The sequence below is a fragment of the Cinclus cinclus genome, chromosome 3, assembly GCF_963662255.1.
Source record: "Cinclus cinclus chromosome 3, bCinCin1.1, whole genome shotgun sequence".
In the NCBI taxonomy this organism is placed as follows: domain Eukaryota; kingdom Metazoa; phylum Chordata; class Aves; order Passeriformes; family Cinclidae; genus Cinclus; species Cinclus cinclus.
The window spans coordinates 25184825-25761540 of record NC_085048.1 but is presented as its reverse complement, the minus strand read 5'-3'; the positions used below and the strand labels follow the sequence as shown (position 1 = coordinate 25761540).

Genomic DNA, 576716 nt, shown 5'->3' with positions numbered 1-576716 from the left:
ATCTGACATACTGACATAATGAGAACTGATATGTCACCTTAATGATAGGCTTATTCTGAAAAATATGAAGTGCCTCATAATATCAGAGCTAAGATTACTCTGGCTTTCAGTAACATGCCCTTTCCAATAAGACTGTAGTCAAGCTATGCTAAACATACGTTTGTGTGAATATGGTCAGTTCTATAATATGCTTTTATATTTAAAACTACATCATGCAATATTATGAAGAAATTTTTCAGAGTTTAGAATAAAGCAGACAAATGGTAAGGAATGTAGAAACACATACAGAAATTTTTATAAGTACTTAATGGTACTTATAACAGTAGATTATAATAGATTTGCAGTAGCTTTTAAAAACACCTTATGTTTCTGTAGCAAAAATACAATATCATATTAAATTTTAAAAAATTATTAAAATGACTGACAAGTAATTTTAAATCTACCAAGACCAACCATTGATTCCCAAAGACTCCAAGGTTATGAACAATCTTTGGTTTATTTACCCACACAGAACATTATTGTCATTCATTGTGGAAAGCATAGACATACTTACAGTGAGTGCACGGCTATTTATAGAATGCATTTATCATTGTTCCTTTGTGCTACGCTGTTATCAACATGGCAGAAATACAGCAAATTATTGCAATTACTATTGTATTACAGCTATGACATTTGAAATGAACACAAATTTTGAAAAGCATTTTATTCATCCCTTTTGCTGAAAGCTTTTAAAAATCTTTTACTGTCAGCCTGTGACCTTGTAGAACATGATTGACTCTCTGAGAAATAAAAGGTACACATTTTCCTTGTCACACTGCTGAGCCCTTTCAATTCCTGTTACTGTCAGGAAAAGGCAAAGCCTTTTGGTACTTTCTATGTAGTAGGTCCTACATGAATATCTTTTTAGTTTAAGTTGTGCATTGTAAACCTAGGAAAACTCCTTATTCAGTAAGGGATGTACAATTGTACTCTCGGATCAATTTTCTGACTGTTTTTCTCTTTGCCATTTTCAATTTACCATGACTTTATGCATAGCTTTACACAACCTGGCAATATTTATGACTGTGTATGTTTCACTTTTTTTAAGCTAAAAGTTGGACTGGGCATTGTAATTTAGCTGCTTATCCTTCAGTAACTAGGGAGTCTTGAGGAATTTTGTTTACAAAACAATTTGCAGCAAAAAAATAAAATCCATCTCAGACTGAAACTCTAAAGAACGCTAAGTTATTATAAAGCTTTAAACATATGGACCCATTGTGACCACCCATCCTTATGGGGAAAGAATCACCTAAGATTCATAAGAGGAATGACAATAGAGGGTCCACAAACACTCAGAAGGTTTTATTAGGAAATTACACACTTGACTTAGAAATTGGGATATTAGTTCCTGACCTACTATCTAGGCACACAGCAGTGAGCTCTGGATAAAAGGGTGGGATGAAATGAAGAGAAAAATTAGAGACGTGAATTAAAGAAAGAAAGGGAGAAAGAAAGAAAGAGGTAAAGAAAGAGGAAAATATAGAGAAAATTAGACCACCAGGCCTGGTTTCAGCATTGATCCAGCTGATAAACATTAATCCAGCTGAATTGGTTCAGCTCATGAGATGTCTTGAAGAGCATCACCCAGGCTTGGAAGGGTATCTTTATTTGTAGAAGTTTCTCCCCAGCAAAGACAAGCTTGTCATTTTCTATGCAAATTAGTTTTTGCACACAGTACATTCTTTCAGGCCTTTCTGGTAATGGCTTTGGGCACCTTAGGTGGTCTTAATCCCACATTATAACCCATTCCCGCTTCTTGGCCTCATTCCTAAATTTGCACTATACTGTGTTGAGGCTCTTTGTCCTTGGAAAATGCTGCCCTACCTCCACCTGGCTTCCCATCTCCAGCCAAATCTTGCTTCTCATAGCATGTTCATACCAATACTTCCTGGTTATTACCAACAATTCTTGTCTGTTATTTCTAACAGTGTTTGACTCCACAACCATCTAGTTATTGCTGTTTGAGATATACATGCAATCGCCTTATCTTCTGGGATTCAAGAGCTCAAAGGCTCTCACTTTGAATTGCTGGTTGTAGGGTTGCAAGGGCTTTAGTTAGAGATATTTTTCATCCTGGTCACCATTCGAGACTTTCTTTGAAGGTTCAATAATAAATATACTATTCCACTTGGCTTGCTATTCAGACAAGCTATATAAGTTTCTGAATTCATTAAACAAACAGGTTCTCACTAGGGAGGTGTTGGATCCTGGAAATAATGTTTCTGATCCTTACTCCAGGTGCTTTTTCCTCATTGTTGAGATCTAATGAGCATTTCTTAGATTATAATGTGGTCGTGGGGGCAGGGGGATACACCACCACAGTTCACCCTGTGACTAAAGACAATTTCTCTGGGATCTACAACCATGAAATTTAAAATATAAGCTCATAACCCTCTGGTGGCAAAAAAACCCCAAAAAACAAAACAACAAAAAAACCCCCAAACAAACAAAAAAACCCCAATGCACTTTCAGAAGAAAGCCCTTTCTCAAAAATAAAGAAAAATAATTTTGTCAAAATTTAGTAAAAACATGCAGCATGTAAAATTGCTGGTTTCAACCACTAGAAATTCTGGTCTGGAACTATTACAGAAAGAGGGAAGGTAATGCAACACTTTCTACTGGCCTGCATCACTCTTTCCCTGTGTCATGCTGGAGAACTGAGGAGACACACTGCTTTGTCAGAAAGATTCATTTGCAAAACAATCATGCCAGGCATTTGATCACATAGCTTTTCTGTTTCTCAATAAATTTTTTACATTTTTAATTTTTAATTTGTTTTAAGTATCAGAATGATGCTTAAAATATTACAGAAAAATAAGAAAAAAACCAAAATACATTGGAGATATGTATTTCATTATCAATTGCATGACCCTGTAAAATGTAAATGTGGTGCCTTTAAAGGTGGACTGCAACAAGTAATTCCACAGCTTAATTTTGCTTGTTTCTTCCACTTTAACATTGGAAAAAATAAATATATTGTCCATTATTGGAAGGAAGGAATAAAATGTATTTGGTAAAAAATCCACATTAATTTTGATTTCTTTGCAGAATAACTTAATTTCACAGATTTCCAGCAACTCTGAAAGTACTTGATCAGTAAAAAACCAAGCAAAGTTAATTGGTGATTTCAATTTCAAAGCACCTTTGATTAACTGAAGTCAGTACATAGGGAGGCAAGCTACTTTTCACTAATGACTCTTTTATCGTTTCTATTACAAAATGCCTTTAATTGACAGCACATATTTTCCAAACAGTCTGTATTATTAGATTAGAACTCTTGACGTTGTTCACATCTTGGGTACATGAGCAAAAATAATTAAGTTTAATAATAGTGGAAAAAACACAATAATCCATCATACTACTACTGTAGCATATGCAATGAAGTCTGAATGGATGCCAAATTTAAAAATGAATCCATAAAAATATGCCAATTACTATAACCACAATAAAATTTCAGCTTCTGTTCAAATTACTATGAACCATAATCCTCTCATTCAAAATAATTGGGATCTTCTGATTTCGAGTTCACCTGAACATGTATTTAAGGTGACTAGTGTTGCACATTAGCTTAAAAACTACATAGAACACTGTAGTCCTGACTGAAACAAATCTTCCGGACTCTTCAATTTAAAGTTCCTCCATTTTGTCTGCTACTGTTTCAACTTTATCACAGTATTTGGTATGAGCCAAACGATTTTTCCAAACTCATTGTTCATATACTGGCAGCTTCCTAAGGCAAGCACAGTGTGATTCTCTTTGTTTAGACACTGCTTTTTACATTCTTCTTATCTTTCTGGAGCAAATCTTCTAATTTTTCAGGATTTAGAAACATGTTTGAAGAGGAAAGAGGGAGCTCAAAACATGCAGAATTTTTGTGTGTGTCCTGTGAAAGGTATTGTTCAACAAACATCTCCCTTATCCACAGTTAAAATGGATTGCTATTGTAACAACCAATAAAGGCATCACATAAAATGCTTTTTCAACAGAGGAGTGCATGTATCAATGTCGTGTTTGTTCCATATTTTCCCATACAGTAGAAGATAACCTGCCCTGGTGGACATGCTTTCATTAAAGGATCATTATGGCCAGTTTGTGAAATCATTGATAATTCATGTGTAAAGAGACCTCAGGAGGTCTCCTGTCCAAGCTTCTCTCAAAGCAGGGTCAACCAAGGAGTCAGGCTAATTTGTTTAGAATGTTTTGCAATTGGGTCTTGAAAGCCTCCAAGACTGGAGACTCAATAACCACTGTGCACAGCCTGCTCCTCTGTTGTGCTTTCCTCATGGGGAAAAGATTTTTCTCTGTGACAAGCTTAAATGTCTCTGATTTAAAGTTATGTCTGCTGTCTTTCAGCCTTCCACATGCACCAAGAGGAGTCTTACCTGTCTTCTTTATAATCCTGCAGAACTGGCTTGGCTGCTGTTAAATGCTTCTAAAGTCAAACATTCAGGTTTGAGTGGGCCAGGCTCTTTCAGTCTTCACAGGGCAGCTGTTCCAGGCACTGAGCTCTTGGTGCCTTCTGCTAAACCAGCTTCAGTTTATCAGTGTCTTTCCCATGCTGGGGGATGCAGAACTGTGAATTATCCCTTCCTTCACTCGACAGGCCATGATCTTATTAGTACACCTTCAAACAGTGTTTGGCAGTTCAGCTTGCTGTGTACCAGGAGTCCCAGCACCTTTCCTACAGAGCTGGTCCCCAGCTGTTCAGCCCCAGCATGGATTCTTTCTAGGATCTCCTCCCCACCTGCAGGACTTTGCATTTGCCTTCACTGAATGACATAAGCTAAACCTAGACCCATTGTTTCAACCTGTGTACATCCTTCTGAATTATTTAAATAAATCAATTGCCCCATTCAGGTCACTGATGATGTTAAACTAGTTGCACAGCAGACCTCCTGTGGTTGCTACTGTGGGTTGACCTTGTCTAGACATCAGGAACTCACCAGGAAGCTCCATGATTCTGCCTTCTCAGCTGGATAGAGAAAATAAAACAGGAAACAACTTGAAGGTTGAGGTAAGGCTGTTCACTAAAGCAAAAGCAAAAAGTTGCACATGCACAAGCAAAGAAAAGACCCAAAAATTTCAGCCTCTACTTCTCATCAGCAAGTGATGTCCAGCTGCATCCCAAGAAGCAGGGCTTCAGGGGATGTTGCAGTTGCTCTGGAAGGCAAAAAATGCAAATAAAGAATTATATTCTGTAATTACAGTACTCTAATAGCTGTGGCTAGGTTAAAAATTTATTTCCATTTCTTCTACAGTCAGTGGGCTGATACAGACACTTCCTGAGTATGATTTATATGCCTTACTAATCTCTTTCAGGAGGTTTTTCATTCAGCCAATTTTCCACACTGGCACCAGGGGAAACAAAGATACCAATTTATCTGGGATGCCCAGGTTTTTAAGTGGCCTGTGTGAGAGAGAATTCACATCGCATTAACTTTTCAAAGTTGTCACAGGATTTCTTGGAAGGCAGTGGAGTGGCCAGGAGGAAGGATGACCATGTGCTGTAGGTGGCACCACTTATACACAAGAACAGGAATCTGCAGTTTCTTGGTAAATATCTTTGTCAGCAGAAAACAAGATGCTCCCAGGCTGTGCAACTTGGCATGGAAAGCATGCTGAAGGTCAAATAAATTTTGGATACAGGTCATGAGAATATGATGAGATGCAGACAATGGACTATCAATCATCATGCTTGAAGACCAGAATCTGGGTCAAATCCAATTATCTGCAATGGATAAGAGGGCTGGAAGCTCTGGGAAGCTTGGAGAACCTGTATTACCTTGGAGTTTCAGGATAAGCAGACATGTTTTCTGTCCAGTTCAAATGTAATGGACAGGTAAGGAGAAGATCCCTCTAGCACTTTGAGATATCCACCTGGCTAGACAGCAAAATCTATATGGAATTGTCACATGCTAACCAACAAATACCAAAACCAGAAACAAATTTTATTAATGTCAGAAAAAAGTGAACAGCAACAGGACAGGACAAAGAAAATTCCAATTTTTGATGGAGAGTAGGACAGAGTATATGTGCTTTTTCTGTAAAAGATGGTACTTCTTAAACATAATAGTGAAGGAGTTTTTTTCAAAGTAAAATAAGTTGTTATTACTGATGTTTATCTTTTACTGCTAGCAGTGGTAAATTTTGCCAGTTTTTCTGACTGTCTGACAATCTATTGTCATTCAAAAAGTATTTCTTGACAAAAACTTCATGTTCTATAGTGTGGAACTCCACTTGTAGAATCGAGTATAATTAAGACAAGAAATTAAATTATGTCTTAATGGGACTGATTCTGATCTATGACATCAGGGTTGTTTGGGGTTTTTCTCAGCTCTAATGGTATAATCATATTGTAAAAAAGTTGATGACATTTCAGTACAACAGATTCTCAGGTAAAAGAACTAAACAGTCTTGTTTAGTCATGTTGATAATTATAGCTCTTTCTTCTTTCTGTACTGGAGAAACTTAGGATAGTAATAAATTAGGATAGTTAACTGCTGAGGAAATAGAGCTTACAATTTAAGTGGGAAGCTTCCCCTTTTCAGGTTTAGTGAAAGACTGCATGCTAGTAATTTTTGTGGCAAAGTTATTAACTGTGCTGAAGAACAAAATAATGATATTCTGCACTGTCTCAAGTACACTCAGTTCAGTTTTCAGAGTACATTCAAAGCAAATGTATTCTCAGTTCATATGAGTGCAAGACCTCAGGAACACAAATTTTTGATGGTGATACAGAGATCTTGAAGTACAGAGTATACAAAAGGCTGTGCATCCTTCCCTGTAGTCTGCAGTTAATGGAGGCAAGGAATATTTTATTATGTAGCACGATCACATAGCTGGAATTGTGCACAAGGCTTCAGGAAGAATAAACCCAACTGTGCTGACCCAAGCTAGTTGCAGATTGCAAAGATGAGCTTTGTGTTAAAGAAATGCATCTTTCTTTATCCCCTTGTTTTATTCAGAAGCTTTCTAAAAGTAATTTAGTGAACTTCTGAACTATGACAAATTATTAGAAGCCTTTTGAAATCACCCCTCAAGAGCTTCAGGTCCTCTGATACATTGAGGTGTCTTGTTCCTCTAGCAATTGGTGGCAAACAGGGACCAAATTAAAGGCTAAAGTCCTAAACAGCTTTGTATATCTGAGCCACATGTACTCACATTCACCAAAGAAAGTCAGCAAAGCTTTGTGGTATTAAGAAGGATTACAGTTCTGCTGCTATGCAAATGGTTGCAGACTGTCCATCTGCTATTGTGCTTTGTTGCAAATACGGTGAAAGCCTTTGTAGTGATTTCAGATTATGAAAATATTAAGAACAATTATATTTAGTGGTTTGCATCTTATTGTTACTTTTGACATCTGTCAAAAATAATATCCCCGGACTAGACTTTCGTTAGTCCATTCTTCCCTGAATCTGCATGAATTATTTGCACTAATTCTAAAATGTTGACAACTAACTGAAAACAGTAAGTATGAGATAAGCTATATATAGAAAGGAAATAAATCTGAAAATACAGAAAAGGAATAGACAAATAAGGATGTATAAAGTACTTCAGTGGTTCAGGATTAGACTTTGAAATGAAGTGCAGGTTGTCATATTTAAGGCTGTTCTGAGGTAAGGTTCTGTGAGAATTATTATATTTTAAGTACTCAGACTAGCAAAATTTATTTTCATATACATGCTTTACAGTCCAAATTTAGTGTTTCATTGAGTCAAAGAATAATCACCACAGCACTGCCAAAGTCAAACCAAAAATTAGCTATTTAAGGTGCTTAGGACCCACTGCAAATAGTTTTTGTTGTTCTTGTTGTTTTGTTTTGTTGTTTTTTTTTTTTGTAAGTCCTACCTTTCCTTTTAAAAAGTAAATTTGAAATTCCATCTCTTTGTTTTCAAAGAAAATCATGAAGATGTAACCAAGCACAGTCAACTCATATAAAGTACAAACTGATTGAAAGCAAAGAGTAATTCTCCAACCTGTGAACTTCATGTACATTCATAGGCTGTAAATGACAAATTCAATTGCAAGAAAAAAAGGAAACCCAACTCACATTGCCCACATTGTCTTTATTGTGTTTAACCCCAGCCAGCAACTCAGCCCCATGCAACAGCCCTCTCACTCCCCCACCACCAGGATAAGGGAGAGAATCTGAAGGCAGAAATTAGAAAATTCATGGGTTGAGATAAAGATAGTTTCACAGGTAAAGAAAAAATAATGCACACAAGCAAAGCAGTACAAGGAATTAATTCATCACTGTCCATGGCCAGGCAAGTGCTCAGCCACCCCCAAGAAAGCAGAGTTCCATCGTGTGTCCTGGTCATGTGGGAAGATAAACGCCATAACTCTGACTGTCTGTCCCTTCCTCCTCCTTCCCCCATTTATATACTGAGCATGGTGTCGTATGGTATGGAAAATGCCTTTGATCAGTTGGGCTTGGCTCCCAGCTGTGTCTCTTCCCAAAAACAGCACAGTCTTAGACCTTTTGGTTTGAAAATCATCCTGGCACAGACTTGTAGTAAGTGTTAAACAAAACATTCTGAACACCCACAGTGACCTTTACTCTGGTTTTCCTTTTTTTCCCCAAGGAAGGATTTAGGAAAACAGGTTGTTAAAAAGCACACCCCCTCCCCCACCCCAAACTTTCTCTCAGAAAATCAGTCTTGTTGTATTTGTCTTTACATAAATTACTGGGAAACTCAGATAGCACAATGCTCAAGTTTGAATAGAAGACAAAACAGTAATACTTTTTTCTTGTGAAACCCCTATTCAATTTTTTTTAACAAAAGAAGGCAGACCATTGCTTTGATAAGATACTCAAAATTGAATACTGTCCCAGTATTGTACATTAATGGGGTTTCCAGGCTTCTCTGACCTGTGTGAAAAAGGATTGCCAAGAGCAGAGCTACCATTATCACATTCTGGAGCATTTGGTCTGAAATTTTCATCAGAAATGTCAAAGCTGCTTCAGTTTAAAAGACCTGGCAAAACAGTACAAACCAGTGCAGTTCTATTGCTCACACTCATTACTGCCACTAGTGTTATTTGCAGCAAATTGTGGGATGGGAAGAGGTGAAGAAGTCATTTTATCTTTGTCACTTTATTCTGGCCATGTTGATTTGATTGTTATGGCATCATTTTGTCAGTGACTGCCAGAGACTTGTAACCCAAAAGAATCAAGATGGTCATTCAAATAAGTAATTTTGGAAGTAGTCAGCAAAAAACTCAAGTTATAGTTTGACATCTGCTCAATTCCTGCTGTGACTGCAATGGCCCAAGAAAGGTTTCAATGATAAACTAAAACTAAAAAAGCTGATTCTTACAGAAACATCTCAAGATGTGAAGAAATGAGAGAAACCAGGAATTGTACATTCTCAGACTGTTTGAGGATTACAAAGACCTGCCTGAACCAGCAAAAAAAACACTCCCCCCAAAAGAAACCTCAACGCCCCCAAAACCCGCACACAAATCCAACAAGCAACAACAAAACAAACAAACAAACTAGCTAACAAAAAACTATACCAAGACCCAAGAATTTCAGCACTGCAAAAGAAATTGGTTTGGTTTCTTATATTTCTATAAACTAGGGCCTCAAATGAAGTGATCCTTTTTACCTTCTGGTCATAAGGTTCTGGACGTAACTCAAGAACATGATCCATCAAATAGAATGAAACTTGGCCTATTGATGGGATGTCATGATGCTACTTAACTAAAACATCTCTCTGCTTCTCCCTTCTGCTCCCTCTCTTCACATTGGGTGTCTTTTCCTTTTGTCAAATATCTCTGTCCTCACAGCCTTTCCCTTTAAAATGAAAAGATAACACTAGTAATGAAAAATTATAAACTGTGTTTTCCATCACATGAATTACCAGTGTTTGCATCTCCTTTTGACTCTGTTGTAAACTCCGAAGAATTGGCACTAAACACAATCTCATTACAGTTACTGGTGAGCTAAGGAATCAAGATCACCTCTCCGGTTGCACCAGATATTTTCACTGTAGGCATCCAAGGACTAAACTTCTACACAAAAATTCTTACTGTATCTCTGAGTCACTACTTTTCAAGAATTTCCTATCTGATGTTGTAGCTCTCATGCTTAGTTCCTAAATTAAGTTCCTTAGTTCCCTTGGTTGCAAGCAACAGCCAAATAGCACCATTCTGCACCCGCTGCACTCCTTTCTTCACCAGCAGGAAGAAATAAACATTTCTTTCTGTCTTCAGAGTTAGGTCTAGAGACATGTTATGAACATTTTTTGTGTACAGTTATGCTTATCTAAAGTGATTTCAGTGATAAGAACTTTCGTTCAGTGGGAAGCAATTCCAGGTGAGCTACATTTCCTTCATCACATCTACTAATGCTATAAAGCAGCAGAGATCCATACTTAATTTCTGCAGCTGTTTAGGTTGGTGGTTTTTTTTGGTTTTTTTTTTTTACTTTATAAAATATAAACGATTTCTAGTATGATCTGCTTGCAAATTCTCAAAGGATTGTTTCTTTGGGGTCCATAAAGAATATATTTAAGTTTATTTCTGGAAGAAAATTTATTTTATTTGTCTTTATTCTTTGAAAAGTCAAACTGTAGTCTCAGAATTCTTTTTATTATTTACCTTATTTTTTTCTTTTAAAAAATGCAAATATACTCACACATTGTAGTCTTGTGTTTTGAATTCTGTTTAGTTAGACATTTTTCTCAAATTTTTGTAAGAATTCCTTCTTTTCATGGGCAAAAAAAAGTTCAAAAATAAAGATAATGAAAAAGTTTCCTGAAAATTTGAATGTCAGACCACTGATTTATGTTTTTATATAACTGTGCTTTTACACAGATTGCAGGGAAAAAAATCAAGCAGAAAAATACCCTAAAAACCAACAGCAGCAACAACAAAAACCATCCAAAATTAGAAAGCTGAGAGTCTAGAAACCATTGTACTGATTACCACAATTTGAGTGTGTCCATAAGTTTCTTGAGACAGTCATGCTGGTCAAAAAGATGCCAGGAACCAAATTAGCATATTTAAAACACAGATAATCACCTGCTTATGATTGGGACACTGATGATTTTGCTGCTACAGAAATAGCCTGGTAATCAGCAGTCTGCTGGCATGTGGTATCCAAAGCACCCTGTGCTGAGAAGTACAGATCCTGTTTTTTTCAATTAAGCAAATTATTTTGATCCTTGAACAACTGCAGTAACAGATCAGAGATTGCCCATATTTATGGGCAACGCGTGTTTTCATGCAGACTTCAAACCTCTCTGTTTTAAAAAATGGTAAATTTTCTGTTGATGTGTCCTTGTATAGGTCCATTTATTTCTTCTTTGTATAGAACTAGACATGTTATAAGGCAGAGCAGCATTTTCTGAACTTTGGCAGCTCTGATTTCATAGAAGGCTTATGGTGATTTCGTACAAATAAACATGTAGTATTGAAAATATTGATTTCTGAATCTGAATTTTTTTACCCCCTCTCTTTCGTGGTCTCAAGATCCAAAGAGCTCAGACTTCTTGCCTTCTATGATTGTTATAGAAAAACCTGTCAGAGTGGCATATTTCATTCATCATTGTCAGAGTCAGTCTTCCTAGGAGAAAACAGAAAATGCTTCAGCTGTTTTTTGTTGTCATTTGAAGGCCCTTGGAAAAAAGACCCAAAACATAACACAGTATTGCAAGAATTATTGTCCTTATTTAAAAAGTTACAAAACATCATTTATCCCCATATTAGGACTTGTACAGTGTGGATTCAAATCTATTCTGGATGAAATTGCTTTGTGGTTTTCCCTTTAGGTCTTCCACAGCTTCTATTTCTAGATAACACACAGTGTTATCTCAAAAACTCAGTGCCACTTATAGTTTTGTTATATAAGATTTTGAAATATTTAAGCATTTTTTGGTGCAGTTGTCTTTAGGCTGACATCTAACCCTTCTGAAGCATCATCGGAAGCCAGGTGGAATCTCCAAGACTGCCCCTGGGACACCTCAAAACACCTCAATTTAGAGAACTGATTTTGCCTTTATGAAAAGAGGTTGTTAAAAATGTATTTGTGTCTACAGCTTCACTAGGTATTTTGATTCCTGTCATTATCAGTGAAAATATAGTCAGTGCAGTCAAGGAATTCAAAATCCCAATTAAATAGATATCCAAGACTTGGTTAACCAAATTCCACCACTATATGACTCTAACAATGGTGCCTTCCATACACAGGGGCATCTGAATTGATTTTTTGATACAGAATTGAATATTGTCCTTAACAAATAAAAAAGCAGAATGCAACTGTGTGGCATTGGAAGCTACATTTCTGGGTCTGGAACACCATGTGCAGCTCATGCATCTGTTACAGAGGCTAAGAGTTATCAGTCTCCAACTCTCATCATACTATTTTCTCTGGGGGGTAAATCAGTAAATATTTGGAGTTCAGCTTAAGGTGAAAAGAGATAATAGCCTGAACATAGTAACATTTTTACTGCAGCTCCCTTGTAGGTAGTGCAAGACTAAAAGAAGGTGCCCATGCATCTGGTGGCATAGAAAGCATGGGACAAAAGTGCGTGAAAATACATTAAAATGATATCACAACTCTAGTCACAGTTTCTTCTGACACTCTAATTGCTTTCCTGCCTGTGCATGTAATCAGTGTCTGACTCGCTGTGTTTTTGCAGGTGTCTCAGCCTTTCCAGAGCTGCAGTGCCCCCAGCAATGGCCACAAACACCTGCCACTTTCACACTCCGGAGAGAAAATACTGTGGATGCTGTGAGGCCTCCAATGGGAAGAGTGATTTTGTAACTCCAAGCCAAACAGCTGTGTTACCCCAACAATGCCATTTAGTCAACATTTAACTTATTTTCCTACATGAAAGTAATGCTTAGTATATAAATAGAATTCTTCATCTTCAAAGAATTAAACAAACCTTAGGTAATTAATCCGTACAGCATCCTGCAAAGGATGCTCTCTTTTCAAATTCAAAGACTATTATAGGTCTGCTTAAAGCAAAGTATAAACATAAATGGAGATCTTTACTGAGCTCTGATGATCTGATCACTGGCAACAGCAACAGTTGTATCTCTCTTCTGTTACACATCTTTTCCAAGGTCTGGAAAAAAGATTTTCTTTGAATGTTATATTAAGAAATATTTAGGCTAAAAGACAGATATAAGGTAAAATTATGAAAGCTAATAAACTAGGAAATTAATATTTTTTTTAAACTCACCTTCTAATACAATATACTCAAATGTTTTTTCTTTAAAAGCTAAGTTTTAGGATTTAAAAAAATCTAATAATATATTTCCTCAAATATTCTTGCTGTTTCCACAAATCCCTAAATTAAACAGCTCAGTAGAACAGCTTATTGTGGTGTCTGGCCTGCTGCAGTACTCTTGCCCTAAGTTAAGGTCCATCTTAGAGCATCACGAATCTTATGTAGTGGCACGAGACAAGCCTTTGCTCTGAATTTTCAAGAATCTGCTTGACAAGGCAGCTGTCCAACAGCTGCAAGAAAGAATTACAGATGAAGGATGTCTCCTGCCTTCTGCTTCTCCCAGAAATTCAGTACATTGGTAAGCATTTTGTGATTAAACACCATTTTGTAAAAGCTGTTTGAGATGTTTTCTCAGCCTTCAGAAGCTTTTGTATTTTTCTTGGGAAAAGGTGGAGCCACTTATTTGGGTTGGTATTCACCTGCCTGTGCAGACAAACTTACCCCCTCTTCAGAGTGCTACAGGAGGTGGAGCCATGCATGGAGCTGAAAATTGTCTTTTGAAGAATCAGTATTAGGATTTAAAATGCACAAACGTCTCATGATGCTTACTTTACACAGAAAATCATAGCAAAGCACAAGCATTAGATTTTCTGATTATGTATATCAGATAGAGTCTGCAGTGGCTGAGGTACTATTTGAGAAACAAATGGCTTAGGACATATGGCACAAAGTGACTTTTGGCAAACCTATAGAGCTAGGCATATGGCTTATTATAACCTTGAAGGAAGAAGTGCCTCCTTGTATCTTGTTATATCATATGATAAATTGATCTCTGAAGTTATTTCTTGACAGAAACTTGAAAAACGACTTTGCTTAAATAATGTACATCAGAGGGGTTTTGTGCTTATTTTATTACCCAAATGTGAGTGCCAATTATTTCTAACTGGCAAATAGAGAAACTACATTTTGTGGGAACTGGTTCAATGGACATGAATATGAACAGCTACCTTGTCAGCTATTGCCTTGTTTAATATAATCCTATCAGATGTGGGTACCAGAGCATTTCACATACCTTAAGCAAAACTCACAGAAATGTTACAAAAAAGTTTATTAGAAGTTTGAACAAGAACTTTTTGGTTTTAGGTAAGTGCCCTCAGTATCAAAATAATGAATAAATTAATTTAAGCAAGAAAATGCTATCTTTTCTCCTAGACTTTTGTTTAAATATTATGCTAACATTATTTTCTGGCACTTAAAAAAATTTGTGCAAATTGTATATAAGACACATGTAATTCCTGTATATAGGTTGCTGGACTGAAATAATTTCATATCACATAATCATTAATGGGGATTACAGTTTTAACAAAAGAGAACTAGGAGTATGCAAACTGTTTTACCACAAAGATTTTATGCTACACAGTCTTGCTGCAAATTCCATAGAAAATTACTTATCAAAGTTGCAAATAAATCTCTTTTCCTAATCTATTTTTTTCACTCAGAAAGACAGATTTTCCAAGGCAAAGACATTACTTTGATGTGCAGTGATAAAACAAAAAGAGTGCTTAATGACAGTTTCAAGCCATGCATAGTAAGGGTGTTAATTTTATGATGGAATATCCAGTTTTCATTACCAATGGAACTGGAATAAAAATTGAACCCTATTTTCCCTAAAAGGAAAATAAATTAGGGATATAGCCTTGACTTTCTCAAGTTTAAATATGGTTTTTGTAGGATCAAGTTTGAACATGCGGCTCCTTAAAGCACATAAACCTAAAACTATCCAGAAATCATGTGTTATTTCCTTAATCTGCATCAGAATAATTTCATGGTCTCAGATTGGCAGTGGAAGTGTTTTTGTAGTCTAGAGTGACTATTTGCATGGCCAGAATAGACAGTTTGGAGGTAAGTATATTTCTACATCAGTTTTGTAATCAAAAACCTTCCTCATGTAAGTCTTTGTGGAATTACAGCTGAGAGGATTTTTTTTTAGAAGATGTTGGACTCAGTTCAACATCCTGAATAGCACTTCCAAATATCATGAGGCTATGCCCACCAGTAGATGCAGCCAACTGGCATACACCAATGTCTACAGAGTAGTTTTCTGCAGCCCACAGGATGTCTGAAGATGGTTATAGAAAACCTGACAACACCTGAACTGATAAATATTTTGGAAATTTCAGTTGCCTTCACAGTAAATTTGTTCCTTATAATTAAGCCCATCTAAAATTAGTTAATTTACTGGTTTTGGCTGGAGTATTTTATTTATAGTAACTGATATGAGGCTGTGATTTAGGTCTGTGCCGGAAGCAGTGTGGATAATGCAGAGATGTTCTAGTTATTACTGAGCAGTGTTTATACAGCTTCAAGGCCTTTCCTATTCCTCACCCCCTCCCATCCATGAGAAGGCTGGGAGTGCACAAGGAGTTGGGAGGGGACATAGTCAGGACATCAAATCCCAGCTGACAAAGGGGTATCTCAAACCTTATGGCAATAAAACTAGAGGAAAGGTTGGAGAGGAAGCCACTGCTTGGGGAGTAGCTTTGCGTTGGTTGGTTGGCAGTGAACGTTTATCTTAATTTCATCACTTCTCTTTCTTGGGTTTTGTTTCTCTGTCTTTGTTATTTTACTTTTCATTACTTAACACTCTTTTATTAAAATGTTTAATTTCAATTATTATACTCTTCTTATCTCAACTCATGAGTTTTCTCATTTTTACACTTCCAGTTCTCTTCCCCATCCCACAGAGGGGCGGGAGAGCTAGCAAGCAGCTATGTGGAGCTTAGTTGCCAGCTGGACCTAAACCCAAACAGTCATATAATCTAGCCATTCATTTAAACTTTTCGTTCAATCAGTATATAAAAGGGAGAATCAAACAACAGGCCTTTTTATTTTTTCTTGTAAGGTAGATACAGCAGTCACACTTTAAAAAAACCCACCTGAAAATTTGGACTAGACACTAAACTTGTAGATGGATAAGACTGTCAGATGAACCTCTTAAAGCATCACCTGTTCATCATCAAAGAACAATTTTCAAGAGCTTCAAAAGCTAAATCTGCCTTTGACCTTCAGGGCCAATAGAACATAGCTGATCCCATGTCCAGAGAGCCAACAAGAGCTGTACATGTACCTTTAACAGGCTCTTGGACTGGGGCTATGACGTGGGACCTGTAAGCTGATGGAAAAATGCAGAACACCCTCAGACTCTACAGAAGCTAATGAGGGGCAGGGGTCATCCATAGCTTTCTGGACAGAAGAAAATAGAAACAGCATTTCCTCTCAAAGACCTTCTCAGCTAATTATGCTGTACATTTCCATGGACAAAGTATTGACCTCCCTACATCACTAGGAATTGTATCTTCAACTTTAACAGAAATCAAATTAAACTGTAGGCATCTAACTGACCACATTAATGCACATATAATCTGGGACATAAAAGGAATAAATCATCAGATTAGGTTGATCCTATTTAGGCTATTTAAAGACAAGTTCAGACTGTAGAACTTGTATAGGTATTCCTGCATTGAATGTCTAATAAATGGATTTAATAAAAATTAAAATTAAACAATCATAAATTGAAATTTATTTTCATTAGATTAATATAATTTTCAATTATTCATTAAATGTAATTTAAAAATAAACTATACTCTTCAAACTCCAATTGTATCTCCTTACACCAATGATTTTATAATTGCACAGGAAAATTATTTTAACAGAAAGGAAATTGTTTGCAAAAAGGTGTTAAAATTGATTTTTGTTAGGGTTACACACCAAATACATTTTAATAAAGCAGTCAGAGTGGGATTGGACACAAGATCTGTAACAGGCACTTTTAAAGAGTAGCCCCCATGTTCTAAAAATAACCCACTTGTGTCAATTTTAATTATAAACTGACATCATTAAAAAGAAATGACCCTACACAATCTTGATTCAGAACATGCACACTTTATATGAAATTTCATATTACTGATAAGGCATTACAAATAATTACCTTATTCAACTGCTCAGAGCTTAAACAGACTTTTTTGTACTTCATAAAGGAAAATAAACATCATGTAGACCCAAGCTTTTATAGAAGAAATTCTGCCTTCTCAATTCTCCCATCAAGCTCATGCCTGTTTAATGGAAATTGCTTGCAGATCTTATGTGGACATGAAATTTATACAAATAGAATTGTATATTAAACTGATTCACTTTTTCATTTCTGTTGCAAATCTACCTACCCACTCATACCCTTCACTGATCACACTTTAGTAAATGTACTGATGATCCTGACTGCTGGTTGTACCTGAAGATGCTGCACCACCAATAGCTGGGTGTACACAGAAAAATAGCAAAATATATCTTCTTTGAAGTCACTGGAATCTGAGCTGCTATTTTTTTCAGACTGTTCCCAAAATGGTGTGGCAGGGTGCTAAATCATGATGCTAGAAGGCCACAGGAGAGGGTGGCTGAACAGCAGCACTGTCAATGCGCTGCCTGTCCCCTACCCCACAGCCCCAGTTTTGGGGAACAGCACTGGGAGAGAGATTGCTCTGCCACCACCACTTTGCCTCTGCATTCCTGAAATGTCCCTCTGTATACACATCTTCATCACAGCAAAGCTTCACTGTCACCCTAGCAAGGAGGAGAAACTTAGCCAGCTCCCTTGTTCTGTTAACAGTGTTTGTTCACATTCTGCTTATTTATCTTTTTTTAATGATGCGCCCAGCATTACATAAAACGGGTATGCTAACTTCCTAATTATATAATGTTGAGTATTAATTGATAGAATAAATTATTTATAATGCCTTCAATGTCTCTGGCCTTTGCAATTATGGCATCTGCTAATACACGGAGGACTCTCTATAGCCTGGAATGTCAAACTACAGTACAGTCTCAATTTAAAAATGGATTTCTGTGTCTAAGGCCCTGAATGAGCTGTAAAGCAGGGCAGGCAGACAGAGATCTTTTAAGAAAACATATTTAGAAGCGGCAAAGCAACTCAATGTAGTTTTCCCCTGACACAAGTTAAAACCATATTTTTAATATTTTTTAAAAATAAAGCTTTCAAATATGCATAATTTCTAAAACAAAATGACCACTTTACATAAAATAATTTTTTAACCATTTTGAAATAAAATGAGCCCCTAATTGTTTTATGTATGCTTACCCTCTTCCTTTCTCTGCAGTCATTCTACAGTAACTCACTTAAAATCCAGAAAAAACGTAACTATTCTTCTGGACTCCTCGTGCAAATTTCACTGGGTCTAATATACATTTATAGCTATTACAACTCCAGATTTATGCAAATTATATCTATTACTTTCCTATTTTTCCTTTATCAAAGGAATAACTTTCATCACTTGATAAGATGTCTGATACTTTGAAAGGTAAGAGCTATGTTCTCTCATAAATTACATCTTTAGGGCAAGACAATGCTATTCAGATCAAGCCAAAGCAAGGGATTGGACAAAAAAGAATCACCTCAGTTCAAGGGCATAATAAGAAACAGTTGACTGGAAAAATGTTTCCACAGCTTGTGTCAGCAAGAGAGTCTTCTGGGGAAGATTTTTCTGTGCTGGTGGGGATCGAATCACCTGTCAGGTTTCTGAAGGGACGCATCAATCATATTTGACACATTGCTGATTGTTCCATTAAATCACCATGGTGGTCCTGATTTGTCTTATCAGGTCAGATGAATTTTCTTTTCAGGAGGCTTGAAATGGTAAACTGTTTTTCAAATTTCTTGATTGAAGTCTTTTCTTGTCTAATGGATCATAAAACTCTATCCAAATAACAATGTATTTTAGAACATATGTATGTTGAACTCTAAGATGCATTTGTTTTTCCTTATTTTAATTTTTTCTTTTTCTTTTCCTATTATTTTTCCTGTTCTTTTTTGATTTTCATTTTTATTTTCTCTTTTTTTTCTTTTGTTTTCCATTTCTGGTTCTCTACCTTCACTTTCCCTTTTCATTATTCCCCTTCTCTTTTCCATCTCATCTCTCATTTCTCTCATTTTTTTATCCATTAAAACTACATAGTTTATTCAAAAACCTAAGTACATTTCCTGAAATTCTCTATTAAAATTAGGTCAAAGAAAAAGAAGGAAAAAAAATCAGGTAACACTGGAGAGCAATACAGCTTTTAGAATACAGAGGTTTCCTCTGAAAAAGTAGCTCTAAGACATGTATTATATTATTTCATTATGTTCTTGGATTTTCTATTAACATTTTTCATGTGCACTCAGAGCTTTGGCTGTATGAATATTTAAACAATCTAAAGAAATTAATAAATTAAGTGGTCTGTACTTTAAATATTTCTCCCTTGACTTTTGCCAAATAAGAGTGTGGTAGTCTCAAATCCCTATTTGAACAAATTATGCTCATACTTGATGTGACACTGGGAAGATGACTTTTTGTTGTCATGAGCTTGGCACCACTTAGATGGAAACTTGAGAACAGACCTGCCTGATTTGAAGTTCTCAGGAAATAAACCTGCTGTTGACATTTCAACATGGATGCTTCCCTCTTCAGCCAGCATAAGGAAACATCACAGCACATAACTCTTCCTGGTTGCCGACGTTTATTCTATACAATCTGTATTTCAACAACTCCAATAGCTATTTAACTTCAGATCCCAGTCTCTGTTAAAAGCCACTTGTATTTCTCTATGCACTGATTCCCTTTGAGAAAGTTCAATTAAAATCAAGAGAGAACAAAAATAAGTAAATAAATAAATGGATAAAGATTAAAAAAAATTTGGAAGCTCTACAAGCTGGCTCATGTGTCTTTTTAATCACTGGCCTTTCTGAGGGGCTGTCCTTATATCCAGTGTGAGTAAACCATTCCTGATCCATCGGGAGTCAGTGCAAACAATCATTATGGGTATGGATAGACACAAGACTGATTTAAGGTGTGGCTAAAGGGGTTAATAATGCAGTAAATCAGTTTGTCAGTAGGTATTTTCCCTGATTTGCTTTTGCCCAAGACAATAACTGGCACTGCAGGTTTCTCATCTGCATGGCTCCCTTCCACTACAGACTAACATAAAAAGATAAAATCCCCAAAAAGATATGCACAGGAGAGATAGAGGGGCAATGTCTAGAGTGCTCTGAAGAAGGAAAATAACTTTCTCCCTAGCATCTTTCCACCCGCCTGTCACATTAGGAGGCCCACAAGAAGTTTTCTGGGTATGCTTGATGGTGTGGTAATCATCTAGATTGATTTCTCTGTAAATACGCCCTGTACTGCTCTTGGTGGGATTGACCTTGAACCCAACTTTTTTTTGCAGCATAGCTAGGATGTTTCAAGCTTCAGATGGACAGACTGGAAGGCAAAGCAAGTCAAAGGTCCCTCAGACATCCATTGTGTACCCACCTGGCAAGAAACGAATGTGCCAATTCAGGGAGTCAATTAGGAAGGCTGTACACACAGAGGCTAAAGACAGATCTCTTAATTGAATGATTAATGCATGTAGCAACAAGAGCTGCTTTCCCCCAGGAGGTTTATGTTTCAACAAATACATCACTTTGCATAAGGGAAAGCATTGGGCAGTTTAACTCTGGTAGAATAGCTTTCCATTGTGATAACTGTCATGTCCCATTGCAACTGGCTTATGGAATTAAATAGAAAGCTGAAAATCATGCAATTATTACTGGCAGTGGCACAACAGCTGCTCTCTGACTGCTTTTGTCTGAATCTCTAGTTTAGTACATTTTTGCTAAATTTAGTTGAGCGTATTTGAGGAAGACTACTTTGCTTGTGGAGTCTCAAGAATAGATCATAACACCTGGACAACTCTGGTTACAGACTCTTCATTTCTGCTTCACTAGAAACTAAGTGGATGGATTGATTGATTAATTATCAAATCTGTGCCTGCCTGATTCATTGAAGAAATTATCAAATATTCAGAAAAGGTCATAATTGAAGTTTTCTTCTCAGCTTGAAAAATAAGAAAACACAGCAGGGCCACCTCATCCTAAAGACAGATATCTGTCAGGGTAATAACAAATGCATATCCTTGTATCTGCTAAAAATTAGTGAAGGTGTTGCATCAGACCTCAATATAAAATGTGCTAAGTATAGAGAATTCCAATAAATGCATTTGTGCATTTGTGCAGCTTTTGTGCCTATGCAAAGAAGTGTCAACTCTGTTTCATGAATGCCTGATACTTATGCTTACAAGAAGCTAGCTCTTTACAAAATTGACTGAGCATTACTAAAGTCTTAATTCTAGTTTTTAGATAGAATAGCCTAGAGGGTTAATTCAATATAATTCGTCTGAGTGTCCCCAAAAGGCAGAACCCTGCCCTTTGCTTCATCAAAGAACTAGCCTGAGGTGAGGAAACAGAGGTTTACATGTGGTGTTATGTCAGCATTTTCACCTCATTATCCAAGGCAATATTTTTCTGGTTTTGGTCCAACTTTCTGGTCTTGAGCTGCAGCTCTATCCCCATTAGGAAAGAAAACTAAAACAAAACATCCCAATAAAGAGTATATCTGTGCAGAGCCTTGCCCTATTTTGGTTCAAAGCATCTTAAGAGTGACCACATTCATGAATCTAGTTTCAATAAACAAATCCCTGAACACTGAAAGTAAGCATGCAAAAGTGGCACTATCAAAAAGATTGTTAAAGACTTTAACTAGAGATTTAGGATGGTTGGAAGGTATTCCAAATACCTCTGTTATAAATCACTGAGATACAGACATGTATCCTACATTATCCTTGTAACATATGGATTCTTGAAACTTTATTCTAAGCATGTGCAGATTTGTGCACTTTCACTGTTTTTATCTCTGGCTTTCATATTTATAAGATGTGCTTGCATTTTAAATGATCTGATTTTTCACTTGACATTTGTTTAGTATTCACTTTGATATTGACATTTTTGCTATGTCATTTGAGTTATACACATTCCAAGGACTTAAGCCGTCATTTTGGTATTTTAAATGTTTAAATGATATGTGAAATATCTCCTTGAAGAAACAGTAGCTGTATTTCAATTTTACTTTTCAGCTGTAGCTGCCAGTGTATATCAGCCCCATAAAGAGTACAAAATATAGGCAGGTTCAAATGGGCAAAAGTAATTTGTTTAGAACTTAATCAAATGGAAAAGCAGGAAAACACTTTAGGAGTTAGTTATTACAAAAGTATAAATTGAGAGAAGTGGTTTTTACACTTTAAATTGGAACTTCCAATTATGGTACACAGTAATTTCACGGCTTTCATCTTCTAAAGGACAGCACTTTAATTACTTTGTATTTTCAGACATCACATAGACACAATGTAATAATTACACCATATTCATACACAGAATATTATGTATTCTCTCTCCTCTTAAAGAACTATTATTAAAAGGAAGCTTCAAATAGCGATACTTGTGTAGACTAGACTGATTTGGCTGGTATGTCACACAGAGAAATTCTTTCCTTTAACTTTGTGTTAACATTCTCTCTTTTGTCCCTATATAATCCTATGATATCTCCTAGCTATTTGCTTTTCTAACCTTGTCTACTTTCACCCAGTTCAGTCTCCCTCTTCCTCTCCCTTTCCCAGTCTTCTGTCACACACACCTTTATCTCACTAGTGATCATCACAAAAATCATGTGAATTTATGAGACTTCAGTGAAATTTGGTGAAACCTGGTTAGGTTTTGTTTTATTAAAAGAAAGACATGTAAGTGAAAAGAGACAGACAAATGGACAATGCAATTACAGAAGCCATGTTTATTTGGGAAATTAAGAAACAAGACTCATAATTTTAAAGACTACAGCAAGCAGAGTTTTGAAGGTACATAAATTATCTCTCAGTACAGCCCATTTCCTATTCCCTTTGGTGAAAGCTTTTCAGTACAAGAAAATAAGAATGCTGACAAGACACAAATACTCTTTTAGAGAGATTGCTGATAGCAGGTATACCACTTCTCCTGCATCAGCTAATACAATAGGAACTATGCCTCAGGGTACTAATTCATTTATTTATAGAACCTTAGCAGTTTATCTATCACAACTGATTTGATACTTTATGAACAATATAAATAGCAAAGATACTTTCTAACATTTCTGTTTATTGTTCAGTTCCAGGCAATAAAAGATGAGTGGAGAAAAAATAAAAACTTGTTTCATTCATAGAAACTTTTTAATATTTCTATGGCAGATAGATAGAAATAATCATTTTGCTTTCATCATTTTAATTTAATGAGATACTGGAAATTGAAAGTGGAAGATTTCACAGTTGTCACCTCTTAGTCCTGAAAAAACCCTCCCAAAAGTCAATCTCTCTTAGCAAGAATGCTGTGTCTTTGGAATTTGGAGATCATCTTTGGCACAGAATAACATAACTGTTGTCACAAACACATTCAGAAACTTTTAATTTTTCACACAGCAGTGTCATGGTCATAGTTTTTTTAAAGCTAATTAAAGATCTCAATTATGGATACAATGTGCAGTTAGGAACTTAAAATATGGATGTTTTGGACAGCCATATTTCTAAACATACTGCTAATCTAAAATTTCTAAACAACTACCATAGTAATACAGTACTAATTACTTGGATTAAAACCTTAACAAACAGGGTCAGAAGAGGTCACTAATTTCTTCCCTTTCTGCCACGTGGGACATCACAAGCAGCTTGCCTCCAGGGTAGATAAATAGGTGGTGGTAAATCCTGTCCTGTTCACCTCTGTTCTAGAAAACATGCCTGCTCCACTTGCCTCCTTGCCTACAGCTGAATATTCCATATTTTCCTTGTCAGCTTCTCAAACAAACCTCATTAGTGTGCCCTCAGATAGTTTGATGATGACACCAAAATGGTAGGAGTGAATGACTTGCCAGAGGTTCAACCTACCATCCAGGGGGACCTTGAAAAACTGGTGAAAAAGACCAGCAGTAACCTCATGGTGTTCAGCAGAGGAAAGTGTTCCTCCAGAACCTCAGGAGGAACAACCCCATAAGGACCAACCAGTTGTGAAGCAGCTTGTCAGAAAAGAGCCTGGGGGTACTTGTGAACACCAGGTGGAGCATAGGTCAGAAATTCACCCTTGCTGGAAAGAAGACAAATAGTATCCTCAGCTGCAGTAGACAAAAAAAAATTACCAGGTGTTACTTCCCCTTTGCTTACACTGTGAGGCCATACCTGGAGAGCTGTGCCCAGTTCTGGGCTCCCTGTACAAAAGAGAAATGGACAATCGGGTGAGCAATTGCTGAGGACACATCAGGATGAGACAGGAGCACCTCTCATATGAGGAAAGTCTGAGAGATTTGGAATTGTTCTGGGTAGAAAATAGAAGGCTTGGAGCGATCTTATCAATGTAAGTAAATACCTGAAGGACAGAGCCAGGCACTTTTCAGTGATGACCAGAGACAGGACCAGAGACAGGACACAGACTGAAACACAGGACGTTCTGTCTGAACACTTATTCTGTCAGAAAACACTATTTCATTGTGAGGGTGGCAGAGCACTGGCACAGGCTACCCAGGGAGGTTGTGGAGTCTCCATCCTTGGAGATTTCAAAAGCTATTTGGTCAAAATCCTGGGCAACTGGCTCCAGATGGCCGTGACTGCGCAAAAGGGTTGGAAGAGATGATCTCCAGAGAAGCCAACCTGTACCATTCCAATCTCCACCATTCCAAACTCAACCGTTCTTTGGTTCAGTGATTCTGGGAAACCATAAAAACAATTCCACTTGTCTGTAGAATCTTTGTATATAAAGATATAAACAAACAGAGAAATGGAATCTAGCTCATTTAGAAAGCATGAATTTGCATTTCTTCATTTTTTTTCTCTTTACTCAAATTCTTGTGGAGACAGCCCAAGATCAGTTGATAGATCAGGAGTCTCAGTAAACACATGCAAATGTAGCCTAATTTATGAAGAGTGAAGAGGGCTGCATTTACCAAAATACAGCAGATACTTATAGCATTTTTATTCTAAGTTGTTAAAAGCCTGCCTTATTTGTTCCTCAGTAGTTTGTGACTGAGCAGACTAAAGAAATCTTGAAAGAATATTTATATATAAATGCATTTATTTTGTCTTAATTTTAAAAAAAAATAATTTGGCTCTAAAGATCAAACTTCTGTAATTTCTAGAGTTGGAAAAATTATATGCAGAAGCTTCTCTTTCATGCCAACAGAGGGTGGATTTAATTAGATATTCTCCTTATTCTGCTTATGCAAACCACTAGTGACCTCTAAAATTTCTTTATGTCATAGATTATTTTTGTTTCCTCTTCTTTTCATCTTCTTCAAGATAAACAAGATTTTAATATGGTTATGTTTATTTTTCTGAATATTAAATTTTGATATGATGTTTCCTTGTTTTACTTTCATAAATCTCCAAATACCCTGTAGTTTCATTTTCCTTTATTTGTATTTCTCATGTTTCTTTTTCACAGTACACTTATCTCTGTTAATTGGCTATTGTTTTTCACTTTCAAGTTCTGCCTCTGTGGTTTAATTGCTGGACTGAGTGGAGAGCAACTAACAGGATTTATGCAGTGTCCAAACTTTTGACCCTGAGCAGAGACTTCCTATTCAAATATTTCCCCTGAATTTTTGTACATATAAACTTTAACCTGATTTAATTTACTCAGCTATTGTTAAAAAAATGGTGAATAAACAGCATTTAAATAAATTCATATGATTATAAAATACTGTCCTGAAGAGCACACATTTTTTTTCCCTGAAGCATAGGAATGAGTAGGAATGGCAAATATTGGATTGATCCAATTTTTGCCATTTTCAGCCTGATCAGAGGAAATCACAACTGACTGTTTAAAGATCAAATGGGAAATTTGGATGAAAATATGATTCAAATGAGAGTACAGCAAGCAAGCTTAGGATAAGAAGTGAATTAAATGTTATGTGGGTAACAAGAACACATATGTCAGTTCTAAGTACACTTTCACTTAAGCTTTAGTAAAAGCAGCAGCTAAGAAAGTAATACAGAAATCTAGTTCTTGGCCTCATTAGGTTAAATCTTGACAAAGAGAGCAATTTTTTCTGTTGCAAGTTGTTATACTTACAGGTAGAGGGTTTTTTATACATCTTTTTCTACCATCTTACCCTTGGCCAGTGGCAGATGCATCATGGGGAGTTTCTGGCATCTCACAGAACACACCTCTGTAGCCCAGACTGCTCCTACCCTCTCAAAACCAAGTAAAATGCTTGTCATGCAAACAAATACAGGGCTTTAACCAGCTTATTTTCTTTCTGACTTTCTCTACTTTATTTTTCCTCTTGTTTACCCCTTAAATTTCTCCCTAAAATCCTACTTTGTCTTTAAAGAAAGACTGCTTATATTGCTTTTCCCATGGAAGTCAATTCTTAAGAGACTGTACTGGTTTGAAAAGCAAAACCAGTGAGACTTCAAGTCAGTAATACAATTTTTAATAGGGAAGAGAAAAAGGAAAAACAAAATACATGCAATAATAAAAATAAAACCACTGACAGAGTCAGAATACAACCTGATACCCTGTCAGTCAGGGTGCTGGTGCAGTTTTCCTCCAAAGGGTCCAGCGATGATGTGGAAAAAGCCTGGTTCTTCCTCTGGAATCCAGTGGAAAAAGGCTGCCTTTGGCGTTCTAAACCTCAGTTTTTATCTAGGTAGGAAAGGCTTGGCTCGTCCTCCTGGCTGGAGCATCTCCCAATGGGATGATGTAATATTATCAGTTATACAGTAGGACTGAATGGCCCATTAACAGAAGATACTTCCCACAGAGATAAGAATGATCACCCTTCTCAGATGCTAATAGAATATGTATCTTGTATTGTAAACCAGGACAGAGACAGAGAGAGGTTGGTGCGTGTAAGCAAGTAATTATTAATGAATAAATCACGTGTTTACTTAAGTTTAAGCTGAATGAAAAGAAAATCTGTTTGTACACTCTGTAGCATCCTGAGAAAACTATAAAGGTAACAACCTGAAAATAAACTATGAAACCAGCAGTTATTATCTATGAAAGAGTCATCTGAATAACTGACAGACTGAGGACATCAATTTTCTCATGCCTCATAAATAAATAGACAAAGGCATTATAGAAGTTTTTATTAATGTAAGACTTTTTCAGAGAAAGTTAAATACTGATTGTCTACTCTAGATATTTCTTAGAATAATGTATCGAAACATGCAGCTACTTTCATGCTATATTCAGCTACTATCATGCTAGACCAAAACATTTTCTAACTCAATAAAATTAAAATATTGTCTGACCCCTGGTGAATCTTATCAACTTCCTACATAGTCCCATTAAAATCTTTACATCCCTCTTGGATCACTGAAGGCCTTTTAAACATCTCTACTCATCCTCTGTGACACAGTCATTTGAATCCACTGTGTAATTGGACCACCAGTATCCCACCCAGAAGAGAATTTCTTCACCTGATTTAATGGCTCAAGTCTTCAGTGCATTGAATAAAGATTTTGCATTCATCAAAATAAGTGAGAAAAACCCATGCAAACCATATATGTGCAATCCAAGTTTGATGAAGGATTGTTAATGGTCAATTAGTCCTTGAATTCTGCACTGACTGATATAGAAGACATCCATATTTTCACTGCACGTATGCTCAGAGGTCAGTGCTGGCATCTGATGGTTTCATTGGTGAAACTTCATGAATTTTGTTTCAGAGAGGATTCAAATGCAATTTCTTTTATCTATGTTGTACTCATGCTGACATTGTACAAGAATCATTTGCAACTAATTCTTTAATAACACATTTTTAGTACCAATCAACAACTTGAAATACATATTTTATAGATTCTTTCTGCATAATTTGTACTATTCATACCCCATGAAATTCCCCAGAAAAACTATGACCATACATTGGACTGCAAATCTCAGATACTGAGCTGGTTCAAAATCTAGATTAAATGTTTGTATAATAGACTGACCAGCTTATGAGAAAAAAAAAATTACCATTAATTCATTAAAAAGTCTGTGTGCTTGCCCATACTGGATCTCAAACTTATTTTTCCTGCTCCCTTTCCATGAAACCAAGTAATCACAGGACCTCCTCACTGGCAATTAGAAATCTGAATGGCAAGCAGCAATATTTCAAATCTTATTGTCATCCATACCTACACCAAATGACATTCTTATCTGCTACTGGTATTTCAAGGTAAAGGTGTTCCAGAATTGGAGACAGACTTTAGCATTATGAATAAGTAAGAGTTAACAAAAGGATAACTTCACAGTCCTCCCTATGGACTCCATAAAATTATATATGAAGTATTTTGGAAAGACCTCTTTTCTTAACCTGTGGTATTATCCACTCGGAAAAGCAAGTGATGCATAGAGTGCTTGTGATGTCATCTGCCATATGCATTTTGATATTTTATGATTATTTTGTGTTTTTTTAAGAGATGTTGAAAAATAACATGAGTTGCTAAACAATTTTAATAACAAAAATCAAATAACATATTTGTTTCCTTACACTGAAATAATGGATGTTACACTGCTGTCAATAAAAGTACATATTGTACACCGTATCTAAGTTATTCAAATCCATGGAACTGATGATGTATTCGAACCACTGAGAAATCTGCACATCTCTCTGGAAGGCAGCAGAGTTAATCCTTTTCCTGTCAAGGGAAAGCTTGGAACTATATTAAAGAAAAACAGAAGGGCACATTTCCCAACTGACTTTCCATGAATTGGTGCATGCATTAGATACCTCCCGTATCCCTTTTAGAAACTGTAAGAATTTACATGTTCTCTATCCCCTCCTAAAAGTGCAACAGCTGGTATCAACTAAGGCTGTTGCCAGCTGTTTCGGAAAAAAAGTGGCAAAATTTATTCTTGCAAACTCCTGCCATGCCTCCTATTCCATCTTGCTCTGCACATAAAAGCTTAGACAGGAATTTGGTAGAAATTTGAGAGTTATTAATTCATACTGTTGAATAAAAAAAAAATATGGCTGGACAACAAAGGCCAAAGGGAATCTGGTTATTCAGCAAATGGCTGAATCATCAGCTCCCAAAGATATCCCAGAACTTACTAACACAGCTTCATTTTTTCCTGCCAAATCTGTGGACATATGGAGTAAACAGCAACTTAATTCCACAGGCATGTACAGGCTACAAACTTGTATTAAAAACTGAAGCCTGAATGCATTAAAAATTTACCCAAATCAAAATTATCCCAGTGAAAGTTACCCAATGAAAGTTTGCAGAAAGAAGATGCTAATGTCACTGCTAATGGCACTGCTAATGGTAATGATAAAGTGTAATTTCTCTGACCTATCCAGGACCCTTAGGACAGAAGAGAACACAACCTGTTCTACTGACCCCTTTTGATCTGTTGACTCAAGGGACTGAAATCCCACTTGTTTGTCTGCAACCTTCTTATTGGGTCTTTGTTGGTTACCCTGTGGGAAGCCAGTAGCTGGTAATAATCAATGGGCCATACCAGGCTGGGAAGTTTCTTGGTGGCATCTCTTACCCAGGCCCCAGGGAAGCAAAAAACTTCCCTATGGATTGGGTCTGGTCTATTGCTTCTGCAATGAAAGGGGACATCTTCAACTAGATCAGGTTGCTTAGAACCACATCCAACCTGACCTGGAATGTTTTCTACCACATCTATTGGAAACCTGTCCTAGTGTTTAACCACCTGCAGCGTAAAAAACTTTTTCCTTCTGTCTAATCTAAATCCATGCTTGTCCTATTGAAACAGGCTCTGCAAAAAAGTTCTTCCCTATCTTTCATACAGGTCCCCTTTAAGTACTGAAAAGATGCATCTTATGAATAAGAACAGGTAGCAGACACATGAGGAAAAAGGGTATTGGATTGCTCGGGTTTGGTTACAGTGACACCAAGAGAGAAGCTTCTGCTGAGCTAAATATATGAAGCACACTGACTGCTTTTGCCACCTCAGACAGTAATTGTTCCCCTTGCCTATTCATTACAGGCAATGCAAGAAAAAGTTATTCTCTTAAAAAATCCCAGAAAAAAGAAAACAAATAATACCCCCAACTCCATTGCAGAGTTATGATTTACCAATAAAATCATAAACTGCCTTATTTTTGTAGTCTCATTAGAATTATCTACACTTGTATGTTGATTGTGGACCCTCCTAACATTTTTCCCTGCATCCCAGCCACTCATAACACCCAATCCTTACAGTGCCAACCAACCCAAACAAAAGTGTAACTATCCTTAGCATTTTTTCATGAAAGGTCCAGCTTCTGGCTCTGGCTTTTTTTTTTTTTTTTTTTTTTTTATAGCTGAGAAAGTTGCTCTCTGGCAACTATCTTTTTGCTGCAAATTTTTCAGAGACATTTTGAATGACTGACAAACCACAGAGCTCTCCACAGAGGGAAGAAGCAGTAAAGCTAAAGGTGAGAGTGTTCTAAAGTTACCAGTGCTTCAGCAGATCCAAGGTTTCCCGTGCATCTTCAAAGCACAGCCAGAGCCATTTTACTAACCAGGGCTGATTGCTGACATCAATAGTTTCCAAAACTTCTGTGTTCTTTGAGGATAAACACAAGAAGCGCTCCATGCCACAGATATAAGGATTTTCTAGAGTTGCTCTCCTTAGCAGGACTGGGGTGAAGGAAACTATAGATAATTTGAGAGCACTTTCAAAAGATGCTACCTTTCTTTTTCTTTTCAGCCTACATGTCTCCTTAATCACAGCAAGGCACTTTTATCTTGGTCTCTATCATCCTGACTGCAAAATTCTGGTAGAATAAAAACAGCCTTCTACACGATATGAGTTGTTAGCTAGTCCTTGAACAAATAAAACTATTCCCTAAGAGTTCTGTGTCTGTCAGGTTAATCTATTTACATCTTTTTTCATGTAATGCTTTTTCAGTCTTCAGCTTTGTTACCACTCGTCATCTGTGTAAAACCACTTAGTAGCATGAACCTCCTTTTTTGAATTTAGCCTCTTAGTTAATGTATTTGTCATCATCTTAAAGTCATAAATATTATTTTCATTAGTAAATATGCAGGAGTGGTGACACTGCTTCTGTAATACAACTTTTTTTTCCTTTTTGTGGAAAATCATCTATGAATGTTAGTCAGTTTTTGCAGAAAGACTGTGTACATTCCTTCAGAGTAGTAAAAGTTCCAAAATGACCATATTTTCTTTTTGTTTTACAGAATGTCATCAGAAAGAGGCTTGTTTGGAAACTTATTGAGCAAGTGTTTTAATTATTCATAAAACAGCCTAGGAAGAAAATAAATTCTGTTTCACCAAAACTGTTTATGTTTACCAAATATGTTTATGTATGCTTGTTGTCTGTTGCCATCAATAGCCATTCTTTTTTTTATTTTAAAACTTTAAGTACTTCTTTCTTCTAGTTAAGGCCCAAAGTGAGAATCTCTTGGTATTATTAGTATTTCCATTCTGGGATTGAAAGCTGAAATTCCTTTTCTTTCCCCTCATAGTTACTTCTGTTCTCAATAAATTATACTTAATCCCATTTACAAAGAGATACTAATTTACTTGATTAATTTAAAAGTATGTGATATAAAAGCAATGTATATACCTAAGCAATCTTAACTCTGTGTAAAGAGAAGTACTTAGAAGAATTTACTGATATTAGAAGAGTCATAGTATGTGCAATGATGTTGGAAAAGCCTCATGGTAACATTAGAAGGATAGCAAAGGTTAAATGCTTAATAAAAAGAGGAATACAGAGAGTTGCAATATTAAGCTCCACGAAGTCTCTATACTTTTAAACAGTTGCAGTTTATTCCGTGTCCTGAGTTAACATATCATTCATGCTGGGGCAACCAGGAGGGCTGAAGGAGAAAATAAAACAAAAATAAGTTTGAAGTCCTTGACAGGTGTTCTGACAAATTTGGTCTGGAAGCCAGCATTGAGAATAGCACAACATTCTTCTGAACTAAAAAAATCCAGATTCTGAAATCACAAAAGCCAATGTTTTGCAAGGTAAAGCAAATACTGACATTTCATCTACTTCTACCAGCAGAGGATATACCCCACTTAATCAGAAGAAAAAGTGAAGCTGGAAGTGACTGCCAAAAAAGCAAAGGCAAATGACAATTTTTCATAACTGAATGACCATCCATAACATGCTGAGTATATAGGTGAGAGACATTTAAGGATAAATTTAACATCCAGAGAAGATACTGTCATAGTGTACTGTGATATATTTAAAGGAATTGGAGAATCTGAGCATATTTGCATAGAAATAAATGTTATATTATGTATATGTATTTGCAGTAAGATGAATTCTGCTGCCCTTGGAATACCTAAAATGCAGTGCTAAGCTGCATGAATAGTTTCACTATCATCAACAGTAAAGTTAGGGCAACAAACTATGCATTAAAGTATGTTTAAAGTGTTTGAAAGTAACAAAATTTTGTCCTCAGCCAGTGAAAAAGAGGGCAAGTTGATATCACTAGAGAACGCTTGAACACTTCTATTGGATCAGAAAAAAGCAAGGAAAAGAAAGAAAGACAGTATGTTTAACACCAGAAGGTGAAATAGCACCATGGGTATTACCACTGCTCAGGACTGACACCAGAAGATTTGCAACATCAATTAAAAATCACACAACTTGCTACAATTTCAGATAGGAAACATCGGGTCTGGCAGGTGAAATTAGATAGGAACATCTCTTTTTAGGTACCTCTAAATCTCCAGGAGGACATTATCAGTTTTCTAGATTAACATCTGAGATTAAATGTGTCAGTGAAATATTGCAGAAAGAGAGTTATGAGGCACTTGGTGATACTTCCAGAGAAGATATAATTGCTGATTATATGATTACTGCTTCAACTGATGGAGCATAGCACAATAGCACCCCAAGAGCAGCAATACTGAAATCTAGAGAGGAAAATAGTTAATATTATAGAGATACAGTAGAAAGAAATAGACACAAAATATTTGCTGGACCAGGTATTACTTCAAAGTGATCAAAACCCCAAAAGCTATTATGATATACTGATGAATTCCAATAAGAAAAATGAGGGGTCTTCACAAACAAAATATGTGAACATAACACACATCTTAATAATTTAGGAAATATTGAAGTATATTTTTCAGTCAAAGAGAATTCATTTTTTGCCTCATTGACGTCTCTACAATTTTTAAGGCAGCTAGATACAGACAAACACTAATTCTTTGTTCTGACATCTAGAAAAGACCAATTCCTCATGGTTTGTTCTTGTTCTTTTCCACTGCCTTATTTGACACCTTCTAAAGTATTGTATGAAAAAGAATAGAGCCCCCACTCATCCCAAAGGCCCACACAAATGTGAGACTGACCTTACTGGAGTAGATTATTCCAGAAAAATATGGAAGCCACTTAATCTCATCTTTAAATTTGAGTCTGAGTGAAAAACACCTTCAGGAAATGCCTATTTCTGCCCATAAGAAGAACCTAGGGTAATTACCTTAGGTGACAGCTGGGATCAGCTTTTTATCAGGTTTTTAGCAGAGATCAATCACACAGGAAGCATGTGAAGATTCAATGTCCTTCCTTTTCAGTATACACATGCAACAGGGACAAACCAGTATATTATGGGGTTCTCTTTCATTATAGAGAAATTCCAAGATGTCTCAACATAGTATTGCCGTTCTTTTCCTTTGTAAATTCTTATTTGATTCTGTTTTTCTTCTAGGCATGACTCTGAAATTATATACATTTTATGCATAGTATTAATATGGTTTTCTTATTAATATGTGCCAAAGCATGAAATTCAATATTTTCCCCATGACAAACACATGAAAATTTATCAGCCTACCCTATGGTCTGTACAGAGAACTATTTATTATCTATAATTTTTAAAGGCAAATGAAGCTAAAATAAATGAATAAACATGCAGAACCTTTCTCCCTATGGTAGTTTTATTAATAATTTTGCGGAATATATGTTTTACATTATTCACAAAACATTCTCAAGCTGCAACCACAGCCTTTGTCATGGTACTGAATGTTATTAGTATTCAGCTTGGTAGTAAGCAGGCAACTAATTCTGAATGAAAATTCAAGAATAAAAGGAAAATATCCTCTTTGATCATTTTAAGTAACATATATTTAAGATGGGATTCTTTTGCAGCCTCCAGACACTCCTCAGTTGTCATAGGAAATCATGACACTCCCTGTGACTACCAGTTCTTACTGCACTTTTCTCTTTTGTACTGTTAGTATCTTCTGTTGCACAGGTAACTGCAAGTAATGAAAAAGGACAAAGTCTCACAAATTACATGGTTGGCAACTAAATATTTCAGGATCTGGGCTTTTTGAACAAAGACATCTCTTCAGAGGATTGTTCAAAAGCTGGTAGCACATTTTCCAGACTCTGGTGCTTTTTCCCCCCCTCTTTTCTGGAGGAGTGAGTTGTTTTGTTTGTTTGTTTGTTTGTTTGTTTGTTTTTTGTGCAGTCACCATCCACATGGAGATCATCTCAGATCTGTTTCTCAACATTTTCTTCAGCCTTACTCTTTCACAGTTATTTCAGCAGTTTTAGTCAACCTTCTATTATCTTCTCACCTGATGGAAGTGGGGCAATTGCAAAAAACATTATTTAGAAATTTGAAGGATGCAGGAAAACTAAGTGCATGTTCTTAAAGTTATACCTAGGATGTGGCTGTATTAACCACTGCTCGATGTGACCATAAAAGTAATCAAGGGTAATAAATCTGGTATTGGACAGCTAAAATTACAGCATATCACTTGCAATTATGACTCTCACCTTTGTTGCCTATGTCACATTTTGTGCCTGTCCTCAGTGCTCTGCAGCAATGAGCACCAAAGTGCCTAAGTGTCTTCTGAAAGTCCAGCTTTTGTCGATGTTCTGTCATTGTATTCAAAAGTTTTCAAAATCATGAAATTTTGCATATATACATAGTTTGCATGTGTAATACTCAGCTGAGGCATCTGATTTGAAGCTCTGCTTTAATCTAATTTTCTGGCTGGGTTGAGGTCAGTTTCTAATCCAAGGCCCAAGATTGTCCTAGAAGCTTAGGCAATGACTGAAAAAGGAACTTACTGCATTTCTCATGTTTTCCTAGACTTCAGAATTTAATATACAATAAAGACATAATAGGAAACTCAGATTTCAAAGGAAAAATGTGTAGAATATTAAGCAGCTTTTAAGCATTTCTACATTATTAATTTTCTCCTTTCAGAAATAGGATATAAAAAATGCCTTCTGAAATGCATTAGAACACTCCTCATTCATCCTGAATAATGCATATATACATGCATAAATCAAATATACTTTTGATAAAGTGTCTAAAATTTATTGCAAACAAAAGCCAGATAGATAGATAGATAGATAGATAGATAGATAGATGGATGGATAGATAGATTAGTATTGTCTTTAGGATAAAAAATAGCAAAGCTTTTTAAAATATACCACAAAGCTATACAATATATTCATTCAAGACTAAAAAATTACCAACATAAATATTCTTTGGGCACTCTTATGATGACCTAAACTAAGAAAAATGTATAAAGTTATACAGAACCATACCATCAGCTAATATCACTCATCACTGCTTCATATTTCAGAGGAGATTCTCTGATTCTGCCCAGCAGACACATTTTCATTAAAAGGGGTTGTTTGGTTGCAATGCTAGACACAGTTCACTCCCTGTATTGCCCACTTTCTGAAAGACTTTGCCCTCACCATCTTCATACTTGATGTATTCCTGTACTTCGTGAATTTTAAGAAAAAAGAAGTCTTCAAGATTAAGTCCTGTTGCAAAGGGCCACAGTTAGGCACTATTGGGGTGTTACTTTTTTCCTAGCCATAAACTTGCTGAGAAGGAGGGAGAAGGAAAGGTTGCAGCAAGCTTAGTACTCACTGAGCTCTCATTCTTTGCACCTCTTGCATACACACACACACACACAGAGCTACTGCCCAGTGCTGCCACTTCTCTACCTAACAGAAACTACAACACTGCTCAGCAACCAGGGTTATTTCATAATTCCTCTTCCCTTCTCTGGCAGCCGTGCACCCCAAGTCTATACTAAAATTATGCAACCTGTGCTGGGAGCACTTGCCTGGCTACAGGGCAAAACTGATAAAGGAATAAAAATTAATCTCACTCCAGTGATGATGAGCTTGGATTGAACCCTAGGTTTTGTTTTAAGAAAAAAACCTTTCTGGATTAAGGTAATTCTGAGTAGTGTTTTGTAATAAATTTCTTCCATTTTAAATCAAAGTCTAAGATAAATGTTATTTTGGTACACAGAGTCACTAAAATTACATACAAACAATGAACACATCCAATAAATAAATTGTTTCATATAAAGTCAGTATTCCCCACAGCTTGCCAAAGGCCTGTTTAGAAATGCTCAGCCTCACAGACCAGAAGTTAAAAAAGATAAGAAAGTAAAATCAAGCACAAGAACCCACATTAAAGACATTGCCTGCAATTTCTGGTGCTGAAGTCAAGAAAGTTACTGAAGAGTTGATGTTTCCAGACCTGCTAGGCAGTAAGTGGATTAAATGGATTTATAAATCCTGTGAAAGTATGAAAGATTTTACATAAAGTACAGAAAAATTCAAAACTCATGTTTCTAAAGAAGGAGAAAATTCTTGATGTGAAATCTACCCTGAGAAGAAAAATGTAACTCTACAGTGTCATTCAAGATGCCTTCCACTCCTGCCTGAGAAAGGGCAGCTTCCAGGGCATTTAAGGAGATCCCCAGTGCCTCTGGGGAAGATGGAAAGGAGATGCAGACAGATTCAGAGCTGGAGGTGCAGACAGATTCAGAGCTGGGCATGTCAGACAGTTGAGAGGCAATGAGCAGAAATTCAAAAGGGAGATTCTGATATAAGGACAAAATTATGACCAAGATTAAACACTAGAGCAAATTTCCCTGATCCTTTTGCAGCTTCTGCTCTTGGACATTTTCAAGATCTGACTAGATAAATCCCTGAAGAACTTGGTCTCTATTCTTTTTTGACCCTGCTGTGAGAAAGAATTTGGATGAAAGACCTCATGAGGTATGTTCCAACCTGAATTATTGTATATTTTTATAATTTTGTTAAGGTCAAAATGTCATTATAATGGAAAACTTTTCAAAATTCATGTATTTTTCTCTGGCCTTACTCCATCTAAAGTGGAGAAAAAATATTTAATACCAAAAACCCAACCAAAGAAGCAAACAAAAAAACCCCTACAAACTGTATTCTAAATACTACCCCACATTGTAAAAAAAAATACTCTGACTGAACTAAGAAACATGTTGGATAATTTGTATTCACACAACACAAATTTTAATATATATTTAGTTGTATCTTTGTATATATCTATACATATATATACATACATATATATACACACACACACATAAATCTCTTCTAATGCAATAAGATTGTTTTCCCTCTTTTCAGTCATTTTTCCTATTCATTTCACATAACCGAGGTCTTGACTTGTGTCTTCATTTCCAAAAATTATAATCACATGTAAGAATAAGAACTTATGGTAAGTCTTACTATACGACCAAGTACTTTAATTCATTTGGACTTTACTGTTTACTGCCTTTTTTTTTTATAAAATCTGTACAGCATATGTAATGATGCTTGGGCTAAAGGAAAGGAATAAAATATGGCCATTATATTAGAAATTATTTTGATGTCTAAAGTGAATAAATGTGTTACGAGTCAAGAGCTACATGGGACTAAAGGGAGACCTGTTGGTAGAAAAAGATGAAGAGGCACCCGTTAAACTAAGCAGTGTTTGCAGCTTGCCTCTAGCCTAAAATAATGGATTAAAATAAAACTGCAAAATGAAAATAAATATGGAAGAAAGAGAAAAAAAGTAACACTGATGATGTGAGTGATGTGAGTAGTTAAATGTTAAGAAGCAAGATAGTAGTCATGATAGGCCTTGGATCTCCCAGCACAATACTGCAGTCATCAGTTTACTACAGTTTCATAAGAACAGACCAAAGCACTTAAACTTTCAGCAGGGATGAGGAGTCTGCCTGCATTTGAAGAACCTAAGATCACATTCCATAATCTTTCTTAAGACACCCTGTTTATACAAAGGACAGCACATTTGGCCAAAACTAGAGTGCTCAATTTCCCTGGAAAGTAGATGTCTATCACCAGCTTCCACAAATAATTGACAGTGGATATCACACCAAAGTGAATATTTTGTAAATATTTCACCAGATGAAGTGCATTTGCATGCTAGTAGGCAGACTTCAGTAAAGAGATTAAAATAAAAAGCCAATCTGCAGAAATCTGTATAGACACATGAAAAATTTTAAGATCCAAATCCTTCATGATCAAACATATTATTCACTGAAAATATAGTCCTCTTTTTAGCTATGATAATATGCATCTTAGTGGAAGACCTGGCTGTTAAAGGAACACAAATGATACTGTTGGTTGGACTTGTAGGAAACCTGCACCTACAGTTTTTATAACTGGGCCATACACCATTCAGTTTCATCTTCTGAATAAAAACAGAAAGCAGTGGAAGCTCTAAGTAGTCCATTTGAATTGCAACTATCTGAATTAATTTACAGCGTATTTCAGAATTATCTTCAAAAATCCCTCAAAGGAATCAGGAAATACCAGAATCAAAATCATAGAAAGATTTGGGTTAGATGGGACCTTCAAGGACCATCCAGTCCAACCCCTCTGCAATGGACAAGTATCAGGAGGTTAAAATTATGAGAGACGGGGTGACTGAGAGGCATTTTAAATGATGTTTTATTGTCTCATGACATCAGTCTCATAGAAGGGTGAGATATTTTATGTGTTACATCCAATGCCATAATATCAGAAGCCATTTAATTCTTAGTTACAATGCCTTATGTTAGTTTTTCAGCCAATCACAGGCTTACAGGAAACTTATTGGCATCTCTTTTACGCCAATCATTAAATGCTTTGCTTTTCATGGCTTTGCCACAATGCGTCATTTTTAACCAAAAATGTCACACTTCAAAAACCTGTATTGATATATCTTAAGCTTCTAACTAACTTTGTAGCAGGTTTTATTACTAAACTTTAAAATCTTTTACTGTCTTACTTAACATATTGCTTTGCTAAAACATGTTTCTACTTATACTACAAACTTGTATTCTTGTTTTATGTCTGTTTCACTTTTAATGTTCTAATTCTCCAAGCCCTCTCCAAGGTCTTAGGTCAAACCTTATACCCCTCTCTATCTCTGAGCTTCTATGCCCAAGGCTCGGAGAGCTCTCTGTGCCCGTATTTCCCACAGACAAGGGACATCTTTTACTAAACCAGATTACTCTAAGCCCCAGCCAACCTGGTCTTGTGCACTCTCAGGGATGGGGCATTCACAACTTCTCTGGGCAGCCTGTTCCTGTGCCTCACCACTCACTGTAAATAATGCCTTCCTCATGTCCAATCTAAACCTACTCTCCTTCAGCCAAAAGCTGTTGGCCCTTGTTTTGCACCCAGGGCTGCTCTGGATCTGCTCATGCCCCTGCCTGGACTGATACCAGAAGCTGTCCTGACCCAGGTGCAGCACCTTGCACTTGCTCTCATTAAGCCTCTTGAGACTGCCATGGGCCCAGCTCTCAAGCCTGATGAAGTCCCTCTGGATGATATCCTGTCCCTCAAGCAAATCAAACACACAGCTCAGCTTGGTGTCATCGTCAAACTTGCTGAGACTGCATTCATTCCTCTGTCCATGTCACTGATGAACATATTAAATAATATTAGTCCCAGACCCTTGAGGGACTCACTAATTAATGATTTCTTTTTGGACTTTGAGAGATGGAATTTAGCCAGAGAACATTAAACCTCAAATAGATTTTAAATCCTACTTGCTTTTCCTATTGGATTTTTAGTTAATCTATTTTACCACTATGGGAGATTAAATAATTAGAATTTTTCTTTATTTTAAAAATTCTGTTACTGACCTTCTTGACCCCTAAACAGTCATGTCTTGAAAAGCCTGCTTTACCTGCAAGCAAAATGCATCAACACTGTCAGGTTCTACACTGCACTGTTTTTGAATATATTCAAAAAATCCAAAAAGATAAATGGGAAGGTATACTAGCTTTTATTTGAAAAATAACTAAAACTTTGTTTCAGAATCTTATGAATACAAGCTACTCATGGAAGAGCTCTCCTGTGAGCAAGAAAAGGAGCATCATTAAGTACAAAAACAAGTAAGTGGAGATGGATAAATTGAGAATCAGAGATGGACAAAATTTTTGACAAAAGAACAGAGAGTGAGGAAACATTCACTGGAATAGAAACAAACTGAAATGAATGAGTAAAACAAGACATCAACCGTGATGGCTGATTTCATTCTTGATGTACCAGTGCTGTGCTGGAAAAATCATACTGGTATCAGGGGTTATCAAACTGCAAAACAAAGTAACTCTGGACAAACCTGAGTTGGAAAAAAATGAAAAATAAAAAACAACAGAGTGAAAAGAACATACCAAAGGTGAAGCAGGTTTGAGCACTGAAGGGAGAAATAATGAACAGAAGTCCCAATTCCTGTGTCCTCTGCCCAGCCAGCACTGCCCTAAGGGTGAAGAGCTGCAGTGAGGGCATGGGGGTCCCTGGGAAGAGGAAGAGCAAATACTCTGCACTGGCAGAAATAGTGAAGATTGAAGTGCACTGAAGTATACTCAAAAGCAGGTAGTAAAAAAAGAACAATAGAAAGCTTTCATAAACAAATACACTCCAGGTTGCATATTTGTGTTTTAAGAATAAATGTAATAGTTAATATGCTGTATTTTATTGATTTGTTTAGTTACTAAACAAAGTGAACTGCATAAGCTTTCTTTTCCCACATCAAGACAGTGAAATTTTCATACTAACATCAAACAGGAGAGTCCTTTATCTTCTCCTTTGGGGACATCTATACCTTTGCTCACTAATTCAGGACACCTTTGAAGTCAATGAAAAAGCAATTGAATAAAAATCACCCTTCTTGGTTTAGAATTATGTATCATACTTGGTGATGTGCCCTGGAAATAATATTTTACAAACTCTTTACCTTGTGTTTTTCCACACTGATGTGGCATATTCATTGCACACACAGTAACTGCATTTTGTTGACATTTAAAGTAACTTTTACCAGTAGCCACTCTTTTGAATGTGTAATGAGATATTATATAAAACACTATCTCATTAAAAGAATGACATGGAAAGAGATGAGAAGAGTGAAGAGTCAAGTAAAACATTTTGACTTACATAAAAATTAATTCTCCCTTGACAGGGGGAAATAAAGCATACAGATTTAATATTAGTAAGACCAGTATTATCCAAATTCTGTCATATTTTTTCCTATTTCATTCCATTAAAAGTACTAGGTCTTCTAAAAGATCTTAGCTGTCTCAGTTTCTGGCGCTTATCTATCAGTTGAAAGACAGGAAATTCACGTGACTTAATTACTTAACTGTGAAGAAGTTCATCAAGGTTCCAGTGTGACAAAGAACAGTCGTATGCTTAAACTTAAGCATCTGCTTAAAATGTACCTCAATATGACAAGTGACCTAAAAATGGTGATGCTATTTTGATACCCTGTGAGGACATTAAGGAAGAATTTGTTGCATAAAATAACCTTGTATAAAGTTATTTATATACAAGCTAATTTTATTCAAGGTACATTGAAGGACAGACAAAAACTGCTGAATTACAAAACAGCACACTTTAATCAACTATGAAAAATTGTAACAGAAGTGTTCAGGGACTTTGGTGATTCTCATAGGACTTCTTTGCAACTTTTCTAATTCAAGCATACTTTTCTTAAAATGGTGGTCATGTGTATTATAACTGCAGATACAAAAGAGTATTTCCTGGGATTTCTCTCTCTTCTTATTTTTAATAATTTTTTTACTTTGGTTTTTGGTTTGTTGGGGTGGTTTTTTTGTTTGTTTGTTTTGGGTTTTTTTTGAGGGGCGGTCTTGGTTTGGGGTTTGTTTTTTTTTTTTTTGGTATTGGAACCTGGAAATGGGACATAGTCTCTGCTCAGAATGTAGAAGGATTTTGTTCTGCAGAGGATGGTATGATTTAGATATCAATGCCCAGGCTAACCTATGAACATTTAGATTTCCTTATGCTCCATCTAGGTGGAGAAATGTTAAACTTAAGTTCTTTTCTGTTCAAGAAGAATAAGAATTTTTTAAGCCTGAAGACTAATAGGCCCAACTATAAAAGATGGCTACAAATTTTAAGGAAATGGGAACTTGATGATTTTAATTAAGACCTCAATTTGTGTTGAAAATAAAATTTTGCAGCAAGCTATTTCAGGATGAACTTCTTTTTTTGGGAAAGCAATACTGCTTGCCTCCTTCCCCCATCAAGGAACAAGTGCAGCACTGCTGACAAACTGATCCTCTTCTTCATGATTTTTAGAGTTGCTATATGCATTAGAAGAATAACAGCTGCCCAACAGATTATTTGGTTTAAGATTCTGTTTTCTCTTAAATCTCATTCATCATATTAAAAGTTTATAATCTCTTTACAGTTGAATGGTTTGTCATGATTTTAGTTAATCTGAATTTTAAATAAACTAGTTTCCAATTCATGCTCCAAATGAGAGGGGAAAATATTCCCCATAAACCTTCAGCCTACAGACATATAATTATTTTGTGTTCTTAAATAAAACTGTTCTTAGACATCTTTCTGCATCTGTCTTGCAAATCCCCTATTTTCCATACATGCAATGGCAGTCGGTAGAATTCTATATGATATTTTCATTTGTGCCTGGTCTACTTTTTTCTGCAAATACAGGAATGATAAAATGGAAGTCTTAATATCATGGCTGCTCTCAATCTTCCCTGATAAACAGCTTTGCAGACCCTTTTTATTGTGTCATGAGAAACATTAAAGTAAGTCAACATTTCTATAATATAAAACCAGCTGGAATAGTAGTATACAATAAACATAGAGCAAGAGGAAACTGTACAGCCCATTTCAGTCTCTATTCTCAATGTCATATGCACTGTTCATTGATTAGAAGATGATTCACCCTAATGATATTTACATTTGACATTACTAGAGTATTCAGTGTCTTGAAATGCAGAATTATCTTCTCTTAAGCACAGTCAAAAATGTAACTATACTTCCTCATTTATGTATTTGTCTTCAAATATCTATGCACTTTGATCATATGAATGCCAATTCAAGTGCCCTTATCTGTTTAGTCATAGTTAAGGACAGGAGAACATGAGCTCTACAAATCACCACACAATCTGTTTATCCCATTCAATAAGATACAATAACAGAGAAAAGATTATGCTTGATATCATAGCACAGTGAAATAACTGATTACCAAAGCATTATTTTACTTAGATATTGAATATATACACATCTAAATATTTAATTTAAGAGAAACAGTGTTTTTGGACAGTGCCTCACTATAACTGCTCAGATAAGAACAACTAAACTTGGAGTGAAACAGAGTTTTGAAAACAAGTTGAACATATTTTTTCTGTATGCGAACATCTGCAGCAAAGCGCCACCTTCTTGATGTTTAGAAGAAACCCAGGGCCACTGCCTTTTAGTGGAAGGCCACTAGGTAATCAACCCATGTTCACACAATGTGCAATTGAGTTTACAACATTCAGACATAGGTCCTTACAGAAATGCTTTACTTACAGAGGTGTGTCATCAATAATGAAATCTAGACACAGATTAAAGCCTCCAAAGTGGCAGTGTCACTTAGTACTTTTAACCTACTGTTTTTACAGTCTCTCTCCAGGAGCTCTCCTTGTCTTCTGTAATCAGCGCCACAACTATTCTCTTGCTCCCTGCTAAGCTTTTATCTCCATGAAGTGAAGGTGACAATGAAACACTTTTCTGCAAGATCCTCCTGGCAGCACTCCCGCGATGCCTGCTGGACTGTTTTGATCCCATTCCATATGTCCACTGTTTAAGCAGCACTACAGCTGCCTGTCTCTGAATTGTGTCTCATCCCACTGCCAGGCACAATCCTGTAGTACCTGAGTTCCAAAGTAATCTTCTGAGCCTATTTCAATTTTCACATTATAGAGAATGCTGCCTGGAACTTGATGATTACAGGTTTTTGAGGACAGGATCAAACAGAGGAAGATGCTAGCAGGGAGTCAAGAGTAATAATATTATTCTGCAGACATACCCAGTTTTTTCTTCTGCTTTGAATGAATTCAGTCATCTACAGCAACACTGAAGTAAACACGGCCTTGAAGTTACATATTGCTGCAGATACATTTGAATAAATTTCTTATGTGTCATTGCACCCTGCAAAGCAATTTATGAGAGAGCTGGTTTTATCATTAGCTAATTGTGGCTCTGGATTATTAAGTGCAGAGACTGAAGAGTTAGGAATATCTTGATAATATATGGATAGATACATGTATGATAATTGGCTTGAGCAATAAAACTATCAATTATTCTGCCTGCTGATTAAAAACTATGAACACTGAAGAATCAATTTATTTTTAAGGGAAATTCAATTTCATAAACAGACACTAACTGCTCTTTTTTTCCCCCTGAAATCTGTCAAATGCCCTTAGCTCACATTACATCACCATTTTAGCAAAATTACTGATGTTTAATACTGTAAATTATAGTTCTTTGACAGTGAAATGGTCTGTCATGTCATAATTTTAGCTAGAAAAGTTCCATATTCATTTACAAGTTGATTTCCTATTCAGAGAGAAAAATACTACTTAAGAGAAATCACAATTGCCCCTCAAAAATTTTAATAGATATTTGATAAATAAACAGAGTATACATTAAAATGTTATATTTCATCTGATAACAACTGACATGTATATCTATGAATGTTCTTAAAATCTAGCATAGTAAAGATTTTCCTCTGCCTGCACTGGTATGGGCTGAAATATTTTCCATTTCCTTCCTTTTCAGTCAGAGGAGAAAAGCACAGGAAGAATCATGCATGCATAAATTACTGGGGCAAATTATTTAATCCCAATTAAGGACCTGGTTCTGGCACTCTTCCTAATCCATTCTCCTCTTCTTTACTTCATCCATCACTAGTACCACCACAATTCCTATGAATATGTCTCTGGTGGACTAAGAATATGATCAACAATTCAAGAGCATGAATGGTGGCAGACTGGTGTATTTTATCTGGGGATCTTTTACATTACATATATCTATATCCACCTGTGTATCTACATAGAGCTAGCATATGGATGGTATAGCTATGGAAAATAACCAACACGTCAAAAGTGTCTCAAAGAGTGGGGAGAAATATCTGAAGAATGGTAAGAGAAAGATGTCTAGGTCTGAGATATGTAGACTCTGTGACTCTGTTGAGGTCCAGATGTTGTAACTACATGAATTAATACCTCAGTATCACAGCTGTTGTACAAAACTAGATGGACTTTTGTTATTGATGGGTTTTGCTGTAAAGTATCATTTTAGTCATAAAATACAGGAGATTAACAAGTCAAAATCATACAAGACCAAAAAAAAATTGTCATTGTTTTTCATATTTGATTACTGTAGCTTTGCCAGGTAGCCTGCATTCAAATAAACCTATTTTATGGATGGTAGAAACACAAGCAAGAAAATAATGGTAATTAATATTTTTATGAATGAACCCACCACAATCTGGAAATTAAAATTTATATACTAACACTTAAGCTGTCTGATTATCCATGTATTTATATTTCTAGATCTATCACCACGATCTACATTTGTAGATCATCAAATACACTAAAATGTATTAAGAAGTTTGATTATTCTACTTTGAATATTTCACTTTCCTTATGTAATCCTGTTCTATTTAAACTTCAGCAAGTCTGTGTGCCCAGTTTTTAGGTCAAAGGAGTTTGTACTTTTCCTAAAGATATGAAGATTTTTTCTTAGAGGACATATTATGGGAAGAAGAAAGAAGGGTTCAGTGACTCTTCAGTTTTCTAACATTGTGTACCAGATACATCTGAGTGTCCTAAAGATCTGTTCACAGTGGCTTTGCAGACACCTGATAAAATTGAAGGTATGAGTCCTATTTTAATATGAAAGGCAAACTAACTGGAAGAAGAAAGTTGCAAGTTTTGTCTGGTCAGACAAACTACTTTAGATATTTTTCAAACTTATTTTTCAAACTTGCTGCTTACGAGAGACATGAAAATCTTCTTTCCAATGGCAAAGACATAATCTTATTTATCAGAACACTGCTGCCAGTCTTCTTAGTGAGCAGATTGACTGGACATCATCCCTTGTGCAAGTTGACAGCCACGTGTCATGTGGAACATTTGCAATTTATGGACTATTTATGGCTTGAAAGCACTGCTGAAAGCTGCAAAATAAATGCCCTACCAAAGCAATATAAATGGATACATACAAATAAAACTTTAGGCAAAAATTCTATGCAGTTTGAATTTGAATGATGCTGCATGTTTCCTATTTTTGTTACTTGTCCTTGGGTTCCTTCAGGGAATTTTCTCGCCATTTGTTGTGATGGAAATGACAAATGGACATCTATTAAGAGATAAAAGATGCAGCCAATGCCTTGGCATAATGCTGGAATGGTTCTAGGGGAGGGGGGGAAGCAGTGTGGCTTTTGGTAGTTTCTTACCTGGGGGTGGCTCAGTCTTTGCCCAGCTTGGAAGGGACAGCTGTAATGTTTTGTGCTAGACTTCTCTTGCCCAGGGGGTTCAGTACTGCTGTACAGTTTAAGAACTGTTGAATGTCACATTTAGAATTTAAAGAGTAATTTATGGAATTTTGCAAATCTGTCTCACAAATTTCTGAAACCACAGTATTGCATTTGCTAAAGTTATTTCAGACAAAAATACCTCCTGTAAAACAAATCTACTACCAGGGACCTAAAGTATTTTATTTAGCATCCTCCTTTAAAAATGCTAGAAGGTCATCCTTACTTTTATCTTTTGTATATCCAATGTTTCCACCTTTGGATTTGCAAGACATTATAAACTTTGTCCTATAGAGAAGAGATCTTTCCAAGGATGCAACCTGTAGGAATGCTCAGCCTTTTCTACAGCTTACCCTTTCACTGAAGGAAAGTGCCCTTTTTTTCCTCATAGAAACTCAGTTTTTTCTATCTCTATAAGAGAATATGTATAGAACTCAAGTGTGAAGCCAGAGGCATCATAATGTTGCTCAGCTTATGGAGCAGTGGTTTTCAACTTTCATAGAAACCTAGCAAAGACTAGAATTTCAAGTCTCCAAAGTAAATTTAGAAGACTAAAGCAAATGAATTTTAAAGAAATTAAGGCTCTTGTGAATACATGCATATGTATTTTAGACAGACAAATATGAAGTTTTAGGTTCAAACATACCAGATGAACTTTCAGGGTCCCTTCCAATCTGGGTGTTCTATACATGCATGCATAAATAGACATAGACATATAGATATATATGTCTGTTAATATGCATTTAATATGTAACACAGTATATGAAAGCACGTAATAAATATTCTATTGTAACAGTGTTGATTATGTAATAAGACAATAATAATAATGTTTTCCTTTTATAATTCCTAATAGAAGAGCTGGTAGATAATCCTGCCTCAATAATGTTCTTAAAACTTTAAATAGTTTCGAGTTTAAAAGTTTCAACTTTAAGAAGTTGAAATTGGTTTTCAGTGCATTTTAAAAATATTATTTAGCTTCCAAAGTTACCAGGGAGTTTCTGAATTTTTTTAAGCAATGACAGAAATAAAATATAAATGACTAAATATGGCCAGGGAACTGGGATCATTGTATTGTCTTCATTTCCCATTAGCCCTTCAGCACAGAGCTTGCAACAAAATTATTTCTGATGTTGTCATATTTCCGTCCATGGTGGTGAAGCTATAAAAAGAATAACTACAGTAATCAATTTTTGTTTGGAAATTAGTGAAGCTGCTGAAGAGAAGCTCCTCATAAGCAGGGTAGGAAGCAGCAATGGAGGGAAAATATTACTCACCTGTTAAGACTGAAAATCCCCAAACCTGGTTTGTTGCTCCATCCTTATGCTTCATTAGAAACATTTCTTCTCTGTTCAATCCTTTCTCTTTTCCTCCTCAGCACTCAGTTCCTTCCATCCAGTCCTGTGCTTAGTGCAGTGGGCTAGCCATAACCTACTGAGAGTTTGAAAAAAAAAATGGTGAAGAAAAGACAGGAAGAAAGGCATAAATATTCTTAAAGAAATTTTGTAGGCCGTAGTTAGAAGGAAATAAAAGGAGTCTTTTCCCTCTTTTTATAGTTCCTACTGTTCACTGATCAAATATACAGTCATTGCAAGCATAAGTTTTACTGTAGGATGGCTCTTCCATTCAGAGGAATTGCATGCCTGCCCACAGCCCTTGGAATATTTGGTGTTCATTGTAGTTCTGTGAAATTTTAGCAGGTAGTAGCCATCATGACAAAAGTAAATCTGGCAGAGGAATTCTTCCATAAGATTTTCTGACTTGTTTTGATGTGGCCTTGATCATATTAATGAGACTTACATCAGCCAAAGTGGTAATACTCTGAAAACATTAAATCAACATATGATCAAGTCTGCAGAATCTGGTTTTCCCTAATAAATGTTTCAAACTGAATCAAATTACGTCATGATCTCCAGATCATCACAAGTGTAAGATTAGAAAGGGCAGCCCTGGACTTCTGGGAATGTATTTCTTTTGTCTGCTAATAGCAGAAGGTACTTGTGTTATTTTTAAAAAAACTCATCTGCAGCAATCTGCAGCGATCAGTTTTGAGTGAGAGCAATGCAGTTGCCCAATGTCCACTTCCAAAACATTCAAAATAAAAATAACAAATGTGTGCCTGGCAGCTGGGGGTTGTGGAGAGACCCCCAGTAAGTTAATAGAGCAACTATCATGTGGCTGTCAGATGTGTAATGTCAGGTGAGATGAACACCATCATTAACAATACTGAGATATGGAAGACAAATTGTGGAGAGAGAATGGCTTTGGCTACAAACATAAGCAGTGTCAGAAGCATTTTATTTTGTAAACACTGATGGCTGATGAAAAACTTGAGTGATTTATGTTTGGCAGCCTGTTCCTTCAGGTCTTATTTCACAGATCCTTTCCTATGATCTCAGGGAAGTTTTTATTGTAGCCAGTGAGATTAAAAGCCTTCCAGTGATGTTGGTATTCTCTCACATCTGTTTTTAACTGTTATTTCTACATAACTTATTTTTTTACAGAGCTTTAGAACTCTGCAACTCCCTATTCTGGAAACTGATCAAACATGGGGAACTTCCCTTGAGTTATTAGAACTCTTCTCTACATTTTGCAGAATTCCTTTATAATTAATGTATCCAAGGTATGAATCTTTGTGCCACATAATTTTTTTCATTTTTCTTACCTTTTTTGTATCAAAAAAGCTCATCTAGTACACTATCATAATATAGTCTCACCTTAACTTTCTATTTAATTTTCTTTTTAACTCTTAGAATTAGAATTTTATATCCTTCCACCAAAAGTGTATTATAATGTCCAGGTATTCTATTTGAAAAATATCATTATGTTAGTTAGTTTTCCATCATATTTACTGGGATTCTTTCGTCTTGTTACTTAATATAGAGGAACAAAACCTTAGAGTCAAAAAAGAGGAGAAGGAAAAGACCAACATTATCTTAGTTTTTACTGACATGGAACTTAACAACAAAGAACAGAGGCTGCTGTGGTAATATGCCATCTTTTAATTTGAGTTATATTTTATATGTACACACGTGTGCATATATTCTAAAAGCACTATTTGTCCACAAGTCTCTCTTGTCTGAGACATTGTATATGCACACAATATCTGAGCTAGACAATATTGATGCTCCAAAGGATACATCTTGCATGCAGTGAGGAAACACACCAAATTCAGAAACAAAAATGTTACTGTGTTTTCTAGTTCCCTGTGCTTCCCTGTTTGCTATTTTTTATTATTTGTACATCTCCTGAAAATCTGCAGAAAATCCTGGTCCTTTCACAGATCCAGAAACTACATCTTGAAAACTTTTGCTTTAGATTGGACAACAGTTTTTCTGAAAGCCCAGGACAAGGAAAGCTACTGTTGGAAAAGTACATGTACAATCTGCACAATTCACTGGTTTTAGCATCAAGATTCACTCCTGAAAGTCATAAATCAGAAATCAAACTCTGATAGGGAGGGACAGCAAACCTGCATCTATACTACAGGTGTGGAGGGAAAGGTATTGGAAACATAGAGTCTAGAATTAATGTTGACACATGTTATCTGCCTATTTTTCAGCTTGCTGACGATTTCTATTAATTGAGTTAGTTTTGCAACCTTTAAATAGGTGGAAAACTTGATGTACATTTGTGTTAGCCTAATGGACTGTAGGATCCCTTCGTTCCCACATCCTCTGAGAAAAAAGTGGTGGTCTCCAGAAATCCTCTTTTGTTTTAACTTTATGAATTATTTGCAGAATATCTTTTGACAATGAGTTTAAATGTCGTGAAAGCACAAGGGATGGCTCTTTGGGGTACAGTAAAACCTTTGAAATATCCAAGTCTCTGAACCAACAGCTTTTACACAAGATAGTTCTGTAGTGAGACAAATAGAGCAGGCTTTGGAGAAGACCTGATAAAGGTGTTCCTGTTGCTGAAAGCCTTGAACATCTCACAAGAGTCTGTATGAACAGGAGGACTGCATTTTGACTATAGCCTCAGACTCCCTGGAACTGTGCAGCATGAAGTGCTATCAAGAACTTTTCTGAAATGCTGCTTTTAACAGTAATAGTATGAATCCACATTGACACAGGTATAAATGATGTTCTACAAAAAAAAAATAATTTAGGTGTTCTTTTCACCTTAGCTGAGGGACACAGAAAAATGCCTCTCTGCTTCTTTTTTTTTTTTTTTTCCCTCAGTATGGTGCTAATAACGTATTATATTAATAGAGCAGCGTTCTTTATGTTTCTGTTGACGATTGCATTCCAAAATTCAGTCTCCCCTCAACCTTATGACATATTATGTTAGAAAAATCGAATCACTTGTTTTTTGTTTCCCTAAAACAAATAAATATGCTTTTCAGCTGAATCCTCACATTTTGGATTTATCCATAATTTATATTAAAAAAAAAAAACCACATTGCCTCCCCCTAAAAACAATGTGTTCAAATAATAGCCTGGGGAAATCAAAAGAAAGAAGCATAAAAAATCACATTTTTTTCTGTATGCCTCATGTTTATACTATTAGGAATGAACTCAAGAGGCATATGTATCTATCTTGTTTATGAAAGAAAATCACTTCATTATACAACCTGCATGTTTTCTCCTGTGTTTTGGAAGGGTTGTCTCTTTGCTTTGTTATCCTCCAGGGTGAAAGCATATATGATATTAAGAATACTAAAGTCGCCTTCTTGTTGTGTATGTAGGAACAACTTCTGTTATATAATGAGATTTTCTCTGGTAATTAATTTCACCCAATGATGACATATTATGTAAATCATTCACAGTGGTGGGAAATTCTAAAACAATTTTTAAAGGTTTTAAAACTGAACTATGAAGCAAAGGAACCAAGAAACTAGCAGTAAGACAGAAGACAAAACAAAAGAAAAACAGGAGAGGGAATATGGAAAAAAGAATTACAGAATAAGAATGTGCTGAATTGGAAGGGATCCACAAGGGCCATCAAGTCTAATTCTCAGCCATACACAGGATCATCCCAAAGACATCCCTGTGCTTGAGAGCACTGTCCAAACACTTTTTGACCTATGGCAACCTTGGTGCTGTGACCATTGCCCTGGCGACCCTGTTCCAGTGCCCATCACCCTCTGGGTAAAGAACCTTTTCCTGATATTCAGCCTAAATCTCAGGCCATTCCCTTGGGTCCTGTCACTGGTCATCGCAGAGAAGAGATCAGTGTCAGCCCCTCCTCTTCCCAAGGGGGTTGTGACCTCACTGAGGTCTCCCCTCAGTCTTCTCCAAGCTGAACAGACCCAGTGCCCTCAGCTGCTCCTCACACGGCTCCCCATCAAGGCTCTTCACTGTATGTTGCTCTCCTTTGGAGTTTCTCTAAAAGTTTCTCTATATATCGCTTATACTGTGACACCCAGACCTGTCCCCAGCACTGGAGGTGAGGCCATCCCAGCTGAGAGCAGAGCAGGACAATCCCTCCCTTGCCTGGCTGTGATGCTGTGCCTGATGTCCCCAGGACAGGGTTGGCCCTCCTGGTTGTCAGGGCACTGCTGGCTCATGCTCAGCTTGCCATCAACCAGGAACTCCAGGTCCTTTTCTGTGCCACTTTCCAGCACCTCATTTTCCTTTCTGTCTGGGCACTCAGTGTTGCCCCATCCCAGGTGAAGAATCTGGCACTTCCCCTTGTTGAATCTCATATGAATGGTATACATATAAGGCAAATCAGAGTGAGGAAGATGTGAACAGGTTAGAACCAGTGAGATCAAAATCAATAAAGTTAAAAGGAACGCAGGGCAAAAGAGATGTGGGATAGATCTTGAAACTCATCATGGAAAGACGAAACAAAAGGGAGTCTTTCCCTCTATCTCAGCAAAAGAGCCATGGCAGACATCCTATTTTAATGCTACTCAAGTGAGTACCTTTCTCCTGACTTTACTGGGATACAAGATTTTTATGCAGAACAATTTTAGTGTCTCATAATAAATACGCATTGGAATGGTGTCTGTCTTTTCAAGTTGCCTGGTTTATCTGCTTCTGATCCAAGAAAGTGCAAGACAGTATAGCTTGAAACAAGAGAGTCTAGTTGGAAATTCTATGGCATTACAGTAAGTATAAAAGATTAAGATAAGATAAGATAAAATAAAATAAAATAAAATAAAATAAAATAAAATAAAATAAAAGTCTAATGTGACTCTGCAGAAAGAAAATGACAAAACTCTGATTACTTGCATTTTATCAGTATGGCAAATGGCATTTTTAAAGAAATTTTCCACACTTCCTGCAATTTTTAGCCAAAAAATATGACATAATTGTCCTCAATCTTTTTTTCTGTCTCAGTCCCTGAGATAAATAAATGGAAACTATCTAAAAAGGGGTGACAGTAATGTCTTGTTAAACTACCTAAGTTTGGAAATACACTACAGAACACAGTCTACTAGGAAGGTTGTTTATTATTTTGTGCACTTTCAGGAATTAAAAATCAAATAAGTTCTACAAAGTCTGATCTTGAAACTGATTTTCAAAAAAGCCAGTTACCAGCACAATAATTGTATAAAATACAAATTCACAATTTAGATTAATTTACACTTGGGTAACCATAGGACATGTTTAACACAACTGATTTTCCTGAATGGTATATCAAGCCTCATATTTGTGTTTCAGCTAGGACATGTATTTCAGAAGGACATCTAAACTTTATTTGAGCACTTATCAAGCATCAAGGTAACTTATTCAGTTGGCTAGTGATGTTTCACTGTAAAAATGATTCTTTCATTCCTAGTTTCAATTGACCTAAGCTCTGTGTTCAGGCTCTAGGTCTCTAATGTCTTAGATTAAACTTCCCTCCAGTGTTGGAAGTGTCTGCATTTATAGATCATGATCAGGTTTGCTTCTTAACCTTCATTTTGTTACAATAAAGGGACTGAACTGCATAGGTATCTCACTGAAATAGCTTTTTTTTCCCTAGGACTTCTATCATTATTGTAGCTCTTTTTAAAGCTATTTCCAATATATCAATGCTGCTTTAAAATGAGTTCATAAAACAGAACACGGTACAGGTCTCACTAATATCATAGAGATTCAAAAATAGCTCTGTACTTCCATTTTTTAAAATCCACTTTCTGTTTATCTAAGAATGACCTTTTTTTTTTTTTTTTCCTTGGCTATTGCTTCACACTACAGACCCAGAAAATCTAGAGCCTTGTATTGATTTGTACCTCCTGGAGGATGCTTTTGGTCAAAATCCATGCTGGATATAACAACATTTCACCACTGTGGAATAACTCAAAATCTTCAGCTGTCAACCTAAGTACATAAAACATTAAAATATGAACCTGTTTTACAGATTGCCAGCACAAATACAAGTAATATTTACTATATGAATACACCAGCAATTTTTAAAAATTATAAATACATTTAAAATATTCAAAATTTGTGGACGATATTGAGGGAATAGATTTTAAAAATAACACTAAAAGCCCAGAAAAATCAGAAAGAAAAATATTTCTTTTTTTCATTATGGAAGTATAATCTGACTTCTCTGAATCATATTCAGATTCACAGCTACTCTGTTAACTGAACTGACTTGATTTATATCACAACAATGTTTCATTAAAATATGATTAATGGCCAATTCTGTCAAAAATCTAGAGGCAGCCTTATGGTCCCAGTTCTGTGAAATTTAGGATTTTTGCTTCTTTGTTTTCTTTCTTACTGTACAATGTACACTTTTGCTGTAGAATTTCAGTGATCATGTGAAACATTTCTTTATTTCACAAAAAAATTGTTTACCAGCTCCCTGTTCCACCACTAGTGCTAGCTGCCCTTAGAAAATTACTTTTGTTTTCATTTTTCAATTGATGTTTTGTTGGTGAATTCACTGGGTGCTCTGTGGTCAATACAATCCTGTTACTCAGGTTGCCAAGCTGGAGCACACCCTGTCCTGTTGCTTTGTGACAAGCAAAGCTCTGGACAGGTCAGAGAGAGGACCTCTCCCCTTTGTGGCAAAACAGTGACCATCTTCACAAGGTCAGGGTTAAGGACCTGTCAGTCCAGTAAGCAGTGCTGTGCAGGGACACCCAATCTAGACTTAAGTTAGCTCAAGTATCAGAGTCAATACAGGCATTGCACGTGCAAGTCTGGAAGTTGCAATTTTGCAATTTGCAGTGACACTGCCTCTGAACTAACTTGAAGCTGGAGCAGGCATTTCTATCATGTGCTTCATTGTAGGCATATTCTGATGAATTGTTTTATTTTTTTTTTTTTTTGACCCAGGTAAGATTCACGCTGAGGCAGGAGCTGGAAATTTCTAACTTTGGTGTCTGGATTAATTACAATGGAAGAGACAGGCAAGAAGAATCAAATTGCAATGTACTGCACCTTCATGACAGGATTCTAGAATTTCTTTTAAATATGGTTCTTTCATATATATTTACACTATCTTTTTCCTCAGCTTGAGTCAATATTACTTCCCCATGGTGGAAAACACATACAAAAATATGTTTGTTCTTCCATCACTGACAATCTCTATTTGTGTCTGAACACAATTCATTAAAGTTCTCATTTTTCTGTTGATAGCCCTGTTTCCCAGGAAAAATAGTCTTTTTTCATATAAATTCATGGTTTATTAGGTTATTTCACTTGTCTCTTATTTTTAAGTTCTTTCACAAGGGATAATTCTCCCTGGTCTTTTATGAAGAGAGATAAATTTGGTTGTGTTCAGAAGAAAAGACATTAAGTAGACTGTGCTTCTGGATAGAGAAACATCAGCAACACAAAGACAACTTTTTGTCAGATTATCTAAAAGTCACTAAAGGTAGGGCAACAAAAAAGTATTCTGTTTCAGATTCTTAACCACATGAGATAGGAATGTATGCCTTAATGTCTATAACCACCAAGAGCAATAAAAATGTTAATTCAGATTTTGTTTTCTTAGTATTCAGAGGAAATTATAAGACATGGAGGTAATTTCAACCAGACTGACAAGTAGCCAGGGGAATTCTAATTCTGTTTTTTGCTGCTGACTGGGCTGGTATATGGGCTCTCAGTCACAAGGTGGTAATTGTCATACAGCTCCACAGCCTCTTCAGCCACGGTTTGACAGCATCTGCCCTGCACATCATATGTTTGCATGCCTTTTTACCACTTTCAAGGACACTGCAGCACCACAGACTGTTGCAATGCATGTTTATCACAGGCATCCCACCTCTCTGAGGAGGAAAAGAATCTTAAGATAAATACTGAAATTAAATCCAGAAAAATCATTGTGTCTTAGAGATAAACAAGACAGTGGTTTAATGCAAATATAATTTGTGATGCTAGATTTGAATTTACCCATTCTCTAGTCCAGTTATGCTGAGAACAGTAGCCCTATAGAGGAAACAGAGAGGGGGCTTTGAGATACAGAAAATTATTGAACTAGCACTACATAACTGGGTTAAAACTGCTATATTCTTAGTGTATCACACTACCAACTAGCATTACTGGTGAAATATTGACCTTTCACAATAGTTGCAATGGAAGGAATTGACCTGTAATTTTACTAATAATGTAAGAAGATGTTCAAAGGAAGCAATTTATTGTGGGTTATTTCTTATTTCTACTCTCAGGATTTATTTTGTCAAGGGCACTTAAGGCTGTTGGTGAGCTCATTTTTAGCTTTCATGTAAGTCTAAATAAATCAGAGACTTCCTGAGGGAATGACTGGGTCTGGATGACAAATCTTTTTTTTTTTTTTTTTTTTTTGGTCTATATGGTAATATTACAGAAGGTGTAAAGGCTTGTCCAGGTCACAGGTGTTGCAGAATTTGCCTAATTAAAAGTCCATTTGCTAGGAATTGTGAATGAAGAATACCTTCTATTGCAACAGCTTGACTTGTGCCTAAACAGTGTCATGAAATGTCTTTCCATGACAAACCTCCTCTGTGAGTGGTATGTTTGTCTAGATATTAAAATTATTTTTGATATCTGTTGCAATGTATACATGACAGATATACACACACACACACACACACACACACACACACATGTATGTATTTAAAGTAACTATTCACTTTATGGCTATAAAGTTATTCAAATTAAAACTAAAATGTTCACTCCAGGTGTAGCAGATGCATTTCGTTTATCTTCCAAGACTTAAACAAAAAAAAAAAAAGTATTTTAGAAATACAGTATTTCTGATTAATGATTTAAGGTTCACCTTACAAGTAGTTTGTGTCCCTAGTCATAATCTCATAACAACCTAGTCAGGTTTATACAGCTTTACTGAAAAATGACAACAAATCCATTACAATAAGGACCAAAATGTCATTCTTATCAGAAATTATTTAGAATTTGCTCAGTAACATCCCAACCCCTTTCTGTTAACCAGTCAGGCTGAAGAGGATGCAATAGGTGACCTCTGGCTCTGTATTATGGGTGGTGTTATGATCCATAACCTCCAATGCACATCTGTGCTGCAACTAACATACAGTACGTGAGCTTTTAAAGTAAAACTGCCTCAAAGCTCCACAGATCTAAAGAGGGCTGACCAGTCCTTACCCTCATAACTGGTAGTCCCTCTTGTACTCATTAATAACACTTTTCAGTGGAAGAGCCTCCAGAGAACTATGGGGTTCTTCTCTGTTTGGTGATTGTTGTTTTTCAGTGTTTCAATCTCATAAAATCATGGAGTTTTTTTGTATTTGTGTCAAAATAATCTATTAGAAAAAGAAACAGAGTTAACACTTTTCACATAAAATACTGACAAGAATCACATGAAGTGCAATACAAGCTATACAGTCTAGCTTTGTGGAATCACTTCTAACATCTACTTCTTTTTATCCCCCCAAAAATGGCAGAGTAATCTTTAAGGAAACAAGTTAGCTTATTTGGGCGTTTTTTGTAGGATCTGATTAAAACACTATTTGGATGAATCACGGTTGTTCTGTTGCACAGTAACTTTGGGCCAGGCCTCTACAAAAGGCAGAGGCAAACTACATCAGGGGCATTTTGAGGTGTCCATGCCCCAGCACTGTCAGCGTTTTCCCCTCAGTCTCCATCACCTCTTGAGAGCCAGGAGTCAAAGAATGAAACTCAGCCAGCAAATCACAGGGGAATTGAAGATGTAGAGGTGGATTTTTTGGTCCTTTCCCCCCCTCATTACATCAGTCTCTTCCTGTTGGCAACAAAGTAATTTTTTTCCCAAGCGAAGTTTATTTTGATCATTGTCTATATCTCCTAAAACTAGAAAGCATTTTCTTTGTCTCTCTTTCCTTCAGACTCTAATGACAGAAATGCAGAATTTCTTTTAAGAGTTTAAACTGAACTACTCTATATTTTTCTCATTTCCACTACTCTATTTTGAGTGCTTCTTGCTTTTTCCCTCAGTCTTGCAGATCCTCCACAGCTTCTCATGTTTTCTGGCACTTCCATCACTTGGATTCATACAATTTTCCATATTTCATCCAGCTCCCATCGCATCTCTATGCTGTCTTTTGGGCAAAGAAGGAAGAAGAAGAAATTTGAAGAAAGCTTCACTGTCATGTGTGTTTTAAATGAGGGGAAGGCACTTATTTCTGGAGGTGCTTTCCAATCTTAACAATCATGTGATTCTCCTTGGCTTTAGTCAACTGTCTGGTTTATTTCATTTAAGCTGGGGTTGTTTTACTGGCTACATGGGAGAGACAAGACATATCAATAATTTCCCCTCAGACCTTCTGCAAAAGCCCTTTGGCACCTAAGCATGTGGCTACACCTATCCAAAAGCCCCAGGAAATGAGAAATCACTGAGGTGGAAGAATAAAGAGATTAATAAATCAGGCCAGTTTCAGACTTCAGAACAGCACTTTTGAAGACAGACTTTCATCACCTCCATACTTGCTGCTGCCAAGGCTTAGTTCTTACTCATTATCTGTCATTATCATTATGTATGAGAATAATTAGTCCTTGACAACCTCACTCTACACTCAGAGTCAGTACATAGTGGTGCTGTGGTTGGCAGTGAAGGTCACAGCCCTCACAACCTTAGTCTCTAAGGCTGGGCTAGCCAGGCTGGAATGCTGGAATGCTATTGAGTGGAGGTGGTCAGCATTGAAGCAGGTGACCTCTTTCTTACCCATTTCATTCTGGATGTCTTTCAGTTCCTTTGCCAAAGAAAGTGTGAAGATCTGAACTGCTTCCAAGAAAGTTGATCATATTTTTTTTTCAGGTAAGGACTTATTTTACTTTGCTTCCCACTCTTTCTGCAAGTGGACAGCAATTATAACAGACTTCCTTCCTAATTACCTTGATCACTCCTTTCATTTATTTTTTGTCTTCCAGATTTTACTACTTAAAACATGTTTTGATTTTTACTGTACTCTGCTGTTCACTGGAGACACAAGTCCTTGCTTACAACTTTTTGCTTAGGTGTCATTTGTATCTTTAGGCCCAGTTTCCTCTTGGTAGCATTACTGTGCTATAAATGCTTATACTCTCTTCCCTGTTATGCTACTTATGTGTTTGTCCTCCATTCAGCTGGAATAGAGTTAATTTTTTTCCTTGCAGTTGGTACACTGCTGTGTTTTGGATTTAGGGTGAAGGTTGACAATAGACTGAGTTTTTGGCTGACCAGGGCTGGCATTAAGCCAAAGACATTTCAGTCCCTCATTCCGTCCTGCTAGTGAGGAGGTTGAGGATGCACAAGAAGCTGGGAGGAGACAAAAATGTGACAGCTGACCCAAGGGGTGTTCCCTATCATCTGGTGTCATTCTGAGCAATAAAACTGGGGTGAGTTGGTTGTGGGGTGATGGCCCACTGCTAAGGGGCCAGCTAGGCATTGGGTCTTGACCAATTGCATTGTGCATAACCTGTTCTATCTTCTTAATTTTTTCCCATTCCTTTTCTGTCCGATTAATAAACTGTCTCTATTTCAACCCCTAAGTTGCACTTTTTGGTCCAGTTGTCTCCTCATCCCGCTGGAGGGGAGTGAGCAAACAGCTGTGGGGATTTCAGCTGCCTGCTAGGTTCAATGTAGGTAATGTCCATTATACCTTAGCAAGCTTCTAGTTCTCTGTCTGCAACACCCCCCTCATTTGGGTACAAGCTCTCTGTAGTCCTACATATCTATCTTTTCTCCACTTAATTATTCTCTTAGTAATGGCTTACTGATATAGAACATTCAGCTTTCATGGATCATTTTTACCCAATTTAAAGTTCTGAATTCAATCCACATGACATTATATAAGAATAAGAAAAGAATAGTGTATAAGACTCACTTCTTTTGCCTCTTATTACATTTTTGAGTTTAGAAATGAAAGAATGTCTTGTATAAAATTGTGCTGAAATTGTAAAATTAGCCTCAGAATGAATATTATTCATATACGTATCATAAGAAAAGCCTAGTCATAAAGCATTTTAAAAATTATATTAACCTTAAAAAATAGAATATTTTCTTAATACTAGAAATCATTGATCATCAGTAATTACATTAATAATGTTATCATCAGTAAAAATAATGAACTTTGATGCTAATATGATTAGAGCAAAGTTCATGAATAAAAAATCTGGTAATGCAATAAACAGAACCTCTTGAAAATGCTGATATTGCTTCATGTGCCTTATGGTTTTACTTGTATATTTAATTTTTTCTCATGGGACGGAAGAACAGAAACATGATGAGTTGCACAGTGGTCTGAAAATTCAAGTCCAATCATCAAAGGGGTTTTGCATTGAACCAAAGTTCCATAATGGCTTGAGACCTTTGTGATATTCTTCAAGCATAGCTGGATGTGTCCCACTTTTCTCCAAAATGCATATTTCATGATTAAGCTGTTTCCTGTAGTCATGAATTTTTTATGAATACATTTTTCTTTAATGAATGTTAATATTCTGCTTCAGAATAGTGCAGCTAAATCTTCAGGACATCAAATTTTAGGCAACAAGACTAGCTAGCATTTGGCAGAGTTTTGCAGGTAGTTCTTTGGAGTAATAACTTTCCCATTAGTGGTGTACAATGTGATGCATGGTTTTCTTGTCCACTTCTTTCACTTCTCATCATAGAATGGAGAGTAAAGGGTAGGGCACACATGTGGTCAGTGAAGAAGATAATCAGGAAGGAAATTTACATAATTTATAGCTTTGTCATGTCAAACATTCTGCCTTGAAACTATTTTCCAGTAACACATAACATGAAAAAAGCACATAAAATAAGCACAGGTGAGGATTCCTCAACTCTAAGAAGCTAAAGACAAATAACCTCAACATCAATAATATAGCTATGGAGAGGTACCATGATACTTATTTAGTATGACTTCAAAGAAGGAGATGCATTGTTAATTACAAAATATTGATAATTTGGTCAATTTAGGAGCAACCTGTACTAGGAAGAAGAAAAAACTTCTAGATTTATTCTAGATTATGTGCTTACAGCAAATCTGTATAACTCAGCAAAAAGCTGCATCACTGCCAAAACTTCAGCAATAGCAGAGCATAGTATCCTACAGAAGACCATGTTCTTCATAAGTATCTTAAGAAACAGAAATAAACTAGGGCAGCGTAAAGCCACAGTATACCTGTCATTTATTAGCTAGTTAAGTTTTCTCTTGTTATGGACTATAATTAGCTTGCCTGTATTCTGATTCTGTATCATGACAGATCAGTTCTTCTTGTGATGCTCAACTCTGATTTCATTCTCACTGGACAAATTATAGTTTGGAGAAAATATGTCAGTGTGAATAAATACACTGGAGATTTTGGAAAGAAATGGGTAGTCTTTTCCTTAAATTTCTTCTTGCACTTAGTGCAAGATATGGGGGGAGACGGGTATATTTTCCGCTTTCTTTTAGTTGAATATATTTTCTTTTAAAATGTCACTGTTGGGTAGGTCACACATCTTTTATAAAATAGCCCACAGAAGGGTACCCATGCATTCTGCCATTTCTTCATCTTAAGGGTGATCAAGAATTTCAGATCTCTTGAGAGCAAACCCTAAATACTAGGTGGGTTAACTTTTGTCTTTCCTGTTCAAGTTATACTACTGAGAAGCAGAGAGTCAAAGGACTGAAAAAAGCCAGGTGAGAAGAGTATCATCTCTACCCCTGTTATTGGTACAACCAGTCTGGAAAAGGGGATTCTGTGTTCATGTATTTGCGCCAGGAATTGAACGTCATAGTTTAGCATCCAGTGATCAACAACATACAGAAAGGCTGAGTAAAACTGGTTGGAAGAATTTGCCATCTTTCCCACGGATGCCATAATATTTACATGCTTTCCTGCAAATTTAAGTCATGTAAGCAGGACCAGGACAGAACACATAGCCATCACTGACACTGCTAGGTGTGTTTTCCAAAAGAGTTAGCAAAGCATCTTGGAATGCCTTGATGTGCACTATGGGCACATCATGGACGTCTTTACTGCATTATGGGACTTATGTGGAAGCATTGATTTCATGCCTTTTAAACTCAAGTCTAGGCAAAAAGCACATAGGATATTTGTATGGGACAGTAAATCAGTAGTGCTACAGGCATCAGTTTTTTGAGGTCAAACAGAAGGACACTTTCCTAGCTTATGCATTAGATGGAAACTCAGAAGGATTTTCAGGATGGTATCTTTTTCTTGCTCTAGACTGTTCTTATAATATAATCAGACATACATCATCTCTTTTGTTCTATAACTATCCCTAACTAAAATCTCTGATGGTCCTGATTCAGACACATTAGGAGGACCTACTACCTAAATCTATGCATGATTTATCAGCTCCTTATTCATCAATACTCCTTTCTAATTATGCATTCCACACGCATCATAGGATACAGAGGGCAATGTGTTCAGTGAGAGTTTTCCAACAGTCTGCAGTCATTTGCAGTGTATTTGAACAGAAAGTAGTATGATAATCTGAGGACCTCTCCTGCTGATGACCTTTAAATGGGTCAGGCTTGACTAACATTTACTAACCACCATAAATAAAAAGATTGACCAAATCTTAGTACATATATTAAAGCCTACCTGCTTGGATACCATCTAATTTTGGAGAAGTCCACATATTGTTGCAGATGCCCCTTTGCATAAGCAGAACATCAGTATGACACTGTCAGAAAATAATGTTGTTGTACTTCATACTTTCATGCGTTTTATGCTCTGAGATTTTTGGCCATGTCAGCAACTAGGGACTAACTGCAGTTCCATCTCCATTGTGATCCTATGCCCTTTTTTATGGATTAATATAAGCCTGTTCATGATATTAAACATCATGTGTGTGAACATGATTACTTACATAACTATCAAAGATTCATATTGATACTTTTTCGAGCCAGAAGGATTAATGTCTTCTTACAATTCACTCTTGTGAGCTGAATTTGATCAAAACGGTTTTTTCTCTTTTCTAGAAAGGCAAATGTATGATTTGAAAACAAGAGATGGAGACTTCACTATTTATCTTGGTATTTTTTTTGAGCAGCTTTGTATGCTTATTATTCAAATCATGTTTCTCAATTTCAAATGTTTTTGGTTTTGTTTTTGTTTTTTGCTTTGGATGCTAGAATTTTGTTCTCGTTATGCCTTTTCCTCACAGAATACTAAGATTTCAGAACTTGGCTTTTCCTCCTTGAAAAGGTACATATACCATGTAATCTATTAACCTCCTTCTCCAATCTGCTTCAGACACACACAAACAGAGTTTTTAAAGCATATACTTTTTCCAAGATTTTCTAATGTAAGACTGATTCTGTTTTTGAATTACATCTTCTGGCTTTTAGCATAATTTTAAGAATAAATGCATTTGACTATATATGTACTGCTCTAATAGCTGCACTTGTATGCAGCAGTAAAACTATTCTCTATTCTTGAATCCAAGTATTGTATTTTTATTTGAAATTATTGTAACTATAATTTATTTTTCACAAAGATTTATGCTGAGAAGACATGTTGAGTTGTTTGGTCACAGCCTATATATCCCATGAATTGTTCTTACTAGATATTTTACTGAATATATGATTATGTTAAAAAACTTCAATCACTACTAAATGATTCCTATCACTCTATGTATCAGCTACTTTTCCAATATTATTTATAATTTCTCAATTTTTATGCCACATTTATGTTTAGCAGAAGTTATTTCATACCTTTAATTATTTCATATGATTACTGAAAATTCTGGCGAGCAATAGGTTTTTTATCAATACAAATAGAACTTAAATGCAAATAGTCTTACTTGAGTCCAAATCTCTGTTAATATGTTGTTTTTTTTTTCCCTCTCAGGCAATCCTCTCAATAACCTTCTGGTCCTGTATGGCTCAGGTTTGCAGCTGTTTTGTCTTTAAATCAGAATGCTATGCAGTATGAAGCTGAGCTAGAATAAAAGGTAGAATGCTGCAAAGTGGCTTCAGCTGCATAGATGGCTTGGCCAAGGTAGACCTTTAGTGCTGGAAAGGAACAGAATGGCTGTCAGCTGAGCTGCAAGGCAAAGGAGGGACTTGAGTGTGATGCTGGGAGGAGATAATTATCCCTGTGCAGGCTTAACTGCTACTGTCATGTTCCATTAAATTGTGCAAGATCGGTTTTCTCTGTCTCTGCCTATTACGGAAGTAGCTTTCAGGAGAAAATGGTAAGTGTACAGCTCATAATAAATACAAGCTTCTGTCATTTCTTGAAGTGACAAGGCCTGAGCTGTGTTAACATTTGTATTCCTTTGCCAAAATTATTTTGGAAAGCTGAGAGAATAATTCAAAATAGAGAAATGCAGCAACTTGTATCCAAGTTACTAGTATTTTTGCAGAACCAAGATGTAAGGCAGTAAAGCTCATGCATAAATTATACAACAGAAAATAATTCTACATATTAATGACAGCTAAACCAACAACTCTTTCACTTGAATTTAATGTATTCCCTTTGCATTATTTGGTTAATTTTAGAGCAGCTAGTAGGCCTTGTGCTTAAAGTTCAGGCTGTCAGGCATAAAATGCAAACTGTCAAGGTTCATTTCATATTAAAAGAACTGCAGATATAATATCTTTTTTAAAAATATGTAGATGAGTTTTTAATATGTTCTAGACATTGCCCGGAACTCTGAAGAGTGAATTAACATGCTGAGAACATTGGACTAAATAGAAAAATCGAACAGAGACCAACATCTCTGTGCAGCAGATAGACAAAGGAACATTATGACATCCTCCCCAGAATATTCACTAAAACATTAGGAATAGCTAGGAGCACAATAACCACTTTGACTGTTTAAATGTTTTTCTACAAAAGTAGCAGAGGACACGAACTCGAAATGGTGTCTTTTCACAGGATATAGGTATCCTGTTGGAATGGAGGGAGCTGTGCTTCTGTTTATAAAATGCAGGTCTGAAGTCAACCTGAGTGTTTTAGTGGTAGCATAAAAATGTCAGCACTCACAGTGGTCAAATACTAAATTTTGACAGAATTCTCACTATAAATGTCTCTACAAACATAACAGCACAAATAGCAGGTTTAAGAATTATGCTATGTCCACAGACAGGGGAAAGGGCAAACATGATGAGCTCTTCCAGAATGGTAACTCTTAATGCAGAATTTAATGTCTAAGTGTCTTTTACTCTATTTTGTATAACATTTAAGAAAGTTTAACAGTACTTTCAAATAGTTTAAATCCAAAATTGTTTCTCCAAAACAAAGCAATACTGAAAAATTTAAAACACAGAACATTGCATCGCAGCATGGCAGGGCTGTCTTATAGAATATTTTGTAAGGAATGATTATTGATTCTTTATGAGGTCTAAGCAATTGAGAGTCCTACATTGAAGGTCATAAAAAAAATTGTGCAGACATGATGACAGATAGCTAGACAGACTGAAGGAAAGAATATCCATCTATATAGCCATCTATATGCTAAGCAAAATACAGGACAGTTAGACTTTTTGCAGAAATACTTGGTTTCCCCTGAGATCTGGATGTTTTCTTTGGAAAGCTTATGAGAATTACAACAGTTTTGGGTACAAGTCCCACAGATTACCAGATTCTGTTTCAAATTTGTATATGTATTTTTCTATATTTGCTTTTTGAATTCTGAGGATCTCTGAAATAATAACTCTCTCATCCTATTATATAAAGTCATGCTTACAAACACTGCTATTTTTTGTTTTAAGATTTCAGAAGAGCCAAAACTCTAATTTAACTAAAGAGTATATGTCTTTAGTGAAGTTTTCCTTAACAATAAAAATTATTCTTTGAACATAAAAGACAAATATGCTTTCTCCTCGCTTTTTTTTTTGGGGGGGGGGTGGGGAAGGAGAAAGCAGTAGAATTCACATACTGTCCCCTATGCATTCCATCTAATTTGCCTGAAACTAGGGAAATGATGGCTCTGCTCAGGGATAAAAAATAATGAATCATATATGTGGGAAATGAAGTTTATGATATCACTTTCTATAATCCAGCATCAGTCAAGGCTTTCAAAACAGAACATGTGTTCTGTAAGGAACACTTAGGGCTTCATCTAAGAACAGGATGGCATTGAATGTGCCTTTTTTTTTTTTTTTTTGTTCCTAGCGAGAATCTGTCTTCAATCATGACATATTTTATTTTCTTGCATCATAGAAAATCTGTTTCAGCAGCTTATGACTTTAAAGGGTATTCTTTGTCTGTTCTGCCAATCAGGATAAAAACAGCAATGAGAGGAAGAGATAAGTAGAGCACATTGGTAGTTTCTCTCTATTTATCTTTCTCACTCAGTTTTTCATGGTATTTTCTTTCTAATGAGCACTAATTCTCAAAACATGGATTACTTTGACTTTTCCACCACACAATTTACCCTAAAGTATTTGCCACTAGGACTATATGGATTTTTAAAAAGGTAGAAACACAATTTTTGTAGTCGTTTCATTTGCATTTGTCCTTTACATGACAGAATGAAAGCTCTATTGGTCTCAATGACTGAACCCGCATAAGAATAAATACAAGTATCAGGGCTCTGGGATTACTTCTGTGGCTGAACTTGTGGAGGAAGTTTGAGCAGTTCAGTTGTCACAAGAACCTAAAATCTTAGCCTGAAACCTCTGGTAGCAGCTTTCAGAATTGTTTTATTAAAAGTGCACCTTCAAGTAGGAGCAGAACTAAGTAGATTAGAGCAAAAAGAATGAATGAATGAGTGAGTGAGTGAGTGAGTGAGTGAATGAATGAATGAATGAATGAGGATTGGATTGCTTCACTTGTGCATCACTCTTACATAATAAATTATAATATGGATGGAAAACATTCTTTAAAATACAGTTTCAGAACATAAGTATTAAAACAATTTGAACATCCAAATTTTAGTTGTCTAAATCCAAATTGGTGACAGTACAGATATCCATACAGTCAATAGAAGTAAAAATCACTCTAGTTGATTCAACCAGTCATATACTCTAGTCCTTGCAGGAGGTGTTTTGCCCTCTAAAAGTCCATATTTTCCATAAATCCTGAAGATGGCATTGATCTGGGTTGACTTTTTAAGTCTAGACAACTTGCAGATGTCTAAGTTAACTCAGATGAATTCCCAGCAAATACCCAAGAGCATTTGATTAAAAAAAATCCCTATATCATTGTAGTATTTAATGCCTCATTCTTTCTCCTTTTTTAAGGCCTCCAATTTTATCTATACATAGAGAGAGTGAGCATTTACATATCACTTGAATTTAAGAAATTTCAAATTCAAGAAATTCACAGAGAGCTCTGAGCTATATGAACTTGCTTTTAAATCACTTAATTATATTTTGTATTACTTAAAAAGTATAAACAGTTTTTTCTTCAATAAAAATTAAGTTTCATGAAAAATTCTGTTATGAATACAGATGGAACTGAAAATCTGTAAAAATAGAAGGCACAGTAAAATCTTGTCCTTTGCCACATATTATCTGGAAAAATGAATCTTCTGGTTTCCCAGCCTTTTCTTCAGGTTGTCTTAACAATATCCAGAACTCAATTTGATCAGTCCGTTTTGTGCTGTATGCAATTAACCAAGAAGACCTCCTTCCATTGCACAAAATGAGATGAAGATACTGCTTTTATGAAGCATTGGCAGAGCTGTTTTACATGTACCAGAATATAATCTTACCCAATGAAATGGTGCTTAACTGAAAACTATAAAATGAAACAGAAAGTTAACCAAGGTTCCTATTCAAGATTATTGGGAAATTTGTTAGACATGGGTCATTAATGGAAACTACCTGAGAAGCATTTCAGGGACATTGCAAGGTTGACCCTTCTTCCTCTGCAAAAGGTATTTTACATTTTTAAAATACCCCCCAATAAAACAGAACATTTCTTTTCAGATCTGGACTGTCAAGATGTGAACTGCTTAACCTTGATCATATTCCTTTAAAGCTGCTCCGAATATTTTTTGAGCACTTAGTTTAGTGTTTAGTGTGTGACTTACTTACAACTTTGCTGTTTCCTGCTGAAGTGGTACTAGAGATTATAAGAATCAGTGAAAGGATAGACTAAAATAGTTCTGAAAAAGCAATAACCAAGGGCTAGAAGGAAATTGGATACCCTAGTAAAAAAATGTGGAAAATTGAAATATATCACATAAATTTTCTCTGCATAGTGGAGGAGATTATTAAAATCAGATAAGTTTTTTACAGATTTTAACTCCTCAGTGAAGAGACTCACCAGACATGTTTTAAACATCATGCACACCTTGGAAAACAACTTGAAAAGATGTGGCTCTGTGGCCACCTTTCTGCACATGGCAGGAACCAAACCCAAAGGGTACATCAGGCTTTAAAGAAGCAGACAGTTTAGCAGCTGGTCAAATTTTAAATGCAGATTTCCATCTTGAAGGGAAAATATGTACCAGAAACAACTCTGTTTCAAAACCTGTGAAATGCATAAGCATTTGCTAACACAAAAAATAATCTTTATCTTTCTCATAAGAATATACCTGAAGTATTATGTACCTTCCCTGGCTTTTTTCCCCTCAGCATTCAAATGATAAGTGATAATTATACACTGGTATAATGAATAAGTACTGCTGAATCTTCCAGATAGGGATGCATACTGTCCATTCCAAACTTTACAGACTTAAAGACCCTTTGACAAATATTTGTATCATGCTATTAAATATTTGGATCTCTGATTCAGCTGAAAGAATAAAAAGCTTGACCAGACAAGCATTTATACCTTTGTTAGATAGGAGAAAAGGCTCTAATTATTAATAGAAATAAGTGATTATGATTACAATAAATTATAGCTCCAGGTACCTTTATTTTAGGTGCAAAACAAAACAAAAAATATTGGCACTTTAGGCCAAGCATAGTCCTAAAGCAACAAAAATAAACTTGTAATCATATTCTTCCTAAAGGTTGATGAGAACTGCCATACTCTGTGGTTGTCAGCAGACAATCTGTCAAGCTTAGGAGTCAGATCCCAAGACATATTCCTTTATTCCCATAACAAACCTTACAGTTCTAATCCAACCTGCTGCTGCTACAAATGGAGCAGAATGGTAAATACAAGCATCTGCATGACTTAGGCAACAAGATCAGTACTTTTTTTCTTCATGAGATGCTTTATGAATCCAGCAAATAACTTATGAACTTTGGATATCCATGTAGTAGAGCTAAAGGGGAAGCCTTCTCATAGACCACAGGATCTCTGCATGAAACTTCTCCAAACCCAGTATGCACTTTTGCATAAGAAAATACCCTGATGAGAAAGTCCTGTAATAGTAATCTAGCCATTTAACACCAACAGAGATACTGGCAAAATCAGTTTGGATTTCTGGGGCAATCCTCACATCTGCATAAGAGGAGATATTTTCCATAGTCTCACTATTTTCTTTTAATTTAATTATAGAAGTTGCAGCTTCTAAAAATGAAGCTCTATGGATGTACCTATCTCCTATATAACTTAATCACAAGCTTTAATGGACCAAGTAGACCACCAGGATCACATCTTTTCTCCTGTACAATTCCACATCCTTGATTTAGGATTACTACCTCATAATCTTATCATGCTGCTTGGATTCCATAGCCAACAACAGAGTATTACAAGGGAACAGACATGTCCTTGGAGGCAGAGCAGAAAGTCAGAAAAAAAAAAGGAGGTTGTGCTGTGAAGAAAGGCCATTGCAGAGGTGGTGTAAAATGGAGGCCCTAGTGTTTTAAGGAGGCATACAGGGAGTCAGAGAAAGTCGCCATAGTAAAGCCAAGATACAAAATGGTTACCTCAAGATGTCCTATTAATTAAAGCATGTAACATTGTCTTTGAAAATATTTCCCACCACTTTAGCTTTCCTCTCTCTCTGTTTGCTTGTCTAATTTAGGCTTTATTGAAACAATAGTTTCAACTATTCAACTGAACCAAAGACACCAGAATCTATTTATTGTCTGACTGGAGAAAGGAATAAAACCCCAACCAACTACGTACCCTACTACTTTAAATTAACTAATTACAGTAAATGCAAAGCAGGGGAGCAGGATGTTAGGTGGGATGCTATGGGGTTCTTTAGAAATTTAATGAACAGAAGACCAGCAGTGGAAGAGCCTTCATGTGCCAGATATTCATAGCAGTACAGTGAGAGTTAGTGTACCAGTGCATGAATATCTGTGCTGTCAAACTCCACAGGACAATGTTCCATGTCTAAGATGGAAAGGGTAGAAAGCCCAGGACAAGCTTCACACATCAAAGACAGCTGCCAGCCACAGCCCACTCCACTGTGGAGCAGGGCTGCATAGCCCCCAGATAGCAGAAGCACACTTTCTGCCACTTAGTGCTGCCTAATGCATACCAAAAACATTCACAGATCCCGGGTGACTTGATCACAACAGGTCACCATTGCTATTAGGGATTCTAAAATCTACAGAGCAGAGTAGAACTCTAACAGTGTGGAATCTATTTGAATGATGAAATCCTTATTTTTCCCTTCATATTTAATTGAAAGTATTCCAAAAGGAGGGATATAAAGCCAAATTATAAGTAAATTTAAGTCAGAAGTTCACCTAGGGAGCTGACTGCCGTTTTGGAATTTGCAGTTGAATTTGTTTCTTCATGTAGTTTTGACTAGCAAATCTACACAGATTGCCTGCACCCTCTTGAGTAATATCAAGTACAATGTATCCTAAGGCTTATGTTAGAAGCTCCAATGCAGCTAACAAGTATTTCCTAATGTTTATATATAATTTGAAAACTCAAATCCTAGGCCAATATATTGCTGCAAGAAGCACTTTTTTTTTTTTTTAATGGCTTTTGGGAATGGAAATCAAAGTGCCTATCAAAGAAAATAACAGTGAGTGACTATGGAATTCTTTCAAGAAAAATACTTAGAGGCTATTCCATTCGTTTTTGCCTAATCTTACTAACTCCTGAGGGGGTTTTAGTTAGAGTTTTGAAATGCTACAGAGGGGAGGAATTTTGCACATGATAATTTGAAAAATTATTCTTTCATCCTTAACATAAAAAAATGTATTCAGCATTTTCTCTAAAAGCATACGTCAAGATTTCTCTAAGAAGGATTTATTTTAATTTTAATATTAGAATCAGTAAACTGAATTATATCCCTATAGTGATATTTGTATTTTAATGATGAGCCAGAAAAAATATATAGCAATATTGATGTTTTGAAGGCAGCAGATGTTGCACAATAAGTTAGAACCTTTCGATTTTACTTCTTAAGTTGATGGTATTTCTTCAGAAGGGACATTTTTAAGCTATATTAAATTTTCTCTAAAGGTTAATCTAAAATCGTACAAGAAAATATTTTTTGAATATTGAATTGATTATTAATGTTATATTTTATTTTTCAAAAGAAGATCTCTGCAATTTCTTAGGAGAAAGAAACAATTAATTTGAAGAGGTAATTGAGATTTTTTATAATTATTTTTTCATTTGGGTTAAAACTCACAAACTTCTCTGCCAAGCTACTGATAGCCTAAGGTTTCTGTATGCATTTTATATAAATTATTCTAATTTTTACCTCTTTCATTTTCACATTTGAAATGCCTAAACCAAATGCAGCCACAGAGAATGCCAACTGTTTCAGTCTTCTCTTTAAGTTTTGGTTTAGAAGATAATTCATACCATTATTCACATCCATTTCTCAGCAAGATTTTATCAATTAATTTGGACCATAGCTGTAACAATAGATCCTAAGACAAGTTTTGTAGGAATAGAGAGAGTATATTTGAATCAGGATGCATTCTATTGAAAGAAAAGAAATAAAAAAGATCCCAAACAAATATTTTAATATTGAAAATAAATATCTAGCACATATAAAATATTGTGTTGTAGAGTGGGTTCAAGTAACTAACTTAATCAAACAGTCAATCTACCACGTTGTTAAGTTAAAATGTTCAAACTAACATCTTCCTCAGAAGAAATGGTAAAAAAGCCCCAAAAACCTGGACCAAAACCAGGTTGGTCTTAAGCTGCCATATCAACTGTGATTGGTTTTACAATTTTACAATAGAACATCTGTGTTCACTGATGAGATGCACAATGAGAGGATATTTACATGCTTATATTTGCTGAGGAATCCATCCAATGCTGGTATCTCAGTGAGCAGCTGCAGGTTGAGCTCTGGGAGCCCAAGCCCAAAGCAAAAGGCCAGGAGTCACTGACCCTTTGTCCCACAGAGGGCTTGGGGACCATTCACTCAAAGACACGGCAGGAGTAGAGGGTTCCAGGCTTTCCTGTGCTTAGACTGTGGGAGGATAAAATCCCAGGGGGTTCTTTGTTTGGGGTTCCTCCTCATAAGCACCAGCTTGAGCTGCTATTTTATTTAGTTCTTGTACCAAGATTAAATTATTTTAGGGGTTGGTTGATGTGAGACTGCTGTGGGAAACCTGGGGCTGAGCCAGCTCGAAGCCTGGTGTGACTGGGAGAGTGTGGGGGTGTAGCTGTGAAGGCACCTCTGTCCCAGCTCAGGTGTGCCAGGGTGACTGACAGAGGGGCTCCTGGAGGGATGGACAGTGAGGTTTCCTTACCATATAAACATCTATTATTGCACCAAACACAGAAGCATTTAGAAGAAAAGTGGCAGACTTCATGAATGTTTCTCTATAGAGCTGAAGTTACTTCAGTGCTGTGAGGAACAAATAGAGTATGTTAAGTGTGCAGTGCTTTTAGAGTATCTCCCAAAGTATGTGAGAGAAAGATGAGTGGCACTGAGGCTCCTTAAATTAAGGCAGATCTTGAGTAAACAATTTCATCTGTATTGTCTTGATACCTGGGTGAAAACTGAAGTAGGTGCAAACTGCCAAAGATAAGGATTTACCAGATCATACTGTTCTCACCCACACTTCATGTCAGGTGGAACAGTTTTCCAGTGAACTTTGTGTATGTATAATCAAGGGCTTTTCTAGCATATATCATGTTCACCAGGTGAACCTCAGCTGTGAGTTTCTGCTGTTCCTGATTTAATTCAGATCAGGATGTTTTCGCTAAGAAGTTGGCATGATAAAACCACATCAGAAAAGAAAAGCAGGAAATAACATGTGATTTTTGAGGTGATGATAAAACAAGATGCAAGAGGAAAAATACTTACAGGATTCAGTATAAAAAATTAATTCAAAAAACCACAGAGGTCGGCAAGATGCAAGGGAGATCAGCATTTCCCCATCTGACTTACAGTTGCTTGATTAGTTTATTGAGTGTTTTAGTGAGGATTAGTCTTCAGTATCTACTATGAGAACTTGTCAATAAATGTCTTTCTTTCAGAGTTCCCCTGTAAACATGAAAGGACTGTTCAACATAAATGACCTTAAGAAGAAGGGCTACATGTCAGTCTGCCTAATGGATGGCGTGTGAACCTGTTAGCACTGTTAACATACTCAATACAGGCTGGAAAATTGTGCTTAAGGTTTGTAAAAATGTACAGCCTGTTATTTCTGCTGCCAATTCCAGTGCTTCTGTTCCTTCTCCACTTCTGCTGCTCTTCTCATGAATGTGACTGGGAAACCAAGACAGTACCTGAGGCCCATTATGTGTTATCCTCATTCTTTGAAATGAACCATACAAAATTAACCATCCTGAAGCAGGTTCAAATCTTCTGGATATGCAAAGCATTGACAGAGCACCCAAAATTGCCAAGTTATTCCTTTCTTAAGTTTTCCAACATATTACTCATACAAACCAGCCATTCAAGGGCTAGTGTGCGCCATGGGTTCAGTTACAGTGACTTTCTTGGCTGGAAAACACAAAGCCTTTTTATAAATTTTTCAGCTATCCTCAGCAGCAGTCACAGACTTTGTGTGACCAGTCATCATATTTAGATTCTTCATGGGCATCTTGGTATTAAATGAGTCTGGGATTGTCATACATTGACATACACATGGATCTCATGGCTCTGTTGATGAGGAAAGCAGACATGACACTGCCATTTCCAAAAATGTAAATGCATGAGGTGGACTGTACCCATAGATGGAGCAACATCATCCTGAAACCAGTATTGTTTATTTTGTCCCATGTATATGAGACTCATGGTCTCGACATATCTCTGTGCATAGTTATGACATGATGACTGTCATAACTATGAGCTACATACATAACTGGGCAACATTTGGTCATGAGACATTTACACATGTATTTCCTGACTTTCATTCTACATCAGGGAGCCAATTTGCATAATAGATTTGGGATTTATAGGAGTTTTGCTGTCAAGGGCTATGTTGTCAAGAGGGAATGGACCAAAATTCAAACCATTCTCTCAGTGATAATGAAATTTCTTATTAGAAGGAACTATTTTGTTTACTCCAGCAAAAAATCTGCTTGCAAATGTGCATTCATAATCTGTGACAACACAGTAGGCAAACCAATGGGACAGTGTCCTTTTTCCTTTCATACTTTTGGTACTGATTGTAGACAGCTAAATTTTTCTTCCACTTTTTTCTACACTTCTACTATGTTGTTACTTTAATTAGTGGGTTGCATAAGCAGAAAATCTCTTCTGACTGCATTTTTTCAGTGAAGGGCATAATGAGTTCTGTATTTAGTGGTGAAATTAGTGCTCTAAGAAAAATTATCTGATAGGGTCTTTCAGAGGACTGAGACACCTAGTTTGTGAATCCTGTATCACTGTCAGCAAGAGACCAGAGAAACTGTTTCACAAACACTTCTCAAAATTAGTTAATAATTAAACTAATCTGACAGAAAATTGACATTTATCAGTTCTCATATATTTCCAACAGCACATTTCTATGGACTCAACTAACCATCCTTCACAATGTGTTAGAATATTCCTGGGTTTACCATGTGCCTTTTAGTAAGGTGGTTTTTTTACCACTATGGAGCTTATTATGATAGCACTCATGCTGCAGTTTAAGGGTTAAGATCATGTAACACACTGTATCTCATCTCACTCCTGTGAGTTTCCACTGCAAGTCCAGAGAAATCGTAACAGAAGTGTGGTTAAAACAGAGAAAAAGTTGAAAGAAGCACTGCCTGACAGAATTTGTTAGGTACTTCATGAGTCTATAATTCCTAATAGTTGTAGGGGTACGTATGTATGTACGCTCGAATACTCTGCGCTGTTGCACAACCTGGTTGTTTGACCTCTGTAGTGGTCACAGCAAAAACGAAATTTAAGAAAGCATGAGAAAATGAAAAAAAAGAAACCAACTGGCATTAATGAATTAGTTATCTACACAGCAGGTATATGGAAAGAAACCAGTATCCAAACAAGAATTTTTAACAAAAGGCAGGAGATAAATTAGCTGTAAAGTGGAGTCAAGTCACTCTGTTGAGAGTAATAGTAAAAATTTCCATTGTTCTCAATGGGAGCAAAATTTATCCTACGACATTCATTAAAATATTTGTAAGTTTTAATATAAATTTGAATAGAATTATCTTTCATATTTCATTAATATGTCAAGGTGAAAACTAATGAAGTATAGATATCACAGGTTTAAGAGCAGCTTTTTTGGTTGTATTTCACATTTCTCTCCTTGACCCCTTTTACACTTTCGGGGTCATGTAGAAGAATCATACTATTTGATTTGCAACACCTGTCAAAAAACTGGCAATACAGATGAACAGAGGAAGCAGAAAGACATATTCCATCTTTTGGGGTACTGAAACAAGCAAATGTCACTGATTTAGAAATCTTCCTTATGCAGGACTCTGTGCCAGCAGCCATTGTTTCACCACTCAGAATGATTGCATCAAGTTGCACATGACCAGCAGCATTCAATACAGCACTGTGACCTGCAGGAAACCATTCCATTTGTAAAAGGTCAAACATTCTTTGCCTTAAGCTTTTGAAAGGAAGAAGACAAAACAATTTCAGGGTGATTTACTGCCCACTTCTCTGACAGCTTTTGTTCTAGCTTCCTGTAAGAGATACTTGTTTTTATGGTTACTGTTCTTTATTTAAAAATGATGCTTGTGGCTACAAAACAAAACAAAACAAAGCAAAAAAGCATTTGATTGCTTTCTTTGAGTCATAAAGCTTTTATCTTATTTCTAAATTCAGAAAGTTTGCTTGGAAATACTTTCTTTTTTAGAGTTAATGAGTGATGTCCTTTCTATACATTTTAGGTAGTCAGATAAGAATACACATGATCATAGAACAATACTATAAATATGGAAGCATTTTTAATATTTTTACAACTAATGTAATTATGACCACTTTCAAAATCAAAATTTCTATTGCCAAGGTCCAATTTTATGTTGCATTTCTAATCCTTTTCTATGCTGCTGACTTTGGAGGAAAACACTATATAAAGCTCCTAGAGTTCGGTTTAGACACAAATGTACACATACGGGCAATATAATGTCTAAATAGACAATTGATTCCAGAAAGTATCCTGAATTATCAGGCATACTAAGCATATATAACCCACTAAGACAGGCCAACCCCCTAAATCAAAATAAGCAACATCTTAGTCACATTTTTGTGCATTTTATTGCAAGACAAATTTGTGAGACACCTATGGTAAACCTAAAGATTCTTTCTAATGTGTTAGAAAGTCATGGCACAACAGAAAATTTGTGGCACAAAACTTTGCTAACAGGAAAGGGAGGCGTGGAATGACAAGAAGAGTGTAAGGCATACAAGGAGTAAGTTAGCAGGAAATACTGGCAATATTTATAATAACATTGCCCAAAATATGCTATATACCAGGGTTATAATTCCTTTGCAACGGCATTCTGATTCTTCCCTTAAAACAGAAAAAACTTCTACAGCATCCAGCAACACTTTTGTTTTCACCATTTCCTGTGTTGTTCCTGCTGCTTCCTTTTGAAAACACCCCTAAAGCACCATCAGGTTTATGATTCCATAAATTTGCAAGGAAGAATTACAGTGCAATAATGGTCATCTGCCTCTAAATTAAAACTTTACCGTAACACTGGGGGCTGGTGTCTATAAACTTGTTAAAGCCTGCAAGTAAAACATTAAAAGAAGGAAAAAATATCTTTCCCCAGCATGATGCATATTATATCATTATGGCGTTAGTAAAAGTCTTCAGTGCAACCATGAGAGAAAAATAAAAATGAAATTTGAAACAAGATAGTTATTTGTTTGTAGTTTGTATCTACAAACTTCACGATACTTAAGATTGTTACGGAAATGAAAGCTAACAACTGGTTTGTGCAATTAATGCAAACCAATTTCCTGGTTTATTGATGAGATATCCTCTGGGTAACAGTGCAAATCAAGAAGGAAACAGAATGAATGAATAGATGTCCATATGTACCCTTAAAAGAGCTAACCAATAAATTTGGAGAGAACCACAGGACAGACTTCACTCAATAATCTCTCTTCACTTTTTCTGATGCCTTGATGCAATGCTGGATTTATACTGAATATATGCTAAATATTGGTGTATTTCTGAACTTCTTGGTTCAGCATTCATATGTATAAATATTTCAATTTCTTCCTGCCAGCATTTTCTTAGAAAATCTGTTTCATTTAGGTGTTTCCAATAATTTCTGCTTAAAAAGGTATTTAGAGCTTTAAATATCATCTAGACTAGGGTCTGGCTACCCATCCAAGGTAGTCATGAATAGTGCATTGATTTTTGTTGAATTATTACCACATGTACATATGGATTTTTCTCCACTGGATTATAAACTTCTCTATCTTACATTAGATATTTATGGTAAAAGTGAATGAATCATCCCTTTTCTCTGAGCTTACCTTGGTATCAGAGATTTAATTAATTCTACCCCAAAAAGATCAGACATTTAAAAGGGCACTGATAGGACACTGAAATCTGACTCTAGAGGAATTAGTATTGTGCAGAATGTTCTTCTGAATTATTTTCATTATTGCCTCATTTCATGCCATGTTTCATGACAATCAAAATTCCTTTCATGATCTAGAAGTCTGAATTATCTTCATATTCAATGGTCTGTGCAACTTTGAGCGCTGATAGTACCTTTGTGGCAGAGGCCATCTGACTAGGGTCGACATAAAGACTTGCTGATTGCAAGACAATGTGTTCAAGATCGCCTTAAAAATAATAGTTCAGTGGAATTCTCTTTTTCCTTTACTGACAATTCAATGACGCCATGTTGCCATTTTAGTCCCACAGAAAATTAAAATTAAAATTATTTTGGTTTAGTTTAATATTAAATTATTTATTTTAATTTTAGGAACTTTTGAGATGCCTGTTCCTCTTAATTTATGGTATTATATTAATTACATCTAGATTTACTAACTAAAATAGCCTCAGGCAAATGGTAGGAATGTTAACCTTTTTTTTTTTTTTTTGTAATTTTCCAATAACAGCTTTTGGATACGAGCACTGAAGTAGAACAAGATGATTCCTGTTGTGGGAAAATATGGGGACCCCAGTGCATTGTAGCACAAATACATTTCCACAGAAATATATCATAGTTTGGGTTGGATAATAAGCAGGGACACCTTCAACTAGATCAAGTAGTTCAGAGCTCTGTCCAGCTTGACCTTTACTGTTTCCAGGGATGGGGTATCTACCAGCTATCTGGACCACCTGTTACAGTGTTCACCACCATAATTGGAAAATCTGTCCCACTTTTATCGGGTCTAAGTCTATCCCCTTCCAGTCTAAAACCATTGCCTTTTGTCATATCACTACAGGCCATACTAAAAAATCTATCTCCATCTTTCTGATAAGTTTACTTTAAGTACTTAAAGGCTCACAGAAGCTCTCCGTGGAGATTTCTCTTCCCCATGCTATTCCACCCTAGCTCTCTCAGCCTTCTTCATAGGTGAGACTGCCCTTACAGGTCTGTGTCATTCTTCTGCTGGGAAACTCAGAGCTGGTCACAGCACTCTGTGTGGAATCTTGTGGGAGTGGAGTAGAGGGGAAAAATCTCCCTTGACTGATGGCCATACTTCTTGTTATGGAGCCCAGGATACAGCTGACTATCACTGCTGGTAGACAACAATACCAGGACTGGGCCAGCCAGGAAATTCATGGCATAGAGAGATAGAACGATGGAGTGGCCCTGAAACATAAAGGCTTTAATGTAACAAATGTAGAAACAACACAACTCGAAGACACATATTCAAAGACCCCGGAACCCTGAGATGACATGAATTTATAAAGTGGGGTGGAGGGCGCAGGATCCAATCAATAACAAGGATAAGGAACAGAACCGTTTATGTAGCTGGCCACCAGCCAACCATATATTGAAACCAAGAACAGCACCTTATTTGTAACAAACTGGTTAACATATTAGTTCCCATGAAACAACTTTCTTTCTATTCTCTTGCCACGATGTAAATGGGTGTCCTTTCTCCTAGCTAGGTGTCCCCTAGGGTTTGATGCTAAAGCTCTTTGCATCTGCAGGTGAAGCCAGATCCCTGTCTCTCCCCACCAGGCCCATTTCCACAGTTGGCATTTTGGGCTGCCAGTGCACATAATTAGCTCATGTCCAGCTCTTCCACCAGCATCCCCAAGTCCTCTTCCACAGCATTGCTTTAAGTTCCTTATTCCCCAGTCTGTATTGGTACTGGGGCTTTCCCCAACCCAGGTGATGTACCTTGCCCTTGGCATTATTGAACCTCTTGAGGTTACCATGGGCCCACTTCTTGAACTTGTCCAGATCCCTGTGAATTGCGTCCTGTCCTTCAGATGTGTCAACCATACCACTCAGCTTGGTGCCATCTACAAATTTGTTGAGGGTGCACTTGATCCCACTGTCTGTCTTTGATGGAGACAGTAAACAGTACTGGCCTCAGCATAGCTCCCTGAGGGACATCCTTCCTTACTGAATTCAGAACAGGTCAGACATAAACTTTATTATCTATGATCATAATGAGAGAGCACTCTGGCTACATTTGCCCCTCTGCTTTCCTGTTGTGTAAAAGTGAGAAAAAATAGTAATTGCAATTTAAAAACTCAGGTACCCATGCCTGAGACAGATTTCTTAAGCAGTTTGCTTACTGCCTCTTTTGCAAGAAGGAATAAAACAGTAAATAATATGACAATATGGAGAGATGGCTTTTGGTGGAGCTGGTAGGAGTGGCACACCCATTGTCACCTTAGCTTAAAAATGGTCACTGACAGCTTTTAGTTAAAAAGAGTGATTTTTTTTTTTTTTTTTTAGTTAGCATAAACGGAAGTATTTCTGTCATATCTTGTATATTAATAATTTTACCACTGCACTATTTTTGATAGTAGTTATTTTCTCTTAAGGAAATGAGAAAAAAAAATAAAAACAGTGACGTTGTGCTTTGTCATCCATTCCCTAAACCCAAGACATCTACACAGAAATAAGCAATAAACATTTGATTTACAAACTAAATGAAATGCCTTTTTCCAGAGGCCAGGTTTAGAATTTGAGGCTTGCAGTGATATGTAATCCAGTAGAAGCAGGGCACATTATACCTGAATATTGCCATTACCACAAACTTGCTCTGATTCACTTTTCACTCCACAGCTTTGCTTACTCATACTTTCCATATTTATTTTCTTTGTCTTTTTTACTCTTCTCCTCTCTTGTCTTTTCAGGTAAAGTAGCAAATAATTTGTTTGTAACAGTCTCTCACTTGGATTAGCCTCTTTGTGTTTAATTGGTTTTCCAAATTTTTAAAGGGATGACTTTCATCTCTGCTTTTTTCTTCCTCTTGCCTGAGTACCTCCTAACTCTTTTGAGTAAAATAAAATTTTTTCTGTACTTCTGAATTTCTTGTGTTCAAACATTGCCTTCATAACCTGTCAACTTTTACAGCTGTCTTTGCAAATTCATTGTATTCTTCCTTCACAGACAGCATTGACATATAAAGCTGTATGTTATATAATTTTGTTAAATCATCTTGAAGTAGCTGGTGATAGTATTTCCTTTCTCAATCAAAATTCAAGTTCAAAATTTCCAGTAAAAGAAACTGAAAGATTACATTGCTTTATATAACTTGTTAATGCAAATTAAGAACACCAAATTATCAAAGAAAATTGTTAATTATCAAGATGACCTAGTAGAAGGAAATATAATCTAAAGTTTTACACAATATTTCTTTCCAGGGTGAGGGCTTCTGCAAGCCTCTTTAATATTCTGTATAAAATAAAGTAAGGAAATATGAGGAGTTACTGTTTTCTTGCTTGGAGTTTTGGGAGTAATGTTCTGCCCCTTCATGCATTCCAAATATATAAACTGAGGTAGAAAACTCCCACTCTGTATTTTATGGGTGTAATTCTTATATTATGTTCTTGTATATCATAAATATATATGCACACATAGTGAGGATTGGTTCTAACTATCAGCACAGTAGAAGTGCTTCAGCAGTTGTCCCTACAACAACATTATGAGAAAATAAAAAGTTTATTTATCATGAACATTTGTAACAACTATTATTGCATGACTGCCCTTACGATCCTGATATCCAAATTATTAGTTACAAGGGATTTGTCTTGCATATTTTTCTATTGGACCAGTACAAGTTGAGTAAACAAGCTAAAATCTAAAATTCATTGGAAAGTGACAAAAGATCTGTCTGTGTGCTCTAAGCACCATTTGGGAGCACAGCAGAATAATAATTTTTGTTCTCTTTATTGTCCACTGAAAGCAAAATAGACCTGTGATTTAATGTGAGAGAAACACATCTTCAAGTTACAAAATTCAGATCTAGATGGCAGATACCAAGAAATCAGTGTTACATAATGAACTCAAATTATCTAACAAAATGCAAAACAATTACATAGCAAGGCAAACTGGACTGGTAAATCTGAGATAGTAAATTTGGCCATAAGTGGATGAATTTGTAATTATTTAAAAAAATAACAGCATATAATTCTAAATCATAACTATTTTGTCTTTATTTTCTATTTGTTTGACTTTTTTCAATGCTTTCTTTGTAGTTGGAAATAATAGAATTGTTAGAAAATCTGACACAAAGAGCACTGGTTACAGTGTCTCATTGCTTACAGGTGTTACCTTTCAGGATCACTGAAATAATACCTGCCAAAAATACCTGATGTCAAAAAGTGGGATTTTTGGTTTTTTCCTCACTGTAGGACCATTTTTAACATTCCTTCAAATCAGGTTTACTACTCTGCTTCATTGCTTAATGAGGCCTTAGATTGATCTACAAAGAGTCAATAAATCATAAACTCTTTTATTCATGCTCAAAGTGCATTCAATCAATTTTACCCACTGCTGAGCTTCCACTATCATCAAATGTCTGCTCTATCTTTGTGCATTTACTAAATAATTTAAGAATATTACATTGACCAATTCTACATTATTTTGAAGCACATAGAACCTATGTTGCAATTTCTCAAGCAGGCAAAATCTTCTTCATCTGTTGTTGGGAGGATATGATCGACATGATTATTAACAGGGCATGCAGGGTAGCTTTCACACACACACACACACAAAAAAAAAGCTTTACCTAAACAAAAATACTTTTTTTAGCATGTTTTTGTGTTGTGCCAAGTCTCTAAACTACATTTCATTTTCCTACTCTAGGATTTGAGATAGCCTGTAGTACTCAAACCAAAGAGGCAGAACAGCCTTATGTAGCCTTATTGCTTTTATTCTTAATTGATGGCAGAAGGAAAAGAAAGTGCACAATTAGGAGATAGAAAAGGTAATGGGCATGAGATTTGGCTGAAGTGCATTGGCACAGTTCAAAGGAAGAAGATGGCCCTACACCCCCTGAGGTGTCTATATAATCTATATATAATCTTTCTGTGCAGTCTTCAGTATTGGTTGCACAGGCATTCACGATAGAATGTGATTTTTCTGTTCTATTGTCCTACTAACAGCATAACCATTCAGTGGTATTGATAGGGGATACTTTTATGCACAGATGAGAGAAAAAGAAGTTGACAGCATGGTCTTATATGGTGGAAGGTCCTCAATGTTCTTCTTGCAGGACTTCATATTGTCAGATAGTATTTCCTACAAATTGATGACCAGTATAGCCTACTGCTAAAGAATTACCATAGTTCACTGCGAACAGACTTTCAGCATCATGAAAGTATAGGTATTGTGTTACCTCTTACCTCAGTTCTTTGTTTGCTTTAAATAATTATATGATGTCTGACCTTGTCCTCCAAAAAACAGATATAGATAATTACCCTCAGGTCATGGGTCTTGATGGGAAAAGGATCTTAGGTATGCTAAAGGGAATCAAAACACTCTGCTTAATCCTCACTATTTGCTGAATTTAGCTGCTCCATATTTGCATTAAAGTTTTTTAGGGTGGCACCCTAAAGAGCTTTTTTTCTTAAGAATTGATTATACAACTCTTCCAAGATTATATTGAGACACCCAGCAAATAGTTAGAAAATTAAGACAGTGCCCTGAGGCAGGGCAGCCCAGCATAAATCCCGACTTGAACATTCAGACTGAAGGATTGCTGTCATAATGAATTTGAAATGCATTTGACATTAGAAATTTTAAATCGAATATGAAATTAGATTTGTGACACCTATACAAAGTTAATTCTAACTCCACACTCCTATGTGTAACTATTTGTGTCTGTGCTACTTTTTTCTTTCATTGGTAAGTTCAAGAAAAGTGTAGTGGAACTGGAAGATATAGCAGGCATAAATAAGGGACAGAAGAAGTTAATTTCAAGGTATTATAAATTCTTCTTTTTCATCTTCAGATCAAGAGCTTTTGATAGGCACAGCAAAAAAGAAAGTGTAATTTTCCTTAGCAATAAGGGAAATATAATACACTTAAAACTCAAGAAAGTCAGAAGCAATGCTGATAAAGAATTGAAACAGACAAATACCATAGAAGAGATATGAGAAACACATTGCTCATAAAAACAGATTATGTTTTCCTTTTGTCAACACAGAATTAATAGCTGAATGCTTTAATGAGGTTTTATTTTACTAAGACTTCATTACATTTTCAAGACCTGCTACTAAAGAACATTTATTAGCACATTATGAAGTGTTATAAATAATTGAAACTAAGCTTCTCTTGTCAGTTGAATAAGTGCTTGAAATTCATTATTATTACATTTCTCCCCCACTCAATAGTTCACAAAATTCAAGAATTTTCATTAAATGTGGAACTCACTACACCAATACAGACATGTCCTGACACTCCCTCGCTGAGCTGGCATTCCTGGCTTTGTCAGCTTGGGTCAGGGACTGGTGGTAACTTGGAAGATGGACTCCTGCCTGAGCACACTCTTTCCCTGGAATCTACTCTGTACTCCCTGCAGAGTGACAGAGTAATTCAAAGAGACATATTATATGGTGCAGTTTAACAGAGTGATGCAGTTCTTGGCACAGTAGCATCCACTTTGGAAGTCCTGAATGCAGGAAGGAGAATTGAAGAGATGTTGTAAGATGTCCCTTAGTAGGCAGCCCCTCAGCAAGTGTTGAAATTAGCAAAAATACTACCACAGATAGTCTTCCTTATGATGCAATCTCACCCCACACTAATTATTAGATGGCAGAAGTTTTTTGGGGTTTTTTGTTGTTTTTTTTAATATTTTGATGCTCAGCATGCCTTCCTTACTGGAAAGGCAGTAACTTGTGTATCATCCTGATTGATTCAGACATTCCTTAATTTAGTTCAGAGAGTCAATCAATACTTTGTATAATGTGGTGTGTGTTTTGATAAGCAAAGGATTGCCTCCTGAATCACTTCTTAGGCACTGAATATAAAACCACTATGTAATTTCTTATTCTATTTTGATAAGCAACTGTGCTTGAATTGGTCACTGATTAAGCAGAGCTTTTGTGTCAGATTAATATAGGAATTTGGTTGCTACAACTTTAAAACAGTAGCTGCAACACTGTAACCAGTTCTTTCATTCCTGTAAATTCCAGTATTATTTGGTATCCAAGACAAACAGAGCCATGACTATATTTTCTAGTGTTTTAAATGAGTATGTTTTTAGATCTGTGTATGCTGTGAAAACACCAAATCCTGTGGCATTTCAGAACCACTTATCAGGAAAGAGTTCTGTGTTCTCAAGTGTTACACCAGGAAAAGTCACCTGAAATCTATAGCTACTGTATTGAAAATGTACTATAAAATATATAGTATAGTGTTAGAGACCAAAGTATGTATTTCAAGATTCCCATACTTGAAAATGCATGTACACTGTAAAACATTAAAAATTTCTCTGGCCACCAGTGTATAAATTACTCTTCTTATTTTTCTTTTATGTACTATACTTTTACTTTTAACAGCACTTATGGAAGGTTTTAGTAAGTTTTATTAGAAATACATTTGTTCTCATGAAAGATTAAATTCCTACAAATATTTACTTTCAAAACAATGGAACACTAGCTTTTGATTTATATGTAACCTGAAAACGTTGTTGATGTTGAAAGGTAGTTTGGAGCAGTACATCCCATTTTATGTTAAAGTAGAAACACTTCATTTTATACATTTTTATTAGAGAGGTATTTACATAAGTTCGCCCTTTCCATTTTTGCAAATTCGACTCTTTCTGCTGCTTTTTCTCTAACCTAAATCATGATGAGCCTTTGGCATCAGAATTTGTTGCCATGAAAATAATTAACAAATTATCATATCAAAAAACAAGATTATGACCTCTGGTGAGGAATAATGAGGAGGAGTAGATGAAATCTTCTGGCTATGAGATACGGCCATCAGATGGGTACAAGAAAGATTTGTCTTTATAGGTTTCTAAGATGATGATGGTTAATTTAAGATCTATTGACCTGTTTGTCTTCCCCTGGAAAAGATTATTATCTTCGCATGTTCCACATAGACAGTGTAAAAACAGCTAGAAGGAAGGGAGTTTGAGCAAAAAGATTTTAAGAGATGGAGAGAGGAAGTTATACTTTTTGCCCAAAAGCTCTCTATGAGGAAATTTTTATACAAAATAAATAAAATACTGTTCTTTTTTTCACAAATTGGTAAACAGTTTTGTGTATCTACAAACTAAATCAGCTGTACCCAAAGTACAGCTTCAGCGGCCAAGACTTCGGTTGAATTACTAGCACTAAGAATCCTGAATCAATGCAGACTCTAAAGACACAGAAATATATTTCATTCTGCAAGGAATGCCATAACTTTGGAACACAGACTATTACATGAGAGAAAATAAAATTTTTATTCTCTTCCTAGACTGCTGAAATTTCACTATTCAATAACTATTTATGTTTGTCTGTGCAATCATTCTCAGGCACTCAAGACCCCAGAACATTTAAACTGCTTGCAGTGTTTTCTTCTCTCAAAGATGTATCAAGAATCTTTCAAATTGACAATTAAAGTAATTAATTGCGACAGGACTAAAAATAATGCAGTAATGAATCCTGAAGAAGAGTTGAGAATGGAGGAACGATGCTAAACCTGGGAAGGAGGGAGGGAGGAAGGTGGTTTGGAAGGGCTTTCTCTTGTTTCTGACCATCCCACTCCACTTTAATTTTTTTAATTGACAATAAATTTAATTAATTTTCCCCAAGTCGAAGCTATTTTGAACATGAAAGTATCTGGTAAGGGAGCTTTCCTAGCTTGTTTTCTCCTTCTGTCCTGTTGAAAAGGGGAGTGGTAGAGGAGCCTGGTTGGGTATTTGGCAGCCAGTCAAAATCAGCCTACATCATTCAGGTAGTTGTCCTGCAAAAAACAGCCACTGCAGACACTCGTTGGGTGGTAGGATATTGCATGACTCCTCCATGGGTCACAGACTAACATAACTGATTTTTCTTACCTTTGACTCACTTAGAGAACACAAGTGAGATTCAGCAATGACTGTGTACTGTCATATCTGAAACCATTTGTCTCCTCTGACACAGAAAAGGAAGAAGGCAGGAAGGAGAAAGGGGAAGTTCAAGAGAGGAAGAGATAAAGAAAAGGCTGGCTGTGCCTCCCTTTGCTGTGCAGACTGAGGATGAGATTCTCTTGCTTAAACCTCAACATCTGGTTTCATTCAGGGCCAATTCATTACTCCTACATTAGGGCATCTGACCTCTGACCGTAGCTCCAGAAAGGGCCTCATTTCTGCCACCCTTGTCTAGCTATCCTGAGCATCTTGTATAATCTCAAATTGCCCTGAGCACAGCCATATATTCAACCAAATCATGACCCAGTCTTTATAGAATCTAATGGAATGTAGGCTGTTTATGTATCTTAACCCTCAGCTCAATCCCAGTCCTATGTTGGTCTCAAACCAAACTCTGTTTCCATAAATCTAGTTGTAGGTTTGTAGGTTTCTGGACAACAGCCAGATTTAGTCTAGAAACTGTTTAGCTGGATTACCAGGGTACTATATCTCTTCAGTTCCAGCTGAGGAAATTGATTGTTTCCCTACTGTGGCTTTTACCCTCTTCCTCCTTTTTTGCTGTGTGGCTATAGAAATTGCTACATATATCTGTCTTGGCTTAGAGTCAGGAAAACACAGAAAATTATTTTCACATATCTGGATCTCTCACTATGTGGACAGAATAAAGGTATGACTTGCTGTTCTTATCAGCATTTATGTGCTCATTATCAAAATCAAAATAGAAGTGTTTCAGTTCTAACACTGAGGTGCAATGAAACAAAAATCTTGGGCTCCCTTATTACAATTTCAGAATTAAAGTCTGTTTTCAGCAGATTGTCATTTGTGTTGTGACATTTTTTGCCAGAAAACCAAAAGAGCTAAGCAATGGAAATAATCTCTCAGGATGCACACTGAAATGCTGATTTGTAATTATAATATTTAGCTTGGAAAAATTTGTTTTTAACAAGATAGTTCAACAGAATAGCTATTAATTAATTTTTTAAAAATGAAACAAAATGCACTGTCTCCTAATAAATTAGGTGCTCTGTATCTTCTGAAGAAAGAAGGAGGAATGTACATTACAAAAAATTACATCTATTATTAAATTGAAAATAACTGTTTCTAAAAAAATATAACAGGCAGGTTTATCCAATTTTTCAGTATATATGTGGAAAGCCATGATATGGCAGGTGTATTTAGTCTTCTTACTCATCTGTTCAGGTTTGTATTAAAAGTTATATCTACCTTTGCTGAGAGAAAAAAAGAAAAAAAGACACTTTTTTTCCCCCATCCCTGCTTTTTTATTGCTGGTAACTCACATTCAGAAAGGGTTTAGTAAAGTCCTATTTCTTCTGGTACCTGTATCGTCAGTAGAATCGCACCTAAATTGTAATTTATGAAGCCTTTCAGTTGCACAGCAGAAACAAGATTGTAGCTTAGGACATGCTGAGGCCAATAGTAGAAGAAAATGGTGTTCTCTAACTGTAGGAGAAGGTGTAATTTGTCTTCAGATCTTTTATGATGGAGCTGAGAAATAAGAAAGATCGTAAGAAAGACTGAGATTTCAAAGCTTTTCTTATTGCTGGTTGATTTTTCTGAGCTTGCTATCAGTAGGAAATCAGCATTTTGTTTGAATTTAAACTCACTACAACACTACCACATCTGTGCTATAACCCTTCACACAAGTTGGGTCACTCAACTAAACACAATTACTTGACATTATCTTTCATGTCCATTCACAAATTAGTTCAATATTGGAGCTATGTTTGCAGCTTCTTTGGTTTCCATCTACTGCCCAGTAATTGGCCCTACGAAACCTATTTAAAGATGTAAAAGTAGATGGACTTGTCCAATACATGTCAAATTATTCACGATTCTAGAACTTTCTTTATTCCCCTCTAAGCAGTTTGAGACAGAGATTGTCATGTGCTGAGGCTATACTGCCAAAAAAAAAAAAAAAGTTTGAATTAACTAAAATTGTAAAAAAAGTACGTTTATGAGTAATCCTAAAGTTACAGCCATACTCAGCAACATTCTCCAAACCCAGTTTTGAATGTTCACCTCCAACATGTGCAGCAAAACTTTCTAGTTTTGCTGCAGAGTGGGAAGGCAGACACAGAGGTTACGCCAGCAGCTATAGGGCAGAACTGTTGTTATGATGATGTGGAAAGCAATTAATCTGCAGACCTCCCACTCTTCATGAAAATAGCTGGAAAGGCACTGTCACACAGTTTAATTGAAGAATATTTGTGACTATTCTCTGTTAATTTGTATTTTTTTGTTTTAAAAAAAGCCAAATGAACAAAATCTCTAAGTTAACTGGTAAAAAATATTAAATAATTGAACTCTGTTCTTTGGAAATTTTAAGACCTGAAGTAGTCTCACTTCTAAATAATGTCCTTTAATCTCAGTACTTTAGGGATGACTGAATACACATAAATTCTTTCATGCTGAAAAGACTGCGAAGAGACAGATGAAGAAGAGAGGAATTTGTTCATTTGTTCCTCTTTTCTTTCACACTGCCATTATTCTATATATTCTGCAATATCAGCTATACCTTCCATTTGCATACCAAGAGAGATATTTTAATTTATTTGGTTTTACGTATGAGTTATGCATTTAAATCCAAGACTAAAATGTGACCCTAATTTCCAGTTTCAGGTGTCTAATTTTATTCTTGAGTTTTTACCATATCTTAGAATCTATCACATTGAATCTAATACTTGTGTAAAACTTATGCCAATATATTAATTTTACTCTCATAACCACTCAGCCTTTGCTTTAGGTGTTTTATATTATTATAGTCTATTATTAAAAGGGACCTTCTAGATTTATTTGAAGACTCTTTTCCTGGTTTTAGTAATTGCCTTCTCTTCTTTGTTTCCCAAATAAATTGTAAGCTCCTACTACTAATGTTTTTCTCTAGCAGTCAACTCAGAATATTTTAGCAATTTATATAACCATTCCTGATCTTTATAAAAACTCATCAGTTAAAAAAATAAACCATTATTACCATCGAAGCAGTTGTGTCATCCTCTAAAAAGAACAGAGCTCTTCCTTTAGCTTTCTAGCATTTTTCCTTTCTTGGTGTTCTAAAACTATAGTTGGCAAGTACCATTTTGTCTTTTTGATTGTAATCATTGGATTAAAGCAAAATTTTATTTGGAACGTAGAAATCGTTCACTTCTGACCTGTTGTAGTTTAATTAGAAATATAGTTTAGGGGTTCATTTGCTTGTAAATAGTAAAAAGAGGAAACAAAAGGGAGGATTGTTGTCATATTACAAGAGTAGAGATAGAAAATTTTACTCTGGTTGACTACTCTACAGAAATGTGCAAATAATTAATATTTTGGAAGTAACAGTGCAGGTATCACTCACATAAAACAAGTATAAGGAAAAATTGTTGTATAACTCACATTCATAAGGTAATTAAAGTTCATATAAAGGAAGAGTACAAGTAGTCAGGATTAAAATTGAAAATAATGAGTTTCAAATAAAAAACACATAAACATCATAAGGAAAACTTCAAGAATTCTAAGAATATAGAGAAACTCAGAAAGGAACACAAGGAAAGATGCATAACAAAGGAAATAGCGAATGTTACAAAGGAGAACATACTTTTCTTTTAGTTTTTTCCTAGGAAAGGTGAACTTTGACCAGATCCACTGTTAATTTAAAAATTAAGTAGAATTTTAGGTCAAAGACAGAAAGAAGACTTTAAAGAATATTGAGATAACACAGAGGCATACAGGTTCAGCGAGTTCGATTAATGCATCTGATAAATGAACCAAAACATGCTTTGAATTATCAGTTTATCTTTAAAATTTCTCTAAGAACAGAGAAGGTATCCCTGGATTTTAAAAAAAAAATAGTCAAAATCTAAATGGGTAAAAAAGACGTCCTGAGGAGTTCCAGATAAATCCATGTACTTCAAGTGCCTTGAAGTATTCTTAAACCAATGAGAAAAAAAAAATCAGAAAAAATGCTAATGAAGAAACAGAAAAAAAGTAGACTTCTCTGGATCATGACAAATGAGTCTAAATGTATTCTTTTCCTTGAAGGGAAGGGAAAGTAAATTTTATGTAGACAGAAACAGAACTATTTGAATGATTTTGTGCTATAGTGTGTAGCATCACTGAAAAAGATGCTGAACTTCTCACTGGACATTTTGAAAACAAATTATATTTTCTTTTCTGGGGATATCTCAGGCAAGTGAATCGTACCTCACTGCAGAAACTGGACAGGGTGACTTTTGAGGGCTTGATGAGCCCTGCAGATCTTGATTTGTACCCTAATCTCAGCTACTCTTCCCACTGTATTGTGTGCGAAAGAAGTAACAGTGGAATTTTGGCAGTAAATATGATTACTTTTGCACATTGAGTAAGGCTACTTTTTCCCCATATTTCTGCAATCTACATGCTACTGGCTGCAAAGAAGGTGCCTGTGATATATCTAGATATGCTTGCAAACAAGCTTGGGTCTTACTCATCAGCTTGCCCAAGTGAAATTGAACTCAGCGTAGAGTAAATACTGAATTCAGGCTATTGAGAAGTTTGGCAGCCAGTGTTGAATATTGCATTGCCAGGATAATTTTTTTCCCAGTATTTAATGGCTAATACAAACTTGATTTATCCAGGGCATTTCTCATAAATGAAGCTGACTTTGATAAAATGTGTTGCAGTTATATATTTTAGTGCACAGTAAATGTCTCAACAAAACACCAAACTCCTGATAAGCACAACATTCACAAACATTCAAAAATTGCTCACAATGATTGTTTCTACACCTTTTTTTAAAATGGATGTGAGGTTTCTTTCTTATACACTTTGTGTAACTTTGCAAACATAGGGAATTACCTTAGTTCTGAAATCACACCTATAGAAAAAATATTCACCATAAAAACACAGATTTAGATGAAACAGTTAAATAATCAAACCTGCAGATGAGTAGAAGCAAGTGGAATAAAGCACCAAACATAATAAACCCCAAAACATTTAAATATAAGTCTACTGAATGAAAATTATTCAATTTATATTATTTTGCTCCAATCAGAGCAACAATTAGAATCTGTGCCAGCTCTTATTAATTTTTGCTCTGGTAAAGATATCAGAACTTGATATCCTATAATATTAAAGTTCAAAACATATGATTTATCTTAGATGCTTTGGACCTTGAGCTTTGAATATCTGATGAAGAGGGTAATGACATCTGGACATAAATTAAATGAAATGGTGATTAAGGAAACAGCTAGCTTAACATTGTGTTTAATATCTTTACTTTAAGGAGAGAAAAAGCTTTGCTTATCTTTACAAGCATACTGAAGTAAGTATTAAGTTTAATGCATTCCAAATATGAATGAAACAAATACTATCTTACTGATCTTTGTAGCATCTAAAGTTTCAGAAGTTGTGCACCTTTTTTCAATATTACCTTTTATAATGCTTTTCTGATCAGCAGAAAAAATGTTGTCGGTGTCCTTTTTATTTAAAGACTGCTTTCCTTGTTGTATATAAAGCTAATTTTACAAGAATCTGATCCTTGTCTGCTTTGTTTTAAAAATATATTATTTGGAACTTAAGTGAATCAAATTCATATACCTTCCTCATATCCCTGAGTAAATCTAAAGTGAGTAACAAACTTTACAGCTGATAAGAATATGGATTTTGAATCACACTTTTGTTTATGTGTGATAATAAATGCTAATTAAGGCCACATATGTGAAGCAGTCACAGTAATGAAGGCCCTATCAAGATTTTGGCATAAAACAGAATTATCTTCTGATTAAAATGAACTAGCTTTTGTTCTGTAGCTCAAAAGCACACAGAGAAATAAAAATTCTCCTCTACCCCACAAATTATTACTTTATGTTTGTTTTTTTCTCATCGTTTCAAGCAACTAACGCAAGCTGGGAAACAATTTATAGTACAATTCTCTCTTTTTAATTATTCAAGTAGTCTGAAGCTTCCAACTTTCCAGCCAAATTCTTAGTCTCTGCATGAGGTAAATTTTATTTGCAAACATGCACAAACTAAAGTAAATCTTTGGCCCTTCTTAATTGTCTTATGAGGGGAATCTTTTGGAAAGGCAATAGCCTGAATAGTAGAAGGCAAAAAATTATAATGTGTAATTTGTCATAGAAAATGTAATTTAGGAGAACTTTGCACAAACTCTTTCCAGATATAATTGGTTTGAACAGGCTAAGTCATTATCACATGTGTTCCAGTATTCTTTTTTCCTTTGTTTTTTTTTTCCTGTTTGTTATGCTCTGTTGACTTTTTTTTTGCTTTTATTGCAAAAAATGGGTTTGTCATTCAGCAGAGGTGGGCTGATATTTAAGTAGATGAGCATTTTGTATAGAAATGAACAGTTAAATTATTGAGCATTAATTCCCCATGTAATATTAGAGTTTTCCTCAGGTTTTTCATGAGAACCTGTTCAAATTCTGCTTATTTCCTTCAATCACCCACAAAACATATAATTTTCTATAATTTTATAATGTGGCAAATGCAGAATATTCATGTAAATTAAGAAAGTAATTAACAGGATTTTAGTAAAAGAAAGCTCAAGAGCAGGTTGAGCTATTCACAAAATACATTATTTGGGTTTGCCAGGTGAAAAGAGTTTAGCTGATGCACTGTCAGGTCAGATCCTGTCTAGCATCCAAAGAAGTGGAGATGAGCAAAATCAGAAATATAGTTCTGACATTTCTCGTGGATAATAAATGGCTTAAAATATTTTCCTTAAAGCATAAAAACATCTTAACAAAGGAATGACAGCAGGTCTCCTGATGTCTGGACTGAACAAGGAACTGGATTGCACATTCTACTTACTATCAGTCTCAGCCACGTTAATAAAGGTACAGTGTAGTTTAGTTGAGTTGTAATATATTCTGTCTTTCATCATGTGTTGCCAGGTACACGCTGTTTCTACAGTCTGGACCAATGTGTTTTAAGCAGGGTTGTAGCTCTGAAATTTCTGTGAGGACCAGGAAAAAAAAAATTAGATATTTTACCTTTTCACATTGCACCTTACTTTCTTGACTAATCCTGAATAAAATTTTTGCAAACTAAGGTTTTCAGTTTAATTATGTTTCTGTACTATCATATTAGTCTTGTAACAACTACTTCCTATAGCTTTGGAATGTTACATTAAACACTTTTTAGTTTTAATGGCTTTTAATGGATTATTTTGACATATATTCTAGCTTTTAGAAGCCATGGATATTTAAAATAAAATTCTTCTTTTATTCAGATTCTTGAACTTCAGGTATGGCACCTGTCACAGCAAGTTACAGCATAGTAATAGCCAGGGTCAACTGCGCATTTTGCACATACATATGGCTGGCTGACTAGAAACATACTGGTATAAACAATTTAAGAAAAATTATTTAAACTTATTAAACATATATGGAAATAATCTCTGACAAATAGATAGGAGAAAGCAGTGCCAAAAAGTTGGAGCTACCAACCTCTTAACCCAGGCCAAGCCATTTATATATTTATCTTCTTTTGAGACATATGTTAATAATTATTAAAGAACTTCTGTCTGAAATATGTCCCATGAAGATCTTTCCTTTCGTATTTTGCAGTAAATTTTTCTTCCTAAGACAATTTATGTTCCTGAAAATTTATTTCTTCTTAAATTGAAATAATTTGGATTAGGCTGCAGTTCTCGAGGATCTCAAAGATTTCAGAATTAAGTGAAAAGTTCTTGCAGTGACTGCAAAAGGCCAGTAGAATAAATTTGTAATGCTTGAATATTTAAGACCCTGGAACTGACACAAACAAAATAATGGAATAAACTGAGTTGCAAGGGACCCATCAGATCACTGAGTTGAACTCCTGGCCCTGTTCAGGTACTGTGATCACGTCCCTGGGGATCCTGTTCCTGTGCCCAACCACGCCCTGGGTGAAAAATCTTTTTCTGGTATCCAATCTAAACCTCCCCTGACTCAGCTTCATTCCATTTCCTCAAGTCCTGAGGTCCTGAGAGTGAAGAGATTGGTGTCTGCCCCTCCACTGCTCCTCAGTCCCCTCCTCTGAAAAAACCAAGTTACCTCAGCCACTCCTAAGGCTCCCCCTACACTCGAGGGTTCACCAGTAACCAAAAGTGCCCCCAGCACTCAATGTGACACCATCCTGGGGCAGAGCAGAGCAGGACAATCCCCTCTCCTGCCTGGCTGGCAATGCTGTGCTGAATGCACTCCAGGACACGGTGCCCTCCTGTCTGCCTTTTGTTTGGGTTTGGCTTTTTTCAGGAAAGTCCTAAAGTTATCATTCTCAGGGTTACTGTAATCCCACTAAGTTGCAAAGCTTACTTCAGATGCATGTAAAAGATATGATTTTCTTTTTAAGGGTAGGGAAAAGAGGTAGCAGCACCCCAATCCTCTTTTGTGATCCTGGTATGAACAAACCAAACTATGAACAGTCATCTGATACATGATCTACACACCAGTAGGACAGTGATGTGGGGAACGTGGCTGCAGTGAAGAAAAAAACAAAGAAATAATTATTTTTAGTGGTCACATGATTGTGCCACAGTTCCTGTCCCTGCTCCCAAAATATGGTATAGTCACTGACCGGTACTAACAGATGAAACAATGTATCATTGAAGACCTCTGAAACTTGTCACTACAAACTAAAGTTCATAAAAAACTGGTATGAGCTGGGCAAGGCTCTTTGAGATTGTATTCTTGGACTGATGTGCTTTCCTTCTTCACCTGTTCAAGCTTGGCTTTGTCTCTCGCTTCTTTGTCTTTCCATCTTCTTGCAGGTGCTTATGAAACCATCCTGCTGGAATCAAGGTAACCACAGGGAGGAGAATTTATTAAAGGACACATTATGTGAAAGTTTTTGGTTGTTTTTTTTCCCTGGGAATACATATTGGCTAAAATGCATGCATTTAGAAGACTGAGATTTTATTGCCAGTGTTTTACTTCTTTCTTACACAGCGAGAATATGAATGTGTTCTCATCGAGTCATTACCAAATTTCATTTATTTCTTGGCATACTCTCAGACAATCTCCTCCTCTTTTCTACCCAGCCACCTTTGACTACAGCCAGCCAGGTGGCTCACTAACTGACTTAATAACTTATAAATTCAGCTTGCTTTACAGTTTCTGCTGAACACATTCTCTCAAAAACAACAGTTTTCCCAGCTACAGTAATAAATGGGGTTACCTCAGGGTTTAAATAAATGTGAAGTGTGTCCTTAATGCAACCAATTTAATCAAACACATCACTGAGTTCTTCTAGTATATTATTTCCATTTAGCTGATATGAGACCCCCATTATACGTTTGATCAGTTTTAATTCCTTAGAAACTCTAGTCCATGGCGCAGGCCAAGCCTCTACATTCACAAAGAGAAAACAAAATAATTCCTGAGAATTCCATACAGAGAAGGGTGGACCTTTAACACACAAATGTTTTGTGCCTTCATTCACTGAGACATCCACAACATTTTAAACTTTTCTGTGCTTCCAGTGAAAAGCCAAATTTGGATCTTGTCATTAGTAAGTTATATAAGGCAAATGTCTATAGAAATTTCCAGCTGTAATAATCTGAATTTGTGGCAATATTTCTGCATATTAAATACTTTAGTTACATCTATTATTCATATAGTCAAGTACATTGCTGGCAGTACAAAGGATTCTATGGTGTGCTTAACTGACAGGTTCACCATATGCTTTCAAAATATTTGACAGCACTTATAACTGAAGACCTAAATTTTTACTGAAATCTGTTTATGAAGTAACACGACTTATTCTTCTTGCAGCCAGGTATAAATTGTGTGAGTAAACCAATAGAAAATAGACAATTTTAAGTTCATATAAGATCAGGTTTTTTAGATGCAAGGCTTCTTCATAGTCAGTTAGCCAAGGGGTCAGAGAATCACACAGGCCACACAGCAACTGCTTTATTTAAAACCGAGTAATGAATAAAGGCATACATTAAAAAAAAATAATCAGTTGGAGAAATGTGTTTGCATTTCAACATAGAACCAAGATCATTAAATTGTTCCTATTAAATGACAGACTTTTTTTTCTTGGATACTACAAACCTTCTGAAAATTAAATGTATATGCCACTGCAGCTACTGACATAGTTTAGTTGATTTTTTTTTAATTTAACACATATCCTTAAATGTTTAAATGTCCTATTTCTTGTCTTGTGAAAAACATTGCTTCAAGTCAATGCATAGGCTTTCCAGTTGCTGTCGCTTGCCATACAGGCACCTTACATCTCTTCATCTATGGTCTGAAAGTCAAAAAATTCCATCACATCCTGATTGCTCAGCCTGCCACATCATGCCTAGACCTACCTTTGTTACCACTTCTGTATAAATCATATCTGAAGACAAAACTTACATTTATCATATGAAATATGTATCAAGTGAGGAAACATGATCAAATTTAGAGGAAACTCCTCCTCTATTTGCATGTATCAGATATAATTTGTTCCATATAAATTATGTAAACTCTGAAATCCAAAATCTCAATGGTGGCATTTTATGTGACAGAGTAAGTAACTTAGACTTTTACAAAGTAAACAGATTGAGAGGTGTGGGCCAGGTAAGCGTACAGGGAGGTAAATTACCACTGGCTAAAATGAAAGGCTTAAAGAGTTTTTATTCATGACACTAAGTCCTGCTGGAGGCAAATCACTAGTAGAGCTTCTTCCAAAGTTCACTCTAGCAGACATCCAATAAGATATCCTGCTGAGCAACAGATCTTTAGCCTTCATCAGTTCAAGTCTTGAGTCTCTCGTGAACCAAAGTGTTTGTCAGCACCTCCAAATGCTACCTGAGCTGAATCAACATCTTCAAAAATCTTCAAAAAGCTTCTCAGAAAACAGGTGTCTAGAATGCAAAAATATGGGAGGATGATTCGTAAAGATAGTGCTGAAGATAATCTCCCCCAGTGAATTACAGCTGTACTGATTACTGAGGAGTGGAAACAGCCTTGCCTGCCCGATGAGGTTGGGTTCTATAAAAGAGTGGGTTAGCCCATTATCATTGAGTTGGAGTCTGCTGGCCATGCTGTGAGGAGCTGGAGTTGTGTGGAGTGCAGACAGGGGCAGGTGGCTGTGTAAGAGACAGGATGGAGTTAGCCAGTCATGGAGAAGGACCAAGGAAACTCAGTGAGAGAAGGAGTCAGTGCTGTGTGGAGCTGCCTCTGGGAAACTCAGAAGGCATGAGGAGTTTTTAGGATAGTAAGGGTCAGTCACACCTCTGCCATCACCAAAACAGCTTTAAAGTAAAAGATGAGAGGCTTAATGTAAGCAATGAAAAAAATGAACCAACCCCAAAAATGGGACAATATTTAGAAGAGAGAAAATGACCTTGTGAAAAATGGTGGGAAGCTATTAAAGATGGAGAACAAGAGGTAAGGATGAAGGAGACTGAGAAGAAGAAATACCAGGTAATACGGGAAGAAAATCTGGCAATGTTTATTCTAATTAGAAATACTGGCTGAATAATAAAACCAAGGGAAAGAAGCAATAATAATAATAAAATAATTAGGAAACAATTTTCTGAGTAAATCAAAAAACAGTCTTCTGGTTTCAAAGCTCTGCAATATAATAAATATGGTATTCTCTAATATGTCATATGGGTTTTGGGATCACTAAATCCACATTTCAGTGCTTTCCAGCTGGAGACATCCTTCTTAAAAGAACCAAAAAACAGCAAAACAAACCAAAAAACAAACCTAATAGCTTTCACATAGAAATAAGAATAGTAACTTTAAAAAAAAAGTATTAAGAGATACTTAGGATAAATGGGGGGAGAAAAATCATAACTTCACAAGGAGAAAGAAGGATAGTGTGTGACAAGGAAGCTAGAAAGGTATGATGTTAGTTTTGCAAAGAAAATGCCAAATCCCAAATGAAAAGCTGCCCCCTATAATGATTTCTTTTCCTGGCTTTTTTCAGTGACTCTTCATGGGGTCTCATGTAAATATTCTCAGTTTATGTGATGGTTTTAACATTTGTTGAGTATTCAAAAATAATTATTTCTAAAAGATCTCTCTGCTTGTGTGGGGAAGAGAAAACACAAAGATGTAAAACTGCTGCATGAAATGTGAATAAAATTATTCATAGACATGAGAAAGAAGGAGAGTAAGGAATGCAGATTGCCTGCAGGCTAGATGTAGGCAACAGCAGAAAAGCAGTTTCAGTATAAATACTACTTACTTTTTTTATTAGAATGTGTGTGTCATTTTTTCTTTACTGTCTTGTTACTGTTTTGGATTGCTTCAGAATTTAATCTATTAAAATTTTCAGGAAAAAAACAAGGCAAAATCCTGCTGTGATATTACATCTGAAATCACCTATATTGAAACAGATAAACTGCTTCTCTGTGATACATAGATGAACAGCAGTTCAGGATGTAAAAATATTGTCCTTGTTAATCTATTATACTAAAAAATGAGACGGGTGAAAACTGCAACAGCAACTGAGCTTATCACACACAATTCCCTGTTGAAGGGCAGTTGTCTCATATTAAGTGGAATTGTTGTCTGCTTGCAGTCTTTGGGCAAAGTGAGTAAAAGAGAATGTGTATAACTCCTCATTTGTAGTTCAGCTGAATTCAGCTATTAGAGATACCCTGTAAAAAGTGAATAACAGTACTTACGCCAAATGTGAAAATGATGGCATTTTCATGTTTCAGGACTACAGCCATTATACCAGCGTACTTTGGGAGATGTTTCTGAACTTTCAAAGAGGAAAAAAAAATAAAAACACACCCTATGGCTACATGAAATGCAGACCATTTTGAGCACCTCTCAGAAATTCACCATTTCTCTGTCACATGTAAACAGGGAAAGCTGCAAAGACACAGCTGTTATGCTTCTATGCTATTGTGTCCTGCTGCAGTTTCAGGCTCATTTTAGCCTAAATTTTAGTCTTTTCTTGTTAAATGGTGCAGGAGAATCGGTCATAGCAACAGCTCCAAGGGGTTTGTGAGGTGAATCCATAGAGAAAATTTCCTGTATATTCCCGAATAGATCTCTGGTTTCTTTCAGTAATTATTTTGCCTGTCAGTCACTGTATGCCTGGCTGTGGCAACTTGAACCTTTGAATGTGACAAGAGGTGATTTGGGAAGTTCTCTTGGAAAAGAGTTTAAAAGGAACCACTCCAAATACCACATCAGTGGTCTTCTGCAATCTTCATTAAAAGGACAGAAGGAGATCAGGTATTACAAGACTACCATGAAGTTATGCAGGTTATTTTTAATAATATTTTATTTTAAGAATTATGAATGCAAATCACACTGGGGAAAAAAACATATGGTAATTTAATAGAACTTGAAAGTAGGAAGACAAGCCTTCCCTAAAAAGTTTAAGCAGTATTTTGTTTTCATTCTTCAAGTAACCAATATCTTGGGAAAATAGGGGTCAAATAATTTAGGGGATAAAAGGAAAGGAACATTTCTGGTAAATATTTCTGAAAAAAATGTTTATGCTCAAGGATATTCAATTATCTCCAGTAGAACTGGAGGAAAAGCAACCCAGGCTGGGATTCTCCTTTTTAAATGATGCTTTCATGAATGGTACTGATTTGGTCCTTGACTCTTATAACCAAAAAGTGCATCAAGTAATGCCTAAGAAGCAACTAAAAATATAATATACCTGATGTCAACTGCATTGAGTCCTCAATATTCATCTTCTTGCTTTTATGGTTCTTCTTTACGACTGACTTCTAGTTTTACACTAGCAAAGCTAGAGTGAATCCTTCGTGATAGTTATTCTTCTGGTTGACGAAATATGATAAGCTCAGGTATAATTGAAAAAACATTTTCCGATACAGACACGGATTAGTCTGAACATTTCATGTGAACATTCTTTTTCGAAGTACAGCCTGAGCTTCTTCAGTGTCCGCATTCTTGCTTCCCCTCTCTTCTGCTTTTCACTTTTCCTGGTAACAAACCTATTCAATCTAATATGAATTGTGGCTCTGAGCAGCCCTCAGGCTGTGTATACTTCAACACAGATGACAGACTGAAGCTGAGGCTGAAGCGTCCTACATCACAGAAACATAGACTCAGCTAGGTTGGAGAAGAACTCCGAGACCACTTAGTCCAACCTATGACTAAGCACCACCATGGTGCTAAAGGCTATGTCTGGTGATGCCATCACCTCTCTGGGCAGACTATTCCAATATCTAATCACGCTTTGTGTGATGAATTTCTTCCTGATGTCCACCATAAACCTCCCTGGTGCAGCTTAAGACTGAGTCCTGTTGTCCTGTCACTGGTTGCCTGGGAGAAGACACTGAACCCCACCTGCCTCCAGCCTCCTTTCAGGCCATTGTAGAGAGCAACCTGGTCTCCTCTGAGCCTCTTTATCTTCAGCTCCCTTGGCAGCTCCTCACAAGAGGAGCTCCAGACCCTTCACCAGCTCCATTGCACTTCTCTGAACTCACTCAAGCGCCTAAATGTCCTTCCTGAACTGAGGGGTCCAGAACTGGATACAGGACTTGAGGTGTAGCCTCAGCAGTGCTGAGTACAGGGAATAATATGTCCTAGAAGAGTTCAACAACTTTTCCCATTATATCATGTCAAATAGTAACTCCCTGAAGTTCCACCTGGAACCCTAGAGATCTTTCTGGGTCTATTGTTTAGTTTAGTCTGGTATCCTGCTGACTAGATCTTGTTTGTGGTTCAGTTTTCCTTTGGTTGTATGTTCTGGCATGTAGTTCTTACATACCTCAAATGGATGGTTTTTATATTAAGAATTTAGTTATTTTCCAGTAACAGACATAGGCATGACATGTCCAATATGGTCTCTACAAGTCTATCAAAGTGACCAAAATCCAGGTCTTGTAAATCTTATTCTTGTTTTTAGAAACAAAACCCAGAACTTTTTTCTAGCAGGCACCAGCTCTTGCTCAGATGCATTTGCAAATAGATGACCCTAATAGCCTAATCCATTAAACCAGGAGCTGCTCTATTGGAAATTTAGCAATTGGTAAGATTTTTATTATTGTTTGTTGATTGAAGTTAGTAAGTATTATAGTTCCAACAAAAAAGTTTAAAATTGAATTCCAAGATATTTAGATGACATTGGAGAGCCTCCAATTTTTACAGTCCTTGCTATAAAGCATGGGAACATCTGCTAAAAAGAAACCTTCAATTATAGATTTCACTACCACCCACACAAAAGCAAACATTTTAAAACCTGCAATTACTGAGCAGTGTGAGGAGGCAGTACATGCAGCAGTGATCCAGTTCCATGGGGAATGGTAAATAAAGGTCTTTGTGAGTAGATGCAGAAGTAATCTAGAAGAAAGTTAAAAGGTTGCCACAAAATGCAGATAACTTCAGAGGCATACTATTAAATAAATCTCAAAACTTTGACGACTAGGAGTGTTTAATAGAATTTTATTTAAGAGGCCATTACAAGTTCTACAATGCTCAGCATTATCTTTGAGGACTTGCAAATTATATAAGCTTCATTGAACTTCCACCTATTTTGACATTGAAAATATAATTCTAAATGCATTTGTGATTCCTTAGTATTTTGATTTAAAATGTTATTTGCTATAGCTTTTATGACATGCTAAAATACACATTTTGGTACATATCTAACCAGAACACCTACACTACCTGTTGGGCAAGTAAAAACAATAAATTTTTGTTACATACAGCTAATATTATGCAATAAAACAGCATGAAAAAAATGCTGAAATTGTAACCTCTTATTTCTCAGGTCTGCTTTCTATGTGGCTGCTGCAAATTCTGTTACTCTAAAATGTGAACTACAATGACGAACATTTCCCTTGTACTCTAGCACCAAGTTCTAAGATCAGGGATTTTCTTTTACTTCCTTTTCTGTTTCAACTGATTACATAGATCTTCCACAAGAAATCCAAGATGATTCTCTTATCTTTTGAAGACCTTCTTTCCATGCCTGGCTAACCTCATTATTGAACTGTTGTTACAGTAGTCTTCCAGAAGGACTGTTAAACAATATATATGTACAGGAAGTTTAGAAATTTAAACTGGAATTTTCACACTAGATTACTATATATTAAAAATGTCGTGGAAAAACAAATTCTAAGATCAGTAATAATAAAGATTTTAAAAGCCCCAGCCTCAACTAAAAACTTGTGTGCAATATTTGGTGAGCTATACATCAGAGAGATGATTCTTATACCTGCAACACTGGTAATTTTAAGACCTTTAAAGCATTACTTGTGGAAGTGGCTGTAGTACTTACAGTTAAGATTGCTTACTGCTTTGAGAGTGTAAGAGTACACAGCTGAAGTTAGGAACCTGGACCACTAATGGGCACCAGCAGGAGTTTGCATCCTGCTTTATGTCCTGGCTATACACAGAACCCAGGGTGATACATGAGGTCCCAAAATGCCATGTGGTATGACTATTCCCTGCTTACCTTAACTTGTTTTAATCTCTTGTTATTAGTAGAGCATAAATTAATTGTAGGGCTTGTGGTTTTGATACTTATCTTCCTCCTGTGTCAGGCTGAGAGCCTCTGAAAGACTGAGCACCTTAAAATACACATTTTACTCAGGAAAGTGAGTGAAAGAGGATCAGCAATTTTATTAATGATATTTTGAAAGAATTTGTTTGATGAAATACAGAAAGATCTAGTGGTTCCTGAATATCCTATTTAAGCAAACTGTTTAAAGTAGACATATAGAGAGTTATTAAAATGACACAACTGGCCATAATCAATTGGATTTCTACAATTTCAGACCAGCCTTCTTCCTCTTCCAAAAGCTGAGATAAAGCCCAAAGATACTAACTGAAAAACTATAATTTAATGCATCAACATTTCCATGCTAGTGCTTATGTGGTACATTTTCTGGTATATTTTGCTTGCCTGTGGCTGAAGCTGATTGGGTTTCACCCTATATTAAAATGGCATTGTTAATGTCAGTGCAGTAAAAAAAAAACAAAACTGTTTTTATAGTCTTCTTAGGCATTCAAGCATTTCTACAATATCAGAAGTTTTCATATTGACTAGAGAACCTGTCTTGACTGCCTTTAGGCTCAGCTAAAGAGAAAAGTTGAATTTCTCTGTCAGCAACAGACTTGGGCTTCCTTGTGACTTTTTAAGAATCTATTCAGTATTTCTTAAACACTATTAATTTGTTGGCTTTGATGAGAGTTTCACAGGATTAACAAATTCTTTATAAGACTAAAACATGAGTTTGCCAAGGAAAATAAGGCGATAATCATACCAATAAAATACCTTTGCAATAGAGCGGCTCTTATGGAAAATTCTGCAGGATTCAAGAAGCATCTAAATCTGGTCTTAGGTTTATTCCTCTTAAAAAGCTTGTTATAATGAGTTTTAATTTAATTACATCAACAAAAAAGTTTTGATACAACAAAGCTTGGAGACAATTTAAAAACAAAGATAATGGTCATGTAGAATATAAGAAAATGCTCTATCAGAATACCATATGTGTTTTTTGCATTAAAAAAAGAAATAAGAAAATAAGTGATTACAATGTGGATACTGTCATTTACATAGAAGTGATTATCTTTTGGTGAATAGTACAACAGTACCTTTGACAAATGGGTACAAAAAAAATTATTCATAATTTTCTCCACCAGGAATTGCTTTATTTGAATGCAGTTCAAAACTGCAGCCTAAGTGCATATTTCATGGCTATTACTGCAGGCCTAAGTCTGTTGCCAGCTTTCTATTGCAACAGCCATGCACTAATAACTCCCATCATAAAACATTCTCTTTGGCCATAATAACCTCTGTATAAATGAACATAGGATAAAATAACACTGTGCTGCTTGCTCACCAAAGTATTTCTGAATATACCAAATTTTACGCATGCCTGTCCATTATTTTTTTAATGTAGCATGAGATTAGCTGTTTTGGTGAATATAGTCCTTGGGTAGACTAAAATTATTTTTTTTAGTCTCTTGGCTTTACACTATTTCCAAGTCAAAGCATGCTGCAAAAAAACTGTACTTCCAGCGGAGAAAAGCAATTCACTCTTATCAAAATCATTTCAGTAGAAAAATCTGGATGATCAAAACCAAAATCTGAACTTGTTTTTCTCTCAGTGAAGTTTTACATCTAAATGTGAAATTATATATTTGTAAGGAATTTGTGGTACATATGGAACAGTCATTTCATATCTTTATAAAATGCATAGCAGATGGATAAGATACTTTACTGGCAGAATTAAGCAACACTGCTTCTCTGAGACTTGAAATCCATTATATAATTAGTGCTGAAACTATACATGGAGATAGTTGACATTATGCAAGATGGAGGAAGGTTTCCAAAAGTCTCATGCGGTTGCTTATTTTTCCTTTGCGTGCATTCCAGATAAATTCAGTGTAGTCACTGAAAGCAATAGCATATCTTTCTTTGACTTTAATAGGATGGAATTTCAGTTACATGTTTTTGTCACTTGAAAGTAAGTTCAGATAGAAAGATATGTCAGGGTGGCAGAGATTGGGAAATGCATAATTTGAAAGGAATTTTAAAGAGAAGTAAAAACTTCAGAGAATTCAGTCAGGGTTAAGATATTATCCCATTAAAAATAGGAAGTTTGAAACAAGTGTGATGTAGGTTGGTCATAGAAAGTGGAATTAGGATCTTCAAACAGGAAAAGACAAGATGCTTAGTGCATGTATAAGTAATTCAAAATTGAAATGTTAAAACTATATTATCCAAACTGTTTCTAATCTTACTGTTTTTTTTTCATCACATACTTCCAATATGAGACATTTTAGCTGAAGTAAGCTACCACATGGTTCCAGGCCACGTTTTTAGGTTTAGTGTGCAGAGACCTCTATGAACTTAATAACTGTTATGCAAAAATCAATATCAATAAAATTTATGGCAGTTTTGCATTTATAGTGTCTAGTCAGATTACGCACAAAACATTGTAGCAGACTGGTAAAAGAATGACAGAACTAAAAAGTAGAAAAGTCAGAAATTAGGAAACGCTAAAACAGAAACAGATGTTGCAATTGATAGCTTTAATAATTTGTTGTAATAGTCTTAATAAGATGTAGGACATAATTAAATGATCATAATTGTCATTGTTTAGGACAGGAGCAAGATTATGTTCTGGGGATGGGTCTGGCAGTTTCAATCTGAATGCTTTAGGTATAGCATAGTTATGTGCAGCAAAAGCCAAGTTATTATAAGAAGAAAAATAAGATAACCTCAAGTAAATTTGTTTTTCCTACTAGCTCTGCCTTCAATATATTGAGTAGCTGTGAAGTTGTACAACAGGACAATTGGCAACAAAACAATATATAATATAAATAATTTATTTTTAGACATATATATATACACATGTATACATGCATTTAATTTCAAAAAAGCATATATGGTTTCTTCTAGAAACTGAGGGACCTGTTCCGCCTTGTTCTTTAAGCTCTTTTTGAGCAAAAAGTTGCTTTCCTTAAACAACTGTCCTTTAAAATGTAATTTCTCTTCTGTGAGTGACACATTTGAAGATAAAATGAAGTCATTTTGCAGTACTCAGTGTAAATAAGCATCTCAACATTTTTTTGAAAGCATGAAACTGTCCTTTTTCCCATTCCAAGAGTTCTAAACCAGAAACATTTAATTTTATCAAACCTTTTCTCTGTGAAGGAAAAGAAATAACCTTGGCATTGAAAACATACCTCAAAAAAGGTCATCCAAGCAAGTAATAATTTTCCTTTTATGAAATCATCAAAATAGTGGCTTAAGAGGAAAACAACCCTTTACCATTCTGATGACAATTGTAAGTGCATTATACATGTTATTTTCAAAACAGTATAAGGCAATCATATTGAAAATCTGACTGAAAGCAAAGACTGTAAAATTGTGGCTCTGGATGAAATCAATAGAAAGCTTTTTCCTTATATTTCCCTTCAAAAATTTACTGAGCTTGGGATTGTGTGCTTGGGAAGACAACACCATTTTGTTTTTTGGTACCTGGTTCCCAAACCCCTGAATCAGTCATTGCTGGGAGAACTGCTAAGTAGCACTGCAGCAGAGGGAGATGAAAGGAAAATGCTTTCAGTTGATGATGCCTCTCTTAAGGATTCAATAGAAGGATAGAAATTACATGAGCTAACTAACTTCTACAGCAGGTATCTGAATAATAATAATTAAAAAAAGGAACCTGTGGTTTATCTATTCAATACCCTCCTGATCTCAACATATTCTCAACATCTTGTGTTAAAGTGAAGAGCCTTAAAAGATTGAAAACTGCTATAATGGACTGAAGAAATAGAGAAATCAGCAGTATGAATAATGTCCCACTGCTGCAAATTTGAGAAGACTTTGGATAAACCAGTAGCACAGCAAAAGTTCTCTAAGCCATTTCAATAAATTCATTGCTTTTCTTGGGTCTCAAACAGGTGGTAGTGACCCTCATCATGCCCTATTCTCACAATCTGGGCACAGTCTCAAGATGGAACCAATGTGCTCTGGAGAGAGAGAGAATTCATACCTGAGTGTGGGGGTTCAGTGGTTCAACTTCAGTAGGTGCTGTTACTTACATTCACAGCCCAAAATAAACCTGCCTCTGATCCTTACGAGTCAGTGAAAATGTTTTAGGAACACATACAAATGGAGATTGCTTTTAAGCAAGTTCAGTTTTAGCTGAAAGTGTTGCTAAAGGGACTCAGGCTAGTGGCACCTAACTTTTTTTTCTTCAGGACAGTAAATGGAAGAAGATCTTCTCTGAGGACAGGCTGAGTTTAGGCTGAATAAAATAAAAATGAACAACACATTAAAAAAATGATCTGTTGACTTGTAACAGAGACTACAGTTCTTAGGAGGGACCATAATTTTCTCAGGCCCTGAAGCTCTAGTAAGTAGTGGGAAAATAGTGTAGTAAAACCATTAGTGTTGTTTTATTTGAATGAAAAGCCACATCAAATCAGTCTAGTTCAAGAGACATTGGGGTTGAAATCAAGTGCTGGACCTCTACTGAAAAGGAGTAAATTGAGGTGTTCCAATTATTATTTCTTAGGCTTCTCACAAACAATTCAAGTTGTTTATTGAGGTTTATATTGAGAGTGGGCTCTAAGAGCTCAGCAGTGGCGGCTGCAGGGGCTCCATGAGGGGAGGCCAGGGCTGTCCCATCAGGACACAGCTGGATCTTGGCACAGGGCTGAGCCATGGCCCATGGCAGACACAGCTGGATCATAGCACAGGGCTGAGCCATGGCCCAGGGCAGACACAGTTGGATCATAGCACAGGGCTGAGCCATGGCCCAGGGCAGACACGGCTGGATCCAGGCACAGGGCTGAGCCATGGCCCAGGGCAGACACAGCTGGATCATAGCACAGGGCTGAGCCATGGCCCAGGGCAGACACAGCTGGATCATAGCTCAGGGCTGAGCCATGGCCCAGGGCAGACACGGCTGGATCCAGGCACAGGGCTGAGCCATGGCCCAGGGCAGACACAGCTGGATCCTGGCACAGGGCTGAGCCATGGCCCAGGGCAGACACGGCTGGATCCAGGCACAGGGCTGAGCCATGGCCCAGGGCAGACACGGCTGGATCATAGCTCAGGGCTGAGCCATGGCCCAGGGCAGACACAGCTGGATCATAGCACAGGGCTGAGCCATGGCCCAGGGCAGACACAGCTGGATCCCAGCACAGGGCTGAGCCATGGCCCAGGGCAGACACAGCTGGATCATAGCTCAGGGCTGAGCCATGGCCCAGGGCAGACACGGCTGGATCCAGGCACAGGGCTGAGCCATGGCCCAGGGCAGACACAGTTGGATCATAGCACAGGGCTGAGCCATGGCCCAGGGCAGACACAGCTGGATCATAGCACAGGGCTGAGCCATGGCCCAGGGCAGACACAGCTGGATCATAGCTCAGGGCTGAGCCATGGCCCAGGGCAGACACAGCTGGATCATAGCTCAGGGCTGAGCCATGGCCCAGGGCAGACACGGCTGGATCATAGCACAGGGCTGAGCCATGGCCCAGGGCAGACACAGCTGGATCCTGGCACAGGGCTGAGCCATGGCCCAGGGCAGACACGGCTGGATCCAGGCACAGGGCTGAGCCATGGCCCAGGGCAGACACAGCTGGATCCCAGCACAGGGCTGAGCCATGGCCCAGGGCAGACACGGCTGGATCATAGCACAGGGCTGAGCCATGGCCCAGGGCAGACACAGCTGGATCATAGCACAGGGCTGAGCCATGGCCCAGGGCAGACACAGCTGGTTCCAGCTGGATCCCAGCACAGGGCAGGGCTGAGCTGTGAAAAGCATCAGTGTGAACACCCAGGTCAGTTGAGCAGGAGGTGCTCCAGACACTGGAGCAAATATTCCCCTGCAGGCCATGGTGGAGCAGACATCCACACAGCCCATGGAGGAAGCCGTCCAAGCTGGCCTTGAACACTTTCAGTAAAGTGGCATCCACAACTTCTCTGGGCAACCTGTTCCAATCTAACAGCACCCTCACAGTGAAGAATTTCCTCCTAAAGAGCTATTCAAATGGAAGTTTTTGAGCTGCTGTATAAAAAGCAAGTAATGATTTCTCGCAATTAACAAACTCAAAGGTCCTCTGAATACTTTAGAGTTCCTCTGTAAAGAATTGGGGAAAATATTTTTTTCATTAACAAAATACTAGTCTTGTCTTTAGTTATGTAGATATTATTATTATTCACTCAACAATGTTTTGTTGTAGGTGGGATGTGATTTCATACAATCACAAATTTCTGTCCTCTAAATCCATGCTGGCTAGAACAATATACAGACAGACTGTAAGGGAGCATTTTAAAGATATATTGTTAAAGTAAATTCAGTTTGCAGTCCCACAGGTAGGATATCTTAACAAAAATATCCTCTATTCCAATATCTGCACTTAAAAGGAAACATAAAATAATTTTTTGTAGGATTCTCAATTGTGTGTATATTTATTGTAAAATTAGTTGGAGCACATGCTGTGGCAATTGGTAAACCTGTATAACACCTCTATAGAGCAAGGCAAAAAATAAGTTTGTCTTTTTAAAAATGTGACTTCATCCAAATGCATAAGAGCTTTCTGTTGTGTCTATATAACCCTCATTTTGGGTGTTCAATGTGATGAATAATCCAAATTTTTTGCTGTTTGGTTTAATAAAACTCTTCATATAATTTCTTCTGAGTGATGATCTGTTTTCTATGACAGACTGAACTGTTTCACAGAACTAGCTTAATCATAAATACTGTCAGGTGTATAGTTAGGGAGCTGTAACCTTCCTCACACCACTGAACTGTTGTAATATTCATTCACACCACTGGAAAAAAAATTGAAGTGCAGATATTCCCTTACAATTTTCCCAGTACAGTCCAAGCACAGACATATACATGTCCATGCAGAGGATAAACTTCAAAATTTTTAAAAAGAGTATTCTAGACTACGTGGATATCACATATATATAAATATAAAAACATAAATATAAACACAAACATGAATCTCTGGTAACCAAAACCTTTCTGAAACTACAGCTGTGGAGGATTTTTTTATTTTTTGAGACATATACATGGGAAAGATACCAACGCCATCTTTCATAATAATGGCTGATTGAGCAATGTCAATATTTTTTGTATTACTCTCCTTTAAAAGCTATTATTTGTATAGTTCTAACCCAAATTACTATGTGACTTAATAAAATTTAAATAAACAAAATCTTTAATTTAGTGTTGCAACAAAAAAGGTAAATTGGAAATATTAATGTACTGGGAAACTTGCAGGCAGATTCCTTCACAGCATGGTAATGTTTGAGTTGGAGATATTTTAATGACGGATTATTCAACAAGTGCTGAACAAGTTTTTAGAAACAACTTTCTTTCAACAAAAGACTCACTTTCAGTGTACCTTATTCTAAATCAAAGAGTTGCTTAAGAAGAGTCATTTATTTCTACAGGTCATTTCAGGTAGGAAAAACAATGAAAGCTATGTGATATAAGAGTTTATGAGTTTTGTTTGCAGATCCCATGCTGGAGTTATGTCATACCTGCAGCTACACCAGCAGAAACCTTCAGCTTTCTTATATGGAAATGGAAGATGGATGCAGTTCCTGAAACCAGCATTACCTGTTGCTCTAGGACCTGAACAGACTGCTGGTTCAGCCCTGCATGAACACTTATTGAAGATTAGTCTGTGTGAGTGGCTCCTGACACCCTGCTTTCTTTAGCTGTCCCAAGCAGGTGACATATTTATGGGCCTATTGACCAATGCACAGTCTGTTGGGACAAGGAACATTCTTGCCATTGAGAAGCAAGAGTTTAAAAATCAGATCCCATAAAGAAATGCACCACCTTTTGTCATATGCCATCTAAAAAAAAAAGTGGATTATGGAAGAAAAATATTACTTTAATAATTTATTTGCAAATACCCTGTTTATAAGACTGGATTACGGCAAAAATGTAGGTCCAGGATTTTTTTTTTTCTATACTACAATAAGATATTATTATGCTCCAGTATATTTTTATTAGTTTATGTTCAAGTTCCCCCAATTTGCTGTTCTAAATTTTAGAAGAAATTCTCCTGAAATGTATGCAGGGCAGGGCAACCTGGTTCCTGTTTATAGTTTTGATGGAATTGGCCTTTTCTTGTAAGCTATTATATTCATACTTTGTAATTAATATTCTCTGGGGAAGTTTCCACGCAACTCAACTAAAAGTTCTCTATATTCACCATATTTCTTGAAACAGTGTTAGGTACAAAACAGGGCTGGGAGTAAAGTGATTGGAGGTTTTTACTACTCAGGGTTGGCCAGTTGAGACCTTAAGATCAGCTTATATAAGTGGTCACCTGTTCTGCAACCAGATATGAGGAGCAGCTGACACCAGCTATGAAACATTCTGTTTGAGGGAGACTTTGTTCATCACATGGGAAGTCTGAAGCACATATGGGATAGAATTTTCCAAGTTTACTTTATTTTCTTTCAAAACCTTGCGTCTTGCATAATCACTGTCTGCTACTGAGGCAAAGTTTCCCCACTGAGCAGCTTTGTTCACTGCACAATCCTAGCAGTGCCCCAAGTGCAATATGTTATAGGTCTGAGATACTGCCCAGGCCCCACTCCTCCTTAAGAAGCACCATATGGATCACATAATTAAACATTGTATTAAAAACAGGCAAACCACAAGCTAATGCCTTCAATATGTCCAGTAAAATTCTGCACACCTTTTCTGTAGGATTCCACATGTACAGTCCAGATGCTGACAGGTGCCTTTTGACACAAACTACCTTCAGTAGGGATGTAATCACTGGATAATCTAACAACTGTTCTCAATTGAGTCTAGATAAGTTATGTGAAGAATGTTGCTCTTTACAGAAAAAATAATTTTGCCCATAAAATTAAATCAAATTTCTGATGAAAAATCTGTAAGAATTATAGGGTCTTGGGTAAAGTTATTGCTGAATAATTTTACTAATCCCAGTGTAGAAGCTGTTAAATCTCTTTTCCTAAAACCTTCCATTTTGAGACATATATCCAACACAGAAAAATTCAGGCTGAGTAGCTAAAGATTAGCAAAATAAGTACAAATGAAAGCAGGATGCTAGGATAGGAGGAACTAAGCAACCAAAATAGAAGTAGCATTGCATAAACAGATAATAACATGCCGTACTTCAGTTCTAAAGATGAAAGTGAGGAGTTCTGTTTGTGCAGCTTTCTGCAGTGCCTTCTTATGAGGAGAGAATAAGGATAACCACAGTGGGACCAGTGCCATGGGACTGAAGAAGAGGCTTGGAACTGCAGGGTTTGCTGGTCTGCAGGAAGTATGAGTGTCTGCTGAAGATGAGAACCTGCAGAATGGAGCCCAAAAAAATCTGATGCCTTATAAAAAAAGCATTTGAAATTCCTGTCACCCCACTGTGTAAATTCAGAGGTCTCTTCTCTGCATATATAATTTTTCAGTATATGCATTTGATACAAGTATTAGGTAGGAAACATTTCTGATGAAACTTGCCCAGCATAGTGTCTGTTAGGGTCATCTTTTGAGTTATCTTTTGTGACTCATCCTTTATAATCAAACAAATGTATTCTACATATTATTTCCAGCTTGAAAGTTGATGAGGGAATCTTCATGTATCATAGTTTCTAGGGAGTTTGATCTGTGCTCTGAAGCCATAACAAAGCACTATGGATTGACACAAAGCTTAAAATCTTTCACTTACACAGACTAGTGATTGAATGAAAAATGACACTGTGTTTTTAAAGTGCAGATGCGTTGACTTCAGCTGAGGCTATGTCTGCACACAAAGCACTGCCAAAATAGAGTATAGTCTGCTGAAATTTCTGCTGACCTTACCATGTGCAAAGATGTGCCAGCTTTTGAGTTTCAGCCTTCCCTCTTTCTAAAGGGCAGCATCTGGACTAGCCAAACTGAAGAAGAAGTTTTTTTAGAACGAAGGATAAATGTTCTTTTCCCTATGTTTTACTGTTATTTTATGAAATTAAATTACTTTATGTTGGAACTCCTACTTCTTTAGTAGAATTCTGGAGGAGGCTGAAACTCAAAAAAACTAATAAACATAAAAGAGGAAGAAGCATTTAGATATATGTCATTTGAATTTGAAATGTGTACACAGTCTGAGTTGAAGATGTTTGAACAGGAAAAAAATGTTACATGTAGTAAATAATTACTTCATTTTTTCAGTGGAAAAAGAACATAAGAAGATGTGATATAAAAGGTATTTTTTCTAATTTTAGTTTATAAAAAGAATGCTTTTATACATTCTGCAGATCCAGTTGGCTTGAAATTCCTGGGACAATAAAATCCAGATGCATTTCAAACAAAAAACAAATAGATAGTTTCTAAAAATTCTTTATTAACCTGACAGGAGTAAAAAAGACATTCTGCTTTTATTAAAAGTTTTGCTGTTTTTAAAGTCTATATCAATGTAGTGGTATCATTCATTAGAATGCGGTATTTTTTTTCCCAAAAATCTCTTGATTCACTGATTGAAATCTATATTTGAAAATTTTGAAGGTATTCAGCAGAATTAGGTAGTGCAATGCTAAGGCATTAATTAGAAATGCCACTCTGACCTGACAGTTGTGTAAACAGAATAAGAAGGAAGGAATGTGATACATGGAATGCCTGTGACTGTTGCAGTCATTACAAAAAAAACTTATCACAGGATGTGGTCCAGTGATAAACAAGGTCAGGCTAGCGTACCATCTGCCCATGGAATATTGTGTCGATGTGTTATTCCAGGTCTTTTAAAGCTACATGATTTTCAGTCATGTAAAAAACAGAAGAAATCCCATCAGAAAAAAAGCCAAAAACAAACAAACAAAAAAGTAAAATAAAAAATCACCCCACCACAACTATTTAGCAGGTAATTTAATGCAGAGCAAAAGAGACAAAAAAAGAGAAACACAAAAATATCTTTTCATGACAGTGAAAAGATGGGGTTGAAAATACTGCTCTCTCACAGCATCCATCAGTTCTGGGTGCTTTAAATGGGAAGGAATCTGGGTTCAGCTGTCCTCCTTTGGATGCTGTCTTTCTGGGAGCTGCTACTTATTGGCACACGGCTGCATATTCTGGGCTCCTGTGGGGGAAAAGAATTATTATCTTTCCTCAGCTGACTGTTTCATGCTCTGTGCACAGTGTGACTAAATTGGCTGAAGTAAAGCAAACCTTCCAGGATCAGCCTTTGAAAACACAACACTGCAGAGTCAAAGCAATGCCGTTTGCTTTCATTACACAGGATTATACACAGTTCTAAAGATGTAAGATGCTACAAAAGTGCATCCAGAGTGGATATAAAGCCTTTTTTTCTGTTTTATCTTTCCTTGCAAAAAGTGAAATTATATTGTGTTTGATTCTTTGAAAGCAAAGAAATACATTCACTAAGTAAATGCATACACTTCTGTTTCTCTATTTCTGTTGGGTTTTTTGCATGGTTTGTTCCCCTTGAAGAGATAAAGTTACTACTGACTTCATTTGGAAGCATATGTGAATCAATCAAGGAGCAGTTGGTGCCTCCTGTTCTTTGGAATTGTGAGCAGTAATTGTCTGACTCTTCAGGATGCCATCCACTTACAACACTGTAAATTCCTCTGCAGAAACTTTTAATTCAAGTAAAACGACAGTGGCAAAGATAGAAACGTGAAAACCAAAACAAAGTCAGGTATATTTTGTTATGGCATGTATTTAAGATCACTGCACGAATGCATTACACAGGCATCTGTCCTCATTCCTATATTGTGGAATGGGAGGCCCCTTCTTTGCCTAAACCAGGGAGAGGTTCTGCCTCTCCCTATTGAAGCACACACCAGGTGCTGGAATGGCCTTTGTAAGTCTCCAGCAAATTGCAGCTCTTGCATCACAGGGTTCCCAGAGGCTGGTCTTTAATTCTTTCTTGAGAAACTTGGATGCCAAAGGACTGCAAAATGATGGGCAGGTGGTGATCAGCGGCCTCACACTCTAGTCTGCAGAGCTGGCCAGTTTTATCAAGGGGTAAAGAAAAGGATTTCTATAAGTGGGACACAAACCAGCCAAACTTTGCTGCACTCTCAGGTCTTAACCTCACAGGTGGCTCCCACCTCCAATTCTTCACAGGTTTCATACAAATACAGTCAAGTGCAAAAATCAGATGGGTAGAATAACTTTATTATGCATATCTTTCAAAAGATCATAGATAGCCCAGAGTTTCTTTCCTTTTATTTTTCACTGTGTATACATGGACATAATTTTCAGTATTTTCAAACTTTTATTTCCCTTCTCATTCTAGTTTCATGACATATATCTGCATTTTAAAATTCATATTAACTTATCAAGCCTATAAAATATATTGGATAAAAAAATATAAAAATAAATATATTGAATTTCAAAGACTATCCTTATGGGTTCTTCACAGAAATAAGTAAATGAGGCCTTGATGAGATTTTTAATTCTGGTTTTAGCATAGGTAGATTTTCACTTGTTATTTTCTGAGAAAGTTTTTACCAGTACACTTAAGATCACATTCCAGCAGTTTTAGTTCTTGCTTTATTTGAGGATTGATTTTGCTAGTGAGTGTTGTTGAGAAAATCACTCACATATGTACTTATGGTCATGCAAATTATTTTTAAGGTTAGTTGACTATCTAAGTATTCAAAGATATACATAAACTTAGATCTTTTGAGAAGCAGTATCTGGCTTGAGAACATCCCCGTAAAATTAAATGTTGCTGTATGTCAAGGCTGAAAATAGTGGACAGAGGACCCATCAGTGTGGTCTAGAAGAATGCAGATGATGACTGACAGAATGTGGCTTGGAGGTCTCTGAGAGGTGCCTCAGATCAGAACCCCACAGTTCTTTTCTCAGAATCCATGGTGACTTCAGGATGTGAATGGACAAAATAAGCAGCATCTTTTCACTTGCTCAGTTAGCACATTTGCTAAGGTTCACATGGACATTAAGGGCAGAGCTATCCCTTAAATCTTCCTGTGAAAGAGGACCTAAGATCTTCTTCACCTTCAGTGTCTTTCTGCTATGTCAGTGGACTCTATTGAATAAGAAAGCAATGATATTGCTCCAACTTTGAAAATACCAGTAAACTGTATGACATCTATTCTGTCTTCATTTTAAATGGAAGATATATTCACTTCCAGTTTTTCTATGTAACTAGTACACAGAGAGATCTATTTGCTTCAATTGTACAAAATATATGTGTTAAAGTGAAATTAGGTATTTGGTTTTATGTTTCTCAGATACTGTTCATAAATTCAGTTTACTATAGGAAAGAAGGGAAGGGTTACTTAATTTTCCACATGAACATTGATTTTAATTCCATTGGAGTATACTCTTAAATTATGTTTAAACATGTGACTCCAGAAATTTAAATCCTTTATTCACTATTCTGTATCCTGGGTTTTAGAATCTATTCTCCCATAAAGAGTTTTTAAAGGAAAACAAGACTTTATGTTTAAGTTCATTCTATACACGTTTGTTATTTTGCTACTAACTCATGCATCTTCTCTTTCACCACTGAAATTCAAGTGCTTCTTAGCCCATTCTGTTACAGCTCAGGACTCTGATCTTGCTTTGAATCCTGTACTTCAGGATTTTCCAATTTTTTGTTTTTATGTGTGATGCTCATACCCACTCTTGGAAATTATTCATACATGTTTTCATTCCTTTTATTTCTCATAAACCTATTTTGAGTTTATTCTACTCCTAGCCGCCATTATTCCTTTGACTTCAGTAAAGTTTAAATTGCCCTCAGAGGAGGTTTGCTGAATCTCAGAAGTTTGTCACAAGATGAGGTGTACTAATTTCCAAAGCAGGAGAGAAATCATATTAACCCTCTCAACAATCTGTTTTGTGGCTGAGTGTACAGTTCCTTCCAAAGCCATGAGAGTCTGTGCACAGCCCAGGTTCCTCTTAGAAGGGATCTGGATTTTTGTAGCCATCACTGCAAGAGGAGGAATAGTAATTTTCCAGTAGAACAGACCAAACTTTGGTAGAGACCAGACACTCAGAAAGAGACACTGCAATAATAACAATGGTAGTAAAGAAAAATACTCTGTTAAAAGAAAAATACTTTGGCACAGTGCTTTCTCAGTAATGATTAAAGAGAAGGCAGAGAGGAAAACATACATCTGTACCAGGTGGAAATGGTTGAAAGAGATTTGTGACCTATAACATTCTTAGATGAAGTTTTTTACATGAGTAAGTCTGAGCATCTCTGGTAATAATGAAGGCAGAATACACCAGAAAGCAGAGATAGGCTCATTATAAAGAGAAAATTTTGAAAAGCCTTGGATAATGGAAGAGACAAAAGCTCTTGTTTCCTGTCCAAGTGCACTTGATAACATAAAAAATCTTTTAACATGAAGACTGATTTTATTGCCACTAATTGGGAGCAGTGTTCAGTTCTTGGAAAGCAGAGAAAAATTCAGAAAACCGTGGGAAGAGAAAGAAAGACATCCCTAATCCATCTGCCTGGCAGTATGGCTTAGGATCTCTTGTAATTAGTCTCAAGCCATGTGAAAGGGAAGTTCACACCCCTGTCTCTGATTATATTTTTCATGGTAAGTAAACAGTTTAGTACAATCACACATTATGAAAACTTCATTTTCTTAATGTTTTAAGGTGAATACAGGTATTTCTTCTCTGTAAGAAAATTTATTCTGTCCCTTACAGTATATATTTGAGTAGAGCTGTACAAAGCAATTATGCATCCATGAAATTTCTCAAAATAACATACAAAGTTCAATTAGAACACCACAGTTCTGATGATGTTGGGGAGGCATTGTGGAAGAATTTAATTATTTATTTTATAAAATACCTCCCAGTGTACACATCACTTAAAAACTTTAAGTGATTCCTACCCCTGTCCAGTATATGGTAGGTGAGAACAACTTCACAGGAATGCTAATGAAAAGTTTCCCCCATTCTTTTGCCCAGAAATGAAAGGAAAATAAAATTCTGTAGTATTTCTATAACAGCAAGAGTCACCTTAGTATGCTTTGGATATTAATTATCCTAAAGATATGTACACAGTGAAAAATCAGAGAAGGAAAAAATCAGAGCAACAGTAGTTTTAACAGTCTTTCACATAAGACTATTAGAGGAAGAAAGAAAACTAGTATACAATGGATGTATTTTTTCAAGTGGCAAACTAAGCCAATGAAACGTGTTTTGGTAGTTTCAATTGTATTGGCAATACATACTGAGCCAACAGGAATATTATGGAAAATCTACTGATAATACAAAGATAGCAGTTTGGTAGAGAACAGTAAAAGAAAATAGATACCTATGAAACACAGGTAACTGGGTTTCTGAATATATCAGCATATGTACACTGTCATCATACAGAAATGAAAGATAACTTCAGATTGCAAACTTCAAAATACAGGCACAAGGACAATTTTCTCTCCTGCTATTAAATAATTTTATTGCACTGAAAACTATTTGCCCTGTTTAATTTTGTACACTTTTTTATTTCTATTTCTTGTATGCAAGCCTTTGTTTTCTATACGCCTTTTCAGTTTTAATCACACCTTTCTAACAACTCTTTCTTTCATTTTTTTAATCACCTTTAGCCACTGCTTATGATTTTACTCTCAATGCTTTTAAATCTTCTGCTGAAGTTCTTTCCTTGTGCTTTTTCAGAAATGTTCTTCATTTTTGTTGAAAGCCCATGCTCAACCTGCAGATTGGTTTGGATGTTTTAATGTGATGGTAATTTCTTATTCTCTTTATATCTCACACTTCTTTAAATCTTTTGCTTTTTGATCCTCACTTAGTTCTTGTGCTTATCATGCTGGTATTAAAGTCCTACATTTGCTGTACCTTTGTTTAGCAAAAATTTATCTTATCTTTCCTTTGGCATTTATCCCTTCAGCCTGAGCAATTCAAAACACATTCCCTACAGTTATCTTTATCTGAGAGGGAACACTCTAGTGCTTACTCTCCACTAACAAGTCCCTCTATCTGAGCATTTCTCTTTAAGATTTAATATTTTACTCCAATTCTACATAAATTTGAAACTTGGGAGGTTTACCAGTAAATTAAAATATTTCAGGTTTTTTTTATAATTTAAAGACACTATCTTGCATTTCTTCTCCAGAACATTTTGTAAATCAAGCCTAATGCTATTTGCATGTTTATACTATCAACTTAGATGCGTGTTTAAAACATTATTCTGTTCTACATATCCTGAAAATACCTGAAAAATAACTTATTAGAATTTTACAGCATCACTAAAATGTGCAATACATAGTACACAAGTAAATAATCTAGTCAGAACCTACAAAATTTAGTCTCTTCTGCACACCATAGAATACTACCGTATCATTGATCCATGTATGGATCCAAAATAGATGGATTTCAGCCCTTACTATTGTTGTTTGTGGTTTATGCTGAAAGCAATAAGGTATAAAGTGGAAATTCATACTCGGAGCTGCAGGTTCAGTTATGCATTTTGTATCATTTTCCCCACTGTTTATCTGGCAGTTGAAAATTCTGGCAATGTTGATAAACTCTTACTTAAGACATTTAAATTTAATTGTTTCATGTTCTAACTGTCTCTTTTAAACTACATTTAGCTTTGTAAGTCTTTCTCACACTTGAAAATATACTGGTTGTCACTTATTTAAAAGTACTTGAAAACTGGACCTTTGTTCTTCCTCCTTTATGACTATGCAGAATCTTTAAGATCCATGTGACAGTAGCCATCTAAAGTTTGCAGCAAGTAGACCAACTATGTGGCAAAGGCAAGAATTAATTTGTGATTACTTTGCAGGATTGGTGTATTCCTGCTTCATTCATAGCTGAGGAAACTGGGGTCTCCAGAGGAAAGAGGGATTAAGGAGTCAACTCAGAAACAGCACTCTAAAACAAAACTCCAACTTCTGCATCACTGATACATCAGCAAAAATCATTACAAACCACACACAAAACAGTGACAAAACAGTGGCAAGAATCATTGCGTAAAACAAATTCTCAATGAAAAAATTCTTATGTACTTTTTTAGAGTTGAAACAGTGCTGAAAGTACCATGACTAGAAGGAAAAGTATTCAGGCTTGAATAACTGCAGGCATGGAGGAAAACTGTAGCAAGCACAGGGAAACTTTACTGAGAGGGGAATGTTTTGCCTGAATGTGCTTTGTGATATGAAAGCCAGAACCTGAGTACAGGAGGAAGAAAGTTCAGATTACCAAAATCTGTATTTATTACCAGCACAGAAATATGGTTTCTGAATAGGTTGTTTAAAAAAAAAACCAAAAACAAAAACAAAAAACAAAACAAAACAAACAAACAAACAAAAAAAACCAAAAAAAAAGTTTTTTGAAGAAAGATAAAAAAGAGGAGTTCAATTCAGATGCAACCAAAACTCAATACACACACCCCACACACACACATACACAGTTTCCCAGAGTAATCAATGAGGCATGTAGTAAGATGGGAAGGAATTATGTTTTGAACCTTTTGTCTCAGCTCGTACTTTGAAATTTAGCAAGCGGGAGCAGAAGTATCATTGAACAATTTTTCTGCCTCCTGTGGTCAGTGAAAATATAAGAAACAGTATGTTTTTGAAAGCAGCACTGCTATTGGCACCCTGTACTATTAGCTTGTTCTTTGAGCCCCACTTTGCATAGAGAAGACAAGAAAAAAGCTTAAAGCATGTCTTTAATAAAAATGGAAGACATAGTTCAGTTGAACTGCTTCCTCTTGCTCTACTGGTGCTTGTAACTTGAAGGGATGTCCCTGACAGTTACAGCTCTGAGAACTGTGGCCACTCATTACATCTCTTGTAAATTAAGCACACTGGTGAGCTTTGTATCAACTCTTCATTTGTATCACCTAGAGGTACAACTGCTCTTTTGTCTCCAAAAAGTGTTTCTATAAATGCAACACACTATTTTCAGTTGTCTAATCAATAATTCAATCTTTTGTTTTTGACACAATACTTGATGTTCATTTGTCAAAGACCCTTGAGGTTTCATTTGGGGATGTTGTTATGAGGTGCAGAATACTGACAGAATTCTCTTAATGGTTATTTGGTAATTTACGGGACTCTTATGTAGTCTATATCCTATGGAATTGATATCATTAAAGCAAAAATATGAATGTGCTGACATGTTTTCATACCTGAGTGATAATTTGAGCTTTCTTTCAAAGAGGGAATGGCTCTTGGTTCAAACAGTGATTCAACGATCCACAGTGTAGCTGAGATTAATTTTTGTGACACTCTGAATAATGGTGTTCAAAGAAACCACAGAGAAAGAGAGAACTACAGAATGGGATGAGGCTATCTAATAAACTATGTAAGGGATCAAACTGCCTCTGAAATGTAAGATGGTTGTAAATCTTTATTTTAAAACTTCCAGTTACATCTACCAACCTAACTAGAAAATCTGTAGCCAATTGTGGTACAAAAATGAACGCAGCTGATAAAGAAATACAAAAATGACCACAATATAACTGTCAAAACAGCATATTTTAATCTGCTTAGGTGCCCAAGAGCAGCAGCGTTGCACAACCACGGTTTATTGCCTGCAGTTTATTCAAAGTCATGCAATGTCCTTGTTCTACATTATCAGGTCATTGTAACAGTTCTGTATGCAGGTTAGAATCAGCACATGGTTCAGAGAATCAGTATCAGTGCTATGAGAAATTGCCTTCTCTCCTGTGATTTTTAAAAAAATATAAATCCAATTCTGCTCACTGTCACTCAGTAACCAGATTTGTAAACAATTTACATTTTGCCTGGAGTCAGATAATCCTATCATTATTTAATCACTTTAAGCACCGACAGATATCTAGATCTGAATGTGTGTATGGGAAAAGGCAATGTAAATAACAAGGGAAAAATATTGCAAAGAAAAATAACCAAAAAACCCAACTAGAAATATAAAACAGTTGCAAATACTTATAGTTCTGTAAAGAAGATTTTTTTTTAGTTGCTTCCAAATTTGTGGAGTTATTTATTCACCCTTGCAAAAGCAAGCAGAAGAAAAGAAGATGAACAATCGTATGCAAAAAGAAGAACATTTTTTGAAAAATAGATTGGGATTTCTCAATTGCCTCTGCACGTAATGTTTTTCAGAAATGTTTATTTCCTCATTATTCATTACACAGAATTCTACACACTGAAATGTGATTTTTGTAAAGCTGTCACATTTTAAATCCATCAATTATTCCCTCTATCTGATTAGCTTCATATCCATTCATATATAGATACCATTATCTTTCTTCTTATATCACTTAGCTTTGGATGGCAAACATGCCTGAGTTTCTTCATTTCTGTAGATCCAAGTATTTGTAAAATGTTCTATCATCATCTTATTGGCTTTGGAGGTTGAAAAGCAGAAATGGGACTATTCTATTGACTACTTGGCATTGTTGAGCAGCAGCTCAAGCACTAGTCATTAAAGCAGGAAATGCTCAGCTCTCCCTTACATGCAGTGGTCCAGGTTAAATTGGAAAAGGGACTTGAATCACTCCTCCTTACTCCAACTCTCCATAAACTGGAAAGAAATAAACTGTTCTGTGAAGAGAAGTGATGCATCTATAAACACTTTGGAAGAATGGCATCCATTTATTCTTTGTCTTCTTGTAGCTCTATGTCACCTTTCATAATAGAGTATCACTTTATGATCTAAGATGTTGGTTACAGCTTGATTGAGGTTTAAAGTTTTAGAGATGTCTCTGAGACAAGAATTTAACCTATTCTTACTATATAGCTAAGGATCATAGACAAGACACAAATAATCTATTTTGATTATGAAAGGATGGATTAGAAGCAATAACAGAAGAAAAAAACTACTTTTTACTTGTGGATTTTCTAATGTAATATGGATTCCATTAACATAAAAATACTGAGACTCCATGGAGCTACATCTACTACATGATTTTTCAGAGATAAATCATACTTTAATGATTTCTGCATTAGCATATGGCATTTCCTCTTTCTAAAAAAAAAAAATTATTTATGTTTCAATTTGATTAGTGCGCAAGCTCTTACCTTCTGCAGCTCAGATCTGGTCAATGATTTAACAATCAATTTAACAATTTAACAGTAAGCTCTTGGTCAGTGTCATCAAGCTATTATCAAACAATTTTCTTGAACCAAATTCTGGGAAAATATCGTCAGGGAAAGTGACCTGATAACCCATCATGCATCTTTGATCTGGGAAGCATTCAAGTAACTTTCAAAAACTTTCTGTGCCATTAGAAATTGTTTTCTGCTCTTCACTGAATAGATGACTGACACTATAAAGGATTTAGAATACAAATCTCCCTTTACTGAGAGGATCTTTGATTATACAGAAAGACTTTTTTCATTACAACTCAGCTGTATGGCTGGATTCTGACTGTCACAGAATTTGATTTCCCAAATGTCTTCATAGTTGTTTTTAGAACTTGTTTTTTAACTTGGAAAAAAAAATTGGCAAGGTTTTTGTATAGGGAGAGATGATCACACAGGAGGGAAAACAGAGGACAATCTCTGTCAATACTTTTAAATATTTCTCAATGTTTGAACACTTTATTGGCACAGAATAGAATTTCTCTGCACTCCCCAAATCTGTTTCTGAGTTGTCCAATGAATGAGTATTTGCACTAGAAAGGGATAGGTCTTTTAAACCCATGATAAAGCACCCTTATTTTGAAACTTATGGCATTATTCAGTAATTCCTATTGTGCCATAAGTTCTTAGATACACACGCATTTCAAATGTGAGACTTTAAGGTTCAACACCTGGATGATTTTCTTCCACAATATCACCTTTCTCCAACAATTGCTGTGGGGCCAGGCACACAAGCCCTGATTCCTCAAAGACCATGAGTCCATGATCATCAGTATCAGACCTGTACATTGCCAGATTGCAGCAGGACATGTCTGATCCTCTTTATCATGTATCTGCTGAGTGAACCAGAACACATGTCATGGCATTTATTTCAGCTTTATGTTTTTATACCTGCTGGGAGGATAAACAATTACTGGTCTGGAATAAAGCAGCAACCCCTGGTCTGGCATGAGGTCTGCTGGTATAAAATTAACCTGTCATCATGCCTTTCAAACAGTGCAGAGTGAGCAGAGATTATATCAGCTTGTCACTTTAGACTGTGTGACTGCAGTGCTTTCAAACAGGGAGCCTTCAAAAGGGGGTGGGGGCTGGAAACCCAACTGATGGAAAACAGCTCTGCAAGGAAGGACCTGGGGGGTATCCACGAAGCAGCAGTGTGACCTGGGGACAAATAAAGCCAGTGGTATCCACTGGAAAGCCAGTGGGGTGCATCAGGAAGAGCACTGCCAGCTGGTTGAGGGACATGATCCTGCCCCTCTATTCAGCCCTGATGAGGCCACATCTGGAGCGCTGTGTCCAGTTCTGGGCTCCTGAGGATGAGAGATACATGGAGCTCCTGAGGCAGGTCCAAAAGAGGCTATAAAGATGACTGAGGGACAGGACCATCTCTCTTGTGTGAAAGGACTGAGGGAGCTGGTCCTGTTGAGCCTTGAGAAGAGACGACTGAGAGGGAGTTCATGAATGTGTGTGACTATCTAAAGGATGGGTGTCAAGGAAATGGACCAGGCCCCTCTTGGTGGTGCCAAGGAACAGGACAAGAGACAAAGAGTGGAAACTGATGCTCAGCAAGTTCCACTTGAATATAAATAACTTTATACAGCGAGGGTGACCAAGAAGTGGAACAGATTGCCCAGAGAGGTCGTGGAGTTTCCCTCACTGTAGATCTTCAAGAATTGTCTGGACCCAGCCCTGTGCCATATGCTCTGGGATGTCCCTGCTTGAGCAAGGAGGTTGGAGCAGATGAGCCTCTGTGTTCCCTTCTAGCCTTACCCATTCTCTGGTTCTGTGGGAAGGTATTTCCATGCTACTGAAATGATCTGAGCTAGCTGCTGCTTTTCTCATTGGGTCCACTGAAGCAAGCCTGTAAGAAGAGGTGGGGAAATTATAGACACATTTTCTCAACACTGCTACAATGGAAGCTCCTCATCTGGGAACTCCATTAACTTCTGTGACCTTCTGCTATTATTCCTGTGCTCAGCTTTATCTAGGATAATCCCATAAAAGGACTCCCATTTGAGAGGAGATGCAGGACTGACAGCCTGATTGTGTCCTTTACCTTTCTTCCACTCCAACAGTCTTCATTTCTCTCCCATATAAATATCTTTTGTGGAAACTGCCACTGTCAGGAAAGACACACTGACTTTTATTCTTGCACATAAATAAATACAAGCTGCTATTTTTGGTGTGCATTTACAGTTTTAGAAAAAAAGATCTCAAACTAAAATTCTGATTTTTTTCTAAAGGTATTTAATAAAATCTTATTTATCACATTAAAATGATAAGAAACAAGCTATTTACTTTATAAACACCTGGAAGTTTGCACCCCACTAAAGAACTCCGTACCTCTCCTGTTCATGCCAGCTTCTACATTGGTTCTGTAGCTCTGTGATATGATGTACACAAATTAGCACATGTTGGACATGCATTATCATAAAGTGCAGATGTGAGAAATTTTACATAAATAAGACTCCCAGATAACAGTTGCATTAGTCTTATTTATTAATTTTCCCTCCTTTTTGTAAACACAAAGAGGAAAAAACATGGAAGAAAACCAACAAGCAAATAGAGGTACACTTGTGGCCTTAAAAATACAGGAGTTATGGACCTCAAGCCAGTATTTTCTAGGACAACTTTGATTATGTTTTTTAAGAAGGAAAGCTACAATTTTACAGGTGACACAAGTTAAGTGAGGTAACCCACAATGTGCCACAAGTTCTTTTGGTGGGTCTAGTTTCTGAGCTCTGTGGGCTTTGAAGGCTGTGATTTGTTTCTCATGCAGATTTTCAAGTCTCAGCTGAGATTGCTAAATAGGAAGCAAAAAGAAAAGCAGAAGCTGTTCCAAAGCATACATCTCAAGTTTCCACTCAATTCTGGCTTTTCTCTTATCAGCTGATATTCAGACTGTGCAGTTAAATTTTTAGTCCACGACTACAGAATCAGCCACATTTTACCATCTACTGCAAGCTTGGAGTGGAGCCTGCAAAGTGCAGTGATTCTCCTGTTCACTTTGGGGGCTTGGAGGCAGTCTGAGCCATGGAGTACGGATGGGCAGCAAGGAGAGATGTAGCAGGAGCTGTGTCTGCTGAGCTAACCCTAAAACTGGCTGAGATGAAAGAATTTCTAAACTACTGGAGTTTCAAGCACGGCTTTTAGAAGCTTCTCTGAGGTTACAGGTAGGAATAATTTGAAGAGTTTTCACCATGGATGTATTTGGATGAAGATCTGGTAGGGAGAGTTTATGTGTGTTGCTAATTTGGATGTGGTTTGGCAAAGTAATGATAGTGACTACTGCTGTCTGTTTAATTCTCCTCATAAGTAATGAAAATGTATCAGCTCAGTGCTTTGATCTTAATGATTTTCTTTCCAGATATATTTAAATGTGACATCAAAGTTGTCCAAAATACCAGTTTCAATATAGTTTTCACTAGATTGCTGTAATGAAAATAATAAAAAATAAAATATAAGATTTTTTAATTCTGAGTGTGCCGGGAGGCAAGCAATAGAAACACCTGATAAATGCAAAAGAAATCAATAGACAGATACCTACAAACTTAAATAATCCAGAGAAACAGAATAAGGGCCTTTAATCATCCATTAACATTTGGAAATCAAATAGTTCCCAATCTATTAATTAAAGCACTTCCTGCTTAGTAACTGTATCTAGACACATGCACCAAAATTATTTGGGTTATGTAAGACCATATAGCCAAGGGAAACATGCTTTTCTATAAGTACATTATTATTGCATGTTTTGTGATATAGCTAGAGAAACATTTTTCATCAAGAGGTGACAGAGGAAAGACAGCCTGTTTGTTTCTGGGGTTATAGTTTGGTTTTTTTTTTTCAATAGGATGGCTTATTTTTGTGGAAATGTTGTTTCAGAAGAGTAGAAAGTATTTGTCAAATTGGTCCTATGCTTAGAAAAAAAAATTAAGAAATGTTGTAACAGTTCCACAAATCTCACTTTTCAAATTTGAAAAATCATAGTGAGGCTTCTTTTTAATATTATTTTATTCCACTTTCAAATTCAAAAAACCCCATCAGAAAAAAAAAAGAAAAAAGACCAAAATACCCCCCTTATTTGGCCTAGCAATCAGGTTATTAATTTACAGTTCTGGACCAAGCCTGGAATTCTTTAGCTAAATCATCCTGGGATTGTTAAAGGGGAATTGTAAATGAGAATATTGCCATTCATATCACGAAACTTCCAGTGTGAGTAGGCTGCAACAGAAAAGGCACCTATAATGTAAATGTCTATACCTGAGGTTTCTGCCCTAGATTGGAATAACAGTCGACGTGTGTGAATATCACTGTAAACTACATTTAAGTTTTGGTTAAATGGGGAGCTTTTTTGAATGGCCTCATCTCCCCACTGATTAGAAAGGGAAGAGAAGGAAGACTGTTAGGAGAGGTGAGCTGAATCCCATCTGAACCACTTATTCCACACAGCAGATCATTCACAGCAGAAATGTGTGACAATATAATGCTAATCTGTCATTTTTAATTTTTTTTTTCAGTGAAGTTACACCTGGCTGAAACTTGCATATATGGATACAATATTTCAGTTTGGCCCCTGCGAATTTAACACTGGATTGCCCATCTTGTCAAAACCAGGATTGAAGGCACTAAGGATTTCAGGCTAGATCCTCAGAACTGGAAATGCAAGAACTGCAGGGAAATAACGTGTCTTCTCTGTAGATACAACTGCAGCCCCTTAGCTGGTGACCCTGTCCTGTTGCTGTTTTACTCATTTATGGCTTTAGGCAGGTGAATCAGACTAGATCTGTGGTTTGTATCACACGGTCACACAAAAGCTTATTTGCATGAATATTGCAAGCAGAAAATAAGTTTCTAGTTTCACAATACATTTTATTTGCCTACACTGTAGGAAATCTGCCAACATTGTAGGAAAATCATTGGTTCTCATTCCCATCAATATTCTGAAGTTTATTCATCATGGGTGGGTGAAGAGTGTGCTTTGATGTGGTATGGAGTGAAAATCAGGTCTGGATCGCTCACTGTTGTGAAAGAGATAAATTTATTGAGCCGGCTTTTCTACTCAGGAAAACAATGTGTAACCACATTCTTCAAGAGTGATTCAGATGGGAAACTGTCTGTTGTCTGGAAATGTATTGCTGCCTTCATTTTGGTACATTTTTTTCCTAGAAGCCTAAAACCTTGGTTGTTTGCCAATTTTAACCCAGTATCCTTCATATTCAACACTGCAGTACCTAGAATAAAAATTTTCAGCAACATTTACTTATTTTTCTCCTTTCAGAGGACTATGTGCTTTAGGAGAAAGTAAAAATATTTACATTTATTTATCTTGTGTTGCCTTCAGTCTGTGCCTATGTGTGTAGGTTTATGTAGAAATGTGCTCCCTAGTTAACACAACCCTAGGACAACACAGGGTCTTCACACAAATGCTAGAAAAAAATTTCAATTATATATTACACATGAGTAACTGTTCCTTCAAAGTGTTACTTGAGCCATATAGCTAATTATATGAATGCAGGATTCTTTCATAAGAAAAAATACCAAGAGCTTTACTGGTTATAGAACTTAAATATTTCAAATGTGTTTAAGCTTGACTGTTCTGTGTTTGATATCTACATACAATAAAATCAGTGATGAATGCATATGAAAACAAAACTCTTACTGATTTTGTATAGAGCTATATCAAACAAAAACAGTGTATTCAGGCTTCCTTAGGATCACCACACTGAATAAAAAAATAGGCTAATGCAGTAAAGACGATAGTTAATCTCTTCTCCCACAGATCATGCATAGTAGCATATTGACAGCTCTGATTCTTGATGGTCATCAGTTATAAAAACTAAGAAATATATTAATATTCTTGATGGATCAGCTCATTCCTATACCCCACTATTAAAGAGCACCAAGCTGCATTAAAATTTGTATTGGGATATATAAAGGGAAATGCAAAAGCATCAAAGTGCTTGGCAGGTAATATTCTGCAGCAACAGCCCCCTCAGCCCAGTGATGCACACCTTTGCTTCCAGGCTGAGGGAACAGACACAGGGCAGAGCATCAGGAGAAACAACGAGCCCATTTAGTGTCCTAAGCATTTCCAAAGAGTGAGAGCACAGCAGCCCTCTGCATTTATTTGACCACATCAGCACATGTATTCATCTAAACATGGATGATAGTTACTAATTAATCCTTTTGTTACTAGAGTTAAGTCCCTTTGCTACTACAAATAACACGCCTTGCAGCAGGAAGGAGCCCATTTTTTTTTCCTCTCTTGTTGATGATGCTTGTTCTCAAAACCGGCAAGAAAAGCTTTCACTGTCATTAAGTTATTGTTTTGTCTTTGCTCAAGTAGCTCAGGACAGTTTATTGAGGACCTAGTTTCAGAAACACTTGGCAGTGGTCAAAGCTAAGGGAAATCAGACAGATGTTTATTGTTCAAGTATAAAAGCCTTCCTTTGTGTTGTTGAACCCCAATGCATTCATTTTTAGCAGAGATTTTTTCCTGTCAGAGATCCAGCATTTTATTTGTTAATACCATGCAATTATTTTCATTTTGCTTGTTTTGCTTTGGGCTTTTTTCACATATTTATTTTCCTAGAGCAGTTTAAAAAGAAGGAAAATGTGGTTATGTTGTTCTCTGGACCAAGGTTACCATGATTCAGCATAAACAGGCAAAATGCCTTCAGTTTATACAATGTTCAGCTACTCATCATTATTACTGTAGTGACTGTGCCTGTCCTTAGAGAACATGGTACAGCATCAATTTGTATTACACCACCTTTTGTTTTCTGTGGGCAAACAGCAAATTGCCATAGAGTTGCAACCTGCCCAGCACAAGTCAGAAAAATGGTAACTTTTATCTACACATGGTTAACACAAGCACAGGTTGTTGAATTTGGGGGCCACACAAATGAGTGAGCTAAAGTTCATCTGCCCGTTTCTGGAATATATATATTTTTTTAAAAAATTGCATGCTATGTGATTATATGCCTTCTTTTTGCCCTTGTTGTCAAATGTAATTTATAATTTTTCCAACATTTCATGATCTTGAGAATTTTGTAAGCTAAGGGAAATTCTTCAAGTAAGACAAAAATATTTCACAAAGTATGTTTCCTGCTCATAAACATCACTGACAGCTGTCATCTTGTATTAATAAGACAACTAGGCTGGGCTCAGATATTAAGTTTGGTCATGAAAAGTGTAATTTTCTAAAGAGAAAAAGTTGATTTTTAATCCTAACCAAATCAGAAAGACATAGACCTGCTTTCAGCAACAGTTGATTTGTTCTGTCTGTATTGGATCTATCTCAAAAATTATGAAAACTGTTAATTTTTTTAAAATTCAGCTTGTCAATATACTTGTGCAATTTGGCAGTATAATGTATATTTATAGCTGGTCTATATTAGGATACAATTTTTGATCCACTAATCAAAGAGCTTGTGCTTGTGTTAGGAATAGACCCTATTGAAAATATTCCCTTCTGCATCTAGTTTTTACCATTAAGGTGAACAAGGTCTGAGCTCACAAGCTATTATCTGAAATGAACATAATATACAGAGTGCAGGTCGCAATGAAACTCAGGAAAAAAAAACTACCTTAATTTTTTCCTCCTTTTTCAGTCACCATTTCTACAATTAGGAAGAAATGCATAACACAGCATCTTACTTTGTTGTATATGAAGAAATTTTGGACACTCCTGTGCCCATTCTAATTTTAAGTGCAGCTGAATATGATACAAAAGATCATTTTCTGGGAATTCATTACAAAATTATAATTTTATCATCAACATTACATTCTCAAGAATAAAGATAGAATCTCCATTCTTTTAAAGTGAAATCAGAGGAAAACAAGAAGAAAAAATTTAGTTCTTGTAAATTTAGACTTGCCTAGATTCAGAGTTCATGAGGACCCACCAATGTGAATAGAGAAGCACAGAAGAATTCTACACAGTTCATGCCTGTTATTCATGCTGTGCACATCTCTGAGGTTAAAACATAATGTAAAGATATCTCAAGAGTAATTATTTTTAAATACAAAAAGGAAAATAAAATTAAATACCAATTCATCTTGTTCAGAATTATATGCATAGGAAGAAAAAAAACTGTTTTGAGGGTTGAGATTTATCTTTTTGAATTTTTACAGGTACTCTTTCTTTCTTTTCCTCACAGACTATCATTTCTTCATCTTTAATCAAAGCAGACTCATCTATAGAAAATAAAAGAGCTTTTTAATTTTTCCATAGATTCTTAGCCATATGGAGAGTCTATTTATTTGATTGTTACAAAGTATTGTCTTTCTAAATGTAAATTTTCATTTTGACATACACTGTGCATAAATTACCAGTAAGTTGACTTCAAGAAGAATGATGTCTTAATCAATGCTTGTAAATCTATGCTAAGATCTTTACAACACTTCAAACTTATTCATGAAATTTATATTCTTCAAATTACTGAATAACCTCCAAGCACCTTCTAAGCACCAACAGTAAATTTTTTGTGCTTTTCAAGTCACTAACTTCCATGCAATCAGCAGCGAGTCTTGCCCTATTGTCACAATTTCTGCTAGTCTGTTGATGTCATCAAGTTATACCAGCGTTATACACCATTCTACTGTTAATGTGGTTTTTATACATTGAGTCCTTGAAGCTTTATTATGGTTTTGTCCAGAGTTACTGAAAAACAGAGAATTGACTCAGGAGGAATTGAATTATTCTGAAGGCTCCACAGTTAAGGTAGATGTTCCTCCAATCTGTCAAAAGAATGAAAAAAAATAGGCTGTCAGACATTACTTGATTTCCACCTAATCATCTGCTACAGCAAAAAGATGCTCCAGGGAGCATTTCTTTTCTCTGTGTGCACTCCCAGGTAGACTGGGAGATCGGAGACTGAAGGCTAAGTGCTTTCATCCATGCAGGAAGTGCAAATTAGACAGCAATACAGTGCACACAATCTAGAAATCAGCTTTTGTAGCACTAGAATATAAAACTTCCTCATCCTACAACTAAATCATATGCTGGCAAAAGCTTTTTAAAATTCCATTTTCAGTGTTCTCCCGGCAAGGGTTATGATGGGGTCAGAATTGTGGAAGTCAGTACTGTAGTCATGTGAGAATAATTCACTAAAGGAGGGGCAAATTAAAATATTGACTTCCTCTCTCAATTCACTAATGAGTTGTAATGGCACAGTTTTCTACTGTGTGTCTTGAGTACATGGCAAACAATCTGTGCACTCAAGCAAACAGGAGATGTGTTGCCTCAATGGGCAAATAAGATGTTCTTGATCTTCTCTCCCCATATTTTAGAGACTCTTAACAAGAAACTTACTATATAGTGATTTAGGACTGTGATGGGGAAGGTTTTGCCCTTCAAATGCTATTAATATTTCAGCAGCAGGCCAAGTATTATTCTCATTTATTTTAAAAAATGAAGCACTATCAAAGGAAACTCTGCAAAGTGCTTGCTCTTTCCTTAATTTTGTTATAGAGATAGTTATGGTGGCCTGCCAGCCATTAGCTCTACTTTTCCCAACCACAATCCCACAGATTTCAATGTGACATAAGAAAGGAAAAGTTTCCTATGATCTGTTTGCATTGCTTGTTTCACAGAAAATCTAGCTCACACTTGTCACGACCTGAGCTGGCTGGCTGGGAACAAGCACTGCTGCGGACGCTGTATGCATTAATGGAGAACAGTGATTCAGCTTAAGAACTCTAATTCTCAGCAGAGATTTTTAGTTCAGCACTGTGTCACACCAAAACGGGTAAATGGTTCTGTTTCCAGAGCTGTTCTCCAGCAAATTACATTCTAGCAAAAAATTATCCTTTTTGACCTTTCAATGAGCACCTAAAAATATCCCTGGCTTTGGAAATCTTTAAAAGGCTTTTTAAACCATCTTCCTGGTCTCCAAGATTTTATCTTTAAAAACAATCATACTTCTATGTGTATATCATTGCCTAAAGATTTCAAGAGACATTTGGTCCAACCAGTGTCGGCCAGAGTGGATTTTCGCCAGATGTCATACATGAGGCATCAACTGAACAACATGAATGATAAAAAACTTCCTTTATGCAGGAAGTGCATTCATGTTCTGGGTTTCCTGTTCTGGAAGGCACATAGAAACATTGATAGTTTTGTCTAAATATTTGAATATTTTTAACTTTATAAAACATCTGAATCTCTCAGAAATCATAGCTATGATAAAATGAGGGAGAAAAAGAAGTAGCATTTTTCAAAAGAGTTTGTTGCTTCTTTTTCACTGAGTTACAAAGTCTTTGCTCTAACTTTATCATAAATTATAAAAGATACTATGAGAAATGAAAGAATTTTCCAACATCATGAATATCAACCTCAATTTACTACTCCTCATTATTAACTGAGTATTTGGAATTTGATATTCCAGAAAGCTAATTAGCAGTTGTCAGAGTGGTTTCCAGGCTTGAACACCAAGGGACATTTTCTAGAAGCTGTACCTACTTGCAGGCACCTCTGGTGAGTTAGTGCTGCCAGTGAGGATAACTTCTGAAAAATTTTGATCTGACAACTCAAAATTTCATTTTCTACTATGAGGGTAGATGAACTCTGAAACAGGTTGTCCAGACTGATTAGGAATTTTCCACCTTTGGAAATATTCAATGTTTTAATGGACAAGACCCTGGGGCAAGTGATTTAATTGGGCCTGTTCCAGGCGGAGATTTTATCAGGCAACCTCAAAAAAAACTCTTTCAACTTTTTTTCTGTAAGCTAACATCCCTTTCTTTGAGACATATTGTACCTTTAAAGAGACACAATTCACAATTGCATTGTTTAGCCAAGAGAAGCTACGTCTCTTGGCAAAAATCCTGACTGTCCTGAAATCCGTGGAAAATGCCTCCTGAATGTTCAGGACCTTACATATCATCGTCATGGACAATAACTTTGGTGTTCTGTAGCTGAACACTGCAACTTTAACCTAAATTGTGTGGTGCTGCTCTTTGCTGTGACTGGTTGCGTTTCAGTTGTGTTGCTGTACAGTCATTTCAGAGCAGGATTAAATTCCTTACTGCCAGAATCAACATCAACAGAGTAAACAACCGCTCCTTAACATAATTACTCCCTCTAAGAAATTTTCTTGATTTAGCACAGCAAACTGTTGGAAACCTATATCTGGTGTCTACAGTTGGCTTGCAGTAGCAAAAACAGATGCTTTGTGTCTGTGCAACTGCTGATGACAGCATCCTCCAGCATATATGAGGGTTATGGTTCTGAACTATTTGCAGAACAGCTGCAACTCTTATTTTTCTCTGGTTTTCTGATTCTTCATTGATATGAAAGGAGAAAATATAATCTTCCTTCCCTTTTATCCTCTTCTTTAATTTGAGAATATACCCTGAGCAGCAAAAGTATGTGCATGGAGGAAATGCCATGGTGGTTTCTCATGTTCTGGAAACTATAATTTTACACCAAGGAACACTCAAAGAGCATTATGTTTTTCTAATAGAGTTCAACTTAACATAATTTCAAGAGTGTAGGCACTAGTCCCAAATGTTTCACTGAATCATTATTGATTTTTGCATATGAGCTACACAGACCGGTGTGAGATGATCTGAGAGTCCCTGTAGTGTGGGATATTATTTCTGTAGCTGGTAGGACTGGACTTTGATAAGGCTTCAGCCCCATCTTGAATGTGAGGCTGTTCTTTCCATCCAAACACCTTTTCACTTCAGCTGTTTTCTCATAGAGATCTTTAGCATGCTTAGTAAAGGTTTTAAATGTTTGTCTCCTCCTCTGAAATCTGACTGCAAGACAAGAGATGCAAAGTAGTAAGCTGTAAAACAGTGGAGGAATAAATGTCTTTTGTATATTTAAAAGAACTTCTTAACTTGTTTCTATTTCAGTCTTCTGGAATATATTGTCTTCATCAAGTAAATAAGGATAGACAGTGCTGTCAAAACATAATCTTAGCAGAGGTCAGTTTCCTTTTTATTATTTTTTTTTGAGGCTTAATTAATGCCTCAAAATGTAAATGCAAATACAACTGATGCCATGCTTTTTAATTGGCATGCTGTTTTCATTAAGGTGTGAAATGCTTTTATGGAACAAAAATTATGGAATATATAAGAGATCTACCTGACATTCACAGACAGATTCACAGCTGTGAGAAGTGCTGGAGTATTTAACTTGGACTGACTCAAGCGTGAGACTCTTCAGTTTCAAGAAATTTTGAGGGCTTCTAGCCCTCAGTGCCCACAATAAATATTTTTCACATCTTGAATATATCAGGTAAGGATAAGTTTGAATTCCAGTACAGTAAAATTTGAGTTCCAGTACAGTAATTATTTTATTATGACCATTACTTTTACTTTTACTGAGATATTAGCCACAAATAACCATTGGTATATTCCTGAGGAAATTTCTTTTATCCAGATTTCATCAGAGAGGAGATAATGCTACAAATTTATCCTAAACAATGCTTTATTATGTGACTGTAAGGTATGACCAAGCTCTGTGGAATTCATAAAAATATTCTCAGAATATTTTTAAAACTCCAATATTTTTGATACTCCAGATATAATAATAGGTGGAGAAACATCCATGAATTTGTGAATCCAAAAGAGTTGAAGCATAAAGTAGTAGAAACAATTGAACTGATTGTAGAGCAAATTTGAAGCAGGTCTTGATTAAACTTTAGGCATTTAAGTTTCAGACACAGAAACCTGTCTTCAGATCTCTCCTCCTAATTCAACGATAGTTGAAAAGTACAGAGTATCTTGACAAGGCATTAATCAAGGTCCTGTCCTGCTAAAGGCATTGAAGCCTGTGTTGGCGACAGCATCTCTGAACTTCGTATAACAGCACAGAACTCTGGCATTCAATTATCATTTTCCAGTTTTCATCTGTGGTTATATATAGGCTTGTACTGTGAAGCAGCAGACCAATATTTCACTATGGTTAGGCTTCATTTGCCTTGAGTTGTTTTGACAAGTTGAGCAGCAATCCATAACTACTGGTGTTTTTCCAAGATCATGACTTACTCTGAAGTCACGGTTTTGTAAAGGACACAAAAGGGTCAAAATAAGTCTCTAGCTACGAGGTTGTGAATGGGTGAGGAAACATGGGCATGCTAATGTTCAGCAAACCACTCCTCTGTCACTGTTCCTCATTTGTAATGCATCAGCACTGTTCAAGTTACAGAGTACATTAGATCATAATTAACTTAATTCAGCAGAAGGAAAAAATCTAAAATAACACTGCTGTTCTGTGACTTTTGTGCTTGTAAATATTGGGCATTCATGGACTACTTAGGGATTTGTGGCAAACACTGGAAGTATTTGACAATTGCCAATTGCACACAACTTTTTTTTTCTTTTTAACTAATACTTTTAAAAAAGAAAACAAATTTTCATTGTTCTTATTTAATAATGATTTTTCATATTTTGCTCTGTAAAAAACTCATCAAGCCATCTTTCAATTTCTACCCTATTTATAGTAGAGAAGTAACTTAAATCAGGCAAGCTTAGCAAGGTCAGAAAAGAAGCAGTCCTACCAAGCCAAACAGAGTTAGTTCAGCAGAGTATGTTTCAGACAGAGATAAAAGAAGAGTGACTTAAAAATTAAAATAAATCTAGAAATATAAGTGTGAATTCAGAAGAAAAGAGAAGGGGAGCTTGCAACAGCATTACTAGTTAGCACATAGCTAACAGACTTTTTTAAAAACAAAGAAGTAACAAAGCTGACAATAATTTGAAGCTATAAGAGGAAAGAAAATGTGACTCCATGCAACAAAGTAAACAATAATCTCAGAACTTGTATTAGGAATAGGTGTTTAAAAAGTCGCATTTTATGATTTAAAAGGGTCTAATTTAAGGAACATAGCTATTATTTCAATGGAGAAGAAACCAAAACAAACAAACAAAAACTCAATGACAATCCCTGGAATGGAAAAAGCAGAATATAAACTATAAAAAAAGAAAGAGTACAACAATGCAATGCAGAAAGAAAAAAAATGGTCAGTTACATTTCAGCATTTTTATTTCAAAACAAGCAGTCAGTTCAAGGCTTTTTTCAAAATCCCTAGTTAACTCTCTATAAATTTTTGCAAGATGCATTTAAGCTTCCTGTCAGCATGGAGGTATAACACCTTTTCATTCAGTTTTGACGAAATCAGACTTGGACATCTTTCTTCAGTTCAAACTAAACTTCACATTTATATAATAATATTATACACCACATACAAGGCAAACTAGGTTAGGGTACAAAAACCCATTTATTTAAAAGTATAATATTTGGCTGAAGCTGATGAAAGAATATACAACGGCACCAATGCTATTTCAGTGGTGTCAATAGATATCAAAGAAAAATAACAGGGATGTGAAAAAGCTGTGTAGCAAAATTATAAAAGGAATTTCAAAATAAGGTATGTTAGTTTTTCTCTTGCATTACCAGCTGTGCAAGTTTCCCAAAGAAAACATAGAAACCAAATCTTTTAGGAAAGAAATCTAGAATTAATAGGTGCCTATACTGGGAGCAATAACACTGCCCTGGTATGTAAATCACAGTACTGGCTCTGCACTTCTCAGTTTCTCTCAGTCACTAAAGAGGTGCCTCAGTATTGGGAGTACTGCCAACACCTTCTAGTCTTAAAGGCACAAACCTAGTATTTATTGCTGTTATTAATATTATTGTCTGATTATTTATACAAAAATTAGATCATATGTAAATATAGAAGTGTATATTATTAAATCACCTTTTTTTTTACAGTAGTAATTGAGTTTTCAACTAAGTTGATGGAAAATTGTAAAGTAGTACCTAAGAGTGCATTTCAGATAATTAATTACATTTTAATAAATTGCCGGAATGCAAATTTGTCTCTGTGTTCACTACCAAGATACTTTTTTGTAATGAGCAAGTTTATCTGGTTGACGACATGTAGGGATTTATTCAACCTTTCAGGGGATGCTGCATATTTTTCTTTTCTGTTTTCATCATCAGTGTTCTGCAATATTTAGAAATTGCTTGAAATTAATTGGAAAGTATATCAGCTCACACAAAGAGACTAGACTGTTTTCATTGGTCTCTCCTGCTAAACAGGATTATGTAAGGCTACTGAGAAAGATTGTAGATTCCTTTAGCAAATATCTCTGGTTCATTGCACTAAATGGAAGGTGAAAACATAAGAAAATTTGAGGTGGGCTTAGTAGTCAAGGGTGGCAGAGGGCAGTCAAGCTACAAAAAAATTTAGGTTATGGCTCATGTTGGAATGACTGAGTCTCTTACAGATACAAAGGTTGGAACATGGATCTTGGGCATAGACACAGCTATCATTTGGAATACTCTTTTTAAGGCACAATCACACAGCTTAACTTGGCAGATGTAAGCCCAAATGCATGTGCTGCTTCTTAAATACAGAATATCATAGAGCAATGTCTCCAGAAGAGAGAATTTTTACTGATTTAGAGGTTGGACTTCAGCTTAAACATAACCTTAATTTGCCAGCCTTGCCAGCTAAATACATAGAGGAAAAATGTTTTAAATCCTTGCTTTTAATTTTCTAGGGTTTCAGAGATTTATTAAATGCTCTGACCAGGTAATTTTCTCCACTCAGGATTTAAAGGTCTTAATTCTCTCTTCAAGGCATTTCTTTCAAAATGTGTGGGTGACTGGTAGGCTAAAATAGTGACTGTGTGACTTTTACTGGTTTTATATTTTTGCACTTTGCAGAAGTGTGGGATACAGTATAGTACTGAAATAGACCAAGCACTAAATCTTGTGATCAAGAGCTAAAACTTGTGATTTTCTCTGAAGCCAAGAGAAAGTCTCAATGTGAAAGACGTCATTTTTTCTCTTTGATCTGTCATTCAACCTGTATATGGAAGTGAAAGGAACCCCACAAAAATCTTGCAATTGTAGGGCTGTCTGGGAAGTCTGCTTTGCAGTTCACACTCCTTGTTCACATGAAGTCCACAGCAGGGACTCCTGCTCCAGGCCCTTTTTCACCACAGAAGCAAACAACAGAGGTGCAGATCAGCCCCATCTCATTCTCCAGGTATCGTGAAGTGAAGCAGCATTCAATGTTTTGATGATTCTAAAGCTGCATTTTTAAGTCCCTCATTCAGTATGTACTGAGGGGCTCAGGTTTTCTAGTCCTGGTGGAGCTTAGGCTTGAGACAGACACTGAGATTCCCAATCTAGCCAGGCTGGCACACCCTCTCCCCTGCAGCATGCCACAAACAGGCAGTTCTAGGTGGCTGGGAAATGCAACTCTCTTGACAGTAAATTTATGGCAACATCATCCCTTGTGGAAAATTTCTAAGGCAATCATTTTTTGACTACTTGTCCCTTTAGGGCTGCAAGGTAGTCCTGACTTTGTGACAATTTGCAGCTGGTAACAGCTGTTGCTCACCAAGTAGCTTTGAAAGGTCTTGCTGCTGCTTGTTATTTAAAGGTTCTATACAACACCAACAGTCTCTACTTTGGCAAATATTTATGTTTGTGACACAAAACTAGTAGCTGTTAACAGATGGAACCGAGAGCTACCCAAGAGCTTTCAAAAGGCTTTCTCCTGGCTTAAACTCTTGGCCTTGTTTCCACCAGCTAGTGGCAACTGTTCATGTACGTGATGCTCTGAGCCCAGTTAGGCATTGACTGATATTAATCCACCCACTGTCAGTGCTAAGTGACAGAAGGGAAAGAATTTTTTGAGTTGCAAAGTTTTCTGACCTACATCCTACATAATATTTTATATCGTTGAGCATAAACTCACAGAAAGACACATTAATTTCAATAGTAAGTTATATTTCCCTAAATTAAATTTCTACTTAAGGTTTTTCCTCAAATGCTCCTTCTCTGTCATGATCAAGTTAAAAATCCAAGATGTAGAAGGCAACACTCTTAGCATAAATATGTAAACTGACTTGTTCTAACAATAAAAAATAAAACACACAGCCCAAAGGATAGGCCTTTCAGTGTTGCATTTTAATTTTGTGTGGTCCCACAAGGAGCTACTTCAGTGCAATAGCCTGTTATATCCAAAGATCTCAAAGTGATGGAGAAATACATTATCCCTCACAAGATTCTACTAGACTTACCTCAGAGGTGGGGAAACTAAAACACAATTAAATAACCTGGCTAGCATTATATAGTAAATCAAATGCAGGGACAGAAATCCTTACTTTTAGTCCTATGGTTAATGCAAAGATAGCCACTGCTTTTGTTGCAATGACCCTGTGGATTTCAATTCTCTTTTTTTTTCACTTCCCCTTTTTAGTTGTATTGGGGTTTTTTTAAGATTCAATTTAAAGCTAGCAACTGAAAATTAATGAAAAACAAGCAAATTCCAACAGGAAAGAAATTATTATTATTATTATTATTATTATTATTATTATTATTATTATTATTATTATTATTATTTTATTTCTTCTTTTCCTTCAAGCCCCTTCCAAACAGGGCCATTTTAAGAATCATCTCCAATTCTCAGCCTAAAGAATTCAGGGTCAAAAAATTTTCTCCAGTACTTCTCTCCCATTCTTTTTATATCTCAAGTTTATGGAAGTGTGATTTCAATTTTCCCTTTAAAAATCAGATCAAGAAGTTTTGCCACATCTATTCCTCTCTGTCAAAATTTCACTTGGCATTGTGGGCAGCTTTGTGAGTTGTGTCTATTGCCAGTGCCTCTGCAGTGTATGTACCTTTGGTCACCACTGAGCTTGGCATTGCTCCAGCACAACACCTCAGACTGTACTTTAACAATGGCAGTGTCTACAGCCAAGATCCATCCCATGGGGCACATGAACAAAAACAGCTGTTCCAGGAGTACAGCGGGAATCTGACATTTTTATTAATATCCTTCTCATCTTCTCTTTATAATAGTAGCTGCCTTGTACCAAGGCTAGGCTTAAAAATACATAAATTTAAGTCAAAACAATTAAATGGAATAAATGTGTCACCAGAGTTGCAAGGAGAAAAAAGTACAAAGAGAGAACCAAAATTTTTTTGAGCCTTTTTTTAAAAATAATGCTGCCAGCAGTGGAAATGGCAAGCCTTCCTTTCTTGTAATAGGTAAGAATTGCTGAACATGCTAGGGAAATGAAAAGAGAGTTCAGAGGCTGTTGCATTACCAGCAATGTTTGCTGTAGTACTTTGGTAAGAGAAAAGGATTTCAAAGACTTTGAGGACTGCCATGAAGGGGAGAAAGAAAGAAAGGCAGGGCAATTTGTGCCATTGACATGACCCTGTGAAATGGCACAAGCAGAATCAAAAGAGGGATTTTCTTTCTCTGTGAGCAGGATAGAAGAAAAGCAATTTGTTTCTTGAGAGTGAAGAGCTGTAAAGAGGGTATACAAGAGAATATATGCTCTTAGAAAGCACTTGACAAAGTAACCTTGTACTTGTGTGAAGGAATACCTCTGTAGCCAACAGCTGCACACAGCTCAGCATGGAAAGACAATGGGCTTTCACAGTATGTCTGAGGTTGGAAAGTGTGTCTGGAGATCACCCTGTCCAACCCCTTGGCTCAAGGAGTGCTGCTCAGAGCCTGTTGCCCCATACAATTTGTGAATATTCCATTAACAAAAATAAGAACACATAGGGTCCCATGGTCAGGTATCCTGTTCTAATAACAGAAGTTTAGTGAAAGGTAGACAAAATTCCTAAAGAATTATCCTGTGTACTTGCATGAAACCAATCACTCAAAAAGCATTCAAAACAGATGCATTTAATAAACAAACTTATTCCTGCATGTTTTGATTATTCATGCTCTGAAATTTCTTGTTTTAATTTATTTATTCATTTACAGCAGAGGACCTACCCAGCTGAAGGAAATGCAGCTTTCATACCTGTGGCTACAGGTGGTTAAGAAGTGAGTTTAGAGATGTATCTGGTGATAATATTTGAGCTGATCTATGTGTGTGCTGCAGGGCGATGCATCTCATCTTCATCTCCATTATGACATGTTCCATGTCTAATGACCATGATTTGTTGATATCTGAGAGGTATGCTTAAGTCCCAGCAGGACAATGCTAACAAAAATTGAACTAGCAATAGAACACTGAAAACCCTCTTAATGGTCATACATCATGCATTTTATAGTAATCCCATGTGTTTACTACTAAATGTCTTCACCTTTTGTAAAGATTCTGATCTTTTGGGGACTGAAGATGGTGAGGAAGAGAATGCAAAGGAGGAAAGGATCCTGGCACTTGTCTCTACCTTTGCTGTCAGTGGAATAACCAGATTTATACTAACCTAGCTGCTGGCTTTTTGTGACTTCAGAGTGAGGCAGCCCTGCTCGCAGGCAGGACGCGTGCTTGGTCATTTGGCTGGCTCACATTACAGACCCACTGATATGGTTGCTTATATGAAACAGACACACATGAGTGAAACCACAGGCCCATGACTGGACTTTCCCTTAAGACACCTACAACAGGCAACATCTTCAACAAGCTTGTGGATGCACCCATGAACACCATACAAAAGTAAAGGCTTGGTACTGGGAATGTCTCTTCTTGTGTGCCCACCTAGAGATAACTCTTAAGTGGACTTTATTCAACTGACTTCCAGGGCAGTGCCCCCTGTCCTGGGATGTCATTCAGCACATTAGGCTTTCTCCAATATCTAAATCTCAGTTTTCTCATGGCCCATTGGTACCAGTTTCACCACCTACCAGTAACTGAGTTTATGCCAAAGTTGTGAAGCTTATTTGTACACTGAAGGAAGTTAAAGCATCTTGTCTTCGATGCCAAACCAAGATAAGATTAGATTATTTGTTTTACTTAACTGCTTATTTTTAACTCTTTTTTTGAAGGAAAACACACAATATAAAAAACCAAAATTAAAATTTTAAAAAGCCCATGACATAAGGTGTAGTAGAAATTATTTACCAGGTTAAATAATTGCAATTATGATATATTTCCTCTTATTTTTTGCTGAACATTGAAAAACATTATTTTTCAATATAAACAATGAAAATAAATAATGTAAACCATGTGGACAATGTAAACATGTAAAAAAGGACTGTGTGAGTATTTTTGTTGATATCTGTCATAATTTAAGCCTAGCCAGCAACTCAGCACCACTCAACCTCACTCTCTCTACATTAGGATGGGATACAAAATCAGAAGGATGAAAGTGGGAAAACTCATGGCTGAGGGTGAAGTTTGACAGTTTAACTGGTAAAGCAAAAGCCCATGCATGCAAATAAAGCAAAGCAAACTAAGGAATTCATCCACCACTTCCCATGGGCAGGCAGGTACTCAGCCATTCCCAGGAAAGCAGGGCCCCAGTAAGACACAGTGGTGACTTGGGAAGACAAATGTCATGACTTCAAACGTCCCCTTCTTCCTCCTTCCTGCGTCCCCTTTAGATATTGAGCATCATGCCATATAGTCTGGGATACCTCTTTGTTATCTGGGGTCAGCTGTTCCAGCTGTGTCCCCTCCTAACTTCTTGTGCACCCCCAGCCTGAATTATCAACATTGTTTCTAGCATAGGTCCAAAACACAACCTCATACAAGCTGTTGTGAAGAAAATTATTCCAGTGAAAACCATCACTATTTCAACCCAGTAAACTGCTTCTGTGGGCCTTAAGATTTCTGGATCTCAATTAAGATGTCTTGTGGAATTTACAACTTTACAACAAAAAATTCTGTCACTTAACTGCCTAATAAAAAGAATATTTTTTTCAATAAAACCACTTTATTCTACTATAAAACAACAAAACAGCTGCTGAGATATGGTCTAAACTTTGAGAAATAAGTCTCACTGGCAAGAAGCCTTTACTAGTTTCTAGAGGTGTGTCTGAAGAAAATCAAGAGCTAGGAAGCAGGATTGATTAGAAAAAAAAGGGGAAAAAAGAGTAATTCACATGGCTAGTAGCATATTATGAAAATATCTTTCCCCTTTTCTGACATTGTATTGTCCCATGGCCTGGCTGAAGCTGAGTGAAGTGGCAGAATTGTGACTGCTTTTAACTCATTAAAGTAGTATTTCTCCTCAAGAAGTCACAAATAGAGTATTTAATTTTTGTCTCTGTTCCTTCTTTCATCTGTTTATTGTTCAGCTGTACTAGATCCAAGATGTATTCATGTCTTATGAGACCTTTTGGACAGTGTGTAGAACATGAGAACACTAACCTTATCTTGTGTGTCTCATTTCCTGCCTTCGTTGAAAGGTCAGTTCAGTAGCTCAGGTAACTTGTCAGAACTAGGTAATCACAGGGACTTGCTAGATCTTAAATAAAAATATTTCCTGAGCTCCATACCATGGAGTGAGATGTTCTGCTAGGGGGGGAAACAGAGTGCTTGAAATAGCACTCTAATGTGACTTATGATGATATTGAAGTGCACTTAGCTGTTGAATGTGGTATGTGTAAGTCAGTATCTATATGGACTAGTCATCTTTTGCAGTACTTTAAACTGTAGTAATTTTATATCCAATATGCCCTTTTAAAAATATGTATGGTAGAAGTTGCATTTCATGAAAAGGATTTAATGTTTTTTTTATTTGACTCAAAGGTTGTATGGATTTTAAATCATAGGCTGTCTTATTAATAACACTGATGTATGAGAAAATAACATGACAGACATCTGTAGAGTCATAGTCATCACTTATCTGCGTTTTCAAATTCTAGATTCAAAGACAGTGAAGCCTGTTTTTAGACTGCAGTCTAATGCTTTCAAAAATTTTGACATTGGAGATTGTTTGCAAGATGGATAAAGGCACTTCATCTACCAACAGTTGTTACTGTTATTTATAGTTTCCACAGACTTGTACACAATCTCATAAACAAGGAAAATGAAGTAGGTCTATTTTGGGACAAAGATTTGTAAAAGACCGAAATGCAAAAAAATTAAAAAATAATGTGTTCTGCAGTTTATATTAGACTGCGTTTATCACTCAATTTGATTTGAGCAGTTAATCCACTGAAATGATAAGTCAGAGAAAGTGTGAGTCACTGAGGATATCCAGATTAATTTCCTTATAATAATGACTCATGCATAATTATTTTGCCATTTTTCTTTTCCCTGCTCTCTTCTACAATGAAAGATGCAAATAAAAGTATAATATATGTTAAATGATAAAACACAGATCTGGATTTTAACCTGAACATTCTCCAGCCATCTTAAATTTAACAGGAAAAGGGGTTTGACATGCAGGAGCTTTAAGTTAACTGATTCCATGCAAAGAACACAGAATGTGTTTCTCATTCTTTTAATTTGTGAATTGGGTTTTCATGGCCAGATTTTGGCACTGGGGAAGGGGGACTACAGGAGTGCCTTCTGCAAAAAGCTGCCAAAAGCTTCCCCAATGTGTGATAGTCAGTGCCGGCCAGCTCCAAGATAACCCACTGCTGGCCAAGGCTGAGTGACAAGGCTCAGTGACAGTGGTAGCACTTTTGGGATAGCATATTAAGAAGGGGGAAATTCAGAGCACAGGAGCAAATTGCAACCAAAGACAAGAAAAGTGAGAATATGTGAAAGCAACAACTGTGCAGATCAGTGAAGGAGGGGAAGGGAGTGCTCCAGAATCTGGGGCAGAGATTCCGGTTCAGCCATTGATGTTGACCATGGTGAGACCCCTGTGCCCCTGCAGCCCATGGAGATCCACAGTGGACCAGAGATCCACTTGCAGCCTGTGCAGGACCCCATGCCAGAGCAGAGGGAGACCCAAAGGAGTCTGTGATGCCGTTCTAAGCCCATGCCAAACCAGGCTCTTGGCAGGACCTGTGGCCTCATGGAGCAGGGAACCCACACTGTCAGGACTTGTGACCCTGTGGTGGACTCACACTGGAGCAGTCTGTCCCTGAAGGACTGCACCCTGTGGAAGGGACCTACACTGCATTAGAGAAGTTCATGGAGGACTGTCTCCCATGGGAGGGACCCCACATTGGAACAGGGGAAGTGTGAGGAGTCCTCACCCTAAGAAAGAAGGAGCAGCAGAGACAACATATGATGAACTGACCTCAACCCCCATTCCCACCCTCCTGTGAAACTGGGGAAGAGGAGGAAGAGAATTCTGGAGTGAATTTGAAGCCACATCACAATCCACCAAAGGGTGATTTATTTATGGTTCACTAATCCCATCTTGGAAGCAGAGTAGCCCATAAGCAACAAACTATTGGCTTTAGAATATGATTCATTTGACCAACACCAACGAGGACTCTTTTCATAAAATTTTGCTGTCTGTGCTCATCTGCTTATAAGGATAAACTTTGACCATAATCTTGTGACACGCAATTTGGGAATAATGGAACATGAGTCACAATAACTCAGCAAAATATGTGCCAGTGGAATTCTAAGCTAAGCCAGCAAAAGCATTTATTTGTGTGAAACAGAATAAAAGGGGTTATATAATCCTATAGTAAACATCTAAAATGGAATTTAGGAAAAAAGAAATCCTAAGTCACTTGTCAACTCTGACAATGCATAGTTGAGAAAATGTATCTCTAAGGCTGTAAATCTCCTTGCCTAGTGTTTGAAAGGTTTGTGAAGGGTAGTTAAAGACTAAGTCCATCTGAAAGCAAGGAGTTAGGTCAAAAGCATCGGATTTTTTGCACTCCAGCTTCTTTCAGCTAATGCAGAGATTCAGGCAGCAAACAGAAATGCTCTGACATGCCATTACTGGTGTAATCATAATCCAATAGAAATAACAAATCAATCATATATTGTACCTGCAGTTATTAAGAAGATCTAGAAAATGTATGATAAAGCGTATATTTATGAAAACCAATTTTAATCATACTCTTGACATCAAAAAATTGTTTCTGTTTAAGATAGTATTCCAAGGTGCAGCCTTCTGAAACATGGAACTGAGAAAAGTTGTTACCTTAGCTATAGATAATTGTATGGGAGCCAAGGTGTTATTAGGGGAAGGAAGAAAAATGCAGACCTTGCAAAATTATTTTCTTTTACATATCCTTATCTCAGACTGCTGCTCTTTAAGGGCAGTGATGTTAAAGCATAAGATCAGCTACTTTTGCATGCCTTATATCATCTAAGTGAAGCTTGCAAACATGGTCTCTGAGTTGTATTGAAATGACCTTAAGAGAAAAAAAAAAAAGCAGTTGCATGCTTGCAATTGATTAAATGTGAAATACCAATTTCTGCTGCTGTTTCTTTCTTTAAAGGACAGTAGTTGTCCCTCATTGATTTTTCATTAAAATAATAATCCTTCATTAGAAGGTTAATAACCTTTAATTTGGATGAAGAACAATGGTTTTTGACAAAAAAGTTTTCTTACCTGTTTAATTAGAACGCACAAAGTAGTGCACTTAGTAACTCCTCAACTTAACCAATATGGATCTTTTAATGTTGTCAGTGTCGATGTTGGTTTGTTTTAAGCATCAGAGAAAACCAGCAGCTCAGTGATATTTAAAAATTTTGACTAGCTTCATGGTGGCACAGAAGTCTGATGAGCTCTCGCCATGAAAAAACTAATTCATACTCTGGAGTTTCATCCAACTACTACTGTTAATTATGTATAAAAAATAAAATCTACTTTATTGCATAAAACCAGTTTTTCAGGTCTATCTTGAACATCTTATATAACTTTTCGTTTCACTGCATGCATGTGAACCTTGCCTTCTAATCTGAAATCAGCGTTCAGTGAATGATTCATCAAAACTCTGGCAAATATTGCAAGCCTCTTCTCCTGAACAACTCTAGGATGGAAGGATGATACAGGGCACAGATGTTCCAAATATTTCTGGTTTCAGCTGATCTGTTTTTCTGTGATTTATTCCCAGTCTTTCTGTCATCATTATGTGAAGTCTTTGTTTTCCCCAGCAACCAGAATGATTGTCTGGCTCCGCAACCTGCCTGGAGGTTTGTGACCTCACGTTCCCCTCTCTTCCCACTTGCCTAGAACAGCAAGTTTCTTGTTTCTTTGATTAAGGGATGAACAATTTATTTTCTGTATATAACTCTCATACTCCACTTTCCTTTCTTAGTTATCTTTCATGGCCCCCTAAGAGATAGCCCAAGAAACTTCAATCACACATTAAATAAACAGAGTACTAGATCTTCTTTGGGAAGACAAAACAAAACAAAACAACGCAAATCAAAACAAAAACCAAAACAAAAACAAAACAAAACAAAAAGAAAAAAAAGCAGAAAAAAAAGAGAATTACAGAGTATGTGGAATAAACAGGAGTTACATGATTCCTATTATTAATATTGTTTATTGATTCAGGCAACTCCTTCACAGCCAAAAGAAAATACAGGGAAGCCAAACAATCCTAGATCTGGTATATTATCCATTTATTGTTAAGGGAAATAAATCACATTTTTAAATTTCACCAAAAAATGAAATATTTTTGCAACAAACCTGACCTATGGTATTGCTATGTAATATTTTGGGTTTGGTTTTCAAATTTTGAAGTGCATATTTCATAAATATATTTCATGTTACATTTGTCAGTTACAATTGAATTTTATTCATGAGATAATTACATTTCTGGTCACAACATGTGATGTGTATGTCTCCTAAGATTTTTAAAAATAAACCTCTCAATTAAATTTGTCAGATTTCCAAAATAATTTTTTAAATGCATGTCTTGTTTAAAAGGCATTCTATCCACCCATCATTTTGATATGGAATTTACACAATGTTCATGCATTAGAAACAGAAAAGTAGAGTATTGGAAGCATCCAAATTTTTTACATAGACAATAGCACTTCCTAAACTTCATCTTAATTTTTCAAGTACAGGAAGAGAAGGGTAAATGAACCTTCCAAATAGTTTATAATTTTTTTCTACCGATATAAATTTGTGCAAGCATTGCTCTTTTTCAGACAACAAATAACAGGATTTTTTGCCATACTTCACACTAAATTGATGAGATTCCAGACATATTTGGGTAGTTTGCATTAGTTCTGTTGTCACTGAGGGACTGAAAAGTAAGCCACACACTTCTTTTGAGACACTGTGTTCTATTGAAACAGATCTGTTAACTGACAGATGTGAAAATCACAGCTATCTCTAACAAGATATTACATTTTGGAGTTCTGGTCTCATTGGGGTGGTTATTCTGAAAAAATAGTATGGGTATCTAATAGCAGTAATGACACCAGGGCTGGTAGGTGAATGCAGCACATGATCCATATTTTTCTATGCCTGACCGTCCTCATTAAATTATAGGGTCATTATTTTACATTTCAATTAAGTGAAAAAATATTTTTAAATCAGCGCAGAAGCACTAAACCCACAATACTATCCTGTCAAGGAACTAGGAGTAAGCAGTAAGACCAACTTTTTTCTTTGCTTTCATAGAAATTACATTGAAAGGCAAAACACATTTGTAGAGCCTCACTCATGTATAAACTATGAGAGTCTGACCATGACAAATGATGCACTTCATACAACATCTATGTCGAGTAAGTGTGAGTGTTCCTAGCTCTTTAAATAGCAATTTTTTAATTTACTTAAGTGTTAGGTTTCTAGCAAAGTGCAGGAAAGTCGTGTTGCTTGGACAATCCAAGTCCTTTACACCATCACTAGTGTCATGGTTTCAGTAGAATTTTTGTAATACTTGTGCCAAATCTCGAACATAATGTTGTAAATTCCTCTAAGAGTCACACCACTGAAATAAACAACCAAATATAATAAGAAGTTCAGCCAAACTTCTGCAAAATCTAAAACCTCCAAATCAAAGATGTATGCTTGCACACTGGTGTGAATTGGCATTTCCTAAGATATGGCAGAAAAAAATAGTGAACATGCAAAATTTTACAAAGTGGGATGGCACAATGCAAACGCCTGAAAGGATTAAAGGCAAATATCAGCTTTGTTCCAATCTCCTAGGGCCGTGGTACTTTTCAGCAGGTGGTGCTAAATGAATATATTTAGCATTGCCCTTTGTTCTTGCATTAGTATTTCCACTACAGTACTTTGTCCAATAATAACAGCAAAATTATGCACACGTACAACAATGAATTAGAGAATGGAATATATTATTTGACTGTTCTAATGGTAGGAATATATAGTAATTGGACAAGGTTGTGGTATAGTGGAGAATCCTGAGGTGGCTAGAACAAGAGGGTACCTTGCTGGTACCTGCAATACACAGCTAAAGTGTATTTGCAGTATTTCACTCAAAATATTCAGAAGAATAACCACGGACATTAGAGTAATTGCTTCCCAGCAAATATATTAGGATATAATTTTTGAGTTCTTGGGAATCAGATATACCTAATGCTACACTGGAAACTGTATTCTAAGAGCATGTAAAGGCACAATATTCTGCTGCTAGGATGTTAAATCAATAAAAATATTAACTTAAATTTGCAGTTGGTCTAAATTTGCACAAAGTGATGTACACAGTCTTCTGAAACTTTTTCTTGTCTTGTACACTTCCCTATGCAAATTAGTCTGAATTAAGTAGTTTGACCTTTGTTAAGGATTTCTTCTACAATATCTTTTAAAATAATGTTTACAAAAAAATTATAGACTCAAATATTTTGGAGGGATTGGTATACTTGTTGCAGAATTATCATGTTAATGGCATCTTGCAATTAATTATCTGAAATTATCTTGCAAGAACTGATTGAAATTCAGGAAAGTAAACTCAGGATAACACATCTAAACAGAAATAGTTAATTATGCGCATTCATGATAGGTCCCAACAGGTTCTTAAGCAGCTCATGCTGCAAAGGAAGCAATCCCCATTGCATTTATATATAAAATGTAAGATGTGTGAAATGAACTCTTTGTCCTGTTGATAAGGCCTAAGATATATTGCAAATATACATATAAAATTATCGGGGAATTTGAGATTGCTTTGACTGCATTGTTCACACGTCTGAAAAATTTAAACTATTTTAAAACTTCACTAAACTGACATTTCATTAACAATAATAACAGTTTATTTAATTTATTCAATTATTACTAGCAATATTAACTAATATCAACAGTTAGTTCTTTTGTGTTATTGCTACTCATCTCTACTTATACAAAAGTGTTGATCCTTAACACCTGTATCACATGTGAGATGCAAGTGTACAGCACCAGGGTGTTGATGCTGCATATTTAGCAGTGATAGGCCATGGACCTAGGGGGTTCTTGATCTCCAGGCTTATTTGCAGAGTCTGATCCCTTTATTTTCCTTTGGGTTTTTTGCAAAATTCACTGCTCGAATCACTGAATAAACATTTTTCTAATGCCTGCTATGTGAGCTACACGGATCTCTCTTTGATGGGTTAGTGGCCAAATTCCTCACACTCTTCAGTAAAATGCCCATACTTTGTGTTTAGCTATGTCATCACAATGTCATAAAACATTTATATTATTTTAGCACATGTAGATTTCAATTCAAGACAGGTTAATATTATTGTATGCTAATTAATTTTGTTTTGGTTTAGTTTTTTTGTAGTTTATATCACAAGCCTTTTCTTTGATCACAGCCAGAAATATCGGTCTGGTTTGGGCCATGAAATTTAAAGAGTTGTGGGTATATCACAAAAAATCCAGAAAAGAGCAGTGAAAATGACTGGACATTTAGGAAAGTTGGTTTATGAATATGCTTGGGTAAATGTAGTTTTAAATCTGGCCCATGATTTTATCTTTTTTTCCTTTATATAGTCTCTCTGAGTGTTATTAAGCTAGGACAGAGCACTTGCTAGTGCCGAGCCCAGCCCTGCAGCACCTTGATGCCATGGGTACTGCTGCAGAAAGCACCCTGTAAAGGAGGTATAGCAGAAATAAAGTCTACAGGCTAAAGTCTATTTTTCACACAAACACACAGATATGTGCGCAACAGCTGGGCCAGAGGATGAAATTGTGAAAGTTAAGACAAAGTCAGAAAATCCTGAAATCCCAGCTGCTTTGAGATTTCCCTTGCGATTTGACTGACATCACTATAACCATGTGCTTGAACTCTCCTTTCTGTGGTGAAGTTGAAAAATAGAAGTTGAAAATTAATTTTCTGTAAAAAAAAATAATTTTCAGTACACAAGTTACAGAACTCTTATACACTAATCACAGTGTGAATATTGCTGACTCTTCTCTTGCTTGGAGAGGCAGAGATGTGTCGAGGGAATCTCAGCAGAACGAAGGCCACACAGGAGATACTAACAAAGCCTTTGTAAGCTTATGGCTATTCATTTCAGATTTTTTCAATGTATATTAAAAAAGTATTCTCATCTTGTTAATATTGCTTTAAGAATAAATCACTTGCTCTATTCCTGCCTGGTAAGGTACTGTAGGTAAAAGTGTTCTGTGTATGCTGTGTGTTCTGTGCACGCACTCGTGCACACAGGCAGCCGACATGATGGACTTTTTTTAAAAAAACACAAGCTAAATAAGCACTAAAATTTAGATTTTTCCCACCAATTAGAAGGATGCATTAAGGGTCTGGGCTGAAGAACCTTCATCACTGGGGTGTATGACCCTGGATTTTCTAGATGTCTGTAAGGACAGGGGACGAAACTCCTTCCTAGCACAAAAATCAATATCATTGCTCATGATGAGCAAATGTTTCTATGTCTGTCTTCTTACAATTCTATCTTTATAATCTACAGGGTTTCAGAGAGACTTCCATGCTCTTATGTAAGGATAACACTTATTGTATAATCTTTAAGCTATGATATAAATTAGTTTTGATGATAGCTTTCTTTCCCATTCTTTGTTCTGTAGGGAATGGCTGAGTTGTGTTATAAAGAAAATTTGAGAATTTTGTCTTTCTGTACATCACCTGGCCAGCCTTTTTTTTTGAAAATTTAAATATATTTTTTTACGTGTTGCTAAATCACACAAGCCTTCTCTTTTAGGACATGTGTCCTATCCCAAAGATACCCTAGAGCTGACAGATGATAGTCCTACATAGACCTAATATTATTTTTCAAGAGACTGAAATAAAAAAAAAAGTCATTTATATTCATATCCTCATTCTATCCTCATCTATAAGATAGATGTAGGATCCTCATATAAGATAAGCACATTAGATAGGAAAGGCTAGACTTTGGCCTGTAAATTTTATATCTCTAATAAACTGCTTGTTGATCCTTGTTGGGTGTACATGAATGCCAGCAGCTGTTGGACTGCCCTGTACTCTACATCTACCAAAGCAATATGGAGAACTTAGAATTTATTTAGTTTTAATCATAGAAACTTTGAATGCTTTGGATTGGAAGGTGCCTCAATCATCATCTGGTTCCAACCTCCCTGCAATGCATAGGGATATGCTCCACCAGACCACGTTGCTCAGTTCTCTATCCTGTCTGGCCTTGAACACATTTACACAGTTTGCAATATTAATCTAAATTTTTTGTCTCAGAAGTCATTGCAGTAGATAGAAATGTGACTGTCAAAATAAAGAAACCTGTGTAACTAAGACACATAGTCTGACCTTGCTTTCCAAGAGACAGCTTTAAAAGCCTTTACCATGTAAGAATACGTAAACAAAAAAATGTCACCTCTTAGGAATATAAATATTTTCCATTCTTCCACTCTGTTCTAAAAATCTGACATTAAGAGGTAAAATGCTGTTATTGTTTTAAAAGCTATTATCCTACACCCATGTTAAATAAGAACATTCCTGCAAATTTTGTTCCTTTGTCCATTGTGGCCTTCCTTCTCTGTCAGTTATCTGTTGCTGATTTTTCCCTTTTTATTCATTGCTGTATTTCATCTCAGCAATATTGCAACTTTTTCTGATCTTCATCCTCAGTTGAGCAGAGGGGATTTTTAAAAATTTGTTTGTTTTTCTATTGTTACTATTTTATATTTTATGTTTTTAAAAATATTTTTAAGGAAGAATTGTGTTTAAAAGCAAGGTCTGCACAAAGTGTGCTACCTACATTTTTATATACTATTTTATACCCTCTCTTGGCAGTAAAAGTCAATTCTGAATTGCTTTAGCAAGAACTATAAAAATGTAAATTTCTAAGATCTGATTTGGTCTTATTGCCTGATCTGAGTTCTAACAGCTAAATCTAGAATATATAGCTGCTGAAGCTTATTAATACAGGATAATTACATGTTCAGAAGGATCCTGTTGTAGTCTCTTCTTCTCAGTTAATATAAGATGAATGAGCAAAAGCTCCAGAGGATATCTAAATAAGGTTCTGAATTTGAAAATTTTGCCTTCATTTAAAATTTAGAATTCCTTTATAATTTTATCATCTTATAGTGCTTCATTCTCCCTTTGTTTTTTTATTGCTTTTTTTTTGAAAGGGGTTTCAAAGAACTAAATACATTATTTTATTTCATATGGGTTGCAACTGTAGAAAGAAATTATTATATAAAGGAAGCTATAGTTTTATCTTTGGTCCTTGATGAGCCAAATAAAATGTAATAAAATTTTCCAATCATATCTCTGTGATATCACAAGGGAAAGGTATAAGTATACCAAAACTAATACTCTAATATTTTTGCAGGAATTTTGTAAAATTATTCCAGTTTAGTTACATTATAGCAAAGTAGAGAAAACTATGGATTTTTCCCCGTATTAAATTTTTGATATTAGATCCTGATCCAGCCAGCCACATGTTTACTCTGCACCGAATAACCCTCAGCAAAAGGAATTAGCAAGAACACATAAAGATAAGAATGTTTATATATTTCACATATTGTATATAGTGGTTGTGCAAGTAGTGACATTTAATTCTTAAGTGGACATTCCTTTAATTTAAGTAGGCTTCTTAAACCCTGACAATTTTTCAGTAGAAGCAGCTTGTATTGCTGGTACTAATGTGATTGATTTCAACATGAGGAGATGGACACTGCAAAAACTCAAGATGTTGGAGACATTTCATGGTCCAATAAACATAAATTTGACAGATGGAACTTCCTGGCATGGGATCTTTTCAATCTTATGACTCAAAATAGACCAGACATTTGTGTAGATGTTCTCTTCAGACCAGCTACCTAGAATGGAATTTTCAAACACAGTGATATATCGTAAGCTGTTTACCAGCTGCAGTCAATTATATGGGTTTTGGTATTCTTGGATATTTGTGGGTAGTACAGCCAGCAGGCAGAGCTGCCTGGAGCTGATCTAGTACTACCCAGCTCATGGGGTCACATCAAAGGATTCCAGTATCAGGCTCACGGCTTCGGCAGGGCTGCCCACATCTTTCAGAGATACCACTTCTAAAGAATTTGCTGATAAAGAACACATCAGACCTCTAGGCATTCTCAAGAGCAGAGAAACAGATTGGTAGTAGAAACAGGAGGTAGAATGTACTTCCATTTAAACCATTTGGTGATTTTTCCACTCTTTTCTTTAGATAAACCTAACTTCCACCATAATAATTGTTCAGTGAATTTCAAATTACCTGAATGACCACAAATCAAACAGGTATGATAAAGATGCAGTTTGCAATTTAAATTCCGTGATTACTGCTGTGGTTATTGGAATTTTTGTGTAATGAAAGAATATATGATGGGACTTTGTCCCATTTGGAATAGTGTTGCCAGTGCACAAAGATGCACAAAATTTAAGCTAAGCCATCGGTACATATGTTATTAAACAAATGAGAGAGATGTGAAGTCTAGTAAAGCCATGGGTATTTAGATTTTCCAAGACTTATAAAAATACTTCCAAAACACTGTAGATTGAGTAGTTCTAATATTATTGACATAATTTATCATTCTCATAATATTAACTTTGAAGAGAATTCTGGCTAATACATCCTAAATTTTTTCTAGGAAGCAAATATAATTTCTTCCATATTGGCACTGAAACTGCACAAACAATTCACACTTAGAAAAGCAGGGGTCTACATTAAAATATTGGGCAAATATGAATAATATTTTAATTACTTTAGGAATGGATAATATAATATTTAATTTTTATAAAACCAACTTCAAATAATGAATTTTTCTTCCTCTTAATTCACATTTATACCATTTAGTCATTTTATCATCCCTCTAACATGCCATAAAGCTGGCTGTTGACTGCTCAGAAAATTGATATAACAGTAGCAAAAAGCCAATAGTGATAAGGTATAGCATTTCTATATTTCTTTTATATATTGTGCCCCCACTCTGTGGGTATGTCATCATTTCTCCAGATCCATTAGCTGGTACCAGGTAACATAATTTGTTCTGTAAATTGCACCAAAGGAGTGTTTTGTTATGCCCTCAAATTTTTGTTTACAGGGAAGCAAGCAATCACAGACTCTGTCAGAATCACAGAAAAACTTTGGCACCCCACAGGTCACTCAGAAAACTGCATATTGCCAGCAATAAGATGGCAGCAGGTGCTTTAATTTGACCATACTTAATCACACAAAGAGCCAGCATTTGTGGCTCTGATGAAAAAAGCCACACTTGGAACAACAGTGTTTAAGTAGAGAAGCATTCTCTGCTACTAGTTTATGATATTTTGGTTATATCTCATTCTGACACTTTAATTAGAAACTTAGACTTAATGCTTTTATCTTTTCTATTCTGTGATAAATGCAAGCAGTAGTTTAGTTGAGGTTTCTAAACATATTCAGACATTTCAAGATGCAGACAAAGCTGTAGTAAGATTTACAAAATCTCGCAGAATCTAATTAGGAATTTAATAGCCAGGTGTTTCTGAAATTCTAACTGAGTGCATATTTAAATTTTTAACAGCCCATTTCAAGCAAAAATCTGAGCAGTATAGGCTCTACAAGAAAAACAAGGATATTTATTTAATTTTTAAAATTAAATTTCCAATTTAATATGCCTAGAAAATTTATTTATTTTGTTTATTTATTTATTTATGTCTCTGATTCAGATTGCTCTGATCTTTATGTAGCAGTGCAGTGAGAATCACCACATGCATTAATGCAATTCAGTGCAATTTATTCTCATAGTGGCTTTTATATCATATACTCTCAAACCATCCATTTCCTATATGATAGACCTTACAACGGTGAACAATGAACAATTGAACAACAATAAAGAAAATATATTTTATTTTCAAAGTAGATAATTTGTGACATGTTTGGAGAAAAAAGTGGTTGTGGTGGGTTGACACTGGCAGGGTGCCAGGTGCCCACCAAAGCTGCTCTATCCACCTCAGCTGGACAGGAAAGAGAAAATGTAACATAAGGCTCATGGGTTGAGATGCAAGCAGGCAGGGATCACTCACTAGTTACTGTCATGGACAAAACAGGCTTGACTAGGGGAAGTTATTTTAATTTATGAACAATCAGTGGGAGAACAGTAACAAGAAACAAAACCAAATCTTAAAAACGCCTTCCCCCTATCCATGCCTTGTTCGCAGCCTCAAGCACAGTCCATAATTCTCTCCCACCTCCCAGTGCAGCAGCACAGGGGGAGGAGCTGTGGTCATTTCATCACCTGCCACTGTCTCTGCCATTCCCTCCTCAGGGGGAGGACTCCTCACACTCTTCCCCTGCTCCAGAGTGGGGTCCCTCCCATGGGAGACAGTACATGAACTTCTCCAAAGTGTATCCTTCCCACAGGCTGCAGTTTTTCATTAACTTCTCCAGCACTGACCTTTCCATGGTGTGCAGTCCTTCAGGAACAGCCTGTTCCAGCATGACCCTATAGGGTCACAAACCCTGCCAGCAATCCTGCTCCACAGTGGGCTCCTCCCTCCGTGGTGCCCACAGGTCCTGCCAGGACTGTTCCAGTGCAGGCTTCCCACAGGGTCACAGCCCCCTTTGGGCACCCACCTGCTGCACCACAGACCTCCATGGGCTGCAAGGGCACAGCTGCCTCACCATGGACTTCCCTGTGGGCTGCAAGCAAATCCCCACTTTGGCACCTGGAGCATCTTCTCCCCCTGCCCCCTGCTTCTTCACTCACCTTGGTGCCTGCAGAGCTGCTCCTCCCACATATCCTCACCCCTCTCTTCGTTGGCTGCAATTGCCTCTGCACTGTAACTTTTTCTCTTGCTTAACTGTGTTGTCCCAGAGGTTCTCCCACTGTCACTGCTGGCTCACCCATGGCCAGTGAGGGGGTCAGTCCTGGAGCCAGCTCTGTTGGACATAGGGTTAGCTTCTGGCAGCTTCTAACAACAGACATACTGGTGACACTCCAGATGCCAAAACCTGACCACAATAAAAAACACTACAGCAGTATACTGTATGTTAAATGTAACAGAAAAGTTCTTTGATTATGTTCCCAGTAAAATGAAAAAAAGCAATAAAGAAATACTTAGTAAGAAATTACAATATGAAAAACATGTAATAGATTTTGGTGCATATAACTATAAAATTACAAAATTCACTGATCATTAATTTAAAATTTCCTTGCTATAAAAATGTTGCTTAAAAGTAGGAAAAATAAATTTGGTGATTAGTGGAAGGGTGGTTTGTCTAGTTGTGGGCAATTGAGCGAAATTTCCTGGCTATGCTAAGATTAGATCTCATGGATATATTTTCAACAAAATAACCTCAACTGGACAGTAAATTTTTGGCATTCACATCATTGATGAGAAAGTATCTTTCTGTGAAGGGGTTCTTAGGGGTAAAGGTTAAATGTTGGTGAATATAAAAGAGATCAATGCCTCAAGATTTAAAATAAAGTCCTTGAAAGCAGTGATGGAGTTTCAAATCCCCTAGTATGGTCAGTGCAATATGTTCCACATTGATTATCTGATTACAGCACTATTGAATGTCATAGAAGGATTTTCTTTCAGTCTCTTCTTGTGATTTGCTCCATTCTATGTAAGATATCCATTATTTCTTTGGATCAGATTACTGTAATCAGTAGGTTTAAAAGTATATCGCAGATAAAGATTTTGAGCTAAAAAATATCACACCCCATTTAGAAATAGGAGATTTTCTTTCTGCTTTTTATTGAAAAATAGCAAACTGCTGAGTTTGGGGGTTCTTTTTTGTTCTTTTTTACTTTTAATCAGAGTGGTGAATGATTTTAATTACATTTTATTTCAATAAAATAGACATTTTTCCTGAAAGCTCTTATTTCTAGCCCCTAAGTTCCAAGAAAAGTTAACACAGTCTCAAAAAATAATAGCTATGAGAAGGCATTTCACTTATTATTTAATCTGGGTGTTCTGAAGTCTCTGACATTTTGTATAATGTGAAATTGTGCTTCATCCATTACAAGACTATATACGTTTAACTCTTCAGGTTCTCAGGGAAAATAAAGGCATGGTATCTCTATTTTTGAAGAGATTTGTATATTAAAAAAAAAAAAACCTCCTTGTACAAAACTGTCAAAATGCCACCTTCCCAAGGAGAATTTTGACCACCTAGTTTCTGAGATTTGCAGATGTCAGATGGTATATTTTTGCATTCCAAAACTGTTAAAGAAATCTGCTCCACACTCATGGCTGCTGAGAAGACTTTAGCAGTGAAATAAAACTAGTTAATTGCAGCTGAAACCTGAAAGAGATGCCTCTGTGACAGTGTGAATTCTAAATTTTGCTAAGCCTGTCTAGACTTGTATTTCACTTGTATTCACATCCCACAAAATTATTATCTTCCGGAAATCCCAATGTATGTTTGAGATATAAAATGGCTAACAAGAAGAAAAAGAAAAAAAAAAAACAAAACAACAAAAACCAGCTGGAGATAACTGTTGTAAAACAGAAAAACAGATGCTCTGATAAAGCTCATCCTGAAGCCTGATGGATTGATACTGCCTCCACTGACTGAAGGTGTGCATTATTACAGATACAGCCCCAACATTTCCATGAAAGCAGTCCAGAAATGAACTTGTTGTGCAGCCTCCATCCTTGGAGGTTTCCAAGACCAAACTGGATTTCCAAGACCCTGAGCAACCCAACCTGAGCATAGTATTGTCCCTGCTTCAAGAAGGGCTTGTAGTGGAAATCTGCTGAAGTCCCTCCCAGCCTGAGCTATCCTATAACCTTTTGAGTACCAGCCTTGTTTGCACTTTGCAATGGCACAGATTTCACAGTTTGTTCTGGGTTCCCAGAATTTTGGTCTTGTTGCACAGACATCCACATACTAATTGTTTAAAATATATATATACAATGAATGGAATTTTTAATTTGGAAATTTTAAAATGGAAATTTTAATAATGCTCAGCATCTTAAATCAGTCGACTCTCTCTACTATGCAGAGATAATCTGGGGAATTACCAGTACACAGTGCGGGTACTCACAGTGCCACAAACTTTTAAAAACTGTCTGCACTAAGGATGTAACTTTAAAAAATCTTGGCTTTCATCCTTATATCACAACTCCGTATATGTTGCCAGAGTGTTTGTGAAAAACAAATCTTTTATCTTCTCATGGTGAGGATACACACCTTAGTAATATATCTTGGAGCTGGAAACCTGTATGCTTACAGAAGGGACCATCCCAATATGATATATTTAGGCTTGAAAGTATCAGCTCAGAAAAGCAAGATGATGATTTTAGAATGCAAGTCTACATCCTCTGTAAAAGAGGGACAAAGACAACCTACTCTACTCCTGTAAAGAGCGTTACATCCTTCATAAACATCCTCTTCACCCTGACAAGGAAGCTCTTTGGGGATATTTCAATATTATACAAATAAATAAATAAAGAAATAAATTATATATAATATATATTCAAAATTAGTAATTTAGCAGAAAAACAAATAAGACAATGAGTTTTATATTTCTGACAAGGAGATAAAACTGTCAAGATTGTTCAGCAAAGACACTGTTCTGTCTCTCTGCACGTCCTCTCTTGAGTGTGGTGAGACAAACTATGGTGTAGATGATGTCTGACCTGACTGGCATGAAGAAAGTTCTGCTGAAGAAATGCATTTTTTTAGATTACCATGTAATATATACCCTTCAACAAGGAAGACCAAAACATTACTGCCTTGGTAATTTCTTAATTATATGGATAAGATACATAATTTTAAACCACCTATTAGAAATCTATCATCTTTGGGACTATGGACTCTCAAGGTACCATATGCAGCTAAGGACAGGCTAATCAAACACATTTTTAAGCTCAGTTCATCCTTCTCTAAATAGCTCAATACAGGGTTTAAATGTTCTTGCAGAAAATATTGCATGCTTGCACAGTACTAAAAGTTGATTAGTACTCCATCCAAGTAATATTACATGAAAACCAAATCTTAACAGACATTTAGCCACAGCTTTTTATATTACTAAAAAAAGCTAATTAATAGATTTTGGAATTCTTTCAAAAATACAAATGAGATTTTTTTCTTATTTTAAATTTCCAAGCCATCTAACTTATACTGTTATTTCTGAGCTATTTCTGTTGCTGTGCAGTTGATATTTTATTTAATATAACATACTCTACTGGTTAGCATTACATCTACATTGTTCTGAATACCATTTTCACACTGGATAGATTTATTCATCAAATTTTATAAAGGTGTGTTTGTGTGTTTGTGTGTGTGTGAGGCATTCACCCTTGACTCTTAATATAGCAGTGAAGTCAGCATTTTTAGGGTGACAGTCATCTTGAAATATCCCACTATATATCTATTATATATATATCTATATATATATTATATAGATAGATATTTCACTTTTATGTCCAAGACCAATACTTAATATAGGAACATCCATGTCAACATTAGCAACTAAGAGAACATTTAAGCAGGTATCTCAAAAACTTAATTTCTGTTTGAATGCCCCCATTAAAATGATTGATGAATTCTTTGATGAAGGCATAAACACTTTCATGTAGGTGCCCAACTCAAAGTGACCGAGATGTTAGGTTGACAGATGCAGTAGATCATGTTCCAGGCCTTTTTTTATTTTCCTTTTTTGACAAGAGCTAGTTAACATTTCAATCACCAAGGAATTAGGAAACTTTGAGGACCACTGACCATCATCAGTGCTAACCACTGACATTGCCAACACAGGAGCTAAATTTCTGAAGCTGTCTACAGAACTCAGTCAGCTCTGCAGCAAATGTCAGTCTTCATCTCTGCACTGAAAACAGGCTGTAAGGAAAATGATTCATTGCACTCAACTTTGTGTCTGAACTGGACACTGCAGTAACTGAAATTGTATGTACTTTGCCTAATTAAATCATATAAATTAAGCAGAAAACCACCAACAACAAATTCCTCAGCACTAGACCACAAATCAAATTTTATTTCCTATATAAAAGAGTTTTTTTTAAGTAGTAAGCTTGGTCACCAATCTGTAGCCTTTAAGTTTTGTAGTATCGAAGGAAACTCTAAGTCTGAGCCCTGCTGTGGAATGGTATTGTGGGTTTACTTCAGTCTGATAATTCTGCCAGTAAGGGAGTTGACTTTTAGCAGGATACTTATCTATTAAAATCCAATCTATTTATAGATTAAAGCCTCAAATTAAAAAAAAATCCATACAACCATATTGTTTTCTTCTGATTCAGCACACAATAGTCTGGGGTGTTATTCTGAGAATAAGTATCAGGATCAGAGGCTCCCTGGTGACGCTGTCTTTAAGCTCCCCCTGCAAAGAAGGGTCAGTGACTGCTCAGTGCCCTTGATCATTCCATGATCCAAGGGTGGTAAAGCATGAGCCAGGAGTGGACAGGGTGGGACAAGTGGAGGCAGTAGCTTGGTTTGTCACCCACTGCACTCATTGGCACCTTCTGCAGCCCTGTGAAAGCAGGTATGGAAATTGCAGAGGTGTCCAGGGAAATGAGCTATGCTTTAGCTCTGACAATACGCTTAGCAAACCATGGCTCGTCTCACATGGCAGATTTGTGGATGCAAATGGAAATTTAAATCTATCCTGTGTATTAGCTTATAAAAGAAACCTTTGTAATATGGGGGAAAAAATTCTGGTAACAAGATTTTACTTTGACTATGATTACCTATATAGGTAGATACTATGGTATTTGCATTGAGTTATTGTGTAGGATTTAATTCAAGTACAAGGTGAAAAATCTAACTTCTTTCCTTTTTGTAGAAATTGCAGCCTAAAAGATCTAAATGAACAGAACCAAAATGTATGAAACAAGATACAGCACACAAAAAGGAGGTGCATTTCAGAAACATGCCTTCCTCCTACATAGGGATAGGTGTGGATACAGCTGGTATTTCACTTCCTGCAACCACGGAGAAAGTTTATACTTCAGAGAATTTTCAAAGACAAAATAGCAAGAACACATAAATAAAGTATAAACTATTTACCTCTGTACTGCTTTGTTTTTTATTTTTTCTTGGTAGGTGCTGCCATTTTCTTCAACAAAATGACAGGCCATCAAACAAAGAATTTATGTTTTGCAGAGTTACATTTGTTCCTTCTTTCACGGTTGATATGTAATTTTAAATGGTGGAAAACTTTTTCTTTGTTTTTGATCTCAAAGAGGGTTTTTTTGAAAGAAATATTTGCAACAAAACCTTCTGAAAGGGCCTTGCACCAAAAGTCTTCTCTGAGCTTTTATCATATTCTGGAAAGTGAGAAAAAGCAAGGAAATTAATACAGGTAAATCATCTATATATTAAAGAATGTAAGAAATCTGACTTCTCTGAGTTCCTATGCTCCTACAGTGCTTTTCTGGCAAGTGAGGACCATCAGCCCTTCCTCTAACTGCTAAAAAATTGAAGAAATCCCTCTCTGTTCTTCCCTCTCATCTTGGCTGCTGCCAGCATGGTGACAGGAGCTCTTTGCTAGCTTTGCTTGCCTGGCAGGCAGTGATGTCTGTGTGCCTCTCCCAGGAGGAAATGCTTCTGTGCCTGTGTGCACAATGCTCGGGGACTCCCAGGAGGGGAAACAGCCCATCGGTTTTCAGGCCTGACTGAAGGTTTTGCAAGAACAGCAGCACAAGCTGACACATCCAAGTAGCCACAGAGGCTGGGGAGGTGTCTGAGCTCTTAGGCAGACAGTTTTCCTGCCTCTTAATTCACATTTAAACAATTATCCTCACAGCTGGAAGGGGCAAAACTATGTTTTTATATAAAAGCCTGACCTTTGCAGACATGATGACATTTGCCAAAGGGAACATGCCTTTTTCTTAGCATTTTTCAAGTCTTGATTACAGTGCATTTTGTATAGTCCAAAGTGTCTAGGAGAGAGAGAAGAAGGAAAGAAAGGGAGGAAGCAAATATATTTTTTAATATATACACAAATTTGAACTTAAATGCTGCATCTATAGCTGGATTTAGAAATTAAAATTAGAGAGAGTCTCTGAAGTCATTAAGACAAATCCCCTCCTGTCATGCATGTTTTACTTTATGTTAGCACAGTAGCACCTTGCTTACAAATAAGCAAAAAAGTAGCACATTCACATGCAGTAACTCTGTTGATCAGAGCTGTTTATTATACATTCTTCTCATCACATATCTATTGACTAATGCAGAGGCACTGTGCCTATTATTTCCCTCCTACATTCAGTGGGATGAAGGAAAAGTGAGTTATGTAACTCCCAGTAATTAAGTTTTCTTGAACTAGTGAGCTAGTACATCAAAAGATAGAATGACCACAAACTATAATGTGTTCTAATCCAGACTATTTTATTTCCATATCCAATGCAAAGCAAGGATGTTGTTAAATTAAAACAGGTTTGCTTGAATAAATTTAATTAGGTGCACACCATATGTTATTGCTCATTTTCACAACTTTCATGTCTAACTCTGTTGCCCTTTAATTTTTGTTGTTAGGATGTGGGGTTTTTTCTGTTTCCAGATTTTGATGTTGCATTTATGAAGAGTGGCCACTAGAGTGCTGCAAGTATCCATTGAAGTTGCAGTTGTGTACATTTACCATCAGTATTTCAGTTTCAAACATACTTTTAATATATATTTGTCATACATACTTTTTTTCTTTAACTAGAATTTGGTACTAAGTGAATAACTTAAAAACTTTAAAGTGTCTATGTGTGTAAGCTAGCTCAGATCTGATAATTTTGTATCTATGGAAAAGATGCATATGACTGCTTACCATGTAGTTTACAATTCCATAATAGTTTAGAGGATTGACAATCACATTATGTACACCATTGTGATTTAAGGGGTTACCAAGTAACCACTGTTAAATAAGCTTTTTCTAGTTTAAGCTGTCCTTAACATTGTTGATGCAGCTATAATGTCAGTGCCTCAGGTCTGTTGTCAGTTTCTGAACTGAGACTAACAGATGATACAAACAAAAGTTGTCTCTGAAATTTGTTTGAGTGCTAATGCAAAAATCATCATAGAAATCTCAGTCCTCACTCAAAGTTTTGGCCAAATGTCTCAACCAGAACAAGTCCAAGAAGGAGTCACAATTTTCTGTGCCAAAAGGATACACTTTCCTTCCCTGGGATAAGCCCTGAATCCAGTAAAAGAAGACAGATCCACTCATCCCTGACATAACAGAGAATCATGAAATAATAGATGCATAGAATCATAGAATCATGGAATCACAGAATGCTGTGCACTGAAAGGGACTTCCAAGATCTTCTAGTTCCAACCCCCATACCATGGGCAGGGACATCTTCCACCTGACTGTGTTGCTCAAAGCTCCATCCAACCTGGCCTGGAACACTTCCAGCAATAGGGCATCCACAACTTCCTCACTACCTCCCTGTCTATCTAGTCTAAACCTATTCTCTTTCAATTTAAGGCCATCCCCCTTGTTCTAGTACTACAGACCCTTTTAAAGAGTCCATTTCAGGTTTCTTAGAGGCTCTCTTCAGGCACTGGAAGGGGCTATAAGATGGAAACTTCTCTTCCCCCAGCTGAACAACCTCAGCTCTCCCAGCCTGTCTCCATAGGAGAGGTGCTCCAGGCTTTGCATCACCTTTGTGGCCCCCTCCAGACTCACTCCTGTGGCCCTACATTATTTTTTGTTGAGGGCTCCGAAGCTGGATGCAGCACTGCAGGTGGGGTCTCACCAGAGCAGAGCAGAGCAGAGGGGAAGGATCCCCTCCCTGGCCCTGCTGCCCACACTGCTTTGGGTGCAGCCCAGGAGACAACTGACCCCTTTGGGCTGGGAGGGCACATTGCTGGGTCATGTCCAGCCTCTCATTTATCAACACCCCCAAATACTTTTCAGCAGAGATACTCTCAGTCCATTCTCCATCCAGCCTGTATTGTACTCGGGGTTGCTCTGATCCACATGCAGAGCCCTTCACTGGTCTCTTGAACATCATGAGGTTCTCATGGGCTTTTAGCACCCTGCTTGTTCTTCCCTGCCTGTGATTAGTCCCTTTACAGCAGCAGCTGTAGGAATAGTAGCCTGACTGGGAGAGATGGTAGGAGCCCCTCTGCTGTATCCTATTAAGTGTTGAGGAGAAGCCAAGGGCCATCTCATGTTTCTGCGGTTTTAAGGTTGACCTTGTCCCTGTCTAGTACAGCAGAAGCTGTCTGGGTCAGACTCCTTCATAACCAGAAGTCAGAGGAAGGAACTGAAATTATTAAATAATAAAAAAAAAAGCAGGCAAAATCTGCTTGAGCTGCTACACTTTTGACTGTCTACTTTAACTTATTCCAAAAGAGATATAAAAAGTCACTTTAAAACCAGCCAAAGACAAGGTCAAAGTATGATAATACTGAGAGGTTACGAAGGGAAAGATTAAAGGTGGGAAGTCTTATCAGAAAGAAAATTATACTGGGGTGAAGATGAAAACCGAGCACTTCCAGCATGCTCTGAGGAGTGCATCAGGACACAGCACAGAAAAGGAGAAGACTGCTAGGACAAAGAGATTAAGAAGTGAAGTAACAGTTAAACAATTAGAAAAGCTGGCATTGCAAAGCTCTGTTGCAAGGGAAAGCTTAAAAATCCTTGCAAGACCCTGAAAGAAAAGGATGACTGAGGTCACTGTAACTATGACTACCAGCAAAATGGACAGAGGAAAAGAACAGGCAAAGAAAACTGAAACCAGAATGATTTGACACACACACATGCTCTTTCTGATCACTCAGGGGAAAAGGAGAGTGAAATGAAGGCAAAAAACCACTTCAGTGGTAAGCAGAGACGGGCAGGGCTTCTTTTGCCTTCCTCCTCTGGTTGGTATTAAATTTCTTTCCATTTCACACCTTCCATCCAAAATTGGCAGAGTCAAACTCTGATTAAAGTTAGTGGAGGATTTGTTTTTAAAGCACTCAATATTTAATACCCCTTTTAAATGTCACTGTGTTCCAGGAATTTCTAATATCGCTAAGGTTGTTATCAGCCTTATATCTTTCCCCTTTTATATTTGTCTTACATGGTAAACTCTAAGACCAAGTAGAGAAATGTCTGAAAATCCCCAAATATCAGCTATTGCAAATACATGGATTAATAACAATTTACCTCATCACCAATGTGGAATTAATCCATGTAGACCTATAAGAACAATTTGGCTCAGGGAGTATAACCAATGTCAAATTCTTCTTTCATGCAAGTGCATGCCAGCTCATTGACTGATGTCACAATATGGATTTGTCCTTTCAGAAAATTCATATTTTAAGAGATTTCATATTTTAATACAGAATATAATCATCAGTGATTGTGGTGTAAAGGGGAAAGTGAAATAAATAGAAATGCTCCATGTCCTAAGAAAGGACCAGAGGGAATCTCTGACTCTGATGTGGAATTGAGAGGAAACTTTTTACAGTTGCATGAACACCTGTGCAATCAAAGACATCTTGTCTGGGCAAAACATCCATGGTCTCTGGAAGGGCCAGAACTCTAAAAGACCTAGCACCTTTGTTGATACACTAGCTCATGCTCTGTTTTGTCTGATGTCAAGTGTTCCTGGCTTAGGTTGGCTAGAAACATTTCTTAGCAGAAGACACTGCCAAGCTATCAAAAAATATTTTTTATGAAGCACGGTAGACGTTCATCCACAGTAGAGTTTTTAACCTTTGAAAATTCTATGTGGTTGCCAATAGGTGCTCGATGTCACAGTTTCACAGAAGTTTCTTCTGGGAGTTGGCAAAATTTGATCCTCAGGAAGTCATGAAAAATATTTTGCTATTGGAAGACTTACTGAAACCACAATACACAGCTTTACTCAGCTACATCCTTAAGTGTCAATCTGATCTCTTCTAAGACAAGCAGTGTTCTGATAATTCAATCAAACTTTTCCAGTGCTTGTGCTAAACTTCTGCTCAGAGGAAAATGGTGTGTTTACCTTATTGTTCTGTGTCTGCTGCTGAAAGTAGGGTTAACTTTGATCTTTACGCTTTGTTTTTATAAGTAATGCAGAGTCCAGAATGTGAAGGGGTAGTGACACAAAAAACTAGGAGTAGGACTAGAGCCCTTCTTATAGATTATCTATTACACGCTTGAAATCATTGCACCAATGAAATAATTGTTTAAAACTAGGAGATTTTTACTTCATTGGCAAAAAGTGACAAGATCTTGTCTCTATCCATTTAAGACCCTATGTATATCCCCTTGAATAACATAAACAATGCATCTGTTGTATTTAGCAAAATACCAGAGGAGGTAGTCTGTTCAGAATAAAGGAAAAGTTTTGGGTTTTTTTCCTTTTAATCTAAACTAGTTGAAAGTCCAAGCACTCTGCAGACTCTTCTCTGAATACCTAAATGGGCTTAAATTTTCTGACATTTTACACAGCTGAATTTCACTTCAGGTGCACCTGGAGAGCAAGAAGGAAGAACCAAAGATGAGGAAGAGGGTGTTGAGAATTTCATGGTGATTTGCAAGCAAGTCTGCAGACAACACTTTAGGGCCAAAGCTGTATTTGTTAACACTTGCATTGAGTTAACATCTATATGAGGATAATTCTCAAAACTGGTTCTATTCTAAACACCTCACTGCATGCCCAGATTTTTTTTCATATATTTCTTAGCAATGCTCAGAGATGAGCACAGATAAAACAGATTTTTCTCTTTACCCTTACTCATGTCTGCTACCTTCGTTTCTGTTCTCAGTAGAGCTCCTGGGATTGTAATGGTGGGATCATTATTAAAAAGAAAATCTCCTTAGATATCTTGTTGCATATTCCACTGAACAATTCTCGAAGATTCAGTCACTAAGCAAAAACTTCATATACTTCAAGTCTCTCTGATTTCCCAAAAGCCCAGTACTTTTCATATCTATTCAGAATAGTCATGCAAAGACTATTGTTAGTCTTCATTTTGACCATATCACCTTTTACAGTATATTGCTTCACTCATTCTTTCTGTTTTATAATGTAAAACATAATAGGCTTTTTCATTTTCAGGGTCTTCCATGATCTCTCCTCTCCTATCTATCATTTCACATTCACCATGAAAATGTCAGCCCTGTCCCTGAGTCTTTCACCCATCTCATTTTTCAAATAATTTTTTTTTAAATATCTTCCTTCTTCCCCAGCGTTTAAAATTAACTCCCTGACAATACCTACAATAAAACTTTCCTGCTTTCTTTTAAAAGTCCCTTAAACTTCTCTTTTTGGAATAATAAATGAAGGATTTTCACTATAGATAGGTACATTACTACTATGTAAAGTTCTAAAGCTTCTTAGTTTCATCAGATTTTCATTCTCTGTCTGTCTGTACATTATTTCATACTTTCAAATTTGTAATTTTTCATCTGTGGGGGAAAGATCATCTCTCTTCAGTGTTTTCACTAGGCTTAGAATGATGCAGTCCTGGATGCAATGCTGAGCTGTGACTAAAAAAACAAAACAAAAAAACGAAACCAAAACCAGTGGTAGAAAGAGTATCTTTGAAGAAAGAGTTGCTTACGTTTTCAAGGGGAAAAAAAAGAAGAGTCATTTTCTGAGACCCAAAATGCAGAATAAATTATGAAGTTACAGTTATTTGTGCTCAGAGTGGGAAATGTATCCTCATGTTCTCAAGGAATTTACTTCAGCTTTTGTGGGCATACACGCCTGCTGAATAGCTATTCCAGAATGCCCAGTAAGCTGTGCTGAGCCTTGGAAAGGCACTCCCAATTTTTACAGCATAGATAGACTTAATTATTCTATTATTTCATGCTATTGCATCAGTATAATGGAGGAAAGAACTCAGACTCTAAGTTACTAAATAGAATGAATACTGCTTTTTGTTTAAAAAAATAAGGCAATAGTAAATATGTAAATATAAATACAGTAAATATATATGAGTGAATATGATAGATTCATAATTACATTTCACACTAATGATAACAGCTAAAAAAAGCTATGAATTTTCTTATAATTATACACTGCAGTTATAAAGACCAGTTTGGGCAAGTCTTCCTGGAAAAGAGATGAGCCAAGACTTAGTCTGGGATGGTGTTTAGACACGTGTAACATTTTAATTTTAACCTCATGAATCTAAGTGAGGAAAAAAAAAACAAAAGAATTTGAAATACTCTTCTTTGACATTTTTCTTTTTCTATTTGGAAAATATGTTAAGCAGCCCTGCATTCTGGAACAGGGTATTTTTTACAAAGTCTATCAACCTAAGCAAACAGAAACAAGAGGATTTATCTCCTTCTGTAGAAATTACTGTACTTCATGATTTATTTGAAGGCAACCACTGTGTCACCTTCACAAACAACTTGACTGTTCACAAATAAATTTTCTGCCTTTAGTTATTATTCTCACCATCAGAGGGCTTCTCTAGTGTTACCTTCCCATTAGCTTGCTGGTAGATGTGTCTCTCCTCCCCTGAGCTAACCCCTTCCAGCAAGAGCCAGGAGAGCATCTTGATGGCCCTGCTGCCTGCTTGGTGGGTCCAGCCACAGGGATGCCTTGGGAACAAAGGACAGAAAGGTGCCAGAAGGCAGAACATCTGCTGACACCAGCAAGGCATCCCAAATCTTTAAATTGTGGTGAGAATCAAACCCCACAGGCGAGATGATCTGTGTGCTGTTCCTGAGCCCACACCAGAGCAGGGATGATTATGGCTCTCTGCCTTGTAATTCCATTGCCACACACTTCACTAATATGCAAATGTAGTGAAGTGTCGCCAAATATGCTCAGAGAAAATATCAGCAAGGAGAAAAAGCAATTCTGAATGAGCTACCAGCCCCAGAGAAATTGTGCCCCTATGTTTATTACCTTGAAATATTTAGATGCTTGAAAGGGCATTACTGGCTTGGGAATAATTAATTAATTGATTCTGATCAAGAATGTGAAGGAAAGTTGTTGTCACCATGATGTATCATATTTTTGTTCTGGTGATTTTTCCCCATCCCTTTTAAGTTCTTAGGAGTTCCATGACTTTCCTTTTTTTAAATTTTCTCTCTTTCATATGAGCTCTATTGTTTTGTACTGTCTGGGCTCAAAGGTCTTGAAGAGTACCTTAGAGTTCTAACTCTTGCTGCTGAAAAAGCCTTAAAATAAATCATTGAATGTTGTTCAAAGAGCTGAGTTCAGAACCTTAATTTCACGGAATTGTTCTCCTTAATTTCTGTCAAAATAAATATTGATTTATAAAGTTTTTAAATGCCTAAAAATGACCATTATCTTTCATATCATAGTATTTGCAGTTAGCTTAGTTGTAAGTTTGAGTCCTATTTAAATACTTTCTTTACAGGCTATGAGAAGAAATGGCTAATTTTTTCTTGAGTTGGACACACCTGTGTCTTTCAGCCGTACCGTATTACTGTTTGCCTTCAGTGTATGACAAGAAGCTGAACCTTTTCTTGTTCACTCAAATGTACACTAATGCTGCTGATGCTTCTCAAATGCATAAAATTAAATACACATATAATATATGCACAAGCCTTTCCCAGTTTAAAATCCTAGTTGAAAATTAAATCAGTAGAGCAAAAGAAAGAAGAGAGTGAAGAAAAGGAAGAGGCTTTAGCCTAAAATTGAAGAAGAAAATTGTTAAATAATTGACTACTCGGGAAGAGAACTGTTGCAGACATTTTTGTTGATTACTTATGAAATAATGCGTTGCAGAAGTCCCAAACCTAGTGTCAACACAATTCTGCCGAGTGATTTTGAGGAATACAGAAGAAGCAGTTCTTGTCCCTAGAAGTGCAAGTGAAGGAGAAAGATGAGAGGGGAAAAATTGTTACCAGCTTTATTTAAAAGCCAAAGAAAAGTGGCACAGCCAGTACTTGTAACTTGCCTGGTTACAGGCTAATCTGTTTTTTAACAGAGCATTGACACTTATTTCCAGTCACAGGAGGGCTGTTCCCCTTTTAATTTTCTCCCGGAGACCACAAGTTACAAATTTAACAATGTGTCCTGGCCCGGGGAACTCAGGGTGTAAAAGAAACCGAACATCCAGGTAATGAAACTCCCGGGAAGATTGCAGCAGCGGCAGGTCATACCCCGTGTGTGGGCTCTGCAGACTCTGCTACCTCCAGCCACTGCAGATTTTAGCCGGTTATTTTCTGGATATAAAGCACCAAGTAGAAATGAGTTTTCAGAGACGGTTTGAGTGGAATATAGCATCAAGAGAGCTGTCATTGTGCAGCACGTTCCATTACACATGTAGGATGACTCTTAGAAAGAAGTGTATGGAATGAATCCCAAGATTTGTAGCCTGACCAGAGTAACAGAATATCTATTGCCAGCAAAATCCTGGAAGTCATAAAACATTGATTTGCAGAGCAAAAAGGCAGAGGTTGACTTATTAGAAATTAAACAATGGATCTTCTGTCTAAGAAATTCACAGCATTTATGTTCGCTTTGCTCAGACATATTGCCTCTGGCAGCGATTCTGATTAAGAATATGAAGGTAAATTGTTGTCATCATATATCAGGGTTTTTTTCGTGGTGAGTTTCTCCTCCTCTGTTAGGTTCTTAGGAGTTCCACGAAGTTTTCCTTGAGTTACTTCTCTTTCTTGTGTGCACTGCTGTTCTGTATAATCTTCACTCCAAGGTCTTGAATAGTACCTTACAGTTCTAGTCCTTGCTGCTGAAAAGATCATAAAATTAGTTACTGAGTTTTGTTCAAAAAGCTGAACTCAGAAGTGTTTTTCAAGAAGCCAAATTCTAACAAAAAAAAATTGCTTTTTTTTTTTTTTTTAAGAAATCATATCTTCTTACAGTGTCATCCAGAGAATATTGGTAATGCTGAATTGTGACAATGTTAGGACCAGTCTCAATGTCAGAACTCAACCTTGTTTGTATTATCATGGTTTTGGAAACAAAAAAACCAACAGGTTTTTATGACACTGCTGAGTTTACTAAACTTAGTTGCATTGATTGTTAAAGTCAATGTCAGGTTCTCAATGAACATTTTTCTGTAAGAGTTTCTGATAGCTATAAATGTGGTATCATTTTGATATGACAGAGCCCCTTCTTTACAATATAAAAAAAATAATGAGTTTTAACATGCTCTCATAGCATCAACAGTCAGAAACTTGAGTACTGAAAAGTCTTTGAGAAGAGGCATGGAAATGAGGATGGTGATTGTAAATTAAGTTGGTTTAGTGACTGCACTGTTGTCTAGTAGACTGTAAAGGTAGCTTAAAGCTATTTTAGCTCTCTCAATAATTTCTGTTCCAAAGAAAATGGCAGCAAATTTAAGACACAGCCTGCATAAACATAGATTCTAGTAATATGGGGGGAAAAAATTGTATGTTAGGGTTTTCACCAAAACCAGCAAGCTTCAAGTACTTTCAATTTCTTACTCAGTTTTATTTTCTGAAATGCTCATTCATTGTGTTGGCTCCAGTGGTGCCTAAGAGCAGTCACTATCTTTGATGATCATTGGTCATGACTTTGGAATGAAGACCCATCTATTCAAGTATTCAACAACCCAGACACAGTGAGCAGAACAGTGTGTTAATTTAGGTGAAGCCTCTACCACCTGTGCCAACAGACTCCATGTCAGAGCAGTTATCCTCACTGCAAAGTGTCTTGTCTGAGTGGGTGCAAAGACATGGATTTACTTACAAACTGAAAATGGAGGAGGAAAACAGCCAGGTTTCCTAGGCACTGAGATGATGGTCTGATATTTAGACCATCTTTCTCTTTCCTGTAAGAACAAAAGGTAGTGAACATGTAAAAATGTGAGAATATCTTCCAGCACCCTTGCCATCTTTTTCTTTCATTTTGTAGTTCAGCAGAGGTTTGACATGTTCTTTGTGGTTTGTGTGATGTGCGAAAATTAAGCTGCTGCTCCAGATGAAATTTCACTTCCTGGCTGCACAGTGCCAGAGTATCTCAGGATTTACCACTGTATTTAAGCTTCAATATCATTGTGACTGCTTTTGAAATTCATGCTGGACATTGTCTACTGTTGCTACTGAGTGCAGAGAAATTAAAATATGAAGTAGTACTAATAGAATGGCCTTTGAGCATTATAAATTTTGTTGACCATGAAAAGCATGTAAGACAAAATTTATGTCATTGGCACATTCAAACTTGTATATTTTGTGGGTAGCTCAAACCTCTGAATCTCTTATACAATACCCTGTACTTGTTTTCAGTGGTGTCTGTATGATGCTAGCTAATTGGCATTACCAGCAGGACACAAACAATTATTTATGGTTTCTGTCTGTTGATTTCAATAAAAACAGGAGTGGCTCACGCTGAGGTTTTGCTGTTTGGTTGACAAAACATAACACAATATTATCAAAAGAGTTAAAATTGATTATGAATCTTTTAAAGCCAACCATTTACAGCAGTCAAATTTTAGCTTCCAGATAAAGTCCAAGAGTGTAATATTAAAGTAATAAATTTTCTTATAAATCTCTAAAACTCCATATCTTTTGATTTTTAAATAACTGTCACCATCCTAGGGAATTACTGAGACCAAAGATAAAGAAAATAGTAAAAATTATCATGACTTGCATTCTTTCCCCCCCACATTTCAAGAAGCAATTCAAATTTTTAGAAGAAAAAGAGTTTATGGATGCCCTCTCTTACATAGTATGAATTCAGAAACATCCCAATCTGAGAATTAATAAGTAGGAATTTTCATTGCTCTTCTAGCAAAATGATACAGAGGACACTGCCTTCTGCTGCAAATACAATTATACAAGGAAAATGTCCACAAAACATAAAGAATTTACAGGGGTTAAAAAAAATAAAATAAAAAGGAAATATTTAATGAGACAATAGTTGAAAAATGTGATAAATTAAAGCAGCATTAAATTATGCTTTTCATCCTCACCTGATTAATAATTGTCAGGGTCAGTTACAAAGAATATTTTCAGAGAAAAACTAATTTGTTCTCTTCAATTCATAGGTGAAAAGTAGTATTCTGTACGACAAATTATTAGATCAGGGCATTTGAGGAATATAAGACACAGCCCAAATTTTCAGTGTAAACTTATCCATAAAACAATAATTTTCAGTTCTTTATTTATTGTGTAAAACTTGATATTTCTCTCCTTATTCTACTTGTTCACTGTTTTTTTCTACAATCCTTATATAAGTGTGCTGACTTTTTTACTAGGTTGTTTATTGGCTGCTCTTTATTCACTGATCTCCAAAGGGCTGAATCTCTTTAGGACAGCAGCTGTCTTTCTTACTGAAACTTTTCTGATCTTTTTGTCTCTAATATTATAATAGAAGTGGAACACAAACAACATCCTGTAGCCTGCAAAGAGTACAAATGCACATAGAGCTATTCATAGATAAAGCAGACATTTTATTTATTTGTTTGTTTATATTTATTAATATATCTATTTTTTCCCCTTCATATTGCCTTCAGATTGGCCAGGCTAAACCTTCTACCCTTTGTCTTTCCCTTATCATGAGAAAAACATCTGTTGAACATGATACATCTTTCATTTTTTCCATTTGATATTTTCCACAACTATTTCCATGTTTGTGCAATTTTCATCTTTCCCTTGATCTAGAGGGAGAATAAGCCTGCTCTTACAGTCCAGATACTGCAAATTGATGTCACCAGCCTGTTACATCTCTGCTAGAATCTTCATCATTACCAATCGTTCCTCCACAATGAATCAAAAGGTGTTGTGAAGTAATCCATCATTCAAGTGACTAGCAGGAACATGTTGAAGTTCCAACTAGACTGGGATGGGACATACAATTTTATGCTGGACTCCTCTTTATATTTCTCATATATTTACTAGAATCGAGAATAAAGAAAATTTGAATTTTGAGAAAATGTAGCTGAAAATAGGTTTTCACTTCTTTGCTGTTGCCACTTTAAGCAACTAAGATTAGCCCAGACAGGTAAGTGTGAAGGATGAAACCCTGTCAGTGAGTTTTGTCAGTGACTCCAGTTGAAACTGGAATTTGTTTGCAGTTATGTCTCAAAATGTCAGTGCTGGAAATCAACTTGGAATGTGTTATTTATCTTAGATGGATTAAAACATCAACCTCTTGTCACAGATCCATCAAAAAATATGCAGTATTACAGACACCTCTCTTGTACGTCAATTAATTGATGTAAAATATAAGAGATCTGATATATCTATTAACCTATTTATCTAAAAAAATCCCTGAAACTCCACTTATTTTTCATTTTAGAATTCTGTCACTGAGTAGCAGTGTAAAATTTTATTCTGTCAAATCTCATTTAATTTTTATAAAAATCTTTCAAAATCCAAAATTCTTCATATGCATTGTTTAGTAGTAAAAATAAGACTTATTCTTTTTATTTCTTATTGAAATAATATAACTTCTTTCCTTTTTTCTTCTGTTCACAACTAATGTCAAGAGTTTCACATGATGAGGTTTCCTGCATTATGACAAAAGCTTGGGAAAAGATGGTCAGTCTTTGATTCATAAATGAATACAAAGCAGCCAATTCACTGTGTGAAATTAATCTTGGGAGGAACAGATTAATCTTGATTTCATGACCCAGCTGAGAGTATGATATGACTACTATCTTTACTTCTACTTGAATTGTAGTATGTCCATACTGATTTGTAATAGTCAAAATCATGGTAACATATCAATGTTCACACTTTTGTATCAAACGATTACTTTAAGAATAATGTATTTTAAAACATAGAATGCATGAGAATATAATGTTCTGTAAATGTAAATCTAATGTAAAAATTAAATTATCAGTACTTAGGTACATCCTATACATTTTCTAGATAGTAAAATTATGGAAATATCCCTTCAGGTTTGAGTTTTACTGATTACAAGAAAAATTCACTTGCATTTCTTTAGCATAAATTTAGTATGTTTGAAAGATTAGTCTTTCAAGCATAAAAATACCAGCAAAGTGATGTATTCAGTACAAGACCATTAATGTGGGGATTTCAAGCTTTCCTAAGGAACATAAGTAAAGCAGCTGAAATGGATTCATTTTGTGCACAGTTACCCTATAAAGATGAGGAGTCGGGATTAAATAAAGCGAAAGTCCAAGAAAATAAACAAATTAGGAAGTAAGTGCTGGCCAGAATAACTCTATATGAGATAGATTTACTACCATTCAGTGTTTTACCTTGGCAGATATTATGAGCTACTTTAGTGTCTTCTATTGGTAAGCATGAAACAATATTTGCAGGTATTATAGAAAATAGAAGTTATAATGTTATATTTAACAATACACATTGACAGTTTAACTGACAGCATAGTTAACAATTTTCTGATTTGAAATCATTTTTCCCATCAGTACATTTGCTGCATCATGAACACCACTCTTTCATATACAGAATGGTATCTAAACACTATAAATATAGATAGATCCCAGTCGAGCAAATATTTGATAATTATGCATTCATTTATATCTTCTACAACACTGGAATCTTTAAGTTAGGAAGAATTTGTTTAATCTTCTATAGAATCTGCCACTCATAATACAGTCAATAAAGTTGAATCCCTTGTGGGACGTAGCCACCACTTATGTACCTGGGGTTAAATCCAACATAATATTTAAATGTCTTTAATGTCTGAATTTTTCATTAAATTTGCTCAGATATTTAAAACTCCATTCCATGCATGCCAAGGACATACATTTTTCTCTGTATCTGTCTTCTAAGGCCAACTGAGATTCATAAACTCTGGGTCATGGTGCCTCTAAAGAATTTGGTGAAATTTCATTCAATAATGCCTAAGGGTTGGTACAATAATGCAGGCACTGAAATGGTTACCCATACTAAGAAAATTATTAATTTAGTTCTATAAATGTTTGAACATGGGTCTACAATTCTTCCATATTTTTTTCCACAGATAGTTCATGTGTATGTAGCGTGTTCCAATAACCACACTATTTGTTAATTGTTAAGTTTATGAAATGTGATTCTGCCAGAAATCTGTGGAATCAGCAATGTAAACCATAGGGCTCAAAGGCAATCAGCAGCCTATATTCCCTGCCTAATCTCTTAAACTGTCAGTCCAGAGCTCTTTTGAGAAGAAAGTGTAAAATCAAAATTTTGCGATCAATTTTGAGGACAATTTTGTTGCCAGAAATTTGATTGATGTTTTTTTTAATTTCTTGGGAAAATGAATACATTTCCCAGCTCAAAATTCAAATTTGATTTGTGAGTGTGGATGCTTGTCTGCTAGACATTTCAATGCCAAAAATTACATTGCCTATAGCATTTTTCTGACGGTCACTGACCTCATGCATGGAATAGGGAAAACAGCAACATGGAATAGGAGTGTTGGTGTCTTATGTGAACCACGGAAAAACTAGATATTTCCAAATAGTGTAAACAGAGTAAATTTCCTTTTCAGTGGCTAGTTGAGAACAGCAGTTTATAGTCTAAGGGACATATTGCCTGGGAAAACCCTTGTCGGTGTTTCCAATACTGAGTCTGTATTTTACTGAAAAACCTCTTAGAAAAAGATGTGACCTAGGGTTCTTATCTCCCAGGCATGACTCTGTGAACAGACTTTAGCCATTCTTCCTCCCACTTTCCTTCCATCTTGAATTCCTTGCAACACATCAGCCCAATCTCAGCAGTAGTGAACAATTTTCTTTGCAAGAAAATAGCATATAGATTCTTTCAAGGTATATATAGCTAAGAAGCAACAGACTGAGGTTGAATGTTTTCATAAGGCTGAGTCTCCTTTGGATGTGTGTTTGCCCCTAAATTATTAAATTTTTAAAAATTGGGATGTTGCCATGGTGTTCAGAGCCTGATACTGTGACTTGTGTTAAATAGTGTCTGAGAAAACCTACTAAGCAGAGCAGAGCTCTTTTCTAAATCATAAATGGCTTTAGGTGCTGAGCTGTGCAGAAGCAGAACTCACAGTTGTCATTCAATTCAAACTTTATATTCAAAACCTGAAATGCATATTAAATCAAAGCAGCAAGAATTTTGTATTTATGGAGGGAAAAAAGCTCTTTCATTTAAATGCTGTCTAAATTCCTTTTCTTGGATTTTATTCAGAAAGATTAACCTTGAGTATTATTAGGTTTGACTGGGATCTTTAAACTGTAAAGTAGTGAAGGTAAGTCATATCACGCGTATCTGAAGACCTTAAAATAAATTATCTGGTAGCAGCTATACTAACCAGAAATCACATTTTCCATCTATTGATTTTTCAATTTAATTACACACAAAAAAAATATATATATACTAAGAAAAATAAGCTAGGGGAAAAAAATCAAATAGAAAACCCTAAAGTTATTAAGGAATTGATTCAAATAAAAGATAGGAAGAAAAAGATCATAAATGTGGCTTAATGAAGAATTTCCAAATTAACATACACATCTTGCCATGAAAAAGACAAATTATAGGAGAAATAGGACTTCCAAAATAGGACTTCCACTCATTCCACTCAAGATGTTGAGACTGAAGCAACTCTTAATGGGAGTTGCCTCCACCTTAGAATGGTCTTTGAGGCTTCCAAGAAATCATCCTTATATCTATAGTTTGGGATATTAACTGAAAAACACAGATTCTTTTCAATGGCAAAGGTAGGCCCTTTGAAGAGATAGCTAAAGGTTTTCTGCAGCTAGTAATTTATTTGCTGCAAAATTAGAAATGTGTTACGAATGCCCACTTTCATCACTGCTCTTTAAAATATCTTATCATGATTTTCAGTTCTGAATTTGAGATGCAATGGATATGTTTAAACATTTGTACTTGTTTTAGTTGTACAAGATGTGACAGAAACTCACTCTTGCACTACTCAACTGAAACAGTAATTTATTAGAAAATACGCATTAAGTTGCAAGTAGTGCTGAATTTTGATGTACATGTCAATTGCTTTACTTTACAGAATGAAACAATCTCTTGGAATCTAATAAACATGTACTTGAATTTTACAGAGAAATTTCGTTTTACATTTCCAGTGTTTTTCCTGTGAATCCAACAATCCTTCTTCCTGGAGAAAGTGAGTTTTAATAAACAGATTCTAGATCTTTAAAAATATTGCAACTGAATTTTAAAATCAGGAGATCCAATTTTTTCACATCATAAAGATTTTGATAGCTGTATCTAAATGCTTTGAAACTCTTCAAGAGGTGAAAAATTGGGAGATAAAATTTCTTTTTACTTTAAAATAATTTTCTTTGTATGTGACTGCACCATCTATTCTTCCCACAACAAATCTGTCTTATTAATGGCTAATAGTACTTCATGAATTTGTCATTAGATGTGAATTCAATAGCAACCAAATTTTAGCTCAACTACTACAGATTTGACATGATACTTCAACTCCTTTTATTCCCTCTCTTTCCAACAGAGAAAACCCTAATTCCTACCCATACTCTTCTGTTAACTTGATGTTTTCAGGAAATGTGTTGGTGCATACTTAAGGGCCTGTAAGATTTACTGCATTAAGGAAGATTACAATATAGGTTGATATTCCTTTGCTTAGGCTCACAGAGATGTCTTGACATGTAAAACTAAATGGGAAGTAAATGGCAAATTAGAGCACTAGCCATCTCTAAGTAAGTAATTTGTTCTCCCCCCTCCCCATTTCATTCCACTATCTCTTACACAGTGAAACACTATGTTATCATAAGCTAAAATTATAATTCTGTAAATAATAAATGGATAGAAGGTTATTACCTTTGAAAACTTTGAGTGTAAATATGTAAGATACGAATACAAGCACGTAAATCTCACTGAAAAAAAATAAAACGTGGCCATACACCTTTTGATTCTTTTGATCTTAAAATTCATTAATCAATCTTTAATTTTTAAGTGGCCTACAGAGAGACATCCATTATGGATCTTCCCCTTTTCTGCTGAGACAATGCTGCTCAGTGTTTTTCCCCTACAGGACCTCTTCTTTCACATAGGCAATCAGTGAATCAAGAATTTGATATTTAAGCATGATACCACATGCGGTAAATAATTCTATTTCTGATTTTTAGAAAGAATTTATGCAGATTTTGTTCAGAAAATAAGACCTTTGCTGAGCAGTACTAATAACATAGTAATATTAATTATGTTCTTAATGATAAGACCTCCCATATGTTTTTGTGTTACAGCACTCAAGCTTTGCATATCTGTTGATAAGAGATCTTATTAGGAATCAAAACATATATTCATTGTGTAAGTGCACCATTAACCAAGAGCTCATTATCTTCCCTTGATTAAATGTTATGTAGGGGTCTAAGATCTCCTTCCAAGTGGAAAACTATGTAACAAGAAGTAATTAATCTGAATGATTTTACAGATGCTCCTTTGCATGAGATCCTTTAGATTGTGTTGATCCAGTCACCTACCAAATGTCCATGATATTTGATACAAGCCTGTAACAGTCCACATTGTAGGGATCATCTCCATACTCCTTGTTGAAACAGCAGGACTTCACATGGCAGAAACTTGCTGAAGTCAGTTTCGTGCCATTTGGCCCAGAGGTCACTGATAAACTGACTTTAAAAGACATGCAGGTGATAAATGTATTCCTGCAGTTTTCCAAGAGCTCATGAAATAGTCCACAACTCACAGAAAACACAGTAATAACAGTGTTCCCTTCTCAGGAGTTTCTAACCTTCAGCTTTTTCTTGGTTAGAAATAGCAATGTTACTGAAAAATGCATAAAAGGGCGAAACCCAACCATTATTAAATCTACTTTGACGACAAGAAAGCATGTTGTTTCATGAATGTCATGAATACACACCTTATGCCTGCACTTTTTCATGCATCAGCCAAAACACACGATTACTTAACATAGGACAAGCCACCAAGATATCTATGTCTTCAGCAGTGATTCTGGTTGATTTTGTATCCACATCCTGCAGTGCATAGTCCATGCAACATAACATGAAATTCTGCTTACTTGTAAGATAATCTAAGATAATTTACCTCAAAACAGTAATTTCTCCGTTTCAAACTGTATGACTTCTGACACACAGAGAAATCTACTTCTTCACATTTACTCTCAACAAACTGCAACTATTATTTTCTCTAGTGTGCACATTCTATAACCAAGAATTTGATATGGATACAAAACTGGAATGGCATTTTGATGGTACATATATTTTTGGAGAATCATGATTCCGATAGGACATGAATGGGAGATTTTTCTAAAACAGTCTTTGTACTTATCTTTGTGCAGTTGTTCTAAGTAGATTTTAATCACCTGTTCAGTCTTTCAGTATTCCTGCACAACTGTAGATCATTGGTGTTTGAATAAAGTAACACTATATTTCTCAGCTGTACAACAAAGCTCTTTTTAGAAAGGAAAGGACTACAGAACAAGTTTTTGATCCTTTGTGGTTATGATTCCATATTTACTATCTCCTTGAACTGTCTCATTTAATCATAGGCTCATAGAATATCCTAAATTGGAAAGGAACCACAAGGATCATCAAGTCCAAGTCGTACACAGGACACCACAAGAGTCGCACCATGTCCCTGAAAGTATTATCCAAATGCTTCTTGAACTCTGTCAGGCTTGGTGCTGTGACCACTTCCCTGGGGGGCTTTATCCAGTGCCCAGCCATCCTCTAAATGAAAAACCTTTTCCTGGTATCCAAAATAAACCTCCCCTGACAAACCTTCAGGCCATTCCCTCAGGTCCTGTCACTGTCACCACAGAGAAGAGATCAGTGTCTGCCCCTCCTCTTCCCCTCATGAGGAAGCTGGAACTGCAGTGAGGTTTCCCCTCAGTCTCCTTTTCTCCAAGCTGAACCCTCCAAGTGACCCAGCCACTCCTCATATGGCTTCCCTTCAAGGCCCTTCCCCATCTCTGTTGCCCTTTCTTGGATGCTCTCTGATAGCTTTATACCTTTCTTATACTATGGCAAAACCTGATTGAATTAAGCTTCAAACCTGAAGCAGGCATGGATGTTTTCAGATATGTAGTAAACATGCAGGGAGACAGCATGCATAGGCCAGCTTATCATGGTAAAAGAAAAATTCAGAGGTAGCACCTTTACCATATTCTATGGGGTTCATGTAACAGATTTACTTATACTGGTGAATTGGGTTTGCTTGGCCAAGCTTTGGTAGCAAGGGGTCTACAGGGGTGCCAGAAGCTTCCTCCATGTCCAGCAGAGGACAATCCCTGGCAGACCCCAAGCCAGACAGGCCACTGGCCGAGGCTGGCAAATTAGAAATTATGTTAGTGCCTCTGTAATAGCATAATTGAGAAAAAAAAAAGGTTTTGTGGAGTTCCAATTGTGGACAGAGAAGAGAAGAATAGAATGAGAACATGTGAGGAGAACAGCTCTGCAGACACCAAGGACCAGAGAGGAGGGGGTGGAGATGTGCTCCTGGCACTGGAGCTGAGATTCCCCTGCAGCCCATGGTGCAGACCATGGTGAAGCAGGCTATCCCCATGAAGCCTATGGTGATCCACAGGGATGCAGACATCCACCCACAGCCCTTGAAGGAGCCCCATGCTGGAGCAGGTGGATGCCTGAAAGGAGGCTGTGACCCCATTGGGAGACCCATGGAGAGAGAGATGCCCATGATTGAGCAACCTGTCCTGACTGTACCCCATTCAAGAGTGACCTATTCTGCAGCAGTTTGGGGAGGACTGTTGACTGTGGATGACTCACATTGGAGAAGTTAATGGAGAACTGTCTCCTGTGGGAAAGGCTTCACACTGGAGCAGGGGAAGGACTCCTCTCCCTGATCAGCAGCAGAAACAACCTGGGATGAACTGACTGTAATCCCCCATTCTCTGTGTCCCTGCACTGCTGGGGGAAGGAGGTAGAGCTGGGAAGAAGGGAGGGGTGGGGAAGGTATTGTTAAGTTTTTATTTTACTTCTCTTCATCCTGGTCTGATTTGGTTAGTCACAAATTCAATAATAGCTCTAACTCAAATCTGTTTTGCCCGTGATGGCATTTGGTGAGTGATCTCCACTTGTCCTTAACTCATGAACTCTTCGTTATATTTTCTCTCTGCTGCCCAGTTGCAGAGGGGAGTGATAGAGAGGCTTTGGTAGGTGCCTGGCATCCAGCCAGCATCAACCCACAACACCTGGTAGTTCTGCATTTTTATCCTTTCTTTAGCTCTATGCTGTGATACACAATTTAACAAGGACCATGCTTTGTAAAAATGAGTTGTTCCAAAGAATAGAGATGAAGTGGGACTGGCAAATATTGTCACAAGCATTTCTAGTGTTTCTTACTGCCTCTTCTGAGTCAGAAAAAATAGCCACATAATTATACTGAATTAATATGGGTTTTTTTTTCCCTTTTAAATCTAAGAAGTGACTTGTATAGGATTTTTTTCAAGACTGCCTATATGGTTGGAATGATGTTTTAGAAGAACATCTTATTTCAGCGACCATCTTTGAAAAGCAACTAATTTGGAAATATTATCACTTGATTAAATTATGCAAATAAGTTTGTATTACTCAAATTTAACAAGTTTAGATTGTATCGTGGTTAATTGATGAACTGAAAGTTCTTCTGGAATCAGTCCATTATCACTAAACTTGTAATTATGCATACATGAAAGACAGTAAAGTTCTGAAATCTTCCTGTGGGCTCATAGAGATCTGTTATTTTTCCAATTAAAGAAAAATATTCTTTCTGAGATTTATTTTACCCCAAGTTGACACATAATTTTTATCTACTGTTGTATTTTACATATTTGCTATTCAATCATGAACAGCTAACAAAACACAAAATAAGGAATTATTGTTAAAAAATTTGCTTAAAAATGCACTTGCTTAAAAAAAACCCTATATCTAAATATCTGTTATCCAGCTAAGCTACGATCTGATGATTTACATCTAATTCATGCAGGAAAATGTCCAGCTTTATAAATATTTATATAAAAGTAATAATTGGAAAAAATGCAGCAGGTATATTCCATCTTCTTAATGGCCAAAGTTTATCTTTTGTAATGGATCATAAGATCTCAGTAGACAACAAAACAGACACAGTGTCTTTCTTCAGAATCTATGAAACATAATTTCCTCTGCTTCTATGCAATGTATCAAACTTCCAGTTTTGCATATTTTTAAAAAAGCTATGTTTTTCAATATCTCTGATTAGTATTGCAGAGATAGATGCTTTGTATCTCCTGATGTTTTGATTGCAAATTATTCTAAATATCTAAGCAAGTAAATCAATTTAAGTCTTACAGACACAGGCCACACGTTATGTTGCAAGCTACAATGAAGTATTTGGACATTGTCACTCTTCTACTGGTAAAACTTTTCTTCTTATCTTCAGCAGAAATGGATGAATCATTAATATTTGTGAGTTACTGTTGTCTATTTCCTAGGCTGAAGCTATATTTTACTTTTAATGGCTCCTTTTTTGCTCTTATGTTTAACCACATATGTTATTTATTAAGAGTGATCAGCTTAGCAAGCTCTTTCAGCTGTCATGTCAAACTGAACAAGCCAGGCTATTTTTTGATAATTTTTCTCCACATGAATTTTATATTCCTATATATATCTTATATAAAGGATACTCCAGCATCCTTTCATTTTTTTTAGCTGAACTTTCCTAAACTATGTAGGAAGAATAGAATTTCAAGGTAGCAGGACATCTGCTGAAACAGATTTAAGGTTTTTTGTTTATTTGGTGTGCAGCCTCGTGGTATTTAAAGAAATCAGATAATGAATGTAAAAGAACAGTGTTTCCATACACTTCCACACTGTAGTTCCATACAACTGATTTCAGTTGAACCTTCACCACACTTTATGGAACTGATGCTTTTCAGATTAGTTGTCCTTTCTAAAGTGATCTTTAGTATGCTCCATAAGGAAAAAAAACCTTTTCCTCGCTCAAAAAAAAAAAAATCTGATAAGAAATTTATATATATATTCTGAATATTTCACTACCAGATCACAGCAAAGTAACATACAGAATTCTGAGGCATTGTTTTGCTCGGTACAAGAGAGGGTTAATGCTACCCAGCTTATTCTGGTAGATGTTGGTTTAACCTTCTTTCAAAGATCTTAGATGAGCCCTTGCCAAAGCCTCTTTGGGCATTCCCTTTTACCATTTCCATTCCTGCATTACAGGAAGTTTCTTTACCTGCTCTTGTGGTGGCTACTCTTGCATAACACTTAAATGCCTACCCACTTGCTCACTGACTCAGCAGGGGGAAGGGAGAAAATTGGATGAGGCAGGTCATGGGTTGAGGTAAGACAGGGAAATCACTTACCAATTGCTCTTGGGGACAACACAGACTTGACTTCAGCAGAAGTAATTCATTCTATTGCCAGTTAAAATACATTTAAGTAGTGAGAAAAAAAGAAAAAAAAGATAAAAATTATAACCGCTCCTTTCCTCACCCTTTTCCAAGGCTCTATTTCAGTCCTTCGTTTCAGACTGCTATACAAACCCCACCCTGCTGAGCAGCACAGGGGATGGTCACTATGGTCAGTACATTGTGCTTTCTCTCTTGCCACCTCCTCCTTCCACTTTACCCTGCTCAGCTGTGAGATTTCCACAAGCCCCTTCAGAGATACCCACCTGCTCCACTGAGTGCTCTTTCCCAGCCTGCAGGGGAATCTGTGCTGTGGGGATGCTGCCTGGAGCATCATCTTCTCTGACTTTGTTATTCGCCCACCTCTCAGTTGTTTCAATGTCTTAAACACATTTCCCCAAGATGCCACCACCTCTTCCATGTGTTCAGCCAAGTCCAACCATGTCCTGTCCAGGTCTGTCTCTCCTCAGAGAGCCCCAGTGCAGCCCAAATTCAGTTTCTTTTCTCAATTTGAAACTGAAATTTTTGTAATGAAAACCTTAAGTCCATTAGTTCTATTACTGCTCTCCACAACAAATTTGGGAAGTTGCTCCCACCCCCAGCCTTGTTTCCTAGATCTTCAGAATTTGACTCTTTGTTTTCCCCAGAAATCCTGTTTTATAAATCACAGTGCTCTCTAGATTCTTCAAGTAAACTATGTCTTTCTCAAAGTGAAGTACACCATGGGCCACACAAGGCCTAAACTGAGCAAGCCAACTTTTATAGACTGCAGCAAAAGGCATTTTTGACAGCAAACCTACTTCCCATCTTCCGACTTAATTCCTGATTCTCCTTCTGGTAAAGCAAGAAATCAACTTCAGCTTGGGGTATGATACACCTCCCAGAAATGCCCTGAAGAAAAGACAATTGTTTCATCAACTTTTATCTGTACAACTAATTATTCCTAAATAATTAAGATGCTTGGCTGACTCTCACACTTGGGGTTCCAAAAAGGGCAGAAAACATTGGAACTGACAGGTGTTTATACTCTCAGAACTTCAGAATTACCACCACAGGTAAGTACATTAAGAATGCTGCTTGAATATTACTTGAACATACAGAATATTATTTGATTTCATTATTGGAAAATTAAAACTAAAAATGTCCACTGTTTAAAACCTAAAATTCTTGGAGATATTTATATTTTCTTATTTTGAATGCGTGCTATGAAACAATTCAATCCTGGTATTCATGGACAAGAAAGGTTGTCAGAAGACAAGGACATGTAGAAGAAAATGAGTCAACCATTTAAGATAATAATAAAATAAATACCTTCAGTGTTTTGAATGATATAATAGTGATAGAGAAACTAACGACATGCTGGAAAAAACATCAAAAATATGTATAACATTACCAAACTCAATAAAGAAATGTTCTTGATTAAACCCACAGAGGAAAACATTGTGATATGTATCCTGTTACTCACTGAAGACATGTCTTTTGTTGCCTAGACAGACTGTCACCATGTTCTCATGCATCTTGGTTATTCAAAGGATACAACAGAACTATTGATTTGTGTTCATTCTTGTATTCCTGTGCATAATAATTGCTAAGGAAGGTGAAACTATCTATCAAGCAGCTGCAATGTATTTTACTGTGTCTGACATTCACCGCGCATTTAAACAAGAAAACACCAAGTAATGGTATTCTGATTCCTTAATGTGATTATTCCATTTTGTACACATTTGTGATTGGTGTTCAGAGTACCTCATTTGAAAGCAAAGTGCATAGTGTAACTTCAAACACTATTACATATGTCTTTGCTAATTTAGCTCAACTGATTAATTGAGATTTTTTGCACTATAGCTTAACTAATAAAAAAAATTGTCTCTGAAGCACAGATATAAGCAACTTGGAAAGCAAAAGAATCTGGCTGTCTGTACAACTATTTATTTTAGCTTCATAAATTGAAAAGTATCTTTTCAGTAGTTAAAAAACTCTGAGTTTTCTGTCACGGCCAGTGCAAGTGCATATTCAAACCAAAGTAAATGGACAATTTAAAAATTCTAATATTTAACAGTTCACAGGATGAGCCACTACAAAATCCTTAAAGTTCAGACTCAGTGATCTGGTATGTGCAGCAGGTACATATTTTTGCAAATGGAAATCGGAAATTCATGCAACTTAACAGTACCTTTCCCTTCTTGTTATACAGAAAAGAACAGTCATGTTCCTGGACAAATTTAGGAGCACTTTAACAACCAGCAGGCAGTTTCAAAGACAGAGCCTACCTCTTGTCCTCAAATAGGTAGAGAAAGCATCACACACAATGCTATTTAAACATAACAAAAACTGTTACATCACTTCTAGTAAATTGAAGCAGCCAAGGCCATTCTTTGGAGCAGAGGGCAGCTGGCTGGTGATCACCATGTGCACTTGGACACTGACCCCATGCTAACTAGCAACAAGGATGGCCCCAATCCCTGCACCCCTGTCCTGCTGTGAGAAGCTGCTGCTCTGCCCCAAACCCTTCCCACAAACAGGATGAACAGTCCCCTGGCAGCACAGGGTGCTGGTAACCTATAGATTTCCAAATGCAATGTTTAACTTCTCATAAAATAGTTATGATGTTAATAAGCTTTTTAAGCAGACAGAGGTGATATTCAGCAGAGGTAAGCAGTGACTCAGGACATTTATGCTGATCAGTCTCTGCCAAGTCAAACAAATGAGAGTGTTTTCCCTGTTTTTTCAGATCAATATGTATTTCATTTCTAGAAATTGCAGGCCTACATCTCAGCAGTTATTGGTGAGGCATGTGCAATACCAGAAAGGAGGATATAAGAATTTTCATAAATAAATCCTTTATTGAATTGCTGCTTCTTCTGTAGCAGTACTCTGGATGCCCAAGAGCAGCACCAGCTCTGATCATCATGGACAGCAATCCTGCCCCCAGACTTCCCCTCATCCTGCCCACATCAAGGGATCTGCTGTGAGATATCCCCAGAGCCTTTTCTCCAGGCTAAATAGCCCTAGCTCTCTCAAACTGTGTTCATAGGGCAGGTGCTGCAGCCCTGTGATCAACTCAGTGGCTTTCTCTGGACTCAGTCCAACAGGTCCACATCTGTTTTGTGCTTGGACTCCAGGTGGGTTCCCATAAGAGCAGAGTAGAGAAGTGGAATCAACTCCCTCAACCTGCTGGTCACACTTCTTGTGATGCAGTCCAGGACACAGCTGACTTTCTAGTCTGCAAGAGCATGCTGCCAAGTCATATTGAGCTTTTTTTTCTGCAAATACTGCCAAGTCCTTCTCAGAAGGGCCGCTCTCAATCCATTCTCTTTACAGCCTCTACTTGTGCTTGGGAATGCCCTGAGCTGCCTGCAGGATCAGCATTATGGTCACACCACATTGCTTGCTGTCGTCAGCAAAATTGTTGAAGGTGAATATGTACATTATATACACACATATATACATACATACACACACACACACACACACACGCACATATATTTATATATATATATGCACACACACTGCATTTATGTGCACAGTAAATGGTGCATCTCCTGCAGCATAATTAGTGATTTCTAATTCTAATTAGTGATTTCTAATTCAAAATTAGTAATTTCTAATTTTTAAAGAAAAATATCTTTGTTAAACAAAAATGAAATTAAGACTAGTAAGAATCCATTACATTCAATATAAGCCACAATTGTGAAAGTAGGAATTGTATTGTGTTAGAACTTATGCTTCAAGCTGAGATCATAAAGAGATATTTCTAAAGATAAAAGTGTGCAGCATATATTGCAATAGAACTTTTTGGTCTTGTCTCCCCATCTTACAGTCCTCATAGGTTTTCAGTATCCTCAGCATGCATTGATCATTACAGCCAGTAAAAGCTGTGTTTGATTTACTGCTTTGCAAGGAGTTCTCAGCTTATTTGGCATTTAGGTGAAAGTGTTTGAATTTTTTGGCTTAGGTTTTCATCAAAACAGTGACTCATCATAACAGAAAAACAAAAAGGAAAAGGTTCATTCCTAAACACATGGAAACAAACATTGTTAGGTAGCATGTTGCAGTACTATTTTCACACTTAGCAATGAAAGTCAAGTCAAAACATATTTTTATAAATGTCTGGAAACATATAGTACTCAGACCTGTCTGAGGCTTCTTTTGTGTATTCACAAGTGTAAGTGCAGTTGCAGTTCTGCGTCCCATATATATATAAATGTCTGCAAAGACATCTTTGTATGTGTTATCAGCAATATCAAAACTGTCTTTTTAAGTCCTCAGGTATACATTTTCTGGTGTGTCACACGTGCTTTGAAAGCCTTAGTGTTGCCTATACTAAATATTAAAAATATTCACACTTAGGAGGTGCAGTGAAAGATGGATTTCTCTTTCTCGGGTACAGCTTTCAGTGGTTCAGTATCACCATATAGGCCTTTTGTATGATATCAGAAGTATTTCCAAGGCATGCTAATAAGTCTAAATGCTTAACAGTTAATATCCCTTATTCCTGTCTCAGTGCACACGTACTTGAGACAAGAGACTAAACTACTCCAACTACTTGGCATTCCAAAATTCACATTTGAAATTACAATGTGACAGAGCATGCACTTCTTGACACTGAAGGGGATTTGGTCTTTTCATCCCAGTCTTCCCTGATGGTTAAAATGAGTTCAAGCTGCTTTCCCCTAGGGCAGTTTTAACATGATCATTTTTAGACACTGTTCTTCCTGTCACACCCACAGCCTAGTCAGCCCTTTCATTCTGACAAAGCCCTGTGCATTAATTTGCATGTAGGGGAGTATTAAATTACTCTACAATTCAAATATTTCAAAATAGGAGATGAGACATAAGTCATATTAAATATAGAAAGCAGTTGTAATACATATAGTATGTGTTTTCATCACTCTTTTTGTTATTCCAATCAAAATGGAAAATTCCTTCTCTTTTTCTTATCTTCTAATTTAATAAATCATACCACATTTTTTTCCTATTTTTTTTGAATTTAAAAATTAAATTTAAATCTCTTCCTGAAGAAGTGGCTTTAATAAAACAGTACAGCTTAGCATAATACCATCTTCTCGATACATCTTTAGATGAACCATTTTTGTAAGTTTTCAGGTTAGCCTATTAATTAGTATCAACTGATGAGCTTGAGTTAGTAGGATTTGTACCCACTGTTCTCCTCTGTTTTTTTGCATGCATTACATGGATAAATAATATTACTTAGAGACAAAAGCATAATGTTGATCCCAGCCCACTAAAAGTAAAGTGAAATTTAGTAATTCACACTATTAACATAATTGGTGGATTCCCTGTAATTAGATATCCTAAATCAAAACCATCTGATTTTCTGAAATTCATGCTGTAGCCATCCTAAATTATTGGATTCTGTAAAAGAGAAGGTGACTATAAATATTAAATTTTTTTGGAATATCAGAATATCTCTTTAAATGTCCAAACTATTGTTCAAAACAGCCTATAAAACTGGCTCATAAAAACTGCTTGTTGTATGTTTGCAACTCTTTTTTGGGAAAGGAAATTATTGGTCTTTGCAGTAACCACTTTGTATAGTTTGTTCTTATAAAAAAAGAGGGGAGGTAAATAGCGGAAAAAAATTGGATCTCTGTAATGTATCCATTCCAAGATACAAAGCAGTGAAATTCTACAGTACCATTCTACTACTTTGTCCAGTTGCTCCATAGGTAGTCTTCAGTTTGCAAAAGGTCAGCATGAAGTAGACCTCTGTATCTCTCACGTAAAATTTAGAAGAGGTACAAGACAAAATGCAGAAATTGTTTCGTGTCAAAACATATTTGCAACAGCTGTAATAAATGTTAACTGTTTGAATATTTGTAGGCTATTTGAGATATAATATTTGCAGTCCTCAATGGGACTGCATCAATAGCAGTAAAGCAGCCCATCCTCTGCTTATCCTCCTCCCACTCCTGCAAGACGTGGCTTGGAGATGCAGTCCTGACAAAGTGGTGAACACAGCTCCAAGATGTGGTGCTGAGAAGTGGTGCTGGTGTGGGAAGCAGCTGCAGAGAACAGAGTAGCAGAGGCAAACCTGAGCCCAGCCAAGTCTGACCTGAGCTGAAAGGAGCTGAGGAGAGACAGGTGGAGTGGATAGAACTGTCTGAAGTGGCAGTGCAGCATGGAATTGAACCAGCGGTGCGCAGGGAAAACAATGGGGAAGTGCAGATTGTCTGGCTTTTTGGGGGTCTGTCATTGCTTTTCATTGTCTCAGGCTGGGGACAGGAGAACTGGATACTGGGAACACCTGCAATCCTGTCTTTATCTGGGGAAACCAGTGGAGAACATGTGGAACCACGTAGGAAAGGCTGCCATCTTTTCTTTAGCCCAGCGGCCATGCTGAACTGAGTTGAGGTGGTGAACACCTTACCTTGTGTATGTAAAGCACCTTCTCTTTTTCCTATAATTTTGTTATTAATACTGATGTTGCTACTGTGCATATCTTATTCCATTGCTGTTTGCGTTCTGCAAATTGTTATCTCAACTCATGTTCTCTGCCTTTGTCCCTCTCTTGCTGGAAGGGGTATGGAGAAAGGGAGTGACTTCTCTGGAGTTTAATTTCTGGATAATATTAAACCACCGCACTATCTTTGCCCTGGAAAGCAAAGGGTTGAGGTTACACCCCCAGTACTTCTTTCTGCAGTGGCTATTACTGCGGCTGCAGGAGGAGCAGGGTTCAATGCTTAGATTGTCTGTGGCTTTGGTATGCTGCCAGTCAAAAAGCAATAATGAAAACCCCAACAGGAAAACAGTAATTCTCCGTTGTTCATTGCCCAGTCAAATCTGAAGAAAAATTCCTGGCATCAACCATTGGTGTTTTCCTGGCACTACTACTTTTTCCCTGACAGAATTACTACAGATAATGTAGATAAACAAGCTACCCCTCCAAAAGGATCCAATAATATTTCATAATGGAAAGTATTTCTAAGTTATCCAAAACTGAAGATCACTATGCATATGCTAAAAGGAGATCTTAGTATTTATTCTGCAATACTAGGCTGTCTTGGAATTGGAAGACTAAACAATATTAATTTCTTTCTATTCCTTTATTTGCAGTATTAATTGCACCAAAATTTTGTGATATTATAGATACAAGATATCATAAAATCACATGTAAGAGCAATGAGAAATCTTTCTGCTATTTCTCAAAACATTTGAAAATTAATTACCTTAAATATGCAGGAATGCACTAACATTTTATAAAGAACTTCTGGGTTCATTATTTACTATGTCTATTAGGTATTTAAAATTATTATATACATTTAATTTTGTTATTTGTTCTAGCTGTTAGAAGTCCACCACCTAGTAGCTGGAAATGGTACATGCAATCTGTAAATTTTGATAAGATCTGGACAAGACAAAAGTTGCACATCTTAAATCCCCCAGTTAATAGAGAGACATGACACAGAACCAGCAGTCACAAGTCTGACTATGCTTTTTTCTTCTGCACATAGATTATTCAGACTGGAAAAACTGGGCACTTGGTATTCCAGAAAGAAAAGCTGTTGCTGAAAACTGAGGATTCCCAAAAAGAAAAAATTCCAGGAAAAAAAAAAAGAAAGGGATGAAATGCAAACAGCAGCCAAACACAAACTTGCAAAAGTTTCTACCTACCTGTCCCAGACCAGCAATGATCTTCTGGCTGGGATGGAAAGTGGACACCCAGTGAGCAAAGCAAATTAATGAGTAGATACTTGAGATAGCCAAGTAGGGTAAAAGCTCCATTTTTTTTTCTTCTCAAGTGAACCAGAGTACTCAGAACCAATCTAAAGTCTTGTTTACTCTACTTGTGTAACAATGTTTTTAAGGATTAATCCAGCTTCAGAATATAACTTAAAAAAATATTATTAAAGGGTGAGAAACAGAAAGAAAACTAAAAATTGTTTTTTAAAGTGCTTACTTTTGCAATAAAAGGCTTGATATGGGCTTTGAGATCACTGAAGCACATTATTTTGCTTGGCAAAAGTCCAGGTATAAAAGACTTAAAGTGGATATAGGATCAATATCACTGGAATGTTTTAAGTGATCTCTCTCTCTCAAACCCTAAAGGAATAGCAAAACAGAATAATAAAAGATCTGTGAATTTTAATAATAGGACCACAGAATAATCCTCCCTGAGCTACTAGATCTACTAGCATTCAGGTTGTTTTAGTTTTATAGGTTGAATCCTCTCTATTTGACATTTGTGGAGGACGAAATGCAAAGTTTCCAGGTTAAGATATATTCAGGACAGATAAATTTTTATAATGGCTTTAGGTTAATTGACCAATGGTCAATCTCAGTTGTTTCCAAAGTTACCTGAATTGTAGCTTACAGTGGCCTGAAAAGTTCTTCCTGTGAATATGAATTGCAGGTGATCTGACACACTTTTACTGAGGTTAGACTGGGAGGCTGGAATCCATCTAGCTTATGGTAGTATATGAAAATCTGTTGCCTAAAACTGTTAAAATAAATTGAAGCTCACTTTGCAGTCAATGTAGATAAATGGATAAACGAGATGAAGCTTCTTCTAGAGGTGTTTAACTCTCCACTACAGAATGTAGCATTTAATAGCTTTAAATAAGGTTTCTGGCTTTGAGAGACATAGTTTGTCTAAATGAATACCAGAATATTAAAACACAGTCTATTTTCACAAAAGCTATTTTCTATATTATCCAATTTGTATTTTGACAGCAGAGTCTTTAGGTCTCATCAGTATATCTATATTTTTTTTGTGCAATCCATGAGTAAGGACTTCTTTCCTTTCCTTTATTGCATTCATTAGTGGAACCAAGTAATCTAATATGATGGTTGGAAAGCTAAACAGTATTAACATCTGTAGGTTATCCTTTAAATCTTCTCCCCTTCAGGTGAGCCTGCAATGAACAGATGTACTCATTTCACAGATATTCTGCTGGTGCTTGGCACCTGAAATTGATCACAGACATCAAATCTTTTTAAAAGACAATTGGAAGACATGATAGTGATGCCCTTTTTTCAGTAGCGGAGTGGCTAATACACTAAACCAGTCTGTCTTTATTTGAAGAACATACATCTTGACCTTGCATACTCATTGGACTGTAAACTCTTATAAAGAAAAGCTTTGTTAAAAACTCCTGAAGAAGAGTCCTCCAGTGTCGTCAGCATTTCTTGGGCCAAACTAAAGTTAGGCTCTACTCTGGCAGTTCAGGGCATTCACTTGAAAGAAGAGACCTGAGTTGTAACCCCTCCTTTAATGGTAGTCTCTGTGTCAGGGGTTAAGCATTTGCTCATGTGAGAGGTGGAAGTGCATTGTATTCTCTAGAAAGTGTCCAAATCATGATGCCCTGATCATGAGGCTATGAGTTACATGCCTGGTCTTTTGTCTGGTAGACATGTAACAGCTGCAAACAGGGAAAGGGATTTAGCAGAAGGGAGCTTTAGGAAGCCTTATTGTAGAAGACAGTGAAGAGACCACAATAGTAAGAATTTGCAAGTCTAGACTAGTGTTTGGTTGACTTTCCTAAAAGTCATTAAATGTACAGAAAAGTGGTGGACCCTATATTCCCCTTTAGAGAGGCTACACAGCTGTAACTGCTGCCACCACCGCTCACCTTCCATAGAAGGAAATGCTTTTCAAGGAAAAGGTTTTCGAGGCTTTAGTCTTCCCTGTGGCATGGGAAGCAGTTACTGAAGACTGTAAAGAGACCAAGGATAAGACACAGCCTTGTCAATGTCTCACTCAGTCCACGTGGATGCCATTCTGAGCTGTTCCATCCTTGACATACTGCAGAGCAAGCCTGCACACCTCCTGACTGGCTCCTGCCCCCAAGCAGCAATGGGACTGAGCGATTCCAGGCACTTTATTGTGACAATATCAGAAGATACTGGAAGCCAACAGATTACTTTCTGAAACTGTCTTGAACTGACTGCTAATTAGTGTTTTGTCTGATAGCCCTTTCATAGCTGGATGCAGCTGGATGGAAGTAAACCACAAAGGGAGCACATTTTTATTTATCATTAAATTTAACTTAGTTTTGTATAGACTTCTGAGACCCTGTAGTAATCTTCTTAATTTGTCACACATTGTATATTCATTTTGTAAGTTTGTTCATTCCAGGAACCTTTTTTTTTTTTATCACTTCTTGCAAGTCTAACCAAATTAATACATTTTATAATGGGTTGATCATGTGATACTGCTAAAACTATTCTGGTGAGCTTCTACCTAATTATAATATTAGATATCACTGAAGTTTATTATTGAATTTTCCAGTGCCCTGAGGGAATTCTCCATGTGGTTGAAAGGAAGGGCTCTGGGAGAATTTGTTTAGATCCTCAAAATCAGGCCAGCCCTCCTGTCACATTTTTATGAAAAAAATAATTACTTCAGTTTACAAAATAAACAATCAGAATTAAAAACTTCTCTCACTCTTGCCTTAATACCTGTATCTGTATTAGATCAAAATTAAGGTATTGGTGAATACTTGAATGATAGTTTCTAGGCCAGGGACATCAAGGTGTAAGGGTCAGAGGGAAGCATACGTGTGAAACACCCTAAAAGTTTTAAACCCCATAAAACTCTCTATTTTAGGTATGAATATCAGTTGTTTTAAAGATTTATGCTCTTTAGCCAGCAGCAGGGCTACCTATTTAGCGAGACAGCCATTGCATCCTTTACTTCTCTCCTAGTCCTCACAGGCTTAAAGCTTATTTTGTTAACGGATGTTTGAGACATCTTTATCAGTAATTTAAAGAATCAACGTTTTGGCAATATCCCTTGCAGTTTAGCTACCGTCTTGGTTTTGAGTTCAGGTGCTTAAAAATATCTCACTACCTAAAGATTAAATAAAACAATAAGTTAATCTCCTTAATCAGGTTTTAGTGAGTGAAGCATGATTGTCTCCTAGGCTTTCATTCACCTCCACCAATGTAATATTCTTCAGAAAAAGCTTACTTTTGCCTTGACAAGGATCTTAGGACATGTTAATGCTGGCTCTCTGTCAGGAGCTAACAAAAAGACTTCCAAGTGAAGCAGTTCCACTCTGCAGGGTAGACTCTTATCATCTTGAATGTGTGATCAACCGTGACTCCAGAATTTCAATGAGGAAATAGACTGCCACAGAGATGTGCAGGGGCTAACCCCAGCCATGGGGGTTGAAAATCTTCAGTTCAAAGGGCCCTGCTTGTGCAGAAATGAGTCGTTCTTCTCGGCTGATCTGCAGCACTGGCTGTACTGTCAGCTGTCAGTAGCTGTGGTGGCAGATTTGCAATGCAACTCTAATGTTTTCTACATAGATACTTACATCAGGAGTATTCTTGGAATTACAGTTCACTTTTGGAAATTGGGGGCGCTGAAATCATGCTGAGGTCACTCATAGCTCATATGTGCTTAGTTTCTTCCTCTTGAATACAAGAATGTCTGCCAAGTTTTAGGGATAGCTCTCACTGCTACTGCAAGCATTGGCAGATGGAAAGGTCTTACAGAACTATTTGAATACAAATGCAGTAAATAGCATATGAATAATTTTGGCCTGCAGTACCCACTAGAAAAATAAAGAAAAATAAATTTAGAAAGACAGACCCAAGGCAGTTATTGCTAGGCTTCAAAGCCCTGTCAGTGATGGCTGTAAGCATACATGGAACATATGAGGGACCCTGTGCATGCTTATGTCTTAGTAACAAATACACTGGTCCCAGAAGATCCATTGAGAAAAATTAAGGTAACAGAACCCAAGGCAGAGCTTAATTGGGAAAGCAAGACACTTTTTTTTTTTTAAACAGAGACCTGACCTGAATGCTTATATAATACTCTTGAAGAAGGAACTGCTTTAGTTTCTGAGAAGTACAATTTTATGGCCTAGAGCACTGGTCTTTGTCCATTTTTGGCATCTTTTTACCTGTAGTTATCTGCTTTGACTCATAAGGTACCAGATAATTCCTTTTTACTTTTTAATGGGATTGTTTTTATCTGATGTTGCAATAAATAATTTTGGCATAAATACATTTATTGAATTCCTTTTTAGTTGTGCATTGACTTCACATGGTATTTCACTAAGTTAATAGTATCTGAGGAAGTAAAAAGAATAGCATAGTCAGACTAGCTGCTTCTTAAATTAAAACAATTTCTTCTTAAGCCTAAAGCAAAGCATAGACTATAAGGAAAAACTGTCAAGCAGTCAAAGGAGAGCCACAAAAACAAGAAGATACCTACAAGTTTTCTGGGCTATTACTTATTTTCCCTTTTCACAGTATGTATACAGAAATTTTGAGTAAAGTCCATTTTCTACTCCTCCCACGCTGGAATTATTTATTCCTTCTATCAAAGATGAATTTCCAGTCCCTTAGCAGCCTTTAGCAGGTAAAAGCACACAGTAGAACACTGGTACTGATGAAGAATTCATATGGAGCCACAGTGAACAACTCACAGGAGTTCCAGCTCTTTTCCTCTCACCCAGTCTGAAGCCTTCTTCCTTCATTTTTACAGAGGCTTTTGAAAAACAAACCTGATAACAGCACATGTCAAATCTACCTTCTACCAAGTTACCAATGTAAAAATAAGACTTTGTCCACCATCAAGTGATCAAATTGAATTCTGCAAATACTAAAAAGATCCCACAGGAGTGCTGAAAAATTGCAAAGAACATTGGTGAATAGATGAAGTCAGTGTTGGGTAATTGATAGTTCCAATTGCTACTTATCCTTCCCCTTTGTGTCAAACCAGAATAAATTTCTTGTGAAAGGTCAGAAGGCAACCAGATAAAATCAATTCAAAGGAACAGGGAACCTGATGAGATTAAAAGAATTTGAAAAAAGTCCACTATTTCCAAGTGAGAAATTTCTTCTAAGGTGCCTAAGAAAGTTAACAACAATTTGATGATTGCAGCACAGTCACTTGGGTAGGGAGGAAGTGGTGTCTCTTTTCAAGCATGCTCTCTCTTAGTAAGCATAAACTGGGGGGAAAATCCCCAGCATGCAAACAATTGGAAACTCCTTCCTTAAGTAATAAAATCTGATTTATAAAATTATAATGTGGTTTCTAATCACAACATAGCTTACAGTCCTCAATAAGAAATGCAGATGACTTTTCCTGTTTCTATCCAAGGATTTTATCTCTATCTAATCAGATGCATCCATCACATTCATACATCCAAAGCCATATGCTTTGGGGGAACGAAAGGTGAGTTGATGCAGAAATTCTATAGGTAGTATCTGCTCTTTCTTGAAGTTGCCTACTTCCAACCCTTAAACCAGGACAATCTCCCTCCTTAAACCAGGAAATTTGTAAACCAGACCAAGGGCAGCTGGCAAAATGTACAGACTTTTTTTTCAATGCCCTATTTTATGGGCATATGTGCAGTTCTTCTGCTAAACTAGGGGTTGCTTCCAGCCATCAGAACAATAGGTTTTTTATGGTAACATATCCAAATCTGTGTTCAGCAGAAACACTTAACCTCAGTATAGAAGAATATGGATTGATTTTTTTTTTTCCATCCAATGCTTCAGTGACTTGAAAATACCATATTATCAACTACGATTAGGTTCTCTGTGTCTTACAGAGAACAATTGACTAGTTTGGTAAGACATCTGCCCTCTCTTGAAGAGAAAGAGCTAGTACATTATTTAGCATAGTTTTAAGCTTATTCTTATGTCCCTTCCTTGCACCTGTCTTCGAATATTTTTCTTCCATTTAAATGTAAAAAATGCTGTTTATGGTAGAAAAAGGTATAAGCAGAAATGAGCTTCAAAGAAGATGTAAAGTTATTTTGCCATTATGCATTTAACGTTCAACAGTCTCTCTCAGCCACACACGTGACTCTTAGAGGTTTCTCAGGATATAGATTAATACAAGTGGATAAAAAAAGCAATTTGGCTAGCAGAAGACAGGCAGCAGTGTAGACACTAAACATAAGAAATCCAGTTATTATATATATATATATATATATATATATATATATATGTATATATATATAAACAAACAAGCAAAAAGCAAAGTGGGACTTTTTAATTCTGCAGAGTTAGAAGACTGTTGACTCCATCTGAATGCCAGCTGGCCACCAAATCCACTCCATCACTCCTCTCCTCAGCTGGGTAGGGGAGAGAAAATGTAAAAAAAAGTTCGTAAGTTGGGATAATGGCAGGGAGAGATCACTCACCAGTTATGTCACAGCCAAAGCAAAGCTGGTTTATGGAAATTAGTTAAATTTATTACCAACTGAAATTAGAACAGGATAATTGAGAAGTAAAACAAATCTTAAAAACACATTCCCCGCCACCTCTCCCTCCTTCCTGGGCTTAACTTTATTCCTCATTCTCTATTTCCTACCCTTGAGCAGTGCAGGGAGACAGGGAGTGGGAGATTATGGTTCATCACATTCTGCTCCACTGTGGTGTCCTTCCCACAGGAGACAGCACTCCATGTGAGGATGAGTCCTCCCGTGAGTTGCAGTTTCTCACACACTGCTCCACTGCAGGCTCCCATGAAGTCACAAGCCCTGCCAGCAAACCTGCTCGAGGTGGGCTCCTCTCTTCACAGGGCCACAAGTCCCACCAGGAACCTGTTCCAGAGTGGCTTCCCACAAGGTCACAGCCTTCTTTCAGGCTTTCACCCACTCCATCATGGGTCTCCTCCAAGGCTGCAGGTGGATCTCTGCATCCCCAAGGCCCTCCATGGGCTGCAGGGGCACAGCTGCCTCACCATGGGCTGCACCAGGGGCTGCAGGGGAATCTCAGCTCTGGCACCTGGAGCATCTCCTGCCCCTCCTTCTGCACTCACCTTGGTGTCTGCAGAGCTGTTCCTCTCACATCCCACCCCACTCTTCTCTGGCCATAATTACATTGGAACAAATAATGTGGGGTTTTTTTTTTTCCTTCTAAGGGAATATAGTTTTGCATAATTAATTTAAACATATTTTAATAAATCTCTTCAAATTTATTAGGCTATGGATTTTAAAAATAAAAAATAATGTAATAATATTTGAGGAACTCTTAGGTAGATGACATTTACATAGTTTAGGAAGTCTTATTGTGTGAAGTTTCTTACAAGATTTCATTTTAACAGCTTCTGATTTCCCATCTGTGTATGCTGCACAAGATTTATAGAAATGCATAGTAATTATTGCTTTTTGGGGTTTTTTTGGTAAATCTGTAAGTTTGACTCATCTTTGAGATGTCAAAGTTTGAAATAATAGAATAAAGTCATATAAAATGAAGATCAGAAAGCTATATTGTTGTTCAGTCATTAAATAAAATTAGCGTGATACTGACTGAACTGGGACAGTGCCTAAACATAGGCAACAGTGGTATAATCTATCCTTAAATTTCATCTTCTCTGAAAGAAATTATATAATTATGGAGTTAGATCCTAGAGCTTTGGAATGACTTATTTGGAAAATTAAATAATTGCAAGATGAGACTGAACTTAATACTCTGCTTAGGAAAAGAATGAATCATCATCCATTTGCTCCATGGGTGAACTGAGCTTTGCAATAGTTGAGATTAATACAGCCCAGCTCCTGAAAGAAAGCAAATCTATCTGCTCTGGCACAAATGGAAAATGAACTCCATCACTATGAGCAGATTTGACAACACTTGCTGAGCTTCTAATTCTTATTGCTTTATTTACACTTAATGGAGCTGGTCAGGCACTGGAAACATTTCTTCCTCCCATAAACATGCTAAGTGTTTGCCTGCTTTTTAAATTTCTTATCTTTTGATTTTCCTTACCTTCTGTATTTATTATGCACATCTCTAAGGGACCTATGAAGGGAATAACCAAATTCCGGCAAATTCTCCAAAAAAGAAACAGCTGGAAGCATTAAATGCCTTTGCTAATATTGAGAAGCAAGGAGAAAGGGTAAATTTTGAAAGTTTTTGAAAGTCCTCATCTGAATCTGAATATTTTACAATTTGTGTTCATACTGGATTTTCTAAATCTTATGGATGTGAATGCTCATTGTGGACTACGGATATTTTAGGAGTCAAAGCATTCTTATCTAAATGAAAAACTGTTTATTGGTAAGCCTTTTCAAGGAGAACTTTGAGAAAAAAAGACTAAAAATCTGTTGCTGTTCTTTATTCTCCTGAACTTGAAATCCGTCTCCTATTATGTATTAAAATATTACATTCAGAAATGCTCAGTTCTGATCAAATAAATTGTGAAATACTTCAAAACATTGTGCCATGATTTATAGCTAATAAAATTCTAACATGAATTTCAAATTATTTTTTGTCTTATAAACATCTTCTTTTTTATCATTCAGTGATTTTTCAAGAAAATGTTTGTGCTATGATCCAGTAAGACTGAAACATATGTGAAGTATTGGTTCTAGGACTTTAAAAACAGACAAATCTTTATGAGTGGGATGAGTATTACTTCATCTGTTGAACTAGAATATACATTGTTGAAAATATTTTTCATGTTTTTTTCCTTTTTGTTTTGATCCATACTGGTGATAACACCTGCATTTAATCCTAAATTAGATACATAGGTATCTATTCTGCAGGTTCCTAGTGAAATGTTCTGCCTGAAATAGTTTTGTATAAACAAAGTCGACATATTTAATTTCTTTTAATATTCCCAAGTTTCTTTCTTCAAAGGTCCTGGAGGATAATAACTTCTAATCCTATATTTAGCATGTAGCATTTCTCTTAAACTGCAAGGTTGCTAGCATTATATACTTCAAATGCGGTTTTAATATGCAATTATATAACTTTATGCTTAAAAGTGTATGAAGTAATAAAGATGCTGTATGGTGTCACACCTTTCCCCATGTCACATTTCATTTTGAACAAAATTGCCATAATGCTTGACTAAGGTTTGGAGAGTTAGTTAATCTGTTTCTGATCTTTTAATATGGTCAAGTATCTTGAAACTTGTTTAGTGGAGAATTTTCTTATTTGTTTTGTTTGTTGATGTTTTGGATATCCTCTGGTTTTATATATGGCATTTTAAGATTGCCAGATGAATGCCATCTCTGAGTGATTAGTCTGGAATTTTCCATTTGTACTTCTACACTTCTGATGAGTAAGTGGGAACAGGTTAAATTCCCCGGAGATATGCATTGTAAATGTATGAATAGGCTTGTATTAAAGCATTTGCTGAATTTGCCTCATTTTAGGTTTTGCAAAATTGTCACAGACCAAGGGATTAATAACGCATAATTTTATTTCATTGTCTGGATTTGGGCTTTGTGTACCTGATCAATAAAATAATTGAGATCAGAGAGTTGTCTCCATCATATCCTTCTTAAGGAAGCTAAGTTAACTAAATACAGCTGCTAATCAACCAGTTACAGATAAATATTCTCTGAACAGAACTTAAACCAAAACCGGATAAAAATCTATGAATGCACTGAAAAAAACACCCCAAAAAACCCTGCAAAAACTCCATCAACCCCAAAACCACCCAACAAACCAACAAAGAGACCCCACCAAATCCCCAAAACAAAGCAAGTTCACAGAAAAGCAGAACTAAATGTATTACCAGCTTTCTTGTATCCATACCTATAAGCTTTCCTTTCTTTGCTTTCTAATTCTCATGGAAGTTCACTTGCTAAATGAAATTGTAAAAGTAGCTTGTTATATTGAATAAACATTTTCATATGTGTAATACAATCTCCTTATTTCTAGCTTATATACTTTGAATCCTCTAAACAATTTCATTCTCATTTGGATACAGTATTTTCTTTGTGCATCTTTATATTTCCTTACATTTTAGATAAACTATATGTATGTATCTCTCTTTTTTTTTCTCAAAAAAATCTGTCATTTTATTTTGAGCTTGTTCTCTCTTTTTGCCTCTATAAGCCTGAAGTAGAATACATTTTGTCATGCAAATCACATGCACTTTTTGGAAGACTTATTTTTCTGTTCCTTCATCTGTTATATAATGAGAAACTCCTCAGGACTCTATTGTCATACACTACTGAAATATGCTTGCATTCATTTGTATTAATGTTGTTATGTACAAGATAGATGCTTGAGTTTAATCTAGTTACTGACTTTATATCCAGTGGAGAGAAATCAGATTTTGCATAGGATGACTCATGTCAACCCAAGTTAGGTACTTGCAGGTCAGGTGAATAAACAGCTGCAAGAGCCTCTTTCAACTTCCTGACTGTAAAGGGTAGCTGTGGTGACTCTCCTTGGAGTCTGGAAACTGCAATTCTATTATTCTAAACCACATATCACCTTCTTTGTACTGCAGTTTGTCCATTAGTTCTTCTTGTTATCCTTCCAGGGAGAAATTTGTAGTAAAGGGAGACTTGCACACTGGGAAAGGACAGTGGAAACAATAAGCAGAAAAGCAAAAAGTAAAAGAAAGGTACAAAAGGAATTATTTCATATCAAGTGAAAAGAAAATCAGAAAATCATGGAAACAGAGGTTTTATATAAAAAGGAACAGTTCTAAATCTTGGAGAAATTCAGGCTTATTGATACCAGTAAGGTTAGACAGAACAGGTGAATGGAGACTGTGCTAGGATCACACAAACACTTGTGGAAGTGTTTGAGCTACCCTCAGTGGATAAGCTGTAATATAAAGGTCAGAATGAACAGAAGGGGTAACATAAGCAAGCAAAATATATTCTATATAAAAATATAATTCTCTACATGGAGAGGAGAAATTTATTTTAGAGGAGTCACAATTTCCTTTCAGTTTTGTTAGCATCACAAGGAAGAAAGAAGAAAACAAACATCCTAGACTGCATTTTATTCTTTGCTGTTTGTTTTTATTTAAGCATTTCATTCTGTGTCCAGATGCTATTTTATACTTTATTATATTGCTTAAAGTTATCCCAAATTAATGATGAAGGAGACCTCTCAGTGAAGTTATGCTATTTTCCATGGCATTTACCCTGAGTAATATTTTCTGTTACTTCTTCTTTATAGAATCGCAAGAATGCTAATATGAACTGGAGCTGTAACATATATAATTTTATTTGATGTGTTTTGATGAACTAAGAACTTGTAATGTGGGTGTCATGGACCCAGTTATAGCATAAGGCAGAATTTGTTTTACACCTGGATCTCACACTGAATGCTCCTAGGGTTGGAGGCTCACTGAGTTTATGAAACTATTTAATGTCTTGAAAGAAAATAACTAAGTACTGATATATTTTTTTAACTGAAGCTGATTTGATTTGTATAGATTACTAACCTGATAGAATTGTTTCCATTTAGGAGAACCAGTGTTTATTCAGTTGTATGAGTGGAGAGACCAAAAGCCTGTTTAAATCTGGGACTTACCACAGAGATCAACCATCTGTGTGGTGGACCATATATGGCTGAGTCTTTGGCTGTACCTGGGGTAGTCTGAAGGTGATCTACAGAGACTTGTGCACTTGCTGATGCACACTTCCCTTCTGGATTATATGGCAAACTGCTGGCAGTGCGGGAGTCTTCAGGGCTGGCCTCTACAAGGAGAGGGTGTAGCCACTTCCATCTGGACCCTCCACTGGCCAAAGCCCAGCACATCATCTGAGTGTTACATGGAGAGAAGCTTTGTGCATGTTCTGCTGGCCCATAATCAAACCATGAAACCACAAGATGCAGGAACACAGGACAGCATGCAGAGATCAGACGGAGGCTGGGTAGAGATGGTATTCAAAGAAGGAATTTAATAAACTACAGTAAAGGAGGTGGGGCCATTCCCTCTTTTTTGCATATGTACTGCTGCTTCTTTAATACTTATATTGTGAATTATAATTCTACTTTCAAAGAAGGAGATAGTTACTTAGATTATAGAAGAAAAAATTTTATTTTTTTATGCTCACCTGCAGTTAGTTCAGGAATCAGATAACCCTTACCCATACCTAAAGCAAATGAACCAGTAAAGAAATTTGAAAGCAAATTGAATTTCTGAAACAGAAAACTCTTGACTATTCCGATATTTTGATGTATGAGGTCTTACATATACACACGCACATATAGCTAACTGTTCATTCAAATTATTGTATCAATTTTATTGTGAGGTGTCAGAAGGTTAATTCATTGTAATTGTGCTCACACTGACCATGCATTCTACTGCATATTCTCAGACGATTTAATAATTTTTCAGTACGCATGTGCAAAGTTTGGAGTTTTTCCTTCAATTGCTTGCATCCACCACCTTTTGACTGCAGTTCTACATGATAATACAATGTATTTGGATGGCACTGGAAAAAATACATAATGATTATGTTACCAGATTTGACTTTGAATAAACTACAATCTGGTATACTGTGATCCACTTCGTTATCAGACTTGGCAATAAAATATACAACAGATAAACTTCAGTTTTGCTTGTCAATTCATACCAAAGAGTTGTGAAATATGTCTTTGGTTTTTAGTAGCTGTGAAAAAAATTGACCTCCAACTAGCAATGAAGTAATGTTTGATGTCATTAGAAGTCTACATTTCCTGTCTGACAGATTTTAATGCCTTTTTTAATTAATGAGGTATAAGGTAAAATTCAGAAAGGTATCTCAATGGCTTTGCTAACTAAGTATCACTGAAAGTCAATTTAACTTTATAAGTCTTCAAAAATGAACTTACAGGGAACTTGTTTCTGTCTAGTTATCTGTAAAAAGATGTGTAATAAAACCTGATGTCTAGTCCTTTGGAAAAAAAATAAGAGTTTAATGAATTTAGCACTTCCCACTGTTTAATAAAGTTAAAGGTCTTTAGATCAAAGCTTCCTGTGATCTAAGTAGGTTAAGTACAATTAAATAGACTAAAGTAACATCATTGTTATAACACCCTAGATGGAAACCCCCCAAAATTCATTTTCCACATACATGACCATATGGTATGTTTTGAAAGCTACCAGACCACGATTGCTGCTGAGGGGATGGCTTACATTCATCTTGAAGTTGCTTTAAGAGAACACACCTATCATTGGTGTTCTCTCTTTATGAACTGAGGAGCACCAGCCTGAATTATTTTGCAAAACAGATGTGCAGAAATACAATCTGATGACACAGGTGATCTCTTGAGCAAGACAGACCTGAGCTGTGTTGCAAACACCGCCATTTCTTCCTACGCTGTTAAACGGGAACAGAAAACTATTCATGCGGTAAATTGAATCAGGGTAAATTATTAATAAACTATCTTAGTTCTGTGCTTTGCTTTGTTTTATTTGTTTGTTTTTTTAAAGAAGGACTAATGTCTTCCCTTTATCCCCACACACAATTTGTAGTAAGAGCTGATTGACTATTAAACCTTTCAATTCTGTTATCAGTCTTTGCTTCTTCAGTGTTTTGTAAGTTTGTTGAAATCAACTATTTTCCTGCTATTCTTTCTCAGCAGGGAGATTGGTTCTCAGGTATTTTATCCCTCACTTCTGGAAATACTACACAATAATAAGACATCGGTCACTGACATTGTCTACATATTTTTGTAAACACATGCAGTCCCTCAATTAGCTGCATACTGAGTGGAAATTGTGTAAATGTTGCCTGTATGTATCTTGGGATTTTGAAAACATCGCAGACCAAATTTTTATGTAATGTCTGTACACACATTCAAAACTTTGTGGATGCCACTACAAGATTTTGCTTTGGTTTTTTATGTTTCTTCATTCCTTCTTCCTCTGCCAACTCTCCCCAACCAAATCAAAACCGGAAACAAACAAAACCTAAACACCACAAAAGCAACAAGAAACCCTTGATAGGAACGGTACTAGGCCTTTCAAAAATATGTAATTGCAACAACTATTTCATTAGAATAAATACTAAGTTTGTAGTATTAGTGGTACATACTAAGAAAGAATTTGACATGGGGGTTGAGCACAAAATGCTGCATGGTCCCATAGACTTCTTGTTCTTGAGGTCCTACAAATGGAGTTTTAATGCGTTGAGGTGAGTTAGGCATCTTTTGTTTCAAAATCAAAACGCATTATTGTATGGTCTGTTGGGGGGAAATGCTGAATAAATATAACCTAAAGTAAATGTATACTTAAAGCTAAACTCTAATTAAAATCAATTTTATTTACCCCAGCTGTAGACACTTTAATCGCATAATAGCTCTAGTTCTGTCGGGCGGGGCCGTGGGAGCTGCAGCACGGCATTCCTCGACAGAGATCGCCCTTTTCCAACAGGACCCCCAGGTCCTCTCCAGCCGCGCGCAGCAGGCACGAGCAGGCATTTTGGGCGCGCTCTGCGGGCGGCGGTGCCCGGTGGCTGACGCTCTGATCCATCCTCGGGGGAGAGGCTGTCTGGCAGCTCCAGCACGGCCATGCCGCCTGTGCGGCACGGCTTCAGGGAGGCGGCCCCCCTCCGGGGGAGGGCCGGGGAGCCCGGGGGAGGCTCCGCGGGCCGCGCAGGGCGCCGGGAAGGGAAGGGAAAAGGGAAAGGGAAGAGCCGGGCAGTGCCGCCGCTTCCCGGCTTCAGCACCGCGGGCAGCGCCCGGCCGGAGGGGCGGGGCAGGGCGGGGCTGCGCTCCGGCGGCGCGGAGTCACAGAGCCGCGGCCACACGCGGGGACACGGCCACACGCGGGGACACGGCCACGACACGGCGGCTGCCAGGACACCGCCGGCGTACAGGGACAGGGCGGCCCACGGCGCGACACCGGCGGCACAGGAGCGCTGAGACACGCGCGGACAAACAGGCACGGGGCACAGACCCAGTGCTCACTCTCGGGCACAGATACAGCCCCCAGACTCACAGAGAGCACCGCAGCAGAGGCTGTCCCGCGCAGCTCTCTCTACACACACACACACACACACACACACACACACACACACACACACACACACACACACACACACACGCAAACACAGAGTTTCACGCACACGGTCAGGTGTACGCGCACCGGCACCACGGACGCCACGCTCACACACAGCGCACAAGCTCGCGCTCCCGCTGACACACGGGAACTGGCACACACGGACAGACACAGAGACAGACACACAGACAGTCCTAGTTCCTGCCTGGACAGAGTTAATTCTTGCCGTAGCCAGGAGGGGTCATGGCCAGGAGCCAGGGGTTGTTCTGCTGTCACCTCAGGTCATCGCTGGGGCTATAGGGGAGGGGAGTATCTTCCCTAGAGAAGGAGTTCCTTCTGATCCACTGAGACCGGGCTGGGAGCGGTGGGATAACCCTGGTTTCAGCATTCTGCACGAGAATTACTTGTCTCTCTCGAACACTTCTGTTATTAATCTCATTGCTGTTACTGTTCATTTTCTTATCTCATTGCCATTTCCAGTAAATTGTTCTTATCCCAATCCGTGATCTTTACCTTCGATTCCTCCCGTTCTCCTCTCTAGCCTGTCACAGGGAAGGGGAAAAAGGATGGGGGGAGAGAGTGGCATCGTGGTTTTAGCAGGAGCAGTGAATTAGAGAATACCAGCCGTAAGGCACGACACAGACACACAGACAGACCGACAGACCGACCTCTTCACGCACAGCCCCCGCTCCGGCCCCGCCGTCCGCGGGGCCCCGCCTGGCGACAGCCAATGGCGCGGCGAGTCTCGCCCCGCCGGGCCTTAGCCACCAATGGGAGCGTCGGGGGCGGGGCCCGTCTGGCCCCGCCTCCCTACTTAAGGCCGCGGGCGGCCGACGGACCCTCAGTGGTGGGAGGAGGAGGCGCGCGGGCCGAGGCGCGCGAGCAGCGGCGCGCGGCGACCCGCGCACGTGCCCGCCCCCGCGCGGCGCGAGGGGAAGGCGGAGGCGGGGCCGGGGCAGCGCGCGCCGCGGGAGGGGCGGCGGCGGCGGCGCCTTAGGGGCGGCCCCGGCGAGGCGAGCGGCGAGCGGGCGGGAGAGGGCGCGGAGCGGAGAGCCCGGCATCCCGCGCAGCCCGCCGGGCGTGCCCGCGGCGATGGAGCAGGACAAGTACCTGCCCGAGCTGATGGCCGAGAAGGACAGCCTGGATCCCTGCTTTGTTCACGCCATGCGCCTCCTGGAAGACGGTGAGGCTCCGCTCCGCGCTCTTCCGGCCGGGGCGCTGCTCGGGGTCGGCGCTCGGCGGCCCCGGCCGGTTGACACGGAGCGAAATCGGGTCTCCGGGCGGGCGGGACCCGGCCGCGTGGGGGCTCGGGGGCTCGAGGGACCCGTCCGGCAGCAGCCCCCGGCGGCAGCAGCAGTGCCCCGATCCCCGATCCCCGCTCGCCGGCTCTGCGCGGCTGGCTCGCCTCTGCTGCGGGGAGCGCTCCCCTGCTTCCTGGGCTCACTTACACAAAGACAGATGTTGGCGTCTCGTTACTCTCGTTATATCCTGTTTTCCACGCTGAAGTAATAAGGTTCATATGGTAATACTGTTATGCCGTTAATGCGGCGCTGTTTTAGTCGACTGCGCGATGTCAGACATTGACTGGATATGGCTTATCAATTTCACGACAGTTTCATCCAGGACATGATGATTTCCTCTTGGTTATGTACGGGGATCAGAATACACTGGTTATAACATTTTGTTACTCAGTGTAATTCGATCTGCTTTCCCTGCTGTAGCTGTAGTAGAGGTTTAGTTGGAGGTAGAGGCTCTTTAGAAAGTTTATTATTTAGTCTCTCTTTCAATAACTGCTTAATATAGTGGTTGAGTGAAGACCTCGTGGTGCAGTTTCAACTTTTGTTGAAGTGTAGTCCTTCAAGTTCCTCTTAGACATCTTTTTCTTAAATTTTTAATAATATTTTTAAAGAGCCCTCTTAAACTTGGACCCTAAAGTTGAAAAGAGGTAGTAAAGAATAATGCATAAATCAAGACAAGCTATCAAGCTCTTAACTGAGACTAAGGCAAAGAAATGTGTGGTCAGGCCCTTGAGAGTCACACATTCAAATAAACTCACATTCAAAGGTGGTAAATAATTTCCCAAATTCTTTTTACAACTTAAAGAAAATCATAATTAATTCAGATTTACCATGCTAAGCAGTAAGTGGTTTTTTTTTCTGTCAGCAGTTTTTATATTGTCTTTCCTTAATGTACGTTCTATTGATTGTGAATGGAAATACCAAGTCCAGGTTTTGTTGGAGTGCTTCTCTTTGATAGCTTTGAGATGCATACTGAATTTCAGTATGAACACAGACTCGTTTAGTACTCTTTTGTCATAGCTGCCTTGCTGCTGAAGAGGCAGCCATGCTGCTTTTTACAGTTGTTTTTGTAATAATCTTACCATAAACAAGTCCTTATTTCTTAGACGAATATATTTTTTGAACCTTGCAGTTTGATCTTTTCCCAGAGGGGGGTAGTATCCACTGAGAGTGTGTGTGTGTGTGTGTGTGGGAAAGGAGGAAAATGCAGGAAGGACAAAACCGAAAGTAGGCAAAGAAAAGTAAAAAAAAAAAAGAAAAAAGGAAAACAAAATTGGTTTTTCTAGGCATCAAGTTCATGCAGAAGTTGCATTTTGAGCAACTGTGAGATTGAATTAAGGAACGTTTTTCTCATTCCTTCTTCATATGCATTCCTTGCATAAGTAGGACTATGCATTATTTCGCAGGATTTTTTAAAAGATGAAGGCGAGTTGTCTGAGAGAATGCTAATGTCGGTTTCACACCAGGTACCTGGCATTATCCTTCAAAACACCATCTGTCAAGCTTTCTAGAGATTTGTTTTAAAGTCTAACATATGATGACTGTTAAAACACTTAAACAAGGTAAGAATGTTACTACTTAAGAAAATCAAAATTAGTGCACTGGTTGCTGCTGGTTATAGATAGACAGGAAATTTATAGAATGGGCATAATTTTATTTTTTGGGTGCCAGATGAAAATGGGATCCTGGTGCAAGGATCTCTATATCCTTGAATTCGTACTAGGTTGTGAATAATTTCTAAGTTATATCCATGATGAAACATTGTTTTCAGACTCTGGATTTCTGTTCTTTAGACTGTAATGTGCAATCAGCTACATCCATAATGATGCCAGCCAGGTGTTCTTTTTATGGTGTCCTACGCATTTTTGAATGCCAGTACATTTTGTATAAAGTGCATAAGTGTAGATTTGCTTTGGAGCTCAGAGCCTCAAGCATTCACTGACTTGAAAGTGCTGTGTTGTTTCATGTTGGCTGCTAAAACCTGAGGTTCAGAACAGTTGTGTTGCTGTGAGAAACTGTGGAAAGGGTGCACAAACGATAAGTATTCCAGAAAACTGCGTCTGATTTGCGACAGTGGATTTACTTGTAAAGATAAGACTGCCCATTTTTCCCCAATAATTTTTTGTTTGTTTGATTCTGTTGCATAGTTTTTTTTTTTTGTTTGTGTGTTTTGGTGTACTTAAGCAATATTAAAACTAACAAATTACCTTTGTTTTCAGTATGTAGGTGTGTGTCCTTCAGGGTGACCTGTGTCAGATGCATACTTGAGTCAGTTACTGTTTATCTGTCACCATTCAGGGATGGCTAGAAATCGCATACTTTAGTCCTTCCCTGGGTTTGGTGAAATCCCCAGAAAAGGGACATTTCCTTTGATAGAGTATTTGCATACTTACCAAGCAACATAAAGAGGAAAAAGGTACTGGTGCTATTTAAATTCAAGGTGTAGAGACAAAACCCAATTTCTTTAAAAATCACTGAGGGAATTTGTGGTGGATTCTGAAAATGAACTTAGTCTCTAAATGGCTAATTGAGTGCCTTAATCAGAAGATATTTGATTTCCCCGTGGATCATAACCTGTTTCATGTAGAAGTAGATCCTACATGACTGTTGCACTACTAGAAATGGAAAAGTCATAGATAAGTCATCTACTGGAAGAACTCCATTCAGTTATGAAAATCAAGTACATTTTAATTGTAATAGGTAGTTGAACTCTAAAGAACAGGCCAATCTCCGTTTGTTGGAAAGGGCTTTTCCTTATAAAGTGAACTATTTTGTATCCTAGGCTGTTACAAGAGCTGGAAGAGTTTCATATGTAGTTTTAAACAATTTTATTTTATACTGGTTTCCAGTAGTTATTTGCTCAGGCAAGATTGTTCTGCTTTTAGTCAGGAGATGTCCTGATAAATGTATGAGGTCAGGTGATGCTTGGTCAGATAAAAAATGTCAGAAGTGAAGAGCATGTTCTTGAGCAGTACCCAGCTTGTGTTTATACTGCAGCACACTCTAGAACTCCAGGGAGAACTGAGAGCCTCTCTGTTCTAGTGCTGCTCCCTACCACAGGATCTATCAGTTCCGTATATGTGTTACTTTTGCATGTTTGCAAATATTTATTGTTTTGTGTAAGATGTCTGTGGTAATGAGTATAAAAATAAGTGTGTCACTTAAGCTGTGAAGGTGTGGGTGACATAGGAGGATACAACCAGCTGGAATTGTTTGGTAGCACAAAACTGGTTTTATATCAGTGTTCCATTTAATAAGCTAAAGTGTCAGCTAATTGTCTATTTACTTTTTGGGGTCAAGCAAATGTGTGTGTGTGTGTTTATTTATATGTGTGCAGCTTTGGAATATCTTGGGTAGTGTACTCTTAAAGCCAGCTCTTTGTTTTGTAATACAAACAATAAAGGAAAAAGACCTATTGGAAAGATCTGGCCAAAGTCAGAGCATCTCTCCCAATGGAAATATCAGCATTACTAGGGTAATGAGGCAGCTGATTTCTCTCTCTATAATGACAGTGCAATTGACCTCAGAATTTCAGCTGGTGTTCTGAAGGCAATGAGAATCAGGCCTTTAACTTTAATCTTAAGTCCCTAGATCATTCCATGTGGCATAGCAGAGTTCATTAAACCTCCCAAGTTGCGTAAATTAGATTCATATAGCTCAGCTATCATCCCCATACAGGCTTCTTGTAGGACGGGACATGATTATTCAAAAGATTAGGCTTTGCACTTAGTGAGCATTAGTAGGGTCTTTCATACAACTCTGCAGTAGAAGTTCTAGCTGGTAGAGAACTGTTGACATAATGCAAGTTTATTCTGTCTAATAGTCAGGATTTCAACTAATATACTGTCATATGTGGGCTTGGGGTTTCTCTGGACTATTGGAGATTGATTTTCTTTTCATATAGCAATGCAGCTTTAGTTCATGAGTGTGTGTCTCTGTTAAAAACCTGGGATAATAATAAGGTTGTTACATGAAAATTATTTTTCTTGGACATATAGAATATGACAATCATATCCTAAGCCCTAGATGTGAAAGGCTGTTGATCAAGCTGTTGACCTGCTAAAACCAAGCCTGTGACCTGCTAAAACCGGACCTGTGATACTCTTAAATTTTTATAAATTTTTTTCATTGAAAACTACTTGTGAAAATATGCTTGCAAAGTTATGATTTCATTTGTCTCAACGAACCTGTGGACTAAAATAAGATTAATGTAAAATATTAACATAAATTCATACATTAATATTAATCTGTGAGTGGTCACTATTCTGCTTATTGTTTCTTTTATTCCTGATGTTTACATCAGGTGAGAAGAAATCTGTATTCACAAAAGAGTTGGTATTAATCATTGTTTGCTTTGCTGTCTCAAGAAATGCACTGTAAATTCCTGGTAGATTGACTGAGGGAACATGCTAATACTCAGAGCGTGTATTTTAGGTACCTTGGTTTCATTAGAAACTAGATTTGTATTGATCATTTGGAGTCTTTTCAATAAAAAGTGCAAACTCTAGATGAATACAAGATACTTACAATTTCTATAAAGTAGTGATGCGCTAGGTATTACAGACTTGGTTCAAAGCTGACTACAGCTAATGGGAATTTTTCTGTTGCCATTGGTGGGCTATCAGGCAGTCCTTGGAATACAGATATGATGTATTCACTGGTACAGCCAATAGGACATGCTTTTGCCTTGCAGAATGCAATGCAAATGAATCCCAAGTGACAACTAGATTTATGGAAAACAAAATATTATAAAATGTTAAAATGAATATAACAAAGCAAATGTTATGTTTATATTGACCCCAGCTTTTTAGTTATAAAAGGCAAGCTTACTTCAGAGGAGAGAAAAAAGAAGTGATAGATGTAATTAAAAAAAATTAAAATAATAAAATTCTGTCAAAAATCTGAAGCCACTTAGGAGCATTTGATCTGTGATCTTAGAAAACATGTCCTTTGAAACACAGTAAATTGTTTTGCAAAGAGGCAGCAATACCAGTGCAGTAGTTGAAGGTTAGATTCTGATACCCTGGTTTAAAATAAAAGGTGCTTTGATCTTTAAATAGTGCTGTTTGAATTGGTGGAGCTGCTAAAGGTGCAATTTAGTGCAAATAGCAGAATTTAGTACCAACTGTGTAAGGGAAGGTCAAAGGCATTTGCTGAGGTTTATCTGGATGCCCAGAGCCTCATCAACAAAGTGCTGTCTTTTTTGACAATGTGAATGATTCCCTTGAAAGACGAAATAGTTTCTACTTGTCCTGGGAAGTCTTTTTAGTAAATTTATATCATACTTAAGTCTGCTTGGTGTATACATTCAGGGTGCAACTAAGTAAGCATTTTAAAATTCAAGAATTTGGAAAATTGTTGGTATTTGTAGTTAGTACCAATAGAAGGCAGAATACCTGGACAGCTGAGTAGAAAATTCCAGTCAACAGTTCACTTCCTAAGCACTGAACACCTGTGTAATGTGTAGAATAGAGCAGCCATTCCTAACCAGGAGGTGGCATGATTGGGCTCTGCATGCCAAAACAGAGCTTCATATCCTGACACCTTATGGGGAAGGCTGCTGGGGTCCAACAGATGCATCAAATTCATCTTCCTTGGATGTATACTTTTCTAATTTAGGCAATATGCAGGCAGTATATACTGACAGTGAGATTTGATGGAGTGTGCTGGGCAATTTAGTAGTCTATGAAACCTGGTATGATCAGAAGTGACCTGTGCATGAGTTCTCCAATGAAGGCTGAACATCTGCCTAACCCACCAAAGCAGTGCCATTAGAGTGAAACAGTTCCTCATGACACAAAAACAGAGGTTTCAAGCTCAAAGTATGAGATGTCTTGGGCCTTACTTTACAACATGTAAATGTAGCTGCTCTTTGGTAGTTGCTCTCCAAGGTTTATTAAAATGGGAATATGTTACACCTTTCTGTGTCTTGTTGCTGTACTGTAGGCTACACATGCTGCTTATATGAAATAGTTATTTTCTGGATCAGCAGGGTGACTGCAGTCACCTGGTGCCTCAGTTCAGGATTAGAGTGCCTTTTCAAAAATAAGCTGTTTTTAACTGCTTCAGTTAGATCTGTTTTCTCCAACGAGCACATTCAGCAGAATGTGGAAAAAAATTCAACTGATCTTAGAATATGCAATTTTCTTTAAAATATTTTGAGAATAAATAATAGGAAGAGTGTTTTCATCAGGGATTTGAGGTGTTAAGAAAGCATGCACTATAGAAAAAAAAAGTCTGTTTTGCAGGTGGATCCTGCTAAGCATTGTGAAGGTGTGCATTCATCTTCTCTCCACCTTGCATTTTTCAGTCCTTGGATGGGTGTCAGTGCACTTATCAGAACAAACAAGGAAGCACAGTTTTTAAAATCAAGTGTGTAAAGTACCGAACTTTACTGATGCTGCAGTTTAACCTTTGGCTGTATAAACAAATAAGATTGTGCAGTCTGACCAGAAAAATGGGAAACCTTAATACTCGTTTAAACATCTGATGTGCATAGTACATGGAATTTTGGCTTGTGCTACATATTTTAAATGAATATGTTCTAAAACTCCCATCTGTAAGATGTAGACTGATGCTGAATTCCATTCTAATCTTTGAGATCTCAACGTGAAAAGAGCTTCATAAGAAGTGTGTAGTATTCTTATTACTTTTAGTACAAAATTATTATTTTTAAAATTTGCAGCACAAGTAATCCTGGTTATTACAGTCCTCTGTAAATCCTGTCATATTTTAATTAGAATCCTGCTGGAAATGACTACAGTTATTTGCTTATTCTAAAAAGGGCTGAAACTAATAAAAACTAGAAGAACTATTTAAGACTTTCAGCAGATTAAAAACCTCCAACTCCCTCACACTCCCCAGAAAGAACCCTCCTAAAGTAATGTATTCCTTGTCCTGTTTTTACAGGAAATCCCTTTTCTGTTGAAAGGGATTTTTTTGTTTGAATACTGAAAAATTATCAAGTGAAACTTCTAATAATGCTACTATGGCAATATTGAAGATCATCCACACTTACATATGGCTGCATATGATATAACCAAAGACATCTTAAAGGCTTCAAATGCTCTGCTTGCACTGGGTATTCCTGTTTATTATTAGTTTTGGGTTAGCATGATGCAAAGGCTGAAAGACCCAGGGCAGGTCACTGCTGTTTGAGAATTTCTCTACACCTGCTGAAGTGCTCATCAGATATTCTAGCATCTATCTCTTGTTGTAGGGGTTACACTGACTGTAAAAAATTCAAAAGCTTTTTATTCATAAAATACTTAGAATTGTGGCAATCAATTTAGCTATTAGAAAAAATAATTCTATGTGCTAGTCTATAAAATATTTATCAAAACCTGCATTCCTTCTTTTTGCTGTGCTTTGGATCTGGAAAAAAAATGCCTATTTGTTTTGTAGGAGAAGCATTTTAGGTTTGCTAACTGGTAAAGGCAGGTGTGTCTTCAGCAAAAGCAAAAGTAGGGATCAAAAGCCTATGATCAGTCAACTTCCAAAGAGCAGCACTGCAAATCAAGGAAAACACGTTTTCCTAAGAGGTTCGAGCGCCGGAGAAAGAAAACAAATCCCCTAGTTTAATGTTCCCTGGGATCTAAATATATCTTTCAGTGCTCTCTTTCCAATACTTGAAGTTAGAAGGACTTGCCATGAAATCAGGAGGGACTGTGTGCCCATGTTGTAAAATGGCTTTTCAGTATTTAAAAATTCAGTTTACTTACGTCTCACAGTGTGAATTTTTGTCTCTGTGTTTCTGCTAATGTAAGCTGATATTGCTGATTTTTCTAAATGTTTCTAAGAAAACTTGTTTGTTGCATTTTATCTTTTTTGAGATTGTGTAAAGAACATTTTGGTGTTGTCAGGGGTTGCTCTGAGATCAGAGTGTGAACTCTACGTGGGGAGAGAGTGAGAGCTCTTCCTAAATACTTAGGACTACACTGATTTGCTGCAGCTATGGAGCAGGTTCCCTGACTTTCCCATTTTAACTTAAACTGATTATTTTCCAGTTCTTCTGAAAGGACCGCCCCCAAATTTAGGTGGACTACTGTCTTCTGTTTTGTTGTTTGAAGGGCAGATTAAGGACTGATGAAATAAATTCCAGGAGACCTTTCTCTGTTCTGTCTTCAGATAGCTGTTCAACAAGAAAATGGAGAGTTAGTTTTGGTAAATGATGCTTATAATCCTGATGTCTCTATCGGGCTGTAGAGCTATCTGTCAGCTTTAACTTTTGCACAGGTACAGATTTACAATTATTTCACTAATACCTGTATGCAAAGTAGTAGGATTTAGACCATTGTAAAATTTGAAACACCATCTTCCTCATACTTGCAGATCCAGGTAAATAAATGTATTATATCCATTTATTACTATGCTCAAAAGCCATTGGTGGTTAATCTGCTACACTCGGTTCTTATATTGAGTTCTTATATTGCATGGACTCCTTTTCCTGATCCTACAGTCCTATTTAAAAAGATAATTCTGTCTTTGTAAATGCAATATTGCAGAATGCCCTGATTCTGTTTGATTTGTTTGGGGTTGTCCAGATGCTCTTGCTGCTGTTACAGGAGTGGTTGCTGTAAATGGTTTACTTGCTGCAAAGAGTTTAGTGTAAACACCAACAGGTCAGGTTGTGCATAAGTCTGTGAAGAAGAGTTTTACTCATCAGTGTCAAAGTCAGCAATGAATGTGGGAAAACAGGTGTTCCTGTTACCTATTGTGTTACTTTTCTTTTTCTGCAGACTAAACTGTGAGGTAACCTGGATATACAGTAGTTTATGTTGGGCTGTGCATGACAAAAAGATGTTCATGCAGTACCAGCTTGTTAGAACACACAAACCATCTGTTCAGCACGGAAAGTCTCTTGCTGCTCCAAAGTGTATGAATAATCTGGAATGATATGTCAGATGTGAAGGTCAAGAGAGGACTAAGTTTTTGCTAGAAATATTTTGATATAATGTTTTTTTTTCTTAAGCAATGTTTGTACTGTAAGCTATCCAAGTGCTTCTTGTGGTGGAAGTGGGAGATGTTTTCAGCATAAAGTGGAAATGGAGCAGCTTGGTTTTGACTCAAAGCAGAAACTTGATGTGATTCTGCATCCGTCCAAACACTTAAGATGTCCTGATCTGGAGACAAATAGAAAATAATTAGAAGCTGCTATGAACTTTTGCCTGCAGCTTTCTGGTTCTTGGGATTTCAACTCTGTACCTTCAAACATTCAAACAACCATTATTTGAAGGTAGTTTTTTTTGTTTGTTTGTTTTTGTTTTTAATGGCAAAAAAGGCGTTAGAAGGAAGAATGGGGAAAAAGGAAGAGAATAGAGGAAGAGTATAAAAAGGAGAACAAAATAATGGGAAGATAGGGGAAGTGGAAAAGGGAGTAGCAATAGAGACATGAATATAGAGAAGAAAATTAAGTATGTGAAGAAAATAGAATTTAGCAGGTAAAAACATTCAGTTACTTCAGTTGTAAGCAACTAGTGAAAGCACAGAATATTGAACATTAAGTGAGGACTTCTGGAACCTTTTAGTTAAATTTTATTCAGTTAAAATGGACAGATAAAAGTAGTGTGTAAGTATTTGAAAATGCTGTTGGTTTATTTAAGAAAAATTAAAATTAAATTTGACTCATTCTGAAAAGCTTCTGTTAAGAATTCCATAGTTTTGATACTATTGTATTTCATGTGTTCAGACGGACTCTGTAGATGTCTGCCATCCATATATATGTGTTAAATTACCCAGTAAATAAACACAACAATCTGTGTTACAGTGATTGTCCCAGTTTTAACTAAACAGCAGTTGAGATCTTCTGTGTTAGTAATGTTTACAATCCTTTTGGAACAGTGCGGTTAACCAGTTAATAGTCTACTTATGCTTTTTATTTTAAAAGGTAGGATTGTAAGATTGAGCAGATTGACATTTTAGATATGGAATTGCCTTCTTTCTTCTCATATTAGTCTTCAAACTTTGGAATGAAGTGTCCTAGTGTAAGGAGCTTTAAACTTGGACTTTTATTTCTATCAGCTACAACTCACTAGGTTCTCAGGCCAAAGATGATTCTGGTGAACATTTTATTTGGCCTTATGGAATTGCATGGAAGGTAGTTCAGATGTGCCAAGATTATATGGAGAAGGTGTTGAGTTGTGTAGATTAAAGGAGATTAAAGAGCAGCAGCCCTCACAGTGATGTGAGCACCAAGTTGCAGCCAACTGTCCTGAATTTTGTAAACTCACTGTTGTGATATCCATAAACTGAAACAAAATGTTTGGAGAGGATAAAAACAACTTTGAAGAAAATATAGTAAAGAAATTACATGAAGTAGTGGATTTAAAAAGTAGTCGTGACTAACAATTCTGAGGTAAAATTGGTCCGCTATAATGTTGGATTTTATGTCTTGCTGGCTTTTGTGGTAAAAGACAACAATTGGACTTACTCATATTGGGTCATTTAAGTTTGAATTAACTTTCCCATCCTAATAAATATGTGATTTAAAAATATATATATATATATACACATTCTGTGAGACCCTGGAAGACTGTGTTACAATTTATTTATTGGAAGGCTTTTCTGGGCAGTTTGAGCACTTGTGATGTTACTCAGTAAGGGGTAGTTCAGGTCCATACACTGGTTTAAACTGAAAAAGTGAAGAGAAAATCAGGAAAAGGTGCAACGTCACGCAAGATATGATAAGGTTATTACCTGTGCCACAGACTCTATTGTAGCTGTCAGAGGCACAAAATGTGTGACCTAACTGAAATTTGAGGTGAAATGTTTGTCTTCTCATTATTTGCATTGTCGTGTAGATCTGTGCTGCTCATGTCATTTGTGAGGCAGAATAGTCCAGGGTAAGCACCATAGCCTGATTTTCCCTGCTTGTACAGGGCAGCCCATTTGGAGTGTAGTGCTATTCTCTTCCCTCCCCTTGCTTCAGTTTCTCAGGAAAACCAGCGTTCCTCATGGAGAGAAGCATTGCTGTGTTGTAGGCTTGACCCAGCACACAGCTGGATGAAGACCAGAGCTGCAGCTCGTGGATGGACTTCACCAGTTTGACTTAAATGAAATACTCAGTGCATCTGGCATTTCCAGTCAGATTTTGGCATTTGGTCACTTTCTTTTAAATAAATTTGATCATATCCCTTATATAAATTGATATCCTGGAGAACAGTTCCCTGCATTAGTTTCTGGAAGTGTGAATTTTCGTTGACATTTTGTTTATGATTTGTAGTCTCTGTGTTCATGTTGATCTATAACAGTGGATCAGAATCAAACTCCAGAACAATTTTAAGGCATGCTTGTATTCTAACATTATTTTTTCACATTTTTAAATTTGGGATACTGACTATTTGAAATCCATCTTAAGCCATACTTCCATGTATATCAAAAAAACCACTGAACTCTGGACTGTAGAACATCTTATATACAGCAGATTGATATGTAGGATTGTAGTATACATAGCATCTTCTCATAAGGTTATTTTAGGAAAGGGAGAGAACATTCATCTAGGAAAAAAAGCAGCCACAAAATCTTAGAGCTTTATGGTTTGATTTCTCTTTCCCCTTTCCCACCTTCCCAACCAGCATAATAATTTTGCCTACAGCATTCCAGAGACTTGATTTTTCTTATCATGATGATGAGTGTTTCCCTTCTGTTTGGTTTTATTTTTGACATGGGCTACAAGCCTTAGTGGTTTCCTCAATACAAATATTAGTTGGATAAATTTTAATGAATGCTTCATAATCTGCAGTCATGAGTCATGGTTATGCCTTTTAGCTTTTTTTAATTTATATTTTTTTATTATTTTTTATTTTTTTTTTTGTTAGAAATTCCAATCTTGGGAACTGGGACTAAAATATTATTTCCTACCAAAGGTTTTCCCCAGACTCCAAAAAGTTTTGGCCTTCATGTTTTACCTTACAAGGTGAAAATTTATTCTGCCATCCATCTTTAGATAATGGTTCTTCTCCTTAGTAACACTGGCAAGAGGAGTTCCTGTTTATGAGAAACCACATTTTTTATGGATTTTGCTCAACTCTGTTTTTTCCTCAAATTCTGATGAATTGTGACTGCCAGATCTTTCCATATTGCATTCTGGTCACTTGTACCTCAGATGAGGATATCTACTTCGGTATTTGTGTCTCTTATTGAATCCTGTTAACATATGGTAGCACTTTGTTTTCTTTACACCCAAAATACAGAAGCTGTTGGCTTTTCAAAATGCTGCAGGTGGGCAGTTTCAGTATTCTCTATGATGCTATGTGGCCATTTTTTGTCATGTTTATTCCAGAATGTTTAGAAAATTGAGATTGTTTTATTATTTATTTTCTTCTTACTTTGTATTTAGAGTTGCTTGTTGTGTTTAGACAGGAGTTGCTTTAGAAGCCCGAGTGGGATGGGATTTTGTTCAACTGTTCACAATCCCAACACACTTTGGTATCTTCCCATTGATTTTATGGGACACTCAGTTTAGTTTTTATCTTTTTCTTACAGTGCTGTCTGTTCAATTTATTGTGTTAATCTTTCTCCTGCATTTGAACATCTTGCATTTGTTTTTTGAGTCTTAACTCAGATCTCAGACTCTTTTGAGGAATGTTCCAAATCACTGGGGATTTGTGTAGTTTATCTAAATGTTATTGTCTTCTGTTCTATAAAAGTGAATCTTCCTGGGACATGCTAATGGGTGTATTGCACCTTGGGTTGTTTGCTGCAGCATTTGAGTTCCAAAGATCTTTTTATTTAACTTCCAAACTTCTCCAGTGTGAGGTTTGGCTTCTTTATGGGGCAACTTCTTCTAGCTACAATCCAAAGTGGATAGATTTACTAATGTGTGAAGTTCACACTGTTTAACTGAAACCTAATTCAAACAGGTTTGGCTTTTTTTTCCCCCTAGATACAAATTCCAGTTTCTCTCCTCATCCTTAAATATTGTTCATATTGCTCTACACCGTCAATCTTCATTTAAACAGGGTAGAAAAATATAACTGAAATGTAGTTTTAGTAGCTTCATGTTTTCTTTCCTTTTGCTTGGGTTAAATAAAAACTATTAAAAGTGTCAGATTCTTCTGGAAGTGGGTTCTGGGGGCTATTACCTCACTGACATTTTATGGCAAGGAACCCACTTCAGAATTGTTTGATATTCTTCCTGCACCATAGAAAGTGCTTAGTTCCAGCAGACTCTAGTAGTGGTGGAATTAAGGTTGACAGTATTTAAGAAGATAATAAATGTCAGATAAAAATAATGAGTTCAGATGTTGCTTTGCTCAGAACAGAAGGTGCAGATAAGAAAATCTGAAGCTTTCTGGAAAAACTAATACAGAAAAAAATAACCTTTTCTAAAACATACCGCTGAAATTCATGAGGAGGAAAATCAGTGAAAACCTTGTTATTAAGTGTGTGTTTTGTCAAACTTGTTAGGTGTCTCTTAAGTGAAGTAGGGAAGAAGGTTTTGATAGGACATTTTGGCTGCGTAGGTGGGGTTTGTGCATGAAGAAAGACTTTCCTGAGCTCAAATGTAAATGTTTCATGGATGTGTGAATGAGGCAAAGTAAATTAGGGAATTGGGGCAAAATTTTTTCTTTTTGCTATTCAATTGAAAATGACACATTTTTTTCAGTGGACTCCAAAAATATGTTCTTGACTCCAAATTCGATTGCACAGGTGGCTTTTGGGATTTCTGCCAAGAGATAGAGACAGAGGACAATATCAAATTCTTTCCCAATGCTTAACAAAAGTAATATTAATAGTGTTATCCTATCCCTACATTGGAAAATTCTTCTATTAGGGTTTATAACTTAAGTTTTGCTAAGAAACACAATACTGGTTAGTAACATCAAGTTCTCTTAACTCTGAATCTGCTGAGAGTATATTCATTGTATTGCTTCTGCCTTCAGCTTCAGTTTGTGCATGATACTTCTGTCAATATCAGAGTGATTTTTAGATTTTGAAAGATTAAAGTGTTTTTGAGCTGATCACTTGCCAAGATGTGAAAATTTGGATACTATTTTAACGCAGTCTTTGTTCATTAATTCAATATTGGGGGGTATAATTTCAATCATTACAAATTTCAGTGTGGCCCTGTGTTTGTCCTAGAAGCTTTCAGTCCAGGCTGCAACTTACTGTCCATTTCTTTCCATTGGATAAGTGAGTGAATTAAGGTAAAACTGTCTCATAACCTGTGAGACATCTCTATTGCCTATTGTAGTCTATAGGGTGCTTTTTCATCTGGCTCACAAAAGGCCCTCAGGAATTTAGTCCCTCATTTGAATGCTAAGTAGTATAAAGTCCATAAGCTTGTGACCTCTGAATTCTATAACTTGCCCATCTCTTATGATTTAAATGCTTACAGCCTGAGGTACATGGACTGGGAAGGGACGTTTGGTCCAGAGGCAAGTCTCAGTACTGCTGAGATAATGATCTTACTGTAAGAGTAATTCTGAAAGAAAAATAGTACCATTTTACAGTAACAATTTATTGGAGACCTTTGAAAAAGAGTTTTCAGGTGCCAGCTAATCTCGGCTATCATAACATTATTGCTATCACTTTAAGAAAAATACCTGACAGCTGCAGGGGAAAAAAGTTGAGTCTTTGCTGTCCATTTCTATTCATTTCTAAAGGGATATCTAAAGCTGTTTACTACAATTTTACAAGCAAACAGTCATTAGAAAACATGGGTATTGCTGTTCAGAGTTAAGTTTTGAGATTGTTCTCATTTGCCTGAACTGAGGTATAACCCATGTTGAAGTCTTATTTCTTTGTGGAGCATAAGGAGTAAACCTATGGTGTTAGTAAATTGCATGAACATCAGACTGAGGGATGATGCAGCACATGCCTTTTTGAGAAAATTTGGGTAGACGTGTTTGAGGAATAATTACTGCTAGTAAAGAAAAGTTTTCTTTAGAGGCTTCAAAATGTAATTTCATTGGTTGTTGGTATTGTTTCATTTGAAGTGGTTGAATATTCCATGCCCAGTGACCATCTTTTCTGGGTGCCATCTATTCCATAGTTCCTCGCTCAATGGTCCTGTTGGGTAAAAAAGCCCTCTAGTACTTTCTTCCCAGAAACTGAATGTATGGAAGCCTCAGGGGGGAAGTCATAGTATCTACTACTTAGTTTATATGTACATGTGCATACTAAGTCACTCAGTCTTTTGCACCCTATAGTGATGATCTTGCACCCAGAAGTTCTTCATTATTGTTAACTTTATTTTCATTGTTCTTTTTCATATTTCTTTTGCTTTCCCTTTCGTGAATTGTCCTATGCCATGTGATGCCTTGTCTCACTTAGATTACAAGCTATTACAAGGAGGTAGATGGGAGGTGCTATGTCAGTATATGGTGGTAGTATATATTAATGTTTTTACCATTTGTTGTTTCTCAGGAAAGTGATCACTGCAAAACAGAGTTGCCCATAAATGCCATAATTGGGCCTTGGATTCTGTCCTGGAGATGCTTCCTACCCCAGTGTCAGTGCTCATATTATGTGCTCATTCAGAGTTTAAGTTCAGTTGATCTCTTCCCCGTGGAGATATCCATGAGTGTGCTTTCCAGTGCCATATCTAATAGGTTTGTTTGCTTTGGTAACATTTGGTATTTTCCAGTATTGAACCTATGATTTCTCCATCCTTTCTCTCAGTTAATGTATTTAGAAGTTCTTCTTGATTTTCTCTGCAAGTGTAGCAGGCAATAGCCCATGCATTGTGGCCTGGATAAGAAGGCCTTCCAGCCCTGACAACAGGATCTAGACAGTGCTGTTTTGTTTTGCAAAATAATCCAGTTGTTCTTAATGTTAAAACAGCACTGTCATCTTCTTCTAGGCATTTCTTTGTTTCTTTAATACTAAGCTTCTGCCTCCTTCTGATTTTATTCTATTTTTTTGTGTTTCCACACATGCAATTCTGATTTCAACAGATGCCAAACACGTTAAGTTGTAAAATGTATATCTTATTCATTCTTTTCATCATTTATCTTGCTTATATTTCCAGACATGAAGTAATGGTAACCACCTGCATGTTAATCAAATGCACTTCTTAAAAACCAGCATCCCATGTTTTTTCAGGTTAAACACACACTGATATATTCAAGTTACTAATTTACATAGTTGCAGCAAAGCAAACTGATGGTGGATTGGAAGGACAGTAGGAAGAGAAGGGAGAATGCTGGGATGGATATTATGTTTGCTCTTTAGGAAACAAAAATCTCTGAGCAGAGGAAACCAGTATGTGTCTAAGGCACCAGAGCTTAGTTGAATGAATTCCCAGAAGAGCATGTAAATCCATTTAAATTGAATTGTGTGATATGAGCACTATATAAAGAAAAAATCTACAAAACCTCAAACCTCTCGATTGGTCAATACCTGACTTACCATTAAACAGCTACTAAAGGTGGGGATAATAGAGGAGACAATGTAAGAGATAGGAGACAAGCTAGAGAATTAAGTCTGAAATAACTGGAAAGGAAGCTAGTGTAAGAGTACAAGCATGAAGGAAGTAAAACAATACAGCATGGAATAAATTACAAGAGAAAAGGTGAGAACAGGTGAGAAAGTTGAGGAATAGGGAAGGAGGGACCCTCATACAGCTGTTTGTAATTATAAAGGGCTACAAAAGATTTTGCAGCAGCAAAGTCTGAGGGCAAAACCAGGGTTCCAGTAAGGTCACAGAAGCAAGGAAGTGGTTACATGTGTATTGTAGTGTAGTGCATTGGAACTACAAGAAGGAAGGGGCCTGGAAGACCTGGTGCCTGTGGGAAAAAGTCACTTTAGAAAAATTCATGGAGGACTGTCTCATGGGAGGGACCCCATGCTGGAACAGGGGAAGTGTGTGAGAAGTTCTTCCCCTGAAGAGGAAGAAGTGACAGAATCAGTGTGTGATGAACCAACCTCAATGCCTAGCACCTCTGATGGGGCAACAAGGGAGAGAATCAGGAATAAAGTTTTAAAAAAAACCTCCATCCCTCCAGGAGCCCCTCTGTCAGTCACCCTGGCACACCTGAGCTGGGACAGAGGTGCCTTCACAGCTACACCCCCACACTCTCCCAGTCACACCAGGCTTCGAGCTGGCTCAGCCCCAGGTTTCCCACAGCAGAGTCTCACATCAACCAACCCCTAAAATAATTTAATCTTGCTGCAGTAACAAAATTTTAAAAAATACAGCTCAAGCTGGTGCCTCTGAGGAGAATCTCTGAACAAAGGACCCCCTGGGATTTTATCCTCCCACAGTCTAAGCACAGGAAAGCCTGGAACCCTCTACTCCTGCCGTGTCTTTGAGTGAATGGTCCCCAAGCCCTCTGTGGGACAAAGGGTCAGTGACTCCTGGCCTTTTGCTTCGGGCTTGGGCTCCCAGAGCTCAACCTGCAGCTCCCACTGCAGCTGCTCCCTGAGATACTGGCACTGGATGGATTCCTCAACAAATGTTAAGACTAGGAGGGAGGGGTTGGAGGGTAAAGTTTGGTGTTATTTCTCATTTTCCTTCTCAGATTTAATTGGTAATAAATTCAGTTAGTTTCTCCAAGTCAAGTCTCTTTTGCTGCTGTCTGTAAATAGTGAATGGATCCCTTCCTTTTCTTATCTCAACCTAGAAGCCATTTGCTGCATTGTCTCCCCCTGTCCAGCTGCGGAGGGCAGTGATAGAGCAGCATTGGTGGTCAACCCAACACAGTTCATCCATTTCAGTCCAGTAGTCTGAATTCAGGTGGAAGCCTCCTTTGAAATGTATTATTTTGTAAGCACTTGATTTTCTGCATTGCATTTTCTTCTAATCCTCAATAGCTTTGTTGGTTGTGTTACCGTATTTTTTTGTTGTTCTCTTTTTTTAATACAGTATCTGGTCTTACCTTGAAATGGAACCTGCTTATCACTTGCTTTTTTGTTTAAGTAAAAAAAAAGTTTTCTTTGGTGTGTTTATATCAGCTGAAGGCTGGTTACCATGGTTGGTGAAGAGTATATACTTCTTTCTCTTGGAGGAAGGCTACATACATTGATTCACTGTTGTGGAACCAAGAATAAGCAGTAGGCAAAACACAAGCAGAACATTAATCTTTTGGAATAATAAGGGAATATGGAAGATTTACAGACAACATACTTGCTCAAAGAATAAGCTCATTAAAATGGATACCTACTAGTAAAATTCTGCCATTGCAGTACTGTAAAGTTGTTTCTTTTTAACAAGAGTGTGCAGAAATGTTGGGCAGCTGAATTTGGCACTTTGTAAGCATCACAAAAGCAAAGTGAGATGACAGAAATGGTAATGCTGTTGTGGGACTGCATCTTGGGGATCAAATTCCAATACACCTGTGCATCACTGTGTGTACTCTAAAGAGGGTGTGCTGTGAGTCTTCAGACCAATTAAAGCATTACTGCCTCTAACATATGCCATTTAGGACTCTCATACTAATATAGGTGGATGGATGCAGAAAGGGAATGGTGTAAGCTTTACCAAGAACCCAAACACTGAGTGCTACAGCTCTTTTTCCTGCTGAGATAATAAGCCATGCTGCAGAGGTGTGTGCCCCAGTTTGCTGACTGCATGTTGTGAACACCTGCTTTGTGGCATCTCTGCTGTCCTCCAGCATATAATTTTCATCTTGGAATGAGCTCAGTGTTCAATTTTGTTCATTTGACACCGTGACTCTGTCTCCAGGTTCAGTAATGCTAAATGTTAACCTAGTGCAGCAGCTTGAAAAATAGTTTTTTATTAAAACTAGTGCAGGTTGGAGTTGCATTAATCTCTAGTGATGATGGTATTTGCTGACTGTGTGCCTATTCCTGTTTGGCATATGACTCTTCATATTCAGTTTCTTTTTATTTTTTCCCTGACAGTATTTTTGACTTCTTTACCCTGGAGTTCTTCCTTGCAGGAAGCAGGCCAGCATTTCATCTAAAGAGCTTTATTTTAAAAATATATTTCTCTTAAGGCATGGTGGCCTGCAGGAAGTGTTTAAACTGCCACTTGCCAAGTCATGTTTTGCTTATCACTTAGACATTTAGGTCAGATAATAAAATTGCTACTAAAAGTTCTTCCAGCCAGAAAAGAAAGTCAAATGCAATTATCTCAATGGCCCTAATAAATATGGGCTCCTTATTCTGAGTTTTTATTAAGATGGTAGATTCTTGGTAGTCTAAAAGATAATTGCAGTTTGAATAAGTCAAATGTCAGTTTTATGTTTTAAAAAGTGTACTAGTAACGATCTCTGTTGATTTGAAGAATTCCCATTAAATAATCTCTTAAGCAAACCAAAACAGTGGAGAATTACAATTCTGACATTAATTTATACGGAATTAAGAAAAAAAAGATAGAATTTCGAAGTATGAATATTTAAATTTTATTTTCCTATTTTATAGCCTTCTTTCAAATTAGTGTAGTAGCAAAGCTTGATGGACTGCCTAAAAATTCTGGATGTGGATTCAGTTTCATTCTAAAATATGGGTATATTATTGACAGAAATCTTACAAATTTAAACAGAATTAATTCCTAGCTCTTCTTACGGGGTTTGTCTCATTTTTGATGCTTTGCTCTAAGCTCAGTCTTGTTATATTGCTCCTTGGATTTTACAAATTGAAAGAATTATCTGCAGTTTTAATAGAAGGAATGTATTTTGTTAACATTTTCCCAGACATTGAAAGCATAACATACCATAACCCTTTTAGAGTACTGGTGCAAGAAGGATTTCTGTGTTCCGTAGAAATGAACGTTGTTCATCTAGATGATACTTGTTTTAAAAAACTGAAGTGTTTTCAGGGGTCTTTAGAAATTTGTTTGTTGCAAAAGCAGATATGCCATGATTTGTAGTAAGTCTGAGTTAGCAATTATTTGGTATCTTTCTAATGTTTAGACATCCTCTATTAATTTCTTCTAATAATTTATAGTTTCATTTGAATTTATTATTTCTTCTTCTTCTGTTGAATCTTGGTAGTATTTTAGCCTTTTCAGTCTTTTGAAATTTTCAAAAATCTTGATTTTTCAAATATACTTACTAGCAGTATTAGCATTATCTCAGTTTTCCAAGTCACTTACATTGATGTCTCCTCATCCTTTTTCTTCCCCAGAGACTTCTGCCACTCTCTCTTTGCCTTCCTCTTCCTGTCTTTCCTCTTGCATTGTTGCTAGCTGCCACAAAGCAGATGGAATCTCTTTGGCCCCGATTGCAGAAGCCCTCCTGACAGCTGCAGAAGTACAAGGATATTTATCCTAGCCAGAATCCCAACTAATACACGGTTCTGGACCATGCTGCAGCAAGTTATCTTGTGCAGCAAGTAGAATTTTAGTCAGGAATGTTTGCTTGAGCTTTGTGCCATGTCTTACCTCTATGTAATTAGTATAAATTCTATTATGTTCAACCAGTCCAAGAACTAAAAACTGATTGATCTAAGTAGTACTTAACCTAAAACTATTCCAATATTCCATGTTTTAAGACTACCTTACTGTATTAATATTTTTGTTTAACAAAGGCTGAAAGAAAAGAGGAACTCATTAGCTCTGGGTTTCTTGATGTTATCTGTTATTATTTTTAATGTCCCTTTGTGCTAGTCAGAAATGCACTTAACGGTGTTTCCTTTAATTTCATCTTAATTTAAAAGAGTGACTTGGTTTATGGTAAAAAGCAGTGAATGGTACCATTTCTGAAACACATTTCTAGTAATTATAAATTTGCTTCGTAAGGACAAAAATATACCTCTGAATTAGTTGGTTTTGATAGTTATATTCTTCTATGGTATCATCATTCATGTACTTTCAAACACCAAATTCCAGTATAAAGGAGAAGAAAATCTATAATATTGGTCTAACATAGATGAAGTCATAATTTTTACTTATTTTTCTATCCAAATACAATTACTGTATTCATCAAACACATTTGTTTTAAAATTTTGAGAGTAGTGATGACTCATGAAAATTAGTGTTATGAAAATAACCCAAATAGATAAAACAGATAATACTTCTATTTTTTCCACCTGTTTTTCAATGCCAAATAAGGTTTCCCAGAACTTTACCAACTCTTGCAGACATTCACTTCTGTGCTGCTTCAACACAATTGGTGTCTGTCCATGCGTGTCTCCACGTGTTGGTCAACTATTGCTGGTTTTCCTAGCTTAAAGTTTCTTAAGCAAGCCAATAATTTTATTTTAATTTTCCCGCAATTTTTTTTTTTCCTGGAAATAGTGTGAGGATACAAAGAAACATAAAAAATGGAGAAACAATAGTTAGCCAAACAGCTCCCAAAAACCCCACAGCAAATCAATTCTGTATAAAGGTAGCACAGCAGATGGTATAAACTGGGCTAGTGTAGTTCAGTGGTCAGTCACCAGCAAAAAATGAAGAGTCTGCTTCCAGAGAGCAGCAGCGTCTTGGCATAACTGTGCAGATATTGTAACTCTTTGCTCCTAAGCAGTTCCTCCCCAAGAGTCACACGTGTATTAGTTTGCTTGGAGGTAAAACTGTTGGCTCGCTTCTCCTCTGTGCTGCTTCAGCTCATTTTCCCCCCGCTAGCACTTCCAAGAATGACTGCCAGAGAAGGCCACTATTTCCTAATCTGCCAGGACCTGCAGAGGCATTTTGCCTCTGCTCCAAGCCACTTTATTTTATGTCACTAGTCCAGAGAGATTCCAGTGAGGCAAAAAAGCAAGCAAGCAACCAAAAAAATGTTAGAATGCTACCTCTAAGTACAACGTATCCTTTAGCTCATCAAGCACTTGTGGGCATGAGTTCTGAGCATGAGCTTCATGTTTTCTAAGAAGGAATCAATCCCAATCAAGCCTGATATTTGAATTGCACATGTGAAAACTACCACGATATTGTACTAACAAACAGGTTTTAGAGTGTATTTTGATGTGCATGATCTCGTTTGCAACACAGTATTTCAGGATTGGCTGTTAGTATATATGCTTTCCCTTTTGTTTTAATTAATTCCCTAATCTTTCAGAAAGTAATTACCAGTCTTTCATTTTTATGGAAGCTTGTACTGATGCTATAACTGTATGTGTGTGTATATACATATATATAGGCACACACTCTATCTAGTTGTACACATATGCATAGTTGTACACATATGCATACATGTATAATACAGCTTTCTAGTTGTGTGTTACTTGTTTCACTTCCACTGTGTTTCTCTAAACTGAGAACTGAAAGTATTATTTCATATAACACCTCACTGAATTAAATATTATTTCTCTCTGTAGAAATACCCTTTCGAAATAAAGCAGAAATAATTAGATCTGGATAATGTTTCTCTAAATAGCCTTATTTAGTAGGTTATAAATTTCACAGGACAGACTTGACCTGTTACTACATTATCTATGAAGTGTTATATATATTTAGAGCATTGTGCACATTTTAAGTACTCTGAATCAAACCACTTAGAAAAAAGGAAAAGTGGTAGACCACACTGTATTTCCAACCAGTAATTGTTAAAGAAGACTGTGGTGTCAGTACTTTGATATTGTCCTTATGGGAGAAGGCAGGAGATAATGAGTTACAGTCTAGGAGTTTTTTTGAGAATTTTGGATAAGGTGAAGATTATAATTAAAGACTGAATAGCATGTTTGTGTAGTGTGATGGGGGAAGAGTATCAGAATTTCTGTAAGGAAGAGTGTTCTTTTTCAGTCTGTTGGAGTTCTTTGAAAAAAAAAAAGTAGATAAAATACATAAAGGTTACCTGTCAGGCATAATATTCAAGGATTTTCACAAAGCCTTTGATAAGATTCTTCATAGTAGGCTGCAAAGAAAATTAATAGTGACAGAGGAAGTAGCATAACTTGGGTATTAAAAAAATAATAAATATAAAAAAATAATAAAACTGATTATGCTGAAATCAGCTGGAGAAGTAGATATTTCAGAAATAGCATTATGACCAGAGTTAACACTCTTGTTGATTGTTGTGAAAAGGAAACTGCACAAGAACAGCTTATATGTGTAATTTCCAGACAGAGCTGTCCAGATCTGCATGAAGCACCAGATTATAAATGTGATGCAGTACGATGCACCTGGATTTGGGTAACTAGCTTAATGGGTAAGGCTTTTTGGACAGGAGCCTATACTTTAATGTGGTATTTAGGGCAGGATGAAGTACTACAGGACCAATTGTGTTTATGTAACTAACTGCTAGCAGAAAATAATTATAATGTTGTCACAATATTTTACTTTGAAAGGATGAGAAATGAAAATACATTAATTTCATGGGAAGCAATTGGTGTGTTTAGTCATTACTGTTAAAGAACCAGGAAAGGACAAAATGGAGTTAATGACATCATGACTGACTTGCAAAGATTAATGAAAAAACAACTTTAATTTATTTTAAAGGGTGGTTAGAGAGTCATTGAGCAGCCCAAGCTGGAAGACGCCGTGAAAGATAATCTGTTTTGACTTTTTGTGGGAAAGGAAGACTTTATGAGATTACCTAGCACTGTGACCATTCATGCACTGAAAACATCCAGTGATGGGGATTTACCATGTCCCTGGGAGATTATTGCAGTGGTTGAAGACAGGCTTTACTGAGGTACTCAGCAAAATTAATTGGTTGTATCTTTTTACCCTTTCCAAAAAAAAAAACAAAACAAAAAAAACCCCAAACCCAAACAGACAGTTGTAAAATTAAGGAGTGCACTAAACCCCCATAAAATAAAATAATTATGTATTATACTCACCCTGTGGAAGTAATTAACTCTACAGGGCATTTAATAAAAAAACTGGGTTTGAATTTCATTTTCTGTAAGTACTGCATACCTAGCAACAAAGAAATCAAGATGACTCTCTCCATTGCAGAATGCTTTATGTTTTTGTAAAAGATTATAAGATTGGTGGAAAAGATGCTTTTAGATTGGAAAAATGATACCATTCCTTCTCTCAGCTGGAAATGACTAAGCAGGTCGATGATCAATGTAAGTTCAGACTGCATCTGTTCAGAAGGTTGAGCAGTGTCTTTCCAAGCTGCTCTTCTTTCAGTGTACCATAATTTCTGAAAAACACGGGGTTCAGTTGGTCATTTAACTGGGAACAGTCAGATGCTGGAACACACCTGAAAGCTTACTCTTTATATCCGTATTTACATTGCCGTTGTGGGTTGTGAAATGATCATTTTGTAATTCAGAAGTCCCTCATTGACATTGCAGAGGAACATATAGATGAGGTTGTTACCCTGTACTTGTACATAAATGTTAACACAAGGTCTAATGCCTGACTGAATTAATATAGTTTGAGTGTACTTTTGTGATTTTGTGGAACAGACCGAAGACATAACACTTAATGGCCACCATTGTGTACTGGATCAGGTTTGCCTGTTGGACTGGCAGAGGCCTGAGGCTTGGATGGAAGGATCTAAAAACTCATCAACTGAAACAGAACTGGAATGGTCCTCTGCTAGGGAGCCTGTGTAGAATGTGGGGAAAATGGTGAGGGAATCAAAGAATGTATGTTCTGTAATCCTCTGCCCTTTCTTCCTTTATTACACAAAAGCTGGGTCTATAGTGTTGAATGAAATGGAATAGTACTAAAGCACAAGGACTAGCACTTCTGCTCACATTGTTAAGTTTCTAGGATATTTTCTGATATGATTTTGGGGCAGTCCAACTGGAATTCTCCCAGAGAGAGCCTGGGCATGTTTCAGAGTTGAGCAAAAACTTGACATTTGCCATAGTTAGTTAAGGCAAACAGATGTGAGTTGTATGTGACAGTGGGTCTTGAGGCCAGAGGAAGTTTGTTGACCCTATTATATTTACTTAGTTGGTGTATGTTAAGATGTTGATAATGTCCAGTCCCTTCTCATTTGTTTTCTTCTGCTGTCAGGTTTCCACAGCTCCACATTGTGATGCTATGTTCCTCATACTCATCACACAGTTTCTCTCTTCATTCTCAGCAAAACAACTTTCATACTACAGTCGTGACATTTTTCTGCTTTGCTCTTAAGTGCATTTCAGGTGATTCTTTCCACCCTATTTCCCTAAGCTGTCATGTTTGCTGCTCCCCCAACCTCTGTTATTCTCTGTTATTAAATAAATGATTCAGAACTTCTGCAATTTAAAAGACTGGTTTAAAAAGCAAAGCACGTACGATCTCTCTCCTAGTTTCCTAATTTTCTCCCTTCTTCCTTTACATGCACCCACTCAAATGTGGTTTTAATTTTGCAATGTTTTAGGTTATAATTTCCTTAGGCAGGATGCATCTGTGCCTTGTTCTGGATGTTTTTAATGAGTAATGGGTAATGGTGAAAGGAAAGCTTTGCTTTTCAGAAACTTATGCTAATCTTTCTAAAACAGAATACTGCTGATGGCCAGAGAGTTGTCCATACATATTATTTATGACTATAATGAGCTAAAGGTTAGTAATGTGTTGAAAGTAGGTTACTGTTGAGTTCTGAACATAATCTTCTATCCATTTTTGGTTTGATCTGATGATTTATAAGAAGTCAAATGGAATGTAATGTTTAATATCTTATAGCACTTAAAGTGACATTTAAAAGTCATCCCAAAACCACAAATTTCTGAAAAAAGATACCACTGTTGTTTACCTGATAAAGTTTGTTACAAATGGTTTTAAAATTGTTTTAAACAACAAAAATGGAAAAATACACCATGTCAGTGGTTGTGTTTCTACAGATGTAATTGTATAATACTGTATACTGTCTATGGGTTAGCAATATTATTTATGTCCAGATTTGTGTAGCATCTGGAAAACTAAACATGGCATGAGTACTTAATTTGTATATGTCTGCAATGACTGGAATGCTGGCAACTGTATCCAAACCAGTCCCAGGGTGTTTAGTGGGAGGTGTGCCCTTCTCAGCTGTGCTGCATGTTGGGAAAAATCCAGGAAAGTGCTGTGAGAGCTCAGCAGCTGCTCTGGTGGTTTTGTCCTAGCTATGGATGGATGTGGTGTCCATACATCTTTCTCTGTTTATCTGTCAGTTGCTGTAGTCACTTTGGATACAAAGTCATACTCCAAGGAGATTTTCTGATTTGAAGTGAATTGCTGGGGTACCCTGAGTAGACTGAGAGCTGAAGCTTTGAATAAAATCTTCTTTATACCAGTACCTGAAACATAGGACATGAAGTCCTAAAAATGCTCAAGTAATTTGAACAGGCTGCTGTAAAAGTTCTGGACAATCTAGTTTTCTCTGAGAAAAGAAAAGTTAAATTGAAAAAAAATTTACGAGGGAGTGTTGATTCTTTAATGACAAGTAAATTTTTATTACGATCAGAAAAGAGATTTTTAAAAAAGTTTAATTTTGAACTGTAAATATATTTGGGTAGCTGCTATGAACTTTCCAGTTTCTTTGGGAAGGGATGGGGAGAAAATTATATTTCATTTGCACTGTGTTGCTAAAATTAAGCATTGCTTAAAATTAAGGGCAAATGTATTTTACATCTTGCATAGATTGGCCAGTCTGTCTCTGAGTATAGTAACAAAGATCTATGATAATAAATTTTAAGTAAAGGTAATGGATTAGAAAAAAAATACCATACATTGCATCATGACTGATGATTTTAAAAATACATGAAGAGATATTTCCCACCTGTCTAAATGTTCTTTGTGACAGTTGGCTGGCTGGGATATTTCCCAACCTGCTTGAAATCTGACTGTCCCCTCTATCTGTTGCTTGTGTCTGGACTGGTTGGCTTCTCTCTTTCTAGAACAGTAAAAGCCTTGCAGGAAGATAACTCAAGTTTTGTGCTATCACAATCCTATTAAAATTTCATGAATTTTGAGTATCTAGGAGACCAGGGAATGGTAATGCAGCTATTCTGAGGTGTTAAGTTGGCCTGGAGAGCACTCTGCTGCTGGAGGAATGTTTTTTTGTTAGAAGAAAATGGTGTGGTGTTTCTTTGTAGTGCAAAGTTAAAGTAAGTTTCTTTTCTCAGTAAGCTGAAAAGGAAAATGTATGTTTTTGCCTCTTCCCTTACAAAGACTGTGAAGACTTTATTAAGACTGCTTTCTCTTGGCATGTGAAACATAATTCAGAGCAATGGAAGGAAATAGACTTAACAGGAAGAGTTCATCTTAATGCTGAATATAGCTAGAGTTTCTAGTCCCAGAAGGAGATAAGGCTGAATTTAATGGTTCCCATCTAAAGACTGGAGCTGAGGTGCCATCCAAAGTTATCTCATATACAAAGAAGATGTAGTTCTCTAATGTTTTATGAGAATGAAAAATGAACTGAAATCATCATGCTCTCAGGGATACACTACTGCTTTACAGAAGAGTGCTTAGAAGAGCTGCCCTGGAATATATTTGAAGATTAATTGAAATGTTAGGAAACTGAGTGGGAATTTGTCTATGGATATTAATATCCCAAAGTAAATGTTACTAATCAAAAGCTTCAGCTTGATCATGAGGACTTTCTAGATGAGATAATTTTGAAGCGCTGAGTAGAAATCAGGCTTAAATAGTAATGCCAGAAAGACATCTTCCTTCTCAAATAGATATATACCACCAAAAAAGGAGATATTTTATGAATCAGTAAAACGACTAAAAAAATCGGGAATGAAGTCAAAATTACAGGGAAACTTTGTAGCGTCTTTAGGGTTTCATCTCATTTGAACAGATACTAGTGCTTTTTACTCAGCTTTCCGAAAATGAGTGTTCCTTGTTTATGGGCTGGATGTACCCTGAAGGGGTCTTTGCCAGGGCAGGATACCTCTTCCCCGGGAGCTGTCTCAGGAAACCTGTTTGTCCCATTGGCCCAATCTCCAGCAGCATTTTAAGACCAGGAAAACTTAGGGCAGGCTTTTATCTGAATATACTTCTCAAGTCTTAACCATTAATTTCTGCTTATTTTGGTAAATTTAGTAACATGAGACAGACTTTGCAGAAGTTTGTCATTATAAAATTTTGTTAGCATGAAAGAGAATACAAATGGCCTGTATTCCTGTAAAATGCAGTTTACTTGAAAGCTATAACAAAGATTATGACAGAAGTGAAAATTCCCTTCTAATTTGATGAAGTTTATTCAAACATAATCCATAAGGAAAAGCATCCATAAGTTTTTCTAAAATATCAAGCCAGTCACTGACTCTTCAGGGAAAGGTTTTCTCGGTGTCTCTGTTAACTCAGGTTGTCTACAGGTAGATTGTACATACTGCTGGGGCCTATTACTTGTTAACACATTCAACAAGTGTATGAATATATGTAATTCAGTGTCTCCAACTATCTCTAAATACACTATGTTTTTTCTTTAGACTTCTTAATATCAGTGATACACCAAGACAGTGCTCAGATTTTACTTCAGTATGTTGCACAAGACTACTTTGTATTATTTCAATCTCATAAACCCTACTAGTGCCAAGAGGAAATGCCTCAGAGCCAACTTGATTTTCAAACAAAATGCAGGCATCATATTTGCAACAAATTGCCCTGTGAATGTTTATTATTGTAAAGATCAATTAAAAGAATGATGTCATTTTTTAGTTTTATGGGATAGAATGGGACGGACTGGAGCTTATCACAAGATTAGAGAAACTGTGTATCTGTCTTCTACTTCGTAAGCATTACAGCTTTGCAAGAAATACTGGTAGCTTGTTGATGGACCCTTAAGTCCAATACTACTACTACTACTAATAATAATAATAATAATAATAGTTGAATTAAAGAAATCAGAATAACTGTAGATTTTTCTAGGGAAAGAGATTACTTCCTGACTAGTCAAACTGGAATCATCTTGATACTACATTGCTGCTGTCTTGTACTAAAAGAAACAGTATTGGTATTTCTAACACATTTGTCTTTATAACAAGAATATTTAGCCTCAAATCAGATACTGAAGCTAGAAGTAGTATAACATGGATGGTACCATGTAATGTACACAGATACTGAGTCTATCCCTCTGAGACATCATCTTCCCAATTCACCTGAATTTACACATTGAAGTCAGCTGCATTCTCAGGCCAGTAGGCCTATTAAACTGCTGTGAGGTTTATTAACTTTACAAAGTGTTTAACAAAGATTTCTTCATTATGGAATGTTTTTTGGAAAAGTTACATTAATTTGCTTAAATATTTTTATTGGTCTGGTTGGCTGAAGAGTTTGATACATAGGCCTAAGTCTGCTGAGGCTCTGTATGTGCTGAAGTTCATGAATTTGAATAGTTGCAGTCAGTCATGAAAAAGAACCTAAGAGGTGCTATTTGTCCCTAAGTTGTGACAGCTCAGTTGTGAAACTTAGTATGGTAAGATAAGGGTGCTTGAAAGGCTGATGGTTACTGGGGATCACAGGGAATCTTGGGCAATTATTCATTCCTTTGGTGGACGGATAACAAATGTGCTTTTCAGATTAGACAGTTTATTCATGCATTTTTTGATTATTTAATGTAGAAGCTAGTTGTCCAAGTTAATTAGTATGAAGAGATGAGTTTTCCATTTTTTTTCTTCCCAGAGATTTATTAGTTTTAATAACAGAAAGCAGATTTTGTTGATGTTGTAATCTTGTTTCTTTCGATCAACCTGTTGTTCAGCCAGCTGTAGTTTTGGGTAATGACATAATGTCAAAAGAGCTGCAGCTACTTGCTTTCCCTCAGACTAAGAGGATGTGAATCCCTCAGGGATGACATTAATCTGTAACCTGGGCAAAACAACCTGGTTTAATATATATTTAGGTAGATATATCAATTAGTGATAAGTATTGTAGTCTTTTGACAATCATGTAAAGTTGGGAATTGAGAAATCAATCTGTGTTAGAACTGCAGCTGTTTTGTTTGGTTTTGTGTTTTATTTTTTCCTCTGACTGCTTTATATTTTCTTAATGTTAATGCAGAGTGTTGTAAATTATCACATTGCAAAAAGACAGAGTTATTCCATGATTAGCTTTCTCATTGGAGTGAGGGTGCTGTTTTGCAGACTTCTTGGAATCCATCATTAAACTCTGCTGTTATCATGTGGAGAGCATTGATGTGCTGGTCCAACACTTTGTACCTATGTTGGTCAGGTTGCTGGTCTCTGCTGCTTTATTCATTGCACGTAACACTGACTAATTGTGGTGAGGGCTTTTTATGTAAACAGAATCACAAAGAAAGTCCATTCTGAATGAAACAGCAGAACATTTTTGTATGAACTAAGCATGGATAGGATATGATACGGCTATCATTTAACATTTCTTGAACACTTAGTGTGAAATAAACATACAGGAACCTAAGTGTAGACTTGGGAGTGTTTTGTTTGGAGCATTTTTTTTTTTTTGTGCTTAAGTGTGAGTCAGAACAATTTCAAAAGAAATTCTCTATCACTTACTTGAATATATTACAGTTTTATTGGAATTTTCCATGTAGCTCTGGCTTAGACAATCGCAGAGATGTTTAAAAGGTGTGCCTACAAGATCTGTGTTGTTTTGGGGATTTATTTTAGATTGACTATTGCCAGTGGACATGTTTAAATTAGAGCTGTCTTAATGAAACTTCTGAATTACCTATGTATAGTCTACAGTTCCAGTAATACAATAGTTCTAGTAAAAGTATAGTTGTAGTAATACAATAGAGCTCTGTCTTAGAACAAGAGATTGATGGTTGTTCTTTATTATTTTGACATTCAGTGGTATGAGTTTGAGGTAGCTGGATATCTAATATATAGGGAATCTAGCTTAATACTTTTTAAATACAGCTCTGTATGATGGCATAATTTCATAGTTCTACCCAAGAAAGATCTCTAGTGTTTTTCTCTCTTTACTGATCTGCTTTTCTTTATACATTCATTACATTGCTGCAGTTTTTTAGTAAAATGGCTTTTGAAGAAGAAAAAACCACCATTTTTCAGGACTTTTGGATAGGATTCAGCATCTTGGCTCTTCCTCAGAATTCATTTCATACCATATTCCTTGTGTATTCTTCCTTCATTTAGAGGGAAATTGTATAACGCCATGCAGCGACTTCTTTAGAAAATGTTAGAAAACACCATTTACTCTTCTAAAGTAGCCTCTATTCAAAATTTGTAGGTGTCTATGTGTCCATTCCTTCAGACTGAGGAGGGAGCTACTCAGTGAATGAGGCTGTGTGCCTAAAAGCCTCCTAAGTCCCAAATGGCAACCAAGTTTACCTCTTCTCCTAGCGCTGCCTGACTCCGTCCTGCGGCCCTTCCTTCTCTCCTGAGTCTGTGTGCTGGTTGTGCATTGGTTGGCACCTGAGGGAGGGATACGCTGAGGTTTTTCCTCCCTGAGAACTTTTTATGTGAGTTGATGCTGGATAGGAGGCTAGTTTGGTTGTTAATAGCCTGAGAAACCAAATGGAGAATTTTGTCTGCTTCCGTGAATTCACATTTTGAAGCAAGTAAACCCCGGGAAAGCTCTCTTTAGTTTCTGGCCTCTCACAAGGTAACACCGGCCAGGCCCTGTTCCAGGCAGGGGTGGGCTCGGGAGGCGGCAGGGCCCTCTTTCCAACCTTTTGTTATAAATGAGAAACAAAGTCTCAATATTCAGCAAAATTTAGATTGCATTATTTGATACAGATGGAGCAAGAAGTGCTGGGGAACGTGAGGGGTCACCGCCCACTCCACGCTCCTTCGAACCTTGGTTTGCAGCTGCTTCTTATAGTACAGTCTCTTCTTGTAATCAATAATTTTTGGCTTTTTGCTGTCATAACTTTGCCAGGTAAGCAGTGGTGGTCAAATAAGCACTGGTAAAGTCTCTGGGTTATAGTCAGTCTCACACATAACCATCTGGTCTTGGTAGATAAAAAACAGCAAAATTTGGGAAGTTTGGTCTTTGTAGATAGGCAGCATTGATCAAAGGAAGGCAGGAAGTTTGATTTTGCAACCTGGTAGTAGATACAACTTATTTAGAAAACATAAAATTCATAACATTGGGTTTTAAAACAGAATTATTTAATCATATATTTTCCTCTATCTAACGTCCATGCTTCACTTCAGACCTTAGTATTCTGGTTTATACAAACCCCAATACTTTTATGATTCACACACTCAAATAAAACTTGCACACCTTCAATCCTCCCTTTGAGTGAGAAGAAAGAGAACAGAGGACACACCTAAGTCTGTAAAGCAAAAGTCTGGTTCCAGATGGAAGGAAAATGAGGGGATGCTATGAACTTAGGCTGAAAATCCTTTTGTAAGCCATAGAGATGGACTGTAGTGTACCAAAAATTCCTATAAGCCATGGGAAAAAAAACATGGGTAGTTGAAGTATTCTATTTGATAGATCATTAAGCAAAAGCACCTGTGTTGGGAATCCTTTGCCCTGAGGGAGAAAGGGGATTTCTCTTCCTGGGGATAAAGCATGAACAGAGAAAAAGAGATGAAGAGAACTTTCACTTTTTAAACAGTTCATTCTTAAAAGTAAATACCCCATGAGTTTAAGATGGCCCATGAGCCACAGCTTTTGGGAAAGCTGTGAATATAGGAGGAGTTTTGTGAAAAGTAAAGCTGCTAGAAAACTTTTTTTTTTATCTTCTTGAGGAAAAGTCCCTATAACCAAGCAAGAAGAGACTCCTCTCCCTGAAGTGAACTGAAAAAAATTATTTAAGTTAGCAATTGACTGAAGTCTTTCTGTATGTTGTTGTTAAGAAGGTGTGGGAAGGAGGAGGAGGGGGTGGTTTGAAGGTTTTATTCTGAATTTATTACTCTTTATGTTGTTAATAATTTTTTTCCTTACACCCTTCAAGCTTTAAGTCTTCTTTACTTTTGTTCCTAATTCTATCTCACAGCAAAAAGTGAGTATATTGAAATTGGCAAATCCAAATTACTACAGTCTGAAAGCTTTCTGACAATGTTATTGCACTCATCCAGATATGCTCAGAAAAATTACATTAAAGATAATGACCACTGCTGTCATGCCTTGTTATTCTATCCTGTGGTATATGTAGCCTTAGTGTCTTGGGTGCTCAGCAGGGAGCAGTGGGAGTGGAAATGCGGTGGATCAGATTCTGTCTTGGTCTACACAGCAAGTACTGAAGAAGGCTGTCTCACTTGCATGGACTGTCCATCTTCACATACTCCATTGCATGGAGTGCTGCTTCTTCCACCAGCTAGGAAGGAGACTTAAGGTACCTATTCTAGGACAGTCACTTGCAGACTTACTTAACCAAAGCTTAGAAAAAATAAGGCGGTCTGCATTTAAGGGAGTGGAATCTGCTTCTTAATTACTGTATCTCATGCTGTAATTGCGATTATTAATTAGAAGAACTGCAATTGCTTTTACTGTTGTTGGGGGTTGGTTCTCTCCCTTTTCCCTCTGTGGAATTTTCCCCATTGTCATGCTAAGATACCTGTTGACTGGACCCTGGTGGCAAGGGGGAGGGGAGAGAAGAGGGAAACCCCTCGATATCCAAACAGCCAGAAGAGCAGACGGAAGGCTCAGCTCTCGCCCCATTTCCCCCGCGGAGTTCGGACAAGAAGGACGATCGCCACCTCAGTCCCATCCCTGCCATCCCAGCGCCGGGAGCCATCCTCACTGCTGTCAGACCCTGCCCTGCTGCCTTCTCGCTGTAACCTGCCACCATCCAGCACTCTGCTGAGCATTGGGACCCACACCGTGAGCGGAGAGCTCTCTCTCCATCTCTCTCTCCCCCTGGGACAGCGCTGCCATCACCCCCAGCCCTCCTGGGGCTCTGCGGGACCCGCCCGCCCCCAGCACCGGGAACTGCAGCTCAGGGAAAAGGTGCCTGCAGCCAAAAAACACTGGGACTGAGTTACTGTTCTGTTTGTGGGTAATTTCATAGCTGTTGTTCTTGTTTGTCGTGTTAGATATACTAGTAAAGAACTGTTATTCCTACCCCCATATCTTTGCTTGAGAGCTCCCTTAATTTCAAAATCGTAATAATCTGTTGGAAGGAAGGATCACATTTTTCAGTCCAAAGGGAGGCTTCTGCTTTCCTTAGCAAACACCTGTCTTTCAAACCAGGGCAACTGTATACACTAACTTTTGCTTCTCCAGACTTCAGCAACAATGAAGAGTTAATCCACACACATCTCAGTCTTAGCTCTGAAATGTATAGACCTTTGACCATGACTAAAAAAAATAAGTAAATGAATTCTGTAATGTCTTCAGAGGATAAAGACTGCTAGGGTAGGTATCATAAGTCATGTAGACTTCTGGGCATTGCTTCGTGATAGTTTAGCATTCTTAGTGGTGGAGTAATTAGTAAAGCTGCTAATTCCTGCAGTGCCAACAGCAGGACCCTGTTCCAGGTTTGGCAATAGCATTATTGGAGCCTGAAACACTCTAAACAGGCTACCTCACAATTTTGTCTAACACAGTCAAAGAATGCTGAATAGTTCTTACTACACATTTTCACTGATTAAGTGCAAAATAATAATAGCCTCAGAAAATACATGAAAAAATAAATAATACTTTTTGATTTTTGTGAGAAAAAACTTAACTTCTAAACCCTTAATAACTGTATGGCTGTTAGTTGTTTATACTCAAATCTGTTTGCCTTAAGTTTCCATGAACATTTTGGATTGCATTTATTATTGCGCATAGTGAGAAATACTTTCAGTTCTTGATTGCTTTTTTTCCCCTGTGTTACATCGTCTGCCACTCAGGGAGGAATGGTACTCGTTTCACTATATTTTAATAATTTTTCCTGGGAAAGTATGTTTGTATGTTGCAAATATGTGTTCATGATTTTTAAGGAAATGCTGATTAGCTTTCAGGATACTTACAGCATTGAAAGTAAGCACTGGAGGCAGTTCAGCAGAGGACTGCCTGTCAGTGAATTCCTGGAGGAGAGCCTGTGGGGCTGCTCAGGAGCTGGGGATGTGAGAGGGTCAGTTCCCTCATGCAGTGTGTTGCTTCAGAAAGTTTGGCTGTTAAAAAGTTACTTTACCTCTCTGAATGGGCACTCAAAGATAATATTTTATTGTTCAGGGTTTTACTGACTTCTTAGATGTTCCAAATTTCTACCAAGTTCTACATGTTTTCCCTGTGGAACAGCTAGCTGACTTCTATCTTCACATACATTAATGTTTCAGGTTGGTATTTCTCAAGTCTATGTTTTATGAATGTATTGATTTATCAAAGATGTGTAAACCAACATTACCTTATTTCCAGTCCACTAATGGTACATGCAATGTATTATATTAAAGCAAGCCCAATGCAAACTTCAGCTAAGTAAAATTGTCTAAGCAACATAAAATATTAATAATACATTGAATTGCAGAAAAAAAGAGACTCGTTGAAAAGTCACATACTCTATATTGCCATGCCTTTAACTGAATCATGTTATGATATAGGTATGTTGTTATAAGATCCTTCTGTCCATATGGGTGTGAAAATACCAGGTGATGGAAACTGCACACTGCATTTTCCTGGTTACTCTGTGCCACTGCTGTTTTGGGGAAATACTTATTTTCCAGTTGTAGCATTTTAGCAAATACCTTCCTGTAGTTTAAACTTCTGTCATTTCATTCAATTATTCCTTCTTAGCTCTGCACATTTGATTCCTTGTGTTCAGCCCCCTTAGGGCAGCTTGAAGAGCACTTCAATAAACAAATTCTGCAAGCCTTGTGTGTGCACTGGTCAGCTTAGTGGTTTTTTTTCCAGCTTTATGTGGGTTAGTGTGTATGTGCACTTTGCATCTTATTTTATGACTATGAACACATTGAAAAGATGGTTGGGCACCTGTATTTTCATTTGAATATCTGTTGATGAAAATGTTCTATTGCAAACATCAGTCAAGAATTACGTGGATCAGGGTCAGTCTTGGGAGAATTTTATCTCCATGAAATAAATTGATACTTGGTGGTATATATGAGCTTTCCTCTGGTTTTAAGTAATTTTAAATGAATTCCCAATTAACAGCAAGCATGATGAAATTCTGTTGTGGTGTATATGAAAATGAATTTGACAGCATCCTAGGAAATTTAGTGCAAGATGGTTTCTGGTCAGTGATAGCTCAGGTGCTTTTTAGCTGTTGAGAATCTCAAGAGGAGCTTGTTCAGTAGAGATGTGGTTGTGTGCATCTGTGTGAGTACAATGCAGCAGAAAGAAGGAAGAATATGCAGAATAAGAACAGAATGAGCTTTTCATTGTCCAGACGATCATAACAAAATGAGACTATTCAGTGTTATAAATTAGAGGTCAAAAAAAGTCTGTTGCCTTGCAAATGACTTTGTGCTTGTCTCTCATGTGTCCCCTGGTTACCTTAATAGCGGTATTTCAGAGATACTTTACTCTTTTAAAAAATTAATTCAGCAGTTGTTAAATTAAGTACTTATTTTCTAGATATATAAATGTACAAATTATGCATTAGAATTTATTTTAATAATTAAATACACACTCTTTCATGAGTTGTTAGCAGCTATCATACAGTATTTCATACCATTGCTATGGTTGCACTGAGTGTAAATGAGCTTGGGAAATGAGAATAGCTCCTTCATTACAACCACTAAAATGTCACTTAAAAAACTTTCATCATATCTGTACATGCTTGTGACTTTTTCACATTCTGCCGCTCCTTTTTGCTTCTCAGCAGTCTTTTATGTGAAGTTGAAAGGGTGAAACACTAGACAGGGCTTGTACAAGTCAGAAGACAGTGGGACAACTTGAGTAGCAACTTTTCAGGTGTCCAGTGACAGGACTTGTGGGAATGGTTCAAAACTGTGCCGGGGAGGCTCAGACCAGACATCAGGAAGCATTTCTTTGCCCAGAAGGGTGATTAGACTCTGGAACAGGCTTCCTAAAGTGGAGGTTGGTGCCCCAAGCCTGTCAGAGAGAGGCGTTAGGAAATTGTCCTTAATAATATGTCCTAGCTTTTGGTCAGACTTGGATGAAGTGAGCATTGTAGGTCCCTTCCAACTGGAACATGCTGTTGTATTCTACACTGCATTCTCTAGGAATGGGAAGGGAGCTGAAAGCATGAGTGAGTTGAAGCTAGAAGATGAGTGCTGAAGAGAAGTGACAGGGAGACATGCTGCAGGTTGCCTACCCATTGGCTGTATTCCCCTTTCAGGGCTTTCTCCTCCCTGTCTGTGCTATTTTTCGTTGCTGTCCTCCCTCACGTGCCTTTCTGCTGCCTCCTGGCTTTTGCAGCAAGCTGCCTTGCAGCTGTGCCCTGAAAAGCATGTAATGATTAGTGTGAAAACATATGTCTTCATTTGAGGTGGTAGATGCTTTAATCATTAATTTTGTCAGTTTTTCATGTTGTTAAAAATGGAGAACCTCAATAGTGAATTTCCGTAATTCGAATTGAAAGGATTACATCTAAGACTGACTTTAGAACTATTCATCTGAGCATGTTTGAGTAGTGGTGTTTGTTAATAATGACTATCTGTCTGTCATCTCTATTGCTTTTAATTCACAGAAAAGTCCTAGGATTTTCCGATCTCCTGTCATTGTTTTGATGTCTTTTTATCTTCGATGTGGCATGTGCCTGAATATCATTCTTCCAATGTATTTTCTCCTTGTTAGTAAATGACCCACCAGTTACTCTGTTCATTTTACTTTGACATTTACGTTAAGGTCCTGTATCTTTTTTGTGTGTGTTTCTTCAGAACATCTGTTATCAATGAAAAATACGCTTGAACAGATGAAGGTCATTTTGATTGTATACTTCAGCAATAGGTATAAAGATTTGGATATAAAACCTGAAGAACTGATTTAAAATCAGCGAGCTAACATATTTTTGTGACTTCCATAATGTTATGTATGCCTAAGATGATCAGATTCATAATTTTTCCAAGGATAAACAACATGTTGAAGTTTTAGTAACCTAACATGCTTCAGCATTGGATTGCACTGGGCAAGGAAAAGATGTTAAAATGCATGCATGTGTTTAACAATGCCTGTAGGCATTATGAAAAATGCCATGTTGATGTTTATAGGAAATATTTCTACAATTACAATATAAAGATTTTATCATCAGTTAATCAAGACAAATTAGTTGTTGAGGAGTACATAAAATAGCAGTGGAATTAATTTTAACCTTATCAAAATAAACATAAGTAAATACTTTTTCAGTGAAGTGTAGACCTACTATCATTGGGAAAGAGAAAACATACGGTAGTTGTATTATATTTCTTTGTGTGATCCTGAGAATTGGAAAGCAATTTGTGTGACCAGAGCTGTAGATTGCTGAGATGGATACTTCATTTATGGCTGTTATTATTATGCTTATGATACCTTGAGATGCTTATTAGATCTGTGTACATAGATGTAGTGGGCTTTAACCTGCTTACTCATCGCTTTGTGCTTATATTGATATTGCTTTGTGCTGGTGCTGTAATTGTTTTGGTTTTTCGTTTTTTGTTTGGAGATTAGTGTCATTGTATGAAATACTGATTATATATATACCTTTTCAAAAATAAATTTAGTTACCCTTATGTATCTGCTAAGATCCTAGACATTCTGAGGAACTGTCTTCTAAGCACAGTCTGTGCCTGGAATTGCTGCTAAAATTCACTCTTTCAGCTTACCCTTGTGTTGGTATACAAAGACTGGTATAATCCTTAGTTATGAGACTCTCCTTTGAGGATTGAACTGTTCCTAGATTTATTTATATCTGTGTTGTTATGTGAGGTCAGTTGTTGTAGCCTAGTAAAAGCATGATAATTATACTGCCTGAAATTGCAGTTTTCAGAATCTGCCACAGAGTCCCTGTGTCTCTGGAGGTGAAATGGTATATTAAAATCTAGCTCTTTTAATCAAAATATCTATAAAGTCAAGTTATAAGTAACATGGATAGTGAACGTTTCATTTGACAAATACTACTCTGAATACTGTGAGAGCTATTTTGAAGTAAAAGTATAGATTAAAGGAGGGTACTTTATAACAGAAGGTTATAATTCATAGATTAGACAACAGATCTATTACTAGGAACATTCTGTTAAGTAACATATCTAGCCATTCTTCACTCTATGCTGTGTCTTCATATTCTGTATTGCCATTCCAGCTGCCTTGGCTATTTTCAGTGACGCTGGTGATAAAACAGAGTGATCTATCTGTCTATATCAATATAATTGCAGACTGTATGGAAAACATATACTGGAATATTTGGAATCATTTTGATTTTACTTAAGGACTTCTGGAAGTATATAATGTAGTATACAGACGGCTGCCAAATGTCAGCCTTCAATGGGGTTGTCATGGTTTTTGCTGAAAATAAGGTAGCACTGAGCAAAATACCTCTTACCTTTTTTTAGAGCATCTTGTATTCAGTAGAGTAGAAAATCAGGTATAATGATCCTTAGCAGGATTTAAGTGATATATGTAGAGCCAGTTAGATGAAGTGAGCATGTTTTGACGGTAGTGACAGTAATCAGAATCTAATGTGTGTGAGCTAGAGACCCATGGTGAAACTTGGGATCCACAGAAAGCTAGCTGAAAGCTTTGCAGAGTGAGTATTCAGTGCACTGCTCAGCAGTGCTGCTTTTATGGTAGGAATAACAGGAGCAAAACAAGAATATCATAATCTCCATAAGAATTGTCCTGATCTTTTGAAGATTCAGAAGTACTTTTTTCAAGACCATTGTTAAGGCAACCCCAGATCTTTGAATTTTTGTCATTCATCCATTCAATACCATTGCATACAATGAAAAAAGAAAAAAACAGCATATTTGAATTAGAAGGAAAAATAACCAAAATACAGAAGATATTTATGTGTAGGTTGACCACCAGTTTTTGTGCCATGATTGTTTTGGCACTATTGAGAACAACTGCTATTGTGCCTGGTTTATTTTATACCTCCTGCCACTGCAGACTCTTCCTCTGATTAAGGAACTAACATTTACTGTGAGGTCCTTTTCTTTCTTCTGCATTACCCGTGACTTAATCAATTTTGGACTATGCTGAACACAACACAGTGCAGAATAATTCATTACATTTGCTATATTTGACACTTTAAAGGTTTATATTATTGGCTTTGTAATTTATTTACACATCTCACCTAGCTAATAGGAAGAGTGGACTATTAAGATGTTTACCAATGCTTCCTTCAGCTTGTTTCTTTGCAATTACAATTCTAACACAATTACTACAAATAAATATGTCTCAAAACAAAACAAAAATGGTAATCATTACCCTATTAGTCTATTTTCCAGTTGAATCTTGAATTCAAAATGAATTTAGCTGGAACAGATAGTACTCATATATCCTCCTTCAGTTTCAGTATGTATTCATGCAGAATGAGTAGCTGAGTTTACTTATATTTCTCAACAATCCTTATGCAAAATTACTGGCATTATTTAAGGCCACGCTAGGTCAAAGATTTGACTGCCTAGGAGAAGTACATCAGAAGATGGGATGATTTGTTAAAGAATACTTCTGTTTATGAAACAAAAATCCCATTGTGCTTGACGACCTTTTGTAAATAGAAAAAATTCTGAACATACAGTAGAAAGTGACCCAATAGAATATGGAATGCTGTGATGCACTACAGAATTTCACTGGTACTGTGCCCACAATAGTTTGTCTTCTATAAAATAGTTTTAGAGTTGATTCGTCACTAAGACTGTGGAGTTATACCTGCCCTACTTGCTTTTCACAAAGAACAATGGAGCTCTGGAGAAAGAAAAGAAAAAGGATGATTTCTTCATCATGTCTATTTGTCTTTCTTAGGTATATTGAAGATATATATCTGCTAGCAGGTGAAGGAGTAAAGCATTCTAAAATGTTCCTGAACTATGGATAAAACCAGGGACTTTATTATTAGAATATATTTATTAATATTCTGCTATGAAAAAGTTTAATTCTAACCATCTGAATTTATGACAATTCATACATATGAGAAACTTTCTAAAATTAGGAATAACTCTTCCTTACAGTACAAAAGGCAATGCAAGATGAATATTAAAGGTGAGTCTGATCTCAGGTTCTCTCTAGGGAATATCACATTGCCTGCAGTGCCAAGTAAGAGACAATTCAGGGTGATACCCACACCCAGGGGTATCAGGTTCTCTTCCTTTTTGTTTGCAAGGAGCATACAAGTGAGCAGTGAAAGATCTGTCTATTTATCTAGTCTGTCTATCCAGCTAATTTTCCACGTTTGCCTCTCTTGTTGCTTCTACAACGTCTCTCAGGATGTCAGCTTAAATCTGCCTGATTTGTATCCCTTCAAAACACTTCTGATTGTCCTTTCTTAGAGTTTGACCTGTGATTTTTATCTTTGCTTCCTACAACAGGCAGGTTATGTTGCTTTCTTCAGATCTCTTCAGAGCATTTTTTCCATTCTGTCACCCACCCAGACATTCATCATTTGTTACTGAGATGTCATCTCCCAGCCAACATCTGCCTACTGAGCCACCCCTCATCACTCTTCTTGCACATCCTCAAGGAGAAATATATTTACTCTTCTCATGTGGTTGACCTCCATGATAGCACCCGTAAACTGCATTGGTTTGTCACTGCCATGTTAGAAAACAACTCCTTCTTTAAAATGTATCTCTTTCCTGTGGCTTAATATTGAAGGTGTAATTGGAAAAACAATGTATAAACTGGCACTGAAATGAAAGCTGGTAATAGTTGCTGGAGTCAATGGGGATTGGCTCTGCTGGACGTGGAGGAAAATTCTGGCAGCTTCTCACAGAAGCCACCCCTGCAGGCCCCCTGCTACCCAAACCTGGCCATGCAAACCCAATAAATACTGTAATAAAGGTATAAACATAATAAGACTGGGCCTCTCCTTTCTTTAAACTGTAGTACTGAAGAGTGTTATAGGTGCGCACGTTCATTGTTCAAATACCGTTTTTGGTTGGGATTTTGCATAACAGGAACAACAGGAAAGGAAAAACAGTGGATGGATTAGTTCATATTCAAAGAAAAGTCATGCATTTTTCTGAATTCCTAATTGTATATTTCTAGATCTAAGCATATTTAGTGGAATCTGAATCTCAGAAGAGCCCTTTCATCCTACAAAAAGAGAATGTGTTGGCACCATGCTGTGATTCATGGGCAGGTTTCATAGTGTTGGATCTAGTGCTGTACTTGGCTGTGGAAAACTTCATGATCAAGTCCTGACCTTATTTGGAAGCATTAAGGATGTGGCTTCAAAAGATACATGCTCATCTGGATCCTAAATTTCAAGATACATTAAGAACTTAAACATCTTTAAAATCCAGCGCTACGTTAAATATTCTTTAAATGTGTCAGTTTTAGAACATCTCTCTATTGTTTTTATATTTCTCTTTAATTTAGGGTTTTCACAACATGTTTTGTACTGATGCCACGGCATACGATTGTTAGAGTTGCTGACACACAAGTAAAAAATTCTGCTCCAGTTTCATGATGTCTTTTGTTTAACCTGTTTTGCACTGCTGCTGATTTGTGTTAGCTAAACGTTTCTGTGGACTTCTTAACACAAAGCTTTCTCAGATGCTTGTCCTTTAATAAAAATCATAATTTCTCCTGAAACATTTATTTTCAAATTAATAGAATTTGTCTCTTGAAATGGTTTTCATATGGCATAAAAGAGAGATGTTTAATAGGGGACAATAGCCAAAATATAGTATATATCACAAAGGTAAATCTGCATATTTTTAATTTTCTTTTGGCACATAACCAGACAGCCTTTTATGAGAAGTTACATTTTTCCAAGATTTTCAGTTAACTACATGAATAATTGCTCCATTTTTTGCTTGCAGATTTTGGAATCAGTCTTCATATCATAATAGCCTAGCCTTTAATTTATGTGCAGGAATTTTAATTGGTGGAGATGTTTTCTGTACCAGCATACATCTTCTGAAATAGAGCAGTGCACATCTTTTGATTAATGCAGTTTAAGTCACTGGAGTGTTCATGGTGGCAGCATCAATTTCAAGGCAGAAAAGCAAGAAAAGAATACAGAGAGAATAGCAAACCTGTTACTATCCCATGTCATTTTATTTGTATATTAGTGTTTCAAAAATTTAGATTTTTGCTTACCAATATGCTATTCAAATACTATTTTCTGTTAGGAAGTTATTGTTTTTTTTTTGTGTGGTTGAAGAATGATGTTTTTTCCTGCACTTCTCTAAAATACAGATAGGTAGATGTATGAATTCAAATGTAATGACTGTTTTTTTCCCTACATAAATTGAAATAAATCAGTTTTATGGAAAATTCCTTTCATGTCTATTGTGTAATTTCAGTTGTAGAAGTATTTTTAAAGTAGGGCACTTCCTGGGTGTGTTGCTTGACCTTGCTTGACTTGGACATCTTGGACTTTATAGAATACCCTAGCAAAGACTACAGAGGCATTTAACATGTTAATATGACATTTATATGGAGTTTATTTATCCATTTACTTTTTATTTTTAAAGCTTAATATATAAAGTTGCTAAGAAGAGACTGTTACTTACTTAGGTAATAGCAAAATTAATATTTAACATTAATATTTCAAAGCATATCTAATCAGTGAGGTGGTCTGTCTTTGCCCATTTCTCTTTTAGCTCCCATTCAGAAACAATTCTGTTCTTCCTCTCTGATATCCCTTCTTATTCTCCCCCTAAGTGTAATCTTCAGATTTGTTCCCTTGGTTTCTGGTTTCTGATAACTTGTTGCTGAGGATTGATGAAGCATGACATGAAGTTTTGCCCTTCTTCTCCTTTATATTTTTTGTTTGTTTGTAACTTTGGTTAAACCTGACATCTCTTTTCTTGTTTTTCTGCTTCATATTTCCTTGAGTGTCTCCTGGCCATCTCTTGACACCATTTCTCTCCACATTTCCAGCTTCCTTGCCTTTATCTTCATTATGACTTACTCCTTTTCTAGAAAATATTTTGTAATGGAAAACAAGCCATATCTATAATGTGTAATGCCATGTCTTGTACAATATTTTAGAAAGCAGTAACAATACTTAATTTTGGTTTCTGGAATTCAAGAAAATATTTTTCAGCCAAGAAAAGAAGAAAAGAGCATAATCCATTTTAGGTTTGGGAAAAAACAAGCAAATAAAAGTTTCTGTTTCTTGTCTATTCTTTCCCTCTTTTTTGTTTGCTTAATATTTTAATTTAGTTACTTTTCTTCTGAATTGCTCACGGTTGCTGTTTTTGTAGATGCATGAAAAGACCCATATCCTTCCTTGACGCATCCTTTTAAACAGATACTTTTAAAATGACATTAATATTCTTGGCTGGGTAGCCATGAAGCTATATGTGGGCAAGAACTGACATGCCCCAGTGATGACCAGCAATTTAACCTCTCTTACAAGAGCATGTAGTGACAGGACAAGGGGTGATGGCTTCAAACTGAAAGAGAGTAGGTTTAAATAATGTATTAGGAAGAAAATCTTCACTGAGGGTGAAGGTGGTGAGGCACTGGCCCAGGTTACCCAGAGAAGTTGTGGATGCTCCATCCCTAGAAATGTTCAAGGCCAGGCTGGATGGCCCTTTGAACAATCTGTCCTTGGGAAAGGTGTCCCTGCCCATGGCAGGGGTGTTGGAACAGCATGATCGTTAAGGTCCCTATCTCTCCAGTACTAGGAGTGCTGTGTATTTTCTGACTGAAACAAAAATTTATCTTGTATTTTCATGACTCTGTAAAATTGAAGTGATGAATATGCGAGTGCTGTTGATGGCATCCATCCTAAAACAGAGAAGGATATGGGATTTTATCAGCATTAAAAAATGCCACCATTAAAAACACCCCAGCATTATACATACCAAGACCTGATGAAGTGGGCTTTTTTTTGTATGAAATGGTTAAAATTTGTTGAAAAAAATAAGCACTTCCACAAAAATATTAAATTGCTTATTAGCTCAGCATCAAGTTGCAATTCTTGTGTTGGGTTGAGCCTGAGCAGACTTGTTTTGCAATGAACAGGTTGTCTTGCAACACAGTGTACTCCTGGAAATTTTCTTCTTCAAGAATGAGCCTGTGGCATTTTCTGAACTTGAGAGGCTGTTTCCTGTGCTAATCAAGGCAGCTGACAAACTCTTCAGCATGCTTGAATCAGTGTGGGTTTGTCCAAGTTCCTTCTTTGCCCTGTACACCCTTAGGCACAAATTGACAGATTTCTGGTTTTGTTTTTTTTTTTTTTTACCAGTTCCTGAGATGGCTTTCAAGAGACACGTAACCAGATGAAAAGGCTTGTTAGTCTGAGACATAAAATTCAGACAACTGATAAATTTCCTTTTAACCTTTCCATTGTGAATTGTATTTTTGCCTGTTTTTTAAATAATTTGTGATACCTAATCTGCAGCAGCACAAGGACTTTAATCTGGATGTGATTAATTAGGATGCTTGTTGTGAAACAGGACAGATACCGCTGGTCTTAGAGACCTCACTACTGTTTAACCACAGCTGGGAAAAATGAGCTTCTTAGGAGAAGTTTTTTGTATGCCTGTTGATGAACAGTGAGGTAAATTGTGAAGATGACATATGAAGTGGGAGACAGGAAAGAAGTAAAAGGTGTTCCCAGATACACAAGAGTATAATGGGGATTTTCCTTTGCTTGGTGAGTCTAAGTAAGGCAGTTGCTCTTTTTCACACCCAGAATCAAGTCCTACCTGCCAGTTAGCTTTCTCAAGGAACAAATTGCTCCTGGGGAAAAGTATGGCATATACCAATTTTGTATGGTTTTCTGGATAGCAAGATTAACCAACATTCAATTGGTGAATGAAACAGCCAGAAAGGTGCTTACACTTTTTAGATGAAATTTAATCTCTCTGTTTACTTTAGAATCATGGAGGCCTTCCCAGCCTTAGTTATTCTATGATTCTAAGATCGAGTCTGTTAACCAGCACTGCCAAGTCCACCACTACACCATGTCTCTAAGTATCACAAACTACATGTTTTTTGAACACTTCAGTGATGGTGACTTCACCACTTCTCTGGGCAGCCTGTTCCAATGCTTCACCAACCCTTCAGTGAAGGCATTTTTCCTAATAGTGAATCTAAACCTCCCCTGGCACAATGTCCTGTCTGTTGTTACATGGGAAAAAAAAAAAAAAAAAAAGATGGACACACACCTGTGTACACCTTCCTTTCAGGTGGTGGTAGTAGAGAGCAATGCCCTGATTCTTCTTTTCTCCAGGCTAAACAATCCCAGGTACTTAAGATGCTCCTCATAAGACTGGTGCTCCACATTAATCTCCAGAATCGTGTTGTAGTTCTTTGTCCTGTTCTGCACAAATATTCATTGGGTTCATAGTGCCTTACCGGGCTACAGTACATTATTCTCTAAACAGTTTAGTGATGGATATGCTAGTAAGGTGGAGGGTAATGAAGAGCCTGAATAGTGGCAGCTATGGGCTCCTATGTAAAAAATAGTTTGATTGTATTCCCTCTCAGTCATGTAATCTGTGCTTCTGCATTTTTCAGGTATTAGGTGTTCACAAATCATAGGACAAAATGAGTACTGAGATGACTTTTATAGTAATTTTAAGAAATATTTTCCAAGGAAATACAGTTAGTTTGTACAATTAAATGGTCTATTTGTCTGCCAGGCTCTTTTCCCCTAATGTTTTCTAAACATCTCAGCTAATTTCAAATTTATAGGAAATAGAAATTCATTAGTTACTGTCTTCTTAGTGTTTTGTGGTAGTGACAAGGTAAAAGTGATGCCTGAAGTCAGGTGTTTGGGAAAGAGTCATAATGCTCCTTAGTCTTCTGGAAATGCTGGTTCCTGAAAAAACTGCTGTCTCCCATGGAACTGATCCCAGTCTTGTCCATAAGAAAATACAGTGAAGTGCACTGGGCTTGAGAATTTTATGCCACTTTTTCTATCCCCTGGACTACAAACTGCCTTGAAAGTGGGTGCCATTGCTTTGACTTCTAATGATGAAGAGCCATCCATGGGAGCTGAGAATATATTTGGGTTTATGATACGTTGCTGTTATAATTGCAGGACTTTGGGATTAAGAAAAAGAAATGCATCTTTTTGACAGGGTGAAAATATGATACTTGGCCATTTTGGCCAGTGGGAAGTCTCCTAGCCAGCTGGAGTTAGGAGTATAATGCCTAGATGCCATTTATGAATATCCACTTCTTTAAGGGCCCAGCAAGGATTCAGACTTACTCCTGGACTGTAACAAGCAGCTGTGTAGTTTCATCACAAGCAGGTTTCTCTGTTACTGGGAGCTTCTCAGGTTGCTTGTTTCCTGGCAGCACTCCTGCTTTTTCTGGATTCAGTTTCACATAACTGATATTTGTTAATGATCCCATCTGTGATGCTTATTTTTTCTCTGTTTGTTTGGTGTTTTTTTTTTTTTTAATTTTCAGTTGAATAAGAAGCAAAGGTTCTGGTGCAGAAAAAAGGGACGCTTCTCATCACTGATTGTTAGATGTATGCCAGGAGCATACACAGTATTCGTGTTATTTGAAAACATTATCCTGGGCCCCTTTTTTCCACCTTGACAAGATAACAGTCTTTGATGAAGTGGGTTGCAGACAGGTACAAACATGTCTTCGTCACCTTTTAAAATTGATTTCTAGAAATGTTGTTGGAAGAATTGAAGGATATTTGCAGGAAATGAAACAAGTCTCCCTGACATCAGTATGTTTTAATTTATTGCAGTGATCTGGAAAAGGAAAACAAGTATTCTTGAGGCAACATGACAAATCTATGAAAAACATGGTTCTTGTTTGCCAGACTACAAGTTGTGATACCACTCTAGGATGAGTTTTAATTTCTTGTGTCAAATAACCCAGAGTAATGACATCATATTACCTGATGTTAGCATAGTTTCTTTCTTATGCCTACAAATTCACTTGAAATTTCCTTGGTTGCCATAAAGTGGCCTATTTCCAGGCAACACTGAGGTTTCCTGCTTTTTGTTGAATTGTTTTGCAGATACATGATTTATATCTAGTTGTGAGAATGTCCCTAATCTTCCCTCAGTTGCCAAAGTTCTTGCATAAATAAATAGACAAGAGCACTCAGAGTCACTTAACAAAAACTAGTATATAGCTTGTTCCTACTTCTGGTGTGGTTACTGGACTAGTGTCTGTATCCTTATGTTATGGCTATTTCATTAAATGGAACAGGCCCAAGTGTCAGTACCTTGTTCACATGTCCCTGTCATGTCTGCAGATCAGTAGGTGAGCAGCTAGTAATTAGACATGGCCTGAAGTGCAGTATGGGTGAGAAAAACCTACTGAGTGTGGTGTGAGCATGAGTGTGTTCTGTCAAATCCATTGAAAAATCAAATTCAGAAAAACGCACAGGAGGCTGTGCAATAATACCTCCACAGGTTATTAAAATATCTTTAATTGTGCATATTTTCTTCATCTCAGCTTCTTTTGTTTTCACTTCATGTTTACAAGTGTGTTAATTTAGGTTGCTGCATGAGCCATATATTTTTAGATACTGCTGACAATTTACCCAGGAGAGGTGGTACAGGAAGGTTGATCAGCTTTTTAGTGTGTGCTACTGCTCCTCTGGAGCAAGCATGTGTTTCCAAAGACTTCCAAGTGGAGGCTTAAAGCAAAGATGTGCTTTCCAGTGAGTTTGTGAGTGAAGGCTTACATGCCTTTCTGCTGTTAAGATATCATTAGTTTAGTCCTTCAGTTTAAATATCAGTTTGTCAAAAAATTCTTTGTAACTGTTTATCTCAGTCTTAAGTAAGAAAAATTAAAATGTATTGCAACTGAAGCATAGGAATCATCTTCCATTGTGATAAGAAATGGTGTGATCTTTGCATGAACTAGGAAATCCTGATAATACACAGTAAATCTCTGAACATCATTAAACTTGACATTTGGCTTAATATGTATGTTGCCTGCATAGTCTTAATGAGCACCTAGATGCAACTTTTCTGTGAATTAAGTAATTGATGAAACAATGGATGTTTAAGAAAATGTCATTGTAGGCAAGTGGACATCATCATTTTTATCAGGACTGAATGTTTTGTTTCCTTCTTTTGTGCTCTTTTACCAGTCATGAATAAAAACTTGGAGGTTTTTATATATAACTGTTTTACATATATGAATGCACTCAGTATTTTCCTGTCTGTATAGTCTTCAGAGCTATTCTTTGCTGAAAGAGCACACTAGGAAGCAAAGGTCATACTCTGAGACTCTAAAATCTCTTCCACCTCTCACCTGCAAGTTCCTTGCATTTACCTGGGGTTTCATCATTGTCATCGCTTCTGAACTTCAGTTTTCCTGTCAGTCTTTCAGATACAGATGACTTTCAGAAGTCATAATCTAAATGAAAGCTACTATTTTGATGTTTTGTAGACCCCTTTCAAATACTTTGAAAACTGTCTGAGCAGAGATTATCAGCTCATTAGTTTTTATTGCTAACTGGAAAACCAGGAGAGGTCAGTGAGAAGCCTGAACTTAAAGCAAAATTCTATAGTGGTTCTTACCTTCACTACGTAGCATCTTTTCATAGTTTTCAATATTGTGAACTTCTAGACATCAATCTTATTCCACAGCTGTTCTACCTCACAGTACAGAAAAAATCTGAAAAAAGCTAAATAAGAGCAGAAAGGAAAAAAAATGCCTGCTGGTCTATATCTCTTTCTTCCTCTGAGGACAGAATAGCAGACATTATTATTACTAATAAGTTCTAGGACTGAAGAGAGTAAAAAAAAAAGTTCCCAGAAACTGTGAAGAGACAGAAAATCTTCCTTTTGGCTGGTCACTCCAGCTGAGTATAGCAACCCACTCAAGAGTACCAGCAGTTTTCAGATAGTCAGGGATAGGTAATGAATATGTCACTGGTGGACTTACCCAGGATTTCATTGATTGATTCATCTTTCACGCCTACAGATCTGTTCCACACCACACAATATGTAGCACAGCACTGATGTTTTCTCTTCAGATTAATCTCTGAGAATGCTTCAGTGTGTCCTGAAGTGTTTCGATGAAAAAACTTTGACACAGTAGAAACTACAAAAATCTTTGGCAAAAATCTACTCTCCTTTTCTTACATGTCATAGCAACACAGTTTACTAGGGTGTTAAATTCAAGGACACCTGGAGATACATTCACAAATTAGTACACTTGTGATGTTTTTGTTAGTTTTTGCTTATTTTTTACTTGTCTGAGTAAATCTTCATGCTCTCTGTTTCTTCTTTTTATGAGTAGTCTCATTCTCAGATGAAAGAAACCCAGGATTAAATAAAAAATACTCGATCAATTTTCAGGTTTGCCTTTCATCCAACTGGTGACATATTCATAATACTGTCTAAGCTGCTCTGAAGGTATGAGGTAAGAAGTGAGAACTGTACTGGGAACAGCTATTAAGTGAACTGCACCCCAGAGTTAAAGCAATACTGCTGCCAACAGCAAACTTCCAACACTGCCTATGCCGGTTAACACCCCAAAGGTATGTTTGACTTCAGACACTTTTGAAAGAACTGTTGTCTTTAAAATCTTACCCAGTGGCTTGTTCTCTTTTTAACAATTTGATTAAAAATATATATATTTAATCAATGTTGCAATTGTTTGGTTCCTTTAATAGTCATTCTGTTCATCTTTCTATCATTGTCCTAATGATAGTCCATTTTTTTTTCCAAAAGCACGAAAAAACCTGTATCTTGAAGCTAAGATTGTTGTCACTCTTTAAATGTTACTAGCAACTTTATTTAGTAAGTCATCACATTCAAAAGCATCCCAGATAATTTCTTTACACTGACACTGACCTTTAGTTTGCTGTTGGTTATTTTTACTGAGGTGAGGAAGACTCCATCAATCTCCTGCAGCAAATATTATTTAGGTTTTTTTTTTTGTTTGTTTGGTTGGTTTTTTTTTTGTTGTTGCAGTCACAAAATATCTAGAATTACATGGGATAGTGTATCAGTGATACTGGGAGTTCTCCTGGAGTGGCTTTATGATGCTTGTATCCCCAAATCAGCTGTTCTGTTGGTGTTAAATATAGAATTCTGCAGCTTTAAGGCTGGTTCCAGGAGTGAAGTGCAGAGTTCATTAGAGACTGCACTTGATCCCACACATCCTTCACAAAGACTGGGTTGTCTGCAGTGGGCAGTGGGATAGAGCTGTCATTTGTTAGTTTTGAACTAGCTGAGGCAGAGAAGTTCCCGGGACTATGGATTTTCTTTCCTTTTTCTTGGAATTGTTGGAGCCTGCTCTGGACTGAAAACCCAGAGGAGTGCCAGGAGCTCACAGCTGTGTCCCACCAGGCCTGGCCTGGGCTGTGACATTTCCCAGCTCTGGAGGGACTGAGAACAGCCTGAGTGAGCCGGGCTGAAACACACAGAAGGGATTCTGCTGGATTTGTCATCTCTTCAGAGAGGCGAGAGGTTTTTCTGTTTAGTATTGTTATTTTTTTTTTTTCTTTGCGCTGGGGAGTGCTTTGCCTGTTAAATAAACAGTTTTCTTCCACTTCACTCCGAGGAAGTATTTTCAGAAACTGGTTAGGGGAGAAGTCGCTTAAATTTGTTTTCTGGACAAAAAAAAAAAAACAACAAAAAAACAAACAAACAAACAAAAAAAACTTTGAAAGTTTTCTCCCAGTTGTGCCCTAAACCAGGACAGGAGTGTATTTTGCAACTGAACTAGGATTATATGGACCACTGTCTTGAGGAACTACTTGGCAATCAGACTTAAAACTAAAAAAAACCACTTAAAATCCCATGGAAAGATGTGCATCTGAGGAGAAGTTGTTCATAAATTCAGTAAGAACTAATATTTCAATTCCAGGACTTTTCTAGTTATTTAACACTACTGGTATCTTCTTTATAGCTTTTTAAATCTATACTGATCTAGGCATAGGTCAGTGGATGGATACGTTAGGTAATTATTTTTCTTCCAATAGTGTAATTTGGCATACCTTTGCAAGCTGCTGATTACATGATGGGTAGAGCCAAAGTAGTGACCAGGCAGTAAAAATCAGTTGTCAGTGTAGAGAGGGGACTGAAACCCAAGTTTTTGCAAACTTGAATTTTCTCCTTTGTTTTCTTGTTAGTTCTCTTTGGCTTTCATTTAATTAGAAATATAAAGTTATTTAGATACTTAATTACTTTTTAACCTGTTTTAGTACATTTTGTTAAAAAAGTTTGCTAAGGATGCAGAACTCATGCAATCATGCTGTTTCTGTCTTCTAACTTTTTCTGCAATAACATTTAAGTCTTTTGGATAAGTTCCAGAAATTTGACAGACAAGGATAAGTCTGAAATTTTTTGCATTTGTAGAATCCTAGGAGAGTTCATATGTCAAGGGGCCTCGGGAGATCTCTAGTGCAACCTCCTGCTAGATGGCTTGGTAGATGATAATGGCCATGAAGTCCAAGGATAAAAAATATCTGCATTATGAGTTAAACTTTAAATGGATGCTGTATTTTCAGACATGCCCAAGTTAAAAAGACCTTCAGTGCCTTATGGGATGGAATCTAATTGTAAGGGAAGAACCTGTAAAAGTCTTGATTTTATCTATATAAATGCTTTCAGCAGTTCACCTGTATAATTGCATCCTATACATAAAAGTATTTTTTTTTTCAATCTGTAACATGACAAATAGATGCCTCCCACCCTGAGAAACTCTAAATACCCATTTTTGTTCCTTCTCATACTGTGCCTGATTTTTCATGCCTCTGTCATTCCTTTTTGACTTGTCTTTCAGAATACTTTCTAAGCATTATTTTACTAGCCACTTTTCTTGCTTGAGAGCTGAGCTGATTCGGCTCAAGTTAATACAGTCACAAAGCTTCAGTTTGTAACAGATGATGTAAACATGTAGATCTGACCCACAGTTATCTAACAGGTATTAAATTCTTCACTGGCAGAGGTACTGCCTTACTTATATCTGATGTAATAAGAATTATTCCATTATCCTCCCTGAATTATCCCAGCTAGCTGAGTGACTTAATGAGTATATGTACATAAAGCAAAGAAATGTTAATACAATACATGAATGTGTGTCTGGGTGAATATAGTGAGCCTGTGGCTAATTTTTCAGTGCTCATGGCTGATTGTACTGTCCTTATAACCCCTCCCTACTACTGTTAGCACTCAATGATTTTACTTTTAAATTACCAATTCTTAGGGCTTTGGATATTGATTTTGTTACTGGAAACCTCTTAGAATATTCCCTTCTCATGAATTAACTTCATTTTAATTTGTTCAACTATTGAGCCATTTTGCTTCCCCCCCCGACTCAAAATCCAATAGCCCTGCTTTCAACTAAAATGTAATGCCTTGAACAGAAAGTGAGCCTTCATGTAGGTTTTCAGTATCATCTGTTTCTAAAAATATGCTGGGATTTTTTGTTAACACCATTCTGGGTATTCAGAGTTCCAACTGTGTATTTTTTTTAATGAACCTTAAATTAAAAATACTGTCTCTAAATTTGAGCTGTCAGTGATTTAGTGATTGCTATTTTACACCGGCATTTTCTTATTCTTTCTCTTGCAGTTCAAACATTCTTTCATTAACCTGCAGAAAAAGTGTACTTTGAGTGGTAGATAAGCTTGATATACATAATAGTACTTCCATTCTGGAAGTCATTCCCATTAATAGAAACATGATTGTTTCAGAGGGCTTGACCTTGTTAACAGCAGCTGATGATTCTTGATTGAAGCAGTGCCAGTACTGCAAATGAAGAGGCAAGAAAAGCCAGATAGGCTGCAGAATTCCTTTAAGTGGGAGGCAAATGTTGACAGCAGAAAGGATTGTGTAGATTTAATTTTTTGGTGGGTTGGACTGACTGACTGACAAGAAGAACAGTATTTTTTGAAGAGTTTTGACATGACTCTTAAGTACAGCAAAAGGATTTTTTTACTCTGGCATGCCTAATTTTAATAGAAAAAAATATATTCATTCAGTAAGTTTAGTAATAGGTGTCAAGGACTTTGAAGAGAAACGTAATTAACTTAATTTTATTGGCACTGTAAGGGTAAATCAGAGAATACTGAAAAAGAGCTACTAACTTAGCTTTCCATTTTATAAATCCATGAAGGAAAAAGAAGCTACTCCCCACAAAAAAAAAAAAAAAATCCACATAAATGGCCTGACAATATTTCCAGAACTTTGCAGTTCAAAGTCTGGATTTAGCTCAAGATAAATTTTCATAGGGAATATTCTCACTAGAAAATATATAGGTAGAAATGTCTTTTTGTCTCTGATGCTTCTCTAGTGGGGGGCTCTTTTTGTATGACTAAAATGCACATGTTTTCTTCCAATTAAGAGGGACAAGAGACTTGTATTATACAGAAACAAGTGTAAGATTACTGTGTTAATGGTAAAACGGGACATGTTTGAGGATTGATACTGGAGGATGTAGTTGAATAGCTCTATGTCTCCCTGGTTTAATTTGGTTAGCTCAGAGGAAAAATGAGTGGAAAATATATAAAGTGTGTTTTTGAAATGCTTTATTTTTTCTTTTTACCTAAGAGCAGTGGTGAAGGAAAAGTACCACTGAGATCATTGAGTTTGCACTCTGCCGAGGAATGCTGTTGATTATGGACATTCTGTTTCCACTGGTGTAGTTGGTTGATGCTGGCTGAATGCCAGGCACCCAGGAAAGCCACTCACTCTCCTCTGCATCTGGACAGAGGAGAGAAAATTTATTGAAGGGTTCATGAGTTGACATAAGGACTAGGAAAAAAACACCCATCAATTATCATCAAAGGCAAAACAGGCTCTACTTAGAGATATAAAGTGTATTTATTGCTAACAAAATCAGAGCAGAGTAATAAAAAGTAAAATAAAACCCTAAACACACCTTCCCCCCACTGTGCCTCCCACCCCCACACCCCCCAGCTCCTCTTCCCAGCTCTGCCTCCTGCCCCAGTGGCACAAGGAGATAGGAAATGGGACTTAAGGTCACTTCATCACCTGTTGCCTTTCCTGCTGCTCAGGGACAGGAGTCCTTCTCCTGCTGCACCCTGGGTCCCTCCATGGGAGACAGTTCTCCCTGAACTTCTCCAGCATGAGTCCATCTCACAACAAACAGTTCCCTGTGAACTGCTATGATGTCAGTCTGTTCCCCTCAAACTGTTGCTGCAGGGGTCACTCTTCCACGAGGTACAGTCCTTCAATGGGAGGCTACTCCAGCATGGGCCCCTCTCACTTTGGGTCTTCCATGTGGTCACAGCCTCCTCCCAAGTATTCACCTGCTCTGGTTTGGGCCTTCTCTATGGGCTATGCATGAATCTCTGCATCCCCATGGATCATCATAGGCTGCAGGAGGATAGCCTCCTTCACCATGACCTTCAGCAGAGACTGCAGAGGAGTCTTGGCTCTGGTGCCTGGGGTGTCTCCTCTCTCTCCTTCTTGACTGACCTTGGCGTCTGCGTAATTTTTCTTCTCACATCTTCAGCACTCTTCTCTGGCTGCAATTACAACTGTCCCACTATTTTTGTTTTGTTTATTCTCAAGCATGTTATCACAGAGGCATTGCCAATATTTATAATTGACCCAACCTCAGCATGTCCATCCTTGGAGCCACTGGGAATTGACTCTGCCAGACACTGAGGAAGCTTCTGGCAGCTTCTCACAGGAACCACCCCTGTAGTTCCTTCCCCTTCCAAAACCAGGCCATGGAGACCTAATACACCTGGTCACAAAATCCTGTACTGCCTCTAGCTTTCTGCAGGCATCAGCACATGTTCCCCTGCACTAGGGACACAGTCTGCAGCCAGCAGCAAAGTTACCGAAGTTGAGCATTAAAGACCTGCCTGCTCGGTCTCGGGACTGCGCTTGGGCTACCACTAGTACCATCCTGGTGCAGATGAGTGACACTGGAGTGTGCTGGCATGTTCCAACTCTCAGGGCGGGATGGTGACTGACCTTTTTGACATGTGCAGGAATGTACTCAAAAGCTGTGTGGCTGTGGCCACCATCTTTTAGTGACTCTTGAGCAGGGGAGGTTGGATTCTGGAAGTCCTTTCCTGCCTCCACTTTTCTGTGGTTCTCTGACTCAAAACATGCTCAAGCTAAGAAAGCCCCTCCAGATTTCATGACATGGGAAGGTTTACATGATTCCATATGCTCACAAAGAGCCAAGTTTGTCTCCCAGAACTGAATTGTCTGTGTGGCAGCCAACTCTTTTCCTTTTGGGGATTTATCAGTAACTGCACAGAAAGCTAACAAGCTAAACACAAGCATGAGGGGTGCAGTGAGTTCAGCATCTCACTAACAGCACTGGTTATGTTTTTGTAGTGTGTCTTGCAGGTGACCATAGTTTTTGCAGTTGGTAGGTCAAAATTTGCAACAACTAAAGAAGCTAGCTGCATGCTGGTGCTGTCAGCCAGCAAGTTGGCAGCTTGATTCTTGCCTGGATTCCTCCATAAGACTGTCTTAATACTTATTTTCTGTGGTGGTACTAGTCACGGAGTTATACAAGGAATGTATGCAGTAGAGGCTGACTGTACTTCAGTACAAAAATTGAGTACAGTTTGTCTTGCTCCAGTATTTAATGTATTGCCTTTGTCTTTTGAAAATACTCTTTTTTCTCCAGTCTTACTTGAAAGTAACTGTTCTTGGCCCAACACAGTTTGTTGATGACTTTGGAAGTCTTTGGCCATGGTCTGAAGAGCCTGTAGCCTGTATTGCCACTCTGGGCATTAAACCTGAGGCTTTGTACAGGGCATAGCATGGGGGCAAATTTCTCTTTGAAGGCTTTGGGGGTTATTTTTAAAGTCTTTAAAGAAGGAGAAAGAAAAGCTTTTCACAGGCTTTCTACCAGGCTTTAGATTTGGATTGGCATTATAGGCAGAGCCTTTGAGTAATTGTAAATTGACTTTACTCTTCACTGCTACATTGTGAGAAGAGTGGTCAAAGGAGAAGTTACTCTGCGGGATGTTTGGGATGAAGCCTATGAAAACAGGTGTGGAAAGACAAGAGATTTCCTAATAAGTCATTGGTGTTTTTGGTACCAGGGCAAAAAGGAGAAAAAGTTGTGGAAACCCAATATAGGAAGAAGAGACACCCCCATACAAAATGTTCAGCTCCTCATTTTTTACACAATTGGGTACCGTAGAAAAGAATGACAAAAGCAGCGCTGAAGTTTCATGCCTGTTATCTTCCTAACTTGAAAAGGCCTTTTGAGGATGTCTTTAGATTTTCAGATGCATTTTATAATGGAGAACGCATCCTTGGCCCTAGGCTTGAGCATTGGATATGACTTTATTTTTGCAATTGTTAGTAGGGGCTGTTTTTGTCTAAAGTAGTATAATTCCTGACACTGGTAACAGGGCATACAATGCTCCCATTGTTGGTAGGATGTGCTACCAGGCTTGTGCCCAGCATGGCTGTGGGACCTCCGTGGGGATCAGTTCCTTGCCACCTATGGTTCAGTGAAAGAAAGCCGGCGGCCCCGCTGAGGGTGCTCACTCCACCCCGAGGAGCTTGGGATGTCCCCTTCGGGTCTTAGAGCTCGTCCCTTGTCACGTTCCATCCTCCTTCGATTCTCCTGACGCATTTGGTGCTGTGTGCTGCGGGACCTCCCCCGGGATTGGCTCATCACCTGTGGTTTGATGAAAGGAACTTGGCGTCTTTGCTGAAGACGCTCACTCCTCCTTGGGGAGGCATGTTTAATCCTTAAAGGCTGTCTCTCATAGCATTCCATCCTTCTTGGATTCTCCTTCAGGGGCATTGTGCTGTGAAACCTCCCTGGGGTTTGGCTCCTTGTCACCTGCAGTTCTCTGTAAGAAACTCGGTGCTGCTGCTGTTGGCGCCTGTGCCTCCCTGAAGAGGCACGCATGTACCAGTCATGCCTTAGAGCTTGTCCCTCATCACGTTCCATCTTCCTTAGATACTCCCTCAATGTTTGGCTGGTAGAGCTGCGTGACCTCTGCTGGGATCGGCTCCTTATTGCCCTCGGCTCTATGAAAGAAACCTGGTATTCTTGCTGACTGCGCTTACGCCTCCTTGAGAGGGCACGGATGTGCTGTTTGGTCCTTGGAGCTCGACCCTTGCCACGAGCAGTGTTCTGGGCCCTGCTCTGCTGCTGTCTCCTGCTGCTTGAGTGGTTGTAGCCCTGGGCCTGCTGGACCCTGGCACGGCCATCGTGATGCCTCCTTGGACACCTGCTTCGGCTCTTCTCTTGGGCCCTGCCACGGCTGCCACCACAGCTTCTGCTGTAAGACTTGCAGTGCTGGTGCCCTGAGGAATGATGCTGACATCTTTCTGCGGAGCTGGACCTGGCTTGCTCTCCTAGAATATGGCTGGCAGAGCTGATGGACTCTCTGATGGACTGCACCTCAGAGTTACTATCTCCCACCGTGTGGAATTCATGTTGGAAGAGTGACTGGCATATCAGGCCATCCACTCTTCTGTAGAACCACTCCACCATGCAGTAGAAACAGAAGGGGTGCCGACGCCAGCTCACAGAGGCTTGGTCATCCATGGGAGCCCGGCAGATTGGGCACCTTAGGTTCTCTGAAGCACCTGGATGTGCTGCCCGGGACACCTGGCTGGTGCTGGTAGCAGGGGAAGAAGTGCCACTTTCTGCCAAGTCTTCCTCTGAGGCCATTTTGCCCTGCAAACCAAAGAGATAAGCTGATATGATCCCTGGTGCTAGGGACACAGTCTGCAGCCAGCAGCAGAGCTACTGTGGTCAAGCATTAAAGAGCTGCCCACTCTGCCTCAGGACAGCACTTAGGCTGCCACCAATGCCAGGGACCATCCCAAGGCAGATGAGTGACACTGGGGTGTCTTGGCATGTTCTGACTCTTGTGTCAGGATGGTAACCTCTGATGGTAACTGACCTCACTGATCTGTGCATGCAGGAGCTGGGAAGCTGGGAAAGGGATTCCTGGCCTCTCAATACCTGCAGCCAGAACCTGAGTGCATGGCAGATTGGGACTGGCACCCCAGGCCCTGTCAGTGTCCTTGTCCAGCAAATCTTCTCTGTGCCCTCAGAAAGCACGCAATGGGATGGGGGTCCTTTTTCCCCCCACCTCCAGATGTCTGTCCCCAGTGGAGGAGGCCAGACACTGTAGCCTTTCGGCGCTTCCCCAAGCATCCAAAAGGCTTGTTGTCAGACTTGTCACAATGACTCTCTGGTGACATCATGGGGCTTTCAGGGACCACACCCAGAAGACACAAACTCCAGGCCCGAGGAATAAAAACTTTCAATATGGCTCATCTCACACAACTGCTCCACTGTCAAGCATAATCCTAATGCTGTGTTTTTCATATAAATTCACAGGTTACTCTGGTCATATCCAGCCCTATGTTCTGTTTTATAAATAAACCATCTCAAGGCATTTATTCCTCAGTCAGCTTTGCAGGTCGAAAGAGGTGATACTTCACTGGAGCATTCTGTCCAGTGTGCGGTTCCTCCGCATAAGTAGAGATGGACTGAAGGGTGTCAAGTAAGGGTTCACAAAGAGTCTAGAGCATCTCTCCTACAAGGGAAAGGCTCAGAGTGCTCTCTCCAGACTGTTCAATCTGGAGAAGACTCCACAGGGGTCTTTTCCAATGTATACCAATAACTGAAAGGAAGGTACAAAGAAGACAGACCCAGGCTCTTTTCAGGGGTGCCCAGAATCCAGATGCCCCCTCTGAATATCAGGGAACTTTTTTATTACGGTGAGGGTGAACAAGCACTGTCAGGGTGCTTGTGGACAACCTTGGAGATGATACTCAAAAGCTGTCTGGCTGTGGTCATGGGCTAGTTGCCACTGCTTCTTGGCAGGAAACCTGATGTCCCCAGTGTCCCTGCTGCCTTCTGCTGTAGTTCTAGGCTTACAGCTTGGCCCTCATCATAATCCCTGCTCATTTGCTTCTCTGTGTTTGACCTTAAGTTCTGCGGGATCTCCCCTGAAATGGGCTCTCTGTTGCCTTTCATTCCCTGGAAGAACCTCGACTCCCCACTGCTGTTTGTTGTGCCTCCCATATTAAGCTGGGACTGGCTCTTCTGGGTTTAGAGGTCAGCCCTCATCATGGAGTGAAACCAATTAAAGTGCCACAGCTTGTCTCAGTCTTGGTAGATCAAAAAACTCTTGTTCACCTAAGTCTGATAAGCCCAGCTGAAGTAGTCTTTCATTAACTTGAGCAAAGATACCACTTTCATTCCAAAACTTCCATGTACTCTCAGTCAAAAACAAAGCACAAACTGAGACTGGTTGCAAGGTCTGACAGATGATTCAAAGAGGAGCGTTTGGTCCTAACCTTTAATACCCATCCCTACTGACCATACAGACTTTGAAGAATCTTCAGCTTTCTGGGAGGAAGAGTTTAGTTGTTTATAAAGCCAGTGGCATCCTGGCCTGGATTAGCAATAGTGTGGCCAGCAGGAGCGGGGCAGGGATTGTCCCCCTGTACTCAGCACTGCTGAGGCCACACCTCGAGTGCTGGGTCCAGTTCTGGCCCCTCACAAAGATATTGAGGGGCTGGAGAGAGTCCAGAGAATGGCAAGAGAGCTGTGGAAAGGTCTGGTGCACAGATCTGATGAGGAACAGCCAAGGGAGTTGTGGCTGTTTAGCATGGAGAAAAGGAGGCTCAGGGGGGACTTCATTGCTCTCTTAAGCTACCTGAAAGGAGGTTGTAGTCAAGTAGGAGTTGGTTACTTCTCCCAGGCAAGTAAGTAGTGACAGGATGAGAAGACACAGCCTCAGGGTGTGTCAGGGCAGGTTCAGGTTGGACCTGAGCCAGCAGGAACCATGTCTTCACAAAAACAGCTATCAAGCATTGGAACGGATTACCCAGGGAGGTGGTGAAATGACTGTCCCTGGAAGTATTTAAAAGATGTGTAGATGTGACACTTAGCAATGTGGTCAGAATTCGATTAACAGCTGGACTTGATCACCTTAAAAGTCTTTTCCAACTTAAAACTTCCGTGGTTCTAATATAGAACATGTCGATTGACTTTTCCCCACTGCCTTTTAGAATTACCTAATTTAGTACTGCATTCACAATACAATTAGGAAATTCCTGAATTTCATTTAGTACTTACTGTGCTTGTAATACTTTTCCCTCTTTATGCACCTTTGTCTCTACCTTCTGTACCCCCATAGCACAACCTTTGTATAATTGCATTGGATCTATTTTTCAAAAAGCTTTTTTGTCTATTAAACCTGCCCAGCATTAGTGTTTTACTTACTTAATTGATGCTTGCTGCTTTCCAGATTAATCTTCCACTGAATGCAACATACCACATTTTTTGCATGTATTCAAGTATTTTATGAATTAAATGTTCTTCTGATGCTTTTAGTGATTGTAAGTAATTTCTAATCCTAAATTGTTGAGTGTATATCCCATCTGAGGTTTTTAGGTGTGTTCTCTGAGAGGTTTTAAAAGAGCTTATGATTGCAACATTAGAGAACTGTCTGCTAGTGTAGGTTTTAAATAAATTAATTGATCTCATAAAAGCAGCGTAAACATTAACAAATTATGACATGGGCTTTTCAACACATTTCTTCTTTATGCTTGTTAGAAGTCAAAGAAACTTGTATATGAATGTTAGAGCATGCTGTGGCTGAGTTCCTCCTTTCCACTTGTTTTCTGGTCCTTGAAGCAGCATGTTTCTGAGACCCACAGCTGCCCCTTCTCAGCTGTAATTCAGTTATAATTAGCTCATTATAAGCATTGCTATTTTCTGTGCTGTCAACAGTGTCACTGCTGCAAAAGCAGTTTTTTCAATAGTACCTCTGCTGGCAGGGAGCTCTCAGGCACTATATAAGATATTTGCAGGACCATGAATTCAATTATTTGTTGTTTTCCATTGATTATAGAGCTTTAGGGAATAAAGAATTCAAAACTATTCTACTGATTTTTTTTTTGTTTGTTTTGTTTTGTTTTTTTTTTGGTAAGTTCTAGGATGTTCTACAAATTACCAAATCTGTCTGTCTATCTTATCTATCTATCTATCTAACAAACATTTTTTTTGCTGCATTTGTTAATTGACGAATTTTTTTGAGGAAGAGTTAACTTTTTTTCTTATCATATTTTGTATAACCTTTAACTAATTCAGAAATATTTGAATGGAAATTCAGTAACAGCAAGAAGTTTCTTCACTTTTCTAGTATTTGTACTGAAAGCTATCCATTGCAGTTAGAATCCAGCTTAGTTCTGGCAAGTCACATTTACAAAAAGCATCAAGCTGTGATGATATTATTCCCTTTAAAAGACTGATAGCTGGAATTGTAAGCCTCATCTATTCCTGCTCCTCTTGAGGTCATTTGACTTCCCTTTCAGCTGGGGAAGAATTAGTTGTGGAGTGACCTATGGACTGTCACCTCTGCCTCTCAGCACTGCTGAGTATCCAGGTTCTCTTAAAGACAGCAGTCCCTGTCACATGGGTGCAAACACCACAGGCATTCAGGCACAGTCTGGATAGGAATGTGTAAGCTTAAACTGCCTAAGGATAACAAATACCATGTCACTGATTGTTCTGTTTCATTATATTTTTTCAGAAATGGAAAAATTTCAGGGTTCAGAAGGCAAGAAGGAAGATGAAGAAAAGAAATATCTTGATGTTATCAGCAACAAAAACATAAAGCTGTCAGAGAGAGTTCTGATCCCTGTCAAACAATATCCAAAGGTACTGTAAATCTACTCTAACACTTGTTTAGTATTTATTAATATAAGGATGAACAAGTTATACACTTGACCATTTTTATTGACTCATAATATGCAGGCTTTGTGATGGTAAGAAAAAAAAGAAATTAATCTTCTATTTAAATGTATCTGTTAGCTATTACATGTTTTAGCAACTCAGACTTTCTTATTAGTTCTCATTGTTACTCTAATGCGGAAAAAAATTTTATTTCTTGCAAAATTTAGCTGCTTGTTGGAAGTTTTAGGTTTTGTTTTTCTAAGAGAATACTGATTTTTTGGAAATTGCATGTTTGGTTTTCTTATACAGTTTTTTATTGTACATAAACAGTTACTCTAATAGTATTCATACTGAAATGATAAACATCTCCATTTGTCTCCAGAGTATTTTTTCCTTGATGGTTTATTATCACATGGTATTTGGTCCACCATTAGCCTTGATTACAATCTGAGTTTTTTGCTTTATACTTTCATCAGAGCAATAAATTGCGGTGGTAAGAAGCTCATCAAACAAAATGAAAGGTGTAACAAAATTGAGATTCAATGATTCCAGCTGACACTTACCTCCTGACTAGTGAATATAAAACTGAGATAATGTAATAACCCAAATGGTAAAGACCTTAGAAACACATACAGTGCTATAAGGAATTACTTTCTTGCTGCATAGCCTGAGGTGCTTTGCCTTGATTTGTGGTATGTTGTGTAAATGCTGTAGGTGACCTAAGTTCTTAGTCAGGATGTAATAGTGCTGTAACTTCATAGCAGCAGTGTGATAATCATTCAGAATACTGTCTGGTGAACGTAGTAGAATAAAAGACAAACTATTTAAAAGACAAAACCCTATTATCTATTCAATATAGCACCTGAATATGATTAAATTAGCTTAGTTTATTTAAATGAAAATGTCATATTAATGAACAGTAAAAGATACAAGGCATTTTTTACAGCTTTTGAGTGGAGGAGCAAAAGAAATCAGTGTGATGGAAATGAAATACTTATTCAGTAATGCAGAGTAATCTTTGGCAAGGTTTCTGTAGTTGATTTGCTAGCAATATTCTGTACTTGGCATGGAACTATTCCCAGAACTGCAGGTTTCCTGATACCATCTCTAGGAATCATTTTTCAAGGACTGCATTTTCACTTTGTATCAAACTGCTGATTACTGTAATCTAGTGTCTTGTCTTTTGTTGACAATTCTATACATTAGTCAAATCAGTGCGCAGCAGTTGCTTTAGCTTGCTTTATAAATAATTAAAAATGTAGAAAATAATTAAGAGAGAATTAGTTTTATATATTTGGTAGAATATGTTAAGAGTAGTTGATCAGACTTGTATTTATAAATAGTTCCAATAATTACCATGTGATTTCACTAAAGAGTCATTTATATTTGAAATAACATCATTTAAAACCATTCATTCATTGTTTGCTGGAAAGCGTTTTTGGGCAGTGCTGGGTAAGCAAGGTTCTGTAAATCTGCAGAAAGTGTCCAAGTGTATGAAATTGTGGAAAAAAATCTGCCCAGTTAAAAGCCATCTAAAGCAATATTTTATAGGCTTTCTGTTTAGGAATGAGGACATTCTTGGAAGACATTTGCACGTACTTTAACTTCATGTAAAAGTATAAATTGCTCCAAGGGAACCCTTGGCTTAAAAATGTATTAATGGTCTGTAGGCTAAGCTTCAATGACAGTTGTGGAGTCAGCAGCAACATTTTAAGGTTTGACCAAAAGTTAACACAAGAGGCTTGTAGTGCCTAGATAGCTCTTGGAGTGGTAGAATAAGTAATTATGAAATTGTCTCTACTCAAGTGTCCACAGTCTGGTGCAGACAACAGGAAAAGAATATGAAAGGCTGTGATTAGCAATTGCTGTTTTAGGTTACCAGCTCTGGTAAAGACACAGGCCTCTTATCTCTGCTCTAAAACAAGAATCTGAAATAGAGATGGGGTGTTAGTTGATACTTCAGCAATGATCTTCTCTGAGATTAATTATCCTGAGATTAATACCAGCAGCCCAGGTGAAAACAGCATCTCATTTACACACTCTACACTATGCAACAGATATTTTTAATGCAGTCAAAATTCCTCTTGAAATAGTGATGCAATGTCTTTGTTAATCCTTATTTCTGTCCCATAATGCCTTTATTTTTTTTTTACTTTCATGATATTTGAATTCCAACTAAGACTTTCATGAAACAAACAAACCTCAGGGTTTGTTTAAAAATACTTAAGCACACCTCAGTTTGAATGTATTTCAAATATATCAGATAAGGGAGAAGAGTGGGTTATTAAAACAAAAATCAAAAAAGAAAGAAACAAAAATCTGAAATTACTTTGTTGCTGAAAAACAAAAGTGACAGTTCAGATGCTTGGTGGTAACCTTTGTCAGTTGCATGGCAATGCAGATTTTTGCCCTTTACTTACCTGTAGTTTGGCTTCTGTTGTTTTCTATAGTTCCTTCCTCTTTCTGTGAGAACTTGTTTGAGAAGCATCTGAACTGGGGTTTGCAAAAATGTTCCTTAGCACAGTTTAAGAATTTTAGAGCTTGTTTAAAGCCTGAGCTTTATGTAGCACATAAAATAGGAAGTTTTTTGTTCGCAAACTTGTCCAGTACACATTGTAAGTTAAAATGTTGCTGACTTAGGTGAAATTCTGCCCCTATTATCCCTGGCTTCAGCTTAGCTGGGTTTCAGCCATTAAGAAATGGCTCAGTTTGTAAATTTATTTCGCTTTCTATGAGTGCAGATATATGAAACAGCTGACAAGTCAAAAATAAACAGTATGTGCATAAAAGTCTTAAAGATTGCAGTGCATCTGTCTTGGTTTGACCTCAGCCGGCGACCAAGCCCCATGCAGATACTCACTCACTCCTGCATCAGTGGGATGGGAGAGAGTGGAATAGTTACAGTGGGTGGAAACAAGAGACTTTAATAGCTAAAGCAAAAGTTGTGCATGGACATAATACAAAATCAGGAATATCTTCACTACTTTCCATGGGTAGGCAGGTGTTCAACCATCTCCAGAGCAGGGCTCCATCGTGTTTAATGGTGACTTAAGAAGACAAATGCTATCACTCCGTATGTCTCCTCCTTCTCTCATCTGTATATGCTGGGCATGACACTGTATGGTTTGGGATATCCCATTGGTATTTAGGATCAGCTGTGTCCCCTCCCAGTTCCTGGAGAGCCCCCAGCCTCCTCACAGGTCAGGTGGGATGAGGAGCAGAAAATCCTTAACACTGTAAATGCTGCTCAGATCAAAAACATCTGCATTTTATCAACATTGTTTTCAGTAGAAATCCAAAACACAGCCCCAGACTTGGAAGAAAGTGATCTCTACTCCAGCTAAATCCAGCACAGCATCTGTTACTATTTTAAAGATTCACTGCCAAATATTATTGTATTGTTTTATGCTTCATAAACTCATGACTTTAAGAAAATAGCTTAGACAAACTCAGCAGTGCTAAAGAATTAATTGTGAAGGGTGAACTTTTCTGTTGTTATTCTGTCTTTACTGTCTAACTCAGATAAGTAATACAGTTTTTATTTAGCTTTCTCTTTCTTTCGTGTTTTGTTTCTCTCAAACCTGATGGTTGCTACTGTGCTTTCAAAACAGCTGTTGTCATATTAATCATCTGCAGATTTGTGTTTGGTTCACTTTTAAGTAATTTAGGAAGAATAAGATATCCTGATAGGTCCATTAAATGGAATGGCAAGGAAGTAGAAAATTTTTAAGGGAAGCGGGACGTGGGCTGTTAGTGAGCAGAATGGGTAGCCATGAGTTTTCTCTGTGATTTATATTGTTTTAATGAAATAACTACCTTGTTGTTGCATAAGGAACATTTGATATTTCACTCATCCTGTTGATGTGTCAGGAGACTAAAAAGACTCCGAACACTTTTATAAGAGGAAAATGAGCTAAATATCTAACTACAGAATGGAGATTTTTATTTGCCCTGCCAGTATTTTTCTTCTCCTGTGTAAGACAAGAAAAACCTTTATATTGGGCAAGATACTAGAATTTAGACTGATGCCAAACTAAATCTAAAGATTTCTCTGGTTCTGTGTTCCAGCTGAGTTCTTTAAAGAGAAGCCTGAACATTGGAAGGCAGAAAATTATTGATGTACGTGAAGTGTGTTGTACTGAAATTGATCCTGCAAATAGTTGTATAAATAAAGAATGCTTTCTCATATATCTTGAAAGATTTCTATCCCTACCTGGTCTTAATGAAATAACTGAACATGCATCTTTGTAACAAAATAATGCTTATAAATATATTGCTTTATAATTGCTTTACAATAATTGCTGTGTAATTGTGTGGGTAAGTTTCAAAATTCCTTTTTAGTTGAGGCCAATTCAGTTCTCATATTCAAGTGTAATTGTCACTCATAATCTCTAATCTACACAACACCAGAAATAGGGGCAAAAACTTCTTTAGGTACTGTGTTTAATTGGGAGTTTATTACTATTTGATTTTTTCATTAAATTTCAATTTCTGGAGTCACAGATACACAGAAAATTACTTCATAAAATTTATATAAAGTGTTTTAGTACTTAAGGTTCATAACAATCCGATTAAAAGATACTTGAATAAATATTATTCAGTGGTGAAAGACCAGGCCCTACTAAGCACTCAGATATTAGGAGAAGGATCTTTTGAGTTTTCTAATATCTCATTTCTATTTCTTAACAAATTCCCTATTAATGTATAATTTCCATTTTGATCATTAATTGCATTTTACATAGACTAGCAGAAATATTTCAAAATTAAAATTATAGTTTTTCAGTATTGTTTACTTTCTTGCTTCAAATAAATAGCTGTAACCAAGATATTTTCTCTAAATCACTTCTGGATGAACTTTCCAACTAATTCTGGAAAGTGAAATCAAATATGTGAACACTTGAAGAGAAAAAAGTTGGAAAAGTAGTTAACTTCCTGTACTTAAGCTGAGAGAAAAGGCAAAACCTCTCAAACCTCGAACTCTCATTCTACTTCTCCAAAATTTTCTTGCAAGTAGTGCAATTCTGCTATTCAGTGCAGTTTTTTAGTATTTCCTATTGCATTCAAGACCCAAAATAGATACAGATCTTGTGTTCCATTTAATGACAGCAGGCATTTGGAAAACCCAAATACTTTACCTGTACTTTCAGTAAAGTACTTGAAAAAAGATCACACAAGGTTTTTCTTTTTCCCATTTTACATAGGACCTGATCTTTTATCCATCTCTCTACTAAGTTTTTCCAGGTGAGTTCAGGAAATGAACCCTGAGTCTACTGCTTCTAAGGGCTGATGCCAATCTTACAGATCTCTTGAATGGTTACAGGAAATAGCTTTTATTTTATAAAAACAATTTCTGCCCCAATTTTCATTAATGCTTTGTTTTCATAACACTGCTGTTGAAATCAGCTCCCACAGCATTAACTACCTTCTTTATCATCCTGAGAAATGCTGCTCTGTACAGACGTCTCTAAAAATTGTTTCATAAAATTGTTCCTGACTGCAGAGAATAAAGTGTATTCCAGATAGAATTTAGAGATTTGCCTGTTTTGTTTCATTTAACTATCCATGGCTGCATAAATCTTTAGCAGTGTAATTAAAACAGCATTAGCATAGTTAAAAACAAGTAGTGCAAAAAAATACTCCCAACATTAGGACTACTTTCCTCGCCTTTGTTTGCATGATCATGAAAGATTTCTCACAGGCTATCTTCTGGTTTTTTATACATGAAAGTAAATACATCAGCCTTCATCCTTTAGTGTTTTCTTCCTTAAACCCATTCTTGAAGTTACAAGCAGAGACACTAAATTGCTGCGTAGTGGTTTACTGGGATTTACTCAGTGCTGTTACAGTGGAATGCAGTATTCCCTTCCATATTTCAAGGCAGACTTTTAGAGTAGTTAGAATTTACCATTTTGTATTGCAGAGCACTCAAATGCCAAAACTAAGGTAGAGGCATCCGTTGTACTCAATACACTTAATAAGTACACTGGTCTTTCTCCAAGGAGCTGGCAGTCTAGAAAACACAACGTTAGTAGAAAATGGGACAAGTAAAAATATGAGCAGGAGAAAGTTGGTAGCTGGTAGCAACTGTATGAAATACAGATGAGTCCTAGCCATTCCCCACTGGGAATGTTAGTCATGACTCATGTTTTCTAACCTACTGAACCTCTTACATTCCTCTCTATTCTTCTTTTTTATTCCTATTTGAGGGGGCAAGAAAAATATAATTTATAGCACCGCTTTAATGAAATAAGTGTGAGAGTGGGCAGGAATTTACCCTGCTTAAACCAACAGCTCTAATCAGGAGCATGATTTCAGTTTAATGTACACTGGTTGTGTATGATTGATTGTGGACATGTGCTCAAACTACACCCAAAGATATATGGGGTTTTCTTGGCAATTACAGCAGCATTGTTTCTTTCTTTCTCTGCTCTTTGTATTAATGGATGATTTGAGGGCTAAATTTTGCCTTCAGTATCATCAGTACAAGTTCAGTATTTTCAAAGGAGTCTGCTTTTGGAATCCGAGGGGAGTTCTGTAAGCAAGTCTGTTGGTGATTTAGGATAAGAAATAGAATCTGCCTCACTTCCACTTATCTGTGTTGCTTCTTAAGGACTAAAAACGGTATTGAACAGTAAAAATTACACTTTCTGTCTAAATACACAGTGAATCATATCTACTAAAGCTTTCAAATTGGACCTATGCTTCATGAGAACTCTAAAGCAATCTGTTGGTTAGTGTGAGATTTTCCACAGTACCCTTGACTTTAGCAGAAGTGGAGCTAAGCCAGTGATGTGTACTGATCAAAAAAATTCACCTGTTTTTGATCTGCTTCTTGTTACTTGGACTTGTTACTACTTTTTTTCCTTCTAGCTTTTAAGAGGGTCAGTTGCCAGTTACATCACTTAGCATTTATGATATCAACATCTTAAATTTGCAGGGCAGTAGAAGAAAAGACTTTATGCCAAATTGGTTCTATTGCATAGAACCATGTCTGGACTTTTCTATGTCCTTAAAAATTCAAGTTTAAAAACTTATTATGTGTGCAAGCAATAGGTAGAACATTGTTGTGCTATCAACACTTCTTCTAGCACAGCTCCCAAACACAGCACCTTACTGTCTGTTATGGAGAAAATTAACTCCAGTCAGCCATACTGAATACAGCTTTTCCATTTGAAATGCTGCTATCGTATAGGATGTAAGCTTTTACTCAGTTGTAGAGCAATTTCATATACAAATTTCTAATAATATTAGTAATGTTTTAATAAGGAAATACAGTTCAGTATAAATGTTGTGCAGTTTTTTATGTTACAGTCTTATATGTTAGCAGAGATTGAAAGAACAGTAAACTGATAACTTTAAGCAAAATAGTGAGGTTTAAAGAATGTTTTGGAAGCTTGTTAAAGTTGCTATTAAAATAAATATTTGCTTCCTTTCAAACATTGAAAAAAGATCCACTATTTAAAGGGAAAAATGCACATTGGATGCTTCAAAATTAGTGCAACAGGTTGTTGCTGGTTATTTTTACATATGCCTCCATTATTATAGTCTAAACTGATCAAATATTTTGTAACTGTAGAATCTATGTGGGCTAATCAGTTCTTGAAAGCAAATTTGTTGTTTTATTTTATACAAACACTCCTGAAGTATGTTTTTACCTCTTGAAACTGAAGATGAAATCTGTTTCGTGACTCTTCAGGCTTTTTCCTCTGTACAAGTAGTGTTACAAGGTCACGTCAAAGTAGTCGTTAATGTTATTTGTAATAACTCTCATCTAATTTTTTTTAAAATTGGTTATAAAATATTGACACAAGAAATAATACTCTGCCTTGATCCTTTTGCAGTAGACCTAATGACTAGACAGGAGGTGATACAATTCATCATAGAACAATTCAGGTTTCAGTGGTACCTAAATACGCAAGCAGTTCCTTGAACTTCAGAGCTAAGGAAGCTTTTTTTGTGCACATCTGTGTCTTTTGCTTAGCTGTGAGCTCTGATCTGATGTTTTGCTGATGGGTATGATGGCAAAAATTTTGTCTTCTATGGATTTTCAGATCACTTACGGCATGAGCATAAGGCACAGCCTTTGCCTCACTTTGAACTCAGTTTTTCTATGCAGCTCTGTGTTCTCCAAACATGAAAGGTCTTACTTGTCTTTGAAATAGCCTCGTCTTTCAAACTGAGTTGAAGTCAAGCTTTGAGGTCAATAGTTACTAGGGAAAAAGAATACACAAGGTAGATGATCACCTTTCCTTGATTCCCTATGAAAGGCTTGGAAATTACATGGCCCCATGGGTCATGTGTGTCTCCTCACATAGAAGGTCAATTACAGCAACAAGGACATACAAGCAGCCTTCTCCAGAGCCTGTGTGACCCAAGCAGAGTGAATGTGAATTTTCTGGACCAGTTAGTTCGTTTTTTTTAGAAAAGGTTTTCCTCTTCTTCAGGACTGTCCTTTGAATGGTTTTATAACTCCTTTGCAACGTCATGAAATTTGGTGGCATTCTCCCTGTTTCTCAAGCTTCCCACATATCAGAAGACTTTACAACATGTTGCTCTTTAGAGGAGTATGGTAATGAAAGCAATTTATGCTGAGAATGCTCTAATTTGCTGAGTTGCAGCTATTTAGCCTAGAGTGTTTGACCTCAGCCACCTTCTTATCCTGCTTGTTTCTTACTCACATTGGGCAAACAAAATAAACAGGTGACACTTTCACATAATGCAAATGCAAGTTTTATGCTCCAGTAGCGAAGAAATCTGTTTCATAAATGTATCTTTCATGTTTTTATTAGAATGCATACATGTATACGTGTGTGTGTTTTTTATTAAAACTTATTTAAAATATGCCTTCCATTTTCAGCCTACATAGCTTAGTAGTATCATCAGTATATAAAAATTTTCAGGAGCACAAATAATCAATTGCTAGCATGCTCACTTGATAGATTTAGGTTTTATATTAACTGTAGAACCACCAGTTTATCTGTGATTACCACGGCTTATCTGTGGGGTTTTTTAACTGTTCCATATCCATGGTTTGGGATTGTGAGTCAGAAGAAAAACACTACACACTGGGGGGAAGCCATGCAATCCCTTTTTCATATCAAGAGATGTAGCAACTCATAGTTCTGTCAGACATAAGTTCTTAAAAAAGACGAGGAGACAATTAGTCTGTCACTTTTCCTAAATATGAACTCACAGATTTGTTTCAACAGGATGAATTTACAATATGTGACAACTGTAGCAAGAATATGTTTCCATCTACCTTTGGAGATTATAATCCTGCTACTGAAGTAAGGAGTGGGTAGCACTCAGGTAGATACTGTCACCCATGATTTACTATGCTACCAGAAATGTACACCATGGCATGCATAGCATAATTGCACACCATTTGCTCACTAATCACTGTTTTCCAAGCTGATAGACTGTCTACTGATGAGCGAAACTCGTTCTCATTGTTTATTGTCTGTGTCAGTTCAACAAGAGAGAATTAAATCTTCTTCACCTGATTATTTTTACCCAAGGAAGATTCACTGAAACAATGCTTATTGCAATATTAAAAGAAAAATTATAGACTATAGAGAATTGTTCAGTAATGATAATAAGAATAAACATGTTTCTCAGAAGTTAAAGAAATACAGCGTTAGTTTTGAATAAGTTATTTCTCTGTCATTTATTGAGAAAAAAACTGATGGGTAGCAGAAAGCCAGAAAAAGCCCTTTTTTCTGTAAGAGAACAATTTTTTACTGCTTTTACCAGCAATGAATTCTTGCTGTCTTTTTCTTTTTCTTATATACTGGGAATATTGTTTCAGATTGTAGAGCCTTAGACTGTTCCTTATCATCTTTAAATACTTTAAATACTTGCTTTAAATACTTATTTTTATCATTGAGTGAAAGTGGAGTTTGGAAGAAATAGAATTTCTGTGTAAGCTTCAAAACTTCATCTCAGTTACTCGCATAGGTACCAGATACTCTAAATGCCTACCTTTATATATAAATAAGAAAGTGGACATAATTAAGACCATGTTTTATGTCATGTCCCAGCACGATGCAAGGCAGTGCTTTTTTGTTTTGGTAATTTTCAGACCCAAGATTCTGCATTCTCAGTGTGGCATGTCCAGTGAATTGTTGCCTGAAATAATCAACATACTTAAGTGGACAGGTTATCTAAAGATTTCCAAGGTATCCAAGTGCTTTACCAGATACCAGAAATCACAGCATATTTTTCTAGATAAATGTGTTTACATATGAAACATAAAACACTGATGTTTGGTGGCTTTATTGCCAAAACATCACCTGACATTTACTGTTTATGAAACTCTCTTCTTACTCATGATATTATTTAGGTATTTCTTTAATGGAAACCTGAGTTTTCCAGGAAGTCCTAATAATATGTCTGGGTGGGAAGATAGTGAAGATGGTTATTATATATAGCAACTGTTGTCTCTAAACTTTGCAAAAAACAAGCACTTTTAAGTCCAAGCATATAAATCATATTTCGGATGGGTTTTGTCTCCTTGAATTGTCTTGCTTTAGCTACAAGTTGTTTGTGATTTACATCATGTGGCAGACAGGGGAGTTACAAAATTTAGAAGTAATTTAAGAATCATGCCATTTTTAGGAAAGTGTCACTAATGAAGCCACTAACAGCTGTGTTGTGCACTCCTGTAGGAGTAGCTAACTAATGTAGAGCAGAATTATAAACCCCTGGATTGAAGGGATCATAATGTAAGCGCTGACACTAGCAGAACTGTAGCACAGGAGTGTCACTGTAATTAGCTTAGTGCTAGTACAAATCATGTTTTATTATTCTTTTAGGCTCTGCAAGAAGAGATGGTTTATCTCTTTCAGGTATAAATTTGTCAGGCATTTGTCACATTTTTTGATATTGCAGAAATGATATGAGCATGAAAAGGCAAGATGACTTTCAGAGCACTTAACATCATGTTGTTTGGAATATCATTAAAGAGAAGAGATGATGAGGGGAAAAGTGGAAAACAAAAACAAAGCTTTCAAGTTTTCAGATATTTTCCATCTTTTTTTTTTTTTTTTTTTAAGGATTCCTTTTCAGTAGAAAAGAATGGGATGATGGGTACAGAAAAGGTGTTCTCTCCTGGATATACCAGAAGGATAACATACAGGGAGGTGGGAATCTCTACAAATCCTCTCATGGTTGTTTCGTCAGTGAAGAGAGAAAATTGTATTTCTTTTCCCCAGGAGCAGATCATTAGAACACGCCGTATCTCTGCAAGGATGTGTTTTGTTAGGCTCGGGCTCAAGCTCAAGCTCACAGACCAAGTGCAGGGAGTCAGTTGTGTCTGCGGGAGCAGAGCTAGGTGCATTAGTGCTCCACAATGCTGAATTTATCCTCTTAGTCTGGAAGTTGACTCACAGTGCTCTAGAGTGAAACTGCAGAGATTTTCTTCACATTCAAGATAAGGGATATGTAAGCTGGGAAAGAAATGACAATGGGACAACCGATGTGTTCATCTGCTGTCAGTAGAAAATTATTGCCTATGTTTCTGTGTGTAATTTTAATTTTCCAGATAGAAGGAAGACACAGGCAAATGAATTCAGAGGAGGACTGCCAGGATCACCAGTGGCTGGAACACATGTTCTGTGTGGGGAGGCTGAGGGAGCTGGACTGAGTAAGTCAGGAAGAAGTGTTGTCTCCAGAGGACCTAAGAGCTGCCTCCCTTCTTTCTGCAGGGAAGGTGTTGAGGAGACGCTTCACAATGGTGCTTCTTGGGGCAATAAGAGGGAGCAGGTATATCTTAAAACAAGAGGTTTTAACACTGGATTAAAGGAGAATCTTTATCAGCGTGGGAACAGTGAAGCCAAGGAGCGGAATGCCTAGAGAAGCTGTACAGATAGAGGACATTCAAATCCTACTTGGCTGCAGTCCATTAAAATATAGCATCTTTCAGCTGGCTTGCAGGGTTTTTTAGCACGTTTTCATTTTTATTTAATCTCTAGTATCTAGTTGCAATAGCTCTGAGTTCAGTAAGGGATTACCAACTAAGACTCAGATTTCTGAGTGGGTTGAGTAACTTCAGTGGTCTCATATATCTTTGTTGTTAGCACTGAGCACGTAGTGAATTTAGAAGTGATTCAGGTATAACAGGAAGTACTCACAGGTGTAGAAATAGTCTTAGTTCTGTCCAGGATACCCTGTTACTGGGGTTTTAGATTATACAGAAACACAGCATTTGAATCTAATAAATTAGCAAAAGGGAAAAAAAACAACCTTTTTTTTCCCCCCTCTCACTATCAAAAAGTGGCATTCACAACAGAGAGAGGAATTAATAAAAGTGAAACCACTGTAAAGAGCTATTTATATAGCACAGACTTGGTTGCTTTCATGTAAGAGCTGGCAAGAGAAAACTGCCAAACAAATCACTTTTAATAGCAGATACTCATTGCAATGGAGAAACAAGAACACTTTATTTGCATTTTTGAGGTATTAGGAATGCTGTAATCTCAAAACACCTTTTTAGTCAGAGAAGGAAATGAATGGTAATTACAGGAGACATCTATTCATTTGTAATTTCTATTGCAAATGGTATCACAAAAAATGAATTAACTAGTACCAGAAATATTGATAACTATGTTCTGGGAGCCTCAAAAATAATTTCTGAGAAAACAGTTTGACTTTAGTTTGTCGCTGAAGAATGTGATCAATCATTGAAGTACTTTGGAAACTATAAAAAATTCTGTGAATGCATTGGCCTTTCATGCTTGTCATGTTTGGCTAAAGGTACTGCTAGAACAACAGTGGGACAAATCCCTTCATTCCAGTTAGAGAGGGATGGAAAAGGAGAGAAGGGATTCTTCTAGAAAGGATTCCCACTCAACTGTGTCCCTTGCATTCTCCCAAAACCCACATGTGAGCAGACTGTAAGGGAGGCACTCAGTAAAAGAGCATTTTTTTAACTGAGAGCACTTAGTGTTGCTTGTAGATTGGTGTTAAAATGGTCTCATCCTTCTAAGACCAAAAGCTTCCTTAAAGAATTAGAAAAAAAAGGCTTTTCCAGGGTAAATAATTTAATCCTAAATGTTTGCATGTAAAATAGATTCCCAAAAAGCACCCTTTTGTCTTTTTTTAAATTATTTTTATGTTTATTTAATTAGTAAGCTGACAACTTCTAACTTTAGAGTTAGTGAAATGGAAACACCTAAGAAAAGGTAGTTCTTGAACTCTGGGGTCTACCACCTAAATTTAGAACCTGATCAAAAACATTGAAAGCCATTGGAAAAGCCTCTCCAGCTTAGCTGTTTCTCTGATGCTGTTTCTTTGAAGGTGCTAGCTCTCTTTACCTACATATCTTCTTACACCTTTGAAACAGGGGTTTTATTCCCTGGTATTAGCACATTTTCTGAAAAAAGAGTCTCACTGGTCCACTTTTCTTTCCAAATTTCTGCATAGAATTAAAGAATGTATCTGTGGAATAAGAGATACTAAAAAACAAATGTTTAGTGCATAAAGAATGCACAACTGTTCACACACATAGGAAGACCTTTTAAGATGAGTAATTCACATGATATAGCAACTGACAAAATATGGCTAATTTTACCATCATCAGCATGGGAAAGATTTGTATTGCATAGAGATGGTATGCAAAGATTGCACAACCTGCCAAACAGATCATTATAAAAAGAAAAAAAAAGAAGAAAAAAATCACACTAGACTGTGTGGAACACTAGGCTTTTATAAAAAGATAACTTTTTTTTCCCCCAAATTGAAATATGCTCTTAAGTTTTTATTGTAAACTGCGTCTTTATGTTTAGAAGGCTGGGTCACTATCAGCTCCTGTCTTATCCCCTCCTCCTTCAAAAAGGCATATATATGGCCTTTTCCTGTGAAAGAAAATAAAAATCAGTTTTGCTTACAGGTTAATTTTGTGGTAAAGGGTGATGGGGATGTACTGATGGGGTGTAGAAAAAGCTACATAATGCATTTAAGAAAGTCATCTGAGCCATATTATAACTGCTACAGCCAAGGCTTGGAACAGGCTAAAGAGAGCTGTAGAGGTTGTCTTTAATTCAAGTTACAGTGTAGTTACACCAGCAGCACTTATGCTTGGTCTTTTCTGGCAGTCGCTGTTAACTTCAGTTGTTACTTGATGAATTCTTTAGTGCTTTGGCAGTAGTGGCTTCAGTGTTGCTAAGGGTCAAGCTTCAGTTTCAAATATCTTGTTTTTTTTTTTTTTTTCCCAATGTGCTAGTTTGACTGCTCTCAGTGTATGCTGTTGTAAAGGTGGTGTTTGTATGTGTAAACTGAAAAAAAACCCATAAAAAATTCTGTAAGTTGCTTTGAGATTTAATTGCTTCTTCTTCCCTAACTGTGTAGTGGGTTTTTATCAGTGTGATTAAATAGATATAGAAATGGAAAATGTAGTCTTTTTCTGCTTCTCTCCCTCCCCCCTTTCTTTAAATGATGCTCTTGAACTGCGTTTTTGCAGCTATGATAGACACATCCAGTGCACAGTACATTCATGATGCTACATTTTGGATATAATATCCCCAAACTGGACTCCAGTATTTGCAGAACAAGACTGGGCGGTTTTGAAGCACTTTGAGGAAGTTTTTCCCTTAAATCAGAGATTCTATTGCCAGCTGACCATTATCAGCTGTCCTGCAGTCATCACAGCTCTTTATGTTTTTACAGGGAGTGTTTACATCTGTAATGGTTCATTACTTATATTTAGGTAAGTAGCCTGCAGTAACTTTTTTCTCATTTATCACATTTCTGTGTTTAAAATCAATGATGTTAAGGAAAAGAAATATTAACAGTACAGTGTTACTTATTATATAGTACTATTTGTTTATGAAGACTGCATTTATGTCATAAAGAACGAACGAGTCACTGAGAACACTAACCACAACAAAGTTTGTTGGGTTTTGGGGATGTGGGTTTTTTATACAAATGAGATTTCTGTGGAAATAGGTACTAGTCAGAAGTGACATTAAAAGTAAATAGTTCTCAAGTGTAATAGCTTGACATTAATGGCATATTAGGAATTTGATGATGGCATTGCAAAGATTTGCATATATTTTAGATTTTTATGTGATCTGTTTAGTTTTACTGAAGACACTGGGAGTGTATTCAGATGCATAAAGATAGATTCTTTTTTCTAGAATAAAGACTTCACTTACAGCAAGGAAAGTGCCAAAAAAAAAAAAAAGAGAGAGACTGTAGAGTCTGCTGTGAGTTACTGTTTTGTGAACACATTCTCTTCAGCCATTAATTTTTGCCTGAAAGAAATAATTAGCATCAAGGCCTTATTCTGCTAATGAAACTAACCTGAAATCTGTTGAAAAATAGACTCTCTAACATGAATGAGTAAATTATAAGTAATTGCTTTTTCCTCAGTCAGTACACTCTTTCTCATTTTCTGAATAATTGCTTCCTTCATACTTTTTAAAGTAGGAAAATCAGGAGAAAACACAGGCTGTTTCAGCCTGGTGCTATATCTATGTGTAAGAGCTGTGTCAGAAGCCCTGTCACTTTCAGGGCTTGAATGGTGGAAATACATAAACTTTGATTCACTAGTGTATAGTGAATCAAAGTTCACTTCCTCTTCAAGTTTCTTGGTTTTGTGGCTGCTGTAGTCTGTTAATTATTCAAGAAATGAGCTGTGTTGTAGTTGGTGGTTTATCAGCCAGTACAATGGCTTACAAAAAAAACCAGCGTCTATGCAGAAGATACTGCAATACACCTATTAACTGCTCCCCTTAATTTTTAAGCAATTTTTAATTGTAATGTTTCTCTAAAACTCATTCATTACTGTTATATAACTTAGAAGGAAAATGAGGTACTTTATTTTGATGGGGAACTGATCGTGGGCATATCTTAATTTTTCTGGAATGACAGGGGGAATATTCTGAGAAATTTACAGTAGAATAGCAATAACAGCACTTCCAGTAATTATTATCAACTAACTTTGCAGTAAGTCATAAAGGAATATAGTGTACTGGCCTTAAATTGAAAGATCATTAAAAAAAAATTAAAATATGATGGGACAACAAAGAAGAGTTGTGCAGTTTTTCCTTCCAGGCAACAGAAGGCCAAGCTTTTAAGGATATTTTTTAGGAGTGTGGTTAGAAGAGGTAGTAGATTTCATGTGAGTTGTTAATACTGTGTTATTCTGGCATCCAGTGTATTTGTCAAGTTTTAAATGAAATTTTCAACTCAGGAAGTTTAAGGTCATCATTTGACATACATCTTGTGTTAATTCAAAAAACAGTGAAAAGTGATTGTTATTGTATCCATCTGTAGCAGTGGAAAGCAATTTTAGTAGGCTTTGGAATAAATACATATAAGATGATGCACATTTTTCAACTGAGTCTTGACATCTGACTTCATGAATAAAAACGACCCTATTAATCATGAGGTGATAGAGTCACATACATTGTATTTATCATTCTTGCTGGAGAGTAAGTTGTCTCTTGTTAATATTTTGATGAAATGCAGAGTAATTATACAAGACAAATAAGAATGTAAAAAATACAGTTGACTACTGCAGAAGCTTAAATGTTGGTCTCTAACTTTTTATGTTGCTACTTTACAAATGATAATGTGTGCATCCAGGGAATTAATTCCTTCATCTATAATTGAGCAATGTGCATATAGGAATGTGTATGTGAATAATACTTAATTCCATGGCTTGAAAACAACTTAAGCTAACTATACGTGGATGATATCAAACATCAGATGTGCTCATGCAATCTAGAGAAAGTATGCAAGAATTCTGCAGCATGGATATAAAGATAGCATTTTCAAATATTATTTAATAGTATAAATGAACAGCAGTTCAATATGATAATATTTATTCCCTGGAGCTGAGACAGCATCTTGGCATATATCACCAGAGTACAAGGGTAGGGATCTATTGTCACTTAGCTGGGAGCACAAGACTATAGATGTTTATTGAAATACTCACTTTTGATCTATACCAGCTAATTCTGTGGCAAACAAAGAATCTTTAATTCTGGGTAGATTTTCTAATGCTGCCTGGCTCATATTCCCCTTGAAGCAACCAGAATTCGTGACTACTGGACATTTATTGCAATATGCAAGTGAAGCTCATTTGTAATAACAGTTTAGTACCTCCAGTTTGTACAGTCTGTCCAACCTCATTTTGTACATATTATGCATGGCTCTTGGGGATTCCTGAATGTTTTACCTATGCCATTAGTATGTTGGAACGCTATCTTTCCTTTCTTCAAGGAAAGGAAAGATTCAAATACTTGCTCATAATGATGAGTTGATTGCATAAATAAAAACTTCTAGTCTTTCTAGTGTAAGACAGTTCCCTTTTCTTCTCACCTTTTCACACCTCTTCCATCATTTTCCTTTGACATTCAAGGCATTATATTAAGGGATGAAGCTTTTTTTCTAAGTATTAGAAATAATATTATAACAAATATTGAAAAATTGGTATTTTCACCTTACTAGGCTGAACAGTCTACTCAAAGTCAGAGGATCACAGACTGCAGTACTTTGATGAAGTTTCAAGGAGCAGAGAACACTGAAACATGAAGCTCTAAGTGTTTAACAAGCCAGTGCATCTTTAAGTCCTACAGATCATAGATTCTTTTTTAAAGCTTTCCACCTCTTGTTGATGTATCCTCTTAGTAATGCTTTACTGGTACTCCATATTTCTCTTCTTCTGTCATAAAAATCCTGAAGTATGTCAGTGTCTCTTTTTTCCTTAGGTGTGTAAAAGGACATTCTTGAAAACCACATTCCATAAAAATGGCCTAATGGATAACAAAGTGTGCCAGTAACAGAGGGTATTTGCTATTTTTCCTTTTCATTATTTTAAAATAACAGTATACAAGCTGTATGTGCTACAGAAGTAGTCTTGCCAACTCTAGGTTGATATCAATATACCCTGTAAGATGGGAGTTACCGATATGTACTACAGCGTGACAGACTTCAGCTATTAGAGCTGAAAACAGATTTAGTACAAAATGGAGAGCTAGAATGACATATAGCAGGGTTGGCAGCATTATTTCCATAATCCTTTTAAAATATTTTTGAAAATTTTTCTAATGGTAGTGTTTTTCTGAGAGCTGCTGTTTTCTTCTTCCTCTGGCACATACTATGGTTTCTGGCTCTTGGTCTTCTGTTCTGGGACTTAAGTATATCATAGGTCATTGTTGACTGGTTTGTGTCTTTTTGTGTGTAGGAGAAAGAGAGACTTTTTGAGCTACTGTATAGTACAAGTGTGTGTTCAAACTCAATGATCCACGTGGTCCTTCTCAATTCTGTGTGACTGTGAAAATTCTCCACATATTTTTATATCACTGGTTAGCGAAATCTAGAACTGGAATTTGAATATCGCCCCTTTTTCCCCTCAAGCCCATCATTGCCTCTATGTGCAGGCAGCTGTTAGCAGCAGACCGGAATGGATTTAGGCAGGGAGAAGAGGCACAGGTGACTGCCTTGTAGCACTCATGAACAGGCAGTCACAGCTCTGCATCTATGTAGGGATAGCAGGACATCTTCATCTACCACTGGCCACTGCTAATGCCAGTTATTTTCCCAGTAAGACAAAACTATGAGAGCAATTTTTGAGGCCATAAACTAGAATTCAGTGGGAGCTGAAAGTATAAATAATATATGATGACTAATACATAATGATGCAACTCACAGTGAATAACATTTTCCTCAGCTGTTCTGAGTTACAGGACTCACAAACCAAAGCAGCAGTTGTCACCTCAGCAGTAAAGTAGCTGATAATTAACTACTGCAGGTCTCTCTCTTCCTTTGCAGACCTTTCTATACTCTTGCTTAGCATCCCTTTGTGCTGTTCTAAAGGTTGTTTGCTGATGCTCTTGCTGGAAGTACCTACCATGGATGATTGGTTTTCCAAGCTGTTAGGACATTATAGATAAGTGTCTGATGGATTTTTAGGTGTGTGAGGTGATCTACACACAGGTTTCTCCCAGTTTAAAGGAAGTTAATTCCTAGCTTTTTCAGATATATTTAAAAATATTACAAGACATCTGCCTATACCTATCCATAGCAAATTACAAGTGTGAAATGCAGTCTTAAGCAGTGCCTTGCATGTGAAAAAACAAGGCATCACCAGATGCAGTCCCAGTAATTTCTAGGGCACAGTTTTTCTCTTGGCTTCTCGCTAGTTGTAACACCTTATAGATGCCAGACTGCCTAACAGGTGTTGGCCTTTTACTTTCTGTATTCATTATATAGTAGATACCTGATTACGTGTTTGTTTTGTCCACCCTTTAGTTAGTTATTCTTCACACACTCTTGTCTTCCCATCTGTCTATTTCAAGTAGACCAGTTTGTCTCTTTAGGATACCTAGCCCTTCTTTTATAATTTCCTAACAGTAGATGATACAGATTCTTGTAGTATTATAGTATTCTATATGTAGTACTCTATTCTATACTGCTATATGTAATATTCTGTCCTGACTAAATATTTGTAGCATTTCTATGCATGACCTACATATGGTCAACTTTTATCCTTATAGAAATGAAAAAAAAAAATATTTTAGGGCCTCAGTAAGGTATTGTAACAGGAAGAAGAAATGGATATTTCAGAGATTCTTATGTATGGGGGCTAATATTGTAGCATCTGTGGATGGTTTGGGGTATTTAGCTACGTGTGGTAAATTACAGTGTAAAGAATTCAAAAGTCCAATTCAAGTGAACATAGTTGTTCATTTGTGCATATACTGATAGTCTTACAGCATACATATTTTCTTCTGACTCTTCTCCAGTGTTGTTCACTATAGCATTTTATGCATCTGCTGTTAAGAAACTGTATTTGTCCTTCTCAGAAGTACTGTTAATGCACACTTTACTGACCTCCAATCAGCAATCTCACACCCTTGAGAGATGCATGGGTTCTTTCCTTCTTATTAGTTCCTGACATCCCACATCCTTCTCTCCACATGGGAGCTTTTCACCACTGAATTATTAAAAAAACTGCCTCCCACCCATATGCAATGTAAACTGCATAAATTAGAAATGAAAAATTTCCTTGTTAGTATGTCTTTTTGACATAATTTTCCTCAAAATTTAATTTTGAAAAGGTAGTAAAATCACTTGGTAAACACAACCCTTGTTCAGTTGTTATTTTGAATATTCCTACCCACACTGTGCATAGGGTAGTGCTGTCTTAGGTCCTGCAGACAAATGCCATGACCATTAGGGTTGTATCCCATACAGCTAACCTTGGAGTTGAATTATTAGGTTTCCAAAAATGGCTTTTTTTTCTCTCTGAGAGACTCTACTTTCTTCTTGGCTTATTCCTCCTGTGTCTGATAGCACATGAAGACCCAGTAATTCTTCCAGCTAAGCTTGTGGATGTCCTGAGGATGACTTGCTCCAGTATTTGTATGTTGTTTGTAGGCTATAACTGAGTGTCTCCACTGAATATGTCAGTGCTAACAGCCTGCTTAAAACAACACTGACTTCATAAAGTCGTTAGAAGAGGATCTGTCATTAGTACATGTGTAACTGACATTTGCTCACTTAAAGAACAGAAAATTAAATAAATGAGATGGGAAAAAACCTTACATGCGCTTAACCATGCAAATAATTAGAGTAATTAAATGTTTCTTCAGGATTATGAAAATTATTTTAAAAAGATACTATGAAAAGCATTATCAAATGCCAACAGTATATACTTAATATATATACTTAATTAAGTATATACTTAATAAGAGTATGGTTGTCAAATCTGTTTCATAAATATACAAGAATGCATTGACTTCCCTGATTTTCTCTGTAAGTTCTGTAGGATTTTTTATATTTTTTTATGGGAATGACTGTTGCTTTGTTGTTTGATAACTAATCAAAAGAATCAAAGTGCTGAATAGTCTGTGCATTATGCTGGTGCAGATTACTATAGGTATTTTATTTTATTATTTCTTTACTTTATTGACTAATATATTTAAATTTATCTTGTACAGTACATAGAATGACTATGTGTTTTCTGTTTATCATTCCCTCTAATGCACTTCAGGTTTTAAGTTGTGGCAAAAATGTTTTCATATTGCAGAAGATATATTAGCATATCTTCATCCCTCAGGTTCAGAGGGATTTTTTTTTTTTCTGGCATCTCAACATTTGTTGTCCAAATGAGTTACACATTCACAGGAAGAAAGTACCAGACATCCATCCTGTTGCCACCGCAGGGCAGCCCTCAAACTCTAGTAGATGACTTAAGAATTATGTTTTTGCAACATCACTAGACCAGTTTGTTTAGGGAAACGTGGATAAAAACAGAATCTATTTAGTATTAACAAAAGGTAACTTAGCACATGAAAGTGGGCGGGATGGGGAAGAGTGTGATGTTGACCTGTTTACCCCCTTCTCCATTTTTTAATCAGCCTGGATTTTTTCCTTCTTTCTCTCCCTAGTTTCTTTCCCTTTTTAAGTCCATAATGATTAAACAAGTGTTTTTTGGCAGATAAGTGAATATTGTTCTCCCAGGTAAGAGGGACAACATTTGATATTGTTTCTTTATGCAGAAGAAAGAAGGGGAAACAAAGGTTTAATATTTATTTCTTAAGATTTTTATACGATTTATTATTCATAAGTTTTTATAGTTCTGGAAAAAGAAATCACTATATTGCTTCAATGGGAAGTAATTTGTAGGTTGGTGATTAGAGCACTGGTATATTTCTTTCAATCAAATTTTGCAGATTTATAAACATTAGTGCGTCTAAGACTTCATGGAGAGTTAGCAATGTCTTTTAAATATTTATTGTTGCAGTAGCAGCATATTTGGGGAAATAATAAGAGGCCATATGTCACTTCTGAACTGCACCTGCAATTTGCACTGTTGTCTGTTCAAGAAACATCTGAATGGGTTTAGTCTATATGCTCTCTGAAACTGAGGTCAGCCAAAAATTGCCTGTCCATTTCTGTGCCCCATAAAGATTTGGTGACTTAAATGTTCCTGCCTTTCTAAGTAGGGCAGATCAAAGAGAAAATTATGATGTTGCTAAAGAAATATTATACTTAATGGATAGAAGCCATTAGCAGGAATTTCATATCCTCTGCGTAGTTTCATGGCTCTTGTTCTCACAGTTTGTGAGTCCTGCCTTCTAAGCCATGTTAAAAGAATTTTCTCCCAAGCAGACTGGTTCACTGAGTAGTTACTTACCTTGAAAGTAATTTCTTTTCTCTTAATATATTTTTAGGAACCTCTTATAGCTTGACATACTTTTTATTCTCTTCTTGATTATAGCAAATGAGATATAGTTTCATTTTGGAGAAATATATAATTTTCAGCACTTGATACATTCAACTGATGCAGCAAGAATGAACTGTCCTTGTTCCATTTTGAGCCTAGAAAGATTTGTTGACAGGTAGTCTGACACATTATGTCATATCACAGAAATTTCCATCTTGTATAATGATCTCTGGTTATTACAGGAGGATAAATGCAGCAGCAGGACATTTCAACATAATATTTAGTCCTGTGTGATATTTAGTCCCTCTGTATAAACTTTAGAACTCTTTTCCACAAGTATTATTTTAGTTCCTCATACCTTCAATGCCTTCTTAACAGGATATTTTTTTTCAGTGGGTGTTATAATTGGGCAAAATTAAGCCTGCCATTTGTTTTTTAAGGCAAGATAACCACTTATGCAACTTACAGTTGAGTTCTGGTCACTGGAGCATTTTACTGCTCCTGATTAGTCCCACAGAGTGTGAGCATCCTCATCTTGTCAGTTCAGAGGATCATTAAAGCCTGGGTAAACTGGGATGATGTATGAGCTATGGGTATGTAAATTCCCTGTTAGCAAATGCATTCTTCATCTTGTCAATTTTTTGCTACCTGCTGCTAGCTCTGTAGGTAACCCTGTGCAGCTGATTGAGGGAAAAATACAGAAAGCAGATTGCTCGTAAAGAAATAGTAGAGGTGATCCCTACATGTTCATAATTAGGCTTCTTCAGAAGACCATCTATTATATTCATATTACTTGGATAGAATAACAATTCAGTCTGCTCTTCTGTCTCTGTCTTACCACAGAGAAATCTGTGATTCTACCTAATATTAAGGCAGTTTTAGAATAGAATAAACCACATTGAAGTGGCAAGTTTGAAATGCACATTATATATTTTTGTGTTGTTGTATGTTCAAACAATGATTTTCAGAGTAAATTCTCAGATGTTGTAAAGTATTTAACATAGTTCCTTGTCAATTATTAATTCACAATGTAGCTGAGGCTTCCACTGGATCATGTTGGTTTCCCTGTAGAAGTTCAGCAATGTAAAAATACTCCTGCTATACTTAGTAGCGACCTTCTGTATCAGTAATTTGTTTACAGCTGATGGAAATAGGTTTTCATCTTGGCCATAATGATGCTCTCACACACACAGTGAGTGCACAGTGATACTACTAATGCAGAGCCATGCATTAACTTCTGTGAAATTCACAATTATTAACAAGTGAAAGTAAACAAAGCACAATTATGTTAAGATAGGAAAAAATGGCTATATATTGCACTCCTAATTAGCCACAGTATATGCTTTTAGCAGTCATTCACTTATCAGTATGTTTTATTTTATGAAAACTAGATGATGTTTTTTTCAGCTGAACTGTGTGGTACTCTGCACACACCTACCTGGTAGGTCATAGGAGAGTCTCAATTGGTAGGTGAATATGTTACAGGTACTCTTTATAGATACTGAGACATTCTGCACAATTATTAAAGAATCAGAGTAGAATTATTTCATAGCAATCAGCAGAAAATATGAGAAGGTTTTTTTTTTAATATTTATTTTGTACAGAGATTATTCCAGTTACTGGTGTGAGGGGTTTTGCACAGCTGGTGGTCCTTTCTGGGACTAATACATGAGTGACTATCCATCAATCATATTACCTAATTGCAGAGACAGCTACTTTTTACTCTATTTTGGAAAAAAACCCTAAACCAGTTTGGAAAATCCAAATCTTTGTTAAAAAAAAATTGTTGGAATGAAGACCTGACTAACTACATTCTTTCCTTCTGCTGATAGCTTTAAATTAATAACAGTACACGTGTGTATTTTTCTCTGAAAATCTTGACATCTGCATTGGCTGAAGATATGCTAGCATCTTTTTTTCATGTTAAATTGGTTATATAGTAAAAGCATGTCTATCAAGCAATAAATATGTAATGTATATTTTCTGAAAAAGTGTTCTTTGGAACATTGGAGTGTTAGTGGAGTTGTTAGATTCCGTGACTTCTTGTTGGTTGTTTTGGAGGCTGTGTTTTATTTTTTTAGCGAAGCTTTGTGTTGTGGAACATGGGGTCCATTAGCCACGTATTAAGATTAGTATATAGGTTGGGCAGAAGAAGAGGAGGTGAGGTGCTTTTAGATATTAAGAAATGCTAAGTTCCTAATAAGCACAATAATTCACAGTCATTAATCAAAATGCAAAAAATGTGGTTTTAATGTGCACTATGCCAGCATTTAGTATTTATTATTTTCAATATTTATTTTATTATTTTTAATACTTATTAACTGAAGTTAATATCAGGTTGTGCAGTACTTCAGACCTTATGTTAATCTCTTTGTGAGCATGTCAAACAAATGTGTCTTGAAAACAGATGCATGAATTTTGCCTGGATGGTTCTTGATATGATATGAGGGAAAAGCTGCTGAACCCATACCCAAGAGAAGTCTGGTATTCTTTGATATCTAAAAGATTCATTTTTTCTCCTAATTTTTACTACCAACTGTGCAGTTCTCTTTGGATAAAGGAGCTTTGGATATGAGCATGTTTTAGCACAAGATTATGCCAATGGACTCTGGAATAAGTAAAGACTCATTTAAGCCCCAGCAGTAAGAACTGTCTCTTCAGACAGAACTAGTCTGTTATATGAGTAAGTGCTAGAAGATACTGCCAGGCACTTGAGCCAAACTGGCCTTACTGTTAAATCATCCAATGTTTCCTGACTTATTTTTGACTTGGAAACAGGACAGTATTTCGCTAAAATTTAACTTTTATTAGTTTTCAATTCAATACATACTGAAAAATTTCTTGGGCTTGTGATCTGTGCAAATTCCATAAAACTGATCTGTTTACATCAGATTAAATGCCTTCTGTGGTAAATCTTTATCATCCAGTGTCATATTACATGAAAAAGGAAAATGCTTCTTCAGATTAAAAAATGAAATTAATACTTTCAAACAGTTTATGAAAATATTTCCAGTAACTTTTGCTGTGTGAAAATTCAGCAGTGGTATATAGTTTTTCCAATATTTATATATCACTAGGTCCAATATTTAAAGCAGCATTTAAAAAAATTAGGTTAATTTTGAGGTTTTAATTTTTAGGTTAATTAACAGTTGCTATCTCTGTGTGTCATTATATGTGCAGATCCACTTTGTTACAGCAGAGAATTGTAATTTTCTTGTAAAGTCCATGTAATAGTATACTGTTGTACAGTATATACTAATATACAACCTGTTGAGTTGTTTTGCAGTTTCCATTTTAAACTGTAGTGATCACTGTCTCTTTTTGTTGATGGTACTGTTACTCGTGAGTAGCAAATAGAAGACAAGAAATAGGAGAATATACAGAAGATCCTACACAGGGTAGGAGTGTTCTGGCTGACAGAACAGCCCTCTATGTGCATGCCTTGCCCCAGAGAGCTCAGGCTGGTGAAGTGTCAAACCTTGCTCTTGGCCTTCTCAGCATCCTTCTTGTGACTACAGGAATGCAGTTGTGACATGATTTAGATTATACTACAGTTTTAGAAGTAGGTCATAGCCTTGTATGTAGATTCACATAGAAGGCATAAAACTGGTGCTTTTGGCAGGCAGTACCTTTGGGCTGTAAGTAGCACCAAGGAAGACCTCCCGTAGTGCTGAGTAGCTGAACAAATCTTTAGCTCAAGTTCTGTGTATGAATTTGTGCATAATGTTCCTGAACATGCCTTTCCCAGGAAATACTATGGAAATACAATTCAAAATGGTTCAGAACACATATTTAAATCGTAGAATTACTAGAAGTAATAGTAGTGATAATGGCTGTGCTCTTTGCTGACTACATGCCCTCTTTGCTAGTTGAGATTGAATATCCGTGCATCAAGATGTTCATTATGTCAGGACTCTTGTTTCTGAGGGCTTAGTTGGAGGATAGGCAGAGGCTACTGCTCAGTCTTCTCCTACCTCCTGGTGGATTTGTAATGTCTGATGGATTTCACCAGTGACAGTTTCCCTAAGGCCATTGAGGCAGTGGGGAGCAGGTGCAGAAGGAACCAAATTCTGCTGTGTAAATCATCAAGACCATTTAGTGGCATCACAAAAAGAACTGATTTGTAGCAACTGTCTGGTGTTTGGAGATAGCACAGGTTTTAGTGTAGCATTGGGCTGAAGGAGAAAATGAAATGTTGGCAAAAAGAGCATGTAAACAGCTACTGTTCTTTTAAAAGGATCTCTCCTGTAACAGAAGTCCTCTTGATTTCAAGTTCTCTTATGAAAGATCTTGAACATGGATTCATTTTAATGGCCATGAACAACTGAATGTCTGTTTTATTTACGTTTATATGGTGGCAATTTATCTTGTATTACTGTATTAAAATAAATTTCCCTCTGTACTTGGAATTGGTGAGGGTGCACCTCAAGTACTGTGTCTGGCTCTGGGCCCCTCACAGATGAGAGTCACCCTCTTCTCCAAGCAACCAATGGTAAGACAAAAGGAAATGTCCTCAAGCTGTGCCAGGGGACGTTCAGGTTGGACATCAGGGAAATTTTTTTTGTAGAAAGGGTCCTTGAGCATTGGAACTGTCTGTCCAGGGTTGGTGGAGTCAGTATCCCTGGAAGTCTTCAATAAATTATTGGACATGGCACTTAGTGCTGTGGTCAGTTTAGCATGGTAGTGTTTGGTCAAAGGTTGGACTCTGATTGTGGAGATAATTTCCAATCTATGATTCTATGATAATCATTGGCATTACAATAAAATAGTTCCTTCACAAATTACTTGCTTTGATGTTGTCTGGTATCTGGTTAAACGTGCCAGGAATGCTCAAAAAGTTATTGAAAATATTCCTTCATACAAAGAAGGAAAGGTTTAATAAATTAGCAGTACTGAACAGCATGTCCAGGTGCTCTGGACAGTTTTCAGAAGAAGGATCTGATGCTTTGGGGCATCAAGCTCCTGCACTGTTCCCTCCTCTTGGTATAGAAATGCTGCCTGATGTCTAGTCTAAACCTCCTGTGCACAGCTTAGAGTCATTCCCAAGGGTCCTGTTACTGGATACCAGGGAGCAGAGCTCAGCGCCTCCCTCTCTACTTCATCTCATCTGGAAGCTGTACAGAGCACTGAGGTCACTCTTCAGCCTCCTTTCCCAAAAAGCCCAAAATCCTCAGTTGCTCCTTTTGAGACTTAACCTTCCATCCCTGCCACCAACTTTGTTGCCCTCCTCTGGACACATTCAAGGACCTTCACATTTTTCTTGAATTGAGGCCCGGAGCTGCACACAGTTCTCAAGGTGACACTGCAGCAGTTGTGGGTACAGCAGCATGGTCACCTTTCCTGACTGGCTGCTGATGTGTTTGATGCACCCCAGGATGGGTTTGCCCTCCTGCCTGCCCAGGCTTGCACTGCTGATGGACGCTGAGCCTGCTGCTGACCAGAACCCACAGGTCTGTTGCTGCAAAGCTTCTCTCCAGCCACCCCTCTCCCAGTTTTTACCTGTGACCAGTGCTACTTCATTCCAAGCACAGAATCTTGTACTTTGACTTCTTAAATTTCATGCCACTGATAATATCCCAATGTGCCAGTCTGTCTAGATCCCTCTGCAAGCCTCTTGTCCCTCAGGAGAGTCAGATGCTCTTCCCAGTTTGGTCTCATTGCTGATGGTGCACTTGATAATTGCTGAAAAGTATTTCTTTTGTTTTGCAGACTAATTAAATTACTTTTAAAAAATACTGAAAAATCTTTCTAATTGATTTTATAATTGTATTTAAAACAAATTGCATAATTCATATCAATACATTACTATTGTCTGAGAACATGAAACAAAAATGTAGTTGAAATACGTTTTTTGTAGTATTTGAGTTGTAACAGCCTCTAACAAGTACAGGTTCAAACATCTCTTTCTTGGACAAGGAGAAGAACGATGTTAGGGAAGTACGTCAGATACATAATTTAAATTCATAATCTCAAATAATGTCCAATAAGAAAAACTATAAACCTAAACAAAATAAAATTTTCAAATAATTTTTCAAATCATGAACATTCTTAAAATATCTGAGAAATAGATTATAAACTACCTTGTAATTTAATAATTGAGTTTCACTATTTTTTTTTGCTTTACTCAGAGGAAATAATAAGGAGTTTCTTATAAAGCAGAAATTACTTATTTTGAATAGTTTAATTTTAAAATTCCTTTGGATAAATTTTTAGACAGTATTACAATTGAAACAAAATCAAAATTTTCTGAAGTGCTGTAAAATGTGGTTAATAATAAGCAACAAGAAAAAGACTTCACAGATAATTTGTTTTTTAGAAACAATTTCATGGTAGTTTTCATTATGGCATATGGACAGGTTTTATTTCTGTTTTTATGGGGGAAGGTTCAACTTCCAGCTCAACATTTTTTCTCCAAGTGTCATGAGACCCCTATTAGAAAAGAAAACAAACATTTTTAATAATTTGCTTGGTCATGGAAATGATGCTCTTTGAGGAGTGCAGTACAGGTAAAAAGGTTTTTATAGGATATGAGCTGCTCTGAAGGGTGATGGTGTATTTTTTAAGCTTAAGGTATCATAGCTGTACCTCTCTGCTTCCTCATTTACTGCAAATAAATTTTTCTTTCTAAAAGTTCCATTAACGTTGCTTGATATCCTCACAGCATGCTTACCTTATGTTAGTTCAAGTGTGTTCATCTCAATAATTATGTTGTTTCACTGAAGGAAGAAGTATTTATTTAAACAAAATATTTGATGCTTCTGAATTTGGGAGAGGTTAATGTGGTGAATATGAAAAAAGGTTAAGGAATCTGGCTAACCCTGCAGTTGATACAGCAGTGATTGCTGTAATTAATTTTTTCCCAAATATTTTCTGTGGCACAGTGGAACTCCACAAAATCTATACCATCTGGCTGAAAAATTCCCCATTTAGCTCTGGTGGAAAGGTGATATTTTGTCTTTGAAATAGCAATTAATTTGTCACTCAGTACTGCAGAATAATCACCTCTGCTCAATAGACTGCCCTAATTTCAGTGTCAGTAATGGTTTCTAAGGTGTTCAGTGTCCCTGTGTTAAAAAAAAAGGACATAAGGTTTAGATTTCTACACTTGGCATTAAAGGAGCATGTTTGCTCAGGGATTCATAGGACAATTAAGTACAATGAATTTTCTTGTCCCAATTAGTTCTGTAGTTATTTGGTTCAGAAGTTAATTCAAATTAGGACCACATCAATTCTGAGTAAATGTGTCCAAACAACAACTAAATGCAATTTGACTAATCCACTTTATAATTTGTTTTAAATACATTTTTAATAACACTGTAAACAAAGCCACAGACTTTTAACTAGCACTTGCTTCCATGGTGCATCTAGCAGTTGTTTATGCCAGATTTTCTTTGCCTTATTAAATGCAGAGAAGATGTGATGCAACACATGATCCTGACCTGTGAGGTGTCCCCAGAATGGCAGTCTCAGTGGATATTTGAGTAGCTCTGTGTGCAGGGAGTTCTGATATCCGTGCCAGACTGCACTAGATAAAACACCTTGATGGGTGCTGGGCTCAGCCTTCCATTCCACCTGCAGCCTGCTGCCATTTGCTTTGCAGCTGCTGTTTCTGTGGGACTTCCCTGTGCCATTTATTTCTTCCCATGATTGCCTGGTGTGGGTTTATAGCACTTCTCACAGGTAAACTGCTGTGTCCAAAATGTCTCTGTGTTCCTTTGGAGGTCCAGACCAAAGTAAAGCTCTTGTCCTTGCCTAAGTGATTTGGAGAACACAAAACCTCTTGTAAGAGACTCAATATTGACATGGGGCAGTCCATCTGTTAACATTGTCTTCTTCCTTAACTCTTGTCCTTGGTACAGTCCATGACAAGAAGCTTAATTTTCCATCCCATGGCTTCTAAGTTTCTTTATTAGTATCTTGAGAGTGACTATAGCCAGCACGTACAGGAAGATGAAATATACTCCTACACAGTTTTCCCAAATAATCTAAATATTTCTAGAAGGTTGATTCTGATTTGTAAGTTAAATATGCATCATTCAGACATTGTGAAATATTGCTTCATTTTTTCTCCCCCAAAATACGCTAATTAGCATTCATTTGACCCAAAGAATTCTTGGTCTTTGCCTCTGTCTGTGTTTTGTACTCAATTTCATATTTTTCATTTCACATAATCCTGGTTTTTAAGAAGATTGTGTACTTTGCTGCCAAGTATTTGTAAAATGGGGTGTGCAAAACTCCTTAGGTTTGCTGATGCAGTCCAAATTGCTTTTTCAATCTGCTGCTACCAGTAACATGGTGATTGGCTTAGCTGGGTAGAAAGGGGAAGGTCATATTTTGTTCTTCTTCCATCAAAACTAGTTTAATTACATTTGTTTGCAAAGTTATCTTTTCTTAGTTTTCAGAAAGTACTTTAGGCTGAGAAATTTGTGCCCTCTCCCTTTTAGCATTACAGTAATAATCAATAGTCTTGTCTCAGCCTTACAGACAAAGAGATTTAACTGATTAATATTTAGGTGTAATACCTGAAACACTGAATGACTTTTTATAGGAAATTCTGTTTTAATGCAAACATGTCACAGGGTTTTAAGAGTCTTACTACATTAATCCAATCAAGATGAAACTTTAGGACAGCAGAGACGATAAATATTTTGCTCTTGGATTTGAGCTGTAACCAAAGCAAACGTGGCAAGTCCAGCAGTGCCAGTGCCTGCTGGCTGTGCAGCCTGCTGGTACAGTCTAGCCACCTCCTTAGCATTGCATATCTATCTCTGTAAAAAGATAACTTCATTCAAAATGCATCTTGGAAATCACTCCCAGCCCAGTTAATTCCTAAGGACTGCTTGGAGACTGTTGGAGAGGACTCATTGACGGGTCGGTCCAGGGCCTTGCCTGAACAGTTGTGACAACACTGGCATTACCAATGTCCAGCTATAGCTCTGGGTTTGTATCCTGACACTGCGTTCATGCAGATATTCAGCCCGTGCAACCCCTTCTGCTTGGTGGTTTAATGATTTCCAGAGTCCAAGCAGAAGCAAGAGCTGCTTGACCATGGAACTGAGAGCAATTCTTCTGCCCACTTGTGCCAGAGTGGAGAAATGAAAATGGGCTCTTCAAGTCTTTGCAGACATGAAATCCAAATGACAGCATGGTCATTGCATTGCAATTATTTTGAATTAAATGAGCTGTAAAACATCAGCGTGCATGTTTGAAACGTGGAGAACAATCCTGTGTTTCATATGTATAATGTATATTTTAGTCAGCTTAAAGTTAATTCTCCAGTTTGTGGTTCATACACTAGTTCCTCTGGATCACTGCTCCCCAGTATGTATCTCACAAAGTTCTGGCAATTTATAACTTCCTTGTAGATATCTATATGAGCTAATTTTGACTGTGCCAAAATAGAATAAATGGATTTAAAGAAAATAAATTGTTTGGCAAGGCTAGAACAGACTCTTTATTTCTGAAGTTGGTCCTAAATAGTATTCTATCTTAATACTTTAAATAGGTAGAATAGGTAGTGAGTAGGCCTTTTTTTTTTTTAAGGGATAATGGGATTGAGAAATACCATGTCACCTGAAAGGAAAATGATCTATTAGATGTGTACAGTCACTTCAAACAAATAAGGATTTATAGTAGTTAACTAAATGTGTTAGAACTGATAGTGATACAGGCTAAGACAAAGAGCTAAGAAAGAAAACACATAAAAGGCAAAACATGCTCAGTATCTTCTTAATCAGTACTTTTTTCTGGCTTGTATTTTCCAGTAGTACAGGGAAATCTCTGTTAAAAGGAACCATTTTGTATGGAATAGGAAGGTATTTATGGTTCCTTACAAATTACTGTTTCTGCTTAGAGCTTGATTTGTTTTCAGAGATGCTGTAATAAATATTGCTTGGAGACATTGGCACATTGATTACTTCTAGTTTTCAGGTCAATGGGGACTGTGCTCTGCTTATAGGAAAATGAGAGGTTACAGTAAAGAATGTTTGTTGGAGTTCATTTAAGATACCAGGACTTATTTGTATATGTACATGTTTACTGACAACTGTATTTAAAAAAATCTCTTTTAGTATAAAACAAAAATATTGATTTACTGTGAAGGTTGTCATTTAGTAGTTTACAAGAGCACTTTGAAACCATTTATATGAAAATTAGGAGAAACTGAGTACACTGAATGTTTCATTAATTTTATGTAATGACATACATTTTTTTGCCAAAGTATGCAGTAGACTCAGATTGTGCAAATTAACAGAAATTGTGATAGTAAAAGAATGTTTTGCCATTTTCTGAAGACTTTCCATAAATCCTGTGCTGTAAACATCTCTGATTTGCTTTCTGTTTGACTGATTTCTTATCTTCTCAATGTCTTCTAATTTTATATAAGCCAATTTATTTGCTTTAATGTTAATAAAAGATAATTCTTTATAACTACCTCTCAAAAATAATTATTCAGGAATTTACCAACTACCTCATGCCTATGGACTATAAGTGCGTCAAAAACCCTATAAAAGCAGAATAAATATTCTAACAACTTATGTTTTACAGATAAACCTTCATCTGTATATCTAATAGCAAACACATTTTCACTTATTCAGTCTGTCCTGGTGAATTCTGTCATATTGTAAATAAATCTCATGCTTTTCAATGATAAATAAAAAAGCAGTTTTAATAATTTTACCACTTGAGAAAGCTATTTCACAATTATATGACTTTCAGTTTAGCTAGTAAGTCTGAATCTACACTGAAAGGCAATAAAGTCCTATCTTTTAGCATCAAGATTGAAAGATATGAATAATAACCTTTTTAGATTAATTATTATGAAGTATGCATCAGATCATTAATCACTGTGTTTTTAGTAAATCAGTAGGAAAAAACAGAGAGAACCCCATTCTTCACTCTCCTTGTTTTTTCCATCTGAAGCAGACCAAGTGTGAATTGCATGAGAACCAGAGTGTTGAGCAATAATTCTGTGACATCCTCATTAATTATATTGCATCCATTTCCTAGTCCTGAAATTATGAAAATTCCTGGACAAATAGAGGAGTGGGATTAGGCCTTCAGCCTGTTTTTATAAGTTGCACTCTGAAGAAACTCAGTGAATTAATTTGTTTGTCATATTCTGTCTGGATGAAATAAAAAATGCACATTGACATCTCTTTCTCAATGGCAAAGGAAAGCATGCCACCATAGATGGATTGTAGTTAATTTTTCAGAGATGATAATTTATTTAAATGAAGAACATAATTTATTTAATTGCCTTCACTGTTATAAATTGCTCTTCGTGCATCTGAACAGAATCTCTAGATATGACTCCAGAGCACTGTCAAAACTGCATCTTTAGAGCTTAATATTTGGATCAAAGTGTACTTTAAAATATATTTTTAATAAATTTCAGTCAGTTATGTTCAAACTAAAATACAAGAATTCTGTATGCATGCCTAAAGTTTGAGAGTATAGTATTACATCTTGAAATAAAATTTTGCATAAAAATAGAATTAATTTTGCAGCATAATACAGTATGAACAAAATTCTGGTGTGTTTTGTTTTTTCTAATACTTTTTGCATAGTAACATTTTAATGACAGTACACTGGATGAACATAGCACGTGATCTATAAAAAGATGGTAATACTTGCTTCACTATCTCTGACTATTTCAAACTCTTGCAAAATATTGCAAATGGCATTATAATCCTTTTATTTCCTGCTTATCTAATGCTGTGGTTGAGCTCTTCCAGCAGTGACCAACACTGGAAACTGTGACCGAAACGAGAAAGGAATAGAGTCAAAGTATGCAGAGATACACCTCCAGAATATTACCCCAATTTGGAACAAGGCTGTCCTGAGCTCAGGGTAGTTTCTTATGGTGAATCTTCTGGTCAGTCCTTCTTAAAACTCCAGTTAGGAGCATCCCTGTGCAGAAAGCTTTCTTCTGTTGGTTCTGAGACTGCTGGTTGCAAGAGTCTCCCATTTCCCCCTGAGCTGTTATTTTTCTGATACTATTCCCAAGGACTTAGAACGTAATTTTGTTTATAAGGATGGAATGTATTTTAATCTATTTTACATTTATTTACATGGAATTTCAGCTGCGATTTTATCACCAAGTGTCCTAAGATGTAGTTTTTTATAGTCAGTCCAACCTTCAAAACCTTGACTTAGCTGAGCATCATCAGTAAAGTCTGTTTTCTCACTGTTCATTGGCTTTCTTTGGCTTTGGTCTCCTATGGATCTCTAAGAGAATCAACTTATTACTTCCTTCCAATGTGAATACTGATGATGTACTACATATTTTCACCAGTCTTTAAACACATTTTCTGTTTCCATGAGAGGCCCTTCCTTGTAACACTGTGTCAGCCTGGTCTTTTGGAAATCAGGTGTCTGGTTATCAGTGTGCTTTCTTGTCCAGGTTAGTTTGTTCTCTAGAGAAGGCTCAGATATGCCTGAGAAATTATTTCCCTTTAAAATAGGCATCTCTCAGCTCATTACCTATCTAATGTATTTATTTTGTTGTTCACTAAATGCATTGTTTATGCTGATTTGTAGTAATTGAATTGGAAATTCTTAGAAAATTTTTATTGCACTGCCTTCCTCCCAACCACCTGTCACAGTTTCCTCCATTATGAACCCAGATGGAGAAAAAGTATTTTATTTTTGTGTTCTGACCTCATCTTTTTTGAATCTTCCTTTTATAGCCTGAACATCTGTTAACCCTACCAGATCTCTGTCTGGCTTCCACATCTCTGAATGGTATTTAATTTTCTTTTTTCTATACTTTTTTCAAGTTGCTCCTCAAACTTTTCTCTTGCTTGTCTTGGGGAGATTTGACTGTTTTTTTAGGCTGACAGTATAGGGTAATTTTTGTTTTCCTTATGTGAATACAGTGCTGGATTTTAAAAAAAAAAGATCTTTTTCTTGAATTTAATAATTGAGTTAAATATTATTCCATACCCTGCATATGTCATGTCTTTGATTTTTGGGCATATACAGATTGGATTCCTCGTTCTTCAAAGGAGGTCTTTTCTTTTTGTACAGACTCCTGATATCCTGGACACAGGCTCAGTTCCAGGTGTCTCTCAGTTCTTCCTCCTGCCACTGCTGTTTCAGCCCGTGGTTTTAACTCTGCCTCAGAGCATCCCCTTCTCTCTGAGTCTGCGCATGCCGTAACAAGGATGTGGCAAAGGCTGCTGCCATGCAGGGTGCTGCTTTCAGCTCTCAAATGACCTACATTTCATCTCTGCAAGGTCTCTCCTGCATCCCTTGGCCGTTTCTTTTTTTAATGTAAAGCCTCCAAATTGCTGCTGTAGTGTGTGTCTGGAGTCTCCACAGGCATGTGGGGTCCACGGGATTCACATTATCCTTAGAGCCACCAGGTCTCTGTCCATGTTTTGGTTATAAATATTCTGTGATATTTCCAAGAGAACAGTGAAGTTCTGGGTTCAGGCTTGACTGCCATGACACTGGAATTCATCAACTGAAAGCCCTTTTAGGATTTGTGCATCCATGTTTATTAGCAAGCCTGGAGTTCATTTCTTTTGTGTTTGCTAAAGATTAATGAGGCAGCTGCTTTCATTATTCTAAGTGGGTGATGGAGGCCTAAGAATAACCAAACATGTAATGCCCATGCTCTGCATCTCCAAGCATTTGACAAACCTCAGTCTGGAGATTACCCTTTTACAATACACTCAAAAATACCCATTTTCTGTTGTAACTACAAAAATGCAGAATGCCGCGTGCCACAAGAAAAGACAGGGCAAGGGTGAAAGTTGTAATCTGAGGCAAATCTCTATATATAAATGTTTTACATTAAATTTGATGTTATGCATTGATTTCAAAATAAATAATCTTCTTATAAAACAGTTTCTCATATTAATCTAGATATGCAAGTATATTTACCACTTTGTGATTTTGATGCTAGTGGTACCAACGCATTTACTTGGTTGTCAGCATCATTGTGTAATGTTTGAAGTGGAGAAGATTACCTGAGTGAGTAGTTGTCTATTGATTTCATTGTTGCTGCAGGTTGAAATGCAATGGTTTATTCTGATTTGGTACAATATTACTTACAGGTGTATTCAGCTTTAAGGGGAATAGAATTGTTTTGTAAATAAATTTGCAGTGGGAAAACATCGCCAGTAAATTACATGTGGAACAAATACTTAGTTTTTGCCTTTAAGAATGTATCAGTTTGCTTCCTCTACTTTGCTATAATCTAAATGTTTCAGACATATATGGTCTTTATCAAATAAAAAACCTTCAAAGCACTTTTGAGATTTACACAGAATATAATGTTCCACATAAACGTGCACTTACATTTCCCCTCAGTGTCTGTTGGAAGTTAATTTTCCTTATTGTTTCACATGGTTTTGTCACATATTTGCTGTCATTGTTTTAGGTCATTTCAGTGAATATTGCATTTGCAGACAGATAGGGAGTATAAATGCTGGGGGTTGCAAATCAAAACATTTCCTCATTTGTAACACTTGAGTGCAGTGATTTCCTGGACGAATATGAAAGAGTACTGGAAGATGCAAGTTCCCAGCAGGACTAGAAGTTGCTCTTCTGTTCACTGCAGAACCTAGAAATTGAGCTCCAGACCTGGAATTTATGACTTACATAAATGTAAATGTGTGTGAGATCCCAAAGTTCGCACAGTTACTGAATGAATGAGGCAGTTAAACTGGAGATGAACAGCAGCTCCTGGCAGAGAAGGGTGTGGACATGGGACTGACGTGCTTGAAATTCAGCACACAGACACCAGTCACACAGCTTGGTCAGGTGCCACTGTGAAAGTGAGTTTCAAAGCCTGACTCATCTTTCTAAACACCAAGTCTATTATTTGGGTATGGCTAACTGTGTCACTTTAACCTTTCCAGGAGAGCACTCCTAGCTCCTTTGACCAGCTGGAGCTTGGGACATATTGTCTTGACAAGGTGAATCAAAAATACTCACTGCCTTCATATTGGTGGCTCTCTTTAAAATGTATTTTGCAAACACGTTCATCCTTCTTGAAGGTTGTAGATGTGCTAAAGCAAGGTAATTATGATGGAATAAATATTAAGTTAAAACCAGATGGTTATTAAATATACCTGAGGCATTTCTAAGTCTTGTGTTAGAGGAGAATTCACTATTACTTCCATAATATTCTTCTAAGTGTGAATCAGATCTTAGCCTGGGGTGTGAGAATAAGAAAAAAGGTGAAAGTGAAAAAATAGCAGATCGTTTAATATTTTATCAGGTAGGGGCATCCAAACCACAGTTTTGTTCACGCAGGAGTTTTTGTATGGCAGTGGCAAGACTGCTGGGTATTATAACCTGCATTATTCAAAGCCACTCAGGCCTTCCAGCTTGTGCTTGCCATCTCATTTGTCACATACTGTATGTCTTGGTCTTTCAAGGTGTTGTCCTGAAAGTATTTTTTCTGTGTAGCACTAACAGATTTTGAAGCACAGTTATGTTGCTTGCAAGGGAATGCCATCAGTAGAGCATTAAAATGAGTCTCAGATTTTTTGATTCTTTTGATACCCAGATGCTATAAAGCTCTGTAATTTATATTTTCTTAAAGAAAATTAGTAGATATTCTGAATTGCAATTAGTGAGTGCTGTGAGCTATCAACTTGACAAATTAAGAACGTTTGCAAATCATAGAATCATGGAATCATAGAATGGTTTGGGTTGGAAGAGACCTTAAAGTTGCAACCCACCTCCTGACCAGGGACACCTTTCACTAGATCAGGTTTCTCAGAGCCTCATCCAGCCTGGCCTTGAACACTGCCAGGGATGGGGCATCCACAGCTTCTCTGGGCATCCTGTTCCATTGCCTAACCACTCTCACAGTTAAGAATTTCTTCCTTATATCTGATCTTAATCTACCCTCTTTCAGTTTAAAGCCGTTCTGCCTTTTCCTTTCACTCTATGCCCATGTAAATAGTCCCTCTCCATCTCTCTTGTAGGGTCCCTTCAGGAACTGGAATGCTGCTTGGAGGTCTCCCCAGGGCTCTCTCTTCTCTAGGCTGAGGAACCCCAGCTCTCTCAGCCTGTCTTCATAGGAGAGGTGCTCCAGCCCCCTGATCATCTTCATGGCCTCCTCCTGTACCCGCTCCAACAACCAAATACTGATAATGGGGGGAAAAGTCATATTTGTGGTATAGTTATTTAGCACAGTGATTGATTCTTTACAGTTAGCAAATCTGTTGTGTTGCTGTCTAACTACAGAGGGATTACTGTCTCTATATTTCAAATTTGGGTTTGCAATCAGTAGATTTAAAAGACAGGTAAAACTGGGTATTAGCTGCATTGGTTACTCCTATTGCAATTAGCCCTGTGTACTGTGAAGGAGGAGGCTCTGCAGTTCCTTTGGTCTGCATATTAAAATGCAAAATGGGGCAGTTCCAGTTTGGAGAATGAATATGCTCTTTCTGAGCCCAGTATATTACCTATATAAACCAGTGGAAGGCTCTCTGTCAGATAATGGAGGTAATGCTTGCTATTTTCTTCCCCTAAGTTTATCACTGTGAGGAAAAAAAAAAAAAGGAGTCTGTTCAGTTAGTGTGCAGTCTGCTCTTTGAACAGATTGCTTCAGGAGGTGGCTTTTGAGAATCAGCTCATGAGCAGTGGCATTTTACTTAATGGTATTTATCCTGCGTTATCCCAGTTTGTATTCTGTCCTATCACATCTGTCTGAGCAGACAAATGGAGCACAATATCTGTTCTCTTAAATTTGTATCATTTTCACCTAAATTATAGTTGAAATCAGACAGATGTCTTACCTGAGCTCTTTGGGAGCAGAATTCAGCAGCAGTTTGAGTACTTCAATTAACTGAGCATTAACTGTTTCCTCCCTGTGAATGTTACTTTGGAATACTTTGCTCCTCTTCAAATATTTCTTTGCCATTACCATCTCAGATCAGCCAAGACCTCATTAAAAATCTTGAAGGATAAATGGTTTTCTTCTCTAAGTATGGTAGAAGATAATGAGGTGGAAGGAAGAAAACATTTATTTTTTTGAATTTTTCCTTAGTAACAAAGGAACAGAAAAAAAAAAAAAAAGCGGTATAGAAAATGCAGCAGGAGAAGGTGAAAGAACCAGAGTTTCATAAAATATTTTGGAGTGCTTTCACAGGCTTGTTTGATTTCCACAGGGCTATGTGAGTTTCCATATGTCAACCACTTTAAAGTAATGCTTTGCTTTGATTATGGACGTGACTTGACAATAAAATTGTTTGCATAGTGCTCAGTATATGTAAATTGATACTTAAATGCTGCTCTAAGTATAATTAGTTTAATAGCAAAAGGCAATATCAAGTTTACTAACAATTTTTAATTAGATTAACATAAGCCATTTGTGATTTAATACAATGCTGTCTACAAAATTAGATACTATATGCATGTATGTTAAATCACCCTGGGTCCAAATTAACAGTTGTTCTAATTTCCTTGACTGATCAGAAATCTGCATTTTATGCTGCATTTGAGTAGTCCACTAACATACATGAGAAAGATGTATTATTTTTGTGGTTGGGTATTCAATACTAACCCTGTTTCTTGTTGACTTAGAGCTTATCTTGGCAAATATATCATCTGGCAAAGAAAAGTATTTCATATAATATGAAATCATATTCAGCTCAATAAGAGTAAGATGATGTGCATGAAAGTCCAACTGTATTAAGACTTCTTTAGATCTTCCTTTTACATTACAAACTCTTCAGGTTAGAAAATGTTAAGTTGCTGCCAGTTAGCAAAAAAGCAGATGGTGTTTGTTACTGTGACCAACAAATTGTTTATCTGTGGGAGTAATAAGCCCAATTAGCCAAGTGTTGATTGTGCTTTTAAGTGTTGTAGTCTTGGTACCTATTTCCATACCTGTGAGTATGCTCAGTATAAACTTCTTTGTGCACTGTGGAAAAAGCCCAGTGGTACACTTCTGCCTGAATTGTTGGCATTTGTATAAATACCATTTCAGATAATGTCTTGCAAATGAACCAGTCTTAGACACACAATTCACTAATTCCTTACTACTTTTTGCATTTTATTTTCCCGTAAATAGTGAGAGTTGACTACTTCAAGCTTGGCTAAAACAAATGTTGAAAGCCAGGTGGCTTTGTGTCCTAAAGAATCCTCTTGCCCTTCATTCAATAAAATACAAATCCAGTACAAGGGAAAGTCATGTTTAGCTCAGCATAATTTGCAGTTTTTAAAAATCCTGCTCTTCTTGCACAGTTTCCCAGGAAGGAGCAGTGAGTCTTCAAGGAACTTCCCAACCTTTTAGAGGCATGAGTTGGGATCATGATCACTCTGACTGGCAGCCAGTTTGCTGACATCTCTAACCCCTCCCCAGCACAGGGTCAAGATACCTGAGAACCATTCCTGTTGGCCTTGGCCTTCACCACCACCCCATATGAGCTGGACAAACAGGGACAGCCTTAGGAAGAGCAGTGTAATAATAATCCAGGTTGCAGGAGAAAGACAAAAGCCAAAGATGAAGTGTGACAATTCTACATCGAATCAGAGAATTGTTTGAGTTGGAAAGGTCCTTAAAGATTGTCTTAAAGATTGTTCCAATCATCCTGGCTGTGGGAAGGGGAATCTTCCACTAGACCAGGTTGCTGAGAACCACATCCAGCCTTGCCTTGAACATTAGGATCCTCTTTCTCATTTCTGAGTGGCAAGAGCAGGCTCTGGTGTTGTCTTTCTGTCAGTAGAAGCTGTTGCTGCTGCACGCATTTTGTGTAGTAATGCTGTTCTTGATATCTGAGCCTGATGATTTTAATAGCAGTGTTTTCAGCAGTCACTTCTTCACAATCCAAGTAAGCAATAGTTGCTACATACTTGACAGCTCTTCAGGGTCAAGATAAAGTCTTCCTGCATGGCTGTGCCATGTCTGGTACAGTCTCTCTGGATAACTCTGCAACTAAATAATAAAACCTTTCCAATTAACAGCTTGTTAATTGAAGATTTAATATAGGTCCACAACTTCAATCTGTTCCTTGTCTTTTCCTCAATTACCTCACCTTAGATTTAAAAACAGAACTGCATAAAAAATGCTTGGGTGTTTTACAGATTAGCAGATCTTAATAAATGACACCTCTAATGCATGTATTATAGAAAGAGCCATTTAAGTTTTCCTGACTTAAGAAAGTTTAACTGAATAAGGTTATATCAGACACCAATTTTTTCTTTTTACCAGAAAATTTATTTTCATTTTATGGCTTATTTAAATTGCTTTGTTTGAATGCCACAGCTTGTTACCAGAATTCTGACAGGAAATTGCTAAAAGTGAAAAGTGAGGGGATATTTTTTTCTATCTCAGTATAGACTTGTATCTAGAAGATTTTTGTCTGGAGTTGCTTGCCATCTGTTTCATGGAGTTATGCCAAAAATATATTTTCACTGTAGATTTGGATGCTTGCAATGAGCTAGTAAATAGCCAGACAAGTAATGCAGCATCTTCTTCAAGCACACTGTATATACCAGTTTCCAGAACTTTTCAAGATTAAAAAAATGTAATAAAAAAACATTTATTTCTTAGGTAAATCTTCTAGTCACAGTAGCTTTAATAATTCTAACTTTGTTAATCAGATTTAATTTATTTGTAAAGTGATTCCTCTGATTTAAACCTGAAATTAATTTGGTCTAGAGTTTTCAAGAAGCTGTGTTTTGCCTTTGAGCATTTAATTTTTCTGTGCACAGCCTGGCATTGGGTTATTGTTCAAAGCCTAACACAGAGATGAAGCCCAGTGATCTCTGTAGGAAAAGGAAGGAAGCTTTCTCCTTTCCTCCTTTGGTTCTGGGACTGCTGCAGAGACATTTCTGTGATACAAGGCTATAAGAAAGTGGTGGCACACGTTCTTTGGAGTAGATCTCTGGGGTACATTCATTTTCTGCTTCTGCTGTTTGCTGTCTCCTGACATGCCCTTCTAAAGTAGAGCCCTGCGAAGATCAGTCCTACCAAACAGGTGTCTCAGAAGCTCTTTTCCAAGAAACAGCATGCATCACATCATATTGCTGTAGTAAAAGAATAATGTTGCATGCTTATCTGGAGCACTAAATTTGTTTTGCTAAAGTCAAGTACTAGGTATTGAACGAGGTAAATAGCTATTTATAGAGGGAGACAAACATGGACTCTGCAGAATCTGCTGAGGAATAGAATAGAATAGAATAGAATAGAATAGAATAGAATAGAATAGAATAGAAGTAGAATAGTTCCAGTAGGATAAGACCTACAATGCTCAGTCTGAATACCTGACCAATTCAGGGCTGACCAAAAGTTAAAGCATATTATTACAGGTATTGTAATGCAACACTTACAAAATATTGAGAAAAATAAAATTTGTCTTCATAATGGTCCAGTACTGCCTTAACATGAAGTCCCTTGTGCATATCAAAATATGAGATACTTTTAAAAGAAATACTGTTCTAAGTTAAGTGATCTATCAGAAATCCTAGAATAGGACCTTAATTGTAGGCAGGTCTCAATCAGTAAGGTTTTATTTAGGCATGACTTTGTCTTCTCTCCTCTTCTTTAGAACAGTACTGAATTTAGAAAGATTCTTCCTCACTCCTTACTCCTGTCCTGCTCTCCATGAAGAAGGACAGGATTTTGTGCGGATAAGTAGCTCTGAAAATGGAATGACACTTCGTCTCTCCACAAAGGAACTGATAGCAATGGTGAACAAAACACTGAGAAATAATAAACCCGTTTCATGTTGTCAAGCCAGGGCTATTTCTGTCTTGCTGCTTCTAGAAGAAATTAATTTCTTATCCCAGTTCAAGGCTTTGTTCTGTATTATCTTAAAGCTGGAAACATTTGTCTTATCCCATTCGTTATTTATCTAGCTTTTGTTACTACTGTGAGCACTGATCTGCGTATGAAACAGCAACAGTCACTGACACAAATGTGTTTTTTGAATGGTAAGCATATTCCTTGATTCTGGTTGTAAAACCCTATTAAATTAGATTTTATAAAATAAGGAATGTTACAGTTCTACTAGAAGTGTATTCAGGATTTATCAGACAGGGAAACAAATACTCTTCTAAATGTAAACATGCATTTTCTACCTGTCACTGTACTTACCTTGAGGCTTGAAGGATGATGCTGTAAACTATATTTAGATTTGTTATACCTGTGGTTTGTTGTCCTGAGATAGTTTCAACAAAAACCTTGATGAAAACTGAGGAGCTATAGCTTTGGCTTTGGGCACCTTACTGTCTGATTGCTTGTGTGGGGTGAAGTGTGAAAGAAATCAGGATGCAGATGAATCTGCTGAAACAGTGTGTATATATTGGTTAGGGAAGATGTTGGAGATACTGGCTGTAGATACAGGAAAGATCTATTGAGCTGTATTCTCTGCCAGGTTTTATTTTGCAGAGGAGAAGGTTTATTGCACAGCTGTTGATACATGGAGCATCATGTGCACTTGATTATAAGTAAAGCATCCCCTTTACTTTACCTGATCATTTTCCCCTGAAGACATGCATCATCTCCCCCAGAGAAATTATAAAAAAACCTAAGAAAATAATATACAAAATCTCTGCTGTAAACCAGGAAGGCTTTCTGCAAGCAAATAGCCTAGCTTATGTTCATAAACATCATTGAAAAGTTAAGCCACCTATAAAAACATCTAGTAACACAACAATATTTTTCAAGTGGAAGTTTGTTTGCTCCCCAGCAGTCAAAGCTTTCTGTTAATACTCTCTCTTCTATATGTCAGCATTTATCAGCTCTCCTCTGCTAATATGACCAGGTATTATCCCAGAGACTTAGAGCTACTATTATTTAGAGAAAATTTGTACACATGGCAGTATTGGATTTGATCTGAGATTGCAGAATAAGATCTGCAGTTACAGCTGCTGTAGCAGGAATGTGTGTTTGTTTGTGGGCAAGGCTCGCCATTATATGTAGTCCAGCTGCCCGAGCTTCCACATTTTCCTTCTGTGCTCAGGTTGCCCGTGCATGCTTTTGGCTGCAACTGAAACCTAAACTTTCCAGTATTAAAATTGGTTCTGCCCAGCATATCTTCATTAAAAAACAAAACAAAACAAAAACCAACAAAAACCAACAAACAAAAAACAACAACAACAAAAAAGTGAAATAGTATTTCAGATTTTCTACATTTTCTGCTGTTCGCTGAAACTTCCTCTTTCTTACGTGCTGCTTTTACCTATATGTTGAACATAAAGCATATAATTTTTCACAAGTTATTGAGTGAAAGTTACTCTACCAGTACTTTCAGACCTTGGGGAATATTGGGATTATAGAGTGTGCTGAGGATATCCTGTGGCTCCAGACATGTTGGGAAGACTGAGAACAATAGTAAGATGCCAGATATAGTGCTGTGGCTTTTCTGCAACTATAGACAAAACCAAACTAAGAGCAATTCAGTTTTTTAGTTGTAGATAACTGCTTCCTTCCTGATATGTGTTTTGTAGATAGTGGATGAAATGCAAGTGTCTGTGTGCTGCATAATCAATAGAATTAAAATCCCCAGCCACTTATTTCCTGTGAAATGATTAAAGTCCACTTAGTGCATCGCATGGTCTTTGCTGGCCATACTGCTCCTTTGCAGCAATATGTCAAGATAATGATTATACAGTTTATGAAGTGCTTAAATATAAATAGTCAACATAAATCTTCACAGAGTGTATTTTAATAATTGTATTCCATTCAGAGAACAAATGTAGTCAAGCTTTGCCTTGCCTTCTCGTAGCTTCCTCTGAAGTTGCATAACATTACAGTTTGTTCACCTTTCGAGGGGTAGTTTTTCTTAATACTAAAACACTGAAAGGAATGCAGCAAGACATGGTTCTTGTCTAATTGGTGATGCATAAGTGTCACAAAAGATTTGGTGGTGTAACTTGTGACGCTCTCCCTTCTGCATGTAAGGAGGTCCCTGCAGAGAAATAAAAGCTCTGCTGTTTGCTCAGCCATCCCTAATAAACCTTTATATACATGGGTGTATAAATAGGTGCTTTTTCAAATCTTATTTCTATCAATATATCAAGTCTAAAATCTGGTATTAAATGTCAGTTCTTGCTATTTTGTCCTCATTGTTTGGTTTATTTTCATACAAAATTGAATAGTCAGTTTGAAGCCAACAACTTTTTCTAAGCCACGTTTTCCCTGGAAGAGGCAGATCAACAGTTTGAAGGCTTAGGATTGTTGATACATTGATTGAGACATTGACTTGAAATCCTACCCCATTTTGAAGAGTCGATACCTTTTATTATATCAACAGGTAGAGTGGGAAAAAAGTAGAAAACCACAAGCTTGAAAAATTTGGTCTTGGAGCTTCAAATCATGCTAAATTTTCCTGCAAATGTTATCACTTATTACTTCCCTGAAGGACACATTATCTTGTGGAAATCATTATTTTGGATTAGGTGGCAGTAGATTTTGCCATATATACTTACTTTTCTTGTGATTACATGCTATTTTCATAGATGGTTTAACCAGTATTTGAAGGAAGTTGAACTTTATTTTTAATTAAGACACTGGACTAAAAGCTAGCTTGGGATTTGGACCTTCCGGCATGGTTCAGAGTTTGGGTGTTACTAATATGGCTGATTCATTTTGTGTTGTTATGTTCTTGTTGGTTAAAATGAAAACAAGAATATAGAAAGTAGTGCAAAACAAAGTATATTATAATGTCATTATAGAATTTTGTGTGTATTTTTGACAGCAAAGTTTTCTTGATTGATATTTCTTACTGTCATGGGTTTTTTTCTCTGAAATAGAATGACACACCTTTTGCTTTGGTGGAGCTTATTCTTTGTTGAAAGCCAGACCACAATACTGTCTGTTCAAACTTGAACATAATTCCAAAACACCTTAAGTGCTGATGTCCAGTCAGCTTCTGAAGACCACATAACATAGCATTTTTAAAAGATGTTGGAAATAATAAAAAATAATAAATTGAAGAGACTATTGATTACAGAATAATCAAATTACTTAATCGACTCCCCTCTTTTTGCTACTTTGTGTCAACATGATATTTAACACCTCATTTACTTATTGTTCTGTCTTCTGATTTCCTTGTAGACATTTCTTTTTCATACAGAAAAAAACTATTGTCTGTGTAACATGAAGTGTGCAGTGTTTAAGAATATTGGCTATCTGGCAGGCAAAGCCGTGTTCATTTTAGAAAATGCCCTTGAATATCTACCACCATCTACTGATTGTCCTTTGTTCTGGTGTTGGCAAAACAGGTATTTGAAGCCAGTACACAAAACAGCACTTATTTTCAAGTCGGTGTGTGAAGCAACAAATCCTAAGAATCTCTCAAGCTCTAACTTTGCAGGGTGCATTACTTACCAGAAGAGCTGGCTAACTTGGGAAAGAACCTAGGTATTCTGAGTTTCACCAGTACTGTCTCATGAGCAAATACCTTGTTTAGCAATTCACTCAACCTAGCAGCCACTGGCCTGTTAGTCCTAGAGAGAAGCATCCTGGAGTTCAAATAAACCATGAATGCTTTTACTGTCTGTCACACCTGATGAGTGAATATCTTGGCTCTCCAGTCTTGTATCTCAAAGATACAATTAGGCTCAAAGCTAAGTAGGAATATTTATTTTAAAGGAAAGTTTTCTTGTTTAATCATCATGTTTGAGTTTTTTTAAAAATACCTGTGGGTCTAAAAGTGTTCTCTTATTTTCATTCTAGTTCAATTTTGTTGGGAAATTGCTTGGACCAAGAGGAAACTCTTTAAAGAGGTTACAAGAAGAAACAGGTGCAAAAATGTCCATCCTGGGAAAAGGATCCATGAGGGATAAAGCTAAGGTACTGTGTCTGGATTCTGGTTGCAATTAGTGTCAAAACATACGTTATTTTAGGTGTTACACTTAGATTGCCTGTTTATTAATGACTCAATTAAAAGTCTGTAATAGACTCTTGATGCCACAGCTAGTTTGTTTTTTTTCAAGGTACATCATTTGCTTAAATATAATTTTTTTCTTGCTGTGCCAACCTTGCTTGGACCTTTACAGTCACTGTAGTACCACTGTTCTTTAAATAATTCGCCTAAAAGAGAAATCAGTGTAAAGTTCATTTGTTCTGAGAGAAGTCTCTTTTTCCTTTGGAAGTATAGCTTGTATATATTACTGCTTTAATACTGATGTACATAAATGAGTTTTCTCTTTTGTTTTCTGTTTATTTAGAGATTTTTTTTTATGTTGAGTATTTACTCAAGGTATAGTTCTAGGAAAAGATAACAAAGTAGACATTTTGCTTAAGAGCTTGTAAAAATGCACTCTAGATACAGAAAAAACCCAACAAAAACAGCTGTTTGGAATCACAGCCTGATCAATGCCCCTAAATAAAGACTTGCAGGTGAGTGTTACTCCTTCTCAACCAGATCCCCACCCAGTTTATATACTGAACATTATATTCTGTGGTATGGGATATCCCTTTGGCCAGTTTGGGTCAGCTGTCCTGGCTGTGCTCCCTCCTGGCTTTTTGTGCAGCTCCTCACTGGCAGGACATGCAACACTCCTAAGTCCTTGGGGTAAGCACTACTTATCAACAGCCCAAACATTATCAACAACCCAAACATTAGTGTGTTATCAATGTTATACTAAATCCCAAACACCACAGGGTACTATTTACTAGGAAGAAAATGAGTCCTATTCCAGCTAAAAACCAGGACATCAAGGAAGCTTTCATGCATATTTGACCCAAAGAAGAAGTACTGATTGCATTGTGATGTCTTCTTTCAGAGTCTGCAGAACAGCAGTATTGTGGTCAACACAAGAATAATGACTGCTAATTTCAGTATTATTATTATGTATTTTAACCGTATATAGCCTCTAGTAATGTTGGGCATTATTCTTCTTTCCTTTCTGTCATCTCTGTCATTAATCTTAGTAGCTAAAATTATAAAAGCAGTAATATACCGGAATGAAGGAAAGACCAATCAGGATTTTTTGGTTGGCATTATTTGGTCTTGGTAACGTGTATCAGCAATCACATAGATATTATAAGGTCTGCAATTACGTTATTAAAAAAAACAAGCCCACAAACCAGACAAATTAAATTTTATTTAATTTTTCAGAGTTTTCTTTATGACATTTTACTCAGACATTTAATAACACTTCAATTATGAATATAATAGTAAATGTTGAATACACTACTGATTTTATTTCCAGATATTGACACGTAAAATATTTTAATTACTTATGTCTAACTTCTGGAAACATGAATATTTCCCTGGATGAGAGGATGTATGTGCTGCTAAATAGCAGTAATTTGCATCAGTACTACATCTGATACCCATCACTCCATTCTCAGCCACCCAATCAGATTATTATTGCTGAGAGCATCAGTTGCCCAGACAGGAGAGTGTAAAGACGTTTAAACACGTTAATAGACAGACTAAGACTTGTGATTTTGAGATTGGTCACTCTTCTGATCATATAATTTGATTTTCGGCTGATCATAATGAACAGTGCCAGCATGACAGGTACTACATTCACTCATGCGTATGTCAGCAAAATTCGGGGTATTTTCTTTTCCTCTTCAAAAGGTTATTAGTCCCTAAGAATAATCTGAAATTGAGTATGAGCTTCAGGGAAACTAATTCATATAAAACTGGTGTAAGAAAATGAAGTTCTGGGGTAAACTGGCATTAAATATAGCAGTCATGAAAGCAGTTTCTGTAGAGAAAGACTCAAAAGCAATTTATCTTAATCTAATTTAGACATTACTGACTCGAAAGAAAACAAAATCCCTGTGCAATTACAGTGAGAGGTAGGAATTTTCTGATCCATGTATATCACTGTTACCAGTTCCTAGCAAAAGAGTGTGAGAATGATCATGGCATGGGTAATAGTTGCAATTAGCATTTCAGAGAGGGTGTTCTAGTTAAGATAGTGGTAAAATGTAAAGAAAATAGGTTTGACTGTGAGCATAAATAATGATTGAATTGCTACATTGCTAAGGAAAATAGAACTTGCTCCGGTTATAATAAGTTTCTTGTCAAAAAATAAGTGCACTAGTATCATTTACACAGTACTCTTTTACTGATTTAAATACAAATTACCTAAGTCTGGAGGCTTTTTGCGGGTTTTTTGAACCATGAAAGAAATCAGTTTATGCATATTGACTGGTAGATTTTTGTTTTGCAGGAGCATTCAAGAAAAAGCTATGGAATTTCTCTCTAGAAACTGGAATTTCCTTAAAGCTGTCTGTATTAAGCCATAAGCCATAGCAGTCCCTAGACAGACTGCAGGCACGGGTGCTTTTCACCTCCAGTCTGGTGCAGCTGGGTGCTGAGTTGTATCAGAGAAGCAGAAACAGAATTTCTGCTGAAAAGTGCTAAACGCCTTTATGCCCTAGATCCCTAGATACTTAACTTCAAAAAGAACTGCTCTGCTGATTTGAGGGTTTTTTTAGTGCCAAAATGACAATAGGGAAGTTCTTGGCTCAACAGTGATCTGCTCTGGCTATAGTCAGAAATTTTGGTCATAGAGGGGGGCAGTTTCTGTGTCTGGGAAGTGGATTATGTCAACAGAACTATGTCTGTTCTTCAGAATTTCCTTATCTTCTTTAAAGAAACCTGTGGGTAGATTTTAGAGACTAAAGATTTTAGGCTGTTCCCTTCCAGAGCAACAGGGAGCACTTGTTAGGAGTGACTTGAAATTTCAATGAGTCTCTGCTGTGCCTGCAGTGTGGGAACAGGAGAGATTAATTTGAAAAGGCAATGCAACTTACCTAAAATCTATATTATGAACAGTTCCAGTTATGTACAAAATACCAAAGAGCTAATGTGTGTCGCAGAAAGTTGTGTCAGAAGTTACTGAAGAGATGCCCAAGTATATCTGCATCAGTAGTTTTTGGGTTTTTTTAAGAATATTTTTATTTTAAAAGTGACCTAAAGGAGTGTGTTTGGAAGAGCAGATTAACCTAAGAACAATAGAATGTTTTAATTTTGCTTTAATAGTATATTAAGTGTTTGACAAAGAAGGATTTCTGGTTACTTTTCATTTTGTTAAAGAAATGAAAAATAGATTTTTAACCTGCATATCTTTTCCTGAAAACTCATTGTTCATCACCTGCAAGACATTTAGAAGACTGGTCAGTTATTTAAACTAAAGGGGGTCACATTGTCTTTGCTCCAAACATATTTTTGAACCACATTTTACTTACATACAGCATGATTTGGAAATTAGTGTCCTGATAGCAAGGTCATATATTAGATTAAAAAGCCCTAAACCATTGATTTTTACAGAACATGAACTGTCAGACACTCATGAAGGAAAATGTAAGTCATAGTGTTTCCATTAAATCTTCTGCCTACTGATGTATAATTGCCATTCCAATTTAAAACTTTTTTACTTGAGAAATTCTGTCAACACCATTTCCTATTTTACACACTATCTGTTTATTATCCATTTTTCTCATCTCTTAAGCTTCCACTGACTTAATGCCTTTTGTCTTTGGCTTTTGAAAGGACTCTGTTATTAAAGATTGATGTTGTCTTCCTATAAAACATGGAAAATTAGAGAACAAACTCAGTATTTTATCAGCTACTAAGCACTTTTAACTGCTGCCTTCTTCAAGTTTCAGTTTTTGTTAAAACTGCTTCTTAAGAAAAGAGGAGATAATTGCAGTTGAACTTCATGCTTTCATTAATCTGTGGGTTAAGTACTTTTCAAAGATGGTTCTCTGTCACTGGACAGCAGCTTTTCCTGTTAAACAGAATTTGTTTAATTACCTTCCCTTTATAAGAAACACCTATAAGAGCTTGTTTGCAGCTAAAAAGATCCTAATCAGCACACACACAGAAACTACTGAGATCCAATTATTAGCATGTTGGCTTTAGGGTGATTTTTAACAGCTGTGTTATGTGTGTGCCTTAAAAAAATATTTTGAAAATATGGGATAGTTGCAGTGCACCCTGGTCTATTCCCTTCAGATTCTGTGAAGTCAGTCCTGCAACCTTTAAATTAATATTTTAATACCTTATATGATTAAGTCCATATGTAATGTGAATAATCCCCAATAGCTTTTTGGTTTGGAGCACAACGTGTTTTTTCATTCGGTCATGACTACCATGGATGTAGTGTCCTAATAGTGGAAAGTTAGTTCTCTGATAGGATTCTCTTCACTTCATTGGTTTTTCAAAAAAGTTGTGAATTACTGTTCAGGCAGCCCAAAAGGGAAGAAAAAAAGTTGCAGGTTTTGTCTATGGTATACTGTGGTCCAAGCATTGCATTATGTTATTTCCCAATGCTATAGCTTCACTGAAATGTGAGATCAAAGGGGTTGTCCTTATTGTTCAGAGTTGTAAAGGTTTTGAGTGTCATTGCCCGTTAAAATGTTTAAGGTCGTAGAGTATAGCTACATATGCAATGTTTTTTCTGAGTGGAACTGGCAGCAATCTCAACAAGAATAAGAAGTTACAAAAGACTTTAGAAAGTTTGAAAAAAAACAAAACAGTGCCAACCAAACATCACCTAGTGATTCGCTGCACCAGATTTCATACTGGTGCCACTCCACCCGTGCCTGTAAGGTTTCTTGCTCTGGCTTATGGCAATGGTAGTTTAGCTCTGTGTGTTGCCAGGAGTTTCAGCTCTTTTAGTTGGAGATAGAAATTTGGGAATTCCTGTAAAAGCTTTATTTTAGTTTTTTAAAAGATAACATTTAGATTTACTTACAGCCTGCTTGGATGTTTAATTTGGACTTCATGCAAAATCTCTGAAAGTTTAATTTCTTAGGCAAGGTATTTCTGTTCCCTTGAAGTACTCCTTTATCATCTTCAGCTGGAGTTTATTCTATAAACTTTTACTGATCCTATTAAGTGTTGCAGTTGTTTAAGTTTTTAATAAAGGCAGATAATTATTCTCACAAGCTATTCACCTTATTGAGACTCACATCTGAATTGCAGTCTCACGATTACCAGGTTAGAGCAGCACTGGGGAAGACAACTCTAGTTATATACTCAGAAAATAGAGGGCATCACTGGCAGGTAATGGTAGGTGTTCAGAAAGTCTGTCAGAGGAGCCTTTATTTTATCAGAGGCATATGTGACCCCATAGTCTTCATCTGCACAGAGCAGTCATCTTGGATACAGGCTGAGTTCAGACTCACATGGACACAGACGTGTGCTTGTTCACCAGCACCAGCAGTCTCCAGGGCTTGCCAGTCCTTGGGAAGTTTCCATGCACCGCCTTCTCAGCAAATGCTTTTCATTCCTTTGCCTTCCTACTTTCTTTCCTTGAAACTGTTCTTCCATCTAAACTTACAGTTGCCTATAGAATCAATTTGTGAGAAGCCAATGGATGAGACATTAATGAAAAATGCTTTTTTCTGTTTCTTCTTTTAGGTGTCTTATGTCCCATGCATTGTCTGCCCCCTTTTATGTTTCACCAGTTCCTCAGGTCTGTGCAAATCAGCTTGTTTTCAGAAATATGTTCCTTTTCTTTTTTTCAGAAAACTTCACGTTACCCAGAATGTAGCAACTAGAAAAAAAAAAAAAGTTGTCTTTTCTTCTTCTCAGCCACATCCTTTTAAATAAATTTGTATTGTTTGATACCAGAGTAAACTGAGTGCTTTCAGTCATTTATGCTCCTGCTGCCGCAAAAAGAATATTTTTATTCAGTGGGAGTCCTTCTAGATGGGGAGTCATAAGCCTCTTAGTTTCTTGTCATATCCCTGCATATTTTGGTTTTTATGCCTCTTGCCTGTCTGCCAGGGATGTGGTGCTACAGAGGATCTTGGGAAAGACAATAGGACTGTTGTCTTTCCCAAGATCATCTGTAGCATGACATTTCTGGCAGACAGGAGCATCTTCTGTTTACTAGTTTTTGCAGGTTCAATTAGTTACCTACTTGTCTGGCTTGCTGGCTAAAGTGGAATCAAACTCAAAAATATGAGACCATTGAGCCAAAAGAGTTAACTGACCCCACCAGGATAAATTCTTCCCTTCCTGATACTGATATGATCCTATCTGCATACCTAATCCAGGAGATGCCTTGTGGTAGATAGTTGCATATATACCAGAAAGCTCATCTGTGTTTACTGGCATCTCCCAGTAACTTTGAGTTTGCAACCTGGCTAGAAAGTTGCCTATTTTCCTTCAATTTATGCAGTTTCAAATGATCTGCAGTAGAGTAGTCTCTGTTTTTTACAGTTTATGCTGTAAAATTTTGGAAATCCATTTGTTTCCATTTCTTTCAAGTTTGTTTCTTTGCAGTATGGATTTTTTCCTTACAAAGGTGGTTTGTTATATTTATGCCAAAGATTTACAATGTTTTCTCTGACATCCCTCTCTGAATTTTAGAATGGATTTAAGTACATAGTCCATCTTGCTGCAGAGAAAACAGCCTTTTACCCAATTCCTTGTGGGTTAAGAATGAGTCTGCTTTTTTGTCTGGGTGGGTAACCACTCTGACCTTGCTTAGAGGCATTAGGTTTAAGGTAAGCTTTTTGAAAGCTTTTTTATCTGTATGTGTATATGGAGAGATAAAGAAAGAGGTGTGTATGATATATTGCTCCAATTAATGATTGAGCAGTAAGTCTCTTTATGTTAGCCAGTTCCTTCTGTTTTTTTCCTACACATTGACTACGGATGTCTGTCTCTTAACCATTTTAATTCCCATGCTATTCTGTGTTCAACTCTTCTATCCCCAAAAGATGCACAGTCACTCCCAAAGTCTCAAGATTGATTTGTAGCTAATGTCCTGAATGTTTCTACACATTGGTAGGACTTGCATTTTTAAATGGAGTTGACATCACTTACATTTTAAGAGGAGTATAGCTCAAGTAAAATTACTTTGCAATTATCACCAGATTAGTCAACAGTGTTTCTTTCACTTTGATGTAAAACCTGCTGCCTTCTCAAGTCATACTTGAATAAGCCTCAAGATCATTCCCTGTCCTAAATGGGTATGATGTACCACCTTTTTCTTCAGCGTTTCATGCAGCATGTAAAGACAAAGCATCAGTACCAAACCGTTCTTAGGTTTGGAAGAAGGTATCTATATTGTCAAAAGATAGTATCAGAACCCATCAAATTAACTGCTTCCTGCTTCCATGAGGCAGTATGGCTCCTTGTCTCTGCAGAAGTGACTTCCACCTTGTTTGAGTCTCTCAAGCACTAGAAAAATCTTTTTCTCTAGAGATGTGGCTTGTGGTTTGTGCTGCCTGTAAGCTCTGACCAGCACTTCAGAATCTAGGTCTGACGATTGGACACTCGGGCACTCTGTTGACTTCTCCATTCAGGGTCCCATTCTGCTCTGCATCATCTCTCTGGGCACTGTAGGAGTACGTGAACAGGACTCTTTTTTTGGTCTCATTAGAGAAGTCATTTATGTTTCTCAGTAAGCAACCTTTTCCTGCCCTCATGTCAGCTGGAATTTTTTTAGTTGCACTTTTGTAAAAAATAGTGTTTGTGAGTTTGTGTGAGCAGACTTTTACAGCATTCTAATATTATAGCTAGAGCTCAATTTACTGCAGTTTATTTTCTTGTAATGAAATACTCATATGTACACTGTGTCAATTTCTGAAAAGGAACTGAGGATGTTGTACAAAGTAGATGTTATTCCTCAGTATTGAAGTTTGTTTTCAGTGGAGGAGGATCTGGACTATCATCAGAGTCAAGAATTAGCCATCAGGAATTGCTGGGTCACAGGAGCATCACACTTATCTCCTGATCATTCCTTATCCAGTGTCTCCCTCAGGCAGTGGTAACAAAAAAGACCTGGTGAAGATTGCTCTGGTGGAGTTTTACTCAGTAAATTTTCCTCAGGAGAGAAAAATCCTAACTTGAGCAAATGAAAAAAAAAAAAAAAAAGTCGTTTTTGTCTCTCAGAGACAAATTTTGGACTATAAACTTTTGGGCTGTAAATTTGGAAACAGTCTGCCTTGTTGATTCTGTAACTTGTAATTCTGTAACTCTGTGACTATTTGTCTGTGATTTCTTGAAAAAGGTTACAAATACCAAAGAATTTGTGCGCATTTGTGTGCTTGTTAAAAAAAACCAAACAAACTGAAGTCTCTGGTCTTTTTTATATTCTTGTTTTAATGAATTTGGTTGGTATTAAATAAAAAAACCTTGCATTTCTTCCTACACATGGAATATTGGAGCACAGTGTTTCATTTTAAATTTGAAAATTTATGTTGGCATAAAAATCAAGATTATCATATCTTCCTATAGATTAAAAATTAAAGTTCTTAGATTGGTTATATGCCAAGACAGGTCAAAACAACCAGAAAAATGGGACAGTCATTTGAATACTTTAAATGTTTGTAATTTAAATAATATTAGAAAAAATTGCTTGAATATTCTCCTTTGATGCTTAAGGAGGTCCATAAGATCTTGTCTAACACTTTCAGAGTCCCAGAAGTGCATTTCTTGTACTGCTGAAGCCAGTGGCAGTTTTGCTAATGACCAGTGCAAGGAATAAATCACTCTTAGTATTTAGCTGAGTGAGCAAATGAAATTCAAATTAATGTCCATGTAGTTCTCTATTAATTTTTGGGACTAGAGCTCCAGTCTGAAGAGGGAGGTGTTAATGAGGTTGTAGGGATTCAGCAAGATATAGCAATGCAAGTATTTCCTGCTATCACAATTCATGGAGTGATATGATGCTTCTGTGTAATTAGTGATGACATTTTCAAAACAGAATAGCCAAGAGGGCAAATAACTCTGTATTAAAGATTTCATACTCTGAAGCTGATAGTTAAGAAAATTGCATTGTCCTCACAGAAGAATCACATCAGACCTCAAGCAGATGCTGTTTTGTTACTGATATAACACAGTGGTGATATTAGAAGTCTTTATTACCTCTCTTGAATGTAATGTTAAAATAGACTTACATATTTTGTAGTTCTGACAGGACATTTGTAAGACTTACGCTGCTGGGTTTGAAAAGATGGGGCACATTCTTTACTTTCTACAAAATTAGGCTGCTTCCAAAGGGCAAAACATTGAGGTAGTGCTTCAGCTTTATTTTTTCTGAGTTGAAGGTAATGGAAGACCATGAAACTTGAAAGAAGGCAAGACAGAGGGGTGGCAGGAAAGCAGTGTGGGAAGGGCAAAGATAGCCCTTAGCAAAGAACAAGTTAACATGGTTTCTGTTTTATCAGCTTTTAAATGTTTGGTAATTTTTTACCTGAAAACAGTTTAATTTTTTTGTTTGTGGAATACTGTAAGGTTTTCTAAATATCCTAGCAAAATAAACAAAGCTGTGTACACATATATTATGCATTAGAAACAAGCTTCCAAGTGACTCAGCTGCAATCTCCCCTCTGCAGTGGTGCCAATTTGACACCCAGAAGTCTGAGTTTCACATCCAGACCTGTGCCAAACTCTTCTGGATTTCAGATCACTTGTGTTGCATTGTTCAGAGAACCACTTGGTGCTTGTTGGCAGTGTCCCATTACTGCCTCTGTCTGCAGGGGAACTCCCATGCCTCACATCTCCCAAGAGGTTTGGATGTGTGATCATGCACCCGACTGGGAGATCCCCTTCTGCACATGGCATTTGCAGTGCTGAATGGCATTGTTAGGGTGAGTGTTGGCACTAATGTCCCTGCCTGTGGAACAGGCAATAAGTTTTCTTAAAAAAAAAAACAAAAACACGGGAAGAAATAAAACAGCACATTCATGTGTGAGAGATGGGAAGATAAAAATAGAGATACAAGGAAATTAAAGTAAATTAACTCAATTGCTTGCAGCAATTCGGGGGACTGAATATGGTTTCACACTGATGTTTTTTCCCATCTATACTTTTTCAGAGCAGTGACTTATATTGCAAAATATTTTATTTATCTACATGCAGCTTTGTAAAGACCAGGTTTGATCTTGCTGAGTTTAGTTTTGTGATTATTGTTCTTCCTGTTTTACATATAGATAAACGCAGAAAGAACTGCTTTGAATTATTTGTAGCAATTATGCTAAATCCCAGTTTTCCATGCATAATGTTATCTGTACTCTCGAGGACCATGATAAATACTTTTAATATACTTTAATGGGCTACTCTTACAAGGAATTTTCCATTGCCACAATAGAGGCAGCATTACAGTAAATTAAATTACAGTGCACACAATTAAATAGAATAATGAGAAAAAAAATCAGACTTGGAGCAACAAGTCTTTGGAGTCCCCTGAAATTCAATTCTACAAGAAACATAATAGAAGAAGATGGTGAGTGGAATTTAGATAGCTAAGTTAGATATTATTTACTTTGCAATATCTCCATCAGGGATTAATGTTCTCTTATTCAGAGGCATTGATTAGTCTCTGGATCATTTTTCAGATTGATTACTGTTGTAATGTAGCATTTCTTTTCCATTTATCTACCCAACATCAATATAACTTTAGAGATGTAACTTCATCGCAGTACAGTTGTTATGCAATCCACAATAATTTGTGGCTTCTCAATAATAGCTTTAAGGAAATCTGTGCAGGTTTAATTTGAGTTTATAGCCATTTATTACCATAAGAACCACCCCGTTTTCCTTTCATCTTCTCTGAAAAAAACTTTCTCTGACAGAGAAGTATTCTCTGACAAGCTTCTTTCCAAGTATGCTTGAGTGTGAGGAATGTTTCTGTTTTATCAAACACAGTTAAAGTAAGGCATATGTGCAGCTCTGACAGTTAGGTTTTGAATATGCAGCGAAATCAGAAGGTATGATATTAGCATTGCAAATGATTACTTACTTTTCCTATTTTTTGTAGTTTCTGTTATTTTGATTGGAGGTGAACATGAATTCAATCCATGTTGGAGCTTGCACTTGGAAGTCTGCAATAAATTTTACCTTTAGTTTCCACCACTGTGTGGCTTTGGCTTTATTTCTCAGATTCTTACTTTCCCTACAGTAAAGGATAACAGCTCTTGTCCATCTAATTTAGAGGTATCTACAGAGAATTAGTTTGTTGATCATAATAAATCTTATAAATGTGGCATGTTAATGTGGCACTAAATGTGACGCTAAATTCAGAGTTTTCTGAGTTCACATGGATGACCTGTTATCCCTACAGAATATATCCCATACTTAAGGACATTTGTGGATGTGCTCAAGGCTTTCAGGCTCTTTTGCCTATTTTTTTACTGATATGATTTTGTATCTGTATGTGAACTCATATATTCCATTGGTTTAAATCAGATCAAGTCAATTTATAGTACAAAATAGATTGCATTTTGATTTTTGCACCATTTGTGGAGGAGATGAGAGGTGTAGCAGTTAGTTACTAAAATCAACAAAAAAGCCTTACTCTAATCCCTGCCTCCTGTCATCATCTTCCTTTCACAGTCTCTGAGAAATTTTCTTTGACACCAAGTCTTTGAAAGTAACGCTAGCACTTACTGGACTCTGATCTCATAGATCATGTGATTAGAAGACATAGGAACACAGCTGGTTTTTTTTAGTTTCTGAATGTGGAAATGCTTTTCTGAATTGTGGCCTTACAGGCAAGTGTTCCCTTCCTGTGCTTACAAACTCTGCTGTGGAAGTCAATGGCTGCACTGTGTGTTTGTTCTTTGGTGCTCCAACAGATGAATGATTTAGGGGGTGTCTGTAAACTCTAAAGAATTCACTTAAGAGGTATTTTTATGAAGTGAGGAGCAAAAATAAATAAAAACTTCTCTGTTTTCCTGTTCAGCTGCAGGTCCTGCTTCATATCCTCTTTATGTTAAAAAAGTCTTTTACCAAATGCTTTTTATCTGGCATGAGAGAGAAAGAAAAATTATGTTTTCTTTGTATTATGTTGATCTTTCTCCAGGGGTCTGTTTACAGAATGAGTGGGTATAGGGAATGTCCAGCAAGTCTTAACTTCCTTAATTGAAAGTGTAATTAGCCATCCATGTAACTTTTAACTCTAGTGTAGCACTATTTATGTTGAGTCTCTAGCTGTTAAGAGACTTGATCCAAAGGTACATATGTAAGTCCAAAATTAATGTTTCTTATTTCCTTAGCTTGATATAGCAAATGTGTACTCTTAAATAGTTTGTCAATAAATTAGTTCTGTTTTACTATTTCAAGGTCAAATCCTGTGTGTCAACTGTTGCAAACAGAATTAATATTTTAGTTTGTTCTTTTGAAGGTTCAGGGACAATTGCTAAATCATGCTCTACAGAAATGAATCTCTTTCAGTCATCACCCAGTCAGATACAGGAAGCTTTTTCTTCAACTACTTTTTAAGTAGAAGGCTCATTCGTGATGCTGAAAAGTGTGTGATTGAAAAAATGATGTGACATTAAACCTTGAATTTTTTTTTGCCCCCTTCATGATCCAGACCCTGGATAATTTGTGAGGAGGACCTAATAGCAGCTTTCCAGTAGCTGAAGGGAACCTACAACAAAGATGGAGAGGGACTATTCACTTAGAAGAGCCTGTAGTGACAGAAAAGTGGTGATAGCTTCAAACTGAAAGAGGGTGGGTTTAAATTAGATGTTAAGAAGAAATTCTTTATTGTGAGGGTGGTTAGACATGAACAGGTTGCCCAGGGATGTTGTGGATGCCCCATCCCTGGAAGAGTTCAAGACCTGTTTGGATGAGGCTCTAAGCAACCTGGTCTATTGAAAATGTCCCTGCCCATGTCAGGGGGGTGGGATGAGATGATCTTTAAGGTCACTTCCAAACCAAGCCATTCTGTGAGTCCATGACTGATATGAGTCCCCATGTTTTACAATTCTTGTATTTGAAACAGCTGTCTTTGGTTTTGTCTGTTTTCTGCCACCTTCTCTTCTGTCTTTCCTGTTAAATCAGGAGAGTGACATACTGCAGTTTTGCAGACAGCTATCACTGCTTCGTATTCTGAAGTTCGTAGGGGAAACATCACTAGTATATATTCTGCAAAAAAATTTTAAAAAGTCATGGCTGAACTTATAAAATGTGTAGTTTTTAAAATGAGGTTCACATACAGTAACTGCTATGGGTTTTTTTGTTTGTTTGTTTGTTTGTTTTTGGTGGGTTTTTTTTGGGTTTTTTGGTTTTTTTTTGTTTGTTTGTTTTTTTGTTTAGGGTTTACCATTTATTACTTTCTGCTTAGTTTACAAAATATATAATATGCATTATGATCTATAGATACATATTCAGATAAAATAATTTTAATGCAAGTTCAGTATTAAATGAAGATGTTACATTGATTTCATTGAAGTATATTAGTATTAGGAGTTGCTAGAATAGTTTGTAAAAGGTTCCAAAAGTACTTCAAGTATAGTGAAAAAGATGTTATTCAGTGATAGGGCTATATGGAATTTTGGTCTAATACATGTACAGAAATACATTTCAAATGTATATTGTCAATCTGTTAATGAAGGAAATAGTCTATAATTGAAAATAGATGAAGTGATTTTACATGTGTAGCACAGAAATGCAGCAAAGAAGCCTGCTATGTAAACCTGAATTACTTTTTTCACATGGGCTTCAGTGAGTAAAGGCTTATGATAGATGATAGACCATGTTATTTTTTGTATGGACTTTCCTTTCCAAACTGGGCTTCTCCATGTCACAACTATAAATTCTGCTCTTATTATATAGCAATAAGGGCGAATTTTCACATTTTGTTTTATGCTATTTGTAGAATGTAGTTCAGCAGTGAAATCTAGGAGATGTCATACTACAATGAAATATTAATTCATCTAAGTGTCATTTCCTGGCTCTGGAAATAGTATTCAGTGGTTTATAAAATTGAGAGGAGAAAGAGGAGCAAATTATATTCTTGGATAATTGAAAAAGCTAGTGTGATTGAGGAGGGAATTTGTTTCTCTCACACATAAGTTATCACTATATACCATGAAATACAGGATCAAATAACTCTTCGCTAGCACAGAAGTGTATGTTATGTGTCTCCATTCAGCATGCCTGATTAAATTTTGCAAAGATATTTGTGCAGAGATGTTTTTGTATTGTATGAAGAAATATCATTAGAAAGAAAAGAACAAAAAAGCACAACTCTTGGTGTCTTTGGAATATATTTTATGTATGGGGTTAAAGTTTGGGAGGAACATTGTAGGCAAATATTAGAAGAGATTCCAGATTCCAGAAAGGAAATCTAAGAATCTTTTTAGATAAGAGTTGCAAAAAAGCTGTAACAGGTGGTACCAATCTGATGAGTTTTCCTATCTTGAGTTTGGTTTATTTCTTTCAATGTCTGTAAGTTAAAGAAAAGGGTTTGTAGGCTTAAATGAAACATCATTGCATTAAGACTCAAATATTACAGGGCATGAAAAACTGGGATTTCTTCAATACACTATGACATATTTATAATAGTTTTTCCTTTATTTCTATGATTTGTGATGTATGCTCTCATTTTAATTTATAGAAAAGTCATTCTTTGTATGTTGAATTGGCCATAGTTGAGTGCCATTAAGAAGATTCATGTGCTTCTGCGCTAATATGAGTATATCTGAGTGATTGGAAATGTTAGCAATTATTCTGTTGCCTTTTAGCATCTTGGGATAAAACCAAAAAATGCTGAGACTACACATAAAGTGATGATTCTATATTGCTTATTCTTTTATACTTTTTTTTATGTCTTTGGTGACTGAGTTGCCACAGTCATTGGCTGAACTTTGAGCTGCTTGTAGTTTTTTACAGGTGTTTAGGTTTTGTTGGTATTTTGTGTTGTTGAGGGGCTTTTTTAAGGTAGATTTTTTTTCTGTCTTCTTTTTTACTTTATTCTGAGTTCAGAAGTGTTGTGTTATTTAATCTGGACGATGTCTAACCCTAGATAGATTAGATAGATTGTTCTTTTTGTACCTGCACAGTCCCTGGTGTGGGCCTGACATGGATATGCTAAATTCTGCAAACAACATGCATGTCTTGGAAGTTTCAGTAAACTCAGACATAAAAGAAGCAGGAGAAGTTTCACCTTTTTCATGCACTGCTCTTCACATCACCACAGGTGAATTCACTGCTGCGTTCTGCCATCCTTCAGGTGAGTCTGGGGGGCTCTGCTGGCTAACCCAGGAGTGATCAGTTCCCATTTAGCTAGAGGAGGTCCATGCCTGACATCGGGTGGTGCAAATGCTACTTCAGTGTGTGCAACACCACATTTTCATAAGAATGACCTCAAGCTGTTTCCTAAGGCCAGTAGTGGTAAGGTATTACAGTGGAGTATAGTGAAATAGTTGGATGACAACTTGGACATGAGAGCCAGCAATGTGCACCTGCAGCGTGGCCAGCAGGGCAATGGAGAGGATTCTGCCCCTGACCCCACTGTCATCAGACCCCAGCTGGGGTACTGTGTCCAGCTCTGGGCTTCCCAGCATATGAAACACATGGACATGGTAGAGTGGCTCCAGACCAGGTCAGAGAGCTGGATCACCTCTCCTATGGAGACAGGCTGAGAGCAGGGGCTGCTCAACCTGGAGACAGGAAGGCTCCAAGGAGATCTAATTGTGTTTTTTCTACATATAAAGGGGGCTTACAAATCAGGCACAGAAATCCTTTTTTTACCTGAGCCTGTAGTGACTTTACAAGGGACAGTGTATTTAAACTGAAAAAGGGTGGGCTTAGACTGGGGTTTAGGAAAACATTTTTTATGATCAGGGTGGTGAGGCACTGGAACAGGTTGCCCAGAGAAGTTCTGGATGTCCCATCCCTGAAGGTGCTTAAGGCCAAACTGAATGGGGCTTTGGGCTTTGAGCAGCCTGGTCTAATAGAAGATGTCCCTGCCCAATAACAGATCACTTGGAGCTAGAAGATTTTGAAGGCCCCTTCCAACCCAAACCAATCTATGATTCTATGATAAAAATGTAGATTTAATTTGGGAAGGCATAAAGATATCTGGGTGTGCAACATCCAGCCGGAATGTTTATGTCTATCCTAATGAACAGTGAAATCATAAAGCTTGACTTTGAATTTGAACCAATATTTAAATAAAATCCTGATATGGTCAGGTAAATTCTTCAGTGACTTTGGAAAGGGTTCAGTAGAAGAAAAACTCAAATGTAATTTATTTTCATTCTGCTTTTGCTGCTCAAATATATACCAGTGTAGGAAATCTATTATCTCAGATTTTATGTCTGAGAAAAATCAGTAATATAGTTTTCAGTTTTGCACACGATTCTTACCTAGTAAGATTCTTATTATTATTTCCAGATCTTTCCACTCTTTTTCCTGTCCCGTAGTTTTTATTGTATTCATATACATATCAAGATCTCATTAATAAGCTTGAGTGGGATTAATTTTTGACAGGCTATAGTGTCATCATTGCAGCAAACTTTTTTATTGAGTCTGATAAAAACAAGGGTTTTGTAAAAATAAAATAAATTAACTTTTTTCTTACCTTAATCAGACATTAAGATCAATGTTGCCCAGACGAGTAAGAATAGTATTTCCTAAGTAAGAATAATAGTTCCTAAGTACTAGCTTACTCTTTATAGTTTTCTAAATTTTTATTGAAATAAAAAAATAGTTGGTTCTCATTGATTATGTGCAAAAGAACATAATCTCAAATAACAGTTATTACAGGATTAAATATCATTAGCTTATTATATATTTTTAAACTTTTTACTGTCTACTACAATGAAAACCGTTATTATATCTCCATTTTTAATTGGCTTACTGACCTTTATTTTTCTGTTGTTACAAAATGCTTTGAATATGAATGTAATTTCAAAAGTGGTTACAGCATTCTTTTTGGCATCTCATAAATGCATGTTTCTGGCAGACTATTGGTATAGGTAATCAGCCCTTAAATAGTAAATACCAAATACTGCATTTCAATTTACTTTTGACTTGGATAGGAATGACATCACCAAGTACTTTTGCAACATAATATAAAAAGAACCTTGAAATACAAAGTGATGTTTACTTAGACAGTGTGTGGGTTGCAATACGGTATAAAATATTCTGCAGAGCAGCATATATCTTTATTTTGAATTTTTATGTAAACGCTGAGACAAAAAATGTTTCCAAAACCAGAAAATAATCATATTTTTAATAACATCATTTTTCTGTGATAAAATTTTGGAAAAAAATTAAGTATCATGAGCAACATATTTAGCCACAAAAAGTAATAATTTAATTAATATAGGCATAGTGTTATTCCTCTCATGGTACAGCAGAAAAACACAGACTTCTAAAATAGTCTAATGAAGCTAGTAAGTATACGGGGATTTAATCCAACAAATACTGTCTACAAGAGATTGAATAATGCATAATTTGGGAAAAAAATAAATAACCTTCTACCTGCCAAGGTCATGCAAGCCTTGGAAAATGTTCGGTTTTTTTCTTCAGAAAGCTCTACTTTCACTTTTGCAGTCCGTGGTCTGCACTGCCACCGACCAAACAAAGTTTGTGCCATCTCATCTTAATTCCTGCTGTGCATAAATAGAGCTCTTGATTCAGATGCATAAATTTAGTTGGCTGTATGGAAACAAGGTGAAAAAACCACTTGTTGGATGGGTGGAGATTTTATAGACACCATCATTAGAGTGCAATAATCTCTTCATGTGACAAAATGTAGACATCTGTCCTAAGGCAAGCTGAATTTTTCTCTGGTCAGTGTTGAGTGTTGATTTGCTTAAGTATGAGTGTCTAGTGCAATTTAAAGTGCCTGAGGGTACCTCATGTGCCCTGTACTGTAGACTTTGACCTTTGTGTCCCACACATTTTCCCCCTGCTTTTTATGTTTGTTAAACTTTTCATACCCACTGGTGTGTCCTGGCATGTTCCATGATCTAAGCCTTGTACTGCTTGGATAATTGCCTGTCTTGACTGTAATACGGTTTTTGGCATATGGCTAGGATTGTGGACCAAGTATTTGATATCAAGTATCAAACTTGAGGTGGTTAATGTACTTCTGTGACCACTGCTAATTTCTTAAATTCTTTTTAATTTATTCTGGCTATGTTTATTTGTCTCCCTGTTACCTTTACCTGGACATCCCTTTGTTTCATATCATGTTCAGAAATTTCTAAATCCTTCCTGTACCTCTGATATATTCCCTGAATTACAGTTTCATCTCAGCTGGATGTTTAAACAGAGTTGCTTTAATAACTGGTTTTGCAGTTTCTCAGTGTTTTCAATCCCCAGTTTTGCTGCTAGACTGAACTTCTCAGTGTTCTAGACGTTTTGCCAACTATTCAGCCGTATTCATTTCAGGCCACCAGCACTGCTACTGTGTACACAGCAGTTGTCTTACTTGCTGCATCCTTTCTTGTTGTGCTTGAAAGCCCTTTTCTCTTCTCTAATCGCTGGGCTTTGGCAGCCTGAAGCTCAGAAGAGGAGGCATGGTGCCAAGCTCTCACAAGCTTGATTTGATTTCCAGAGCAAACCCTCTGAAAGGGTGCTGTTGATACCATGGCCAGTGTAAGGAAGCACAGCTCAGTGTTTTTTCACGTGCACACCCTGTTCACATTACCAAAACCCACTGGGGATTGGCAGCAGCTGCTGTGTCATTGCTCTGCTGCCTGTCTGCCCACGGCCCCAGGGGACTGTCTTCCAAAGTGCAAGGAGACGTGGCTCTGCAAAACTCACAGAGTTTGTGCTTTCATTGAGGAAATTGCCTTTTAAAGCATAGTATTCCACATGAGAATCCAGATTTTCCTCTAGGAATGTATTGCTTTAGAAAAGAGGTACAGGTGAGGAAGGAAAAGCCAGTCCGACACTTGCATGCAGGCTCCTGAGCAGTCAGCAGTACCATAACAATCCCGCTGGGAAATTCTGAAAATCCTGGAAAGGTGAAGTGGCAGAAGATGCTTAAAGTGATGTAATTCAGTAGATATGAGGCACCATCCCACAAAACCGGAATATACAAGTAAACATTAAAGCCCTGTCAGAAGTGTCTTCTCACCTGGGCCTCTCCCAAAGAGTAGCTCTTCCATACTTTTGAGTTTCTGTCTCTTAATAGACAGAAAGCACTTGCTGGTTCCTGGCCACGCACACATTTGAGAAACTCCTAAGCTATTACAGGATGTTTAATTCATTTATTTTTGCATACACAGAATAACTATAAAACACTAACGAAGAATATGCTCAGTGCCTGAAGTCAGGAAAATATTCATGACACTTGTTTGGGAGTGTGGCTGATAAACCATTCTTGTGAATTAAACATTTTTTTGCTTGCTTTAGTTTTGAACAATTCTTTTCCTCAAGCATGCATCAGATATTCTACTGTCTTTCAAGTCTGAGTGGTATGGATAATTTTTTTTTTTTTTAAGTTGGGGTATTATCTGAGTAATTGTCTTTACTGATTTTTGCCATTTCCTGTAACATGGAGGTGGTGAAAGAGATTTTTCATGTATATACCGAGTTGTATTTCTGTCTGAGGAAAACTTACATGCCATAAAATCCAATATTTATATTGGAAATGGTCTTACATGCCACATCTGTGCAACCATGGTGTAAGGTCATAGGAAAAATGATGGCCTGTTCTCTTCACCCTCGTTTCTGGCAGTTTGAAATGTGTTGTAATAAAGGGATAACTTTAGAGGAACATCTCTTTGAACAACAGACATGCTTAGATCAGAAGATGCTGTTCTTTGCTTTTCATCTGCTCGCTGATTTTCTTCTAATTCAAATCTGCCAGATCAACGTCATCCCCTTCCATCCCACAAGTCATCATCCAGCAGGCTCATTGACCTGCCTATTGCAGTGCTGTGCCTATTCTTTTATTTCTTTTGCATTTTCTGTAATGCTTCACATTACATTTTCAAGTCAAGTTTGAATAGATTAAGGAAAAAAAAAAGGTGTGGGTTATGAGAAATAGGGGTTCATGGGCCTAGAAATTAGTGCTATAATGATGCTTCTGCAATTTTAAAGGAGGGATTTGCCTTTTAAAAACAACTAATTAGAACTTAAGAGAAGAACCAAGGACCATGTTCACTTAATTTCCAGAAAGCTGGTAGTGCTCCAGCAGTGTCAAGGGGAACTTCAGAGTTTTGATTTCTTTATGAGAACACATTTAGAGCCTTATACCTGGGTACAAGGCAGGGTGCTGGGGAGAGATAGGCTGGATATTTGTGTACAAAGTGCTGTGGTTTAACCCCAGCTGGCAACTGAGCTCCTCTCAGCCACTCACCCCCTGACTTTGGGATGGGTGGACAGAATCAGAAGGGCAACAATGAGAAAACCCATGTGTTGAGATGGAGACATTTTAAAAGGTAAAGCAAATGCCACACATTTAAGCAAAACAAGCTAAGGAATTAATTTACCACTTTCCTTGGTGCTCAGCCTTCTCGAGAAAAGCAGGGCTCCATCGTCTGTAAGGGTTACCTTTGAAGAAATATAGAGAGGAGGGAGTTGGAAGGCAGGTAGTGATAGGACATGGAAAAACAGCTTTAAACTGAAAGAGGGTAGGTTTAGCTTGGATTTAGGAAGAAATTCTTTACTGTGAGGGTGGCAAGACAATGGAATGGGTGGTCCAGAGAAGTCATGGACTCCTCATCCCTGGAAGTATACAGGGCCAAGTTGGATGGCACTTTAAACAACCTGGTCTGATGGGAGGTATATCCCCCATGGCAAGGGGCTTGGAATTAGATGGTCTTTAAGGTCCCTTCCAAACCACACCATTTTATGAAGACAAACATCATCATTTCAAATGTCTCTCCCTTTTTTATTCTTCCCCCAGCTTTATATGCTGAATGTGATGCCATATGGTATGGAATGTCTCTTGGGTCAGTTGGGATGATCTGTCCCAGTGTTGGGTTGTGTCTCCTCCAAACTCCCATGTACCTCCAGCCTCCTTGCTGGTGTGGTTGGGTGAGGAACAGAAAAGGCCTTGGCTCACTGCTCAGCAATAGCAAAAGGATCTTTGCCAACACTGTTTTCAGCACAGTCCAGAACATTGCCAAAATACCTTACACTGCGAAGAAATTTACCTCTATCCCTGCCCATACCAGTGCCAGTGAAGCAGGCACAGGGCAAGTTAATAGGTCTTCTTTATTAATCCCTTTTCTAAGAGTTTCCTCGGTATTTGAACAGTCAAATTTTGTTAGAAAACTTTAGAACCACATCCAGAAATACCCTTGGTGGTCTGCTTTTGCTGATTCCTTGTGCCTAAAATGCTCATCCACTCAAGAAAGTCAAATAAAATTCTGGTCAATAAGCACTAGGGAAATTAATCTCACTGCCTGATCCCATGTAAAAGTCATTGACATCAAAGAATCTGCTACCAGATACTTTGGGAGAAAAAAGCAAAGGTCAACATTCAGTAAATTAAATACTCATTGCAGATTATTTACATAGCTCTGCTTCATGCTCATAAATTAGAGACCTTTCACACCAGAATCTGTACCACTACTGCCATGTTAGCTAGTTCATCTGTGAAACTTCATATAAGAAATAAGGCCCTTTAAAAAAATAAAATTTCTTCAGACAAAACTAGTAGTATTTTACATTTTTAGAATGATCCTAGAAAACTGAAAGGTGTTAAGCCCTTTGGTGTCTAGAGGAGGCTTTTCCTTTGTCCATCCTTCTCTTCGTGAACCCAGGAACATATAGTACTTATATTGGAAATTGCTGCATTCATTAATTCCTGCTTATACAGCTTGGTATGTTGTTTCCTATTTTCTTGTACTTCTAGTGACCAGGTAACTTTCAGGCAATTTAAGAAATCACTTTAAAAAGGTTAGCCATTTAACAGCAGTTCTTTATTCTTTAGGTATTTAAATTGCTATGACCTTCTCAGCAGTTAACATACTGGACTTTCCTAAGTACTTAGAAGGTAATTGGGTTTTAGCTTTAAGAAAAAGAGGCATAATAATTTCAAAACCTATAAAGTATGGTTCCATTCACTTCTCAAAATGAGGAAAAACTTCTCAACAAAATTGTAATGGAATTTATCCTCTGGAAAATAGCATCATGAATTTTGGTCTCAGATGATGGGGCCCAGAGTCAGTAAGCCCACCCAGCATGCTGTGACATGGAGATTTTTTTCTCTTGTGTTTCTACATAGTCCAGTTTTGACATTGTGGCATTGCATCCAATTTGGACTAGAGCCATACCTACACCAGCCAAGTCTGTACTTCACCAAGTTGTCCCATGCGCTATTAACAATTCCCCTTACTGTCATCTTGGAGTTCCTTTTCCAAGGAACTTATTTCCATAGTCCACCTCTTCTCTGGGGTTTAGGGTAAAAAGGAAAAAGAGAGGAGAGATAAGGAGTTGCACTGGGGCTGCTTCCTTTCACATCCATTTTGTAGGGAGGATTTTGAGATACTTGGTACTGTGGGACACAGAAACTGGGCAAGGTCCCCGCAGTAGCCCTTCCATGGCTCCAAAATAATTTGGTTGCATTCAGGTGAAGAAGAATGTAGGATGAAGGATAGAGCTGGTCTATGGACTGCCTTTTAAGTCCATGGGTGATCACTGCTGTGGATAATGCTGTGGTCATACTGATGTATTTTTTCCTAACTGCATCTTCCAGCTTTTCTCCCCAGAGCTCTCTGTGGTTTAATACAGAAGTAAAGCTAGCACACAGGATTGTTTGAGTGGGCAGTTGTCCATCCCCTGCCACTGCCCAGTGCTCCTTCTGCCTCCTCAGAGCAGGCATTGTCTTTGTTGCCAGACCTAGAGTAAGCAGGCTCTGTTGGCTGTGCTGGTTCCTGTGCCCAGCCCTGAGCAATGCTCCACTCCCTGTGGGCTCAGAAGATAGAAGCCCAGGAAGAAGTAATAATTGAATGCATGACTAATTGTTACAAGATCAATAACTGACGTATTTAGGATTGCTCTATTTCATTAATTGTCAGTGCAGAGGTTTGGCTGCATTCAGCACTTTTACAAACCGGCCTTACTCTTCAAATAAGCTGTCAGTGATAACCTTTTCTCCCAGTCACCTCTGGGAAAAAAAGGGTCCCTTAGCCAGGCCATACCCAGTACTACCTAGGTTCTGCACTGATACGGGGAAACTCACATGTATTCATTACCAAATGCAAATATTTAGAAGGAAGGGCTTTTTAAAACAAGTGTGCATCATCTTAATACACATAATGTAAAGACTAAATGAGGGCTTTTGGAAAACACTCAGTACTGTAGCCCCTCTTCAGTGCATCACTACATAGAAATTAACTCTGCCATGAGAGATGTTACCCTTGTCACTCTGTTTCTGTCCCTTTCCTGGTCTGCTGTTGGCCACTCTTCTTGCTGGCTTTCCCCACAGGCAGTCCTCAGACCATCCCCAGCCAAATCTGAAAGCTCTCCTGAGACAGAAGGGGAGGCAGTCTCATTTAGAGCAGTGCTCCAGTTTGTATTACTTTGTTTAAAAATGAATGTGGAAGCATTATGTGTTTCACAGCATTTTCTTAGGCAGTGTGTTCTTTTAAGGAGTACCTATGCTTTATTTCTCCACATACAAGCAGAAAATTTTCCCATTAGCTTTCAACAAAAGACAGACTGTGCAACAGCAGTTTTCTTTCCCCTAAGGATGGCAGCCTGGCATCTCTATTAATCTTCCACACATTATAGTCACCTGCATGCTTTGTTCCAGTATGATGAATTTTTACACCAAATATAGAAAACTGGTGATATTTGGGAGAAAGTAATCCCCTTGGCAGACAGTTGTGGACACAAAGATGGAAGTGGACAGGGTTAAATTTGTGCCCTATGGTGAGCCCTTATGGTCTGTTTTGTTTTTTTTCTTTATTGTGGTTATTGAAGGATTTTCAAAATTCAGCAACAAAATTTCCAGGGATTGTTTCCCTGTTTCTTTCTTTTCACTGGAGATGATTTAATATACTTTATAAAGTCATCCTGTGAACTTCAAAGGGATATTTGTCCATTTTAAGTTGTAAACATTCATTAGAGTACAAATACTGAGGTCATTCTTAGGGCAGTACCCAATGTATTTAATCCAGGTGGGATCTCTGAGTTGTTGTCAGAATAGAAAAGGTTGAATCATGGATATTCCCATTCACATTGCTATTTTTCTTTCATAGTTCTGTTGTGGGTTCATTTTTTTGTTGTTTCTGGTTTTTTTTGTTTGTTTGTGTTTGTTTTTTTGTTTTTTTTTGGGGGGGGGGGTTCCATTACTTTCAGGTGAAAAAGAACTTGATTGTTTTTGTTACTCAGGTTATATTGTTAGTGTGTGCTGGAGGTTTACAGTGATGTATAGCAATGAACTTTATTGTACATTATAGCACTATGTGCCATAGTATTGAAATCATATTTGTTCAAGGCTTGTTGTGAGATGCTGACTTAACACCATTTAAAAAAATGTTTATGTGGGTTCTGAATTAAATTGTCCTTGCATTTATGTTAGTATTTTCACTAACAGAAAATTTAATTATCAGAATTAAGAGGAAGTATTAAGCTTCTTTTCCTACGCAGTTGTTTACTATTGCATGTAATTAATAGCTATGTTAAGTATTCTAGTTAAAAACATTTTCCTGCTGTTTTTTTTTTTCTTCCAGTCTTCTACCCATTGTTACTAAAAATGTGGCTTGGTTAGGATGAATTTTGCTTAGGTTTCAGTTATAGTGCCTAAATAACTTCTATTTCCATGGCTCAAATTGAGTTCAATACCTATATTCCAAGGTATAGCATAGATACTTCTTAGAAGTGCCATTCTCTATAAAAATGTATTATTTTCTTGGATATTTTGCAATCTGCTTGCTTAATAGCAAGTTACAGAATTATTGCCTCTCTGTTTGGTGTTGAAAGAAACCTTTGTTAAAAACAGTGAAATATAAATGGTCAGTTATACTTCCTGGCAGTACTGCAAGCTAGAAAATGTTGAATCCAAATTATTTCTTTCAAAGTTGCACAGTTTTTAGTACCAGCTCCTGCCATTTTTCAGAGCCTGGGAGACCAGAATAGTATTTGTAAAGAAGGAAAACCTAAAATGGCAATGGGAAAAATGTTTAGCTTTGATACTAATTAAAAGTTTAAAAATTTGTTTCTGTAATATATAGATACAACATTACCCTCCATACCCCTTATTTTCCGGGCAGACCATTTAGTATTTTCCCTTTGGGATTGGGAAGCTGATGGGAGTCACTGAGGAAAAACAGCATTAGCAAACTCACCAGGTTGTACATTCTCAGTGAGGAGACAGAGTTGTCCTAGCTCTTCACTGTGTGGCTCCAGTGGGAGGGTCCCTCTCCTTGTCTGGGGGAGATTGCTCACCAGGGTGATGCTCAGATGAAGCAAACCTGAATTTCTTATGGTTTCCTGTTCGTGGAGGGTAGCATCAAAGCAATTCTTTGTTGGGATGGAAGCTAGGGAAGCAAACCAGGGAAGGCAACCTGGCTCTCAGAAGTACTCTCAGAGCTCCTTGGGGCTCCTCTGTTACTGAAGCAGCTGATGGGGTGTGCTGGGCTGAGGTTGACAAAATCCATCACCCCTCGCTGCATGACTGGGGCAGGACCATGAGAGGAGTTTCCTGTCACAGCTGAGCTTAGAGTACACTTGTTCTCAGGTCTTTGTCCTGTGCTCAAGGTCTGGAAAATAATAGGAGAGCAAACAACATTCCAGACAATAGCCCTACAACCCAGTATATTTTTAGCATGTTCATTTCTGTAATAAATGAAGTGAAATGGAGCCCAGCAAGCAAGAAAGTAGCACATTTCTTTCATGTAAAATTCATTAGAACAGACAAGAACATGGGGGAAATAACCCACATCCATGTATAAATATAATGGGATTCTTTTTTTCATGTAGTAAAAAATAATATTGTTAATGAAAGATTAAATTTCACTATCAGCTCTGGAAAGTCAGTTTGTGTACATGGAGTTATTTTGACAGCTTAATGTGATTAATAAGCAAAATTGAAGTAGGAAAAAGTATATTCAGTTCAAATACAGTGTTTCAAAATTCCTGGCATATTTTTTTCAATATCTTAATGGGAAATCAAAAGGAAACTTAGAGGCACTTGAGTCTTTTTGTTGCTGCCAATTTCAGTTGCTGGCAACAGTGCCTGTTTTCTTGGCCTGTTGATTGAAAAAATGTTAAATAAATGAAGTAGCAAAATTATTGTGGTTGGTTACTTCTTTCTTAAAACTAACAAAGCCTCAGTTTTTAAGACTGAGTTTTCACCATATAGGAAGTCTAATTTTTTAAATCAGTCTGTAAAAAGCTAAGCTAAGATGAAAGACATACTATAACATGCATATTTATGTAATATGTAATGCCTCTGAATCAACAAAAGTAAAATTGTGCAAACCATATCCTACTTTACATTCTTCTTATTTTTTGAGTATTTTATGTAAGTAAAAATACAATTGAAATATAACATATCATGTGACTCATATCTTGTACAACAGTGTCGTATCCTAATAGAATGCACTTGAAAATCAAATTTTTCTTTGTTTTGTTTCATGTTGAAAATGGAAAAGTGTATTAAGTGTGTCTAATCATAAACAGCACTACTTCATTCTGCAAAAGAAGCAAACACTCTGCTTTTAGTTAGCTGACATACTGTAAAATCCATAGTCCTGCCAGTTTTGTTGGTCTAAATAGTTATGAAGGACAATGACTTCCAGTACGTGTGCAGTTTACAGAAGTAGCCTCATAGTTTAACTCACTTTTATGTCACATATATATGGCATGCCTGTATAAAATAAGAGTATTATTGTTCATCTTGATAATACAATATTTACTGTGATCTTCTAATTGAAAAAAATCACTTTTAGTGCCAGAAAACTGTCAGCTGTGCCTAATGAGGAACATAGAAAGTCACAATGGACATTTGGAAAATTCAGTAGCAAAATAATGAGAGTCAGATGTGAGAGCAGGCTGCACAGTTCATGCCAAGTGGTTTGCTTTAAATCTCAGCCCACCTCTGGTCACTGACAGGGGCTAACAGAGTGAAGCACCATGCCCCAGTGCAGGTGGGATGTGCTGCTCAGGGACACTCAGGCCATGAGCTGAGCACTGTCAGTCCCTGGCAGTGACATGGGCTTTATTTTGGAGCAGCCAGGAGGTTGTTCTGCGCATGGCAACAGTGGGCAACCTCATTTGGTTTTATGTCGAAGCTGCCACAGGAAAGCTCACGGGCAGGAAGGATTCAGTGGAGGGAGGAGGAAAAGGTGACCAAGGAAACCTGAGCAGGCACTTAGTTGTCCTGTAGTGAACAGTGCAAATTAATTACATGGTTGTATGTGTGTGTGTGCATTTTAAGTGTTTTGATGAAGTACTTAGACATAATTTGATTCTGACTAACATTACTTTAAAAAATATGTGCTTCAGTTGTAAGGTTTACTAGAGTTTCTCATTCTCCATTTTTACCCCATTGTATGTGCCTTAATGTTATTTGCTGTACTACCATCCATTTTTCCTCTTTACTTCAAATTGATGGGAAATAGCACAGTAAAAAGAAATTAGATATATATACATAAATATATGTTTATATTTCTTATTTTTCTAAAATAGAGGAATAAATAAAAGCACAAACATTTTGAAAAGTGCAAAACAAATCAGTGTGTTTGGCCTTTATTTTTCTCCTAACAAAAGCATTCATATTTAAGCAGTTCGCATGTCAGTAAAAGTAATCAACTAACTTACCAGCACTCCAGCAAGGCATTGCTTCTACAAAAAAGGATACAGCAGCTACCTCATACATTACCTGAAGCTCCAAAAACTGTCTGACTCACTGTCCCTGGTAGGCAACAGAGATTGCAAATGTCCAAAGAAATAAGTGAAGCTTCAGCATATATTTACTACTGAAGTGCTAACCCAAAGAAGGGTGATGTTAGGACTGAGCATAACAACTCTGTGTCAGAAGATCACTGCTCTAGAGGGGACTTGCTCCTGCTCTGTCTGTAATCATATTACATGGCCATTTAATGAGTTCTGCTCCCTTTAGTAGCATCTGAAGGCTCTCTCCAGACAAAAATAATCTCTGGGAGTTAGAAATTTAGTCCTTCAGTTTCTTTTTTTTTTTAATTTATTTTTTTAGATAGAGGTTGCATGTCCCTTCTAAATCTACTAGGCAAAAAGCACAAGCTATTTTAAATGCCCTTCCTGAAAGATATTCTCAGTACCTCTGTGCATCCTAGTAATTTGTCTTTGTACTATTCCAGCTTGAATCCTAAGCTCATTCATGCTGCATCGGCTGCAGTAGATGCTTTCAGTGAAAGATTTTTGGTCAATATGTTTCATTCTGCCACAAGAAAAATGCATAAATACTGCAATGAAGACCTCACTTCATTTATTACTTGGCTTAGAAACATAAAGCCAGATTATACAACGTCGACACGTACAACATTTTGCAAGGATATAAGTAAAAGACTTTAGTGCTTCTGCCAGAAAAATTACAAAAGTGTATCTGAATAAAAATATTTATTTTTCAATGCAGTATAATTTACATAGAGCACAGCAGTAGGTAGTTAGAAATTAAGAATTAAGCATGAAGTATTACATTTAATAATGCATAATGTTGGTGGAAATTTCAGTATTTCTAAGGTATAAATTTATTAATGCAATAGATCTAGTAAAATATTGTGTATCTTTTTTTACATTTTTTTAGGCCACATGCACTTTTACTGTTGTGTTGCATTAATTTTGTAGATATGCTTTCAGAGATGCAATGCCTATGAAAAGGGGGGTTTGGTTGAGAAAGAAAGTGTACTCATCTTACCTATGTAAGCCTAGCAAAGCATTACATAAGTCCTTTTAGTCCTGAAATAGTGTATGCAGATGCTTTTAGGGACTGGCCAGGAAAAAAATTAATACATTAAGCACTGTGATTCTGAGCCCTGGGGCTGCTACGTTGGTGAATAATGCAGTGGATACAGCACATTTTGCATCTGGCCTTTGTGATTTCTCGGTTGCCTCTGCATTTACATCTTTTTCATTTGCAAGTATTTTTTTTTTCCTTTTATTTCTTGTTGTTTTGGTTTTTTTATTTCATTTTTTCCATTTAATTAAACCTTAGCACAAGTGGCATTTTCAAAATAAAAACATTTCAAGCTGTGGTAGGACCCAAAATGCATCTCTGTTATTATTCAAAATCTTAAATGTTTTCACTAATTCATACTCACTTCACAGCCACAGAGTAGCCATTGTAAATTGCGTGGATGGTCCTAATCGAGCCACTTGCCTTTCACTCCTTAGTCTCAATCTGCTAAATTGGCAGTGACAGTTTAAGTCCATTTTCAGAGCATGTGCTTTTAAAGAACATATCACAGTTGATTTTTTGAAAGGTAGTCATCCAGTCACAGCAGGGGGCTTGAGTGCCTTTAATTCAGGAATTATATAATAGAGAAGGCAGGGCTGGCCTCCAAAGGAAAGTGAAGATAACCAGTGTTCTGTATTTTACTGTTTTCAGTGTAGGAATGTTTGTGGTACTGTACCTAAGGCCAAGCAGGAGGTGACAGTGGGCAGGCACATTCAAGTGTCTGAATCCATGTGAGAGGTGGGGTTTCACAGCTGATGCTTTTATCCCGTTGAGATTTAGAAGTTGCGCTATCTTTGGAGGAATCAATACTCTCCTGAATGAAAAGGGGAGTTGCCTTTGGGAAGTAGGGGTGCAATTTGACTTTGACAGACAACTTTGAAGCTGTGCTTTGTAGAGGAGTCATTTACCCATGAATTGGAAGACAGACGTGCTTGAGGAGCTTTGCAAAGTAAGGAGGAAAAGGACTTTTCCACTTACTTTGATTCGTTCTGAAAGAGGGGATGCTCTAATTGTGCCATGAGAAAAAATATGAGACAGCACGACTAATTGGGGCAGTGGGTTTATTTTTTCTTCTTTTTTTTTCCTAAAAGCAGAATGCCAGCTCTGCTCAGTTAGTGGAAATAAATTGTGAATGGAAGACATCAGCTCTGTGCTGAGCCTGAGATAATGTACCCACCTTTCAGCAGACAAAATCAGTGTTTCTGCTGTGCTTGTTGCAGCTCTGCAGCACCTGGCTTTCAGCTGTATGTGACTTCATCCCAGACTGAGGGCAGAGCACACCATCTAAAACAGGTTCTCCTCAGCCAAGTGAAAAGGTGACTGCTGGGAGGATGAGTTGTGCCTTCTGGTCACTGTGAGAACTTTCTGTCTATTCCTAGTTATTTCAGGTGCCTTCAGAAAGCAGCTGGTGCAACCTAGTTTGCTCTTTGAGACCCTTGGCATTCAACATAGCTCGTTGTGTCCTTCCTTGCCTTTCCTTTTCAAGTAATGACAAAACTAATGACACGTGAGCTTAAAGCATGATTTTTCAGATGAAAAGCACAAAGGCAAATGTACAGGTGTAGGTGTCAAACACTTACAGCTTTATGAAGATTTGTAGCATCATACTCTGTGGAACGTTCTAGACTACAAAGAACAGGAAAGCATATTCAAATAGAAAATAATTTGTAAAGTCTTTTAGACTTTAAAGTCATAATTGTGAAGTCAGGCTGTAACTTTTCAAAATTCTACTACTTTTTCTTAAATTTGTCTTTCTTAAATTGTCACCAACAAGGAGAATTCTCCTAGTACTTCCAGAACTTCTTACTCATTTTCCATGGTTGGGTAATGTCCTTTCTGGATCTTGTAGAGGAAAAGTAAGTAGCATTTCTCCACTTTGTTCACAGAAAGAAAATGTGTGCCACATGCCCTTTACCTGAACATAGCAGGAAATAACAAGTAGGCAGTTTTCTTGTTCAGAAATGGAAGCTTTCCTTTAAAAACCCTAACTCCAAATAGGATATTTTTCTTGGCTTCCTCTGTGAAGACTTTCACATGGACTCCTGTGTCTCTTTCCTCTGTTCTTTTGTTGGGAGGCAAAAAGTCCTCTAGGTGCAGCCAAGTGAGTACTGGGTCCTACATTATCTTTTGTTGTGGGTAAAATCACCACACTGGGTTCTTCCATTTTTTTGATTCAGAGTCTTGAATGCCTGCTGGTTTTAACCTCTCATTAGGCAATGTGGTAGTGACGTGTTTTCTTCATGTAGCTCACATAGGTGATGTCCAACATGACCACCAGATATGTCAGCCACTGGTGAAAGATAGAGGCAGATGTAACCTGGCTCCAGCACAGACTGTGTTTAGTTGAACAATTTTTGCAGCTGTTTCACTCAGTTTGGGTGGCAGTAATGCTGCTGGCACATGTATGGCAGCGCTTGGGTCTCCAGCTTGCTCCCAAGGCTTCCCCAGAGGCTGTGCCAGGCTGCTCCTGTGGACACCAAGCAGCCTCCAAAAAGCCAGACAATGGTCAGCAAAACCTCCTGGCTGTGTCTGATCAATGTCTCATGGTTTTCAATTTGTCAGAAACCAGAGCTCATCAGCAAGAGTGAAGTAGCTGCAGCTGTCTTCTCAAACCCAAAAGAGATGTGAGAAAATCTGGTGCTGTGCTCTGAAATCACCATTATCCATTATACACAGAGCACAGTCACATCCCTTTCCTAATCCACCAGGAGCAGAAAATCAGCAATGAAGATCTTAAAGGCCTTCAGTTTGCCTATACAAACCTAAATAAACAAGGTACCAAAAAAGAGAAACCTATTATTTTCTACCTTTGTTATTGCATTTTATGTACCCTTTCCTTCTAGACCTCTAACTCTTTTCCCTGAAAGTCAAAGCTGAAATTCTGTGAGCAGGGAACAGAATGATTCTGTTTCCAAGTCACTTGTTTTTTTATGAACACACTTGGGAAACACATAAAAAGATTCCCTCAAGATTATGTTTGCAGATATGTTCTACCCATCTGGGTAGAAGAAAATGAATGGGAATAAGAGAAGTAAAATACAAAGCAGTCTACTGAAAATGGGCAAGAAAAAAATCCCCATCTATTTAGATGAGCACTGTAATGAGCTATACTGGAGACATTAAAAGAGACTGATGTGCTTAAACCATTTGTCAGTCATGTTGACCAAAAGTATTGCAGACTTTGAGGATGCAGATTTTCAAATGTGAAACCAGAATGGTTTGGTTTTTCAGTTCAAGATACCAGGTCTGAATTAAAACACCTGCATGCTGTGCTTAGATTCAAAAAGTGATAGAAACAGTGGGTGGCTCAAAGATACAGCATTGATTACAAAGCTAGTCAGCAGTCACAGGCCTCGTGCTGGTAAATGTAATGATTTATTTCATCTTGGACTGTGTTTGTGCACTGACCCTTTGTGCTCTGGCCTGAAAGTAAAGGGTTCTCAAAACTGCTTTTAGGTTTTTTAACAGTATGTTTCTTATTGGTGTGTTTCAAGGGAGGTGTTATAAAGCAAAGAAAAGCCTCCAGATTTAAGGTTAATGCATGGCACTTTATAGCAATATATCAACCTAGGTCCTGTGTTCACAAATTCAAACTTAAAAGTTGAATCAACTCATCACATCAACACATACTCCAAAGGCTTCCTTTGGCTTTCAGGAAATCTCAGGGAGCCTGTCCTCTTCTCCCTTCCACCCCACTGAGACTGTTTCTAACACAGCCTCATGTTTTTAATTTTTTTTCCCCTAGAAACATGTTATGCAATAGCATGCAAAATATTGTGTAATAATAGCAATAATATTTGCTGGCTTTACATTAATTTCAGAAAATAGATATCATCACAGCTTCTTAACTTCTTAATTTCCTTGCTGATACTATCAATACAGCTTCAATAAGATAAGAAAGCACACTGGACCTTCTTAAAGTTACAAAAAGTTCAATCACATGCGCTGATCTAAGGAAAAGGACTCTGAACTTCACAGGTAAAGCCACTGCTTTTCTGCATTGGTATCAATACTTGCATGATTTGAAAAAGCAGCTTTTTCTGCTCTCTGTGCTAAGGAAATTTGGCACACCTCAGTTTGTTAACCTCTTCTTTCTACTCATTGTCCAGAGACTCTACCATTCTATGTGTTAGAAGATGCTAGCTAGCAACACTTGGTCAAATATATTCTCACTGTTGGAATGAAAGAAGAGAAATTCCTAAGCACAGGACCAAGCACAAAACCAACAGGTTTTGGACTTTAATTCTGCCAGCCATCTGAAGCTGGTTTTAGATAGTCCAGAGTCATTGCTGCATTATATACAGATTACATTTATTTGCCATAATATTCTCCTGAAAGTGGCACTTAATTTCTCTTCCTGCACAGCAGGATGCTGCAGTTGCTGATCCACATTTCCACAGAAGAACCAGATCTCCTGTTTCTGTGTCAAACATGATAGTTATTTGTCACCTTCCATGGTATCTGAGGAGACAGTGGCAGACTGAAAACCCACGTGCAAGTGGCTTAGAGGGTTTGTGGGCAGTGGACTCTAGAGGACCCTGTGCCCCAGGGAGAGATGCTCAAGAGATGCTCAAGAGATGCTCAGCTGCCCTCATGCCTCTCTCACCAGGTGCTGGCAGCAGGGCCAGGTGACCCCAGCAGAGGCAAGCACTGGTGAATGCAGTCTGCCAAAACAGCAGCAGCAAGGAATGGCTGACAAGAGGATTTTTTTGCCACTGAACGTTTCTGGCATAAAAATACCCTTTGATAGAATAGGATACAGAAAGATACTGGGAAGAAAAGAAAAAAAAAAAAAAGCAGGCAAGCGTCTTTCCTTCCTTGTTAGCCATTTTACATGTAAGTCCCTGGTGAGTGGAGGTCTCTCTGTGAGTATGAAGAAGGGATGTGCCAAGGAAGCACACATGCAATCCGGTGCTAGAGGAGGCATTGCAGTCCCTGGGACAGTTTGCAAGGAACATGGGAAGGACAGAAGACTGTGAGCCAAGGGGTTGTAATTCCCATCATGGCCAGTGGCTGAGGAGCACTGTTAATGGAAATTTGTCATGCTTTGCTTATCAGAGAGGCATCTCAAGTGCTTTCTCCAGGCTCCTCCATGCATCTTAGGGCAGTGCAGTAATAAAACATGATGGCCACAGTACCATGGTTCAGATTGCAGAGGAACAGAACCTGTCCTTTCATGACAGATTTACTGATTGTGAAAGGATATAATAGGTAAATGACAGCTGAGAGAGGGTTAATTAATCAGCTACTGTGGTGCAGCAGCATCCCCACAGGTCCCTGGAGCCTGAGCACCATGTGCCTTTTCTGCTGGGAAACTCCCATCACTGCCAAAGCCCTCAGTAACTTATATAAAATGAAAATAGAACAAATGGAGTTTCTCATAATTAGGTATACCATCTCTCTTAAATCACAGCAGAATCTGTTGGCCAGTGTTGCTTTTGCAATCACTGTTTCTGAGTGAAATAAGAATTACTGTGCCACAGAAAAAAAAATAGGATGAAGTTGGTAATAGCAACATCTCAGCCTGCACTTGCCTGGTTGTTTGGGTCTCCACCTCTTTGCTCTTCATGTTACCAGCAGTGCAACATGCAGGTCAACTGTAAAATACTGCAATTTCCATGCAGCATGCCCAGTGAACACAGGTAATGCTTAGGTATGTGTTTGGAAGAGCAAATTGAATGTTTCAGATTCATGCCGGATATCTTTTCCTGAGCAGTTAAAATGATGTCTGTAATCCTTCAGTCAGTTTCCAAAGCACTGCCAGCAGTCTTTAAACTTTTCTAACATGGTTCTATTACTTCTCATTTTTTCTTTCATCCAGATAATTTTTTATAAAAGAATAGAACCAATGCTTCATGCTTCCCCCCCCCATTTTCATAGTTATCAATTGTATTTTTATTTCTTCTTTCTTAATATGATTTGAACAGATCCAAAAAGATGCTCAGATCCATCAACTGATTTATTCACCTTAACACCCAAGTTATCTTGAACACCAGCCTCAGCTTCAGATTAGTCTGCCTGTTTGTTTCCATTGAGAACTCCATGTGATTAGTTTAGGCTTAAAAATCTAATTTCTGGATGTCTAAGTCATGGTAAATTAAACCCACTCATGGGACAATTGTTCAGTTGTCCTATAACTATCTTTTCAAACTGAGACCTTTGTCTCAGATCCAGCATATCAGCAAAGTCCTGGGGTTGAACAGCCTTGGGAGGGACATTATGAGGTCTTTGAAGAACCTAAGTAATTTAGTCTTTGCACACTTTGACTCTAAACCTCTAACATTTAGATGGAGAATGTAGCACAATGAGCTAAGTCTGTTAGGAGCTGAAGCTTTGCTGAGTTTCTGTGGTGCAGATATTCCTTATTTAGGAAATATTTTTTACTTTTCCTTTTTTCCAATTTAGGATGAAGGGAAGAAAGAAGAAGAAATGTATTTTTTTTCAGAATTTAATATCAGTCATAGCATTTGAGGTTGTTCATACAGTGATAAAAACATCCTCATCTTTTGTCTCGAATCTGTGGAGAAAGTATGCCATAAACAGGGTTATTGTTCAATTTTATTTTCCGTTCATTTGTACTGGTATTGAAAATGAGCAACAAGGGAGACCACAGGTGCTAAAGCAGTAAAAAACTGGAAAACAAATAAAAGGGTTCATTTTCAGCCAGAGTCAGGTTACAATGTTTCCTGGGAAAAAGCTTTTAATAGAAGGACATTTTGTGGTAAACTGATGGTGGCATTAGGCAGAATTAACTATAATTGATTAATTTAATTTGCATATTTTTGATTATCTGAGATATGGCTACCATGTAATGAAAATTTTGCAGTACTCAAAGCCCGTGCACAAGGTTATTTCTTCTTGCATAAATCTGAACACATAAAGGGGGTTGGAGGACTGCTCTAAATTGCCAGGGATGATCTGGAAGATAAAACTTAAGTGCAAAATGAATATTAATTTTTAGTGCAGTAAAATTAGCTGACTCTGAAGACTGCAGGTACTTAACCTTTTCTGGAGTACAATTATCTGTTTTTAGCTGATTTCTAAAATTATTTTACTCTTTCGATTTTATGTATGTTTGGGGTTTTGGTGATAGTCCATTCTGGTTTTGATGCCGGGCAAGTGCTTGTGGGAGATGGGGAGTTCTGGAATAGAGGATCTGGAGCAGTGTGCCATGAGCTTTTAGAGGGAATGCCTTGGCTGTACTTAGTCACTGACATCTTGACTGGGCCAGTTTAGTACCAGTGACATCTTCAGCCCGGGGTGAGCTCCTCTGAAGTGAGTTCATACCTGTTGTTTTCTAGGAAGAACAGCATGAAGTTCTGGACATTTGACTTCCTGGACGAAAGCCCTTGTCATCCTTCAGGCTACTTTCTTTATGATTCTAGAATTTGCATATACCTTGCAAAGGAGTCAGCCTGCCTTTCAGTGAGGATGTACCTGTTCTTAGGTAAACAGTGCGTTCTAAAAATACAGTTCCTCCTTCAGTGAGGAACACTGAAGTTTCTATTGAATCACAGGCTAAACTACTCCAGCCAAAAGCTACTGTCATCACCCCAGCCAAGTTATCTCAAGATACAGAAAATTGACAGAACTCATTTTGACTTCCTTTACTTTTCCTTTACAAGTGATAGCATTCTAAAGTACTCTCTCATGATACTAAGTTCAGGTCAGGTCCAGACTGCACTGCCAAGGAGCTGCTGTTACCTGAATTATACATGGTCTGAGTATTCCTCACATTCCATGAAAATGAGTCTTCAGTAAATTTCTATTAGAATAGCTGTAATCACTAGTCATTAAAAAATCATGTATTTTACTCAGATTCATTTACGGCTTATAATGGACTAATATCCTTACAGATTTCTATTATGAGAAGATTAGAAGATGCGTTCTTCGTCTTTGCAGAACAAATCCCCATCATATCTGAGATGACCAAGAACCTATTTGCAAGCAGGTGTTTTATTTGCAGTCAGTAAATCTGTCAGGCATAAAATCATGATCGTTCCCCAGTACAGGAGGTACATGGACCTGTTGGATCAAGTCCAGAGGAGGGCCACTGAGTTGTTTAGAGGAATGAAGTATCTCTCCTATGAAGAAGAGCTAAGAGAATTGGGATTGTTTGTCTTGGAAAAGAAGTTTAGGGTTGATGTAATTGTGGCCTTCCGGTACCTGAAGGGAGCCTACAAGAAAGATGGACAGGGACTTTCTACAAGAGTATGTAGTGTCAGGGTAAAGGAGAATGGATTAAAACTGAGACTAGGTTTAGATTTGATATTAGGAAAGAATTCTTTACTGTGAGGGTGGTGTGTCACTGGAACAGATTGCTCCAAGAAGTTGTGGATGCCCCATCCCTGAAAATGCTCAAAGCCAGTTTGGATGGAGCTCTAAGCAACCTGGTCTAATGGAAGGTATCCCTACCCATGGCAGGGTGATTGGAACTAGATAATCTTTAAGGTCTCTTCCAACCCAAACCATTCTATGATTCATTCTGTGATTTTATGATATATATAATATTGTTACAAGTTGCTCATCAGTCAACTATATCTGACATCTTTTTGAGAAATCATCCAAGAACTTGCAATCTCATTAATATCTATTTGTCTAAATGAATATAGTAGAATAATTAGATTTTTCTAGATAGTAGAGGAACGAGTAATTTTACCATTGCAAAGTGTGTTTGACTTCTTTATCATTGTACAAAACCTAATTCTACAGAAAAGAAAAAGTGAAACTCACAAAATCATGTGTGACTGTCAGGTGGGAGAGGGATTGTGTCATTTTCAATACATTAAAATTCTGGCTCAGGAAAAGGATATGTTTGTGAAGAAGAGTGGCACACTGGTTGATTTTTCAGTTATTTGATTTGAAATACTTTTTGAGAAGATAATGTATTTTTTAAGTCAGCTCAGGTACTGAAAAATTTTCATCTGTGCAAATGCCATTACAGATACAGTGTTTGCCAATTATTTATGAACTTCCATTCCCTTTTCCACTCCCCAGAGTTCAGTTTGTCTCTGCTATTGTGGCTTCCCTCCACTGATGTGGTTTGTACATCACTGCATGAGAATCAAGGGGATGCAAGAAAATAGTGGTCTCTTCTAAATTTGTGGTAGGATGCTGAAATCCATTTACTGCTTTTGTTTGCAATGTTGTGGTTAATCAAGGGACAGCCTTAAGGAAATCATTATTGACAGTCAGCCAGGAAAATGAACTTTATAATACAGTTTATCAGACAGGTCTTTAAACTGCTGGAAGCCAAACAATCCCCGTTACCCTGCCTGGGCCAATGTGGCAATCAGGGAGAAGTCACTTCCCTTATATCCACTATTTAGGAATATCACAATGTATCACATTTCCATTGCATTTCAGGGTAGAAAACATTAACATGGGATCCTTCACAATGGTGGAGTGTTCTTAGAAAAAGCAATGGGGAATTAAATGCGATCATCGGTTTGAACTTTTAAACCTTGCGCTTGCAGGGTCTTCCCAGTTGGGTTTGAAAGGGTTCATCGGAGACATAACATTATCCTTCAAAAAGTCCTGATGCATGGAAGGAGTGGAGGAGGCCTGCCACCACAGGAGGTGAGCAGGTGAAGGCAGCTGCCAGTTCTCCACACATCTTACAGCAGGCATGATTCCTGAATTTGCAGCTGAAAGTGGCTGTAAATCGCTCTCCTCTGCACTCTTTCAGCTCTGATTATAATAAGCAATCAGAGTGGCTGAAGTGTTGCCTTGCTTTCTAGATGAAGCGCCTAAAATACTATTTTGAGCTCATGTAAATGCTAATTAGTAATAGGATCTTTAACATCAGAAGTAGATTTCATACTTGACACATAACCGCGTTAATCATACACATCTATGTAACAGGTGATAAAAGATACATCAGCAAGCACCTGCAAATGTCATAGAGCAAAAACATAATAGATCTGCATGTTGGGGATTTTGCTCTGCGTATGCAACACATCATGCCTCATGTTCATGGGTTCACAGTTCCAAATGAGGCAAGAAAGCTTAAGAACGCGCTCAGTCTGCAACTGCTGAAAGCTGTAGGTTGAAAAGTTTGGGTAAAAACATCAGAACCAGTGAAAATTTTAAGGCTTTACAAGAATTACTTAAGGACATTCTGAACTGCAGGAACATCAAGATTGCCAAGACTTTGGTATTTAGCATCTCCTATGAAAGTATTTCCATATTTGTAATAATTCTTTTCATCTTGATCTGTTTTGTTTCTAAACTTTTTAAAACTGGAGCACCAAAATGGTCTGCTAGTGGTTTTGCAGTTTCACTTATCTTCCTTTCTTAAAAACTGCCTAAAATAAAATACTCTAGTAATTGATCCTGAATACTCTGAAAATTCTTTCTGTAGACCTGAATGTAATGCCTTCAGGATCTTCATTTTGAAATAACATTATCTAGAGTCTGTGCACACAGAAAGAGAAAAATCACTGGATTATCACTGGAGAAATTTTATTACTGTTCAACTCATTTTCTGGATCACTTATGAATAGTTTAACAGAACACGTTCCCAAATGGTTCTTGTGGGATTCATCTAGCAACTTCTCTAAAATGAACACCTATTTCCTGACTTCCATAATGCGTAACTTGATGAGCTCTCCAACTGCTGCCTCATTAAGGAAAAGGGCAGCAGTGCTTCTTTTGTACTCAATAGGAGTGTATTGGGAACATCTGTCTTACTTAGTCCATTGTTACTTTATGAATCCCAGAGAAGCTTAAGCCTGAAAGAATTATCAGATCTCCTTCACTCTCATGTGGCTCTGCTGCCCAGACTCTTCAGTCTGAGGAGTATTACTATGGACAATTCTGGCATCTGTAGGTTTCAGGGATAAGAAGCAACTGAACAGGAAATTAGATGGCCAAAATTTGGTGTTTAGGATCAAAATCTTGCCTAAATCCTGGGTGTTTGAGTTCTTTTGCAGCTATAAGCTAAGTGAGTAGGTTACACAGATTGGGAAAGGCTTCAAGGTCTCTTTGTGTAGGCACTTCCAGTAGCAATTAGGCTGTAAAGTAGTGTCTACATGCATCAATGGATCTGTTCTCTAGGCCTGTATTGGGAAAGCATCCTTGGTCAAGTGAGTGATTAAGCAAATATTTACTTTCAAGTGTGTACTTGGAGCCTTCATCATGAAATGGGGTTTAAGTATGAATAAAGAAATTGTCAAAGACAAGCTTCAGGCTTCTTTATAGTCAAAGTTAAGTGTACACATTAGACCTCTTCTGATGGATTGTTACAAAATACAAGTGTTTTCTTCTTCTTATGCATAAAATAGCATAGACATGGATTTTTCCCTCCAGAATTTTCTCTGTGGTAGAAATACTCTTTCTACTATTTCCTTCAGGTAACCAAAACCAAAATCTTTATAAAGTGTTTGAACTACAATTGGAATTTACTTTTATTTCAGTTGAATAGTGTGTAACAAAGTAATTCATTCAGATCATGGAGAACTGCAAAACATTTTTTTTCATGCAAGTCCCTGTTCTTAAAAGCAGAATATTACTTGCAAATCCTGTGATACAAGTGGTATTTGTTCCCTGGAGAAGAAAATGTGTTAATTTAGGATTAATATAATCATATTAAAACTTAATGACAGAGAAGGACCAAAAATGTGATACAGATATTTAATTTAAATTTTCCTGTTTGTATGTTTTAAATAACCAATACTGTTTTTTATTAAGCATGGCTTTTGTGAACACTGTATACATAACAGATATAAAGATGAATGTTTCCTGATTAATAAGAATTGTTGATAAATAAATTATTGTCATTTTATGGAATTCTTAGCATAAATACAGTTAACCTTCTTTTCAAGATGACTGATAATTTGTCATCAGCTAGCTTATTGAATTACCTAAAACATTAGTAGAGTTTTCTAATGTCTATAACATTTGTATCACCTCAAGGTGACTGTTTATGCTCTCTCTCGCTAAAAAAAAGGATTAAAATTTATAAAACTGTTGGCTCCAAGCGTAATGAGATAGAGCTAGATTGGTATAAGTGAACAAGTACAATTATTTCTGGAAAATAAAAATGACAGCAGAGGAAAAGAAGGTATATTTTCCTCCAACCAGAGTAAATGAAGTTATATCTGCTTTCCTCAAATGATGTTTCTCTTCTGCCAAAGGCTTGTTGCTTTATTTTTGACACGGTAAGCTCTTAAAATGTCATCAGCCTTTATTATATCTTGCTACTCTTCATTTTTTTCAAATCACTAAATAGCTGTGTTTATTCTTTTGAATGTGATGATTTTGCATTGGCTGTCAGCAGCTGGGGTGTAGTTGAGTAAAGCCCTCTACCACAGTGAGGGGCCCTTCCTAAAGGGATGGTGAAGTTTGGGAATACAGTCTGTGCTCATTAGTTTTGATCCTTTTGTTCAGAGACCCATCCTCAGGAGTAGCTGTAGCCATCTAAGTTTATACTGTGACAGAGCCCAAGCAATTGTTTATACCCTGAGAGAGGCATATTTATAATCTAGCATTGGTGCAAATAAGAAGTGCACTGAAAGCAGAAGGCCTCATCCAGCTATATATTTAGGTTTAAGATTATACACATGTAGCTGTAAAAAAGATCTCTGTATCCCAAAAGTGCTTTTCAGAATTAGTTCCTTCTGTTGTCTTTCCACTGACACTCGTGGCCTGTGTCCCAGTAAATGTGGTCTTGCCATCACCTGTTGCAGGTCGCAAGCTTTGTTCTAAAACTGTAGCACAAGGGCTGGAACCTGCCAGCCATTCTCTGGACTGCTCAGGGTCTGCCCCCAGCTCCCTTTGAGCTTGCTGACTTGTAGCAACCCTTGTCTAATGGCTGAGTGATTTTTACCTTCATTGCTTTACATTTTGCCTACATCTGTACTGTATCTGTCATTAATGGTAGCAATAATAAGTCATTATTCTGTGTGGAGGGTGCTGCTATGGCCCTAGAATGAAAGTGCTGCACAGGGGAGTGCAGGGTTGGGATGGAAGTGGAGGCACTGAAAGCAAAGATATGGGATGATAAGGAAGCCTCCGGGAGTGTAAGCAGGGACTAGGCATCAAGGTCAGCTGCAGGTCACTAAAAGGACACAACATTGGGATCTGGGTAAAATCACTTCATGACTAACAAAGAGAACAAAGAAGAAACATACACAGCAGGTGTAAAACTTACCATATCTAGTGAATTTGGATGGGAAATTGAGTTGTTAAACAATGGAGCAAGAACAATATATATAGCATGTTTGCCACTCTAAAAATAACTCCCTGTGCTTCATGGAGAGTGGAGGAAGAAATTATTGCTGTCAGTTTTATATGTCAGTAGTGGATTGACTTTGTCTGGATGCCAGGCACCTACCAAAGCTTCTCTATCACTCCTCTCCACTATTGCAGAGGGGAGAGAAAATACAACAAAGGATTCAGGAGCTGAGGTAAGCACAGAGAGAGATCACATCAAATTCTGGGAAGGGCAAAACAGGCTAGAATTAGACATATCAACTGTTACTAACAAAATCAGAACAGGATAATGAGAAGCAAAATAAGACCTTAAACTACCTTTCTTCCTACTTCCCCCTCCTTTCCAGCTCTACCTCCTCTCCTCCAGTGTTTCAGGGAGACAGGGAATGGAAGTTACAGTCTGCTAAGTTCACCACAGCTTATTTCTGCTTCTGGTCAGGAAGAGGAGTTCTTCCCTGATCCAGTGTTGGGTCCCTCCCACAGGAGACAGTCCTCCATGAATTTTTCCAACTTCAGTCAATCTCACAGGCAACAGTTCTCTGCATCATGCTGCAGAATGGGTCACTGTTCTGTGGGATGCAGTCCTTCAAGGACAGGCTGCTCCACCGTGGGTACCCCACAGAGAAACAAGTCCTGTCAGGAAACATGCTCCAGCATGGGCTCCTCTCTCCACAGGTCCCTGCCAGGAGCCTGCTCCAGCACAGGCCTCCCATGGAGTCACAGCCTCCTCTCAGGCATCCACCTGCTCCAGTGTGGGTCTCCTCCAAGGCTGCAGGTGGATCTCTGCATCCCCAAGGCCCTCCATGGGCTGCAGGGGCACAGCTGCCTCACCATGGGCTGCACCAGGGGCTGCAGGGGAATCTCAGCTCTGGCACCTGGAGCATCTCCTGCCCCTCCTTCTGCACTCACCTTGGTGTCTGCAGGGCTGCTCCTCTCACATGTTCTCACTCTGCTCCTCTCTGGCCACAGTTACATCAGAGACATAACTTTTTCTTTCTTCTTAAATAACCACAGGGGTGTTAGCACCATTTCTGATTGACCCAACCTTGGCCAGCAGCACGTCTGTCTTGGAGCCATCTGGGATTGGCTCTGCCAGACACTGAGAAAGCTTCTGGCAGCCTCTCACAGAAGCCAGCCCTATACCTCCCACTGCTACCAAAACCTGGCCATGCAAACCAATGCGATATCTTGCACAAAGAACTCAGGGTACTGCAACTCACATCAGTGTTGTCCTGTCCATGCTGAAGCCATTAACCTTAGGATCCCTAGGGCAGTGGTAGGGTGAGCCTAAAACCAGGGAAGTAGTCTGCCACTAGAATGTTAGTTTATGTGTCATTTTTGCCTGCATGGAATTTGAACTGTAGTCATTAGTATGGAACTAAACTTGTAATAAATATTGGATTAAAGGAAAAAAAAAAAGAAAGAAAATACTTTTTTTAAGACATGTTTTTGCCCATAGTAGAAGTGTAACATCTTGTTTGGAGTTCAAGCAAACTACATTGTAACTTGGTTGCAACAAATTCCTAATTAGTCTCTCATAAATAGAAGCATGACATTTTCTACTCTCATTAATTAAGGCAAAGTCTTCTTCCTGAACCTGAAGGTGTCTGGACTGCAGTGATTCCTAGTTGTCTTAAATTTTAAGGTGAACATAATCCTATGAAGCATCTTTGGTATGGTAATTGTGAATTTCTTGAGGATCTTTGATTTCCTACATAAGCTCTGCAAACTTGCAGTTCATTGCTTGTATTCAATGAACATCTTTGGCTTGGTTAATTCAAGGAGCAATTGTCTAATGCCCAAGTGTTTCTTATCTATGCTGTTTTAGCTTCTGCTTAGATTTGTAGAAACATTTATAGGTCTGTGAACGCTATTGCTGCTCTTAGTTTTCTGGCATGGAATTTTAGCATAGATCACTAGTTGATAGTTGCATTGGTCACTGTCTGTTGCCTCAGTTTTGGCACATATCACTTTAGTGTGTTTAGTGTGTTTGTCCTAAACTTTTTTTATTCTCCAAAGAATTTCTATTTTTTCTTCATTTAACTTTCATGTCAGGTGTTAGGGTTCTTTCAACAGTGGTTGTCTTATTATCACATCCTTCTTCTGCTTATTCTTTTTTTCCTTTTCACCTCTCTAAATTAAAAAGATTATCTAGGTATGGTTTAGTACCTTATAGCCATTAAGATTTTGTTGCATTTCATTATGAAAAGCATCAGGAAATAAAGCACTGAAGGACCTGTTTGCCCAAGACAGTACTGAATATAAACTGCTCCATTTCACCAAAGTAACAATGAAAATTTTAATGATGAAGCAAGTATAGGAAAATAATTGTTGTCACCTGTATCTCCAGTTATTTCCTCTGTTGTAGATGTTATTCTTTCTAATGCCTGCATTTCATAATGGAATCTCTGTGGCTGACTGCAGGTGTTGTACACCCACTCTTTGCACTACTGTGTGAGCTTTCTTCATGTACTCACCACCTCCATCTTCTTTATTCTTCTACCTGGAGTGAGAATAACTGATTTAAAAATCAGACTCAAGGAACAGCTAAGGTCTTTTAGCTTCATTCTGTGCTCTGCAGAATCTCTTTCCAAAGCCTCATCCATTATCAAATTGTTTCTCTTTTCATATTTCTGTTCTTTGTTTCTCCACTGATGGGACCTTGGACCTGAAAGTTTTTTAACTCCAAACCCAGTACCCCCAAGAAATTAGTTCACTGTAACTTCTACTACAGTCAGTGTGGCAGACAACATTTTGATTTTTTTTATTTATTTCTAGATTAAAAATGAATAGGTTTGCATTTATCAAGCTGCATGCTCATTAATTTTCTTCTGTAGCATTGCCCATTGATCTTATGAATAATGCCTGTGTAGCAGAAGCCCTGTGATCATCATCTTTGTCTAGTCTCTGCACTATGCTTTTCTTTGTAAATTCTTGCAAGATATGAAATCCATTGCAATTCTCATCTGTTCCTCAAGCATCCATTGTTTCTTTTTGTAGCTGTCTTTATTTAATTATAGGAAGTTCTTTGTATTGTATTGATGAAATTTATCTCCGAGATCTACACAATTCCTACTGCAAGTTTCTTTTCTATTATTCTTTGATATCCTGTTATTTCAGTGTTACAAAGACACTTTTGATTCACCAATCTGGACTGTGTAACTTTGTTTTCTGTGCAAACTGCATTTCTTTCAACTTAATTCCAGTATTTTTATTCAGGTATTTTGGCCAGACTTCCAGACAGAAAGCAGTTCTCTGTCAACACGTCCTTTTAAAATGTTAAGACTCCTTTCACACCTAGAGATAATTTATCACTTTTCTTGGCCTTTATGTTCCTATCACTCATGTACTTCATTTTGCAGAAGTCAGTATTCCTAATATTTCTGCTGTAGAGTTTCATAAGTAATTTTCCCTGCTTTAGTCAAATGGAAATTACAAAAAATAGTAGATGTTTCAAAATACCTGTTATCCTTATGAGGGAGTGGGTTATAGAGCCATGCATCATGTTGAGAGTGGATGGACTTCAGCACTGTGTGACAGACAGTCTGAGAATGAGAGAAAGAAGAGAGAATGAAGGCAATGAACACACTGTATGAGGGGAGCTGGGTTCTGTCACTCCTGAGAAATGAAGGGAATTGAGATGCAGAATGGAGTAGAAGAGGATCAGGATGAGGGGCAATCATCTCTGGAGGGTGTTACATGCTTTCTCTGTTATGCTCAACCAAGTAAAACATTGTCACCGTGAATTAAGAACCATACTATGAACTTGAGAGTCAGTACTAAGAGTGGTTGTCATCACTAATCCAGAAGCCCAAGGAATCTCTCTATTCCTTTTCTTCTATAAAGCAGAACTGATCAGGTCCCAGGTTTGTTGTTTTTCTGCTCTAAGATCCAGTGCCTGAGGCTTAACTGCATTTTGATTCAATGAATCCATCAGGCTTTCAACGTGCATCACCTTCCATTGTGATTCATCTCATGTCTACATGAGTAGGCTTAAGCAGTTATCATTTCTGTGCCTAGGCTGTGAGGGAACAACTCGGCTGCTGGGTGGACACTGGTCAAAGCTGTGCAAGCTAAACAGGGTCTAGAAAACTGCTGGACATGAAAAAAAAAAATTGAAAAAAAGCATGCTGAACATGCTGGACATCATGTAGAACATAAAAAGGCAATGAAAATAGCCTGCCAAAAGTTACAGGCAGCACCATGGGGAATACCTGAACCTCAGAGGTGATTAAGGCAGAGTTATATGAGAAACAGCCAAAGTCCACAAGTAATTGCACTGAAGCATTAGAGGCCACTAAAGCCTTGCAAGGCCATTAGCACCCAGATAGCCTTGTAAAGAACACCATAAAAAATAGATTTATGATGATCTCACTTATTCTGCCTTAATGTACCAGGTGCTGGAAAGTCTCATAATCCTTTTCAATCCTTACCAGTCCTATGTGGGGTATTATTCATTAGTGTTTTCATTTGACTCAGAAGCACAGTTTAGAGGAGAGCCACCTGATCATTCCCAATTCCCATTATTTAAAGTGAGCAGAGGTCACAGGGTTTTAACTGAAATTCTGTCCTACAAAACTAAATCAAGGTTGGGCTCCAGAAAGGCTCTCTGGCTTCTAATGGGAGCTCAGTTATTGCAACCAGAGTGCAACCAGCAGGAGGAAAAACCCACTACTGTGCTACACAAGGGGCAGTACTGTCATCCTAAACAGAAGCAGTGTGTATATTGGGTCCACAGCACTGACCATTTTGCTGTGCAGTTGGGATGTGCTGCTTGCTAAAGCAGATTTGCAAAGGTGCTGTCCCTCCATCTTCATGTGCTCCTGGAGGGCCTGTTCATCTGTACTGGCTGCCAGTAGGGACCACCTGCCATACCAAGGAGTGCCTCCCCAGCAGTGTGAGTCGTGTCTGTTGCTTGCTTGTTAGATGTCTGATAGCTGACATATGATTAAATGTAAGGCTACATTCAGTCCCCAAATACTCAGTCGTAGTCACTGGCTTTGGGAAGGAGAGTTTGGTACAGTGCTCACATGGTCTGTGACTTCTTACTCATCCATAGTTTTCCTTAATTAAGTTTCTTTGTCTCTGTACATACACTTGCAATAAAAAGAGCATTATTGTGACATTTTACCCTATTATGGGAGGAGATACTGTGTGAAAATTCAGTCGTTAACCCCATGTGTTCCACAAGAAGAAACCTCTTTAGGTATCCTCACAAAGAAATTTGTAGTATCTCACAGCCTCAGCCTTCCAACAGCTATAGAAAAAACCACCAGGTAGTGACAGAAAGAATATGCTGAACCAAAGAGGCAGGCTGTAGAAGGATGTGTTGTAAGTCCTGAGTTTGTTCAGGAACTAAAAGAGAAACAAAATTACCATCGTTACCACCAAAGAAGCATATACAGGTGTGTGCTATAAGTTCATGTTGCTGATGTCTTAGCTTTACAAAATCCTCATCAAAATAATGATTCAAACATTATTATTTTGCTTTTTATACATCTGAAAAAAAGGGGTCCAATTTCTCAATTCTAAGTTTATTGGTAGTCTTTTCCTGAAAGATAGCTTTTGGGGCTTTCTGTCATTTTTGTTGTTGTTGTTGTTCTGTATTTTTCCCCTCAGAATCTTAAAAAAGCAACAGGAAAGAAACCTTCACCAATCACTAGTATGTCTTTATAACTATTAGAATTTAATTCTGCTGACAATTCCATACCTTTTTTTTTTTCCCAGAAGCAGTAATCAAATGTGTGATTTTTTTTCCAGAAAATTGAAAGGTTCTGTAACATCTCATGCTGGACTTTTATATTATGCTATGTTTCTTATGGACATTTCAATGAGATTTGAGTGATAAGCTAAAATGCCAAAGATAATTTAACTGTAAAAATAAAAATACTGAGACAATTATGTCTTAATTTTTTCATTTCAGTTTAAAACAAATATGTCAGTTTTCAAATTTTAAAATAAAGTAATAGTTCACATTTATAGGGTTATGATTTTATCATAATCTGAAAAATGTTGACTTATTGTAGAGCCAGATCTTGGGCTCTGGAGCTACAGGATGTAGCCTTTGTCTATTCTCTAGAAAATTAAAAAGTCCTTTGGGCTGGATGTTCTAACATAGATAGAAAGAACTGAATGCTTATTGTTAGGAGCAGAGCATCTTGCCAATGTTTTTAATAGCAAGCAGTGGTATAAATTAGTCAAGGCTAAAATAAGGGAAGTTAATGTAGAATTAAATAAACTAAATCAGTAAGAATTGTAATCTGTTGTTACAGTTTTTATATCTTAGCTAAATGTTCATAAACTATTATTTTAGTATATACTAAAAAGCTATAACCTCTTCACCATTTTCAAGCAAATTAGTTTACTTCTATTTCTGTGATGTTTTCTGTATATACATATTTTCTTCTAAATTACATTTCTTGAAATATTTTTGAAGACTGAGAGTTTAACTCATCATTTCTTTAGCTATCTTGTGTAATAATGGGATAGATTTTTCATTATGTTGTCATAACCAGTGCCATTAAAATGATCACTATTCTATGTCTTTGATTTTTATGGAGCATGTATGAGTATTTTGCAATTTACATTTGCTGTCTTACAGTTTTGTGTAAGAAAGTGGATTGACATTTCAGAACATTTCTCTAACATGAAGTAGGATTATTCGGGTTATTTTATAGCTGGAAAAGTTGGACCCAAAGGTGGTTGAGCTATATCTCAGTGAGGTTGATTCACCATCCAAGCTGGTGTACACTGCATTGCACAGGAACCCTGAATTTGGGCTGGGGCTGAAACTCAGACATCACTGAGTACTGAGAGCACCTCAGGGTCCCTCAACATAAGAAGCACATGGAACTGTCAGAGCAAGACCACAGAAGGGCCATGAAGATGATCAGTGCTGGAATCCTTGTGCTATGAAGAGAATTTGGGTTTCTCAGCCTGGAAAAGAAAGGGCTCAGGGTAAATTTGTGGCACCTTTCAACTACAGAAAGAGGGCATGAAAGCCAGAGAGGGACTTAGTAAAAAGGCACATAGTGAGGGTACAAGGGGTAGTGGCTTTAAACTAAATGAGAGTAGGTTTTAGGTTAAACATTAGGAAAAGGTGCTTCAGTGTGAGTGTGGTGAGACGCTGGAGCAGTTTGACCAGAGAACTTGCGGATGCTCCATCCCCGGGAGCGTTTAAAGCCAGGATGGATGGGGCCCTGAGCAGCCTGATTTAGTGGAAGGTGTCTCTGTTCATGGCAGGGGCACTGGAACTGCATAGTCTTTAGGGCCCTTTACACCCAAACTATCATGTCTCAAATAAAAGTCCTAGGGCGTATTTTTCTTTGGTAATACTGAAATGTACAGGCTGCAGATATTTGCTGAAGAACCTAAAGAGTTTACTAAACAACAGTGTTCTGAAATGGTTAAGCGCATCTTTATTTTGTGGGGTTTTTTTGTTGTTGTTGTTAAGAGCTAAGATTAAGACAGATAAATGCAGCTTTTCCATTATTGATTTAATATGTCAGTACTTCCTTCTGGAATATTTAGCATTTTTTCCCTGTGCTGATTGAAATCTGGTTGTGATGATAATTATGCTGGTTTTATCATTCAAATGCTTAAAATTGATTTTTAAATCTTTATGTGGCTTGAACCAAACTTTTATTTCTCAAAGGATTTAAAAGTCTGCTTATAGTATGTCCTTCTGTCATGTTGTCTGTGAATGCTAAATCTCTGCAAAATTAGTAGATTTCCAGTTCTAAAAAACAAATCTACCCTTTCTTCGTAGGAGGAAGAACTGAGGAAAAGTGGAGAAGCCAAATATGCACATTTGAGTGATGAGCTCCATGTATTAATTGAAGTGTTTGCTCCACCTGGGGAGGCATATTCTCGTATGAGCCATGCGTTGGAAGAAATAAAAAAATTCCTGGTTCCTGTAAGTCACTTGTAACATTCTTCTCTGAAGGGTTATGGTTTCATTGCATTGAGTTTATTCCTTCTTTAGACTAAGGGAAAAAAAAAAGCCCTTCACCCTATTCTGTTGAACTTCCATCTTTCATTCTTTTGTCCCAGGGAGGAGATGCCAAACAGGCCATTAAGTGTCACAGCTGATGCCCTGATATATTTTCTACATATTTTATCATTTCCATTTGTCACTGTTTTTTGCTTTCCTTTCTTCTTTTCTGGAGAACCTGGTAGATTACTTTTGTTTTCAGGTTGCAGACATTAGTCATTTGTGTGAGAATACACTTTCAAGATTTTTGAATATTTAAGTCTGTAAAAACATTTTAATACATGTAACAATTTACCTAAATATCTTCCTAATGAAGTTAATTAATTTCTTGTGGAGCAAACAGCATGAGCAAAACATTCCTAGGTCGTTTCTATTCACCTTATGATTCATACCACAGTTTATCAATCTTCCATCAGCTATGAGAGTGCAGAAACATACTCTGAAGCTGTGAACTTTTTCAGTTTGATTTATACTAAATATATCACTTTCTGAAATATTTACCATCATGTCTGTTGATTTTCCTCAAATTCTCTGAAAATTCTTTTTTCCACATTCATAAATTCATTCCATGCTATTTTCATACTTAAAGTTGTCATAGAATTGAAGAATATGTATACTAAACATTAAGTGAAGTAGTGTTAGAATAATGTGAGTTGTTTTCTGAGGTCTGTCCTGAGAGTTCGTAGTGCTCCAAAAATATTCAGAACTTACATCCCTTAAGAAGAATATGATGAGAGCTTGTTTCTGTTTTTGATTGAAAAAAATGAAGTGTCTGTTCAGGACTCTTGATAATAATGGAAGGATTCAAATAATGTCTTTTTTTATGAGTAATAGGAAGCCAAGATAAGAGATGTTCAGGTGAGGCATACAGATATTTGAATGGCAGAATTTCAATGCCTTTTTTGGTGTGGGCTTCTTGATGTGGGAGAAGGGGAATAAGTTACAAGTAAAATATTGAAGTAGACTATTTGAATATTAAATTTTTAAGAACAAATAAACTTTTATTTTCTAAGAACACTAAGTAATTTAAGATTGTTAAAAATAAACATCTGGAAATTTATTTTAAATAAAAAAGTTATTTGGCAATGAGTGCCTGGAAAGGAGCTACATTTTAAACAAGTTCAGTCTGTTCATAAAATACAGGGGACAAACTAGGTCAATACTGTAATGCTGGCAGCATGTTGCAGAATGACATTTTGGCTGCAAGCTGATGGCGAAGATCTGCCAAACCACTACGCTGGAAGAAAATTTATCATTAAGTAACGTGTTCCTAGAAAATCTGGTGTGTTATAGCTTAAAATGACAACAGGGCCAATTACAAATTTGCCAGTCTTTTGGATAACGCTATTTCCAGTTGTTTATGACTTTCCAAGTTTGTTTCTGTAAGAGGTCCCTAGTTAAAGTTACCTTCTTATGTCCTTTTCATTCTTAAAGATAGCTCCTGCATTCTAGCATGGTGCAATGATGATGGCAGCTGGATTTATAACATCCATCATGTGTTGTGTTCTGTTCAACCTGGGTGAATAAGGGAGCGAGACCAGCGTGTTTTGGGAGTAGTATTAAAATTTGTTGTAATATTCAGCATCTGTGCAAGCATATATTTTGTGTGACGCATTATTTATTTGTAAGGATTATATTTATCTTCCAGCACAAGTATAATGGCTACACTGGAGGAAATATAAAAACAGGTTCTTTATTATGACAATTTGAACATGGTTGACAGTGGCAGTAATAGACCCTGTCATAGAAGGCCACCAAATTTATCAGGCATGATTTGCCCTTAGTGAAGTCGAATTACCTGCCACAGTTCGCCACCTCATTTTACATGTGTCTTTGCAAAGCTTCCAGGAGGATTTGTTTCCATGATCTTTCGGACCTGAGGGTGAGGCTGAAAGAGCTGTAGTTTCCTGTGTCTTCCTTATTTCTCGTTTTCAAAGTGGGGGTTACTTTTCCCTTTTTCCAGTCAGTGAGAGCTTCAGTGGACTGACATGACTTCTCAAATACGATGGGTAGTGGCTTAGTCTCTTCCTCAGCCAGTTCCCTCAGAACAAACAGATGCTTCTCGTCAGGTCCCATGGACTTGTGCACCTTCATGTTCCTTAGATGTTCTCAAGTCTAATCCTCTCCTATAGTGGGCATTTCTCCATTCCCCAGTCCCCCCCTTTGCCTCCTGTGACCTGGGCGGTGTGGCTGGAGCACTTGTCTGTGAGGACCAAGGCAAAGAAGTCACTGATTTCCTCAGCCTCCTCCATGTCCTTGGAAGCCAGGTCTCCTGTTTTGTTCCAGAGAGGGCCTGCATTTCCCCCACTCTTCCCTTTATCATTGATGTGCTTTTCCTGTTGCCCTGGCTAATTTTAATTTCGCCAGGGCCTTAGCTTTTCTAACATGAGCCCTGACTGCATGGACAATTCCTGTATTCCTCCCAGGCTACCTGTTCTTGTGTACACCCTCTGTTGGCTTCCTTTTTGAGTTTGTCCAGGATTTCCTTGTTCATCCATATAAATCTCCTGTCATTTTTGTCTGTCTTCCTCTTCATTGTGCTCACTCCTGAGCATTGCAGAGGTGATCCTTGAACATTAACCAGCCTTTTTGTACCCCTCTTCCCTCCAGGGAATCATAATCACTCCAAACAAGTAACAATTGCACTTTATGACTTGTTTGTTAGTTTTATCCCCTCTGCTTCATTTCAGATTTACAAAGCAATTATTAACCGACTGGCTGCAACATGTTTCAGGGGTTTTGCACTCAGAAATATTGCACTAGATAATTTTCTTTTTGTTCCCTATTTGCAGCGTCTCTTGAATTTGTTTTATGATGTTTTGTTGTTTATAAGACTTAATTTATTGCAGCAGTGAATATTGGGATTGCGTGACAAGGATAAAAACAGTGGAATGTAACAGTTTTATTTATACCAAATCAAGGATGTAATAAACTATTCAAATGAGTTTTCACATTGCTTATGAATTTTGTGAAGATTACATGAAATATTGCCCTCAGAAATTACACTGATCATTGTCAGTGAAATGGAATAATGTTTTTATACCTTATTCAGAAGTTTTAAGGAGACTGAATTTTAAGATAAATGCCCAGAAAACATAATAAGAGAAAAGTCAATAAATGTAGAACAGGACTGAGAAAGTGAGAAAAAAATATGAACATTTATTAACTGAAGCAAAGTTTTTGTAAACAACTGCTTTTGATTTAAAAGTGATTACTTCTCACTTTCAACCTTACTCAGTAATAGGTATCCATATTTTTGCTAGTGAAGATTTTACTTCCAAGCCAGAGTTAGAAACCAGTGTCTGTCCCACAAATCAACACATTTCAAAGCTGCAGCTCTGTCTCCGGTTGGTAGTTGGGCTGCTTCCAGCAGGCATTTCAGTACATGACTGAATCCCAGTGTCTGCAGCCCTTGGCAGCTGACACGCTTCCAAAGTCGAGCTGCTTTCTTTGCTTTCTGCAGCTTTCATTTTGCAAATGGCTTGAGGTCTGTGTGGGTGCTGCCAGCAGGACCTTGCTAACTGGTTGATAAGATTTATTCTGTAACTGACTTTGCTAGTTCTTTGGTGGGTTTTATGCGAAATTGAGGCTTTGTGGGGTGTCATATCCAATTGCTAGCTAGATACTCTGCTCCATTTTGGGTTGATGTTTACTTAGTATGAAAATGTACATGTAATTGAAATATGACAGATCAATGATTAAGTAGATAGGATTAATCTGAATCTTGAAACACAACTGCCTGCTCCATTATTTTTCCATCAACCTAGTAAAAATAAAAACCATAATATGCTGTCCAAGTCAACGTTTTACATTAACAATCACATTTGGAACTTTATTCTAACATTTTGGAAATTATCCAGTATTAGCTATGTGGAAAATACAAACAGTAGAGGTGCCTAGGAGGAGGACGTGTTTTGAAGAGTCACCTTTGTGGCCAACACAGATTTGATAAAATCCATAGGTATCTGACAACCAAGTACTTCTGATCTTAAACTGCCAGGACCTAAGGCTGATGTTAGATCTCAGTGCCTTAAATTGGGATGTGGGCTCAACAAACTGGAAGGGGAGACTGGGGAGCAGGGGGAGGGAAGATCCTAGAAGCTTTTCAAGCTTTAAAATTTGCTGATTTTTAAGGGTTCATGGCTATTAAATGCAGTCAATTTTTTCCACTATTAAATGACCAATGAAATTTTACATTACTTTTGTTAAATGGGATTGTATAATTTTGATTTATATCCAAACATACAAATATATTTTCTGAGCAAGCTCTTAATTTCCATGTAGTAAGAAGATATACTATCCTTAAGAGTTTTGTGCTTTCTAACACATGCAAAATCTTTCTCTGATTCATATTTTTATCCCTTTAAGCAACGCATTTTTATTTGACATGGTGAGCATCCCTTGGGAGAATGAGAGAAGCAGATACTGATCATTCATTTTACGTATGAGTGCTCTGTAATAGGGAGCTATTATGTAGAGGGCAGATTGCAGCTGCGGTGACATGACCACTTTAAAAAGATTGTTTACAACTGTGCGGTCAGATGATCAGAAATTGAACCAATTACCACTTTAAAAACTGCTGTCCAATATATTTGCATACATTATCCTAACCACTTGTATCTGCTTTAAATTGAGGCGTATAGGCACCACTCAAGGGCTGGGAATAAACACATGGCCGTGTAATGCAGTCCAGTTGATGGGCAATGACTGGTGATCATCTGCCTGTACAGTTTTCTAAGGGTGTTTATCAAATCAGATTCTGTTATTAGAAATCACTGTGATGAGGCAACAGGTGAATGCAGAGTTTTATGTTGGTTTTAATTCAGGCTACAATGTCTTCCAGACTTCCTTGTAAGTGCCTAAATATCTTACTGACTGTTTAACTTCAATCCTCTTATCTCATCTTGCTCTATACCATTGATTAAATGAATTTTCTTACCAGTCATGTAAGAATATTTTCTGTTCTCGCTGATCTAGGTAATTAAAGATAAAAAAATACTAAGGAAGAAGAGCCTTTCAGTGAAATCGAAATTTACTAATTTCACACTGGAAGTTATTTATACCAGGACTAATTATGAAAAAAAAAAATTAGATCTATGAGAAATTGAAAACAAACTTTCAGGCCAGTTTGTTTTAGTGGAAAGAATTAAAACATCTTAAAGTGGGGTTTATTTTCTTGAAAGTCTTTCTCTGTCTAATGTCGCAAAAGGAATTATTTTACCTCAAACATACATTTACACTATGTGTAGGAACTCCTATATATATGGACCAAAGTTAAGATAATCTGTGTTCATACGGCACAGAGCAATAATTCTGTCAGTTTTAGGTATATGGCATTTTTGTTTTGCACATTTTTAATTAGCCATGTGAATTTCTTCTGTGCTACATTATAATATGAAGTCTCTATTTACATACCATTGCATACTCCATGGGTTTGTAATCTTGTGTTTGATTCTAAATAAGCTACAGTGTGGGTGGGGGGATGCCAGTCTTTTTTTCCTCTTTGAAAAAACCTCAGCAGGCAAAATATTTCCCTAAATATGACACAGAGCAGCAGCACAGCTGCATCTCTAAAATTCATATTTTATGCCTGTCAAAGTAAATAATTTACACTTGCACATTCTGCAAAAATACTTACAGTAATAAATAATTAGTACAGTAATAATTTCAAAACTGTGCTAAGGAAAAATTTTAGCAGCTGGTTTCACTGTGCTGGGTTCTGCTTTTCCCAGTGTGCAACATTTCTGGCAATTTCACACACAAGATTTGATAATCAAGGAAATAAAATTCAGGGATTCTGTCAAGGCCTAAAATGTCGTCGCACCTTAGCTCTTCACTGCTTTTTTCCTAAACATTGCTTAACAAATCAAACTACTATGAATACATTCAAACATCAGTGTACTTAAGAGAGTCATCACAACTTGTAGACTGTGGTTCTTGAGTTACCATAAATGCTGAAGTTTTTCCTAGTAACAAGTACTGGCTGATTGAGCAGCAGTTGTGTTGTTTAAACTACTTATTTTAAGCTTGATGAAAATAATCCTAAATCTTCCCCTCAAAGTGAACATTTAGGGGTGGAGATGCACACTAAAATGTTTTAATTTTTCAGTTGAAAATTAAACTCCATTATTTTTCAACTGACTGAATTTTGTTTATTTAGTTGTTGATATACAGTGTAGACTACTGGTTCTTTCTGCTGTAAAGCTATAAAATGAATAGCCATACAAAGAGCACATAACTCCTCAAATGCCTTCACATTTGAGTCACAAAGAGTGGGTCATTTGTTGACATGAATATCTTTTTCCTAGGCTTAGCACCCAGCTGCTTCAAGGTAATATAAATACTTTGCCACTTGTGTGGTTGAAGGGCTGATACTCCCCCTATGAGTGGATTAAGACCTCTTCAGATATTCCAAGACTCATTCAGTCTGCAAAAGCAATTCCTTGGTGATCTCTTTCTGACACACTAAGGAATCAATATAAGAGGCACAACCTTACTGTCAGAGCCAGCCCTTTCAGACCAACCAGAGACATGAACCTGAGCAGGGATTTTACACTGACCATTAAGCTGAGCATGCTGTTGAGATGTGGCCGTAGTTTATAAAATATTTACAGTTTGCTTGGTGAGTCTATATTCATCAGCAATTTTAGGCTTGTCTTGCTGCTTCCTTTTCCTAGGACAGTTTTTCACCAGTAGCAGATCAGAAGAAACTATCTTGGTGCAGGTGATAAAATTCATGCAGAAAAATTTGAATCCCACAGTATTGCTTTGGGTTTCTCTAACTGCTGGTCTGTAATATGTAGCATGAAGTTTGCTGCGCTTTTGCACATTAGACTGTTCACCTTAGCAAGACTACAAGAAACTCCTGCATGTGTGGCGTTTCATTCAAAGCTGTGTGTGTGAGTACAAATTTGGTCAATCAACTCAACAATAAAAGTTGTTTGACCCAGTGAAGAGTCTGTAGCTTTATGGTTTGAAAATAAAATTCCTTGTGGTTCTTATAAGTAAGCATGGAAAGTATATTTAAAATAATTGGTTTCCATGCAAGGAATTTGTAATCACAATGGAAAAAAATGTGCAAAGTGTTGTTAAGTATTCCCATAACATATATTAGCATATCTTTTTTTCCCCAGACAGCATATGAGGAAAGAAGAGGATGATATGTGGTTAAAAGAGTAAGACTGAAAACAAGGAATTACTTAATTTGACTCATTCATGGAATTGGTTATTGGCTTAACCAGGTTACTTTAACTTGTAGGTTACTTATTTCTATGTTTCACGTATATCAAAAAAGTGACAATGGGATTTTTAAGGTTTAATTCATTTGTGAAAGTATGCTTAAATAAGTAAAAAAATGGTGCTGTCATTAACATTGAAAACCATTCTACTGATCCCACAGTGTGTTGGGGGTTGTTTTGTTTTTTCTTTATTTATTTTTAAAAACAAACGAGGAAAAAAGTTTAGGTGGTATTAGTAAGCATTATATATATTTTTTAAATGTCGCAAAATTCAGTGTAGTCAATTCTGAGGACAATGAGTTATGATCCCTTAGGAAACCATGAAGGAGAAAGCAGAAATGCAGAGTAATCTTACCTCAGTTATGTATTTTCAGCTTCAAGCAGTCAAAAATTCAATCTTTTCAAGGCTGAATCCAAGACCATCTTGCCTTATGCCCCATGGTAGCTTTTACTTCTCTTCCCTGAGTTTGTCAAAAGCTTTTTGTTGAACCTTAGTTAAGCTTTTGGCCTCAGAAAAACTTAAGATTTCAATGAGTTTGACAGTTCAGTTATGCACTGAATGTAAAAACAAAAGTAAAACCCTAAATTCCACTTCCTCTTGTTTATTTTAAAGCTGTTTCTTAAGAGTTAGTAAGTGCCCGCATCTTCATGCATCATTAAAAGCAGAGGACAATTTCACACCCATCCTTATTACTCTTACATGGTTCTGGATTAGTTTCTTTTCTAGCCCCCTACTTTTTTGGGACAGAAGCAGAGGTAGCTCTGGTTTTCCATTAAATACTGACTATCTGTCTCTCTCTTCCATAGCTTACCTCTTTCATAGGCTAGGATGGCACAGAGTAGCTCCTCTTGGTAGTCAAGGGGAAGTCCATTAATGGAATGGATCTTCTCTTGTTTTATGGTTCAGAGCCAAGGCTTTTTCTCGTGCTATTTACCATTCTTTCTACTTGCGCTGATTTGGTGTTTTTTAATGGCATTTGTAAAAAATCCAGGGCACCTTTCTTGAATGATAATAACTAATTAAGAGCTACTTGCTTTCAGTATTTTGATGCTTATCAATACTTCAGTTTAATTATTTTCATAGCATTACTTTGCATTTATCATCACTCAATTTTTTTCTGCTGGTTTTATTTCTAGTAATAGAGTATAATGAAACCTTTCAGCAATTCTCCACAATAACCTTTAGATTTTATTGCTTTGAATAATTTAATTGAAATACTATCACTTCACTATTCCAAATTTTTAATAATGTCTATAAATACAATGAGCAGACTAGATTTTTTAATCACTCAATAAATTCTTCCCGTCAGAAAACAGAAAATTATAGTAACAGTCCAACAGTTTTTAATATTCTTTCACCTGTAACCAAGAGAGGATTACTAATCAACAAGGTGCTCTGTTTTAGCATTTGAAAACTTTGGTTTGGCTGATGAGAAGTTTGATCTCCATGGATAGAGATATTTGAAGATGGATGTCTCATTTGCTGTATTCCAAGCCATATGACATAAACTTGCTTAGTAATAATCTGAATGAAGTATAAAAATACATTAATCTGCAGAATGTACTTCTCTGAAACAGTAGGAGTTGCCTGTATACATTCAGCATGTGCTATCATGAGGGTTTAGTAAGTAAAGGATATATATTTGTATATATTTCTGATGTTTTGAAAGGTTTTAAGTCTCCTAATGGTAAGGAATAATACGACAAAACTACACTGGCATGAGATTTTTAAAAGAAACAATGAATTTAAATAACAAGTTGAGAAGAAAAGATTGGTGGTTGACTATGAAAACAGCTTTCAGCATTTAAACCTCCCCCTCAACTTTAGTTTAATATGGTTTTGGTTCATCCTGAGCAGTGAAGGGATGGCAAAAATTTAGGAGCAATGACTGTGTAAAAATCAGGAAAGATGCAAAATACAGATTAATGGCAATCAAGTTTATAAAATACAAATTCTATATTTAAATGAATAGCTGGAAATACTTGGCAGCAATACAAATAATAATACAAATACAAATGAGTTCAAGGAACATAGTAGAAATAAAAGGAATCCTAAAAAAATACAGACGTTAATCCCTGGAGATGGTAGAATTATCAGTCATTAATGATGCAGAATGTTTAGCCAGAGTATTTCCATAAATATTGGTTGTATAGCTGGAAAAATTAAGTGCAGTATATTTGTATTTTACCAAAATGATGCAATACTTTTCAGTTGCTAGTATAGTAGTGTTAATTTTAGGAAAAAAATCAGGAATGCCAAGAAGAGCCATAGCACACTGGTCTAAGAGCAGCAGTGCTCCTTTCTAATGGTTGATTTCTCATGCTTTGTGCTTCATGTTTGAATTTTGGTTGTTCAGGTAGGGGGAGCATTCTTGGTCTGAAGCTTTTATGTGTACCAGACAGTCACCACTTGGTTCTTTGGTGGGGTTTTTTTTTGGCTAACCTTATGTGGGCATTTGCTCTTCAATAAGGACATGTACAATATCTTCCTCACAGTGTGGATGAGCACTTCCATGGAACTGGGAAGGATTGACTGTTTTAGGACTACCGGACATCTACCAGATGTGGCTGGAGTGGACCAGTGAGTCAAAACCTAGTTGTGTTGGAATGACAAGCAGGGGAACAAACATGTGGCCAGTGAAAGAAAAACTTGCAGTAGCAGGATGATATGTGGTGATGGTGCCATGACCAGCCTTGTACTGGTCCTTCACTGAATAGCTGCAAAAAGTTTGCAGCCTGTTAAAAAAATAGAGAAAAATATCAATATTTTGGTATTCTTACGTCATTATGAAAAATGAGTCAACAAATTCCAGTTCCTGATGTTTGTTGATAAAGTTGTGTCAGTGATGTTAAATTCCATTAAATATCTATCCATATATAGGATGTGACAGGGCTCAAACCTTCTTAATAAGAGCATTTCTGTAAGTATAAGTGTCTGTGGCAGTTTTCTTAGGGAGTTGATGCGTGAAACATCTTTGTCTGTCAAACCTGCTTTGTGCATGAAATTTTGAAGAAGGAGTTTGCATCTTGGTATTTCATTGCAACAGAGCAGGTTCCTCTGGGTGAGACCTACACAGATATACACAATACTTAGACCCTGTAGCAAAATCTGCAGCCATTTAGCTGATGAAGACGCTTCTGTGTGAGGGTGGTATCTCCAAGTACGTTCCCAGCCATCAGCCCACTTACACCAGCATACAAAAAATACTGATAATTAGGAGGCATTTTATAACCTGCCTGCCGTCTACACACTTCACTTTGGAAACATCAAGGTGAGAGACAAAACCTTCAGATAAAGGTTTTCTGTGTGAAACTGGAAAAGGCTTTTAATAGGAGAGGAAGCATTCCAGAGCTGCTCTTATGTCATTGACTGCAAAAGGAAACTGTTTGTGACTTGGATTAAAACAGAAGGAAATTCTCATAGGTGCATGAGTCTTTTTTAGAAAGAAAGTCTGTGCAAAACATAATCTTTCTGAGGAGTCATATGATGAGTCTAGAGTTTAGTGATCAAGTTTGTTCAGTACTGACTGAAGGTTATTATGCAGAAAGACGAGTGAGGCAGTCCCAAGGCTGTAAATGGGATACAGTTGGGAATGATGGCACAGGATATCACTAGCTAATACAGACAGGAGCTCATTCAGAGGGGAAGGCTGAGGATAGATGCAGGAGTCAACAAAAACATGCTTCAGAAGAAATAACTCATGTGCCTATTTTAAATTAGTTGAATACAATTGCTGCCTACATCCTTGCTTGCATTTTCTCTCAGCTGTTTGAAGACTCTTTTATGTCTGCAGTTTCTTTTTTCACTTCTTACTTCCTAAACACAGGAAGACATTCGAGCTCTCTCCTTTTGACATGCTAGAACAAGGTTTGTGTCTGTTGGATACCAACTCTACTGCTGCATTGTTTCCATGTTGGCATAACTTGTGAATGACACAGTGAGTAACTACTCAGAGTACTGTTGAAAAATTGGAGGTTTTAGAGCCAGATTGGAGGAAGTGAGAAATTATTGAAGGCAGACAAGATCAACAGGATCTGTGACTATTTCTGACTGAGGTACAAACTCATTGTTTCTATTTATAATGAACACTTGCCACGGAATTAAGTCTGAGGAGATCAGTAAAGAAGGAACTGAAAACAATGGTAAAGTCCTTGTTTGTCAGTATTATTTTGATTGTTCATTTACTTCTGTAAACTGTTATAATGAAGAAACAAGACAGTGAACAGTAGTTAAACTTGGGCTCTAAGATTCTGATTAAACACAAGAAACAGACACATGCTGTCCAAGAGCTGTCAGTGGAACAACTGTCAGAAAAACACAGGCAAAAACAGATATTTTTTCCAACCAATATGGGCTTCAAAAGGTCAGGGAGAACTTTGCAGAGAAGGAAATAAAAAGTCACTTTTAGAGTAAGATCTGATACCTGTCTGTTATTTTCCTTATTTGCTTTACATTCTTACTACTTTTGAGGAAGAGAACAAATAACGTCTTGTTTTGAGGACACATTCCTGAGTTGTTTTAATTTAGTCATGAGTCCTTAGTCTGTAGGATTTCTTTAGGTGCCAAACACATGGGCCACTGAGTTAAAATAGACAGAGAAAAGCAACCAAGAGCTGTAAAATAACTGTAGTTACAGTGGGTTTGGGAAACCAGAGCTATTATCTCAGTGAGGCTAAGAAAATTCCCTCAATGTCAAAAAAGGGAATTGCATGTGTAACATTAATGTAAATTGCAGGATGAACAACTGTTATCTCTTCCCAGTCATCACCCTTAAACTGATCAATTAAAAATCAGTGAAAGAAACCAATGCTAAATTAAACAAAGATTTTGCTCTGATTTGGATTGAGATTTATTTTCTGTCTATAAACACATCAGAAAAATAGATTGTGCCTTCGCTATTGGCTGGTCTACACTTGTATTTTGCTTTGAAAAGCACTTAATAGATTTATGTGTGTCTGCAAAATGAGATGCACTCAGAGTAGGAGTTTGCATACCAGACTGAAGGCAGGTGCAGTTACAGAAAGAGGTGATACGAAGCTCTGAAAAAAATATTTGTGCTGGGAGTGGGAATCTTGACAGTCTGCTTGACTACCACATATTGTGTGGCACAGTGGGTGATTCATGTCATACAATATGAGGGATGAGTCCCTGATACACTATTGCATATCTGCACAGGAATGTGGTTTTTCCATCTCCATCTATCTCCCAAACATTGTGAATATGTTTCAGTATGTTTAAAGAGATCTTTAATTTGGTTAATGAGTCTTCACTCAGAGCTCAACTTTTTGTATGGTCAGAAATCATACTTTCTACTGGATTGCAAAAGCCTGTTTTGTTTTGCAGTGCAATCATGTATTGCAATATCACTTAAAAATTATTTATTTTGTGCCACATTTCAGACTAACAGCTGAGTCACATCCTTAGTATTAAAATCAGAAGGTAAAAAAATTGGAATGTATCTCATTTTCTGCCAAACCCTAGTCTGTTTTTACTTTAATTACTGTATCCAGCCATAATTGAAGGCTACTTATATGGTATACCAATTAAATATCAACTTGTACTTCAGCTTTTTAATCAGTTCTGAACTACAAGTGATTTTAGGTAGTTAAAGGCCAGTGGGAAAAGAAAATTTATGTTGATTTTGTGTATATTATGACACATTATTATAGTGTATTCATTGACATCCATATAATGATACATATCTCTGTACTTACTAGGAAGTATATTGCTATATACAATAATAATAATAATAATACAGTGTGGTCTATTATTCTGTAATGTTGGCCTGCTAGATTTCTTCCAGCTGCCCTTACACCAAGACCTCCAGTTTAAGTTGTGCACGCTGCTCTTAGTTTATCCAGCTGCTCTGCACAATTGCTCTGATCCTGCCTGGCACCCACAGTGGGTGAGGAAAACTACCTGAATGAGCAGCTGAGGACTTTTATGTATGGAAAAATCAATATTTCCAACCAGTCTGATTAGAAACTGAGAATCAGGAAGGGAAGAAAACCCCATTTTGTTACTAAACCTGGCAGTTTTCATGCTGTGTACAGGGAAAAAGCATTATGTAATGTACCTGAAAGGCTTTTCTCTACTGGCATAAACTGTCTGGTGTACTATCTCTAAGGATAGCAGGTTTCTTGTGGTTCACAAGTATTTCTAGGAAAGTAGTCACAAGACTAGGAAAGAATGCATCTACCCAGTATTGTATTGGGGTCAGAAAAGCTTCTTGACCCTTCTCAGTGACTTACACACATCTTCTTTAGGTATGCATGGAGCGTGGTGGAATAATCTAGGCGGTTCTGTATCCACAGAACTTGCAAAGAGAAAATTCAAGAGAGAGGTTGTTAATTCACGATTTCTGAAAATAGAAGTTTGACTATTTCCTTTGAATCACAGCCCACACAGGCAGTAGTATTTCTCCTAAAAAATGTACTAAACTACACATTCCAGAAGGATATCAAATCTCACTTCAGGAGCTCCAGTTGATCTGAAGTTTATCATCTGCCTTCTTAGCTTTAGTTATCCTCACTGGTAGGGAACTCTCTGTTTTCCGAGCTGGTGTTTTTTGCTCCTATATTCAGGATTTAGTCAGTAGTTCTGTGTCTTTGCCACATTAAAAGTACCTCCTTCTCTTTCCAGCTAATGGTTCTTCCTTTTGGGAGTCTCCAGAGAGAAAGAGTATCAAAGAAATCAAATATTTCCTCAAACATGTTATTTGGTAAACAGAATATTGTTATTAAGCATAATTTCACAAGACCTTCTTTTTTTTTCCTATTTGTTTGCCCTGTCAGCTCTTGAATCCTGACCCTGTTGTCAGAAGAGCCACATAGATTTGTGACAGTAATCTAACCCTCACATTTTTATCACACTGGTTTAAAAAGCAGTACAAAAAAAGTAGGATTTGATGTAATTGTCCAAATATTTAGTAAGAATATTAAAAGTTGTTGAGCCATAAAGCAATTTCTGAGGCCATTGCTCTGCAATTTTATATTCCTAAACAAACAAACAAACAAAAAAAACCAAAACAAACAACTATACCAATTTGCGAATCATTGACTGTAATCCCTGGTGATTTATTATAGGGTTTAAATCTAGCCATTAACTGATAAATTAATGTTTTGTATGATAAATGTAATGTAATGATAAATTAATGTTCAGGTGAGGTGCCTGATCTGGAAATGATAACATACTGTGGAAATTGTCTCATGTCCCATTCTATTAGAGAGGTAAATCTTCCTATCTACAACCCAAGTTGCCCTTAATTGTACTGATCACTCTTGTTTCACTGATGGGTTTTGCTTTCATAATCAGTCACCCACATTAAGGGAAAATACTTGTACATCCTTCTCACTAACATTTTTACATCATTTTTGTTCTGAAAGAGGCATTTAACTTAAATATCCTATTGCCTAGTGCCACTTTTTAAATGTCTTTGGCATTTGGATTACGAGGGGAGTCAGTAGGATGCTCTTCAGCAGCAATTACAACCTGGCCTCTTTTACCAACAGTATAGTTTTTTTTGCAGTTACATGTTATGATATCTAAGCAGATATCCCAAGAGAAAGTCAGTCCCATTATACATATTTTTCTTCCTATGTAGTAAGAGCAGAAGGAACGTTTTGCTTTCTTGTACAGTTGAAATGGTCTGTGACATATGCATACCAGTACTCCATCCTTTGCATGAATAAAGCTCTAATTCCTGTTATCCAGGAACCTGATTCTACTGCTGTGAGCATTATCCTTGCAGTAAATTATCATCTTCCTATCTTTTCCCCCATGAGATAGTGCTTAAAAAGGGATCTATTTTGCCCTTTTTTCTAGATACCTTTGCAGTGTGCCAGTTCCTAGATCCTACCAGTGAGTTCTCTCTTAGCTCCTCTAAGCTGGTGTTTGTCCCATCTGTAGATGAGACCACATATAAAGGAGAAAAGAATGGAGAAAATAAAAACAGCAGAATGGGAAAGTTAAAGAAAAAACAAGGGGAATAAATAATGAAAATTAAATTAATTTAAATGAATTAGTAAAAATGTATGAACAGCAATGAAAAGATACTATCCATGGTTGCAGCATCTATGCAAAATTTAGGTGCCTTGAATTTTTTCCTGAAATTTACATTTTCAGGAAAAGTAGCTTTTAAATTAAGAGTATTATAAATATTTCTATTATGTTAGTTATGAAAAATGCTTGAAAAATAATTTTTATATTTTATATTTTTGTATTTTTCATTTTAAATGTGATGGAAGTATTTTCTAGGAGGACATATGCAATAACTGGTAAATGCCACGTAAAAATTATGCATTGCCATTAATACATTGACGTGCATGTTCTTTATTTCAAAGAGAAGTTACGATTAATTATTAGAGCATGCTCACACTTTTGCTAAATATTAATAGATGTAATTTTGCAGAGGTTGACAGGCCAGCTAGGGTTGGATTTCCCATTTGAATTTTTGCCTAGTGCTACTAAAAAGGAACTATGTAAAATGTCAGAAATAAGTGCAAAAATATTGTAAGGATCAGCATGACAATATGATCATTTCATGCATGTTTGTCAAGAAATAACTGACCCCTAGCAGTAAAATTTCCATACAAAACAAAAGCTAAAACAAAAACAAACAGTAGTTTTCATATTTTCTTGAGTAAAGTCAGGGCTTGTTGTGAGAGGGCTAGAGCTGCAGAGGTGGAGAAGAGTCGGGAACAAGCACAGTTGGCAGAAAAGATCAAACACAAAGTAGAAAATATCAGATGACTCAGAGGAAAAGATACTAAATTTAATTTTTTATTTCTTTCCATAGATATCAATATTAAAAGGTTTTGGAGAACAAGAGATGAACTCTCTTGTGTGTTAGTGTGCCTGACTTTGTCAGACTGCTGGGACTGCTTCAGCTGGGACTCCTGCTCCGGGGAATGACAGTTTAATTACGAGGTCTTTTCAGAAGTTCATCAGTCATCTTTGCTGGCTTTTTTTATATTTTTTATATTTATTCTTGCCCAGACCTTCCATAGGGGTCTTTTACTTCTCAGTGAAGTCTTACTGCATTGTAGCAACAGCAATCCTGACTTCTTTGTTGAGTCTGGGGGATATAGTAAGAAAATTAGGCAATTCCAAGCAATATAATGCAATTTAAAGCTACCTGGTAATACTTGCAGTGTGTGGGAAGTACATTAAACTGGAGAAGAAGGCAAATAACTAAATGGCATTTTTACCTAGGATCATACCAAAATTTCTGTTGCAGTTGGTTAAGTGCAGGGTTTCACTGGGTACAAATTCCTCCAGTAACAGTGTTAAGAGATCGTCTTGCAGGGAAGTACAAGATTTGTGTTTGTTTTTGTTGGATCTTTGCCATGAGCTGTGTATAGCAGGAAAGGGGTTTATGTGCATGAATAAGAAATAAAGATGTGTGTCTATGGACAGATGTCATAGCACTCATAAACAACTCAGAAGTGAAGGCTCTTCTACAATATTTTCATCATGCTTTCAGGAGCTCTAACCATGCTCAGAGAGCAGTCAACATTATAAAGAATAGATCTGCAGGTGGAGACAAGATCCTCCGCCAGGCTTTAGATATTTTAGGGCTGAGATATTTTAGTGGAGTTGTTGAATATTTTAGTTACTTGTTGAATTAAAATCAGAGAAGTAATTTATTTTCTTCAAGGTTAAGTCAGAAAAGGTGGAGCTTGCTATTGGAGCTGCTGGGTTAACAGTAGGACTCGATGTTAGAAGTCTTTTCCTACCTAAATGATTCATTGGCTCGATATTGCCATGAAGCATGTATTTTAATAAAAAACAGTAATTTTCTTGTTACTTTAATAGGGTTTGCTTAGGTATATTCTCCTTTTGTAAAATTGCTGTTTAAATTTAAATATTGTAAGGCCATAAATTTAAATTACTGAACAACTGAACAGTCTCTTTTCCAGTTAGGAAGCCTGATTTGTAGATTATATCTTCAGGAAGTATCTGAGAGTGCTGCTAATGAATTCCATTTTCATGAAGTTTGTGTCCCTGGAGTTTGAAAAAGATTCCTATTTCCTCCCTCCCTGCAAAGAAATCAGGTACTTTTTAGGAAAGCAAATGTACATCTGTCCCCACATACATGTCCCCCCCAGACTCCATCACAGTCTATATGGAATCATTTTTAAAAATACTTAGATCTTGAACTGGAAGAGTCAGACAGTGGCATACTAAGACACTGACTCAAATTGCAGGACTGCACAAAGAGTTGTAGAAAACATCTTGTAGATCATGGCTGGTCAGTACAGAATTGTCCAAATTAAATGATTATTGTGAAAATAGTATCTCCCTTCATGTACAGGGATGTGTACAGCTGTCAGTGTTGTAAGATTTTATATCAGCACTGGGTTATTAGTAAATCAAATTAAAGGTTATCTGTTCAACTAGAGTCTAACTGATTAAATATTGAACATTTACTCTGTGTAATTTCATTACTTTCTTCATTGTGATACATGCACATTGCAGTGCATCAGATATTTTGTGACTTTCTTTACTGTTTTTCTATCTGAATTCCCACTGTTAGTTCCCAAGCTCCAGGAAAAGCTGGAATTTATACCAATGCTTATCTAACTTACTATTATGTCTTCATCTTTTTTCTTTTTATTATTTTAAATTAAGCATTCCACTCTGATATAGTCTGGGGGAAATGATAAGAAATTTATTTTTCACCCATTTTCTTAAATAAATGCAGCTAATGCAGCTGTAACATCTATGTGTCAGAAACTTTGAAATAAAAAAAAAAATCAGTTGAAGGAGTACAGATTGTAACGATGTCTTAAAGCTATATGAGAACTCATTTCTTGGTCAAGGGAGCCTCAAAATGCTATTTTCCTCAAGGAAAAGCAAAACTAACTTCTGGAGATGAACATTCAGTTTTGTGCATTTTAGCTGTCCCAGGAACCACTGTGTAGTGGTAATAAATTCTTTCTGCTGCCTTATGATCCAAATAGTCATGGCACTTGAGTCAGGCTTGCAGTGCAGAAGAGTGCTGGGTAGGGCAGGGGCCGGTGGCTGGGAAGGATCCCAAACACAGCAGCCAGTGCACTGAGAATGGCTGCTGAACAGGAATCTGGGATCAATGCTGTGGGACTGTGCCCTTGGGGGCTTTTATGGTGGAGAAAGGCCAACACTAAACTATTTCAGCACCAAGGAAAAAAGTTAGGTCTTTTTATTTTCTTTCTCGTAGTTGAAACTTACTTGGAGAAAATTTAGCACTTCCAATTTCCTTAAAAGTTCTATGATGATGACCTCTTGAATACAGTCAACTTTTGAGTGATGCTTAATGTGTACACGGGGGCATTAAAACCATTTTGGTTTACTGATTTTGGATGGGCACAGGTCTTTTGAGGAAAGAAAGGCTGTTATTAGCCTCTGAGCCTCACAGACCACTTAACTGCCTGCAGGCATACCAATTAAGTGGAATTATCATCCCAATTAACCATTGTCCCTTGCCAGTCAAAACTCATTTGGTTTAATTCAGCTTCCTAGGAAAAGTCCTAATTAACCAGATTTCCTAATTATCTGTGTCCTGATTAAGTCAAGTGTTACTAGTGTAGCCTTCATTAATAAAGAATCATTTTCATTTTGTTACTTAAATAATTTTCAAAAAAATATGGTTTATGGGTAGAATTCTCAGGTAGTGAATGTCCAGACCTGGGTTTTTGTACTAGTAGGTGCAGACTTAAAAGTCAGTTGAGCTAGAGCAGTAAGTAATTTCTGCAGGACTTGCCAAGAGAATGTTATTTATAAAGAGAGGCAACCAAGGTGTTTGTCCTGTTTTGGGCTGAAGATTTCATTGAGGTGTGACATAGCCATGAGTTAGTACTTTGACTAGTAAAATCTGCCATTGCTTCTTATCTCAAAAGAACTTTGCAGATTCTCATTAGCTGAGATGTGGAGCCAGATTTTTTGATCTGTTTGGACACAGAGTTATGCACAGAATGTATCTGAAAAAGTGTGGTCTCTGCCACACAAAACACATTCAGATTATATTCAGTACTTAGTCACTTCGTTGTTTGCTTCAAGGTAAGATTTAGTTTGTTGACAGATGACTTCTCTGTGTCTGTGCTCCTGGGTCTGTGACCTGCTAATAAACATGAAACTGAGTTGCCTCCAAGTTGTGCATGACCCTGATACTTCACATCACATAAATTAAACAAGATGAAAGAAGTTGGGAGGTGGGGGAGCACTTGAAGTTAAAATCCTAAGAAGCTCATTCATTCATTTTATTAATTATACTGTGAGTAGAGTTGCCTTTGTAATGTTATGTAGCTGAATCTATTAATTAATAAGGTTATTATGATTTCCATCCAATAATCTCAAATCTTGGCTACACAGGGACATTTGGGAAAGGAGATAGAAGCGAATTGCAGGTAGAGAGCATAGTTTTTCTATAGATATGTTGTAAATCAGGAATAGCATATGTGAATACAATTCTGCACCCATACATTTTCTGTGCCTTGTGACATCTTTAATGACATGGCTAAACTCTCTTACACTTCCTTGTCAAAAAATGTTGAGACCCTTTCTGGAGCCTCGTATGACTTGTTACCCTCACTTACTCAACACAGGTTTGAAATCAAGCAAACTTGGTCTTAAACTCTGAACAGGATATTGCAGGAATTCATCTTGCTCCCTGATTTGGCAGAGGTATGACCTAAATGTGCCAGCGTGTAATAAATATGCATAGATGGAGTTTTCTGTGTTACAGAGGTTTTCATAGTGTGTGTTCATAATCACATGTGTCATTCATATGTCCTTCACAACAACCAGGTTTCCAAAATAGTCTCAGGGCAAAGCACCCTCAACTTTCATTCCCAAATGTGTGTGGAGGGTACCAGGAAGCCTTGCCTGGCAGAAGAAGCTCTCACCGTTTGCCTGAGCAAACTCTTACTTCTTTCAGCAACTCTCATCATTCCACTTTTTAAATTAACCTTTTGTAGCATCTTATTTTATGGCAATCTATCCATGACCAAGCTGAGAGGAGTCAGTATCAGGAGTCTCATATACAAGGAATAATCTCCACACTAGCACAGAAAAAGCTCATCAATTCTAAAATACTAAAAATATCACATACAACAAAGGGACATTATTATGCAAAACTGATAACCAAAATGACCAAGAGGTACGCAGAGAAAAAAAAAAAAAGCCTTTTTAATTTTTTTAATATTTTCTGTATGGCTTATGTATCTATATTTATGTTTAAATCAGATAAGAGCTGTAGTGAAATTGGAAAGAAAATGTCAGTAGCTTGATTACTTTCATAGTTTTTACTGTGAGAGATATTAAAAACATCAACAATAGACAGTATCATAAGCGGTTTCTGGTAACTTACAATATTCTCAAGCCAGCTGGTAATAATTTTTCCCAAGTGAAAAATTTTTCTGTCACAATGAAGTTTTCATTTTCTGTCTTATGCTGTGACTTTTCTGTCAGATGTGCTTGGGATGTATTGAGTAAGGCAATATTAAAAGAAGAAATTCTCTAGAGTAGTCCTTCAGTACTGTCACATAGTTTGAAAACAGTTGAACCACGCTCTTGTCACTCTCATCAAGCTGAGATAAAGAATTTTCATTCATGTTTATTCTTGAGGTTTGCTAGCTGTCAAGATTTGCTTAAGTTTTTCAGTTCTCTGACCCTCAATAACATACAAAATCCAAATTGGAAATCACCACACTTTGGTCAAGCATTATGGATTTGACATGTATCATCCTCAGAAGTGAGGGATCAATGTTCAACTCCTGTTTACCTTTGTATATGTTAAAGATAAATGAAGTAAAATAGGTTTTATTTATTTTACTGTTAACTGAATATGTTGTATAATTATATTGATGGCAATGATTGAAAGTGTAAATACCAGAAGACAAAATTGCAAGGCCAGAATTTCAGGAATTCAGCTGGCAAGGATTAGCCAGGTACCCATATCATTTTGGACGTAGTTTCTGCAAGTAAATTGTGCAAGGCAGTTTAAAATTGAAATGTTTCTTTTAGCTATAAACACATAATTTATCACTAAAAAAACCCAATGCCAAATTTCACTTGTAAATTGCTTTTTGTATTCAAGGCTAATGCAAATTTTACTTTTGCTCGTATGGAAAAGTGTAGAAATACGGTATTTCACAACTTTTTCTTTTTTCTCACTGCTACATAGGCTACCAGTTAGAGCACATCAGTGTTCCTAGTAATTGAACTCATTGCAAAAAAGTCAAGGGAAGTGGTAGAAAAGCCTTCGAAGGATAAAGCATAATGCTTGAAGCAGGAACTACTGAAGGCATGATAGGGAGTTCCAGCAGTCAAGAAGAAAAGCCTTGTAGGAAGCTGGAGTTTTTCCTGATTTTAATTGCTCTGAATTTTCTTCCTTTGAGTAGTACCATCAATAGGAAAACACTTGGCATGCAAAAATGCCAATTATAACTTTGTGAGATTTAACAGTGGAAGTGTAATGGTGGTAATCTCTTTCCCCAGGCCATTGCTGACTGTTCTTTTGAAAACAACCTGTGTGCCTTGTAAAAGAGCTATAAAAATAGTATATGGAAAAATCAGAATAACAGATATTAAATTTACTGTATTGTTTTTGTCTGTAGCTAGTGAAAATGCTGTTACATTGAAGTAGCAAAAGAAATGCAAGTTAAAAATAATTGCTATTCTCAGTTACAACCAGTACTGTTTTGAATTTTTGTCGGCATCTTGAAGAAATAAGCCAGTCCAGATTTCAGCTGAGTTATTAATGACAACTCCAAATTTTAGCTGTTGGTTATGACCTTATCCCTTTTTTAATCCACAGATAGTATGTGCTTCTGTGTGTTTTTGTGAAGAAAAGTTTCAGAAATTCTCTACCTGTTGAGTAGAATATTTTCCTTCACCTGTTCAGCCTCACTCTTGTTAGCTTAATGGACTACCATCTGCTACCTGGGTTGGGGGTGTGGGAAGTGATGGGGTGAGGTTTTTTTGTACTACAGTTCCTTGTTCAGGATATTCATAGTCAAATTATTTCATTATTTTTGTAAACCTCAGTCTTACCCTTTTCAATATTTACTGTGTACTTTTCTAAATAATATATTAATATTTGTTTTAGCAATTTTAGATTAATGTAAAATTCTTAAGTCTAGCATTTAAGAGTACAGAAGAACATATGGAAGTAAACCTAAACTTTTTATTTACAATGTTGACACAACACTTGGTGGCTGTGAAATCCCTTGGGGAGTGCTGAGTCAAGTAATTGAGGGGATGAATTGTAGGGATATGCAGTTCTCTCTTGTCAGTAACTTCACTCTGTTCTCTGGCAATTCTTAATTACATTTTAATTCATTAACCATATTCATAGTTATTAAAGTACTTAGACAAAATTAAAAGACATCTGACTTCTTTTTTATTGTTTTAGAATGACAGATACTAACTCATACTTGTATTCTGTAGCTGTGCCACACTGGGAGAGCTTCACCCCCAGTTGGTTGTAGAGAACTGTGAGAGTTGTAGAGTAGTTCAGAAATACAGATATGTATTTCATTATTCTACTTGCTGTATTTCACACTTAGAAAAATAAAAATATTCCCCAAGTGAGAAGAAAGATGATGAAGCCAGGAATTTTGGTAGGCTGACCCTTCCACTCTGGCCTCATTACTGAATATAAATACATCAAAAATTATGAAAGCATAAACCAAAGTACAGGAATTCTCTTGTCAAGGAATTTCAATAAATTTTAATTGATAAGAATAAGAATTAACTTTTAGCTAAGGTTGTTAAACATTAAATCCTGAGATTGAAACAACATTCAGAGAGTAGTCCTCAGCTTAGGTGATATTAAATTCTTAGCTGCAGGTTGGATTAGCACAACAGATAGAGTGGTGTGTGCTTTCACTCCTCCAGAATGTTCTACTCATCTCCTTGTATATGGATAGATGTTTCACATACATATCTAGAAAAAAGGTTCTGAATTCCATCAGCCAAGCTGATCTCAGACTCCCAGGGCAGAATCTCCTGTAGGGAAGCTGTGGCTTCTGCTGAGGTGTTTCTGCTTTTGTAAATTGCTCTTCTTGCAGTTTGAAGACAGTAGCACCAACAGGTACGTTTTATGAGATGCCTCATGCTGTACATGTGTGCTGGGCATGTGTGATACATAATGCAGAGCCCCTCACAGCACTACAGTGGACCTGGAGTTGAGAAATCAAGCAGAAGAGCTTGTACCATTTAAGCCTTCATAGGATGTGAATTATTGCCAAAAGAACAACTTGTGCTCAAGAAAACTTTGTGGAAAAAAAAGAAAAGGAAACTTATGAAGTTTTTTTGCTTTCAAGATCAGATAAACAAGAAAAAGGTCAGCATTGTAATTACAGTTTTACAGCTAACTCTGCCTTCCTCTCAATTTTGCTGTCTATGACTTTCAGTGTTCTAGAAAATTGAAATGAAAAGGGCAGATTTGATCTTGTGTGTGCAAAAGTATTGTTTTATCATCTACAATTTATAAAGAGAAGGCAGACATTGTACTATTCAAGTGTAGGTAACAAATCTGCTGTTAAATTTTCCAGTAGTGAAAAAAACCTGTTGATCAGTATGTTAATTTCACTTGGGCAGGACTGGGTTGGGAGCTCAGCAGATGGTTGTCATAAAGACCAACCTCATTTTGGAAGTAGCCTTCAAATCTATCCAGCTTGGCACTAACTACAGAGACTAATTTTCCTGCATTTTTGTGCCAAAAAGAAATAGGGCACAGAGAAAATGTTTTCTAATTATTTTCAGATTTTTTTAACCAATATCAGACCTACTTAGCCTGCAGTTGCTCTCTCCATAAATCTCTTATGTTTTACAGTTTTATCAGAAAAACTACAGTCAGTTATCAACAGGAGTGATCTAAATGACTAATTGTTAGCATTATTGGGTAACTTAATTAGAATAATCTGTACATTTTCTTGGTACTACTATTGGCCACAGGTGAGTATGAGTGAAATGATTGTGCCTAAAGTATAAGCTTTTTGAGAAGAGAGAAATTCAGAGCACATATTCATAAGAACAAAGTTGTCATTCTTAAAATTATTAAATGAAATTTACTCTTATTTTTGTAGCACTTTTGATTTTTTTTAATGGGGGTGCAGTTCCTCACTGTATATTTATGTGAAGAGAAGGAAAGTTGTATTGTCCACAAAAACTCTTCCCCACCCGTTGCCCACCTCATCCATTACCTTAGTCTGTACAGTATTGTGGTTGGTAGGGTTGACCCTCAGCTGGACAGGGAAGAGAAAATACAACGAAAGGCTCCTGGGTTGGGATAAGCACAGGGAGAGATCACTCAGCAGTTACTGTCGTGAGCAAAACAGGCTTAACTTGGGGAGATTAGTATAATTTATTACCAGTCAAATCAGAGGATAGTGAGAAATAAAGTTTTTTAAATTTTAAAATTTAAATTTTAAAAACACACTCATCCTCCTTCTTGTGCTCACTTCACTCCAGACTTCTCTTCCTCCTCCTCCCCCCAGTGACTGGAGGGGGATGGGGAATGGGAGTTATGATCAGTTCTTCACCTGTTGACTCCGCTGTTCCTTCCTCCTTGGTGGGAGGACTCATCACACACTCTCCCCGCTCCAGTGTGAGGTCTCTCCAGGGGCTGCAGATGGATTTCTGCCCTATAGGGCAGTCTGAAAGCATACTAGCCCAGGAAATGTTTCTGAAATTCCATGTCTGTCTGTTTAATTAGAACATTCTTAAGCTAATGACATGTTGTCTTCAGAAGTACTTCTTGAGTAAGGCTAAAAATTACCTCTGACAGACACTGGATACCTCTGAAAGGAATTAGGTAGGAACAGATTGAGTAGCAAACAAAAGTCAGGAGCTTCTTGCTTATACTGTCTTCCCATGAACAAAGGTTTTTCATTTGAGAAAAATAGTGTGGATAACACTTCAGTCTTAAAGATTGTTGATGAAAATAATGAATGAGGTCTCAACAGAGAAATTGGAATGTCCATGTTTTAGACATTAAAAAAAAAGGCCATTGGTATAATAGTATCAAAACCAGAGGAGGTGATTTCTCTGAATGCCCTTACATCAAGCTCCTGTCTTGTCTTCCAGATTTCATTAAAGACAGGTAGTAAGCAGCAAAGGTAAACACCCTCCTTTGCATGCTGGGACATGCAGGTACCCAGTGGTATGAGCTGTGTGGCAGCAGTCTCACCGTATCCCCCCAGGGGCCTGAACCCCCTCTGCTAGAAGAGGAGGGGAAAGCCAGGGCTGGTGTGCACATAGATCCCATCACCGCGTGATACCCATCAGAAACTCAACCTTTCTTCCTCTCCTTCTCCTTATTCTTCTCTTTCACTATCCCCCCAAAAAACAGAACTGCTTGTATTATGTAAATGTGCAATTTAAATCTCTCATCACTAGACTGACCACACAGGGAATGAAGACTTTCAGGAACTGAGTTTGAAGATGCTTAGCTTGTGTTTTTCTGTTTAATGACATGTATCCTCAGCTTCTTTGGCCTCTAACTGGGGTGGTTTAATAGAGGAAGTTGCTGTTCTCATAGAAGTGAGACTAATAATGGTATCAAAATTGATTTTTCTTTTCATCATTTATTGTATTGTACAGTAACATAACTGGTATCATTTGGCTAGGATATGCTGTTAAATATAAGAACCCTACTTTAAATTTGTCTCTTTAACTTAACCTTGTAACTCAGTCACTCATCTCTCTTGAATCATTTGAAATACCTGATGTAACAAATTTGGATCCAAATGTCCCAAAACTTTTTTTCCTGATTGTTCATTTCTTTAACAAATGGCTAACTAATAATTTTGTTTAAAAAGAAAACATAGAATTGTAGAAAATAGGATTGCCATTTCTTCTAAGATTTTTTTTTTCATTTGTGCTCTTTAATGAGATGTTAGATATGCTTTTTCCTACTCTTGAGAAAGAAAATTTTCTGTTTTCATCTTTGTGACTGATGTGTGAATCAGACAACAATATCCCAGAATTCAGCAATGTGAGATCTGGAAGGGTTTCCCTGAAGTCTGGAAACATTGGTTGGCTTTAAAACCTACTAATGGGATAATAGGAACCGGGGAGTAAAAGTCCAAGAGAGCAATCAATGATTGCTATTTCTATTGGATCCAACTGAAATTTTATGTGCTTTGTAAACTGATATTTTAATTGATACGATTTAATAAAGAAGAGAATAATGAGCCCTTTATGGTTATTCTATTCAGGTAAAATTAATTTTAAAATAAAGTACCTGCCCTTTATCACATTTTTGAAAGCTTCACTGGCTGTTCTGCAATCATGCTAATAATATATTTGACCCAATGTTCAGTGCAGAAAGCAATGCTTAAACTATGCTTCTGTGAGTGGATTCATCTTTCTGTTTCAAGCCTCTTAGTATTTACTTTTATAAGTATGCTGGAAAGAAAGAAAAAAGACTAGTGTAATAATTAGTAGGAATAAAAGAATGCATTTTGCATTTGTACATATGCTTAAACTTCTCCATCTTTTGCATTTTGTTTATGCAGGGGTACTTTTTAGTGCATTTGGAATGGATTGGTGGATGGTTTGGATGTGGGAAAGAGTAGGACGGTCCCATAGGGGTTCTGTATCACTTGGCTGGCAAATTTTGGCATGTTAAGGGGATGCTGATAGTGATGCTGGTTTATCTCTTTTAGTCCTGATGTCCATGTATGTTCTTGATAAAGAAAAGCCAAACCAGCTCCCCATGAACTTCAAGGTAACTTCCCAGATGCCCAGGAATTTGCAGTCAAAACTGTGGTTGGGTCAGAGTTTCTGCTTTTGATTCACTGTGTAAACTTACGGAATATATTTAACATTGATGCCACTTGCTACCTAATTAGGAAAAGTAGCATAATCATACTTAATTACTGTGCCTATTTCATAGGGAGTTTGAGGATAAATTAGGTACAAGAGCTTGAGATATAAAAAGCTTTCTAAGTAGGTAATATGATCCACTTGTTCAGTCTGTTGACCTCAACTGATAATGAAAAAGCTTCAGCTGATAAATGTATGAGAAAGAACTTTATTAACTAATGATTTTTCTGCTGTAATGGGGTTTAATTTATCTACTTCACAGCCTTCTCAAATTCTAAGAAAAGAATCTTTGGTAACAACTCAAAGTTTCATCAAAAGAGGAAATATATCAGGAAACAATATTATGCTTAATTCCTTTCTTTGTAATGACTTACAATTCTGTTGTCAGTCTTATATTAATAGTTTTCAAGAAGGACAGGGAGTACTATTGACTATAGTATATTGTGTGAGATGCTAAAATAAGCAGTGCCTCTTGCAATGTTGCTTCATTTATGAATATGCTGTAATATGTGTAAAGATGGGTAGATTATCATAACCCTCTGTTGCTGAAGGCAACAAAGACTGTTTTGTAAGGAGCAGTGTCCATGGACAAAGAAGACCAAACAGGCACAGCATATGATGATGGTGATAATGATGATGATGATTATGATGATGATGATACAAGTGACCCACTTAGGCAGGGGAAAAGGAATGATACCTGTGAAAGAAGCCAGACAGATGACTATGTTAAAAGTAAAAGACTTATTGAAATGCTTGCAGGCCAAGGGCATAGGCCTAGAAACAGGTTGACTATTGGCAGGTCATTTACCCACTATCGTGAGGGGAAAAAAAAGCTACTCTTTAGTAAAGATGAAAAGGAGGTACTGGGCAGAAACAGTATGTTATCCTTATGGTGTCCACTGTTTTCCCAGCAGACAAAAATGGATGAATCTTTATAGAAGAGTAAAACAAGCTTTTGGAAAAGGAGTCTTTCGAAAGATTGTGAATATTAAACTATCCTTGGAAACTCTTATTCTTTTACATTCCCTTTCACTTGTCCTTTCCTGCAAGAATGATGATTCATCCATGCTGAAATAGTTGGATTCCATGTTTCTAGTTCCAAGTCCTGTGGAGGAATGGCACCATGCTCCACTGTAAGTGGTTGGTGTTGGTTGTAGTTGGTTGGCCCTGGCTGGATGCCAGGCACCCACCAAAGCCTTTCTGTCACTCCCTTCCACAGCTGCACAGTGGGGGAGAAAATACAACAGAGGGTTCATGAGTTGCAGTAAGGACAGAGAAAAATCACGCACCAAACCCTATGACAGGCAAAACAGATTAGAATTAGAGCTAATAATTTAATTTATTACTGACCAAATAAGAACAGGATAATGAGAAGCAAAAGAAGACTTTAAAAACACCTTCCTCCCACCCCTACCTTCCCACCTCTACTTCTTTCCCCCATCAGTGCAGGGAGACTAGGAATAGGTGTTATGGTCAGGTTGTTTCTGCTGCTGATCAGAGAGAGGAGTCTTTCCCCTGCTCTGTTGGGGGGTGCCTCCCATGGGAAGTAGCTCTCCATGAACTTCTCCAGTGTGAATCCATCCCACAAAAGACAGTTCTCCACAAACTTCTCCAGTGTAGGTCACTGTTCCACAGGGTACAGCCTGTTCCAGCATGGGCTCCCCTCTTCACAGGTCTGCAGATTCCTGCCAGGAGCCTGCTCCAGCACAGGCCTCCCATGGAGTCACAGCCTCCTCTCAGGCATCCACCTGCTCCAGTGTGGGTCTCCTCCAAGGCTGCAGGTGGATCTCTGCATCCCCAAGGCCCTCCATGGGCTGCAGGGGCACAGCTGCCTCACCATGGGCTGCACCAGGGGCTGCAGGGGAATCTCAGCTCTGGCACCTGCAGCATCTCCTGCCCCTCCTTCTGCACTCACCTTGGTGTCTGCAGGGCTGCTCCTCTCACATATTCTCACTGCTCTTCTCTGGCTACAATTACATCTTAGCACTATCTTTTTTTTTTTTTCTTGTTAAATATCTTATCACAGAGGTATTGCCATAATTTGCAGTTGGCCTTGACCAGCAGCATGTCTGTGTTTGGAGCTGCCAGGGATTGGCTCTGATGGACATGGAGGCAACTTCTAGCAGCTTCTCACAGAAGCCAGCTCTGTAGCCCCCCTAGTACCAAAGCTCGTCCATGCCAAATCCAATACAGTGTGTATGTGAGACTTCGCTGATCTCAGATAGTGGTGCTCTTCCATGTCCACTGCACATGCCGTGAGGTGGAAGATATTTAATTCTTTCCTTCAGTAAACAACATGAAAGCTGAATGATACTTAAAATTACCAGAAGGTATAGGTGAAAGAAGACCAGGTGAAAAAGATGAGACTGAGAAGAGAAGGATCACAGGGTGAGCAGGTGCCTGGAAAAAGAAGGGGAAATTTTACAGCTATGCCCTTGCAAAATCTGTGGCCAGACTCCTTGCAGACCAACAATGGCAGTGGCAGACAGCAGCTGCTGGGGAGGATGCAGACAGTGTAACAGGTGCTGCTGGAGTCACTGTGACACAGGGTCAACCTGACAAAGCCTTTGTCTCAGTAATGCACCCCATGGCACTGAGATGCATGTGGAGCCTGGGTCTGTCTGAGTGTGCCTTTGCTAAGGTCAGTACTTGTTTGACAAGTCTTGATTTTGTGGTGACTTTGTTTCTTATTTCTCCTTGTTTACTTGCTTGTGATGTTTGGTACACCATCTGTTTCTTCCTTCTCTGCTTTATCTTCTGTTTTTAACATCAGAAGTCATGTTAAATGCAAATATATGAATGCTTTTCATCTAGTATTTTAAATAGTTTGGGGTTTGATTAGTATAGAGTTTAAGTGCCTACCCTTTCTTTGACCTTGAGACAAATAACCAGATTTCAGTCTTGTTTATCCTTATTGTAGAGCCTAAATAACTCTGTTTGGTGTCATGCAATTACATGCAATATAATATATAGCAGCAATTATGCTGCTATAAATAGCAAGATAATTTCACCAAGCTACAGGTTTCACACCTTTTCCATCTGGGCATGGGACAGAGAGATGCATAGTAGTTCAGGAAGAGCCCTGTGTCTCTTCTATGCTGCACGGGGCTCACAGCCCCAGCAGTGGTCATGGCCACAGACACCACCATGTCAGTGTGATTGCAGGGGCTGCAGGAGGTGAGCTGTCAGAACTGGGTGGCAGCTACCTCCTCCATTTTGCTACAGAGCTTTTTGTTTGACAATTCATACTAGCTTTTGGATTTAATTCTACCATACGATGCTTCAGAATTATGGACAGAAGTTCCAGTATTTTGTCTGCCATCCCAGTCTTCTGCCATCCTTGTAGTCTGGTTTCTAGGACCCTCCTGCCTCCATGTCCTACTGCAGTTGCATACTCTTTATTGATACCAGTCCCTTTAATGTATTAAGTGGTGGCTTTCTGATTGACAGCTGCAAGATATCACTAGCTTCATGCAGCTTTTAGGAGAGAAACAAGAGGATGCACAGGACTTGCACAACTTCACAAGCAGCATCAGCAAGTTATTTCTTTGTTGCTCTGTGCCTGGGTCATGCCAGCTCCTGTCGTCGTCAGAACTGATGTGCTCTACAGAACAGGGAAAGAACAGCAAGTCTCCATAAATTTGTGCTGAGATGAGGGTTTAAAGAATAGGCTGTTTCTTAAGATGTCAGAAATGCTGAAGGACAACAGCGCCAGTAGGCAGGTGGGGAAGCAGAAAAAAATCCCTGTATGTCAGAGATCAGCAGCCCTAATAACACATTTTTTTTTCAATAGAAAATAAATTTTTAGGTTACCTTATTTTGTCACAGAAGTGGGTGAGGGAAGCATTTGAGAAGTCCTGGGAAGCAAACTGGTATTTGGGTACCTGTGTCTCTTGGAGGCCAGTGGTGCTTTCTCATTGACTACAGCAGCTACAGAACCCTAGCATCAGTGCTTTTGTCTCTTTTTTTCTTTTACTAATGTAAATAAGGAGCGAGAGCCAGATGATAGAAGTTATAATTGGCAGCCTCTAGGTTTAGTAACAAGTTTAATAATAATAATAATAACTATTATTATTATTATTATTATTACTATTACTATTTTGTTTGTCGTCTGATGCATACAGGGATTCTTTCTAATGTTCGTAATGCTTTTCAAAACAGTGACATGTCTAACCAAAATTCTATTTTTAATATATTAAATTTCTCAGGAACTTTATTTAAAAAGGTCTCACATAAACATGTGTTAAATAGAGTAATTCAAGTAAACAGATATTAAATATACAAACAGGAATTTATTGCTACACACAATCGATGAAAAAACTCATTTCTCATTAGAAAATTACTATTTTCATGGTTTACGTTAATTAACTAATAAAAACATTTCAAACCAAAATCAAACAAAAATTTGCTTGTTTTCATTTAATGTTTTGTTTCAGGGTTTTTTTACTTGTATGTGTACATGTTAAGCTGCAGTTTGTGTCTAGGAATTCTAGTCCTTTGTGAAGATTGGAAACTACATCAGGTATCCTCTAATACTACATTCATATAGGAGGAGCAGACCTGAGCACATACACTGCTTCCACAGGCTTTGTGCTAGTTGTCACAGACCTCTACCACATAATAAATGGGAAGCAGAGATTGGAGGATAGTGTCACCAGAGATATTGCAAGGTTACTCACTAACCATTGTAAATGCATACCCACAGCTTCACACACATAGCCCCTGGATAATGTGAAAAATCAGAGCAAAAAAACTGCCAGTACAAGTGATTGCACATGTTGTTAATACAAGGAGCAGATTACGCTGGAATCCTCTCTTTCTGATTTTGATAAGTCTTCTCTATTCCTCCATATAATCCCCACCATCTTTTTTGTCTTTCCTTTTCCCATTGAGTAATCTCCAGTAGCTCCAAGCTAAATTCCTTTTCTCTGTTCATATAAGTGCAAATTTTTCCTGGCCTGAGTATGGTGAACAGATTTTCTTCTGTCTAGGAGATAGAAATGGGAAGAAATTCAAGACTTAGAAAGGTAGCAGTTTCAGAGTTTGCCACAAACAGAACAGAATATGACTGAGTTAAAGGAAGACATGTTTTTTTCTCTGGATTTTCTTAACTGGATTTCTCACAAGTGTTTTGATGAGGGTGGGAAGGAAAATTTCAGACAACACACCCTTCTTCACTGACATACCTTTGCAGCAATCAGATTGCACTCTGAGCTCTAACTTTCCAGGGGAAAGACTAGAAATGTTACATTTGCCTTTCTAGTAAGAAGTTATGACTCCAGGATTTCTTTGATGTGCCAGACAGTGATTACTGGAACTGGCACAACCTCACGTGGTTACTAGAAGAATGTTTAATAATTTCTGGTATGCTGTTTTTTGAACTTGTGCTAAAGGCATTCAGATAGATATTTGTTAGGAGAATTTGCTGAAGTCAGATGTCGCTTTCCTTGGTTTACTTTCCTCAGATTTTTCTGTTAGGTAGAAAAATAAATGTAATTTGTGATGAAAACCAATCTTCAACCTTTTCTGTATCACTGAAGAGAATTTTCCTGACAAATATTTGCACATGGTGTTGCTTCCTATAGAATACCTAAGAAACAGCTACTTCTGCTGCTGCTTTTAGTAGAATTTTCCATCAACCTCGGAGTAAAAATCAAGAAACCTGTGTTTTAGGCTGACTTTAAACGTGTACGCTTGTTCGGGTGTTTAAATAAGCAAAGGAAGAGCATTACAATAGTGTAGAACATAAATGGGTTGCAACTCCATCATACTAATACCTATTCTTGTTCTTTAATATGTCACATGCTGTGGTAATCTTCCTAAAACAACTATGAAACCTTTATAGCAAACATAGTGTCAACTGATTCATTTCCATGAATGCAGACATAGTGTTTTATTTCATTAAAACAAACCTGTTCTGCTGGAGTAACAGAAACTGTAATTATTAAACCTTCCTGATAGTTTTCTGAACTTTGCTGAGTGGTAGCCAAAGTCCAAGAATGAGAGGAATCACACAGAATCATTGTGTTGGAAGAGACCTTCAAGATCATTGAGTCCAACCCATGCCCTAACACCTCAGCTAAACCATGGCACCAAGTGCCACATCCACTCTTTTTTTAAACACATCCAGTGATGGTGGCTTACTTACACAGACTCTGATGTGATAAATTCCTTTTTATTTGCTTCAGGTTAGATCGTGCATCTAAAACATTGGTGTAAATAGCTCTGCTGAGGTCACTTTATGGCCAATGCCCCATAGACATCCCACTGAAGTGTTCAGTAGTTTAGACTGCATTTGAATTTTTGTAAGTTGCCCTTTGAAACCTTTCATGTCCCTTTCCTGTCAGGATAATAGATTTAAGAGCTCTGGTTGAATGATCAATCCTGTTGTGTTAGATAGCTAGCATGCTGTATAGCTGACACTTCTCCTATTGTTACTGAGTAAACCACCAATTTTTTCCATACTAAAGGAATGAAAAAAGAAACCAAAACCAAACAAACAACAACAAAAAAAAAACCACGAAAACAAAGCAAGCAAATAAAACCCCAACAAAAAAAGCCAAACCCACTGCACCTGTGTACCATAAGGCAAATTGATCTATTTTAAATACGCCTATCATACTGGAAAGAACCAGGCAAACATCAAAACCAGAAGCAACATAAAAATAAGTTGATACATCAGATACTGCATATCTGTCCTTATGTGAGGACATTTTCTGCCCTAAGGTTTCCAATCTACTCAATACTCTCTTGTCCCTTTTAGTTAACGATTGTCATAGATGGTCTCTAAAAGACTTTGTTCTATCTACTATTACCCTGGCTTTCTTAAAGAAAATTGCTGCACATCCAGGTAAATATTGCTACCAAAGGATGTATCTCAAAACTATTCCCATATTCTCATATTTTAGGCATATTTTATTCTGAAGACAAATACAATTTACACTTTCAGGCAGAGACAGACATTGCACATCCACATGTTACTCAGTTAAATGTTTACTTTGTTTGCATGTTTAGTCACATTTTAAATACCTGCAAAACTGGAAGAAATTTGAAAAATAAAAAATAATAAAAGAAGGGTCAGTCCACAAGTCCTAACTATGTTTCTTTCTGAGTTTTGGTTTGCATAAATGCAAATAAACTCCATCTGTATCGCCAACTTTATGTAGTACAAATAAGAATATGCATAGAGCTATTTACTTGTTACAGGGCAGAGCAGTGCCAGTTAGTGTAGCTGGAAAATACCTTAAAAAAACCTCAATGAGAAAATAAAGACTAAAATAAAACTCACAAAGAAGAAGGTGAGCGTTATATGTAAGTCCACAACAGATGATTAAAATAACTTTTAGTTACAGTGATCATCACAAAAAGTCATTATTTTCAGATTCCTCCTCTATTATGGCAATTCAGATATAATAACTGTATTTGATACAGAATAGTGATCTTTTAATGCTGTTCTTCAAATAACTAATGTCTGAATATGGGTACTATGATTGAAAAAACTTATTTAAGCTGCTGAAGTATGTATAATTTTATATATAAGCAGCAGAGAGTTAAAATATTTTGTGTGGCTTTAAAAAAAGAGGCTAATCACTAAGTCATTAGAATTCTCTCTTAAAAACAGATAATAGAAAATTGATTGCTACTTTTTGATTTTCGTATTTGTATTATGCAGACAAGACAAATTCTCTAGAAGAGTGCATATCTATAATAACACACAAATCATCTGGAAGTCTTTTCATATGTGGGTATTTTTTTCTATATGTGTATGATCATATATGCATGTATTTATGTATATGTACACATACACACACACACACACACATATATATATGTTGATATTGTTTGATGTTTTTGAGATTTTAAAAGCATTGCATTCTCAGCCTAGAGGAATGACATGCATTATTGAATATTTTAACCAAACATAATTCCTACCAAATGTCCTCATGCCAAATTGGCATCAATCAGTGCAACAGTGTAATCATGTGTACTTAATCATAGGCAGAAAATGCTAAAACAGTGAAGGAAGATCTCTTCCTTATGCATTTTATTATCTGAAAGCTTAAGTGGGCATTAAGTGATGCAGGGTAATAGCACAAAACATCATTATCGTGTTATTATATTCAGGCTTGAGTGGCACTGAAAAGCCGAATTTGTCTGATAAGTGTATATTGTTAAATTTGATAAGTTCTAAAATAACTACTACATTATCCATCATATAGATCATAAACTTATATTCCAGGAAATGGAAAAAAAAAAAACCAAACCAAAACAACAGTCTGTTATAAGATGGTCTACACAATTTAAAAGCCCCTCTTTTTAGTGGGATAATAAGAGAAAGAAAAATCCGTGGATGTGATCCAGATGGAAGCCATTGCAATGAAATTTTCATTTTGAAAGGCAGTGTGTTTGAGATCCATTTTCTTTTCACCCTTTAACCTTGATAATTCCTCAGCACAGCTGTATACTCTATATAAAATGAAAGAGCATACCTGGGCAAAAAATGTGTGTTATCATGAAAATTTTATGAGACATTTCTGTGGAGCTGGACTGTGCTAATACTGAAAGCTGTAATTAGTTTCAAATCAGGAACTGTTGAAGTGGTTTGTTACTGCATCTCCTTGGTCTGTGCCAGATGAATGTGAAAGATATAAACTGTAATTTTTTATCAGACTTGGTACCTGTGTTAAAATGAGAAGTACTGATAATGTTTGATGATTTATGTCATACTTCTACTTCAGAAATCTATGTAATCACATCAATGTCTTAAATGAATGAGCATTTTTCCATATCTTACACATCTGGTGTATTGAGTGTTGCAGTACTCTGCTGTCTTAATCTGGGAAATTGATTATCCAACATCTGCTCTAGAAAGCAGCTTGTAATATCACTGGTGAGAACTAAGTACCATAGTTTTCACTGGAGAAAATATTGTATTTTCCCCATCAGCCCTCAGGGCTGAGTAGCAAACAATTCAAATTGTGGAGCAAAATAACCAAAGATGATCAACTCCAAAGATACTGGTTTTGCAGATAATTTGGCTATTGTCTTAGATTGCCACAATGAGAAACAAAAACATTGTCATTAGGAGATAAAAAAGAATATAGTCTTTCTGAAAGATTAGTGTGAAAATCATGTTCTAGCGCTCCTCTTGCCCCAGTTATAGTAGCCTGTAGGCTCAGATCATTGGCATTATGCTAAGGTAAAAGCTATTTGTTGAACCTTATATAGAAAATATTGCACATATTTCTTTTCTAGTTTTAAACCCTGGCGTTTTCCCGTAAAGCAAGATTTTAGCCCTTGCTATAAAGCAACTCTATTTTACATTAATAAAACCACAAACTATTTGGCAGTACAGAGGATCAATAGACATATTTAAGTATCAACTGACATAGAAATATTTACAGTTAGAATACATTTCATTTAGTGAAGAACAAAACAAAATCCAGGGATTTTATTCCCAGGAAACAAATTGCATAATGCAGTGCTGGATTTTTTTATTGTTTGTTTTAAAATTTAAATGCATTCATTAAGTGTATGAATTCACTTAGGCTTTCTTAGATTTTTGTATGCCATGGAACTGAATTGTTCATGAAGCTGCCTCAATATCATTCAAAGATGTAAAAAGAAAAAGGTAAAGAATAATTTCCCACTTAAAATCCTGCCTTTAACTGCAGACAGACCTGCTTGTCTGTGAAAATGCTTCTTTGGCTGCCAGTGGTGTATGCCTAATACCACTTTCAAAAAAATCTGAATGCTCCTAACATGACTCATCAACATTGCTGCATTTGAAATAGCCATTTGAACTGAAAATAATAAAAAAAAAAAGCCTACAGTTTTCCTTTTATTGGTGTAATTTAGAAACACATTCTGCACTGAATCAAAGTTTGATACTTTGTTGACTTATGACTGTGTTTAGAATTAGGAAAAGGAAGTGTGCCATGTTGAAAAATCCAAATACATTTTCACAGCAATGAGCCCTCCTTCCTTGCAAAATCTGTGTTTGTGAACACAAGATGTGTACAAGTACAGGCACACACAACTGCATGTGGAACAAGCAGATTTACAACTCTGTGGAAAAAGTCTTTTTGTGTTTCCAGCCTTTTGTGACTGCATGACCCTGTGCTTTTAAAACATGGTTGTAAATGTAGGCTGCCTTAACAAAATACAACATTGCAATAAACCCTAGCAAGTCTTAGCTGGGAATTTTCTAATGTGATGATCCGAAACTTGCATGGCTAGAAAGTCTCAGACCTAAAAGAAAGAAAACTACTATGAAGATTAAATTGCATCTTAAAGGACGTGTGATTCTCCAAATGCAAATTAATTTACATATTTTGGAGACTGTGATGACAGCTGAACAGACTCTTCCAAAATTACTTCAGCCCACATTTTGGGAGTGTGCAATTCAGCATAAGAAATGAGTCATTCAGCTGCAGAATGTATTCCTAGTATGAACCTGAAACTTGCTTTTAAGCCATCAAATGATTTATAGCATAGGACTTCCTTTCACAGAATAAGAATGTGGCTGAAGCTGGAAGGGATCTCCAGAGGTCATCTGGTTCAACCCCTCCAGGTACACAAAACTGCGTCCAGACAGCTCTTGAGTATCTCCAAAGATGGAGACTCCACAATATCTCTGGACAGCCTGTGCCACTGTTCAGAACCCTCATAGAAGAGGAAAAAAAAAAAAAGGAAAAAGTTTTGCATGATCAGATTGAATTTCATATGTTTAAATTTTTAGCTGTTGCCTCTTGTCCTGTCAGTGAGCACTACTGAGTAGTGTTTGGCTCCCGCTTCTTCATTCCCTCCCTTCAGATGTTTTTACACATTGATGAGATTCCTGTAGGCTGAACAGCCCCAACTCCCATAGCCTCACGTCATGTGAAAGATGTCTCAGTCCCTTAATCACATCTGTGGTTCTATGATGGACTCGCTCCCGTAGCTCTGTGTGTTACTCCTTGGAAGTCTAGCACTGGGCACAGCCAGTTGTGGCCTCGCCAGTGCTGAGCAGACAGGAATAATCCCCTCCCCTGACCTACTGGCAGTGCTCTTCCTAATGCAGCCCAGGATGCCAGTGGCACAAGGGCACGTTGCTGGTACCTGGTGAGTTTTTGCTCTCCAGAGCTCCAAAGTCCTTTTCTGCAAAGCTTCAGTAAACTGTTTTCAGGCCAGTGAGCCTCCAGCAGGTGCTGGTGCCAACATTGTTCCTCCCCAGGTGTAGGACTTTGCACTTTTGTCTAAATTCATGAGATTCCTCTTCACCCATTTCTCAGCATATCAGGATGTCTGAATGGTGGCACAAGGCTCTGGTGTATCAGCCATTCTTCCCTGTTCTGTGTCCCCTGGGAACTTGCTGAGGGAGTGCTCTCTTCTATTCTCCACTGATGAGTAGAGCTGAACAGTGCTGGACCCAGCACAGACCCCTGGAGCACGGCACTAGTGACTTGCCCCCTGCTGAACTTTGGGCCACTGATCACAACACCTGGGCCCACTCCTGGAACTTTGAAAACACAAGTTCACCTGCTCACACCTTTCTAAAAATTTTCTACTTCAAAATACTCATCAGTGCTTAACAATCTGATGTCTCAATGGGGTTATGAGGGTTTTTTTGGTGATGTGTGGAAACTCTCTTCCAAATCTTCAGACTTGTGGCCCTGATGAGAAGAGAAAAAAAGTGTTAGTAGGAGTTAATTAGGAAGAAACAAGTTTGTTTGTTTGTTTGTTTTTTCCAAGAACAGAAAACAAAATTATAATTCTTCTAACTGTAAATGATGTTTGGGGAAATAGAAAATTCTGAAATTATATGATGCCAAGAGACACAATGGGATACGAAAGACATACTCTAATTAGTCATGCTTGAGTCTTCCACCAGTCCCTGAGCTCGGATCAGATGTTTTGGTTTTAAAAAAAAGATACAAGTAAAAGACATCATTTTCACATGACTATGTTGACTGTATAAAACTGAGTTGATGGTGGATTGTATTGCATTCTGTAGCACATACAGCCTTTGTCTTGTTCTGGATATTTTAAGTTGGTGCTTGGAAATGGCTCTAGAGAGTTGAAGGTAAGATTGCTTTGCCAATAAAACCTGGAGAAATGTGAAGTGCTCCTGGTTTGTGCAGAGCACCTGGCAATGTTTGAAAAGCAGCTGGATCAATTCCTATGGTGTATCTTTAATTTCTTGATATCTAGATTTATGCTTAAATGGTCAACAAGAACTGATAGATTCACAAACATTCTCCCAGACAGTTGATCTCTGAAATCAACACACCTAAAGGCTATCAGTGAGGTGAAATTTCCCATTAAAATGAAAAGACCTTCCCAGACCATTGCAGAAATGTGGCATTTGTAAGACTGGGCTTGTTTAAGAAAGACATATTTGGAGGTTTCCAAATATTGAAAAAACCATGGACTGTGTTTAGTAAGAGAGGAAAACTAACTTATCAGTCAGTAATATGTATTGTGGTATTTTTAAAAAGGTTCTTCTAAAAGCTCTCTCAGCTTACTCTTGCTTCAAAATCTTTTTCTTAAAGATATGGATCATAGTTCTTACTGTACTTCAGGAGCATAGAAGACATTCAGGGGCAGCAGTTTATTGCAGCAGAGTCCAGAATCTCCAGAGAAAAGGTAGAATCACTTGAAATTAAATGAGTTAGTTTTGCTTGTGTTTTGCTTCTCTTCTTTCTGCAGAAGGAAGTACAGGATTGGGATTGGCATGCTTTTGGGGTTCTTGAGATTGAAGAACCCTGGGACAAAGGACAGAGCTCACCAAATATTTCAAGATAATAGTAAATTCACAGTTGTGCAGTTGGCATGAACATGGTGATGGTTATCCAGAGAACATTTTTTGGAAATCAGTGTCAAATTCTTCCTTTAGCAGAGATAAAGAAAAGGATGCTCAAAGGAAAGAGTACAGGCAAGAACAGGTGTCTGATATCTGTCTTCTCATTGTTACTGTGTGTACAAAAATAAAGCTAATGGTTTTTATGCTAGTGAACAGACCTACAGGGGCAGACTTGAGAGCAGTTAAAATTTCCCAGTGATTTCCCTGACATCACCAAGCAGAATGATGAAAAACTCTGGGTTTTTAACAGCAATATGAGATATGTTAATTCTCAGCATGCCATAGTGAGGCTCTGGCATGATAGCAGGGAAGCCTGGACATGAAAATTTCAGGTTAAGACATAAATTTTCAACCCAGGTTATTTATAGAAGATTTAAGGAAACCAGGAGAATCATGAGGTTTTTTTACCCAATCCACTTAGCCCAAGAAGTAATGAGTGTAAATAACTGTGGGTTACTGAGACCTGCCAAGCAGAGACCTGTATTGGAGACTTTAATCTCATAAACCCTAGGTCTGGAAAGCTTAAGTTCAATAAAATAATCTACCTTTGCTGCTAAGCAGGATTAGTTGCAGCCACTGGAAACTGAGAATACTCAGCACCTTGAAGTCATATCTGTTTGCCTTGGCTTGCTATGCTGAATATAAATGCTTAATGAGACATTGATATCTAGTGCCTATTCGGATTAATCATTGAAACACATGAAAAACACTTTAAATTAAATATATTTTGGTTTTAATTAAATGCATTTCAGTTAAAATAATTGATCATTTGAATTACAAAAGAATAAAAAAATTAGTCTCAGTTCATTTCATTTGTAGCACTCTTTCCTTCAGAAAACAAGTGACACAATTGTTGTTATTTCTTCAGTGTCCACTCATATTTTCTATGATGAAGTGAATTATTATATTGAAAAATGAGGTATTTAGTTGCCCTAAACTTGAAACATTTATATTCAAGAACATTTTTCTTGCATTGAATGGAAAACCAGAAAGAATCTCTCCACCATGCTTCTAAAATCAATAATGTAGAACTGGGTTAATCATGGTAAAATATTCACTTGTATTCAGTTCCACATAATTCCAGTCTATATAATTTTTGTTTGGAAACCATGCAAACTAAGGTGACAGATATTTAGATAGCTCACCACAGACTCTCTAGGAGTATAGGAGACTACCAAGGAGACATCCTTCACGTAAAATTTTTGGCATTCACATCACAGCTGAGGCTTATTAGCACCACCTATTATTTTTGGATAAAAAATAAATGAAGTCACATTTTTAGCTCTTTGATTAAAACCCCTGTATCTCCACAGTTTGTCACCTGCCCAGCTTTTAGTCATGGAAAAGCACTGAAGTCAGCGGGGTCTTTTTTCGTAGTCAGGAATATAGTGTTGATTTGAAACCCCAGTTGTGTTTCTGTGGTGAAATTGGGTGAGGTCTGAGATCATCAGACAGCAAGGTTCTGGGTGCCTGGTTTGGGTGTGTTCATGGGGTTTGTATGAGTGAGGTAGCTGTCCGAAGTCCTGGACACAGGTGGAGTCAGTGGCACTCACACATGGGCTCTGAACAAGCATTCCACGTTTGTGCTGAGTGGGAAATCTGCTTGGAAAATTCAGCTTATGTGGCACTTGGTTAACAGCTGCTGGCATCCGCTTTCCAGATGGAATTAGTGAGTCCCTTTAAGGTGGCACTGAGCTCAGCAAAGTTCTTTAGGGCATAGGAGTTGTGCTTACTCAAATAACACCTCCTCAATCTGCCTGTGTATTTTAAGGTTAAAAAAGAAAAGGTGAGACCTTAAGTCTCATTTCCTAATTACTCAACTGTATTTTCACTATCCCAATTCAGACTGTGACTTTAGGAAAGGAAATTTGTGATCAGGATGATGTTAGCCATATTACTAATTAATAGTATTGACTTAATAACTAGTTGTCAATATATGCTGTATTTTAAATGCCTATACTTGCTTCCACACAGATTTAATAAACAATTACATAAACGTCTTGCTTTAGCTATTTAGGAAAGACTGAAGAACATAGTTCTAATATAAAAGAGTGATTAACATCTGGCTTGCAGAATAAGGATTTCTTTCACGCAGTCGTCATGTGTACATTTTCTGCTATAAGGAAAAGTAAAAATATTCAACTCTGTGAATAAAAAAGAAAGTAACTAATAATTCCCTTTTTGAAGATTTCTGACTCATAGCACAGAATTAAATTTGTTAAGGCTTTTCTTAGATAAGGGTCCAGATTAGTAGCTTCAAAGAGACCTAGACATTTTGACATATTTCAGTGATGCGCATTCTAATAAGCAGGGAGGACAACCATATATGTTCTTATATACCATTATTCAAATATTTTAAATGTAAGTATATATTATATGAATATTAGAAATATTAAAAATAAAAGTAATATTAAAAACATAAGTATTATCAAAAATATTAAAATGTTTGCAAGTGCAAAACTGTATAGAGTGCAGTAAGGAGCTAGGTAGGGTCACTTTTAAAATAATTTGATATGTCTATAACAGTAAAATGTGTAATGGAAAGAAACTAAACACGTTTCGCAAACCCATTTAACCTTCTTCCCCTCTTTTCCCTTTCAGTACCATGTATAATTACTGATCACATTTCTTGGAAATGATAGAAAGGTATTGAATACTATTTTTTCTTTTATTATGGGAAATGTGTTCAGATATCAGGAAGTTGGAGTTTAATCTTCAATGCTAAGATTATCATCATGAAACTCTTTAAAAGTGTAGAATAAATTCCATCATGTTACATTTCAAGAAAAATAAACTATTTTTAAGAAGATACACCAATGGAGAGTCAGAAATGGAGTTGAATAAGTTATATGGTAATGAATCTAGTATTATGTGGACAATATGATAGTTAAATCTGGCTTCTTTTTGTGGCATTTACATCTCTCAATATGTCTGTGGTTTTCCTCATGAAAATACAGTTTCCATCCGTGCCCAGTGAATGTCATTAGGGTTACTTGATTCAGATTATATCATATTTGGAGCAACACTAGAGTGAATGCAAAACCAGGGATTAAATACAGACCCTCATATACTAAGTGGAATATCTTCCGATAAATATAACTGTTTAAAAGCTGTTTTTTCTGCTTTTGGATGCTATTTATAAATGTATTTTTTTTTACCTGTAAGTTTTCTTGCAGCATTCCACATGGCAGCCTACATCTCTTCTTCTGCTTTACTGCTACTTCTGTGATTAATAGCTAGGCTTGATCTACAGTTGTTTCTGTTCAGATGTTTTCAGTGAGCAGGTCCTTCAGCCAGGGAACTTACTTCACTTTTCCCCTTAAACTTGTAGAGTATGTATCTGATCTGAAGCTGGTCTTGTTGTGCAGCTACCTGGGGAGGGATAGGGTAGACACAGCAGCTGTGAAGAAATGTAAGAAGGAAAAAGAATTTTTGCTACCCAGTAATTAGCAGGAATTAGGTAATGTTCTGTTAACAGAAAACAAAACAAAATAAAACAAAAAAAAGGTGGTAATTCTGTTAAAATACTTCAAAGCCTTCTTCAACACATGCTACAGAGAAAAAAAACATTGAGACATCATAAATATCCTGGTGGTTAATCAGCTATTTTAAACCTATATATTTGTTACTAATTTTTTGAGCTTGCCATTCGGTTTTGTTTTCCACTGTCATGATTTCAGCTTTTCTTTTTTGATATGTTTCTTTTCCTTTCCATTGCTTATTTATTTATATGTACTCTTTCGTACATGGTTAGGCATAAACTTCAGAAAGCTAAATGTATATTATTTTAATATTTTTAGTTTCTGTGACAGTTTAGACAGTGACCCTGGGATTCAATAGCAGCATTCTTTCACTGTCTTTTCCTCATGCTTATTGAATTTAGCATGGAGACAGGGACTCCTCACATACTTGCTTGTTTTCCTGTGATTGTCCTCTGTACCATTACAGTGGCTATCCATAAATCTATCAGCAGTGAAACTAATTTAGATTATAGCAGTTCAAACCAAGCAGATTGAAAATATCTTTGATTCCAGCAGTGAAAATTGCTCTTATATTTTTATGATGCTATTACAGACCATCTTCCCAGCATGTATCTTTTTTTTTTTTCCCCTTACTATGCAAAAAAGTCTTGGCACTGGATGGGATGTGCTGTGCTGTTTAGTTAGGGTTAGTCAGATTGCTCTGATTGCTCTGCTCCAGGAGGAGCACATGAGAAATGGAGATACTGTGTTTTCTGTCTCGGCCTCTGGCTAGGGAACGTGCCGAGGCACTGCTGATGCCTTCCAAAGCCAAGCCCTCATAGCAGCCTGAGGTTCCCAGAATGAGTTTCTGTCTCCACCCTTTCTTTTGCTGTCAGCCCAGCTTTGCCACCAGTTTGTTGTCTGCCAAGCAGCTGTGCCAGGCAGTGATGGTTCTGGTGCAGTGCCATCGGGAGTGGAGACAATGCTGCTCCGGTCGTCAGTGACCTGGCTGGTCTTGTTTATTCTAAGCCTACAAAAAAACTTCATAGACACAGACTATGGCTAAATTGGATGATCAGAGAGATGTTCAGGGTTCCTAAAGGGTCCTGCATGCAGCAGAATCTAGACCACAACCTGGGTTAGTCTGAAGCAGTCAGTTTTCGAGAAAAATGAAGGACCAAACACACAGGCCATGCTAGCATTCCCACAGCTCCTCTGTCAAGAGAGTGCTGACTATAATGAATCACCCTTCTGCCAACTTCTGCTCCCAGGATGTTACAGCTGGATCTGTAACTGAAATTTAAGATATTCTTTGTCTCCTGACTAATGGTTATTAATAGATTTCAGTATATGCTAGCAGAATTATTAAGGAATTTCTGCTCTGCATCTGTAAAACAGACTTAGGGCTTGCCAAGACAGTCCTTAGTCCAAGGACAGCTCATGTTATCGTAATCCTGTATTGCAATAAGTAAAAAAAACCACTAAAATTGATTTAAAAACTAGTTCCTGTGTCATGTATCAAGTTCAGTTCCAGTGTATTATATTCTATCAACCTGTACAGATTATCACCTAGTGGGATTTTTTAAAGTTCTAAAATTATTCAGAAGCTGTAAAAAAAAGGGCACTCCACAGACCTGTGGTAAGATACTTTCTTGCCCAGATTTCTGGTTCTTGGTTGCCCTTTCTAGTCTCTTCAGGTCGAGCAGCATATTTTGTTTACTGTGCCACATGGGACTGAGGGAGCATGGCTGTAGCCAGGCTGGATGAGACAGGCACACTAAAGAAGAGTAAACATGTCTGAATTTTGCTGGCTGCTGTTGCCATCCCTGCTATCCTTGACTAGGGAGCTGCAAACCTACAGCAGTGGGTTATCAGGAGGCAATCTGGATCTCACAGTGTTGCATATGTACGGTGTATAGCTTGTTACTTGTGTTGGCTTCAATGTAAATTACAGCAGACAGTTCCTTCAGCCTTAAGAGCAGGTAATGATCTCATTTGTAGCAGAGCTTCAGCAAACAGTTGGAGAACAGTGGCAGTCCTACTCCTCCCCTGCCTCCTATGAAGCAACTGGGTTTTCCTGGAGGAAGACCAGCCATATCACATCCCTTACTTCCTAGAAGTCAGTGTAAATGTCCAGTGGGAATCCATAACAATTTCTTTAGGATTAGCTGGCTACACCACCCTTCCTGAAGCCTGCTGCATGCCCTCTGTTCGTATTACCAATTCCCTTATAAGTCTCTTTCAAGTGACAGCTGTAAATGAGCACAAGTCTCTGGCAGCCAGAGCTCACTTGGAATTAAATTCAGGGATAGGAAGCTGTCAGCTAACCAGCTTCTGTGGCAGCATAGCTGTCATTTGGATGAATTACAGACCACAGTATCCATTTGTGTGGGGCCTCTGAGCAAGAGGGGTGGAACAAATTGGGGTAAATGGCTGAAATTTAATACAGGCTTCTGCAAGTTCTTCAAAATCCATACACCCATCTTTGGTGTGATTATTACTCTGTGTGGTTAACAGCATTTCCATGTAAACTGCAACAATCTTCTGTTGAAAGGTCTCTTTAGTATGAAAAACAAATGATTTTACAATTAGCCAAGACTTCTTTTGCTCTGTTCTATTCAAAGACTAAAATATCTGCGTCAAAGTTTCTTAGTACTTTGGCTGTGTATAATTTCCACCCTGGGACTGGCAGCTTCTCTTCAGATGCCGAGCAAACACCCCCCCACCTCCTTTCCACACTGCTTGTAGAGAGCGGTGCCCCATGCTGATGATGCCAGGCAGATTTAATTGTGCATGCTCAAAGAGAAAAATGACATCCACGCTTGGGTGAGTGCTCTCTGTGGCAAGCTGACAAATCCCCCAGCTGTCAGCTAACCTCAAAGGCAAGTGTACGTGGCTCTAGCTTATGTCTGCTTGTTTTCTGCCCATAGGCATTTAGAAGCTGAAACTCATATTGGCTGCAACACATTCAAACTGCTACTCAAAGAAATATATGGTCTGCTTTATGTGTTTTCGATCTCGAAGGGTGATCCACACTATTAAGGTTTGTTTTTCAGGCAGACTGTAAGCAGGTAAAGACAGCCAGCACCTTTTTGCATATGGGGCAAGTGGAAGTGCGTAACGTCTATGGCTTTGGATCTGGCTAAGTTGCTGATTGCTTAGAGAAAGTAATTTCTTCCTTGGATTATATTTATATTTTTATGTATTTGTTGGGGTCTGCCAGGGAACTACATGCAAACAAAATGGCCTTACTTGAGTGTCATTATATATGGGCAAATGTGAGGTGTTGCTAGATGCAATACTGGAGTAATTTTGGCAGAAGCTTTGTTACTTATGGTGCACTGCAGGCTGTCCATCTAAACCCATCATTACCTGGCACCTAGGCTCTGGTGTGATAACCAGGACAATCTGTGAATGGGCAAAGAGCCATCCTAACAGATGGCTTTGACTGTAGGTAACCAGGAAACCATGCATATACATTAAACATGAGTTCAGTAAGCGTGGGTGTTATCTAGGAACATCAAAACAGCTGTGGGGTTTGAGCTCTCGAGAACATATGCTGTACCCATCAGACACCCAGGGAGGGTAGGCTAGAGCCAGTTCCCACAGTTCTGATGAACTTTGCAGGGATTGCTTGGTTGGGCATGGGCTCAGCTACAGTTGAATCTTATGTTTTGCAGTGGTCTTCAAATTAGTATTAGAAAGACAAAACATGAAGCTTAAGAATGCAGTTCACAGAATCATAGAATGGCTTGAGTTGGAAAGGATCTTAAAGATCACCTAGTTGCAACCACGTCCCACTAGACCAGGTTGTTCAGAGCCCCATCTGACCTGGCCTTGAGCACTACCAGGGATGGGTCATCCACAAAATCTCTGGGCAACCTGTCCCATTGTCCCCACCACCATCACAGTAAAGAATTTTTTCGTAGTATCTAATCTAAACCTACTTTTTTTAGTTTGAAAGTAGTCTTGTGACTTTGTGCCCTTCTAAAAAGTCTCTCCATCTTTCCTATATGCTCCCATCAGATACTGGAATGACACAATTAGATCACTCCAAAGCCTTCTTTTTGCCAGGCTGAACAATCACAGCTCTCAGCCTTTCCTCATAGCAGAGGTGCTCCAGCCCTTTGATCATCTTAGTGTCCCTCCTCTGGGCTCACTCCAACAGCTCCATGTCCTTCCTGTGCTGAGGGCCCTGCAGGTGTGGTCTCACAGAGAATCCTCTCCCTCACCCTGTTGACCACGCTGATTTTGGTGCAGCCCAGGGTACATTTGGCTTTCTGGGCTGCAAGTTGACATTGCCAGGCCAGCCTCTCATCCACCAGCATTCCCAGGTCCTTCCCGTCAGGGCTGGTCTGGATCTGCTCATCTGCCGGCCCAGATTGATACCAGGGGTTGCCCTGACTCAGTTACAGCAATTAATTTACATGCCCACCTCAGGTACTGTCTCACCCAAATTTTAGGTGATGGAGAGGGCTATCCAATCTACCTGGCACAATTGTTCTAAGTTTCCTAACCTGACACTGATAAATGCTATTGATACGTGCAGGAAACAGGTCAATATGTTTATATTTGAGTGCACTGGAGTTTTAGAACAGGATTTTGAAATATAAAAATGTAACAGGAAATGCCAAATACTTCTTGTCAAATTCAGGATTTAGTTTGTCAAGTGCTTTGAATACTGAGCAGCCAGTACTATTCTTTTTTGGAACAGACTGATATTAAGGCACTCAAGTAAAAAGTGGGAATTCCAGGGTTCCTGGCCTCTTCAGTGTACTGAACTGCAGATCTTGACCCCATGAGTCCAGATAAGTGGTTCTCACTATGCTCTGAAGCTGAAGCATGCAGTTTACCATTGTAAGGCTACAGAGAACACAAAGAAGTGGGGACTCCAGGAACTCCTCATCACCAGTTATTTTCACAGTGGTTTTTAGTGCTTCCCCACATACAGAAGGGGGCATGTGGATGATGTCTCTTTTAGTGTCCAAAATCAGAATGTATCTAAAACCAAAACAAAAAAGGGCTATATTTTCATCACCAAGCTCCAGCTAATTCACTGTGTCTTCTGTGTCCCATTTTCTGGCTGTGAGTTTTCTGAAGCATGTACTCAATGGAAATTTTAGCCTAATTGGAATTTAAGCTGCCTGAAAATAGCCCCAAGGCACCACCAACAGAATTTAGGGGAGATTGTCTGGCTTCAGTGAACCTGTGCAAATGCAGAGCCCTGGAATTCTTTTGCTGATGTGAGGAGCTGGGCAGGATGCAGAAATGCTGCAGGAGTCCAAATCCACCTCCTGTTCCCTTTCTGCTGCCTGAGCACAGGAAGAGAGTGTGGCAAGATGGGCAAACATATGTCTGGGAATGTGGTGCTCTATGCTGGCAACACAGAGCTTCAGAGGATATTGCATGCGTGGGAGTGAAAGAGTGTGCCCTATTCATGCTTCAGAATTGTCAGTGTGAAATATTGTGATGATTATTTTAGATTTGACATGTATAACTCTGCATTCTTAAGGTAGTTTGAATGTAACCTAAATTACTTTTCCCCTAACTATCTGGTAAGAATGAAATTCAGCTGTCACAGATAAGAGCAATGATATTTATTAATAGAATTATAATAGAACTTAAATGAGCAGAGTACATCAGGACAGGAGATCACTGTCCTTAAGGGATTGATTTATCCTTGACTTCTATGAGCCTTTGTTATGGTAATGATAGAAACATATTTCCCAAATCCTTTTGGCCTTTCTATGCCTTACCCTTTGATTTCTTTATTAACTTTCTTTCCTTGTCACATGTTCTTGTTAATTCAGATCAGGTTTTGCAACTTGCATCATACTTTGCTTTTTTTTACCAGAATGCTTTACTGAGTTCTGTAGCAGCTTATGTGCTTTCTCCTCTTTGCTGCACCTCCTGTCAGTGCTTCCAGAATGGCCTGTGGGTGAGCTGCCACTGGCCAAACTCTGATTTCCTTTGGAAAACCTGCACATGGGCTTTTCTTTGTTCCTACAACAGTCAAAGAAACCAATGTAATTAATCAATCCAAACCTTCATTAATAAACATAATTGTGGTAATTTGGGACGTTTTCTGGACTACTGAATTTTTTATCTAAACATGCATTTTGGTTTTTTATGCATTTACATAAACATGGCAATTTATTGTGACCCTGGGTGCTACGACTTTGCTGATGTTGAAATTCCTTCACCTTTCTAAAGTCAAGATGCATATTTAGGTGAATAGTCGTGGGCATGGGTGGTTAGCTCGCCATTAGTAAACTCTGACCACCATGATACAAGTTGATTGCAGCCTCCTTATCAATATTAAATGAATAAGCTGTTTATAGGTAGTAATGTCTTCAAGGATATAAAGAAGAGCAAAATCTATAGGTTAATGTAGACCATCATCTGTAAGAATAGCTATAAGACTATTAGAAAGCTATAAGAAAAGCTATGAAGCACAGGACATTTTTCATGAGCTCATTTTAACATAAAAAGGAGATTGTTTTTTTCTGAAACAAAAAATACTACTGTAGTGTGTAGCTACTTCCTTGTACTTCCTTCAGTATAGGTATGTCTTGAAACATCATGTACTCTTTCTTGGGACTAGAAACATACAAAACAGCAGCAGCATAATTTTGCTCATGTGCTAGGGTCTGAATTCATCCAATTAAATATGCATCAGGATAGATACCCTGACTCTAACTATACTTGTAGCAGCTATAAAAGATTCATTCAGTGTTATGTTTCTCTTTAACGGAAGAGGCAAAATGAGCATTTCTGCTGAAAACTTCAGGTTTTAGGTTTACAAATTATGATCCTTATGCTTTTTAAGGAGCCCATAAGATAAATTATCTATATAGAGTTATATTTTGTAATGAAATCATTCTCTTTCAAGAGACCTGTCTCAGTATCTTCCTTTGGAAGAAGTATTTTGCTGTCTTCACCTCATCATTTCAAAATACACTGTTTCTTAACTGAACATGCCACAAATAATGTGCAAGCTAAAACTGAGGGTATTGCATAACAGAATGGTGAAGTTTTGAAGATCTTTCATATTATAAGTTTGATTTGGATTTTTTTGTTTTGTCGATACTAAGATTTTTAAATTACATTTTTACCTTTTGAGGGAGGAATAGTTCCTTTGAGGCAATTTCTAATAGAATTCATTTATACAGAGGTACTCCAAAAGAGATGGGTTAAAGCAGCAACACAGAAATTCCAATGTCTATCCCATTGCAAGTCCTTTGGTTTTTGTGACTTTTTGTTGTTGTTGTTTGGGGTTTTTTGGATTTTTTTTGTTGTTGTGGGGTTTCTTGTTTGTTTTTTTTTTTAATTTCCCCCACATTTTCCTCTTACGAAATGTACCTACATTATTAATGAAGTTCAGTCTCAGCACTTGTGTGGAATCTGGAAGGTAAACTCAGTCAGCAAGTTTGAAGTCCTAATCCTTGTAAAGCCAGTATGAATAACATGATACTAAGAGGAGAGCACTGTAGATTTTCCAACAATTGCTGTAAATGTGATTTCATTGATTCTGTGTTTTTCCCTCTGTATTTTACAGAGCACATTGATTTAGAAGATGCCTTTGGCTTATAACTATTAGTGTTAGAAAAATAGAAAAATGTACAAAATCATTTGGGGCTGGTATGAAATGAAAGCTATTATCTATTATATTATCAAATTACGGATTTTCTAATACAATAAATATTTTTATTTTTAATTATGATTGTGCTGCAATTATCACACACTGTATTGTTAAATAGGGTTATTTTCTGAATCTTCATTGATAGATTTTTCTCCAGCTACACTCAGAAATTTAGAAAGGAAATTGTGACCAGGCCTATACTCTTAGAACACAGCAGGATCAGGGTCATATCTTTAAACAGATTTCCTGGACCTCCTTAGGAAGGAGAAGAAATTCCAGCTCACTGTTTGCTTGGTCTTTAAGTTGGCTAAAAGACATGTCACTTGTAATGCATTTTCAGTCCTTGCATGACAGTCAATGGCAGTTGCATGTGGAAGGATGGAAGGACAGAAGAGCTGAAATTCAATAATCTTTTCTCTTTTGAAACAGTAATTAGCTGTCACACAGCTGTGCTGCCAGTGCACTGGCTGCTGCAGTGGACTTTTAATATGGTGATCAGCCCATAAAAAGCTGGATAAAATGGAAGGAAGCTAAAAAAAAAAAAGAATTTCTGACAAAGGAATTTGGACAAACATAAAATAAGTGTGTCCAATATTGTGTATTACAGTGGATGAGACACTCTATAGAGAGAAATGAGCAGCTTCAGGTCCACAAGCATTGGTCCTCATGGGGGGCTTCAACGTCCACCTCTGTTGGAGGGAAAACACGGCAGGGCAGATGCATTCCTGGACTACATTGAGGATAACTTCCTTCTCCAGGTGCTAGAGAAGCCACTGGGGGGACACTCTGTACTGGACTTTGTTCTCACCAACAGGGAGGGGCTGGCGGGGAAGGTGAAGCTCAAGGCTAGCCTGGGCTGCAGTGATTATGGAATGATGGAGTTCAAGAGCCTTAGGGCAGCGAGGAGAGTGCACAGCAAGGTCTGGCCTGGACTTGAGAAGAGCAGACTTTGGAACTGCTCGGTGGAGTGCAGTGTGATAGAGCCCTGGAAGGAACAGGGGCCCAACAAACACAGTTAATATTCAAAGATCACCTCTCCTAGTCAGTCATTCCAATGAAGAGGAGGTCAAGACAGTGTCCATATCAGGAGGCTTGAATTAGATCTTTAAGGTCCCTTCCAACCCAAACCATTTTATGAGACTGTGATTATGTTTTGTATCAGTAAGAAAAGGAAGTTCTTCTGGTGTTCTGTTTACTGAACCAACAGAAATTGCAGTGCTGAATTCAATACCCTGTTGACTTGGAATGGGCCTATTTTATTTAATTTAATATTTTTTTATAGTAAACATAGCTTTGTTACTTGACTCATAAGGAGAAAGCTCCTTTCAGGATATATAAAATAAGTGAAGGCTACATTCAGTGATGCTAATTGGTAGAATTAAATCATCCAGTCTTTCTAATATGCCATATAAGGTAGAATTTGTGTTTTAAGTGCATAAAGCCAGGGAAGTTTGCCAAAAATAAAGAATATTTATAAAATGTGTTTTTTTGTCTAATTACAAGTCACTTGAAATTAGTACCTTTTGTATGTGAAAGTTCATCTGTATTTTGCATACAGATACATTTCTTTGTGTTTATGCCTTCTGTGCCTTTTGAGGGTTTTTTTACATGTTCATGTTCTTTATGGCCACCTTCACTACCCATACATATACATTTTTCTGTCCATATATTATAGGTAGTTGTCCACTCCTACTTGTTCAATTTTTCAGCTTACCAGCGATAATGCAGAAAAATTCACTGAAATACCATCCACTAAACTTCTGGTTAGGGTGGTTTGCCAGCTCAGCCAAAATACAAAGTTTCAGAAAGTTTCACCATTTGCATTTCAGGATTATAATGATGAAATTCGCCAGGAGCAGCTGAGAGAACTTTCGTATTTGAACGGTTCTGAGGATTCATCACGTGGACGGGGCATTCGAGGGAGAGGGATCCGTGTGCCACCTGCAGCTCCTTCAAGGTGTGGTAACCTGAACTATTATGTTAATAGCTTTACAGGGTGCAAGCAATAGTAAAAAAAAACCATAGTTAAAAAACAAAAAACAAACCAACCAACCAACCAACCAAAAAAAAAAAATTACAGTTACAGTGAGATCCTGGGCAGTAAACCAAAATATTTGTTTTCTGTGTGGTCTGTATTGTTGTAGATTTTCTGATCTACAGTTCACAGGGTACTGTGAGTGACAACAAATGAGAGCAGATTATGAAGACAGGAAAAAGGATATTTCTAAGAAGGAATACCTTTATACTAGTACTAAGGCAGTATGGTCAGTAGCATTAAATGTTTGGTCAAAATAATAATGTAGTCAGAGAAGGCCACATAGTCTAGGAGGAATTTTATTTTCTAAATAATTAATTTTAATATATATTACAGCTATACTGTATGTATATACAAATATACCTATATATATAAACTGCATCATTATATGTTACTTGTTGATGGGTTATCAGTTTTAAGTGAATTTGATTGGCGTAATCTAAAAACATTGGGGTGTCAATGTGTCCAAGTATTTTTTTCCTATCTAAATAATATATATCTTTGTTTGTTATTAAGGCCAGTGTAAAATCTTAGAACATTCTCTCAGACTTGTTTTTCACTGTGAACCCTTCAGAAATTCATTGCTTCAGGCATCTAAGTTGCCTAGCTACTTCTAGTCTTCTCTCCAAAGAGGTCATTTCAAGATAAATCCTAAAAAATGGACTCATTTTGAAGGAAATAGGATATGGGGGTACCTTATGCTGACAAAGGAGTTCTTCAGTAATTGAATGGGCTCAGCTTTCCTATGACCTCTGAGGTTTTGTCCCTGAAGGTGTCTGTCATGTTTACCATCAGTTTTTCCTACAAGAGCTGTTTAATTGGTAGTATGATGCACTTATGTAGAATTTTTTTTGCAGTTGGCATTCATGACCATCTTCTACTCAAAGTTTCTGGGCTCAGTCTTCCTTACATCCAAGATCTCTGAAGAGCTTGACTTAATAATGATGTTCAGAATGTCACTGCAACAAACGTGCAGCTTTTAAATTGGTTTCAATGCACCCAAGAAAGATGTCTCTGTACAAGGAATGGGGTTTTGACTAGAGGATGTTGGAATGTTTTTTTCCAAAACAAACCATTCAGTGATTCTGCAAGTCTAAAATCAGCTACTGAAACTTGTAGTACAATAACGAACATCACAAGCTGATGCAATGGGTTTGGTTGTCTCAGCAGGGAACAAACCACAGTTCCTGCTGCTACAGGAGACCCGAGTTCCATTCACAGCTGTGGATCTGGGTGTCATGCATGGTTGCTATACCCGGCATTCACAGTCTTCCAAAAAGACAGCACACCCAGGAGCATACTGCTCTGATACAAAACTCACAGACTGCTACCCTGATTTATCCCCCTTTTATTTCATCATATGGCATTTTAAACAATAACAACTTTCTCTGACTTACTAGTTTTCACAGCATAAATAACCAGGAGGATGCTAAACCTCTTTCTATGCTTGTGTGTATGCTCTATGCTCTCTGTGCAGTGGGGAAAACTACCACACTGCCAGTCCTTTGTGCTGAACTAAATTAGACAGGAAGGAAAGTTATTCCTCTCCTTTATTTTCTTCATCTGCTTTGCCTTGCAAGTTTCTGCTGTCCTGCAATACCTTCTGCCAATCTGTTTCTCCAACCCACCACTAAACATGAAAATGAGAGTGATGACTGCTCTTGTAAAATAGTTTGAAATCAACAGAAGAGGTTCCTCATTTTCTTCATCTTCTAGAACTGCTTTGGAGTAATTCTGGAACCCTATGAATTACAATGATTCAGAGTTTTATTAGTACAAGCGACAGGAGGAAAAAGGTGCAAAAGACACTGCATGGTTTAAAAATAATGACCTTCCATAATACAAGCTCTGCCTGAGATATTGCCTAAAAGCGCTTGACATTGTAGCTGCCAAAACCCCAGAATTATACGATGCTTTAAATAGCAGTAAAGACGTGCGAGCCTTTAAAATGGGGCAGCACATGCGCGTCTTCCCTCGTTGCTCATTCCTCTTTGCTCCCCTCTTCGCAGGGGCCGCGGGGGTGCCATTCCTCCCCCGCTGCCTGGACGAGGTGCCCAGGCACCCCGAGGAGCGCCGGTGACCCGTGGAGCGCTCCCTGTCCCACCGGTGGCCAGGGGCGTCCCCACCCCCCGAGCCAGGGGAGCGCCGTCCGTGCCGGGTTACAGAGCACCCCTGCCTCCCGCACACGAGGCCTACGAGGACTATGTAAGTAATGCCTGCAGTGACAGCGTGCGAGCCAAGCTCTGTGGTGAGCGCCCAGTCCTTCCAACATGGAGCAGTCCAGGCAGAAAGCTCCTTGCTCTAACACTTTTCCCCTGCAGGTGAACGACGGTCTGGGTGGTGCAATGTGTCTGCAGGCCTGTGCTGGGTGACGCGGCTTTGTAGATTTGTTCACAGCTTAGTTTTGCATACGAGAGATCGTGATGGATAGTTCTTGGGGTGTCACAAAAGAGCAATACAGATGTGCTAAAATTTGTATTGTATACTTAAAGTCAATTTTTACTGCAACCTAGTTCCTAAGAATAACAGCTTATGTCCTTTGTGAGAAAACGAGGGGCGGGGGGTGAGGCATGTTGTTCCAAATCTTTTATATTACATATTTGTATTCAACACTGTGTTACAGATACATAACAAATAGAAATCCAGGTCATTTTCATGAAAGCTGATACAATAACGTATCTTTAGCAAAGAGCAGTACTGACTGTCACCTTTCCTTATGAGGTGTTAAAAAAATGGTGCTGTATACATGAAAGCTTTCAAGTCATCCTCGTTAATGTTTTCTCCTGAAACTATCACCATAACAACGGATATCCAAATAGAGAAGAAAGTGATATCAAATATGATGTCTGAATATTTCCAGCTACGGCGAGTCCAGGAGTAAGATGAACATCCAGTCTATTCCCTAATCCTACCACCAGGGAAAGATGCACTTTTATTCAATTGATGGTCTTCCTAGAACAGAAGAAGGGAAAATGAAACAGAAATTATTCTTTGTTGTTAAAGCTTCACTCAACCATGTGTATTTGCAGTGTAGTGACTAGATGACCATCACTTCAAATCAGGAATGCACATTCTGCTAATTCCAAGAATCACAACTGAGCAACAGCAAAAAAGGAGGGGAAAAAAAGTCACTCTTGTATTATTTACCTCAACACAGTTTCCATTAATGAAGAGCTAAAAGTTCTGCTAAGAAATGGAATTTCAAAATTACACCTACCCTTGGCAGTGTGTTACTGTCTGTTTGTATCAAAATGTATGAGACCTTCCTTTCTGTGCAGATACAAAACCCTTGTAATTTTAGATTAGGATGATAATTGAACTAATTTCTTTTTTTTCATTTACCATACTAGTAAACATCCTAGAGTATTAAAAATCTTTTAAGGGAGCATTTCTTGCACATTTTCTGGATGGTAAATATATGGAAAGCAGGAAGAAAAATTGAGGCAGGTGAATTATCAATGTTAGAAAAGCGTTCAGCCAGTTCCCCATATTTTTGAAATGCCTACACTGTGAGGAGCGCAAAACATACACATAATTAAAAGAGTCAGTTTCATTTGTGATACATTAGTCCAATAAAAACAAACATATGTGTTTATGGCTTTTTCCCCTTCTGAGATAGCAGGAAAAAAACGTCTTGTCTTATAGGTCAAAATTCACATGGTTTGGAGAGCTTCCATCTCCTGTGTCCTTTCAACATCCATATTCCACAGCTAGGAATATATGAGATTGCTATCATGCACCAGTTTGGAATGAAAATTTCTTGTCATATTATAAAAGTTTGTAAGTGCACTCTAAATCATTTTGGTATCTTCTGGACTGAGATAATAACTAGAATTCGGATGCTCTGCTGGAAAAAGGAAAAGTTCAGTATCACATATCTGAATATAATATTGTAAATGATGTTTTAGGGAAAATACTTTTTTTTTAATGGAAAGTAATCAACGCAGTTTTTCTTCCCAAATAAATCATTTAATAAATCAGATACCTGGCTGGATACAAAAAGCAAGTGAATCTATTTGTTGACCTGCAGCAAATGTTGTGTGCAATTGTTGTTCTTTCCCCATTAATCCTACAGATTTAAAACTAATTTATAATTAATAATTTATCCAATTATTTACTTTTTTTCCCTGCTTCTAAGCAACCCACAGGTGTATTAGAATTTCCTTATGAGTTTATATTTTTCATTTTTGGGTACAGTATTTCACACCATTTTCTTCCAACTATTTGCAATCACTATTGTTTGATTAGTGGTATATATGAATGCTCTGTCATTGATTGTGAGTATCCATATTCTGTATCTTTGTTTGCTCTAATGAAATATAGTCACTTGAATTTTGATCAGAGAGTGAATTCAAGAAATAGAATCAAATGCCTACAGCAGATTTTTAAAAAATGTTTAGACAGCATTTCCTGAAAAAAAATCTTTAGCCATTTGCTGAGCACTGCTAATCAGAGATTGTATTGACTATTTGACCTTGAAACATCTAACTGTTCAAATTGGTTTGGATAAGCATTTAAAAGTTTGGATTATCCAAAATGTAAATATTTAGAGGTTTCCTGATGGCCTTTCTGAGAATCCATAAAAGCAGATGTCTGATGGTTTCTCATGAAAAGGAAAGTCCTGTCATTGCGGTGAGTATATTCATGTGCAACATTTTCAATGTCAGGCCTTGCCAGAGGGAAAAACATTTGGAACAACTTTCAGAAAAGAAGAGGGCTGGAGCAGGAAGAAGATTGACTCACCTCATGCCTTTTTCTTCACTTGCCTTTGAAATTTGCTTTATATTGAGTGTAGCTTGATAGTATCTTAGAGGAACTTCTTCCCCACAAGAAGAGGATGTACTGACATTAGAAAACTACATGCAAAGAGAAAGTAGTTACCATGTGAACCTTCTTCACTTTGGAAGCAGTTCATTGGGTGTGAACTTGGATGGAGAGTGTAACTGGTAACTGCTGTGCAGCTTCTGGGATCGAGGGGGATCGTCCAGGGTTTGTGACCTGGTGTTGTGTTTTATCCAGAGCCAACGACTAAGCTGCACACAGGTGCTCACTTCCATGATGAGGTCAGAGAGAGATTCAGAGGTATAAAAGTGAGAAAGCTCTTGGGTTGACACAAGATAGTTGTAGTGGGTTGGCGCTGGCTGGATGCCAGGCACCCACAAAAGTGTCTCTATCACTCCCCTCTGCAGCAGGAAAGGGGAGAGAAAATATAACGAAAGGTTTATGAATTGAGATAAAAACCGGGAGAGAAATCACTCACCAAATACTATCAAGGGCAAAATAGAGTCAATTTGGGGATGTTAAGTGAATATATTCCCAACAAAAACAGAGCAGGAAAATGAGAAGCAAAATAAGAAAACACCTCCCCTCCCACCCCACCATCTCTTTCCCAGATTTGCCTCCTCCCCAGGCAGAGGGAGACAGGGAATGGGGATTATGGGGATCGCAGTCAGTTCATCACTGGTTGTTTCTGCTGCTGCTCAGGGACAGGAGCTCTGTACCTGTTCCAGCATGGGCACCTCTCTACACAGGTCTGCAGATTCCTGCCAGGAGCCTGCTCCAGCATACGCCTCCTGTGGGGTTACAACCTCCTCTCAGGCATCCACCTGCTCCAGTGTGGGTCTCCTCCAAGGCTGCAGGTGGATCTCTGCATCCCCAAGGCCCTCCATGGGCTGCAGGGGCACAGCTGCCTCACCATGGGCTGCACCAGGGGCTGCAGGGGAATCTCAGCTCTGGTACCTGGAGCATCTCCTGCCCCTCCTTCTGCACTCACCTTGGTGTCTGCAGGGCTGTTCCTCTCACATGTTCTCACCCCGCTCTTCTCTGGCTACAATTACACAATTACATCTTAGCAATAACTTCTTTTTTTTCTCCTTCATAAATATGTTCTCACAGAGAAGTTGCTATCAATTTTGGTTGGCCCAGCCTTTGAGCCTTTGGCAGTGGTGGTTCTGTCCTAGGCCTGGCTGTCATTGGCTCTGGTGAACATGGGGAAGTCTTCTGACAGCTTCTCACATAAGTCACCCTTGTAGCCTCCCCACTACCAAAAATTGACCACACAAACCCAACAGAACAGTTGCATGGGTAGACAAGAGAGTGGATTGAGAACTGTCTGAATGGCAGACCCCAGAGGGTTGTGATCAGTGGTGCAGGGTCTAGCTGGAGGCCTGTCAATTGTGTCTGCCAAGGTTCAATACTGAGCCCAGTGTTGTTTAAGGTATTCATCAGAGACTTGCATGAAGGAGCAAAGGCCTCCTCAGCAAGTTTGGTGATGACACAAAGCTGGGAGGAGTGGCTGATACTCCAGAGGACTGTGCAGCCCCTCAGAGAGACCTTGACAAGCTGGAGAGATGGGCAGAGAGGAACGGTCTGAAACTCAACAAAGGCAAACTCAGGGTCCTGCACCTGGGGAGGAATAACCCCAGGTACCAGTACAGGCTGAGGGCTGACCTGCTGCAAAGCAGCTCTGTAGAGAAGGACCTGGGGGTCCTCTAAAGGCTAAGGTCTGCTTGGCAACTTGTGAAACACCCAATAGGCATGGCAGATTGAGATTCATGATTTATACAGAAGTGAATAATACTTGAGTAGGTGTGCTGCTATTGTGGCAATAATTAATAGAATCATTAGAATGGTTTGAGTTGGAAGGGACTTTACAGATCGTGTTGTTCCAATGCCCCTGCCGTGGGCACGAGCACCTTTTTCTAGACCAGGTTGATCAAATTCAAATCCAACCTGGCCTTGAACATTTGTAGGGATGGGGCAACTTGACTGGGCAAAGCCAGTGTTCCTCAGCACAGTAAATTTTGATCCAAGCATCCAAACTTTTCCACTCAAGATTAAAGCTAAATATTGGAAGGGTGCTTAATCCAAATCAAAGGTTATTTTTGCGTTCAGATCCTGTTTTGGAGGGCATTTGACCCTGCATCTGTATTTTTTCCTTCTGAATCAGAAGTTAGTAATGAACTGTCCAGTGATATTTTTCTTTACACTTTTTAGAAGTTATACTGAGGCTTTCTGAGAGGTCTAATGTGGGTTTTGAAGTGACTTACCATTTGTTTTCTTGCACCAGCTGGAAAGAATTAGCAAAAGAGAATACATTTGGGAAAATGTAAAATATACATTACTTTTATATTTTACCTCCACCTACATTTTCACTCTTGGATAAAAAAGAGGACTTTTGCACAGAAATCCACTCATCTGAATATGAATACGTAGATGAGCTTCTTACTTTTGCAAACAAATACATAATTTGTTTGCAAGAAATAGGCCTGTCTGTCAAGACACTGTGAAGCTGGTACAGCTCCTAGGACAGCCAGATTAAAGAGCAGTTTTAAATGCAAATATTCTGTCTCACCTCTCAATTCACTGATCGAACCAACCGGATGCAGATTCTTACAATCTTCTAGAATGAGTTGAGAGCAGTAATTTTACAAAGGCACTGGAAAAGAACCACACAATAAGATAGATTGTGCTTTTAACGTCATGCTGTTCTTCCTCTCATTTCAGATTATTTAATAGTAGAGCAAATGCCATGTTCACCTGTTCATTCTAAGATCAATGGTTATTTGCATTTTTCAATAGTTTTCAAACAAACTGAAACAGCTATGCTCATGCTTCTTCAGTGCCAACATGGACAATGAAAAGACTAACAATAAGAGGCATTCTGTCACAGTTTAAGATTTTTAAAAGAATAATTAACATTTACATGTGACTGCAATCCACAAAATTTGGGTTGCGAAGGCTTTGCTTAATAATTTCAATGGAAATTCTTAGTGCTTTTAAATCTGTTCTGTCTGCCAGTCCTCGATGTGAATGGAAACGTTATGTAATAGAGACCTAAACTTCCTATTCATGGCGTGTTTTCTCCTGTGCTACTGCTACAATAAATATGTTAACGTGGGAAAATGATACTTTCGAAGCCCATTCGAAGCAGGACATTGTCAATGAGAGGACACTGTCATTGTCACTGAGGCCTGGACAACTAAGAAGACTTTTAAGGTTGTTCCAGACCTTAAAATAATTTATAGAAATAGAAATACATTGAATACAATAATAGGTAACAGGGGTTACTTTATTTTTCTTTTCTTTTTCCTAAACTGGTGTCTCCAAGTTTTAAGATATAGCACTTTTCTATTTCTGTGCCTTTTCTGGGTGAGAAAAAAAAATCAATAAACAATGTACTGAGACTAAAGATCATTTGAATGAAGCTGGAATTATAGACATGGGAATCTGCATGGCTGAGCAACATATTGATTAAATATGATTGATTAGGTATTTATGCCCAAGGCACTTAGAAAAAGAGCTAAACTGTATTCAGGTTGTATCTGCTGTGACTTGAAAAATCAAATTTTCTTTTTAGTACAGTAGCAATAAACAGGATAATGTTTATATTATCTCAAAGACCCTATTGAGGTTTAGAAGGATGCTGTGAGATGAAGGTATAGTGGATTTATTCAGATTTTGGGTAATACTGTCCATGAAAAGTATAAATACATTTATTGAAAAAAAATCTAGCAACACAAATATGGAGTTAAAGTAATGGCAAGTTTTTTAATGTTTAAAGAGCAGAATCCAGTCAGCACTAAATCTTCAGTGTCTGGTAACCTGCAGATCTAGAGTTTTTTGCTTGCCTGTGCAAACTGAAATTTGTCTCTTATTTGTAAAGATCTTTGACTGAAAAAGTAAGGCTTGCCTCATGAAACCAGAAGAACTGTCCTGAGAGCACTGCAGTAATAAATTGAATACTGCTTTCAGACTCATCACTGCTTTAAATTTCTCACATATTCATAATGTGTTCTAAATCAGAGTTTATTATATTATTTTCTTGGTTTGAATCAATTTGTTTTGATTTGATTTTCTTAATCAGAGTTATTCAATGGACTTCGCTAATAAAATCCATAAAACTCTTGCATCTATGTATTAACGTTTCAGAAATATTTTTTGTAGAGGGTAAGTTCTTCTGTCGTCCCCTTAATTCTGTCCTTACTTGGCAGAAATAATTCTCTCCTTGACATTAGTTACCAAGTTTTCAGATGAAAATTATTTTCTATGCTAGACGGAGTAAAAAATAAAATGCTGATGCAGCTGTACATGTTTTAGTATTATAAATGATGTTTTTACAAGTGCAATGTAATAAATATTTATATTTGTTATATAGAGATCTAAGTGAAGGACATCTCTCAATTGATGATCCAGCCTGCATATGGTCCTTAAATATTCATAGTGTATGCAGTTGTATTCTTAAGATCCTACATGAAAAATAGATGCAGTGCTATCCACAGAGCCAGATTTGTCTGCCGTCATGCACTGCACCATTTGATCATTGAACAATGGGATCTTTCAGGAGCCTACTATCAAAAATACATGTCTACTGTCCCTTAGCTCAGTCACAACTTGTCACTCGGTTATTTATCTGATGGAGAACAGTCTAGATTGGTACAAAATAACTCTACAGGCATTTGCAGGCTAAACATTATCAGTTGTCTGTATCTCCACCCGTTATTCTTTTCCATCAGACTGAAAAGCAAAAAATAGTTTTTTGGGTTTGTTTGTTTTTTTTTTTAGCAAACTCATAAAACTTAAAGAATTTCTCTTCAAGACTTGGGACAAGTCTAATATAAATAGAATTATTGAGAGTTCAGTTACTGTGTGAATTCAGCTCAATTAGAAGGAAGACTTGGGTTTTTTCTTTCAATTATCAAAGTTTCTTAACCAGATTTGGTCCACTGAGGTACTAAAAAGCTAAACAATTTTGGACTTCAAGGTTCATCCATTTCTGGGGAGACAGACACATCTCCATTCAGTAAGTGCAGAGACTTCAGCTGTGCCAGACAGCTACAGAAGCTTTGAGCTCTGTTTTTGGGAATGGCTCTGGAGAGTAAGAAGCCATGGCACTTAATATTATCACACCAACATTGCTTCCAGCATACCTGTTGTACTTGTGCTTTTCAGTCTAGCCTTGGGTGAACTCAGATTAGTGACTTTTTATTTAAGTATATATGCAGAATGTTCTTTATATCAATAGATTCCATGTACAGATGACAGAGAACTTCTAGTTTATTATTTATTAAGAATTTGCATTGTAGCTAAAATTTGAGCTTTATTAATGTAGTAAAATGCACAGTTTAGGAACTGTTTCAGTAACTTGAAAACTTACATGGGTTGTTCCAAAATAGCATTTGAGTTTTACTGGCATTTTAGGGCCATGTAATTAAAAACCATCTTCTGTTGCTGAAGCTTTCATTAGAGTTCATCTGTTATTCTCTTTGATACACCTGTGATTTTGTCATCTTGCAAAAAATACTTCTGCATGAAACTATAGAGAGACATATTTAGCAATTACACTTACAATAAAATGCAAGTATTATAGTTCAGTTTCATTCACTGGCTGCTGGGCCTTTCAGCCAGTTGTCTATATCCATGTATTTATAGCTTACTCAGGAAAATGGAAGAATAGAAATGCATCTGGTAAAATTAAAGGCCTGAACAGTAGCCTTATATGCCTGTATCTTTTTTCCCTTATTGTGTTTGTTGCATTTGCCACTCTGAATTTCATTTATACATATGAATAAAAAGTTTTGTGCTGGATGAATTATCTCATGGATTACCACAGAAGCACCTCCCCAGTAATATGCCTGTTCTTTCTGGGTATTTAAGGAAGGATCAATATGTCAGCTTTTATTTTCACAGATCTAGGAATGGATATATATACCCTGAGTGGATATTGTTACAGACAAAACTGACTGAAGCTGTGTCTAGAACTCAGGATATCTGCTGATAACCCTGCAGCTTCTTCCCCTGCAGCATCATGTGACTGTCATGTATCTACTGCTTTTGGAAGGAGGAGGTTCAGCTCTCCAACTGTTGTAGTATATCCACTGAATCTTCGTGTCAGTATAAAGATATGTGCTTACACTCTGATACAGATATGTGTGTATAAATATATGTTATCTGTAGCTACATCACAGAAAAATACGGTCCATTTCTTCCAGCCCATCTGTTTATAACAACTTGATGCTGCACAGAGCTCCTCTACAGAAAGCAACATGTGTGAGGAACTAGGTAAGGAATCAGTCTGAAGGATCAGCAACATAAAAATTAAAGCATTCATTTTCTTTTCTAACAACACAGTTTTAGGAAAACATGTAAATACAGGAAGGAAAAAAATACTAGAATGTGTCCTAAATGAGTAAGTGAAACATAATAGTTTTGCTTGTGCAATCAGATGGACTGGATGAAGGACACTCTTTGTTTAGCAATGATAGTATTAAAGTGACTGGAATATTCATAGGAATACCTTTGTCATATAGGTAGACAAATATAGTTTTCATATATGCTTATTTTTAAAATAATTTGATAAGTTATATTTTATCAAAGGTGCAGACTTAGCGTACCTCTCTGAACTGTAGCAAAACCACTGAAAATTGATTTTGTTATGAAACACAGTACCTTGAGTTTGACCTACACGGCTCTTAGTGCAGCAATCGCTTGAAGAGCGAGACACAGTATAAAAGCTCCAGGACAATAAAGTAAAAGACCAGAGATGAAAAATGTTCTTTCTCCATACAGACGTGGTTTTTCATTATGAAATTATGGTTCCCTGCATTTTAATAGCTTTTACAATCACTGTAAGTGCTTTTACTCATAGATACCTGCTGTTGTTTTGTCGCTCTTGTTATGGTGTAAAGATCTGTGGAAGGCCACATCTGAAATCACAGAGTGCAGTGGGGCTTTTTTTAGTGAAATTATATAAGTAAATGCTTCTTATATAGCAGGATCATAAGAACACAAGGACCCAAGCATGACCCTGTACTACTTTGTGCAATAACATCAAACCACATTTAAATATTTATTAAAATCAACATGTCTGTGCAAGTGGAATACATAATGTTATGTGTAAGTTCCGGAAAAGGTGCTTGAGTTGTAGCTTTGGTGTTCATAGTATCCTCCAACTCTTTCTGGGCCAGTTAGTGAGGTTCTGTAATGAAGATATTAATAAACCATTAGATAATATACTAACATGAATTCTTTTGATCACATAATGTCTGTCAGATGCAAATTATTTAAGTCTAAATGAGGACACAGAAGCCTAAAAGTTAGAAACGCCATATTGTGTTAAATTTTATTTGGATTTTCCAGTCCCTTAATATTGTCTCTAACTGTTCAGCCTTGCAGTTTCTGACATACAAATTTTTAGAAAGCTGAAGGGAAAAGAAAAAAAATCAAACAACCAGATATAACAAATGTGACTCTTATTTGGGGCAAATATATAAAATAGTGTACTGTACTTAGGTATCTTAATATTTATTTTCATATTTCAGTTTCTTTTACTATATATTTGAATCACACTACTTTTCCGAGTTCCTTTTCTCATTTCTGTTTTTCTTTTCCCTGAGAAAGCCTCAAAAAATCACATTATTAGCACTAGTTGTTAATCTTTCTGAGGACTAAGCAGTAAAACAACCAGTTATACATTTGAACACATCATATTTGGGTATTGTAAAAATAAATTGTCCAAGTCTGTTGTTGCACCATTTTATGCAAGAGTGATATCTATGATGTCATGTAGCCCATGAACTTGTCTGTATTAGGACTTTGCATGTGTATACCAATCCTCACACATGCTTCAGCAGGAAGTTTTCTGAAAAAATAATGTATTCAAAATACAATGGCAATACAATAAAATTCCAATGCATTGGAATTCAAACTGTATTTCTTTGTATTAGACACCAGTTGCCATCAATCATTTTAATTTTGGACAAACACTGCTTGCACAATTTAACTGACATGCAGAATTAAGATGCATGCTTCTTTCTTTTGAAATAAATCTAATTTTAAGAATATATAATTCCCTTTGTATTACCTGTTTAAAAAAAAAAAATTCAGAATTTGTCTCGGTTTGCTTTGCTTTTCTTGCCAAAATTGTTCATATATGTGAAACCTTAACAGGTTATTTTAGTTTTATTTAGCTATAAATAACAATGAAAGAATAAGTGGTTACAAATGAAAATGAGTTTTGGAAATTGGATTTATAAGTATTTTGGTGCAACTGCACCACTTACATAGTTGATATGCAAATAAAGAAAAATATTATAAACAAATATAGGTAAATCAAATTTATGTAAATCGGGCTGTAAGGGAGATGCAGAAGGGATTTGTGTTTCATTTTGCCAAATTTAAGTGTGGACACTGCAGCTCAGGGAATGAGAAAAATAAAAATAAGAAAAAACAGAGAATCACTGAAATGCAGTTGTTGAGCCTGAGTGCATCTATCAAATAAATTAGAAGCAGCAAAACTTTGGTCATTTTTCACTTTCCTTGAACAGCCATTTTACTTTCTTGCAAGGCCACCTTTCATGCAAACACCCTAAACAAATAAATCCAAAAAGCTACTTGGAGCTTTTCTAACTTATTACCCTTGAGGTGCCTATTGCACATTGCCATTTTGTAAAAGCAACAAAAGTGGCTTGTATGTGCTAAACATAGCACAAGAGGGGGAAAAAAAGATAATATTCATTGAGTTTTATTAATTTCATTTGGGTTCCAATTGTTATTTTCTAAGGGGTAAAAAATCTTCCATGCAAGTGATTTGTCTTGTATTTGTGTAGTCTTATTGTGTAGAGTTGTGATGTGTATTTACAAGTGAGGTTACTACATTTGTAGCTGTGGCCAAGAACTGTATGGCTGAATCAGTGCTTAACATCATAGAAACATTAAGGTTGGAAAAGACCTCCAAGGTCATCAAATCCAATCTTTGACCCAACATCACCTGGTAAATGAAATCATAGCACTAAGTGCCGTGATCAGCCATTTCTTGAACACTTTCAGGGACACTGACTCCACTACTTCCCTGAGCAGCCCATTGCAATGCTTGACAACCCTTTCATTATGTGAACTCTTTCTGCTTCCATGCACAGTGCAGTATAAAGGGGAGTGAGAGTGTTTTCCTTAGGCAGAATATATTGCTGTCCAGTGGTATCCACTTAAGTTGGGAGCATCAGGAATGAAGTAGAGGAAAAACTGTAAGTCAGTGTCTCACATCTTGGATGAATGAAATCCTGGATAAAATTAAAAAGTGAAGGGACTGCTTTTATTCTAGTCTTCTAGATTATTTTTAAAAGACTCAACCTCTTGCAGAATGCCTACAGAAGTAGCGTGCACTCTTCTCCACTACTGGAGACTCAGTTCTGGGAGCAGGGCTTGCCTTCCTGCAAGCCAAACAATGGCACCTAAGCACTTAAGTTGAGAGGATCAAGGGTCATTCAATGCTCTTTTGTCATCCTTTCCAAGAGGGCAGCTAAAGAGTACTTGAGCAGTACAGCACTGTGGGTACCATTCTTAATTGTCAAAGTTTTTCTGTATATCTCTCAAGGAAGTATACCATCTTGGATGTCATCAAATCCTGCATTTTTCCTTTGTTTATCCAGGATTCAAAGATTTAAGATCCTAAATTGCACAAAATTTGCAAACAAAAGTAGGCTTCTAAGTCCTTAAATTACTTCTGAACAGAGGACTTAAATTCTAAATAACTTAGAATATTTTTTGTAGAAAACTTACAGGGGAGGAAGGGGGAAATTATTTTAGCTTACAAAAAAAAAAAAAATCCTGACTATCTGTTTTGACAAAGTCTGTGACTTTTCTAGGAGGAAGGTAGACTGCACTGTGGCAAAGAGGCTACACTGTTTTGATAGTCCTTGACTGAATGAGGATGTTGATGTGGGATTCAGTTTTAAAAGAAAAGACCTTTAGAGGCCCTCCTTCCTTTCCTCAGGACCTCAGTAGTTGTGTACATAGTCATTTGTTGTTTATGTTGCAGGAAAGGAATTGGTACAAAGAACTAAGCTTCCACTCTGTCTGGAAAATGCCAGCTCATTCATCCTTGACCAGAATATTTGAGGATAAGCAAAGAGGTCACTGAATAGTCTGAGAAACTGTTCAACATCCTGTAGAGCAGAAATAATTAATGAAAGCTCTTAAAAAAATAAACTTCCCATCTTCAGTAACATGAAGTTTTTCCCTCCGTATTTGGGGGGGTAATCTCATTGAACAAGTTCCTTTAGAGCTGTGTATTTCTATTGCTACAGTAAGTATGAGTGTACAAATTTGTATGACTTAGGTGTTGAGTAGCTACAATATAAGACAATAACATTATTTTGGGGACAAAATAGCCTTCAAGAAGTTTTCATGTATTTTCCATCCTCTCAGAATGATGCTTCCTGATGTAATAATTTTTTTTTGTAAAGAATATTTAGCTCTTCTAAAAGTGCTGGTTAATTTTACACCATAAGTTTCATTACTGTAGGTTGTATTGTTAAACTACCCTGACATTTGCTGACCTCAGAAAAATAAAATGAAAAATCTAAGCATATAGTTTGTTTCTAAGTTCAAAGCATTATGAACCTAATGCTTATTTATTTCTTGACATCTGCCTGATGCGGTCTATAATTTTATTATTGCTTTATAGTTTCCTTATAAAGAAAAAATAATTCTGAAAGTCATTGTAAAAAATTCTGAAAAGAATTTCAATGTTGCTGTAGCCTACTTCATCCACTGAGAGGAAGAGAATATAGAGGTAAAGAAAATGAACACTAAATTAACAAAAACAGCAGGATTCTGAGGGTTGTTGCTTAATCTTCAGAGTGCTTAAGACTTTATATCATATATCATATGTATTTATATATACATATATATATGCATATTTCATATAATATCTATTTGTCTCTTCAAGATAAAGATAATCACATTTTATATTGGCAGGTGGTCATGTGAGTCTGATTTCATCTCCTGAGTGAAGTTCAGAAATGTAAACAATGTACTAAGGCAAAAAAAAAAAATCTGTAAATTAATCACTGTTAATCCAAAGTGGCTATTCTGAAAAAATAAGAGAAATGAGAACAGTTGTATTTCTAGCTATTTCCAAGAAAATTGCTGCTGGGTGGGCTGAAGCAGGCTTTGGTACCCTGAAATATGCCTAGTTGGGCCACCCAACAAATTATCAAGAATTTTGCTCTGTCATCTTAGCTTCTCAGCAATAGGCTTAAAAAACTTAAGAACATCTGGGAGTAGCAGTAACAATTTTCAAGCCTGATGCAATCAGTAAGAAGTTCCTGTGAAGCAGATACATTTTTCCAAGAATGGAATCATAAAGACAGTGGGATGAAGCTCCAAGATGTCACTGGTGTTACTCTGGTAGGTAGCTGGAGGTCAGGAGAAGGAGGGATCTCTTTTACTGCACATAGACCAAGGCTGCAATAGAAGCTGTAAACCTCAAAGTAACATTTCAGTGTGTGCCAACCAGGAAAAGACTTGTCCCAGGACTGTGGTGCAACCTGCTCTTTCAATAAGATTTTTGAGTAGACTCAATCAACAAGGGCAGGGTATTCCTGTCAGACAAAGCAGAAAATACAATAATTGCTGAAATTTTAGTACAATTCAACTGTAATGACTGATTTATTTTAATTGATACAGTTGCTTCCAGGATTTTAGATTAGCAGTTTAGATTTAAATATGCCTAAAGCAAATCACGAAAGACAAATTGACTTTGGATTTGAGTTGCTTGCCCTTTATAGTCCTTGGAGGAGTACAAGTACAGATAGATGCCCAACAAAAAGTCTTGTTTAAATTTTATTAAGCAGCTGTCAAAGACACAGGAGCTATCCTTTACCAGTCCTGGAGAAAAAAAAAACTCATCATGGGTAATCTTTCAAGTGAGACGCTTATTGAGCAAAACAGGAATGTAAAGATTATTCCAAAGGATGCTGGCCACTGTGAGTTGCCCTAGTGATTTACAGCCACAATATCATTCCCTGCATGAATTTCAGGACATAACAATCTGTCAGTTCTCAAAGCTATAAAGTCATCCCTTGGAGATGACAAAGCCAGTCTCACAGTGATGGTCATTTTAGAGTATGACTGTAATTTCTTTGCTTAATAATAACAGATGTTGTGGTTTCGATCATCATGCTTTAGGAGTAAGACTAATAATCCTATAAACTAGGAATTGTAAGATATTGTAGGTACTAATCTAGACTGAAATAATGTATCAGATCCTTTTCACAGTACACAGGAACTGAAAAAGGCCCATAAAGAGTTTGTAAAAGAAATGGGATGATGTAACTAAGTTATTTAATGAGAAGTTAAAATGTTCACAATATTTTTTTACTAACATATGGGAAACCAGAGAGTTCCAACTGTCTTCAGCTGTGAAGTGCTATGACTTTATATGTGTTTGTCTAAGATTCCAAAGTTGTTTAGCTAGTGTACAAATATGAGACACAAACACGTTGTTCTCTGGAAAAGTTCCCATTGTGTGTAAGAATTTTCTTTAATTTTATGTCCCCATGTCATCAACATGGGGACTGAGCACAAGAAGTAAGCATATTAAATGAGCCTGATTCTTTTAGATAGAAATCCTTTGTTCTGTTAAAGATGAACGTAATTTAAACTAGCTGTATCTGAGTTAGAACCTGTGTATGTTGAAAGAAATTAGTACATTTTGACTGCAGTAAGAGGGAAAGAAAATTGGGTTGTGAAAGCTTCATACTGAAGCTTGCTCCATCATCTCTGGCTGATCCCTGAGGAGGTTCTGTCTCAGGAACAGGAACTGTAAACTTGTGGTTTACAGTGCACTACCAGACCCTGAATGAATGTCATAACATAAGTGTGTGTTGATGCTAGAAGCTGCAAAGCTTTAATTCCTCATGAAAAGTTCAGTTCTTTCTGATAATGGAAGTTTTCAGCCAGCCTCTGATCAGTAGGTCTTTGAAAATGTTTAGTCCAGTCAGCATTTGGAATAAGCAAATCAGCAGCTTCAAGGTTCTCTGTAGAGAGAAAGAGAGAACTAATGTATGCAGAGGAATGAGGACTTAGATACTGCGTGTGGCACTAGTCAGACTTTGCTAAGAACCAGTGGTGCAGATATGTCCCATTAGGGCACTGTATTCTGGTTTTCAGGCCTGTTGTCTCACCATGTTTAGATGTATAGTGAATACATAGGTGGGGAAGCTCAGAAACTACACAGTTCTCAATTAGACCTATTCAGAGTATGCTGATGTCTATGAACAGGATGTGTGAAAGCATCAGATGTGTTTGTAATTGTCTTTAACCACCCCACAAGAAATTCTTACAGAAGAATAAATTCTATTGAACTTTGCATTTTGAGAAAGATGGTTTTTTAATGGAAGTAGTTGCTCATAAAGTAGATGGGAATGCAATGAAAATATATTAATGTCTCTGTTTGCAACTTGTCCTAATATTGTCTGATTTTTGAGGTGCTTTCTGTGCACTTGCACTTTCTGTGAGTCATAGACTCTGCACATTAAAGTTATTATCATGTCCAATTATTTTAAAAATGAGTTTATATTAACTGCGCAGAATTTCTTTTTTTGGGGACAGGTAATGACAATATGGATATTGATCCATTTGGATATGTAATATGCATTAAAAAAAAAAAAGGTAAAACAGAAACTGAGAACTATGCTCTTGGTATTTTTCTTTGCAGCTTACTACCGCCGTGCAACCTTTCCTTCACAAAAAAAATACAATGGTTGCTTTTCTTGCACTCATCCCCCATAGATACTGATGATTCATGCAACACTATTATCTGGATACTGAACCTTTTGATCTTCTGGACCTGGATTTATTCTTGATACTGCTGACTTTACTAAAAAGCTATTTCATGATGAGGGCAAGACAGAAAATTGAGTCACAATCCAGCACCTTATTTTCTATTCTTCATATTTTTGTTCCATCTCCTCTGTTGTCAACCAGAAGTATTTTACTCCATTTTATAGATGGTGCCTCCTTCAGCATATCCCATTTTTTATATCTTTGATGTAAGTTTTTAGAACTGGTATATAAGTTATATGATGCAAAGGTCTCTTCTGAATGCCTGGCATGTCTACAAGCTGCAGTTTGTAGGCAGTGTGTCATCACTGTCACAGTGAATGTGGTATTAAAAAGCACATTCATCTTTCCAGATGAGCCTTTTTCAGCACATATGTAAGAGATTTGAAAAACAGCTGTTGGTTTCAAAGCAGTTTACAGTGAAGAGAAAAATAGCCAAAATACAGAGACATCTCATATTGCATTCTCTTAATTACCTACCTAAACCCATAGAATTAGCATTGTAGTTACCATGCATTATGTATCAAGTCATCAAAAAGCAAAGCCTGGACTAAGACTTGTACATTCTAAAAACGTGTGGATCATGGTTTGGAAGTGGAAAGACTAGGTGAAAGTTTACTGCTGTTGATATGTATCAGTCCTTAAGGAATTCTTTCTGGAAGGATGTTTGGTGGAAAACTTGGTAAAATCAAGAGCCAAAAGACTTGCAACCAGCAAATCCAACTCATATACATGAGCTTTAGGTCTCTTAGGAACTAACTTTAACAAAAAGTCTCTTAATGGAATCTCTTTGGGAAACACAAGGCGCAAAGTTGTTTTGTTCCCATAATTTAAATGGTGACTTTGCTTGAATTAAAGAGAATGCTCCTTGTCCTCTGAACTTTCACACATCTTAAATCTAAATTGAACGGAATATTTTGTTGTTGTTGTTGTTTCAGAATGTCTGATTACCATGAAAGTCATTAGTAAGGAAAATTAGGTGTCATGAATTAATAATGATTCTAATTTTAACATAATGTTCCTGTAGAAGTTTTTCTTCTTGCACTGAAATGGAAGGATTGATGTAAGTTAATCTCAGCACTAGAATTATTCAACAAACGGCCTTTCCCCAGATGCACCACAGATAGATGCAAAACTGCATCTTTTTTCTGTATGAAAACAGACAAATGTACACTCACTAAGCAGTAAAAACATAATGGACGAGTCATCTTTAATCTGTACAGCCATTTCAATTTACTTAAAAGGCATGTCTGTAGTTTAAATTACATAGTAAAGTAGAAAACAAATTAAAGGAAGGGAACAATGAAAATAGTCCTTAAAATTCTAAAGAACAGATTGAGAATTTGTAGTTAGATCTTAGGGAGTGAAATCTTCAACGAAGAGTGGCAATCAGAATTCAGATTTGGGATGTCAGAATCTTCAGGGTTTACCCCAGACTTAAGCCTCCTCATATTTCAGTCAATACTTCAAAAAATCGTGGGGGGGGGGGGGGGGGGGGGGGGGTGTCGGTCATTTGGGCACATTTCTTTAATACTGGAAAAGGTATTTTATTTATATTATAAAGGTCATTTATAGAACAAACATTTGGTCACAAAAAGCTTAGTTTTCCATACAGACTTATCATGCAATTATTTCAAATCACATTAGGTTGCATAAACTTTTCTGCAGTGTAATGAAATGGGAAAAAAAAATTACAGATGCAGTGTATCAGATTAGTTTCACAAGAGCAGTATTTATATCTTGCAAGCAATGACATATGCTGAGAGTGATACTCTTTCCAGCTTACAAGTCAGAACTGTTTTATCCTGAGAATTATTCTGTTTCCTAAAACTGTAGCAAACAGATATTTCAGGAAGGGAACAGTTGCAAGACAATCTTAGACTGTTTTTGCATCCATGCAAATTATACATTCACTGATAATTAAAGTGCTTTGAAAGAGAATTGGCAAGAATAAAATAAACCTCCAGATTGTACAGTTTTCCAGCATCTAAAAGGAAATTGCTAGAATACATCTTGAGTAGGCAGTGGACCAGCCTTTTTATTTTGGATTTGAATTGGTACAAGTGTACTGAATCTGATTTAGAAACTAAGAACCTAGTAGCAAAAAGGGAAAAGAGATGTGAGGAAGCAATAAAAATAAGATAGAACAGGTGATGAAAGCAAGCAAGGACAGCAAACTTGAATTTTCAAAGAAAAATGTTAAGATGGTGTTGAAATAAAAGAATGCAGTCTAAGGAAAGACAAGTACTTGGCAAAGCAGCGGAATAACATGCCTCAGTGCAACAGAGAGAGATTAAAATCCTGGCAGAGAGAATGAGAACAAAGCAATAAACCCTGCTTAGCTTGGGCTGAGAGAAAAGGATTACTCATAAAGAGGGAAAAAGGGAATAAAAGTAATGGAGTGGACGAGAGACAGGAGAGGAGGGCATGGGAGATGTTGGGAGTATAGCAAAATAAGAAATGACAGACGTGGAAAGACCTGAATACTTTCACTTCCAAATAAAATTCAGTGGGCACCAAAGGACTTAACATGCTGGAGAATCATACCTGAAGAAAGGGGACTGCATTATTGTATCTGATTCTTCCATTTTGCATGGTTTCTAGTAGTGTCTTCTTGCAATGTTGCCTTGTCTGTCTAGGACAGGTCAGGACTGACTGCTCTTCTTCAATTGTCTGCAGTGTCCAGCAGTTTCTCCCATGGCTGTCCCCTTAGCTTAACCCCAGGGCAGAACGGGCCATGTGTACTCGTGCTGTGAGACACAGCCATACACATGGCTGAACAAGGCTGCTCAGTTGTTCATAACAGATAGTATGTGTCACTAGTTCTCTGAATGTGCATTTCTGAAATTCATGAAGCTCAATGGTTCAATCAACCTGGTGCATTCCAGGAATTCTCATAACAGCCAGCACCTTACTGGATTAGGTCTTATATGCCTGAAAAATGAAGCCATGATGTACTAGGAGTTTGTACATCTTTCTCTGTATCCATTTCATATCAGTAAACACCAGCAAAATCCCAAATTTCTTCTTTCTCAAAATTTTAAGAATTAAACAAAGAGATCTTCACATTTTATGTGATAAACATTTCTATTGCTAGAAACACAGTGAAATTCTTTCTCTGGAGACATATCTTTCGGGCTGAAGATAGTATTTTAAGTTATTAGCAAATATTGTTCACTCAGCTTTAGAAATTTTGGATTATATTCCTGAAATATTTTAGTGGGCCATTCTTTTTTCCGTTAGTCCTATCTCCAATCAAATTTTAAGAATACAGTCTTCTGTGAGATTATAACCTGTGATATTAACAGGGATGAGATGCTCACTTTCTAATTTGCCACCAGACAACAGTTTAGACTATCCATTCACTTAAACCTATTTGAGCATGACTATTTTGAGTTGCCAGATCTAGTTCTCTCTCAAAACATCCCAGTTTCTTGAAAAACTTGATTCCTCTTGGGCTCAAACTGTAGTACTACCTGTAGCCACTACCCTACAAATTGTTAGGCTAGGCTGGCCTTTATTAAAAATAGCATAAATCACATACTTAAAACTGGCATAATAATGTAGGTTGACCTTCAGATACATTTCTCTGGTACAAGAAAGTATGATGGATGAACATGCTTGGTTACTTGTTTTAAACTTTGTGAAGGTGTCTGGTGGGATTTGGAAAGTATCCATTGGTGCTTGTCACATGAATTGGCCATAATTCCTGGCCCTTGTACTTAATGTCCTAAATTTATTCATTATGCACAAACTATTCATGTGGAATTTATTGGTCTGATATAAAATTTTGAAAACTTACTGTGCACTCTCTGATTCTCATTTTTTCAAGCATGTCATTCTTCCACTTTAAACAGTAACCAATTGATGTTAAATGTATTCTGTTTTGCTCTTCAAGCCAGTATCCAAGATCAATTTATGACTGTAATGTGGGAGGCAGCTGGCAGAAACTTGCTGGTTTTAGTGACATCTTTATTTATGTAAGTGGCACAATTATTATCCGGACTATTCAATTTCTCCACATATAATGCAGACAGTAAAATGCAAATGAAAGAATCTAAAGGATAAAACAAAACTATATTAGTAAGATTCAAGAAAAGACAAGAAATGTTGGAAACGTCTTCCTCCTTCCCAAAGAGTTCTAATATTAGTTATCCTACCAAATCCTGTGGCATGCAAGCAACCTTTGAAATGCTGTGAACAATTAACAGTTTTATTCTTTTATGTGCAATTTAGCCCTTGGAGCATCATTTATTGCTAGCACTTTACTCCTACTATCATCTCCCTGTGTTTTTTTCCAGTTAAGTATAGCAAGCAGCGGTAGGAGTGGCATAATAAACTAGCACTACAGAAAGATAAGTGGGACTTACCTGCCATTCTGCTGGGCTCCATTTTGACACTTGTTTTCAATACTAATTTTTTTATCTGAACTCGCAAATTCTATTTGGATATGGTTGCATGTGTTTCAATTATTGAGCCTTTGAGCCAGTAGGAGAATATTCTGCCTGTGCTTTTAAATTATCTGAAGCGCGATGGCAGTGCTGTAACAGCACTGCAATAAACCTCATCTGAATGTATGCTACTGAGTCAGATCCAGGCATCCTCACACTTTCTACTGACTTTGCATTTACTTTCAGAATATTATCTGTTCATATGCATGGGAGGGAATAAATAACCCAGTTTAAAAAAAAATAAATTCTTCTCAACAAAGTTCTGCCTTTTCCCCCTGCATGACTTAAGGAGGGCAGTGACTCATACTCCAAAATATGTATGAAAAAACAAGAAGGTCTTCAGTCATTGAAATAATATTGAGCAGTCCAGCACATTTCTGATAGTGGTGTAATATGTGTTAAACTGAGGACAGTAATGTGTGGCAAGTGCCAACTGCTAGAGTGAGCTGGTATAAAGGCTTTTTTGTCCCATAGATCATCAGCACTATAGTAATCTGAAAGAGTAAAACCTTAGTACATTTTTATTACTAGAGAAAATAGGATTATGTTCTGACCTTTGAAGAATTTAAGGAGGAGGCAGACTGAGGAGTTGGTGGTTCTTACTACATTTTCTGTAGGTGTAAGGATGAAAGCAAATTTTTGCAGAATGGAGGGAGCACATATGAATGGGAGAGAAGTTCATAGTCCATTTCTTGAATGGACTAAGAAATTAGCTCCATTACAAGTGATTATTTAAACTAGTAGGTAAAGAAAAGCTGACATTCTTAGGCTCATACACAGAGACTGAATCATACACCAGTAATACCAGAGTAATTCCTGAGAAAGTCTGGCACTAACAAATAAACAAATAAGGTCACAGGGGCACGTTTCAGAAAATGTGAGAGTTGTCTGGTACAGAGGATAGTCAGAGAAGAATCCTGGCTGGTAACAACAGTGATCAAAGCAATGCTTTACACTATGACTTTTTCTTCTGAAAATTGTCAAATCATGTCGTTTTAAAAAAGGTTGTTTATTTTCAAGTAGTTATGGCTAATTCAATGTCATGAGTTTTTGTGGGCTTTTTTGTCAATGAACACCAAAATGTAAAAGCCTCAAATCTCTGTTATCACAAGTTATCATTAATTTGATTACATGTTGTCACAGAAAGGTGCTGTTTTCAGAATTATCCAAAAATGAAATTAGGCATGCTGTCGCATTTATTATTTCATTATTGCTAATTTAAGTAAGAATGTCTTACAGCTCTACTGCTGTAATTTCCTTTATTGCAGTATCTCATCAGTAACAGGACAGATTTACACGTTGGGCTTTTTTTTTTTTCCTTTTCCAGAACATTTGGATTCTTTCCTTAATTTCTGTTAAGACAACTGGAACACATCCAGACTATACTTTAATTGCAACTCCAGTCGTTTTAGATTAGTTCTTCATTTTTCATCTTAAGTCCCTAATTTATATACCAAAGGCCTTTAAGTGGAGAAAGTGAATTAAAAATCCTCCTTATTCAAAACGCATCCACTGTATCTGGATAAGCCCAAGTTTTTTATCAAGTACCTACTACGTGTTCATAAGCAATAGAAGGAAAGAAAGGTGTGTGCATGTTTTATTAGAGGAGTGTGCATGGCTGTAGGGACGTCCCACAGTGGTTTAGACCTGGCTTGCTGTGGTTTAAATTAACTCAGAGCACTTAGAAAATGAGTTGCCATTTAATTGACTATCTATCTAGTGCTGTTATAGGACTGACATTCTTAAGCATATTTCTCAGCAGATTTGATCTGTTATTTTTTCACAGTTCATGCTAAAAACATGTAACTATAACATGTTAGGTAGGCTGACATTGATCTTAGGTAATACAGCAATGTAAAATTTATCTGTCTGGTACAGCTTCATAACACATACCTATTATGGTTTTTTAGATTGCAGAGATTCCAATTACAGGTTTTCAAATTGTACCAGAAGGGTGTGAAGTTTTTTCTTAGAAATTGTTTACTCTGTTTCCAGAACTTCATTCAGATGTTTTTGAGAAAAACATGTATTGCATCCGATTTTAAATTATATTTAAGAGATTTTTAAATCATATCAACAGAAAGGTTTTTGACTTTATGAGAACCCCCTAACCACTCATTCATTCTTGGGTCTTCCTAGAAACAATCCATGGAAGGTACTCAAGACAATAGGGTTTAATTTTCACCAGAGTGCCTTGTCCAGAGGATGACAGACTTCTTTGCTGCCTCCAGAGGTCCCAGCCCCTCTCCAGTTGCTGATGCTCAGAGCCCTTTCAGGCACACACAGACAGACACCCCCTGCTCCACAGTCCCTCCAGGGACACACCTCCCTGCTGTGCCCTCTGTCACGGGAGGAGCTGGGCAGGGAGGTACCTGAGCTGTCCCACCTGCCACCATCTTCCTGTGCTCCTTTGCCAGCATGCAGAGGAGCATTTTATCTCATCACATATCAGTACATATTAGGGCAATTAAATAAACATACTACAATTCATTTGCTTGTATTTTGCAATATGCTAAAAAATGTCTCAGGCAACTAAGGAAAAACCAACAGTAACTAACTTACTTTTCAGCATATATTTCATTTGGAAACTGAGTAAGCAATAGCTGGTACTTTCTGTGCAAAACTCATTTGGATTGTGATAGGTGGCAAAATAAGAGTTCTCTGCAGTATAGCAGAAAGAAGCAGACTAAACATCATTTATGGTTAATTCTAGCAAAGAAAACAATGTAACAGTTTTAGATGTGAGGGAAGCTAGAAGCACATAGGTTGAGGGACTTTGTTATGCAGCTTAAAGGACAGTTATTTTCCTCTCTTAGACAGCACTAAGAATGAAATCAAAATGACATAGCGTTGTTTAAAGCTAGTAAACTGCAACTGTAAATCAGCAAATTAGCTAATGTTTGCCTCTGGGTTGTGATACATGATGAGAAACAAATGAGGAAAGGTACTCATGCATTGCACTTTGTAGCTACTGGAAAAATTAAAGTTCTATCTTCATAAAAATACTGTTAAAGGGATGTTATGAAGGGCTGTGCCCTGGTAGCAGAAAAATTACTGCTTCAAATTAGTATGTTTTTAATAAATGCTACTATAGTCTGCATGCAGTTCAGTCTAGCACTTTTAAATGATTCATGGTGTAACTGAGAAGTCATATCTGCAGTGGGAAGCTGTGAAGCCAAATACTGTATTTCTGGCCCTTTCCAGATAGTGCCAACCTCAGGTACTAGAAATGCACATAACTAAATAACCAAATAACATCACTGAGTGATATCACTATGCCAATAATCTTCAGTGCAGAGACACTAATGGTAAGCAAGATCTCAGAGCTTTCAAACCATATATTTATTTACTGCCATTTTTAATAAAATAAAAATATAATCATAACAAAGCAATAACATTTTGATTTCTGGACCCCACACCCATCAGGCTTCTACCTACTCAGTTCCTGAAACTTTCACAACAACTCTTCACTTCCCATATTGCTTGTGCTTAGCATCCTACTGTGTTTCTGCTTCCAAATTACATTAGTTTTAGTAACTTGTCTGTGTTTAATTGTCCATATCATAAGTAAAATTTTGTTTCTCTTTGCTGTTTAACATTTCCTACAGAATTCTGCAGTTGAGATACCTTGTGTCTTTCTTGTCACAACATGCCTAAATGGATTTTTTACACTGAGATGTCTACTTGTTTATAGCACAGACTAATTAAGGGTCTGATCAAATTTCCATCTCTTTATATCAGTATGGGGTAAGTGTGATGATAATCAGCTCATTCAAATGCGGTGGAGTCCACTTGCATGTAATGGTATTATTTTGACTTGTTGCTTGTACAGCTGATTATTGATAATTTCTCTTCTGATAGGTAACAACCACTGTTTTCTAATGCCATAGGGAACGTACGGTTAGCTCCATGAAATTGAGAGGAGGTACTAAAGTTTCCATACAGCATACAAAGATGAGCATGCTAAAACAAGAAACTCCTTTTAAATCATATGCCATTTCTGCACTTGGGAGCCACTCCCTCTAGCAAGAATTTCCTTCATTTTACTGGCTCTAGCCCTAAATGTAGGCACCTCAGCCCCACTCAGGAGAGCCAGGATGCAGCACATCACACCCTTGGAGACAGCAGCAGGGAGTACAGAGCACTCAGAAGGTGCTGAAGATGGGACATGGATTCCCAGCGGCGTACTGTACCTCTGGGATGTTAAAATCTCCCCAAGCAGGAAGGAATCACATTTTTGTGTTATTCATCTTGGATCATAAGTCTAAAATTTGAATTTTTAAATAAAAAAAAAATACTGGGAATTAGTGAAGTAGGATTCTCTAAAATCACATTGGGTTTGGGTGCTGTAGGCAAAGAATTTACCTTGTGGATTGGTTTTGGCATTTATGATATTTGGAAGGTAACATTAAGACAAAAAACTGATTTTCAGGCATGGGATGTATTTTAGTTATGAAAACTTATATATTCCTGGCTTAGATGATATGTGACAATGGCAGTTTTGAGAATTTGTATTTTAGAGAAGTATGCAAAGAGGCAGTTATGCAGACTTGTACTTCAAAGTGAGTGTAATTCTTAATGGCTTCAGCCTAAGGAATTTTAAAATGTTATGAGTCATGTTTTCCAAAAACTTCAAACCACAGCTGGAAGCTTTCAAAACAGATCTGTTGCTATAAAAGGAAGAAAAAAAAAATATATAGGCTAGGGATTTGTAATCTCACGTGAGGGGTACTGGAAAGTGGTGAAGAACCTGATCCACTTGTCATTTTATACAAAGATTCTGCAAGAACTTTTGATCAAAATCTTGTGTTTCTTCCACTCTCTGGTATTTAGAGATGATTATTATTTGTGAAAGCAGCCCTTTTTTCAGCATACAGCCATTCTACTGCTTTTCTGGCAAAAATCTGGTTTGTTTATATGGGTATTTGTATAAGACCAATTTCCATCAACACAGATATAAATCTTTTTGTGTTTTAGTGCTGAAGGAATGCAGAAATCCCTTGTGATGACACTAAGAATATAGTTATTTATAGCAAAAAAAATTTAATTCTAGAACATTTACAGTCTTGAAGCTTTCATGCCAAAAAAATGAGTGGGGATGAAATAATGGAAGAACTTTTGTGGGGAGAGATTATAAAAGCATACAAAGCATGTTTTTGAGTCCAAATACATTTTTTTGGTGGCGACTACTTTGTGGTGTTATATTTTCTCATTTAAAGAGAAATTGCTGCCTGTTGGCATTTCACTGCAGCAGGTGTGCTTTGCAGACAATACATCTGTAACAATTCATAGATGTGTGAAAATAAGTGGTTATAGTGATCTTACCTTACCAGCTACCACTGCTGGTAGCAACATTGGCTTTGACTGGACATAATCTGATAGAGCATAGAGCAGGGGGATTCTTTGCCAATGAATTAAATAGATGGAGTATGATTCCAAATCCCACAATATTGTAGCAGTTCCACTGAAGGCATGGGTTTATTACAGCTAAATTCCAAAATGAGAATTGAAACTGTTTGTGATCGTTGCACAAAATTATTTTCAGAGGAAAACAGTCTAATACTTTTTATACTGCATAATTTTTTTCCATAATGCTCATCCAGATGTACTTCCTTGGAGAATAATTTGATTAAATACATAGAACCTTTCTTCAGAATAATTTTCTCTCTTTATTGACTGTAAAGATTTTCCGATTTTTTTATTAGACATGTAATTAAACTAAGTCCTCTTGTACTTTTATTAATTGTCCAAACTGGCCACTTCTCAAGAAGGGGAACACTTTTATGTGCTACCAGCCTTGTGCACTACAACCCCTAGTGCTGGGGGACAGTAGCTTAGATGCTGCTTTCTGCAACAATTAGTTGCAAGCAGACTGTATTGTCACACGGAGGTAAATGGACTCATAGTCTAGTCCTTCTTAGATGTTTTTGTTTGGGCTTTTTTGTTGTTTTTTTAATTAAAGCTATCCTTTGTCAGAAAAATGATGCAAATAAAATGTTAAATGTTTGTCTCCCCAAAGAACATATTTTCTAGAGTCCACTTTTGACCATACATATAAGTATTCTATGGTTATAAGAGAAATTGCTGGTATTTTAACATTTTACTAAAATACAGCCCCAAAGTTGTCAGCTGAGGTAATGTATAGTGTGATTTAGTAGAGTCCTGGGAAATATGCACTGAGATGCTGCCAGTAATGAAACTAAATCACTGCTTTACATTGGTCTCTTTTACAAGACCAAGAGTCGAATACTTAATTATGTCAAAAAGAAAAACCCATGTAGAAAGGTACTGGTCCATAAAGACAGCTGAAAATTAATACTGACATGGCAAGGAGTCAAACTTTTGATATTTGTATATTCAGACCTACTTTTCTCCCCCACATGTAACAACGAACTCCACTTGGTAACACAATAGCAGTGTCTTTGAAATGAGATTTCCAGATTTTAAAGTTCCAAGGAGGAACAAGCCCTGCTGTATTGAGGAGACTGGAGCAGACTATCCATTTTTATGTTCTGCAAAGATTACATCTGAGGGGCACCTTCTGCAGTCTGCTGAGTTCTGAGAAGCCCTTGGGGACCCTCCAGTTCTGAGTAGAGCAAAGAATGTAGCTGAGAGCAGTCCGGATGCTCATTGCAAACTCTCAGAAGTCAGAAGGGGTCAATGCTGCAGTAAAATTTTATCATCACTGAAGGCAATATGCTCTTTTTTTTTCCCCTCTGGGTTACCATTTTAACATTGTGTTGGTTATTTGCTATCAGAGGGTTGGAGAAAAAAAAGGTCAAATAAGGCTCAGGTATAAACACAAGTTACTAAGACTTTTAAAACATAAAAATATAAATACCAAAAATTGCTATGAGGTAATATAAAGATTCTACTGAATGTTCAACCTATCCTAATTGAAATCTCTTTCCAAAATTTCCTTTTGTTAAAGGGATCTTTCTCATTATCATGGTCTCCATATCTTGTCATTGTCATTACTGAAATAGATGGTATCTGTCTACAGTAGTTGTGTGTTTACTGCATACCTCTTTACTTAGATGTTTGGCAGAGCTTAGTTAGCACTAGACATGCTGCATGTTGAGCAGTGTATTTTAAAAGGAATAACTATTGAATCTGAAGCTATTTATGGGGTTTTGTATTCAGTGAATTGCTCGTATGTAAGAATTGTTTTGAACAGATGTAGTTTAGCATTTGTTCTTTTCCTTGTAAGAATTGTGTTCTTTACAGTGTTACAGGCAGTTGAGCATTAGCCTCACGATGAGGAGATTAAACTGAAGTTGTTTTGGGGTCGTATACTTTTTATAATGAAACAAACTAATAAAGAATGGAATGTAATTTTTAATTACTCATCTGAGATGAAAACAGTTAACATAAATCCAAGTTGGAATTCCAATTATGACAACAAAACCATATACAATATAGCTTACTATATTATGCACACAAAAAAATGTATGCCTGTGCAACATTTTATTTAAGTGTATTTTATTTATTCTCATATATAAGAGCTTGATTTGCTGAACTTATTTCAAGCTGAATATGTTTATAATATTAGAAAAAAAATTATCAATTTTATAATTGATTCTCCTTTGTTTTATACTAAAGCCAAAAATAAATCCAGACTGAAATCAAAGTAATTTATCATTTTAATAGACATAGGAAAAGAAGTACTTATAGATTTTGTTAACAGAAAAAAAATTTAAAAATATTTCATTCATTAAACAGTAATTCTTGTACAAAATAGATGAGAAAAAAACATAGGCTTCATTTTCCCTGAATGTTTTGGTTTGTAGTGATTACTCCATGCTAAAAAGCCATGCTGCCAATGTTCTCATAATATTACTTCATGCATGTTGCTTCTGAAATCTATGGGTATAATCATGAAGTAAAGCATTAGTAAGGTATTAGGTTTAGCAAAATAGGAGATTTTCATCAATAAACAACACAGTCAAAATTACTGTGAGAAAAGAAAAAGAGTCATAAATTAATTACAAGAGGTTACTGTTGGCGTTACCTTTTTCTCTCCAAATCCTTGATTTTGCTGAAGGTTTTCCATTCAGTTAAAATCTCAGCCTATCTATCTTAGGAAGGACACAGTGCCACTGGGTACTTTGTGATATATTTATAATTGAGATGTATCTCAAAAACACATCAAAAGCTAATGTTGAGATGCAAAGGCCATTGTGCAGAGGAAGCATCAGGAAGGGCTCAGAGAAACAGAAATGTCAGGTGCTGCTTGCTTTTAATCATGTGTGCACCAGTGTGACGTGAAGGAGACTGCATGGAAAAGAGCGGGATTGAATCAGTGTGAGCAGCTTGGAGGTAGCTGACTTACTGACCTTGATCCAGCTGTTTTTATAGCTGCAGCCACAGGCAAGTTCCCTGTCTGCAACAAAAATAAGGACATGTTGCATTGCACACTCTATTACTATGCAACACTTTCAGAGCAGCACCCACACACCTCAGGGAACATGTGCATGGTACCTGGTTTCCACAGACCATTCCTTGAGGAAGAGCAAAGTCTGGGATGTATTGCAGCTGCAACGCACGCTTGTTACATCTGGGGGATTTCTAAAATACAAAGCAATTTCAGACCAAAATGGCTGGTGTTGTACTTTGCCTTGTTGCAGCTTTATGTGTCATTAATAGCTGCCTTGTCCAAAATTCAGAATGATTGATGTTGTACGAGTCTGTGCTGGTGTTTAGTTTGATTTGCATTTGGATTTTACTTTACCCAGTGACCATGTGCTGTGGACATGAGCAGCCCTTTGCTTGCTGTGCAACATTATTAGTGATGATGATTTGTGTACACAGGGGTGCAAGGTAGAGTGGAATAATCAGTAAGTAGAAAAGAGTGTGCCAGGATATGTGAATGACACAACAATATCAAAGCTACTTCTAAAGTATATTTTAGAGGCTGCAGCAACTGCCTGTCCCAGAATTTAATCAGGAGCCAAAGCTTTGAAAAGACTCCACGAGAGGAAAAAAAAAAAAAGGTAATATAAAAGTGTCATTCAAGCCAGCAGGCAATGCTAACAAATTGCCATGTCGTTATCAAATGCTCATCACTCATTCTTGTGTCAGGTAATGACCATACAAATTGTAACTGTATAGATCGGGCAAGATGTTCATTCCAAGCAGTCACCCTTGCTATTTTATTACATTAATGTCTTGTAAAGTCAGAAAATGTTGAAAGGACTGTAGCAAGAGAAAAAAATGTTCAGAAATAAATGCACTGTAAAACAGGATTAATGGAATAAATTTAGGATTAGCATAAATCCTATTTACCCCTACTTAATAAGGCATTATAAAGCAAGCAAGGTTTATGTAATAGTATTTAATCTTACTTAATTTCCTTTTTGAAGCAGATATCCAGTTGACCCTAACATGTATAATGCAAAAGACCACTTGTGAAATATTTTGCGCAGCCCCAAAATCCTCTGTGATTCAGGGTAGTGAATATACTTGACACAGTTGTATGCATGCTTCAAGTTATCCATATTACAACTTCGTTCTACATTTGCATGCAGCAAAACTTGTCAGTAAAATCCAAGGGGATTGTGGTTTTCCATAAACTTAATAGTGAATCCTCCTCTGCCTTTTATTCCTATTTAAATTCATTTTATTTTTTAATTAATTTGTAAAGAATTGGAAATGTATACTCTCCAGTTAATTCTACACCCGTTAATGTGAAAAAATCCAGTTTTTTTATAAACGGGCTGATTTTTGTGGATAATTGGATACATTTGTGTGTATCTGGAAATAATTTTCCAACCAGTAGGTTTTTTTACTCTGACTATAACTCATTAAATAGCTTCAACAGTAAGTGATGATAACACTTTTGACTTGTCAACAGATGTGATTTATTGATTACAAACTTCATTACCGCCTTTCTTACAAATAGGTTTTTAAGTTTATATTCCTGAATTTAAAAAAAAAAAAAATCTTGTTTGCATTTGAGTAATACTTTTTGTCTCAGGATAGAGGTTAATAATGAGGTTTATAATATGTAGAAGAGCTGAAAATGTTTTATTTATTACTGGACAGAGTTTCTTCTCTAGACTGCAAATTTATTTTTATCCAGTGTCTTTGAGCAGTTAAGATAAACAGCATTTGAAAGGTTGCTAACTATTAAAATTGCCACAATTTGAATGCTGACAGCAATATATTAATACCCAGAAATATGACATCTCAATTTAACTACTTGCAATGAAGTTACCATCTTTCAGCTAATTTTAGACATCTATGTACTATTGTTGCTGTCATTTTCATTGATCAGAATTAATATCTAAATCTTTCAGAACATTTTAAAATCTTATGTTTGCATAAGCTTGTGAAGTATTAAGTAAATTTCCTCAGGATATTCCTGTAGGAAATTCTAGTAGTCTTTATGACAGCACCAAGGCTCCCTTGAACTCTGCATAGCCATGCTAATGGTTTTCAAGGCTTTACATTTGTAAGATGCAAATGGTATCCTGTATACCAACTATCAATATAATGATATTCTATACACTGTCAGGTCTGTTTAATGGCTGGAATTCCTTTCACCATGTGGGCATTTTTTGTTACTAACCCTACTGCCCACATGCTACTTATCTTGCTAACCCACTTTTTCAAATTAGTGATACACTTTTTTGAAAAGTCAGGGTTTGAAGGTACTTTTTCTTGTTGTGAAAAGACATTCATTTTGTTTACCAAAACTGTCTGCAGAGGAGACCTGAGGCTCCTCAGATGCATAAGTGATTTCCCTGCCTCAGATGACCTGAATACTGCATTGAGAAAACTGCCAGTACCTGTGTCCTCAAGGAAAGTGTCACTCAATGCAAGCAGAATTCTTACAGCCTGGAGGATTTGAGATTTTCAGAAAACCTCTCTAGTAACTCTTTTTTTCTACCCCCCATGACTTTCAGAGAATTTGTCCTTTATGTTCAGGAAATGGTTTTTGCTTTTTTTTCTCCTTAATTCTGTTTCTCAGGCAATACAGATGACAGGAGTTGTTGCTAATATATTAACTACACCATCCAATGTAATTTTCTTCCTAACTCCAACTCACCTGTCAGTGCCAGTTTCTGGCTGCTGAATCTGTCTGGTGCAGTTCTCTGGGAGTGCTTTCATTTCTTCAAATGCATTTCAGTACATAGTATTTTCTGTCAGTACTCTGCAACTCCTCCTCTGGACAGGGGAGGGGAACAATAATGAAAGCATCATGGGTTGGGATAAAGGCAGGGAGAGATCATTCACCTGTTACTGTCACAGGCAAAACAGGCTTGACTTTGGGAAAAAATTAATTAAATTTATTACCAACCAAATCAGAGTAGGACTATGAGAAATAAAAATACATCTTAAAACACTTTCCCTTCACTCCTCCCTTCTTCCCAAGCTCAACTTCATTCTCAAACTTCTTCCCTCCAGCCTGTGCAGAGGGATGGAGAATGTGGGTTGTGGTCAGTTCATCACACCTTGTCTCCTCTGGGGGAAGATTCTTTACACTCCTCCCCTGCTCCAGAGTGGGGTCCCTCTCACAGGAAACAGTCCTCCATGAACTTCTCCAATGCTGAATCTTTCCACAAGCTGCAGTTCTTCACAGACTGCTCCAGCATAATCCCTTCCATGGTGCGCAGTCCTTCAGGAACAGCCTGCTCCACTGTGAGTCCCTCTAGGTTCCCAAATCCTGCCAGCAAACCTGCTCCACTGTGGGCTCCTCTCTCCATGGGTCCTGCCAGGAGCCTGTCCCAACATGGGCCTCCCATGGAGTCACAGCCTCCTCTCAGGCATCCACCTGCTCCAGTGTGGGTCTCCTCCAAGGCTGCAGGTGGATCTCTGCATCCCTGTGGTCCTCCATGGGCTGCAGGGGCACAGCTGCCTCACCATGGGCTGCACCAGGGGCTGCAGGGGAATCTCAGCTCTGGCACCTGGAGCATCTCCTGCCCCTCCTGCACTCACCTTGGTGTCTGCAGGGCTGCTCCTCTCACATGTTCTCACTCCTCTCTCTAACTGCAGTTCCTGAGTTTTTCCCCCTTCCAAACTCTGTTATCCCAGAGTTACTCCCACCATCACAGATGGTTTGACCTTGTCCAGTGACAAGGCTGTTTTGAGACCAACTGGAATTGTCTGTCAGACATGGAGGAAGCCACACCTGCTCACAGAAGCCACACCTGCATGCTGTTCTTCCCTGCTGCCAAAACCCCTCCAGGCAAACCCAATTTAACACAAATAACAAATGCAGTTGGTGTTGTTCCTGAGTCATTCTTTATTTTGATACTTAATTCCATTTCCACCTTCTCCACATGTTTAGTTGATGGTCCACACATTTTGGATAGATGACTAATAACTACAGTGGAGAAATTCCACAGGTTGTTTGACATGCTGTGGGTATTACAACAGCCTAAAATTGCTGATTGCATTTTCCAAAGAGCAGACAAGTTCTAAGATACAAGTAATTTTTTACATCCATGAAATTACTAAAAAGATTAGTTTATTGTTTCCAGAAGTCAATGAATTTAGATTTTTTAAAATCCATTTAAAATATAATAACTGAATATTCACAAGGCATTGAAATAACTGATCAGTAAATAGCTCAATAATGGGTCATTGTGAAAGGCACTTCTACAGAACAGCATGTCAGCATTGTGTATGGTTGTAGTGCTACAACCTTGAGAAAATGGGCCATCATTAATTTGGTCATTAAATTTAAATACCAAATACAATAATGAATTCTAAGTGTATTTTATAGGCTATGGTAAAGAAAAGGTGGTTTATTTTGAAAAATAGGCGTTGTCTTAACTCTGTGAAAAAAACTAGCTTTTGATACAAACCTCACAGTCAGCATCTGATATGCTTGATTATCTTAAATCACATAGACTTATCACTCTGGAATTCAGTGGAAATGCTTGAAAAATCTGTACAAATTCTGTACATCCTTTGAGCTCCATATGGAAAAGCATATTTAGAAATTATCTCCAGTGTCTTTTTTTTTTTTTCATAGAAGCTCTCTCATGACACCATTAATGCTGGTCTAGGATAATTAGGGATAAAAAACTTGAGGGCACACTCTTGCAATCATTTCTCAAGTTCTCTGAGGCCCTTCTACAAGCAGACACAGTTATTCTGTCTCTCTGGTCTCTTCAGGTGCTGGAGGAGAGGGGTACAGTTGTCCCAATTCATCCCTTATGCCTTAAGCCACTTAACATAATCTAGAAATAGAAATCAAAATCCTGTCCACTACCACTATTAAACAAAATTTAAGACAGTTTTTTTCCCCCTGATTTTTGCTGTAGATTTGCTCTAGATTTTCCTGTTCAGATAAAATTACAATCTACTTCAGGAGATCGAGTGCTGTGTCTGATTAGCTCTTTAAAATACCACTAAGTGATTCAGCTTCATTTATTTCCTTGGATCCATCAACCTATTGCCTTATGGCCCTCATGGAGAAGAAATATTGTCTATTCTTCAGCTTCTGGTTTCATAATAAAAAAAAAAAACCAACAATTTTTTAATGTCATTCTCTGTTTTAGGATGAAGTTACATTGCACTATATGTTGTAAGGTTTGATCTACTCCAGTTACTTCAAGTACGAATCTAAAATTCTAAAATAATAGAATTAAATACTAACAATATCACTTGTTCTTTTTTTTTTATCTTGTCTACTGATTCTTCTTTATACTTCCCCTTCTTTGCTTGTTTTTACTTACCTCATATTTTGAATTTTATTTGCTCCATTTCTTCTTTTGTGTCTTACAGACATTTTTTGTGAAATCTAGCCACAGCATACAAATGTGTTGAAATTTATTCAGCTGAGATTTCTATATGTTTCCCACCTTTTGGATAATTTCAAATCTTTCTATTTTTTTTTTCTTTTTTTCTTTTTTTCCTCCTGTGGAAGAGTGAAATGGATTATTTTTAATGTATTTTTGTAGTTCCTCAGTATTACCAGAAGTTTTTCACCACGAAAAGACATGCAAACTCTAAAGAAGCTCTAGTCATTTCCCATATACCAAAAAAATGGTAAAAAAATAACTTGAAACATTGATTCATAAGTTATTTTAAATCAGCTTTCCCCGCTAGTATATTAAATGCAAATTAAATTAATTTTTTTTGCATCAGACATTCTGGATAATGTATTTTGCTACATGAGTTTCATTCATTCAGCAATATGGTACAAGTTAAAATTGGATTTGCTGTGCTAATCCTTTTAATAAATATTTTAATAAATATTCTAGCATCTTCAAGACTATCATCCCACTGCTTGCATTCTTTCCTCTTCTCTATATACTCTTATATTAATAGGAAAATTCTCATCTTTGCTTTTAAGGGCATTATGTTTTATATTGCATCTTTCATGAGAGTACTTCTGATATGCTTCTGTTTCTTACTCCTTTCCTGCTCTTGTTTTCTCTAAGTCATATTATTTGTGATGCCACATTGTAGCAGCCATTTTCTGCTTCTTTTCTTGAAATCAGCAGTAAAATAGTGCATACAAGTAAAATAGGAGAAAAGGCAAAAAAATAGTAACTTTGAGAAAAGATTTCTGAGAGGAGTGAAGCCTATATAGTTAAGATGCCAGATAATGTACATAATCTTTTGCTTAAGCAGATATTATTACAGAAACCTGAAGTCCAAAAGTATGTTTTAGCAAACAAAATTTAAACATTGTTTTAAACATTATGTATTATAAACAGTATATCAAGATGACTTTCAAGTTATAAATTCGAATTTTCAACGTATTTGCATTGCAATTCCATCTGGAAACCATCTATGCGATTGTATATTTAATAACTCCACCCAAGTAATTAAATAAACTACTGAATAGTACTGGACAAAAGATACAGTCCTGTGACTGTTGTATTTTTCTAGTTTGATAGTGAGTATTGGTAATTATTCTTGTGAGTCTTTTTTTTTTAACATTTCTGAACCCATATTTGGATGAATAGATGTGTTTCCATGGCAACTCCACAGAAAAGCAAATCAGATCTTGCATGGGCCAAATTATCTGTGAAAATTCCAATTTTTTTCCCAGTGAAGAGTACAGGGTATGTAAAACAGTGCTTTCAAACTAAGTATTCCAGTCACGTACCTAAAACTAAGAGGAAATATTCTGTGCCTTTGTCAAAACTAATGAATTTCAGTGACCAAGAACAAAAATTAAAAAATAAGTGTAGGGGAGCTAAAATGTCTTTCAGTGGACAAAGATCTTAACTAAAGAGAGAGTGAGTCAGAGTCTAAAAAAAGGAAAAAAATAGTGTTGATGATTTCCTCTTGAAACTGGGAGTGCAAGGGCATACAAAATAAGTTAGGTTTTTACTTTTTGCCTAGAAGTGTTCAGGCAGTAATTCAAGCTGTTATTGTAGATGAGCTACCGAATAATAAAAAACACCTTATAATTGTTTTTGCTCTCTCAGAGCAGAACCTGCATTGAAGGATGAAAATGAGATGCAGAACGTTTAGAGGTTTTCGTTATTTTAGTAAATGAAAAAATGCAGTTGAAAGGATAAATGTTAAATCTGTCTTAAATTTAAGAATGAAGCACGTAAAATTGTCACAGATTATCTAGTTGCTGCTTAAGGAAATAACACCTGAGTTTAGTCTGCAACAGAACTTGCTATTATTACTTACTTACAGCTTACTTACATAATTAAATACTAAACATATATGAATAACAGATACAAAAATTCTGTGAAATATTTGCATCACTGGCTATGTTAGCAAAATTATTGCAATTAACTTTTTTCTTTATTTACTTGCAGACAGTTGATCTGTTTGGGGGCTGAGCTATCAGGAAAAGGAGATTTTGAATATTAAGAAAGGAAGTAATACTCAAAACTTATGGAAGGTTTCTGAACAATGTGAGTTCAAAATAAGCTAAACTGTCCAAAAATGTCTATGGGCTCTTAGCGAAACAAAATTTCATCAGAATGAAATGCCAAAAATATTACATCTCTATGCTATAATCAGTTAGCATGCAGGAAACATGGAGAAAACTCTGATGCCCCTAGGCTAAGTTGCTGTATATGGAACAGCTGTATCATTTATGTATGTATATAATGTTCAGCTACAGTCTGTGAAATGTGGAATCAAGTCTTGCTTCTTAAGTTCCTTGATCATTTTAGTAAAGTACATGAAGAAAAAGCTGAAATGCTTTATGTCTTAAAAAAAGTTTTTTGCATACAATTCTAGTTTTGTCTGCTGTCTTAGTTACCTATATTTTCCCAGTCTTCTCAGAACTAAAATCTTATTCTGTTAGGCAAGTTTCTTACCTGTTATACATAGTTGCTTGGATTATTACTTGCAGCATTTAAAGCTTCTGGAGCCTGGTTTTGTCTTCTAGTCACCGATGACTCATAAAGTATTTTCAGCTTTGAATACATGTGTGTGATTTGTGGTCAGAAGGAGGGGGGTCTCTTTTTAGGACTTTAGTGAGATTTCACATGAAGGACATTAGCTGTAAGACAGAGCAGATCTAATCATGTATGGAAATGTTCTTCCCTTTTTATGCTATATCTTAAATATCTACCAGTGCCTTCAAGATACTTGAAATGAGATTGCCTATATTTACCCATTAAAGCATTGTAGCAGGCTCTAAAAAAATAATTTGATATCTTGGTTTTTTCAAGTGCTAAAGGAACTACCAACTGAAATTTTCCCAGCAAGTGTCCCTAGACCATTTTGCTTCTCATCCCCTAGGGGAGGATATAAGCAGCTTGTTCATTCATTTTCAAGTAACCAGAGCTAAGATTATCAAAGATACTCAGAATTATACAAAATCTATAAAAAAGAAAAAAATACAAGCTTTGGTAGGAATGTAGTACCAGTAATGACACAGAAACTGCAGAGAATGTGAATCCAGTGTAATTGGTGCTTCTAGTTGCCTCTACCTGAATGCTTGTCAAATTCATTGAAGCAGTGGAAAGGACATCTTAGCTGATCTACTCAAGGTCTTTACTACTGCAGTTTGGTATATTTGTCATAAACATAATGTTTACTCTTTTTTTCGAAACTTTAATCATGTCTTCATTTGCAGTGCACTCTGAAACCTATGGTGATTGCATTAAATGGGCTTCTAAATGAATTCCTTTTCTGCTGAGTGTTCCAAATATGGTCTTCCTGGCATGGGGCACCATCCCCAGCTTGCTAAATTTATCAAAAAGAGCTTGCAACCACTTTTTGAGGAAGTGTTTAATCCAGTTGCAGTTCAGGGGCAAAGTCTAGTCCTCCATTTCCACAGTTTATTGCTAAGGCTGACAGAATTTTACTCCTTCCCTTGGCAACTCAACAACTGCTTGGAACCCAGAAAGCTGTCCAGACTCTCTGAGCGCTTCAGGGTCCAAGTACACCAGCATGGTAATGGCCCTTGAGAGGGAGCTGCCTGCTATCAGGTACTCATGTACCATGTGAGTAGACCCAAAGATTTCTCACATTTATATTTAATCATAATAGTTACTGCAAGCCTAAGCATGATTTTGGAAAGTATTTAATCTATAGGGAATTCTTTAGCCACTTAATGAAATTAATTTCTCTAACTCCAATGCTTGAAATAGTTTGTGGAAGCACTGTATTGTCACTGTGAGATGCTTATCTAGAATGCAACTTGAAGGTCATGTATTTTTTCCTAAGAATTTATTAGCATCTCTATTATCTTTAACTAAGATTTGTATGTGGTATTCAAGATGAAATATATGCACACCAACAAACTGTACTGAATGTACTAAATATATGTTACACACTTTTCTTCAAGTTATTAAGGATTGTACAAAGGTTTTACGTAGACCCCACCATTATACGCACTTAGTATTATTTCCACTTCACATTATACTTACTTAATGTTTTGGGGTTGTTTTTGCTAAGCTAAAGGGACAGGAGAATAACTCAGACCACCAACAAAGTCAAATCAGAATCCCTGACAGTCAATGGGAACAGAGAGGCATGAGAAGAGTATGTGTTTTACTTTATTCCCACATCTGCTTTTCTCTATAGGCAGGAAAAATCCAAATAATGAAAGAGGTCATACTAAACATCCGGAGAAATACTGAACAACTGATTTTTTTTCCCAAGATTTAATGAACCTTTTCTTTGCACATTCAAGTAAGGCAGAAGAGCAAAGAAAGTCATAGCAAATACATTTTAAGGCTTGCTGCAATAAATTCCATTTTCTTTGAAAACATTGCATGTAGTCAGTGAATCTGTTAATGTTGTCTAGGAAATTTATGCTGTCTCCAACCTAACAGACTGTACATTTCATGCAGAATATTCATATTGAATGTAATTTAAAACCTTAGAACTGTTTCACTTTTCTAGATTGAAGAAGGAATCTTATGTTTCTTATAAATCATAAAGAACTTGAACCCAAATTTGAAGGGTAAATATCATATAGTGGTTTTGCTAGATGCAAGCCTGTGTAGCAAGGGGAACGTACAATTTTAATTGCTTTGGACTGTTGCAGTTGTCAATCTATAAGGCTGTACATCACATAGTCAGCCTTGGGCACATCAGTACTCTAATTACAGAAAGTCTGGCTCTTCACCAATGTTTTAACATTTGATTTATTTCCTGTTCAAGTTGTTCAATAGAGCCAAAGTTAATTGGTTTTCCAAATGAGTGTTAAAAATATAAAGACTCAGCTTCATTAAGAGGAGGCTGTACTTACTGTGCACCAATGAGCTGTAAATCCATGTAAAGGTTAGAATGAGATTTCATATCCTTGTGTACAAAAACCACAACTAAAGTTAGTTTGTTTTGGTTACAAATTATAGGTAATATTTGACTCTGGTTAATAATTGACCAGAGCTGCCATTTCTTTTTTAAAGAGGAAGAGAGGCTGCCTAAGGAAAAACAAAAAAATCAAGCTAAATATATTAAAAGTAGACTAATCCATTTTATTTATTTCATGTGATATGTTGACCATTTACCTAAAGGAATGACTGTATTTATTTGCCATCCCTATGTAGTTTCTTTGTTCACAAAAGGGATCAAGCTTTTTACTGAGTCCTTTCCTTCTGTTTGAAGGATTCCTCTAAAATATCTTGCAAACCAGTAATGTATCACAGATAAATCATATTTTCCTATTCCTGTGATCTACGTGCTATTCATGCACATTCAGCAATCTCATGCTTCTAATAGCAAAATTATAATTAAGGAAACAAAGAAAGTTGGTAGTTATTTTAACATTTTTTTAATTCCTGTTGAGGCAATAGGACAGGGTAGGACTTTGCTGGGTTTTTCTGAGAAATAGCTAAAGTTTATGGGCTTTTTGTTCTGCCTGGATGCATTTGTGTGGTTACATTTTGCTGGGTTTTGGGGTGGAGAGTTGCAGTGTTCCCTTGTATTACATTTTTTTCCTAAAACATATTAAAACTTGCATTCAGAAGTGTTTGATTTTTAAGACTTTTCAGTGTGGATTGAATAAAAGCAGTGAAGAATACTCTGCAGTGTTCAGAGTGTAGTGCAGGGGTGACTCAAGGAAAAAGCTGTGTGGACAGTGAGGTGTTGTTTAGGAGCAAGGGTAGGAAAAATTGGTGAGAAAACAGCTGCCGAGTCAGCCAGGGCTGCAGCTAATCAGCAGGATGGAGTAGGTGGTGAAGATACACAGGCGCAGGAGTGGTGTGATCTGGGTGGGTCTCCTGATAAGCCCATAAACAAGGAGCAGTAGCTGGTAATGGAAGACAGGACAGCAGGCAGCCGCAGGAGCAGTCACCATAAGGAGAGTTGGAAACTGAGTCAGAGACCCTTGGCCAAGGAGGGATGATGCTGATCAGTAGGTGAGACTGGGTGAGCTCAGGGGGAAGAAAGGAGATGAGGCAGAGGACGCGAGTTTTTCACCTGTGAAAATTAACACTGATGTAGATGTTTGGGTTTCTCATTCTGGAAGGTTGTCATAGAGCTGATGGATTTATCCACCAGTGCGGTTACATGGAAAGGCACCGAGATATCCACTTGGTAGGCATGGACAACTTGCACAGCTGAATGAAGGAGATGGATTTATTCTTGCATTTTTAAAAGCTAGTATTGCAGAGAAAGAAAGAGGGAGGCATATTAATAATGACTGTAGAACAGTAGGGTATGCTTTCTCCTGGGGAGCAGGAGAGGGGCCAACAGCAGCACATGCTCCCCTGGGGTGGCCTGGGAGCCAGGGTCCATCCCATCCCCAGCCAGGAGCAGGGAAGCCAGAGCACACAGGGGCAGCCCAGCCCTTGGGCACTGCTCATCTCCCAAGGCTGGGACATGGTCCACAGGGGAGCCCAGCTCAGCAGGGCAGGGCAGGGTGGGGCTGTGGGGGGCTGGAGTCCAGCTCTTCTGCAGCACTGCTGGAACAGGGGACAGGGGCTCCTGGGGGCTGACCAGGGAGAGTCAGGACTGGAGGAGCCCTCAGCGCCCAGATGTTTTCACCAAAAATAGGAAAACAGAATAAGAACGTTGTATGGCATGGTACATTACTTCAATGACTATCAAAAAATAAAACACAGAATGGAAAAAGAAGTCAATGTAAATTTGAAAAAATAATTTATTTCTGTGTTTAAATAAAAAACATAAATCTGCTGGGAATCTTCAGATATGGACAGATACACCTGAATGTCTCCATGGAGAAATACTACAAAAAGCTGTATCGAGTTTTAACCTCACATCTAGAGATCAGAGTCCAAACATTCCTAAACAGTAGTTGAAACAAGTAGGAAACTATTTTTTAATCAAAAGGTTTAAAAAAGAGCAGGGATACTAAGTTAATTTCATTACACTGTGAATTTCATTAGATTAATTGTCCTGAAATTCCCTTAAACATATTCCATATAAAAAGAAGACTGAAATATCAACCTTTTTCTGCCCCATATAGTTAGTACCCAGGTTATAGATTATAGTCTTCAAACTAGGAGCTACTGTGGGGTGCAAACCTGTCTAAACAGTGATGTGCCAAATAAACTCCGTTCTGTTTTTTCAGAAAAAAATACTTAGAAACTGGGACTTTGTGCAACCAACACTTGAACTTGACATTGAGTTTCAGGGAGGCAATCAAGGGCCTTATCAAATGCATTGGCGTAAATATTAATAAAACACTGGCTTTGGATGTTACTACTGATCAGGTTTATCTGAAGCAGGGCCAGATTTCAAAGTGGTGTTTATATCAGACTACAGCAAATATTTTAGGAAAGTTTTCAAGGTTTGGTAGCTATCAGAAATTTGTTTTAGCTAAAGGCTCTTACATGTGAAAATGTTTTTGGGTAACCCAGTTGCAGACTGTACACTCTGTCAGCAGACTAATTGTGGCAGTACATCTCATTAACAGTGCTGAATGCTGTAATAGCTTTTCTGCAATTGCTGCTGCATCTAATGAGAAGCAGCACAGTGCAAGCTGTATTAGCAGCCTGACAATTTGTTCTATTGATTTATCACACCTCTTTTACTGCTGCCTGCCCATAAGGATTGCAAAACATTCATCAGATATTTGTGGTGTTTGAATTCTTGCCTCCACAAATGTACAAGACCTCTCTGAAGCATTGCCACATGAGTTGGTGTTGAGTCTGACCTCAGTTTTTCTTTTTTCCCTTTTACAAATTCCAGCTCCAGTCTTCAGTAAATCAGATTGAAGAATCCATTCTAAATTATCTGAAATTTTAAAAATATTAGCAATATCTTAATGGATAACTCTTCCATTTTAGAAAACTGAGTTCTGCCAGCATTTTATGTTATTACACTCTTTTTGGCATTAGTCTAAATATTTCACTCGTACTGTATGTAAAATATGCAAGAATATACATTTAGAGAAAGCAATGCTAAAGGTTCATAGATTTTTCTTAGGATCTAACAAGGACAAAACTGTACTTCCAAACTCTGACTCATAAATGCCTACTTGCTGTAGCTCGTATATAATAAATGTTCCTTGAGAAATTACTCAAGTGGTATGAAACATCACAGAAGTATTTCTACTAGAAAATGCTCATAAAAGCCCTGGAAAGGAAAATGAATCTACAATTAAAATTTTACAAGGTCTGGGTGCAAATTTTAATAGAAATATGCACAAAAATCATGCATTATAAATGCATGACAGTTCATTGGCTGATGAAATCAATAGAAAGATCCCCTTGTGCTAGAAAGATTCACTGGTTCTAGGAGCTTCTGGTTTCATTATTGTTACCTACATTTTGGCAAAGAGTATCCAGAGAGGTACTACAGTCTGTGCTTCATTTAGCTTCAACACATCTTTCTACACATCTAAGATAAATGGAAAAAGAAATGAAAGTTGAATGGAATCGAAGGATATGCTGGGAAGTACAAACCCCATCCCTGTTCCCTAAGAGGATATTCAGATATGTGTATCACACCCTGGATGTCGATGGGTTGACAGAAATAATCAAGATAATTACAAAGGATGTGCAGCATTTGAGAAAATTTATGCTAATATGGTCATATATGAGATTAAAAAAAAAAAATCGAGCTCTTGGAAAACCACAGGGATAACTGTTCTATAAACTAGCAACCTTTGCCTAATTAGAAGACTTTCTACAGTTCAGAGTGGGTGTAGTTTCTGCATCCTTGGCACTGTCTATTGAACTTACGTTTCTAAACAGAGAACTCAGCTTTCAAAGCAATGAGAAAATATGTTTTGCCACTACGCAAGTACTGTACAGTATCTGAGTCATCTCCTGACTCTACCACACAGAGATCTGAGGTGGTTGCTCTTCCTTTCTCAGGAAATCTGACTTGGAAAGAGAATTTAAAATCAGGGAACTGAATTGGCATTGGGTGAGTAGTACAATTTCCTCTCAAAGTTCAGATGTCTTCCTTGCCCATGAAAGCTAACTGTGCTTCTTTTTTCATTTAAGTGCTCATAACTTAAAAATATGGCATAAAGTAGTTTTGAAACTCTTGCAGAAAAAAAAAAAAAAAAACCTGCACTTATATTAAACCATTAAATGCATCAGAAAAATGACTCGTGGCATCCTTAAAATGAGATATCTGGAGGCATATGACAGACCACCTCCCCAAATCCTTGACATTATTCTGGTAGGTTGTGGTCCACACAGAGGAGCCTAGAGAGATGGGTCATAGTCTCCTGAGGGGCTGGAGATAGATGGCAGACATAGGAGATAACTATTCAAAAACATAGTCACGCCAATGGATTTAGCCCTATGTATTAGAAAAATGAATAGACCGACTGCTGAAGTCCAAGTGTTGCCAAATCTTTCTATTCATAAGTCCTATAGACTTATAAGAAATAAAGAAAAAAATTATAGAATGCATGTTGTGTGTAAAAGAACATTGCATCATGACTGTCATCGTGTGAATGTCAGAATTATCAAGCAGGTAAAAAGCAGTGATGGAATCAAAATATTTGAAGAAGAATCTACAATCCAAATAAAGAAAAAAAATCACCCTACAAGAAAAAATGTCATTACCATTTCCTCCTCCCTTTCCATACTTTGTTTAATTATGAATAAGCTTTTGCCCACAACGTTCTGTAATTACTCTTGAAGAGTTTTGATAGGGTAGTCCAGTATAAGGACATTGCTACCACCTTTTCTGGGAAGTCTCAGTAAAAGGTCAGCATGGCTGTTGACAGCAAACCTTTTTTTCCATCAATTTCCATTGTAATTTGATACTGAGTGACAGTCTTTGGAGGAAATCTGTTCCACAAACTTGTGCGTGGTCCTGATAATAGCCATGTCAGTGTAGGATTGCCTGTTCCTGATCTATACAGCTGTGCTGTTCAGTTTGGCACTGTCTGCTAACAGGTTTTCATTCCTAAGAGCTAGAGGAAAGCTGAAAAGATACACAAGGAGCTATGACTGTCACAAATACTACAGCCCTAATTTCATTCATGTCTTCTGAATTTTGAAGCATAAGGCTGTATATTTTCAAGCAGCCTTCCTCAATCTTGATAATAACATTTAATATATTTCCCTTCATTTTAATCTAAATGTTCCTTACTATGTCGAATTTTTTCAGGCCAGTGATCTGTAGTGGAAAAATGTCCTGATTTTTTTTTTCTCTGTCTTTATTTTTCATAGTCCTACAGTGCTTGGAATTGTGACTGTGAGGAAAATGCAGTAAATTGTATTTTTTCTTCAGAGCTGGCTGGATAAATTAATATATCATTGCCATAAATTCCTTGTGTATGCTAATCAGATATAGGGCTATGAGTTATTGTAACCAAATATTTGACAAATTAAGATTCAGCATATTTTGAATATCATAGCATTTCTATCTGCCTTGATCTGACAAAGCAATAATGTAGTCTGACAAATTCCTAACTATAACAGTATCTTAATGTCAGTAGCTTCACCAAAAATTCATTTGCACTTCCAAGAGCTATTTAGATCAATCTTCTCTCATGAGGCTTAGATTTGGCTGAGTCAGTTAATGAGGAAATTAGCCTGTGCATCCAATTTACCCAAATCAGTGCCAGCACTATCAACTGCAATTGATGAAATTCCTTCGTTCTTTATGAGTCAACTATATAAATCAGAAATTGCTGTCTCTTTTCTACTAAGTGTATCTACTGTGCTGAAGGGAAAGGAGAAGATATTTCAGTCAGGTCAGTGGTGGAACATGTAGTAGTTTGCATTGTTGTTTGCATTTTCACTTCTCAGAGTTGGTCTAGGATCTTCAGCAAGTAATGCTTACAAGTTATAAGAATTCTGCACGAACAATGCAGATTATCATCTTCCAACTATGTCTTAAATATGAGGTTTGTTAGATGCAACATTACTTTAAAGAAGCCATCTTATTCCTTCTACCCTGAGTTAATACTCAGTACCTTTCTTGTAGGGTTTTTGTAGTGTATATTAAACAGAAAACTAATGCTATTATTAAGCTATCATGTCCCAAGTAAGAATTAGCAATATGTAGTGATGGCTCAGTTCGATGAGAAAATAAACTGTACATAGTTAACAATGCAATGAATAAATAAATTTCTAGTGTATATGTAGGGTTGCAACCATGAACTTAATTTTAGAAAGCAAAAAAGCCCCCATTTTGAAAATAACCACTGTACAATAACTATATATCATTAATTGAATAAAAGCTTCTAGTTATTGATCAATTGCACTGGTTGAGAAAAGGACACAATTCAGAGACTGAGGAAGTGACCAGACTTTTTTTTTTATTTCAGTATTTTGTTCTCTCTTGCATTTAATGAGCACATATCTTCATGGTCATGTATTTGTAATGACTCCTTTGCTACCTGTTATATAGCTTTTTGTTTATCAGTAAATGGTTCATGTCATAAAAGAAAGATTGCACTTTTTGTTTGGTCAATAGTGTTTCTGAAACTGACTGCTGAAGTGGAATTTTATTGTAATTAAACTGAGTCTAGGCACAATTCAGACCTAAAAATACAACTGAGATTGAATTTCAGACAGCTTGGAATTTTCTAAGTTATGAATTGCATATTTTATCAAAATCTTCCTACTTATTGCATTGTTTTCTTTTAGTATCCTTCTGGTTTGCAGTTTGGGGTTTTTTTGTTTTTCCCTTTTTAATTTTATATGTGCTTAGAGAAGCTTGCTAGCTGCGTGCATATCATGTGAAAATCATTAAATGTTTCAGAAAAGCAAATATATACAATTGGTGGTTGAATATCAGCTATTAAATAATTATTTCTATTTCCAAGCAAAAAATAAGGAGAAAATTAGCTGAGGCCAAAATGTCTTTGAATGGGCTGCCCACTGAGCTGAGCAGTCCCTCAATAGACATTATAACAAGTGAGAGTGTTTTTTTTAGAGACTGAATTGAAATTTAATTGGTTCTTTGCATCCCTACTCAAGAAAGCAAATTCAACAATGTTATCAAGAAAGATTGCTTTAGTATATCAAACAGTCTTCTGTTTGACATTTATTGCTTCAACATAAACTGGACTGGATATTTGAATGTGCCATATAGTAAATACAAATATCTGAGGGCATAAATAACTAAAGAAACAATATGTGTGTGTTATATGCTACTTAGAGCTGTATCTTCTGATGGTCTTCCAACTTACCTGGGCATTCATTAATTCATTTTTATCCAGGTAACTAATCAGTTAATTAAGCACAAAGGCAAAATTTCTACAAATTGAATGTCAAGTCCCAGTTTTAAACATGACTTCCCTCCTCTTCCAGCTGCATTGTCCTACCTCCAATTCACAGTGCCTGCACATCAATTTTGAAATCTGCATGAGGTTTTACACCCTCATGCAGGGCTTTTTATGACCCAACAACACAAATAATTGATGAAGAATTCAGCAGTGGCTTAGCTGAAATCAGAATTTTGCTGCCAAAGGGGACAGTGATGACATTTCAAGTCATGCTCCCGTTTCATAGGAGAGTAGGACAAGCTGGGGCCAGCTGCCTGAGCTTTTTTAGGGAAAAGGACCTGGAGATCTTGGTGAGCATCAAGTGGACTATGAACCAGCAATGAGCCCTCACAGCAAAGAACACCAATGACATCCTGGGCTGCATTAGGCAGAGCACTGCCAAGAGGTCAGGGGAGGTGATCCCCACTCAGCACTGCTGAGACACACCTGGAATACTCAGGCCAGCTCTGGACTCCCCAGTGCAAGAGAAATTAATGTACTGGAGTGAGTTCAGCAAAGGGACATGAGGGTGATTAAGGTGCAAGAGCATTGACATAGATATGAAGAGAGGCTGAGTGGATAGGAACTGTTCATCCTGGAGTCAAGACCTAGAGAAATCTTACCAATGTTTGTAAATGCCTGAGAAAGAGAAGCTAAAAGGCATAATTTTTTTCCAGAGGCACGTGGTACAAGCTGCCAGTGGAAATACAATGTTGAGAACTGCAAGGGCTGTCTTCAGGCCAGCAATTGAGGTCAATATCATGGCCAGGAGGGCAGGGACTGCCACTCAAAGCCCAGTCCACCGTGTCCCAACAAGGTAGACTAGACCAAGGTAGAACCCAGGTTCAGTCAAGACTCCAAATCATCATGTCAGTTTATAGCAGAGACAGGTCTGAGGGCAAGCCATGGAGTTAATCCACAGACCGTGATGAGATCTCGTGGGGATAAACGGTGTCAGACACAGCTCAGTGACTGTCAGACAAGTCCCTGGTGACAGTGCAGACCTTAGGTCAGGCTGGGAAGCCAGTTGAGCAATTGGGATCCAGGCCAGGAGGGTCAATGGCCCTAAACAAGCACAGCTGTCATTCAACTGGAGACTGGCTCTCCAGTGCTGTCACTGAGGCAGGGGAAGAAAGCCAGGCTGAAACAGGGTTCCTGAGCCCATGGGCGGGGCTGTGGATGAAGTTTACAGGTGAGCAGGTTAGGGCTGGTAAAGGCTGTCAGTACACCCTGACACACAGGCAATTCCATTTAATTAAAATACACTTACTATGGAGATGGTCAAGCAATGTAAAAGCTTGCTTAGAGAGGTTGTAGGGTCTCCGTACTTGGCAATATTCAAAACCAGAATGGTTCTTGGAAACTATCTGTTGGACTACACAATCTCAAGATCCAACCTCCTAACGTTCAGGTTTTTGTAATTTTCTGATAGCTAGAAACAAATGGTACACTTAGGGGAAGCATATGTAATTGCTATGAACAGCTGGCTTTCAATTCACATTCTATCTTACTCATAGTAACTTATCATTTTTTCCAAGTTCTCAACCCCTAAATCTCTTTTTGTTCCATAAATGTACAGCAGAGGTTCAAATACAATTTTTTAAATTTAAGCTGTTACATAAAATGTATGATTCTTAAATGCATTAAAATGTGTAATTAGTTAAACATCAGGCTACATATGTGCCTACATTCCAGAAGTTAGAAGTTTTCATTCCACTGAGTTTTTTTTTCCCAGATTCATATACATGTACAAATACCACACTGAGACGGTCTTCTTTACATCTAATTTGCATAATATATTAATGCTGGAAGAAGCTAAATTGGGTCACTAGAAGTCTTGACTCAGCCGTGGTGCTCCTGCTGGCTCCTGTTGATCTCAGTGTGAGTTCTGCATGCAGGTGGAATGCAGCATCTGAACTAAGTTCAGTCTTGTCAATCTAAGACAATTTCCCCTCACGATATAGTTTTGCATTTTGTGAGGTGTTTTGTTTATACATTGTAGATTAGCTGTTGTCTGATAGCTAAGCTTTTATCCTAAAGTTAAAACTCAATAATTTCCTAAATATATTTTTATGCAAAATATAAATTTCTGTTTTCTATTCCCTCAGCAATATTTCTGCAAGACATATTTGTCTCCTTTTTGGAAAGGGAAAAAAAAAACTACCAAAAAATGGTATGAAAGCAGTTAATTTTCTTTTTATAGGAGTCCTGTCATGCTGGTTTTATGCCTGTATTGTGATGCATGCTGCCAATTTACAATCATTCAGTATACTAGATGTTTTGCAGTCATAAAAAATTTACTTAATCTGAAAAACGTACTTGCCACAATTTTAAGAGAACTCCAATCCAGTTTGATTTAGCATAAGCTTTTAACTTTCCCCATGCTCATAAGGACCTAATTTTAGCCCCCTCAAATACACATTTTATACTTTGCCAAAGTTAATTAGTAGTCAAATATGCTTGAAAAATTTTGCCCAAAGCACAATCCTAATAAAACTAGACTAGAGTATACCCAATGATACAGGAATGACTGGAATAATCAAGATTTTCATACATTTTTTTATATCTTCTCATCCTCCTAGTTATCATTTGTTCGAATATACAGGTAAATTTGAGGTGAAAGACTGAGTTACAGTCAGCACCACTGAATTAAAAAATGCAGTTTTGCCTACATGGAAGGTGGGATGACAAGAATGGAAGGATTACCTTTCATGAGTGCCATTGTTTGCTTGTGTTTATTGAGTAATCTGTTTTTGCATTCAGTAAATTTAGTTTAGCTCCTTTGCTGTAATCTTTGGATCTTAGAACCTTCAGTCAAAAAGATGCTGCTGTTACAATTTCCTTGATTCTGCTGTCTTTGTATTGCTAATTTCTCTACAGTGTTCATCCATTTTTGTTTTGACTCACAGAATTGGAGAAAACATTGATTTTTTTTTTTTAGTTTGTATTTTAAAATGGAAAGGAAAAGCATTTGTTATAGATAAAAAAGCTGACGTATGATCAATAGAAAATATACTAATGGGCTGTTTTCCTGTCACTTTGCTTTTGATGTAATTCTAGTGTCAGCACTTACTGTAGTGCTGTGCTTCAAGAAAGCCAAAAGGAGCAGAGAAGCCCTCACTAGGTCAGCCAGAACCACAGATTCTGTTAAAAGGCCCTGTTTCCTGTGCACTACCATGTACCTTTACCTTTTCCTTATAAAAATATTAGCATGAATTTTGTCCATTTGAAGTAAAAAAAAAAAAAAAGCAGAAACAGGTAAGCCAGGAAAAATAGCTTTATGCTCTTAGGATTACCTTTTCTAATTGAACAATTGAAACCTTTTCAAAACCAATATTATTTATTCTTGAATAAAGATTTTAAGTGTGCCAGATTAGCAGATGCCATCCTGACTTCTTTCCAGATACTCTGCAATTTCATCTTTCTACACAGAGCTCTGCCTGTAATTCTCTTGAATTTTCCTAGGCAAAAAATGCACCCTTCCTCAAATAACTAAATGATTTGGACTCTCTTGTAGTTGATCACAGATAACATCAGACTATCTTAGGTTGGAAAATAACCTGGAAGACCTTCAAGTCCAGCCATTAACGCAGCACTGCCCAGTGTAGCACTAAGCCATGTCCTTAAGTGCTGCATCTACTTGGGATTCAACCACTTCTGTGGGCAGCCTGTTCCAGTGGTTGACAATCCTTTCTATGGAGAAACTTCTCCTAATATCCAATCTAAACTCCCCCTGACACAAATTGAGGCTATTTCCTCTTACCAAGTTACGTGTTGCCTTGGAGAAGACACCAACGCCCACCTTGCCACAGCCTCCTTTCAGGCAGAGCAATAAAGTCCCTGCTGAGCCTCCTCTTTTCCAGACTAAACACCTCCAGCTTCTGCAGCCAGTCCTCCTAACCCTTGTGCTCCAAAATCTTCACCAGATTCATTGCTTTTCTCTGGAGGTGCTCCAGCCCCTCAATGTATTTCTTGAAGTGAGGGCCCAGGAACTGAACACAGGATTCAAGGTGCAGACACACCCAGTTTGAAAGTTTTTATGGTTTGAACTTTTCCATCTTAAATGCTTTCTTGTCTGTGTATCATCTGGTGGCAGTGGCAGACACTTCTGGGTCTTGATAGACAAAGAGGAATCGTTGAAATGGAATGAGGCCGTATTATGCAAACAGAAGTATTCCCATATTCTTTGCATTTTATATTAGAGAATATGTTTCTCACTCCTCACAGAAGTTTATTTATAGTTTTTTTTTCACTTGCTATCTTTACAAACTGCAGTATCTGTGTGTTTCAGGAATTATAATCATAAGTTACATTTCTGCATTTAAATTCAAGCTGTTTTTCACTTCTAAGCTTCTGTTTGAAGCTGAAGTTTGTGGGGTGTACCTTGAAGAGAGAAATACTGTGAGGCAGCAAGCATAGTCAAATGACTTGAGGCAATGCTCCATTTCTCTGTGCTGCAGTTTACCTTGGCTGAGATTGTCAGCTGTCTGACTTCCATTGAGCCAACTCTGGGGGAAAATGCAGAACTGGAACAGAATCAGTAACCAGCCTGCTCCCTTCCATGCCCGGGTAATGAGCATGCCTGTCAGGAGGAGATAGCGAGGCTACTATCCCCCCAGGAATAAGCTTTGCTATTGCATCTGAGTTTTTTACAACTGCTTCACAGGTAATTTCCTCAACCCCTGCACATAGGTTAAGCACAAATATACTGTCAGTACAAGTAAGGAGCTAATCAAGCTACCCTGGCTAGAGAAAAAAAATTCTGTGGTTAGAAATATCTTGCAGCTCACAGAAGCACCATTTTAGAGCAAGGAACAAACATATACTGCAGCCTAATATAAAATTATCTAATTTTGTTATGCAAGATAATTTTACTTAATTAGAACTCAGGCTTCCTATCCGTGAAAGCAAGAGGACATCAGAATTGCATAAAATGTATGAGGTGCAATTAACGAAAGAAGATAAGGATGGTTTTAAGGCACTACAGAAATATTGCACAATTGGACATCTGTGATAATTGACACATACACATTCATGAATACTTCGCTTGTGCTTTAAGACATTGATTAACAGATATTAGTCAGTGCAGGTAGTAAATTAATTTTGTAAATTAAGAAATTTCTTTGACACTTTTTCTAACTTTTATGTATACCTGTCTAGTAGCAGTTTTTCAGAAAGACCAACTTTCAGTCATATGCCTTCAAAGAAGGATCTCAATTTCAAGGGAAATGTTTCACTTTTTTGAAAGGGAAATTGGAAAGGAAAATTGGACAAAAACTTATTTTTTTAATTTTGAAATATACTTTGATTAAATAGAAATAAAAGTATCAGTTTATTTCATCTTTTGGCAAATGCTGAAGTAGTTCTTCTTTTTCATCATACGCTCCCTCTATTTTCTTTTCATTGCTTGTTTTATGCCAGCATCCACCAGGAATGATTGGACAGACATTCTAAGGCCTGCAAACTCTCTTGACAGTGCTTTATAGGTAGAAAAGCCTAGCAGTGCACAAGATGTTAGTTTAAAACCTGTACACAGAAAAATATAAAGAAAGAAACAAGACCCCAGAAAAAAAGATATTTTAATGAAATTAAAACATAGTGTTAGGCAATAATCTTGACTTTAAAAATACTAACCAAAACCAACTTTTAGTGTTAGAACAAATTGAATGTTCTACATAGGCTTTATCTGAGGAGGGGGTGTTTGAATTTCCTGATAAAATGTAATTACTTCCCTCTGAAATTTAGTGTTTAGGTGTGTGTATACGTAAATATTTAGGGCAAACAATTTTCAGATGTCTGTATGTTAGTGCTCCTGTCTTAACCTGATTGTAGACATCCAGTAATGGAAGAGAATTAATATGATATGATGAGAGATTAATTCAAAAGATAAAATACAGATAAAGAATGATGATGATCATGGTATTGATAGAGAACTCTTTGCTGTCATTCCCCTTGGATGAAACTATTTTAAAAGACAAAAGATAAAATAAAAAAAAGACACCTGTTCTTAAATACCAGACATACTTGCTTCAACCGTAGTTTTCTGACAAAGTTAAACTTTTCCCTCAAATAATTATTGTGAGATGGTCTGTCAGATCTCAGACACACTGATGGGCATTACTAAGTATACAAACTTTTCTTATCATCTTGCAATCTTACTTATTTTTTGTTGTGCCATTATCACAAATATGTGAACAATGAAATGAAGGGCAGACTATACCTTTTGTGTCAGTGAAATCAGATAAGGAAAGAGTTTGATAAAGCAAAAGAATACTATGTCAGTCAGATTAGCTTAAAACCCTACAAAACTTAATAAGTCTGAACTTTCATCAAGAGTTATGAGATAATGAGAAAGTTGTACAAGGGTAGGCTGTAACGAACAAAGCCTTAAGATCACCAACACAGAGATGTATTTCAGTGCAATTTTAACACATCTTTTTGCAACAGTAAGTTGCATGTTCCAAGGTGACATAAACCTCTTACTGTTGGCTGTGGACTTCTAATCATGGATCTTAATGTGTTTGAGTTAGTGAAGCTGATAAGATATTCATAAAAGTTTTATAAAACAGTCTTTCCCATAGTATCAATATCTAGTTTGCTTTTAAAGCTGATATGGGCAAGGAATGACTCATACCACTTAGGAAGGTGGTGATGTGATCCAAATAACTCTGAGTTCTTTCATTGCTCTGAGAATGATTTTATTTTGAGCATGTTAATTATTTTTTATTTTGGACATGTTAATTACATTAACACTTCTAAATTCTATTTTCTGCATCTGTATAACAGAGATAGTGATAATTTGTTACATCACAGGTTTGCTTGAAAGTTGAATTCTTTAATACAATAAACAGAATCAGTATAGTCATTTACATTATTGAGATTATAGTTTTTTCTTATAAATAATGACACCTAGAGTATAACAGATTTTTACTTAACATATTAATACCTACAGTTCAATTCCCAAAATGATCCAAAAGATCTAAAAATGAAAAAAAAATCCAGATTTTTTCTTTTAATTTCAATAAAGTCCTTGGTAGTTTTCCCAGCGTTTCAAGGAGGAAGTTCTGTTAGCTCAGTGGATATCTTGTTCATGTTCTGTAACTTAAAAAAATTACAGACCAAAGCATCAGTGGTGTTTTTGCCGCAGGGATTGGACAATCTGGAGGACAAATTAGTCATGCAGAAAAGTATTTTTCTTTCCTATTTGTCATTTCTGTGATCAATGCTAGCTTCTATGAAAAGCATAGAATGCTTTACGAAGCAGAAATATACAGTGGTTTTTGCATTTGCTTTCTCATTGAAAGTTAAAGCAGAAGCAAAATTTGAAATACTGTTTCTCTCTATGAAATTATCATTGCAAATCAGAATTAGAAGATAATCTGCAAACACACAAAAACTTTACAGAGATATTATGTGCTTAAATACCAAGATTTACATGTGAGATAAAAAGATTTTTTGAGAATGGAAATTAAGAACCTTAAAAGAATATTTCCGATTTTTTCCATATTAAAATCCCATTTGCAGTGTTATCAAAACTTCATATAACATGCTTGAATTTTGCTCAGTTATGAGGAAATAGGTATAAGTACCTATTTATGAAGTCCATTGGGGATAATTATGATTTTCAGCCCTGAATCTTCTGCAGCTAGAAAACTAAGGAATAAGTAGGAGCTATATCTTTCCTATAGAATGCCAATGGAAGAGACCAGATAGTTTTCATACTCCATGCAAGTATTGTGGTACTGTGCTTTATTAGAAAGAGACAAGGGGTATCAGCTGTGGTTTTGGGCACACTCATGGATGTGTGTTAGGTATTCTTAGGGAGCTCCAACTAGCTCAAAACTTTCCTGGATGATAAAAGGAGAACTTAGTGAATAGCGAATAGATGTTTAGTTGTATGTAGTTGTTGAGCCATTCAGGATTGCCAAGATTGAAGCTACAAGCCTACCCAGAAGAAAAGTTCTAGGAATATCTATCTCAAAGTCTTAGACGCTTTGAGATTTCAGACATATTGGTTATTAGCCTCAGTTTTGTAGGATCAGTGCTTCAGGCACCTCCCAGCTCAAAACACTAATGTTACACCTTCCATCTCCAAGCAAGTCTCTCAATTCAGGTTCAGTTGGGCTGCCTGGACACAGGTTCTGATGTCATTTGAAGACATTGTAGGGGTCTTCAAAGGATGCCTTCAAGACATCCACAGAGAATTCTTGATGTCATATAGGACACAGGAAAAACCTCTGCCTTGCTGGACTAGGAGGCAAAAGCTGGGATGTGTTTGTATGTCTAAAATGACAGGAGATAACTGTGTAGCTGCTGAACTGAGCTCTTAATGTCTGCCCTATGGTCAGATGTGAGGTACCTAGCTTTCACAGTGACAGCAAAATCAGTTAGTCTTAAACTAGAAGACTCCACTGAGCTGTGCTTTTGACTTCCAGCAGGCACTGATGAGAAAGGCCTCTTTCAAAGAAGAAAATTGTGTTGCTTATCAAATGGATTTATATTTAAATTACATTCATCTTCTCCAAGCCACATCTTGAAATACAGGAACCCTGTTGGTCCTTAGACACTATATATGATAAAATCAACAGGAAGAATGTTGCTTTTAATTTCAGCAAGGGATGTTTTCAGGTTTTCCTAGCTGATCTGATTTTCAGTCCTGTGCTGACTGCAAATATATTCATCAGTCTGCCTCAAGGTCAAAACTGAGATACATCCTTCTTCAGTTGGCAAGATGACTAAAATTTAAAAGCTTAAGGCCAGCTTTTAATCACCAGTGAAGCAACACTTAATGTTTATTTGCATACTAATAATTCAGTATTTTTTCAGTGATGCTTGCAGTTAAGTGCTCTAAATGTCCTTCCTCCATTTTATCAATCTAAGCCCAGGTTCTGGGCTTCCCAGATGTTCAAGGTGATGCTCAGGAATTTACCAGTCACTTTACTGACATACCTCCAAACATTTTACCAAGGGAATAAATACTGCTAGCCCAAATGACTTAGTTCCTTTTTAATATTAACACTAAATAAACAAGTCAATATTCAGTAGACCTCACTGAGGTCTGTGTTCTTGACTGGCTACTGGTATGTAAAGAAATACTGGAATCCGGACGAGTTCCATTTTTTTTCTGTTTCTAGAAGGATACATTTGAGAAATCAACATCATGGATAAGTCAGCATCTTTTGCTTCTTAGATACATTAACAGATGGAGAATCTGGTAGAGATTTTAAGTCAATGAACTTCCAGCTGTGGTTTTGCTAATCTACTTAATCCTCAAATAGAGTTCTTTGGATTCACAGTGGTGGGACCCAGAGGTGTCAAATATTTTCATGAGCCTGCTGTGGTTGTTCCAAATATGATAATATTTGAATACAGAAAAATCACGAGTGTCAAAAACAGTCAGCTTCTGTTAAAGCAATATTCCCTTCAGTATGCAGTTTGCTACAGTCAGGAAATACACTTTTATGTATATATTTCCTTGTATGTTTTAGTATCTATAGCTTTTAGAATTGAGTTTTACGAACTTATGCAAAAGACATCTTATTAAACTTTAAAAAAATGAAAAGAGTTAATTGAAGAAAATTAATTTTGAAATTTTAAATGGTGTGTAGATTTTTTTTGTAATCATGTATATATTTTAACACTAGACAAGACCCTAGTCTTGGCTATGGGGAAAAACCGATGCAACCCTTTGTCCCATGGGTTTTCTGTTTCAAAACCCAACTAAATATTGTTATGAAGCACTGTATAAAGCACTGACACTGCCTCTGTGAATCATGAAGATTTTCTTCTAACGTGGGTTCCTGAGTCACTGACTATTGCACTCACAGCTAAATCAATGTCTTTTTTTTCTCCGGTGCATTTACAGAACAAGGACAATGCCAATGAGGAGATAATATGGACATTGTGGAATAGTGGTCCTACTCCAGTCACAACAACCCCGTGTAGAGTTATAGGTTGGTGGCAGAGTGGATGGAGAGCTGCCTGGTGGAAAAGGACCTGGCAGTGCTGGTCAACAGCAGCTGGACATGAGCCAGCAGGCAGCATGTGCCCAGGTGGCCAAGAAGGTCAATGGCATCCTGGTTCATATCAGGAATAGTGTGGAAATTATTGTCCCCCTGTACTCAGCCCTGCTGAGACCACACCTCGAGTGCTGGGTCCAGTTCTGGCCCCTCACTGTGAGAAAAACACTGAGGGGCTGGAGAGAGTCCAGGGAAGGGCAATGGAGCTGGGGAAGGGTCTGGAGCACAGATCCTGTGAGGAGCAGCTGAGGGAGCTGGGGGTGTTTAGCCTGGAGAGAAGGAGGCTCAAGAGAGGCAGTACTGTTCTCTACAGCTGCCTGGAAGGACACTGGAGCCAGGTGCACACCAGTTTTTCCTCCCAGGCAGCCAGTATCAGGACAAGAGGAAATGGCCTCAAAGCTGTGTCAGGGGAGATTGAGGTTGGACATTAGGAAGAAATTATTTACTGAAAGGGAGTCAGGCATTGGAATGGACTGCCCAGGGGAGCAGTGGACTCACCATCTCAGGTGGTGTTGAAAGAATGACTGGACGTGCCATTTAGTGCTGGGATTTAATTGACATTGTGATGTTTAGTCAAAGTGTGAAGTCAGTGGCCTTGGAGGCCTTTTCCAACCTCAGTGATTCTATAAAGGTGAGAATAACCTTCTGCTGATTTTTTTAGTATTCAAGCAGAGTCTAAGAGTTAGCTGGCATCTTCTCTGAGCTGATAGTAAAAAAAAGTATCCATATGCTTCTCCTTTTCTACTACAACAAGCGCTGACATATCCTCTTTGTTATTTAGCTGTACTCTTTCTTTCAGTACTTCTAAAACTGACATAGTGGCCTTTTCAGCTTGCTAAGACTGGATATACAATTTCAAAGAATTCAATTTTTAAATTCCTGTTAATATTGTTGCTCTTTAAAAGGAAGAAGATCTGCAATATAACTAGATTTTTATGTTATCCAGGGCAAGGTATTATCAAAGCATGAACAAGATAAAGATGAATACGTAAAGTGCTGAAACAACATTTAAAAGGAAATAGAAACTAACAAAATCTTTTCATTCCACTTCCCTATTTTCTTTATGAAATGGAATTTATACATTACAACCTATATTTCATACAAAGTATGAAAAAGTATCCCCATAAAAAAATATAATGAAATAAAAAGAAAGCTGAAAATTCTAACAATAAAAATATACAATAAAATAAACCTATGTCAGTTAATAGTAAAAGACTAATTCAAATTGATTAGATATGCAGGCTTTAAAACTCAAATAGTCAAAAGAGCTAAAATCACACAAAATTATTTTCAATTCTGAATGTGGAGCTAAAAGGTTTCTGATCTTAGTGAGAAAATCTAAGGAATAATAGTAAAACATATTCATTCAAAAAAGCAGCAAAACCATAAGACTTTGGGTATATCAGTCAAATGTTCACTGCAGTTTATATTGTGCTTCCATATCTATGGCCAGAGAAAAATCTATTCAAAGACTTTTTTTTGTCTTTTAGCAGGTAGTCTGCCTGTCACTCTTTATCTAATGTAGCTGTTAAAACAGGAACCAGAAATTACGTTTTCAGTTTCGTTGTTGGACACCATGAGTAGACTGCCCAGCAACTGGAGCAGTCATGGCCCAGGATGATCTGTTTGCTTTGGGAATACAGCCCTAGGCATGCTTGAGAAGGTTGTTGAACTTTGCTTTTGGTGTCTCCATCACAGTGCTCAGAGCAGAAGAGGCATTGTTTAATGTGATCTTCTACTTGCATATGATAAATGAAAATTAGTACTGTTCTGATTCACAGTCCATCAATATTTTTAATAATTTTTTGTCCTTACTTTGTTGACAGCCTACACCAGAAAAGGTCAGAATCACTCTCCTGAGAAGAGTAGTCTTTGAATGAACAGAGCTGTTAGCCTTTTTTACCTTTTCTTTTTTCTTCTGACTTTTTATTCCATGGCAAGCACCAAAAGAATTAGCATAGAGTTACCATTGTGTTTTCAGTATGTCAGTTTTACTGTTTCTGTATCTTTAACCCACTTAACTCAGTTAATGGATCAAAGACCGTGTCAGTTTTCTGAGTCTTCAACCATGAATGATAGGCAGGTAAAGAAAGACTAAGCTAGACCAAAGCCATTATTAGTGCATAGTAGAAAGAGTGTACCATTTAATAGGGGAACTGTTACAATTCCTTTGTCTTTCTTCTTGCTGCAGTCTGAGATCACAACACATCCTTGTTTGCATGAGAGCTGGGCGGCACCAGGGCTTTGGAATATGCCATACACACTTCCAGGATTTTTATTCTCTATTTAATAGGGATTTTGTAACTGTGATCTATATCTGTATCACTTCCATTCCCTTAAAAAAATACATGCAAATTTGATGTGGTGCACAGGACAAAGGCTTGCAGAGTAAATTGTGTGAGTTGCTGTGGAAGTCATATTTTGAGATCTATACAGTCTTTCTTGGTGGATTTTAATGCAGTAAAATTCCAGCAGACTTTAAAGATTTAATTCAGGCAGCTCGTCTATCACCACTGATAGATACTTCCTTTAGAAGGCTTTCACTTTAGGGTACTAGTAGTAATATTTAACATTTTTGATGCACCACAGTCAAAGACAACCAGTTCAACAATTTCCTGGACCTCATTTGTGAAGCCAAGTATATGCATGAGATTTTTATGAAGATCTGGGGGTCCTCACTCGTTGCTGCACTGTCTGCTGATGAGTGTATCTCTGTCTGTGTCAGGGTTGCATTGACTTTGAATCTTTATATTTGAGTAATTTTTAAAAGAAAATGAAAGTATATAACACAGACATTGGAGAACACTGAGAATATGGAGCTGTGAGAATGCATCTCACAGGTACAGTGGGATATGTTTAGTCACATGGGATAAAGTTAGCAGAGGTGTCTGACACAAAGATCTATTAGGCTGTCAGATAGTCTCCCAAGGGAAACGGTGGATTCCCTACTCCTGGCAATATTTAGCATTTGATTAGAGAAAGCACTAAAAAATGTGCTGAAAGGAGCAATCACGTTTGACAAGGGTTTCTAATAGATTATGTGTTCTTTTCCATCCCCAGTTTCTCTTAATTGCATGCTCAAACTTGAGGGAATAACAATTTAAAGACTACCTTTAAGTATCTCAGTAAGTATTAGCTACTCTTTACTGTTTTGCTCATTATTATATTCACAAATGAGAAGTCCCATTACATTCTGCATATTTTCTTTTAATTATACCTGGCCTTTATGAATAATTCCTTATAAGATTGTGCTAATTGAGTTCGCTCTTCTTACATATTTTTAAATCCATGAATATAAGCCCGCAGTACCTTTAATCCTTACTCAGGTATATTTCCCAATTGAACAATATCTGTTAGAAAATTGAATATTGCTGTTAAGATGCTGTGAGTAGGTACTTTGGATTTTACTCCTTTACAGTACGCAGGATCAAGAAGAATTTTCAGAAACATTTTTGTTCAAATGTGATTAGCAGCAGTTCAAACATCGCTTCATTCAGTGCAAGTAACACTTAGATAATAAGCTTAATCATTGTCACAAGCAGAAAAAACAAAGGGTTCATCTCTTCTGCAGCTGATATCAACTTAACATTTAGTTTCTTTACTGACTGATTTTCATTTTGTTCATGGTAATTTTCATTGCATCAGCACTTAAAAACTGAGTACAAAGAAAATTTTAATAAATTCTAATGTGTGTGTATGTATATGTATGGAACACATTATTCAGGTTACAGCTTTAAAAATATAATCAAAGATCACCATGGTACTGGTGAAATAGTGTTTAGCTAGATGGCTTGAACCAATGCTAAACAAGAGATACGACTGTTATGTTTCTGAATAATCATGTATGGTCTTTCATAAGGCAAGAAAAACAAATAGAAGATTTAAAATGTTTACGTATGGACTCAAAAATAATGCAAAATGTGTAAATCACATACAAAAGACAATTTAAAATTCATTGTCCAAAATTATTTTTAGAAATACTTTTCTATAAATTAGATGCTAGAAAATGAGTGAGGAACTAAAATTTAGAATTTCATTAAGGAAGAAGTGTAATTTATGAAAAAGGCATGGGGTGTCTTCTAAATATTAAGATATAAAGATTCCAACATCAAGAATGCCTGAACACTCATCTTGACCAACTTTGGGATTAATAAATAAATAAATCTTTATTTGCCTTGGGTTTTGAGCACTTGAAGATTTGTTAACTGTTATGCATTACTAATTCATGGAATCCTTAATGGTTGAATATATTTAAATAAAGATTAAAAGTGGATCAAAAACAATAGAATTTCACAAAGAATTAATCCATGTATCTTCTTTTCTTTTCTAGACATAAATATATAAGGCTGTTTTGAGGAGCTTTCTATCTTCAATGCTGCAGGAAGATTCTATAGCTGTTAATCATGACTCCTACAAGTCTTTTCTTTAGGGAATACTGTAAATTCGGAGATATGGGCAACTTAAAAAATTTGAGGATGCATTTGCTATACACAGTATCTTGCATTTGGGCAAGTTGTTATTTAAATAGCCTACTTCCAGCATTAATAATATATCATAGTGAAATCTGATTTAAACACTGTTTATGGTCCTGCTAGGCACCTGTGAAAGCATTTCTGCTCCTTGCTAGTACAACATCATTTACTTGAGGTGTAAGCTCTGAGATGGACTATCCAGTTTTCAAGGGCTGGAAAACAAAAGGTAAAATTTCTTGGAATTCCCAGCCATTCACAGCCTGGAAATATAATTTCCTAGATTATTATAGAGTTTATGTAAAATATAAGACATTGTGTCTAGCAGGTCAAAGCACAGTGAGATGCTTTAAACCATCAATACATTTCTAAACTTGGGCAGAAGAGTTGTCACTTTTTAGCAGATACTTTTATATATTTCTGTATGTCTGATTCACTGAATCCTACTGCACCGTGGACAGAGCCAGCTCCATCTATTGCTCTTCCTCTACAGCTATGGGAGCATCAAAATGCATGAGATATTCACCATCTGCTTTGCTGGAAATTTTGTAAAGAGGAATATTAGATATGATAAAGATATTAAAACAAGAAGTGGGTGTATTGCAGCCCATCCTCCCTTGGCAGCTGGAGGCTGCTTTCTACTCTATTAATTTCAGTTCACAGGAAAAAGAAATCTTTCATTTAAATGACATTTTTGTCATAGAATGTTAGCAGTAGCAACTTGCTACTGTAATTTATTATCACTAAAGTACTATGTAAAGCACTACACGTCATCAGTAAAAATACCAATTAAAAAACTCTTTCTTCAGGAATCTCAGTCATAGACAAATGCCAAAATGCATCTTATTGCAGATACGCAAGGAATGTAACACTGGATTATTTTTAATCTATACTTGCTGCTTATTCCTAAAACAGGTCATTCTATTGACATTGGAAGAAAGATAATTCTGCAAGACATTACTGTGGAGTGGGAACTGAGTAGAGGATAGTCATACTGGTTAGGATGCCATTCCATTGGGAGAGGCAATATGAAAAGCATCACAAGTAAATGGGAGAGGAAAGAGTTTCAGAGTCAATGACAGCGAAGTAAGGGGAAAGTGCAAGAAGTTAAATGAATGTAAGCAGCAGCTGATAGTACAGAATGTCCTTCTTATCTTGGGAACTGGATGCAGTACTCCAGATAAGACCTTTCAAGGATGGAAGGATGGGACAGAATCCCCTCCGTTGCCTTACTAGCCACACTGCTTTTGATGCAGCCCGGGATGTGTGTGGCTTTCTGGCTCCAAGCACACATTGCCAGCTCATGTTGAGCTTCTCATCAACCAGCACCACCAATTTTTTTCCTTTAGGACTTCTCTCAATGTCAGCAATAAATTCCTTCAAATCGTGAGCTAGCTTGCTTACCTTCAGATCAGCTATCTAAATTTTACACATCCGTCCTGGGCTCCCTTTATAGTAATTGGAAAGAAAATTCTCATTTAAAGAGCAATTCAACTTGTTTCCAAATATGTGTCGATAGTATGAAGTATCCTCTAAAAATATTTTATCTCTACCCTGTGAGTCTTATGGGTATCTACTGCTAGCTTAGTGGTAGACAACTGGCTTTTAGCTTTCTATGCTAGGGTGATGTGGATGTGTGAGAAAGCATGAATGTGGCCCAGTCACAGCAGAAAAGAGAGTGAGACAGCAACATAGAAGCAAGGAAAAGAAAATGCTGAAAACTGTTTAAAGATCCCTTAACTGCTTTTATTTCAGTTACAACTAGAGGGGGTATTTATACCTTCACCTTCTCTGAGGTACAGGACTAAGTTTTGTGTACTGCTGGATGCAGCTAATGAGAAGGGCTATTCTGGTTCTCTGACTGCAGGTATTTTTCATGTTCACGTGTTTGCCAGCTAAAATACTGAGTTGCATGACTCACTGTATTCTTTCTGTTTGAGTTTTCTGTTTTTAAAGTTTAGCCATTTTGCAGTTTGCTACTTTAGAAAGAGTTGGGCCTTCTTCTGTAAAAAAAATCAGTTTCAACTCTCTTACAATGTATTTTATCATGTATTGCAAGGACATAAGTAAAATATTGTGAGTAGGGCAGTTTTCATTAAAAATATAAGATTTATTTTCCTTCTTGGTTTCACAGAGTTGAAACCTACCATTTTTCAGAGCATGCTGTGAAAATTCTATTTTCTAAGGCTATTCAGAGAAGAGGTGATTTAAACTTGGTGCATTTGAGTACAGGCTGTTATTGGTGAAACAGGGTCTTAACACTAAGGAGGAAATTCATGTTTAAAGAGATCAGATTGTGTTATATTATGATACTCTTGTAACTAATGATACTTAAAATTTTGTTTGTATTTCTAATATCTTTTTCAGCGTCTGAAAATAGAAGAGGATTTGAGTAAATCTAAATAAGTAAAATAAATTCTTCTCAATAGTCTCTTGAGTGTTGAATCAAATTGGTACTTAACTTTTACTTGGCTAGTAGAATAGAAGCCTATTTTCAATTATGTCCCTTTTTGTTTCTACACCCCTTTTTCCACTGATTATAATTTTCATTATCAAAAGTAGAGTAGGGATTATTTCCTCCTGAAGTGAGTCTTGCAAATACCAATTTCATATGCTTTTCTGAGATTCTCCTAAGAGTTTTTCCTGTCTTCCCTTTTGTGGGGAGAGACTGGTAAATACTTAAATAAGTTCATTTTCAAATCAGTCTTTTTTCTTTAATTGAGCTCTATTTAAAATTTTTACCTAAATTATCAGCTTTTTTGTTTATTTTTCAACTCTAAACAATACCAAAACTCCTTAAAATCATCCATAATTGTTAATAAACATTCTTAGTTCCACTGCAGCTTCAAATGTGTATTTTTGGTCTTTTATCTTGCATCCAAGCTGTATCATTGTAAGGCCAGAGCAAATCCTAGTCTTTGGAAGATTCACTGTCCTTTCCTTTGACACAAAGTAAAGAGGTTTTGTTGGGGTTTCTTTGATGTTTTGGAAAGCTGTTTTAGTAAGAAACACCTGAGATAAAGGTAGGCTTACATAAAAACCTAGCCTAGAAATGGCTGTCAGTTTGACTTTGAATATTTCAGTTCATTGTAGTAGGCTTTTCTTCTGAATGGTGGTGGCAGTTTCTATGGGACAAAAAAACTTCTACACAGGAAGATTGGTTGGTTGGTTGGTTGGTTGGTTGGTTGGATTGTTGGTTGGTTGGTTGGTTGGTTGGTTGGTTGGTTTTTGTAGAAGCACTAACAGACCTAGAAAGTGCTTGAAGTGCTAGTTGAGTGCTGAGTAAAAAATTACACTGCATTTGGGTAGAGCAACTTGGGTTCTGGTCTCTGTATTTATACAGAACTGCTTTTGGAGCACCATCCTCATCACACGCAGAGCAGAATAAGAGAATTTCGACACCTCAGACTCACAACTTCTGTTCTCAACAGAGTCTAGGTGGGAGCTAGATGCTTCATCTCTCAAAGTGCCTGTCCCAAGAAACATTGAAGTTGTAGGTTCTGGGGATCTGAATGTTAAAAAGGATAAAACTGCTCAGTGAGTTTAAGACACTTCAAGGATGTGAAATGAGCTATTTTGGGTCTCAGTTTTAGATACCTAAAGGTGTGGTGGGTGTTTGGGTACAATACATTGTATTAGACTTTCAATAAATGCTGGTATGTTACTTACACAAGGACTTCACCTGTAGGATTAGAAGATAATTTTCATACAGATTGGCACAAATAAAAGAACATTATCCAGAAAATACTTTTTCTTTATTAAAGGTACGTTGTGCTTTTTTACTTTGTTTTCCAACCATTCCACTTGAACTATTTGCACTGTGTTGACCTGCTCTGAGCCTTGAGGGAGGCTGTTGAAGTCTGTAACGTGAACGCACAGAGGTGTCAAATATTAACAAGTGTTCTCTGCCCTCCTGATGCTGAACGTTGATCCACCTCAGGCATCAAGAAACTGAGAGAGCTAGTTTGTAATTGTTGCCTTTCCTGTTCTTTCAAATGGTTGGGTAAGCAGGCTGAAATGTCTGTCCTCTGGCTATTTGACTTTATATAGGAACTCCCATCACCCTCATCTTCATAGTATCAGGATCCCACCCAGTAGCATACTAACCAATGTGACTAACATCTGTCTCCTGGAGTGCATTGTTTCTCTCATCCTGTCCCCAGAAGCAAGATTGTGTATTTAGCTATATAATGTTAAATATATCACTGTCATCTGCAGGAGTATGTTTTTAGCTGTGCTTTTTGCTGTGAGTTCATACTAATGCAGACAAGTCGAAACAGTGCATTACCCCCAAAATGGAAGATGATGGGATTTGTGTGGACTTCAGATTCTGGGAGAGGCCATTCCCAGTTCAGAAATAGAAATTCCTGTCTGCCCAGAAAGGCTTCACCTCACAACAGCTGACATAGTGAAGTCACCTGGCCTTCCTTCAGAACTTAGATCACTGGAGGGATGAAACCTCCCACTTGGAATCCACACTTACTAGCCCAGAGGCAAAATTTAATGTGTTTGACCTAAGAAAACATAACTAAATGTTTCCTCCATAGAATGTTTTCTTGAATTTAGGAATTCCAGTGAAGTCTTGTTCAATATTGCTGGGGAGTTAAATTAGCAGAAATAATGAAGTACCAAACTAACTGTATTTTGTGTGATTATGACAGTGTAGTAGAGTGAGTGTTTATTGTACTGCTGTCACTTTGGAGCTGCCTCATGCTGTCCCTTCTCCCCCAGCCTGACTAAATTTTGCACAGCTTAGGGGGGGGGAATTGCCTTTTGCTGTAATTAATATTGCGTCAAAGTTTTTTAAGTCCACTCTTTCCTTTAGAATTCTTCTTAACAGCAAAGGTTTCTTTTGACCACAAAATGTTTCATTGCAACTCAACTACAAATACTGGCTCCCAAAAATCAAAGAGATATTTATAACAAGAGTTTCCTACAGCATTTCTTACCTCCTCTGTTATCTTGTCATATGAAAAGAGCATATCAAAAGTCATCCCTTGGATTATATCTTTATTTATTTATTGTGTGGTTCCTGAGCATTCTTTGGTTCAGAGACAGCTACAATAGATCACAATTGCCTGTGATTCCCTCAGTGGAAAATTCAGGCATTAGATGAGCTGAACCACATTCTGAAATCACTTGTGTCTCTCTCTCAGGCAAGCTGAGCATCTGTCTGAGCTCTTCAGTTGAGAACCTTAGGTTAGATGGGAGGAACCTGTACTAAAGTGTTGGTTAATTTGTCACAGAAAAGCATGCCTTTAAAAAGAGTAGGATGATTAGTGAAAGTAAAGGGGCTTACTCTGCATTATTTATAAAAGTAATATGCCATTACTTGATAAATACTGTTTCTCATGTTTTGTTTTGTTGTTTTGCATTTTTTAATAGACTGAATATTAAGATTTTATCACAACACCATTTTAATAGTGTAGAGCAGTCAATATCTTTGACCTGCCAATTGTTCATTTCTCCTGTAGGTATTTATGGAACCATTTATGTGACAAACTGCTCGGAAATTGTTGGTTTTATTATCATTCATCAATATTCTACACAGATCCCACTGAAGCACTGTGGTTTGGACAATGCACCACAGTTTATCAGTGAATAATCTGAGTTCTTAAATGAGTGACTTAAAGTGATTTCTTTACTCTTGCAGTATACAAGTTGTTCTTCACAATTCACAGTTCTCTTCAGTTGGCTGCTTGTTTCACATTATCGTGGGCAAGCATGACATGCACATGTTGATGCAATTTATTTTTACAGCTTGATAATATGCTTTGATTTATCATTCTTCTAAGCTGTGGTGTTCTGTTTTCCCCTTAGGGATATGATGATGGATATGGGGGTGAATATGATGATCCAAGCTATGAGGCATATGATAACAGTTATGCCACCCAAACACAAAGGTAAGCATTTGTGCTTCTACATTATTTCTCCAAAGTACACTTTTTAATCTTAGTTTTTCATGTAAACTTCTTGGTTTATTTTCTACATTAAATTTTGCAAAATCTCAGAGTACTTTAGAAAGCTATCAAAAAGTAATAATGACAGTCAGAGTTTATAGACAGAGATTCATACGAAGAAAAAGTATAAGCAGCTATGCTTTTAAAATTGGTGCAAATTAAGTGTATTTTTTTAACAAGCAATTACATAATTTTCTTATGTTGTTCTGAACTTCTTGTGCCCTTTTTTATCCTTTACTGGTGATAAGTTGTGAAGGGTATCTCATACTTACGGCTTTTACAATGTTTTGGGAAAAAACAGAAGGAAATTTTAGTTATGATGGTAACCTGTTTCTGGTTGGCATCCATCATCAAGGTAAACTATAGAAGGGAATTACTTGCCAGAAGTAATGCTGAATCTCTTTTCAATCAGTTCCTTTCTAAGCAACTCTCAGAATTGATAAGTTTGGAGATTGTATTTTTGTCCTTGTGATGTGGAATAATAGGAAAAGGCTACATTCATATCTTATATTGATTTGTGTCCAAAAGATGAGGCAACAAAAATTATCCCTTTTTTATATACATACACCTCACACACTCATCCATTAATTTGACAGTCAGTGCATGTTTATTAAATATGGAAGGGCATCTTTTTCACATGTAAGCTAAAGGATAAAAGGGTCCTTCCGTCAGTTATTCAAAAAGTGCTCTTATGCATTGCTAAACATACTTGTAAGGCTGTGGAAATGCCAATTAAATTTTAACAAGAAAAGACACAGATTTTAACTAAGTTAGAGTAGTTCTCACTGAGCAAGAAAGTGATGTATACATACAGAGTTCTACACTCCTAAGGCTGGAGGACCTTAAACTTGCTTTTTTGTTCAGCCATCTTTTTCACTGAATGCTTTGCTGATGTGAATGTCTGTCAGAATTATGTTCAGTTCCAGAACTGCTGTAGTGAGTGATACTTCAATGGATAAAAGATACTTTATAAGTATTTTTATATCCAGTGAAGTATATTTAAAAGGATTTGTCACACCGAAATGTGAACCCCATCAAGTATACTTTAACACTTTCAAGTAATAATACATTATTAGCTGCACCTGTCATGTCATTGTGTAGGTAGGTATTCTTGTTGTCAAATGTACATCAACATTTTTTTTAAAAAATTTACCTCATCTTTTGCTACAAGAGTGAATTTTCACAGGAGATATTTCTTCTGATGTAAAAGCAATAATTAGTTAGAAATCCCCTGCTATGACATTGCTTTATATTATCTGAATTAACCTGTAATTTCTTTGCAAGCTGATGTCCCAGGCAGCTAAATGACAAATATATCCACTTTATGAGGAGTGTATTATAATGCAGCTAGAACTAGTAATGATAATTTGATACAAGAAAGAAAATTTATAGTCACATAATTTAGTCAATTAAACAGCTATTAAGTTTAGTCATCAGATACGTTTCCTACTAATTTGAGCTACCTCCAGGATACCTAAACTGTTTAGAATCTGCAACTAAAACATTTCCTTCTGAAATATATGACAGGGCATGTGGTCATACTTACCCATGTTGAGTGGCACTTAATGCCTCAAGTAGCCTATTGATTTCAAGGAGAGCACTTTCAGAGCTACATGGTTCTCATTTCAAAGATTTAAAGAACAAATGGATCTTTAAATACTCAATTTTATTTCTGCACCTTATTGGCCATTTGGCTTTATAGAAATTCCTGATAATTGAGCAAAAAATAAAAATAATAATTCAGTACAATGAAATAGTGTGCCCAAAATATTTGGTTAGATGTGTATTTCAACATTTTCTCAGGGTTTCAGATCTTGCTTAATAGTATACTTCAGTCTTATGAGACATATCATGTGCACACCTAGCAAAGAAGATAAGTAGTACTGCTCTAAAGTACTTACTCATCTCATCCAGTGTGTCATTTAAAGGAAAAAAAATAACAAAAACTTGCCAACAATGTCTGTGCTCAGCCAGAAAATTATCATTGTTTCCCTCTGCAGGGATTGACTGAGATTCTAAAGCATGAGAAGAAATTGTAGTTAGTGGCTTAACACAAAGTACCAAGATTTCTGTTCGTGTTAAGGGCAGAGTTTCCCTATGCTTTTATGGCTTATTAGGAAGTCAATGTGGAAATTCTTAAAGACAGTACATACTTCTGTCTGGCTGTTTGTCTTGTTCTTCATGTTGACCAAGCCTTATTCTTTTCATTGCTTCAAAAAGAAGAGCGTGTTGAGGTGGAGGGTCTGAGCTCAGGCTGACTTTGTTGTGCTTCAGAGCAGAGCTCATAGTAAGCCATGCCTTGTTCCCCAGCTCACCCCATGGACGGAATGAAGATAGAGTTTGGGCAGCCTGCCACCACCACCTCTGTTACCTCTGCCTTTGTCTTCCACACGCTGTATCTGCTTCCCATTTGCCAGAGTCTTTCTGCCTACATATACTTCGTTTAGTAGGCCTTAGTCTTTTGTTGTCCAAGAGATCTGATTTAGAATTTTGTAAACTAAGCTCTGCCAACAGCAGAGGAAACTAACACAGTATTGACATGCATGATGCTACAACATAGGATTAGGGTTTAGTAGAAGGAGCATCATAAATACCAATCCCCAAAACCATTCAGATGCTGTACTTCAGTGCACAATTATCTAAAAATTAGTACTAAAAGTCAGGGATGGTGTTTCAGGTCCAACAATACACTTGGCATAGGTTCTTCTCTAATGGACTTCTCTAATGAACTTCTCCAGACAGAAAGCTCTGCCTTCATGACAGCAGTCTGATTTTTAGGCTGAAACTAGGGGGATGGGGTCATCTGTGGAAGAGATCATTAGAGAGTCTCAGAATCAGGCTGGAATGAAACCCACAGTAAGTCTACGTGTCTGAACAAGCTAAGAGGAATCTCAAGCACACTTCGAAATGGAGCAAAGAAGCAACTTGAAGAAAGAGAAGCAGGACTCTTACTATGGTAAGTGCCACCTGTACCTTATTGAGTTGGGGAAGCTTATTTTAGAAATAAGAAAACTATGGGTTATGACAGTCTGTATTGCATGGAGGTATGTCTTGCTTTAAATAGCAGAAGATGTACTTGCAAAGCCACTTTTTTCCCTCCTTATGTTCCTGTCCCATAATGACAACCCAGAACACAAGATGGAACCTCAGGACAGATTTGAGTGAATTGTCTGTCCTTCCCAGCTGAGTCTATAAGCATTATTTCCAGGATTCTGTGAAAGACTACACATTTTCTGAGGACATTCAGAAACCCTATTCATTTTAGAATTTTTTTCATACAGATGTCAAAATACAGCTTTTAAGATAATTACAGAGAATGGTTTGTCCAATACCAAAAAGAACAAGGAAACAACCATATCAGTGGGCAGAAGACACCAAATCTGAAATACTTCCCATGGGCAATATTGCATTGTAATTTTAATTTGTCAATGAAACCTTGTTTTCCTCTCTCTTCCCCTCCCTTCCATATAATGTGAAGATGGATTTCATTGATAAGAATATCTGCCTGTCTAGACACACCAAGAGATATTCAGCAGCTGTTAAGTTCATACACTACTCTCTATGTACCTGAGAATAAGGAAGAGGATCCTCAAAACCTTTCTGCCAGCTAGATTTACCTCCCAAACCTCTACTCTGATAACTTTATTAAAAAATATAGACATAAGATACAAAATTGTAGAAGCGTTAATTTCCAGCTCAGCTGAAACACAGAAAATGTAGGAGAATCCTATTAACTTTCAAAATGTAATACGCTTTTTGGTTTTCTTACCAGGAACTTCTTAGTCTGTTGAACTATCACCAGTGTCCAGGATTCATGGGCTGAGATCACTAGATCACCAGAAGAAAATGAAGCAAAGTTTTGTGAGGAGGTGTAGAAGGTCAACCTCTTGGGTTACTCAGAGGTTGTGAGGGATCAGACTGTCCCACATGCAAAGGGTGGCCAGATTCCTCAGCCAAGGCCAACAGAATAATTTGGTGGAAACGGATCATTTGCTGATGAATCATGATGGCCAACAGAGTCATCTTCAGCTCTGCTACCACATCTGCAGTCATCTCCACTGGCCTTTGTGTTTCTGCCAGCACCAGCAGTTTCATTTCAAAGATACCAGGTCTCACAGCCAAAAGAGATACCAAGGAAACCTGGGGCCGACTGGCCTGCCACGGGATGAACCAGGAAGGGTATATTCTCTTTAATCCACTTGTGCCCAACTTAGCCACACGTGGTATAAACAGTGGTGCTTAACAGGGAGGAGCAAAGGAAGCCAATTATATCCTGATGAAGCTTAAAATTTGAGTTTGATGTTATTTCCCTGTTCCACAATGCCTGGCATGAACACTCATCTGTCGATCCATTCTGGTTTTTGTGAACAGGTAGATGGTATGTTAGCAGTGGCTTTCAAGTCTTGTTGCCTGGCTTTTTATTCTGACTTTTTTCTGTATGACTTTTGCTAAAAACATAGTTCAGCAGCAAAATGAGTTGCCAAGTGTGTGCTGCCTAAAGAAAGAAGAGCTTATGACTCCCACCTTAGGCTGTAAATAGACTTGTAAATATCAGGAAACCCATAAGTTACTGACAAGGATAATAAATAATTCAGTGATAAAAGACACATGAAAATAGTGCACAACATTGCTGTTACAGATTGCATTCCACAGCAATACAGGCCTCGTGATGGCATGGTGTCATCCTTGCTTGTGACTGCAAGATGACATAGGTAAAAAGCATTTCTCATGCCTGTCTGCACCCAGCCTCACTAATAATAATAATAGTAACCTAATTGTAGGACCTTGAAGCAATTCTTGGCAAAATATTTAGTGTTAATCTTGCAAAAATTTGTGTAATGCTTTAGGCAGCAGTTCTCTGGACAGACATTTCATACTGGTATGCCAATAATTTATGCCTAAGAACATTTTGTTCTGTCAAACTCACACTTCATACCGATCCTGCATCTGCTGAGCAAATAATCAAACTTATGTTTCTGATGCAGAATTGCATATTATAGGCCTTGGCATCTCCAAATCTCCCCCTAAGATGTTAATGATAGTACAATCTAAGCTTTAACACAAAGAAAGATGGCATTAATATAAATGGAATAAATTCTATGTTCTTGCAAGATTTGAAGACTGACAAAAACTGTGTTAGATAATTGCTAAAATGAAATTATCTTAAAGGACTGAAGAAAAAAAAAAAGGTGCACTTACAGAGAAATTCAAGTTGACTGGTATCTTTCTCCTGTCTGAATTGTGTTCAGCTCAAAAGGTACAATAATACCTAAAGCTGCACTGTTGTGTGCTAAATCCACTTGGACATCTGTTTCTCAATATTAGTAACAGAAGTAAAAGGCCAAAAATGCTGCTTTTGTCCACTATGCTGCTATGAAAAATAGATGCTGTGGCTATGTCAATGTGGTTTTATCCCAGTAACTGTTTGTAGCAATACCTATTCACTCAGCCTCCAATAGGTGCTACATTCTTCTAATTACTCATACCCACAGAAAATTTCAAGAGCATATTCAGCCACTGAAATTGAATATATGACAAGTTATTGACTTTGAAAAGAAACTGATTCCCCTGGTTATTGTTGCAAAGTTCGTGCTATCTACTCTAAAGCTTGTGTTTATAGCTTCTTTTTTTCTGCAGTGTGGGCTGCTAGTACAGGAGCTTTAGGGATCACTTACTTATTTTTGATCTGACAGACAGGAGTACAACATGGAGCACAGTTCAGTCCATGTCACTTATGTGGCTTACAGTACAATCACATCAGTGCAAAGCCATGCTGCAAAATTATTTAGGAAGAGTATTTTATCCAGTTGTATCTGCAAGAATTACTTGCATCAGCAGGATATATTTGCCTGAGCTCCAGTTCATCCTGGTTATTTTTGCTTGACCTCCAGATACCAAGGTACTGTATGTACATCTGTTTCCAAAGATGAGTTTCTCAAAGCAGTGGTGCAAGTAAAATAACAGATTTATACGCTTGTAAAGACAGCAGTATAAAGTTCAGCTGGATGTACATGTTCCATGGTGAACTCTATTCAGTAAAGTCCCACTCTTTTCAGTTACTTGCTTTATGAAAAGTTCCACCAGATTAGTTGTGAACTATGCATAGTTAAAAGAAAAAAAAATTGTCTTTAGTTTGATAACAATGGTTAGACAAGACTGCGAATAATCATTAATTGAATTAGTAGATTGTTACATAGTTTATTGTTTTGGTGATATAATCAGAGATTTGCACACTTGTCTCATTGTCAAAATATTACTATGTAGTAAAACACATGGACACATAAATATTGTCCAGCTTTAAATAGGTAGAATAGTTGCAATGATTTTTTGCAAACTTAGATATTCTTTATTATTTTCTCTACTACTCACTCTTTCACTTTTTAAGCACTGTGTATTGTATTTATATTTTGGCATATTTCATTTTGGCTGTGTGCTTATATCCACCTGTCCATAAATAAAGATTTCCCTGTATTTTATTTCCAATCTGTTGAAATCAATCAATGCAGGAAGCCTAGAATATGACATTTTATGTATCTTCACAGCAATCTACTTATGGCATTCATAATCAGAAACTGTTTCCAAATGCCACTTCTCATTTTTGTGATTTGATGAGCAAAGTAGAATCAAATTTCACTACTCTGAACTAGAGAAGTTTTTCCTCTAAAACTGTCTGGGATTCCTAAAATGCTGCATCATTCCCTTTGTAAACACTGTCTCTGCAGACATTTGGTGTTATATTCAGATATAATTAGTCATAATTCTGTATCTATAAGAAAATTACAGTGGAATATAGAATAGATAAATAGAAATTGCCATGTGAAATTAAATGGCAGATTGATTTCTATTTAATATTTTGCAAAAAGTTCAGAATCCAAAGTCATCTTGCAATTATGTTGGCTCTCCAATGAAATGCTTGCATAATTTTACTGCCTTCATTGTTTATAATAGTTTTAAATTCATATTTTCAGTAGCATAAAATCAAACATACAAAAATGATGGGGACAGTTGAATCTAATTTAACTTCAGGCATGTTGTAAGGTACTAAATAAATCCAGGAGTATGGTAATAGAGGTATTCTCATCTGTTGAAAATTGGATACAACCAGAATTGAGCTTTCAGAAAAAGGGAGACTTTATCCACTAAAATGTTCACCATATTATTCCATGATTTCTAAAGAAGTATTGAGTAAAGGACTATATTGGTGATTTAAGACTGAATCCTGTAAGTTCCTATATTCAAACGGTTTGTCATCTTCCCTGTAGATACAATGTTCTGTTAAGTTAAAATCTTCCAGTAAGTTTCAGATTCCTTGAAGGATTATTTATTTATTCACACATTTCCACAATGAGATATTATTTTGTAAAAGTTTCATATACTGTAATTCATGTGAATGCAGATCTTGCCCACCTCTCTTCCAGGCAGAAGTATACTGCTTTGTGCAAACAGCTTTTTCATGGCCAGCTGTGTGTTGAATCTTGCTGGCTCCCTCCCTCGTGTAGAAGGGAGAACCTTTACAAGCACAGTCTTACATAAAACAACTGCAGTAACATTAGACTGGATCCTGTTAGCACAGGAACTGTATATTTGATTGTACCAGTTAGTGATGTTGGAAGTTTGTAACGCCAAAGATTACTGAATAGAAATTACATCGGGAAAGAGGGTTATAATTTCATGTAGACCAAGAGTTCACAGGATCCATTTGAGGATGTGAAAAAGTGATTTGTCTAAAATATTAAATGCCACCTCTAAAATATTAAATCCCACTTCTAGGGGTCCTTGTGTGCTATCCTGGATATTAGCTTGACTCAAGAATCTTGTCTAAAGGTAACCCTGACTGGGATATATCTCTAAGGAGTGATAATGGTTCATTTATCTGTATCTGTGTATAGATGCTGATTGCAAATTGTCAAAGTCTGGGAATTCTTTCTCAGAAAGTTTCTTTCAGAAACTTTCTTTCAGAAAATTCTTTCTCCATCCTAAACCACAATATTGGTTCACTCTCACATTGTTGAGTATTACAGCACAAAGGTGGAAGTATCTCAAATTATTTTTAATTCTTCAAAGGCTAAATTTTTTTAGCCTATTTCATGATGAGTCTAAACTGTGGAACTTCACTGGCAAATCCAGTTTGAACCAATTAATGTATTTCACAAAAGAAGCCAAATTATTATCTAATGGCAGAGTTATAATTCCAGTGATTTATCAAAAACTTCTAAATTGGCTAGCTTCTTCCCAAACATTTCCCAAAAAATATTCACATATTATACAAACATATACTCTACCAGTTTAAAAGTACCATTAAGAAAGAAAAAAAAATGTTTTAACAGGATAATATTATCTGGTAAATCTAAATTAACAGGTTTTACTCAAATACTTTCTGTTTCTTAGGATCTTCCAGGACAGTCTACAGAACACAATTCTGTACAGATTCAGTTGTTAGCAATGTTTAAAGAAGATGAACTCTTTCTTGCATCTTTCTGCTTTGGCTTTAGAGAGCCCATTGTATGTCTGTAACCACTCTTGAGAATAAAAGCTTAGATGCATCCTTCACCAAAAAAAAAAAAAAAAGCCCCAAAGAAGAAAAAGAGAGAAAGGAAGAACAAAACAAAAAAAACCACACACTCCCCAAAGAGCACAAGGGGACAAGAAATACTTCTGTTCTTCAGTTCTTGCAATGTTCTGCTGCCTTGTATTACTGCAGCTGTAAGAGCAGCCAGGGAACCAGATGGTAATGTTGATAATTCAGGGTCTCTTGCCAGCAGCTTCCTGCAGGTGCAGGAAGAGATTGGTCAAAGGCTAATGCAGTCTATTCATTAATTTCATGTTTTCCTGTACCTAACCCCAGTGACCTCTGAGTGGTGAACATCACGCTTCCCTTGGGTGGATTGTTGACCCAAGAGTCAAGCTTTTGTGGCTTCAATCTTAACACTTTTGTTTGTGGTTCTCAGCCTAAACCACTATAAAGCACTATTCTCTACAGGCTTTTGAGCAAAAAGCTGTGTGGCTTTCCATGGGTGTTGACACAGTCAAACTGGAATTAATGTTTTTGCACTAATACCAATTTGAAAATGTCCCAGTTAATGAGAGGTTAAAACTCTTTGTTGGCTTTAAGGGTTGCCATTTAGATACAGTCTCTGTACTTGATCCTTCATCATATCACAGGAGCCCTAGATAATGCAGTTTGGAAGGCACTAAAGGACCCTTATCTCTCAGAAGCCACCATCTTGTACTGGTTTGGGTTTTGGGTTTTTCTTGGAAACTGGGCCAGCTTTATCAGCATGAAGAGAACAGATCACAGTTTATAGAAACATTGATTTCAGATCTTTAAAATGATCATGTTCAAAAACGTTAACCAAAATAAAAACCTTTAAAAATTAAGCATATATATGTAAAGGTTATGAAGATTTCTAGTATATGTAATATTCATCTCCTTGGCCATAGAATAGGAATTAGGACAGGGTCATATATCTGTGTTATAAATATTTCTTACAGAGAAAAACTACATCCCAATTAAACTGCTTGTAAGATAAGTACCTCATGTTTATCAATTTTTCCATGAGTGCCAGCTGTAGAAGGCTACTAAAGTGTAAGTCATAATACATCAAGACCTCTATGCTTCAGAAATCTGGTGTTAAAGTATAGTGCAAGTAGAAACTGAGAAGCTGGTAATGAGTTAATCCTATCTGTTTTGTAAAATGTGTTGCATCCTGCTTTCAGGTGGGTGCATGTACTTTAAGTAAATTACACTTCATGTTGCTTGAAAGTAATGAATGATAATGATAGATAATGGTGTTTTGTTTCCAATTAGCACTGCCAAGAGAGTCAGTGGTTTCTAGAGCTCATGATCACTATATTTTCCAGGAACAGTCTGAGAACTATAAAATTATATAAACAAGTATTATTTATGCTGAATGCATTTGCTGATTGCTTCCTTCTCAGTTGGCCATAATGCAAATGCAACTACATCTCTCTGCAGTTCAGTAATTAAAAAAAAATAACCTCACGTTTGTAAAGCCATAATGTATCACATTTTTTATAAGTATCGCCCATTGTTTACTTTGTCATAAAACAAAGGAAAATGTCTACAACTAAATGCATCTAATAGATTATAGTGAGTATTCAGAGAAGTTTAGAATAAAACAAATTAATGAATAAGCAGTCTGGCCCAACAAAATATGAGTTTAAGTATGGTATTTCATAGTGAGAATTAAGGTTCATTCTTCATAAATTACATATTCTTCAAAACACTTCAATATGAGCTGCCAAGGAATTTGAAATGCCATTTTGGCTCAAATCTACAAGAAAGATGTTATGTTCAGGGAAATAAACTTGGAGGACTTAGATGACAATCATGTATTGTGTGTTTTCAGGAATGTGTTAAGTATGGTGCTCACATACATCAAATATGCAGTATGTAACAAATTACTTTTTATAGTTGTAATACAGCTTGTTTCTTATTTTATGATTGTGTATTAACTTAGTATTCTGTTGATAGTTTATTTTAGTTCAGAATTTTCACTGCAGGATTTTTATCTCACTTCCTTATTATCTCTATGATTGTGTCTTTCTTTCTCAAATAAAAACATACAACACCAATAATGTAGCAATGAATCATTTACCTGCTCTTGCAAGTCTTGTGTTCTGCTGGGTGTTGTGTTGATGGGTAATAGCTCAAGGCCCTCATCAGTGATCACTGAAAGCAGGACTGCTGTTTATAAGTTACTGGCCTTTGAACTGTCCTCCTTTTAAAGCTAACCATTGGAGGCAGCTGCTTTGGTTTTCAAAAACATGTCAGGAAGAAATATTAGCATCTTATCTGCTCGCAGAAAATAGGAGTTCTTGTGTTTCTTTTCTTTTAACAACACTCACTAGTCCAGCACCCTCCTCTACTCAGGAAAGCAGGCAGTGTGCCAAAATGCAGCTTCTAAAATTACCTTTTCATAGGGCTGTCTGCCAGAGTTGGGTGGTGTGTCATGTGTCTGTTCTGAACAGTGCAAGCCATTTCTTATGTCTAAGCCATGAGCTTTGTAGCTATGACTAGATAAATTACTTAACTCTGATGCTGCAGTGCTTCACTTCACATTACATAATCCTGTAATTTCATTTAATTGGCTACTAAAATAATAGCAAAATAGTACACAATTAACATTGCGTTCTACAAATAAAATATGTATTCTTCTGTTTGTTTTTTTCACTATTTCAATAGGAGTATATAAGATAATATATATAGTATTGATATTATATGATAATTAGATTAGATTAGATTAGATTAGATTAGATTAGATTAGATTAGATTAGATTAGATTAGATATGATATGATATTGTGTAGATAATTCATTTTAAGGCAACTGGATTTCCATTAATGGTTTCCATTATCTGGGAAGTCTTTACTGTGATTGTGTCCTATAGAGCTCAGCTGGCATTGGAAAAAGTCTTGATTGAAGTGTTAACTTCATTTCATTCATATTATTCTTATGTCCACTTTCTGCTACTGCTTTATCAAATGAATTTCATCTCTCTGAGATATTGGTGCCATTGCAATTCATTTACCTTCTGACTAAACTACTAAAATAATGCACAACAATTATAGTTATATTTTCAGTTGAAAATAAAGAAAAAAAGAACAGCACACCAAATGCATGAATGCATGGATGTTCATAGCCAAAAGCTATGAGAGCTATCCCTACCTATTTTGGGGGATAACATGACCCAAGTCAAAACAGCTTGAATATCACTTATCAGATACATGCAGTCAGTGTTCTTGAGTGAGATAGAGAACATGAATTATTCTCAGAAATTATTCCAAGGATAGTTATGGATAGCTATTAAGTTCAATAAATTAAAAATCTAATTACAGGCTGTTTGTGAACAAAGTTGAAATTAGGTTAAGAAAATAATTCTTATAGATTGCTTGTTTATCTCTATTGCACTTCTGAAATATTTCTACTTGCACTCCACTGTCAACTAAGCTTCTCCCTGTAGTATAAACTAATATTTTAAAAACAACAATCCAATATGGAAAATAGCCTGAGCAATAATGTTATAGCAATATTGAGCTGCTTGCCCTCTTCTGTTCATTTTGCAAGAGTCTGTCTCACACAGCGTCCAGGGAAAAAGAAGAAGTAGTAACAACTAAAACTATCAGCAGAGAAAGTGTTAAACCTTTTCTGTTTGGTTCACTGCTGATTGAAGAAATATAATATAGTGGAGTTCATGGAGTTTGCAGATTTTTCTGGGCAGAGACTGATTCTTGTACGTTTACCTGTTACCTGAGAAGTAGCCTGATCTTGAATTTTGTACCAGGTACCAAAAATACAGTGTAAACTATAAAAAATAATAGCAGGAAGAAGAAATGGGAATAATTCCCTTTCCATTTAATTATGTTTCAGTGAATTTTCTGGATACCCACTCCACTTAATAGCTGGGAATTGCTGATTATCAGGATGTAACTATTATCTGAAATATTTTGATAACATGTTAATATGATTGTACATAACTTTTGAAAACAGTGTGAAAGGGAGTTTGAATGGGAACATGCGTTGTTCTTCAGGATCAAGGCTGGAAACCTGTCAGTGTTTTTGGTAAAGTAGTTTACAGGTTCCACACCATACAATACAGTCAGCTTTGTGAAAACAAATTTTGCTGAGTTCGGTAACGCACAAATGTTTAGAATTACAGGTAAATGAGGATGACACTCCTTTTGTTGGTTTAACAACAGTGAATGATACAGAATGATACTCATTTTTGCAGATAGAATTTCTCTCAGTGTTTGTCACATCTCCAGGTTTACATATTTGGGATCAATTTTTTTTTTTTTGTGCTGAGTAGATTAGAAATGTGATGTACTGTATGATATCTTTTATTGTCACTGGTACACTTTCTTTCATATCTAAATATTCACTGTGCCTGAAAATAGCTGGACTATGTTATCATGTGAAACTGTTAAAATGCTTTTTATTTTGTGAACTCTGGTTTGTTTTGAATTGGTTATCCATTATAATAGTGACATGGCTATCTGAATCTGTTACAGTGTGCCTGAATATTATGACTATGGTCACGGAACAAGTGAAGAGGCTTATGACAGCTACGGTAAGGTCTCTTCTATCTTCTGCAAATATGTGAAATCAAAGGAAAATATCTGTCACTGGCAACTCAGAAATTATTTCCATACACTTTTCTTCACTTTTTTTCATTTTACAAAGGCCAAACAAAATAGATTTGTGCAACTTTAGGGTGAGTTTTGATGTAGGACCAGAAAATTGGACTGATGAATTTCAAAGCCAAGTACTCACAGTCACAGAGCAGTTTAACAGCAACACAAAAATTTCTGTTAGTGCTTGAATGTCTTTCACAGAGTTAATTTCAGTCTGCTTGATGGGTAAACAATACTGTGCATCTGCTGCTGTCATGTGCATCATTTCAACCAGCAAGGTTTGTGAAATTTAGAAATATCAGTGGAAAGAAAGAGATGGTGCTGTATCGCCATATTGCACCAAGATAAAGGAGTGTCTCATGCCACACTAGGCAGTATGAATAGAGGGAGGGCTGTAGTCTTTGCACTTCCCCACCAAGTCTGTGTCTGGGCAGGAGCAGTTCCACTTCATGGGAATGGGAGGCATGAAAGGAAGAGAAGAGTAACTCCCATGAGTACAAACCATTTTCTAGATCTATTCTTTGCTATTAGTGAGATATTTTGGTAACTAGAGTCTAGACCATGTTTTCCTATTAATAATTATCAGCGCGTTGTATCAGGTGGCACAGTGAATCTCATTCAGAGTTATCACTGAAATAACAGAGCAAAGCTGACTACTGTCAGCTTAAAGAATGACCCTAATATTCAGCAGAGATGTCATGCCTGATTTACTGCTGCCAAAGTATTCTAAGTCTGCATGGTGACTTCCACAGCTTTGTGAAAATGAGAGCTGCTGGAAATGATGCTGCAAAGGAAAGTTACACTAAGGGGTTATATAAGGGTTGCTGCGTGAAATAGATAATTGTATTCATGCATCTGGGAAGCAAATGTCACTAATGCAAACTTGCAGTTTCCTTTGTATTGGTACAGAAATAGACATTACTGAGATGTCAAAATGATTGCATTGCATAATGAGAAATAACATGCTTTTGTACAATCAGTTCTCACAATATATTTGGATGATACAATGTGCAGTCAAGCATGTTTTCAATGCTAGGCAAGTAATAATAATAGCTTATCCATATGAGTGTGAGTGGTTCAGTTATCCTTTGTTTTGCTTCCTTTTTGCACATTTTTATTAGCTGTAGTGGAAGATCCTTCCTCCCATCTACAGATCCCCTCTCCACTGCTGTCCTGAATGCACCACTAAGCTTTTGGGCAAGAATAGTCTGAGCTCAGCAGTAAGAATTGCTCACTGTTTAACTTTTAATTACATTCCACCATGCTGAATCTCCATGTGTTTGGGCAAGACATTTAAAGTAGTGTCACTTTCCTTCCAATCCCTCATTTGTAAAAGTAGAAGAATATTACTTGTTTTCCCAGCAGGGATTTTGAATGCACTAATTAGCTAAGGCTTACAAAATGTTCACAGAGTGGCATCATGACTAAATTTATGCTCTGCATGAAGCTCCTTTTTTTTGTTTGTTTTCCATTCAGCAGCTGAAACAAACCCAATATGCCTGGTTTCCTTTGCTAGACTTAAAATACATGGCTGATAACTGTGGACTTGCTTTGTTTCTTGCTTGAACTATTTTCTGAGTTGGCATTTGAATATGAAGGTCTGAGTGTTATCAATAGCTTGGAATAAACTTAATGTTTAATAATATTTCAAATTGTAATTTTGTGGCTTTCTGAAAGCAGATACCTTTATATATAACTCTTTATGCTATTCTTGGTTCACTTACTTTAGGAGTTTGTAAATTTACCAGTTTCCTGCCTTGGAAATCTGTGCAGGAACTTCTGTCCTTCCTAAGTCACCACTGTTTATCTGAGGAGGTAATCTGAGTACACAGAGCTATAGAGCTATAGCTTAACTTCCTCATTGTATGAGTTCTTACTGTATACATGTTCTCTCTGTATCAGATCTATCACCCCTTCTCATCCTCACCTAACATTACTCTAGCTATCTGTTTCTAGTTCTCTACTTTTTCAGGATGTTTTGTAACTCTTTGTGAGTCTCCTGAATCCATCCCACTGTATAAAATGAGCTGTCCCTTAATTTTTCACCATCCTGCAGAAATTAACCAGATTTTCCTTCATTTGAGTACAGTTTCACACCTTGTTGTGCCTTCCATAATAAGGCTATATTCCTTCTTTACAATTCTTTCTGGCCCACCTCTGTCATTCCAAATTCTCCCAAACTCTGAATAAGACCGGAGGCAAATGGTACATGAATATAGTCTTGTTGTCAACTCTTAGGTGTTTTGTATTTCTCCCTTATCCGCTTCAATAACAATATCTGACTTATCAAAAATTTACTAGCTTGGCATTTTTTTTTTACTTTCTTCCATGCATCCTCTCATGCTTCCAGCTTACCTTTAGGGAGGACAGTTTTCAATCCTGAGAAGGTTTTCTTTCACTTTTCGTGAAGTAGATTCAATGAAATAGTAATGCTGCTTCATGCTTACAATCTTTTTTAGAAGTATAAAATAGAGTTCTCTGTAGCTTCTTAAGTACAGAGCACAATAGTACTCCTATGTGAGCTGCCTACCAGGACTTTTCTTTCTATCTGTACTCCTGAGAAATAGTAGGTGGTTTACATCTCCTGGGTTCTTCTCTGCTCCTTTTAAAAGAACTTGTGGAGAATTCTCATTGGGAAAACTGTTTCCTCCGAAGATCATGAGAGTATGTATTTATGAATTTTTTCACAGTATAGTTCCAAAGATCAGACGTGTATTTCAGAGCAGAGACCACCTGAACACCATTTAATTTGCAGGAAGTTCACATCTCTTTGATTAGATGGAAGTACTAAACAAGGAAGAATCTAAGTCACTTGTCATAGGCTGGTCAAGATGGATTCCTAAACAGTATTCACTGCTGTAAAATCTGTAACTTAAGTGCATTAACTCCTTGCTCAGTTTATTTTGTGACGGTTCATGAGAATTCCATCCCCTACAAATCCAGCCAAGCAATCTCCCAAGACTTCCCAATAGGAAGATCAGGGATGTATGTAAAATTGCACTGCTTTCCATGATGGGATGTTCCATGAATGAAAATGTGCAGTACAGAATCCCCTCACGAAGTTAAGACACTTAACTCTGTTGTGATTTGACATGTTTGTCACCCAGTCTCTCAGAAGGATCAAAGTAGAGACACTTCAAAGCATTCCCTCCAGCAGTCTCTGAGCACATGGAAACACAGTACTCAGGAATTATGAGATTCCTACAAATTTTTTATAAGATAAGGATTATGCAGCTACTGCTATAGAATTTTGAGGATCACTCTTCCATGCTGAGGAACATAAATTTGGGACATAAGCTTGAAAATCTTGAGATTGTAGCCCTTATAGGCTTCTTCATGTGAGTTGTCAAGAAGTATCTTTAGAAGCCAGTTTAAAAATAAAAGATCAGTCATTTGAAGTACTGTACAAATTTTCAAAAATATAAAGCATCCTCACTTCTAATCACACTCAACAAACGTTTATGGTACTTCTGTCACTGAAGGTTTTGATACCTGCAGATAAGTCTAAACTAAGGTAATGGGGTCATGCTAACTTGATGCTTATGTTTTAAAAGAGAAGGCATGAAATTGGATTAATTTCTGAAGAAATGTTTTATATTCTTTTCTCTCATTGTACATTAGTAATTTTGTGGTTTCCCTTCTGGCACTGTTGTCATCTGAAGAGATATCTAGTGAAAACATGAATTTAATGATTCCTGTCTCACAAATTGATTAGAATAAAATGTATACCTGAAGTTTGGTAACTACCTATCTTTCCTGCCCATATGTAATGTCATGGCCAGCTACAAAAAGCATCTTCCCTGGACTGGACCACTGTAAATAAAAAGTCTTTTATAATCAATTCCTGTTCTCATTTCTTTCTCCTTTCCCCTGTTTTTTATTTTAAGAAGAAACAGCATTCTTGATTCAAGTGCTGTGTTGTGTTAGGCCACATTAGAGAGATAACAGAGGAGTATATTACTTGCAGGCAAGGCAGAACCAAGGAGCTATATTCATTAAATCTGACCTGCTTCGATGTTTTTTCATCTGAATCCTTTTTGCCCTTGTACTGATCAAAGCATTCCAAACTTTGTTTATCAGCAGCTTTTTCCTGTCTTAATTCTCCCAAAAGCTGGGGACTCTAGTGGTGAGCTGTGCCAATTGCTGCTGCAGAGGGTTCAAGAGGTTTCTGCCCCTTCTTCCAAAGGGAGACTGCCACAGTAGTGAGAGTGTGCCTCTTGTCAGATGCCACAGTTCACAGCCTGGTGCATATCCTGCCTTGTGTATTACCTGAAAATTATGGCCATTATGTTTTTATGTCAGGTCATGAACTGCAGTGTCTGAGAGACTAGTACATTCAAACTTGTTGCTACTACCAAAAAAAACAGAAACCCCAAATAGAGAGTGAAAGGACAGGTGGAAGTCTATAACCTCCTAAACCACCACAATTAAATTAGAATAGCACCATCTGCCAAAGGCCTTAGGCAAGAGTTAGGAAGGTTAATCTGTAGCTTGCCACCTACAAGAGGGAAGGCATAAATGAACTCCAGTAACATTACTGCTGCTTTTCAGAAGTTTGCAAGGCTTTTTACAGCATGTTCTGCCATTGCATTAAGAAGTCATTATTTAAATATTTTGCATCTTCACCAAAATTTTCAGCTGTTTAGATTTTCTCAAATGACCATGTTTTTTTGATGAACATTCTACTCCAGTTTAGCATTAGGTACCTGAAAAGAACTGGGTATTTGGTTTTAGGATATTTCCATCTTTCATTAAAATTGGAGAGTGTAATTGTTTGGTGTAATTCCTTTTAATGTAAGATATCATCTAAGTTGTAAAATGCTGTCACAATGATTTAACTATTTCACAATAATTCCCTGCCAGTCACTCCATATAAGAGCTTTGCAATTGTTATAACAATTAGTTTACTAAATAATCCTCCACAGAGGTGGCACATCATAAACAAATTCTTTATAGACCTTTATAGCTAACAGCTAAAATGTACAGCAGTATTCCCCTACTCTGTTATTATATAGTTTATCTTTTTGTTCTGTGTTTGCCCTAAAAAGTGTTTCATTTAGTAAATTAAGATTTTCTGCAGTAACAATAATAGTTTCTGCTGAACAAGTAAATGTATATCATGATGAAATTAGCAAGGGAAAGTTTGTATGGAGGGTTCAAACCTCTAGAATTCTCATAAATAGCTTGATGGGAGATGTTACCTTAGGAGACATGAATTCTCATACTTCATTCAAAGACATAAACATGCTCATGTCATGGAGAGACTCAAGGAACTGCCACTCTAGTGTGAAATAAACCTTCTCTGGCAATGAAAAGGTAAAATGAAGCCATGTCACAATGTATGCAGAGAAAAAAAAATACTTGTGAATTACAAAAAAGTACTTCATAGCAATTGCTCTGCAGATGGAGATATGAGGTTTTTTCAGCTTTTGAGTCCAAGCTCCTTTCTCACTTTTAGTAACTTTGGTATTGTACATTATTGGTCATAACATTCATTATGCTCAGCATGCTATTTTTTTTCCTAGCCTAGTCTCATTTAAATATTCAAATGTAAGAAATCAAGTGCTCAATTAATTCATAGTGACTGATTTGCAGATGTAAGAGACATAGGTCACATTCCCATCATTACAGTGCTTGGCTCCACATGGTTTGTGATTACAATGTCTTTACCAGCAGTAATTAACGAAGTCTTACTAATGTGCACCAGTCTTTCATTTATTTCATCTGAGGGTATACATTTGGTGTCTCATAGAAAATATCATGACACCATGCCAAAGAAAACTTTCCTTGGTGTCTGGGTCTTAAAATCGTCATGGAATGAATAATAAAAACAAAGAATGGTTTGAAGAGACCTTAAAGATCCTGTCGTTTCAACCCACCTGCCATGGATAAAGACATGCACCAGGTTGCTCAGAGCTCCATCCAGCCTGTCCTTGAACACTGCCATGGATAGGGCAATCACAACTTTTCTGGGCAACCCATTGCTTCACCACCCTCACAGTAAAGAGTTTCTTCCTAATATGTAATCAAAACTTGCTCTCTTTCTGTTTGAAGCTATTTCCCCTTCTCCTGTCATTACATGCTCTTGTGAAAGTCCCTCTCCATCTTCCCTGAAAGTTTCTTTAAATACTGGAAGGCTGCAGTTCATTCACCCTTAAGTCTTCTCTTTTCCAGGCTGAACAATCCCAGTTCTTGTAGCTTTTCTTCACAGGAGAGGTGCTCCATCCCTCTAATGATCTTGGTGGCTTCCTCTGTGCTCACTCCAACAGCTCCGTGTCCTTCCTGTGCTGTGGACACCAGAGCTGGATGCAGCACTGCAGGTGGGGTCTCACCAGAGCAGAGCAGAGCAGAGCAGAGGGGCAGGATCCCCACCCTTGCCCTGCTGGCCACTCTGCTTTTGATGCAGCCCAGGATGCAGTTGGATTTCTGGGCTATGAGGTCACAAGGCTGGTTCATGTCCAGCGTCTCATCCACCAGCACTCCCAAGTCCTTCTGGGCAGGGCTGCTCTCCATCTGCTCATCCCCCAGCCTGGATTGATACCAGGGATTGCCCTGGCCCACGTGCAGAACCTTGCACTTGTTAAATTGCATGAGATTCCCCTGGGCCACTTCTTGAGCTTGTCCAGGTCCCTCTGGATGCCATCCTGTCCTTCAGGTGTGTCAACAGCACCACTCAGCTGAGTGTCACCTGCAGACCTGCTGAGGGTGCACTCAGTCCCTTTGCCTCTGCCCTTAGTGAAGATATTAAATAACTCTGCTCCCAGTACAGACTCCTGAGAGACACCACTTGTCACTCATGTCCATCAGGACTCTGAGCCATTGACCATTACCCTCTGGATGTGACTTTCCAACCACTTCCTAATCCATCTTATTATTAATTAGGCATCCCAGAGGAAATAAGGCACAGATTTTACCATTGTGGTGGAGGTTTTGTGTTGCCTTGACAAAGGACATGGCTGGCTGTTTAACACATGCTGGGAGCTTCTACACTAGCACAGGAGCAGGAGTGTTCTTTAGAAGCAGATAAATGCATTGTCTGCATTTATGGATCTTCTTTCCACATCGCTGAGTGGGATCAAAGAACATAAATTTTGGTTTGAAATTAGAGCAAAAGATGCAATTGCAACTGTGTAGGAGATTTCACTTCGAGAGGTTCTAACTAGGGCCAGTCTGAAATGAAAATTGCCTGAAAAATTCCCTCTGCTGTTCATCCCCATTGGTGTGCACTGTGTGCTAATTTTGATACAACACCTGCATCCTGATGCCCCCCAAGCCTTCCCTGCTAACAACCTTGCCATAGTTCTGAGGAGTGTGTCATGCCTCCTGCATGACCGTCTTCATTTTGGGCTGATTGAGGCATCTGGTCTCTTGCTGAGCATGAGGAAGATGTACACCCAGCTTTGTAAGCTCAGAAGTGCTCCTAAGTCCTCCTGTACAGCACTCAATCTTTTATTCCACTGGAAACCGGAGGCATTGAAGATTTCTACATATTTTCTATATGGACAGAAGTTACACCAAATATTGTCATCCTTTAATCTTCTACTTAAATCATTCCTATACTTAGTGTTAGCAGCATTCCTACTGTGGGACAGAATGAACTGACAAAAGCATTTTCTTGATTTTCTGCAATTTTTTTTCAATTCTTTTACTCAAGGAATCACCTTAGCTCTATCTCAAGTGGCATTTATGCCCTCAGAGGAGATTTATGATTTTTATAAGAGCATGATTTTGAAAGTTTGCAGGAAAAGGAGCACAGTTTTAATTCATCTCTGGTGACTAATGTGAGGATGACACTAGAGCTACTGCTGTTTTGTCAAATCAGTGTTTTAATTAGACTATCATTCTTTAGAAAGTCCCAAATTTAAACTTATCACTTTCTTTTAACCGTCTGTATATCCTAAAACTTTTGTAGTCCGGTTATGCTATGGAAATTTAAAAAAACCTGCATGTAGCACAAGATTAGTTTTAATTTATATAGCAACTTATTGTGCTTCTTCTATTACTTCTGAATTATAAATAATGTTCTATGACAGAATAAGAATAAGTAAATCATGCAAAACTTTCATATGCAATATTTCAAATGGTAATTTCTCTGTCTTGCACCATGGGAATTGTAGAGTTGGAGAATCTAAGACAAAAGTCCTGTAACATTGATGTGCATCTATTTAATTCCAGATGCAATATATGACTGCGTGTTTCATGTTGCGTGACCATAAAGTAATAGAAAATTAATTTTTACTGAAAATAAGTGAAAATAAAACTCCTTCTACACTGTAACATTCACACCTCACAACAGCACTGGTAAGAGTCTTATTCCTCCTGGCATTGCAGTTTCCCAAACTAGTTGTTAGTGTATTCTGATGCTGCTCCTTCCCTGTCTTTGGCAAGTGTTCACTACAAAAGTGGCTGAAGCCTTCTCAGAAATCATTTTCTACAGTGGTCATTACTGCAACTCTCACTGTCATTTCTTGACCTGCAGGCAGGGCTGGCAGAGGGGATTGCCCAAGCACTTCTTGTCTGCTCCAGTGCTGTCAGCTGGAGGATTTCCGTGATTCTCCACTACCAGTTTAAGACAGGGAAGCTCTCAACCCTAAAGCAAATTTGGAGCAGCCACTCAGTTTAAGTGGTTAGCCCTCCTGAAGAGAGGGTACTACCATTGCTATGCTTGGTACTACCAAGCACAGGGGCAGTAGCTTGGGGCTTTTTGAAGAGCATTAGAACATTAGAATGGCCATATTCAGAAAGCAGACTATCAAACCACAAGGTTTACCATTCATTTCCAGTTTTTAAGCTGTATATATTTCATACTGCAGGTCTAGTAAATTAACTAGAATGGTGTGAGCCAGCTTTAATTGGTTTGAGCCTGTGTTTTGAAAACATTTCTTGTGTTCTCAAAACTCCAAATTTCAAATAAGAAAGGCACCATTTGTGATTCGAAAGAGTCACTTCAGCTCTTCTCACAAAATAATAAAATGCATAGATGTCAAGACAGAAAATCCTATGTATTTTGTAAGCTTTGCGCATAAGCAAAAAGAGACCAGAAGAGTGAGAAAGTGTATGTTCTCCTTAAAAAAAAACCAAAAAAACAAAATCTGTTCTTTCATTTTTCTCTAAAATAATATATACTTGTCCAATTATGACACAAGAATTGTGCAGCTATCTTTTCTATGTGGATTTTTGGGCTGAAATACTGGCTTTGTCAAAACTAGTTGAGCTTCGGTCGTTAGCTTGTGTAGGACAAATTTTCTGACCATTTGCAAGTAGTATTTTGTCTCTATCCATCTTCCTATGGAGGCTTACTAGAAATATAGCACAAATTGAATTGTCCAAAGAAAGGCATTCTAATTTTAAGAGTTTTCATTTTTAATCTATTATCTGGTTTCTATTGGGTCTTCTGCTCAGCACATCTATATCACTTTTCTCTTACTGCTCAGGCAATTAATTACATCTCAGAACACTCCACGGAGGGAGTCTGATTCTACCAGTGAGGAAGCCATATCACAAAATATTCAGCAATTGTCCAAGGTCACTGAGAAAACAAGTAGAGCTAGTAATCCAAATTCCTGTGCAGTGTGCTTTCTCCATATGTATGCAGTAAAAGATTTTTTTTCTCACAGTAAAGGATACTATTTTATTTTGAATCAAAATCAACTTCTGTTTCTAAAACCCCAAAAGGTAAATGAAATATCAAATTCAATTATTCCTTTACTTGTGATATATATATATATACACAACTATATATATATCTGTGTATATATATATATATATATATATATATATATATATATATATATATACACACACACACCTTAGCTCTCTAATCAGGATAGCTCTTTCTAATATTTTCCTGGCCACCTGTCCAAAATAATTGACCATAAATAAATAGAATTGTGCCCAGTAATTGCAGGCAATATTCAGATGTTAAATAGGTTTCTGGAAAGAAAAGTTATCAGGTCTTGATTAGTATCAGGACTAAACAATGACTATAAATAAAAATAATTAGGAAATACTACATTTCTATGTAAATCACATGTCATTAATATATATTTTTATTTTTAAGTCATTCATTCTTATGATTTGCTCTTTAAATATTGCATTTTTTCCCTCTGCCTATTTGAAGGAGTTTTATTCAGTTCTGGAAAATTCTCTTATAAGGTTGCAGAATGTTAAATGAAGAGATAAAAGAAGTCTCTGATTATGTTATTTTCTTGAACCTTTACTCAGAGACATTTAGCATGTGATGACAGCAGCATGGATAGACCACTGAATTTTTATGTGCTTTCAATAAGGCATAGGTTAAATAGTGAGACAGAAACAACTTCATATGTACCCATCTCTGTGCTATAAATGTTATTGTTTTGATCCCATATTCAAAGAAGTTTCTCAGGTTAAAAATTATATGACCTTTTTACATTCTGTGAAAAAAAAATTATTTAAACAAATTAGAGCCATGGATTCTCATAGCAGTTGATAAAAAAAAATCTTTACAGACAGCCTCAAGTAATGTATCAGTTATGTCTGCAATAAATACTGAAATAATTTCTATAACTCAAATTAATGTAGTAAAGTACGTAAGAGTCCTTCTGAAGCATAAAAAGCAGTGCAAAAACACTAACATGCAAATTCAATCAGGCATAGACCAAGGGTGCTGGTTGCCTGTGATAATAAGAATTAATTTTATATTCTAAAGGTGAGCTTCAGATACCAATTCATAGGAGCATATAGCAGATTGAAAGACATATGCAGTGTATTGAAAAGGGCTGTGCCCATGTCTTCACATTTCTTAGCAAAGTAGCTATGACACCATCACAACCAAAGCAATCATTCAGCCCAAGCACTCTCAGATTCCCCACCTATAAACTCTCTTAAGTTTCCATCATGCTGCAATAGCTTATACTTTTCGTTTCTGAAAGCAAAAAATAAAATATTTCTCCTTAACTAACAATGGCAAAGTTGCCAATAACACCAAATTTCTGAAAAAAAATGAACCGTCTGCCCTCAGTTATTAAGCTGCTTGTGTGGATTTCTTTTTAAACATAGTCTTTGACACCTGATAGCACTGGAGACAGTCAGAAGTGAAAAGGACAGGGAATGAGTGTGGGCTGATAGAGCAGAAAGACTGGATGGAAGTCTGGATGTCACCAAGGGAAGGGGAAGGTCAGACTCCACAGAGTTTCTCTTCACAGGAATGAGAAAAAAGAAAAAAGAATCAGCCTTAGAACACAACACCCACCCTGCACCTTTCTTCAGCTCTTGGGCAGTCTCTCGCAGTTCTCCCAATTACCTTTCTCTCTCCAAAGCTACATCTATTACCTGCTCTTCACCTGAAATGCCTCTCCATTTCCATTTCAGTAACATGTCATTTTCTTAAGATTAAATATGTCCAGGCTCTTTTTCCTTCCCCTTTTGGCACAGTCTTTCAGAGGAAGACCAGGCTCGCTCACTGTTCTCCTGTTCTTATAGTGAAACTCAGCCTGGTAGTCAAACTTTCAACCCTTCTTCTACCCAGCGAGCTACCTGAATCTCTGTATGACTGTTGAGGTAGTCCATAGCACTCCAGCCTTTCAAAGAGTGTTCCCAAAGATAGTGATTTCCATTCTCAGGAGCTCCCTTTCTTCCCTTGGTGCTGAAAGAAAAGGGTTACCTTGGAGTTCTGGAAGGAAGACATGAAAGAACAGCTTTCATGTCAAGGAAGCCTTAATTACTAGCAGGTATGGTGTTGTTCATTAAAAACCCCTCTAGGACAATAACACTAGCAGTCTGATTTCTTGTTTGGTGTGGCTGCACCTAGTGATACACTGGCACATGGGGTTCAGAGAGTCTTGATAGTACTGCTCTCTATCATCTTGCTTTCTCCACAATAACTGTATAATCCTTTACTGCTGTATGAGTGGTAGACACCAAGGTTTTCCAAGGTCAAGACTGTAGTACCAAAACTTCCACATCTGTTTCGGCTACGGGATTCACGTGTTAATGCAGTAGGATCTATCATGCAATATCAACAGGGGCTGTTAGCTGTCAACTATCGCATTTCAGTGATGGTGTTAAAGTTTGGAATCAAGAAATTAGGTCCACCATGCTACTGAAAAAAAAAAAAAAAATAGCATAGGAGGCTTGTACCACAAATCATAATTCAGTTTTTGTTCCATATCAGAAGTTGGTACAGTCAAGGGAGAAATTTGCTTTAAGAACAGTCAAGGAAAAGCAGTTCCTTCAGTTGATAATACAAAGTAATTTTTTTACTGTATGAGTGCTATCTGAAAGACTGCACATTTCACCTTTATATAAAGGTGCTTCAATCTGGACAACAGTGAGGGGACTAAAAAGGAACAAGAAATTGGCTTGTCTTTGTCTTGTACATTTATGGAATATTTTTACTACTTCAGTCATTTTCATTTATATAAATGAAGCTTCTCTTTTCCATATAAATTTCTCGTGTCCCCAAGGCCTCTCTGCAAATGTAGTAACACTTCAGCAAAGGGTAATTGAAGCTGGAAAAAATTTACAGCAAAATGCGATTTTTAAAGGGTGTAATGATACATACTGCAGAGACAGAATTTTTAAATTCACTATACAGAAACTTACTCCCTGTAGGAATGAGAGACTTGAGGATTTAGAACTATATCATATTGGCTGCCACTTCTTCAACCCTCTAGGCAGTAGCTTTCCACAGTAAACTTTAGTTTCATGTGAATATAAAACCACTGATATTCAAAAAGAAGAACTCAAAGAGAAAGAAAATAAATGGAGTGCACCAAAAAAATCACTGTAGGAGTGTTTTTCTTGTTCCATGGCAAGGTCAACTTCTACCAGATCTTTTCCAGAGATGTGCCCTCCATGCATGCTAGCCTGAACTCACTTCAGCTCTACAGCTGCTATTCCCCTCGTACCTCAAAGCAATGAGATAATGGAGTGTAGTTGCAGAGAAGACATCTTGCAGAGAAGAAATAGCTTTCAGAACTCTAACAGGCTTTTTATGTTCTATGTTTTTATTTCTTACAGTCACGTTATTTTTGGTTAAAGGCATATTTGATGCCTGATTAAACCATTTAGTATTTTCTGCCTCATGACCACTGTTTATGTTTAGTGGCCACAAAAGTCAGCAGTCATTAGCAGAAACAGGAATTGGCAATGTTGCACTCTGGTGTGATATGATATGATATGATATGATATGATATGATATGATATGATATGATACACTGTGGTTTGTGCATGTTCATTTTGATCACTCTAAGTATGATCAGTTGAAGTCAGTGGAAGACAAAACCAGAAATCATTTGATGACCCACTGGCTGATTTAAGAGATAATGCAAATTTTGGCTTCAGCTGCTGGACCAGGACTGTAGAGAGTTTACTGATTGCACCTTTGGGAGGGTTAAATTCCAGAAATACCACATCAGGAGGGAAGGAGATTTGTAGAAGCATTGTAAAAACTGAACATCTTTTAGCTTATTGTTCCTGAGCATATTTGAGCATAATTTCACCAAATTTGAAGAAGTGTTCTAAAGATAGTGCAAAGTAAAATCTTCTCTTGCTTAATGTGGTAGCTTCGCTTCTACACATTCTTCTTCCATTATTTTCTTTCTTTTGGTCTCCAATGGAAGTTAAAAATCAAACATATCTTTCTTATCTTTTCATGATTCAACTTCTCATCTTGTTATCATACCAACTGAATTAAATGCTATTCAAATTTCTGCTTTAACTTAAATACTAGAAACCCAAAAAATCAAATAAATTCTGAACTGGCAGACTAGTGCAGTGATTTTTCCAGAGCTGACTGTACCACCAGCACAGTAGTTATTCATTCTCTGCTGAAACTGAAGGAGTGAGGCTTTTTTATTCTTCCTAAGATAGACAGGTTGCCTGTTAAAGAAGTAGGTTAGTTGTCTGTAATTTGTGGGAGGATAAAGTGGATGTTAACACCATCTTCATTTTGTTTTTCTAAAGCTTTCAGCCAGAACCCTCAAGAATTTTGACAGCCATTAGCAGTGGCATCCCTTTGTTCCTTCAATTTTAGATATTTACAAAACTTGTTTTTCTCTTCTGTTTTTAGCACAAGAAGAATGGGCCACAACCCGTTCCAGCCTAAAGGCACCACCTCCAAGGTCAGCCAGAGGGGGTTACAGGGAACACCCCTATGGTAGATATTGAAGGTCCTCCTCATCTGTGACCTCATCTCAAAGACAATTAATAGCCTGTGGTCTCCACATAAACAGCAACAAGACAAGTAATAGTCCATTTCTTTTCTATCCTAGGGATTACTGCTCATTATTATCCTATGTACTACTTGTATTTCCTATAACATTGGCGTGACATTGGCATTAGTATTATTTTATAACACGGACTTAAAAAAACAGAGACAAAAACCTTTGGCAAGCATTGTCTATAAACTATTCAAAGATGATGTTCTGTTGGTTGTATTCATTGCTGTGTGTAACTAAAAAGCATGACACTGTTACAGCTCTTGAGTCTCTCTACATACTAGTTAAGCCTGAGTTTCTGTTTAGGGTTACTGAAAGACTGTAATATGTTTGGGTTTCTTGGGGCTTTTTTTTGTTTTGTTTTGGTTTTTTTTGAACCAGACAATAATCAAGCTGTAGATAAGATGTTTTAACCTGTCTATTTTAATATATGTTAGTTTAGATTAAGATGCTCGATATTAAGTTTGTAAATTTAATTTTAAATGATGTTTTAATGGGGTTGAAAAGAAGCAGCTACTGTATGTATGTAGCTAACTGAAGTTGTTCAGTGTTTTAACCTGTATTTGTTAAAAAAAATCACTTAAAGTTCCATGTGTAAGCTTCTCTAAATAGGAAACCATAATTTTGTCAAATATGTTTGCCATAATTTGTCAATAAAGCTGAAACCTTTTGTAACAAACTAAATTTGGAATTACTTGTTTTCTAGCTTTAAATGCCTGCTTTATTTCTTTTTCAAGAGATGCCTAAAATGTTTTTTATATAAAAATTACAAAAATGAACCCAAGCCTGTTTTAAGATTTTTTGTGTAAGACTTTAAAAGTTGTATTAATAACTTCTGGTTGTTAAATAATATAAAAGTTAACAAACTAAACTGTTACATGAATCATGGTTAGTATCCACTAATGTATAACATGTTAATGGAAAAAACTGCTTTAGAACAATAAATGGATTTTAAACTATCCTTTAAGCTTGATCTTGCTAAACACAAACTCTGATTGACTTGTTTGTATTAGCATGTCTCTCGTGAGAATGTAATGGAGTTTAAAGAGGTAAGATTACCACTTACCACTGTTAGACTGTCTAAATGCTAGTTCTTCAACCTTTGAGTTTCCCCGCACATTAAATATCCCATTCAACATGTAAGCATTGCATAGATTCACCTATTTGTTTTCACTCAGAAGAGTGCGTTGACTGCATTTTTCGTAGTATATAACAATTTGTCTTGATAAACAAATCATCAGTGTCACTGCCCAGCTGTTGGTACTCAACTTCAAAAACTTTATTTGTAATTTTCAGTGCTAAATATCACCGCCCTTGAAGGCAGTTTAGAGGGCTGATATTTCTTTTGAGACTATCAGACTTGATGGCTGATGATTATTAAGGAAATATGTCGCAGGACTCAAAGGATGACTAAACGTTAAACAGGTAACACTAATAGTAACTCTGTAATTTTGAGTATGCAACAGTAATGTAAAATATTCTCAGTTATTAAGTTACTGATAGTTAAAAAAGTAAACCTACCAAAAGATAACAAATAGGTATATAGGCTATTAAAACAACTAATTAACATTAACTAGTGACAACAAAATTATTCTACAATATATAACCCTCAAGGTAATAAACAGAACTAAAATTAACAATAATAGTAATGCAACTCTTGCTAACAACAAATATATAACCTAAATTTTGATGAAGAAAAAAAAAAGAAAAAGAACAGAAGACTTGATGGTAGGGATGCCAAAACTGTTAATCTTTTCAGTACAGTCTTTTTGTTTACAGTGGCTTTTTGTCAATGTGATTGGTTTACTTTTTTGATGATGCGACTATAGTACAGGCCGATTGCTGTTCAGTTTGTGAACAAAATCTCTTGCAGCTGGAGTTGCATGCTAGCTCTTTTTGAATAGTTTATGATGAGTATGTTTTGTCCTTTGAAGTGTTAAAGTGAATTTAGTAGGCTACATGATGGTCACATTGAGTGTATTCTGTTTCACTGTTTCAGGAACTCGCAGGCACTGGACAGCTAAGCAGCAGATCTGCTGGGAAGTGGTCAGGTAAGCTCTGCTGCATCTCAGGAGGTTTTCTTATTTTCTATTTTATCTCTGCATTTGTTTTTACTAATGCATGAAAATGTATTCAGCTACAGTTTTAAAATAAATGTCTTTTCCAGCAATGTTTCTCTGCGTATCAGCATAGTGATTATGGTATAATGGCAATCAAAACATTTATGTATGTGTTATGATACTCTTCATCTCAATAAAAGAATTCTTGTCACCCAGCCTTTTAATGGTAAATATTAAGGTGTAATTTTTAACTGCTCTTGCTAAAAACATGAGCTTCTCTTTATTAAAAGCATGCCTACATTTTGGCTAGTTACATAGCAAAAAAAAAAGAAATTCAATGCTAGCTTGTCTCTGCTTCTGAAAATATTTAAAATTTCTTCCTATGAAAAATGTATGTGTAGGGTGACAGGAAGTTCGTTATTTATTCTTATGCTTGGTAGGTTTTACTTTTTTATTCTTTAGAATGACAGGGACATTTAGGTATTACTATGTGATAGCATTAGGTATTACTGTGTGATAGCATTGATGGAGGCATGACTTACATTTCTATGTTAAATACATTTAAACATAAAGGTGTCTCTTGAGTGACCTTAAATAGATGTCAGGTTTTATGTGAGATTTTTTGACTAAGGACAAACGTCATAGCCGGAAACAAAAAATATTCAGCTCAGTTACAGCTTTGTCCATGGATTCAGAAGTGCTGAGACCTAATCACAATACAAAATGTGCAAATTCTTGTCATCACTCTTAACTAGATAAAATTACACAAATACACGGTCCTAGACACCTTTATTACTCTGGCATCTTTCCCCTGTGGTCTGGATGATGCAACATTTTCCAGGTAGAGTGGTATTCAGCAGTTACTTACAAACCACAAGTTGTGTTGTATAAAAAAGATATAAAAGGTTTAATTTTCCTCTCCAAAGAGTTTCCTCATGATCTTTATAAATTGGTTTTATTGATGTGCTACAACCACCCTACCAACCAAAATGATGTAGCGTGGCATTAAGATTTGTCTACACATCAGTGTGAGTGTACCACTGGAGGAAAATCTTCATCTACCCACCTTGCATGTAGTTACACTCATTTGCTTCAGCCAGTATATATCTCTACAGAAAAGAAAACACTCTTTCTATCGATATAAGTAGTTTCATACTGGTATAATTGTGATTATAGATGATTATATATTATACTATATAAGTATTCCAGGAAATGCTCATGTGCCTTACTGAAATGATTAATAACACAAAGATGTGAGCAGGTCATACCTGATCTAAGGGAGATCCAGGTCAAAGTAGATAAAATTAATTTCTCACCTGTGCATCACATTTTTTATGTGAGAGTAACTACTGTGAGCTCCTTGAGGATGGCGTTCAATAAATATAGCTTTACAGCAGAGCAGTGTCTTTTAATATTCCTGTCTCCAAGTCTATTTTGCAGCCATTACTTGTGTAAATTTAAAAAAAGGCAGAAAATGTGCTTTGTGAAATATTCTTACATAAAAATTATTTTGAAAAAGTGGGTTAAGTTAGCTCAAGCAAGCAATTCTTTATGCAAACATTTTTTCTATTGATTTTCAGGGAAACAGTATGAAAAATTACTCAAGAATGCATGTGGTGTTCAGTACTAACTAAAAGTATATTTCACTACTGTTTCTGAAGAAGCCTTGCAGTCAGTTAGACTAATAATAGTCAAATAATCCACTTTATTATTTTTTGAGAAAGTAACAAGAGAGTCTGGTTATTCTAATTAATACCTGTCTTCAGGCCTTCCATGAACAGCTGTGACATATTCCACACATCCACCATCAGGTCAACCACAATTCTGAGGTGTGCACCACCAGAAAACATGTAATTTCACTCATGCTACAGATCACTCCAACACACTTGTCATCAACCAAACACTTTGTTTGGCTTAATTCACTTACCAATTAGTTTTGTTTCTAATACGAAGAAAAAAGCAATACAAAATACCAAAATTAATAAGTGAAAACACTGGGAAAGAGAAGTTAAAAATTCAAAATTTCTGTTCTAATATTTCTAAGATTTTTTTGTTTGTCTGGGTTGACCTCATATATAAAATGGTTTGCTCTTTAGAAGAAAGTAGTGCTATACAGGTTTTAGCACTATTTTAGTAGTTAAATCAGCAAATTATATATTTCAGTAGCCTTTTTGCATGTGTTCAAGAGCCATTCTAACTTCTAGAGCAGCAACTTTTAGTAGAAAATGAAGTAGCACCACGTAACTCCTATTTGGCTTATCTCACAGTGTTTGAACAAAGATCTTAAATGGTCATATGAATAAATGAAGAACCTCAGGAAACACAGTATATCTGACCCCACCACAGAGGATATTGGCAATGTTTTTGTAGCTCAGCCTTCATTCAGAGTGACACAGCTACAGCCATAAAGCCAAGTGATATCTGTCCCCTTACTCCACACTCCTTAAATAGCCCAGCCACAATTACTCCATTTTTTTTATCATGATAATATGGATTTATGGTAATCCTCATGAAATACCAACCAGGATTATTATCTGAAGGTTAAAATCAAGAGTAAGTAAGCACTGGATTGTGTTCAAATAAAAACCAATTTGGTCTACATTGGTGATGTATTTCCTCCATGTTTGATAATAGGAGTGTTGTTTTGTAACTCTAACTTACTTTCTAAGAAGTCCAGAGTTTTGCAAGAGTCAAATATTGCAGCTACAAAATTATAAGTGGAGGTAAAGGAGAATCATCAAATCAGCTGAACATTGGAGAGAAAAAGTCTTTGATAGTGAGTGAAAGAAGCCTGTGATCCATGAAGGAAAGGAAACCCTAGAACATTTTCCATACTGTATTGCATTAACATGCAGAAACAAGTCAAGACTGTGTAAAAGTAAAGTAGGGACCGCACTAGATATCAGTGTTCTTCATGCAAGTTTCTTGGAGATGCCTCATTTACCTTTAAAGATACCTTTAAAGCTTACTGGTAAATTTCTTTTATGGAAAAATCTGTGTAAAATGAAAAGACAACTGAGAAATACTACCTAAATGTCTTAAATAGCTACATATTTTTACAGAAGATCGTTCTGTTGTCTTCTGTAATTTCTTTTGTGAAAGAAATACCAGATCCAAACAAGATTGTAATCTCTTTAAACAATCTGTTTGCTGACAACTTCTTTACAAAGATGTTAAAGAAAACAGGTTTTGCTTTTTCTTTTAATCAGTATTACCTGGTCTATTTTATAGTGCTGTAGAACTTCAATAAATGGCTCAAGATTGCAAGAAGTTAAACCAGTTTTGGAAAAATACAATCGGAATCATAGAATAGGTTATAAATTAATCCTACATGACAAAGAACCAAATTTCCCTATATCAGAATCTATGGATTTTTAGGGATCAGGAGGACAGTGTTCATTTGTAGACACATTTTTCTCAAGGCAGGATTAAAAAATAATCATTTCGCTAAGAGATTACTAAGTTTTTACACAAAAAGAAAGGCTATAGTTGGAAAGGTTGGCTGTGGTTAATTTCCAAAGAATAAAGATCATATTTGTTATTATTTCATGTCATCCTCTGTTGTCAACAAATTAATCAAAGTACAAAAATAACTTGAATTAAGAAGTAAAATTGGAAAACTGAAAAATATTTGAATACTGAACAGAAAAACAATGCTCATGTCTTCTGAAGTTTTTTGTCCTTTATTAAAAGCTTAGATGCACTCTGTGACCTCTCTCAGTTATTAAAACCCAAGAAAAGAATCAGGAAAAGTGTCACATGTTACCAGTTTTACTGTACTGGTCTGCTGAGATAGAACAGGCACACAGGCAACTTTCTCAAACCAGTTATGGCTTTGGAGATGATCACCATCATCCACTCTGTCATTAGCTAATTAAATTTTTCTAGTCATTACTGTTTATCATTGGAACCTGACAGAAAGCTTTGAAATCACTAAGCCTTTCCTTTTTCTTCAGTTGGTTTTGTTTCTGGTCCTGTCAGTCAGATGCTAAGGTTCATTTGAAACATTAAGGTAAATGATTCCTGCTGGAAGATTTGCTGACTACACAGCTATTGGACAATTTATGAGCTTTGCACATGAGAATGCTGGTATCTTTTAGTGGAGACATATTGTATACAGTACTTCTGTTTTGAAACCATGGAATCTGAAGATGATCTGTGCCTGCCAGTATGAGTGCAGGAAAGATTTTCTGTCCTTTCACAGTCTCTGGTTGACTAAGTTATTTACATCTTTGCAGAACATGTTGAAATATATTTCTAAATCATACATATCTGGAACAAAGTCTTTGTTCTCAAAGAGAAGAAATTTTTGTCAACTTAAGCATAAGAAATGCAGATTTCTAAACTTCTACTAAAAACATGTCACTGTTGTAAAAGTTTGTTTTTCTCATATAAATCCATTTAAAAAGCTGTGTTGGGTAGTTATTGAAATATATAAATATCTCCTTTCATAAATTAATTGAACTAATTTTGACACCTAGTATGCTTTACCAGAGAATAGCAAGATTTGTTGAAAATGCAATTGCAGTCATGTTCTAAATATGTAAATCAGAAGGAAGGTTTATTGGAAGAAGATCACACCCCTGCTGTAACAGTATAGGTCATCATTCACTTATTAAAAAGAAAAATATGAAAGAAAAGATGTTCTGTTGATTGTCTGTATCCTGCATGCACCCTAAGAATTTTTCAGGATGCTATATGGAAACAATCAGAACTTCTTAATATCTTTTCACAACCTTTAGGTCTACAAGGCAGAAAATAGAAATGCTTCAGTGCCCTGATAAGAGTAGAATGAATTATGAAAACAATGTTTTCTGTTTATTTCTGTTGCTGCTATACCTTATTGATTTAATGGAGGTGTAGTTTCTTGTTATACAGTATTATTATACAGTGTGGGAATAGATGCTTCTGGTTTTTTTGGCACTGTTGTTGCCATGCTGGATGCATTAGATCGTGATGGATGGCTTGCAGGAAAGCAGTGGATACTTTTGTTATGAGCCCTTGCATTACAAGACCTTCACACTGTGTTACCACCAAGTCAGAGGTACAAACTGCTGAGCTGCTCGTCTGTGACTCAGCATTCTGGGTGGGCTTGCTTTCTTTACTTCTGCACAGTACACAGAAAAAAGTGTGCAGATATTTTGCATCATTATTAACTATATTCACTTTGAACTCCATATTCCTTGCGCAGCTAATAAATTAATATATTTCTTCCTGAACTTTATAACAATCCTGTACTACCAGTGGCAAAATCCAGTGAAAAGTTCTTGTCAATGCAGCTACTTTGTTTTTCATTTCTTTTTTCCACTTTTTTTCTCTTCTTCCCAGAACACGATGTTTCATATAGCTACTTTAGCTGAAAAGTTAATCAAGGACATTGTCATTCAAATTAAATGCTGCTGTTCACTAATTATATAGGAACTTAGTGTGGCATTTTCTGAATATTTAAAACTGATAGGGTTCTTTTTATTATGCTATTTTGAGTATTTAATACCTTTTTAATATCTGTTTGAAAATCCAAAATGTAAAGCTACAAACAACTGACAGGAATGTTGCATTACATTGAATTCCTGTTAAGCAAGGTAGTTTTCTGATGGAGAATTTAATCCTGCAGATCTTACTCAGGTTTCATATACTAGAAATCCATGCTGACATCAAAGACTGAAAAGGAAATATGAAATTCAGAATGTGATCTGTAGTCAGTTTAATAATTTAATTAAATTCAAGCAGAAGTCTTAGCTTTTAAGGACTGGATTGCATCATTCCAGCCCATGTCCTGCTTAGCAGCAGTGTGAAGTAACTGATCCAGGAAGAGTACTTCAGATACAGTACCATTTTACTTTTCATATCATTATAACAAATCTTCCCACATGCAAGAAAAATATTTAGTTGAAGGTACTTGCTTAGCACTGTTGATCACTCAAATCTCAACTTGGCAATCAAGTTCATCCATTCATGGTAGCCACCACTTTATTTTCATGAGAACTATCAAATTTCTAAAGGAGGCACAATATTTTGGTACCACTGAACTTGTCTGCAGACCAAAGGCAAAAATGGGTTAACCATTGGACTGTGAAGATGTGTGGGCTATGTGCTTTAGGAAACCTAATGCTCGTGTGAAAGAGTTATGGGGACCCCAATAATGCTGTGTGGTCCTTGAAAGCTGAAATAGCACCCATAGAGTGTAAAAGAGAATTGCTATGCTGAACTAAAGTCAACAGGTATTTTAATCTCTGCCTCATAGTGGAGAGTTAAAAAATCAGTGAAACTGAATGATTTGGCTAAGGTCACTCCAAGGGATTTAATAAAGTGCAAGTAGCAAAGCAGCAGGTGAGGGTAAGAAGCTGCATCAGGAAATGAAACACAGGATGCATTCTGAGCAGGGACTTGTTTTGAGAGCTGGACTCTCTTGTCCAGGGTACAGCTGTACTGTCATCACTTGGTGCCTGCTGGACTTTGCCAGGCAATTGGATGAAGCCAGAGCAGAATGTGTGTGTATAGGGACCCTACCTACATATGCCAGATTTTCACTGAAGAAGCCTGTTGTTATTATCTCCATCCATTTCCTTTATAACCTTATTTTTCTATAGCTGCATCACATGTTGCCATGGTAAGTTTCTCATGCTGTATGTCTTTGATGAGCAAGAAAGACATCTCAAAACACTGATGAGGGCTTGAGACTCCTGGTAATAACCAAGGTCCTCCCCATAGCTCTGAGCACAGTTGGACTGGACCCTATAAACCTACATATTCTTAAACTTTATAGTGCTGACAGTTCTAGATATAGCCAAAGATCTATTTTAGACCAATATAGGGATAATTTCAGATACAGAGTCATTTGTTTGGGTTTTTCTACTTTGGAGTCTGCTTAGCTAAATTAATGGAAATAAGGCACCTGATTTTGTAATAGATAGTCAACCAAAAATAACCCTAAGAATATCTTCAAGGATCTAGAAAGCAGAGGAGTTTTTAGGATAAAAACACTTTATACCAGGTTCTTCATCTGGGCGTATTTCAGTGAGTCATTCTCATTCATAGTTCTCGCAGACGAAATACAGAATGAGCTATAAAGTATAATCTTCCATGCCTTTATTTCTCTCATTTTTCTTGTAAATGTACTTTTGGCAGGGCTGGCCATATTATCTACCATTAAGATGTTCTATAAATGCAACTGTGTCCACTTCAAATTAAATTTTCCAAGATGGTGTCTGCTCAACCCAAGGATTTTGGTCAAAATGCTAAACAGTTCAGAAAAATAAGAAAAACTATTTTCTGTCAGATGCAGAAAAAAATGTTTGGGGTGCGTGGTGAAGGAGTCAGGAGAAATATGTAAAACAAGCAAAAGTTCTGTCTGTATTAGCAAATTAGAAAACAACACCAGAATGAGCCTGTCTCAGATTTATTTTCCCAGTGCTCGTATTTTTAATTGCAGTCTTGCCTAAAGTACAAGTTGATATTTGGAAATGTATAAGGGTTGTGTGCCCAAATAGGCTCTTAGCCACAGAACCACTGGCTTACATTCCCAGTGATTTGGAGGGTGTTTAATGGCAAGCAGCTGAGTTTGGATAAAACAGAGGAATGGATCATATTGTCCTTCAGCATCTCTATCAGCAGTTTTGTGTGAGGGTAGGCAAATGGCTCAAAGTAAAAGCCTGCTAATGTTGTGTTTCTTGTTGTCTTGAGATCTTACAAAGACTCTGGATCTGATTTTCATCAGAGTTACAAGTGTCATCATCAGTGTCTGACTGTGTGAAATTCTGTTTAAGGTTAGGTGAAAGCCTTGGCTTTCCCAGGCAATGTGACAGTGTGGAATGTTTTATTTTAACTCAGAAATATAATAAACAGTTACAGGTGTATTAACAGGTGTATTAACATAGTATAACCACAAATGACACAGAAAGTCAACTGCGAAATTCATAATTTTATAAAGAAAAATGAAAGTTTTGAATAGAATTCAGACAATAAAGGAAAAACACATTGAATAAAGAGAATAAAAGACATATTCAATAGCTGTTCTTTCAGTGGTCTTTCTAGTGCATGACATCAAGAAGACAAAAGAATTAACTCAGCCATTTTGAACTCAAAGGTTGAAACAATAAAAAAATACCAACAATCTAAAAAAACATTTTAATTCATACATTGACTACATCCAATGTCTACATGACAAGACCTGGGTTTGTGTTTACTGGCCTGCAACTGATATTAACTGACTTCACAGTGCTTGGCTTACTTTAAGCATTTATTTTGCAAACCTGATGTTTATACCCACCTAATAGTTTTCATCAAAGAAAAATTTCTCCAAGTTTATGGGAAGGTTTACACAATTTTCAAACTGAGCTTTTCTGTATCATAAACTTGCTTTGGATATAAGGAATTCCTCTGAGTGACCCAAAAATTATTTTCTGATTCTTTCATGAAAATCTATTTGTTTTGGAGAATATCACAAGACATCCACAAAGTTATTGTTTACCAACTCAGTAAACTTGGTAGAAGCTGTAAAAAGATGTCTGTATTCACCTACTCCACTGGTCAGGATTTTTTTGTTCTATGTGAAGTTACTCTGGTGTAACAGTTTGGGGAATACAGAGCACATTCATCACCTGCCTTCAAATACTTGCTTTTGCAGCTGCACATGCCTAGGGTACCTACACATTCAGTGGAGTGATCTTTGCTTACACAAAATAATTCAGAGTACCTAAACCAGATGTTCTAAAACACTCTGGATGTACCTTGTCTCTGTTGGCTAGCTGAAGAGACTAACTAATGTGTTTAAAAAATGCCTCCCTCTCCAGCCTAAATCTTTAAATTCTCTCACAATTCGTTTATTTTAATAAGAATTTATTTTAATTAGTCTCTCATAGGTCTGATTTTGTTAATATTATCAAGAAATGAAAACAACTCCGACCCAACTTGTTTTTACAAGTTCCCATTCCCATCCATGCCAGCACTCAGAATTAATTTACTCTGGAAAAATAGCCTGTTGTAATAGCTGCATAAATAGTGTTGGTGTTCATAAAATTCACCCCCACAAACCTCCTTTTTTTATTACATTGCCAAAAGCACACTCATACTACTGTGCATGAACTGTGAGCCTTCATCTCAAGTAGGTGATTGCTGGTAGAGAAAAGGTATTGAGGCAGCACCTGATAAATTTGTAGCAGTATAAAAATTAAGAATTTAGATGAGAAATCTAGGCCAAAATGATAGCTAAATTTTTATATAGCAGCTTTACTGAAAGGTTCATAAAGTCAAGAAAGCAAACCCAAAACCTAGAAATATCAGTGTTTAGTTTGTTCCTTTGCCTCTTTTTTGCTCTGTTGTTCACGCTCATCCTTGTAGAGACCCTAAGCAGGTGGTCACATGCATTCCCATTCTATTGTATTTTTCAGGGAACAGAACTGTGTTGGAACTGTAGAGCAAATTGTATTATGTTTTGTAACTGCTTTATCTCATAGCATGCAGAATTTGGAAGGTAATGTCTTCCACGAGTTTTCTGTCATCCAAAGTATAACCTGTGTCACAGAGATGCTGTGTGAAGCTACGTAGGTCATTTAAGCAAAAATATTAATTTGACAACTAATTTTATGTTCTTTATTGAATTTGTCTGCCCAACTTTATCTTGATTTGCAGACTTTTGGAGCCTTAGGGAAGTACTGTACCTTTTGAATGGTGTTCTGGGAATTGAGAGTGCTCAACATCATTTGCAATAAATCACTGGCTTCTGAAGGACTGAACCTCAGGTTGGGACTCTGCACAGCCCTGAGTTCTGGACCTACCATAACCACCCTCTCTAGGATATGCCACCACTCAGACTTACAGTGATCTTCCAGTCTATCAGGTGAGCTGCAGTATTTTCGTATATGGTTTTAGTTTATTTCAAATGTTAGATAATTAGGTCACCTCAGTCTGCCAAAAAATAGAATTATTTTAAATTAGTTCTTTTTTTTTTTTTTGCCACTGTAAAAAAGCTTATGTAGAGATACCTATGGTACTTGTTATTAAAGACAGGATAGTTTGATTATGAATCTAAATTCTTACATTTTTTCTGTCACAAAGGAACATAGTTGTTAATCATCTTCCTCACAGAATAACACAATAATAAATAAACTGTATTTGTGCAGTTTGTTGAACTTAGAAATAATTTTTTAAAATGACAAATATTTGAAGAAATTGTCTCCCCTTGGGATAAGTTAATCCATTGAGGCAGTATGTGAAAACCAAATTTTGCAGATTCTGAGGTTTTTTTTGCTCTGTTCCCTACTTGTTCATCTCTGAAAATATTTATATCTTTATTGAGCTGCTGTGAACATTCAGTTATTGAGGTTTATATGGTTCAGTTACTGTAGCACTGTTGCTACAAGCTATGCAGAAAGAAAATCTGTTAGAAAGTAAAACTACAGCACCAACCATTTGGATGAAAAAGAGAAAACAAAACCATTAGAGTTTCAGACATATACAAGTATTTAATTCAATCTTATATCCAGGATGAGTTAAGGGTAGTAAGGATCCTGTAGTTGTAGGCTGTGTTCTCTTGTATGTGCTAAAGAGCACCATCTAATTATATTGGAAATTATAAATCTAACATTTCCTAAATCCTTCAAACTAAGTATTGAGTTGTATTTTTCTGTAATAAGCTTATATATATATCATAGAAAAGTACAATTATTGCATTTAGTTATTAGAAATTAGTTTGTTTCTTCAGCAAAGAGTACGTGATACAAGACCCTTGTCACTTGTTGGTAGTTAGTGCAGCCAGAAGGCTCCAGCTCACAAAAGCAGCATCAATAGCTAATGTGGAGTCCTGCTGTAGCTGGACCTAACTTCATTTCCTACACACTGGTGCAACCACAGTCCTTCCCTTGGTTCTCCTGACTGCATACCAGGAAACAGACCTGAAGTCTGCCATGAGGAACAGCATTAAGTTCTCATATGGGACCCCATTCCCTGTCAGCATGTGTTACAAAAGGGGTGGTGGCACTTTTCTGTCCACACTATTTTTGGTTTTGCTCTTGCAAGTGGTGGTAAAAATTTAAACTATGCCCTGGTTTAGACACAGGTTTTTCTCTGCAGAGAAGGAGCTAAAAGAATGTGACCAGAAGCTATTAAAGCCTGACACAACTCTAGACTTGAGAAAAAACTCAGTGGATTTTTCAAGATTCTTTCTCCTAGCTAGAGTTGGAAATAAACCCTAGGTGACAGTATTCACACTCCAGTTTTATGTAGGCTGTGAGTGAGATAAAGAAAGAAATGGGTGAAAATATGCAGCTTTCTTAAGGGTTTACTTAGATTATATTTAAGTGTGTTAACACTGTAAATAGTAATCTACGGCTCTTAGAAATATTCTTTATTTATTATTATTTTTGCTTTGCATATTGCAGATGGAGGAAGAAGGGGGAAACTGCACTGCATCACACAGAATACTATTGATCAGAATCAAAATACCTTTACTTAGAGCCCAAACTCCTAACCATTATACCACATTTCCTAAAAGGGCTTACAAGGGGGGCTGGGAAGTAGGTGATCATGATTGCCTAAAGAAAATGACCTAGTATTCTTGGAAACTTCAGACTAGTAATTCCTTTTCACTTGGTTACTGCACTTTTTAATAAGTGATAAAATATTTCAGAAGCCTAGAAGACTCCACTTATATTTTTAGAAAATGAACAAAAGTCTACAGAGGAAGAAAGGGAAGTCTGATTTTTCCCCATCCTGAGCAAGCCAGAGCTTTGTAGCAAAATACCAAGGTTCATCTAATTCCATTACTTCCTTGCATTTTCTGATTTTTTTTTTTTGTTTTCCAGCTGCATATATATGTGTGTGTTTGTGTGTGTGTATATCAATTCATGCATATATACTCAGTTCAGGTCCAAAGGACTGTTTCAGATACATGTCAAAAAAAAAAAACCCAAGTGAGCTTAAATGCCCTCTACTGTTTAGAAACTGTGCCTAAATGCCTAGTGTAGACTATGTAGCTGTCTTTCAGGTAACTGAGATTAGGCAAAATCAAAAACATTTACGGAACAAAGTTTTAAATTTCAGTAGTGGGAGTTCCTTTCATTAAAAGCTACAGATTGTGTATATCATGTCATATCATTAATTGAATTGTGTAGAGCTGAGATGAACAAGGCATGAGGTATATGCTAGTCCTTGGAGTTTGAGGTAGGCCTGTCCTGTGCCCAATACTCTGATGTCAAGCAAGAAGTTGAAAAGTGGGCATAGAGAAGCACAGATGCACAAGAGCTTTGCTGTGAACAGACAATCCAAGGCTTCACTTTGAGTTTCGTGTGCACCTCATGACAAAAATTGGCCTATGGAAGTTGGCCTATGGAATTTTGCAGAAGTGAATTCTCTGAAATTCTGTAATTTTTGCTAATTCTTTCCTCCGATGGCTTTGTCCTTAAATTTGTTGTTTAGTAAAGAAATAAAATCTGCTTAGAAGAAGGCACTTCTGTTGATAACTCTCAACTTCTTAAAAGATGTATTAGACACTTCTTTCTGTATTTGAGTACTGAAGACATACCTTCATTTTCAGAAGTACTGACAGCCTGAAGCTTTTACTGGTCACAGCTGCAGGTTCTCAAAAAACAGGAGTCATCACTGGCATAAAATATTTAAATATCCTCACCCAAAGCAGCTTTTTTGTACTTCTTGTCTTGCATCTTTATAGAGATACAGTTGAAATTAATGTGTTACAGAATTTTGAGACAACCAGCTAGTACCAATGAAAGCTCAAGAAGTACTGAAAATGCGTATATCACACAAATGTTTCACTATTATTTTTATTTTTCTAAAAGATTCCCTAATGACTGGGATATGTTGCTGTAGTCATGTACTATAATGATGGTCTACGAAATGGTTAAGTAAATGTTGAGGCAAATTGTGTAAGTATATGCATTTTTCTCAAGATAAGGAGAATTAAATGTTGGAGAATACTCAGCCTGAAGCTACTAGACATAAGACACTGTGGACCATACTAGTAATAATGAAAGCTCTCAGTTGCTCCCAGACCTTACTGGTGAGTTCTGCAGGTATATCTGCAACCCCTTTGTAGTATGTAAGTTTGGGTATCTGATCTCTCCCTATAACACTGATACAGAGATAAATGTTTAGCTAGAGCTGAATCTAGCCTTTAGGCTATGTCCTGAACTCTCTTTTCCCTCAAAGTCAAATACTATTTTTAGCTTTTACTGACCTGACCATCTGACTCTACTCAGCATTTGTTTCTGGTCAAATGCACTGCTCCCTGTCTAGGTCTAAACTGACTTGCCAAAGAAGTTGTGTTCTTCAGGCATGAAATGGGTTTTTATTATTGACATCCACAGTGCAGATCAAGTTACATAATAATATGAAAGGACATATAATTGAAAGGCTGTAGGAAGATAAAAGGGTATCAAGCTTCCCAGAGCATTCGCATTGCAACTCCTGAAGCTGGCTGACAAAGAGTGATTCAGTGTTCAGTGCTGGCCCTCTGGTAGCCATGCTGCTCCTCCTCAGTGCTGCCTGTTGAAATATCCCAGTCTGCAGCATAGAATTTAATATAGCAGTTTTCCATTAAAGACCTTAATTGCTGCATTTCACAGTTACTTCTAGCTCAGCTCACCTGCTGCTGGGGACACAGGAGTTTGTCCTCGAGTAGGCAGGATTGCCTTCATCCTATTCTTCCCACTGGAGCAGAGAGGAAGTAGAGTGTGAGTATACATATGGAGCAGTGCACAACAAGTGAGTAACTGCAATACAGGCATCTATTATTCTTGGATTTGTTTTAAATGTCAAGCAGTAATACATGAGAAGTAAAAGTAAGTCTTTAACTATCCTGACATTCTCCTAAAAGTGCAGTAAAACCGTAAGAGAATGCCTGTATTTACTACAAATAATAAAACTGGAGCGTTACACTAATCAAATTCAAATCAGTTCAACTGCATAATTTTCAGTGAATAGGTGCTTATAAAACACAAAATGAACTCCAGAAGGGAAGGTTCATTGCTTCCTAATCAAAATCAGTCAGGTTTAAACACCAGCCAGTCAAGTGATAGGTTTGTCATTTCTCAGCTGTGCTCTTGGAGGGAATTTGCCAAGAAGGCTTGACAGCCTTTAAACTTCGCAGAGCATTTTTTACCTGTTTCTAAACATCATGTTGAGCTACAAAAAACTCCTGGGAGACTGGGAGGAGAGGTACAGTAACAGCAGTTCTATTAAAATATACTTGGTGCTATGAATGTCAAGCAGAGTTTATGGTGCGAAAAAACAAGTATTGCTTGAAAAGAAATTTTGATCCCACTCAGGTCTGATTCTTTCTTGTCTAATGGTGTCCAGATACTTTGGGGGACTGAGCAGTGTAGGTGATTAATTGCCTGGGCAGAGAAATAAAGGGTCGTAATGCATCATTAAAAGCTAGAAATCAGGGTGTCTGAACTATCATGGGAAGCTTAAAGTTAATATATTACTCCTATGTACAATTAACAGCCCAAGTCAGAAATCATTTGCTTTCATAATTCAGAACAATGGCAGCTCTCCAGTGAAAACGTATTTACAGTAGCTTTCTAGAGGCTTAGTACAAAAGGGAGAGACAAAAATTAATATGCACCAAGGCAGTTAAAGAGAAACCTGTCTTTGAACTGTTCTTTCATTTTAATAGTATGAACTATTTTATATTTTATCATGAGCACTGCTAAATAGGGAAAAGAATGATGAGTAGAAGGCTAGCATCTAGGTTTCTGAGGGCAAATCACTCTCAGGGGGATAAGTTTGCAACCTGAGCAAACTTGAGTCTGAGCTGTGCATGACTTGGGATGAACAGGTCTCTGTTTCAACCCAGCATGAACATCAATTGCAAGGCGGCCAACCTGAACTCCTTCAACCAACTTCTCCTACATGAATGACTGTTCTCCCCTCCAGTGGCAATTATAACTCTGTGCTAGAAGAATTTTTCAGTGTCTTCTATTTTCCAATGTCTTGTTAATGTTGTTCTAGTGTTTTCTATTTCACATCCTCAGCTGTGGCACCTCATACATGATTTAGTAATTTTTGGTATTGGTTGCAATCCCATTAAGCTTCTTAAATTCTTTAAAGTGTTATTGGTGGGATTTTGTTGGATTTTTTTTCTAGAAACTTAGGTTCTAAAAGTAGCACCATAAACATTAATTGAAGAGCCATTAAGCAGTCGGGCTGTTTGTTTTGGGTTGATAGAGGACATAAAACTTCATACCCTGTGGTGGTAAACAATTAGGTCTGATGATGAACATGCTATTAAATATACCATTACCAGACTTCTATCAGTTTAACTTTAGAAAATAGCAACCAGCTGTAGTCAAAGCATAAACAAATGATAGAAAGTCATATTTTAACTGTCATGTCATAGCCTGTTATAAATATCGTCATTTTTAATGTTTTATGCTAATGGCAGTGACTAATATTGGTCATTACCTCTGTTCATTCTCAAAAATTTCCTCTAGAGAGTATGATCACATCTAGAAAGCTGTTTAAAATTGAATTTTTCTAAAATAGATAACATAAAAATATTTAAATACAGAGAGGTTGGCTAACTGCTTTATTTTGTAATAGCCTGAGTTCAAAAACTACAGGTTTTGTTAATTGTGGCATAAGTTGAACAGATATCCCTTTTAGAAACATTCTTGGCATGCTAGTGTGTGTCATGCCTTATGGTCTCTGAACAGTGAAATAAAAGGTCAATCTCACAGAAACCATAAAAAGCCTTATGCTGCCCCTGTAGAGGCTTAATATTAAGAACATTGAATTTTCTCATCCATTTCTTATTTCAGTTATGAATTCTGCTTACTTGACAGGTACAGAGTACTTCATTATGTGCACGAACAGAAATGCTTAAATGGATGAAGCAGCTATTTACGTCTGATAGGAGCTAAGTGGGACATTAAATTAATGCCAAACAAGTGAGTGCTCATTTTAGTTTTGTTATAAATGGCTGCAGCACAGCAGTAATGTGTTGACTCTTACGTGCTGACAAGTTCTATATTTCTTACAAACTTCCCTTAGAGCTCATCGTGGAAAGACAAATTCACACTCTGCATGATGAAATTAGCAGCAGATGCATTAATAATTGAATAAGGATCTCTGGAGACCCACCACAGTTGAGAAAGAGAGTTGTTGACTGGCTGGTTTAAGTAGAGGCTTCTGTTCTTATATATATGCATTACATAAGCCCTGAGTTAAGAGCTGCTGCCTTTATGTAGCCTTTGATATCAAATCCACTTCCTGCTCTTAGAAGACATTGCATAGTTTCATTTGATAGGTCCACGAGCAGACTGACAAACATTAATCTAGGCAGAGCGTGCACTTGCTCATTCCTCCTTCTCTCTGACTGTTCTTAAACTTCAAGGCAAACTGAGCACAGTTTATTTGGAAACCATCTCCAGACAATGAGTGGGATATGAGAGACTGGAAGACTTTCACTATATGCCAGACCCTTGTCATGGAACTCCATTTCTATAGGGTTGAAAGTTTCCTGAAGTGCAAAGCTCATCTTCTCTGACAGAAGGATTAAGGATACTGTACTGCCGTCTTCCTTTCCAGCAAACATGATGTCCTTTGATTTAACCACATTCCCAGCTTTACGAGGAAAGGAATTTCACAGAATCACAAAGAGACCACAGTGAGTCACCTGACCCACTTCTCAAGAAGGCCATCCTAGAGCACATTGCACAGGCTTGTGTCCAGACAATTTTTTAACATCTCAGTGAGGGAGACTCCACAACCTCTGGACGATCTGTCCCACTGCTCAGTCACTGCAAAAAGTTTAAAGATTTAAAAGATTAAAGTTCTTCCTCTTATTCAGGTGGAATTTCTTGTGCATCAATTCCTGCCCATTGTGTCCTATTGCTCAGCCCCACTGAGCACAGCCTGGAAACATTCTCTTGACACCCTCCCTTCACATACTGATAGAGATCCCCTCTTAATTGTCTCTTCTCGAGGCTCAACAGACCCAGCTCCCTCAGCCTATCCTTGTAAGAGAGGTGCTCCAATTCCTTAATCATTTTTGTTCCCTTCCACTGGACCCACTCCAGGAGCTCTGTGTCTCTCTTGTACTGAGGAGCCCAGAACTGGACACAGCACTCCAGATGTGGCATCGCCAGGGCTGACAGAGGGGCAGGATCAGCTCCCTCCACCTGCTGGCAGTGCTCTTCCTGATGCACCCCAGGAAACCATCAGCCTTCCTGGCCACAAGGGTACACTGCCAGCTCAATTTGTGTCTTTCAGACAATAGCAAAGAAAGGAGGAGGATGTCCAGAAATATAACTCCATTTTTTAAAGATACACCATGTCTGTGATGTAGTTTATAATACTTAGTTTGTAATCACACTGAATAATATTATGCTCAGAGAATATAGACAAAATAGTGTGATATTTCATCCACGGCAATACTATTGGAGCAAATTCTTCAGGGTTTAAAATCAGAACTTTATTGCACTAGTGCCGAGCGAATGGTAGTAATTTGAATAGTCTAAACATTTGTTCCAGTTTGAAGAAAGCCAAGATTTAGCATAGTATTACTAGATTAACTCCACAGAGTTCTCCTAACTATGCGTACAGACTTCAGTCACTGGTTTTGAGCACAGGTTGAATTGAGTTCTGTGTTTTGCCTTCCTCCAGGTTATTTCATAAATCTCAGGATATGTAGGAAAAACGTACCTTCAAAATCCATTTATTTTCTAGAATTCCATCAGCTAAAGAAAAGCTAATTTTAATCTTAGATTTCAAATATATTGTAATATTTTGCATGAACTACAGTATGATTTAATAAAGTGGTACTGTCTTTAAAGCAATACTCAAGATTCAATTGTCTTTAAAAAAATACTTGAATTCCTTCTATTTAGATATGCAATTGTTTTTAATCAATAACAGTGCATATGTTATTTATTCAATAAAAGTTTGGTATGAATCTCATCATAATGGAAATAAGGAATTTGAGATCTTTTTAGTATGAGAAACATTTAAACAGTTTCTGTTGTCACTTGAAATAAGAGTTAAATTCCAGAGATCTGTATTTGTATAATGAAGTATTGTCTCAATCTAGATGCTCTGAAACATCCTGCAAGTGGCTCAGCTGAGGAAAGAACAATACATATTGTGCTTTATGATATTGAACCACAGTGCAGATATTAAGAAATCAGAGACAATCAGGTGAAGGAGTAAGCATGCCAAAATAATACTCTGGTTTCAGCATCATGTCTTCTTTTGGAATGCTTGCAACAAAGATGTGAAAATTTGATTTGCATAAACGTTTTTAGTCAATAGATGTACCATTTTAGAATTAATATTTTTTCATTTGATTCACACATGTATAATACAATTCATTGCTGTTTTAAAAAAGGAATCTTGCCATCATCTGAGTTTTTAAGGAAAAGACTAAGTACTTGAACGAGGTCATGAACTGCTAGATGAGAGGAATATACATGAGTTAGACCAAAGAGGAATAAAGAAACTGTATTGACAGGGGCAGGGAGAGAGAGATCACAAGTCATTAACTATGGCTTTAAGTTTCACATCTCTCTACAGTTGGTTTAATCCTGTTAACTGATTTCCATTCATTCTGTTATTTCCAAGGAATAAGATCCTAAGTCTTCTCCAGGTTCAAAGTAAATGTTATGCAATGTTATTGTACCTATTGTTAGCATATATAAGGCACATCAGTGGTACCGATGTTTATTCTTAACATCTGAAGTAATCACCAAATTTCACAACTCTGGCAGTTATCACTCCTGTAAAAGTGAGGGGTTTTATCCATGTTTAGTAGGTCACTGGATGTTCACAACAGCAGAGAAAATTAAAAGAACCCCTTCTCTTTTTCTATCACAGTAATTAGTAAGCTATTGAGGAAGATATGGAGGGAACTTCTAATGCTGCCCTATAAGGTAGAAATAAATTCATTTCAAATCACAGCTCTCATTAAAATTTGATTTCATTTTAAAAGGCATGTTGAGTGCCAAATTTTTGTCTCTTGGTGACTTTCAATCAGACAAATCCACTTAAATTTAAAACAGTTTTCTAATTGTCATCCTGTAACCTTAACCTAAAGATCAAGTAGCTACATTTTGACTTAAGCCTCATCACTACTTTTGATGTTTCTGTAGGCCATAAAATTTTTTCCCCTTGTACATTCCCCTTCTCGCCTTTGTGGTCTTCCTCAGTTTTCTGTTTCTGTTACTGTGGTTGTTGTTATTATTATTATTATATATTACATATTACATATTATATACTAAATATCAAATATTATATATTAAATACTAAATATTACATATTATATATTATATATTACATATTATATATTAAATATTACATATTACATATTATATAATATATATTATATATTATAGATTATAGATTATATTACATATTATACATTACATATTATATATTATACATTACATATATATTATATGTTATATATTATATGTTATATATTATATATTATATATTATATATTATATATTATATATTATATATTATATATTATATATTATATATTATATATTAATATTTTCCCAGCTATTGTTTAGGTGCATCCTTTTTTTGAAATAAGGTGACAAGTCTGTTAGTACTCCATGCACCTATTTGTACTTTTCTACAAATTACCTTGAAAAATATATTGTTCCTTAGACTGAATATGTGAAGTAAAGGTGGGGGGGGGGGGGGGAGGAACAAAACTTTTTTTTTTTTCTTTTTTTGCACCCTCCATAAATAATCTGAGAGAGCACAAGCTATAGGAATGGTCAACACAGCTGAAGCAGAATAAGATGCTGGTGCAGCAATTATTGCAGAATATCAGTTCTTTCCTCAGGAGCTGTTGGGATGACAGACTAAGCATGGGCAGTGTCCATAGAGAGTCCTTGTCTAGTGTGTTCCAGCAAAACAAATACAGGACTGAAGTCACTGTCCATTTCCAGATGATCCTCTGGGAGCTGTGATAACTGTGCTATGTTGTCAGGGCCAAAAATTCAACACAGAATTCTCCAGAGAATGCATTTGATTTCTCTGTAGTCCACTCTGAGAAGAGAAAGGTCAGGTGTTTCCAGGTATTCTCTGTAAACCTTCTTTGAATTGAATGAATTGGATGGGATGCCAGTTGCACAGAATGGTCCAAGCTTTTGGATAAGATGATACCACTTCTTTCATCCCACTGAGTAATACCATGATTCTACTGCTCCTGCTATTTGAGAAAGTGGGACCTATTTTTTTAATGTCCTGCATGAAAAGTGCAGCCTTTTCTGATCACAGATGAATCTGGGTATTCTTACCAGCTTTTCCCTTTTACTTTCCAGTCTGAAAGACATTGAAAGAGACTTTCCCATCATGGCTTTTCTCAGTTCCCTAACATTTATCAATCCAATTAGTGTTGTCACCTTTCTTGCTTCCCTTCTGTCTCTCTGATAATGCAGAGATAATGCCCAGGATATCTCCTGACCAGAATAAAAATGTCTGGTTTGAACTTCCCTATGCAAAAATGTCCAAAATTGTGCAATAAATTAACAACTTCAGGTTTCAACGTCTTCCATATTGCACAGTTCTATTCTTCTTTTTGAAGAAATTAATTAAAGAAATGGGTTTCTTCAAGGCCTCTTTTAGGAGCAGATTTCCCACTGCTGAAACAGTAAACTCAGTTTTGTCTTTCAGAGACTCTGAAATGCCTCTCTCCCACACAGCTGCCGTTTCCTGTCCTTTCTGTTACCTACCTTTGTTATTCATAGCTTCTGTGGAGGTGATACAAGATTTGTACAGAGGTTTTTTGCAACCTAAAAGTGCCAGCCTTCATAAGACTGTGAAGAAAATTAAGAAGACAGAACCAGCATACAGTATAAATGACTTTTGGTTACAGTCCTAATCCAAGATGGAAATTCAATCCATGCACTTTCATCTTCCTAAAAAATAATATTTAGTACTCATCTCCATAGTTATATTTGTATTCTCTGAATGCCTTCTCTAATGTACTTCTAAACTTGCCATTTTAAGATACAAAACCTTTTTGAACATAGATGGTAAAGACTTTTGAAAGATAATTACAAGTTCAAAGAGTTCAGTAAGGGCAGCAATTCCTCAGTACAAGCAACTGGATCCTCTTAGTTACTAGATAAATGCACTAAGAAAGTTAGAAAGTTTGGAATCTCAACATGGAAGTTGAAAACACAAAGCAAAATGGACTATTTTTTTCCTCTGAAAAATAAAAAGCTGTGTGTCTTGGATGCTGCCTAGCAGGGACAACTGAAATTTAGGCAAGGAACAAGGATATTGTGCATGCATAACAGTGCTTGCATAGAAATTACCCATGGAGACCCAAGGTGCTTCAAAACACAGTGCTTCAAAATCAGGTGACAGCACAGATTTAAAGGGATGACTTGGAGCAGCTCCTGAAAACTCCTGTGCCCAGACATGAGCAGAAAGCTGGATGTTAGTACAGGAAGTTTCCTTGCCAGGGCAATAGATTTTGCACTCTGAATAGCTTTAACAGCAAACTTACATGTAGTTAAAGCCTTAAAAGTGAACCCAGATTTTGGCGTATTTGTTTCCTTTTAAGCAATAGTCAGGAAAGGGCTGGCAATTCATGCATCATTTTCCATGGCATTGAAACAGGCAGCAAATTTTTAGTGTCTATATAAAAAAGAAGTAACACAGGTTGGGATCACACTATTATATGGGTTAAGAAGCTAAAATGGTCAGCATGAGGCACCCTCATGTCTCAGTAAATGGAGCACAGATAAATGCTGCGTGTGCTGACACTGCGCTATGTAATCTTCTTCCACTTGAGCATGGGGGCTGGTGAAATAAGCACTTGCACTGATAAACAGAGCATCTCTTTCAGGTTGTGGTATGGACCCAGAAAGAGATGGCCTGTTGGAGAATCAATACTAAATCTAAGCTAAGGTTACAAATGTAGTGATAGGTTATCCTGAAGGAATAACTGCCAACAGAGAAAGTCCATCCCCAGTCTCAGGAATCTGATGCCTCGTTTTTGTCTCAAAGGGGAAAAATTTACACCTTTATTTTTTTTTAATAAGATGTCACATTGCTCTAAAATTTTTCTCTGTGTTAAATGTACAGAACAGAATTCAACCTTAGGGTTCCTCTGGAAGACTAAAGTGGGGTTTGTCATGTTCATTCCTATTGAGAGATTAGGGAGTAATGTTTTCACCAGAATGATGGTTGTTTCCATTGCACATAAACACATATTTATGATATGTATTAGAAGCATTTCAGTTCAGTGCTTACTAGGAATTAGGCATAGTGATTTGTTCAAGCTCATTTGGGATTTTAAAAAGAAGTTGATTTTCTCTGAGCTGTTCTGCTTTTGCTTGTTTATAAATTAAATTAATAATAAAATTTTTCTCTATAGGAAGCACAGACAGTTTAGCCACTAGAATATTTCAAGTACTTTAGGTGCTGATTAAAGCAGACTACTGGGCTATAAATCAATCTAATATTGCAGTTGCCCTTCAAATTGAACTGTTTACTTTTTCTTGGACATCAGTTATGCATCAAACAGATGTTTCTTTTAGGGATGGACACTATGGCTTCTAGATATTTTCTGTGAATCCAATGAATTTAAAATCAAGGAATATAAATTAGTATCCAGAGCTCTGAAGTACATCTTTCTGCATTTTATGAAAATGCATGTTGCATATTGGTGTATTTCTCAATGGTCCATTTTAATATAATCTCTGAGATGTCTTGTCTTTTCAGTTCAGTCCTACTTATATTTTTATGCACTTCCTATTTTGACATCTCAGTTTGAGTCATAATCTTATATTCTAATTAAAGTATATTCATCATCAATCTTTATATTAATGCCAAGTGGTGCAATATTAGCCTTTTACTATGGCTTTCCAATTATTCCTATTGCTTTTCATCATGATCTCACCCAGATTTTTAACTTCTCCCAGTCGACCCTGGTCCAGAGAGCTATTTAAGATACAACGATAGTGACATAGTCAGAGAGCAAGATTTTTTGTAATGACTGGTTGTTTAATTGGCAGTTGAATGGAAAATATTTTGGATATCTGCGTATTCACTCTGAGTTTGTCTGTGAAATCAGGAAGAATTATCTCTGCAGAGAGCCTCAGAAGAGGGTGCAAGGACTGAGAGACTTTTGCAGGTTTCTGTGAGACTTTTGCAGGTTTGCTCTTCTCATGCATCATATGAGAAAACTGAAAAAATTATCCAGAATTAAATATAAAAATGTAATCTATATTCTCTATGTTTTCTATATATCTGCTGTTCTTGTGCTTCAGATCTCTTTCTTGGAATTTCTACTCCCCCTAAGTCCCAGAAATATTTTCTGTAACACTCTAATATGTATAGTATTATCACAAATATACTTTTGAGTAAAAAACACTTATTTTGTAAGTATTTGTGAACTACTGAAAATCATTCAGCTCATCCCAATATCTGTGGATTCAGCTGGAAGAATTATGTAAGCATAACATTACAGTGGCAAATAATTCACTTAAAGAATACAGTGGATATGCTTAAGAGGTGCAGATACCTCAGTAGAATCCTTCATACCTCTGTCCTGTCAACAAAAGGGCAGGTGTTTCCATCACATGGAAATTGGATGGCACAACTAGTTCTCTGTGAGAACTGGAAAAAGGGACAACATGACTGATCTTGTCAAGGGCAAAAGGAAAGTGAAGGGCAGTGCAACAAGAGACAATAATATGTTTAGGCATATAATTAAAAACATTTGAATGATCCTTATCCAAGCAAGGGACAGTTAAGAGTGATAAATGTAATAACTGTGAAAAACAGGCATGAGAACTCGTTTAAACTTTTTACTAAAACCACAAAAGGTTGACTTTAATAAGCTATAAATGATGTCATTAAATCATCAGCCTTTATGAATTGCCTATTGCAGTTTCTGAGGTACTGCTTTCTCTCCCAGTACTCTGATTAACTCTGTACAACTCCAGGAATTGATGCCTTTAAGGAAGTTTCCAAAGTCAGACAGACAAAGAAAGCAAAATATAAATAAAAGTCATATCTTACTACAGGGAGAAATCCTCTTCACCTCAGTCGGTCTCATCATAGGTGTGTAGGTGGTAAGATCTGTCTCTAAAATGATGCTGTGCTAAATACAAGAGTACAGCAGACAGTTTAATAAATGAGATACATCAAGTCAGTTCAAAGGTGTTCTGTGGAGTACAGTCTTTGTACCAATAAAAAATCTCCACAATATTTATTAATTCCATTAAAGTAGCACGCTACCTCCAAATATTTATAGAGATCAAGCAGACTCACTTCAGGACAAGTCCTTCATACATACCAGAGGGACCTTTCCTGAAATGTAAACAGTTGGCATCTGCTGAACCATAATCCCTAAATCAGAAACACAAATGTTTGGATTAACAAAAAATGGAAAGCCTCATTCTTTGTTGTTGACCTCCCAGTACATATTTTTTCACTTTTGGTGTTGTGCACATGACTAGCATTCTTTATTCAGGACTGGAAATGCAGTGACTTTTTGGCATAGTGACCACAAAGGACAGTGGTGATTAAATTCAAGCCAGCACAAACCCTCAGTGATGCTTACTGACTTCAGAAGATTTGAAATCAAGCCTTCAGTTCAACGCTACACGATACAGTATGAAGCAACTGAGATTTTATACGCTTAAGAATCAGATAAATAAAAGGATATTTATCTTACCCCTTAAGAAGAGTATATTGATACACAAGGAACTTGAGCTTGTGAGTACCATCATTGAAATCCATTTAGTTTTTTATACACAAAGACTTTTAGCATCCCACTGCACCAGGGGCTGTGTTCAATAACTCTTAAGTGAAAACACTTAACAGACCTGGAATTGCTTACTCATATGTGCAGTGTATAAATATGTAATACAGAATGAATATGGATGAAATATTCCACTGTACAAAATAAAGGTATAATAAGGAGCAAACTGTTTTAATTGGAATGGCTGAGGGAATTATTTTTGAAATCATTTTCCAAAGTAATTTATTTTTGGATAGTGTTTATTTTCTTTAAGAGGTTAAATACACGGCTATTGAAAATCACTGAAAAGTTGGAGAAGAATGAAGTTGCAGGTGTTGGTGCTGAGAACCAGGGGCACCAGCAGTGATCTTGGAATGACTGCCTTTTCTGGTTTGTGCTGTGGTTTTAGGCTTTATGGATCCCAGTCAGATGAGCCATGATCAAGCTGGGGTTTCATGGATTTCAGTCTTGCTCTTTCCAAGCCACTCCAGCTTCATACCAGGTTGTCCAAAAGTTGTTGGAGCTTCTCCAGTCCCATAGCAGGAGGTGAAAGGACTAAGTTGTCCAGGTCACCCTGACTAGTGAGGGGTTTCCTGCAGCCTCTGCTCCTAGGGGTAGAGGATTGGTAGCTGCACACTGGATCTGGCAGTGACATCTCTGAACCAGCACCTCTTTGGAACTTGAGGCACACACCACCTGTTGCCTTTGGCAAGATGACAGGGAAGCAATCGCATTTCCTCTGAATTCTGCCTAGCTTTGCACACACTTGTGACAGGTATTTTGTGTCCACTCAATCTTTTTCTTTTTGTATTTCACAAATCTATTTGGCTGGGAACTAAATTCTAAATAGATTTCAGAGAAGGCTGGAATTGTCCACGTAAAAAAAAACTGATGCCTTGAAATTGCTACAAAACAATTTAAAAAATAAAATCAGTACAATACCCCTAAGTGCAATTTTAATTGATTTAATAAATTCTTTCATGTTGTATTTTCATGTTATTAATTTCTGGAGATAGTAGACTTCATTATACTCTGTAAGAAGAGGGGAAGGCTTTCAAATAAGGTTGCGTATTGAATTTTAGGTCTGTGCATTAGAATTTTCATATTATTTCAAAATTATCAAAATAATTCCTTCTTGTCAACGCACACATGAAGGGTTTGCCTTCATTCCTACTCTGTCATAACAAATCCAAAATTCTTGGCAGTATGAAAATGTGCCCTGAAACCTATTGTCAGTGTTCACCTGTTTCCCTTTTCATCAGAGAACATGATTTCACCAGACATCCCTTTAACCCTGGGGTAAAGGAAAGTAGCTCTTGCAATGATAAATAATGTGCTGTGCAAATTTCAGCTGTTGGGGATCTATTCTGTTCCTCCAACAGGTGTAAAATGTGTTTTCAGTGGTTATGACTTTTAATGTTGATAATTCAAAATAACTGATATACTGATATCATTCAGGGAAAATCTAGTTTTTCTGCATCCTTACTATTGCCAAAAAGGTCTTAGAAAGCAATATAAAGTTTATTATGTTATGGCAATCACCTTGACACTAGAATTGACATAGTGCAATGCATTTGTATTTATAGTTTGTTCAGTAGCACTTTTCACCCTTGCTTTTCTTATTCTACTATTATGTAGTTCATATCTTTCCAGATTTAGTCACCCTGAGTTAGTTATTCACCTGAGGAAGGCCATAAAAATAAGGTCTGAACTCTTATAATGGCAGCCATGAAATGACTGTAAGAGCTGAGAGTGCTGCTCTGGCTGTGGGTGTCTGTATCTGCACATATCCATATGCCATCCTGGACTGTGACAGGCAAGCAGGACACAAATGTTGGTAAAGAAACACCTTTGATTTCTGATCTGAGAGATTGTCTGTGACAGCCACAATACTGGCATAGAGTATCTCAAACCTTGGGTTCGTCTCAGTTGCAGAATGTAATATTCTGTGCCCAGAAAAAAAGAATTCTTCCTAATTTCACTAAATGCAAAATATGTTCAATCACAGCCACCAGTAGTAGGATCTGTTCAGGGTTCTTACCTTGTCATTGTAGTTGTTTGTATTTTTATTTGTGAGCATATAAAAAGCCAGATTTTTTTTTTATAGTTTGCAAATAACAGTTGTAGAATTACAAATGTACTTTGAAATTTTAATCATTTGCATTTTAAGTAGCCAAGTTTACTTCATCATTGTTGTGCAGTTTGACCACCTGTATTCATAAGGTGTTACCTCCAAGCCACTTTGCTGAGCACTGCAAGGTTAAGGAATACCCTACAGGAATTAAAAGGCTTGTCTTTTATCAAAAGGGGTCAGTGATGAAGGAATGCTTCATTGCTTACAAAAACTAAAGGAAATTATCATTAAATAAAAGCAAATACAAAGATCTAATGGCTTTTGAATCAAGCATGAAGTGGGATTTGGAGAATTGAGTCTTACGAAATTTGCTTGACATCTAACTTCAAAAAAAATTTGAATCTGTAAATATCTTCCTACTACTAGGAAATCTATCCAGCTAGCAGAAAAGCTAATTCCTATAGGATACATTTATAGTTAATGTCTTCAGAGAAAAGGCTCAGCTACTTAATTTTTGAGAAAACTGTATGACTGTTCAAAAAATACAAGACTTTAAAAAAAAAGAAGGAAAAAATAAGAAAAACCTTAATGTTACAATCCATCAATAAAATTAAATTAGTTATCATGGGTTTGGCTTACTGATAAAATATTTGGGGACACAAAAAATGTTTCATAAATACAATGGGATCTTCACATAAAATCCTTATCCTTTCTTCAAGGGTCTGTCAAGAAAACTAGGTTAACACCTAAACTTTATTTTACAAAGTAAATGACAGAATGTTCTGAAAACCAAGCTGTCACTAGTTAATGCTGTCAAAATAACATGTCAGTTTTACACACTTGTTCATTTAGACTTCACTCTCTTCCTCCTCATTTTAAATTATATTTGTTCATTTGTTATTCTTTGGGCCCTTTTTTCAGAGTCCCATGGACACAAAACATAAAATCAATGATGCTGAAGTTTATGTAGGCTTAATATTGGGATGAAAAATGAAGGTGCCTAGTCCTGCTGCCAATAAAATGTAGTTGTGTAGTTCTCTGTGTAGCACTTTGAATAGGGTGGATGACAACAATCTCAGTCTGAGGAGAGGAAGAGCTTTATGGCCCCATTCTATGGGTGGCTGGCTTTATAACAGCCCAAACCAAAACATTCATGATCCTTAAACAGATTCAGATTGCCACATCTAGACAGGCAAAGTAGCCATGTGCAGTGCTGTGGAGTTCCAGTCTTTTTTCCATGCATTGCCCTACTCAGAAAGCATGCCAAGGGTTGCAGATCATCAAGAGGAGAAATGTTTCCTCCAAGGAATCTTTGGATTCAGCAGGAAGATCTCATGCTTCCTGTAGTCACTTGAGGTTAGATTATGGCAGTTATTTCATACATGTAGTCTTCAGTGCCTCCAATAAGAATGTCCTTGAAGGCAGAACAGGACAGATGATGATGATGTGCCACACCATTAATTCAAATATGTAGACACTAGAAAAGGTTGCAAATTCACCTTCTGGTCACTGTCTGTGTGCGTGCATTGCCTGGCTAACCACATGTGCATCCATAGGGATACTAGATCTCTGACAGGATCTTAAATTGCTTCCTTTGGCTTTGCTCCTTCCTTTTGATATTGAGGCATCTATATGAATTGAAAGTGAGAAAATAGTTAATACAATACCTATTCATTGTAAACCCTTCCTGACTGCTGACTTGCCTTCTCCTGGGATCCAGCATTATAGCAGAAACAAACTGGTATAACCTGCAGCTACAACTGCTTCCTGGAATTCAGCTTCTTTTCTAGGGAAGTGTACTTTTCATTAATACTGATGTTCAGGCTCAGGAAAAAAATATATCTGAGGAAGAGTGTTATACATGGAACTTCAGGCTGTTGCTCTTCTTGATGAAACTTACCTGTTTTTCCTACAGAGAATCATGTGAACTGTTACCTGTCATTGCATCCCCTTGATCATCTTCTAATAACTTGTCAGTTTGAGACACACTGCTTAAAAGAAATTTGCTGCCCAGATTGGGCAATTTTCTTGTTACGATAATATATGTTTTTTCTTATTGTGTCTTTTGGTTTCATAAGTGCTAATATATTCTTACCCAGTGGTTTTTAAATGCTTACTGATCCACACAGACAGAAAAGGTAAACAACAGCTAAGCAATTGGTCTGATAGATAGTGCAGTCCCTCAGGAGGCATTCATAACATCCACACCAATGCTGAGTTATTTTCTCTCAGGAGCACCATTAGCAGTTATTTCATCACCACTGAGTGTGTACGTGATTCTGTAGCATCAGTCCCAAGGTTGGCTGGTTCTCCTCTGCAGAGATTAAACTGTAGACAAAACCACTTCACTGTTAAAAAGAAAGTAGAAACCAGCCTAAAGTGTTAAACTTCCAGTTTAAAGTCCCATTAATATGGACACTTGCAGATAAAAGAATTAAACTGTGAACACATGGGAATGGTGTATTGACTTATTTTTAATTGCATACAAAGGGATGGCTTACATCTATTTTTTTTATTTAGGTTAATAATTAATTTTGGTTTAAGTATGTTATGACCCTGAGTTATTCAGAAAAAGTATTGGTTTTGAGAAGGACACAGTGTCATTATAGATGTTAGTTGGATATGAGCTATGAATGGGATGCTATTTGATGACAGATGTAATCTTTGTAAGAGTAAATGGGTAAATAGTATTCAGAAATTGGCACTTTTTTCACATTTGTCAAATTTACTGGAAAGCTATGCACCTTTATGGTTTGTTGAAAAAGGTATGGGAAGTCAAAAAGAGGTACAGAAAATAATTCTGGAAATTAAAAAAATAAAGGAAAATGTACCAATAGTGAAATACTGAATAAATTCTCAGTTATTAATTCAGTCAAGAAAAGACTGAGAAGCAACTTGACTACAGCCTTCAGGTACCTACAGGCAAAAGGTATTCCTGACAGTAAAGAGCCCTCTAATTTAGAAGGCAGGAATATATAATTAGCTGAAGCCAAGAATTCCAGTCTGTTCTCCCATCACCAAATTAACAAAAAGAGAAAGATATGCTACCTCTCCTTCAGAAGCTACAGAGGCTGATAGGTAACATTTTGGGACCACGCAGGAGGTTGGACTACACAATAAAGCATCATTTCTTCTGCCCTTAATATCTATTTCTGAATCTAAATGAAAATTAGTAACGTTAACAGAATCTGGCCCTCAGTCATATATATTTTATCATTTAATTGCATTTCCATTTGAGGATTATAATTCAGTTTTCTTATGATTTCATTTCTGAAACTTTTCTACAGGATACCAGAAATATAGTCTTTCTTCTTGTCCTAATTGAACTTCAAACCAAATAAAAGTTCTTCAGCTTGCAACACTAAATCAGCATGTGAAAAATTTAAACAAACATCATTTTAACTTCTTGTTTGTGAATGAACACAGTAATCATATAGCACATCAAAGTGTTAATATCTGTTGTAGCCCTTGAGCTATACAAATGTGTGGTTATGTTTTGATCATGCTTGGTATGCTATGTCTTGACTACATCTTATTTCATTCTGTTTCTACAGGTTAGTGAGACTTTAATCAAGAAAGAAAAAAAGCCTTAATGAACAGTAATTTGAAACACAGCATTTGGAAAGGTCAGAATGGTACATTACATCCTTCTTATCCAAAAGAACAGATGAGTTTAATATCCTGGCAGCATTTTCCTGTGAAGAAGATATTAAACAAGAGCTGAAAATGGCACAAGGTTCTCGCTTCCTTTTCTATGACAAAGATTGTAACAAGATGATGGAACTACACAGAATAAATCTCTTTCTGATTTAATGGTATGACTGGATTCTGTCTAGATTTCAAAAACCTGTGCCAAGCAGAGAGCCAGCATGCATGCTATTTGTTTCAATTCCCTTACAACACACTTTCTTGCTTATATGACCCATTTTCCATTAATATTGTCTAGTCTCAAACATGGGAAGATATGTTAACAGAAAGTGCACAGTACACCAAGTTTTGCTGCACAGTGTGTTGGACTGCAAGAAATAATGCACTGCATCAGCACTGTTGAAAATATAGATTTTCCAGCTTCTCTTTGAATAACCTAAGAACAGAGATAATGTATTCCAACACACAGCACATTGTATGTGTCCTGCTTTGGAGATTCTCTGAAGATATGGAACTCTTTGAAGGCAAGGGAATTCACAGTATATCCAACAGGCTGTGTTAATATGAGAACTGTCAGAATTTCCTACCTTAAATTATTATCTGCATGAAGACTCTTCCTTTTGCTTTATAGATCTAAAGAGAGAAGAACATCTTCTGGAACTGGATGTTGTATTTGTACGCTAAAATACACCATCAGGGTCCATGTTAAAAGTTATTACGGCACCTGAACAAGTGCTGTGCTTAAAAATGAAAAAATTAGGTACATAGCATGTCCCTGTATTAGTTACTTATATGCAGTCTTCATGAGATATGATAAATCTGGTATTACCTAAGAATGGAACAAGTTAGATTTTAAAGATATTAATAATTATTAATGAAAACCTTTCATATTGTTCCAAAGATAAAAGAGTCTTGAAGTATTCCTCGTTGAAGTAGACCTACGCAGTTTTGCACAAGCTCACAATTAGCAATCACCTAGAACCTCTTTTCCCACACCATCTGGAGAAAACATTTGGAAAAAAAACTTCTCTGTGGTACATTACATGCAGCATCTTGCTGAGAAAAGCCATTCTTCTTTGGTCAAGACAGACAAAATGACCATATCCAAAATACATTTTCAGTATCTCGAGAGAATGTATAAGTATGTATATTTATACTTGTTGGGGTTTTTTTGCTATCTTCATTTTTTTTTAGGTGAATTTATTTTCCACTGGAGATTGTAAATGTATTTGTCATCCTTTGTTTTACAGCTATAAAGTAGGATAACTTTTCAGTGCATTAGCAATGTGCAATCTATTTAGAAACTTCAAAGGATTTGCAATACTACAGACAAAAATCCCTAATGGGTGTTGATTTCATAAGTGCCTATGGAAATTAATGTTTTCAGTGTGCCTAGAAAAAATCCACTAGATAAAAATTTTTATCAAGTTCCTTGTTATTAAGCTAATAGTCCTTGAAACTGAAATGACTACAAATAGCTCTTTTCTGCTTCCTAACCAAACATATCAGCCATCCAATATGCAGCATACAGAAAATAATAAATAAAACCATTTTTCCAGTCCCTAATTATTATTCACAATATAAATCTGTGAATTTTTATAATTTCAATTACTAAAACTCTGCCCATATATACCTTTGCTATGAAAAAAAATGAAATATATGTTGTTGTATCCATTATTTAAAGATCATTTTTAGGGCATGACTGAGTAGAGAATCCAGGGTTTAGAGGGGAGACTCAATGTGCAGTCACACAAATGTCTCCAGGATTTCTTAGAGAGTCAGTCCAATATATCAGATGAAGGAACTGGGTTTTTTAACATTGTTTTTAGTTCCCATGATTATGCAAAATGCTGTTGCTGTGTCACACAGTATTTAACATGGGAAACACCTTGAATACATTGTGCAGCCGTATTTTGTTTATTCTATAAAACGGATTTTTTTCACTGCATGATCACAGTAATTCTTTTTTGAGAAATTACCAAAGTAATCAAGTGAATGGATAAAAAAGCCTGAAGTTGAACTTTAAGAGACACCTCCTTTTATCAGTTATCTCCAATAAATAATATAGGTTTGGGGCATTTCCATGAAGTCTTTCTTCAGTGAGGATGGTGAGTATGAGTTTGATGTAAAATGTTGTGCCTGTGAACCCATGAGAACATATTTAACTAAAAGAATCATATAATCCTTTGTGAGGTATAGTCAATAAATTAACAACAGAACCAAATTAACAGACACAAAAAAGATGAGGCTGATGGAAAGGTGTCATATTTAAGCAAGATCACAAAAGAGACACACCGAAGCACAACAGACCATGTGCAGCACACATTCCTACAAACAGGGTTTTGTGCCAGGAGTTGCTGGTGCATTGTAATCCCAGTAACAAGGACACTCAGACTCTGTGAAATATGATTTAAAATACCATTTATTGCAGCCAACACTTTAAAGAAAAAAAAAGGTTAGCACAGATGATCTTACATCCATTCAGATGCTGAGAAGCCCAAGTTATGCACCACTGAATGAGGCTCCATGGAGGCTCAGTATCCTGTGCAGATCCATGTAAAGGTTACCCAATATTTCAGTCTTCTGAGTTCCTGTAAGGTTTTCCTAAAACAAAATAACTCCATTAATCATTTTCACCGTCAAAAAAAAAACCCCACAAAACAAAACAAAACAAAAACCTGAGGATACACACATGGGAATTTGTTGCTGCTGCTTTAGATAAAGGCAAGGAGTTGGTGTGACCCAGTGGCAGCTGCCCACAGGCTACTTCATTACAGTCAGCCAGCCAAGCTTGTCCTGCAGGCAGAGGATGTGCAGAGCACAGCACAGACCTGGAGGTCATGCTGTTTCCACACTCATTTTGTGTGCACAGCAAAGTGCAGGCCTGTGCCTGTTGGGGACAATGGCTGTGTGAGACACTAACTCCCCTAGGAGCAATGGTCTCCTGTGGTCAGGATCTCAGCACGTGCGCATGCATACCTGGTTTGCATCTGCATATAAAAAGCTGCTTTTGTTCTTCAAACTAAACTGGTGCAAAGTATTCAAGTCTGCGTACATTAAAAACTCCATGTTCACTGCAAACACTCATCTGTACAGGTCTCTGTTTACCAAGCTGACATTGTGCTGCAAGTCAGATAGGTTTATAATTGCAGAATTTATTGCCACTAAAAGGTTCTTTAAGTACATTTTTGCAAGTGCGATTTTTGTGCCTCCAGCTCAAATTCTTGTTACGCTTGCATTTGAATTTGTTTTGTTTTGTCACACAATGTTACTTAGTATTATATGAGTAATAATCCTTGAGCTAGAAAACAAAGTAAAATCAAAGGAACAAAGTCAGTTGCATTATTAAGGAGAGATTAAAATAATTTGACATGAAAGGCATTTAGAGCCAATACAGTCTGTCTGACTTACTGATGTGCACAGAAGCTAATACATCATTCAGCTCTGCTACCACCTGACAGCTGTTCAGCATCTAATGGGAAATGTGAGGGTGGTCACAGTCCAGTTCATAGTGGACAGGGGCTGGCATCACAAAAATCATCATCACAACTGGCACTAATTGGCACCTGTGTTGACAGTCTTGGCAGAGAGACCAGTGATTGAATCTGCACAGAGACTTCTTGCAAACTGTGCTGGCTTGGTATGCTGGGCTCAGCTCATCCTTCACTTAAACCATCCTCAGTTTTGCACATATTTCCTGGGAACACAGTTAGGTCCTGACACTCCATTTGCCTGAAATTTCTGTGATCATGCACATCACCATGGCATCTCTCTGGAAGTGGTACCTCTGCACAGGGTATCCTCAGGGACTCCAAAGCCTTCCAGCTGATGCTGGCCAGCAGAAGAGCCTGTGAGCTTTGGCTTGGGGTGGAAGAAGATAAAAGGGGATCAAACCAAATGCTGTTCTAAAAGAGAACCTGCACATGACCCTCATAGAGCTCCAGTTTCACCCAAGATTTTCTCAATTTTAGTTTATTTTAGATACAACTGTGATTCTGTGAAGTTCTAGTAGCCACTTTTACTCTGTGCTTCAGTTTATTCTTTTGTGTGAAGTTCACTTTTGTCTCACTCTCTGACATAATATGAGGCTTTGCTAAATAATCAGTCCTAAAGAATTTAAACATTTCTGATGGAAGTCAATAGACCCATTAAATATCAGGATTCAAATTTATAGGAACTTTTGGTTTTTAATAATTCCGTTAAATAAGTTGCAAGCAATGACTATTGAATATATCCATTTTGCATTTATACATCATTCACTCTGCTGTAAATACAGTTGAATTAAATGCAGTTTATTCTGTCACCTCAGCCTATCTTGTGCAAATCTGCAATTAAAACTAATTTTCCTTTGGTGTATAGAAACCTGTACTGTTTGTAGGTTAATTAACACTTTATATTACTTTTTATCTCTATAGACAAATAGGTCAGTAATGTGACTAGGATTTGAGAATGTTTAAATGGTAATAAAAATAATTTTTAAAGGGCGATAAGTTTGACTGCAATTAGCAGCAGCAGCTGAAGTATAGAGATGTTACTAGAGCTCATTGCTACCTTTTTCCAAAGTGATGAAAGAAAGGCAGGCAGGCAGAAGGGAAGGAAGGACAATAAACAAAGGAAGTAAATGAAAAGTAGGAAGGCTGTACAAAAAGAAAGAGAACATTTATAATTTCATGTGTATGGAAAGAATGTTTAATTCATAATAATAGATAAAAAATGAGAAAAAATAAAACTAGAAAAGTGATAGATGAAATCAGGCAAAATAAATGTTAAAGCATTAAAAAAATATGCAAAAAGCCCAAGGTTTGTCTGTGTCAATGTACCTGAGGAAAAATGTACTTTCATTAGGAGCAATAAGGTTATAAGATAATATCAGCACTCAAAACACCAAGGTTATACAATAATAGGAAGCTCAAAACACTACTAAGCAAGATTCTGAAATTCTCCCCATTGATTTTTCACTTCTGTATTACATCTGATCCCAAGGAAATATCTTCTCATTTACATGCATCTACATAAATTCTGGATCATGCCACCAGCCTTTTCTTCCTCCAGTGTTAACAATGAGCAGTGGCTGCTCTACTGTGCTCCTACAGACACTCTGGAAAAAGAATATGTCATCGTTAGCCTAATGAGGGGAAAGAGGGAGAGAAATTGCTAAATGTTTTCTCTCTAGCCCAATTAAAGGAGAGAGAGCGAGACAGAGAGAGGGGGAAGGCATGCTGGAGGGAGAGCTGTGTACGTGACAGATTTCTTCTGCCTTTAGCTACAAGAGCACTCTCGTTAGGTAGAATTGAAAAAGACAAGAGAATGAGGGAATACAAAGGATAAATCCTTTGACTGAAATCAGACTGTGGCAGCATGGTCCATCAGTCTGAGCTGCATATTACCTTCCAAAAATAGCTTGCTTGGGAACGAAAGAATATGATAACAAGTACACTATTGTCATTACTGGTCTTAAGACAAATTATCCATACAAATAGGAAGGAATAAAATTTGCCTGCTGAAAGCCTCCTTGGCCATCCACAGCCCCCTTTCAGGGCTGCTGTAGAGGGAGGGAATTACTTGTGTATGAAGGACATCTGCAGTTTAGAGGTTGCTGAGCTCACTGACAAGTGCCAACTCACTCTTTATAAAGCAAACCAAATTGATCCCATGATATTTTGTGCCAGAAACATCAGGACTGGTGGAAAGGGTGTCTACATCTCTAAGAACATGCTAGGTCCCAAATGCTTGTCCTGTCCCATGGACTGGGCCTTGGCACTGCCAGGTGGTAGCTCACTCAGCCCAGACTTTTGCCAGGTACCACAACAAAAAATTACCATTACAAATAATTGCAAGCCAGTGCTCAGGGCCTCATGTCTGGCTAGTACAGGTTTTTTCATTGCTCAGTATTCTTTGGGGGTGAATGTGCAGTTCTGGAATCCAGGTGAGCTGGGAGCTGAGGCTCCTAGCTGAAAACCATGGTGTGAAGATTTGCATAGGTATTGCTGAAGCTGAGGAGAATTTTTTTTCCAAACACAGAAAAGAATGTTGCATCCAGTCCTATGGCATGACACTGTACACACATTCTCACGTGATGGAAGTTCACCTGCTGCTTTAAACTGCAGCAGAGATATAAATGGACTTGCTAGAAACATTTCTTTGCACCTACAGCTCTGCTGTTGACTCCACGTGCAGCTAGTGGCACCTTTCTGCCATGTTGTGTCCACATTAAAAATATATCCAGCCCATGGGCCCCAAGCACTGCTAACTGACTGCATGTGACCCAGGTTCCACGGGCAGGTCCACAATGTCTGCAGAAGGGCAAACACATGAGGAGGCAGGTGAGGGATGAGAGTCAGTGGAATATTCTTTGTGCCCAGACTCCAAAATTTTACAGGACTGCATGACTACATTAGGATGCAAAGTTTTTACATAGACTAATGAGACCTATGACCAAAGATAACTGGGAAGGTGGGAATTTCTTTGTTATCACATCAGCCACCAGTCCCTGATGCAATTCCAGAATTATATCCCACACTGTTCTCATTAGCTGCACAATGGCCTGAGCCATTCAGGGGACAGAAGAAACTACCTTGAATCCCTATTTATATTTAGTGCTCAGACACGAGCTGAACAATAAAAAGTAGGATTTATGTGCCTAGTATAATCCAGTCCCCAAATGTTGAATTCCTGTTACATATTTTAAATCTCTACACATTTTCTTGCATTCTGACTAAAATGTAGCAGCTTTGTAAGCTAAACTGTGGCTGCCCTTTCACCATTTTAAGTGCCAGAAGCTTTAGCTAAGGAAAATTATTTTGTAAAGACTTCCTATGCTCTGCTAGTCTTACAGAGTGCAGTTCTGCCAATACCTAAAAGGAAGTTGTGAAAGTTCCTGAGAACATCTTGCATCATGAGTCACTTGCTGCAATTATTTTCTAACCCTTGACTCCTGACTCCTCATCCTGGGAGACCTTCTGGCTTGTTCCATCATCTAGGCATGACTGGATTAGATTTGGTTTTTTGTTTTTTTGTTTTTTTTTTCCCTGCAATGAGACCTGGTTTCTTTATTCACCACTCATCTGAGCACAGAAAATAGAAGGGGAATATTGGGTCTGGTTGTCTAAAAGGAGTCACAGGGATGATTTCCCAAGCCCTCCAGTTAGGAACACAGGAAAGGAATGGAACTCTCTTGTCAGCCAAAGAGATGCTGGGAAAAGTAGCCTGTGCTGTTCTGCCAAGAAGAGTAGCCCAGACTCATGTAAGTGAGGCCAATGCAGCCATGTCTGTAAAAGGCAAACAAACAGGAGACAAGGGAAGACTGCAATTAGGCTTCAGTCTCTTTACAATATTTTTATATTATTTCATATTTCTTACTGAGCATTTATATATAATAAATATTCTAGTCAACGTTAACAATGTCATAAGATTTCCTTTCAAAATTTGAAGGTTTGGGTCTTTAAGAGGGTTTTTCACATTAGATTATTGTATGCTCTTTTATGCTTTGTGTCTTAAGAAGTACTAAGCTGCCCAGTAAAGAAACACTCAACTCACATTTATAATATTCAATTTCTCTCTATCTTTTTAATTAAAAATTCTGACCCACTGAATTCTGAAATTCCAACACTGTAGTCTGAACAGGGTACTAGCAAAATTAGTACACACATGACTCAGTATTTTCAGTTCCTCTTTCCTGAACCCCAAATATCACAAGATCTGAAACAAGGACAGTATTCCTGATGCATGAGCACTAAATTCAGTCTGATTTAGTGACGAAGCCTGCCATTTTATGAGATATAATGGCTGTATAATGAAATGGTATCACATTTGTTTACAAATGCCATCTTCTAAAATATCATACTTGAAAATAAATTAAACCCTTACTGTTTTTCTTGGGAGTTTAGCACAATGGTATAATTTAATGGACTAATGTCAGCTCAATTAACTCCAGCTCTTGAAAACCCATCACATCACTGGATCCCTCTAATTTTACCAGTGGCAGGTCTTTGTGCCCTAACCTGGAAATAACTGCCCTACATAACCCAGCAATGATCTGTGGTGGTGTGAGGAGGAAGATGAGTACAGTCAACATTGGTATGATGCAGATACTACTCAGAAACTTTCTGGTTACTTTCCCCTTGCATTCATATCCCAACTGCTATCAAGTCTGCCTCATATTAAGGAGACAAATTATTAGCTTCAAAACACATTATATATGCATACAAATACTGTATTAATATCACTTTTTGCTTTCATTTTCTTCTCTTCAGACAGAGTTGGGATAGAAAGCACAAGAGACAGTGTTTCACATTCAGATTCAGATGTTTATTAATTCTTATCTATGTTTCAGTGAGTGCTACATCACTTCTAGCTAACAAGCTAAAAATGAAGAAATGGCAATGTATCTGTCTTGTTGCAAGGTCTTTTAAGGCTAAACAGTCCAATTAAAAACTAACGCCTAAATTATTTTTACTTTTGACCCAATAACCAAACACCTGTGACCTGCAGTGTGGCATTTTCTATCCAATTAAAAAATACCACTTAGACCCAAGAAGAAGAAGGTGAAGAAGGAGAGAAAACCTCTGCCCTACAATCTCCATCTCTACTTCCATATGTTGCTATATTCTAAAGTCACAAATTTAAATTTTTCACCATGTGAAAAACACCACACTTCTATTCAAACTACACTCCAGTGAATCTAGTTCTATAATTCAGTTTTGGAAGCCTTCTCCAAGGCCTCAGGGCAAAAACGCTGATCTTCTAGGGGTCAGTTCCTGACAGCGCAGAAAGTTCCAAACTCCCAGTTCCCAGGGTTCCAATATATTTAATATGAGAGTTTTCTTAACAGCTACCAGTAAAAATTCTACCCTGATCAGCGATACCAACACAAAAAGCCAACCTAGTCTGAATTTTCAGTCAGCACTTCAGCAACATTCCAATTATTTTCATCATTTATAATGACCAGAGCAGTGTTTTGAAATTACATCTAAAATTGTAGTAGTTATTAATCAAGGAGCTCTAGCAAGCCATATTCTTGATCAGCAGAAGGGTGGAAACAGATACTGTATCATTTTGATCTTAAGGAATAATTTGCTTTTAAGCACAAAACTTCTTGCAACCGAATTTCTTCATCCTTTGAATGTCCAGAATAAGAAGCAGACAATCTTATGGTGGTTTAGATGGCTTTTAATACATCACAAGGTGAAAAATTAAATTAAATTGCATCTACCTATCCCAAAACTGCCTGAATTTTTTCATTCACATACACCAATATTTCATTAAATTTCAATTTCTCAGCCATTAGGATGCACAAGAGGACCTGCAGAAGCATTAAATGTAGCAGACCAGAGCTGCAATGAGTTGTTAACAGCACATGTTTAGGGCTGATGTTTTCTTACAAAAATAAAAATAGTTAATTTTTTCCTTTAATTTATGAAACACCATGGCTACAATTTTTGTTTCTAACATTCGTTCATATTTTCACTACATAAAAAGCAATAATGTTCAATTTTTCTTGATAATGTTACATAAATACTTTTGCCTTTAATAGTAAAAACATTTTTTTCTTTTGAGCAGTTTTTGGACTCTTGTATTCATGTGCTCTAACAGGCATGGTCTTGTCTAGTGTAACTTAGTTATGTCCTGACCATTGTCACTTGGGTATTATTAAAAGAAGGACCTAATTTTACTTCATCTTATTTCTTATCCCAAGTCAAATAAATGTCTAATGGTGCTATCAGTGGTTTCAGTTGTTTCTCTGCTCCTTTAAAGTTCCATGGATCATCAAAACTTTGCAACAGTGCTCAGCAAAATCTGGCCAAATTTACTTTAATTATCTTAAGAAATGGAAAGTATGTAAGACTACTTTTTTGAGCAATGCTCATTTTTTGTGATCTTATGCATTAAACAGAATAATTCCTTTCTATGTACTAAAAATGGGTTTACATAATCCTATTTCTGATTAAAGCAGCTCACTCAGAAAAGCTGGAAGTTCTAAAAACAGCAGACCACAAAGTGCTATATTCTGAGGAGTATTTTATTTCTCTGAAACACACTTCAGACAAACCCTTTCCATGTAATTATCCTCACAGAGAGCTGCTGGATTCTGTTTTAGTTTAAAAATCTGAAAAATCTTTAAAGCTTTTCTCTGCATTAAAGCCACTTCAATGCCAACAGTACACACTGTACAAAACCCTTAAAATATCTCCTCAAAGATCCCTAATTCAGTTAAATTCTGAAGAATGAGGAAGAGAGCTGCACAGAGAATTTCTTTGGCTATTACAGTACTAGCCTAAAAAGCCTGTCTCATCTTTGGTGTCAGTCAAATAAATCTATTTGATTCTGGCCACTATTCACAGATAGAAATAGGAATGAAGGCTGCAGGTGTGGGTAAATGTTGAACTTGCTGTGATGCTGCAGCATCACCCATAGCTCAGGTGCTGAGAAGGAATTGAACAGATTTTCCTGTGACTATCAGAAAGCCACTTTACCCAACAACCATAACACATTCCTTTAGTGAGGTAGTGACATTTGGTTTTGCCAGAAGCAAGTGGACTAAGGGAAAGATCCTTCCGTGTCTGCCATCATTTGGATACTGTCCTTGTGCTTCTGCTATGAGCCACTAACAGAGTTTCACCTTTGGACTGAACTCAGTATGGTCTGTCTTATGGCTCACTCATACCCTCTACGCAGCTGATTTGAATCAGTGAATCTTCTGCTCTTCTTCCTTCCACACTGTATTTTGAAGATATTCTTGATCTATTTTATATAGACACAAAACCTAGAAATATTCTTCCCAGATGGTTACCCAGCATTCTTATTAATTACTACTTGAGTGTACTTCAGTTATCATGACAGGAGGTGTACAGTTATCAGAGACTATTAAAAATCTTTAAAATATTTCAGATGGAAAAATCACATCTCATTTACAGCCTGTTCTGCCAAAGCATAGAATTTGAGAAAATTCCATCTGAATAACATGATCATGCTTCAGGAATTTTCACTAAAACAGTACAGCACAGAATTCTCATTGAAACCAAGAGGTTTTTTTGGGTTTTTTTGTGACATTCTCTGATTTACAAATGATTTTATGTAAAATTTGACTCTTCCAAGTATGTAATACCATGCAACCAAATGGGGAATAAATAGAGTGTGCCTAAACATGACGTTTAAACAACAAAACAAAAATTAGTTCAGTCTACTGGTTTGGATCCTCATCAAACAGATGAGGAGGGGGTATGTAAGGCTATGACAACCAATCTAACCCCGTGCCTGAACATACAATGTAAGACATTGGAGAGGATGAAGTTTTTTATTGGCTGCATGATACCAAGATATAATTATCATCTTGTGCCTTTACATGTACACTTTACGGCATTTCCTCAGTTGTAAACAAATGGATTTAGGAAAGAAGTTTCTTGCTAATAAGCACCCATGAGGGGCTTGGATTTTAAACTATAAAAAGTGGGGATGAGGCATCTTTTATTTTTCATTAAAGCTCATCTAAATTTATGCAAAGCATTTAAACATCTTTGTAACTTAAGAAACATGGATTTAACAGATGGACAAAGAATTGGCTGGATGGGTGCACTCAAGGTGTTGCAGTCAGTGACTCAATATCCAGGTGGAGAGTAGTGATGGCTGGCATCTCTCAGAGGCTGGGACTGATGCTGTTTGACACCTTTGTCAGTGACATGGACAGTGGGATCAAGTGCACCCTCAGCATTTCACTGTAAACCTCATGCTGTGTGATGTGGCTGTCAGGCTAGAGGGAAGGGAAAACATCCAGAGAGACCTGGACAGGCTTGAGAGGCAGGGCTGTGAGAACCTCGTGAAGTTCAGCAAGGCCAGGTGTAAGGTCCTGCATGGGGCTGGGGCAAGGCCAAGCACAAGTATAGGCTGGCTGGATAATGGGTTGAGAAAATCCTTGAGGAGAAGAACCTGGGATGCTGGTGGACCGGAAGCGAAACATGAGCCAGCAATGTGCACTCATAGCCCAGAAAGCCAAAATCATCCCGGGCTGCATCAAAAGAGGAGTCACAGGGAGCAGGACAAGGGAGGAATTCTTTCCCTTCACTCTGCCCTCAAGAGACCCCACCTGGAGCTCTGGTGTCATCCTGTTGGAACAGGTCCAGGGGAGGCCACAAAGATGATCAGAGGGCTGGAGTACCTCTCCAGTGAAGACAGGCTGAAAGAGCTGGGGCTGTTCAGCTTGGAGAAGAGAAGGATCCAGGAGACAGCAGGGTTCAGTATTTTAAAGAGGCCTACAAGAAGACTGGAAAGGGACATTTTTACAAGGGCATTAGTGACAGAACAAGGGAAGGTGGCTTTAAACTGAAAGATGGTAGTTTTAGATTAGATATATGTAGCAGGGCATCTCACCCCACCCCCACAACTCCTCAGGAAGGCTTCTCTTCTGCTTGTTAGCTAATGAAATATCTCAGGGCATTTCACTCTCACATAAGCCTTGGTGAAATAACTCAATCAAGGCAGTTTGTCTTGTAGTGAGCCATTTCGGCACCATGGAATTGATGTTTCCAGCTGACAGTAAACATCTTGCTATGGAAGCAGATGTGGAAGGATAAGACTGAATTCCTGATGGACACAACACTACACTTCACTCTACAAACTAGAAAAGCTACACCAAACTTGCATAGCAGAAACCTTCTGCACATTCCCTGGAAATGTGTGGGGTCTCATGGGGTACCAATTTTGTGGTTACTCCCTCAAGGAATGAGTTAAACAATTCTGTGTAGACTATTGTCATTTTGGTGGTAAATTATGTTGACTCCTAATCTATACTATTTCCTTTCTAGCTATAATATAAGTACCTTGATAATGCACTGTTTTATGTAATCTGCTAGTAGTTCTTGTGTTTTATACTGTGGAGTACATAACTCTGTTTAAAGCCTTTTCACTGATATCTTCTGTCTATTCAATAAATAACTCATTTTATACTAGACCTGACCTGCCATGCTTAGAACTTGCAGACTGGAATGATTTTAGGTGTGGGCCACCTAGATTCAAGCTGCTGCCAAAAATCTTAGCTTTAGGCAGGGATTGTCTGAAGCTCCAGCTTGATCCATAACAATATAGAGAAGAAATTCTTTATTATGAGTGTGGTGAGGCCCTGGAACAGGTTGGCCAGAGAAGCTGTAGATGCCCCATCCCTGGAAGTGTTCAAGGCTGGGTTGGATGGGGCTTTGAGCAACCTGATCTAGTGAAAGCTGTCTCTGCCCATGGTATGGAGGTTGGAATTTGATTATTTTTAAGGTGTCTTCCAACCAAAACCATTCTACGATATGTTCTAAGATTTGGTAAGTGTGGAACTATGCCACAGCAGATAAAAGGCACCTTCTTGCTACAGCTTTCTTCATGATTGTCAAACTCAATTTTCTTGAGTATTCATGAGTTATTTGACACCATAAGCACAGACTGAAGAAAGTAGGCAAAGTGAAAGTACAACTTTTAAGAGGTATTATAGATTTACAAAGTGCAACACACTTGACCTTGAAATAGTGCCGCAGCTTCTTACACTCATTACACAGTTGGTTTTGCCCTTTGTTTGTATTTAGGGGATTTAGTTTCTTAGATATTTTGTGTCTGAATGTAAGGATGTGCTTCAAAATTTTTACATGAAGTTTTACATTTTAAAAGTGTCTGGTATTGCTACGCTTCTACTTTTTCTCCACATGAAAACACTGAAATTGATTTTAAAATATATTGCATTTAGAATGAGAATTAACTTCACTGTGTCTTATCTCAGTAGGTTGTCTGATACCTTCTAGAAAATAAACTGGAAATTATTACTGACACAGCTGAAGAAGGTGAAAGAAAAAACATTTAAAACATTCACCCCATCATAAGATTGAGGAACTAATGTATCAGAGTAGTCACAACCATAACATATTCTTATGCTATACTGAGTACTCTGAAAAGCAGTCTTAAATAAGCAGTTATAAACACTTAGATGCTTCAGGGAATTCTAACAATGGGATACTGCATGAATGATAAACAGCCAAGCTGAAAGCATATGATTTACTTTATCCCCAAAGCCAGCATAGAGTCTTTCAGCATCAGAAACTACAAAATTGGAATGTATGGCTACACATTTTTGAAATAGCATCCTTTCATCTGGTCAAAGTAAACAAACATCTAGCAGGCTTCAGCAATGAATTGAAGAGTTTCCTTTCACTCCTGGGATGCAAAATGAGAGCAAAAATAAGCACTGCATTCATACTTTGTAGTTCAGAAGCAAGCAATTGTCTGCTTTATTTTCTCTGAAAAGCATACTAGAGCTTGCCTGTGTAGTGTGTGTAATGAAATCCAGAAAGCAGCTACAGGTAACATATTTCAGAAAGCATAACAATTCCACATGCTCTGTCTGATGTTTTCCGCTGCAATAGCCAGTGAAACATAATGTAACTGTTCTTTTGGGCAACGGATAATCTTGAGTAGAATAGCAGATTTATTATTATAAAACCAGTAGGCAAAATGTGGCAGTATTTGAAATTAATTATATGAGTAAAGAAATAATTTTGTGATTTTTTTATGTGCTGGTGGTGGAGTGTAAATTTTGGAGACAGAGCCTAACAAACCAACCAGTATAAACAAACACTTCTTGAGTGAAAACATGGACTGTATTCTATTTCCATAGAATAACTGAGTTTTCTGCTAATACTGCAAGTCACTGTGCTGCCTGTCTACTACCAACCATCAGCCAGAACTGAGGCTTCAGGAGGCATCAGTCCTGCCCAGGCAGGTCTCTGGACTGGAACCCACAGGATGGTTACAGCCTCCAATACCTTATACTTGAACTGGATTACAGCACACTGTTATCTGTGTAGGAAATTATCTATGTATTTATATGTAGGAAAATAGAATTTGCGGGAGGAAAAACTGGTGCTAAATGGCTAGGGGATTCCATGCCCATTCATGAGAAGTGCTAACCTCCTTCCACTTCCAGTGAAATGCACAAGGGTTTCTTTGTTGGTACATTGTATGACATCAGTAATCTGATATAGCATGTCTTTGATACTTCTGCTTCTGACATTAGGAAAAAATGCATTTTCTCTTTACTGCTGTCAAGATATATACAATAAGCAATGATTATTATTGTTTTTCATTGCTTTATATTTTTTTCTCTCTCCTTTGAATGTATGTTCTTAAAAAATATCAAAGTTTTAATTTTCTTTTTTTAAGTGGAAATTATTATCTATACACTTTTTTCTGTAAAGAGTTAGGTTTAATGGCCATTTGAGATACATCCTCAGCCACAGGTAGCAGGTCAATACTGTCATAGAAATGTCAGGATGATCTGAGAAGCAAGTAGCACTCCACATAGCTGACACAAAGATGCCCAGTGTAATTTCCTCATCCAACATGCTTCTCTAAATCTGTTGGTCTGATTTTATATTAGACGTAAACTATTTTGTATTGTGTGCTTGGCAGATTCTAAATATGATCTATGACATTAATAAAGCATAAGGGAAATATGCTAACATCAAAATTTTGCACAACATACCTGTGCTGGGCACCCACTCCTCTCTTAAGGACTAATTTTAGCAATGCCCATCATCTTTTCTTGACTCATTTTCCCCCTACCATTAATAGGAGATTTTAATGTGCTGAGTGGGCCTGAGGCTTAGGCTATCAGGTAGTCCAGTTCATTGATGAATCAGGAAGGAATGAGCAGACTTTTTAACAGAGTGATGTAGTAAAATATTTCCTGCTTTGTGAATGTATTTCACAAACTTTTTTCCAAGAGTAGGAACTTGCAGGCTACTTTTAAAATGCTGGTAGCATAAGCCATGTTTTTGGTCAGATTTTACAGCATTGTCCTATTAAAATAAAATCAGTTTGAAATCTCATTACTTCACCCCCATTTAAACCCATGAAGGACGGTGTTGTTTGTTTCCGTTGAAGGGCTTTTAGTAATTGCCAGAAAAATTTAAAAAAAAACTCTAATGAAAGAACACTCTTTCTGAAGTCTATTTGGAAAAAAAATCACATTTCCAAGGACATATGTACAAATACAGTACAGTATCATTGGGTGTGGTTGTTGAAGTGGTAAAAACGTGTGTTGTGTGCAGTCTGCCTCTGGTTCTGTCACCTACACAGCTATAGTGCTGAAGCATCTGACCAGCAGTGACACACTACTGTGCCACCCCAAAGCCCACCAGCCAGCTGATTACTCCCCAGAGCCCCTTTTCACTCTTACTCTGCCCTCAGAGATGCTGTTTGCCACCAATCTGTGCCTGATAGCTGTTGCTATTATCTGCCCATCACAAGCTCACTCTGCAGATCTAGAGCAGATAATTCTCCTTTGCAAGGACCTCAACTCATCCACTGGGCCAGATTGAGAGATGAGAGAGAAGAAAGAAAACTCTACTTCCTTTCTCTTTAACTCATTACATGTCCAACATGGGCTGGAATACCATGCACCTCCTCACAGCTGTCAATCAAATGGCTTGCAATTAGGACATCCTCACCATGAAGATGAGGCATGGGATGTGTGATGAGCCAAAGCCTCCAAAATACAAACCTCACCCCAGAGTTTTGCATCGACACTGGTTGTCCATGGGGTTTTTTTTTCAAGAAATGATTCAGCTCCCATTTCACAAACCTATTACTTCCTCTTGTCTCATTGTCCAGCTGTATTTGCAGAAGATTTGGGTGAAAAAGACTTTTGACAGCACAATCTCATATCAATTGAATCTGTTGAGCAAATACACTTTTCAAAGGTATTCTTTTTCAAAAGTTATTTTTAAGCAGTTTTTTCCCTGCTTGGTCTTCCCTACTTTAAAAGGCCGCATAGAAAGATTTGTCAATTTTCTGTATAGTAACAATTTGGCAGTTTACTGTATACATAGTAGGGGAGTGGGAAAAACAGATTTCACTTGCCACCTGGATGGGCAATCATTCATAAATCTTTTTTGAAGATGTGTGATGCTTGATCCCACACCAAGGCAGAGTCTCATTTCAGTCTGTTTCTGCCATCAATTCTGCTGTTGATGCAAGCACTGCTTTTGTACTGGCCCTCAAAGACAAAATGTTACTTTCTGCATCATGTTCCAGCGATGAGGAAAAGTGACAGAAATGTTATGTGGGGTTTGACAGCCTGTTGGGATTTATGCCCTGCTTAGTGAAATAGTTTTGAGGCAAAAACCTGGCATAATCAGGGGAGCAAAGGTCAATCTTTCTGTCAAAATATTAAGTCCCATTTTTCAGTTTCCTATATTTTCCTTTTTAGTTATCCATTGTAAGCACTTTCAGCAGTAAAGGTACTCCAAATTTGTATTTTTTTAGGAAAGACACAGCCTTAATGAATGAAGCCTTAGAGCCTGTAAGTATTCCAGCCATATCTGATGTTATGCACATAGCTCTTTTCAGAACTATGTGTCCTGTCAGGGCATATAAATTCAACAGACTTGGTAAACAAGGGGCCCAAAGGGAGCTGCTACTGGCTGCATTATAAATATTCAAGATCCAGTCAGCCATAATTAGTTTATTCCCTTATGTTGACTTATGTCCCCCTCCTTTCAGTCTGTATATGTAAAAGTTCCACCTTTAGAACAAAAGCTTTCTTGGGCAATTTTATCCTCCAAGCATAAAGAAAATTTTCTGACTGTGCAATAGTATGGTGCAGTATACTCCCATACATATAGGAAGGGATAAAAAAGCCTGTCCTCCTTTTTGATGGGAATGTGGAAATTTTATTATTCTCCTTGTTTCTTCCATAAGGAAACATCACGATTTATATGCTTTGTTCCTCCAAACCTTGTCTCCCTCTACATTTTGCTTGGTTGTTAAATTTTTAAATATGAAAGTTCCACTTATGGTCTCATCCGTATTAATGGTAAAAGTGGCTTTGCTTCTGCACAACCCAGAAATCCTGTGAAGTGTCTCTGTTAAAATCAGAAGCATTGAACAAATTGAAAAATAGGAAGCATTGGGGTTTGTCTATCACGCAAACTATTTTATTTTATATTTACAAAGTGAAGCATAAACACATTAAAATTAATCTGTTGTACAAAGCCAGAACAATGTAAAATCTAATTAATTGAACGGACAAGAGATAAATTAATAAAACAATTAATTACCTCTTCAAAGAGTTATTTCTGGTGTTTAGCACTTGAAGACAAGGAAGCTGGACTGTTTCTAGGCTTAGAGAGATTGAGTCCAGATAAAGCATTCTCTGCCCCTTTCTAAATACTAGTGCATCTCATCAAGCTCTTGCACAGTACCTCCTCTTGTCAGAATTGTAGCTCAGAAGCTAGCAAGTAGAGACATGGCATGCTAAGTGGAGGGTGATGAACCTATCTGGTTATATTAGATATCCACTGCAATCTGTGTTGTTTTCCTGTTTTAGAAACTTTTCTAATATATGTGATTATTCCACTTTTAAATCCCATTTCAAAATGGAGTTACTTTACTAACCATGCAACTACAGAAATACCACAAGAAATATTTTATAGTCTAATTACTAAGAAGAGTGCTCTTAAATACTGGACTTGGAGCCATGTGTAACTTTCTACAGAGCTCAAGAAAGTTCTAATTAAATGTTTGGTATTGATTCTTCTCCATTCATAGAAAAAAAAACTGTAACTACTTTTGCAGCTAGAAGCTTTCTGAGAATAAGCATTGAGAATAGTTTAGATACAATCGAAACAATTAGCAATGGAATGTGATATTTAGTCAAGCTGTCAGGACCCTGGAAGTGCTACCATTGCTTTTTGTCCCCTGTGCAGATTCCCCAGCACCTTCACTCCCCTTGTCTGTAGACCAGAACCACATTTCAGCCCAGCCTGGAGCTGCTGGTCTCTGCACCAGAGCTGCTGCAGCACAGCCAGCCCCTGGCCCTGCCTTCTGGACAGTCCTCAGTCCTCCAGTACAGACAGATTTCCAGACTTGTCTCTAGGTTTTCCTGGCTGGACCTGAACATGACTCATTATCTCACCTTATCTATGACTATGGATACACCTTTTCCCATTACCACACCAGCCTTGCTAGATTTGCTCCAGTCAGTAATTTCATGTTCTCTGCTTGCACCATGGTTGCCCTCCCTTGACTCCCGGCTCGTGCTCCTTGAGAAGCAGCTCTGCTATTGCTGATCCCTAAGAGTCAGACTATATGGTAGATTTCTCTAATTAGAGAAAAATAAAATTACTACGTGAGAGTAAAATGAGAGTAAATATTACTGACTAGATTGTGTAACCAATGACAAGCAAATGCTCAGTTAATATTTCCTCCTGTCCTCAAGATACCTTTATAGACACAGGTATTTTGATAAGCCTTATTCTGATTTTTGTTGCAACAAGTGGATAAAGACCCTTCACTGCCATCACCCTGCTCTCTCATCTTACAAGACACATCTCCGTATAATTTCTAATGACTGCTTTCTCCCTCACAGCTCTGGTACTGCTGCCATATCAGGACTGTCACCATGTAGAAGCATTTGGTTCAACATCTTTCATTTCTGCTGTTAGTGGAAAGTGCTGTGTTTGTCTGTCCTCTTTGAACTTCACAGTGCTTCACCATAACAGTATTTGGCTTGTTATTGTTGCTCTTAAACTTGCCCTCTCACCTTTCATACTATAGCTGCATCTGGTATTTCTGCTACCTAAACCTTTACAGTCTCAGATTAATTTATTCATAAATCGTTGGCACTTGAGACAAGTAACTGGTGCAATCTGACCATAGATTTGGTCTATATGCTTTGCATTTAATTTTTATCTGAGAACATATCTCAGAGACTGCATTTCTCTAACAAACTGTGGTATTAAGGGAATGATAGACAAATACTGAAGGCAGTGATGATTCAAGTTGTCAGAGAACCAAGGAATTATCTGATGCATTCTGGATTATCCGATCCATTAATGATGGAACTTGATTACTGCAATGGAAGACTTCAGCCTCAGATATTAGGAGTCTGGTGAAATTCCACTTACTTTTAAATACAATTCTCCACACCATACCCAGAGAATTAGACATCAAAAAGTGGCAGCTCCAAAAATGTATGAAACTATCTTAATCAAAAGTAGGAATATTAAGGAGCTGTGCTTCTTACCTCTCATTCCTCACTGGAGTTCTCATGCAAGCTGCACTACAAGTGGAGGACTCACTTCCTTCACTTCAGGATGCATTCTTAGTCAATTCCTTAAATTCTCATATCTTCATACTCCAGAAGAAAATACATAAATTTGTTAAAAAAAAAAAAAACAAACAAGGCAACCAAAAAACCAACCAAACAAAAAAACCCAAACCAAAACCCAACAAAACTGACACAAAATCCACAAGTCAAATTATTCTTTCTTTAAAACTGCAAGGAGTTTCAGGATATCAAAGGAGACAGATGGTTGGACTCAATGTTCTTAAAGGTCTTTTACAGCCTAAAATATTCCAGACATGGTGATGCCAAATATTATCACTCCCAGCTTTTCTTTCAGAGGATCACAGCACTATGTCAGAAGGTTAAGAGGATGTAAGCTCAACTTGACCAAAGCTATCAGGACATTTGCCATAAAAAACCCCTAGTTTTATCTAATTTCATAGGTCCCACAATACATTGCCTATTCTTATACTACCTACAACCTAGTTTCTACTACTGAAATGATGCCAAGATGATTTTTTTGCCTCTTCTTTTGTATACCTTTTACATAACTTTTATGTATCCTCAGTACTCTTAGCATGCATACTTATAATTCCGTAAGTCTGATAACTTAGCATAGTTCCAGCATTTTGTTAGGCCAGGAGACCAAACATACTAAAGTCCTCGCAGTAGGAGGCTGGAAAGCCCCATGCTATCTTGAGAAACCAGGGTCCTCTCTCAAGTACATCCTGTAAACTAGAGTTCTGGTCCATCCAGGGGGGAATTCCTCCAGATGGGAGGATATCACACTATTCATTCAATCCTCTCACTGGGGCATCTTTGTTATATATGCTAATTTGTAAGGTCTGTAAAATTGTATACATGATTTATTGTTTGTGTGCATTTTGACATATTCCACCTTGGTGAGGTGGTGCACCATAAGGATCCTTAGTAATACCAAGGTAAAAACCCTTTATCCCTTAACTCTGTCTGGCCCTTAATTTTTAAGACCAAGGGAAAGACTGTTGATATCTACAGACTGTTCAGAAGAAACAGGGGAAGAAGAAGAGTGGAGAGGTTGCCCTCTGCATCAAGAAATGGATATGCTGTGAAGAGCTGTCCCTGAGAAATAGCTCTGAGCAGGTTGAAAGCTTGTGGGTAAGAATTTGAGACAGGAGTAACAAACAGAACGTTGTGGTTGATCTCTGTCAAGGGGACCCCTTCTTGCTGCAGCTGCAGAAGGCATGCTCACTGACTCCTGTCCTCCCAGGGGGCTTTAACCACCCCAACATCTGCTGGGAAAGCTGCACAATGAGCTGTACCAAATCCAGGAGACTCCTGGAAAGCATGGAGGGGAAATTCTTAAGTCAGGTAATAGACAGCCATACCAGAGGGGATGTAATACAGGACTGATGGCCACAAATGTAAGTGAGCTAACTGGGGCTCACTCACAAGACTGGAGGCAGCCTGGGCCACAGTGATCATGCAGTGGTGGAGTTCACAATCCTGAGGAATACAGGCCATGTGAGGAACAAAGTCACGACCCTGCATTTTAGGAAAGCAAACTTCCAGATGTTCAAGGAGCTAATGAACAGACATTAATGAGAAACTGTCTTCAGGATAAGGGAACAGAACAGAACTGGCAGATCTTCAATGATGTTTTCCACAGAGTGCAAAAGCTCTGAATCCTCAGCTATAAGAAATCAGACAAGAAAGGCAAAAGACCGGCACGGCTGATTTGAGACTTGCTGGTCAAATCAAAGGGTAGGAAGGAAATGCAGAGACAGTGAAAGCAAGGATTATTATTCTGGGAATAGCATAGAAATGCTGCCTGATTATGTAGGCATGAGGTCAGGAAGGACAAGATGTGGACAGAGCTGAACTTGGCAAGGGATGCAAAGAGACACAAGATGGGCTTCTACAGGTATATATAGAGTGGAAGTGAAGGTCAAACTAAGTATAGCCCATCAGAGATCAACAAGACTGACAAACTGCAAACAAGGAGGCTGAGGTAAGCTTTTTTGCCTCCATCTTCAATAGCAACCTCTTTCCACACCTCTCAACAGGACACTGGGTAGGAATTAAGGGAGCAAAGTGGTTCCCAGTGTAAGACTAGATCAGGTTCCTGACTAGCTGAAGAATCTGAATGTACATAAGTGTTGGACTAGATGACCTCTAAAGGTCCATTCCACCCCAAACTATTCTATGATTCTATGACTATACTTCCTTTTTCTTTGGGTGCTGCTTATTAATCACAACAGGCATATTGCATGGGAATATAGTGAATTGAGTTAAACAAAAAATTTCTGTGCCTGAACATGAAGGAAGCAGTTCTGAATGCTGTCTACCTCTGCCTATAATGGAAGTACAGAAACATGGGGGAAAGCATTCAGTCCATACAATCAGAATAAAGCTTGTCAAAAGTTAAAAGCCCCAAAACACCAGTGGAACATCAGGTCTTCAATCAGGTGTCCTTCTTCAAACATGCTTGACTGCACACTAATGTAGCCATAAGCCTCTTTGCCAGAATTGTCCTTCAAAGCAGGTTTTCCTGATAATAGCAGAACAAAAACACACAGCAAACTAAATATAAAAGTTCAGCTAATATAAATCCAGAAACACCACTTCATTTTCATCCCTTACACCTACCTATTATACATCAGAAATCTGGCAGAGAGCTCTGTCAAATTGAACTCAAAGTGGCAAAAGGCCCTCCCCAGGCAAGACATTTAAATCATTTTCAAAGTTAATTTCCTGCTCCCAGACTGAGAACAAATCTAATCGGGTTTGCTTCATTCTTCTGATGAACAGGAAAATGTTGCCTGCATACTCAACAAGGGAAAGTGTCCTAGAAGGCAGCCAGAGAACTTGCTTTGCAGCACAAAAGAAACTTCCTCTGTAAAGCAATGCATGTGCATCAGCATGTGAATGGGAATTCTGATTTAACTGTCAGATCTTCCTGGTCTCTTGCTAACCCTGTTTTATAATGAGATTATGAACTGTTTACAAGCGAGTAGTGCCCATGGGAGACTGAAAAGAATCAGAAATCTATAGTGTAGTTGCAGGATTATGTTTCAGATGGCTGGCTATGCCTTTAAAGACCCACCTCTAGTCCCTCTGGATTCCTAATGACCAAGAATTTTGCCAAGTTCTAAGGATATTTCCATTAAAACTTCTAAAATCAAGTAACAAAACTTCAACAAGGATTGAAAAAATTGAATAAGATTATTAGATGGCTAAAGAGAGTTTGTAGAAGACCAAAGAGAAGTGTATATGCATATGGGAACACAAGTTTGTGACACAGCAAGATAGAACAGGGTTAATTCACATCTAGATCACTGTATTATCAAAGGTAGAAGACAGGCATTATTAATTTTCTAAACAGAAGAATTGTTGGATGCTGTTCCTGCATGCATTTTTGCAATTCCATAGGAAAAGAATGCACAGAATAGCACCTGAGTTCATAACAATTTCTCATTTCTTTTGGAAGAAATGGTTCTGTGGGGTTGGTTTTTTTTTGTGTTTTGGTTTGGTTTGAAATGTTTTTGGTAGTTTGGAGGTTTTTTTTATTTTGTTCTTAAATGTGCCATCACAGAGGTGTTACCAGCCTCTCTCATTGGCCCAGTTTTGGCCAGCAGCATGTCCATCCTCAGAGCCATCAGGGATCGGCTCTCCTGGACATGGTGTAAGTTTCCAGCAGCTTCTCACAGGACCCATCTTTGTGGCCCCCTGCTACCAGAAACCAGGCTGTGCCAAACCAATACTCTAGGACATTTCCAACTAGCCTGTTCATATTAGCTGATTTACTCAGAATATATCTCTATTTCTTTACCTGTTATTTCCCTCTACACAGAAATTCTTCTTTCAGTATCCAACTTTAATCCTAGTGATTGACAGATATTTTTCTTTCTGTTGAGCAAGAATGTAGCTTAACATACAGAATTAGTCCTGTCACAAGAATTGAGACATTTAGTGCCATTGCTAATTTCCTTAATTTATTTTATCCAACCAGCACACATAAACTCTTGCATAACCAAAAGATGCATATTCTCAAACTGTTCCTCAGTGAACCTTAAATTATTCACTGAAGTAAAATTCACCTTTCTTGGAACTTAGCAAGATGAAAATATTTTTTTAATAATGCTGAAACAAGCTCAGTATAGCAAACTAGCATGCCACATTTTCAAGGATCACTTCTAGAGCCCTGCTATGACAAATTGAATTGCCTAAGTGTTATGGATAGGAGAGGGGAAATAGGAGCTTAACTGAAAACTGTAGGATCATTTTCTCCCATACTGACCTTCAGGAGTACATAATGAAAGAAGCTGCACACCAGTTTCATTCCTATATCTTCAGACTTTCTCTATTCCCTTCTTTTTTTAGGTACTACTAAGTTTATCTTCCTACAAATCTTACACTATGCTCTAGGCCTAATATATATAATCTGCAATAAAATAAGAAGGATTTGTTTAGTTAGTAAAAGCTTTGTAATTAGCATTTCCCTGCCCAGCAGTGAAAAACCTCTCCTTTAAGGTCTTTTCTTTTGTATGTGTGAACTTCTTCTGTATTGCAAATGTTTCACTAGTTCAGACTGAATTTTGATAAGAACTGTTATTTAAGCAACATGAAAAGATTCCATGTATCTATCTGCTATTAATGGAATATTATATTACCATGAAAGAAGCACTCTAAGTTCAAAAGCCAGGACAGAATTATTTTTTTAATATATTTTATTATCCAGCAAAAGGTTTCAGG

The 576716-nt window shown here is 37.0% G+C and overlaps 1 protein-coding gene across 1 annotated transcript; it reads left to right on the top strand.

The window, feature by feature from the left end:
• Positions 1 to 210110: 210110 nt before the first annotated feature.
• KHDRBS2 (KH RNA binding domain containing, signal transduction associated 2) lies at positions 210111 to 519325 on the top strand. The gene is made up of 10 exons (XM_062488563.1): positions 210111 to 210201; positions 272407 to 272534; positions 319379 to 319495; positions 369203 to 369349; positions 422258 to 422385; positions 424473 to 424672; positions 490112 to 490155; positions 491882 to 491964; positions 505052 to 505110; positions 519228 to 519325. The coding sequence occupies exons 1-10, from the start codon at positions 210111 to 210113 to the stop codon at positions 519323 to 519325; spliced, it is 1095 nt and encodes a 364-aa protein (XP_062344547.1).
• Positions 519326 to 576716: the final 57391 nt, after the last annotated feature.

Excerpts from the sequence above, each read along its gene's own strand:
- KHDRBS2 (XM_062488563.1), top strand. The coding sequence starts at position 210,111 with ATGGAGCAGGACAAGTACCTGCCCGAGCTGATGGCCGAGAAGGACAGC. Across the intron at positions 319,496-369,202 it reads CCATGAGGGATAAAGCTAAG|GAGGAAGAACTGAGGAAAAG; the intron begins GTACTGTGTCTG and ends CTTTCTTCGTAG. Across the intron at positions 424,673-490,111 it reads GGCCTACGAGGACTATGTAA|GAACTCCCATCACCCTCATC; the intron begins GTAATGCCTGCA and ends GACTTTATATAG.